Below are 538,015 nucleotides of genomic sequence, written 5' to 3'. Positions count from 1 at the left end.
TGGGTTTGAGCCCCACGTTGGTCACGGAGATTACTTAAAAAAAAAAAAAAAAAAAAAAAAAACAACCCACAGAGAATCCAGGGCAATATGATACTAATGACAGGTGATTGTCAATATTATCATTATTTTTTTCTATCTCTCATCTGACTTGCCTATATCCTCGTGGAATCCGGACGTGTGAACTGGGCCATTTGATGAGATCCCTTCCTGCTACGTGACACACGGGTGTCCCCACAGAGATCAAGGGGCTCCTGCCAAGAAGGGGCAGTGAAGAGAGCTGAGATTTTTAAGTCCAGATGCCTGGATTTAATTCCAGCTCCCTCTGTGTTTGGACACGAGGCTTCTGCCCTCATCCGCGAGCCGCGGAATCTCAGACACGAAGGCCTGCTAGAAGCTTCTGTGTCATTTCTTCAAACTCCAGTTGGTGGAGGGACGGAGGGAAGTTGGGGGAAATCCAGGCTGCCTCAGGCATTCTGGCTCCTTCCATCTCATGGCTTGCCATCCCCGGGAGCCCCAGTTTCCACTGGGTCCCCGCATCCAGCCAGCAGAGAGGGAAGAAGAAAGAGTGGTGGGGGGAGGGGGGGACACGTAGGAGGTGTTTATGGGCCAGCCCTGGAAACGGCTGCCACCTGCACTTCCTGGGCCAGAACTCGGTCACCCGGCCCCACATGTAGCTGCCGGAGAGGCTGGAGAAATGGGGTCCCCTCATCTCCCTGGTGGGGAAGCCCAACACGACTCTGTTTCCCCGCTCCTCTCCCCTGCACCCGTCCCCGCCCTTTGATTGATTGGCCCAATTTCTCCCGACAGGGACCAACTGGATGATTGAGATCCTCAGCTTAATCCTAAAGGACGGGGACCCATCCTGGATTCTCTCGGTGCCCATCTGGAAGCGGGCGCCCTGGTGTGAGACCGTCCTGGGTGCCTTCAGCCTCTCGGACCAGCCCGGACCCCGCCTCATGAGTTCTCACCTCCCCATCCAGCTCTTTGCCAAAGCCTTCTTCACCTCCAAGGCCAAGGTGCAGGAGGAGGGAGGCGTGTGGGGGTGGGGGAGCGCATAACTAAGGGGTGAATTCAGCACCCCTTACTGCCTGATCTAGAACGGCAGTAAATAAACGCGCAGCAATGCCTGCCTCGCAAGCCCACGTTCTAAAGGGTGACAGGCCGAGAGAATAGGGAAGAAAAATCTCCTCGTGGGCAAAGGTGATGACTTCACGAGCAGCCCGCAGGGGTGGGCGAGGAGGGCAGAGCGCGCAGGTGGGAGGCCACGGTGGACCCCACGGAGTGGGAAGGGGTGGCCCGCGTGGAGGTGAAGAGAAGAGGCTGAGCTGGGGTTGTATGTTGAAGGTGGAACCAGCGGTAGGATTTGCTGGCAGGTGGGGCGTGGGTGTGAACCAGATGAGTCAAGGGTGACTCTAGGGCGTTTGGTTTCAGCAACTGGGAAGATGGTGGTGATGTCAACTGACTTGGGGAGGCCGGGAGCGAGGCTCGGGGGAAGGCGGGAGCTCTGTCGGGGCCCGTGGACGTCCAGGTGGAGGGTTGCCAGCGGGCAGCGAGGCAACCGAATCAGGACTCGATAGGACACGCGTCTCTGGAATTGGCTGGTCGACACAGAGGCGGACGGGGCCATTAAAGGCAGGAGACTGGTCGCATCACCAAGGAAGCGAGTGTAGACAGAGGAGGCCCCCCGGGACTCCCCCCCCCCCCCCGGCCCGGTCAGGCTCACGGCTTTGCTGCGAGGAGGCCCAGGTCTCGGCCAAGCTGCTGCACCCACGGCCGCAGAGAATCCCAGCAAAAGGACCGAGGCTAAAGTCAGTGGCGGAAAGAGGCGGGTGGGTCAGCGTCCAGGCGTCTGTCCCAGAGCAGAGCTGCCTGACCCTCCCGGCAGCGACATGGGATGTCACGCGAGCCTTGGCATCCGGGGTGTTTGTCGGGGCGGACCGCCCGGGTGGCTGACCGTGGTCGTGGGGAAGGAGACGGTGGCCAGGAAAGGAGCCATCTGGTGGGGCTGACGCAGGCTTGGTTGTGGAATAGGAAGCTGGTAATCAGCTAAGAGCCAGGGAGTCGGAGCCTTGAACGCCAGGCCCAGAGGCGAAGAGGGTCAGTCAGTGCCTCTCACCTTGATCAACCCCATCCTGAGCCCCCCATGCCTTCCTCCTCCTGTTTTATGTATTTAGAGAGGGGTAGGGAGGGGCAGAAAGAGAGGGACAGAGAGAGTCCCAAGCAGGCTCCATGCTGAGAGCACAGAGCCCAATGTGGGGTTCCATCTTGCCCACCGAGAGATCATGACCTGAGCCGAAATCAAGAGCCGGACGCCCAACCGACTGAGCCACCCGGCGCCCCCCTGCCCCTCCCCCCCCCCCCCCCGTCTTCCGGTCTTAATTCCCTTGAAGCCAACCTGTCACCCCGCCTGGTCCGGGAACAGTCCCTGTGTCCTGCTGGAATGTGGCTGCAGGGAGGTCTCCCCATCCTCTGGGATGAGATGAACTTGATCTAAGCCACTGTTGGCGGGAAAGTCCCCTGAGAAGTCTACCCTGAGGCCTTCCTGCTGCAGGCCCAGAGACAGAGAAGGCTTGGGGGCATGCAGTCTTTGGGGTGGGGTCCTGCCTGTGTGCGACACCTTCTCCCCTCTCCCCAACCCCCATATGCAGGTGATCTACATGGGCCGGAACCCCCGGGACGTAGTGGTCTCGCTGTATCATTACTCCAAGATCGCCGGGCAGTTGAAGGACCCCGGCCCACCTGACCAGTTCCTGCAGAACTTTCTCAAAGGCGAAGGTGAGGACTGGGGCGGAGTGGGGGTCCGGAAGGGGTGCCCCTCTTGGGCCCAGACAGGAAGGGGGCAGGGGAGGGGGTAAGAAGGAGAGAGAGAGAGGCAGCGATACCGGGCGCGATTCACAGCGAGGGCGACACGTGTGTAAGAGACCGAGCGACGATGACAGACAGAAGCGGAGAGAGACCGAGAGGCCCAGAGTAAGCAGGAGACAGAAGGAACCGGAGACAGACAGACAGACGCACAGATACAGAGAAGGGAAGAAACAAACAGAGACAGAAATGCAGAAAAGGGGCAGAAACAAAGAGAGACGGGGAGACAAAGGTTCTCTCTCCGGGGGCCAGAGGTGGGGGGGGGGCTTGGGGGAGGCATCCAGCCCCGAGGCACCATGCCCGGGGCCACGTGGGGGGCGAGTCAGGCCCCCCTGGTCCCCCAGCGGGGGTGGCCCTGCTGCCACACCTTCATCCGCCTGCCCCTCCGCCCCGCAGTGCAGTTTGGCTCCTGGTTCGACCACATTAAGGGCTGGATTCGGATGAAGGGCAAAGAGAACTTCCTGTTCATCACCTACGAGCAACTGCAGCAGGTGATCCCGCGCCCCCACCCCCACCCGGCGCCTCCCTCCCCCTCCCCTCCTCCCGCCCCCTTCCCCTCCCCCAACACACCAGGTACTGGGGGCACTGCGGTGACCAGAGCAGAGTCCTGAGCCAGGGAGCAGGAGAGGGGCCATGGGCAAACAAAGAAAACAGATGGCAGCTGGAGAGCAGAGAGAAAAGGCAAGGCGGAAAGGAAGATAAGGAATGTGTGGGGGCACAATTTTAAACAGGGTGGTTGGGGAGGCCTCCGGGAGAAGATAACACTTAAGCAAAGATCTGAAGGTCAAGGACGACCCAGGGGGATAGCTGGTGGGTGGGTAGGTGGGGGAGTCTCAGGCAGAGGGAACCCGCCAGTGCAAAGGCCCTGAGGTGACAGCACACGCTTGATGTGTTTCCAAGGGGAGCAAAGAAGGATGTGGCCAGAGCCGCCTGAGTGGGGGTAGGGGTGGGGGTGGGAGACACAGCAAGGACCTTGGCTTTTCTCTGAGGAGGTGGGAGCCAGGGGTGGGCCCTGAACAGGCGAGGCGGTAGGAAAAGCACGGAACCGTGGCGCGTGGGGAGTGAGCTCCAGGGATGGCTGTGGCCTGAAAGGCAGAAGGGAGCAGCAGAAGGAAACAGCCTTTGGAGTTAGACGGGGATCCTGTCCGGACCCCACCAGACGTCCCCAGAGCAGGCACCTGGGAGAGAGATGCCTTCCGGCTGGGGCAATCAGGGAGAGTTCCCTGGAAGAGGTGCCGTGCCAGAAGGCCCACTGCTTTCCCCCGCTGCCAGGAGGATGCCGGGCTTCTGGGGGCACAGCCCCCAGCGAACACGCCCAGCCATTCCAGGTCCTTAACAAAGATGTTTCCAGAAGCTGGGCACCCGAGAGGGTCCCCTTACATGCCCCTTCCCCAAGCTCCCCAGACGTGTTTCCTTCTTGTATATACACGTCATGGATTTTATTTTATTTGGCGGGGGGGGGGGGGTGGTGGAGAGAGGGGGAGACACAGAATGGGAAGCAGGCTCCAGGCTCCGAGCTGTCAACACAGAGCCCGACGCGGGGCTCGAACTCCAGAACCGTCAGACGGGAGTCGGACGCTTAACCGACTGAGCCACCCAGGCGCTCCTCATGTATTATTATTATTATTTTTTTTTTGGATGCTTTCTGCCGGTACTTTTTGGAGGGGGAAGCACCTGAATGTTTGTGTCCGACAAAGCAGTTAACGTCCCCCCAAATCTCTCAGAGCCTCAGACGTCCCATCCTTAAAATGGGTGGGAAAATGCCAGCTCGTGAGGTTGCGTGAGCCGCCGTAGGGAGCCCCCGGCATAGCACGACCATCTGACAACGTACCCCAAAGTGTTAATATAGTGCGCAAAGTAAAAGCGACTAGGTCCCGAGGCAGGACCTGTGCGATCGGCAATAACGAGAATACCATGCACCAAACACCTCACTTAATCCTCAGCGTGTGGACAGGCGAGTCACAGATTAGCTAGAACCACCTACAGCTGCCCATATTGGACCCGTTTGGATCTGCAAAAAATATAATTGTATAGGGCGCACCCCAATATTGTTAGTACCCCCGTTTTATGGAGGAGGAAGCTGGGGGACAGTTGACAACCTGCCTGAGTCTTTTGCCCACCCCGGTAAACGTCTTTTGATGGAAAGGTCCAGACAAGATGTCCGGCGTTAACCGCCACCCTCCCATCCCCTCCCCCCTCCCCCCCCCCCCCCGCTTTGTTTTGTTTTGTTTTGTTTTGTTTTGTTTTGTTTCATGGAGCTTTTTTCTCCAAAGCCCAAAACTGGGCCATGCAGCCTGGCAGAGCTTCTGGGCTGCCCCTGGCGTGTGAGGAACTGCACACATGTTAGAATTTCTGGGACACGCCGATGGTTCAAGAAGATAAAGGGATGTAGGGTTGCGAAACCAGGAATGGCCTGGAAAACCGGAGCCGTGGGGCTGGCGGCGCTGACGAGAAGGCTAACTGTCCTGGGCACTAAGTATCAGGGAAGGTGGCGAGACAGAGGAGGGAAGCGTGGGCTTCGGGCACGGAAATCTGAGTTCCTCCCTAGCTGTGTGACCCTGGACGAGTGTCTTCCCCTCTCTGGGCCTCCATTTACTGACCGGGGTAATGACACCTGTCTGCAAGACTATTGGCGGGCTTGGCACAGATATACGAGAGAGAGAGAGAGAGACAGAAGTCCCGAAGTGTGCTCTGTGCTGACAGCACAGATGTGGGGCTCAAACCCGTGGACGGTGAGATCGTGACCTGAGCCGAAGTCGGACGCTCAACGGACTGAGCCCCCCAGGCGCCCCTCAATCCACGTGGCCTGAACGATCGATCGTTGCCAGGAGGAGGGTGATGTTTGAGCTGTATCTGGGTGGGGAAGTTTGCCTGGTGGAGGAGGGTGCCACGGGGCATTCTCGGCCACCCCCGCCAAGGCTGCAGGGAGGAAAATGCAGGGAATGGTTAAGTTCTGGAATTAGAGGCCAGCCCAGGCCAGACCACTTCTGTCCTTGAAAGCCAGGCCTGGGGGCGGGGACTCCTGTCCCAGGGCACTGGGGAGCCACAGGGGGGCTGGGAGCAGCTTTGGGTGTGGGCGCCTGGAGGCAGGGAGGCCAGGGAGGAGGCCGAGGCGTGGGTCCGTGGGGAGAGGACAAGGCAGGCCCAGTGCAAGGGTGCCGAGACCAGAGGAGGGGATGAGCAGAGGGAGACTGACAGGGGTGTGGGGGGAGGGGGAGTAAGAGAGGGGAGGCCGGGCTGAGAATCTGGTCCTGTGACCCAGTGAGTGAGGCTGCTCTTCTGGGATGGGCACCCGGGGGGGAGGTGCAGATCTGGGGCACAGACAGGCTGACCCCCACTTCTAACCTGAGTGGGGGGTGATTGTGCACCAGCTGCCCAACTGACCTCTGCCCCGGCTCTGCCCCTTCTCCCCCGCCCGTGGAACCCTCCGAAACCCCCAGCCTGCGAAAACTCTCAGAAGCCATCGCCCCATCCCTTGGCTTGGTGGTGGGGAAACTGAGGCAAAGCAGCAGAGCCACTCAGACAGCTCTGGGTCGGGGACTCGGACATCCAGATTCTGGGTCTGGTGCTCCTTCCTTGCCTGGGGTCCCCTCCCTCCACCCGGCCTCCCTGACCCCCCCTCCCCGGCCCCCGCAGGACCTCCACAGCTCCCTGCAGGACATATGCCAGTTTTTGGGCCGGCCTCTGGGCAAGGAGGCGCTGGACTCCGTCGTGGCGCACTCGGCTTTCGGCGCCATGAAGGCCAACGCCATGTCCAACTTCACTCTGCTGCCCCCCTACCTGCTGGACCAACGCCACGGCGCCTTCCTCCGGAAAGGTGCGGGGGCTCTGGGGTTCCAAGGCTCCCCCGGCCACCGCCTGGCTGTGCACCTTGGGGCGGTCATGTCACCTCTCTGGGCCTCGGTTTTCCCAGCTGAAACGTGGGGTCGCTCCGAGCAGCACTGCCTTCCCAAGGTCACGAGGGACCCCCCCCCCGCCCCCCCAGGGCTTAGCACAGGGCCCGGCATCCAGAGAGCTCAAAACGGCCCTGTCCAAGGCCACAGCCAGGACTGAACCGTCCTGAGGCTATATAGAGTCTTAGTGAATCTTTCTTAGTGTTACGGTTCAGCCCAGAAACCTTCTAGCGCTCGGATTACGGGAAGGGGGGAGGGAGTGTCTTCGTTCCTATTCCTGCTACAAGACCACAAACTTAGCGGCTTCACACAACCCACCGTTTATTCCCTTACAGCTCTGGTCAGAAGTCCCAAATCAGTGTCCCTGGGTTAAAAATCAAAAGGGTCAGGGGGGACGGGTCCTTCTGGAGGCTCCAGGGGGGAGAATCTGTTCCCTGCCTTTTCCGTTTCCAGCCCCACACGGACTGCTGGGCTCCTCGCCCCTCACCGGTCCTCCGATCAGAAGGGTGGCAGTCTTCCAATCCCAGACTCTAAGCCTCCCGCCTCTTTTGCGTTTTCTTTTTCCCCCCTATGTTTGTTTTGAGAGAGACCAAGAGGGAGCAAGCAGGGGAGGGGCAGAGAGAGACAGGGAGAGAGAGAGAGAGAGAGAGAGAGAGAGAGAGAATCCCAAGCAGGCTCCGCACCGTCCATGGGGGGGTGGGGGGGGGGCTCGATCTCACAAACCATGAGATCGTGTCCTGAGCCCAGATCAAGAGTCGGACACTCAACCTGACGGAGCCACCCACCCCCTCCCCCCGGGCGCCCCTCCCCCTCTTCTTATAGGGACCCTTGTGGGTCTGCCTGGATAAACCTCCATCCTTAACCAATGACACCTGCAAAGTCCCTCTTGTAAGGTCACATATTCATAGGTTCCAAAGACCAGGACGTGGACATGGGAGGGGGAGGGATTCTTCAGCCTATCACAGGGAGCCCCACCCCCAACCCTTACTAGGGGGCGTCATGTAATTCAAAATACTGCCATCCAAATGACATTGGCCCCAGGTGAGAAGCACGAGGCCGGCCCCGAGGGCCCCCTGCGCCCGCCTGGGCCCGTGGAAGGGACAGAGGTCACGCCCCTCGCCTGCTGGGTGGCCACGAGGGTTAAGGAGGGAAACCGAGGAAGCCAGGGCCACCCTTCCGCGCGTTCCCTGGCACGGGCGTGTGGGTACATTCCCAATGGCAGAGCCATCATGGAGGTAGCGTGGGTGTTGCAGGAGCCCCGGAGTGAGGATGCCCTTTTCCAGCCAGGGAGGTTAGGGACAGGGAGCCAGGAATGCTGGAGCGGGAGGGGGAGGTTCTGGGCAGAGCGATTTAAGGGGTCAGGGGGTAAAGCTGAAAGAGGAAGGCGACAGGTCTACTGAAGGGAGAGGCGGGGTGGGGGGGGGAGCCAAGGGAAGGAGGGGGCAAAACGGGTGCCCAGGGGTCTGGCCAGGTGACTGGAGGCCAGCGTGAGAGGCAGCCATCAGTAGGAGGTAAAAGGGCAACAACGTGGAGATGAAAAGGGAGCGGGGAGGTGCTCCTGGCCAAGGCCCGGAGGTGGGCAAGAGGGTGCTGGGATGTGGGGCGCGGGGGATGTCCCCGCCGGGCCTCACCTCGCCGCCCCTCCCTCCCCTCGCCGCCCCTCCCTCCCCTCCAGGGGTGTGCGGCGACTGGAAGAACCACTTTACGGTGGCACAGAGCGAAGCCTTCGACCGCGTCTACCGGGAGCAGATGCGGGGCTGCCCACCTTCCCCTGGGACGACCCCGAGGACGCCAGCCCGGACCCCGATCCCAGCCCCACCCCAGCCCAGGCCTCCGAGCACCCCCGGGACCTGTGACCTTGAGAATAAACGCATCGCTCCTGCCCCGACTCTCTATGCGCTCTGGAGGCGGCGCGCCGGTGGACGGCCGGCAGGGGGCGCGCGAGGGGAGGAGGCCGCCGGGGTGGGGGGACCCCCACGCTGGGCGCCTGGCTCCCCCCAGGGAGTCTGAGGGAGAAAGGGCCCAGGACTGGATTCCTGGGTCTGCGGCTAGGCTGTGAACATGCAAGATTCTGGCAGAAAGCAGCTTTATTCTGAGCAGAGGTAAAGGGAGCCCCAACAACTGGCCCCGTGGCACCCAGAAAACAGTCCCAGCGCCCAGGGCCCTGACTGGCCCCCCAGCAGGGGTCCCCACCAATTTCCTGTCCCTCATTATTAAGCCCCACTCCCTGGACTGGATTCTCTCCTCTCCTCTGCTAAGCTCAGTTTACCCACAGCTCCGGAGCCTGATAGATACAGGAGGCTCCCCACCCTGTCCCAGGGACGCCCCACCTTCGCCCCCACGCGATGCAGGCTCGGGGGCCACTCCGCCAGGCCCGTCCTCAGACAAGTTCCGGCCTGGCCGGGATGCCGGCGGGTCGACACTTTCTGCCCATTTTCTGAAATGCGACACTGGCATCTAGACTGAGCACTGGGCTTGCCCGAGTTCTAGAACAAAGGGGGAAACATCCCTGCCGCTTCCCGGACACCGAGGCCAGAAGCCTTGTCCAAGGCACCACACGGATGGGGGACGGGGAGGGGGGGGGGGGCTGGGAGGTGACCGTCGACAGGCCCGTCCAGGGTGGCTTTGGCTCCCGTCAGGGTCGCCCCCTGAGTCCTGCCTGGGCAGCCCAGTCTGGCTGCTGGGTGCCTCGGGGTTCCTGCAGTTTGGAGGTGGCATCCTCACCAAACCTCCTTCTGGTCGGGGACAGATGGCCGAGGCGGCGGGCAGGGAGGAGGGGCAGGGGGCCGCCTGGGGGCTGGGACCGGCCCAGAGGACGGGGTTCTGTCTCAGCCCAGGGGGCCCCTCCCATGCCCCGCTGCCTCATCAGGGCCTTCGCGGGGGTGTCCTTGGAACCCCAGGATTTCTTGAGCTGTGGAGGGAAAGACAGGGAGGTGAGAGAAGGTGCTGGGGGCCGAGTCCAGGCAAGGGGAGGCGTGTGTGTGCAGGGAGGCCTCGGGGGGGGGGGTCCGGGAGCCGTGATCCCCCCCTGCAACTCTGCACTTGAGGAGAAACAGGAAGCTGCCAGCAGCTGCCTGGGGGGAGTAAATATTTGCCGAGGGAGGTGATGCTGGGTGAGGGTGGCTCAGGACGGGGTGGAGGCGAGGACCTTGCCCCTGCTGTGCCCATCCCCACCTCTCCCCTGGACCGGAAGCGAGGGAGGGAGGCGATTCCTGGGACATTTCTCCCTCCGCCTCCGAAAAGGTCCCCACTGGTTCCCACTTCGCGGATGGGAAAACTGAGCCTGACGAGGGCGCACAGCTCGCGGAGAAACTGCGCCCCAGTTCTGCCGGCATCCAGGGCGAGTCTGCCTGTTTGTCCCCCGTCCCATCCCCTCTCGACAGCCCACTTTACAGCTGGGGGCACTGAGGCTCCCCACCCAGGATCCCAGAGAGTTAGTGTAGGCTGTGTTGGAACCCCGGTGTCTAAGCAGCTGGGGGGGGGCGCCAAGACCCCCTCAGAGCTCCCCAAATCCCCCTCCCCAGCACCCCCATGACACTCGAATCTGGGAAGCCAGGGGCAGAGCATTTAAAAGCTTCACCCGGGAGGCAACCAGGGCCGAGTTCCAATCTCTCCCTGGTGCGTCGGTTTCCTCATCTGCGAAATGGGCGGGTGCAGAGTTGTAATAACATCCCACACCCCCCCACACACACCCCGCCAGAGGGTTGTGGCAAAGGTCCCATCTAGCCATCCCTGGGAAAGCGCCCGGCGTGTGGCAAGGTGCCCCCAAAAGATGGTTGCTTGGAACTCTGGGCAAGTTACTTGACCTCTCTGGGCCTCAGCTTACCCCTCTGTAACAATGAACGTGAGAAGACTCGTAGCTCACTGACCTGGCGTGAGGTGAGGCCACGAACTCAGTAAAAATAAATTCCACGTCGCGGATTTACCGGAACGATGATTGTTCTAGTTCATCCGCCCCTCACTGACTCCCTCCCGCCGAACTGAGCATGGGGACCACTGCTGGGCCCATTTGCTAGACGAGAACATGGAGGTTCAGGCAAATTTCTGCCCCCCCGCCCCCGGCTCTCACAATTGGCGTGTCGTGCCCGGATTTGCACCCAGGGTGGCTCCCGGGGTCTCTGCCCCAGGCCGCCCAGCGCTCACCCCTGCCTGGCACGCAGTAGGGCCACATGCCTCTGAGGTGGGTGCTCCTACAGCTCTGGACCCACCCATTTCACAGATGAGGAAACTGAGGCGCCAGGGAGAGACTGGAACTCGGTCCTGGTTGCCTCCATTCTTTTCCAGCTATTCCTGTTCTCTCTCAGGCCACCTGCCAGGTCTCACCTCGTTGTCACCGTCGCTGGAGCCGGACAGCTGGGACAGGCGGCTCAGGTCCCACAGGGAGTGGCTGGGCCGGGCCGGGGGGCCGCTGGGGGTCCGGGTGCGCTGGACACTCCTCAGGATGTCGCTCAGCGCCGGCCCTGGGGCGGCCGGGGTCTCCTGCCTGTCCCCGTCAAAGACTCGGCAGGCGGCCAAGCGTTGGGCCAGCGGGCCAGCGGGCGGTGGCGGTGACACGGGGGCCACAGAGCGGCGGCGGGCCACACGGTGGGGGTTGTGGGCCAGCTGCAGCCCCCCCACGATGCTGACGAAGGGGCCCGAGGTGGGCGCGGACGGGAGTGGCCAGGAGGCTGCATACAGTGTCCGGAACTCTCGGCTGAAGGCGGCAGCAATCTCGCCGGTCAACAGGGTCACCAGGCCTCGGTGCAGGCGGGAGTCGCTCCACGTGAAGCTGGGGGGCACGCAGGGAGGGGTCAGGCTCTCCGTGCAGCCCCGCGGGCCCCGCCCGGACTCCATTACCAGTCCCCACCTGGTCCCAGGGCAGGCTGTGTGACCTCAGGCAAATCCTGCAACCTCTCTGGCCTCGACATCCCCCTCCGTAGAATGGGAACGACCCACGTACCTACCCAGAGGGCTGACGTGACCGCTAGGTGAGTTAAGACACTTAAATTTATCTTAAGGGACTCTGCCCCCTCCCCAACCAAGGCTGCATCAGTGCCTCAGTTTCCCCGTCCGGAAAGAGATGGGATGTGTTTTCGGACTCCACAAGTCCTGTTGTCGGGCTCGGCTGCTTCCCATATAACGACCGCCATTTGTCAAGCACTTGCTGTGTGGCCGGTCCGTGCCTCTGTCTGCTCGTCTGTCATACGGAGCTCGAATGTAGGGAGACTGGAACGAGGGAACAGGGAGTTGAGCCCCGGGCACGGTGGCCAGCACTAAAAGCCTGCTGGCTGTGGTCAGCGGTGTCCCCATCGCCCCTGCTGGCACGATGGTGGCGTTTAAAGCATCTGGCTCAGGCCTTGGCGCATAGCAGGTGCTCAGTAAATGCCCTCTTTGGAATCACACGAACCTGGGCTGCAATCCTGGCCCAGGGGACCTTGGACACGTCGCTTTCCCTTCCTGAGCCTTGGTTTGCCCATCTGGAAAATGGGCTCACTGCAGGCTGTGTCTCGTGCGCCTCAGCGGGCACAGCACCCAGCGCCCAGAGAGCGACGACTCAGCCCCCAGGATGGCGAGCGTGGGTCCGATCGTCCTTACCTTGGCAGGGTGGCAGTGCCCTCCCTCGCTCTCTGGCAGGTCAGGGGGCCGTCCTGCCCTCCGATTGTGACACCCCTCCCCCCACCTGTGACCTCACCCCTGGAGCGGCCAGTGGGAACCCTGAGGCGTCTGTGAGGTCACCCCATTCCGCTGCACAGAGACGCCCGTCGGATCGCGCCCGCTGGCTTGTCTCCGTCCCGGGGATCTTCTGAGACCCAAGCGCTCGAGAGCCGCGGTCACGACAGAGCTCCTGAGACGGACACGGAGCATTGGGAACCGAGGACACTCCAAGTGCTGACCCCGGGAGGCCAGCCCAGGGGCGAAAGTCGCGGCGGGGGGGGGGGGGGGGGGGACTCGAGATCCTCATTCAGCAGTTCCAGGAGGCCCAGGAAGCCCACGGCCTGGCTTGGGCACCGTCACCGCCGCCAGGCCACCATGGTCCCCAGCTGGCTGCTGCTTCTGGCGATGGCTCTGCCCCCAGGTGCCACGGGCGCCAAGGACTGTGTGTTCTGTGAGCTGACCGACTCCACGCACTGCCCCGGGACCCACATGCGCTGTGGCGAAGACGAGGACTGTTTCACGGGCCAGGGGGTGGCCCCGGGGCTCGGCCTCCTCATCAACAAAGGCTGCGTGCAGTCCACTTCCTGCGGCCACGAGGAGCCCGTCACCTACATGGGCGTCACCTACGCCCTCACCACCACCTGCTGCTCCGGCCACATGTGTAACAGGGCCCCCGGTCCCGAAAGCGGCCAGCTGGAAGGGGTCACCGCCGCCGGCCTGGCGCTGGGCCTGCTGCTGTTCCCACATTTGCTGTGACCGACCTGAAGGGCAGGGCCTGGGACTGGTCTCCCGGCCTCGCTGCTCCCCGAGCCTCCTGCCTCCACCCCTCCCCCTCATTAAATGGCCAGAGGCCCTGGACAACCTCTCGTGGCCCTGGCCTCATCCGTTCTAGGGCCGTCCACCCGGACCCGGGGGCTCGGCGAAGCGTCCTCAGACCTGATTTGGTGGCAGGGAGCCACGCTCGGTGGGTTTGACTTGTGCCCCTACTGTATTTCATTGGTTCTAAGACGCATCTCTTTTCGCGTTTTGATCGGGACGCTGCTTTTCATCGGTGGCACCTTAGAGTCGATGAAATAGGGTTAAAAACAAAACAAACCAAAACGAAACCAAAAAACCCCGAATAATGACAATAATAAATGACAGCTGATGTTTACGGAAGGCGGCTGATGTGACGCGCCAAGGCACTGTGATCTCCTTGAATCCCCCCCGGCCAAGCCGGGAAGGTAGATTCTTTCCGAAAGGTCCCAGCCTCCACATTGGCGGGTCCCAGAATGGGTTCCTCGGACGGGCAGCCTGGAGGAGCTTGCCAGGAATGCTGCTTCTCAGGTCCCATCCCAGGCCGGCTGAATGGGGGCGGGGCCCCGAGATCCGCGTTTTGATTCCGACGCAGGCAGGCCCAAGATTGAACACCGCTAGCCTAGGCCAATGGTCACCGACCGCGCATGTCTGCCCGTCCCCCCCTCCCCCCCCCCAGGGGGCACCCGGCAATGTCCGGAGACACTTTGGCTTGTCATAGTAGGGCAGAGTGGGCGCTATGGTCATCTACTGGGGAGACACCAGAGATTCAGTTCAGCCTCCTCCAGGGCCCAAGAAAGTCCCCACGACACAGAATCGTCCAGCTGTCCCGCACGTGAGCACCGTCTCTGTCGAGGAGAAACCCTGTTCCACGGGCCCTAACCACATCATCCCGCTGTGCAGCGGGGGAAACGCAAGCACAGAGAGGTGAAGTCCGTTGCCCAAAGTCACACAGCGAGTAGCTGGGGGAGCTACAGTTTGAACCCAGGCCCCCTGACCCGAGAGTCCCTGCACCCCGCACCCTCCCCGAACTGTGACCTTCGGAGGTAGGTGCTGTGATTATTCACACCTTCCCGATGGGGAAACTGAGGTTCAGAGCAGGGGAGGCACAGAGCTCAGTGTCACCGAGCTAAGAGGTCGAGGAGCCAGGATCCAGGGTCGGGTCAGATCCCCAAGACAGGAGAGAGGAGGGTCATGGACCAGTCCGAGGGCCAGGCCCTTTGCAAACGGGCTGTTTTCTTTTTGTTTTTTTTTTTTTTAAATAGATGCTTAGAGGGGCGGAGTCAACTCACTCAGGGCGGAGCTAGGACCCCAAGCCAGGTCCTCCTGGTTTGGAAACCCACACACCAACTGCGGGCCCCGCTTTCCAGATGAGGAGACCCAGGGTTAAAGAGGGGACCCTCCCCCACTAAACCGGCCCCCTGGGCAGGGCCTGGCTCCACCCCCAGCTGGTTCTGCCCCACCCCCCCACCTCCTCTACCAGCAAGGGTGTTTCGACCCATTTCACAGACCAGGAAAGCGAGGCTAGGCTGGTCAAGGGATGCCAGCTGCTCTCTGAGCACACTGGGAGATGGGGACAGGACACCGGGTGGCATCACGAGGGGCAGCCGTACCTGTAGGATCCGGAGATGACCCTCTCGCCGTCCAGCAGCACAAATTTCTCACGCACGTTGCCACTCACCTGCCGTCGCCAGCGGCTCTGGAAACTGCAGCCTCGCACGACCCGGATATCTAGGTTCTGGAACGGAGAGGGGCACGCCCCTGCTCAGGCCCACCTAGCACGCCTCCGCTCACCGCGCAGGGCCTGGGAGTCCCCTGCTTAGGACTCTGTCCCAGCTTCCCCAGAGTCACCAATATCCAGCCTTAGGGGGGTGGGTCTCTTGGAGGTACCCCTAACTCAGGGGGACCGTGTGGGAAAGCCCGCCCCTGATTCCCCCACTGCCTCGGGCATCAGGTCTCAGCAGACCCTCTCAGCTGGCCTCTGCCTCGATGAGCTAGGACCCTGTGGAAGGATCTGCCCCCCGCTGCCCCAGCGCCAGGAGGATGGCGACTCGGTCCCCCCCCACCGGGCTCCTACCTCAGTGGCCCAGGGGTTCACCCCCAGCTGCTGGGCCAGCGTCAGGAAGGCAGGCAGCTGCTGGCGGTCCAGGAGCAGGTAGACAGGCACCCAGCGGCGAGTGGCGGCGTCTAACAGGTCCGAGAGCAGGTCTGGGTCGGTGAAGATGTCCATGACCACGGCCACTAGCTGGGGGGAGGGGTGGGGAAAAGGGCTGTGGATGGAGCCTGGAGCTCAAGGGACATTTGGGAGTGGGGGGCGGGGCCCTGGGGGGTGAGGTGCTCTGGGGGTGGGAGTTGAAGGGCCTGGCTTCCGCGGGATGTTCAGGGGACTGCGGGAGAGACCCCCCCCCCTCCCCCCAGACCCACACTCCTGCTCATACAGCGCCTACACGTGGATGAGGAAAAGCCTGGCTTTCCTGGAGGCCGAGGCCTCGCCTGCCTGGATGACTGGAAAACTGTCATCCTAATCACAGCTGCAGTGGTGAATGATGTCCCCTGAGCTGTGACACATTGCCTGGTGCCCCCCCCCCCCCGCCCCCGCTCCAGGGCTCAGTGGGCTGGATGCCCGGGCAGGGCACCTGTGGCCAACTGCACAGCTGGGTCCTTGGGGGTGCCCTGGGTGCCCTGGATACCCAGAGCTCCCCTGGGGACTGGGGTGCTGAGCGCCTGGAAATACGTAGCAGTGATGACTCCTGATCACTGGCCAGGACTCCTTGGTTCAAATCCCCGCTCGGCCACTCACCAGTGAAGACACTTAACCTCCCGTGCCTCAGTTTCCTCATCTCCTCACTTGGTTAAAATGTGTCCCAGCCTCACAGGACCCTCCTGGGGGTCATTAAATGTTAACCCGCGCAAAGCACTTAAATGTGGGAGCTGGCAGGCACAAAGACCAGGCTAGGGGCGCCTGGGTGGTTGAGCCTGTGACCTGGGCTCAGGTCATGACGTCACGGCTCGTGAGTTCGGGCCCCGAATCGGGCTCACTGCTGTCTTCACAGAGCCTGCTTTGGGTCCTCTGTCTCTCTCTCTTTCTCTCTCTCTGCCCCTCCCCTGCTCACTCTCTCTCTCTCTTAAAAATAAAATACATATTAAAAAAAAAAAAAGTAGGCTACCTAGGGGGGCCGCAGGGGGGAATCTGGGGTGGAGGAGGTGACTGAGCCAGGGGGTTATAGTTAAGTCCCAAGGGTCGTGGATGCCTAGGGGTACCCAGGAGAGAGGGTGAGGAGGAGGTCTGAGGGATACGGACACCTGAGTCATCGGGGCAGAGCCATGTGGACCCACAAGTCCCAGGAGGGCATGGCCAAGATGCCATGGGCCCTAGGGGACATGCACTCCCAGGGGCGGGAGCCGGCGTGTGAGGACGCACGGGTCTGGGGAATGGACACCGGGCCCCCCCGAGCCCCCACCTTGCGGGCAGCCTGGATTTCCTGGCGCACCAGCTCCTTGAGGGGCGGGTGGCCCTCGTCGGGTGGCTGGGTGAACAGCTGCGCCCGGGTGATTCCCTTCCAGGCTGGGTCCTCCGGCCAGCCCAGCCGCAGCGTAGGCACCAGCTCCTCTGACCGTCCAGGCCAGTAGGTCAGGCTGCCCGAGTCCCCATCGGTGGCTCCCTCTGCCGCCCTGTCGGGCCGCTGCTTGGACGCTGTCCAGTCTTCCGCCGCCGCCGCCAGACTCCGCAGCTCTTCCCCGCTCAGGAAGGGCCGCAGCCCCTCTCGCTGCACGCAGGCCTCGAACGCCGCCGCGCCCTTGCTCAGCAGGGCCTCGAGCGCCAGCCGCTGGCCCTCGGAATACAGGAAGCCGGGGCTGGCCTCGGTCAAGGGCGGCCCCCCGGCCTCCGACTCCGCTCCTTCCAGCGCTGCCAGCTGGGAGGCTGACATGGGGCTGCTGGGGCGGGACGGCCGTGAGGCTGGGCGGTGGAGGGTTTGGCCGTCTCTGGGGCACTGACCATCTGGGGGTCTCCTGCCAGGCAGATTCTACGCGGCCACGGGACCCCTCAACTCCTCCTCTATGCTCCGCCCCGCAACAACTTCCGGCCTGCTGGCCTCGCGATGCCCCAAATGACCGGTCTGCTGGCTCAGTCTTGGTCAGGCTGAGGGCCCACCTGTCCTGGCCAGAGAGCCGGCCGACTGCCCCACCATCTCCAGGCGACAGGCCGCCTGCCTGTCTCCTACCACCCAAATGTCCCCAACTAAAGGCAGAGCGGGCTGCCTATGTGCCCCTGACCAATAGCGCGTCTAACTGACGCTCTCCTTTGGATTATCTGGCAGGCATCGATTGCTTCCAACAATGTCCGTATCTGACCACCCGGCCGTGTCCCGCAGAATCCGTTTTTCCTGACAACTCGCGGCTGGCTCAGCGGCTCTCACGGCCGGATCATTCCACGCACCTCCCCTTTGGACCTGCTCGCTCAAGCTTGGGAAGAATGGGCTCCAGCCCGAGGTCTGGGCATCCCCCTTACCCAGCCAGGGAACGAGACTGGTCTCCGTGGACTGGGGACCCTGCTCCTGGGGTTTCACACCCACTCGGGCTGCCACAGCGGAGCCGCTCACCAGGAGGTTTCATCACCATGGAACCGGCCCATCTGGATGGAGGGCCTGACCAACCACCGTTCCTTGGATTGGCTGCCCCTGCCCGCCTGTCTCCCAGCGGGAGTGCTCTGGGGCTGCCCTCTGATCTCTGCTGATCCCTGGCCGAGCTGCCCTGCCGGGGTTTCTACGGGGTTTCTACCCGAATCCTGCTATCTCCTGCTAGCTAACCACTTATTCCTGGCCAAGGACCACTCTGTCTCCTGTCCTCTCTCCCTCTCATGCTGTTCCTTTGAGGCTCCTGACCCAACCTTTGGGCTGTGGACCCCTGATCCCTGCAAACCAGCTGCCCCTCCTTCCAATCACGGCACCCAGGCGGCTTCCCTCCTCCAGGCCACAGCGACCAGGCCTACAAAGATAAAGAGGAATAAAACCAGGACTCCCCCTCGCCCATCCAGAGCTCCCCCCATGTGTCCGGACCCCCATCCCCTTTCCCTCCTTGCCTTGCCTTTTCGGAGGCCAGAACAGGGGTCTGGAGATCTCCTGCCTCTATTTCTGCCGTCCTTCCGGCTGTCTGGCCTCATTCATCAGGTTTTAGCCTGGGATCCGGGGAACCCAGCCCCTTGTGTAAACACAGAGGAGGGCCCGATGCAGGTCCCCGCGGAAGGCTGAGCGCGGGTACGGGAAGGCCCCAGCCCAGGGAACACACTCACCAGGTCACTGGCCCAGGGCCCAGGGGCCCGCCAGACCCCAGCTGACTCAAGCTTCGGTTAAAGGGGAGCAACTCACCTGTTCCCACGTACCCCTCCCCCCCCGCGATCCCGCCCCCTCAGCACTTCCGGGTCCACACCCTGCCCACCGGGCCGAGCCTGGGAGGAGCTCAGGTTTAGAGGGGCGGGTGCGGTTAATCCGGGGGAGGGAACAGGTGCGGAAACACCTGTCACCCGGCTCACCGAGGGGGCGGGACTCTGGCCGTGGGGGGCCCTCAAGGGTCCAATGGCGCAAGATCCAGACAAGCACGCACCGAAGCCTCCAGAGGGCGCCTGCGGGTAGAGCTAGACTCCGCCTCCGAGGGAAGGGCTCCTCCGCCACTGGTGTCCACGGAGACGGGCGCGCATCCTACTCCCAGACTCCAATCCGATCCCCTCCCGTGTCCCGCCCCCTGTCCCTCATCCCCGGAATAACACACAAGAAGACGTCAACAGTCCAAATCTTTTTAATAACAAGGCAGGGTCTGGGGTTAGTTTTTGTAGCCTCGGCTGGCCCTGCGGCCTCTGGCGCGCTCGAACTTCCGGCCCTTGGATCGCACGTAGGGTCTGCGGGAGGGAGAAGAGGGTGAGACCGTGCCCACACAGGAGTGGCCAGCCCCAATGGGACAGGGACAGCTACAGAGCAGCACCGGACACGGGATGGGGTGGGGGTGGGGGGTGAGGGGGAAGGACGGGAGTGCAGTTAGCGTCAGGCACTCAGGAAGGATCCACCTGAGCTGCCCCAAGGGCAGGGTAAGAAAGAGGCAGGCTCCGTGAGGGAGGTGCAGACTCAGGCCCTGCATTTATACGCTGGCTCTGCAGGGCCTCAACAGGAGCAGCTTTAAGCCAAGTCTTGAGGAAGAAGCAGTAAGACCAGGTTGGGGGGTGGGGGGGTTCTACGGAGGCCTGATGCTGGGTTGGTGTGAGAAACAGAAGGGGCTGGAAGCGGGGCAAGGCCCCCAGACCCACCGGGGGGGTCCAGGGAAAAAGTCAGGGCCGGATGCAAAGGCTGGGTATACTCACTTCGTGTGGCTGTGTGGGGTCCCTGGGGCCTTGCCGAAATGCCTGTACACCTCTCGGCCCTTGCGCGGACCTGGGGAAGGGGAAGGGAAGGACTGGATCAGGCAGGGACCCGGCGCCCAGAAGAAGCCACGGGAGCCACTGAAGCCCACTCACCAGAGAGCAAGACGGTGCCACAGCCCTTGGGGGAGTCCAGGGCCAGCTGGTCGAAGGTGAGGATCTTGCCTCCAGCTTTGAGGATGCGGCTCCGGGCACGGCTGCTCACACGCAGTGCGCACACCTGGGGGACACGCAGGACAGGAGTGGTCGGACCCCTGGCACGGCCACCCACGGCTGCTGGGACTTCCTCTCCACGGCCCTGGCCCAGCAGTCACCCCACTGCTTGTGGCGCCTGCTAATACCATTAGAGTGAGCTTCCTGAGTTGACAACTATTCTTACCATTTTAAAAAACGTTTATTTATATCGAGAGAGAATGTTCACGTGCAGGGGAGGAGCAGAGAGAGAGAGAGAGAGAGAGAGAGAGAGAGAGAGAGAGAGAAAGAGAGAGAGAGAGAATCCCAGGCAGGCTCCACCCTGCCAGCACACAGCTCAATGCGGAGCTTGATCCCATAAACCGTTAGATCACGACCTGAGCCGAAATCAAGACTTGGGACACTTGACCTACTCAGCCACCCAGGCGCCTCTGAGGCCAATTTGTTTCTAAAATTGCCTTTAACACTGCAACACCCTCAAGTTACTACGGATAAGGAAACGGGGGTAAAAAGGACCCCAGACCTTGTCCACAGGCCACAAACTGCCAGAGAAATCTAGATCGGAAGCCAGGCTACATGACTTGAGAACCAGCACTGCCAACAGGGACCCAGAAGGGACGTGCCCAGGGACACCCACCATCAAGAACGCCAAGATCATCCCCCTTCAATCCTAAAAGCTGCTCACACAGTGCAGACCTGAGACAGGTCATCCAGGCCCCGGAGTCTGCTCTCGCCCCCCCACCATGCCCCGGAGCGCCCTCCTCACCCACCTTCAGTTTGGGCACTTCCTGGACCCGCACGTCATCCGTTATCGTCCCGACAACCACGGCGGTTTTGTTTTCCCGGCCAGGCAGCTTCATCTTCCGGATCTTTGGAGGAGGAGAAATGCACCTTAAGGAAGTTCCTTCTGGTGTCTGAACCCCATCCCACTGCTCCAGGCGCCCCCAAGGGCACAAGAGACACGTGTGCCCTGACGGGGCCAAACCCACCCGCGCCCCACCTCCCAACTAGCTCCCCGCTGGTCTAGCCTGGGAAAAGCACCAGACACGACGCGCAAGCAGACTGTTCGACAGGTCGCTCCTGACACTTAAGGACTGTGTCACGGGGCTTGAAACCACACGAACCCACTGTAAGTGCCCCCACTTGACAAGAAAACAAGGCCGAACCACTCAAGTACCCACCGCTGTTCAGCCTCAAGGGTCAGAGCTCTGTGCCCACCGCTGGGCGAAGTAAACCAGCCGATGGCCAGGCTCCAGGCCTGCCCACCCCCGCCCCGCCCACCCAGAGCCCAGCTCTAAGACAGGATCCAGTCGCTCCTCGAGTCAGCCGCTCACCATCCGGGAAAGGGACAGAGGTGGCCGGTTGGTGCGACTCATGAACAACCTCTTCAACACAACTTGGTTAAAGGTAGAGTTGGTCCGTCTGGCCAGAAACCGGTACAGCTGGAGGAAAGAGAAAAGGAAGGATGAGAACCGAGGGCAGCCCACACACCCCCCCCCCCCCAACCTTCCAGCAAATGGCAAAAGAAATGATGGTTTGGGCTAGCGAGGTTTTTATGGCTTTTCCCCATCCCACTGGGCCCCAAGGAGACCCCCCAAGCCCCTTCCCCAACTCCCAGATGTAGACAGCCCAGACGCTGAGGACACTGAACCTTCAGGAACCCCGGGCAAAACCAGTTACGAGCTTGCCACGCAGACCCCTGGAGGAGCCTGGGGACCAATACTAGAATGTTCTAGAAGTCACAATTCTGGGGTGGTGCTGCCTAAGGGTCTCAGGCCTCAAGCTCACCTTGACCAACAGTCTCAGGTAGATGTCCTGGCTCTTGGGTTCCTTGCGCCGAACCTTTCGGTCCTTGTTATGGCGGATGTCGACTCCCTGCAGAGTTAACGAAGCAGAGATTACGGACCCAACTCTGATCTGGCAGATTATTCGCCCGCAAAAATGAGTTGATTGCTCATCTCCGAGGAAGGGCAAGGAGCCCAGTCTCTGAAGAGACAACAAATCCCTGGCCCACCCCTAGGTGACATGCGGAGAGTCACTTACAATCTTCTGGGCCTCAAATGACCCCTATGAAAAGCTTTAACACAGCAGTCATACCAACTCAAAAAAAAAAAAAATTTTTTTTTTTAATTCTTTAGAATCTATTTTTTGACAACAGAAGCCAAGGGCAGACTCTACCTAACAACGTAGCAGAGAACCTTTATTTGGAACTCACTCAACGCAGAACCAATACGAGAACCTTTCCCGCAGTTACCTCCCCGAACCCAACCACCTTAGGAGGGAGTTTCCCACTTTTACGGAGAAAACCGAAGAAGCCACCGTTTCCACTACACCGTACCCCAACTTCTGCCCCGAGATTTTTTTTTTAATAGACCAAGTTAGGAATTGCAAAGAACTACTTGGTTATCCGTAGCTCCCTTTTCTCCAACATTAAGGTATGCAATCATCTATGACGCGTTCTTCGGACAAATTCTTTCTTCCAAACTCACGTCGGTCACACAGGATTACTGTGTCCCCAACAAACAGACCGACAAATGGGGGTACGGGCAGGGAAGGCAAGATCACGGGGCGGACAAGGAGCTGAGACTTCAGCGGTTTGCCTGGCCACGAAACCCAGGCATTGGACGGTCAGAGACCCCCCCCCCCACTCCACCCCCCCAAACCTCCCGCCCCAGAACCCAACGTGCCAGGCCAGGAGGGATGACAGGTCCAGGTAGAGGCAGCAGAGACCAAAGATTAAGGACGGACGTGGGACCAGCGCCTGGGTCGGAACCCTAGCTCTGCCACTTCCTGGCAGAGTGATCCCGGTCACGTCACTTAACCTCCTTGTGTTTCAATACGGCCATCTACTTAATTGTACGTATAATAACAAAAGGGCAAGGGAGGGGGCCGGAGGCTGAGATGACCGACCTATCCCTGGTCTCCGAGCCTCCCCAGTAGTTCCCCCGCCGCGGCGGTCGCCCCCTCCGAGCTCCCCTGGCATCCCTGCTCCCCTCCGGCATTCCCCCAGCCCCAGTCCGAGACGGATGGCGGCGGATAGTCGGGGCCCCCAGCTCTTCAAAGCACGCTCACCATGATGGCGCCTCCTGCTCAGCCAGGTCCGGAAAGAGAGAACAGCGCCGGGGTGGGCGGGGAAAGCCTTCAGCGAGCGGCGCCTACGTGACGTCACACGGGCACGACGCGGCGCGGCACTCGAGCCGAGCCCCTTCACGGCGAATCGCCTCACCGGCCGTAGGGGCGATTCCGGAATAAGTGGACGAACCACCAACGGGGGACGAGCGCTACGTCGAGGAGGAGGGGCCAAGCCCGGCGGGGGCCTCTCTGGCCCCACCAGTCCCTGTTCTCGATAGTTTTCCGGAAGACAGGGATCTGGGAGCGAGAGAGATGTGGCGCAGAGCTAGGAGAACGCGCCGCGCGGTGACGCTCTGGCCCGACGCCGACGGCCTCTCTGTGGCTCCGGGAGGACCCGGCGGGCCGAGTACTGGAGGTGAGGAGGCGGAGCTGGCGGGGCTTGTCGGAACCTCGGGAAACTTCTGACCCCACGCTTCAGGCATTTCCTTATCTGGCTCACCTCTCTTATCTCGTGCCGCGCTTGTTTGGCGCGGCCTTAGCTCGGGAAGTCCTACCTGAGATCTAACCCGAGATCCGCTTGCTGCAGCCCAGTCTAGAGCATCCCGCATTTCCCATTTTTAGATGCCGTTTCTCCCCCTCCTCTTTCTCTGACCCCCTCCTCAGCCTCTGCCATCTGGGGGCTGCTTTTCCCAGCCGGAGAGATTCAGGTGACCCAGCGGGATCAGTGCGAGGGCTTTGCACGGTACTGGAATGCGGAGGGGGCGCAAGAAGCCCCGGGCCTGGGGGGGGGGGGGGTAGGGTGGAGAGGGAATCGCTGAAAGGCTCCAGAAAGAGAGGGGGAGGAGAGACTTTGAAGGAGAGGAAAAGACTCAGAGGGGAGGAGGATTGGAGACCCGGAGGGGGAGTGGACCGAGACCGAGGGTGAGGGAAATGGAGACCTAGAAAGAGAAGGGAGATGGAGATTGAGGGAGAAGCAGAGACACAGAAAAGAAGGTGAGATGGGGTCGTGTCAGCTGGAGCCAAATTCAGATCCCGGCTCTGCGAATTACTAACAGTGTGACCTTGGGCAAGTCACTTAACCTCTCTGCGCCTTACTTTGCTTGTCTACAAAAAGGGGATAATAGGCTTGGCACATATTTTCCAGAATTACATAAGTTAGTAAAAAAAAAAAAAAAAAAAACGCTTAGTACCATGCTTTACACATGAGCACTCAATACAAATTAGCTTCCATTCCTATTATCAGCCCTTATTGTGTAAGACCGGACAGACTGGCTGGGGCAGTGACAAAGCTGACCTGTCCCCTCTTTTCTCCTTCTTCAGGGAAACCCTGCCCGTTGGGCCTCCAGCACATCCAGCCTGGCCTCCGGTCGGCCTGCCCTTGATCCTCCTACTTATCCACCTGTCTTCCACGGAGCCAGAGGCCAGGCCCACACTGTCAGGCCTGACTCCTTGCCCATACCACCCTCCCATGGCCTCCTGCCCAGGACCAGGGTCTTGCTGATGTGGTAACAAAGCAGAGGGCCAGCAGATGAATGGACACCTTGAAACAGAGGAGCAGCGGGATCAGGTAAGGAAGGGTCCACGTGAACGTGAAGATCACCATACCGTGGGACACAATTTTCTTCGTGTCGCTGTGCCCTTACGTTTGTGACTTGGTCTCTGTTGTTGAGTCCCAGCCTCTTTGTCTGGTGTGCCTGCCTTTCTCCCCAACTAAGATGTGTGTTTCCCTGTCTCTCCATCTTTCTGTCCCCTGTCGCTCTCTGGATCATTCTTTGGCGTATATCATCTGGTGCTGTTGCTACTCTGGGTTTAAACACAAGGAACATTGTTTGACAGTAAATGAACTTCCTCCATTCATCACTTTTAGCAAGTTCTGTCCCTGTCTCCTTCTGCAGGTGTCTTTCTGTGATTCTGTTTTTTTGGTCTCCTGATACTATTCTTGTCTTTCTCTCCATTGCACAATTTCTTTGCTTCTCTATGTCTCTGTCAACATTTTTGCTTTCTTTTTTTTTAATTTATTTTTATGTTTTATTTTATATTTGAGAGAGACAGAGACAGCGAGCAAGGGAGATGCAGAGAGATAGAGACAGAATCTGAAGCAGGCTCCAGGCTCTGAGCTGTCAGCACAGAGCCCCACGCGGGGCTCGAACTCATGAGCAGTGAGATCATGACCTGAGCTGAAGCCAGATGCTTAACCCACTGAGCCACCCAGGCGCCCCAGCATTTTTGCTCTCTGACTTGTGGATTTCGGTTCCTCTGGGCCTCTGGTCCTCCAACATCGTCTTCCTCCCTCATCCCTGACCTAGAGGTCTCTCTCCGATACTGGTTCTCCCCATCTCTCTCTCTCTTTGTTTCTTTGTCTTGCCATGTTACTGGGTCATTCAGTGGGCAGATGTCCATGTCAGGCTGCCTCCATGCTGGTTCGGATCCAAGGTAAATAGATGAATTAATGAGCCTCTTCTCCCTGGCTTTCATTCCAGAACTATCTGTCTCCATCTCTGGGTCCATCATTTTCTGGGTCTTCTTGTGGCCTTAGCTTTGCATGTTCTCAATTCTATTGTCTTTGTCTCTTTGTATATATCTCTGTTTTTCTTAGCACTTGTCTGACTTTCTGTAACTATCTGAAAAACAGAGGTCACTGTAAGTCTCTTACTGCCTCTGACTCTGCTTTTCTGGGTCTCTTTTACTAACTGCCGTTGCATATCTCTGGGTCTTTGTTACCTGTGTTAGGGTCAGTCTCTAATCTGCAGGCGGAGATCTTCCTCACGTCCCTTTTCTTTTATAAACTCCATGGACAGGACAGGCCTACCACTTGCCCTCCACAAAGATGGCGTCAGCGGCGCTGTCAATGGAGTCGTGACGCCCCCTCTGCTGCGCGTGTGCCCTCACCTACTATGGCAGCTGATCTCGCGGAGCGCGATACCCCGCCCAGTTCTCGAGCTGTCCCTCGGCTAGTCCCTGCGCCAAGCTCGCGAGCCGGCTGGCCCCGCCTCCCGCACGCTTTCACTGGTGCGGCTCAGGCCGGCTGCGCGGCCATTGGCTGAGACGATGCACACCCTCCCCCCACCCCTGGGTCTGATGGGGGCGGTTGGTGCTGACTTGAGGGGCCGCCCGGAGGAGGACTCGGCGTGTGAGGAGGGTGCGGGGGTAGGATGAGGGACCCGAGTCTGGGGGACTGCGGGACCAAGAGGAACGGAGACGCAGGCCGGGACTGGGATACCAGGGGTGTGGGATGGAGACGCAGGACCAGAACCGGGATTGAGGGATCCAGGAATGGAAACCCAGGTCTGGGACTGGGTTCTGGAAATGGGGTGGGAATACAGGACCTGGACCGGAGGAACCGGAGACAGGAACTCAGGCTTATGGATTGGGGGGAATTTATGGATGGAGACCCATGCCCAGGTCTGGGGGACCAGGAGGCAGGGGCTGGAGAGAATGGAGACCGGGCCTGAGACTTGAGGACCTGGGGACAGAGGCTCAGGCCCAGGACCGGGGGAGATCTAGGACTCTCTACTTAAGCCTGATTTGAGCTAACGGATAGGGGAGGGATCAGTTCAAGTTAGGGGTGGAGCCTGAGGGAGCTGCCCAGGGCAGGGGGCAGAGGTGACTCCTGAGGGTGAGTCCATAGATGGGGGTGCATCTGGGGCAGCTCTGGGCCCAGGAAGGAGAGGGCAGGACCGGCAGGTGGCTGGGTGGGTGGGGCGGTGGGGGACAAAGGTGAGCTGGAAGGAGGCAGAAGCTGGGCAGAGGGCAGGGGGAAGGTCTCTGGGGAGGGGACCTCAGGCCCGGCTCCTACCCCCTCCCTGGAGAGCAGGCGGCCAGACGCCCAGGTCAGTGCTCGGGGTCCAGCTTTTGGCCCCTGCCCCTTGCAGGTGCCTGCATGTGGCTTCTCTAACTCTCTGACTCCTTAGCTCCTCCGTGTCACACTCCTTTCTTGATCTCTCCAGCTGTCTACATCCCCCCCGCCCCTCCTGTCTGCCCTGTCCTTTGTCTTTCTGATCCTCAGAGGACCTCCTGGAGCCCCTAAACTCTGACTCTCCTAAGTATCTGTCATCATCTGAGCTGTCTGCTCCTTGAAGCTGGTGGTCTCCTTCTCTCAGAGTTTGTCTGGCTCCTAGAACTTCTCCCTCTCTTTGGGTCCCAGTGTCTCTCCCTTGTTACTTTCTCCATCTGGAGATGACCTTGTGAGTGTGTGTGTGTGAGTGTGTGCGCGTGTGTGTGCGTGGTGTTCTCTATCTTTGCATGTCTGTTTCTTTATATCTCCACCATCATGATCTCTCTCCTCTGCCTTATTTTTCTCCAAAGCCCTTGTTAATCCAACATACTATATATTTTACCTCTTCGTCTCGTTTTTCTGTCTTCCGATAAGACTATAAACTCCACAAAGGCAGGGATTTTTGTCTGTTCTGTTCCCTGCTGTGTTCGCTGGGCCTGGCACTGTGACTAGAACATAGAGGGCACTGAATAATTATTTGGGGGATAAGTGAATGAGTGTTTGCATGCCTGGCTGTCCACCCTCCAGGATGCTAGCCTTCCTATACAACTGACTTCTGTCCTGTGTCCTCAAGGTCTCCCCCCACCCTTGTCTGAGCCTGTCTGTTTCTGATGCTCCCATCTCGTCTGTCACCGCCCCCCTTGTCTCCTTGTCCACAGGCCCCGCCCCTGCTTTTCTCTATCAGCCATAGGGGTCTTGGACTCTGACTCCTGCCCTCCTCCCTCCCCACAGAGGCCAGACCAGGAGCTGACCTGGAGCTGGGGCCACAGGCCTAGAAGCGCCCTGGACAGGGCCAAGGCCATGGCCCCCCCACCGCCGCCACCATTGGCCGCCAGCACCCCGCTCCTGCATGGCGAGTTTGGCTCCTTCCCGGCCCGCAGCTCCCGCTTCGCCCTCACTCTCACACCACAGGCCCTACACATACAGCGGCTGCGCCCAAAGCCTGAAGCCCGGCCCCGGGGCGGCCTGGTCCCGCTGGCCGAGGTGTCCGGCTGCTGCACCCTGCGGAGCCGCAGCCCCTCGGACGCAGCGGCGGCCTACTTCTGCATCTACACCTATCCGCAGGGCCGGCGCGGGGGCCGGCGCAGAGCCGCCCGCACCTTTCGGGTCGACGGGGCGGCCACCTACGAGGAGAACCGCGCTGAGGCCCAGCGCTGGGCCACTGCCCTCATGTGTCTGCTCCGTGGACTGCCGCTGCCTGGGGACGGGGGTGAGGCACTACACAGCCGCTCTGTCCCTAGGGCCACCTCGGTGTCTCTGTGGGTCTCCCTCTGTGGGCATCTCTGTCTCTACTGTGTGTCTGTCTGTGCTGTGTCTCTCTCGGTCTGTATCGAAAGAGTGATAGACAGGGACGGGCCCCAGAAGGAAGAAAACCACAGGCAGAGAGAACATGATTGGTGTCTGCTGCTCCCGTAGGTGGTTGTCTGTGTCCCCTCCCCCCTTCCATGGGCCCTGACCACAGATGAGTCAGAGGTTCCCAGGCTGGCGCGAGCAGCAGACTGAGACATGATTAGTCACCACCCAGGGACAGGCACTCACAGAGGTCCCCTAGGGCAGTCCAGGAGCCCAGAGGTGGCATCTAATCCAGCCTTTGGGGGTGGGGGGGGTGGCCAGAGACTTTTGGGCAGAGCGCCCCACTCCCCCCCAGGCTTCTCAGTTGGCACAGGAAGGTAGAAGTTCAAGGGTCCCCAGCTGGTGAGTCTGCCTTGGTCTTCCAGGATCCTGCTGGCTGGCTGGGGGCCCTGGGGGATGGGATCGGGGAGGGGGCCTTGCACGGTGGAATAACCTGATCCTGGATTCCAGGTGCTTGAGGAAGAGGAAGAGTGAAAACCACAGCTCTCCTTCCTCCTCCCACACATGGGTCCAAAGGGCATTGGGATTAGACACCCAAGTCCTGCCTTTGGGGGATGGGGGATGCGGAGGGTGCACACCTGAGCCTCAGCAGCTGAAGCCCCGGAGGAAAAAAAAAAAAAAAAAACAAAACCCACCTTTGACTTCCCAGCAGTCTCCTGTGCCAGCCCTCCACCAGTTCCCCTGGGGCTGTTTGCAGTTTACTGCTTCTGCGGTGAGGGGCCTGGGTCTGGGGCCCACGCAGACGCCTTCCCCTCTCTTTGCAGAAATAACCCCCGAGCTTCTGCCAAAGCCACCCCGATTGCTCCTATTGGTCAATCCCCTGGGGGGGCGGGGCCTGGCCTGGCAGTGGTGTAAGACCCACGTGCTGCCCATGATCTCCGAAGCTGGGCTGTCCTTCAACCTCATCCAGACAGGTAAGGGCTGGGGTGGGGGGGAGGGCTAGGACTCCTGAGCCTTGAGGCCTGGGGCGTGGTGGGGGGACGGAGCCGAACAGCCTGGCTCACCTCCGACTTCCCCACGCTAGAACGACAGAACCACGCCCGGGAGCTGGTTCAGGGGCTGAGGCTGAGTGAGTGGGACGGCATTGTCACGGTCTCCGGAGACGGGCTGCTGTTTGAGGTAGGGCGGGGGCATCCTGCTTGAGCCCTGGGATGCCGGGTTGGCCTGGCCCCGGGACCCAGGTGTCTGGTCTCCCGCCCTCCAGGTGCTGAACGGATTCCTGGACCGCCCTGACTGGGAAGAGGCTGTGAAGACGCCCGTGGGCATCCTCCCCTGTGGCTCAGGCAATGCCTTGGCCGGAGCTGTGAACCAGCATGGGGGGTAGGTGGGGTCCTGCGTCGTAGGTGAGCCAGACACCGTGAGGGGAGGGATGAGTCCTCCTGCGGCCTGGCACTTAATGTCCCCAAGTCCCCTTTGCCCGCCAGCCCGCTGCCAATCAGTCTGACTGGGGTGCTCCCCATGCACCCCCCAACCCCCCCGACATTTTTGCCTGGTTGTTCCCAGCTGTGTCCCTAGTGCCCAGAAGTGTACCTGGCACACAGATGGCACTCGGGGAACGCTCATGGAATGAACTGACAGGGAGCCTGGCTCAGTAAGAAGAGTCCATCCCGAGGGGGGCCGATTGCTGCAGGCGGGCCAGGCCGCCACCGGCCTGCCTGGTCCCGCCCCGCCGCCCCTCCCCCCCCCCCCTCTCCCCGCTTCCCACCCCTTCTGTGCCTTTCTCCTGCTACCCTGTGCTCTGTGCCTCTCACCCAAGCCCGTCTACTCTTTCCCACTGTGTCCGTCCGTCTCTGGCTGTGAAGGTTTGAACCTGCCCTGGGTGTGGACCTGCTGCTCAATTGCTCGCTGCTACTCTGCCGGGGCGGCAGCCGCCCGCTGGACCTGATGTCTGTGACGCTGGCCTCCGGCTCCCGCTGCTTGTCCTTCCTGTCTGTGGCCTGGGGCTTCGTGTCAGATGTGGATATCCAGAGCGAGCGCTTCAGGGCCCTGGGCAGTGCCCGCTTCACACTGGGCACGGTGCTGGGCCTCGCCACACTGCACACCTACCGAGGACGCCTCTCCTACCTCCCTGCCACCGTGGAGCCCACCTCACCCACCCCTGCCCGTGGCCTGCCCCGTGCCAAGTCAGAGCTGACCCTGGCCCCCGCCCCGGCCCCGGCCCCACCTGTGGCACACTCACCCCTGCATCGTTCAGTGTCCGACCTGCCCCTGCCCCTGCCCCAGCCCGCCCTGACCTCCCCTGGCTCGCCTGAACCCCTGCCCGTCCTGTCCCTCAATGGCGGGGGCCCAGAGTTGGCCGGGGACTGGGGTGGGGCTGGGGATGCCCCCCTGTCCCCAGACCCACCACTGCCCTCACCGCCTAGCTCCCCTAAGGCAGCTTTACTGTCACCCATCACCGAGGGGGTCCCAGAAACGTTAGCATCCTCTGGGCTTCCCCCTCCCACCCCCGGCTCTCCGGGAGCCGTCTCTACCAGGGGCCCGCATGACCACCTGCTCCCTCCTTTGGGCACCCCACTCCCCCCAGGCTGGGTGACGCTGGAAGGGGACTTTGTGCTCATGCTGGCCATCTCACCTAGCCACCTGGGGGCAGACCTGGTGGCAGCTCCCCACGCGCGCTTTGACGACGGCCTGGTGCACCTGTGCTGGGTGCGTGGTGGCATCTCCCGGGCTGCGCTGCTACGCCTTTTTCTGGCCATGGAGCGAGGTAGCCACTTCAGCCTGGGCTGTCCGCAGCTGGGCTACGCCGCGGCCCGTGCCTTCCGCCTCGAGCCTCTCACGCCTCGGGGCGTGCTCACTGTGGACGGAGAGCAGGTGGAGTACGGGCCACTGCAGGCGCAGATGCATCCGGGCCTCGGCACGCTGCTCACTGGGCCTCCCGGCTGCCCGCGTCGGGAGCCTTGAACCCAACGAAGCTTGCGGCCCGCCGGGGGCGGAGCCAACATTCCAAGGAGGCGGAGCCTGACCTGAGGGCGTGGCCTAGCTGCTAGAGTTAGGGCGAGGGTCCCACACGCAAGGGCCCCAGCCCCGTCTCAGGATTGCGCCCGCCCCCAGGGGACCAGAGGTAAAGTTGGAGTGTGGCCCGAATTCCGGAGGCTCATGATGGTCACAAACGGGCTGGCCCCGAGGGTAGTGCCTGACCGATGAGGGCGGGGCTCAGCCCAAACCCTCGCTTCCGGCTCGTAGGACGCCAGGTCGACTGAGGGCGGGGACTGTCTTACGTCTTGTCCAATGACGGGACCTGGCATGTGCGGGCTGGGGAAGGCCTTAGTTCATTAGCCAGTCAGGGCCCGGGTCTCGCCCCATCCATTCCGGTGCCTCCACTTAACTGGCCAATCAGCCCACGAGGGGCAGGTTCCCCGGGGCCGACGCTCGGATTTGCACTACTGTTCCTCCTCACCCCCTTGCCGGTGGGGGGCGGGGAAACGACCGTCTTCTGTCTTCTGTCTCCTGTGCGTCCCGACCCCAATCTTCAGAGCAATTGAAAAGGTCTATGCAATAAAGGCAGTCGTTGCATTCCTCTCAGACCGTCCTCCCTGCTGCACCACGCAACCCGTGGGAGGGATCCAACCCTAGGTGCTTCCGGTAGCTGCTGCCTTTTGTGGCTCCAAGCCCAGACCTGCCCGTATACCGCGGCCAGCGTGACCCGATGGCCTTGAACTGGGGCCAGGGAGCTGCCTCCTCCCCCCACAACAGCTGGCTCTGGGGTTCTCAAGATTTATTCAGGGTGTGTTAACGGAGGCGGTGGGAAGATGGGGTCCCCGAAGTGGCAGGGGCAACACAGAGGACCCTCCCCGCCCCCGCGAGGGAGGGGGGAGGCTCGCTTTTTCTTAAAAATATAAATGTATTTATCTGCATCATCACGTCCCTGGGGCACCCAGCTGGCCGGCCTGTGGGCCACAGGGCGGGGAGGGAAAAGGGCGTCGGGGCGCAAGTCTGAGCGAGGCGGGGAAGAGCTCCGCCGGGCAAGGGTAGGGGACGGCCTCACAGGGCTCCGTGCTGGGCCTGGTAGCGCGACAGCACGGCGCGGTAGTGGGACAGCTCCTGGCGCACAGCCACCACTTCCTGCCGCAGCAGGGCGTTCTCCTTCTCCAGGAAGGCCGCCCGGACCGATATCTGGTTCTCCTTGAGCCGCCGGGCATCTCGGGACCGCTTGGCTGCCTCGTTATTCTTGTACCGCCGGCTCCAATACTTCTCGTCCTGGGGGTGGGGTTTGAGAAGGCACTGAGGGCCAGGGGTAGCAGCTTTCCTTGTGCCTTCAAGGACGGAAGGCATCTAAGAGACCCTCTGGGGGGTTTCTTGCCCAGCAGTGGGGCTTAAAGGTTACCAGGTCTCTCCTAGGATGGGTACCCAGGGATCTGGTTGCTAAGGAGAGCAAGCCCCTAGCAACAGCTAAGGTGTGAGATCGTTCCACCCGCACTCAAAGCAATTTGGTTTCATGTTTCCACTGTGCAGAGCAGACCCCACTGCTCCTCACCCAACAAAGGGCCTCCAGTTAGCCCCTGGTTGCTAAGGATGCTCGTTCCCTAGCAACGGGATGGGACCTTCAGGGTCAGAGGGCTTCTCCCCATAAAAAGCACTGCTTTATGCATCACCGGCCCAGATCCTGGTTGCTAAGGAAAGCCTAGGCTCCCCAGGGATGGGGTTCTGTGTCCCATAAATCTTTCCAGAGCTGGGGGCCTTTGGACCTGGTTGTCAAGGCAACCTCCTTGTTGTTTCCCCAGCAAACAAAGATAATGTCTAAGTGGTCCCAATGACTGTAGCCAGTCTCTGACCTACTGGCCTTGAATAGAGGCCAGAGAGCTGCCTTCTTCCCAACGGGTCCTGGTTGCCAGAAGGGCTGTACTTTAGCAAAAGGGCCTATCCTGAGGCCTCCCCACATCATTACACTTAGGGTTCTCTGGTCCTAGAATTTGGTTGAGGAGGACCACTCCTTAGTAACAAGGGCCACCCAGAGCTCCAAAAGATGACCTCACATCCCCATTTCCTTAAAGCCTCGTCCCTGCTCACTAGGGTAAATCCGGTCCAGGCCCCATGACAAGAGAAACCGCCGGTCCAGGCTGGGTTTACAGGCCAATCCTCGGTGCTTCGAGCAGTCGCATCTTACACAAGGGTAAGGTGAAGTCTGGTGAGCAGCCAGGACACCTCTTAACTAGGGGAGGCCCCAGAATTGGCCAAAGGGAGAAGACTGGAAAGAAGCGGTCGCTGCCCCAAATCAGAAGGCAGCTCTGGCTGCTGATGGGAACTTGAGGTCTCTCACCAGGGAGCAGTCCAGGCCCAGAAAACAAGGCCCAGAGAGGCTGTCAAAGTCTGCATCCTAGGCGGACGCAAGCACCCTGAACGATGCCCCAAATCAGAGACCAAAGGACCAGCCCCAGCAGGGCTAGCGGCTCAGAAGAAACAGACTGAGACCCTGCTGCTAAGGAATGCTGTCCTTAGTAACTGGGCCTGGTCCAAGCCCCAAGCCTGTACAACCGGGCCCAGCAAAGCTGATTGAGACTGCATCCCATAATGATACCATCTTTGCAAATCTCAAGCCCAAACCTCAGCCCCGTCACACCCCACGGCTTCGCACGACTGACTGATCCTTGGCTGTAGGTTAAGGGAACCTTGAGAGCTAACCCCAATGAGGAGCCCAGGCCTGACTGGGAGGAAAGGGCCATCCCTGGCCGTAGGGCCTGTAAAGGCCATGCCGACATCCCACATCTGGCAGTGCTCACCTTCTGCTCCTCTGGCACCTGGATCTTCCGAGCCTTCTTCATGATGGGCTGGGGCTTAAGTTCCTCCTCTGAGAAGCGATGTCTCCGAGGGTCAAAGGTCTCGTGGCCAGGAATGCTCGACAGGGCTAAATCTGCTGGGTCGGGTTCAAATGTCATCAGCACCTCCACGGTGTCTGGGTCCACAGGGCTGGGTGTGTCCCGAGAGGTCAGGCCTTGGGGAAACAGAATGTGCCACCTGAGTGTGTATATATTTGGTACTCGCAGAGGCTACCCCCTGCGCAGGTATCTTTTCCACCCCGAGGAAGGCCCTTATGAGGCCTACCGTAAAGCCTGCCAGAGATCAACCTCTCTAATATAAACTACGAAGGGTCCCTAAGCTACCTTGTAGCTTAGAAATCATGGAACCGACTCCACTTTCACAAACACGGAAATGAGCCCAATTATAACTGACTTACCCTAAATAACACGAGTCTGGTCTATTGCTTCTAACACCTCTGGCCTTCGGATTGGCAGCGTCAGCTTCCTTCCCATAGTCTAGCCTGAATCCTGCTTACTGAATCCCTGACCAAAGCCTAGCCCCCCCCTGGGGGCTGCTCAAGAAAAAGAAATCCAATGCACTGAAAAGGCTTCAGGTAAGCTTCTTAAGAGCTGCTGGCTTCGAAGGGTTAGGGATGAAAAGCGGAAATGACAGGTTTTTGGAGGTCGGTTCAAGAGAGGGGACAGGGGCGGCCTGTGCCTTTAAGAGCGACCAAGCCGGGGCCAGCTGAGGACACAGGTTCAGGGCCAGTCACGTGCGGGCGCCTGCTTTCCCGCCCCGCCCCCCCTGCAGCCACGGGCGCCCTCTAGTTCCCCAGGCCCCGCCCCCTCCGCGTGACCGCGCGTGCGCGAAGCCAACACTATGGAGGAGAGAGGAGAGGACTCACGTGGCGCGGGAATGTGCGGCTGGGAAGGGGAGGGCCCTGGTTCCGCCCGGAGGTCCGGCCAGGGGCAGGTGTGTCCCGGAATCCCCAACCTGCAGACCGCCCCTGGGACCCCCCCCCAGTGCTCGAGAGAGCACACTTTTCCTTCGGCTCTTTGGGGTTTCTTAGCTCGAACCTCTCAACCTCCAAAGATCCAGGCATTCCTGCACTCTGGGGAACACACTGAGAAACGGCCCCCTCGACCTCCTTCTCCCTCGCCACTGGGATACACACTAGGATTCTGGGATCCTCGGCCCCTCCTCTCCCAGGACATAGGAGGCTCGGTCCTCGCCTCAATGTAAGATCTAGAATGAAGATCCCCGACCTTCTCCCCTCTAGAGGATCCGGGGTGCTAGCCCTTCTCCACTGGCGGACTCAGGAACCAGGGCAGACAGTCCCTTACATCCTGGTGAAACAGAAGTCTGTGCCCAGACCTTGCTTTCTCCCTTGTAGAGGACCTACGAGTTATGGTCCTTCCACACTCCACCGATTCTGGGCCCGGATTCTGGAGTGCAGTTCACTCCCCAGTAAATAATTCCGGTGTTCTGGGATCCCAGTCCCGGCTCCTCGAGTATCCGGACCCTCGGTCCCCACGTCCCACCGAAAAATCCACACTACCTCCCTACTGGACATACTTCCTGGAATTTGGGGTCCCAAGTCCCTTATCTCCAATGGATCCAGGAGACCCAGTACCCTGATGCATTAAGGGACGCAGAATCCGGACTTCTCTCCAAACATCTCTCGCCTAGAAGGACCCAGAATTCGGGCGCACAACCCCAGCCCCACCATCGCATCCCCGGGTCGCAGCCCCGCCCCCGAAGTCCAAGCCCCGCCCAACCGGGGCCCTGTCCCGCCCCCGCCGTCGCACCTGCGCGGTGGCCGCCCGCGGCCCCGAGGGCAGCCCGGGTGGGGGCGTGCCCCGGCGAGGAACGAGGGGAAGCTGAGCCGCAGGAGCCGGGCCCCGGGGAGGGTGCGGGCGTGCGCACGGGCGAGGGCGCCGGTGATGGGCCGCCGGGGGGCGGCGGACTGGGCGGGAGCCCGTGCTCCAGCAAGAAGGCGTCCAGGTCCACGTACTCCACGTCGCCGAACGGCAGCGTCCGCTCCCACAGCAGCGGCGCCAACAGACCCGGGCCAGGCGCGGCCCCCGGGCGCCCCCGCGGGGATCCGCCGCCCACCACCGCCCCAGCTGGGGCATCCGCCGGGCCCGCCGTCTCCAGGCCCGGCCCGGGGACCGTGGATGCCGGCGGAGCCGCCTTGCGCTCCTTTTCCTTCAGGAGACCTGCGGGCGGGGAAAAAGACCGGGTGGGGTGGGAAGGAAGAGACGGAGGAGAGACCCCGACACAGAAAGACAGGAAGAATGGGGGGATTGAGACCCACACGGCGGAGATCCAGAGAAAGAGGGGGGAGACGGGGGAGAGGGAGAGATCAGAGAGGGAAGGCAAGGACCCAGAGAGAGAAAGCAACAGAGACTCAAGAGAGCGAAAGAGACCCAGAGAGAGAAGGCACAGACGGGGGCGGCAGAGACAGAGAGGGAGGCAGAGACCGAGAGAGAGAGAGAGAGAGAGAGAGAGAGAGAGAGAGAGAGAGAGAGAGAGACTCAGAAAGAGGGGGGAGGATAGAGACCCAGAGAGGGGTAAGATAGAGACCAGGGAAGGTACAGAGCCACGGAAGGAGGACCGAAGTTCAAAAAGAGGCAGGTGGAGGGTTGGGCAGGTGAGAGAAAAAAAAAAAAAAAATGACGGCTCTGTAATTTCTCTGTAACCTACCCCCCTGCTCACTGTAGCCGCTTCTCCCCACCCCCACACTCTGTAAGGGGCAGGAAGGGGCTCTATTCCTGGGGCACATTCCTCATCCCCAGACTCCATGTGACCCCAGGAGGCCCCGCCCAAGCCCGTGTCAATACCGTGTGAGCATCCGACACACCCCCTCCCTCTTTCCTGGACCCCAGGGGTCCGGACTCTCATAACCCAGAGGAAGCGGGGGGGCTGGGGCCTAGACTCTTGGGTCCTCCGGGAAGAGGACACGGGGACTCCTGGGTCCTCCTGGTGGATGGGCTTCAAGCAGATACTTTTGGATCCTAGGTGCCGAGGGATCTAGGGTCCTAAACACCCTAGTAACTGAGTAGATGCAGGTTGAGAATGGACTCTCGGCACGATAGGAGGTAGTGCCCCCCCCCCCCCCAGCATTTGAATCCCTAAGGGAGTTGGTTGGGTGTCCGAGTTGGGATAGGCGGGGGCTAGAACTCACAGCTGGATGGCTCTTTGGGCTTGCTGGTCCCCTGCAGAAGGCTCCGCAGCCCAAGCAGCGCTCCCCCGCCAGGGGGGGCCCCGGCTGGGCCGCCCAGCAGCAGTGGGGCCGGGGTCCTGTCGCTCACGGGCCGCGCCATCACCGGGCACCTGCCCGTAAGCTCACGGGCTCATGGAGAGGCGAAGAGCTGGCCTGCCAGTCAGCGGCACACTCCTGTGGTTCGGGCGAGTGCCTGCCCAGGAGCGGGCGAGCGTAGCCTGCAAGCCTCCAGTATCCAGAACACTGCAAATCCTAGGAGTGACGGGGATTCGCAGTCCTCAGTGCAGAAACGTGCAACTCAAGAGGGTCCCAGGAGACCATGCAGTCCGGGTGAGGGGGTGGTCAAATCAGGCAACCGGCTCTTTGCAACCCGGAGTTCAGGGGGACACAAGGCGCTCCAGCAAGGTGGGCGAGCTAGGCTCTTGCAAAATCTGCAGCTCTCTCAGCGGAAGGCGCTTTGCAATCTGCACCAAGAGGTGTGCGCGGAGGGGCGGGGGAGGGGGCAAGAGGAGGCGGCCGCCTTGAGGCGTGGCCAACGCAAACTTCTTTCGCGGAAAAAAAAAAAAAAAAGCCAAACCAAAACACCCGACGCCACAGCGCACACCCCTCCTCTCGGCCCCCGCCTGCCTCTCGGGCCAAGCACCCAGCCGCGTGCCTCCCTCCGGCTGAACGCACGGGCCAATCGCGTCTTGACCCCTCGAGACGCGCGGCCAATGGGACCCCAGCATCCGCCAAGGCCCGGGAGGGCGCGTGAGGGGCTAAGTGCGTGAAGTTGCTGCGCCTTTAGGTGGGAGGCGGGACCCTGACCTACATTTGCCCAATGGGAGACGGCACTGGGGGCGGGACCGTGACCCAGTTCGGGCCAATGAGGCAGGCGGGAGGGGGAAGCACATGGCTCTGCGCGTGCTGCCCGACGGGGAGGGTGAGTTGGGGGGAATGAAAGAGGCGCCACTTAAAGGAGCCGCTAATCTAAATGACGGTTTGGGGAAACAGGAAGCCAAAAAACCGAGTGGTGCGGTTTAGGAAGAGGGAGATTGGTTTCTAGAAGAAGGCTGCTGTTCTCCAATACCCAAATGTTTCCCCGCCGCGCCTAGAATCAGACCACTAAGAAACAGGAAGTATTCTGTCCCTTTAATAGCTTTGTTTTGGGGGTGACTCCCCTCCCCGAGTGGGGAGACTTGGAAAGGACAGGCGCAATCCTCGATGGGGAGTCTCAGCGACCATGGGGGGCACCATCCACTGTAAGACAGACGACACCGGTGGGGGAGAGTTAGTTTAGGGCACCACAGGCTGGACCCTGCAGAGGGGCGGGGGCTGGGCCGCGTAGGGCTCTAACCACAGGGAGGCTGCGAAGGGGGAACCCGGAATGTACCAGGTCGACAAGCTGGAGAAAACGGTCAGATTCTGGACCGGCACTGGGTTGAACCAGCAGGAGGCAGCAGGAGGGTGGAATAGGGATGTCCAGTTTCAGCATCAGACTCAACTATGTGAAGGTATTCATGGGCGGGGGGGGGGGGGGGGGGTCTGGGCCAAACCATGTGGAGAAGCCGGAGAGGTGGCCTTTAGATCGCAGGGCTGAGCCACAGGGAGGCAGCAGAAAGGGAAGGGGAGTGTACCATGTTGATTTCCAGGAAGGGGGTGTGTGTCAGATTATGGAACACGATGCGATTGTACCACATGGAAACAGGGAAGGGATCCGGGCTGTACCATTGTGGAAAACCATAGCAATAGGAACCACGGCCCAGTAGTTAATCGTACCACAGGGAAGCCAGGTGGCTCGGGTTCGGGTTATATACAAGTTGCAGGTTGCAAGCGGTGAAGAGGAAAAGACAAATCAGGGACCAGCAACGGTCTGTGGCGTGGAGGTGGATTGTACCATGTTGACACACACGTAGAAGGGAGAAAGCGAGCGCGAGCTCAGGAGGCTGGACCAAACAGAAACGGCAGAGGGGTGGGTAGGACTGTATCACTTTGGGAAAACAAGGGGGGGGGGGGGAGAAACACATAGGCGGGTTAGACCAAGACGTGCGGGGGAGGGGGGTGCAGACTGGACCATACCATGCAGGCGGTAGTTGGGGCCTCGGCAGCGCCTCTCGGGGTGCCGGGGGTCCCTGTTGCCCCTCAAGGCCCTGTGGGCCAAGGGCTGCAGGGGCCGGCCGTTACCGCTGAGGCTCTGGAAGATCTGGGACGGAGGATTCTGGCTCAGGAGTCTCAGGGAGTGCATCTGCCGTGGGAGGGGTGGGAAACTGAGAGTGAATAAGGAACGGTCCGGGTGAATGGTCTCAGGGGAAGCTCCGCCCCTCGAGCGGGTGGGCGGGGCTTTGCTCAGCCCCAGCCCACCCCCAAAGGTTGTCTGACCCTCCCAACAGTCGGACAAGGAAGAAGGGAGGAGAGTAGGTGAGGCCAAGGGAGGATGCCCAGGCCAGGGAATGGGTTAGCCAGGCCAAAGGGGCTGCAGGGCACAGTGGGTCACCTGGAGGGAGGTAATATTGAGGGCCCGGTCGATGAGGATCCAGGTGACAGTCTCTGAGCAGGGCGGGGTGCTGAGAGAGCCCTGATAGGTGATGAAGCCAAAGGATTCGGGGAACAGGAGCTCCAGGCTCAGGTCTTGAAGAAAGTAGGCATCATCTGCGGGAATACCGGGCGAGAGTGAAGAGGAGTGCCCTTCTTGAGCTCCCGTCCTGTGCACACACTGCTCCCCCAGGCCCCCACCAATGCACCAGGGACTTACTCTTGTAGGAGATGCGGGTGATGGTGTCACGGTTAAGGAGGCGGCTGAGGAAGGGGTTTGAGCTGCCGGCCACCTGTGTGGGGGTACGAGGTGAGGAAGTAGGAATCCAGAAGCCCGAGCCCCCAATCCCTTCCTTCCCCAGAACGCGGGAGCCTGGGCCTCCCAGACTCCTTCTGGCTCAGACCCCACCTTCCCTCAGACTCTTGCCTGGGCTCACATTGACAAAGAGGCTGAGAATGGCCAGGCCATTGGGGCCCCGGGAGGCGGCGCTCAGGTTCCCATAGAGTTCTTGGTTGAAGTGGATGAGCTGCACCTGGGAGGGAAGCACAGAGTGGGGGTCCCCCAGCAGAAGGGGAGGAGAGAACGGGTACAGCTCTGGGCCCTTGGGGTCTCAAGTCAGGTTAAAACTCAGTGCTCGGGGGGCTGTTCTATGAAAGAGGATGGGGTGAGGCCTCAAAAGAAAGGTAAGGTGGGGGAGCAATTGGGTCAACTTGGGGCAAAGGTCAAGGGTCAGAGGTCAGTGGCCACCACCTCCGCAGAGAACCCCTGGTGGTTGATCTGGTGTTCAGAGCCGGCTCCATCGCGCGCTCCAAACAGCAATCGCAGCTCACTGAGTCGATGGCTATAGAGGAGGGGCCCCCCAGACACGTTGACCACGGGCCGGGGTGCAGGCAGGAAGGAGACATGGCGGCCGGTGTTGTAGAGGGTTCCCCGGAGCTGCGGGAGAGGTGGAATGAGGTGGAAGCCGTCACAGGGACGAAGAGAGATGTTCTCGCTCCCGCATTCCACGCCTACATTTCCTGCTTCCGACGGTCATTTAATCATTCAGCATAGTTTCAACACCAGTGACTTTGCAGGCTCTGTTCTGGTCCGTGGCAGGTGCTCACGATCGCTGGATTTATTTCACTAACAAATATTTATTGAGCTGCTGCTATGTGCCATGGATGCCAGGAGGAGAGCAAAACAAGTAGACAAAAACCCTGGGCCTCATGGAACTTGCATGCTAAGGGGGCAGACACAATAAATAAGGAATCACATAAGTAACTGCTTAATGAATTACATCTTATGCTCATGCAGTAAAGAACTGAAAGCTCTCAGAAGGTGTAATGGGAAACCCAGCCTAGATCGGGGGTGGGGTAGGGTGGGATGAGGAAAGGCCATCACAAGAAAGTGACATTTGAGTGGAGACCTAAAAGATAAGTAGGAATTAGTTGCAAAGAGCAGAGAGAAGGGCATTCCAGGAAGAGGAAACAGCAAGTGCAAAGGCCCTAAGGTAGCCTGTTTCCATGACAGCAAGGAGGCCAGTGGGACCAGAGCTTGGTGAGCAAAGGAGAGGAGATAGGAGCCAGATGATGCAGGACCTTGTGGACAATGATGGGATGTTTTGTATTTTTATTTAAATTTTTTTTTCAACGTTTTTATTTATTTTTGGGACAGAGAGAGACAGAGCATGAACGGGGGAGGGGCAGAGAGAGAGGGAGACACAGAATCGGAAACAGGCTCCAGGCTCCGAGCCATCAGCCCAGAGCCCAACGCGGGGCTCGAACTCACGGACCGCGAGATCGTGACCTGGCTGAAGTCGGACGCTTAACCGACTGCGCCACCCAGGCGCCCCTGTATTTTTATTTAAATAATTGAAAACACACACACACACACACACACACACACACACACACAGAGCTAGGCCCAGGTCATGATCTTTGGTTTGTGGGTTCAAGCCCCACGTTGGAGCCCGCTGCAGGTTTTCTGTCTTTCTCTCTCTCTCTCTGCCTCTCCCTCGCTCATGCTCGCTCGCTCTCCCTCAAAAGTGAATAAACATTTAAAAAAAAAAAAAAGAAAAGAAATGGCACTGCAAAGTGGGCAAGAACGTGGAGGCTAGGACCACACCGCCTGGGTTTGGATCCCAGGGATGGCACTCTAGCTGTGTGACCTCAGACAAGTAACCCAATCTCTCTGTGCCTCCGTGTCTGCATCCATAAAATAGGGACAGTGATAGCACCTGTTTCATGGTGTGGTTTCTGAGGATTAGAAGACTTATTATCAAGCTTTTAAAACGGGGCCTAGCACCGAGAGCGGTTTGTTTGACAATTGCTTTTACAGATGTGGAAAAACCAGCGAGCCATGTTTGGGGAGGGGGGAACAGGTGATCCACTTTCGAGCGTAAGGAGCCTCCTTTCCACCCGGTGTGTGCCCCTCCTTACCCCAGGCTAGATTTCCACCTCAGAGACCCACCCCCAGGGGATTGGGTAACCCCTCCCACGAGGCCCCTTACCTTCTCTCCCCCAGTGCTGAGTCTCAGTGGGGGCAGAAAGGGGTCATAAAGGACCCTCTTCAGCTCCACGTCCACGGGGCTTTGCCGCTTCCCCACAGCACACAGACTCCAGGCGGCATTCACCAGGCCCCAGAAGGGAGGCCCTGGAAGCAGGGATGGGGCAGGGAGGAAAAGGAGTGAGAAATAGGGACTGGATCCCAATGCTGGGATCTGCCCACAAGGCTGTGGTCTGGACTCCCGGATCCCAGGAGAGGAAGGGCAGGAGACGGCGACTCCTGGGTCTGAGGGAGGAGGGGGCTGGGATCCAGGATCCTGGGTCCTAGAAGAATCTTGGAGGCGTTTCCTAAGACCATCTAGCACCCTCCTGGATGAAACCGATCTGAAGTCATTAAGCCATTGGGGGGAAGGAACTACAACTCCCAGCAGGCCTGAGGGCAGCCAGCCTACCCATCCGCTGCCGGCCCGCCCAGGCGCCCATGGGAGTCGTAGTTCTTTCAGTCTCCCGTGTCCCGCAGCTGGATAATGAATGTATGGGGAAGAGGAGTTGCAAGACCGGGCTGGCCAAGGCAGGGGAACCGGCCGGCGACCCACTGGTTCCCGGGAACAGCCGGGACCTACCTGCCTCTTTCCTTGCAAAGGGACACGCGCTCTCTTCCACCCCCACACTCTTTCCTTCCACTCACTCCCACTCACTACTTGAAATGCACATATATAATGTCCCATGGTGAGCTCCCGGGTTCAGAGGCTGGGCCCAACTCCTGAGGGAGGGAGGAAGGGGCTGGGACTCCCGGGTCCCGTGAGGAGAGGGCTCCTGGGTCCGAGGGAGGAGGCACCCAGCAGCCCGGACTCCTGGGTCCCCGCCCTGGCTGCACCTGGCACGAAGTTTCCCTGGAGATTATCCTTGTAGCTCCACCAGTCTTCCGGATCAGGTGCAGGTCCGATGTGAGCTGCGGAGAGAGCAGCCTGAGCCCCTCTCCTGGGCACCCCCCCACCCAGGGGCTCCTGCCCCAACCCCCCCTCACTGGGCCTTACCTGCTGCCCCCAGTGCGGCCCAGAGTACCAGCGCTCGAGGGGCGCTCAGTCGAGCTGCAACCCCCATCCCCGGGAGGCCTCTGAACGACCCCTTCCCAATGTCCCGGTCCCCTTTCTCAGCTCCTGTAGCCCCTCTTTGTGGGACCCGGTCCCTCCAGGACTGCCAGCCTGCCTCTCCTCCCCACAGGGAGACCGGTTCCCCGAACACCGAGGCGGTGGTGGGGAGGACCGAGACCCCCCAAATCCCCTCCCGCCTCCGCTCCCTGCTCTCCCTTCCTCTCCTCCTTTTCTCTCTTTTCCCCAACCCTCCAGCCTCCCTCTGCCTCCTGATCTTCCTATGCCTCTCTCTGCCTCCTGCTTCTCCCCGGGGTTACCTCCTGGTTTCTAATCCACACCCTCCCTCTTCGCTCTGTCTTCTTCCAGCTCCCCCCCCTCCCCCCAGCCACCTAACCCCATGTCTCCATCCTGCTTCTCTTTCCTCCTCCCGGTCTCTGTCTCCAGCTTCTCTCTCTCCCTGCCTCCCCACCTCCTCCTCTCCTGCCTCTCCTGTTTCTTCTCCTTCTCTCTCTTCCCTCGTCCCCGCTCCCTCCTCCCCCTCCCTCTCTTCTCTCTCTGGGTGTTATTTAATTTTTTTGTCGTTGTTGCTGGGGGGGCGGGTGATCTCACAGCAGCGAACGCTCCTCGGCCTGGTGTAGGGGGGATGCCCAAGGGGCAGGATGGAGGGGTCGCTGGGGGCCGATCCCCAGCTTCCAACTGTGCCGGGGCCATGGGGGCGGGGCGGGGGGGGGGTTGGCCGGGACACCTAGGGCCCGGAGCTGGCAGTTCCCATCCTCCGCAGAAGGGGGAAGTGGGGGGGAGCTTAAGGTGGCGCTGACAGTCCTCCGAAGTCTCGGTGCTATGGTCCCGCTGGCGCCGGAGGATCCGAGGTCCCCCGGCTCTCGGGGACCCGGGCTGGAGCCCACACCGGCGCCTGCAGCCCCCGCCCCCCGCCCCGCTCGGCCTCGGCTGGGGGCTGCCTTAACCGGGCTGAGGGATCCCCTGGGAGATCGGGGTGTGCGGTGCGGGCGGCTGACCAGGAGGGGGAGGCAGAGACCTGGAGAGGGACAGGGAGAGCCGGGAGGAGGAGCCGGGGAGGCGGAGGCGAGAGAGCCGGAGGTGAGGTCGGAGAACTGCAGAGGCTTGGGAAGGGAAAGGGAGCCCGAGATGGACGCGGGGCGCCAGGGCGGGGTGGGGGGGACCGCCGGCTGGAGATGGGGAGGCCAGGAGGGAGGGAGAGAGAGAGAGAGAGATACTGATGGAGGCAGAGCAAGAAATACGGATACACACTTAGCTATAGCAACAGAGGGCCCCATCCACCCAGCAGGTCGGAGATGCCAGAACGAGACGCCAGGCAAGGCCAGAGGGGGGGGAGACAGAAATAGAAAAGAGATCCAGAGTGACACAGCCAACACTAAAGAGAGAGACAGAGAAACACAGAGAAAGAGGCAGACACACACACAGGCACCTGAGTAGAAACACTGCAGGGAAAGAGAGAGAGCCAGAAAGGACCAGATGGCAGAGACCCAGGGGCCCAGACGGAGGGAGAGAGACCCAGAAACAATCCAACGGACGTCAAGGGAGAGAGTCGAGGCAGAAAGACAGACATTTGGATAGAGGATTGGGAACGGACATTCCAAGGACCTAGAGATGGAGGGGACAGGGACGCCCAAAGGGAGTCAGAAATGAAGAGAAAACGCGAGAAAGAAAGGTATGTATGACTTATCCATTGCCACAATGGATATGGGGGGAACAAATCTCCCCCAAACTCAGTGGCTTAAAACAGCAAACATCTGTTGTCTCACCGTTTCTGAGGGGTTAGAGTTTGGGAGTGGCTTAGCTGGGTGGTTCGGCTCAGGGCCTCTCATGAGGGTCCAGTTAGGCTATGGGCCAGGGTGCCGTCATCTGAAGGGTCGACTGGGGCTAGAGAATCACTTCCACACTCTCCTACACGGCGGTTGCCAGGAGGGCCTGGGCTCCTCACCAGTGGGCCTCACAACGTGACTTCTGGCTTCCCTAGAGTGAGTGATTGTGAGAGAGAGACAGAGAGAGAGAGAGAGAGAGAGAGAGAGAGAGAGAGAGAGAGAGGTCTTCTATGACCTAATCTCCAAAACCACGCACCATCACTTCTGTTTTCTTCTGTCCCTCAGAAGTGAGTCGCTAAGTCTCACTAAGCCTAAGAGATGAGGCCCCTCCTCTCGAAGCATCAGAGAATCGACGAGAGAGAAGAGGGAGAAGAAGAGGGAGACAGAACAACGGGGAGAGATGGACCCTGAAAGCCCCGTGAGGCTTCGAGGTCAAGGAGACACATATCCAGAAACTCAGTGACACGTGGAGAGAGATGCTTGAGGGAACTATGGAGACAGGGAAAAGAGGCAAGACAAAGGAAACAATGGCGATAACACGGTAACAACAACAACAACAACAACAACAACAACAACAATAATAATAAGTTACAGTAATAAGCAGCTACGACATCCAGGCAGAGTTCTGAGACTTCCTGTGAACTCGCTCGTGTAATCCCCAGCCGCCCAATGGGGTAGAGGCTGTGGTCCCCTTCTACAGATGAGGAAACCAAGGGTCAGAAGCCATCAGCGACTTGCCCAGAGTTCCCCACTTAGGAAGTGGAGGAGCAGAGGAGGGAAACAAAGAGGAGAGGCGGGGGAGGGGCGCCTGGGTGGCTCAGTCGGTTAAACATCCGACTCTGGATTTCAGCTCAGGTCACGATCTTGCGGTTGGTGGGTTCGAGCCCTGCGTCGGGCTCCGCACTGTCAGCGCGGAGCCCGCTTGGGATTCTCTTTCCCTCCACTCTCTGCCCTCCCCCCTCTCAAAATGAATAGGTAAACTTAAAAAGAAAAAAGAGGAATGGAGGAAACACGATGGAGGCATAGACGCAGGAAAGTGGGGAAAGCGTCAGGAAAAGTGGAAGAGGGACCCAAATCTGATGGAGAAAAGCCGCCCTGACTGGAGTTCTCTAGACACCAGGCCATGCCATGCACCCTGTAGGCTTTATTTCAACCCTCAAAGCTGCCCCATGAGGTGGGGTTAAAATTAGCCCCATTATAGAGCTCTTCCTGCCCTTCGGTCCTGTCCCCGTGCTTTAATAATAATATTAAAAAATTAGCCCCATTATTCAGATAGAAACACTGAGGCTGGTGAGAGAGAGAAGCGACTCATCCAAGATATAGTAGGTTGGATGGTGCCCCCACACACACACGAAAGAAAGAAAGAAAGAAAGAAAGAAAGAAAGAAAGAAAGAAAGAGGAAGGAAGGAAGGAAGGAAGAAAGGAAGGTGCCTCAAATCTGTGAATGGGACCTAATTTGGCCAAAAGGTTTTTGCAGCTGTGACTAAGTTAATGACCTTGAGATCAGATCCTCCTGCATTATCTGCCTGGACCCTAAATCCAATGACAAGTGTCCTTATGAGAGAAAGGCAGAGGGAGATCCGAGATGACAACGTGAAGACAGAGGCACAGATTGGAGTGATGTGGCCACAAGCCAAGAAATGCCAGGAGCCACCAGAAGCTGGGACATGCAAGGAAGGATCCTCTCCTGGAGCCTTCAGAGGGACCATGGCCCTGCCGACACCTTGATTTGGGCCTCCGGGCCTCCGGAGCTGTGAGAGAATAAATTTCTGTTGTTTTCAGTCACACAGTTTGTGGTCATTGGTTATGGCAGCCGACCTCACGGGTGGGGAGAAATACTGAGAAAGTCTTGGAACTTTTCGGAGACAGGCAATGACGGAGCCAGAGATACATGGAGGGAGAGACAGACAAGACACTTCACTTCCTGACACGTCAGGAAGAGTAGGCTCTACCTAAGAGTTGGCTCTCCTCCTCCGGGAAGCCCTCCCTGATGCCCCAGGCTGGGTCAGTGCCTACTGAGCACATCCCTAATGCCCTGTGCTTCCTCCGTCAGAGCACAGATCCCATTAGAGGAGGGACTGTCTCCTGTGTGTCCTCTCTCAAGGGCCCAGGCCTGAGCCATCTCTGGGTCCCCAGCATCGCCCCACACAGGGCACATGGGGCTGTTCCTCGGGAGAGAAATTGAACACGATTGAATGAGACCATACTTCCCATGTCTCTCCCCTTGAGACTCTGGCTCCCTCCTATCTGCTTGGGAGACACTTGGGTTTCCTGCAAGGTCCAGCAAGGGCCTCACCTCCTCCAGGAAGCCTTCTCTGATCTAACAGGGGAAGCCCCAAGCTGTCTCCGTTATCACACATCACACCGATGTGACTGTAGGTAGGTCTCTCCCCTACAACAGCCCCCCCCCCTGCAGGGCAAGTCCTGGGTCTGACTCAGGTCTCCATTCCAGTATTTCCCAGGGAGACCTCAGGAGAGTATGTTGAATGAAGGAATAAACGAAGGAACGGAGTCAAAATAGAGACAGTGGCAGAGAAAGGAGAGAAACGGTGGAGAAAACATTTTTGTGTAGGGGAGGGGGGACTAAAAGGAAGGCTTCCGCGGGCGCCTGGGTGACTCAGTCTATTGAGCAGCCGACTTCGGCTCAGGTCATGATCTCGCGGTTCATGGGTTCGAGCCCGGCATCGGGCTCTGGGCTGACCGCTCGGAGCCTGGAGCCTGCTTCGGATTCTGTGTTGCCCTCTTGCCCTCTGTCCCTCCCCCACTCGAGCTCTATCTCTCTCTGTCTCTCAAAAATAAATAAATTTTAAAAAAGAGAGAGAGAGAGAGAGGAAGTCTACCAGGTGTAGGTGACATTTTCCCCTTTGTCTGTCCCCATAATTGAGGCCCCGGTCTAAACTCCTCCTCTCCCTGCTGGCCCCTCCCCCCTCCTGGCTCTCCCTCTGCCTCCGGCCTACCCTTTACGGATCCCAGACCTCACCCTGCCTCTGCCCTAGTCACAGAGGTCCCACTGATGCCCAGCACCCCTGGACAGAGTGTCCGACCCTCAGCCTTTCTTGTTGTGACCAAATCCTTATCTGTCCTTCAAGGCCTATCTCAAATATCACTTTCTCTAAGACACGTTTCCTGATCTCCGGGCTAGGTTCACAGCCCTCTCTGGGCTCTCCCAGTGAACTGAACACCTCAGTGATTAGAGGACTGGCTCTCCCCTTTCTTTAGCTCATAGACCTCCCAGGGCTCCCCAGGGCCCCACAGAAAAAACACACAGGCCCTCAGCCTGGCCTTAGAGGCCTCATATGCCTTGACTACCGCCAATCCCCAGCCTAATTTCTCTGGTCTAACCACACCAGGCCCTCCGGCTTTGAGAACTTTGCACCAACTGTTGCCTCTAACTGGGGTTCTCTTTTCCTCTTCTCCGCTGGGAAATTTTTTACTCGGTCTCTTAGATACTGCAGGAGTCTACTCTTCTAGGAAGCCATCAGCAATGGTGAGGTGGGCAGGAGGCTCCTTTGAGTTCTGGAAGCCACCTGTGTGGCCTCCACGATAGCACACAGACAGACTGGGCTCGCTGCCCGGAGGCGGAGGGAACGGCCAGGCCGGAGGTGGGTCCCAGATGTGGATTTCACGCCTATTTGTCTCGGTCGCTGGGAACAAAGTTTGGGTCATAGGGAACATATGGGGCTCACCTCGGTCCTCAGTTTCATCTCCTGCCTCCCTGACCCCTGGGTGGGAGGCGACAGGGCCAGGACTCTCCAGGCCTGGATGGTTCCCACAGCCTCTCTTCAACTCCTCGCCTTGAGAGCAGGGAGAGAGAGCTGTTCGCAGCTTCCACTCTCTTGGGGGAGCCCAGCAAATTCTTCCAAATCTGTGTTCTCTCTGACTTTTGGGCTCTCCTTTCCTGAGGAAGCTGTGGCCACCAGGCATTTAAATACACACACACACACACACACACACACACACACACACATTAAAGTTTATTTCTTTTTTTTTTTTAATTTTTTTTTTCAACGTTTATTTATTTTCGGGACAGAGAGAGACAGAGCATGAACGGGGGAGGGGCAGAGAGAGAGGGAAACACAGAATCGGAAACAGGCTCCAGGCTCTGAGCCATCAGCCCAGAGCCTGACGCGGGGCTCGAACTCACGGACCGCGAGATCGTGACCTGGCTGAAGTCGGACGCTGAACCGACTGCGCCACCCAGGCGCCCCTAAAGTTTATTTCTTTTGAGAAAGAGAGAGATCATGGGATGGGCAGAGAGAGAGGGAGAGAGAGAGAGAGAGAGAGAGAATCCCAAGCAGGCTCTGTGCGGTTAGTGCATGTTCTAGATCTGCTGTCTCCAGTAGGCTAGCCACCAGCCACTTGAGCTGTGGGTAATGCAACTGAGGAACCGAAGATTAAATTTTATTTCATTTTAATTAACTTAAACTTAAATAGCCCAATGTGGCTAGTGGTTACTGTATCACACAGCTCGGCTCTAAAGAACTAAGTTTGAAGGCCTGCTGCTTGCTGTGTGACAGTTGCTAAGACTCTTGGAAGAGATGGCTAGGAATGCTGGCCAAACCTTGGGGCGCCTGGGTGGCTCAGTTGGTTAAGCATCCGACTTTGGCTCAGGTCACGATCTCACTGTCCGTGAGTTCAAGCCCCGCGTCGGGCTCTGTGCTGACTGCTCAGAGCCCAGAGCCTGTTTCAGATTCTGTGTCTCCCTCTCTCTCTGACCCTTCCCCGTTCATTCTCTGTCTCTCTCTGTCTCAAAAATAAATAAACGTTAAAAAAAAAAAATGGAATGCTGGCCAAACCTAAACGCACCTGGGTTTGAATCTCTGCCCTCACCTCAACATGGAGTCCGCCCCCCACCGGCCCCAGGAGCCTCAATTTCTTCATCTGTATAAGGGGGATAATAATAGGACCAACCTATGTATTCAACAAATATTTGAGTACCTATTGTGTTCTAGGGGCTGCGGTTACAACATGGAACAAAACAGACGCAAATCCAAGGTCAGGACGGCAGGAGGTGGAATGCAATGCCATGACCAGACTCCTTTGAATCTCAGCCTCTCTTTTCCTGGAATTGCCAAAAGGCTGCTCTGCCTAAAAAAAAAAAAAAAAAAAAAAAAAAAAAAGGCTGTTCTGCCTAGCACTTCATGATGTCATAGCATACTCTGGGTTCTGGGTTCTGATTGGCTAAGGGTCTGGCCTAAAGTCAGGTTGGCCGATTGTCCGAAACATTCTTTCTTTTTCTCTTTCTTTGATAGTAAAACACCCTATTTAGCTGGCTCCAAGACAGCACAGCATTAAAAGTTGTTTTCCACCTTCTCTTGCAGCTAGGTGTCATCATATCACCAGATTCTGGCCAATGAGATAAGAACAGAGGGATTGTATAGCAGTTTTTGGAAAATAACCCTTATAAGTCAGCTGTGTGAGACTTTTGGCCTTTTCTCTTTACCTTCTTCCATCCTGATGCACTCTATGGATGATGGAGAGGAAAGCCAGGAGGTTCCAGGTGGCTTGACTACAGCCAGATTTTTCTTGTTTGTTTGTTTTTTGTAATTGGCTTCACTCCCCTCGTAGAGCCCGTCGTGGGGCTTGCACTCACAACCCTGACATCAAGACCTGTGCTGTCAACGCAGAGCCCAACGTGAGGCTCCATCTCGATCAAGAGTCGGACGCTCAACCGACTGAGCCACGGGGTGCCCCTGACTTGGGTTTTAAAGCCACCATCCTGGTTCTGTCTGAAGAAAACTCTAAGTAGGGGGGGAGAGGGGAGACCAGTATGGACACTACCGTAATAACCCAGGAGAACAATGGTGGGGGCTTGGACCACGTGGTCGCAGTGGACATGGTAAAAATGGTTGAATTACGAACATATGTAGTGGATGGAGGGTACAGGATTTGCAGATGGACAGGACACGCGGGTGGAGTGGGCCATTTCCTTCCTTTTTGTTGGCTGGAGGGTCCGTTCTCTCTTCCTAGCACCCAATGACATCATGGCCCATCCTGACTCTCCATTGGATGAGAGGCCTTCTTTCTTCTCAGGGAAGGAACAGGGTTGCTCTCCAGACCCCAGTGGACGGTAAGTCACATCCCTTCCTCTGAGACTCCCTCGGAGAGGGATTCCCCTGAGAGCATTCCCTCGGTGACTCTCCTGCAAGGATCACCCAAATTTGAAATTGTTGTTGACTGTGGCTGCAGGGGGCAGAGGTGAGGTGGCGAGGAAAGTTCTAGGCTATGACAACCTTCCATTCCATGGTACTTACTGCTTCTTGCTTTTTTTAGCTCCACCCCTGTGGCCCGTAGGGACCCAACTGTTGAGTGGCAATAGAATTCTGCTTAGCAGCGGGGCGCCTGGGTGGCTCAGTCGGTTGAGCGTCTGACTTCGGCTCAGGTCATGATCTCATGGTTTATGAGTTTGAGCCCCACGTCAGGCTCTATGCTGTCAGCTCAGAGCCTGGAACCTGCTTCGGATTCTGTGTCTCCTTCTCTCTCTGCCCCTCCCCAACTTGTGCTCTGTAACTCTATGTCTCTCAAAAAATAAATAAATGTAAAAAAAAAATTAAAAACAAAATTCTGCTTAGCACCAAGTGATGCCCATACCCCTCTGTGGCTCCCAATTGGCTATTCTCTCCAGAAAGGGTTTAGGCTGTACTTCAAGACCAGATGAACCTCAGTCAGAACCCTCTTTGCATATTCACTCCAAGTCCCTTTGTTCCTTTCTCAGAGACTATCCTAGGGGCCATCAGGAACACAATGTTCCTAAAGGTGGAACTTTCTGGAAACCCGGCACTGCTGTCTTTTTCCTCTGGCGCATCTCCCGCCATTTCAATCCACCCTCCCTCCCACTGGCTTCTGGCCAATCGTCAAGCAACACAAATCTGACCAGCACATACATAGTGATGTCTTTCCAGCCCTTTCGCTGGGTTTGGCATTTTGTCAGGGGGCACTGCCATACTTCAGCTCTGCGCGTTTTCCTCATTTTGCCCCTCCCGGACCCTCCCAGCACATATCAGGTGTCTGTGGCCAAAACTCCCCAAGAGTTGAGACTTTATTTAGGGGACTGGCTGCCCAGATCACAGGCCAAATGTCCTCGCAAGAGGCCAAAAGCCGGGCTCCCGGCCTGCCGCCTGCGCTGAGGGGTCCCTCCAGCCTGGCGCGTGCCAGTGACGTCAGCGGCTCCACGGCGCCTGATTGGCTCGCTGAGGGACGCGCCGTCGAAGTAGAAGGTTCAGCTCGCGGTCGCTCCCAAGTTCCGTCGTCGTCGTCGTCGTCGTCTGCGGAGGCCGAGCAGGTGGGGCTCTAGGGCTCGGGCCCCGGGCTCGAGGTGGGGGGGTCGCAGGCCGCGGCAGCCCCCGGCGCGCTCCTGCAGCTGCAGCCGCCGCAGAGGCCGGGCCCAGCGTGGCCTCCAGGGCAGCGCGACGCCGTGGCGGTCGAGGACCAGGCGCGCGGGGTCGGGGCCGCCGGCCGCGCTGCCCAGCAGCAGGTAGTCGGTGTCGGGCCGCAGGCGCAAGCAGCCGCAGGCCAGGTCGGCGCGGGGGACCCAGGCGTCCTGGCCACCGCGACGCACGGGCCGCGCCCGCTGCTTGTACACGGCCAGCACGCGCACGGCCAGCCGCTGCCACACCGGGCCCGCCGCCTCTGACGCCAGGACCTGGGCGCGGAGAACTGCGGGGAGGGCTGTCGTCAGGCCCGGGCTGCGTGTGGGGGGGAGCCCCTGGGGTGGCGTGGGGTCCGTCTTGGTCGGGGGGGGGGGGGGGGAGGCAGGATCCCCGGGAGGGCTCCCAGGATACCATTAGGAAGGAGAGAGACCTTGAACGTTTGAGGGTGGGCTGTCTGGGGGTCTGGCCCGGCGTGGGGGAGACGACGGTGGGGCTTAGGGAGTGCCAGGTGGGGTTCGAGGGTTGTAACTATGGAGGCCAGACTGAGAGAGGAACCCAGGAGCATGGGACATGCCAGGTGGGGCCCTTTGGGGTTCATACTGGAAGTAGCAGATGCCCGAATTGGGCGTAGGAGAGGACTAAGGGGACCCTACAGTGGGTGTGGCCGGGAACCAGGCAGAAGAGGCAGGTCCAGGGTCTCTAGTGTTGCAGCGTGAAAGATGTCAGAAGCAGAGCCCTTGGGAAAGGGTATTGCTGGGGGGTGGGGGTGGGGGTGGGGGCTCTGGGACGAATTTGGGGCCAGAAGGAGGTCAGAACCTAGAACCTGAGGTCCTACTGGTGGTGATTCAGAAACATGTAATCGCTGAAGGGCCGAGGCGAGACATGTCAGGGGAAGGACTCTGGCTGGCAAGCTAAGTCTATAGAGCAGAAGATCTCTGTGGGAGGTGGGACGAGAAGTTTCCACCTTCCAAGTCCTAGGACACTAGTGGCTAGGACCAGAGGATGATGATCCTCAGGGAGGAGAGGCCTGGGGGGGTCTTACACCATCGAGGAAAGTCATGGGCTGGGCTGAACTCCTGAGTATCTAAGAGATCTCTGAGGTCACGGGGCTGGTGTGGACTGATGGATTATGGCACTTCGGGGTGCGTCTCTGCGAGAGTGGGGCTAGGGCGCGGAATCTAGGACCCCGATGGGAGGCGGAAAGCGTCTAAGATAGGCAAGACCATCCATTCAACCAGTTCCCCTTTCTCCTTCCATCCCCAAGAGGCCAGCTGTCTCCCTCAAAGATGTCCAGCTGAAGGAGATAGCGAAAGTCTAAAGGCCGAGAAGGTGGGGGAAGAGGAGACAGAGGAAGATAGGGAACGCCCCCCACTCCACTGCCCCTGCCCCCCATTTATCTTCTGTCCCGTTAGGTCCTAGATCAGGAAGGGTCCTTTAAGAGCCCCCCGCTTCCCACTAGAGATGAGAACTGGGAAGCCCAGAGAAAAAGGCGGGCATCAGAACACCTGGCCAGCCCCCAGCCTTTTTTTTCCTCCCCAGCACTCACCGTAGTCCTGCTGGCAATACCTCCAAAGGCTCATGTATACCCTGGTGTCCGAGACATTGCAGTAGTTTTGACAGTGAGGGTCTGGGGAGGGTCAGGCCATCTGCAGTGGGCTCCCGAAGCCTGGACCACAGCATTCTACCCCCTGCCCAGCCCCGCATGCCATCTTGACGGACACCGGAGGGGGGCGTGCCCCAACCCTGGGGACTGGGCTCGGTGGGCCACCCCTGGATCCCCCACCTGGGGGCCCAAGCAGCCCATCCCCGATCCCGCTTGCTGCCAGGGTTCTCCACACCAGCCTTACGGAGCTATAAGCGCTAGGGGTAGGAGCAAGGGGGGTCGTCGCCTCTGGAATTCCTGTGAGAGAGGAGAAATTTAACCTTAGGGGTCTCCCCCAACAGGAATCCAGACCCCCCATGTCTATTCCCTTAAGCACCCTTCGCCCTCCTCCAGGACCTGGAGTTGGTCTCTAGTCCCTTCCTCCTTCGGATCCGGGAATCTAGACTCCCAGCCCCCTCCTCCCTGGGGACACAAGAGTCCGGGCTCACGGCTTCCTCCCTCCCAAGACTGAGGGGCCTGGAGTTTGAGGCCCCACCTCCCCCAGGGACCCAGCGTCTGTTGCCCCGCTGGAGATGTGAGAGGTCCCCTTCCCGTCCCACTTAGGACAGGCGGCCCTGCCCCTCATGACTCACGCTGGCAGGGCATCCTGGGAGAGCGGCTCTGCTGGTAGCCAGGACCACAGCGGTTGCACGTCAGGCCGGTGACCCCTAACTTGCAGGAGCACTGCCCGCTGGTCTGGTTGCAGATGCCACCCGTCGCCCCAATAGGGTGACACTGGCAGGCTGCGTGAGGAGAGGGGCCAGGGATCTGGAGTGTCTGGGCCCCGGGTGCTCCTTCCCAATCGCCCAGCCCCCTCCTCCCTCAGACCCAGGAGTCAGGTCCCGCCTGCCTCTCCTCCTAGGCCCCGCTCCAGGCTACACTCACCCCTGCAGGCCTTGCGGCTGGTGATAGGCTGGCCGGGGTCCCTCCAGAACCCCGGGCGGCAGTAGTGACAGTGGCGCCCAGCCGTGTGGTGGCGGCACCGCTCACAGACGCCCCCGCTCCGGCCGCCAGACAGCCTGAACAGCTCCGAGTTGAACCTGCAGCGTCGGGCGTGCTGGTTGCAGGAACAGGCTAGAAAGAGGACGGAGCAGGCGCGCGTCAGGCCCGGCCTTGCTGCTCTGGGCCCCGGGCTCGCTCCCCACTGCCCGCAGGAGAAGAAATAAAGCGCAAGAGCGGGTACAAAGAAGAGATGGCCGGGGGTCCCGGGGTAAGCCTGGCTCCCCGAACCTCCTCGTTCTCATCTTGGGGTGCACTGGACTGAAGTGGGTAACCCCGAGGGGCCCGATGGACCGCCCGAATGTCCCTGAGACGCTGGGGTTCAGCACGGAGCGCTGCGGGCACGGGCTGTGGAGTCAGACCCCGCACGTCCGCTCCCCACTGTGTTCCTGGAGCAAATGACTTTTCTGCAGCTCAGCCTCCTTTGCCGTCAGATGACAGTTCCGATGTCTACTACTTCCGGAGGCTTAAAGGAAACCAAAAGGATGTGAAGCTCTTGACCCGGGGCCTGACCCGGAGCCTGCCCTTGCCTGTGGGGAGTTTCTGCGCGCCCGGTGCTGCACATTTCATTCTCGGAACGGCTCTGTGAGGTTCACGGCTTCCAAAGTAATACAGCTGAGGGGGTGGCAGGGGCAGGGTCGGCACCCAGGCCTTCTGGCTCGAGTCTGTGCACCGCGCAAGCAGGGTCTAGTGTGGCCCGCGCCCCGCGCGAGGATTCTGTGCGGTGTGTGTCTTCCTGGGGGGCTCTGGTCAGGGAGGCAGTGGGCGTCGAACCTTACTGCTTCTCACAGTTACCAGGAAACAGCTTCTCGGGGTGCACCCCCAGGGATCTGTGGTTCTGGCCAGCGAGATGCTGACTCAGGGGTTCACGGGCCGTTCTTTGGAGAGATTTAAGGAGGGGCCTGGGCTGGCAGGGCCCGAGAATGCGGAGAAGCGGTAGGAAGGTCAGGAAACTGAGGCAGCCGTGCGTTCTTGGGAAAATGAGGCCCCTCTCTAAACCGTGGCTTCCTCCCATCCAGTGGGGGACCTCAGTCCTTCTCCCCCAGGGTTTCCATGGGCCTGGAGGCGGCTGGTGCTCTTTAGATTATCAGTGGGAAGAATCTGGCTTTGGATTCCTTCTGACCTGAGGGCGATCACTTCACCTCACTTGCGCCCGGAAAACTCCGGTGACGGGAAGGGGTTCAGATCACCCCTGTCAGTCAAACCCGCGGCTCTGCCACAGGACTTAGTCCCACCCTGTGCGCCCAGACCCTGCTTCCTCACGACACCGTCGGCTTCTTGCCCAGATTCAGAGTGCTGGCGCCACGCTCGGCCTGAGGCCGTGTGGTGACCCTCAGACAGAAGGCCTCCCCTGCTCCCAGGCCCTGTCCGGGCGCAGGACGACCCCTAGCCCGCCCCCAGACAACGTGAGTCTCCCCTCAGGGCTCAGATCTGGCTGGTAGAGCGGAGTGGAGCTTCTTCCCGGGGCCTGGTAACAAACGCACACCATCAGCCAGGGCGGCAGAGGCCGGAGGCAGAAGAGAGGGGGCTGTCTCTGAGGAGGGGCAGCTGGCACGTGGGCAGGGCAGGGCCCAGACCCTGGAATCTCCCGCCTGGAAAAACCCGAGGGAGGGTGGAGGCAGGGAAGGTGTGGAGCAGGCCTGGAGCTTGCCGGGCTAGCCGGATGGCCCGGTGGGTCGCCCGTTATCTAGGAAGGTCTGTCTTCCCGAGTCCAGCCCCAGCACCGCCGCTTGCTAGCATCGAGACTTAAAAGCAAGTGGGGCGGCCCCTCGGGCCCCCACCCTCTTCATCCGGGGAGTGGTAACATTGGCGATTCCGCAGTGAGGTCTTCCTTGGCGCCAGGTACCATATGCTAAGCTTTATTGTAAGGACTCTATGCATATCAACTCATTGGGTTTTCACCACGGCCTGTAGAAGTGCTGTTACCAGCCCCGCTTGACAGGCGGAGGAACCGGAGGCACAGAGAGGTCAGGTCACTTGCCTGTGGTCACACAGCCATGGAGCAGAGGAGCTGGGATTTGAGCCCAGGCCCGCCGGCCCGCCGCTGAGCCCGAGTGCCCATCTGCCACCCTGGGGCACCGAGTGTGACGGCACCTGACAGGAGCCAAGACCCCAGAGCGGGACTTCCCGAGCTCAGATTCCTGGCCCTGCCGCTCCCTAGCTGTGTGTGCTTGGGCAGGGGCCTTCTTCCCCTCCAGCCTCAGCCTCCTCATCCGTGCAAGGGACCCGATGACAAGCCTGCCTGGTACCCAGCAGGCGATGGGTACATATGTGTTCATGAATAAATACTTCCCCCATGTGGTTGGTTTGGTGACTCGGGAAAAGTCCCGCTGCCCTGTTCCCCACGACCATTGGGTAAATATCACCGGAGCACCTGCAGCAGCGGCATCATAACGGTGTGTGGGGCAGAGGCTGGAGAGACTGGAGCCCCCAGTGGGCGGCAGAGAGTGGCAGGCAGGAGGAGCCTGCGGGGTGGGGGGGGTGGGGGGGGCGGGGGCGGCGGGAGGAGCCTGCGGGGGGGGCGGGGGAGGCTGTGGGGGGGCGGGGGCGGGGGAGCCTGTGGGGGGGCGGGGGCGGGGGAGGCTGGGGGGGCGGGCGGAGGAGCCTGTGGGGGGCGGGGGAGGAGCCTGTGGGGGGCGCGGGGGGGGGGGGGGGTAGGCAAAGGAGGGATCAGCTCAGGAGCAGTGGGGCTGAAGCAAGGAGCAAGCCCGGCTGGCAGGGGAGCGAGCACACTGCCCGCAGGGACCAGGGACCGGCTGCTACTGCCAGAGCCTCGGGGGCCGAGTGGTGGGTGGGGGCAGGAGGAGGGGGGCCCAGGACTCACGCAGGCAGGGGTGGGGGTGCTGGGGCGTGGCGGGCCGCCAGGGCCAGTCTCGATGGGACGGGCGGCAGCTCTCGCAGCCTGGGCCGGTGGTGTGGTGGCGGCAGCGGCAGCGGGGCGGCCGGGTGCGGGCAGCGCAGCGGGCAGCGTGGCCGTGGCACTGGCAGCGGCCTCGAACGCCACCTGCCGCCAGCCCCGCCCGGCCCCTGAACTCCACGCGGAGGTGACTGACCACCACGCTGGACTTAGGGCCCGGCGGGGCTCGGAAGGTCACCTTCTCGGGCCCCCCCAAGGCCCCAGGCCAGGCGGGTCTGCGCCACAGTGATCTCCAGGGGCCTCCGGTGGCCCAGGCAGCAGACAGGACCAGGGCCGGGGATCCTGGCGTGCAGAAGCGTAGGCTGACGGACGTCAGGAGGAAGGGACCACCCAGGGCCAGGGTCAGACTCCCGTTGCAGGTGGCCCGGGGGCTGAGGTCCGCCCCCAGGGAGAGGGCACAGGCCTGGGGACAGGAGGCCGCCAGGCCGGCCAGCTGGGTCACCGGTGGGAGGCAGAAGCGGGGACGGCCACCTGGATGGTAACACGGGTCTGCGGTGGCCTGGCTCAGGAGGAGCAAGAGGGCAAAGGTCACGGGCATGGTCCTAGCAGAGCAAGTACCTGGAGAGGAGGAGAGGAGAGGAGTGACCAGGCCGAGGGTCGTCGGTCACCCTCCACCCCCGCTCCCCGCAGGCTCTCTGAGGAACCCTAGCATTCCACCCCCGGCCCTGCCCAAGCCCCCCTGCCCGGCTGCTTCTAAGCGAGGAAAATAGTTCCATCTGGGGAGAATTACTGTTTACATAACCCAAAGGGAAAAGAACGCAAGCAAAATTGAGAATTTTGCCTGAACTAATCCGTAGCTTAACACCCCAGAGCTATCGTCAGTGTCGAGGGGCAGGGGGCCCTGGGGAGAGGGCAGGGGTGGGGACAGAGGGGGAATCCTAGAGAGGGCACCAGGGGGAGGGGCATTGAGAGACAGATGAAACTCAGAGACAAAGGGACAGAGGCACAGACGGCCGAAGACAGGAGGGGACACAAGTGTAAGGGAAGGGCCAGGTGCAGAGAAGGAGCCATGAGGAGAGAGGACCGGACACAAGGGGAGGCCAGAAGGCCCAGATGGAGAGCGGCTGGGCACCCAGATCCACAGGGAATGGAGGGGATAGAGTGCCCAGGAGCCTGGGGCCCAGGGAAGACAGGCAGGCAGACAGGCAGACCTTGAGGCTCGGAGACACCCAGGGAGCAGGAGGAGAGCAGAGAGCAGACAGCCTGGCTTGCCTGGCCCATGGGGGGGGGGGGGGGAGAGAAGAAGGGAGGGGAGGGGGCTGGGGGAGGAGCTCGGCAGGGGATCAGAAGCGGGAGGCCAGGCCCCCAGCCCACGAGGATCAGAGCAGAGGCCCTTTCCCACGTGGGGCCCTAACCTTGTTCTCCACACCCAGGGCACGGAGGGGGATTATCGCCAAACAACCCAGCGGCCTCCACTGCCACCCACCCCCAGCCTCCACCCTGCCTTAACCCTTTCCCACCCAGGTGCCAAGCCCAGAGAAGTATGCTGAGGAACCAGAGGGGGGACACCCGGGGACTAGAAGCCTAGGTCACTCTGGAGCTGAAAAGCGGGGTTAAGAAAGCTGGTGCACGAGTCCCCCTTAGAATTCATGGTGGGAGAACCCTGTACTTGGATTTCTGAGGACTTTCTTATAATCTCAGCCCTCCCTACTCCCGCCTGCCATCCTAGGCTTCAGGGTCTGGAGAGCAGAGCTCCCACATTGTCCGCCTCCCCTAAGGTCCCCAGGTTAGAAAGGGGAACGGATGTGGGGGGTGGCAGGTGCTGAGGAAGCGGGCAGAGAGAGAGGCAGGACAGGGCAGGGCCAGATGCCCAGGCGTCCAAGGGGGCCCGAAGTCCAGACCCTGGGATGGCAAGAGCTGGGAAGGACTCGGGTGCTGAAATGCCCCCCTGGTTTCCTGCTCCAGGGCTGGCAGCCCCTAGTGAGGAACTTCCTCAGGTTTGGGGGGTCTTAGAGCCTTTCTGGGCCCCACAGTCCACGCCCTTAGCTTGCTCCCAGCCTGGGAGTCTGTGAGGCATCTGGGGGTGCAGGTGGGGTCCCATCCTCCCCCAGCCTGCTTTCACAGCCCCGGGTGTCCCCACTACAGTTGCTATGTGCAGAGACCACGTCCCCCTGCCCCAGATGACCGGCGTCACCCTCCGCCCCTCCCGAGGGGCCTGGCGCCATTTTGCTCACTGGCGGCAACGGCATTTTCCCCGTCCGTTACCGCCAGCCTTGTTAAGGGCCTGGCCCCCACCTCCTACCTCTCCTTTCTGACCTGGGTGGTTCATGGGGTACCACTTTCTGGCCCCTAGCACCTTGGACGACCAGGCCGTGAGTCCCCGGTGTTCCTGAGGGGTCCAGAAGCCAGCCCCTGGCCATCTGGGAACCCAGATGTCCAGCCTCTTGTCCCTACCCGTCTGGGAACCGGAACATACCTCCCGCGCCCCCCCCCCCCCGCCATAAGGAGAAAAGCCTAGCTGTGTTCCACCGGACCCACAGTAGGCCCCCCCTAGCTGGGCGGTGTGGGGGTCCGCCTGGAACCCAGGCTACTTTTCCCTGGCTTTTTTGCACACACCCTACCCTTTGCCCCTGATGTTGGCCAAACCTGCATCCAAGAAGAGTGTCCTCTGCGGTGCGTTCCTCCCGTGCTCTCCCGTCCCGCGGGAGCTCAGCGGTGGCCTGGGCTCTCAGGAGTGAGTGCAGAGTGGCTGTCTGTCGCCAGGCCCCAGGCTAGTGGGGGTTCTGGGCGGGAGCTCAGAGCAGAGCCCGCAGAATCCAACACCACCACCGCTCCCCCCAACCTCCCCCCCCCCCGCCCCAATCCCCTTCGCCAACCGCAGCCACGCTCTCCCCACAGGGACCCCAGCCAGCCCGCCACCCAGGACTATGTGGAGCGCCAAGGACATCACCCGAGGGGGACAGCCCCCGGCAGGCTGGCCCGGGAGGCTCAAGGCAGGTAGGATGGGACAGCCGGCCAGGTGGGCTTTCCCGGGTCTCGGGTCCCCACCGCACTCACACTTAGACCCCTGCCCCAGGACTCCCAAGGGCAGGCAGTCCGCTGGGCTGAGCCCACCACGTGGTGGTGCAATCGATGGGGAAGGGAAGGGGCTGATGGCCAGGCGGCTTCAGGGCAGCCCCTGGCCCACACTGAAGGGGGACCCCCAGCCAGAGCCTCCACCCCTCTGGAACCTTCTGTCAGCTGTGGGTGAACTGAGGATGAAGGTCAGTCACTTTCAAACCCCAAAAATCGATGCTTTGGGGGGGATCTGGACAGCCACCGGGAAACCCAAAGAATTGGGCCGCTTTCTGAGATGGTGGGTGGGGAAGGAGGAGAGGGGATAAGAGTCCCTCGACCTAGGACCTGGCAACCTGGCGTTGGAGGGAGGAAGCAGGGACCCCAGCTCAAAGCCAGAAAGGCCTTTCCTGTGAGGCCTCAACACTTTACTCACAGAAATTGTCATGCTGATGTGACTAGAAAAATAAGGCTCTCCTTCACTTCCCACTGAGAAAAGCTGGGGCGGGGGAGTCTCGAGAGGATAGGGCACAGATATTTGCTGCCGCGCCCTGCGCCCTTGAGTGCCTTCGTTTCAGCGCCGCGTGGACCCGACCCTGACAGGGATTTGGGGGTCCGCTGGCGGGACCCTGTCCTGGGGTCGGGAGAGCACAGCCAAGGGGGTGTGTGATTCTGATTCCGGGTGGCCCTCACCCGCCAGCACGAGCCGAGCCGGGAGCCAGGACAAGGACATCGGATTTGAAATTAAGCCGGGAGGAGCAATTAACCGCGAGAGAAGGAGATTGGGGGCAGAGACACCCCTAGATCACAGGGCGCATACCGGTTCTGGGACGGCGGTGTGAGCGACAGGGTAACATCACTGCACGAATCCATCCCGCAAGTGCGCCCCAGAGTCCCTCCTGTGTGCAGACACCCCGCTGAAGCTACCACCGCGAACTCCTACAAACCTCCCCGCCCTCGTCAGTCAGGCTTACAGTCCAGAGAGAAGAGCGATCGCTTCGGACAAGTAGTAAGTAATTCTGCCCCAGAGGATGGCGGGAAGGTGGCGAGGAAGGTGGCGAGCGCTGCGGAACAAAAGCGAGCAGGGAGGTGGGGGTGGGGGGGTGGGGGTCCGGAGGGGACATCCGGGCTGAGACCCGAAAGCGGTGGGGACACACCGCAAGCCACCCGAGCATCACCGTGGGGGCTGGAGCGACGCGGGCAGAGGGCAAGGCCAGCGCAAAAGGCTAGTCTGGCTGCCAGAGAAAATTCCAGGAAGTTTAGGTCGCATTTTACTTTCCTCCCCATCCGGGGACAAGAAGTTTCTTAAAGTAATGTGACCTGGAGGGAGGCTTTCTTCCTCGCTTTTGGTTTTCATAGTACTTACTTACTTATTTACCTATTTATTTATTTATTTATTTATTTATTTAGGAGAAGGGGTTCCTCAAGTATTGGGCACTTTCATCCCCAGAAAGGAGGAAGCAGAACCCCCCCCCCCCCCCAGGGCACAGCTCAGCCCAGCAGTGTGGGACCCACAGCTCTGGGCTTGCGGAGATCTTTTGCCCCTACCTGGGCGGCCCAGACAACGGCAGAGGCCCCACAAGGCAAGGCAGGTCACATTCCATGTCTGGCTGGACTGAGAGTGTGCGGCTGAGGGCTCTCCCTGAGGAATTCTCGAAAAATCCAGGACAGTAACTGACAGCACAGATTCCTGAGCCACACGGCCTGGGTTCAGATTCACGCTCTGCCTCTCTCCTAGCTGCATGACCTAAAGCAGGTTTCTTTTTCTTTTCTTTTTTTTTTTTAATATTTATTTATTTATTTAGAGAGAGAGTGAGGGGGGGGGAGGGACAGAGAGAGAGAGAGAGAGAGAGACAGAGAATCCCGTGCAGGCTCCCCACTGCCAGCGCGGAACCCAATGCGGGGCTCAAACCCACGAACCGTGAGATCCCGACCTGAGCCAAAACCAAGAGTCCGAGCCGCCCAGGCACCCCTAAAGCAGGTTTCTCAACCTCCCTGTGCCTGGGTGCCCTCATCTGTTAAATGAGCATAACAGCGTGCCTTCCTCGCAGAAGATCAAGAGGATTAAATGAGTGAAGACAGGCTTTCAGTTTCCTCTCTGAAACTCTTTAGACCAGACACGTTTCAGAACCTGTGTGTTGGCACCATAATGGGGTCCCTAGACTGTATGTTAGGTAGCTCCCCTGCGGGATCTGGGCAGCATCCCATAATCCAACTTTTTCTTTCTTTCTTTCTTTCTTTCTTTCTTTCTTTCTTTCTTTCTTTCTTTCTTTCAATGTGTATTGATTTTTGAGACAGACGGAGACAGTGAAAGCGGAGGAGGGGCAGAGAGAGAGGGAGACACAGAATCCGAAGCAGGCTCCAGGCTCTGAGCTGTCAGCGCAGAGCCCGACGCGGGACTCGAACTCACAAACCTGGAGATCGTGACCTGAGCCGAGGTCAGACGCTTAACCGACTGAGCCAACCAGCCACTCCTAACGTTACTGTTTCTGTAGCAAAACACACGGACATCACATTGAGCAAAGTCTACAAATAGCTGCGGGTCAGTTCAGGCCATGTTTTGTCCCCGGATGAGTTCAATTCGGATGGGGGGTTGGCCACCCAACTGTAGGAAAGGCCACCCAACTGTAGGAAAGGCCACCCAACAAGGAATTGCGGACTGAGATGGTAAGTCTGGGGCCAGTGCCTGGTGTGTGGCAGGAACCACAGAAGCAGCAGCCTTAATTCGCTGTTTTTCTGTGGCTTTCTAGTTGTTCAGGCTGAGAGAAAGCCAGGAGAGGGAGCTCTTGAGATTCCTGGAAACGGGTGACTGCAGGGCCGGCTGCCTGATTTGCAGAGCCCAGTGGAACAGGGAAACAGGGGGGCCTTGTTCACATTTATTGAGAATTTGTAGCTGGTGAGACCAGAGCACTAAACCAAGTGCAGCACCACCCCCCCCCCGGTTTGTTTTTTTTTAAAACAAGTAAACTCTGCACCCAACACGGGGCTCACACTCACAACCCCGCGATCAAGAGTTGCACGCTGGGGGCGCCTGGGTGGCGCAGTCGGTTAAGCGTCCGACTTCAGCCAGGTCACGATCTCGCGGTCCGTGAGTTCGAGCCCCGCGTCAGGCTCTGGGCTGATGGCTCGGAGCCTGGAGCCTGTTTCCGATTCTGTGTCTCCCTCTCTCTCTGCCCCTCCCCCGTTCATGCTCTGTCTCTCTCTGTCCCAAAAATAAATAAACGTTGAAAAAAAAAATTAAAAAAAAAAAAAAAAAGAAAAGAAGAGTTGCACGCTGTACCAACTGAGCCAGCCAGGTGAAGCGCGGGGTCCTTTTGAGTGCAGGCCGTGTGCCGCTGCACGGGTCACACGCCTGGGTGGTGGGTACCTTTGTCCTGAGCGGCTCCCTCTTCCCCGGTAGCCCAGGCTCTAGTCCCGGCTCCGCTCACCCCCTCTGCCTTTGGGACCTGGCCAGCCCCACAAGCTGGCTAGAGCCTGAGACCTGAGTCCTCCATGTAGGACCCCCCAGGCAGGCCCCAAGCTGGCAGCTGGTGTGATAAGGATTGGGACAGAGTTGTCAGGAGGCACGTGAGCAGAAGGGCTCCCCCTTTGGAAACCAGAGCAGTGGGCAGGGCACTTCTCGTACACCCCGGTGGAATGTGAAGTCACACTTAGCCTTGCTGTGGAAGAGCCAGCTGACCTTGCTGGGGACCCACGCTGAACAAGCGACGTTTGAGGAGGGCCCAGGAGTGCTCAGATTTCCCACAGGGGTCAGATTAATAAAGTGAGGAGCCCCGGAATATGGGAGGAGGAGGAGGAGAGCTGAAGCAAGGCCCACAGCACCCTGACGTTTGAGGGGAGCTGGCAGGGGGAGAGATGGGATGCCTGGAGCAGGGGAGGACAAAAGCCAGATGATGAAGAGTGCCCCCCCCTCCCCCCCGCAATCCAGGGCTTCCTCCCACACGGGCCCATGAGACTCCTGAGCTGTGGCCGCTGGAATGGCCACAGGGAAACCGCAGATACAGAAGAGAACAGAAAGCGGGTCAGGACGTGCCGGACGCCGCTAGACAGGCTGGGATGAGTTGTGTGAGGAATGAACGATTTGAGGGTGAGTGAGACTCACGTACGCCTGCCCGCCCGTCCTGACCGGGTCCTCCCTCCTCCCTGCAGCCATCGCGAGATCCTGGGCCACTTGCCCTTCCTTCTCCACCGTCTACTTCCTCTTCATCATCGTCGTGGCGTCTACCTTCTTCCACTGCCACTGGCGCCTGGCCGTGGTGCCCGGCCCCTGGGCCTACTCGGGCCGCGTCGTCCTGCTCCCCAGATCTCTGCCCCGGGGCGGCATGTTCACCATCAATGCCCAAGGGCTCCTGGGGAACCAGATGGGGGAGTACGCCACCCTGTACGCCCTGGCCCAGATGAACGGGCGGCCCGCCTTCATCCCGGCCGAGATGCACCGCGCGCTGGCGCCCATCTTCCGGATCAGCCTCCCCGTCCTGGACCACACCGCGGCCGGCAGGATCCCCTGGCGGAACTACCCCCTGAACGACTGGATGGAGGACCGCTACCGCCACATCCCGGGCGAGTACGTGCGCCTCACCGGCTACCCCTGCTCCTGGACCTTCTACCACCACGTGCGCGACGAGATCCGGCGCGAGTTCACCCTGCACGACCACGTGCGGGCGGAGGCCCAGGCGTTTCTGCGGCGGCTGCGGGTGGGCGGGCGGCGGCCGGGCACCTTCGTGGGCGTGCACGTGCGCCGCGGCGACTACGTGCACGTCATGCCCCGCGTGTGGAAGGGCGTGGTCGCCGACCGCGGGTACCTGGAGCGGGCCCTGGGCTGGTTCCGGGCCCGCCACCGCGCCCCGGTCTTCGTGGTCGCCAGCAACGGCATGGCCTGGCCTCCCGCGGCGACGTGGTGTTCGCCGGCAATGGCCTTCAGGGCTCGCCGGCCAAGGACTTCGTCCTGTTCACGCAGTGCAACCACAGCGCCGTCACCGTGGGCACGTTCGGGATCTGGGCCGCCTACCTGGCGGGCGGGGACACCATCCACCTGGCCAATTTCACCCTCCCGCACTCCCCCTTCCGCTGGATCTTTAAGCCCCAAGCAGCCTTCCTGCCGGAGTGGATGGGCATCGCTGCTGACCTTGGCCGGGCCAGAGAGAACAGCCCCTAGCCCCGCACGCGCCTCCCTGGCCCTCGGGCCGGCAGGCGGGCCCAGAATCAGGCACCCACGGCCTGCCTCCCGGCTGCTCTGCTTCTGAGCTGGGCGGCCTCGAACAAGTGACTTAACCTCTCTGTGCCTTTGCGGGCCACGTGCAGAACATAATACAGGACTTCCCTCAGCGGCTCCTCGCAAGAACCCAGCAAGTCCATTCGGTGCCTTGAAAACACGCGGTGAGTATTGGCCGCGAACGGGCGCGTGCGTGGCGTCCCCTGAACCGTTGTGCTGCTTTAAGAGGGAAACATATTTTGACTGTAAGCCCAAATTTTTTTGCCCCTGCCTCCTGAGAGGGTTTGGTTTGGTGAAGCCATTCCTGCCCTCAAGTCAAGGGCAGCTGAGAATTAGGGCTTTGGGTTTCCTGAGGCCTTATCGTGCAAGGATGTGAGGGAAGCCAGGATCTGAGAGGGTAAATCTCAGGGAGACGCCCTCGGTGGAGCAGAGAAGTCCCCGGAAATGGGGGTGGGCGTGGGGTGGGGGCCTCACAACGCCCCAGGGACTCAAAGCCACTCTGGGAAACCCCCGTGTGGACAAGAGTTGGATGAAATGACTGTAACATGGGCTTTCTGGTATTCAGCACGTTTAGAAGCATGGAGATCTCAGTATCTTTTATGGGTGTATCACTCCTTTCTGGATAGTAAAATAATAATAATTAATTTTAAAAAATCTTTTTTTTTTTCAAAGTTTGTTGATTTTTTAAAACAAAAAAAATTTTTTTTTTCAACGTTTATTTATTTTTGGGACAGAGAGAGACAGAGCATGAACGGGGGAGGGGCAGAGAGAGAGGGAGACACAGAATCGGAAAACAGGCTCCAGGCTCCGAGCCATCAGCCCAGAGCCCGACGCGGGGCTCGAACTCACGGACCGCGAGATCGTGACCTGGCTGAAGTCGGACGCTCAACCGACTGCGCCACCCAGGCGCCCCTAAAACAAAATTTTTTAACGCTTATTTATTTTTGAAAGAGAGAGGGGGATGGGGCACAAGCAGGGGAGGGGGCAGAGAGAGAGGGAGACACAGAATCCGAAGCAGGCTCCAGGCTCCGAGCGGTCAGCACAGAGCCCGACGCGGGGCTCGAACCCACAAACCGTGAGACCATGACCTGAGCCAAAGTCGGACGCCCAACTGACAGGGCCACCCAGGCGCCCCTGAATCCCCATTTCTTGGCACGCTTCTGAGGTTGAACAAATTTGTTTTCACATATTAATCACATTGTATCTCCCCAGAGCCATCTTGACCCCAATTTACTTCCTTCGGTCCAGATGGAGGCATCATGGTCTGGGGCTGAGGGTCGGGGATACTAAAGAAAAGCCGAAGAAGGTTCCAGAGGAAGGGGAGGGGAGCCGGGAGGGAGGTTCCATGTGAGCCGTCTACTGCTGCTTAGCAAATTTACTCCAAAACATAGTGGCTTAAAATAACTACAGTAATTTATCACCTCGTACAGTGTGTGTGGGTCAGGAATTCGGGAACCGTGTAGCTGGATGGTTCTGCCTGCCAGGTGTCGGCAAAGGCCAGTCATCTGAAGGTCCTCCTGGGGCCCGGGGGGATCGGCTTCCACAGCTAGAAGTTTCCTGGGCTCTTGGCTCTTGGTCATATCCTCGAGATGTGGGCCTCTGTGGGGCTGCGTGAGCCTCAAGGCCGCTGGATTCCTCCCTAGAGAGAAACCAAGAGACCAAGGTGGAAACTGCCATGCCTTCACGGCCCAGCCCGCCCGAGCCACACACGGCCACTTCTGCCATATTCCATCGATCACACAGCGCAGCCCTGGTGCACTGTGGGGGGGGACCGCAGCAGGTTAGGATCCCCCGGAGCTGGGGGATCACTGCAGGCAGCCAGTGCGGGGGGCGGGTGACACTAGTTTTCTAGAGTCGTCATAACAAAGTACCACAAACGTCGTGGCTTAAACCACAGACGCGGATTGTCCGATCCACGAGGTCAGCTGGTTGGTTCCTTTTCTTTCTTTCTTTCTTTTTTTTTAATGTTTATTTATTATTGAGAGACAGAGACAGACTGTGAGCAGGGGAGGGGCAGAGAGAGAGGGAGACACAGAATCCGAAGCAGGCTCCAGGCTCTGAGCTGTCAGGAACCCCGAGATCATGACCTGAGTCGAAGTCGGACACTCAACCCACTGAGCCCCGCCGGCCGCCCCCTGGTTGGTTCCTTCTAAGACCGTGAGGGAGGATGTGTTCCTGACTTGTACATGACCGTCTTCTCCCTGCCTTTTTGTCTCCCCTCTGTACACGTCTGTGTCCAAATTTCCTCCTCTTCGTTAGGACGCCAGTCATAAGGGACGATGCCCTCATTTTTGTAAATGTTTTTATTTACTTATTTATTTTTGAGAGGGGGAGCGGGGGGAGGGGCAGAGAGAGGGGGACAGTGGATCCAAAGTGAGCTCCTCTGAGCCGACAGCAGCGAGCCCAATGTGGGGTTCGAACTCACAAACAGAGAGATCGAGACTTAGGCCACAGAGCCATCCAGGCACCTCCCATTCCGTGTGTTTCTTCCGTTCTCTCAAGGCCAGTCCCTCCTCCTCAGGATCATTTACCGGAGTCTGGATCTTTTCCCAAATTGTCCCCTTTGGAGAGACTCAAGCCAGAAGGGTAGAGGCATCTCAGCCGTGACCTGTGGCCCGCTACCAACTGCGACAATTGCAAAGTACAGAAGTGAACGGAGGCCGTGTGTCCCCCTTCACTAGAATACGGCCGTGCCAGGGTCCTTCCTACCGCTCCTCCAAATCTCCTCTCCAACCTCCTCCGCCCTGCTGGCATCTGCTGAGGACGGAATGTTTGGGTCCCTCCCCAGTTCCTGTGTTGAAGCCCTAACCCCCTACCGTGCTCGTGTCAGGAGGTGGGGCCTCGGGGGGGGGGGGGGGGGGCGGAGGAGACAATTCGTTCCTGAGCGAGGAGCCCTGGTGTAACAGGATCGATGCCCCTGTTGTTGTTGTTTTAAGGTTTATTTACTTTTGAGAGAGAGCAAGCCGGGGACGGGCGGAGAGAGCGAGAGAGGGAGACCGCAGACTTGAAGCTGGCTCTGCCCTGAGAGAGCCCCATGCGGGGCTGGAACTCATGACCTGAGCTGAAGTCGGACGCCTAAGCGACCGAACCCCCGGGGCGCGCCCCGGGATCGGTGCCCTGGTAAGAAAGAGACGCGAGAAAGATGATCTTGCTCGGCTCTCGGACCGCAAATCAGGAAGTGCGCTCTCACCAGGCACGGGGGCGGCAGGCGCCCTGACCTTCAGCCTTCAGGCCCCATGCGTTGTTTCAGCCCCCAGCCCGGGGTTCTTTGCTGCCGCAGTCCCCACTGACTAATAAAGACCGTTTCCAGGGGGCTCCCTCGCCCTGTGGCTCCGGTTGGCTTCGGCCAGTGGGATCACAGTCCAGAAATCAGGGGAGGAAGGAGAGCGAAGCCCGGGTATTCATTCTCCAGGCCCGTCCCTGCCGACCTGGGGTGGTAACTGCGCCCCATGTCGATGCCCCCGCCCCGGGAGCTGTAACATCTCTTTGTCGGTTTCCCTACATCCTCCCCACACCTCTGTAAACCGTCCTTGGAAACCCCTCTCCCGTTGCCCCCACGACTGTTCCCTCTGTGTTGGGACCCTGCGCGGTGCCTCCAGAATTTTGCTAGAGCACAAAAGCGCTCCCCACACCCACGCGGCTCTGACACCGAAGTCACTCAGCTTAGTGGCACGATGACCTGTCCTCAGTCAGAATCAAGTTGGTTCTGAAGAAAATAATGAAAACGATGAAGAGAAAACAATGAAGTGATATTTCCCGCCGGCTTCACTTCAGGGACCCAGAGGAAAGCCACAGGCGGCCGGGCGCCCGCTTCCCACCTGTCTCTCCTCTCGAACACCCTGGGGACGATGTTGGCACTGGGGGCAGATTCGGAGGATGCATCCTCCCAGCCACCCTCCGGCATCATCTCCCGGGTGGGGTCGTCTCTGCTGGGAAGGAGCCCTGCTGGGAGGCAGAACAGACGCTGCTCGCTTCCGGGAGCTGGGCGGAGTAGCACAGCAACACTCCAAGTTGCATCTGTTTCACCTAAATGCTAAGGGGACCCAGCTCTGTTCCTTGTTCGGAAAAGGAAATAAACGACTTTCAGTTCGTAAGGGCCAAAGCAGAAACTGGCGAGCTGTCAACCATTAGTGGCACAGATTCAATCAACAAATATTTGCTGAGCTCCGCCCTGAGCTCAAAGACCTCCCACCTCGTCCCCACCACAGGGGATGGGGGGAAGCCCAGGGCAGGGGCCAGCAAGCCCCGTACCCCAAACAGCACGGAGCACGCAGCATGTGTTTGTTACGGGTCGAATTGTGTCCCCAGAAGGGTGGGCGGAAAGCCTTCTGCCCAGGATCTCCGGATGTGCCCTTCTTTGGACATTAGGATCTTTGCAGATAAATTAGTTAAGATGAGGTCACGCTGGGGTAGGGTGGGGGCCCTGCCTCCGACGTGGCAGGTGACACCGACACAGGAGGGGACAGCGCCATGTGATGAGATCAGCTTCTAGCCCCTGACTGGGAGGGAATGATTTTCCATTGTTGAAAGGCACACAGTGTGTGGTTAACAGCACCCTTGGGAAACTGACACGGTGCTTCCGGTTTATTTATTGAATGGCTTGGACAAGCACGAGCTGGCGCCAGGCCCCTCACTGCGTGCACCAGCAAATCAGAGACACAGGCTGCCGTGGCCCAGGACCCGTGTTCCCCGTCAGATCACGGAACCCAGTGGCCATAAGGGGAGAGCACTGGGGGGTGAGTCAAGCAGGGTGTGATCTGGTTGAATGCGGGAAGCAGGTAGAGGCTATACATGCACGCCACAGGGGGCGACCTCGCACCAACGTCCCTGCTTGTCGTCTACCGTCCCCGAAACCCTCAGAGCCCAGAAAGCTGTCTTTCCAGAAGGAACTCAGGCTTATCAACCAGACGCCTATACCTGAGTTGAGCCAACCCAGCTGCGGGTCTGGGCGCCTTGGGTCACAGGGCCAGGGGTTGAGCCCAACCAGAAATGGACTCCCGGGTGTCACCTACCCCTCTGGCAGCCTGGGACTCAAATGCAAGGACCAGGGTGGGGGTGGGGGGTTGCAGACTAAGGTTCACTTCACAGCTCAGCTAATGCCCCTGAGATTCCCAGCCTTATAAGCCCACAGGCTGGAGATCAGACCACTTTCTCATCGCCATCGAAAATAAAGCCTCTGTTCCCAACTTGGAATGTGTTACACGTAGTGACTCAGAGGGGACGCATAGCTCAGTGGTTAAGTGCACACGCTCTGGCCGCAGGCTGAGGATGTCAGGCTGCCACACCCGCTGGCTGTGTGACCCTTGGCAAAGGACTTCACCTCTGTGAGGATTGAAACAGTACCTGGCCGGAGCACGGGTGGGGGTGGGGGTGGGGGTGCCTGTCAGTTAAGTGTCTGACTCTTGATTTCGGCTCAGGTCGTGATCTCATAGTTCGTGGGTTCGAACCCCACATCGGGCTCTGTGCTGACAGGATAGAGCCTGCTTGGGATTCTCTCTCCTCCCCCATGCTCCTCTCTCCGTGCCTCCACTCTCACAACAAATAAATAAACTTGAAATATATGTATTTATATATACTATATATATATATTTGTAAAAAATATATATGATATATATTATATGTATATTACATTTTATAAAATATTAAAAAAGTCAATAAAACCGTAGCGGGCCAATCAACCACATACTGTATGAAATGTCCAGAAAAGGCAACTCCACAGAGACAGAAAGCAGACTAGTGGTTGTCTGGGGCTGGGGGTTGAGAGGCAATGGCTAGTGAGCGCCAGTGGATGCAAGCTTCCTTTTGGGGGGGATGAATACGTTCTAGAATGATAGTGGGGACGTGTGCACGACTCTACAGCCACTCTGGTTTACAAGCCACTGATCCATAAGGCCACCGAATGCAAGCCACCGAAGCGCATACGTCAAGTGATTTGTCTGCTTTACATTTTATAGTTTGAGAATTAGAGCTCAACCGAACTGTGATTAAAAGATCAACCACGCCCGGCCCAGCGACATGCGCAGTGACTGTTAGCTGTTACCACACGCAGGGGAAAGGGTGCCATCCCGGGGGGGGGGGGGGCTCCAGAGCAGGGACCCATGGATTTCCACTTTTGCATGAGGGTGTATTTGTGGTGGTTAAAAGGAAGAGGAAGAAAGGGGCGCCTGGGTGGCTCAGGGGGTTAAGCGTCTGACATCCGCTCAGCTCATGATCTCACAGATCACGAGTTCGAGCCCCACGTCGGGCTCCGCGGTGCTGACAGCTCGGAGCCTGAAGCCTGTTTCAGATTCTGCGTCTCCCTCTCTCTCTGCCCCTCCCCTGCTCGTGCTCTTTCTCTGTCTCTCTCTTAAGAGTAAGTAAACATTAATCCAGATGCCCCCTCCAATAAAAAAAAAAGAATAAGAAAACATTAAAAAAATACAAAAATAAAAGGAGGAGGAGGAGGAGGAAGAAGAAGAGGAAGAGGAAAGAAAAAAGACAGCTTTGAGACCATCAGGGAAATTATAATTTGACTGGATATTATGATATTCAGAAATGACTTAATTGTAGGGCTGGTAACAGCATGGTGTTTGTTCTACACTTAAATTTTTATTTGATTAATTTATTAAAAAATTTTTTCATGTTTATTTTTTTTTTAATTTTTTTTTCAACGTTTATTTATTTTTGGGACAGAGAGAGACAGAGCATGAACGGAGGAGGGGCAGAGAGAGAGGGAGACACAGAATCGGAAACAGGCTCCAGAGCCCGACGCGGGGCTCGAACTCACGGACCGCGAGATCGTGACCTGGCTGAAGTCGGACGCTCAACCGACTGCGCCACCCAGGCGCCCCTAATGTTTATTTATTTTTGAGAGAGAGAGACAGAGCGTGAGTGGGTTAGGGGCAGAGAGAGAGGGAGACACAGAATCTGAAGCAGGCTCCAGGCCCTGGGCCATTAGCACAGAGCCCGAGGCGGGGCTCGAACTCAGGAACCGCGAGATCATGACCTGAGCCGAAGTCGGACGCTTAACTGACTGAGCCACCCAGGCACCCTCATTTTTAAGTATTCTTACCAGTCAGAGGAACACCCTGAAATGTTCAGGGATGGAATGAGAAGGCCCAGTTGAGCTACAGACCAAGGGAGGCTGCCAACACAAGTTGAAAACTGACTGCTGGGTGCTTGGGGCTTTGTTGTACTGGCCTGTCTGCTTTTGTGCATGTTGTTGAATTTCAGTTCCATAACACGTTTTGAAGAAATTCCACCAACGCCCCCTTTATTTATTTATTTTTTTAAGTAGGCTCCCCACCGACGCGGGGCTTGAACTCACGACCCTGAGATCAGAGCCGGACGCTTAACTGACTGAGCCACCCAGGTACCCCCACCAACACCTCTTTTTGTGCCCCGGGGAAAAGCTTAGGGGTGGCCTGGCCCTGGTTTCCACCCCACAGGGCTCCCAGTCTGATGGCAGAGGCCACAGGTAACCTTAATGGTGGGAGCCACTCAGAGCCCTCACGGGGAGGCTGGAAGAAGGTTTGAAATCGCCCTTTAGCCTACACTGAGTGTCTCCTGACTGATGCGGAGCCCATGGATGGCGGGAGGTGGGGAGCTCCAGCGTTTCACCCTCCCCTCTGCAATCCCCATGCCCCTTTGTGTGTGGTCACCACAAGCGCCCCATCCACAAATCCCACATGCAGCCCGGGGCCTCTCTAACCCCGCGGTTAATAACCGCAACACATCCCGGACTCAGATACTCATCAGCAAGCTGTTTACCTACATAGAGGTCTGGCAAAATGTTCCAAAGTCACGGGGTGCGGGAACATTCTTGGCCAGGTAACGATGATTCTTCCTCATTCTGGCATCCCCGGCCCTGGTCATGGAATGAGGTAGACGTACCCCCACCAACACTTTATCATACGCATAGAGGCTGGTGGGCAGTCGTCAGCTGCACCTACGTCTCATGGACATCATCCCAGGAGATGGAGGTCTGAAAACCCCTTCCTCCCTTCCTTCCTTCCTTCCTTCCTTCCTTCCTTCCTTCCTTCCTTCCACAAATATGTATAGAGCACCTACTATCTTCCAGGAGACGTTCTAGACAGTGGGGACCCACGAGGGAGCAAAACGGACATGGTTCCTGCTCTCAGGGAACTGTCACCTTAACGGGAGGTGTTTCAGTCAGCTAATGCTGCGTAACAAGCCATCCCCCAAATGTAATGACGTTAAGTGCCGAATTTATTATTTGTCACGATTGCGTGGATCAACTGGGTGTTTCGCCGCTCCGTGTGACATCTGAGGTCGCTCATAGGGCTGCGCTCAACAGGGAACTTGGTTGGGACTGTCGGCCATCCTCTGTGTGGCCTGTCTCCCGCAGGACAGGCTGGGCTTCCTCAGGGCATGTTGGCTGGATGCCAAGGGGACGTGTATCAGTGTTTACGGAAATGTGGCAGGTATTTGTGGAGGATCTTATCTACAATTGGTACCCACGACAGAGAGGGTTAGAGTCACTGTCACTGGTCATTGCCTGCCTGCCAAAACAAACAGACAAAAAGGCTTCGGGTTCAGGATTTAAATCCCAGTTCCGCCACTTACAGGCTGGGTGGCTTTGGGCAAGTGATTGCACCTCTCTGGGCCTCAGCTGCTAGGGATCACCTCACACAGTTGGAAGGACTAAGTAGGTTATGGTTGTAGAGCAATAATTAACATCGATAGAGTTCCTGCCCTTAGGGGACCTACAGCCATTACAGATATTTTTAGTCTCATTACTATTCAAGGTGCAAAATGAACATAAAAGTATGTCCTGGGGAGGGACCAGGAACAGAGGATTATGGGGGTTCCTGGTGGCTCAGGAAGTGTCAGCCTGAACTTGGCCCCCAGCTTGCAAAGGAGTTGGCTGGGGAAGGGTGCCCCAGGGGTTTGGGAGCCAGTGACTTGATTACAAACTGTGTCTGTATCACCTTCTGTGTGTGACCTTGGGTTTTTCTCTTTGGCTTTCTTATTATTATTATTTATTATGATTATTGTTATTACTACCATTTTAATGTGTATTTATTCTTGAGAGAGAGGGAGAGGCAGAGCATGAGCGGGGGGGGGGGGGGGTAGGGGTAGAGAGAGAGGGAGACACAGAATCCCAAGCAGGCTCCAGGCTCCAAGCTGTCAGCACAGAGCCCCACTTGGGCTCGAACCCACAAACCGTGAGATCATGACCCGAGCCGACATCGGACGCTCAACCGACTGAGCCACCCGGGCGCCCCTCTCTTTGCCTTTCTAAGCCTTGGGGTCTGAAGTCACAGCAAGACACAGAGGATGCTGGGACCTGGGCCTAGGGGCAGTGTGGGAGGAACATAAACGGAGGCTCCTGGGACAGGCCAGGCTCAGGCATGTGTGAGAGGCAGACCATCCCATCACAGAACATTTCCACTGCCTCGGAAAGAGGCCGGTTCCCGTCAGGAATCACTATTTCCCCCTCCCCAACCCCCCGGCAACGAATCTGCTTGTGGATTTGCCTACTCTGGAAATTTCGTAGAACTAATCACACAAGCGGCCCCCGGGTGCCTCAGGGTTCGAGGCTCGTGGGCTCGAGCCCCGCATCGGGTTCTGTGCTGACAGTGTGGAGCCTACTTGGGATCCCCTCTCTCTCCCTCTCTCTGCACCTGCCCTGCTCACTCGCTCGAAACATTAAAAACAAAGTGTTCTCTCTCTAAAAACAAACAAAAAAAAATAGACTAAAATAGAGTGTACACATAACTTTTTTTAAAAATTTTGTTTTTAATGTTTATTTATGTTAGAGAGAGAGAGAGAGAGAGAGAGTGCAAGTGGGGGAGAGGCGGGGGGGGGAAGCAGGGGAGAGGACCCGAAGCAGGCTCTTCCCTGACAGCTCAGAGCCTGGAGCCTGCTTCGGATTCTCTGTCTCCCTCTCTCTCCGCCCCTCCCCTACTCATGAGCTCTCTCTCTCCTTCAAGATAAATAAACATCCAAAAAAAAAATTTTTTTTTAAGTTTGAATTTTTTTGGTTAAGTTGGTTCTCAGTCAAAACAAAACAAAACAAAACAAATACCCTTTTGAGCATGTATCACAATCGAATACATTTTATCAAACCAAAGCTCAAAATTCCTCCTGCCCGGATTATTTTCGTAGGTTTTCCTATCATCTGTCTCTTGGGGTTATTTACATGTATTGTGTCTGTACGCGGGGTATCAGAGAACAATGTTCTCTGCAAGTCTGTGTTCTAAGATGCGATGTTGGTTGCTTGACATTGGCCATGGGGTGGGGGAGGGGGGTGGTATTTATACCATCGAAATTTTTACCATTTACACCACATGCTACCAACCGGGGATGATTTTTGCCCCAGGGAGCCGGCTGTTAAGCATTTCCCAGCCCGCCCCTGGTCCTGAAACAGGAGACCTGAGGGGATAGAACAGTGGTCCTCAATTTGCGAGTATTGTCCGGGGCAGGGGGGAGGGGGGACATTCTGGGCATCCGCGGGGCAGGTTTAGTTGTCACAAGGGTTGTCCGATGTGGCCACGGCATTTAGTGACTAAGGATAAATGCTGATAAATGTTACATAGAGATGTGTCCCACATCCCCGTGACTTTTAAACATCCTGTCCGAGATCCACATAGGTGAAAAATCTGTTTCTATGTTTCGGAGCCCAGAATCTGCTTTGCATATCTTACAGGCCTGCTCTTTGCTTGTTCCTTTTCTTCCAGTGTTGGGGAAGCCGGGTCATAGGTCCTGTGGACCGTCCCACGTTCTGGACTTGGCTCAATGCACCCTCGCGGTGTCCATTCACTGGCGACTTTATCCTCCTGTTTTTCTGAAGACCGGTGATCACACCGAGAGGCTTGATCCGATTCAGATTTTTTTTAAAGGTTTGTTTTATTTATTTTGAGAGAGAGAAAGCATGAAGCAGGGAGGGGCAGAGAGGTGAGGGGGGAGGGGAGGAGAGGGAGAGAATCCCAAGCAGGCTCCCCCCTGTCCGCGACGAACCTGGCTCCAACGTGCAAACCTTGAGATCAGGAGCTGAAGTCCAAGTTGGTCGCTCAACCGACTGAGCCACCCAGGCGCCCCCAGATGGTTTTCGGTTTTTGCAGGGAAGGAGCGGAGGGTGAGATCCATGGATGGTGGGGCCTCCCGTCCACTCACTCAGGAGCCCGGGGGAGCCGTTGCCTTTCAGTGTTAGGACTGTTGGGGGCTCCTCCCTCCCCTGGAAAATTCCTCCTCGATCTTGCACTTGATTTTGGCGGCCGCAGACAAGCATAGCCTCTGGCCGTGTGATGTACGGTTAGGGGATTTTCACTTCCTGAGAGAATCTTTCTTTGAAAGCAGGGAGAGTGAGAAGAGTCGGTGCTCGCCAGGGTGAATCCGAGATTCTGGCCAGCCCGGTTTCGAAAGCTAGCTCCTCTCACTTCCTAGCTGTGTGACCCTGAGCGAGTTAGTTCACGTCTCGGGGCCTTGGAATCTCCGCCTGCACCACAGGGCCGCTGAGCGCACGGAACTCACCCGGTGGCGAAGATAGAAGGAGGTTAGCAGACCACGTAAATGCTGCGGTTGGGGCCCAAATAAAGAAACCCAGGAGGACCCCGGCAGGGCTGAGTCCGGACGAGCCTGGCCGGGCTGGACTCGGCCGGCCTCCTCCCGAGGGGCCTCCCGGGCCAGCGTCCCAGCAGTCACGTGGGGTGGGAGGTGGGGCGCCCAGCACACCTGGCTCCCTAAAGCCCGCCACCCCCCCACCCCCCCCCCCCTACGGCTCGGGGAGGCCAGGTAGAGCCTGGGCGGGGTTTTCCGGACCCGGGTGCTGGAAGGTTCCGATTTCTGAGTGAAGGGTCGATCTCCGACGAGGGAGCACCCCGATCTGCTCGCCGAGCAGCCCCGTCGTCGGCCCCCGGATTCCTGCGGCCGGAACCAGGTGAGAGATGGCGAGGTGGGGCGGGGGTGTAGGGGGAGAGGCTCCCCCCGACCCGCTGCGCGCTGGCGAGAGCGCGCGCACGGGGCCGAGTGCTGGGACGCACTTGAACTCAGGGATCCCCTCTGGGATGCCCCGCCCCCGCCCCGGGGTCTCCGCCAGCAGAGGGTCCACCCCTCGCCGCCCAGGAGCCCACCTCCTCTGCACCCAGCACCCCAGTCGTCTCATCTCCCCGTGAGCCCCAGCCGCCGCCCCGCTCCGCTCCCCTCCCCTCCCCTTCCTTCCCTGCCGATCGACCACCTGAGCCCGCACCTCCCCACTCTCCCCTCCCCAGCCCCAGGCCACCAGCTCCCTCCCTCCCGTCACCAGTTTCCTGGAGCTTACCTAAGAATCTCCGTGCGGGGCAGGGCCTGCTGTGCGAGAGTTTCCTGTTCGCCTCTCCCCGCCACTCCCCACCTCCACCTCCTGCGACCTCGGGGTCGCAGGACCCACCCACAGGACCCAGGGGTCCCCAAGGGTCCCCGAGGCTGCTGCCGCCCGCACCTCCAGGCCCACCGTGGCCCCAGGGATCCCTGGCTCCCGAGCCACCCCCCCCCCCCCTTCCATTCCAGTCCTGGGAATCAAGTCGAGGACTTCCAGGTGGTGGCCTCACATTTGTGCCCCAAGCTCTTCCCCAAAGGCGTGCTTACAGTGCGAATTTCGGGGGGGTGGGGTGGGGGTGGGGGGAGACGGGGTTATTTCTTGGTGGCGAAGCCTGGCTGGGTGGAGGTGGAAAGCCCTGGGAGGGCGGTGAGCTGGGGAGGCGCAAGGCCAGCCTCTGGGTGTGGGGACAGATGGGGGGAGGCTTGGCACCAGGGCCCAGGCTCCAGAGGGGAGAGGACGCAGTGGGCCAGGCTTAGCCTAGGGTGAGAGAGCCAGAGGAGCGCTTAAAAGGCCTTCTGGACAGAGAGCAGTGGCCCCATTTTCCCGAGGGACCCGCAGGCTGGGCTCCTCCTTCGAAGTTGGGGCTCCTTCTGTTCTCCAATCCTCCTGCCTCCAAACGGATGAAGGAAGGACTCTTGACCTTTCCTCTTGCCCCTCCCTCCTTGGATGATGGCCTGAAGGGCCCGATGCCGGTACAGGGACTGAGGACAGACACAGGGACTGAGGACAGACCCAGAGACGGACTTTCCGATCCCCCTGGGATCCCACTTTCCAGAAGCTGGCTGCTGGCATTCCCCAAACTCTCCCCACAGATGTCAGAGGGGCCAGCTGCTCTCCCTGTCTCCCTGTGCCCAGCTCCCCACCCCAGCCCTGGCCCGGGCTTGCCCCCCCAGGCCCTTCTCTGGCTAGTCTCTGAGCCTCTTTTTTTTTTTTTTTTTTTTTTTTTTTTGAGAGAGCCAAAGTGGCAGAGAGGGGCAGAGGGAGGGAGAGAGAACCTTAAGCAGGCTCCAGCACGGAGCGGGAGGTGGGGCTCGATCCCCATCCGAATGAGGAAGGAGGGAACCACCAAGGAAGCTGAGAGACGGCAGCCACCATTCTAGAACATTCTGCCTTCCTTTTCACCCAAACAAAGCTGGCCTTATTGTCTTTCTGTCTGAGGGAAACAAATTTCGAGGGCACATTCAGGGCCAGCCCAGAGACGAAGAGGTGTGATCCTGATGGTCATTCTCCCAGTATCCTTGACAGGTGGAGGCCCACGTTCCTTCTACACACATTTCCCGAGCACCTACTGTGTGTCCAGCCCTGTTTCCGAGGGCTGCAGGGAACAGAGAGGGAATCAGAGCAACCCTGTCCCTTCCTTCCTTCGTGGAGCTGTGTCTGAGATCAAGAGACCGGGTCTGAATGATCCCGAGAGTGACTCACTTGGAGGCACAGAATTGGGACAGAGGCCAGATCTGGACTGAGTGTGGCAGGTCCTTTTCTCTCTCTCCTGTCTCTCCCTCTCTCCGTCGCTCCCGAGGTTTTCTATTCCTGTCTGTGTCTTTCTCCCTGCCTCCGTCTTTCTCTCTGTGTCTCCGTGTCTCCTTGTCTGTCTGTCCTCCTGCTCTCTCTGGCTCTGTCCCTGTATTTCTCTCCAGTTCTTTCTGTCCCTGTCTTTTTCTTTTCCGGTCTCTTTCTACATCTGTCTCTTCCCTCCTCCCTTCCTTCCCCCCTCCCATCCTCCCTTCCTTCCTTCCTTTCTTCCCTCCTTCTTTCCTTCTCTCTTCCCTCCCTCCTTCCATCCTGCCTCCCCACAAGCATTTCCCTGGGCCCGCGTTTTTCCCATGTCCTGTGCTTGGCAAATTCACAACCAGACAGAGGAGCTCTTCAAAGGCTCACAAGGCTACTTGGAGAAAGGAAGAGAGAAGCATCCAGAAGAAGTGGGAAGAAGGCACTGAGGCCACTCTCCCTCCTCCTACCTTGGGTGTCCCCTCTGTCCCCAGCTTCCTCCTGCTTCCCAGTCCCCAGAGAGTTCCTTCTACCCCAGAGTCAGGGCCGGGTCTCGAGGAATCTGGTTGGGGTCTGGATAGGAATGTAAGGGCCAGTGGCCTTGACGAAACCGGAGCCAGGGAGCCATCAGGGGGGCACAGTGATGCTTTCCATCTCTCCCTCAACCTTTTTCATCTCAGGGCCCAGTTCACTGTGCTCATGGGTTTCTCTGGTCCCTCTTGGATATGGCTCAACATGGCTGCACGCGGGCTCTCACAGGCCCTTCAGCTGTGGGGCCCACAACCAACCAGCCACGCTCCCTGTGTTTCTAACTTCAAATTCCTAAGGGAGAGACTCTGCTGGATACAGACGCGTCTCTTGAGCCCGCGCCCATGCCCACACAAGGGCCGCCTTGGACCAAAGTCAGATGATGCCCTACTGGCTGCGTTTTGCTTTTTTTTTTTTTTTTTTTTTTAAATAAAGACACCATTGCTATTGGATTACGGCCCACCTTAGGATGACCTCATTGTAACTTGGTCACTTCTGTAAAGACCCTGTGTCCACATAAGGTCCATATTCTGCAGTATCAGGAGTTAGGATTCCAATACGCCTTTTGGAGACAGACACAACCCAACGCATGGCACACAAGGTCTATGGGTTGAGTGGGCAAAAATGTACTACCTTCATACAGTCTACCCCTTGACTGCCATCACACGTATGCTTCATCTCATACCCCCAACTCCATTTAAAAAAAAAACAAAAAACAGGGGTGCCTGGGTGGCTCAACTGACTAAGCGTGGGACTCTTGATTTCGGCTCAGGTCATGATCTCATGGGTTCGAGCCCCATGTCAGGCGCTGCCCTCACAGCGTGGAGCCTGCTTGGGATTCTCTCTCACCCTCTCTCTCTCTGCCCCTCTCCTGCTTGCTCTCACTCTCTCTCTGTCTCTTAAAATACATAAACACTAAAAAAAAAAAAAAACAAAAAAAAACCCCACAGAAATGGGGGCGCCTAGGTGGCTCAGTTGGTTGAGCATCCGACTTCAGCTCAGGTCATGATCTCACAGTCTGCGAGTTCGAGCCCTGCGTCGGGCTCTGTGCTGACAGCTCAGAGCCTGGAGTCTGCTTTGGATTCTGTGTCTCCCCCTCTCTCTGCCCCTCCCCTGCTCATGCTCTGTCTCTCTCTCTCTCTCTCTCTCTCTCAAAAATAAATAAAAACATTAAAAAAAAAAGAGAAAGATAATGCATATCATCTTAATGGGCTATGAGGGTAGCAGTGATTAAGAAACAGGGATATTGCTACCTTAGGTCCAGTGCCAACTTTTATCAGCTATACATAGTTAACCATAAAGGAACATATCTACATAGCTCCTGGCACCTTCCCAGTTTCAACCAGGTCACACCCTGCTTGATTTCCCCCAGTGTTCTCTTCTTAATGGCCACTTGCTTCAGTACTTTGACTAAGGAACACAAACTGTGGACCCCATCAACCAGAAACCTTTTGTATCTAATCTACCTTTGCAGACAGTCTCCAGGATATGCTCTGTTGAAAGGCTGCTCATGAGGAAGAGTTTTAAAAAGAATGGATGGGAACCTCATATTCACAGGGGAGGGAGAGGGAAGTCTCTGGGAGAGCTGGGGGACCAGAAGGCACTTCATTCCTTTGACTCCTCCCATATATCCCCATTGCCGTGATTCCAAGCCCAAAGTCGATCAGTGACCAAACCTGGACTTCCACTGTGGCCACAACAGGCTGCAGGTGTGGTTCCAGCTAGACTGCAGAATGGCAAAGCCCATCAATCACTTCTAGGGGCAATCTTCAGCGACAATAAAGCGTTAAGCGTGATAATCCGGAGCAATGCTTGTTCTGCTTTTCCTTCCTGGCATCCAGTCATAATGGGGAGTCAGAACCAGTTCACTCGCTGCTTTCCTTTCCTTTCAGCTGTTTTGCTTACGCTCCATAGCCGTATCTCCAAACCCCTGTCCCGTCTGGGCCTTATTTTAGTTCTAGGGGGTCCCAGGCCAAGAGCCTGATTAACCGCTTCCCTCTTCGAACCACTGCATGCCTCCATAGTGAAACTTCCATAAAATCCCTAACCAATGGGTTTCGGAGAGGCTCTGAGTTTGGCAGGCCCACCCAAGAGCCAGGAAGGCGGCCCACCTTACCTCCATGGGGACGGCAGAAGGCCCTTCCGGATCTTACCTTATGTACCTTCTTCTCCGGTTATGCGTTCGTATCCTTTATAATCAGATGAGTTCTGAGTTCCGTGAGCCATTTTGGCACATTATCAAACCCGAGGAGGGAGTCGTGGGCACCCCCGAGTTCAAAACTGATCAGTCAGAGGTACGAATGGCTCAGGACTTGGCATCAGTATATGAAGTGAGACGGAACTCTTAAACCCATTGGATCGGATCCCAAGTCCAGGAAGGCAACGTCAAAATGGAATTGAATTGTTGCACACCCAGTTGGTGTGAGGGGAGAAAAAACAAACACTCACCTGCCAACTGCCTTCTGACCTTCAGGTAAAAATATTCAAGAGAGAGAATTGGCCAACTTATCTTTTTATTTATTTATTTATTTATTTATTTTGGGGCGGGGGGAGAGTTTATGAGCAGGGGAGGGGCAGAGAAAAAAATCCCAAGTAGGCTCCACACTGTCAGCCCAGAGCCCGATGAGGGGGCTCGAACTCACGAACCGTGAGATCATGACCTGAGCTGGGATCAAGAGTGAGACGCTCAACCCACTGAGGCACCCAGGGGCCGCTGGCCAACGTGTCTTTCAGAGCTAGCCTTACAAGTTGCAATTTTGCCAACAGATGGCAAAGCCACCGTGGAACCAGGCGTTTACCTTCCGTTCAGTTGGCGGTGGCAACGAGGGCAAGCAGGTCAGGTGGTGGAGTTTGTGATGGGTTGGGCAATTTCCTTTCAAAGGGACTATGGATAGGCAGGGCATGCAAAAATGGACATCTCTAGAAACCGGATCCCAGTCGGTAGAAGGTCTATACACTTGTCCTGCCCATATATACACACCCATGGAAGTATATTCAGTCTATAAACACATTGAAACATACAACGTGTATTTACATTATGTGTGTGTGTGTGTATATATGCTCACTGTATACATACTACACACCCTATATGTATGTACATAGCATATACACACTCACACAACAGAATGCACACCTGTCCCTTGTATGCACACAAATTCACACACATACGTATGTGTGCACAACGTATAGATACCCGTATGCATACTCGGGTGAATACACACGGCGTACTCCTTTCGACCCGGAGAAGCAGGAACGAATGAACCCGATGGAAACACACTCCCGAGGCCTGCCCCCATACACGTAACTGAGCATTCACGCTCATCTACACACAGAGTGAACCCCCGCCCCCCCCCCCCGCACGCACCCTCCCCCCCACCCCCCGCGTGTCTGCTCACACCCCTCCGGGGCCGTCACCCCCTGGCCTAACATCCCCGGCTCTCCCTTCCCCGACAGCCATGTTCAGCGTCCAGGCGCCTTACTTCTTCTCCATGGGCCATATCCTCCTCTTCGTCTTCACGGCCTCTACCATATTTCACCTTCAGCAGCGGCTCGCGAAGATTCGCCCCAGCTGGCAGTTTGAGACGCTGGTGTGGGCGCCCGCGGAAAACTCCTCGACGACGCCCCCGCCCCGGGGCGGCATGTTCACCATCAACGCCCAAGGGCGCCTGGGGAACCAGATGGGGGAGTACGCCACCCTGTACGCCCTGGCCCAGATGAACGGGCGGCCCGCCTTCATCCCGGCCGAGATGCACCGCGCGCTGGCGCCCATCTTCCGGATCAGCCTCCCCGTCCTGGACCACACCGCGGCCGGCAGGATCCCCTGGCGGAACTACCCCCTGAACGACTGGATGGAGGACCGCTACCGCCACATCCCGGGCGAGTACGTGCGCCTCACCGGCTACCCCTGCTCCTGGACCTTCTACCACCACGTGCGCGACGAGATCCGGCGCGAGTTCACCCTGCACGACCACGTGCGGGCGGAGGCCCAGGCGTTTCTGCGGCGGCTGCGGGTGGGCGGGCGGCGGCCGGGCACCTTCGTGGGCGTCCACGTGCGCCGCGGCGACTACGTGCACGTCATGCCCCGCGTGTGGAAGGGCGTGGTCGCCGACCGCGGGTACCTGGAGCGGGCCCTGGGCTGGTTCCGGGCCCGCCACCGCGCCCCGGTCTTCGTGGTCACCAGCAACGGCATGGCCTGGTGCCGCGAGAACATCGACGCCTCCCGCGGCGACGTCGTGTTCGCCGGCGACGGCGTGGAGACCTCGCCGGCCAAGGACTTCGCGCTGCTCACGCAGTGCAACCACACGGTCATGACCATCGGCACGTTCGGGATCTGGGCCGCCTACCTGGCGGGCGGGGACACCGTCTACCTGGCCAATTACACCCTCCCGGACTCCCCCTTCCTCAAACTCTTTAAGCCCGAGGCGGCCTTCCTGCCCGAGTGGATTGGGATCTCGGCAGACCTGTCCCCGCTGCTCCACCACTGATGGTGGCCGGCCTTCGGCACCCCCCCCTCCCTCCTTCGCTGGCTCCCCCGAGACCAGCTGCCCGAGGCCCCAGGGGCGTCTTGTTCCGTGGGCCAGGACCCTTCCCTCTCGCACCAGGTCGCTCGAGAGGCCGCAAGAAACCCAAGTCGCCACCGACTTGAAATAGCACGTTGCTGTGTCCCACGCAACAAGAGCGGTGGCGGCACATCTCTGGGGTTCGTCGAGGCAGCGGCTCGGCGATGTCACCGGGAACCCCAGTTCCGTCCATCTTGTTCAACTGCCATCAACTCCTCTCAGACCGCTCCCCACCCCCATGGTCCCAAAACAGCTGCCACATAACCGGCTGTCACATGCGGGCAACCTCTTCACGAGGCAGCCAAAAAGAGGTCCGTTCTTCGGTCCCTTTTGAAGAGTGAGGGACGCATTCCAAAGCCCTCCTGCAACTGCCCCCCCCCGTCCCCCCCTCCCCCCCCCCCCCCCATAGCTCACTGGCCGGAAGTGTATCACATGCCCGCCTGACCCAACACAAGGCCAGGCGAATAAGACCCTGGGATTGGCTTAGCTGCAAATCAATAAATCTTTGCCCCCTTCAGCCGGGGTGTTGATCAGCCTCCTCTGAAGGATGTGGCGGCGGACAGGAGGAAAAGCGGGGCGCTCTCACCGAGGAGGAAGGAAGCAATGTACGTACAGAAAACAGGGAAGCCTTGAACTCGGTTGTCTGCTCGCTCCACAAAGCCGTCTGGCCAAGGAGCCGTCTGGCCAAGCCTCTCCAAGCCCTGTGTCCTTGGCCTGGCTCATTTTTTTCTAGTTTGCCCGGAACGGGGTGGGGGTGGGGGTGGGGGGAACTTTCCCCCGGTTTCCGAAAGAGCGCCGCCCTGTTGGCCAGTCGCTGGCGTGCGTCCCAACACCCCCGGGGCCCCACTTCTGCAACCCTGGCTTCCCAGGGCCTGGGATGATTACTGTTGAGAACTCCGAGCGCAGCATGGCTCAGTGGACTTGAAGCGGGTCCATCTGTTCCCTCCGTAAACACTCGTGGCGGTGGAACCTCGCTCGGATCCCCGCTAGCGAAGGCGGGGTTGACAGAACCTAGCGGCCGACGTCCGGATCGCCTGCGTGTGTGGCCGGTCCCCCAGGACAGCTTGGACTTCCGCCTGGAACATTCCCTCATCCGGCCGCCATCTGGGTGTCGGAAGCCACCATGCTGTGAGGGGGCCCAGGCTCGCTCCGAGGCCACGCGTAGGTGCTAACAATGAGCGGTCTTAGCTGAGGTCAACTTCAAGTCCGGCGTAGGCATCCCCCAGGATTCCACCTGTGACCAAAGAGGTAATGGGGGAAATAGAGAGGTCTATACTCCAAGGGCTCAACAGAGACTCCTGGGGCCTGGAGTTCACAGGTTCACAGCCCGGAAAGAGACAATCCGATGCCTCAATCAGAGTGATGTTTGAGCCCAGCACTCACCGCGGGCCAATTGCAGAGAGGTCACACAATACAGACAAGGCCACCGTATTTGTAAGGGAGTCGGTCTGAAAAGGAAGTAATAAAGGAATATAAGGACCGGGAGGCACCTGGGTGGCTCAGTCAGTTGAGCATCTGACTCTTGATTTTGGCTCAGGTCATGATCCCAGGGTCATGGGATCGAGCCCCACGTTGGGCTCCGCCCTAAGCATGGAACCTGCTTAGGATTCTCTCTCTCTCTCCCTCTCTCTCCCCCTCTGCCCCTCCCCTGCTTGTGCATCACCCTCTCTCTCTCTCTCTCTCTCTCTCTGAAAAAAAGAAAAGAATATATATATAGAGAGAGGAAGATGCTCCAAAAATCAGTACATAGGGAAAAAACGTTTATCACTCCTATTTCAGTGGCTGAAGCCAGTCAAGTGGCCACACCCAATTTCAAGAACAATCCACCCATGTACCCCAGAATATTTGTGCTCTAATAGCTACCTCACATCCTGCAGGCCTTCAAGGTCTCTCTAGGGGGTTCTCTTGGAACCCTTTTCTTTTGACTTGGGACTCATGCGATGGGGTGCCACGATACTTAGTATGCTAATAGCTCTCTGCCTCGATAACTCTATGAACTCATTCAAATTCCCAGTCTGATTTTTAAATTTTTATTTGTTATTTTTCGGTAGTTTATTTTATTTTACTTTACTTTATTTTATTTATTTTAAAGTAGGCTCGGGGCGCCCGGGTGGCTCAGTCGGTTAAGCGTCTGACTTCGGCTCAGGTCATGATCTCACGGTCTGGGAGTTCGAGCCCCGCGTCGGGCTCTGTGCTGACAGCTCAGAGCCTGGAGCCTGCTTTGGACTCTGTGTCTCCCTCTCTCTCTCTGCCCCTCCCCCGCTCACGCACACACTCTCTCTCTTTCTCTCTCAAAAGTAAGCATTAAAAAATACAAATAAAAAATAAAAAAATAAAAATAAGGTAGGCGCCACACCCAGCATGGGGCTCGAACTCATGACCCCGAGAGCAAGAGTTGAATGCTCTACCAAATGAGCCAGCCAGACCCCCCGTCCCCCCGGTCTGATTTTACACAGCTTGAATGGGTGATGGTTTTTGGATTGGGTTTCGGTCTTTATTTTTTATTTTTTATAATATTAAAAAAATTTAATGTTTATTTATTTTTGAGAGCGAGACAGAGAGAGACAGAGTGCAAGTGGAGGGGCAGAGAGAGAGGGAGACACAGAATCTGAAGCAGGCTCCAGGTGGCTCAGTTGCTTAGGCATCCAACTGTTGATCTCGGCTCAGGCCATGATCTCATGGTTCGTGGGATCGAGACTCGCATCAGGCTCTACACTGATAGTGTGGAGCCTGCTTGGGATTCTCTCTCTCTCTCTCTCTCTCTCTCTCTCTCCTTTTCTCTGCCCCTCGCTCACTCCTGTACGCTCTCCCTCTCTCAAAATAAATAAGCAAACTTAATCCTAAATGAATTTGTTTATAAATTTGGCATTCTCCCTTTTAATGCACATTTTAAATGCATGGGGGTGGTGCGTGTTTCACATGCTGCTAAATTAAAACAACATCATGGTTAGGTGTCATTTCCAACGATGGCCATGAGGACATCTCCCCTCCATTTCAACCACCCAAACCTTCCCCGGCCCATCCCTGATCTCAGTAAATGGCACTGGCCATTTACTTGAACCCAAACTTAACTTCTTCTTGATTCCTCCTTTCACACCCCATCCACCTGCAAGTTCTGTCAGCTTTACCTTCAAAATATACCCTGAATCTGACCTTCTGTCCCTCCTCCACTGTCGCTACTCTGTCCAGGTCACCATCACCTCTGCCTGGACATCTGCAAAAGTGTCTTAACAAACTACGGGTGCCTGGGGGGCTCAGGTTATAATCTCACGGTTCCTGGGATTAAGCCCCTCATAGAGCTCTGTGCTGATTGTGAAGACTGCTTAACACTCTTTCTCTCTCGGGGCTCCTGTGTGGTTCAGTCGGTTAAGCGCTGACTGAGGTTGTGATCTCGCGGTTCATGGGTTCGAGCCCCGCTTCGGGCTCTGTGCTGACAGCTTGAAGCCTAGAGCCTGCTTTGGACTCTGTGTCTCCCTCCCTCCCTCTCTCTCTCTCTTTCTCTGCCCCTCCCCATTCATGCTCTGTCTCTCGAAAATAAACATTAAAAATAATAATAAATCTTTTTTTTTTTTATTTTTTTAACGTTTATTTATTTTGGGGACAGAGAGAGACAGAGCATGAACGGGGAAGGGGCAGAGAGAGAGGGAGACACAGAATCGGAAGCAGGCTCCAGGCTCTGAGCCATCAGCCCAGAGCCTGACGCGGGGCTCGAACTCACGGACCGCGAGATCGTGACCTGGCTGAAGTCGGACGCTTAACCGACTGCGCCACCCAGGCGCCCCAAAAATAATAATAAATCTTAAAAAAAAAAAACATTCTCCCTCTCTCTCCTTCCACCCCTCTCCCGCTCTCTTGCTCTCAAAAATAAATGAATTAATTAAAATGTCTATTAAAATATGCCTTGAAGAATGAATTTGACAGTGGACCAGTGAAGTGATGGCAGAAGTGAGGCAAAGAGACCAGTGAGATTACCAGATTTCAAGATTGACCATAAAGCTAAAGTTACCATGACAAACTTGGGCTGGCATAAAAGCCAGACAAATGGGAGCCAACAAAGAGCCCAGAAATAGACCACATATATACAGTCACTTCATCGATTGATTGATTTTTTTTTTTTTTTTTTTTTTACAGTCACTTGATTTATGACGAAGACGTCAACACAGTTCAGTGGGAGGATAGAAGAGCTTTTCAGGGCGCCTCGGTGGCTCAGTCAGTTGAGCATCTGACTCTTGATTTTGGCTCAGGTCGTGATCCCAGGGTCCTGGGCTCTAGCCCCACATCAGGCTCTGCACGGAATGGGGAGCCTGCCTCAGATTCTCTCTTCCTCCCTCCCTCTCTCTCTCGCCTCCTCTGCCCCCTCCCCTTCTCCCACATTTGAGCACGCACTCTGTCTCTAAAAAGAGAGCTTTTCAAGAAATGGAGGCAATCCAGTATCCATATAGAAAAAGTCAACCTTGATCCCTTCCTCACACCATTCACAAACATTAACTCAAGATAGATCACAGACAAAATGTGAAAGCTAAAAGCACAAAGCTTCTAGAATAAATGACCTTGAGGTGGGCAAAAGTTTCTTTTTATCATTATTTTTTAAAATTTAATGTTTATTTATTGGTGAGAGAAAGAGAGACAGAGCACGAGCGGGGAAGGGGCCAAGAGAGAGGGAGAGACAGAATCTGAAGCAGGCTCCAGGCTCCGAGCTGTCAGCTCGAACTCACCCACTGTGAGATCATGACCTGAGCCGAAGTCAGATGCTTAACCGAGGCGCCCCTTATGTTACTTTTCTAAAATTAATCTCTACACCCAACATGGGACTCAAACTCACAACCCCCTAGATCAAGAGTCACATGCTCCACCAGCCAGGCGCCCTGGTTTCTTAATTAATACACACACACGCACAAAACCCCAGTAAACTGATAAACTGGGCAAATTAATAAACAGAAAAACTAGTAACCTGTACATCTTCCTAGAGAGCCCACACTGATTCCCAGTTCTTAACTGCAGTAGGCTCATAACATACCTGATGGATAGTCTAGTATAGAATTTTTTTGGGGAGGGGGGTTGTTGAGCACACACATCGGTGTCAGTTGCCTCCTATTCTGTATCTTGCACCGTCGATGACGTCATTCCATTCTCATTCTCCAGATTTTTTTTTTTTTTTACGTGAAATCACAGAGGTGCCTGGGTGGCTCAGTCGTTTACGTGACCGACTCCGGATTTCAGCGCAGGTCATGATCTCACAGTTCATGGGTTCGAGCCCCCAGTCGGGCTCTCTGCTGTCATCGCAGAGCCCGTGTCTGATCCCCTGCCTCCCTTTCTTTGCCCCTTCCTCCTCCGCTCATGTGCACTCTCTCTCTCTCAAAAACAAACAAACAAACAAACAAACAAACATTTTTTAAGATAAATTGATAATTTTGGCAATCTGTTGAATATATCCTTGGTCTTTCTCCTGTGCCTACTGAGATGGTATAGGACGATCACGTGGTTCAGGGGCTCCCCTGGGGCAGCTCAGGCTCCCCACCTTCCTGTGCCCCACTTTGGTCCAGCCCTCTCTCGCTGGGGGCAGGAGAGAGCAACAGAATTGTCTGGAGAAAGGCTGAGTGACGGGTGGTGGGGAGCGTGGGGCCCAAGCCTCTCTCTCCGGCTCTGGGGTAAACATGCACACTCTACCCAAGCCTGTGCAGACAGATGGGAGAAGCCCCGCCGCACCCCTTCTGGATCTTTCCAGGACTGAAGGCACCCCTTTCCCACCAGTGTTCGGCCTGACACAAAGGCTCCTGCAGCCCCCAGCTGCCACCCACCTTTTGTTCCAGAAGCCCTGACCTCACAAGGTTCCCCCCACCCCCACCGGCCCGTGGCCACGCCCTTCACACCTTCTCCGCAAGGACCGCAGTCCTCCACACCGGTCCTCTGGCCACCCTACCCATTCCCCTGGGCTCCTGGTACTTTCTAGGAGTCACGGCCCCTCTGCCATGAAAATACCCATCACCCTGCACTGAAACTCTCTCTTTGCAAATGTCTGAACTTCCCCAGAGCAGACAGCGAGGCTCTTTTTTGTTTCAACTCAGGCACAGGCTGTGGACTCATGAATCAGATTTAAAGCCCCTCTCTGACACCTGCCGTCTGTGTGACAAGGCGGGCCGCACCCCCCTCCTCTGGTCTTCCGCGACCTCATCTGCAAAGTGAGGATGACAGATCCTCCCGGGTTGCTCGGAAGACACCAGAGATCGCCACCAGAGATCGCCTTCCCGTCACGGTCGCGAGCGCTAGTCCCCTCGCCTGTCCTGTCGTGACTCTTGAACGCCCACCAGGGTTTCCAACACTGGCGAACTAGAATTGTTGATCAGCAGCTAATAACGGTGAGGGACACTTATCAGCGTGGCTCCCACGCCACGTCCGGCTCGTGGGAACTCTCAGCGCACCTCTCATCCGCACTGGGCTGGAGTGCCACAGGAGCAAACTGACAGCAAGGCAAGGGGAAGTCGCCGGCTCTGGGTCCCGTCGCACGTGACTGATCTCACGGTCCTTTTCCACCTGCAGTGGACACAGCTGGTGGCGGCCCAGGCGCCCTCAGACAGATCCGTCTTCCCAGTCCTGGGCACCCAGCCCCCAGCTTCTGCGTGCTTTACGCATCCATTCTGCCTTTTTATTTCCTGTTTTTCTGGTGCTCTGGCCTCTGCGGCTTTGTGGACAGTGAGGGGGGACTGCCCTTCCCAGGGCTAGCCACTTCCTGGAGATAGTAAAGGACTCACCCAGGAGTGTGCTTTTCATATGCAAACTAACCAACCCCGAGCCCAGACTCACAACCACTTCCTTTATGAGCGCCTGTACTCCAGGCCACTGTTCCCCAGCCTAAACACCCCAGGATCAGGTTCCAGACAACCAGGGGAGGTGGGGGGGGGTGGGGGGCCACACCCCAGAGCCAGCTGAAATTTATCCACACTAGACAACCCTGAGGCTGCTTACCCTGCCTCTCCGGTTCCTTCCCTGGGAAACCACAGGAAAGACTTTTGCCCAGGGTTTCCCTCCCCCTCCCCCACTCGGCCTCCTGACTGACCCTGGCCCTTGCCCACGTGGCCTGGTGTGGCTTGGCACGCCCCCTTCTCTCGGGATCCGTGAGAAAAACAGACGATCTTTTCAAGGAGGATAACAAAGAATCAGATCGTCCTGATCTGCCCGGCTCCGCCACACCTGAATAATACGAAAACCTACGCTTGAAAAGACGTTGCTTAAAGACAAACATTAGAAAAGAGAAATGTAAGGGGCGCCTGGGTGGCTCAGGCGGTTGGGCCTCCGATTTCGGCTCAGGTCATGATCTCATGGTTTGTGGGTTTTCTGTGCTGACGGCTCGGAGCCTGGAGCCTGCTTTGAGTTCTGTGTCGCCCTCTCCCTCTGCCCCTCCCCTGCTCCCACTCTGTCTCTCTTTCTCTCTCAAAAATAAATAAAAAAACTTTTTTTTAAATTAAAAATAAATAGGAGCGCCTGGGTGGCTCCGTCGGTTGAGCTTCTGACTTCGGCTCAGGTCATGATCTCAGGGTTCATGAGTTCAAGGCCCCATCGGGCTCTCTGCTGTCCGTGCAGAGAGACCACTTCGGATCCTCCTCTCTCTCTGCCCCTCCCCTGCTGGCGCTCTCCCTCTCTCTCAAAAATAGTGAAAAAAAAAATGAAAAGAAAAAAATGAATAAAAAATGAAAATGAAAAAAAAAGATTGTCTCTCTCTTGGGACACCTAGGTGACTCAGTCGGTTAAGCATCCGACTTTGGCTCAGGTCATGATGTGGGTTTGAGCCCCGCAACGGGCCCTGAGCTGATAGCGCGGAGACTGCTTGGGATCCGCTGTCTCCTTCTCCTTCTCTCTCTCTCTCTCTCTGCCCCTCCCTGACTCGCACATGCATTCTCTCTCTCTCTCAAAAATAAATAAACGTTAAAAAAAAATTCTCTCGGGGCGCCTGGGTGGCGCAGTCGGTTAAGCGTCCGACTTCAGCCAGGTCACGATCTCGGGGTCCGGGAGTTCGAGCCCCGCGTCAGGCTCTGGGCTGATGGCTCAGAGCCTGGAGCCTGTTTCCGATTCTGTGTCTCCCTCTCTCTCTGCCCCTCCCCCATTCATGCTCTGTCTCTCTCTGTCCCCAAAATAAATAAACGTTGAAAAAAAAAATTAAAAAAAAAAAAATTCTCTCTCTCTCCTCCTCTGCCACTCTCCCCCGCTCCCACTCTCTCTTTAAAAAAAAAAAAAAAATGACTGCAACCCCAACGAATTGCCTGGCTGAGCCACTCGATGGAATTGTGAGTGATCATAGTTATTATTTTGAGACTCTAACTTTGGGGATGGCTTGTTATTCAGCAATAAAAAAGGGGGGGGTGCGGATCTCCCTCAGCTTCAAAAGCCTAACTCCCTTGGCCTCAGGGTAGGACAGACTGAAGCTTAATTTATCCTCCAGAGCTCCCCACGGGGCCCAGTTGAGGTTGGGACTTCACCTGACGTCACACTCTTGCGAATCTTCCCCCTTCTCTGTCCAGTGTCCTCTGCTCCCTTTTGGTTTCTCCTCAGAGCATTTATCTCATGAATCAGGGGGCACGTGAGTCTTGTCTCGGGCTCTTCTTCCAAGGGACTCTGACCTCAGACAGGACACGTTGATATTCTCACTTCCAACCGGAAGCCAAGGGTCTGGCTCCCCATTCTCCCTCCCGACTCTTCCTTGCCCCTCTCCTTACATCCCGTAAGCACAGACCACCTTCCAGACTCCCCAGCCCCAGGGAACCATCTAGTAGGTGGCACAGAGGGTGGGGGGGAAGAAGGTGGGAACAAAGACATCATGAGGTCTCTGAAGGAAGGAGCAAGCAGTTTGTTGGCCCTGGCCAGCAGCAAAGGACACGGACCACACAGCCACGGAGGAGATCATACGGAGGTCAGGCAGACAAGAGTCTGGCCGACGGCATGTCAGCAGCCGTTCAGGGGCCACGTGGGGATGAGAGTGTTCTCTGATTCTGTGTCCATGGTGGGAGGGGCTCTGCAGGTTGTCCCCCGCCTCCCTTGGGAGGATGCCTCTGTGACTTTCCCATCCCCACCAGTGCCCCCTCCTTGGAAGCCCCAGAATCCATCACCACGGATCGTCCAGCAGGTCCCACAGCCGGGTGCCACTGGGGTCAGATAAGTCAGCAGAGAAGACGCTGGGGGCTGGGGGACCACAGCCTAGCAGAGGACCCCCACTCAGAGCCTCCAGCCAGTCCAAGGAATCCGTGGGGCCCCTGGGAGAGGGCGACGGGGAGTTTGTGGGGGATGGGAGCGAGGAGGAGAAGACAGATGAGAGGCCTTCAGAGTCTGGGGAGGGGGACAGCACGTCGAAGGAGCCGGGGAAGTCCAGGGGGATGGGGGGCAGCTGGTCTGCAGAAGGAATGGAGTGTGAACTTAGGCAGGCAGAGATCCGGATGCCACTCTGTTAATCCTTGTTTCCAGACGTCTAAGTCCCCAACCTCTAGGACCCAGGACTCCAGACCCCAACCCCTTCCTCCTTGGACTAGGAGTCCAGAACCTCAGTCTCCTCTTCCCCCACATCAAGAAGTTTGACTCGGGGCGCCTGGGTGGCTCAGTCCGTTGAGCGTCCGACTTCAGCTCAGGTCATGATCTCACAGTCTGTGAGTGCGAGTCCTGCGTCGGGCTCTGTGCTGAGCGCTCGGAGCCTGGGGCCTGCTTCGGATTCTGTGTCTCCCTCTCTCTCTACCCCTCCCCTGCTCGTGCTCTGTCTCTCTCTCAAAAATAAATAAACATTAAAAAAGATAAAAAAAAAAAAAAGTTGGACTCTTACCATCGGGCTCCATCTGATCCTCCAGGATGTCATCAATGCCCCGGTTCGGAAGCAACTGCGGGACGGGCAGAAGCGGCGTGAAGCTGGGACCCGTCCGTATCGTGATCGAGACCCCTAACCAGCTCCCTCTCACCTGCGCCCTGCGGATGGCTTCCTGCAGCTCCTCCTCCAGACTCGGGGCCGCCGTGGATGGTGCCGAGGCAGGGGTCAGCGCCGGAGCCCGCGCGGGAGCCGGAGCAGTCGGCTGGGTTTCCGCGGCACGTGGAAGAGGCGGAGGGTGACAGCTCCGGCCTGACTTGAGCTAGAACCGCGGGGAAGAGTTCCCATAAGCCACGCCCACTGGACGCAACCCCACCCCCCCCTCGCAAGCTGTGGCTCCACCCCCCCACCCCCCGCCGGTCGCATCCCGGCCCTGCGCTCACTCATCGACCACCCTATTGGTTTCTCTTCCCTTAAGATCCGCCCACTACGCTCTTAACCACGCCCCCACACTTCATTGGCTATTCTTCTTTAGACCTCCCGCCCCCGTCCCGCTCCGTCTTCTCCTCACTGGTCCATACGCGCGTGGCCCCGCCCTCACCGAGCCCGGCCGCCGGACTGCTCCCAGAGCCTTGGGCCTGAGGCGCGGCCAGGGAGCGCTCGCGGGACTGTCCTCGCGTCGCGGCTTCGGCCGCTCGCGGGGCAGGGCGCCGCCGCGCATGCGCTCCAGGAGCATCGACTTAGTCCCCGACACCGGGAGGCCCCGCAGGCGCAGCTGCTGCCGGAGCTCTGAGACCTGGGGTGGGGGAACGGGGAGAGGCCTTGCTGGGAGGGCTGCGGGGCGAGGCGGGAGCTGGGGCCGGATATTTGCAAAACCGCCAGAAGAGGGACGAGAAGAGGGACGGGGTCTCCAATGGGGCAGAGACTGGGGGCTCAGACTTATGGGCACCTCCCCCCCCACCCCCGAAGGAGAGGGCCAGCCTGGGAAGTACTCCCCATACTCACCGTCAGCTCCTCCAGTTTAAGGGTCTGAAGTTCCAACTTGTGTGGAGAGGCCGAGGCGCTGGGGATTCCAGGCGGGGAGGGAGTGAGGGGGATGGGCTTCATCCTGGTGGTAGTCGTGGGGGTGGGGGGAACAGAGGTTAGACGGGGCGGAGAGAGAAAGGGCATCCGGGGGTCCTCAAAGACCTGGGGGGGGGGGGCGGTGTGAAGAGGAAGGAGAGGGCCCAAAGTTCTGGGTCTCCGACGAGGCTAGTCCCTGTGCATGGGGAGCAGGAACCGGAGGCTCAGTGTCTTGGGTCTGGAGCCAGGACTCCTGGAAATTGACGGGAGAGGGACCAGGAAACTGGGAGAGGAAGGGGCTGGGGGCTAGACTCCCCTGCTCTTGGACTCTGGGTTTGAGTCCAAGATGCTGCGGGCCTGACTTTCCGGCAGAGAACGAAAACGGGATGCATACCTAGGAGGTGGCCGCTGGGAGTTTGTCCCTTCCCACAGAGGTGGTCCAGGGGGACCCAGAGCCAACATTTTGGCCTGGGGGTCGACCCTGGACCCTTGTCTCGGCCCCGGGGGCATGTACTGGTGGTATGTCAAGTTCCCCTTTGGCTTGGGCTCTCTCCAATGTTGGGAGATCTTAGGAGACTCCTGTAAAAGCAGGTGTGATGTCACATGCTTCAGCTCTGTGCCCCCTCTCCTGCCCCAGAGCCTCATGCAAAGTCGGGCGAGCATCAGTCAGCTCAGCCCCGCCAGAAAGGAGCCAAAAAGGGCAGCAGCAAAGAGGACCAATGCTAGACTCTCAGGGGTACTTCCCTTCACTCGGTGGAGACTCACCTTCAGGGACCTCCAAAGGCCATATTCTGATTCAGGGAGCAGGTCCCCAGGACTGAAGAGGAAAGGAGTGGGACCCGAGGGCGAGGCTGGGCCCAGGGCAGGGCCCGTGGCTGAGACCCATGGATCTGGATCCAAGACTGAAGAGGTGGTGAGGGACGCCGAGACGCCTGCAGATAGCAAGCCAGGCAGGGAGGAACAAGGCTGTGTGGGAAGGAGGGCCCTGCAGGCCACAGCCCCCCACCGCGGGCGTGAGAGGGCGGGGCCAAGGAGCGAAACCCCAGGAGCCTGCAAGGCAGAGGTTCTAGGGACCCAGACTTTTATATTCTCAAGGAAGGCAGGAATCGCGTCCTTAGTCACCAAGGGGTGTGATGGCTGCGAATCGCAGCTTTCTGGGGTTCTGCTGGGACAGCCAGCACTCCTGGTTTCTTGAGGAGAGAGAGAGAAGCTGAAAGCCACATCCTGAGATGCATAACGTGTGCCAAATGCGGGGTCTGGGATGCCTGTCTTCTCCAAAGAAACGGGATCTGGATTCACGCGTTTCATTGGGGCGGGAAAAGCCAGAAAGCGGGAAGCGGAGCTTTTGGGGGTAGGGTGGCCAGGGACCTGTGTTCTTGGGTCCTCGGGAAAGGACGGGATCGGATTTCAGTGTATCCCTGGCAGAGGGACTGAGGCTCGGGAACCAGTGCAGGAGATCTGGCAGCTGGGCCCCAGGGGAGTCTGGCCACCACCCCCTCCCTTGCAGGGCCCACACTTACTTGGGTCCTGATACCGTCTGTGGATCCGAAGCTGGAGGACTGCGGAGGAAAGAGGGAGGTGGGAGGGGAAAGGCGGGAAGGGAGTGTCCAGGAGCCTGGCCTGGCGGGGCGCCGCGCCCAGCCCCCTTACACTCCCCGGGGCAGGCGGGTGGGTGGGCTGTCAGCCCGGTCCCTTTCCCGGGCCTCCCGCCTGCTCCTCGCTCCCAGCCGCAGCCCTTCTGCGACCAGGAGCCAGCCAGCGTGCAGGCAGGAGGCGGCCCTGCCCCCCAGCTCCACTGGCCCCCCTTCAGGAGCGCGTACCCATCCAACTCAAGGCACCATCGCCATCTTGGCCAGCCGGACCCGTTTGCACCCTCACCTCCTCCGGTCCGCGTGCTCGAATCTGCGCAAGCCCACTCCCTCCTGTGTGCCGCTGGGCCTCCCCACAGTCGCCCCCTCTGTACACGCCTCTCCCCGGGCCCTGGTTTGGCACGCACGCCACTTCTGTGCACTCGTACCCTGTGGCACTCTCCATCTTGGCTCACCCTGTCCTGGCACCCACCCAGCCACACTGACACACTTCCCCGCACACTCAGGATCTGGCTTCCAGCTTGGGAGCAAGGATCCCGCTCCGTCACGTTCCACGTGCACTCCCCGGCACCCCCTTGGCTCTTCGGTCACTGGCGTCTTCGCACCCACCCAGCCACGGAAGCACACTCGTTCACACGCGCATTTCACCCTCCGCGCGCAGGAACTGACATCCAGCGCCACTCACTTGCCCGCTTTCGGTCTGTACTGGGACCTAAAACACAACCCGTGTGACGCTTTCGCCGCTTGACAGCTCGCTTGTCCCCTCACCCACGCTGCTCACGCCAAAGTCCCCAGTCTGTGTACCCCGTCCACTTTGCACCCCTGTCAATTTCAGCTCCTGTTCCTTCGCAGTACCCGACTCTCCACACCCACCCCTACCCGCCCACCTGCTCCTCAGTGTTTACGTGAACATTGTGTTGGCCGTTTGCACGCTCGTTGAGCCACCAAAAACTCAAGCCCTTTGCTGGGGCCTCCTTTCTGCACAAGTGACCTTTTGTACAGATGACACGTGCCTTGTGGGTCCCATGGCCTCCTTCCCACCTGACCCCCCCCCCCCCATACACACTCCCAGAGTTAAGAGTTCTCAATCCCAGGGGGCGCCTGGGTGGCTCCCTCGGTTAAGTTCAGGTCATGATCTCACGGGTTCATGAGTTTGAGGCCTGTGTCTGGCTCCCCGCTGACAGCACGCCTGGGATTCTCTCTCTCTCCCCCCCCCCCCCGCCTTCCCCCACTTGTTCTCTCTCTCAAGAATAAATAAATGAACGTAAAAAAAAAAAAAAGAGTACTCAATCCCAGGGCCCAGAAGACTCCTTCCCTACATGCACAGAGAGAGTCCTCTCACCAGATCTGAACTTGGAGCGAATGATTTGGGAGCGCTGGGAGGAAGCCGCGAGGGTCATTGCCAAGGCTGTGATGGTGACCTGGACTGAGGCGAGGGCAGGGCCCCCACAGGAGGCAGGGTCAGAGTGGAGGTCAGGAGGCTGTCCCCACAATCGAACGCAGCAGGGAAACAGCTTAGGGATAGGAGAGAACTTGAACCATAAGTTCTGGATCCTGGGGGGTGGGAGGGATCCAGGGGCTGGGAGCCCAGACTCCTGGGTCTGAGGGAGAAGGGGGTTGAGGGCCCCAACTCCTGGAGCCTGGAGGAGGAACGGACGGGATCTCTGAAAGGAGACCCCCCCCGCCCCCCCCCCGGGTCTGTGAACGGAGAGGGAAGAAAAGGGGGTGAAGAGACAGAGCTCAATACTCTGAAGGGACCGGAATCCAACACCCTTGATCTAGAGGGGAAAGAGACCCGCTAGGCTCCTGGGAAAGGGAAGGGTCTCTGCCACCTGCATTTAAGCAGGGAGTGGGTGGGTGTCAGCCACTGTGGTCTGTGAGGAAGGGACTGGGACCAGAGAGGTGGCAGAGGGTTAAGGCGGGTTCCCCCCAGCCCCACCCCAGGGGCTTCTCACCAGGTGGGCTCCGGCCAGTAGTGTTCCGGGGCGGGTTGAGTCCCCAGATCAAGGCTGGAGGCCGCAGGCTCCGCCCCACCAGCCCGGGACCGCCCAGGACACCCCTTTGTAGGGCGAGCAGGAGCCTGTGAAATGGGGCGGGGCAGACAGAAGCTCCGCCCGGGACCCTGAGAAGGGGCGGGAGCACGGTCTGGGTGGCACTGGGGGAGGGGCGAACGTCGGGGTTCCCCGAGTCTCTCCCTCCTCCGCGGCCTGGGGCTGTGGGGCTCAGGCGGGGCAGCGGCAGGCGGACTGACAGAAGCAGGTGCCTGGAGAGGGGCGCCGGGTGAGCAGCGGGAGCAGGTGGTCGCGACCCGGCCCTGCGGGCAGGTGCCACCTGTCGCTTATTTTTTCCCTGACGCAGCAGCGGGAGTCGGATTTAGGGGAGTGGAAAGTTCAAACCGGAGCTCCGGACTCCTGGATCTGAGGGAGGAGGGGGCTGGGGATCTGGACTCCTGGGTCCGAGGGAGGAGGGGGTTGGGGCCTGGACTTCTGGATGTGAGGAAGGAGGGAGGCCAGAACCAGGACAAGGGGTGTTGGGATTCGGCAGTGTGACCGACGGGCAGAAATGTCCAGATGATGGCCGGGGGACCCAGACTCCCGGGTCTGAGGGAGAAGAGGGCTGGAGTATGGCCTTTGGGGTCCGAGGGAGAGATGGCTGGTTCCCGCTGGCAGGACCCAGGGCCTGATACCTGGCCGACCCAGCTTAGGGTTCTGTCCTGAAATGCGTTGCGAGGCCCCAGGGCTCCCGGTTTGAATTACAAGCCCCAGGGCAAGCTGAGGCCGTGGCTATAAATACCCCCGGGGCCTCGGCAAGAACTCAACGCTCCAGTCGAGGAACCTGGTGCTCTAATCCGCAGAAAATCATCATCGCCAGCGTTCCCAAGTCTTAACAAGCGAGGCGGTGCCAACACCACAGATACCTTTATTTCTTTGTTCCTCGCCCTCACCTCCCAAGCCCGTCTTCCCACTGTCCCATCCTCTACTACCCGAAAACTCAAACTCCCGGCATGCCACGCGGGGGAAAGTACTACAACTCCCAGAGAGCCCTGAGCTCAGGCGGGCTCCAGGGAGCAGAAGCCGAAGAATTTTCAAGGGTCGCGCGCTCGTTGGTTATTGGTCCTCAAGGAGGCGTGGCCACGGGAGGTCCGTGGCGGTGATTGGCCGGCAGTTCCTGCTGCTCAAGATCCCAGAGGAGGCGGCGGAGCCTGCGCAGTTCGCGGTGCAGGGCGTCGTCCGTCACGGGACCCGTGAGGCGCAGGCGCGAGCTGCCCAAGGGCAGGATGAGGGGCGGATGGGAGGAGAAGCTCTCGAAGATGTCCCCTAGGAGACAGAAGAAGACGGCGTCAAATTCTGAAAATGGGCGTGAGGCAGCAGTGTTAGGGAGAGGCTGCGTCACGCCCGAGGGAAGGACAGACTTCAACCAGCAATTCCCGGAGCGGGACCCACTCAAACACGAGTCTTGGGAGTTCCCCAAGCATCATGGGAGTTGTAGTTCAGACAAAGAAAGAGAGGCCACCGCTGCCTAGGAAACGGGCGAGGTAGTTGGGTTCTTGGGTCTGGGAAGGAAGGTCTGGGAACTTAGTTTTACGGATTCCTTCGTGGAGGGGCCTGGAACCCGAGCCCCTGGGTGAGAAGGGTAGGTTGTCGGGGGAAGGGGCTGGGGGCCTGAACCCTGGGGGGTGGGGGGGTGGGGGAGAGGAGGAGCTGGGGCTTGAAATCCCGTATCCTGGCGGAGGAGGGAGTTGGGGCCCATCACTTATTGGGTCTCGAGGGAGGAAAGGGTTAAGGGTCCAGAATCCTGGGTCAGAAGGAGGAAGGGGCTATGGATTCCTAGGTCCTGAGGCCAGAAAATAGCTGACAGCCCCCGTGCCTCTGTCCCCACCGTGCCTCACCTGTGTCCACAGCGTCTCGCTCTGCAGGGGGAGGGTCCCAGGCAGGTGGTGGCCCACGGCCAGGACCCAGCTGGTAGTGGCTGAGCAGATGGTGAAGCTGAGCAGGGGTCAGCGTGGGGTGGTCAGTTCGTAGGCTGCTCCAAGAAGCCTGGTGGGAAGATGAGGTGAGAGAGAAGTCGTTGGTCGTTATGGGACAGCTGAGAAAGCCTGAATGGAAGGCCCCCCCTAGAGGGTACCGATGTAGGGGGTCGGCCGTGGTGTCTGTGCAGCCAGATTGTGACTGCGAAGCCAGGCTGTCACCAAAGTGATGGTGAGAAAGGGGGTGCTCTCCGCTTTAAAAAAAAAAAAAAGTGATTTGTGGGGCGTCTGGGTGGCTCAGTCGGTTAAGCTTCCGACTTCGGCTCAGGTCATGATCTCACAGTTCGTGAGTTCGAGCCCCGCGTCGGGCTCTGTGAAGACATAAATGTAAAAATTTTTAAATAATAAAATTTAAAATAAAGTTTGGATCTACTGAACTGAGATGACAACCAAGTCATCATTGCGGTGGACCCAGATTGCCTGGGTTCAAAAATCCCGGCTTGACTACTCATTACCTTCTGGCAAGTCCCTGTGCCTCAGGTTCTTCATCTGTAAACTGGGGGTGGAGGGATTAGGCACCACCTAATAGGGTTGTTCTGAGGTTTCAATATGGCAAGATCGTAAAATACTTAGAACACGGCCTGGTGCTTATTAAGTGCTCTGCAAAAGTCTGAGAAATATCAACAAAAGAAATCAAGGAACTTATCCTGCCCGAATCGGTTTCCTTGTCTGTAACAAACGGTCAATGAATAACCTATTTCATGAGGCTTAATCAGCACTCAATGAGCAGTGCTTGACAGTGTTTGGTATCTAGTTTACGTTCAATGAATGTTTTGACTGTCGCATTCCTTGGTCTCATACCAGACTTTCGGAACCAGCATGACCGAGGGAGGGGGCCTTGGAACCTATTACTCGCAAGTCCCACTGGGATTCAGGTGCACTTTGGACGCTTGGGACTGGCTTCTAACTGCCAGTGCATCACCCACGGTGTCTGCGCTGGGACTGGGGATAACGTGAGGGCCAAGGGGATGTCAAGGGTGGGCTGAATACAGAGGATGGATGGGGTGGGGGGGTTGGGGAGTCAGAGGTCAGGGACCGGGAATCACCTTGAGCAGGGAGGTGCGGGGCACACAGAGCAGGTTCACAGCTATGGAGAGTTTCCGGAAGAATTCAGTGGCAATGTCGCCCAGCCCGGCCCCCTGCAGCCAGTCCAAGACGAGGTCCAAGTTGGTCCGGATTTGGACAGCTCGGGACCATTGATAGAAAGGTCGGCCTTGACCTGTGGGGAAGGTTAGGAAGGGGAATGGGTGCGTGGACTCTGCCCTCCTGCCTCCCGGACCCTTCTTATTTTTCAGCTTAGGATCTGGAGCTTGCTCTCCAGGCTCTCTAAAGATGAAGCCTGATCCTGTGGTATGTTCTGAACTGACTTGGGTCCCGATGGCTCCCGCCCCTTCGTCCCTGCCCCTTCCCCGATCTGACCCGCACCTCGTTCCATCAGCGAGTTGAGGAGGGACGCGTTGGAGAAGAAGAACAAGTAACCGAAAGTCTGAGACACGAGGTCCGGATGCAGCTCACACTGGCTGGTCAGTTCCAGGGCTGCTTGGAACACGCCCAGGGTGGGTCTCAGCCCCGGAGGCATGGCCGCCAGCTCGGCGCCAGGCCCGGGAAGCTCTGCCCCAGCGGTAAAAGGGTTACTATCCAGGAGAGCAGGCAGCGTTGAATACAGAGTCTAGGACGATACAGAGATGGAAACAAATGATTGGACTACACCCTCCTGGAAGCTTCCGGGCGGTAGAGCTTCTGGGAATTATAGCCCATTCTACCTTCAACACCCTGAAGGCCTCTGTGAGCAAATCCCTACTTTTCAGGTGGCTTTCTGGCATTCATCAGGCCTGGGACACCTCAAGCCTTGAAGTTTTTTCAGTGTTTATTTCTTTTTGAGAGAGAGAAAGAGACGGAGCTCAAGTGGGGGAAGGACAGAGAGAGAGGGGCCGACACAGAATCCGAAGCAGGCTCCAGGCTCCGAGCTGTCAGCACAGAGCCCGACGCGGGCCTCGAACTCAAGAACCATGAGATCGGGACCTGAGCTGAAGTCCGACGCTCAGCTGACTGAGCCACCCAGGCACCCCAGGACTTGTATTTCTCAACACGGACAGCTCGCGGAGGACAAAGGACGCTGAACAAAGAGGCCCCCTTCAGTCAAAGAGTGATTTATCCAGAATTCCCAAAGGAAAGAAAAAGAATAGAGAGTCAGGAAGTGGGAGCAAAGTGGCAGTGAGCCAGTGGAAAGTGAGATCGGGCCAAGGACAGGAAATGAGGTCAGAGCCGAAGAAGAAATAAAGCCACACGTGGCAGGAATGTACAGGAAGCGAAGCCTTGGAGGAAAGGGCTTCACAAATCAAGGCTGCTTAAGGAACATCTTTACGTTGATCAGTCCCCAAAGATCCCCATTCCGTTTACAGACAGGGACTCAGACCCACAGTAAGCCTGAAACCCTGAGAATTCCAAGGAGCAATATCAAGGTCAAGGGTGGTTGGAGGCCTGGGGGAGAAAGCAGGTCCTCAGGACTAGCACTCCAGGCAGAAGGTCTGTGGCTTGGAAAAGGGAGTGAATTTGGGGCTATAGGAAATGAAGTCAGCAAACAGGAAGCGAAGCCTGATTACAGAGGACTTTTAGTTTAAATGACAGTGCCTGACACTACTTGATATCTATCTATCATCTATCTATTTTACCAGTCACTGAAGAGTGGACTTAGAAAACAGGAGCTTGAGGGGCACCTGGGGGGCTCAGTCAGTTGAGCGTCCAACTTCGGCTCAGGTCATGATTTCACGGTTTGTGGGTTCGAGCCCCGTACTGGGCTTTGTGCTGACAGCCTGCTTCGGATTCTGTGTCTCCCTCTCTCTCTGGCCATCCCCCACTGGCGCTCTGTGTCTCTCTCTCTCTCTCTCAAAAATAAAAACATTTAGAAAAAGAAAAAGAAAACAGGAGCTTGAGAAAATGATAAGGGTGATATGACCAGATAGTAAAGTTCACTTGTCAAGAGGGGACAGATGCAGACACAGGAGAAGAAGCCAGAAAGGCGGGAAGTGTTGTAGGCTCCAACAGGAAGGGGTATCAGAACAGCAAAGCCCTGGGGTGAACGGGAAGTGATGTCAGAGAAGCGGGAAATCTCACAAGGTCAACTAGGAAGTGACGTCAGAGCAACACGATGTCATGCAAACAGGAAGTGATGTTATGTCAAGCAGGCAGCAGGGGACAAGACCAACCTTGGTGAGGTAGTAGACAGACTGCTGGAAGGTACACATGATGACCTCATCCAGGAGGGCCATGGCCTCATCACATAATTCCAAGTCATTGCAGAGCTGTGGGTCTGAGGACAGACCTGGGGGTAAGAGAGAGAACCAGAGGCTGACAGGCAGGAGCCCAAGTCCCCAAGTAGAGGGAATGACAGGGATCCCGGACAGGCCTGAGCTTGGGTCAGAGCTCACCCTCCTGGTCGGCCTCCTTCTCCATTTCCAGCACCTTCTCCTGTACAAAACTCAGCAGCTCCGTGGTGTTGGCCATCCACAGCATGAGTGGCCGCAGCTCTACGGACACAGCCTCGGGAGTCAAGGGCACCTCGGGGACTCCCTCAGGGTGGCTGGAGAAGGAGAAAAGGACCCATTAATGGGACAGTCCATTATAGTAATGGGGGTGGGGTGATCTCTGCCCAACCCCCACCATAGTGTCCAAACCCCGAGCTCTGGATCTAATTGAGGACAGAGGCCAATCCCCATTTCACAGCTGGAAAAGTTGGGGGTCAAGGAAGAGCCTGCCTGCAGAGCCCCACCCCTGCATCCCTCTATAACCCTTCTTCCCAGAATTCCTCTTACTTCTCTGGCTGGCGGTCTCCGATTTCCTTGATCTTTTCCTGTAGAACAGTAAGCTCAGAATCAAGGCACGTGGAATTGAGGGAGAGAGACGTATGAGTTAATACCCTGGTATTTCTGGAAGCACCTTTTTGACACAGCCTCTCCACGCTCAAATGGACCCTAACCCCCAGGTTTCAGAATGGTTTCACCTCTCTGTACCTTTTTTTTAATTTCTTTTTTAATGTTTATTTATTTTTGAGAGAGAGAGAGTGTGTACGTGTGAGTGGGGGACGGGAAGGGAGAGAGGAAGACACAGAATCTGAAGCAGGCTCCGGGCTCCCAGCTGTCAGCACAGAGCTGGATGTGGGGCTTGAACTCAGGAACTGTGAGTCAGTTCCTTAACGGGACTCAGTCACTTGACCGACTGAGCCACCCCGGCATCCGTCCCTCACCTCTCCATACCTTTTAAAACACAAAGCCCTTGGGGCGCCTGGGTGGCGCAGTCGGTTAAGCGTCCGACTTCAGCCAGGTCACGATCTCGCGGTCCGTGAGTTCGAGCCCCGCGTCAGGCTCTGGGCTGATGGCTCAGAGCCTGGAGCCTGTTTCCGATTCTGTGTCTCCCTCTCTCTCTGCCCCTCCCCCATTCATGCTCTGTCTCTCTCTGTCCCAAAAATAAATAAATGTTGAAAAAAAAATAAAAAAAATAAATAAAACACAAAGCCCTAGGGGCGCCTGGGTGATTCAGTCGGTTGAGTGTCCGACTTCAGCTCAGGTCACGATCTCACAGTTCCCGAGTTCAAGCCCCACACCCGGCTCTGCGCGGGCAGTGCAGGGCCTGCTTGGGATTCTCTCTCTCTCCCCCTCCCCTACTTTTGCGCCCGTGCGCGCGCTCGCTCTCAAAAGAAATAGAATAAACTTACAAAAAGAAAATAAAATACAAAGCCCTATAATTGCAGGCGGTCTACCTCCCTCAGGCCCACTTCTGCTCGAATAGAAGTTTCTTCTTACCGCCCAGGCCCTTCCCCAACCTTCGCTCTGAGAAGCCCTAGCTCAATTGGATGGCGACTTTAACCTCCCCCCCGCCAAATCCAGAAATCTGGGTGATTTCTCCCAGGTACTTCCATCTGTAGGTCCGATGGATTTGTCCTCCCTCGCCTCCAAGCACGGTCTTGCCCGCTACTGTTCAAAGCTTCGGGCCCAACGGGCTGCCCGCCTCACCTCCCACAACGGTCTCTCCTGACTTCTCATCCCAGGAGCTCTCTTCCCCCGGCTCCCAGAATCGTTTCTCCCATTATCCCAGAGCCGCAAAGGTGGTTCTTCGCTGCCTTCTCTTCCGGCACCGCGGATGAATGCACCACTCCCAGCACCCCGCGAGATCCCTTACTGGAGAGCCCAGACCCCTCCCAAAAGCATCAGGGGAGAGGTGGCTGCATCCTGCTCGACTTCCAAACGGGCGGCAGGGGGCGACGAGAGGCTGGGGGGGGAAGCCCACGGGGAGCAGACGGGGTTGGACGGCGGTCGGAGGCACTCACCCAGACAGCCTCCTTGATGAGCCGGGCCAGACGGCCCAGCAGGCGCGGCAGGTGGCCCAGCTCCAGTTCCCGGGCTGAATGCTGGACGCACAGCGCCAGCAGCGTGGCCGGCCCCAGCGGTGGTAGGTCCCCGGCGCCGGCCGCTGCTGCGCGCACGATCTCACCCAGCAGCGCCTCTTCCTCGCGGGGCCGGAAGCGCAGCACCGGCTCGCGGCCATCCAGGTAGGCCGCCAGCGCCTCGCCGCGCTCCTGCAGGCCCCGGCCGCACAGGCGGCAGGAGAAGGCCCAGCCGGGGCCCGGCGGGGAGGCCCCCGGACGGGTGGGCAGCCACGGCGGCCGCGCTGGCCCCGAGCCCCCAGCGCGGGGGTCCTTGTACATGAAGAGGAAGTGCTCGCCCAGCCCCAGCAGGTCGCCAGGGTGCAGCTCGGCCTCGCGCAGCAGGAGGCACCCGTTGTGCGTGACCGGGGCACCCCGGGCCGGGCGCACCATGGCGGGGGGCTCAGGGCCCGCACGCACGGTACAGTGCCGCGGCAGGATGTCGGGGGCATTGAGAAAGGTGTCCACATACGGGGCCGGGGACCCACCACGGGCCGAGGAGTTCCCGCCCCGGCCGAAGACATGCTGCTCCCGCGTCATCACATACACCACGAAGTCCTGGAGGGAAGGTGAAGATACAGGAGAGACACAGCTCCGTGAGGAACGGATGTTTCCAAAGGGGACCCTTGGCCACAAAGGACTCTCCCATCCACCACCTCGCTTAGAATGAACGCTTTCAAGGAGATCTCCTGGGAGCCCCAAAGCCTCAGCAATTGCTTCCCCTAACCATGAGTGGACTCTTCAAAGGCACTTCCTGTGATGGACTGGTCCAGAACACCCATCTGGAAGACTGGCTGCGTATAAGGAAACCCCTTTCTTGACATGAGTTCTGTAATTGCCCGCCCTGAAATTATTGATGTTTTCCAGGAGACATTTCTCCAGGAGACGCCCCCCTCTTCTCACCTCTTCTGAATGGACCCTTTCAAGGAAATCCATTCCCACAATGCACTCTCCCATGATATAGAGCCCAAAGAAGGGGTGCTTCCCTTCTTTGCACCACACCCCCATGACTACAGTGGACTGCCCATTAACTTGCCCCTCAAAGAATGGAACTTTCCAAGGACATCTTTCTCCTGTGAGCCCTCCCATTTCTCTACCCCTGGCCCCATTTGCCAGTCCTTCCACCACCATAATGGGGACTTCCCAAGACATTTCCCCTTCTAATAAGAGCTTCTCTGAATATTTCCAAGACACGGGACGGATATCTTTAAGGAGACTGCCCCTTTGAACAAAGGTTTCTTCCATTATCTCCACCCCATGAACATACACTTCCAGGGAGACCCCCTTTCTACAAAGGACCCTTATTTTCCCCCACCCCATGCTGAACTCACTTCCAAGGAGAAATAATACTACAACGGACTCACCTACTACCCCCACTCCCACGATAGAGGGATTCCAAAGATACTCTCCTTTCCATCAATGGATGCTTTCAGTATTCTCATCCCAACAAAGAACATCTCCATGGAGCTCTCCATATAGTGGCTCTTCTAGTCACCCCACCTTATTAATAGATGTTTTCAAGGAGACCCTCTTCTTATAATGGAGTGTCCCATTTCATCCACCAAATGAAGAGGTGCATTCCAGAAGACCCCTTCCTAAATGACTCTCCCATCTCCATCCTACAAAAATGGAAGAGCTCAGTCTGGCCCCCTTCCTAAAATAGACTCTCTGTTCTCTAGTCACGTTGGGAGAATCGTCATCCTGATATCCGTAAATCCTACCCTGAACTCACTCTTTATTACCTTTACCTCATGGATGGACATTTCCAAAGAGACCCCTTCCTACAATGGACTTGTTCATCTGTCTCTAGAAAAGGGACCTTTCCAGTATGACCACCTTCCGGAGGTAAGATCTCCTGTTATCCATCCCTGTTTGAAGCAATGGAATGGTCCAAAATACATGGAACCCTTTTCTAAAATTACTTAACCCCAGAAGGGACTCCACAGTGCCCACAATGAACTCCCGGCTTATAGTCACTCATGAATAGATGAGTGCAAATAAATTCCTCCCTAAGAGATTCACCTCTGATTCCTCTTCCCCAGGAAGGAATACTTCCATAGAAGCCTCTTTCTTAGAAAGGAATTTCTCATGAACCCCACTCAAAAGAATGGATGCTCCCAATGTTTCCCCTCTTCCCAAAACAGGCTCTCCTATTCTCCAACCTTGTCTGCAAACCCCTCCCTGTAAGGAACTTGCCCCAGTAAGGAGGAATGAATTCTTCCACGCAAGCCCTTCTCTCAATAGTCTTAACCTCTCACTCATACACACCCACACACAGGCCACCGAACCCAACTGGATCACTCGCTGACAGCACAAATGGGACTATTTGCTGAGCTCCACTACCTTCTAGAGTGGGCTTTCCCATTGATTCCCAGCACTACCTGTGGAACTTGGCTGTACTGCTGTTACTCAAAGTTGGGCAACATCACAAACATGGCTCCCCCAATCATCGCGTGCACGCACACACACACACACACACACACAAATGAGTCTTTCCAAGAGTACATTACATTTCTATCAATGAAACAATTTCCCACTAACCCACGAATCATTTTCTGCTATCTGCTAATCCTTTCTCCCTCTCTGCTGCCTAACACTCAAGCAGGTTCTATTGTCACCCAAATATAGAAAACAGAAGCATCCGTACCACCTACGCCCCCTAACAAGAGTCAAATCATTCCAGTGTAAACCATCACCTTTAAAAAGTGGGTTAGTCCGCTCCTTCCAAGAAAATATATGCTTACCCAGAACTAGATCCCATACATCAATGAACTTATCTTCCTCCCAAACAAGATAGACACTTCAATTACTCCTCATCAAGAAATAGACGCTTACAAGGAGATCCCTTTTCTACGATAGGCTCTCACATTCCCCCTTGACAGACAAAGGCAGTGTTTTCCCCCAACATTGCATGAAATGAACCATTCCCCACTTGTTCTTCCAGCAAAATCTTTTTCAGCCATCAACCTCCACGACTTTCACCTCTTCCCCCCATCCCCTGTCTCCCACAATGACCTCTCCTACCCTGGAACCCTACCTTGCTGGGCCCACACCTTCCCGCAAACCTGAGACTACCGCGACCCAGGGGATTCTGGGAGTTGTAATTTTGTCGCCCTGCAGACGAAGGAAGGTCGTAGGAAGGTCGGAGCATAGTTCTCTCCGGGGTAGGAGGGGCTGCCTTACCTGGGCGTCCTGGTAGCCCTGGAGCAGCAGGAAGTAGGGACGGTTGCTGGGAGCCTGAATGAGGCACTGGGTCAACTGATCGAAGTCGCCAGGGTCAGCAGGTCCGATTTGGGTGTCGGCTGCCCCTGGGGCCATGCTAAGTGCCTGCTGCCTGCGCTCCTGCTGCCGCCGCCGGCGACCCTGCAGGCTGAGCTCCGACACGCTGCGCCGCAGGGACAGGTTTTCCGAGCGCTCTTTGCCCCCGGACCCAGCGGGGGGCCCTGACCCGGACCCCGGGCCCGGACTGGCCAGGGCCGCCCCTCCGGACGCCGCCCGGGAGCGATTCTTCTGCGGCCGCCACGAGGGGGCACCCGTGCCTGCGGAGAGACCGCGAGGGATGAGGCAAAAGACTCCAGAGACCGAGACAGGCTTGCAGAGCCGAGATGATAAAGAGACAAAAAATTGGCCACAGAGAGGTGAGGCTGCTTCGCACATTTAGTTTTCTGTATATGCTGTTCCCTGTGCCCGGCACATAGTGGGTGATGGTGAACGGAAGGAACGAACTAGTGATTTGTTTCTCACTAGGCGGCGAAATCTAGGAGGGTGGGAACCTCATCTGTCCTGTGCTCACTGTATTCCCCCAGGGCCCTAAATAATGTGTGGCCCACAGTAGGCGCTCAACCAATGCTTTTTTTGGGGAAAAAAAAAAAGACAGTGATGGTTGTAATTGCCTTTCTTTATTAGGCGACCACTATGTGCCAAGCCCTGTGCTAAAACCCTTTTATACATTTTCTGATTTCATCTTCCCCTAGGGTTTTGCAGAGCGGAACCGACAAAGAACGGATCGGAATCCAAGCCAGAGTTCAGAGCTCAGGAGGTTGACTGCTACACCACTCTGTCTCCCCGATGGGAGGCTCAGAAACAGAAAAGCGTTAGAAGGTTCTGTGAGCAGCCCCTTAGAGCCAGGCTCCAACCCTGCCGGGCCCTGCTCAGGCACTTACTATTTCACCAAGGGGACCACCTCCTGTTCCAGGAACGTTTTCTCAAAGGCCAGGCCAGCAGGTAAGCCCTTGATGGTGTTACGTCTTCATTTCCCATGCGCCACCCTCAAATCTCCCACCCACAGTCTGCAGCCAACCCAGCCTAGGTCTACCTGCTCCAAGGTCAGATCCTCTGAAGCTTCGATCTTTTTTTTTTTTTTAATTATTCTTAAAAGAGGGAGAGCATGAGCAGGGGAAGGGCAGAGAGAAGGAGACGGAGAATCTATAGCAGGCTCCAGGCTCCCAGCTGTTAGGACAGAGCCCAACGCTGGGCTCGAGCTCATGGACCGAGCGATCATGATCGGATCCGAAGTCGGAGGCTTAACCCACTGAGCCACTCAGGCGCTCCTAAAGCTTGGATCATTTTCGGCCCCGAACAAGCCCACCATTTCTTCACTCTCCAGGCTCCTCCCCCTAAGAGGCTTAATCTACGTGGGCCCTGCCTCTCGCGAGAGGCCTTCTAGCCACGCGGACGACCACCACCACTCAACACCTCTGGCTCTGGGTTACCCTCTTCAGCAGGGACCCCCCGCCCCCATCACAAGCCCCGTCCATCCACCCTGGCAATAACTCCGGTCTAGCCCCAGCCCCGCCCCCGCCCTGACCCGGGGCTTTAGGCTCCTCCCATTCACACCCCGCCCCCTTTCTCCCGTGGGCCCCGCCTCCAGCCTACCCCTGGTCTCTCCAGCCCCCTTAGCCAGATCCCGGCCCCCTTAGCCCCCGGCCCCAAGCCCCGCCCAGCCTCCCCGCTGGCCCCGCCTCCAGGACAGGCCCCGCCCCGCCCCCAGGCCCCGCCCCCGCAGTCGGGCCCCCGCCGGCTCACCGTCGCTGTCCGCCGCCCCGAAGGCCTCCTGCTCCAGGCGGCGCGCCTCCTCGCGGCCGCGCAGCTCGAAACGGCGCGCCCAGCCGGGCCGCGCTCGCCACAGCTCCTGCACCAGCAGCGGACGCTCCGAGTCGCCCAGCACGCGCAGGTGCTCCGCCCGCCACTCGCAGCTGCCCACGCCGCCCGCCGCGGGCCGGCCCAGCGCGTCGCACAGCGCGAAGGCGTCCACGCAGCTGCTCTCGCCTGGGCTGCCGCCGGGGCTCCCCGCCAGCCCGTAGCGCTCCAGCGCCTCGGCCACCAGCTCGCGTGCCGTGGAGCGCGCAGTGGCGAGCACGCTCTTGTAGTTGGCGCCCGACGCCAGCCCGGCGCCGAAGATCTTGAGGACCCCCGGGGGTGCCGTGGCGCGGGCGGCCAGCGGGGGCTCGGGGGCCACGCCCGCGGCCAGCTCAGGCAGCTTCTTCTCGCTGGCCCAGCGCTGAGCGCCCCCCGGAGTCCCGGCGCCTCCCGCGCCGCCGGACCCCGTGGCCCCGGTCCCCGAGCCCCGAAAGAGCTGGGAGATACGCTTGGCGCGACTCCCGGAGGCTCCCCCGGCCGCCTTGACCGCGCCCACTCGCCGCAGCTCCACGTGCGGCGGCGGCGGGGGCAGCGGCTCGCTGCTGCGGCTCCCCGTGTCCGAGGAAGAAGACCTGGGAACCCGCCAGGGGAGCGGAGAGGCGGCAAAGAGACCGAGAGAGACAGGCCAGGATGGAGGCCGATGGGAGAAGACGAAGGAAGGAAGTGGGCAGAGACCCAGACGGAGGGATCAGAGACCCGGAGAGTGACAGAGAGACCCATTGAGAGGGGACACAGATCCAGACCGAAAGAGCAAAAGAAGCCCAGGGAAAGAGAGGGACAGAGACACAGATAAAGAGGGAGACAGAGACCCACAGAAGGCGGAGAGACGCGAGTGTACAGATACGGAGTTGGGCAGAGGCCAGAATCAGAGAGAAAGAGAGAGAGAGAGAGAAATAAATGAAGGCGAGTGGCACCTAAGGAAGTTGCAAGAGGTAAGCAGGGAGGGGAGGAAGGAAGGGGAATCAAACCCTTGCCCCTGTATCCCCATCGCCTTGTCCATCCAGCGAGGGCCCCTATCCAGGCCCGGCTCTTCCCCGACCGGACTCTGAGAGCACTGTGGCCCACTGTCTGTCTCTGCCAGCCCGCCACCTCACTTGCCCATTCCGGAAAGGAACTGCAGTCAACGCTCGGGGCCCCTGGCCTTACCCGGTGCAGAGACTGGATCAGAAACGAGGACAATTGGGAGGTAGGTGGAGGAGGGACAGGGGCCTGGAGGAGGTGGGCACTCACTTAACAGAGGCGGCGCTAGGCCAGCGGCGTCCCAGCTTGGCCAGCTGCTTCCTGGGAGAATTGATCCACAAGCCCACGGGGAGGTGGAGCTTCCCGAAGCGGGGGCTTCCGCCCTCTTTCCGTTCACCAGATAGCATGGCCCTAAGGAAGGATGGGTAAGACCCCAACTCCTGAGGTCCCGAGTAGTGGGGTTTGGGATGGAGGGGCCTGGGGCTCAAACTCCTGAGTCTGGGTGGAGGAGAAGGATGGGAGCTAAGCTCCTGGGTGCTGGGATGGGAGGTGGGTGGGGACTGGCCACTGGGTCTGAGGGAGGAGGGGTCTGGACTCCTGGCTCCCCGGTTCTTACCCTGCTTCAGGTCCCAACAGCACCCCGGGGCCCTGGCTCCGTTGGCCCTGGTTGGTTCCTGACCCCGCTGTTCCCGTTCAGCCTTTGCCTCTGCCCCGGCTCCCAGCACTGGGTGGGGGACAGGAAAAGGCGAGAGGAAACCCGGCAGGAAGAGCTGGGAGGGGGCGTCCTGTGAGGGGACCGGGCCTGGGGGAGGAGATCTGCGTAGGGCAGGCCCTTCTCTACTCCTTGATTCAGGAATTACATCTCAGCTAGTTGGGCACTGCCTTGACACAGGGAACTGACTTCCCAGTCTCTCCGAGGACAGGAGACCCGCCCCAGAGCTCTCCTCTCGGGAAGCCAAAACTGAGAATCTGACCGGAGAAAATGAATCCGATATTTAGGCAACCAGATAAATCTTTATTTAAGCCTTGGTGCTGTGGCCTTTTTCTTCGTTCGGTACCTTGGGAAGCTGCGTCTGTGACACCTGGCTCTGTGATAGCTGGCTCTGTGATAGCTGGGTCTGTGACAGCCGACTTTGTGGACCCTGGTCCTCTGGGGCTGCTGCCTTGTCGGTACGGACCCAGGACTTGACCGAATCGATCAGGGTCCCAGACCTAAAGCAAAGTACGCTGGGGAAGGGTGGGGTGCAATCGTGTAAGCAGATTAGGTCCTGAGTGAGGGACACCCCTCCCAGCCTCCCTATATCTGATCCTTCTCTATGACCCAAGCTTCGCCGCCCTAGGTAAGCACGCCCCTCTCTTCTAAGCCCCTCCCCCTAACACCCCCTCCTACGTTAGGACGTTGGAGACCGCGCCCCTCGCCCCAAGCCCTGCCTTCTCCGGGAGGCGGCTCACGAGGTGGCAAAGCCTAGGATCAGAAACACAAAGCCCCAGATCAGCATCTCGAACAGAAAGCCTCTCAGCACGTCCTTGGGATTCAGACACTCTGACGGCTTGAGGGATCGAAACCGCTGATACTGGGTCCCGGGGTTTGATTTCGGGATCTCCCCAATGACTCTTTTGGGCAACACTGACAGAGGAGAGAGAAGGAGCAGTCCTGGGAGGGCCGGTCGTGGCCCAGGCAAGCTCTGTCCACGCCAACCTTCCCCAGGACCCAGGCCTCCCAGGAGATAAGCACGCCCCTCACTGCCTGAAGCCAGGCCACTGTGAGAGGTGGCCGCACCCTGGGCAGGAAGCCACACCCCCTTGGCCTGAAACCACACCCCGACAGACAGTTAGGCCCCCCAGGTCGCTCGCTGAAGCTGACTGCCCCCCAAACCCAGGACCCTGAGTCCCATACGTCTGTCGACTCCCCAGCTCTGACCTGTGACTTCAAAATGGATGACCGTGGCTGGGCCGGATCGCTCAGTGCCCAACTCGCAGCGGTAGTTACCCGCATCCTCTGGCCTCACCAGTCGCTTGATCAGGGTGGGTCGTTTCCCCTCGGACACCAAGGTCTCAGAGTCGCTCCCCCAAACCTAGACCCAAGCTCAAGGGGTCACAGAGGCCTGGGGAATTCAGGGTTTGGGGCAGTACAGGTGTGACAGCATCACGGGGACTCAGTGGGGAAGATGGGAGTCCAGGGTGTACTGTTAAGGGCATGGGGTCCCCGGGGATCCCTAGAAGTCAAACCTGGTGGCTCATGAGTCATGGGGATTGTGGCAACAAGCTTGTGGATAAGGGGGTCGGCGCTCACACAAGCCTTGTGGACTTGGGGTTAAAGGGCTCACCCTGTAAAAGCTGTAATAGGTCAGGCCTTGAGATAATTTATGCCAGTCGAGCTCACAGTCCAGGATCATGTCTTCCGTTTCATGGACATTGATTTGGAGCACTGGAGAGAGAGGTTGTGCTCCTTTGCCTCTTCAAGGTTCCTGATCCTCCCTCAACTGCCTCCACTTGGTGGCGGTCCCACCTTCTCTGGTGGGCGGGCTACAGTCTCCGCCCCCTCTGGGCAGCGTCACAAGTCTGGCTCCGCCCCTCTTGCGCCAACCGCTGCGGCTGGCCCCAGCTCTCTCACCCCCACAATCTCTGGATTTTCGACAAGCGTGAAGCTGCTTTTTACAGTTACTGCACCAGATCAGAAGCTGCAACATTGTACCTGAAGGGACAGAATCCAGGCTGTATTCGCCCTGAGAGGCGAGGCTAAAAGGAGAGGGCAGGGCCAAGGTCTGGGGCGGAGTCAGGCGCCTAATCCCTAGAGGTCAGCCCAAGGGGTGGGGCTACAAGGCAGTCCTCCCTGAAGAGGGGTGTAACCAGTCTCAGGAAAGAGCGCCCAGAGAATAGGACCCGCTGCCCAGGAAGTCCGCTGTGCAGGACTACTGAGGACCAGGAACCTCTCAGACGTGGGGAAGGAAGAACCACCGAGACCCAAAGCCGGAGGAGAAAAGCTGGGTATTCAAGGGGCAAGGATGAAGGATAGAAAACCAGTTCCAGGGGCGCCTGGGTGGCGCAGTCGGTTAAGCGTCCGACTTCAGCCAGGTCACGATCTCGCGGTCCGTGAGTTCGAGCCCCGCGTCAGGCTCTGGGCTGATGGCTCAGAGCCTGGAGCCTGTTTCCGATTCTGTGTCTCCCTCTCTCTCTGCCCCTCCCCCGTTCATGCTCTGTCTCTCTCTGTCCCAAAAATAAATAAACGTTGAAAAAAAAAAATTAAAAAAAAAAAAAAAAAAAAAAGAAAACCAGTTCCCGTAATCCGGACTCACCACATTTGTTGGGACAGAAATCTGCCTCAGAAGGAAGAAAAAACAAAACAACAACAAAAAAGGATTATCAGATTCCTGTTAAAGGAGATGAGAGGGGGGAGAAGGAATAGGTCGCGTTTGGGCTCTGGGGATGGAGGGAAGAAGGACACGGATGGTTGGGAGAAGTGAGAGGCTGGACATAGAAAGCAGGGGCTGGGGACTTAGACCCTGGACCTGTTGGGGGAAGGGGCTGTGGTCGCTGACGGAACCCATCTTCCCTCACCCTTTCTTTGGAACCGAGCGACATAGCCCTGAAAGGCTGCCTTTTCCAGAGTCAACATCCAGGAGAACTCGTTCACGAAAGTGTCATCTGGGAAGGAGCAGGGTGACATAGAGGGGTACCCCTCCCCCGCCCACCGCAGGAGGAGATACAGGAAGTTCCTTCTGTGTGAAGAGATTGGCATTCCGCTTTAGGGCCACCTCAGGGAGGGACAGTGACATTGAATGACCACTTAACAATGCTGGCCACTGAGCCAAGCGGCTCCTGGCGTGCAGACACTGTTAGGACCCACTTTAGAGGTGACAAACCAGGGAAATTCCTCTCCCAAGGCCACACAGCTAAGGGGTGGCCAGCTGGGCCTGAAGCTGAACCAAGGCAGGTGGGCTCCAGAACCACGACCAGACCCGTCCTCACCAAAAATCATTTCTCTAAAAGTTTCTGGAGCCCCTCCCGTGGCCCATGTGTGGATTTACCTGCTGCGCCACTGTTTCTGATAAGTCTCACACTCCTCAGAAAACTTAAGACTGACGTTTCCATTGTGGCCTCATCTGGAGGGACACAGAGGATGCGGGGAGAGGAGCTAGACCTCAGATACCAAGCCTTAAGGTCTCATTGGCTCAGTTAGTGTCAAAAACTACACTACCCATGAGGCTACTGGGCAAGGCCAGGGCTGTAAAAGGATTGCACGCCCGTTGACTTCTGGGAGATGTAGTTTTTTTGTTTTTGTTTTTTTGGGTGTGGGTGGGTGGGTTTGTGGGTTTGTTTTTTTTACAAAATTGCAGGGTAAGGACTAGGGAAACAGCCTATTCCTTTGCCCAGAGGAAGGCCTGGAATCTGCATCTCAGTCTTCTCCATTCAAGAACCCAGCAGACTCTGCCTCCAGCCCTTGCGGCCCGTCCCTCCCCCGCCCCCAGCAATCCTAGCACCAGACCCCTGCTTTCCCTCCACCCTGGATTCCCACTCTCTACCCTGCCCTCACCGATAACCCCCATAAAGGTATCCTCTAAATATGGCAGGTCCCGGAAATCCCTCACGGTTTCTCTTATCCTTTCCATCACTTGTCTGTGCCGCCCGGGAGCGAGGTGGGTGGGCAGGTATTCCTTTTCCAAGGCGTCCAGCGCGGCCACGACCCTTGGATCACAAATGACACAGCTCCGGGCCCGAAGCAGGCAGCCGGCTAGCGCCGCCACCAGGAGGGCTACTTGGGGACCCATTGAGGCCGGAGGGCTCAGCCCGCACAGAACCCCGGGCAGGGTCCTCCCACCCCACTCGGAGGAGGTGATCGCTAAGGAGAAAGAAGCCTATCCCTGAGACGAAGAGCCCCAATTTGCAGGACTCCCACTTCTCCGTTAGGAAACCGAGGTGTCCGGAGTCCCGAGGCACCCTAGACAGCCGCTGCCCGACCTTGACCTTGAATGTTGTAGCGGAACAGCCGAAACCAGGCTGAGGGCTTTTGGAAGGGACGAGCAGGCCACCGTCTTCCACTCGATTTCCAAAGACTGACAATAAGGATGTTGTTGGGGAGAGGGTGACGTTGGTCACGTGATGTGGAGGGCTTTATGACTGGAGCCAAGGTCACCTTTCACCCCGATCTACAAGGAATTCCCACACCCTCCCCCTTCTACCTTACTACCTGGCCCGCCCCGCCGCCGGACTTGCCTAGAAGGACGCTCCCCGGGAGTTTTCTTGGCCCCGCCCACAAACCCAACTCTGAGTCTGATTGGACGGCAACAAAGGGAGGCTCCGCCTATGGTTCCAGGACAAAGCAGACAGCCCCCTCTCAGACTAGAAAGTTCATCTGGTCCCCCCAGACTAGGCCCTCAGTGGTGGGGTTGCCGTGCTGGGGGCTGGGGTGAACTCGTAAGTCTGGGTGGAGGAGAAGGATGGGAGCCTAGCTCATGGGTGCTGGGATGGAAGATTGCTGGAGAGGGGCTCTTGGGTGTGGACCCCCGGATGCCTGGGTCTTCCCCTGCCTCAGGTCCCAACAGCACCCCGGAACCCTGGCTCCCTTGGCCCTGGTGGCTTCCTGACCCCACTGTTCCTGCCGGGCTTTGCCCCAGCTCCCAGCACTGGCTGCAGGACAGGAAAAGGCAAGAGGAAACCCATGGTAAATGTGGGGACAGGGTTCCTTGGAGAGGACGGACCTGGGTGGGGTGGGGAGAATGAGGTAGGACTGGTCCTTCCCCACTTCTTAATTCTGGAACTACCTCTCAGCCAGTGAGGCCCTGCCACGACGAAGGGACACGGTTCCCGGTCTCTCTTTCTAGGACACGAGACCAGCCCAGACTTCTCCTCTGGGGAAACCCAAACCGAGGATCAGACCTGAGGAAATGAACCTGAGGTAGAGACAACCTGATAAATCTTTATTTGCACCTTGGCACTGTGGCCTATTCCTTCGGAAGTTTCTCAGCTGTCGGAACCTGGGTTTCTGAAAGCGGACTCTGTGACAGCTGGTCATGTGACAGCTGGCTCTGTGACAGCCAACTCTGTGGAAGCTGGTCCTGTGGAGCAGCTGCCTTGTCGGTGCGGAATCTGGACTTTATGGAATCGATCACCATCCCAGACCGAAAGCAAAGTACGCTGGGGGACGGTAGGGTGCAAAATGGGGTAACAGATTAGGTCCTGACTGAGGGACACCCCTCCCACCCTCCCTATATTTGCTCCTTCTCTAGCAATGACCCAAGCTTCGCCCATGTAGGTGAGCCCCTCCCAGTTTTCTAAACCCCACAAGACCCCTCCCACATTAGGAAGGTGGGGACCCCGCCCCTCACGCCAAGCCCTGCCTTCTTCCGTGGTTGGCTCACCCAGTGAAAAATCCTATGATCAGCAGGAAAAAGCACCAGAGAAGCAGCCCTATCAGACGGCCGGTCTGCACATTTTTGGGCTTTGAACACGCTGAGGGCTCGAGGGTTGGGGAAAAGTCATCCCAGATTTCCTCCTCGGCCTCGGTTCTAATGGCTGGTGACTGGGTTCCAAAGGTTGGTGACTGGGTGACAATGGTTGGTGACCGGGTGACAATGGTTGCAGACTTGGAAGATGTCACCATCACCGAAATGATTTTCCGAGGCAACACTGATAGAGAAGAGGAAAAGAACGGACCTGAGAGGGTCCCAAGGGCCCGTCCTGACCCAGGCAAGCTCTCGCCACGTCAACCGTCCCCAACACCCGGGCCTTCCAGGAGATACTCCCAACCCTAACTGCAGAAAGCAGGTCAAGGTGGCTGGGGGCCGCACCCAGGCCAGGAGGCCACACCCCCGTGGCCTGAAACCACACTCTGACCGGAAGTTTTAACGAAACTGACTCCCACACTTCTGCCAACAGCACTGACCTGTGACTTCAAAACGGATGGCCGAGAATGTGCTCACTCCCGGAGTGCCCAACTCGCAGCGGTAGGTACCTGCATCCGCGGGCCTCACCAGTTGCTTGGTCAGGGTGGGCCATTTCCCCATGTACAACAAGCTGTCAGCTTTGCTCCCCCAAACCTAGACCCAAAGCTCAAGGGGTCACAGAGGCCTGGGGATCAGGCTTTGGGGAAGTACAAGGGCGAGAGCATCACGAGACCTCAGGGGAGAGATGGGAGTCCAGGGTATACCCGTAAGGGCGTGCGTGGGGTCGCCGGGGATCCGTAGAAGGCAAACCTGGTAGGTCATGGGTCACAGGGATTGTGGGAACAAGCCTGTGGCTACAGGAGTCGGGGGCTCACAACCCTAATGGACTTGGGGTTGAAGGGCCCACCCTGTAAAAGCTGTAACCGGTCGCGCCTGTAGCAATTTTATGCCAGTCGAGCTCACAGTCCAGGACCAGGTCTTCCTTTTCATGGACGTTGATTTGGCGCACTGGGGACAAGGGTTATGGTGGGGTGCTTCCTCATGCTTCCAGGCTCTCCATCAACTCCCTCCAACCGGGCCTAAGCTCTTCTTTGCTAACAGGCCACGTTCAGTCTCCGCCCGGTCAAGACTCCCTCTCTCCTGGCTCCGCCCCTCCTGCGCCAACCCCTCCCGCTGGCGCCAGCCCTCTCACCTCCACAATCTGTGGACTTTCGACAAGGGTAAGTGTGCAGCAGGCAAGAATCGCACCACCTCAGAAGCCGCAACAATACACCTGAAGGGGCATGAACAAGGCTGTAATTCGCCCCAAGAAAAGGGGCTCCACGGAGAGGGCAGGGCCAAGGTCGGGGGCGGCGTCAGGCCCCTAATCCCTAGAGGTCAGCCCAAGGGGCGGGGCTAGAAGGCAGTCCTCCCTGAAGAGGGGTGTAACCAGTCTCAGGAAAGAGCGCCCAGAGAAGGGGACCCGCGTTCCAGGAAGCCCGCTGTGCAGAAGGACTACCGAGGACCAGGAACCTCTCAGACGTGGGGAAGGAAGAACCCCCGAGACCCAAAGCCGGAGGAGAAAGGCTGGGTATTTACGGGGCAAGGACGAAGGATTGAAAACCAGTTCCCATAATCTGGACTCACCACATTTGTTGGGACAAGAATCCTCACCTGGAGAAAAGAATGAAATGATAATCAGATTTCAAAGGTAGAGGACACCAGAGAGGGGGGCCAAGGAATAGGTGGGGGTTGGGCTCTTGGGTTGGAGGGAGGAAGGACCCGGGTGCCTGGAGCTCTGGGTGCAAAGGAGGGCGCGGTCGGGAGAGGTGAGGGGCCGGACGTAGAGAAGCAGGGGGCTGGGGACAGAGACCCTGGGACTGGTGGAGGAAGGGGCTGTGGTCCCTGACGGAGCCCATCTTCCCTCACCTCCGTGAAACCGAGCGACATTGCGCCGAAACGTTTCCTTTTCCCGACTCAACATCGCGGAGAACTCCTTCACGAAAGTGTCATCTGGGAAGAAGCAGGGTGACAGGGAGTGCGAGCCCTCCGCTCCCCACCCCAGGAGTGAGGTGCAGAAAGTTTGCCTCAGTCTGAAGGGCATGCCAATTCCCGTTGGGGACTTCTCAGGGAGCGACAATGAAATTGAATGGCCACTTAACCATGCCGGCCACTGAGCTAAGCGAGGGCTGGTGTCCAGGCACCGTTATGATCCATTTTAGAGGCGGAAAACCTCCTCCAAGGCCACGCGGCTAGGGGATGACCGGGGGTGGGGGGATTTGAACCTAGGCAGGTTGACTCCAGAACCAAAACATTCTGGAGCTTCTCCCCTGGCCCGTGTGTGCATTTACCTCTTAAACCACGGTTTGTGATAAGTTTCACACTCCTCAGAAAACTGGACGCTGCCATTTTCATTGTGGCCTCATCTGGAGGGGAACAGGAGATGCGGGGAGGGGAGCTCTAACCTCAGATTCCAAGCCTTAAGCTCTCTTGGCTCAGCTAGTGATACAAACTACAATACCCATGTAGCTACTGGCAACGATGGGGCTGTAAAGCGATTGCCCGCCCGTTGCCTGCTGGGAGTTGTAGTTTTTATCCAAAATGGCAAGGTGAGGCGTAGGGAAAGTGAATTCCTAGCCCTGGCAAGGCCTGGATTCTGCATCCCAGCCTTCTCCACGCCCGAACCCAGTAGACTCTGCCTTCAGCCTTTCCCTTCCGTCGCCCCCTAACCCTAGCAATTCTAACACTAGACCCCCTCCTTTCCCAGGACCCAGGGTTCCCACGCTCTGCCGCGCCCTCACCGACAGCCCCATTTAAGGTAGACTGTATATCTGGCAGGTCCTTGAAATTGTCGACGGTATCTCTTATCTTTTCCATCACTTCTCTGAGACGCCCGGGGGCAAGGTGGGTTCGCAGGTATTCTTTTTCCAAGGCGTCCAACTGCTTCACAACCCTCTCATCACACGTGATACAGCTCCGGGCAGGAAGCAGGCAGCCGGCTAGCGCCGCCACCAGGAGGGCAACTTGGGGACCCATTTCCCCAGGGCGCTCAAGCCCCAGCAGAACCCACCAGGACTATCTGGACTTTATGGGGAGGGTCCGCCCACCCCACACGGAGGAGGAAGTGATCGCTAAGGGGAAAGAACCCCTTCCCGGAGACTAAGACCCCCAATTTGTAGGTCTCCCACTTCTCGGTTAGGAAACCGACGAGTCCGGAGTCCCAATGCACACTGAGCAGCCGCTGCCCGACCTTGAACTTGTCCGTTGACCCTCGAATACAACTAGGGTTTGCTGAAGAGCGGAATCCAGGCTGAGGGCATTCAGGGGGACGAGCCGGCCACCTCCCTCCAGTCTATTTTGCCATGAATAATATTAAGGATGTTGTTGGAGCGAGGGTGAGGTTGGTCACGTGATGTGGAGAACTTTGTGACTGGAGTCAGGCTCGAGGATCGCCCCAATGGACAATGGAATCCCACAGCCGCCGCCTCCTACCTGCCTACACTGGGCCCCCGACTTCCCTAGAGACACTCCCAGGAAGCTTCATTGGCCCCGCCCAGAAATCCAACTCTGAGTCTGATTGGACGGCAACAAAGGGAGGCTCCGCCTATGGTTCCAGGATGATGCAGACCGCCCCTTCTCACGCTAGAACTTTTCATGTATTCCTTCCAGACGAGGCCCTTGAGTGGTCGGGCTGGGTAGAGGGGTGGCTCAGACTAATGAGTGTGGGTGGAGGAGGAGGATGGGAGCCTATCTCCTGGGTGCTCTTATGGGAGATGCCTGGGGACTGGCTCTTGGGTCTGAAGTAGGAGGCGTGAGGATCCCCGGGTCCCCGATTCTTACCCTGCTTCAAGTCCCAACAGCACCCCGGCGTCCTGTTTCCGTTCTCCCTGGCTGGTTCCTAAACCCGCTGTTCATGTTCAGCCTTTGCCTCTGCCCCCGCTCGCAGCAGTGGCTGGGGGACAGGAAAACGCCGGAGGAAAGCCGGCTGGAAGAGTGAGGAGGGGGCGTCCTGTCAAGAGATGGGCCTGGGGGAGGAGATCTGGGTAGGGCTGCCTCTTCCCCACTCCTCGATGCTGGAATTACATCTCAGCCAGGTGGCCCTGCCACGACGAAGGGACCCCGCTTCCGGGTCTCTCCTCCTAGGACAGGAGACCAGCCCCAGAGCTCTCCTCTCAGGAAACCAAAACTGAGGATCAGACCCGAGGAAATGAATCTGATATTTCAGCAACCAGATAAATCTTTATTTGTGACTTGGTCCTGTGTCCTTGTCCTTCGGTACTTTGAGAACGTGGCTCGGTGACAGCTGACTCTCTGGAGCCTGGTCCCGCGGAGCAGCTGCCATTTCGGTGTGGTATCTGGACTTTATGGAATCGATCACCATCCCAGACCGAAAGCAGAGTATGCTGGGGGAGGGTGGGGCACAAAACGTGGTAAAGGATCAGGTCCCCAGTGAGGGACACCTTCCCCAGCCTCCTAATATCTGATCATTTTCTAGCAGTGGCCTAAGCTTTGCCCACCTAGGTAAGCCCCACCCAGTTTTCTAAGCCCCATCCCCCACAGGACCTCTCCTGCAGTAGGAAGGTGGAGACCCCGCCCCTCTCTCCGCGTCCTGCCTCTTCAGTGGTTGGCTCACCCGGTGACAAAGCCCAGGATCAGCAGCAAAAAGGACCAGAGCAGCAGCCCTATCAGAAGCCCTGTCCGCACGTTCTTCGGGTTCGAACACTCGGAGGGCCGGAGGGTTGGGGAAAGGTCACCCCAGATTTCCTCAGCCTCGGTTCCAATGACTGGGGACTGTGTTCTAATGGTTGGTGACTGGGTTTCAGTGGTTGATGGCTGGGTTACAAAGGTTGAAGACTTGGACGTTATCTCCCCAAAGATTCTTTGAGGCAACACTGACAGAGGAGAGGGAAAGAGCCGACCTGAGCAGGCCCCAAGGGTCCGCCCTGTCCCAGGCATGCTCTCTCCACACCAACCTCCCCCAAGACCCAGGCCTTCAAGGAGATAATTATGACCTTCACTGCTGGAAGGCCGGTCAATGAGAGCGGTGGCCACACCCAGAACAGGGAGCCCCACCCCCGTGGCCTGAATCCACACCCCGAAGGGAAGTTTTAACCCGAAGACCACGCCCCACGCTGCCTGCCATCCCCCAAACCCAGGACCCTGACTCCCACACCTCCGGGGACTCCCCAGCTCTGACCTGTGACTTGAAAACGGATGACCGTGGCTGGGCCGGATCGCTCAATGCCCAACTCGCAGCGGTAGTTACCTGCATCCTCTGGCCTCACGAGGGGCTTGGTCAGGGTGGGCCATTTCCCCTTGTACAACAAGGTCTCAGAATCGCTCCCCCAAACCTAGGCCCAAAGCTCAAGGGGTCACAGAGGCCTGGGGGAATTCAGGGGTTGGGGAATTACAGGGGTGAGAGCATCACGGGATCTCAATGGGGGAGATGGGAGTCCAGGGTATACTGCTAAGGGTATGGGGTCCCCGGGGATCAGAAGTCAAACTTGGTAGGTCATGGGTCATAGGGATTGTGAGACCAAGGCTGTGGATATAGAGGTGGGGGCTCACAGAAGTCTCATGGACTTGGGGTTGATGGGGTTGAAGGGCCCACCCTGTAAAAGCTGTAATAGGTCAGGCCTTGAGATAACTTATGCCAGTTGAGCTCACAGTCCAGGATCATGTCTTCCTTTTCGTGGACGTTGATGTGGCGAACTGGGGACAGGGGATTAAGGTCGGGTGTTTCTTCAAGGTTGCTGGCCCTCTCTCAACTCCCTCCACTTGGGCTCCGCCCTGCTTCTTCTCCAGTCTCCGCCCTCTCTAGACTCATGCTGCCCTCTGGCTCCGCCCCTCTCTTGCCAACCCCTGCAGCTGGCCCCAGCTCTCTCACCCCCGCAATCTCTGGACTTTCGACAAATGTAATTGTCCTGGACGCAATTACTGCACCACATCAGACGCTGCAACATCGTACCTGAAGGGGCATGAACGAAGCGGTATTGGCCCCCAGAGGCCAGGCTACACGGAGAGGGCGGGGCCGAGGTCTGGGGAGGACTCAGGCGCCTAATCCCTGGAGGTCAGCCCAAGGGGTGGGGCTAGAAGGCAGTACTTGGGAAGACTGATGGAATCAGGCTCAGTAAAGAGCACACGTAGAATATGACCCGCTGCCCAGTGAGACCGCTGTGCAGAAGGACTCGGAGAACAGGAACTTCTCTGACGTGGAGAATGAAGAACCATCGAGACCCAACGCGGGAGGAGACAGGCTAGGTATTAACCCAGCGAGGATAAGGAATAGAGGACCAGCTCCCATAATCCGGACTCACCACAGTTGTTGGGACATAAATCTGCCTCGATAGAAAAAAAAAAAAAATCAGATCAAAGATGAAGTACTTGAGAGAAAGGACGAAGAACTACGTTTTGGGTTGGGCTCTTGGGTTGGAGGGCGGAAAGACCCGGATGTCTGGATCTCTGGGTCCCAGGGAGGACCGGATCGGCAGACTTGAGGAAGTGAACATAGAGAAGCAGGGGGCTGGGGGCAGAGACCCTGGGATTGTTGGAGGAAGGGGCTGTGGTCGCGTACAGAACCCATCATCCCTCACCCTCTCGTTGGAACCGAAGGATGTAGCTCTGAAAGGTTGCCTTTTCCCGAGTCAATATCTTGGAGACCTCCTTCTCGAAAGAGTCATCTGGGAAGGAGCACGGTGACAGAGTGCTTTCCCCTCCCCACCCACCCCAGGAGGAATTTCCTTCTGTGTGAAGAGATTGGCATTCCACGTTGGGGGCCATCTCAGGGAGGGACAGTGAAAATTGAATGACCACTTAACAATGCCGCCGCTGAGCAACGTGACGCCTGCATGCAGACACTGTTAGGACCCATTTTGGAGGGGACAAACCTGGGGAATTCCTCCCTCAAGGCCACACAGCAAGGGGTGACTGGGCGGGAAGCTGAACCGAGGCAGGTGGGCTCCAGAGCCACTACCAGACCCGGCCTCACCAAAAAACATTTCTCTAAAGGTTTCTGGAGCCCCATCCCCTGGCCCCTGTGTGGATTTACCTGCTGCGCCACTGTTTCTGATAAGTCTCACACTCCTCAGAAAACTTAAGACTGACGTTTCCATTGTGGCCTCATCTGGAAGGACACAGAGGATGCGGGGAGAGGAGCTAGACCTCAGATTCCAAGCCTTAAGGTCTCATTGGCTCAGTTAGTGTCAAAAACTACACTACCCATGAGGCTACTGGGCAAGACCAGGGCTGTAAAAGGATTGCACGCCCGTTGACTTCTGGGAGATGTAGTTTTTTTTTGTTTTTTTGTTTTGTGGGTTTGTTGTTTTTTGGTTTTTTGGTTTTTTGTTTGTTTCTTGTTTTTTGTTTTGTTTTGTTTTGTTTTGTTTTGTTTTTTATACAAAATTGCAGGGTAAGGACTAGGGAAATAGCGTATTCCTTTGCCCAGGGGAAGGCCTGGAATTGGCATCTCAGTCTTCTCCATTCAAGAACCCAGCTGACTCTGCCTCCAGCCCTTGCGGCCCATCCTTCCCCCGCCCCCAGCAATCCTAGCACCAGACCCCTGCTTTCCCTCCACCCTGGATTCCCACTCTCTACCCTGCCCTCACCGATAACCCCCATAAAGGTATCCTCTAAATATGGCAGGTCCCGGAAATTCCTCACGGTTTCTCTTATCCTTTCCATCACTTGTCTGTGACGCCCGGGAGCGAGGTGGGTGGGCAGGTATTCCTTTTCCAAGGCGTCCAGCGCGGCCACGACCCTTGGATCACAAATGACACAGCTCCGGGCCCGAAGCAGGCAGCCGGCTAGCGCCGCCACCAGGAGGGCTACTTGGGGACCCATTGAGGCCGGAGGGCTCAGCCCGCACAGAACCCCGGGCAGGGTCCTCCCACCCCACTCGGAGGAGGTGATCGCTAAGGGGAAAGAAGCTATCCCTGAGACGAAGAGCCCCAGTTTGCAGGACTCCCACTTCTCCGTTAGGAAACCGAGGTGTCCGGAGTCCCGAGGCACCCTAGACAACCGCTGCCCGACCTTGACCTTGAATGTTGTAGCGGAACAGCCGAAACCAGGCTGAGGGCTTTTGGAAGGGACGAGCAGGCCACCGTCTTCCACTCGATTTCCCAAGACTGACAATAAGGATGTTGTTGGGGAGAGGGTGACGTTGGTCACGTGATGTGGAGGGCTTTATGACTGGAGACAGGGTCACCTTTCACCCCGATCTACAAGGAATTCCCACACCCTCCCCCTTCTACGTTACTACCTGGCCCGCCCCGCCCCCCCCCCCCCCCCCCCCCGCCGGACTTCCCTAGAGATGACCCTCCCCGGGAGTTTTCTTGGCCCCGCCCACAAACCCAACTCTGAGTCTGATTGGACGGCAACAAAGGGAGGCTCCGCCTATGGTTCCAGGACAAAGCAGACAGCCCCCTCTCAGACTAGAAAGTTCATCTAGTCCCCCCAGACTAGGCCCTCAGTGGTGGGGTTGCCCTGCTGGGGGCTGGGGTGAACTCGTAAGTCTGGATGGAGGAGAAGGATGGGAGCCTAGCTCATGGGTGCTGGGATGGAAGATTGCTGGAGAGGGGCTCTTGGGTGTGGACCCCCGGATGCCTGGGTCTTCCCCTGCCTCAGGTCCCAACAGCACCCCGGAACCCAGGCTCCCTTGGCCCTGGTGGCTTCCTGACCCCACTGTTCCTGCCGGGCTTTGCCCCAGCTCCCAGCACTGGCTGCAGGACAGGAAAAGGCAAGAGGAAACCCATGGTAAATGTGGGGACAGGGTTCCTTGGAGAGGACGGACCTGGGTGGGGTGGGGAGAATGAGGTAGGACTGGTCCTTCCCCACTTCTTAATTCTGGAACTACCTCTCAGCCAGTGAGGCCCTGCCACGACGAAGGGACAAGGTTCCCAGTCTCTCTTTCTAGGACACGAGACCAGCCCAGACCTCTCCTCTGGGGAAACCCAAACCGAGGATCAGACCTGAGGAAATGAACCTGAGGTAGAGACAACCTGATAAATCTTTATTTGCACCTTGGCACTGTGGCCTTTTCCTTTGGAACTTTCCAAACCTTCGGAACCTGGGTTTCTGAAAGCCAACTGTGTGAGCGCTGGTCATGTGACAGCTGGCTCTGTGACAGCCAACTCTGTGGAAGCTGGTCCTGTGGAGCAGCTGCCTTGTCGGTGCGGAATCTGGACTTTATGGAATCGATCACCATCCCAGACCGAAAGCCAAGTACGCTGGGGGACGGTAGGGTGCAAAATGGGGTAACAGATTAGGTCCTGACTGAGGGACACCCCTCCCACCCTCCCTATATTTGCTCCTTCTCTAGCAATGACCCAAGCTTCGCCCATGTAGGTGAGCCCCTCCCAGTTTTCTAAACCCCACAAGACCCCTCCCACATTAGGAAGGTGGGGACCCCGCCCCTCACGCCAAGCCCTGCCTTCTTCCGTGGTTGGCTCACCCAGTGAAAAATCCTATGATCAGCAGGAAAAAGCACCAGAGAAGCAGCCCCTATCAGAAGGCATGTATGCACATCCTCTGGGTTTGAACACTCTGAGGGCATGAGGGTTGGGGAAAGGTCATCCCAGATTTCCTCCTCAGCCTCGGTTCCAATGGCTAGTGACTGGGTTCCAATGGCTGGTGACTGGGTTCCAATGGTTGATGGCTGGGTTACAAAGGTTGATGACTTGGAAGTTGTCTCCACAATGATTCTTTGAGTCAACACTGGTAGAGGAGAGGGAGCATACCCGATTGGGTCCCAAAGGCCAATCATGGCCCAGGCAAGCTATCTCCGCGCCAACCTTCCCCAGCACCCAGGACTTCCAGGGGATAATCAAGACCCTAACTGCAGAAAGCCTGGTCAAGGTGGCTGGGGGCCACACCCAGGGCAGGAAGCCACATCCCAGTGGCTTGAAGCCAGGCCCTGAAGCTGACTGTCCCCCCAACACACAACCCTGAATCCCACACTTCAGTCAACTCCCCAGCACTGACCTGTGACTTGAAAATGGATGACCTAGAGCGTGCTCACTCCCGCGGTGCCCAACTCACAGCGGTAGTTACCTTCGTCCTCTGGCCTCATGAGGGGCTTGGTCAAGGTGAGCCAGTTCCCCTTGTACACCAAGGTCTCAGAATTTCTCCCCGAAACCTAGACCCGAGATCAAGGAGTCACAGAGGTGTGGGGAATTCAGGCCCGGTGTAGTACCGGGGTGAGATCCTCAGGAGACTTCAGTGGGGGGTGATGGGAATTCAGGTATACTGATAAGGGCATGGGGTCCCCCGGGGATCAATAGAAGTCAAACCCGGTAGGTCATGGGTCACAGGGATTGTGGGAACAAGCCTGTGGATCCTGGGGTCGGGGGCTCAGACAAACCTAATGGACTTGGGGTTGAAGGGCCCACCCTGTAAAAGCTGTAATGGAACCCGCCTGTAGAAATTTTATGCCAGTGGAGCGCACAGTTCAGAATCAAGTCTTCCTTTTCATGGACGTTGATTTGGCGCATTGGGGACAGGGGGTGACGGTGGGGTGCTTCCTCATGGTTTCCGGTCCTACCTCAACTCCCTCCCACTGGGTCTGGGCCCCCCATGTTTGCTAGGGTGCCAGCTTGAGTCTCCGCCCTGTCAAGACTCCCTCTCTCCTCTGGCTCCACCCCTCTCGCGCCAACCCCTCCCGCTGGCCCAGCTCTCTCACCTCCGCAATCTGTGGACTTTCGACAAGGGTAAGTGTGCAGCAGGCAAGAATCGCACCACCTCAGAAGCCGCAACAATACACCTGAAGGGGCATGAACAAGGCTGTAATTCGCCCCAAGAAAAGGGGCTCCACGGAGAGGGCAGGGCCAAGGTCGGGGGCGGCGTCAGGCCCCTAATCCCTAGAGGTCAGCCCAAGGGGCGGGGCTAGAAGGCAGTCCACCCTGAAGAGGGGTGTAACCAGTCTCAGGAAAGAGCGCCCAGAGAAGGGGACCCGCGTTCCAGGAAGCCCGCTGTGCAGAAGGACTACCGAGGACCAGGAACCTCTCAGACGTGGGGAAGGAAGAACCCCCGAGACCCAAAGCCGGAGGAGAAAGGCTGGGTATTCAAGGGGCAAGGACGAAGGATTGAAAACCAGTTCCCATAATCTGGACTCACCACATTTGTTGGGACAAGAATCTTCATCTGAAGAAAGGGAAGAAATTATTATCAGGTTTCAAAGGTAGAGGACACCAGAGAGGGGGGCCAAGGAATAGGTGGGGGTTGGGCTCTTGGGTTGGAGGGAGGAAGGACCCGGGTGCCTGGGGCTCTGGGTCCAAGGGAGGGCGCGGTCAGGAGAGGTGAGGGGCCTGACGTAGAGAAGCAGGGGGCTGGGGACAGAGACCCTGGGACTGGTGGAGGAAGGGGCTGTGGTCCCTGACGGAGCCCATCTTCCCTCACCTCCGTGAAACCGAGCGACATTGCGCCGAAACGTTTCCTTTTCCCGACTCAACATCGCGGAGAACTCCTTCACGAAAGTGTCATCTGGAAAAGAGCAGCGTGACAAGGAGAGCGTCCCCTCCTCTCCCCACCCCAGGAGTGAGGTGCAGAAAGTTGCCTCAGTCTGAAGGGCATGCCAATTCCCGTTGGGGACTTCTCAGGGAGCGACAATGAAATTGAATGGCCACTTAACCATGCCGGCCACTGAGCTAAGCGAGGGCTGGTGTCCAGGCACTGTTATGATCCATTTGAGAGGTGGAAAACTTCCCGCAAAGCCACACAGCTAGGGGATGACTGGGCAGGTATTTGAAGCTAGGCAGGTTGACTCCAGAGCCAAAGATTCTGGAGCTTCTCCCCCCACCCCCCCCCCCATCTGTGTGCATTTACCTCTTAAACCACGGTTTGTGATAAGTTTCACACTCCTCAGAAAACTGGACGCTGCCATTTTCATTGTGGCCTCATCTGGAGGGGAACAGGAGATGCGGGGAGGGGAGCTCTAACCTCAGATTCCAAGCCTTAAGGTCTCCTTGGTTCAGCTAGCGTTACAAACTACAATACCCATGTGGCTGCTGGGCGAGGGTGGGGCTGTAAAGCGATTGCCCGCCCGTTGCCTGCTGGGAGTTGTAGTTTTTATCCAAAATTGCAAGGTAAGGCCTATAGGGGACGTGTATTCCTAGCCCTGGCAAGGCCTGGATTCTGCATCCCAGCCTTCTCCATTTCTGAACCCGGTAGACTTTGCCTCCAGCGCTTCCCGTTTCTCCACGCCTGCCCCCTCCTGCAGCAATCCTAGCCCCCAGACCCTTCCTTTTCCCAGGCTCTAAGCTCCCCTCACCAACAGCCCCCATATAATGGAGGCTTTAAATCTGCCAGGTCCTTGAAATTCCTCACGGTTTCTCTTATTGTTTTCATCACTTGTCTGTGACGTTTGGGCGCCATGTGGGTAAGGAGGTATTCTTTATCCAAGGAGTCCGGTTCCGCCACGACCCTCTCATCACACATGATACGCTCCGGGCAGGAAGCAGGCAGTAGGAGGGTAGAGCCTGAAGGAGGAGACAAGGAAGGGCAACCAGCTATGGGGACATAGTCCTGACTTTCCTCAGGACTCCGTGACATAGACCGCCCAATCAGACTGTACCTCCGTATGTTACCATGTATGGAAAGCAAAGAATTAGAAATTGTATAAAAGGCCATACCCCGCCGCACTCACGGGTCAGTTTTTTGGGGTACCAACCCATTGAGGCCGTGCTGGCACGATGAATCAAGTTGCTTCCAGGAAAGAAACGCCTAGGTGTCACGACTCTCTGTGCGGACCTTGGTGCCATTACACTATGGGTCAATATGGATCAGTTGAGGGCCTATGAGCGTAGTTACCAAAATGGAGGCAGCTGAATCCGACGTGGACAACATACAGGAACCTCCTCGTGTAGAAAGGATTGTCTGTTGGCTTGAAGTTAATGAAGTGATGGAGTCTTGGGACCAGGATGAGATACAGCATGACAATTTGAATAACAAGAAAGAAACTCCAATAAAAGTTCTTTGGTAGTTGCCAAAAATGGTCTAGTGCAAGAATTTAACCAATCGCTAAAGGAAATGGAGTCATTGGTTGTTTTGTTTTTTTTTTTGTTGTTGTTTTTTTTTTGTTTTAATTATTTTTTAGAGCAAGAGAGAGAGAGAGAAAGAGAGTGTGAGTGGGGGAGGGGCACCGAGAGAGGGAGACCTAGAATCCGAAGCAGGCTCCAGGCTCTGAGCTGTCAGCACAGAGCCCGATGTGGGGCTCAAACCCACAAACCATGAGATCATGACCCAAGCCGAAGTCGAATGCTCAATCGACTGAGCCACCCAGGTGCCCCAAGAAAGGGATCGTTTAAAGCACCCATTTGAGTACTCATGTTAGGTAGAAACCCAGAAGTACATTTGTGGTAATCTGGAATAATACACAGCATTGTTTTTATGAGAGCACAACTTCCACCTTTTGCAGCAGCTAAAACATCTAATGCCCTTCTGTTTTACAGAGCTGTGTTGTGCGTCTGTGCGACTTCAGTGTTGAGTAAGCAGATGCTGTTTTGTGAGTTATCGAATGCCCCCACAGTCTAGTTATCGAGGGCTTTCACATGCCAAATGACACTTTTTAACCCTACACATGGAACAAAAATGGATGCCAAGTGATCATGACAGCGGAAACAGGTCTTGCCCACTTTTGTTTTAAATCTGTAAGGTCAGCTGGGGCAGCGGTGGTTTTAATAATGTGCCCATGAATCCAGGCAAATTCTAAGGTGCAGTGATCTATCTATCCATCTTGGAGAAAGCCAGGGCCATAGGTAAGTACTACGTATCATATGTATCATTTCTTTGTTCCCTGCATAAAATTGCCCTTTGTGACTGAGCGATCCAATGGTGAGCGTGAGCCATAGATATGCATCCCAAATTTGATAAATGCCATCCACAGTATGCTGATAAGTGGGGATTTGTAACTTAAGCCCTCGTTGGTGGGTATTACCTTGTGGGTTTGTAAAATCAGCTACTACCGTCACAGGTTGAGGATATGAAAAAGTCCAGTTATGTCCTGGTAAATTCCAAGACATCGCTCCTGGACCAGAAAGGAACATTGTGATTAGTGATAGACTTCTTTTGAAACATCGTATCTTTCTATGCTATTTTTGAAATCCAAGTACATACAGAGTGTCAACCAATGCCTTGTAAAGGGGAGACCCACCATGGTAACCCAGATGTGCTTGACATGGGCAAAACTCTACGTATCCAGCAACCTGACTTTGGAGTTCAGCACTAATGCTGTGCCCATTGTACAAAGGAATCGTTAGTATAAATTGGGGAAAGGAGAATGAGAAAGGAAAGGCTCAACCATCATAAGACAGGTTTGAGGTCTTGCACAGGTTCACAGGAAGATGAAGGCACATTAGTTTGTTCATTGACTTCCTGTAAAGGGGGTATGGGTTTTATTTAGATACAGAGGCTCATGAAGAGTTCCCCTCTAACTGTACTGCAGTGGGAGTATATAATAGGACTCGTTGGGGGCACTTTTATTTTGGAGTTAAATCCCCTGCTGTATTAGACTTTTAATCCTCTAAATAAGCAAGGCCTCCTGGGTTTATATGGTGTGAGTTTCTAGTAATCACCGGGTCAGGTTTAGGAAGGATACGTTAGATTCAGGTGAATAATTTCATAAAGCTCTATAGTCTTTATCTACTGGTAGGTTTACAGCGAGAAAAGTCGTTTTTATGTATGATTGTTAGGGGAGTCCATCCCATTTTCCCGTTGTTCAAATAATCCTATGCCCATTGAGTCCTATTATTATCCCCACAGAATAAAAAGCAAAAAGATTGTCCATACCTGTGCTATTGTGCCAATATCTCTGAAGTGTCTCAAGTTGTCCAGCTTAGGCAAACATTTAAAGAAAATCAGAGCTAGAATTTAGTATCCATTAAGGTCTATTATTGAAACCTAATTTTTCTCCCTAGTAACCCTCATTTCCAGAGATGGCCAAATCCAGCCTAATTCGCTTGCAAAACACATCTAGTTTGATAAACTTGGCCTAATTATTCAGATAAGCTCAGCAAGAATAGCGATCGAGTATAAGGATCTTTTAAAGTTTGCTTTGCTGGAACCTTTTATAGGGAATCTCTAGATTGAACTTTTAGTAGCCTCTACAGGCCAGAAGCCAAGCCAAGCACTTGCCATCAGACATGGCTGCAATACCTGTGGAATTGGGTGAATTCCTCTTCACGAGGTCCCCAAGCTATCCTGAGGTTCCTACACCTGCCAGGAAGTGACATGTTTTACGCAACTGGTAAGGCTGCTGGGAACTCTGTAAGCAAGGTTTCAGGCCAACATTTCCAAAGGGCTTTATGGCTCCCTGTTTCATAAAGTCAACCTTAGTTTCTTAGAGCTGTATGGTCATGTTTGAGTCTACTCATGTCTCTCAAACAGGACATTCCGGTCAAAGCCTTGGTAAAATAACCGTATTTCCAATGGCATCCTGTTGCAAGCAGAACAGATTCTTACTGAACTTATGCAAATGATTCTAATTGTTGTGAACAGATACTCACTGAGAGTCTTTGAATTTTAGAGGGTCTAGGTAGAGAGAAAAGTTAAATGCTCCAGTGTGTACACAAATGAATACTCTATCACATTTCCCTTTGTCATAGGTACCTTAAGAGAAAGTTCCCTTCATCTGGAAGAGCAAACATTAAAGGACTGGCAATATTTCCAACGAGAGTCACAAAACTCGAACCTCTTCCTCACTTCATTTAGTCCACTGTTCCTAATTCTTGTCCAATTTGAAGGCAGCTTCTCACCCATTTAAGTATTCATCTTGGAGATGTCAAATATCTCTCTTTGTCCTAAAAATCCTTTTTATTACTCTCCTTGAAGATGAGTATCAGAACCACAACTATAAATGACAAAATGTCAGAAATGGACATGTTCACCATATGATATGAGAGTTCATTATGATGCAGTTAGCAAGGTCATCCAGTGTTCAAAGATACATAATACTTTGATAGAGTACCAAAGGAAGACCCTATACCAAAACATTAAAAGTTTAGGAATCACATATATATATTTGAACGGTTCTAGCATTTACCAATGCAATACCATTATTTGTTGGAAAGTGGTTCCAGAGTCACTTAATATGCCAGAAAATGCCTAATTGGTAAAAAAAAAAAAAAAGACTTCATTTATGATTTAAATGCGGGAAAGTTTGCTAAAACCTCAGTAAGCTACAAAGCACATCCTAAATAGGATTACAGATCATTACAAATCATCAAACTTTACATTATTTATTTAACCAGGATGGCAACAAGAGATCCCAAAGGCAAACATGTAAGGTTATACAGTTGTTAGCAAAACTTAGCTCCTTTAACACTGAGAAGTTTTAACTAAGTAATTAAAGACTTGATGAAAGAGGAACCCTAAACCTTTGGTTTTTTTCCCAAAGAGAAAAAACTCTTTGTTTGCATTTTCTTATCAAGGGCAGACCAGCAATCCAAGAAAACTTTGACTTTGAACAGAGAGAAAAGCAGAATTTCAACCTTATACCAGTGTACTTTTTTTTTTTTTAATGTTCATTTATTTTGAGAGAAAGAGAGACGGAGCATCAACAGGGGAGGGGCAGAGAGAGAGGGACACACAGACTCCAGGCCCCAAGCTGTCAGCACGGAGCTCCACATGGGGCTCGAACCCACGAACCGTGAGATCATGACGTGAGCCAAAGTCGGACACTCAACTGAGTGAAGCATTCAGACGCCCCCAACATGAGCTTATTTGACCTTTAAGAAACCTTGATAGAATAAGTTTCATATTTAATGCTGATAACCCTAAAGACATGTATATCTTAATTAAATTAAATCAACAAACTTAAATTAGTTTAAACACCAAATAAGTTCCACCGGTATCCACTTACAAGATAATATGTTCCCCATTGTCAATTTTTTAAACTTGGGACACTGGTGGGGAAACCTGAAGTGGGTGGTCCAAAGGGGTGCTCTTTGCTCCTTGACCTTGAGGGAGGAGCCGATGGTGCCTGAGACACTAAGGATGGTATAGAAGACAGTTGTGTAGGTCTCACCCAAGGTGGTGCAGAAACAGGAGGAGGGGGATAAGACTGAAGGGGTGAGGTTTGGCCAAGAAGCCTAAAGGTAGATAAAAGCCCAGAGAGCAGAGAGAGGGGGGTCTCCTGGTACTAAAGCCTGTCAACTTGAACGGATGAGCAGATGGCATGTTTTTTCCACCAAAGAAGAATTAGGCGGTCCGTGTCAGGCTGGAGAAGATAGGGAATTTCCCTAAAATGAATGGAGTTTCGGCAGCTGTTTGGGAATATTCCGTAAAGTCCCAGACCCGAGGGAGACTAATCACAATTACCTCCAATTGGAGCCGTTAACCCAGGAAATGAATGAGGGAGAAGCCCTCACACCAGTTAGGAGGAGGAACAGAGAGAAAGAGTCAGCGTCCCCTTGGTTGGAAATGGCCTGTTTCCTCCAACAGCCTGGATTCACTTAGAGGAGGCCTATTTAGACATCCGATATGTCAGGAGGGAGTTTACCAGCCAAATACACTTTGGCAAACACATTCTGCAAGAGGCCTTTGGGTCTGAGTCGTGATTTAGAGCTGTGAAGGCCTGGACCTAGGGTACCTCTGTCCATTTGCCCTGTTTACTGCAGAAGAGATCTAACTGCTAGATCCTACGGACGCCATGCAGTATTACAGGAGATCAATCCTTTCCTATATTTTGCAATCCAAATTGTTTCCAGTGGGTTAAAAGACATCCCAGGGGAGACTCCTTGGAGACAGAGGAGGAGCTCCCATGCTTCTCCTAGAGAGAAAGCGTCTATTATCCTGACAACCGCCCCACCCCCCCGGCTCCCTGGTGGTGTCCCAGGCACAGGAAACGTCAGAGGTTCCCGGTGCCAAAGCGACCCGACACGACCCTCAAACGAAATCGCTATGACCACCGACTAGCCGATTAAGGGCTCCTAAAAGAGGGATGTTAGCATCCCTTCGCTTCCCCCAGACTACAGATGGGTGTCTGACGTATGGACCAAATTTGCCTTGCTGAGAAGGACAGTCAACTGTCATTTAGAGCCCGTGGAAAACACTGGAAAAGTTTTGCAAGGGGGAATGACCCAATTTGGTAATTTAAGTAGCAGTTAATAGAGGACACTGATTGAAAACAGTAAAGGCAGAAATCCACCATGATCTAAGTGACATTCCAACACGTAAGGTCTTCACAGCCAACTTCCCTAAGAAACGGTCCCCGGTTCAATGTTCTTTCAATCGAGTAGTGGTTCCGCCAGCTCTCCGTGGGAGGTTCCGAGGCTAGAAGCAGCTAGACCAGAAATGTGGAGGGGATCACCTTAGACCAATGAGGAAGATACCTCGCACGGGAATCATAAGATTGGCAGCCGTGTTAGTCCACTTGGCCACTTGGACAGGTGGCTGTCCCATGCACAGGACAGACAACTTTGCCTGAGGACAGGAATAAAGAGAGGGTACCAAGTTTCTGGGTCTCATTACCACCCCACCCAGGGTAGTAACATCCAGCCAAAAGACAGGCTTCCTCCTCCCCATAGAGTAGACACGGGCTAGAGGATTGCAACCTGAGCAACCCACCTGAAAAGGGTTCCAGTAAGACCATACTTCGCGAAAAGCCCCTAAGATGAGAGTAAAGGAAGAAAAGACAAAGTACCTCAGGAGTGCCTGAGGAATGTCACCTATATCCCACCAGGGGGTGGGGAGTGCTAGCTTTTATTTTGCTCTCAGCCTGCCTTATGCTCCCTCAACACTAGGTCTGAGGGAGGAGGGGTCTGGACTTCAGGGTCCCTGGTTCTTACCCTGCTTCAGGTCCCAACAGCACCCCAGGGCCCTGGCTCCGTTGGCCCTGGTTGCTTCCTGACCCCGCTGTTCCCCTTCAGCCTTTGCCTCTGCCCAGGCTCCCAGTACTGGCTGGGGATCCAGAAAAGACAAGAGCAAACCTGGCAGGAAGAGCTGGGAGGGGGCATCCTGTGAGAGGACGGGCCTGAGGGAGGAGATCTGGGTAGGGCTGGTCCTTCCCCACTCCTTGATTCCGGAATTACATCTCAGCCAGGTGGCCCTGTCATGATGAAGGGACGCATGTTCCCAGGCTCTCCTTCTAGGACAGGAGACCAGCCCCAGAGTTGTCCTCTCGGAAACCAAGAGTGAGGATCAGAGCAGAGGAAATGAGTCCGGTATTTAGACAACCAGATAAATCTTTATTTGTGCCACGGTACTGTGGCCTTTTCCCTCGGTACCTTCGGAACCTGCTCCTGTGAAGGCTGACTCTTTGGGACCTAGCCCTATGGAAGACCCGCCCTGTCAGCGGAGAACCAGGCATTCATGGAATCGATCACCTTCCCAGGCCGAAAGCAAAGGACGCTGGGGGAGGGTGGGGTGCAAATAGCAGAACCAGATTAGGTCCTGAGTGAGGGACACTCCTCCCAGCCTCCCTATATTGGATCTTATTCTCGCAATGACCCCAACTTAGTCGGCAGAGGTAAGCCCCACCCCATCCCCAAGAGAACAACCTCCTCCATTTGGAGGGTGGACATCCCGCCCCTCGCTCCAAGCCCTGACTTCTTCAGTGGGCGACTCACGCGGTGAGAATGCCGACGATCAGCACCACAAAGCCCCAGATCACCAGCCCTATCAGACGGCCTCTCAGCCTACTCTCCGACTTCGGGTACTCTGCCCTCCCGACAGTTAGGGACAGGTCATGCGAGATCTCAGCCAGGGTTCCACGGGTGGATGACTGGGTTACAAACATTGAAGGCTGGCTTACAAAGGTTGAAGACTTGGACGTTGTCTCCACAATGATTCTTTGAGGCAACACTGACAGAAGAAAGGGAAAGAGCAGACCTGAGAGGGTCCCAAGGGGCCCTTCGTGGCCCAGGCAAGCTATCTCCACGCCAACCTTCCCCAAACCCAGGCCTTCCGGGAGATAATCAGGACCCTAACTGCAGGAAGCATGGTCCAGGTGAGCAGTGGCCACGCCCACGACAGGAAGCCACACCCCCATGGCCTGAATCCACATCCCACAGGGAAGTTTTAACCCGCAGGCCACGCCCTGAAGATGGCTGCACCCAAAACCCACGAAACTGAACCCCACACTTCTGTCGACTCCCCAGCACTGACCTGTGACTTCAAAATGGATGATCGTGGATGGGCCATGTCGCTCAGTGCCCAACTCGCAGCGGTAGGTACCTGCATCCTCTGGCCCCACGAGGGGCTTGGTCAGGGTGGGTCGTTTCCCCTTGTAAACCAAGGTCTCAGAATTGCTCCCCCAAACCTAGACCCAAGTTCAAGAGATCACAGACGCCTGGGGAATTCAGGCCTTAGGGAGAACAGAGGTGAGATCATCACGGGATCTCAGTGGGGAAGATGGGAATCCAGGGTGTACTGGTAAGGGCGTGGGGTCCCCGGGGTTCCGTAGAAGGCAAACCTAGTAGGTCATGGGTCATGGGGATTGTGGGAACAAGCTTGTGGATACAGGGGTCGGCGCTCACACAAGCCTAATGGACTTGGGGTTGAAAGTCCCACCCTGTAAAAGCTGTAGTTGGTCAGGCCTTCAGATAATTTATGCCAGTTGAGCTCACAGTCCAGGATCAAGTCTTCCTTTTCATGGACGTTGATTTGGCGCACTGGGGACAAGGGTTATGGTGGGGTGCTTCCTCATGGTTCCAGGCCCTCCTTCAACTCCCTCCCACTGGGTCCAGGCCCTTCTTTGCTAACAGGCAGGCTTCAGTCTCTTCCCTGTCAAGACTCCATCTCTCCTCTGGCTCCGCCTCTCCTGCGCCAACCCCTCCCGTTGGCCCCAGCCTCTCACCTCCGCAATCTGTGGACTTTCGACAAAGGTAAAGGTGCTTTCTGCATATGTGGCACCAGAGCAGAAGCTGCAACATCGTACCTGAGGGGAGAGATCAAGGCTCTATTTATCCTAACAGAGGAGGCTAAAAGCAGAGGGCAGGGTCAAGGGCTGGGGAGGGATCAGGCGCCTAGTCCCTAGAGGTCAGCCCAAGGGGCGGGGCTAGAAGGCAGTCCACCCTGAAGAGGGGTGTAACCAGTCTCAGGAAAGAGCGCCCAGAGAATAGGACCCGCTGCCCAGGAAGTCCGCTGTGCAGAAGGACTACTGGGGACCAGGAACCTCTCAGACGTGGGGAAGGAAGAACCGTCGAGACCCAAAGCAGGAGGAGAAAGGCTGGGTATTCACGGGGCAAGGATGAGGGATAAAAAAACCATCTTCCATAATCTGGACTCACCACATTTGTTGGGACAGAAATCTGCCTCAGAAGGAAGAAAAAAATAACGGTATCAGGTTTCTAAGCTAAAGGACATGAGAGAGGGGGAGAAGGAATAGGTGGGGGTTTGGGCTCTTGGGTTGGAGGGAGGAAGGGCCCGGGTGCCTGGAGGGCTGGGTCCAAGGGAGGGCGCGGTCGGGAGAGGTAAGGGGATGGACATAGAAAGCAGGGGCTGGGGACATAGACCCTGGGACTGGTGGAGGAAGGGGCTGTGGTCCCGTACAGAACCCATATTCCCTCACCCTCTCTTTGGAACCGAACGACGTAGCTCTGAAAGCTTTCTTTTTCCCGAGTCAACATCTCAGAGAACTCCTTCTCTAAAGTGTCATCTGGAAAGCAGCAGGGTGACATAAAGTGCTTCCCCTCCGCTCCCCACCCCAGGAGTGAGGTACAGGAAGTTTGTCTCTGTCTGAAGGGCATGCCAATTCCCGTTGGGGACTTCTCAGGGAGCCACAATGAAATTGAATGGCCACTTAACCATGCCGGCCACTGAGCTAAGCGAGGGCTGGTGTCCAGGCACCGTTATGATCCATTTGAGAGGTGGAAAACTTCCCGCAAAGCCACACAGCTAGGGGATGACTGGGCAGGTATTTGAAGCTAGGCAGGTTGACTCCAGAGCCAAAGATTCTGGAGCTTCTCCCCCCACCCCCCACCCTCCCCATCTGTGTGCATTTACCTCTTAAACCACGGTTTGTGATATATTTCACACTCCTCAGAAAACTCAAGACTGACGTTTCCATTGTGGCTTCATCTGGAGGGACACAGGGGATGCGGGGAGGGGAGACAGAACCTCAGATTCCAAGCCTTAAGGTCTCCTTGGCTCAGCTAGCGTTACAAACTACAATACCCATGTGGCCGCTGGGCAAGGATGGGGCTGTAAAGCGATTGCCCGCCCGTTGCCTGCTGGGAGTTGTAGTTTTTATCCAAAATGGCAAGGTAAGGCGTAGGGAAAGTGTATTCCTAGCCCTGGCAAGGCCTGGATTCTGCATCCCAGCCTTCCCCATGCCTGAACCCAGTAGACTCTGCCTTCAGCAATTCCCTCCCGTCCCCGCCCCCCGCCCCTAGCAATCCTGGGACTAGACCCCTCGTTTTCCATGACCCAGGGTTCCCACGCTCTACCCTGCCCTCACCGATAACCCCGATAAAGGAACGCTGTAAATTTGGCAGTTTGGTGAAATTCCCCACGGTTGCTTTTATCGTTCTCATCACTTCTCTGTGACGCTCGGGCGCCAGGTGGGTAGGCAGGTATTCCTTATCGAAGGAGTCCAGCGCGGCCACGACCCTTCGATCACACGTGACACAGCTCCGGGCAGGAAGCAGGCAGCGGGCTAGCGCCGCCACCAGGAGGGCAACTTGGGGACCCATTTCCCCAGGGCGCTCAAGCCCCAGCAGAACCCACCAGGACTATCTGGACTTTATGGGGAGGGTCCGCCCACCCCACACGGAGGAGGAAGTGATCGCTAAGGGGAAAGAACCCCTTCCCGGAGACTAAGACCCCCAATTTGTAGGTCTCCCACTTCTCGGTTAGGAAACCGACGAGTCCGGAGTCCCGATGCACACTGAGCAGCCGCTGCCCGACCTTGAACTTGTCCGTTGACCCTCGAATACAACTAGGGTTTGCTGAAGAGCGGAATCCAGGCTGAGGGCATTCAGGGGGACGAGCCGGCCACGTCCTTCCGGCTCTGTTACGCCACGACTGAAATTGAGGATGTTGTTGGAGCGAAGGTGAGGTGGCTCACGTGATGCAGAGAGCTTTATGACTAGAGTCAGACCTGAAGATCCCTCAATGTGCAAGGAGATCCCACAGCGTTTCCCTTCTAGCTTTCCACGCAGGCCCCCGACTTACCTAGAGACAATCCAGGAGTGTCCTTGGCCCCGCCCACAAACCCAACTCTGAGTCTGATTGGACGGCAACAAAGGGAGGCTCCGCCTATAGTTCCAGGATAACGCGCTCCGCCCCCTCTCTACTAGAACTTTTTTCTGGTTCCTCCCAGATGAGGCCCCCGTGTGGTCGCGTTGGGGTGGAGGGGGTGGGGTCAGACTAAAGAGTCTCGGTGGAGGAGAAAGATGGGAGCTTAGCTCCTGGGAACTGGCGTGGAAGATGGCTGGGGACTTGGTCTTGGGTCTGACGGAGGAGGCGTGCGGACCCCTGGGCCCCTGCTTCAGGTCCCAACAGCACCCGGCGCCCTGGCTCCGTCGGCCTGGTTAGTTCAGACCCCACTGTTCCTATTCAGCCTTCGCCTCTGCCCCGGCTCCCAGCACTGGCTGGGGGACAGGAAAAGGCAGTGGAAACCCACTGGAAGAGTGTGGACGGGTTGTCATGTGAGGGGTCGGGCCTGGGAGAGGAGATCTGGGTAGGGCTGGCCCTTGATTCGGGAATCACTCCTTGATTCTGGAAATGCATCTCAACCAGGTGGCCCTGCCACGCCGAAGGGACCCGGGTTCCCAGTCTATCCTTCTAGGACAGGAGACCCGCCCCAGAGCTCTCCTCTCGGGAAGCCAAAACTGAGAATCTGACCGGACAAAATGAATCCGATATTTAGGCAACCAGATAAATCTTTATTTAAGCCTTGGTGCTGTGGCCTTTTTCTTCGTTCGGTACCTTGGGAAGCTGCGTCTGTGACACCTGGCTCTGTGATAGCTGGCTCTGTGATAGCTGGGTCTGTGACAGCTGACTTTGTGGACCCTGGTCCTCTGGGGCTGCTGCCTTGTCGGTACGGACCCAGGACTTGACCGAATCGATCAGGGTCCCAGACTTAAAGCAAAGTACGCTGGGGAAGGGTGGGGTGCAATCGTGTAAGCAGATTAGGTCCTGAGTGAGGGACACCCCTCCCAGCCTCCCTATATCTGATCCTTCTCTATGACCCAAGCTTCGCCGCCCTAGGTAAGCACGCCCCTCTCTTCTAAGCCCCTCCCCCTAACACCCCCTCCTACGTTAGGACGTTGGAGACCGCGCCCCTCGCCCCAAGCCCTGCCTTCTCCGGGAGGCGGCTCACGAGGTGGCAAAGCCTAGGATCAGAAACACAAAGCCCCAGATCAGCATCTCGAACAGAAAGCCTCTCAGCACGTCCTTGGGATTCAGACACTCTGACGGCTTGAGGGATCGAAACCGCTGATACTGGGTCCCGGGGTTTGATTTCGGGATCTCCCCAATGACTCTTTTGGGCAACACTGACAGAGGAGAGAGAAGGAGCAGTCCTGGGAGGGCCGGTCGTGGCCCAGGCAAGCTCTGTCCACGCCAACCTTCCCCAGGACCCAGGCCTCCCAGGAGATAAGCACGCCCCTCACTGCCTGAAGCCAGGCCACTGTGAGAGGTGGCCGCACCCTGGGCAGGAAGCCACACCCCCTTGGCCCGTAACCACACCCCGACAGACAGTTAGGCCCCCCAGGTCGCTCGCTGAAGCTGACTGCCCCCCAAACCCAGGACCCTGAGTCCCATACGTCTGTCGACTCCCCAGCTCTGACCTGTGACTTCAAAACGGATGACCGTGGCTGGGCCGGATCGCTCAGTGCCCAACTCGCAGCGGTAGTTACCCGCATCCTCTGGCCTCACCAGTCGCTTGATCAGGGTGGGCCGTTTCCCCTCGGACACCAAGGTCTCAGAATCGCTCCCCCAAACCTAGACCCAAGCTCAAGGGGTCACAGAGGCCTGGGGAATTCAGGGTTTGGGGCAGTACAAGTGTGAGAGCATCACGGGCTCTCAGTGGGGAAGATGGCAGTCCAGGGTGTACTGTTAAGGGCATGGGGTCCCCGGGGATCCCTAGAAGTCAAACCTGGTGGGTCATGAGTCATGGGGATTGTGGCAACAAGCTTGTGGATAAGGGGGTCGGCGCTCACACAAGCCTTGTGGACTTGGGGTTGAAGGGCCCACCCTGTAAAAGCTGTAATAGGTCAGGCCTTGAGATAATTTATGCCAGTCGAGCTCACAGTCCAGGATCAGGTCTTCCGTTTCATGGACGTTGATTTGGAGCACTGGGGACAGGGTTTATGGTGGGACACTTCTTCAAGGTTTCCTGCCCTTCCGCCAGTGCCACCCACTTTGTCTAAGCCCCCCTTTCTGTCTCCACCCTCCGCTCCAGTCCCCGCCCTCTCTAGGCCACGTCTCTCCTCTGGCTCCGCCCCTCTTGCGCCAACCCCTGCGGCTGGCCCCAGCTCTCTCACCCCCACAATCTCTGGATTTTCGACAAACGTGAAGCTGCTTTTTACAGTTACTGCACCAGATCAGAAGCTGCAACATTGTACCTGAAGGGACAGGATCCAGGCTGTATTCGCCCTGAGAGGCGAGGCTAAAGGCAGGGCCAAGGTCTGGGGCGGAGTCAGGCGCCTAATCCCTAGAGGTCAGCCCAAGGGGCGGGGCTAGAAGGCAGTCGTCCCTGAAGAGGGGTGTAACCAGTCTCAGGAAAGAGCGCCCAGAGAATAGGACCCGCTGCCCAGGAAGTCCGCTGTGCAGAAGGACTACTGGGGACCAGGAACCTCTCAGACGTGGGGAAGGAAGAACCACCGAGACCCAAAGCCGGAGGGGAAAGGCTGGGTATTCAAGGGGCAAGGATGAAGGATAGAAAACCAGTTCCCGTAATCCGGACTCACCACATTTGTTGGGACAGAAATCTGCCTCAGAAGGAAGAAAAGAGAATTATCAGTTTCTTGTTAAAGGGGATGAGAGAGGGCGAAAAGGAATACGTTGGGGGTCGGGCTCTTGGGTTGGAGGGAGGAAGGACCCGGGTGTCTGAATCTCTGGGTCCAAAGGAGGACCGGGTCGGGAGAGGTGAGTGGTTGGACATAGAAAGCAGGGGGCTGGGGACAGGGTCCCTGGGCCTGTTGAGGGGAGGGGCTGTGGTCCCTGACGGAAGCCATCTTCCCTCACCCTCTCTTTGGAATCGAGTGACGTAGCCACGAAAGGCTGCCTTTTCCAGAGTCAACATCCAGGAGAACTCGTTCACGAAAGTGTCATCTGGGAAGGAGCAGGGTGACATAGAGGGGTACCCCTCCCCTGCCCACCGCAGGAGGAGATACAGGAAGTTCCTTCTGTGTGAAGAGATTGGCATTCCGCGTTGGGGCCACCTCAGGGAGGGACAGTGACATTGAATGACCCCTTAGCAATGCTGGCCACGGAGCTAAGCGGCCCCTGGCCTGCAGGCACTGTTAGGACCCATTTTAGAGGTGACAAAGTTGCAAAGTCCCTCCCTAAAGGCCACACAGCTAGGGGATGACCGGCCCGGAATTTGAACCGAGGCAGGTGGGCTCCAGAGCCACGACCAGACCCGCCCTCACCAACAATCATTTCTCGAAAAGATCCTGGAGCCCCTCCCTTGGCCCCTATGTGGATTTACCTGCTATATCACTGTTTCTGATAAGCCTCACACTCCTCAGAAAACTCAAGACTGACGTTTCCATTGTGGCCTCATCTGGAGGGACACAGAGGATGCGGGGAGGGGAGCTAGAACCTCAGATCCCAAGCCTTGCGGTCTCTTGGCTCAGCAGGTGTTAAAAACTACAATACCCATGAGGCTACTGGACCAGCCCAGGGCTGTAAATGGCTGGCACGCCCGTTGCCTGCTGGGAGTTGTATTTTTTTTTTTTTTTTTTTTTTTTTTTTTTCCCACATAAAATTGCCACGTAAGGACTAGGGGAACAGTGTATTGGTCTGCCCTGGGGAAGGTCTGGAATCTGCATCCCAGCCTTCTCCATTCACGAACCCAGTACAGTCTCCTTCCAGTCTTTCGCTTCCTTCCCTCCTGCCCGCTCCCGCAACAATCCTAGAAGGCAGACCCGTCTTTTCCCTCGACCCCTGGATTCGCACTCTCTACCCTGCCCTCACCGATAACCCCCATAAAGGTATCCTCTAAATCTGGCAGGTCCCGGAAATTCCTCACGGTTTGTCTTATCTTTTCCATCACTTCTCTGTGACGCTCGGGCGCCAGGTGGGTAGGCAGGTATTCCTTTTCCAAGGCGTCCAGCGCGGCCACGACCCTTCGATCACAAGTGACACAGCTCCGGGCAGGAAGCAGGCAGCCGGCTAGCGCCGCCACCAGGAGGGCAACTTGGGGACCCATTTCCCCAGGGCGCTCAGCCCCAGCAGAACCCCGGGGAGGGTCCGCCCACCCCACACGGAAGGGGTGATCGCTGACCGGAAAGAACCCCTTCCCCGAGACTAAGACCCCCCAATTTGCAGGGCTCCCCCTTCTCGGTTAGGAAACCGAGGAGTCCGGAGTCCCGAGGCACCCTAGACAGCCGCCGCGCGATCTTGACCTTGAATGCTGCACCCTGGAATACTAGGGTTCGCTGAAGGGCCGAATCCAGGCTGGGGGCCTTTAGAGGGGACGAGCAGGCCACGTCCTTCCACTCTATTTGCCACGGCTAAAATTGAGGATGTTGCGGCTCGAGGGTGAGGTTGGTCACGTGACGTGGAGAGCTTTATGACTCGAGTCCGACTCGAAGGTCGCCTCAATCCCACAGAGTCCCTCTTCTTCCTTTCTCCTTGGGGCGCCGACTTCTCTAGAGACACTCTGGGCGAGTTTCCTTGGCCCCGCCCACAAACCCAACTCTGAGTCTGATTGGACGGCAACAAAGGGAGGCCCCGCCTATTGTTCCAGGCTCTCGCAGACCGACCCCTCTCTGACTAGAACTTTCATCTCATCCTCCCAGATGAGGCCTTTGTGTGGTCGCGTTGGGGTGGAGGGGGCTGGGGTCAGAGTAATGAGTCTGGGTGGAGGAGAAGGATGGGAGCTTAACTCCTGGGAACTGGCGTGGAAGATGGCTGGGGACCGGCTCTTGGGTCTGATGGAGGAGGGGTGTGGACCCCTGGTCCCGCGGTTCTTACTCTGCTTCGGGTCCCACCAGCACCTCGGCGCCCTGTCTTCGTTGACCCGGGTTGGTTCTTGACCCCTCTGCCCTGGCTCCCGGCACTGGCTGGGGGACAGGAAAAGGCCAGAGGAAACTCGGCTGGAAGAGCCGGGAGGGGGCGTCCTGTGAGGGGGCGAGGCTGGGGGAGGAGATCTGGGTAGGGCTGGCCCTTTCCCACTCCTCGATTCGGGAATTACATCTCAGCCAGGGGGCCCTGCCATGACCAAGGGACCCGGGTTCCGGGGCTCTCCTTCTAGGACAGGAGGCGAGCCCCAGACCTCCCCTCTCGGAAAGCCAACAGGAGGATCAGACCCGAGGAAATGAATCCGGTGTTGAGGCTACCAGATAAATCTTTATTTGTGACTTGGTGCTGTGTCGTTTTCTTTCGGTGCCTTCGGAACCTGCCTCTGCAGGGCGGCTACTTTGTTAGTGAGGAACCAGGACTTTATGGGATCCATCACGTTCCCAGGCAGAAAGCAAAGTACGCTGGGGGAGGGCGGGGGGCAGATCGTGGAACCAGGTTAGGTCTTGAGGGATAGCCCTCCTCGCCTCCCTATATTTGGTCTTATTCCAGCAATGACCCAGGCTGGATAATCACTACCATTTTCTAAGGCCTCTCCCTTAAAGGACCCCTTCCTGCATTGGGATTTGGAGACCCCGTCCCTCTGATCGTGCCCCGCCTTCATCAGGGATGGCTCACGCGGTGACAAAGCTGATGATCAGCACCACAAAGCCCCAGATCAGCAGCCCTACCAGAAGGCTTCTCAGCACCTTCTCGGGCTTAGGGTACTCTGAAGGCTGGAGGGTTGGGGACAGCTGCTCCTCGGTTTCAAGGTTTGATGTCGGTGTCTCCTCGATGATTCTTTGAGGCAACACTGATAGAGGAGAGAGGAAGAGCAGCCTTGGGAGGCCACCAAGGTCCCCCGTGGCCCAGGCAAGCTCCCTCCCCTCCAACCTTCCCCCAAGACCCGGGCCTTGGAGGAGACAATCGTGACCCTATCTTCCTGGACCCCGGCCACCGTGGTGGGTGGCCACACCCCCGTGGCCTGAAATGACACCCCGACAGGAAGTTTTGCCCCATAGGCCATGCCCCAAGCTGACTGTCCCCTAACCCCAGGACCCTGATTCCCACACTTCTGTCGACTCCCCAGCTCTGACCTGTGACTTCAAAATGGATGACCGTGGCTGGGAGGGATCTCACAGTGCCCAACTCACAGCGGTAGTCACCTGCATCCTCTGGCCCCACCAGGGGCTTGGTCAGGGTGGGCTGTTTCCCCTTGTACACCAAGGTCTCAGAATTGCTCCCCCAAACCTAGACCCAAGCTCAAGGGGTCACAGAGGCCTGGGGAGTTCAGGGTTTGGGGAAGTACAGGTGTGAGAGCATCACGGGATCTCAGTGGGGGAGATGGGAGTCCAGGGTTACTGGTAAGGGCATGGGGTCCCCGGGGATCCGTAGAAGTCAAACCTGGTAGGTCATGGGTCATGGGGATTGTGGGAACAAGCTTGTGGATACCGGGGTGGGCGCTCAACCAAGCCTAATGGACTTGGGGTTGATGGGGTTGAAGGGCCCACCCTGTAAAAGCTGTAATAGGTCAGGCCTTGAGATAATTTATGCCAGTTGAGCTCACAGTCCAGGACCAAGTCTTCCTTTTCGTGGACGTTGATTTGGCGCACTGGGGACAGGCGGTTACGGGGGGATGCATCTTGGTTCTCCCTCAACTCCCTCGCACTTGGTCTTGGCCCCCACTTTTCTGGTGGGCCGGCTCCTTTCTTTGGCCTCTCTAGACCCCGGCTCTCCTCTGGCTCCGCCCCTCTTGCGCCAACCCCCCACCCCCTCCAGCTGGCCCCAGCTCTCTCACCACCGCAATCTGTGGACTTTCGACAAACGTGAAGCTGCTTTTTACAATTACTGCACCAGATCAGAGGCTGCAACATTATACCTGAAGGGGCAGGATCAAGGTTGCATTTATCCTGATAGAAGAGACTAAAAGGAGAGGGCAGGGTCAAGGGCTGGGGCGGGGCCCAGCGCCTAATCCCGAGAGGTCAGCCCAAGGGGCGGGGCTACAAGGCAGTCGTCCCTGAAGAGGGGTGTAACCAGTCTCAGGAAAGAGCGCCCAGAGAATAGGACCCGCTGCCCAGGAAGTCCGCTGTGCAGAAGGACTACTGGGGACCAGGAACCTCTCAGACGTGGGGAAGGAAGAACCGTCGAGACCCAAAGCAGGAGGAGAAAGGCTGGGTATTAACCGGGGCCAGAATGGGGGATAGAAAACCAGCTTCCCTAATCTGGACTCACCACATTTGTTGGGACAGAAATCTGCCTCAGAAGGAAGAAAAAAAAAAAAAGTTATGAGATTTCTATGTTAAAGGACACGAGAGAGGGGGAGAAGGAATAGGTTGGGGTTTGGGCTCTTGGGTTGGAGGGAGGATGCTGTTGGGAGAGGTGAGGGGCTGGACATAGAGAAGCAGAGGACTGGGGACAGGGACCCTGGGACTGGTGGAGGAAGGGGCTGTGGTCCCTGAGGGAACCCATCTTCCCTCACCCTCTCTTTGGAACCGAGCAACATTGCGCTGAAAGGCTGCCTTTTCCAGAGTCAACATCCAGGAGAACTCCTTCACGAAAGTGTCATCTGGGAAAGAGCAGGGTGACAGAGTGCGACCCCTCCTCCCACCCACCCCAGGAGGAGGTACAGGTACCCGTCTGAAGAGGCTGGCGTTCCAGGTTGGGGCCATCTCCGGGAAGGGCAGTGAAATTGAATGACCACTTAACCATGCTGGCCACTGGGCTAAGTCACTGGCCTGGGTGCGGGCACCGTTATGACCCAGTTTGGAGGTGACAAAGCTGTGATATCCCTCCCTAAAGGCCACACAGCCAGGGGATGACAGGGCCGGTGTTTGAACCTAGGCAGTTTGGCTCCAGAGCCAAAGGGTTCCGAAGCCCCTCCCCTGGCCACTCTGCCATTTACCTGCTATGTCACTGTTTGTGATAAGTGTCATACTCCTCAGAAAACCCAACACTGACGTTTCCATTGTGGCCTCATCTGGAGGGACACGGGGGATGCGGGGAGGGGAGATAGAACCTCAGATTCGAAGCCTTGTGGTCCCATTGGCTCAGCTAGTGTTAAAAACTACAATGCCCATGTGGCTATTGGGCAAGGCTAGGGCCGTAAAGGATTGCCTGTCTGTTGCCTTCTGGGAGTTGTAGTTTTTTGCATAAAATTTCAGGGTAAGGGGTAGGAGAACACAGTATTTCCTAGCGCTTGGAAAGCCCTGGAATCTGCATCTCAGCCCTCTCCATCACGAACCCAGTGGACTCTGGCTCCGGCCCTTCCCTCCCTCCCCCCACCCCGCCCCTGCTCCCAGGAATCCTAGCACCAGACTCCTCTTTTTCCACGACCCGGGGTTCCCACGCTCTACCCTGCCCTCACCTATAACCCCCATAAAGACATCCTGTAAATATGGCAGGTCCCAGAAATTTCTCACGGTTTGTCTTATCGTTTCCATCACTTGTCCCTGACGCTCGCGCGCCATGTGGGTAGGCAGGTATTCCTTTTCCAAGGCGTCCAGCGCGGCCACGACCCTCTGATCACATATGACACAGCCCCCGGCAGGAAGCAGGCAGCCGGCTAGCGCCGCCACTAGGAGGGCTATTTGGGGACCCATTGCGGCCACAGCGCTCAGCCTGCACAGAACCCGGGGAGGGTCCTCCCACCCCACACGGAAGGGGTGATCAGTAACGGGAAAGAACCCCTTTCCCGAGATTAAGACCCCCCAATTTGCAGGGCTCCCCCTTCTCGGTTAGGAAACCGAGGAGTCCGGAGTCCCGATGCACCCTAGACAGCCGCTGCCCGACCTTGACCTTGAATGTTGCACCCTGGAATACTAGAGTTCGCTGAAGGGCCAGCTGAATCCAGGCTGAGGGCCTTTAGAGGGGACGAGCAGGTCACGTCCTTCCACTTTATTTGCCACGGCTAAAATTGAGGACGTTTCTGGAGCGAAGGTGAGGTTGGTCACGTGATGTGGAGAGCTTTGTGACTGGAGTCCGAGTCACCGTTTCCCCCGATCTACAAGGAATTCCCACAGCCTCCCCCTTCTAGCTTCGGACGTGGGGGCGCGACTTCCCTGGAGACACGCCCAGGAGTTTCCTTGGCCCCGCCCACAAACCCAACTCTGAGTCCGATTGGACGGCAACAAACGAAGGCTCCGCCTATGGTTCCAGGAAATCGCAGAGGCCTCCTTCTCAGACTAGAAGTTTCATCTCGTCAGCTCTGGCGAGGGTATCTGGCCTTCGGCTTCCTCTCGTCCCTGAGTTTCTGCGCCCAGGTTTCGGCTGGATGCCTGGGATCTTTTGGAATATTTGGCGTCAAGCCACGGAATTGGGAAGTGGCCCTTTCTAGCCGCAGGACTAAGACTCCCAGGAGGCCCTGGGGTGTCTCCTTGGCCAGAGTTCCACACTTCACTCACTCCCTCCTCCTCCTTCTCTCCGTAGCTGAGGGGCTCGATGCCAGGGTTCTAGAAGAAAGAGGCCTAGGGCCAATACTAAGAACCTGGGGCTCAGACCTATGGGTCCTGGAAAGTCTCTCTCTCTTTTTCTACATCATTGAATCCAACCACCATAAAAACTGAAACCGCGGGGCGCCTGGGTGGCTCAGTGGGTTGAGCGTCCGGCTTCGGCTCAGGTCATGATCTCACCGTTCATGAGTTCAAGCCCCGCGTTGGGCTCTGTGCTGACAGCTCCGAGCCTGGAGCCTGCTTCGGATTCTGTGTCCCCCTCTCTCTCCGCCCCACCCCTGCTTATGCTCTGCCTCTCTCTTTCAAAAATGAATAAACTTTAGGGGCGCCTGGGTGGCGCAGTCGGTTAAGCGTCCGACTTCAGCCAGGTCACGATCTCGCGGTCTGTGAGTTCGAGCCCCGCGTCAGGCTCTGGGCTGATGGCTCGGAGCCTGGAGCCTGTTTCCGATTCTGTGTCTCCCTCTCTCTCTGCCCCTCCCCCGTTCATGCTCTGTCTCTCTCTGTCCCAAAAATAAATAAACGTTGAAAAAAAAAATTAAAAAAAAATGAATAAACTTTAAAACAAAACAGGAACCGCGACTCACACAAGCCTGAGAACAGGAGGCTGCCAGATCTCAGCAGGGACAATACCCCTAGACGTGAGCAGTTCTGGATTTCCCCTCTTACACACACACACACACACACACACACAGTGGACTCCACAACACCTGCAGAGACAGGATTTGGTGGTGTGGACTTTTAATTCATACCTCCCTCTCTCCCACCTGTGGCAGCTGAATAGTGAATGATCCCTCAAAACTCCCTGAGAAGACCAAAAAAAGGGGGCTTGGATTCTTCTGGGTAGGTAGGGGATGCGATCAGAGTTGTCGGTAATAAAGCTAGGTACCTTCATCCCCTACAAAAAAGCACCAAGGGGGTCCTGGAATCTGAGTCAAGAATCCCATCCTCCTTGGCCAGACCTTGTGCTCTGGCCTGGCTTTCAGGCCAGCCCGGGTCCCGTATACTTTCAGACCTTCAGACCCTTTCATTCTTCTTTTAATGTTTATTTATTTTTGAGAGAGAGAAAGAGAGGTCGAGCGGGGCTGGAGGGGGTGGGGACAGCGAGAGAGGGAGACACAGAATCCGAAGCAGGCTCCAGGCTCTGAGCCGTGAGCACAGAACCCCCCTGGGGCCCAAACTCATGAACCACGAGATCATGACCTGAGCCAAAGTCGAAGGCTGAACTGACTAAGCCACCCAGGCGCCTACAGAGCCTTTGAAGCCCGAAACCGGGTTTAGTGGTTGTGTGAAATCAGCGGAAGCCCAGGTTGGCAAGGGTCCCCATACCTGTAGCTTTCTGCAAGCCCAAAAGAAACATTTATGACGTTTATTTATGCTGGCTGAATTTCAGAAAATCGATCCCGTTACATCCAACAGCCCAGCTGCAGAGAAAGAAACTTTCTTTTTTTTTTTAATTTTTTTTTTTTCAACGTTTATTTATTTTTGGGACAGAGAGAGACAGAGCATGAACGGGGGAGGGGCAGAGAGAGAGAGAGACACAGAATCGGAAACAGGCTCCAGGCTCTGAGCCATCAGCCCAGAGCCTGACGCGGGGCTCGAACTCACGGACCGCGAGATCGTGACCTGGCTGAAGTCGGGCGCTTAACCGACTGCGCCACCCAGGCGCCCCAAGAAACTTTCTTAATTGAGAAGAAAGGTAACCTTAACTCAGAGCCAACTTGTAACGTGCCTGTCTTTGGCAGTTTTTGACAAAAAAAAAAAAAAAAAAAAAAAGTCTCTAGGTTTCTGGAAGGCTTTGCTCCACGAGCTGCTGTATTTCAGCATCCATACCTCTCCCCGACCTGTGGAGGAACAGTCCCACGTTTTAGTCTATCTGCTCAAAATAGAGTCTCTGGGGCACCTGGGTGGCTCAGTCGGTTAAGTGTCTGACTTCGGCTCAGGTCATGATCTCGCGGTTCGTGAGTTCGAGCCCCACCTCAGGCTCTGGAGCCTGCTTTGGATTCTGTGTCTCCCTCTCCCTCTCTCTGCCCCTCCCCTGCTTGCTCTCTGCCTCTGTCTCAAAAATAAACATTAAAAAAAAAAAATTCAAGGGGCGCCTGGGTGGCTCAGTCGGTTAAGCCCCCGACTTCGGCTCAGGTCCTGATCTCTAGATCTGCGAGTTCGAGCCCGAGCCGGGCTCTGCGCTGACAGCTCGGAGCCTGGAGCCTGCTTCAGGTTCTGTGTCTCCCTCTCTCTCTGCCCCTCCCCAGCTTGTGCTTTGTCTTTCTCTCTCCCAAAAATAAACATTAAAAAACATATTTTTTTTTCTTTTTAAATCTCAAAACCGGGTCTTTGTCTTTCTTTTTCTCAGAGGCTGAGAGGTTGGACAGATTTCCCACCTCGCAGGACAGATACTTTGTGTTCTGCCAGTCTTTCTGGCAGTGGCTGAGGTGTTGAACTTCTGAGTGTCCCTTCCTGAGATCCTCCTAGAATTCCAGAACCGCATCCCCTCTGGGGGAGCCTTGCAGGATTCTCCACAGGCCCGAGACCTGGCCTTCTGTAGAACCACTCCAGAAACACAGCAGGGGAGTGGATGAGTGCTTGCTGTGGACTACCCCTAAGTTCTTTCAGTCCTGAGGATTGTCCTTCTCTTCTAGAAAAGACCAGAGGCAACATTAGAAGGGGGGGGGAGGGAGTTCTCCGTTTTTGGGGTGAAGCCATCCAGAAGTACCCTGTATCCGTGCTGGGAACAGTGGGTAAGGCATTGCCTTCCAGAACTGACGTGAGCCTCTCTGGACATTGCCAGGCCTCAGGAAAAGATCCCCTGCTGGTTCTAGAACATCCAGGCAGTTACAGAAAGCCCCTAGGTTTCTTTTTCTCCAAGTCTAGCCAACTAGGATTACTCTAGAAATGGGTGCCCGCCTGCTGCAGGGCTACCACAAGCATCTCCAGAAGCCGCTAGGCCTCCGGAGACCCAGAACGCTGGCCCGAGCTATTCCAGAAAGTCTCCCCGCTGCTCAAGGCCCAGCCAACGAGCGGAGGGGAGACAAGTCTGCATTAATGCCCACCCACTCGGGCAAGAAGGCAGCCTCGGGCTTAAAGATCTTCAGGAAGTTGGAGTCGGGCAGGGTGAAGTTGGCCAGGTAGACAGTGTCCCCACCAGTCAGGTAGGCGGCCCAGAAGCCAAAAGTGCCAATGGTCATGATGGTGTGGTTGCACTGCGTGAGCAGCGCGAAGTCCCTCCCCGGCGAGCCCTCCTGCCCGTCGCCGGCAAAGATCACATCCCCACGGGACGTGTCCACGTTTTCCCGGCACCACTCCATGCCGTTGCTGGTGACCACAAAGACGGGGTCTTCGTGCCGTGCCCGGAACCAGTCCATAGCCTGCCGGAGGTAAGCGCGATCGCCTACCACCCCCTTCCAGCGGTGGGGCATGACCCGCAGATAGTCCCCGCGGCGCACGTGGACACCCACGAAGGTGCGAGGGCGGTCCCCGGTGGGGCCCAGGCGGAGCCGGCTCAGCAGACCCTGGGCCTCTCGCCGAAGGTGGTCGTGCAGCGTGAATTCCCTGCGGATCTGCTCCCGGAGGTGGTGGAAGAAGGTCCAGGAGCAGGGAAAGCCGGTGAGCTTCAGCAAGGGGTCCCTCAAGCGGGCGTACTCCCGGGACATCCAGTCGTGGAGCTCCAGCTCCCGCCAGGGCGTGCGGCTGTCCACCTCGGGCGCCAGCACCGGCAGGGTGATGCGGAACACGGGGGCCAGGGCGGCATGCATGGCGGGCAGGATGAAGGCCCGGCGACCGTTGAGCTGGGCCAGGGCCAGGAGCGTGGCGTACTGCCCCATCTGGTTACCGAACCGGCCATCTGGGTGGATGGTCCAGGTTCCCGAGAGGGAGGCAGGGGGCTTGAGGCAGGCGGAGGTGTTGGGGGACAGGCAGAGGATGGCCACAGGGGATGGCACCGGGCGGCGGCCTGGACACAGGGCCGTCAGGGCCAGGCTGTTGGGAAAGAGGTCTTGGTGGACGTAGAGGAACAAGGTGGCTGAAAGGACACACACTAGCAGGAAAGCCACACAGAGCTGCCGTTGGCTGGGGGCCCACATGGCTGCACGGGAGGAAAGGTGAATTAGCGGGGCCCCGGAGCCCCAGGAGGAAGTGTCCGTGGGCAGGGGCCTGGGGGAACGAGGAAACCAAGGCTTGAGACTCCTGGGTCCCAGGGAAAGGGGATCAGGGGCCTGGATCTGAGGGAGGGGAGGGAGGTGGGCGCTTGGAACCGCAGGGATGGGGACGGCAAATGTTGAAAACTGGTGTTTCCAAGATAGCAACGGGTCTCGGAGCCAGCCTGCCACATCCGCATCTTGGAATCTGGCTCTCCGGGCCGGGAAGTCCCACTTTAGTTGGGTGATGTGCCACCCACTCCTGTCTGGGGTGGGCCTGGTGGAGGGAGGGTGAGGACTCCACCATGGGGGTGACGGGAAGAGACAGGCCAGGTGGAACATGAGAGGCTGGAGGTCGGGGACTGGATGAGGGATCTCAGCCTCTGGAGGAGCAGGAGTTGGGGGCGGGGGGGTGGAGACTCCTGGGGTCCTACGGGGCTAGCGGTTGGGGCTGCGCCTCCTGGGACCGAAGGCCCCGATTCCTGGGTCCCAGGCATCCTCCGGTCCCACTCACCTGAGCTCCTGGCGGGTGACAGAGCCACAGCGGGCTTAGAGAGGCTGGAGCGCGCCGACCGCAGGTGCAGCCCACATCCGGCCGCCTCCGGAACCCGGGACTCCGGGATCCTAGGCTCGGCAGCCCTCCCCTCCATGCCGCCTCCCCCGACTGGCTCCTAGGGCTCGGGGGAGGGAGGAAGGAGATGGGCGCGGTTCCGAGACTCCCAGCCTCCGCCCCTCCCGACCTGGGCAGGTAGGTCGGAGGCGGAGCCCCGCCCCCGCCCCGGCGCCCCAGGCTAAGCTGGTAACCCCCGCCCCCCCCCCTGCCCTCCCCAGACCCGGGGACCCGCGCCCGGCCCCCTCCTCCTCGGCCCCGGCCCGCGGGCGGGCTCTCCAGGGCCAGCCTCCACAGCATGGAGACCCGGCGCCCAGCCGCAATGCCGGACCCAGGTATTCGGGTCCATCGACTTCTCCGCCTTCTCCCGAGCCTGGGCTGACGGGCCGCCCAGAGTGCCTGGATGCTCCGAGCCCGGCCACGCCCCAGCCGCTGGGGAGGGCGCAGACACCAGGCCCGGGCGGGGGCGAAGATCCCCCGCTCTCTGCCGGGTCCTCCCGGTGGGGAGGCAGAACCTGTTTGCCAGGCCTGCTCCAGGAGCCGATGGAAACCTCCTCCAGCTCTCAGGGTCCCGAACGTGGGCGCCTCCGGCCCGAAGGGTGTCCCCGCGCACACCGGGGGCCGCTGGCTCCCCATCTCCGCACGGTGCACCTGCGAACTGCAGAGCCTCTCCTTTTGAGGAATCGTACGATCCGGGCTCCGACGGCTCCTCTCCAGACGGGCGCGTCCCGGGGGCAGCGTCTCCCCGAGGGCGAGGAGGAGAAAGCAGGAGGGGAAGCGGGCCTGTCATGCCCAGCCTCACCGGGAGGCTGGGGCCCCGGGTTGGGGGTCCAGGGCCTCGGCTCCGCGGTGTGTAACTGTCCGGGCGGTTCCGCCCTCCCCCCTCCCTGGGCTGGAGCCGTGTGATCATTGTCATTCAATAAATCAAAGCTAAAGACCCAGGAATTTGACTCCCCTCTCCAGAGGGTGGACCGTGATGTCTCCAGACCCAAGCCCCTCCTTCCACAGACCCAGGATTTCCAGCCCCAGCCCCCTCCTCTGCTGGAGACGTTCAGACCTCCGCACTGGAGGGTGTCCGGTCTCTGTCCTACAGTTTCCAGGAACCACCCCCCCCCCCCCACATTCCCTTTGGGCTCTGGTCTCTCACTCCCCCTCTCCAGAGCCTGGCTCTGCCCCCACCCCCACCCCAGAGGCGCTGAGTCAGACTTTCACCCTCCACCCGCCCTCCCCACCCCAGGCTATTTTGAGAACACCTTTCTGGGCCTGGGGTAGCTACTCTGGTGAAAGAGGTCCCGGGATTGCATCAGGGAGGAGAGGGAGGCTCTCCTCTGGCTGATTAGGTGCCAGAGGAACCTCTGGGCTGGGGTTGGTGAGGTTGAGGCCAGAGGCTTTTGGTCACGTGGCTTTTGCTGCTCTCCTGATGATCGAGGAACCTCCGTGTGTGTGACACCTGCCCTGCCCGCACTCCCCCCCGCCCCGAAACCCACAGAAATTCAGGCAGGATGCCGCAATCCCGGTTATGGGGCACGGTGTCCGTCGATCAGCCAGGGAGGCAGTTTTCCAGGCCCCCAGCCCTCTCCTCCCCCAGCCCCTTTCAGCCAAGTGCCAGTCAGCAGGTCCTGGTCCCCCTGATTCCTCAGACCCAGGAGTCCAGGGCCCCAGCGGGAAGGACCCCCCCCCCACCATTGCATCATCCAGCTCAGGCTGATCTGGCCACGGTGGAATCCTAGCTCTTGCCAAGTGGGTCAAATATCATGGGTCAGGTGCGGGGAAGGTGATTGGGCGGGTCTGTCTGGATATAAATTTTGGAGTGCCTGCATCCATTCTAAGAGACCGGGGTATTCTGTCAGCTGGGAATCCGCGGACACGAAGACCCAGGCGTTGAGGCTCACTAAGGTGCAATCCGTGAATCTCCTGTCCCAGACAACCGGGATCCGAGACAGAATCCAGACCAGTCTGCTCCTCAAGCCCCAGACCCCGGATCTCACCTGAGGACGTGAGCCAGTGATGGGCTGGGATGAGGCCGGGTCCCAGCACCTGGGACTGTGGGTCCTGATGATGCTGGGGGTCCTTTTGCCGGAAGCCTGCCAGGCACACCCTATTCCTGACTCCAGCCCCCTCCTCCAATTCGGGGGCCAAGTTCGACAGCGGTTCCTCTACACGGACGACGCCCAGGAGACAGAGGTCCACCTCGAGATCAAGGCTGATGGCACAGTGGTGGGGACCGCTCGCCAGAGCCCTGAGAGTGAGTGCATAGACAGAGCCTGGTCTGAGGGAGCAGGGGCTGGGGGGCCCAGACTTCTGGGTCTGAGGAAGGAGGGGCTGGGAGCCTAGACCCCTGGATCTAAGTAAGAGAGACGGGCCTGGGCAGGGGTCCTCTGAGGCCCTGACCACTCTCTCCTCCCAGGTCTCTTGGAGCTAAAAGCCCTGAAGCCGGGAGTAATTCAAATCTTGGGGGTCAAAACGTCCAGGTTCCTGTGCCAGGGCCCAGATGGGACACTGTATGGGTCGGTGAGTTTCTGGGATCGCCCCTCTCCTCGTGCTCCCTCCTCCGTATCACCTTCACCACCCAGGGTTCCTCCTCTCGCACCTTGGGCCTGAGCCGGGCTTGGTTCTGTGCTCCCTGCGTGGCACCCGCACCTCACCACCTCCCCTGCACGCGGGAGCTGACCTCATCATTTGTGCACAAGGGGAAACTGAGGCTCGGGCAGGGACACACCAGCTCCGAGTCACGAGGCCCGTGAACGACAGAGCGCCTGAGTCCTGCGACCTGTGACCCCTGCTGGGCCGCATGGGCTCCTAGCTGCCTGCTTCACGCTGGGCACAGGGCTGCTCAGGGGACCCATGGCCTGTAAAGTGACCATGACCCCTTGGGTGGAAGCCAGACGCCTCTGTCTGGACTCAGAGAGCCTTGACTGGTCCCTGGGCTGGAATATTGGTCTCTGTGAAGTGAAGCCAGGGAGGTAGGCCTTGCAGGCCTGCCCAGGGGTAAAGGGAGAGCCTGCTTCTGTTGCCTGTGTCCCGGAGGAGGGGCTGGGGGCCGGGACTCCTGGGTCCTGTGGCAGGAAGTTGCAGAGGAATCCCGTATCTCCGATGTCCCCTCTTGTCCCCTCAGCTCCGCTTTGACCCCGCAGCCTGCAGCTTCCGGGAACTGCTTCTGGAGGACGGATACAACATCTACCACTCGGAGACCCTCGGGCTCCCACTCCGCCTGCCCCCCCCCAACTCCCCAGACCGGGACTCGGCCCCCCGGGCACCTGCCCGCTTCCTGCCGCTGCCAGGCCTGCTTCCGGCACCCCCGGAGCCTCCAGGGATCCAGGCCCCCGAGCCCCCGGACGTGGGCTCCTCGGACCCTCTGAGCATGGTGGGGCCTTCCCAGGGCCGAAGTCCCAGCTACGCTTCCTGAAGCCACCGGGCTGTTTGCTGTGGGGCCTCCTCTTTATTTATTGGGTTATTTGGTATTTATCTTATTTATTTTTTTATTTTGCCTACTCGGGATAATAAAGAATCTGAGAGGAGGGTCAGGGTGCGCATGTGTGAGTGTTTGAGGGAGGCGCTGGGAACCCTGTGCTGGGGGAGGGACTGGAGGGACTGAAGGCTGGGAGTCCTGGTTCTCTAGAAGAGGGCTTGAGGACCGAAATTCATCCGTGCAGGTGCTTATGGACTTGGAGTGCAATGACTGTCACAGAATGCAGTCCCAGTGAGCGGGTTGCCTTTTCTCTCTCCCCGCCCGCAGCGTAGATTTCCACGTTGTTCTTTTTTTTTTTTTTTTTTTTTTTTTTTTAATTTTTTTTCAATGTTTATTTATTTTTGGGACAGAGAGAGACAGGGCATGAACGGGGGAGGGGCAGAGAGAGAGGGAGACACAGAACCGGAAACAGGCTCCAGGCTCTGAGCCATCAGCCCAGAGCCCGACGCGGGGCTCGAGCTCACGGACGGCGAGATCGTGACCTGGCTGAAGTCGGACGCTTAACCGACTGCGCCACCCAGGCGCCCCTCCACGTTGTTCTTTGAGCGACTTCCTGGGTAGGACAGAAGGGAGGACAGAAATGTAGACAACAGCCCGGATTCACGGACAGGGCTGATGTCCGGGTGTCTGACCCACTCCCACGGCGTCTTGGGCCCATCATTATTTTTTTTTTTTTTAATTTTTTTAACGTTTATTCATTTTTGAGAGACAGAGACAGAGCATGAGTGGGGGAGGGGCAGAGAGAGAGAGGGAGACACAGAATCCGAAGCCGCGCCAGGCTCCGAGCTGTCAGCACAGAGCCCAGCACACAGCCCTACACGGGGCTCAAACTGTACGATCAGGACCTGAGCCGAAGTGGAAGGCTTAACCCACTGCGCCGCCCAGGCGCCCCGGGGCCCTTCATTTTCAATTCCAAGGTTCAAATGAGAGGAACATCTCAGTGGAAAGGGGATATAACTGCAGGTCCCAGCAGGTCCCAGGAGGGACTCAGTGACTGGAGGAAATGAAGCTCTCTGCATCTCGTGGCCAGTGTGGCTGTCCGCTCTGGTGGCACTGGGCTGGCTCCGGCAGGGAAAGAGTTGTCACCGGAAGCAGAATCCGAAACGCCACAAAAGTCGCCGGAAAGAGCGGCTTCGTGGCTGGGGGGGGGAGCTTCACGTGGGATGTATGTTCCTGGGTCAGAGGCGTCCACCTGACTCTGGAAAGTCTCCCCCCTGCGAGGGAGCAGGAAGCACCTTGGGGCATCTGCCCTGATCACTTTCCCGCCCACCCCACCCCTGCAAGCCTCCGCAGTCTTGGAGAACGCGGACCTGGCCAGCCTGGCGGGGAGGGAAGAGATAGCGGAATGGTGGGGGGTGGGTCCTAAGATAGACACCCAGGGAGAGGAAGTCAAGGACCCAGGAGGAGGAGGAGGAGAAGAGGGACAAATGTGGGGCTCGGTGGGGAGGGGGGGCGGTGTCCGAGATACCCAGAGAGGGGCGGGACCCTGGAAGAGGGAAGCCAGGCAGGAAACCTACAAAACTGCAAAATGTGTTAAACAGGCAAACACCTCTCCCCCCACCTGGGGATGTTAACTCCCAATCGCATTGTCTCTCCTTTCCGCTAGAAGCAGGTGAGTGTCAAAATTAAAAAAAGAAAGGGGTGGGGGGGGGGGAGGGCGCCTGGGTGGCTCAGAATCCGCAGCAGGCTCCAGGCTCTGAGCTGTCAGCACAGAGCCCCACGTGGGGCTCGAACCCATGAACCGTGAGATCATGGCCTGGGCTGAAGTTGGACGCTCAATCGACAGAGCCACCCAGGTGTCCCTAAATTACCCTCTTCTTATGAGGGCACCGGTCACGTCAGGTTTAGGACCTGGTCTGATCTAGCGTGACCTCATCTTGATTGGATTCCACTGACAAAGGCCCTATTTCCAAATAAGGCCACATTCACAGGTTCCAGGTGAACTTGAATTTCCAGGGGATGCTCTTGAACTTGGTGCACACCTGTGCAGTCTGTTACATTCGTCTGGTCTGGCTCACCTGTCAGGACATTTAGGAGGGGTGTGGACCAGGATCGCTGTCCCGGACTCAGAATTCTTAAAGTTCAACTCTTTGTTCTTTCCATATGGTGTTTAAGAACATAACCATCTCGGGGACTCCTGGCGGGCTCAGTTGGAGGAGGGTGAGACTCTTGATCGTGGGGTTATGGGTTCGAGCCCCACGTTGGGTATATAGAGATAGCTTGAAAACAAAATCTTTCGGGCGCCTGGGTGGCTCAGTCGGTGGAATGTCTGAATTGGGCTCTGGTCATGATCTCACGGCTCTCGCGAGTTCGAGCCCCTAATCGGCCTCCCTGCTCTCAGTGCAGAGGCCACTTCGGATCCTCTGTCTCCCTCTCTCTCTCTGCCCCTACCCCATTTGCACTCTCGCTTTCTCTCAAAAATAAACATTAAAAAAAGTAATAAAATATTTAAAAAATAATAAATAAATAAACAAATAGAAATTACCTGTTAGTATATCCACTTCTCCAAAATTTTGTAGAGAGATCTACCTCTGTTTCCCCTCCTACCAGCCTTTTCTCTCCTTTACCCCCAGAGCTCCTGCCAAAATCAACCTGGGGTTTCCTTACACTAGTTTTCACAAGAATAGACCTTTAGTCCAACCCCTAAAAAGAAAGGATAATGATGAAACCTCATAGAGGTCTTCATAATTACTACAATGGCAATCACATTATGCTATGTAAATGTATCAGATTAACATGTTTATGCACCTTAAATTTTTACAATGTTGTATGTCAAATACGAGCAGGAGAGGGGCAGAGAGAGGGGGAGAGAGAATCCCAAGCAGGCCCCTCACGGTTAGCGATTCAAGGCTTGAACCCATGAACCGTGGGATCACGACCTGAGTGGAAACCAAGAGTCGGACGCTTAACCGACTGAGCCACCCAGGCGCCCCATGAGTTTATTTTATTTTATTATTTTTTTTTTAATTTTTTTTTCAACGTTTATTTATTTTTGGGACAGAGAGAGACAGAGCATGAACGGGGGAGGGGCAGAGAGAGGGAGACACAGAATCGGAAACAGGCTCCAGGCTCTGAGCCATCAGCCCAGAGCCCGACGCGGGGCTCGAACTCACGGACCGCGAGATCGTGACCTGGCTGAAGTCGGACGCCCAACCGACTGCGCCACCCAGGCGCCCCATGAGTTTATTTTATTTTTGAGAGAGAGAGTGTGCACGCACGAGCAGGGGAGGGGCAGAGAGAGAGGGAGAGAGAATTCTAAGCAGGCTCCGTGCTCAGCCCGGAGCCCAACACGGGACTCCATCCCAGGCCCCTGGGATCGTGACCGGAGTTCAGAGATCAAGAGTTGGATGGCGTGCCCCCTGCAGGGAAAGTTCCAGTCTTGCTAGCTTCCTTTTTGGTCCCAGTCACTTGTACGTCAGGGGTTTGTGCAAAATGTTTCTTGGTGAATTTCTGCTTTCGTAGTTGCTCTACGTGGATCTGTTTCTGTTGTTTTGGGAGGGTACGGGGGTGGGGGTGGGGATGGAGGTGGGGGGTGCAGGAGGTGGGAGGTGGGAAGATCCAGCCAGCCTTGTGCTGACTAACCTGAATCGAATCGTGAGGGAGGAAACATTTTCCTATCAGGAGACCTTCTGCAAAACCACCGGCCTTGACTCTCTGGGAAGAAGTCAAGGTTAAGGACAAGGCCAGGAGGAAATGCTCGTGTTAATGGACACCAGAGGCAGCTCTCTGAGCAATCAGGTGACATCCCGGTGGTGAGGAAGACGCTTGATGAAATTTGAATGAGTTCAGTGCATTAGATAGTGGTAATTGATCCACGGGAAATTTTCTGATTTTGATGATCGCCTTGCGGTTGTTAAAAAGAACGTCCTTGTTCTTAGCAAATACAAATACACGCTGAAGTACTTAGGGACAAAGGGGCATGGTATCTCCAGTGTTTTCTCAAATGTTTCTGGAAATGTAAATATATAATAACCTAGAGAGATAGCGACCGGATGATAAAGCAAAAGGCGGGGGGGGGGGGGGGTTGTTGCGGGGGGGCGGGGGGTGGGACGGGAACAGCGAGAACTGAAGAACCTAGCAACGAATACTCTCTCTCTCTATCTCAAAATAAGTAAACTTAAAGCAAAAAAAAAAAAAAAAAAAAAAAAAAAAAAAGGAAGAAAGAAAGCTTCGAGGAGATTTTCCTATTTCTGCTGGGGCCCTGAGTGGAAGAAAGTGATTCCGTATTGGAAATTATAGAACCACTCCAACCAATCCCATGTGGCATGGGCTTGAGGTCGAATTGGGTGGTTGAGGCACTGGGACGCTGAGAAATTAATGCGATGACGGGTGGACTAGTGATGTCCCTGGGTCCTCTGCCAAAGCAAAGGCAATGCTTCTCTAGAGAGGCGTCACTCAACGCCAATCGCACGGAGGAAGCCTTGAGTGAGGAGGGATCCAGGCACATGGTGTGTATATTGGCAGGCACACTGAACACCTTCAGTGACTAGACAACCTTGCCTCGCCCTACCCCACCCTGCAAAAACTTTATTTACTTTTTTAGATTTTATTTTTAAGTGTGTTTCTTTCTTTATTTAAGTAATCGCTGCACCCAACGTGGGGCTCACACTCATGACCCTGAGATCAAGAGTCACGTGCTCTTCCGACCGAGCCAGCCAAGCGCCCCTTTCTATTCCTACTCTTGTCTGTGTTTTTTGCCGTCATATCTGAGAAACCATTGCAAAACCCAACGTCATGAAGCTTTCCCCGTTCTACGTTTTCTTCTTTGATCTTTATAGTTTGGGTCGTTAGGTTTAGGTCCCTGATTGAATTAGAGTTAATTTTTGTATATGGCGTCCAACTTCCTTCTTTTGCATGGGGATATGCAGGGATCTCAGCTTCCTCGTCGGTTGAAAAGATCGTGGTGGGGTCCTTTAATGTCAGAACAGCTTTTAAGGATGGACACAAATATTCACAACTATTTGGGTTTCTTTGGTAATGATTAATGAATTTTTAAGCAATCCCCTTTCCTCTAAACATTCACTGACTACGTCCACAGCTAAAGATAGCAAGCTGTGTGTTTCACAATTTTAGATTTCTCCAAACATCTGAACACTGCAGATGTGATCAACGGGCTTCCACAAGTCTGGCATCTCAGATTCCCCTAAATGAGTTAAGTGCCTTGAAGAGAAGACAAACATTAATGCAATCTTGATCGGACGTTTTGAAAGTCGAATATACCAGATCCTTCCAAATGCCTTTAGTCTCTCAAGGACAGATCAGAGTACAGTGATCAGCAAATCAATCAGTTTCTTTACATGAAACTGACACAAAAGTGTCAGTGTCACGGGGGCACCTGGGTGGCTCAGTCGGTTTAGCGTCCGACTTGGGCTCAGGTCATGATCTCGCGGTTCATGAGTTCGAGCCCCGCGGCGGGCTCTGTGCTGACAGCTCGGAGCCCGGAGCCTGCTTTGGGTTCTGTGTCCCCCTCTCTCTCTGCCTCTCCCCCGCTCATGCTCTGTCCCTCCGTGTCTCTCAAAAATAAATAAACATTGAAAAAAATATTTCTCAAGTGTCAGTGTCATGGGTATAAAGGTGTTTGTTTCTTCAGTACCTCTCTTCTGATCAAGATTTTGATTTTGATTTAAAGGTCCTGATACTTCCTCTTCCTTGTGATTTTTCTTACCTGTCGGACAGGTAGGCTTGGGGCGCCTGGGTGGCTCGGTCTGTTAAGCGTCCCACTCGTGATCTTGTCTCGGGTTATGATCTCATAGTTGGTGAGTTTGAACCCCCATCGGGCTAGGGTGGAGCCTGCTTGGAATTTGGTCTCTTCTCTCTGCCCATCCCATGCTTGTGTGCGCTCTCTCTCTCTCTCAAAATAAATGAATAAACCATAAGAAAAAAAACAAGAAGAAGAAGAAAGAAAGGGAGGCTTCACTCGTCCATAAGCCAACAATTTGGGGGTTGAAGATTCAGTCCTAGGACACGAGCCCTGCTACCTTCCAAGTTAATTCCCACCAAGCCCAGATTCCGGGACAGGTAGACTTTGTCACTTTCACACAGATTAGGAAATTGATTTGGGTGATCCTGATTTACTTCCCACGGCTGTTTGCTCAGAGCGGCAAATCCTCGTAGCACAGCCCGAAAAACATCCTCTAAGAGTCGTCCTATCATCATAGGCAGACGTGATTTAGCCGCTGTTTGTTCTGGAGCCTTCTCTGTGAAAGGAGCATTTTCTCTTGCTCACGCACTCTTCCCTCCGCCAGTTCCCGGGAGGCCAAGAGCTGCTGTGTGTTTAGCGAGAAACTCACCCTCCAGCTCTGTGACCCCTGGCAGGAGACTAGGGGGCGGGAGGCGGTTGCCGAGGACCTTCTTTCCCAGCCGCTCCAGTTCCAGGCTGCATCCAGCGTCCAGCCACTTTAGACGCTTCCGGCACCAGCCAGCCGCACCCCTCAGACCTGGTGCCACCTCCATAGGGAGCCCCTTCCTGGAAGGCAGGGTACCAGCTGCCTGGGCCACACGTCTGACTTCTACCCTGCAGGGGCCACTCCTTCAACTTTCTACAGCCCCAGGAGCCCCAGCCACTACCTCTACCCACCTCTGGGACCATGGTTTCTTCTTGCACTCTCCCCGCCCTCACATCACCAACTCCCTTTAACGCATTCCCTGTATTTGAGGGGCGCCCGGGTGGCTCAGTCGGTTCAGCGTCTGACTCTCCATCTCGGCTCTGGTCGTGATCTCAGGGCTCATGAGTACGAGCTGACAGCGTGGAGCCTGCTTGGGATTCTCTCCCTCTGCCCCTCCCCTGCTCTCGCTCCAAAGAAACAGATTAATAAATAAACCGACAAATTCCCTGTATTTGAAATACCTAGGGTGGTTTCCGTTTTCCTGAGCAGACCCAGGGACCTGGTCTGTTTCAGGTCAACTGAAAGCCTTTGGTCAATTTTGAAATCACAATGTTATCTTTCTTTCTTCCTTCCTTCCTTCCTTCCTTCCTTCCTTCCTTCTTCCCTTCCTTCCTTCTTTCCTTCCTTCCTTCCTTCTTCCCTTCCTTCCTTCCTTCCTTCCTTCCTTCCTTCTTCCCTTCCTTCCTTCCTTCCTTCCTTCCTTAATGTTTATTTATTTTGGGAGAGTGGGAGAGAGAGCCAGAGAGCGAGGAGGGACTGAGAGAGAGAGGGGGAGAGAGAGAATCCCAAGGGGGCTCCAGCCCAGAACCGGATGCAAGGGCTCGATCTCACAAACCGCGATATCCTGACCTGAGCTGAAGTTGGGTGCTTAACCAGCTGAGCCACCCAGGCGCCCCCAAATCACAACATACCTTTCTGAAAAAGCTTAGGGTCTGTAATACTGGCAACTAGAAGATGAATACATTCAGGGACTCCTGGGGGGGCTCCGTCGGTGAAGCATCAGCCTCTTGATTTCTGCTCAGGTCGCGATCTCATGGTTTGCGAGATTGAGCCCCACGTAGGGCTCGGTATGTTCCTCCAAGAGACAAGTGGATGGAAAATTGAAGGAGACAAGGAAGGTAGAACACAAGGTTCCAATAAACTTCTAGAGGAGGGGCGCCTGGGTGGCGCAGTCGGTTAAGCGTCCGACTTCAGCCAGGTCACGATCTCGCGGTCCGTGAGTTCGAGCCCCGCGTCGGGCCCTGGGCTGATGGCTCAGAGCCTGGAGCCTATTTCCGATTCTGTGTCTCCCTCTCTTTCTGCCCCTCCCCCGTTCATGCTCTGTCTCTCTCTGTCCCAAAAATAAATAAACGTTGAAAAAAAAATTAAAAAAAAAAAAACTTCTAGAGGAACATATAGAGCTGAGAGGAGAGATGAGTTTGAAGACGAGAATAGCTGAGCACTTCAGAACTGATTAAAGACACAGGTTCTTGGATGTAGGAGGCACATGTCTTGCGTGGGGGGAAGAGGTGATACACACCTGGACATTATCTAGTGAACTTGAAGAACACCAAAGACAAAGAGAAGACTTTTTTTTTTTTTTAAGAGCCAGAAGGTGGTGGGCTTCTGACCCCCGCCCCCCCCCCCTTCAGATTGGAGGTTCCAATCCAGATTGGATGCTTTTAATTTGCTACAGTGGCTCACAGAAGTCAGGGAAACATTTTTGTTCACCAGTTTTTTTTTTTTTTTATTTTTTAAATGTCTATTTATTTTATTTTTGAGAGAGAGAGAGAGAGCACGAGCAGGGGAGGGGCAGAGAAAAGAGGGAGACAACGAATCCCAGAATCCGAAACGGGCTCCGGGCTCCGAGCTGTCAGCACAGAGCCTGATGCGGGGCTCGAACCCATGAACCGTGAGATCATGACCTGAGGTGAAGTCAGACACTCAACCGACTGAGCCACCCAGGCACCCCTGTTCACCAGTTTATTAAAAGATGATAAGGATATGAGATGATAAGTTTATTAAAAGATGATAAAGGATATGAGTCAGCTGCCAGTTGGAGAGATACATAGGGTGAGATCTGGGGGGGAAAGTCTGGAGCCTCCGTACGTGTTCCAAGTATGCCACTGGCTCCCAGACTTCCACATGTTCACCAGCCTGGAACTTTCCAAACCCAGTCCTTTTGGGTTCTTATAGAGGCTCCATTGCAAAGTCATGATTGACTAAGCCATTGGCCATTGGCTGATTCAACCTCCCCTCCCCAAAGGATGGGCAAGTGGGGTAGGAATGAGAGTTCCACCCTTTCTTTCCCAAGGTGGGTCCTCTTGGCAACCTGCCCCACCTTTGGGTGGGGTCCGAAAGTCACCTTCATTAATAACAAGACAACCATGTCACCTGCAGGGCTCCGAGGCATTTTCAAGAACTGGATGAAGACTAACTACATCTGAGAAATAGACATTTTGGTCATCTGACAAAATATATATTTCTCATAAATCATTATATCGCAGGGAGACTGATATAGAACAATCAATATCAAGGTACACCCTATTAAAGGCAACGGACTTTAAAGATTTTATTCTTAGGGGCACCTGGGTGGCTCAGTCGGCGAAGCGTCCGACTTCGGCTCAGGTCACGATCTCACGGTTCGTGGGTTCGAGCCCCGCATCGGGCTCTGTGCTGATGGCTCAGAGTCTGGAGTCTGCTTCTGATTCTGTGTCTCCCTCCCTCCCTGCCCCTCCCCTGCTCATGCTCTGTCTCTCAAAACTAAATAAACGTAAAAAAAAAAAAAATTTTTTTTTAAGATTTTATTTTCAAGTAATCTCCACAACCAACCTGGGGCTCGAACCTACACCCCTGAGATCGAGAGTCGAACGCTGCACTGGAGGATCCGGCCAAGCGCACTAACGTCAATAGGTTGTAAAGGTAGAAAAAGGATCCTCTCAGCAGACGTGCAAAACGTTTAAGTTTTTCAAGACAAGAAACTGAAACCAGAGTGGCTCAGACCTTTACACAGGAAGGATTCTTCCAAGAAAGTGGTGGAGGGACGCTTGTCATGACGACTAGGAAATAAAGTGTGATCCTGAAATTTCAATCCAGTCAAACGATAGAATGACACTAGACAAAATGTTTGAGCATGTCAAAATGTTGGGAGTAGTGCTCCTATGAGCTCTCCCTAAAGGGTTTACTAGATATGAATGGAGGTATTTTATAAAAAAAAAAAAAAAGAGAGAGAGAGAGAAAGAGAGAGAGTTTGTTTACAGAAATCAAAGAGACTTCTTTTTTAAAGTTTTTTCACTAATTATTTTATTGATTGATTTATTTAAAAATTTTTTTTAATTGTTTATTTATTTTTGAAAGAGAGAGACAGAGCGTGAGCGGGGGAGGGGCAGGGAGAGAGAGGGAGACACAGAATCCAAAGCGGGCTCTGAGCTGTCAGCACAGAGCCCGATGCGGGGCTTGAACTCACAAGCTGTGGGATCGTGACCTGAGCTGAAGTCGGACGCTCAACCGACTGAGCCACCCAGGCGCCCCTGATTTATTTTTAAGTAAGCTCGACACCCAACATGGGGCTTGAACTCACGACTCCGAGATTAAGAGTCTCGTGCTCTACCAACTGAGCCAGCTGGGTGCCCCAAGATTTCTTTTTTTTTGAAAGACTATTTATTTAATCTCTCCACCCAGGGTGGGGTTTGAACCCACCACCCTGATTGCAATATGAGTAGTACGTGATGCTGAATGTCACATGAGCACAGCTCAACCAATGTTTCTCTCTCTCTCTCTCTCTCTCTCTCTCTCTCGCTGAGCGATTGTGGGTGATCATCTTCTGTGCTCAGATGCTCAGTCTCAGGCCGTTTGGCAGAAAGCAGCGATTTTTCAGAATGTTGGAAGGTGCCCACAACGGTCACTGGTGAATTTTTTTTTTTTTTTTTTTTTTGGTCACTTCAAAGCACCTACGGATAGCCCTTTGCTTTTCCGTCCAAGAGTAAGCTTAAGAATGCTTTGCCTCATTCTAGGTCAGGCTGCCTGCGGATATAGACCCTTTCCTCTGCTGCCTTATTGCCAGTTACATGAAATACAGTCTAGGACAAGAGTTTATGACTACTTACTGTAGTCAACACCCGTGCGAGCATAGACAATCGTCCCGTGCAGAAAAAGATTCCATTGAGCCAAGAGATAACAGTGATTGCATTAGTGATCGTGAAAGTCGTCCTCCACAGTATCCCTCCTCTCTCTTGTTTCCCTCACACCAGCCACGAAGGTTTCCAAAGGTAAGTGGTGGTTAATTTGTTTATTTTTCTTTCTATCTTGTATTTTCTTTATTATTTTCTATTCTATTACAGTATCGTCGTCATTTCTCTCTCTTTTTTTTTTAATGTTTATTTATTTTTGAGAGGCACAGTGCGAGTGGGGGAGGGGCAAAGGAAGAGGGAGGCACAGAATCCGAAGCAGGCTCCAGGCTCTGAGCTGTCAGCACAGAGTCCGACGCGGGGCTCGAACCCACGAACCGTGAGATCATGACCTGAGCCGAAGCCGGACGCTTCACCGACTGAGTCGCCCCGGCGTCCCCCAATTCACAGTTCTCCTTTTGGTCAACGAGGGCCACCATCTCGCCATAGATTTACAAGCCATTTGAAATTACTCCTCAGGGAAATATCTGTATGTGTATAAATACTGTGAAACTCATCATTAAAATGGAGGCGGGAGGTCAGCAAGGGGCGCGCTCACCCCCCGAACGCCTGTCTTCCATCGTAGACCCAACCGGAACCAGCTGGACATTTTGTTTCCAACAGCCCTCCCAACCCCCTCCTTTCCTCTTCTCTGTCCTGCACTTTCGCCGTGGCTTGCTCGTCTCTAGTTGCAATTCTCAGGGACTCCCAGAGAAACCCCTTTGGCTGGTAAAATAATTTGGCAATTATATATACAATGTTTCTATTGTATTGTTGGTCTTTCTCATAATGACTTCTACACTTCTTTACGTATTAGAAACTAAGACTGATTAGGAGTTGCAACCCTTTCCCCCCTTGTGTCATTCATCTTTGAGTTCGCTTAAGGCGTTTTGCTTGCCGTGCAAAGATTGTTCTTTAAAGGGGGAGGAGGAGAATTTTGGGGGCGCTGGGGTGGCTCTGTTGGTTATTCGAGCCCCACATCAGGCTCTGTGCTGACAGCCAGTCCAGCACCCCCTCTCAGCACACACACCTTGCCTGATCCCCACTGTGCTGAGCCCTCCCCACCCCACTAAGGTCGGGACACTCCATTCTGGGCCACTGATCCTCCCCAAACTGGCCTCGTCTGCTCCACCCAAGGGCCTGAGGGCTGTTTGTTCAAAAAGAAACAAAAAAGAAAGAAGATTGTCGGACCCTATTTTCCCCCCATTTGAATGCATCGGTGTTTTCTTTTCTGGCGTCTGGATTATGAGTCACAGTTTACACGCTTTCTCCACACCCAGGTTATAAAGGAACTTTCCAATGTTGACTTCTCTTTCTTTCGTGGTTTTGTATTTCACATTGAAATCTTTGAGCTATTTGGAGCCTGTTCACCTATTATTTTTTTCCCACTGCTTCCTTCTATTGGATTGATGGGGTTTGCTTTACTCCCTTATTTTTTATTTTTTATTTTTTTATTTTTTATTTTTAAAAAAAATTTTTTTTTAACGTTTATTTATTTTTGGGACAGAGAGAGACAGAGCATGAACGGGGGAGGGGCAGAGAGAGAGGGAGACACAGAATCGGAAACAGGCTCCAGGCTCTGAGCCATCAGCCCAGAGCCCGACGCGGGGCTCGAACTCACGGACCGCGAGATCGTGACCTGGCTGAAGTCGGACGCTTAACCGACTGCGCCACCCAGGCGCCCCTACTCCCTTATTTTTTCACATTTACTTTTAAATCAAAGTTTTGTATGCGCACAGTAAAGTCACCAAGTGCTACTGGTCAGTTTAAAGTTCCACCTCTGGGGTGCCTGGCTGGCTCAGTTGGTCGAGCGTCTGTCCGACTTCAGCTCAGGTCATGATCTCGTGGTTTGTGGGTTCGAGCCCCACGTCGGGCTCTGTGCTGACAGCTCAGGGTCTGGAGCCTGCTTCAGATTCTGTGTCTCGCTCTCTCTCTCTGCCCCTCCCCTGCTCACATTCTGTCTCTCTCTGTCTCAAAAATAAATAAAAAATTAAAAAAAAACCATTAAGACAATTAAAAAAAATAAAATTGTATTTACTTGTTTTGAGAGAGAGAGAGAGAGAGAGCAGGAGGGAGGGGGGGGGGCGCAGAGAGAGAGGAGGAAGAGAATCCCAAGCAGGCTCCACACTGTCAGCACAGAGCCTGTCGCAGGGCTTGAACTCATGAACCTTGAGATCATGACCTAAGCCGAAATCAGGTTGGACATTTAACAGATGGAACCACCCAGGCGCCCCTAAACATTGTATTTTTGCCATTTCTACACCCAGAGTGAGGCTTGAACCCACAATCCCAAGATCAAGGGTCACATGCTCCACCGACTGAGCCAGCCAGGCGCCCTTGGGGGTGTGAATTAATTCAACCAGTGGACAATGGCTGATCAGTATATGCTAAACCTGGACGTATTCATAAGCTCTATTCATAAAAGCCCCAAATTGGGACGCACCCTGAAATATTGGGATTTATAAAAAGAAATGTATATTTGATCTCCATTCTGTTTCTGGCAGAGTTCCTAAACCTTTACAATTTCCGACGTGCTGTAGAGTGTTCAAGGTGCCTTGATATTCTTAACAAACCCCTTTCAACCACATTTGCCTTTGTATGGTGACTCTGGAAAGCACCTAAGAGCGGGGGCTGGTTGCCAGGGGAACGAACCAAGTGGTTACTCAGCCCCACCCTCTGACCACACGGGGGAAGGGGAGAGCGACTGGAGGTTGAATCCATCACCAATGGTCAGTGATTGAATCAGCCCTGCCTGTGTAAGGAAGACGCCATAAAACCCCAAAGGACGGGATTCAGAGAGCCCCCAGGGGGATGAGCTCCTGGAAATTTGGGGGAAGTTGTCCCTGGAGAGAGCATTGAGGCTCCATACCCTTTCCCCATGCCTTATCTGACTGTTCCTGGGTTATATCCTTTTTTTTTTTTTAATTGGGGTGGGGGTGTGTATCCTTTTATAATGAAGCAGTAATCTAGTAAGTAACATGTTTCTTTGAGTTCTGTGAACCACTCCAGCAAATTAATCCAACCCAAGGAAGGGATTGTGCTAACCTCTGCTCTGTGGTTTACGGGTCAGAAGCACAGGTGACAACGTGGATTGGGAACGAGTATCTCAAGTTGGGGGGAGGGGGGCAGGGCTTCTGGTACCGAACGAACCCTTAACTTGCAGGATCTGCGACTCTCCAGATAAAGCGTCAGGAACTGAGTTAAACTGTAGGACGCCCAGCTGGTGTTGGCGAATGGCTGGTGTTGGCGAATGGGTTGGAAAACCCATCGGAACTGGTGTCGGGATCACGGACGCAGAAGTTCATTACCAGTGGAACGGGTAGTAAATTGAGGTACATTCGATGAGCAAACCATAACCACGCAAAACGTCTCCCAGAAGGGCGTTAAGGGAAAGCAGTCCTGTTTTCTCTTTCTCCTCTTATACCTGAACTCTCACATCCCGTCTGACCCGTTGGTCTGACCTTCAAAATGCACCAGAACCCGATCACTCTTTGCTGCCCCCGCCCTGGTCCTGCGGCCTTTGCCCGCCCACCTGGACTGCTCAGGGCCCGCGGCGCTGAAAGGTCCCCGCTTCCAACCTCTCCTCCCTCGACCTGTTCCCCACATGGCCGCCAGAGGGCGCCTGTTCCCCACTGATGGGTGATCGAGCTCCTTTTCTGCTCGACACTCGTCCCTGGCTCCGGGCTCATTCCTAGAAAAGCCTAAGTGCCCACAAGGCTTTGAAGTATCTGGCCCCTTCCTTCTCTGCCTTCACACCCCCCCTCTCTCCTCAGGGCTCGCTCACTCCGTTCTGGTCACGCCTGCCTTACAGTTAGTTCCTGCAACACTTGGCGCTTCCGCTAGCCTCAGGGCCATTGTCCTGGCTGTTCTCTCGGCTAGGAACGCCCTTCCCCCAGAGACCCACTTGGCTCATCCCTCACCCGCTTCAGGTGGCTGCTCCAATTACACCTTCTACCGGGAATTAAATGATATTCGGGAATCGTTGTTAATTTCATTATGCCGTGGGAAAGTGATTTACAGTAGGGAAAATGTCTTCACTGTTGGAAGACACAGGCTGAAGGGTGGAGTGGGGAAGATGGCTCGAATGGGTCCTAAAATGGTTCAGCAAATACAGAAACATTAAACAAAAGAGGCAAATGAGGCAAAATGTGGCAGATTGCTGAACACCAATATAGAGGGCAACCTTATGATTCTTCCTATTTTTCTGTACATTCCAAATTTTCATAACCAAAAGGTTTTCTAAGTGCCACTTAGAAAGCCTCGGTGAGGCTTTTCTGGTCCACAATTTTTTTTTTTTTTTTTTTAACGTTTACTTATTATTGAGAGACAGAGAGAGACAGCAATGAGCAGGGGAGGGGCGGAGAGGGAGAGGGAGACACGGAATCCGAAGCAGGCTCCAGGCTCGGAGCCGTCCGCACAGAGCCCAATGCGGGGCTCGAACCCACAAACCGTGAGATCATGACCTGAGCCGAAGTCAGACGCTTGACCTACTGAGCCACCCAGGTGCCCCACCGGTCACAATATTTAAAATTATCCTTCGGAGAGCCTGGGTGGCTCAGTCCGTTAAGCAATGGACTCTCGATTTCGGCTCAGGTCATGGTCTCATAGTCCTGGGATTGAGCCCCACATGGGGCTCCGTGGTGACAGTGCGGAGCCTGCTTGGGATTTTTCTCTCTCCCTCTCTCTCTGCCCCTCCTCCGCTCGTGCTCTCTCTCTCTCAAAATAAATGAACATGAAAAATAAAAAATAAAATAAAAATTATACACCCTTCCCTGCTTTGTTTTGTTCCATAACACTTGTTTGTATTCACCACACATGCAAGTTTTCTATGTTTTATAATAAATAAATATATACATTTAAAGGTATATAGTATTCCTCCTGATATATAGATATCGGAAGACACATAAATATACTTCATACTATACAGTACGTAAACATACTTCATAATATACAAGTATGTAAACATGCTTAATAATATATAATATATATACTTTCTCCTATACAAACATACTTTGCACTAAATAAATAGCATATATTTATAAAATATTTTGTGTTAATATATTTATATAAAAATATTACATATAGGGACGCTTGACCAGCTCCGTCAGTAGATCATGAGACTCTTGATCTCGGGTCATGAGTTCGAGCCCCAAGTTGGGGTTAGAGTTTACTTACTAAATTTTTTAAAATTACATATATATATACTATACAATAGAAATTATATAATTTATAATATTGATTTTACCAGGGTGTTGTGTTTACTTTGTCACCCACCCCTACCCCACTGGAATATGACTGGCAAGAGGAGAGTCTTGCCTTCATCTGGACTCTGCTGGGTCTCCCGTCCCAGCCCAGGGCCTAACACACAGTAGGAAAGTTTGTGGCATTGATTAATTTCCTTCCCCCGGTTCCTGAGTGGGCCTAAAGATCCTTCTGGCAAGAAAAAAAAAAAAAAAGTCCTTCAGGGCCCTTCCCCCCCCACCCCACCCCCCAGCCTCCCAAGCCCTGCCTGGTTCCAGTGTGCCAAGCACAACTATCCTATTTAATCCCCCCCCCCAACAAACTTATGAGTAAGGTACTCTCCTCACCCCCATTTTATAGATGGGGAAACTAAGACCCAGAGAGGCTGTCCCTTTGCCGAAATTCACACAGCTAAAAAACGAATAGCTAAGATTTTATTTTTTTGAGAGAAACGTTGTGTTCCTTTCTTTTTTTTTTTTAAAGGTCTATTTTCGAGAGAGCACAAGCAGGGGACGGGCAGAGAGAGAGGGGGCCAGAGGATCCAAAGCGGGCTTAGTGAGGACAGCAGAGACCCTGAGGTGGGGCTCGAACTCACGAACCATGAGAATTTCCCCTTGCATCCTGGACCTTCTCCCGAGCAATCATTGACAAAAGGGGGTGAGAGGGTTTGCCAGTGGTTATCAACAAATCAGAATTTTGTTTTTAATTTTTTTTAATGTTTATTTATTTTTGAGACTGAGAGAGACAGAGCATGAATGGGGGAGGGGCAGAGAGAGAGGGAGACACAGAATCGGAAGCAGGCTCCAGGCTCGGAGCCATCAGTCCAGAGCCCGACGCGGGGCTCGAACTCACGGACCGTGAGATCGTGACCTGAGCTGAAGTCGGACGCTCAACCGACTGAGTCACCCAGGCGCCCCAACAAATCAGAATTTTATTCCAAAGCGGTTGGTTGCTGGGTAGGCCACAGACCTTGTCTGCTCAATAGTCCCCCGTGGGTCTCCCTCTAGCAAAGGGGGTCAGAGATAAAGCGACAAGCCCAAGGCCACACACCCAGCAGATGACACATCTGTGACCAGCTGGACATGCCTGGTCCTAACGTCTGGCTCTCTCTACACCTACACACATAAATAATTAAAGTATGTATGTGAAAGAGCCAAGATCTGGCTACGAGGCACGACACAGGGAGGTAATGGTGACTATGTTTTATAGACAGGCTTCTGACGTTGACCCCATCCGAGGGTATTGTACCTTGCCTCACTCCACACTCACCAGGGCCCACTATCTGTGGTACTGGCCATGGGTGCTGGGAAGCCCTTGGAAGAGAGCAAGCAGGGGAGGGGCAGCTCTTGATGCACAAAGACCCTCCGGGGGCCAAAGTGGATGCCAGGGAGCAGGCTAGGGCCAGGGTCCAGGCAGCAGAGAACTGCGTTGAAGCGGGGCCGAGTGGGCCCAGAGGAGACCCACAGGGCCGATTTGGGGACAGGAGGACAGGGCTTGAGATCGATGGGCTTTGGCAGGGGAAGAGGGGCAGGGCCGAGGCATCTGGCCTAGCAACTAGATGTACAGTGGGGCTGTCCCAAAGATGGGTAAGTAGATAGAGGAAGCGCGAATTCTTGGGCCGAGAGGCCAAACTCAGTTTATGAGGAGGTGGAAAAAGCTTCCACGTCAGGGAAACGGCCAGAGCACTGGGAGCTCCCATCGCTGGGTCTTTGAAAATGAAAAGGGCCCAGGGCGGCGATTCCTGGTTGAAACCCTGGAGTCCCTGAGTTGCATCATCGGGGATGACAAACTGATGTTTTGTTCTTTGGCATTTTATTTCAAAATAAAAGAGGGGAAAAAAAAAAAATCAACAGCAGCACCGGGAGATCCGGCCTGAGAACGGAGAGATGCGGAGCTGGGGGGCCAAAGTGCATCCTCGACCCCAGGAAACGGAGCAGCGGGGAGTCCAGAAGCCCCCGCAAGGCCTGAGAGGCGGGGCTGGGGCCCAGACGCCTGGGTAGGGCCCTTATGGCTTTGGGAGTGTAGAGACCACGCGGGGGCGCCAGAGACCCAGGCGTTCCGGCTCCCCCTGGCCTTTTATTTCATATTGCACTTGAAGTGAGTCAAGGGTAGGGAGGCGAGGTTCCGGCGAGGACTAGATGCTACGGGTCAGTGGGTCCGAGGGGAGGTAGGTCAGTCTTTAGCGTCACACCGGGAGCATCCACTCGTGGGTTCCCGTTCCGTACTGCGGGACGACAGAGGTGGGCCGTGAGAGGAAAGCCACACTGCAACTCCCAGCAAGCCCTGGGGCGTCCCACGCTAAAGGGTTGTGGAGTTGCGCCCCCACGACTCCATGGGAAATGTAGTCCACTTCCCGGAAGACTGCCTACCGCTATAGGGAAAGGGGAATCGGGGCCGAGATGGCGCAGAGACTCGAGGGCGATGTAGTTCCGCCAAGGGTCACTGTCAGGCCCCCGAAGGCTCTAGGGGAAAAAAATCCTCTGCGGCAGGGAAGGCCCAGAAAGTCCAGAGACGTGTAGTTCTAGGTCCCGAGGCACAGGACTTTACCGAAGCTCACGGGAAATGTAGTTCTAGGTCGAGTGCCATGGAAAGGGGCCCGGGGCTTCTCAGGAAAGCTCTCTCGGCCGAGATGAAATGGAAACACCTCCAGGGGCTTAGGAGAGGAGATATTCCTGGGCCACAGTGGGGGCTGAGGTCCAGAGGCTGGTAGGAGAGTCCTCAGGCCAAAAGGAGAGCCCAGGGCTCCAGGGCCACCACGCAGGGCGGGCTTCTGGGCCAAATACCCACCGCAAGTCCCAGAGGTTCATGGGAAGGGAGTGCCCCCGCCAGAAGTGCCCCCCCCTTGGAGGCACAAGGGCAGGGAAGGCGAGTTCTCAAGCCAGGGTTCTAGAGGCTCCCAGGAAAGGGTCATTTCCCGCCAAAGAGTGTTCTAGGCCACAGAGGCTCACGGAAAAGGAGACCGTCTGGGGCCCAGAGGCCGATGGCAGGGGCCATTATTGGCTCTTCGGCCTGCGGCGGGGGGTGGGGGGGAAGGAGGCTCATGGGACGTGACCTTCCCTGGGGAGCACCCATCCAGCCCATTTCCCGGCGGGTGCACCTCACCTGGATGGCCCTCAGCTCCTTCAGGAAGCGGTGGATAAGCTCAGGCCCATTTTCCATGGTGGGAATGTGTAAGTGCTGGAGGAGAAAGCGCCGTGAGGCCCGGGCCGCGCGCCGCCTTCTTCCCTCCCGTCCCCAACGGCAGCCCCACCTCACCCTGCCTTGGTACACGATCCGGTGGACAGGGCAGACCTGGCAAGCGGTGCCTGAGCCAAAGACTTCCCGGACCCGTCCCTCGTCCAGCGCCCGCAACAGCTCCTTCATGGTGATCTTCCGCTCTACGACCCGGAACTCACCCTGCGGGGCGATACACAGGCGCCCGGGGGGCTGCGCTGCCGCGGAGCCCGGCCTCCCCCGCCTCCCCAAGAAGGGTGAGAAAGAGACCCGAGGAGACACAGCCGGAGAGAAGGGGCGGGTGCCAGTGCGCCACGGCGTCCCCCGCCCATTTCCCCCTGAAGGTTCTGGCCCGCAGCCCCGCAGGATCCCATCATTCCCGCCGACGCTGCGCCCTCACCCAGGTCCTGGCCAGGTCCAGCAGACTCTGTCTGACTACTCCAGGCAGGATGATACCGTCCAGCGAGGGGGTCACCAGTTCCAGCACTGGGGCAAGTATAAGGATGGGGGTGTCCCCTCACACCCTGCCATCCCCTTAGGAGCCATCCGAACCCCCCCACCCCTACCCCGCCCCCAGATCTGCGATCCGCTAGGAGTGAGGATAGCCCACTCCCGCCAGGGCCTGTGTTGGGTCAGGGGAGGGCTCACCCCCATCCTCGTAGGTCCAGTAGATAAAGATGTTCATGGTGCCCACCTCGGTGAGCTGGTGGTCAGGCCCATACAGCCAGAGGACCTGTTCGCAGCCCCTCTTTTTCGCCTCCTCCTGCACCAACACTGTGGGCCCGTAATTCCTGGGAGAGGGCAACGGGGTTGACCGGGGAGCCGTCTTCTTCCTCAGACTCCGCTGAGGGGCAACCACCTCCTCTGTGAACTCTTACGACGCCCCCAGCCGGTTCCATCACAGCACATGCAGGGGCTCCCACCAGCCTGGGAGGCCCTGGAGGGCAGGGCCTGGACCTGATTCATCCGTGTCCCCAGCTTCACCCAGCACAGGGCCTGGCCCTCAGGAGACCTCACAAGGTTGAAAGGACCTGCATGAAACTCCCAGCTGGGGCCACATTCACTCTCCCAACACGCCTGTACCCCACCTTCTGTCGGGATCACCACGTGGGAGACCCTCCTTGCCAAGGCCAAGGCCCCTGGCAGGACAGATTTACACAGAAAGCCCACACAGAGGAGGGGGATGATCATTGGAGGCCCCAGGGGACTGTGAGAGCTGAGCATGGGGGTCGGGAGGTGGGGTGCTGGCTGAGCTTGGGTGTTCAGGGGAGCCTGCGTGGGGAAGACACCAATGAGCTAAGTATAAACGTCATTTCTGGAGGCTTCCCAGGGGGCCGATCCTGGTTTCCCCACTGCCTTTCACCCAACCCCTTCCTAATACTTTTTTTTTTTTTTTTATGTTAACAATTATCTATTTTTGAGAGAGAGAGAGAGAGCATGAGCAGGGGAGGGGCAGAGAGAGGAGACAGAATCTGAAGCAAGGCTCCAGGCTCTGAGCTGTCAGCACAGAGCCTGATGCGGGGCCCGAGCTCACAAACCATGAGATCATGACCTGAGCTGCAGTTGGACATTTAACCGACTGAGCCACCCAGGCACCCCACCCCTTCCTAATTCTGAGCCGACTTGTCCACAATGCTTAGCACAGACCCTCTCCCTTAGAGCCCCCCCCCCCCGCCCCCCAGTGCCAACATCGCATCCCACGGGCAAGCAGAGCTGTCCCAGGTATGTGAAGTCAGAGGGGAAGGACAGTGGACATCCAAAGACGCAGATCGACACCCAGTGCCTCTGAAATCCAGGGCACACGACGTGGGGGGTCGGGGGAGGGACTACTTACCCCCCGACCTTGTAGTCACCGACCCCACCCACCCAGGCCCGGATGAATGTCGGGTCGGCTAGGAGGGAGACGGGGTCCACAGCATCTCCAGGGAAGTAGGGGCCCACAGGGCAGAGAATGACAAACAGGAGAGCTTGCGAGGAACGGGCGACACCCAGTGAGGGCTGCAGTGGGCAGAAGGGGGCATCAGGGACCCAGGAGTCCAGGCCCCCAGCCCAGCCCCTCCCTCTCCCCTGGAGTTCCCGCCGCTGCCCCTCAGCAGACCCCCCCCCCCCCCCCCGCCTTCTGCCCCACATCCATCCCGCGCCGGAGTCAGGCCCACCTCATTTCCAATGATCACGGGCCGCACGTAGAGGCTCGCGTTGGGGTCATCAGGGACCCAGTCTTTGTCCACTTCCACCAGCCGGCGGATACACTCCAGCAACTCGACCTTGTCAAAACTCTGGGCAGGATTCCCGTGAGTCAGGGGGACCCCCTGCGGCCCCCCTCGCCCCCACCCCCGGGGGCCAGCCACGGCCCCTCACCGGCAGGCAGAGGCGCAGGGCCGAGCGCAGCATCCGGTCCATGTTGAGCCAGGGTCTGAAGAGGCGTACCCGCTGGTCGCTGCCTTTGAACGCCTTCATGCCCTCGAAGAGCTGCTGGGACAGGGGCGTAGGTGACTCAGCTCAGAGACCACCTCGGAGAGCCATGAGAGACATCAGATCAGAGCCTGATACACAAGGATGCGGACACGGATGCAGAGACGGGGCTGGGGAGAGGCTAACAACGGAGCACAGAGAGGCAGGAAAGAGAAGAGACAGAGACCCCAGTAACAGCCAGAGAGACCCAGAGACAGGGGTGCGGAGACAACACCCTACTTAAACCCTTTCCGTGTTACAGGGTACGATTTCTCGGGAACAACGATGGTGTGGAAACTCTGGTTTTAAAGAATCCTTCTGGGGGCGCCTGGGTGGCGCAGTCGGTTAAGCGTCCGACTTCAGCCAGGTCACGATCTCGCGGTCCGTGAGTTCGAGCCCCGCGTCGGGCTCTGGGCTAATGGCTCAGAGCCTGGAGCCTGTTTCCAATTCTGTGTCTCCCTCTCTCTCTGCCCCTCCCCCGGTCATGCTCTGTCTCTCTTTGTCTCAAAAATAAATAAACGTTGAAAAAAAAAAAAAGAATCCTTCTGGAACAGCTACGGATGTAATGATACAACTTCCAGGATTTGCTTCAAAAATCTTACAGAAAGGGGGACAAAGAATGGAGTCCAGATGAAATGAGAGAGCGATCGACACGTGTGCTAGCCGATGAAGTGGGGAAGGGGGGGGGCAGTTATCACATTCTTTTTTCTTCCAAAGTAAGTTTATTTAATTAAAATGTAATGCCTTGGGGCGCCTGGGTGGCTCAGTCGGTTAAGCGTCCGACTTCGGCTCAGGTCGTGAGCTCGCGGTTCGTGGGTTCGAGCCCCGCGTCGGGCTCTGGGCTGGCAGCTCAGAGTCCAGACCCTGCTTCGGATTCTGTCGCCGTGTCTCTCTGACCCGCCCCTGCTTGCGCTCGAGCCCTCCATGGCTCCCAGGGCCCTCAACAAGGTGCCGGCCCCACAGCTCCTCCGTGGCCCTGAGGGTATCCTTAGCCTCCTCTGCCTCACCCCAGTCCCCAAATCCCCCCAGGACGCCGGGCTCTCCTTTGTCCGGAGTCTTTGTACTAGCTGCTGTGTCTCCTGCTGACACCCTCTAAGCTTCCCTCCGCCAGAAGAGACCCTACTTTCTTTCAAGTTACAGGTAGGATCGGTGCCTCCTCTGGCTTCCACGATGCCTCAGGTGCCTCCCCACCCCCACCCCCCATCACGATCATGCTGGGCTGTAACCAAAACACGGGGGTTTCAAAGGAGAGAACTGGGTCTGTTCATCTCGGGGAACCCAGCATCACCCAGCTCGGGGCTCGGCCTGGAATACGAGGGACCTGAGAAGGAAGGGACACACGGAAAACAAACCCAGGGCGGTGCACCCGGCAAGAGGAAACAGGTGCAGAAAGACGGGGACAGAGGTCGGGCGCCATGCCTGTAGCGAGTAGTGGAGGCCGGAGCAGGCTGGGTGCAGCATGAGGTTCTGGAAGGGCTGGATACGGGGCTGGCCCCAGCCCTTCTTCTCGGTCCATTCCACCATCAGCATGTGGTCCGTGAAATTCTTCCCAAACGCCAGGGGCTTGCTGGGGTCAGGCTTCTCATGAGGCTCCCGTGTCATTTCCAGCTGCAGGTCTGCAGCCTGAGAAGAGACGGGGGACCTGGGTATCCTGAACTCTGGGCCCAACCTCAAACCGAAAAACTACAACCCCCATGAATCTCTGGGGCTAAGACCTAGAGAGAAGAGACCCCCTGTGGCCCCAGAGGCTTCTGGGACATGCAGTATCCAATCTCTCCCACAGCCTTATGGCGGATTATGAGGCCACCCCGTTGCCAACCGCCTTCACCTTTGGACCCTGGACCCTTTTGGAGATGCCCAAATCCAGCTGCCGGCCCCTCCCTCAAACCTAAGGGTCCTCAGCCTCAGTCCCCTCCTCCCTCAGACCCAGTAAGTCGTCCAGGCCCCAGCCCCTCCTTGAGATCCAAAAGTATATTCCCGTCCATTCACCTTGAAGTTGGATGAGGCGTATCTTCTGGGGCCACACAGAAGCCAAGAGACAGGGAGGAGTTTGCGGGCCCAAATCTGGAGGAGGGGCGGACAGAAGTAAGAAAGGTAGTGAGGCCAGGAGAGAGAAAGAGAGAGAGAGAGAGAGAGAGAGAGACAGCGAGCAGGGGACCCTGGCGCTCGCTTTGCCACTTCCTGCACTTGGGAGGTCCCTCTGGCCTGCTCTATCCCAGGCCCGGTGCATTCTAGACGGGGCATGTGGCCCTGGCCAAGTGTGCCCCCCTCTCAGATCAGCGTATAGCGGGAGGGAATCCCAAAGGAGGCCAAGTCCCCTCCCTGCCCTCGCGAGGGAAATCCCTAGAAAAAGCTGAATCAGCTCCTGTTCCCTCCTTGCCAGGGCAAAGTTAAACACAGGCACCTCCCACCCCGGGGAACTTTGTCCCCAGCCCTGAAATCAGCTCAGACAGAAGACAACCGACTGAGGGAAAGTGCACAGGTAAGTGAAGGCCTCTCTGGGGGACCCAAATCCTGATAAGAGTTAGAAAACTGAGGAACCTATAGGCCATAACTCCCCAGAACCCAGAAGCTGGGCCCCCCACCCCCTCCTCCCCCAGACCCAGAACTCTGGACTCCTCAGACCCAGGAGACCCAGTCCCCAGCCCCTCCTCCCTCAGACCCAGGAGTCCAGACCCCCAGCCCCCTCCTACCCCAAACCTAGGAGCCCAGGCCTGTAGTCCCCTCCTCCCTCAGACCCAGGAGTCCTGACCTCCAGCTTCCCCTTACCCCAGACCCAGGAGTCCAGGCCCACAGCCTGCTCCTCCCTCAGACTCAGGAATCCGGGCTCCCAGCCCCCTCCTCCCCCAGACCAAGGAGTCCAGGCCCCAGGCTCCTTCTCCTTCAGACCCAGGACTCCAAGGCCTTATTCTCAGGCCTCAGAATACCTGAGGCTCCCAACCCCATACCTCAGACACCAATGATTCTAATTCCCTACGGATCCCAGGGCTGAGGCAACCACATGGGCCTGGGGGGCGTCCCCTAGTCATTGACAGAGACCCTGCTCGGATCAACACTTGTGGTCCTGCCTGAGGCAAACAAGGGAGAGCAGGTCTGTCTGTGCCCATCAGGGTGGCCTCTCCCCAGTATTCTTTGACCTCACAGTGCCTCCTTCCCAGCCTGGCAGGAAAGCAGCTGGGTCATGAGGTTCGGGCCACCACAACAGCGGACGTAGCCTGCTCCTGCCCTGTGCGCTGGGTGAGCGGACGTGAACATGAATGGCAGCAGTCACTGGTCCGTAGGTGAGTCCTGGGGAAATGGGGGGTGCTGGGCTGCCAGGTCCTAAAGTCTGGGCCCTGAAGTCAGAGGAGTGGGGCTGGAGAGCGTGGGGCCCAAGAGCGGCCGGCCGAGCAGGGTGTGGGTCCGCATCGCGGCCTCTAGGTGGCGCTGTGTCGCCCACACAAGTCTGTGGCCACGCTTCTGTCCCGGAGGGAACCGGACTGCACAGCATGGAGACAGCGTGGCCACCCAGGGTGGAGACAGCGGTATCTGGGCAGGAGAGTGGCCCTCAGAAGGAGCCACATGGAGAAAAACAAAATAAAAGGGAGGGAAGAGCAAGAATGAGAAAGAGACAGACAGAAACAGAAAACAAAACTCAGGGGCCGCCTGGCTGGCTCAGCCGGAGGAATGTGGGACTCTTGATCTCGGGTTGGTGAGCTGGAGGGTTGAGCCTCGCGCTGGGTGGAGAGATTACTTACACATAAAGCCTTTAAAAAGACAAACTGAAGACAAAACTGAGAAGCACAAGAAATCAGGAACAAGAGATGCCAAAAGAGATTCGATCATAAAGACAGACCGATACAAGAGACAGATAGGGAGACAAACTCACGTCAAGTCAAGTCTGGAGAAATCCAGAAAAATTCCGAGGGTGAGATATAGAGAAGCTGAGGGAAGGAGGAAGAAGCGGACAGAGACCAGGCTTCAGGTGACAGCACAAAGTGAAAGAAGACCAGGGGAAACGAGCGAAGCCGACACCAGGAAACAAGCTGTCTCAGTGATATTTACAGACAGAGATACCCAGGAGATAGAGATATCTCTACCTCTCCCACAGGGCACAGAGAAGGGGCCGGACAGTGTCCAGATTATAAATCTGCACTGGCCATCAAGACCCTGTTGTCCTGAGAGAAGCTGTCTTCGTCTTCCCAGGACATTTCTGCAGGCACAGGGGTCTCAGCTCAGCTCAGGGAAGGTGCTCCACCTTCTGACACCCCACGCCACGGGGATCGGACCCAAGGGATACCCTCAGATGGTAGATGGGCTGTTGGGACAAAGGGTGTAAAACGGTGGGGGCTGAATTAAGAAACAAGGAGGGGGGGGGAGCGGAGGGGCACAGGGCAGGGCTCTGCAACGCGATGGAGCCTCCCTTGTGTCCCCATTACAGCCTAGGACTGTCCCCATGTGGGACTGTCCTCCCAGCAAGGCCCAGGACTGTCTTTTGTCATAGTTCAGCCCTGTCTTTCACACTTCAGACGGCCCCCCACATCTCAGCCCAGGAAGAGTCCCCCTCATAATGCAGTGCTGTCCTTGTCTCAGCCAGAGACTGTCCCTACCCCAGCCCCAAACTCTCCCAAAGCCCCCAAATTGTCCTTGTCATGGCCCAGGACTGATCCCATCACATGGAGAACCGTCCCATTGTACCCTGGGACTGTCACATCACAGACCAGGTCTGTCCCACGATAGCTCAAGACTCTCCCAAACTGTCCCCATCACCGCCCTGGACTTTCCCACCACAGCCCAGGAATGTCCCCATCAAAGCCCCAGTTGTCCCTGTAACAGCCCAGCATCCGTCACCAAGACTCCGAAACGTAAAAATCTGCCCTATCTATCCACCACGCTGGCATAAGAGTCCCAGACAGAGTCAGGTGCAGACTTATCGTGAAAAACACTTTCCCCAAGGTTAAGCAGCAGCTGTCCCGGGTTCTAAAGATCCCTTCTTTGAGTTGTTACTATTTCTTTCCTCGCCGAGAAACTTGATTCTCTAAAATCATACTTTCCAAAACTCTGCTCACTGGCATCTTATCAGGAAGAACAGCCCCTCCCATTCTTGCCAGGACGATCTGTCACTTTGACAGTGAGAAGCTGCCTCGACTTCCAACCCGGACGCAGACTTTCAGATAAGAGGTTTCTGGGACACAACATTCCACATAGATCTTAACCTTTTAATTCCAAGAAAATCGGGCCTTGGGCCCAATTCCCAGTCCAGACCTGAGATCTGTGCCTTCATCCTACCCCCAGCCCTCGGGGTTCGGGGTGTCTTTTCCCGACGCCCCCACGCGCTGACTATTCCCTCCTTAGTCCCACCCACCCACCCCAGTCCAGAGCCTGTCCCATTACTCTGCCCTCCTCCGTGTTTCCCCCCCACATACCTCTGGTCGGCGTCCCGGTCCCACCGCCCTGTCCTTTTACAGCCTCGTGCTCCCTGCCACGGGGCCCCCTCCTCCTCGGCGCCCCGCAGCGGAACCCGAGCACCGAGGGAGCGGCGCAAAGCCGGCCGAGCCGGGAGCTGGTGGGCCTCCCGGAAGTGGGCCTCCCGGAGGGGTTTCCCCCAGCCTCTCTCCCCACCCAACCCTGCCCCGGCCCGGGGCCGCGAACCCACCTGCCCCAGCGCGGCTGCTGCCATGATCGGTGCGGCGGGCAAACTGTACCCGCCCGGGGCGCCGCCCAGAAGAAAGACGTTCCGGCCCCGCCCCGCTCACGCCCCCCGACGCGGGAGGGCCCCTCCTCTGACACCCCAGGCCGGCCGGGCCTCCCCGATTATAGGGCGCCCATGGGGAGCTGGGCCCTGCTGGAGAGCGCATGCGCTGGAATCCGCGAGGCGAAGGGGAGTCCATTGAAATACGCCCTCCTCCCCACCCCCACCCAGCTTCTGTTCCAGCCACGCAACTGCTGTACCAGAACGTACATGGAAGTTTTGTTTCTGTTCGTTCTTTTGCTTTCATGCATTTTAAAGGTACTGTCACGGAACGCTAACGAGGATAAACAGTTGGAGGTGAGAGAGGAAAGGCCAGGAACAGAAAGAAACCTCCGCATATCTCGATCCCTGGGTGAGAAGGAAAAGCTCTCGCTGTAAACGTCTGTAAATAGATCACGTAAATGAGAAAGGACTTGGGAAAAAGGCCTCGGAAGAGGGTAGCAGGTAGGGATGAATGAGGGGGTTGCAATCAACCCTTATTTTTTTTTTTTTCAAGAAAACTTTAACGTTTATTTATTTTTGAGAGAAAGAGAACGTGAGCAGGGGAGGAGCAGAGAGAGAGAGAGAGAGAGAGAGAGAATCCGAAGCAGGTTCCAGGCTCCGAGCTGTCAGCACAGATCCCGATGCGGGGCTCGAACTGGTGAATCGCGAGATCATGACCCGAGCCCAAGTCGGTCGCCCAACCTAATGAGCTACCCAGGCGCCCCACAGTCAACCCGTATTTGAATATACTTTTTTTCTTTCCAAGGGAAAATGTGTCTTCTTTGTAACTTTTTAGGAGATACAACGCACGTGGTTCATCATGCCTCCTTCCGGTCCCTGTCATCAGCGAGGCCCGGAAAATGTTAATCCCCCACCGCATCAGTGAGCCTCTAAGAACAGCCCCTCAGGCAGGGTTCCCTGGTTATGCCCCTTCATGAGTGTCTCCCCACCCACAGGACCCCGAAGGACAGAGTTAGCTAATTACAGCGCACCAGGATCCACCTAATCCCTAGCGATTCAAACCTGCATCAGTGCCCCCTATACCGAACTCCTCGGCCACTGTGGCCCCAAAACCATCCGTGGTCAGAGTTTCCCCCAACGCCTGCATCCGGGTTACTGTGACACCGAAATGTTCGCGCTGTGTCCTCAGACTCCGATTCCTGGGCCGCTGTGCCTCCGTAATTCCACCCTGGGATATTTTGCCCCCAAATTCTGTCCCCCGGCCCTAAGAGCCACAGGTCTCGGCAAATTCCCAAGCCTCCTCCTCCTCCTCAGAGTCCCGTTTCGCTTCCCTCCGCCCCGGTCCTCCTCGGCCACCACCTGGCCCCGGGCCCGGGGGCCGCGACCGCGCCCGGCTCGCCTCGGCCAATCAGCGACTGCCGCACACCCCCGCCGCGGCCAATCCGCAGTAGCTATGCAGCCCCACCCCCTGGCCGGGGAGACTAACCCCCTACCGCGCCCCGCGCCCCAGCGGGAACCCAGGGCCCGCTCTTCCTTAGCTAGGGAGTCCACGCCCTCTAAGTTTCCCCTTCCCCCAAACCCAGGAGTTCGGGCCCCAGCCCCTCCTCCCTCTGACTCAGAGGAGTCTGAACCCCAGCTGCCTCTTCCCTCAGAACTTGTGGAGCCCACCACCCTCCTATTCCTCACCCGGCGAGGTCAAAATTCCTTTCCCCCAAGGACCAAGAATAACCAAGAGGAGGCCCTTTCGTTTCACCTCCTCTACCATTATCTCCTAATAGAGCTTAATTTACTCTCCCCTGCGGGCCTTTTTATTAGCAGGGGTGAAGCCGACCGGCAATACTTTTCTCAGGAGCCCTCCGGGACGGGCTCCTGCTGCAAGGCCTGCCGGGAGTCGTAGTCCCTGGGGTCAAGACCACTCGTGGGAACGCGTGGGGCTGCAAGGGGCGGGGCGGGGGGCGGGGGTTGGCCGGACGCGCTCCCGGCGTGGCAGAACTCAAAAGAGCAGAAGATCAATGACATGAAGCCTCCTTCCTTCTGGCTGCAAACTACTTTTATGGGAACCTGCGGGGGGTGGCTTGGCACGTTGGTTAGTGGACTTAATGTCTAGAGTTGGGGTGTGCATCTAAGAAGCAGGTGGGTCGAAGCTGAAATTTGGGAGTCCTAGTTAGGAAGGCCCAAGTGGAAACGTGAGAAATCAGGATGGGTTGGTGGGGGGCTCCAAGGGGGTGCCGGGAATGGCCTTGCACCCGTACCCCAGCTCTGCACCCCCGGTCACAAACAGCTCAGTCCCAGTGCAGAAGTTGGCTTCAGAGGCCAGGAACACGGCTGCCGCTCCCACGTCAGCTGGCTGGCCCATGCGACCCAGGGGCTGGGGAGAGACAAGGGAAAAAGGAGATCAAGGGAAGCCCCCGCCTGACTGCTACACCCTAAGCCTCCCATACCACATGGCTCTGGCCCCCCACGCCTACCTGGGCCAGGATGCCTTCTCGGATTGTGGCTGTGGGGTCAGGCGTGGCGGCGGCCAGCTCCTCCCACAGTGGGGTCCAGATGTTTCCTGGGGAGATACTGTGGGGCGGGAGAAGAGGGGATCAGGGAAGTGTGCCACAAACACGGCCTCGTGGGCTCACTTCCTGCCTTCTCCGCCCATTGGAGCTGCTCACCAGTTGACCCGGACGCCATATTGACTCTCATCCAGGGCCAAGGCTTTGGTCATGGCTGTTACCGCCCCCTGCGGAAGGTGATGTGGGGGAGAGTTCAGTCCAGGGAAGTTGAGGTTCCTCCTGTTCTCTCCTCCAACCAGGGGGTGTCAAGCTGGGGCCTCAGAATGGGGTAGCCATGCCTTCCCTGAGGGCTTCTATGGGATGCCCCAGGCTCTGTTTCTTGGGAGGCACTGGCTGAAGTCCTTGGAGGCCCTGGTGGGGAGTGAAGGAAGGGGCAGGGTACCTTGGTGGCCACATAGGGAACTGCCTGGACCTGGCCAATGGCCCCGACCAGACTGGAGATGTTGATGATGTTCCCCTGGCTCTTCCGCAGGTGGGGGAGGGCAAGCTGGGGAGACAGAAGGCCAAGTAAGTCACCTGAGCCCCTAGAGCTGCCCCCAGCCACACTGAAACACACCCTGATGTCTGGGACAATGGCCATTGCTCTGGTATGTTCACTGGTTGGGTCTCTGTGCCTTGTAGGGACAGCATTCCAGAACCCCAGAGAGCACCTTCACTGGTTTGCCCCAGGGTCTCAGTGCTTAAGGAGTCTCTCCATGCCTGGAAGGCATTTTTCTCTGCCTCACCTCTACTACCCCTCTCCCTCTCTCTCTCCCCCATCCTTTGTGTCTTTGTCCTCTTTCCCATCCCTGGCCCCCCTTCTCTAGGTCTCTGCCTCCCCACTCTGGGTCTTTGTGTGTTACTCAGACTCCTGTCCAGATCGAGACAGGAAAATGCAAGATGGCCGCATATTTTGCAAAAATGAGAGACTCTTTTATCCATGAGGGGAAGCCCTGTGGTCCGAATGTGATGGGGGGGGGGGGGGTTCGTGACATGCACCCCACTTCATGAAGCTCCCTACCTCCTTGGAGGCCCCTAAACTAATTCTCTCTCCCTCTCCTCCCTCCCTCTCTGTCTCTCAGCTCTTGGACTACACATGACCTTGAATAAACTCAAATTCTATCCTTCCCCTCTCTTTCCTTTGACGGCTGAGCTGGCCGGAGGCGAGACCGGTTCCTGCCACGTAATATTAAAGGGGCGCCTGGGTGGCTCAGTCAGTTGAGCCACCGACTTCACCTCAGGTCATGATCTCAAGGTTTGTGAGTTCGAGCCCCTTGTCGGGCTCACTGCTGTCGGTGCAGAGACTTCTTTGGATCTTCTGTCCCCGGCCCTCTCTGCCCCTCCCCTCCTCATGTTCTCTCTCTCAAAAATAAAATACACATTAAAAAAAAGAGAGAGAGAGAGAAACAAAAGGAAAATAACTTGGAGATAATACGAGCATAAGTGCCAGGAGTATGTGGGCCCTGGGCAGGGGCGGGGCGGGGGGGGGGAATTCTGATCCTCCCAATTTCTCAGGCACCACCCACACTTCTATCCTTTCCTTCTCCACGCTCTCTCATCAGCCTCAGAACCTTCCTCCCTCAGCCCTGAGGCTTGCCCAACCCCTACCCCAGGCCCCGTCCCTGCCTATTTATTTTTCAAAAATTTTTTTTCAAGTTTATTTATTTTCAGCCAGAGACAGAGAGGGCGCAAGCAGGGGAGGGGCCGACAGAGAGGGAGAGAGAGAGAAGAGAGAGAGAATCCCAAGCAGGTTCCACACTGTCAGTGAAGAGCCGGACACAGGGCTTGAACTCCTGAACCCTGAGATCATGACTTGAGGCTAAATCAAGAGTCAACGCTTTAACCAGCCAACCAACCATCCAAACAAGGGACTGACCCACCCAGGCGCCCCTGTCTCTTTCTTTCTTTCTTTCTTTCTTTCTTTCTTTTTTTTTTTTTTTTTTGCCCATTTCTTTTGTAAACCTTATCACTCTCCACCTAGGTATTGAACTTCCTCCCCACCCCTACCTGGCAAATGTGAGGTCCCTGAGGGCTGTGGCACTGGGCACACAGCTAACGCTCAATAAATATTTGTGGCACATTCCCTGTGACTCCTGCTCAGCCCTCCCACACATTCCTTGGCCCATATCCCCCACCCCCACCCCGCTCCCAACCAAGGTCACCTAGCACGCATCAGTGTAGCCATATCGAGGACCAGCTGGAACCTTGTTGGCCTCCCTTTGGACACCTGCCCAGGAGAGCCTGGATGTGCAGCCACGCTCTGGCCTGCCTCCCATTTCCCCTAAATGTTGGGGTTCCTGGGTCTGCTCTCCGAGCTCTGCCAGGGGAGCCCCCACTTTGCTGGTTTCCCGTATACTTCGGAACTGCCTTCTGGAGCTCCTGACCTGCCCCCTTTGGGCATCTCCGTCTGTCTGTCTCCAGTGCAAAACCCCCTCCATCATTGCCAAGAACCTGCCTCTCTCCCTCATTTCCAGCCTCAGACATGGGGTCCCCTCCTACCCAGCTTCTCAAGCCAGAGACCTGAGGGCCTTCCAGAGCCTCCTCCCTCTCCCAAAGTTCCTTATCCGATCCGTCACTAAGCCTGCCCATTGCGCTTTCTAAGGACCTCTTTAATCCGTACGATTCTCTCCACCTCATTCATTCGCTCAACAAACACTCACTGGGCCCCTAGTATGTGCCAGGTCCTGTGGTAGGTGCCGGGGATACCACAGGCAACACAATGGGGAGAGATTTCTGCCCTCGTGCGGCCCAAATTCTGGGGGGAGGCAACAGTAAACACATAAAAGTGCCTAATGGAATGTGCTAGAATGTGATCAGGGATAAGGGACAAGAAGTGAAGCAAGATGAGGAGAATGAGACTATTGGGGTGGGTGCGGTTGCAAAGAGGGTGTTCAGGCAGGAGCTGTGGGGAGGTCTCGGAGAAGTCTGGGCCAGGCAGAAGGAACAGCATATGCAAATGCCCCGAGGCAGGACAGACCTGCCTGTTACGCTCGCTCGCTCGCTCGCTCGCTCGACAAGGCCATGTGGCCGGAGGTGAGGTCAGAGGAGGAAGAGGGGCCAGACCATGTTAGGGGCCTTGAAGGCCACCTCTTTTTACTTGCACAAATGTTGCTGTCTCCTTTTTTTTTTTTTCTTAATTTTTTAAAATGTTTATTTATTTTTGAGAGAGAGAGAGAGAGAGGGAGAGAGAGACAGAGTACGAGCAAGGGAGGGGCACAGAGAGACAGAGATGCAGAATCCGAAGCAGGCTCCAGGCTCTGAGCTGTCAGCACAGAGCCTAAGCTCAAACACATGAACTGTGAGATCATGACCTGAGCCACAGTTGGACGCATAACCGACTGAGCCACCCAGGTATCCTGCCGCTGTCTCCTAATGCCTGTTTTCTTACCCGCCACACTTTGTTTTCTGACTTGATCTGCATGCAAGAGCCAGAGTGATCTTTAAAAAACAATTTTTACGGGTGCCTGGGTGGCTCAGTCAGTTAAGCATCTGACTTCGGCTCAGGTCACGATCCCACGGTCTGTGAGTTCAAACTCTGCACCAGGCTCTGTGCTGTGAGCACAGAGCCTGTTTCAGATTCTCTGTCACCCTCTCTCTCTGACCCTTCCCTGGTGGTTCTTGTTTCTCTCCAAATAAGTACATAAACTTAAAAAGATAATAAAAATAAAAACTAAAATAGTAAAAGTAGTCTCAACACCCAATGTGGGACTCGAACTGACGACCCTGGGGTCAAGTTGGAAGCTCTACCGACTGAGCCAGCCAGGTGCCCCCAGAGTGATCTCTGAACCTGAACGATCTGTTAGTATTAATGCCATCACATCACTTTCTTGCTCAAATACCTCCCATGGCTCCCTACTGATCCTGAGATAAAGACCAGACATCTCAACGTGGCCCTCAGGCCCCCTGTGATCTGCTCCCCGACAACCCCTTCCTCCACTCAGCCCCTCGACGGCACCAGACTCTCTCCCTGCCCGGCCTCTCCCTGCCCGCTGCTCCCAACCTGGAGGGCCACCCCCCCCCCACCCCCCATTTAACGCTGCTCGTCTTTCACTTCCTCCGGGAAACCCACCCTGACCCAGAAGGAGCCAGGCTCCCTGTCACACACCTCCCAGAACCCAGACGTGTCTCCTTCCTAGCACGAAACACTCACCCATAGAAACTCATCTCTGCATTTAGGCACGGACGCCGGACTGCTCGGGACTGTAAATCCACAAGGGCAAAGACCACGCGGTGCATCCCCAGCACCCACAACGCTGCCCAACACCTCCCGAATGCTCAGGATTTGGTGAATAAATAGATGAATGAGCGGAAGTCAGATGCTTAACCAGCTGAGCCACCCGGGAGCCCCTATACTACTCTATTTTTTTTTTTTTTTTTTAATTTGAGAGAGAGAGAGAGAGTGAGCGGGTAGAGGGAGGGAGAGAGAAAGACAGAGAGAGAATCTTAAGCAGGATCCGAGCTCAGCACAGAGCCCAACGCAAGGCTCAACCCCACGACCCTGGGCTCATGACCTGAGCCGAAATCAAGAGTCGGATGCTCGACCGACTGAGCCGCCCAGGCACCTGGAGAATGTTCTTGTTTTTAGGAAATACACCCCAAAATACTGAGGGGTAAATGGACATCATGCTTGCGATTTACCCTCAAGGAGAGGTAGGAAAATAAAGCAAACAGGATACAATATTGACAATCGGGAGTCTGGGTGTACTGACAATATTTTGTAAGTCTTAAATTATGTCAACAAAAATCAGTAAACATTCTAATCTGTTGGTAGAGTTTATGAAGTTCCCACAGATGAAATTATATGATGTCTGGGTAGGGGATGGCAGGGGCAATGGATAGAACAGTTTAATAAAATGCTTCTAATTGCCAAGCTGGCAGTGGAGACAGAGAGGACTGTCTTTCGCTCTTGAAACACATCCCAGTGGTTTCTGCCCCAGGGCCTTTGCACACTCTTTCCTTTGTGACTAAAACATCCTGTGCCCTACTTCTCCGCTTCCTTCCCTCCCACTCAGGGCTTAGCTCAACCCTTCCCTTTTCCCTTCTGCCAGGCTTCATTTGCCCAACATGTATCTCAGTGACCTCAACCTGAGTTAGATACAGTGGCCACAGGAAACAGAACGGGGTGATGTTCACGATAAGCAATAAAAATGCGCAGGCGGTAAACTCGGTGCCAGGCATGTTCTAAGGGCTCTGGGGGTTATGCAATTTACTCTCGCTTGGTTCGCAGAACAGCCCCGCGAATCGTGTACCACGATGAGCCTCATTTTGCAGGTGAGAAACCTGGGGCGCAGAGACATCGAGAGGCTGGCCACGCTGCAGGTAGGAAGTGTCGGGGACCTTCGGCAGGCGGGCCTCAGATCTGGGCCACTGACTCCCCCATGAGGATTCTGTACCAGCCGCTCACGGGTAACAGAGTCAGAGCGCTCAGTAAGGGGAGGTGGGGACTGGGGTACCACGGAGAGCCGCGCCCCATATAGCACACTGTCGCTCTGCCCCCTGGGGGTCCCGTGTGCCACCCTTTCAAGAGCAACCGGAAATCTGGCCGTTTGTGGGAAATCTCTCTCTCTGGAAACGCTGGGAACTGGATACTATATACTGAGATACTATATACAGTAAAACCTTGGGCCGCGGGCCTAGTTCGTTCCAGAAACAGGCTTGTGATCCAAGGCACCTGAATACCAAAGGGGGGTTTCGAGCACCAGCGGCTCAGTCGTCACGTGATCGTGCTCCGCGTCACGTGCGACCCCGTAATGCAAGGCGTCGCTCGTTTATCAAGTTAAAATGTATTGGAAACGTTTGCTCGTCTTCCAAACAAACAAATAAATAAAGGTTGGCTCGTCTTGCAGAACACTCGCTGGACGAGTCACTTGCAACCCAAGGTTTCACTGTACATACACTATGCCCTTTACAGGCTGATGGTTATGCGTGTCTAATTGTACGGGGGTGGCAATCTCAGTGGCAAACAGAAGTTAGGCACAGGAACGAGGGTTCACGGGTGAAGCAAGGACACCCAGCAGCCCGGAACCACTAAGCCTGGAGCTCAGGTGAGACCTGGAGGTCGGCGCCCGAGTGTCCCCACACCCGTGACCCCTGGCCCACTCCTGGGCCTCCTCCCCTCTCTGTCTACACTGGCTTTTCTGACCAACTCCAGCCTCCAGGCCTCCACTCTCACCCCAGGCCCGAGAATCCCACTCAGACAGCGGGTGGGCACCCCCCCACCCCACGCAAAAGGTCCCCCCCCCCTGCTCCTCCCCAGGCTTCCGGGTCACAGTGGATGACAGCTCAGTCCTACCAGTTGGTGGGGGGAGGGGTGGGGGAAAAAAAACCCAAACCCCACGCCTTTTGGTCTCAAGCCCACCCGCACATCTGGTCTGCGAGGAAATCCTGACATTCTAGCTTCGAAAGGGAGCCAGAAGCAGACCAGTTCTCACCAAATCCACGGCCACAAGCCTGGTGGGATTCGAATCACCGGCCTGGACCATCCGGTCAACCCCTTGGCTGGGCCCAAGGCCTCCGCCCTCGCCCCTGCCTGTTCCTCATGCGGCCACGAGGGGGCGCCAGTTCCGCTTACAGAGCTCACTTCGTTGCCTTCAGGCTCAAGTGTCAAAGTCAAGTCCTCATCCAGCCTGACAAGGTTCCATATGATCTAGGCCCTTTTGCCCCTGTTCTGCCCTCACCTCCGGCCCTCTCCCCCTTGCTCACCCTGTTTCAGTCACACTGGCCTCCACACTGCTCTTCCTATACCCTGATCAGCGCCACCCCAGGGCCTTTGCACTGGCTTTTCCTCTGCTGGATTGCTCTGCCCCACACACATTCTTGAGGTCTGGCTTAAATGTCACTTCTCAAAGAAGTCTTCTGACCACCCCACCCTGTCTAAAAGAGTACACACATACCCGAAAAAACAAAACAAGGGGCGCCTGCGTGGCTCAGTCGGTTAAGCGTCCGACGTCGGCTCAGCTCATGATCTCATGGTTTGTGAGTTCGAGCCTCGCGGCCGGCTCTGTGTCTGACAGCCTGGAGCCTGCTTCGGATTCTGTGTCTCCCCCTCTCTCTGCCCCCCCCCCCACGCTCATGTTCTCTCTCTGTCTCTCAATAATAAATAAACGTTAAAAAAAATTTTTTTTAATATTAAAAAAAAAAAAAACCCAAGAACAGCAACAACAACAACGACACCTCATCTGGTAAAGATACAGACTAAATTACTTACAGGTGAAACATGTCTGAGATTTGCTTTACAATACTCCGGCAATAAACAAACAAACAAACATACAAATAAACAAATAAATAACTAAAAGAGGGAAAAAAAAGTGAGGGGTCCACAAGAACGACAGAATGGTGATGACTGGTGCTGGGGGACGGGCACATGGAATTCGGTGCATAATCTCTGCTTTTGTGCATGGTTGCAAAGCGGCATAATACAAAGTTATATAAAACAGCGTTTACACTTGCCCATCATCTCTCTTGCACAGCACGTATCCCTCCCTGACATTATATTCTATTTACCCGCTTACCGCCTGTCTCCCCCCTACAGTGTCAGCTCCCCAGGCGCAGGGATGTTTGTCCCCTGCTGCATGCACAACTGTTAGTACACCTATTGGTGCTAAATAAATGTTCATTGAATGAACCAAAAAGGGTTACGGGGCGGGGGGGAGGGGCGGGGCGGGGGGGGGGGAAACACCTGGGTGGCTCAGTCGATTCAGAAAAGAGTCTGACCCTTGATTTCAGCTCAGGTCATGATCTCACGGTTTGTGAGATCCGAGCCTCGCCTTGGGCTCTGTGCTGGGCAAGGAGCCTGCTTGGGATTCTGTCTCTCTCTCAATCTCTCTCTCTCTCTCTCTCTCTCTCTGCCCCTCCCCCGCTCATGCTTTCTCTCTTCCTCAAAATAAATAAGTAAACTTAAAAAAATAAGCTGTTGGGGCGCCTGGGTGGCGCAGTCGGTTAAGCGTCCGACTTCAGCCAGGTCACGATCTCGCGGTCCGTGAGTTCGAGCCCCGCGTCGGGCTCTGGGCTGATGGCTCAGAGCCTGGAGCCTGTTTCCGATTCTGTGTCTCCCTCTCTCTCTGCCCCTCCCCCGTTCATGCTCTGTCTCTCTCTGTCTCAAAAATAAATAAAACATTAAAAAAAAAAATTTTTTTTTTTCAAAATAAGCTGTTGCCCAGGATGAATACGTACATGTGGGTGCCATGTAAGTCAGGGTGGCCGGGAAGGACAGGAGGTTCTGAAGAGGTGGGGTTTGAACTGAGATGGAAAGCAGGAGGCCACTATGGGAAGATTCAGAAGGCAGGAGGGTAGACAGAAAAGCTCTTTGTGACCCACTGCTCTCCATAGGGTGACAGAGCTCTAACCGCCTATCACAGACTCCCCGTCTCAACCCCTTCCCCCATGTTCCTAACATCCCTCAAGGCTATCCGCACACCACTTTGGAAGGTTCTGGAAGGTCCTTGGGGCGCCTGGCTGGCTCAGTCAGTTAAACGTCCGACTCTCGGTTTCGGCTCAGGTCACGATCTCACGGTTCGTGAGTTCGAGCCCCGCATCGGGCTCTGTGCCGACAGTGCGGAGCCTGCTTCGGATTCTCTCCCTCCCTCTCTCTCTGTCCCTCCCCTACTTGCTCTCTTTCTCTCGCTCTCAAAATAAATAAATTAAAAATAAATAAATAAAAATGAAAATTTAAAAGGAAGGTTCTGGAAGGTCCTCGAGGACACCGGGCTGCGTAGCCACGCGGTCAGTTCTAACAGGGGTTTGCACCCACCTATTTTCTACAAAGAACCGAGTCCTTCTGGAGTCAGATCAAACCGAGGCAGAGGAAACGCTCTGCTCTGAGGGAAAGGGGGTCTGACAATCTCATCGTCGGGAGGCCACGCGGGCCTGCAGCCCTCACCTTGGTCAGGGTGTACATCCCCAGCAGGTTCACCTCTAGCAGCTGCCGGAAGCCCTGGGCAGAGGTCTCCTCGGGCCACTGTGGAGGCGGATCTAAGGGTGGGGGTGGGAGACAGAGAGACAGAGAGAATGAGGGAGTGACACAGAAACCAGGGAAGGGAAATAGGGGTATGGGAGGGAGGGGTCACAGGGTGGCAGCGTGGCAGACAAGAGGGTCAGGGATCTTGAGAAGGAACGCAGGTCGCATAACAATTCATCAAAAAGCAGTCTCAGGCCAGCAGACGCAGGCTCCAATATGAGCCCTGCCACTTCCTGGCTGTGTGACTTTGGGCCAGTCACTTTGCCTCTCTGTGCCTCGGTCTCTTCACCTACAGAAGAAGGATAACATGTAGCTCTTGGGCTTAGAAATTTCACGAGTTTGGGGGCGCCTGGGTGGCTCAGTCGGTTAAGCGACCAACTCTTGATTTCGGCTCAGGTCACGATCCCACGGTTCATGAGTTCAAGCCCCTTGTTGGGCTCTGGGCTTCTGTCTTCAGAAGACAAGGAGTTAGAGGGATAGGGGAGTGGGAACAGGGGGGCAAGACAGGCAGCGGGAGGAACGCACCCTGAATGCTCCAAAGGCTTTAGGAGACAGGGGGATGAAGGCACAGAGGGGAAGAAAACCCAGGATGGCGGGGAGAAAACTCAATATGGCGGGTGGAAAGCTGAAGGTCTCTTGGGTTGTCTTCCCCAGGGGCCTAGGGCTTGTGGCTTTGCTTCCTTCAGGGATCTGCTCAAACATCTTCAGAGAATCCACACGGGATCCTGTTTAACACAGCCCCTGCCATTCTCTAGGCCCTCGATCGGTTTTTGCTTTTTTTTTTTTTTTTTTTTGCTTTGCTTTGTTTTGTTTTTAAAGTAAGCTCTACTCCGAACATGGGGCTTGAACTCACGACCCAGAGATCACGTGCTCTCCCTACTGAGCCGTCCAGGCGCCCCAATTTCTTCATAGCCTTTATCACCACTAACCGTGCTAGCATAGACAGTCGGTTCTCATTATGGAAGGCAGTCGCGGTCTATAAAATTCCAGCGAATACTGAATCAGCGAACACCGATCCATTGCTCTTAAGGGAAAGAGTCACGTGCTATATAATACTATGTAAACGTTATGGACTAAAGGTATCCCCCGCCCCAAATTCAACGTTTTATTTTATTTTTGGGACAGAGAGAGACAGAGCATGAACGGGGGAGGGGCAGAGAGAGAGGGAGACACAGAATCGGAAACAGGCTCCAGGCTCTGAGCCGTCAGCCCAGAGCCCGACGCGGGGCTCGAACTCCCGGACCGCGAGATCGTGACCTGGCTGAAGTCGGATGCTTAACCGACTGCGCCACCCAGGCGCCCCTCCCCCGCCCCAAATTCGTGTGTTGAAATCCTAACCTACGGTGTGGTGGCATTTGGAGGTGAAGTCTAGGGGAGGTGATTTTAAGCCTAGAGGATGGACCCCTCACGAATGGGATTCGCGCTCTTAGAAAAGAGAGCCCAGGGGCGCCTGGGTGGCTCAGTCCGTTGAGTGGCTGACTTCGGCTCAGGTCACGATCTCACAGCTCCTGAGTTCGAGCCCCGCATCAGGCTCTGTGCTGACAGCTTGGAGCCTGGAGCCTGCTTCGGATTCCGTGTCTCCCTCCCTCTGTCCCTCGCCTGCCCCCCTGCTCACACTCTGTGTCTCTCTCTCTCTCTCAAAAGTAAATAAACATTAGGGAGAAAAAAAAAAGCACTAAGCGATTGACCTGAGGCTGCCTGGCACACAGGTGCCAAAACTGGGGTTCTAAGCCAGCCAGCTCTGTGCGCTGCACCCGTGTCTGTCCCCCGGGCATCTCTCTGTTTGAGATGGGAAACCAGAGGGCACAGGTCTTCCTTGCTTGGCTTCAACTGGGTACACGCACTACAGGCAATTGAGTTTTTGCCACTTCCACGAACACCTAGAAGGTTCAGTGGTTCCTGGGGTGGTACAGAAGCTGTTCTTGTGGCTTGGTGACTTCCCAGACACGGGGTCCACAAACAAGGAGGATTCACCGTGTCTTTTCCGGTCTGTTTTCTTACTTGAGAAGGTAAACCCCACGAGGGCCGGAATGTTCTGTCTCTTTTGTTCACTGCTAACTCCCCAGTCCCCAGGAAAGAACCTGGGACATAGGAGGCACTCGGTAAGTATCTCTTGACTGCACACAGGACACAGAGAGAGAGGATGAACTGGTTATCTGACATCTTGATCCTTACAATATAGGGCGGAACATGTGGCCCAGAGAGGGTAAGCCACTTCCTTAAAGTTGTTCCGCCAGGCAAGGCATGGGGGGGGAGGGAGGGGGAGGGAGGGGCCGGGGGGGGGGGGGGAGGTGTCTCTCTTATCATGGCCTTGCTGTGTGCCCTCAGTGTCATCAGTTCACCTCTCTGAGCCTTGGTTTGCCAACATGAGGGATCCTTATGAAAGGTAGTTATTAAGCCCATGGCATTTTACCTTCAACATTTTATTTATTTATTTATTTTTTTATTTTATTTTTGGGACAGAGAGAGACAGAGCATGAACGGGGGAGGGGCAGAGAGAGAGGGGGACACAGAATCGGAAACAGGCTCCAGGCTCTGAGCCATCAGCCCAGAGCCCGACGCGGGGCTCGAACTCACGGACCGCGAGATCGTGACCTGGCTGAAGTCGGACGCTTAACCGACTGCGCCACCCAGGCGCCCCTAACGTTTATTTATTTTTGAGACAGAGAGAGACAAGCATGAACGGGGGAGGGGCAGAGAGAGAGGGAGACACAGAATCGGAAACAGGCTCCAGGCTCTGAGCCATCAGCCCAGAGCCCGACGCGGGGCTCGAACTCACGGACCGCGAGATTGTGACCTGGCTGAAGTCGGACGCTTAACCGACTGCGCCACCCAGGCGCCCCGGCATTTTACCTTCAAAGCCACCACACTGAGACCTAAAAACGACACGCATGAGTGCGTCTTTACAGTCACGAGCGGAGGGAAGGGCCGACGATGACGTCAGGCTACAAGACGGAAGCTGTTTGCCCCAGATGGTTCTGGTAATTACGAGGCTGGGTGGTTTACCTGACTCCCAACAGCGCTACGATGGTGATGATCATTATCGGCATTCCCATTCTAGAAATCTAGGAATTGAGGCTTGAACAGGTGAGGGCACAGGGCTGGGAGAGAACGGAGCCGGGATGCAAACTCCAGGCATCGAGGATTCCAGAGCGACACCACCCCATCCAAGTGGACGCAGAGGGGATGGGGAAGACAAAGGGGAAACTGAGGCACGGGAGGAAGGGACGGGAGGCCAGGGAGCGGGCTGACACCAGCGGAGAATGGCCTTGGGCCTCACAACTCACGGTAGCCAGCGTTGTTGACCACACAATCCAGGCGGCCGAATCGGCGGATGGTCTCAGAAATGAGGACCTGAGGACAAAGACGTCTTGTGAGGGAGCAGCACTGGCACCCAGGCTTGACAAGCCTGGACTCCCAAAGGCAAGGTGGGGAGGGGGAAGCTGGAGTCACAGCCGAGGGGACAGGAAGTGGGGGACTCCCCCAAGTCACTAAGGATGACAGGAGAAGAGGAGACAGAAAGCCAGGGATGCCAGAGAGCAGAGGGCTGGGTATATTCACACTGTCGTCCATGACTCCAGAGACCTGGGGGAGGGGTGTTGGGACGGGGGTGGGGGGTGGCGGTGGGGACATCGGAGAGACACTGACTAACGGGAAGGGATAGAGGGGCTCCTGGGCGGCTCAGGCGGTTAAGTGTCTGACTCTCATGGCTCAGGTCACGATCTCTCCGTCCTTGGGTTCGAGCCCCACGTCAGTGCAGAGCCTGCTTGGGATCCTCCCTCCTTCTCTCTCTGCCCCTCCCGTGCCCGTGCTCTCGCTCTCTCTCAAAATAAGTAAGTTAACTTAAAAACCCCAGAGGCAGAAGGGAAAAACTTTTACAGCTGGAGATCCACTGGGAGGGATGTTTTTGTTCTGATCTACGTGACTGGTGTGACAAGAGCCTTGAAGAAGGAAGATACAAAGGAGAACCTTCCCAGGAGACCCAGAACATGGCCAGCAGAGTCAGGGAAAGCCTTGATATGAGGCTGAGCCGAAACCTTTGTGACCAGGCAGGGACAAGAACAGCTCACCCTCATATCTTCCTCCTGAGTCACATCACATCGAAGAAAGAGAGTTCCAGCAAGCTCTTGCTCCAGGGCCCGGCCCCCAGACTCTGCAGGGAGAGAAAGGCTGGGGGTCCTGACTCCTGGGTCTGAGGGAGGAGGGGCTGGGGGGTGAGGACTCCTGGGTCTGAGGGAGGAGGGGCTGGGGGCCTGGACTCCTGGGTCTGAGGGAGGAGGGGCTGGGGGTCAGGACTTCAGGGTCTGAGGGAGGAGGGGGCTGGGGACAGGACTCCTGGGTCTGAGGGAGGAGGGGCTGGGGGCAGGACTTCAGGGTCTGAGGGAGGAGGGGCTGGGGGCCTGGACTCCTGGGTCTGAGGGAGGAGGGGCTGGGGGTCAGGACTTCAGGGTCTGAGGGAGGAGGGGGCTGGGGACAGGACTCCTGGGTCTGAGGGAGGAGGGGCTGGGGGCAGGACTTCAGGGTCTGAGGGAGGAGGGGGCTGGGGACAGGAGTCCTGGGTCTGAGGGAGGAGGGGCTGGGGGCCTGGACTCCTGGGTCTGAGGGAGGAGGGGCTGGGGGTCAGGACTCCTGGGTCTGAGGGAGGAGGTGAGGACTGAGGGAAGCTCACTCACCATCTTTGTCACAGATGACCACTTGAGCCCCGCTTTGCACTGAGAATAGGAGAACAGGTTACTCCAGCACAGACCTGGCAAAGGCCTCTGCTGCCCTCTGGTGGCCACTTGGAGTGGGGGGGGGTCTATTCTATCTTCCCATCGGTTCCCCCTCGTGACCCCAAAGTCTCATGACGATCCTCTAGAGCAAAGGGCAGAAGACTTGACCCATATTCTCCCTGGCCACTCCAGGCGCCTGCTGGGGTTCCTGAGCCCCCAACCCTGGGTTCCAGAATAAACCCCAAACCTGCAAGCGACTTTCTCCAACCACCGACTTTGTAGTTACAGTCACTGAGACCCAGAGAAGGGGACTAACCAGTTTTGGAGACCTGCCAAAAGCTCAGGCCCCAGGCTAACACTGCCTACTCCTTCATTAGCGTTGCAAAATGAGTTTTTATAGGATCCAAATCTCCACTCCAGTACTGAAGGTCCCCACCCCCACTCGTTCCCAGGGTCTCTCCTCTCCCAGATTCCAATATTCCCGCACAGTCAGACCCCCTACTCACCGAAGGCTCTCACAATCCCGGCTCCGATGCCGCGCCCGCCCCCTGTCACGACCACCACCTTCCCGGCATAGCGCGTTCCCGTGGCCATTCTGCTTCTGTCCCTCTCTCCCTGTCACTCGCTAGGTGCCTCTTTCCACCTCCAGAGTCAGGGTGAGGCCGTGGAGTCAGACCATAAATAGGGGTTGGATCCTGGAAGCCCGGCCCTGGGGGGGCGTTGCCAGGAAGGGCAGAAGCCTGGAAGTTTGGCCCCAGACCCCTCCTCCCTCAGACCCAGAAATCCAGGCTGGAGCTGCCTCCTTTTCTAGACCAACAGGTTCGAGGCCCCTGCTCTCTTCACTCCTCGGGACGCTAGAGTCCACGACTCCAGCTCTGCCCCTAAGAGACCCCAGTGTCACAACCCCAAACAGACAGAGAGAAAGCTATTGACTAAAAGTTCAAAGTTTTAATCCGAATTTGGACAAGTATTGGGAAAAATCAAACTTTGGCGATATACACTTCTCCTCAGGCTACCATGGGGACCAGACCACGCCCCCACTGCGCCCTGAGTGGCTCCAGATCTCCGGGCGGTACCTCGAGGCCACGCCCTCACGTCCCGATTGGCTGCGGCGCTTGCGTGGGGCAGGTCAGAAGCTGGACTGCAGCAGAGTGACCCGCAGAGGCCACGCCCCCTCTTCTTGGGTCAGGGCGGGAGGGGCGGTCCCGGATTCCCACGTGGGCTCCCAAGAGGCGGGGCCTGCGCCACGCCCACTACCCCGGTGGGAGCACCCAGCCGAGCCGGAATTACTGGAATTGGCCACTGGAGACCTCGGGGGCGAGGTCACCTGGGGGGTGGGATCTGACGGAGGCGGTGGCGCGGGGGGAAGGGGGTCTCCTCGGGAGTCCAAATGTCCACCTGCATAGCACGATTCGGGGGATGAGAATGGCAAACTTTGGGACACAGGAGTCCAGACCACCAGGCCTTTCCTCTCAGACCCAGGAGTCCAGTCCCCACCCTCTCCTCCCTCAGACCCACAGGTCTGGCCCCAACGCCCTCCTCCCCCAGACCCAGGAGTCCTGAAACCCTGTCCCCTCCTTCCTGGTATCTGGAACTTCGTAGCCCTCGAGGGCACTTTCCTCATCAAGACAAAGGATTTCCAGCAGCTCTCAGACCCCTCCCGACCTGCACCAAGGATTCCAGGCTCTGTCTGGCTCCCTCTTCCCTAAAACCCAGGAGTCCAAGATCCCCAGCGCCCCCTCACCTGTCATCATTCTGTGCCACTGCGATGCCTCAGTGGCCAGAGCTTGAGAGAGGCTGAGGACTCTCTCCCGGTGACCTTCGGATGTTGGCAAATAAGGGGTGGTGGTCCTCGGACTAGAAAAAAAGAGATTTGGGGGGGCGTCTACAATTAGCCAGTACCACAGGGCCATGCATGTCCTCCCCGGAGTTGTAGTCCCTAGCACATGTCTCTAAAGGACTTTAAACAGAGCTTGCATTATGGGATTCGTAGTCTATTCCCTGTTAAATTTCACCCGCTTTCCTAACAGAGAAAAGGAGTTTCATATCTATCCAGTCCTGCAGTTTGGGAAACTCCAGTTCTCACTGCGGATCCTGGCCTTTCTGGTGGCCCAGGAATTCAAGCATCTCTAAAAGCTTCGGCAGTCTGTAGATCTTAGTACTCAAGAGACAGCAAGCAGCCTTTGGCAAATTGATTTTCTGCTTCCTGCCTCACTTTCCACTTCCTTACCTGCTCCAGGATCCAGAGCTTCTGAGCCATTTGGGGGCTCCTGAGTGTCCCTGGACAGGCTGCAAAGGAATCGGGGCATTAAAATTCCTCACCTGGAAGTCCTCATGGTCTGATTTTGAGGGTGAAATGAAGGGGGCTCAGAGAGGGAATGAAATTGCCCCCAGAGACACTGACAATGTTTAACTTTACATGCACTCCTGGAAAACAGCAAGGGTTAAGAAAGTGCCCCCCCCACCCTACCCCCACCCCCGCCCAGCCATTTGCATTCGGGGAAATGGCTTACTGCAAAGCACCCTTCTCCATATGACCTACATAAGACTGACAAATGACCACCCTCTTGTTTACCTATGACAAGACAAGGCCAGAAACAGACCCTCCAAATTCACAATTTACGCCTCATAATGGAGTAGCTGAGCTGTTGGTCCCCTCTCACCCCCTCTAACACCCCTGAGCTGTTGGTGTCTGGCTGAGACACCTTCTGATTACAAAAACAATCCCAGCTGTAAAATGACCCACCTAGGACTTGTCTAATTCCTCCTAGAAAAGTCTCACACACGTCGTGCTGATCGTATCTTCAGCTCTGGAATGCTCTCCCCATCGCAACAGTATGAATATAATCATCTCCTTACTCGCTCACTTCCCTCCCCAACCCCCGCCCCCCCCCCCCAACCCTGGCTTTGATCACGCACAGGAACTAAAAAAGAAAAGCTGGGCCCACAGTCCAGACCTGTGACCCCCATTCTGAAGGAAGAACAACACTGGTGAAGCGACACTGTCTCTGCCTCCCCTGCCGCACCCCCACCCCACTAGGGGAGCCATCACACGGGCACACAGATCAGGGGTGAGTCTGGAAACCCAGTTCTGGGTAAAGCGGGAGACAAATCCCCATTTTACAGAGAAGGAAACTGAGCCTCAAACTTGAAGGAGAGGATCCGTTACCACCCCACCTTGCGCCCTCTGTTCTTCCCCTCACCCTTTGTTCTCTGTCAGGCTGGCGTCTGGCTGGGGACAGTGTTCTCCCCAGAGTGAGGTGCCGGGGGGAAGCAGGGCGAGGGAGAGGCCGTCCAAACTCCTGGTTTCTGCGTATTCTCTCCATCTGCTCTTGGGCACTCATCCGAGGCCGGGCGAGGGGGGCCTGGGGAGACGAGGAACGCTTGAGGCCCCAACCTTGGTGCTCCCCTTAATCTCTTCCCTGAACCTCTCTCGGCCTCCAGTCTTGCCCTCTCCCGTTAAGGTCCCCACCAGATTCAGGGCGATCTTTCTACGCCGAGAGCAGACTTTGTCCTCCCGCGGCTCCAAGCACCCTCAGGATGTTTAAGGCCCCACTGGCCTCTCTGGCCTCAGTTCCATCAGCCGCCCTGTTTGAATCCAAACCCCCAGCCCGACAAGCACCCACACTTCCTGGACATATCCAGCTTCTCTGCATGAGTAGTCGAGATTCTGGTTTTTTTTTTTGTTTTGTTTTGTTTTGTTTTTACTCTTTATTTGTTAGTTTATTTATCTATTTATTATTTTTTTTTAGTGTTTATTTATTTTTGAAAGAGAGAGACAGACAGAGTCCAAGCTGGGGAGGGGCAGAGAGAGAGGGAGACACAGAATCCGAAGCAGGCTCCAGGCTCTGAGCTGTCAGCACAGAGCCCATCACGGGGCTCTAACTCACGGACCTCGAGATCATGACCTGAGCCGAAGTCGGATGCCTAACCGACTGAGCCACCCAGGTGCCCCAGTCTTTAATTTTGAGAGAGAGAGACACACAGAGTGCAAGTAGGGGAGGAACAGAGAGAGAGGGAGACACAGAATCCGAAGCAGGGTCCAGGCTCTGAGCCATCAGCACAGAGCCTGACGTGGGGCTTGAACTCACGAACCACAAGTTTATGACCTGAGCTGAAGTCAGACGCTTAACCAGCTGAGCCACCCAGGCGCCCCAAGAAACAACTCTTGAGTCAACTTAGACACAACAAAAGGAAGAATGAGATGTATTTAAAAAAAAAAAAAAATTTTTTTTAATGCTTATTTACTTTGAGAGAGAGAGTGAACAAGTTGGGGGAGGGCCAGAGAGAGAGGAGAAAGAGAATCCCAAGTGGGTTCTGTGCTGTCAGTGCAGAGCCCAATGTGGGGCTCGATCCCATGAACCATGAGATCATGACCTGAGCCGAAACCTAGAGTCAGACGCTCAACAGACTGAACCACCCAGGCGCCCCAAGAAGGAGATGCATTAACTAAATTGTCAAGAGGATCGACTTGGGTTGGCCTTTGAAAGGATTTGGGGAGCTCTCTCTGGCCGTCAAAACCAGATGAACAACACACACAGGGAAAATGCCTCGTATAACTGGAGTTGGCCCCCACAAGCCAAGGAACCAGCAGAAGCTAGGACAGGGGCCTCAAACAGATCCTGGCACCTTCAGAGGGAACACGGTCCTGCTCACACCTTGATCATGGACTTCTAGCCTGAAGAGCTTAAAACGCAAGAGGACAGGGGCGCCTGGGTGGCTCAGCCGGTTAAGCGTCCGACTTCGGCTCAGGTCGTGATCCCGCAGTCTGTGAGTTCGAGCCCCGCGTCGGGCTCTGTGCTGACACTTCAGAGCCTGGAGCCTGCTTCGGATTCTGTGTCTCCCTCTCTCTCTCTGCCCCTCCCCCACTCATGCTCTGTCTCAAAAATAACTAAAATCATTAAAAAAAATTAAAAAAAAAAAAAACGCAAGAGGACAGAGCTAAATCAAAGTGGGGGAGGGGGGAAGAAAAGTGCGCTAAAAAGAAACCAGAAGTCTGGAGAGAACCCCAAGGGTGTGGTCAGACAACCCATTTGCTAAGAGATTAGGCATGTGACATGGGGATCCAGGAAATCATCTCAGCAGGAACACTGCCAGTTTGAACCGGAGGGGACAGAGAGGGACTGAGATGCAGGAAGGCTGTCGGGACTTGTCAGCTGCTCCGGGCAGGAGACAGGCAGACGGGGCTCTCCAGCCGCAGACATGTGTCCTTAAGGAAAGGGGGCCGTGTGGACACAGACACATACAGGGAGCTAGCCACAGATAAGACACAACAAAGCTGTAGCTATAAGACCCCAAGCAGAGCTCTCTGACCCGGAGACATACCATCCGAGCTTCTGGGCCATGACCTCCAGGCAGTGACCTCTGGAGTGTCCCACGCTGTGAGGGACTTCTCCCACAGGAGATGTTCGTTGCTCTGAATTGGACCACCCTGCAGTTGGCGGATGGGGTTCTGGAGGCCAGAGTTCTGGGCTCCTGAGCGGCCCTGTACAGATGTATGTGTTGCTCACTGCCCAAGGGCTGAGCCCTCCACCGACCAAGTCATGCTCTGCCCTCCCAGAGGGGGTGCGTGCCTGTCTCCGAACTCACAAAAAGGCATCCTGTAGGCTAGCAGAGATGCTGGCTTTAGAAACATTTGCACCAGCTGTTTCCCTAGTAAATTCCCCATTTGGTAAATTCTAACCTACTCTTGAAGGTCTCTCTACCTCCAGGAAACCGTCCCGCAACACGCCTAGGCTGAGTCTGGGAGCTGCCCGCTGGTGTCCCCCAGAGCCCCTGAGCTATTGCCATTGCACCACGCACACGCCTCCCTCTCTTCTCATCGTGATCCCGTCTGAGGCTCCCCAAAGCCTGAGATGTGGCCTGATTCAGCTCAGCAATCACAGCGTCCAGCGAAACCCAGTACACGCGAGCCCAGAGCCCACAACAGCCCCGATGACTTGAATAATCTCAAACTTGAAGTTCGGAATTAATCAGCATATTCAAACCTGGATTCCTCACCTTCCCTCCACCATCTCCTGCATGGTAACTGCACTGCCCCAGAGGCCCAGGCCAAGGACCCAATCGTCACTCCCGACTCCTCATACCCTACCTGTAATGTGCCAAGAAATCTTACTGGCTCCACCTTCCAGATCAGTTCTAAAAATCTCCTATGCGCAATGCTACATCCCCCCTCCCTCCCCTGCCACTGCAAAAAAAACCCCAAAAAAACAAAAAACCTAAAAATGGACACGTTTTCTTAAACTTGGTGCCGATATCCACCTGGTATTATGACGTACAGCATCGTCACCTGAGTCTCAGCACATCCTGTGTCATGCGGGCCCCTGCCATCCGTGGCTACTTTCTTGCTTTTTGTTATTCATGACTTTTGGTTTAAACTGATCTCCAAGATAAACGAAGGAGCCCAAGACAGCCCCGTGGGTTACGGTGAAAAGAAGCAACAGAAATATTGGTAACGGGCACCTGGGTGGCTCAGTCGGTCGAGCGACCGACGATTTTGGCTCAGATCATGATCTCACAGTTAGTGAGATTGAGCCCCGTGTCAGACTCTGTCCTGGGTGTGGAGCCTGCTTGGGATTCTCTCTCTCTCTCCCTCTCTCTGTCCCTCCCCCGCTCGCGCTCCTGCTCTCGCTCTCTCTCTCTCTCTCTCTCTCTCAAAATAAATGGATAAACTTACAAAGAAAAGAAAAGAAAAGTAAAGAAAAAAAGAAATATCTGTGACTTCTAAGAGCTCAGAAGAAAAATCCAAACACAGATTTAGGGCTCCGAGAATGTTTCAAATGGCCCTGCAGGGGGCGCCCTGGCTGGTGAATTCAGTCCAAAGACCGGGTAACGCTGATCTCAAGATGGTGAGTTCGAGCCCCACGTTGGGGGTGGGGAAAAAGACGAAATAGGTGCTCAGTTCTCAGGGAGCAAGAATCCCCAGCCCCTTCAAGCGTCCGTCCAGCCGGACCAAGAATCAAATTCACACAAGGCAGATTAAGCGGAGAAATCCAAATGTAACAGCGGACGCACGGGGAGTCTGCACGGACGTGGAGATTCCAGAGGCAGTCAGGCAAAATGAGGTATGCATATCATTCCGAACCAAGGACAAGGGGGTAGGGGCCTGGGACTCTAGAGGGAAGGGACGCACTTCACAGAGAGACGAGAAGAGGAGGAGATATTTGGTAATGAGATGGTTGTCCTGCCATACAGATGGGCCACTCAGATAAAACTTATCTCAGCCAATAACCCTTATTCTGGGAAAGAGCTCCGATTTCGATTTTTCTATGTAGTTAAGGGAGGCACCAATGTTTCTCTTGGGCCCCCAGGGTCTCGATTGGGCCCCTTTAGCTCAGAATAATCTTCATGCTAAAGTGGCCCATCTTGGGGAGGCCTGTCCTCAGCCCTTACACAGTTCATTGCTGACCTTCAACAGTGTGGATTTATTAAGTGACCAAGAGATCCCAACCGATTTGCTCAATTAAAATGAGACACCCCAGGGGCGCCTGGGAGGCTCAGTCGGTTAAGTGGCCAACTTCGGCTCAGGTCATGATCTTGTGGTTTGTAGGTTCAAGCCCCGCGTCGGGCTCAGTGCCGACAGCTCAGAGCCTGGAGCCTGCTTTGGATTTTGTGTCTCCCTCTCTCTCTTCTCCTCCCCCACTCATACTCTGTCTCTCTCTCTCTCTCTGTCTCTCTCTCTCTCTCAAAAATAAATAAACGTTTGGGGCCCCTAGGCGGCTTAGTCAGTTAAGTGACAGACTTTGGCTCAGGTCATGATCTCGCGGTTTGTGAGTTCGAGCCCCATGTCGGGCTCTGCGCTGACGGCTCAGAGCCTGGAGCCTGCTTCGGAGTCTGTGTCTCCCTCTCTCTCTGCCCCTCCCCCGCTCATGTTCTGTCTCTCTCTCCCTCTCTGTCAAAAATAAATAAAACATTAAAAAATTTAAAAAAAAAAGTGCCTGGTATTTATAATCAATTTTAAAAAATTTTTTCAATGTTTATTCATTTTTGAGAGAGAGAGAGAGACAGAACGGGAGTCCGGGAGGGGCAGAGAGAGAGGGAGACACAGAACGTGAAGCGGGCTCCAGGCTCCGAGCTGTCGGCACAGAGCCTGACGCGGGGCTCGAACCCACGGACTGTGAGATCAGGACCTGAGCTGAAGCCGGATGCTCAACCGACTGAGCCACCCAGGGGCCCCTATAATCAATTTTTATTCCACGAAACTCAATCGATCATTCGGTTGTTCGTTGCTATATTTTTAAAAACTTGACATTTAAATTCAGACGTTATTTATAAACCAAATCCCGTTTAAGTATGAACATTCATACATTTTGCTAGAGAAATGTAACGTGTTTGATCAAGGGTGGCGCTGTGGGGGGATATTATAGAATACACAGCATACGCATCATATTACCAGCCTGGAGTCTGCAAATGTTTGCATTTTGAATTACATCTGGTCCCGAGAGTTTTGGATAAAGTCTGCAGACCGGTGTAACAAGAATCTGCCTCCCTCTCAACATCTCCACTCCTTCTAACCTAGTGGAAATGACCGTTATCTCCTGCCTGGACTGTCGTCCTCACTGGGTCCCGGCCTCAGCGCTCGCCCTGCGGCTTGTTCCCCGCACGGCCGTCAGAGGGCGCCGGTTCCCGCTTCGGGCAGCTCAGAACCCTCCAGGGCTCAGGGCTCACCTAGGGCCACAGGACCACGCACGCGCGATCCACGCCCTTGCCCCATCTCTCCTGCCCTCTACCCCTCTCCCCCGTCGCTGGCTTACTCGGTTCCAGACACACCGACTTTCTACCTGCTTCTGCAACACCGCAGGCCCAGTCCTGCCCCAGAGCCTCTGCAAAGGCTGTTCCCCTTGCCCGTAACGCTTTTCCACCAGATATCCCCAAGGCTCGCTCCCTCGCCTCCTTCAGGTAGCTGCACAAGCGTCACCTTTGCATGAGGCTTACCCTAGGCCAAGCCATTTACAATTGCACCCCTTCTTCCGGCATTCCAGACCTTCTCATCGTGTTCTTTTACCTCTTCAGCACTTATAACGTATAAAATTATGTACAGTAAATTATAACCTGCCTCTTCCCACTAGAATGTCAGACTCCTGAGGGAAAGATTTTTTTTTTTTCCTCGTTCTGTTCACGTGTGTGCCCTCAGCGCCTGAACAGCTCTGTGCAACAGAACTTTCTGTGATGGTGGCAATGTGTTGTATCTGCCCTGTCCAACAGGGTAGCCTCTGGCCACGTGTGGCTCCTAAGAATTTGAAATGCAGTGAGTGCAAGTGAATTTTTTCATTTTACTTCATTTTAGTGCATTTTTTGAAAGATTTTATTTTTAAGTAATCTCTACACTCACCATGGGGCTCGACCTCAAAACCCCGAGATCAAGAGTCACACGCTCTACTGCCTGAGCCAGCTGAGCCAGCCCCTCGTTTTAATTCATTTATTTCTTTTAAGTGTTTACTTATTTATTTTTGAGAGACAGAGGAGGAGGAGGGGCAGACAGAGAAGGAGAGAGAATGCCAAGCAGGCTCCGTGCGGTCAATGCAAAACCTGATGCAGGGCTGGAACTCACGCACCGTGAGATCATGACCTGGGCCGAAATCAAGAGTCGGATGCTTAACAGAGTTCAGCCACCCGGGTGCCCCAAATTATAATTCATTTAGGCTTAAATAATCACATGTGGCGACTGGCTACCTTATTGGACAGCCAAAGGGATATTTAATAAATATTTGTTGAATGAATGAATGAGATACTCCATCTAGGCACTATTTTCAACCTAACGGGCATTCACTTAGTTTGAATACTCACATCAGCTCTAGGCGGTAGGTACTCCTATTAGCTCCGTTTTGCAGATGAGAACACAGAGGCAGAGAGGTTTAATAACTGACCCAAAGTCACACAGCTTAGAAGCAGCAGAGACAGAATCCAATCCCAACACTCAACCCATCTCTCTCTCTGCTCTGGGGTGTGGCCCTAGAGCTCCTTTCTCGCAGCTGTCTCCCCAGAGTGGGGGGTGGTCAGATTAAAGGGTTACAAGATGGACCCGAGGAGGCTGGATGGGCTGCCTACCTTGGTTCCTGGCGGCGGGGAAACAGGACGACGACTCTCAGGGCTGGAGGCCCGGGAGACCCTCGGAGATCCAAGACCTGGGAGGACAGAAGGGGACTTGGTGAGGACAGGAAATGCCAAGCAAGTCCCACCCGGGCCAGGACACTCACCTGAGCGAGGGCTGGGGAGGTCTCTGTCACCCCCGGGCGGCCGCCCCCAGTCAGCCTCAGGGGACCTGGATGAGCTCAGTTCCAAGGACTCAGGCAGGCTCTGGCACGGTCGGAAAGGAGAATAATGCTTATCATTGTCATTTTTCAGGCACTCGGCCATCAAGACACAGCATGAGTAGGAGTTAAGACTGAAAACCAGGGGCGCCTGGGTGGCGCAGTCGGTTAAGCGTCCGACTTCAGCCAGGTCACGATCTCGCGGTCCGTGAGTTCGAGCCCCGTGTCGGGCTCTGGGCTGATGGCTCAGAGCCTGGAGCCTGTTTCCGATTCTGTGTCTCCCTCTCTCTCTGCCCCTCCCCCGTTCATGCTCTGTCTCTCTCTGTCCCAAAAATAAATAAACGTTGAAAAAAAAAAAAAAAAAAAGACTGAAAACCTGGAGCCAGACGTCCTAGTTTCACATCTCAGCTCTGCCACCTAGGAGCTGTGCAACCTTCTTCAAGTTACTTTACCTCTCTGGGCCACATTTCACCTTTGAATCCATGTCTGAAGATTGAATCCATGCATGTAAGGCACTTAGAACAGTGCCTGGCACATAGCAAGGCATTTTAAGTGCAAGGTTTTATACTGATTATGCAACTGGCGCTGTGATAAGCACTTTATTCGCATTATCTCATTGAATCCCCTCCTGTAAGGTGGCAATTATTATCCCTATTTAACATAAGGGGAGGGGTGCTTGGGTGGCTCAGTAGGTTAAGGGTCTGACTTGGGCTCAGGTCATGATCTCACGGTTCATGAGTTCGAGCCCCATGTAGGGCTCTCTGCTAATCAGCACAGTATCCTAGATACTTCCAGAGCCTAGGATACTTGCCTGGGGTTGGTTAGCTGAGAGAAAGAAAGGGAGAGAGAAAAAGGGGAGTGGGTGATGAGTTGGGCCAGGGCAGATGGGACAGGGAGCTGGGGGTGGGGAGAGAGGCTTGTGCGTCTCACCTCCCTCTCTGAGGACTCCTCGCCTTGGAGTGCAGGGGATGGGGAGTCAGGTTCAGCGTTGGGGGGTGGTTTCTGGGGGCCCCCCAGACCTGCCAGCGTGTCTTCCACCATCCATAGTTGCTGCTGAGCAGATGCTCTGTCCTGGCGGGGGGGAGGAGAGAAAACCGCTACTCAAAAGGTGGGAAAATGCCAGGAGGGTTAAAGATGGGTCTGAAATCAGCGAGGCTGTATTTATGGAGTCATAAACGCATGATGTATGCATATGGAGGCTCTATTTGTGGATATCCATTTCCATACAGATATCCCTTTGACCCATCACAATTTATCACAAACACTGGCTTTTCTTTTCTTTTTTTTAACTTTTTTATGTTTACTTATTTTTGAGAGAGTGGGAGAGAACGGGGCAATGGGTGGGGACAGATTTCTGCACAAAGTGAGGTTACGCGGATAATTTTATCCTACTCTTTTTTTAAAAAAAAAATTTGTTAATGTTTATTTTTGAGAAAGAGAGAAAGAGGGCAACCAGGGGAGGGGCAGAGAGAGAAGGAGGCAGAATCTGAAGCAGGCGCCAGGCTCTGAAATGTCAGCACAGAGCCCGACGCAGGGCTTGCACTCATGAACTGTGAGTTCGTGACCTGAGCCGAAGTCAGATGCTTAAGCAACTCAGCCACCCAGGCGCCCCAACACTGTCTTTTCTATACTGCTCTGCAGTTGTCTCCGTTATAAGTTTGAGAGCATATAAATATATGTGAATCTGCTCTTGAATATCCTATTCTATCCCTTTTGTCTATTTGTCTAAACTTGTGACAGTAGTACACTGTCTTATTAACTGTAGCTTTGCAGACAGACATGACATTCACTTGCCTTAGTCCTCCAGCTTTGTTTTTGGAGGTTGCCTTGGCTACTCTTAGTCTTTTGCCCTGATGGATACAATTTAGAGTCATTTTGTCAATCTCTACACAGAAACCTCCCAGATGTGTACTGGGATTGTAAACCCCACTGGGGAAATCAATCTGGAGAGACTACATCTTTATATTATGGTATCTTTCCTATCCATGAACATGGTATATCTTTCCATTTATGTAAGTCTTCTTTAATTTCTCTCAGTGATGTTTTATGGCGTGCCAAATAGATGCCTTGCATATCTTTCATTAGATTTCATCCTGGATATTTTACTTGTTTATGTCAATTACGAACACTATTGTTTATAAATATTCTCTATTCATTTGGTACTAATATACAGGAAGACCAGTGATTTATGCGTATTATCCTTGCATTCAGTGACCTTGATGAATTTGTTTATTCTACTAGCTTATCCAGAGATTATTTTGGATTTTCTACATATATACAATCATGTCATCTATAAATGAAAATAGGTTTACTTCTTTTTCTCTGCTCCTCATATCTTTATTTGCTAGACTTGAGATGAAGGCTTTTCTCCTTTTTACAAAAATACATGGACTGATTTGCAAGTGTTAAAGTAACCTTGAATTCCTGTAATAAACCTAATTTGGTTCTTTGCATATACTGCTGGTGCCAAGTGATTTTTAACACCAGCGAGGAGGGGGATTAGCAGTGAGAGTGGATTTTAGGAAGGAGGGGGAGGGGTTTAACATGCAGAGAGCAGCCCTTAAATCTGAGTATGCATTTAATACTAGAAGTCAACGTTTTAAACTAAAGATATATGATCTAGAAACTTGATTATTAGGCTTAGAATGAAGAAGCAGGGTGGGGGGTGAGCCTGGCTGGCTCACTTGGAGGAGCATGTGACTCTTGATATCAGGGTTGTGAGTTCAAGCCCCATGTTGGATGTAGCGATTACTTAAAAATAAAATCTTTAGGGGCACCTGGGTGGCTCAGTCAGTTAAGCATCCAACTCTTAATTTCAGCTCAGGTCATGATCTCATGGTTTGTGAGATCCAGCCCCAAGTGGGGCTTTGCACTAACAGTTAGGAGCCTGCTTGGGATTCTCTCCCTCCCTCTCTCTGTCCTTCCCCTGCTCGTGCTCTCTGTCTCTCTCAAAATAAATAAACATTTAAAAAAAATAGGGCGCCTGGGGGGCTCAGTCGGGTGAGCCTCCGACTTCGGCTCAGGTCATGATCTCACGATTTGTGGGTTCAAGCCCCGCGTCGTGCTCTGTGCTGGCAGCTCAGAGTCTGGAGCCTGCTTCCGGATTCTGTGTCTCCCTCTCTCTCTGCCCGTCCCCCCCTCTCTCAAAAATAAATAAATATTTAAAAAAAAAAAAAAAAGTAGTGAAGCTTGAACCAAGTGATTGGATTTGGAACTAGAAATTCCGGAGGATAAATGAAACAGCAAAAGTCAGGACACAGGATGTGGCAGGGCTGAGGGGTGAAATTTTGCACCAGAGGACAGGGCTTCAAAATTAGAGGAGAGATTTAGAACCAGAAGAGAGAGTGATTCCAAACAGGTGTGTCTTAAAACGAAGGGCAAGGTCTTAACTACAATAAAGGGTTCAAAATGTAAGGAAAGGATGTAAGGGGAGGAGTTTGAAACGAAGTGGGAGGGGCTTAAATGCCAAAAGGGTTTCAATGGCAGACAAGGAGCCGAGGGTGGAGTGTGGGGTCTCGGGGCAGGGGTATGTATACCTGGGGGGAACCAAGGTGCAGCAGGTATTCCAGAGTCTCTCTCAAGCTGCCCAGTTCCTGTTCCAGGCTGTTGTACGTGTCCCAAACCCGCTCTCGCTCCTCAGGTGCCCAAAACAGGGAAACACAGGGTTAGTACGCCCACCCACCAGATCTTTCCCCACTCCATTTTTTCCCAGCCCGAGGAGGAGGAAGGAAGGCCTGGTCCCCAGTGCCCGGATTGGGGGGGGGGGGGGGGGGGAGGGGGGCGGGGGGAGAGGACACATATGGACTACAATTCCCAAGAGCCCCTTTGCTCAGACTACTAGGATTCCCCAGAGTCTATAAGGAACCTGCCATTCCAATGAGCTGCTAGTGTAGACAAGTAACAGGTTTCCCTAAATTCTCTGATTACCTCTGAACTCCCCTAGGGTGGAAGAGTCTACAGATCTAATAAATTCTGGGGACAGTCAAGACAGAGAGAGAGAGAGACCCCCAGGGTCTCTAAGCACCCCCAAGGAAGAATCATTATCATCACAGCTAATACTTATTAGGTGCTTACCATGTACTAGGCACTACACTTAGCTCTCATTTATTTAATTCTTGTGAGGTAGGTATTATTAATGTCCCCATTTTACAGATAACAATAATTATAGCTAACATGTAAATATTTCTTACCATCTACCAGGTACCTAACTTTTAAATATTCACAAATATATGATATATACATGACATATATAGAAAATATATTACATAATATATAAGTGTTAAATAATCACTCATTTATATATGTATATTATAGACTATGTATGTTTAAATATGTATGTATTTAAGAAATTTTTACAATGACTGTATGTACTAAATACTATTTTTATCATTTCAAGTTCATAGAAGAGGCATCTGAGGGGGCAACTGGGTGGCTCAGCTGCTTGAGCGTCTGACTCTTGATTTCGGTTCGGGTCATGATCTCACTGTTTGTGAAATGAAGCCCCGGGTCAGGCTGTGCACTGGCTGTTGAACCTGCTTAAGATTCTCTCTCTCCTTCTCTGTCTACTCGTCTTCTCTCTCTCTCAAAAAAAAAAAAAAAAAAAAAAAAAAAAAAAAAAAGAGAGAGAGAGAGAGAGAGAGAGAGGGGCATCTAAGGCCCAGAGGGGTCAAGTAACTTTTCTAAGGTCACACAGCAGGAGCTGAGATTCAAAACCAGGAAGCCCATGTCAAATTCACCCTCTCAAACCACTAAATTAAGTCTGCTGTTTGTTGGCTGTTTGCCTCCCACTCTCTAAGACCGTCAAGATGACTGGTTTAAAACCTGGAAAGAGGGGAATGCTCAAGAACCACCTTCCCATAAGCCTCTGCTGGCAGGTCCCCTTCACTGACAACTTGTAGTGTCCTCAGGCCTCCTGGGAGGGCATACTCCTTCCTAGACGCTCACCTGAGTCAGGTGACAGAGAGTGGCCCTCACACTGACCAGTCGGTCCTGCAGGAGGCGCTGGCGCCCCCAGGCCCTCCCTGGAGCCGCGGCCTCCCTGGTTGTTTGGCTCAGCTGCTGCCTGGTCAACTCCAAGGCTGCTTCTAGCTGCTCCTGCACCGAGACGGAAGGTGGTTCAACTTCTGAATCCACGTACAGCCCCAGGGAGAGAGAGAGACGGTGTCCTCCCAAATCCTGGGGCACGCTGGGGCTCAGGAAGGGAGAGATGGGTGGAGAGGCCAAGAGTCCTTCCCCGTTTCAGAGCCTCATACCTTCTCCTCATGCCTCTGGTCTATCTCCTCCTGTAGCCTCCTCAGGAGCCGGTCCTGCCCACACAACTTGGTCAACAGGGTCTGGAAAGAGGAGGACAGGAGCTATTTATGGACCAGATCTGGCTCTTCCCCTGTCCTCCCTGTGGCCACGGCCACCACCACCATCTAAAGCATTCTCTTCCCGCCTCTGAGAACTCGGCAGGGGTTGGGCCAGGGAGGACTTACATCTGTCTCCAAGCTTTGGTGAAAAGCTGAGTCTAGGGGGGGACCCGGCTGAGGAGAAAGAGAAAAGCCAGGGGTCACATGGACAGACAGGTCTTTGTTGTAGCTCAGTGCTGAATCAAGCCCTGTTTCTAATGACAGACACCTTTCTCCTTATTAGCTTTGTTCCAAGCTTTAGCAAACCTCAGTAGACCAACCGCCGGATTCTTGGCTTTAGGGAGATCCAATGGGCTCTGTCACCAAACAGCTATAGCCATGTTATAACTCAGGGAGAAAATTCAGACATTCCTTTTTTATTTTTTTTTTAATTTAAAAACTTTTTTTTTTTTTTAATGTTTATTTACTTTTGAGAGAGACAGAGAGAGACAGAGCACGAGCAGGGAAGGGGCAGAGAGACAGAGGGAGACACAGAATCCGAGGCAGGCTCCAGGCTCCGAGCCATCAGCACAGAGCCCGATGCGGGGCTGGAACTCACAGACCGTGAGATCATGACCTGAGCCGAAGTCGGACGCTCAACCGACGGAGCCACCCAGGCGCCACACAGACATTTCTTTTACAGGAGAAAATAAAATAAGGATGCTCACTACTACTGTTACAGTTTCACACACTAGTAGAGATCTTGACCGATGCTATTAGAAAAGAAAAAGAAAACAAAACGAAGTGTAAGGATAGGAAAGGGAAAAGTAAAACCACTATTATTTACGGATGATATGCTCACCTACCCAGAGAAACCAACAAAATCAAAGAGTGATCAGAATAAGAGAATTCAGGAGCGCCTGGCTGGCTCAATCAGTGGAGCATGTGACTCTTGATCTTGGGGTTTGTGAGTTCAAGCCCCACGATGGGTGTAGACATTACTTAAAAAAAAAATAAAAAAAAAAAAATAAGACAATTCAGAAAGGATCCCAGAGGAAAGATGAAGTTCCAAACATCAATCATATATCTCTATACCATCCATAGCTAGAAAACAGAATTAAAAAAGAAAAAAGGCGGGGGGGGGGGGGGGGGGAGGCACCTGGGTGGCTCAGTTGGTTAAGCGTCCAACTTCAGCTCAGGTCATGATCTCACGGTCCGTGAGTTCGAGTCCCACGTTGGGCTCTGTGCTGCCAGTTTAGAGCCTGGAGCCCGCTTTGCATTCTGTGTCTCCCTTTCTCTCTGCCCCTCCCCCCCTCATGCTCTGTCTCTCTATCAAAAAATGAATAAACGTTAAAAAAAGAAAAGAGAAAAAGATACCATTCAAATAGCTATAAAAACTATCAGGAATTTAGGAATTACCTTAACTAAGAGCACACAAGATCCCTGCGGAAAAAAACTTAAAACTCGAATATATACCCGGAAGATGATATGAATGAATGGAGAGATATTCTATATGCATGCCACCCAGTTTGCAACAGTCTTAGGAAACTAACAGAAGAGTCTGCCAAGGGACCTGGAAATACCCAGTCTTCTCTAGGCACACAAGTCCGGGAGACGACATTCTCCATAGCAAAGAAAGCAAGGAAGGGGGCCCTGGCAGATTCAAGGTGCTCCAGGACACCTACCAATAAAACCATGGAAGCCCGGGTCCCGGGAGCTCTCGGGGGTAGCTGGAGATACGTGGAGCTAGAGGGGGCCTGGGAGGAATATTGAAACAGAGATGGTTAGAAATCGGCATGTTTTAGTAACCAAATATTAGGGTGGATGTGTCCAGAATTGATGTGACTCAGGAGACTCACTGAGGTTCAGAACTGAGCCCCACAACTTTCTCAACTACCTGTCCTCCAGCTATGTGCCACCGTGGGGACACATAGGATGATACTAATGGGACAAGCCTGGCAAAACTGCCCCAGGGACCAAAGGAAGTTGTAATCTACTCTCACTCTCACATCTTTGGTGAACTGTAGATATTCTGGGCTACAATCCCATGATGCTCAGAGAAAAATAGCAAGTGAACATCTTGGAAAGAAACTGGAGACACAAGACAGATGTAATCCACACTACTTCTCCCAGCATGGTCTTGGAGGACAGTATTTTGGACTACAATCCCCATAATACTTAAGGGGTAATGGCCAGAGACCAGCCTGAAAAGACAGCCCTGAGGACTGATGGGAGATGAAGTTCACTTTCCCCCTCACATCTGAACCCAGCTGTGATTATGCTGAACCACAATCCCCATGATGCTCAAGGGGCCATGGCCCGCAGACCAGCCTGGAAAGACAGCCCGTAGCCATATGGGAAATGTAGTCCCCCTCCCCATTACCTCTCTGCTGACCTGTGTTCTGGCCTCCTGACTCCAGTGCTGGGGACTCCTGGGGGGTCTTCCTCCCCCAGCCTCAGAGGAAGGTCCTCTCCGGGGAGTGGGGGGCCTAGAGAGTGTCTGGCGCTGGGGGCCCCAATCCAGGGCAGGCCGGACATCGATGCGACTCAGAGGGGTATGGGGTCTGGCAAGAGGTGCTATGTCACCCGAGGTCGGAGGGGGTCTGCGCGCAGGAGCAGAACGGGGCCGGGGGAGGCTCAGAGGGGATGGAGGGCGAGAGAGGGGTGTGAACAGGCTGTTGGGAAGAGAGAATAGGGGAACTAGGTCAACTAGAGCCCCTTCACCCCACTACCCACCCAGTCATCCTCATGTGTGCGTCTCCTTCCAATGTGTCTGACGGTCCCTCTGGAGTAGAACTCCCCTCTATTAGCCAGAGCATGAATATTTTCCCCCTTTGTGGCATCTCCTCCTTAGGACTTGCCCCCTATGGGTTCTGACCCCATAAGAACTCCAGCAACTCCCACCTACTCAAGAAAGAAAGCTCTAAGCCTTACGGGAAGCAGTCCCAGTCCCTGCCCTCCTCTTAGGCCACGCCCCCAACTTTTTTCTTTTTCTTTTTTTTTCCTTTTCTCCCCACCCCCCCACCCCCTTCTTCTTCCCCTCGGATGCTCGATGCTCGGCCCTGTAAAACCTTCTTGTCCCAGACTCCGTCAACTCACTCGGGGCTCCTAGTCCTCCGGATCCGAGGTCCAGACTGGAGGTCGGCTGTGGGGCTGGGAGTGAGCAGCCCAGGTCGTCCGCGACCTCTGGACAGCCGAGCCACCTCCGGTGATTCTAAGCTGTGCCTCTCTTCCCCTCTGCTCACCTCCGGGGGGCCACCGGGGCCACCAGGGCCCTCTCCCGGCTGGGGAAGTGCAGGTGACCTGGGTCGCCCACTAACGAGTGGGTACAGAAAAAGACAACACTCCTTTGTGCCTCATAACAACCCTTATTCCCACTTCACGGATGAGCACACACGGGAACATACACAGAATAAAGCGAAGGTGGTGCAGTATAAATCATTGTTCCTATTTTGCAGATAGGAATGAGGCCCAGAGTGTGGCAGTGACTGGGGGGGGGGGGGGGGGGCGGGGGGGAGGGGGGAGTGTAACAAGGTCCATCCGGGTCTCTGGACCCAATGTCCCAGACTATGAGTCTCCAGCCTGAAACTTGGGTCAGGCTGGGGCAGTGACGGTCTTTCTATATTTGACATTCTTTTTTTTTTTAATTTTTTTTTTCAATGTTTATTCATTTTTGGGACAGAGAGAGACAGAGCATGAGAGAGAGGGAGACACAGAATCGGAAACAGGCTCCAGGCTCCGAGCCATCAGCCCAGAGCCTGACGCGGGGCTCGAACTCACGGACCGCGAGATCGTGACCTGGCTGAAGTCGGACGCTTAACCGACTGCGCCACCCAGGCGCCCCTATTTGACATTCTTTAAGTGGCAGCCTTCGGGATGGAGACTTCCGAGGGAGCCAACCAGGGAGTGTGGAATATTGATGGGCGGGGGCTGGACAAAGTGGTGGGTGGGGGCTAGAAGAGAAAGACTTTGCTGATTGGAGGAGATGAATTTCCCTGGGGTTGGGACTTGAAGGGCGGAGTCTCCTGAGCTACAAGACAAGTGATTGGACATTGACGAGGCAGCGCCTAAAGGGGAGGGGCTGGGGATTAGGTGGACCCAGATTGGACGTCAGGGCCACGGCCAGGACCTACACTCACCAATCGTCCCCCTCTGCGCGAGAGGCCCGGCCCAGCGCCCTCAGCCAGCCCCGCAGGTCCTCCAACGTGTCAGCGGCCAGAACATAGGTCCTCATGCCTGGGTGCTCAGCCTGCGGGGAAAGACAGTTGGGGACGTGGACGCCCGCGACCTCTAGAAAGGAGGATGCCACGGACCCTGGTCAAGACTTTTTATCTCCAATAATGGATGCCCCAGTGACTGCCCCCGTTGCCTAGTGCCTTAGTGACCCCAGGGACGGACTCACGGTGAAGGTGAAGCGCCGCCCTCGGGGGGCTCCTGGCCCATCTGGCCTGATACTGTAGCTTGGCAGCAGGACGCTGCCCAGGACGCTCTCCTCGCGGCTGTCTGCAAAAGAGGGGCTGGGCTCAGGGATCACACAGGGATCTGGAGGCCAAGAGGCCAGAGGAAAGGGAGGCGGTGGGGGGTGGGGGTGGGGACCCGTCCACCCCACGCAGGCCAGGGCACTGACCCTTGTAATAGAAGAGGCAATGGCCGGAGAGGACGAACCAGCGGCGTTTCCAGAGGCGCAGCCCCGAGCTGTCCTGGGGAAACAGAGCAGGAGGGGAGGCCTGAGGAGATGGGAAGTAGGGAGAGGAAATGTGGGAACGGAGACAGTGACACCTGGGGACGGGGACCCATAGAGAGGGCGCAACAGAAACGCGTCTGATGCAATGGATTGAGTTGGAGAGCTGGAAGCCAGAGCGCCGTGGTCGAGCGACCATAGATTCTGGACAGTCAGGCCTGCATTTGGTTCCTAGCTCCACCCCTCTCAAACTATGCCATCGGACTAGTCATTTCCTGGCTAGGCCACTTGTGTCTTCTCATCTGTCAACTGGGGATTGAGAAGTTCCTGGAAGGCTGGAACGAAATACTATACAACACGTGGGCAGGCACTTTATATACCTCGACGCGGTCTGATTACGCTGGAGTCTGAGGCACAGAGAGGCCAGGAAGGTGGCTTGAGCCACAACCCTAATCCTGTATCTCCCCATCTCCTCTGCCAGAACTACTCTCTCTCCAACCTCCTGCCCCTCTTCTCTTCTTCAATCTGTTCCCGCAGAAGCCAGCATGATCCTTTGAAATTAGAAGCCAGATTGGGGGAGTCCCCCGCTCAAAACAGAGCTTACAGTCACACCTAGAATAAATCTCAAATTATTTACCCTCTCTCTCTCTCTCTCTTTTTAATGTAGGCTTCACACCCAGTGCACAGCCCGACTTGGTGCTTGAACTCACAACCCTGAGATCAAGACTTGAGCTGAGATCAAGAGCCGGACGCTTGGGGCGCCTGGCTACCTCAGTCGGTTAAGCGTCCGGCTCCTGGTTTCGGCTCAGGTCACGATCTCACGGTTCGTGAGTTCGAGCCCTGCGTCGTGCTCTGCGCTGACAGTGAGGAGCCTGCTTGGGATTCTCTCTCTCCCTCTCTCTCTCTGCCCTTCCCCCGCTCACGCACTCTCCCTCTCTAAATAAGTAAGTAAATAAATAAATAAAATTACCTAAAAAATACATTTAAATAAAAGAGTCACTTAACTGACTGAACCACCTAAGTGCCCCTCCTTACTCTCTTTTACGGGCTGGCAGGGAATCTCTCACACTTGGTCCTGCATCAGAATCACCAGGAGGGCTTGTTACATTACAGCTTCCTGGGTCCCATGCCCACAGTTCCTGAGTCAGTAGATCTAGGGTGGGTGGGAGCTGACCGTGCCATTTCCAGCAAGTTCCCTGATGATGCTGAGGATACTGGCCAGGGACCACTTTGAGAACCACTGCCCTGCCACTCCTTCTGTCTCAACCCTTGGCTGGCTCCAAACACCAATCTTTGGCCTGCTGCAGGGCCTTTGGCTTTCGGATTCCCTCGGCCCCCAGATCTTAACACGATCGGCCTCATTCATGTCACGATGTGATGAAGTGATTCATGTCACTAAGGCCTCAACTCAAATGTCATCTCAGAGACGCCTTCCCTGACCAAGAGTCAAATGGTACTCTGCCACTTTTATTTATTTTTAAGTTTTTAAATGTTTATTTTTTGAGAGGGAGAGGGAGAGAGAGAGAGAGAGAGAGAGAAAGAGAGAGAGAGGGGCAGAGCACAAGTGGGGGAGGAGCAGAGAGGGAGACAGAATCTGAAGCAGGCTCCAGGCTCTGAGCTGTCAGCACCGAGCTGGATGTGGGGCTCGAACTCACACACCGCGAGATCATGACCCAGGATGAAGTCAGTGCTTAACCGACTGAGCCACCCAGAGCCCTGGTTTTTATTTATTTTAGAGAGAGAGAGAGAGAGAGAGAGAGAGAGAGAGAGAGAGAGAGAGACCAAGACCTGGGGAGGGGCAGAGAGAGGGGGGGACAGAGGATCCGCAGCAGGCTCTGTACGGACACCAGAGAGCCCGATGCAGGGCTCCAACTCACGAACTGTGAGATCAGGACCTGAGCCTAAGCTGAAAGCTTAACAGACTGAGCCACCCAGGCGCCCCCCTCTGTCACTTTTCAGTACATCCTCCTGTGTTATTTCTTCAAAGCAATTCCTACAATCTGAAACAAGCTAATGTATTATCCGTCTCTGCCCTGCCCCGTCCTGAATATACTATACTTGTCTTATCTGGGCTTGGCACCTTGTAAATATTCAGGAAGTGGTTGCTGAATGAACGGGTGCATAGAACAATCACAGAAAAAGGGGGGAAGGATTGTTAGACAAAAACGAGGGGTGGGGCGCCTGGGTGGCTCAGTCTTCAGCTCAGGTCATGATTCCACAGTTCATGAGTTCGAGCCCCTCATCGGGCTCGCTGCTGTCAGTACAGAGCCCGCTTTGGATCCTCTGGCCCCCTCTCCCTCTGCCTCTCCCCCACTTGTGCTCTCTCTCTCAAAACTAAATAAATATCTATTTTTTAATAAAAGAAAAACAAAACACATTTGGACACTTGGAAGAAGAGAAACAGGGGACAGCCAGGGGGACAGCCTCTAGCATCACTCGGTGTCCTTTCCCTTCACCCGCTCACCCCACCTGCTTATGAAGCCAGCCTCGGATGTGCACCGGGAGGTTGGGGTCCCTTCTGAGTGCATTGCCTCTCTTCCCGAAGGCGTGCACCTTGCTTACTGCCCGGGTAGGCTTCTGAGGAGAGAAGGAGGACAGATGTGAATGGGGCCTTGGATGGGCTTGGGGGAGGCGGTGCATTGGGAGTCAGGCAACCCAAGACCCAACCTCAGCCGCCCTCAGAAACCACCCAAGGAGGGGACTGGATTCTGAGATATCAGAATTGGATGCGCACATTACAGAGCTAACAGACACTTTTAATGGGCGGACGGAGCTGTTTGGGGGAAAGGAAGAGACTACTGGCTGACGAGGAAGGAATTTGGGGATCAAGGGTCTAACTGAGCCAGAGATGTAGTGCAGTCTTTGGGATCTGAATTGGAGATCTTGCCTGGGAGGTCCCCATAATCAAGAAAGATCTCCACGCAGAGTCCCTGGTGATGGGTCAGCTGAGTGGAAGGATGTTTCAGTGCCAGGGAGTGACATCTCTGAGCAACCATGACCAGAGACAGACGGTTCCAAATCCCTCCCTCCCAACAGGAGAGGAGGCCCCTCTCCTGTCCACCCAGGCATCTCCAGCATCCATAGCCAGGGTCCCCCAGGATGCCCTGCCCTGGGGATGGCACTGACTTGGGACTGAATCTCTAGATTCTGAGCTTGGTAAAGTGTAAATGAGTGAAGAGAATGGCAAATGAGTGTCACTGAACTTGGGGCTGGGGCGATGACTTGGGAGGCAACTATCTCAGCCCTCTTGAGAAAGGTCTTTTCCTTCTCGGGTTTCAGAATTGGGTAGATTGGATGCCTGGAGCTGGGACAGGGAGTTTTCAGTCCCAGTCAAGGGTAGTCTCCGCCTGAATTCCTGGGGAGAGCCTCATGGCTGGGGAGCAGCCTTAACTTAGCAACCAAGTCAAGCGAGATTGTGACTCTGGCTTTGAATTGGGAAAACAGGAGGGGTGGAGACAGCTGGGAGCGTCTCTAAATTCCTAGCTGGGGCTAGTGGGCAACTGGGGACCTTACTAGGTGTGGCAGATCCCATCGCTAAGGATCCTGGCTCCTAACAACAGAATCCCTTGAGTTGGCACGGAACCAGGGCTGGGGAAAAAAGAGGATGGGGCAGCCCAGAGCCCCGCCTACCTCCCCGGCCCTTCCAAGAAGCTCAAACCTTGGTGCTTAGGCTGCCCAGGGAGGAGATGGTGGAGACGCTGCTGGCCAGGCTGAGGCTGCTCCGGGGTCTGCCCTCCTCCATCAAGGGCTTGGGGAGAGAAAGAAAGGGGCTGTGTGCGTGTCTCTGCAGCTGACCCGGCTGGGGACAGAGACAGGGTCAGGGGCTCGCAGGTCGGAGGAGGCTGAGGAGAAAGAGCCTGTTGTCTGGGGCCTGGGGGGCTGGGGGAGGCCCTGGCCCGGGACTGCATACCAAGAGCGATGCCAAGAGAGGTGGGCGGCATTGGCAGCTGCGGGGAGGGGGGCAGCTGTCTGCCGCCCAAGACAGGGAATAGGGGCTCCTTTATTCTTGCCCCCTGCACTCTCGCCAGGAATTTGACCCTCTCTGTGCTTAGGGAGCCCCATTCCCTGCCCCTTCGCGGCTGCCCCCAGCTACCTGTCTCCAGCCCTCCCACACGCACCCCTAGGCCATCCCTGCCAAGTCCGGACGCCAGGAATGCACACCCAGGCAGTCCCTCCCAGGCCAGCCAGGGAACTTACCAGCTCTGGGGTCCCAAGGATGGGGGTAAAGAGGGCCGTGCGGGCGCTGGGGCACCCAGCTGCGGTCTCCCTCTTTTTCTGGCTCTTGGGTGCTGCCTCTCAGACCTGTCTGCCTTCTCACCTGCTCACTCGCACACTTCTTGCTTTGTGTCACTTCTGGTCCCTCTTGCCTTTTTTTAGGCTCCTAACACCTTGTCTCTGGCCCCAGCTTGTCTGTCTCTAATCTGTCTCTTCCAGTCTCTCTCTGGCTCATTCTCTCCCCTGCCCGCACCCCCTCTCCCCCCCCCCCCCCAGCACTTTCTCTTCCAGTCTTTCTGTTCCAGATCTTTTCTTCTCTGACTCACAGAGTCTCTTTTCCTTAGATCTCCATCTCGTTCTCTCCCCCTCTCTCTCCCTCACACTCAAGCTCTTCCTCTTTCTCTTTCTCTCTCTCTCCCGGTCCCCACCGCCGCTGTTTCCTTCTCTCCCTCAGATTCCCCTTCTTTCTTCCTCCCTCTCCGTTTCTCTTTCCTCTCTGCTGGTCCGCCAGCCGCCCACGCTGCTGTCTCCCCTTCCAATCCCGGCTGACCCCGCCCCTCTCCCCCCCCCCCCCCCCCCCCCCCCCCCCGCCCCGCCAGCCTGACCCCTGGCTCAGCTGCCCCCACCGCTAAGGGGAGGGGCTGCCCCCCACCGCACCCCGCCCCTGACTCCTGGGTCCCTGCTGGGCCGGATTCCTAACAGTTTGGAGAGGAGGAGCTGTGGCCTGGACTCCAGGGCCCGGGTCATTCATTGGCACCCTGAAGGGAGCTGGGATCCTGGAACTAGAGGGGGCTCAGACTTCTGGGTACCTGAAAAGGTGTGAGCCCGGAGTCAGGCCTCCTGAGTTGTTCATGGAGCCGGGGATCCCGGAAGTGTGTTTTTGAGTGGACGGGTCCAGGTTTTCCAGGGAGGAGGGAGTGACCCTGGATTCTTGGGTAGTGGCTAGGGCAGGGTCAAGCGGCCACGGTCAAACATCTACCCCAGATCCAGGTGAGAATTGTGTTCTAGACTGAGGATGCCCCCCTCGGGAGGGAGACATGGTTCCTGGGCAGATTTGGAGGAGCAAAATTCTGGACCAGGTAGGGGGGGAGGGGCCAAGGAACTGGGACGGTGTCCCTGGGCCTGGAACTTGTGGCAGGAGACCCCATTCCCCTGAGGTTCAGTTGATGGTACCCAGCCAGAATTTCGGTCTGTGTATGAGCTTTTGTATGAGTTTTAAGTGGGTGAAATCCAGGTGTGGAGACTTGTGCTTGAGACCAGGAAGGAGTCTGAATTTGGGGGTTAGAATCTACTCACCAGGGGCGCTTGGGTGGCTCAGTTGGCTAAGCCTCCGACTCTTGATTTCAGCCCAGGTCCGTGATCTCATGGTTCGCGGGTTCGAGCCCTGCTTGGGGCACCTCGATATTGGAATTCTCTCCTCTCTCTGCCACTCCCTCTGCTCCCAGGTGCACTCTCTCTCCAAGTAAATAAACTTTTAAAAAACTAAAAAAAAAAAAAAAAAAGAATCCACTCACTAGATATTTGTTGAGTACCTACTCTGTGCCAGGCACTGAGGAAAAAAAGCAGTGAGCAAAGTCAAATGCCTGACTTCAGGGTGCTTACATGCTTGTTTTCATTCACAATCAAGTCTAGGCTCTGCCATGACCGTTTTGGGCAAGCGACTTCGTTCCCCAGCCTCAGTTTCTCATTTGTGAAATGGAACCGATGCTCTCCCTCACCGGGAAGGAAACGGACCGGCTGCGAAGGTGGAAGACTCTAGACTGGGGCCTGCTGGTTAAATTGGGAAGGGGTGGGAAGGCGTCTTGCCACCCCAGCAGGAGTTGGGAGAGCGGCCCGGCTGCTTACACCGTCGCCGCGTTTGATTGACAGCTCGCCTGTGTCGGGGCCCGGAATCTCCGCGAGAATTCCAACTTTCCTTTACCCACCCCTTACGTCTAGATTTCGAAACCCCGCCTCTCCGTGACGTCTGCACGCCCGGTCGCGTCGGATTATAAAAGCCTTGCGGGCTGCGTCAGTTCTTAGAAGCTTAGCTGTGGATCACGTACATGTACCTGCCGGACGCCAGATCCCCTTTGCAGCGACAGCGATTGCAGTAGCCGGTGACAACGTGAGTCCCAGAGCCCGACACCGGAGGGCGAGATGAACGCGCTGGCTTCCCGAGCCATCCAGATCCGCGATCGCTTGTGGCAGCCCGAGCCGGCCCTCCTGCCCCCAGGGTGACGCGCAGCCCGGAGTCGGTGAGTGAGGGGTCGGAACGCCAGGGCCCTGAGGGGTTGAGGGCTGGGAATCAGACTCCGGGTCAGTAATGAGGAGGGAGTTTGGACTTCTAGGTACGTAGACGGGAGGGTTCGAGGCCGGGACTCGTGAGTTCCGAGGAAGGGTGGCCTGGGAGCCTGAACTCTTGCGTCTGGGAACAGGTGCGGCCAGGACGGACTCCGGGGCTCGGACTTAGGAAGGAGAAAGGATTGGGAGCCTGGAGCCTTGAGCCTGGCGGGAGGAGGGCTCTGGAAGCCAGACTCCTGGATCCCCAGTGATGGAACCATGCAGGGGGTCGGAACGTTTGAGTCTCAGAGGGAGGAAGGTCTTGAGGGCCCCATATGTCAGTCCTCAGGATGGATAAGAGAACCAGGGGCTAGGACCTTGTCCCCAAGGGAAGCAAATAGAGACCCTGTATTCTCAGTTCTGGAAACTGAGCCTTCTTAGTCTGAGAGAAGAGGCTGGGGGGCTTGGACTCTTGGGCCTAAGAAAAATGAGAGAAGTGGGGACTCAGACTCCTGGGTATTGAGAGAACGGAGGTGGGGAGGAGGTGGGAACCGTCTACCTCTGCTGGAGAAGGGAGTGGCAGGGCTCAGAAAGGAACGTGGGGGAGGGACTCTCACGTTGCTGTTTGTGTCACTATTTTCATGGCTGTGACTCACAGTCATCCCATGATGCTCTCCCCTAAATGGCTTCTGAGCTTTGTTTCCTTTTGTCCCAGCACAGACAGATGGCCCCAGGCCAAGCGCCCCATCGGTCTGCCCCCTGGAGGGGTACCCACCCCTTTTTTCTCCTGTCCCCGCTGATGGGCCTTCTCAGCAGGGCCTGGAGCCACCTGAGGGGCCCAGGACCTCCAGAACCCTGGCTGTTGGAACCAGTAGCCAGAGCCGATCAAGGAGAAGCTGGTCTGGAGGGAGCAGCTCAGACTTCTGTGGGCATCCACTGTGCCCCGGAGGGCAGGCACTTTCAAGGGGAGACTGGAGTCGGTGGAGCAGTTGAGGACGATGGAGACGCATTCCGGGGGGCCTGCCATGATCTAAAAGCCAGTAGTCCTCTCCTTGAAGCCTGGGGACTTTCAGATGATGATGATGACGAGGATGGTGGGGAGCAAACAACCAGTGTCCCTCAAGAGCAAGCAAGTGAATTTGTAGGTGGCCAGCCTGCTCCCCTCTCCCCTACCCTTCCAGCAAGAGCCCTGCAGGACCCTCCTGGAGAGGAGAAGTCTGAGGAAGGAGGAGCTGCTGAAACTGAAATGGTCACGTTTTTCTCTTTTCCTCCATCACCCTGGGAGTGTCGTCCAGGGGAGGAGGAAGAGGAAGGAGGAGCTATAAAGAAAGAAGCTGCCAGAGCACCTGCTTTTCCTTTGTCTCCAGGATCCAAGCCTAAAGCTTGGGGGTATTGTGCTGGGGAGGAAGAGGGTCAAGCGACAGAGGAAAAAAGAACAGAAAATAAAGAAGCCACAAAGAGCTCCATTTTCCCCTCATCTTCAGGCTTTCACGCTAGGGCCTGGGAGCGTGGTTCAGGAGAGGAGTCTGAGGAGGAAGAAGATGAATTCAGTGACTCGGGAGCAGCTGAGGAGGAGGGAGAAGCTGAGGGTCCCTCTTCCGTCCCATCCACAAATGCCTTCGTCAGGGCCTGGGTGTACCGGCCAGGAGAGGACACGGAGGACGAGGAGGAGGAGGAAGATGAATTCAGTGACTCGGGAGCAGCTGAGGAGGGGGGAGAAGCTGAGGGTCCCTCTTCCATCCCATCCACAAGTGCCTTCATCAGGGCCTGGGTGTATCGGCCGGGAGAGGACACGGAGGACGAGGAGGAAGAGGAGGAGGAAGATGAATTCAGTGACTCGGGAGCAGCTGAGGAGGAGGGAGAAGCTGAGGGTCCCTCTTCCATCCCATCCACAAATACTTTCATCAGGGGTTGGGTGTACCGGCCAGGAGAGGACACGGAGGATGAGGAGGAAGAGGAGTTCAGTGACTCAGGAGCAGCTGAGGAGGAGGGAGAAGCTGAGGCTTCTTCTTCTGTCCCCCCAACAGGTACCTTCTTAAGGGCCTGGGTTTATCGGCCAGGAGAGGACACAGAAGAGGAAGATGAGAATGAGGAGGATGATGACTCAGAAGCCACTGACTCGGCGCTGAGTCCCTCCCTTCAGGCTCAGAGCGCCCTCCTCAGGGGCTGGATGTATCGGCCGGGAGAGGACACAGAAGGAAGGGAAGTTGCTAAGCAGCAGGGAGAAGCTGAGCCCCGCCCCTTCCGAGTGGCCATCTATTTACCTGGAGAAAGGCCACCACCTCCCTGGGCTCCCCCTCGGCTACCCGTCCGACTGCAGAGGCGACTTAAGTCCACGGAAACCCCCACCCGGCATCCTGACCCTGAGCCTCCTGTAAAGGCCAGAAAGGTGGGTGCTGAGGGCTCAAGTTCTCCAGTCTTAGGGAGGAGCTGGAACTCTTAACTTCCTTCCTGGAGCTCCTGGGCTGGGGCGGGGGAGGGGCTGAACGCCCCAACTTCTGGGTCCCCTGTGTGTTGCAGAGGGTTGCATGTGAACTCCGCTGGGAGGGCTGTGTTCAAGGTAACGCAATCCTTTGCAAGAGGCTGGGCCCCTGTGAGGAGAGGGGGCAGCTGTGGTTCATTGTCAGCATCAGGGAACCAACCGCCTCCATCTGCAGGGGGCCGGATCTGCGGGGTGAATGGCTAGCAGGTGACTAACCAGATCACAAGCATTCTTGTGTAACTCATTTTTGTTTGGTTCTCTCTCTCTTTTCCCGGCCCCTCCCCCCACCCCTCTCCCTGTGGACATGTGCGTCTTGTGTCTGTGCTGGTCCACCTTCAGGTACGCTTCTCTGAGAAGGTCTCTGTCCATCTCCTGGCTGTCTGGGCAGGACCAGCCCGGGCCGCCCGCCGGGGCCCCTGGGAGCAGCTAGCCCGAGATCGAAGTCGCTTCGCCCGTCGCATTGCTCAGGCCCAGGAGCAGCTGGGCCCCTGTCTCACTCCTGCTGCCCGGGCCAGGGCCTGGGCACGCTTTGGGAACCCTACGCCTCCTCTGGCCACCACACCTGCTCCTACCCAGATCTTACCATTGTCCTCCGTCCAGGCCACAGCCTTGAGCCCTGTTACGGCATCTCCCTTCGCCCCTCTGTCCCTGTCTCCCGGCTTGGACCTCAGTGGGAGGCGTGGCTAAGATCATGTAGTTTCATGTTTATATTATTTATTTTTTGTATATTGTTTTATATAAGAAATAAAACTTTGTGATTTGTAGCAAGCAACGTCCCTGCCACTGTGTGTATCTGAACTGACAATCTCCACTACCCTCGGGATAAAGGGGAGTACTCAATAGAGAATAAACTGTATTTCCCATCATCACTCAAATTTGCTTCTTGTCCTGAGGCTTTTGAACTAAGGGCTGGTGGGTCTTGTTAATTTTTCTTTGGCCTCTGCCTAAATTTTATTAAACTTGGGACAGGGACGCCTGGGTGGCTCAGCCAGGTAAGTCTGATTTCAGCTCAGGTCATGATCTCCCTGTTAGTGAGTTCAAGCCCTGCATCGGGCTCTCTGGTGTTGGCATGGAGCCTGCTTAGGATCTTCTGTCCCCTCTCTCTGCCTTTACCCCACCCGTTCTCTCTCTCTCAAACTTGAGACAGTTATCTCCCCAAGGGCTAGGAGCTGGACTCCGTAATCTCAAAAAAAAAAAAAAAAAAAAAAAAAAAAAAAAAAACAAGGGTTCAGGGGCACCTGGGTGGCTCAGTGGGTAAAGCATCTGACTTTGGCTCAGGTCACAATCTCACGGTTTGTGAGTTCAAGCCCCGGGTCAGGCTCTGTACTGACGGCTCGGAGCCAGGAACCTGTTTTGGATTCTGTCTCCCTCTCTCTCTGCCTCTCTCCCACTCACGCTCTCTCTCTCTCAAAAATAAATAAACGTTCAGGGGCGCCTGGGTGGCGCAGTCGGTTAAGCGTCCGACTTCAGCCAGGTCACGATCTCGCAGTCCGGGAGTTCGAGCCCCGCGTCAGGCTCTGGGCTGATGGCTCGGAGCCTGGAGCCTGTTTCCGATTCTGTGTCTCCCTCTCTCTCTGCCTCTCCCCCGTTCATGCTCTGTCTCTCTCTGTCCCAAAAATAAACGTTGAAAAAAAATTTTTTTTTTTAAATAAATAAACGTTCAAAAAAAAGGGGGGGGTTCATTTCTAGTCCTCCATGCCTCCCCGGAATATACCCATCCTCCTATTGGCCATTTAAATGGTGAATTGCTTGAGGCTCCCAGCTGTCCAATTTCATATTTATAAGCCCTGTTCCAGAGATTGTGACTAACAGTAGCACATATGTTACAGGATTGTAAGGCCCCAAAGGAGTTCTTACTGAGTGATTTTAAGTAATTCCTGCACCCAATGTGTGCCTTGAACTCAACCTTGCGATCAAGAGTCATACCCTCTCATGACTGAGCCAGCCAGACACCCCAAGATGTTCATATGTAAAACAATCCTTGCCAGGGGTGCCTGGCTGACTCAGTTGGTTAAGCAAATGACTCAGCTCAGGTCATGATCTCGTGGTTCAGAAGACTGAGCCCCATGTTGGGCTCTGTGCTGGCAATGGAGCTTGCTTGGGATTCTCTCCCTCCCACTCTGCCCCTCCTCTGCTTGTGCTCTCTCTCAAAACAATAGATAAAACATAAGTAAATAAAAATTGGGGCGCCTGGGTGGCTCAGTTGCTTAAGCATCTGACCTCGGCTCGTCATGATCTCACGTTTTGTGAGTTCGAGCCCCGCATCGGGCTGTTTCCTTTGGGTGCAGGGTCGGCTTTGGATCCTTTTTCTCCCTCTCTCTGCCCCTCCCCTGCTCACACGTGTTCTCTCTCAAATAAACATTTAAAAAGTAAAAAATAAATTGAAAAAAAAAACTGGCAAAAATAATCCTTGCCAAATAACAAATTTTTTTTTGAGCTTTATTTATTTTTTAACGTTTATTTATTTTTGAGACAGAGAAAGATAGAGCATGAACGGGGGAGGGTCAGAGAGAGAGAGGGACACACAGAATCTGATACAGGCTCCAAGGCTCTGAGCTGTCAGCACAGAGCCCGACGCGGGGCTTGAACCCACAAACCATGAAATCATGACCTGAGCCGAAGTCGGAGGCTTAACCGACTGAGCCACCCAGGTGCCCCCAAATAACAAATGTTATACAGGTGTTAGCCAGTATTGTAGTTACTCTCTCACCCATGCATGTCTTGAATTCAAGTTTGCCTCCGACTCAGAAGTCTTTTCTGACCTCAGATCTGTTCAGCAGTTCAAAGAAGAATGGCCCAAACATCCTGTCCTTTGTCCAGCGTCGGGCCCTGCCCCCTCTCCATTGCTTCCCCAGGCTTTCATATTCCCAAGCCAATCAAGTCTCTTTCCACTTTAAGACCTTTGTATAAGCTGTGCCTACCGCCTGATGTTCCACCCCTGACCCCCTCTGGCGATTCCAGAATCATTCCTCGCAATTCTTAAGATGCGTTTTGATTTTTTGTTGTTTAAGACCCATCTCCCACGACTCTGAGTCCCGGGAAAGCAGGTGCTGCTGAAAAGCCCACTCCCTGAATCACACAACTGGGCACCCAGGCAGCATATGAGGTGTTAATAGTAAGGTGGTGCAAAAGAAGGCGCACTGGGGCCCTTTCTCCCAATGAGCAGGCAACAGAAGCTGACGAGGGTATGGTATTTCATTGGACTACTCACACGCCAGCTTTCCATCGAAACTGGACAAGCAGATGGCAAAGGCTTGGAGGGGGCAAAGCGGGAAGCAGAAGTCCATGGTGAACATGTCTGGGGCCACGCGGCCGAACTGGAGCACGAGGGCATCGGCTGAGGAGGAAGTCAGGATCTAAGCCCAGCCCCACCCCTCAATTCTCTTCCGCGGTCCTCTGAGCGTCCAGAACTACACAAAGGCTGGGCGGCGCACCTGCTAAGCCCAGAAACTGAGGGCCGTTTAAAAAACTACATTTCCCAACAGGCTTTGCAACAGCATGGCCTCGGCCCAGCCTAGACAAACGCTCAAATGCTGATGGGAGACGTAGTTCTTGTCGGCTCATGCCACCCTCCAACCTCCCCTTACCCCCCCAGGCCCAGGTAAAACGGTTCTTTGGAGCTCACGGTCATCCGGATGCACGATCTGGAAGTTCTTGACCGAGGCCTGAGTGACTCGACCGTGAAAATTGAGTACGTAGGCGCTGCTCCTGTAGCTCCACCACGGGGCTTTGTTTTGTAGCAGGACCAGTCCCTGGCTAGCTCCCCGTTGGAGGCGACACAGTAGTGACTCCTGCTCCTAGAAGATAAAGTAGGGGGGGTGTTTAACCTACCACCAATGGGTCTTTTTCCTCCAGATGCAGATTTTTGAGTCTCTAGTCTCTCTTCTCTGGGAAACATAGAAGTCTAACAAAGTCCTTCTGGCTTCACATATGACCTTCTGCAAGCCATGGGCCCCCTTCTCCCTTAGGACCTATGGCCAGTCCCCCAGACCTTCCTCTCCCACTGACCCAGACAGTCTCAGCCTTAGCCAACTCACGGTTTGTGGCTGGACGCGGAGTCTCTGGTTCTGGTCATCGATTCCCGGAATGATCACAGTCATTTTCCGGGGCCCTCGGAATCCCAAGACGTTGGTCTCCTGTGGGAATTATGCTCCAGTTGGCCTGGCTCTTTCTCCTCCCCACCGTCCTGCTTCATTCTCTCTTGTCTCCAGGAAACTCACATAGCACACAGCCCCCAGCTCCTCTCTGATCCGAGTGGTCTCCTGGACAAAATTCTTCCTTTCAGGGTTCACTCCATTGTCAAAGATGGTGAACTTGGTGCCCAGGACATTAGATCTGCTCCAGGAGGGGGGGGGGGTGGTCAGAGTAAAAATAATAATTACTGTTGTGCTGTACTTTGAGTGCGTTCCCATGTCATCAACTCTTCCCGTTAACCCTCTGCTTGAGATTTTAAGTTTTGTGTTCCACGTATCCACAGTCCCAGCCCCTTTGTTTCTTTGATAAGCCATGACTTTTAGCCTCCTGCCTTGGCCTTCTTGGAACCTTCTTCCTCCACAGATTCAAGAATGCATGCATTACATTACATCCATACATTACAGCCCTCTCCCACAGGAACTTAGGAGTCCCACCCCCCCTTGCCTCTCCAGAAGTCAAATGTTTTGTTTTGTTTTTTTTTAAGTTTATTTATTTTGAGAGAGAATCCCAAGCAGGCTTCACACTGTCAGCACAGAGCCTGACTCAGCGCTAGATCTCACCAACCATGGGATCATGACCTGAGCCGAAATCAAGAGTCGAGGGCCTAACAGACTGAGCCACCCAGGCGGCCCCAGAACTTGTCCTAAATGTCAACCTCTGCTCCAAAGCCCTTAGTTCTCCTATTCCCAACCACCCTGGGGCTACCACGTGAAGACATAACAGAACCCATCAGTCTAAGACAAAAGGTCCTTGAACAGGTGGAACTTGTGCTCTGTGGCCTTCTGGGAAATGTAGTTCACTTGCCCTTCTCCCCTGCCGCCGCCCCTCCCCCGCCCCCGTTTTTCACACATATCAGGGTTCTGCCCACCTGACTTTGCCCACAAAGTTGTCCCCATCCCGAGACAGGTCTATGGGGTCCAGGGAAATGAGGTAATTAGAGGTTTTGCTCCTTTTTCTCTTGCGTCCAGCCAGGAGGAAGTGCTGTGGATAGGAAAAACAGCCCATCAGGATTGATTTTTGGTATCCAGCTAGGGCCAGGGGTCTAAGACAAAGAAACACCACGTCCCCATGACAGAGGAGAGGGTAATGGAGCCATAAATATCTCAAGCCTTGCTGGGAGATGTGGTTCTCTCTGAACGAAGCCATCTGTTAGGTCCGGAAGCGGCACTTCACATCTTAGTATCTCCCCCTCATCCGTTCCGCAACTGGGACTTGGGTCAGGGCTGAGCCCAAGCAGAGGGCAGCCCAACTGTGGCAAGGCTGGGCCGCTTTGGAGAATAGGGAAGAGCCTCAAGCGGAACACTGCAGGACTTTGGTAGGCATTTCACCGGGGGAAGAGCAAGTCTGGCACTACCGAGAAGGGAAATAGCCTCTTTTGGGGAGAGTACTTTGAAGAGAGACCACCACACTGAGGGGGAACTGGCCAGCTTGAGAGGGACATGGCCTGGCTCTGGGGGAGGGGCTTGGTTCCTGAGGGGCCGGGTTTATCCCACGCATGGGTGGGGCCTGATAGATAAGAAGGCTCTTTGAGGGGCCAAACACAATGCGGCCAATACCTTGAGAGGATACGTAAGGGGTGGAGTTTTGGAGGCTGAGACTTTGAGACTCAAAGAGACTTTGAGACCAAGGCTGAGACTTTGAGAAAGGCAGGCTCATCTCAAGAGGGGACGAAGCCTAGTAATGAGCTTGGTTAAGGCCACTGAGAAAGGAGCCTTTCACAGAAAGTTCTGTGAAGGGCGGGGCTTGGCGTTGGAGTTCACAAGTCCTAGCTCAAAGACGAGCAAGGCCTGGAATCCTTTAAGTCTCGACAAGGCTCAGAAAGGGGCGGGGCTTGTCCCTGGGAGGTGGAGCTCGTTCCAGAGGCTGTCAGACCGCACCTTCCGCCCGTCGGCCGCCTCCAGGTAGAGATGGTAGAAAGGGAACATGCCCTTGTCTACGCCGCGCTTGTCGCGGCTGATGCGGCACTGCACTATGCGGCCGCGCAGAGCTGGCCGCAGGACATACGCTTCCATGTCTTCTCCCAGTCGAGGGCCTGGGGCGCGGGGAGGCGAGCAGGACCAGCTTCCTACATCACTGCTGCCTGCGTCTTTCTCGCCTTCCGGGTCCTCCGACACCTCCTCTTCGGCCGCTCCTGAGGAATTCACTGTAGACTCCGACTCCTCTTTCTTCTCTTCCGGGTGCTTGCCCTAGCCCACGCGCCAAATTCAAGTTAGGGACAGAGCTGAGACCCGCCCCCACCCCAGGCTTGTCAACTACTGATTGGCCACGCCAGCTCGGGGTTACGCCCTCCCTCAACCATGTCTTCTGCCTATTGGCCAAACATCCCGGTCACCTGCTGATTGGCCAGTACCTCCAAGGGGCCCACCCAGCCAAGTCCTCATTGGTTACCACTAATAACGTCCCGCTGAAGCCACGCCCACTCCACCTACCGCTTGGAGAATCCCTTTGAAAGCACCGTCCCTTCAACTAAAACCAGTGTTGATTCGGTCTAGGTAACATAATATGGCCCAGAGCGACCCACTTGAAACTATTTAACTTACTTTCATCAATACCAGAGCGAGTGCCAACTAGTTTTTCCCTATCACTGTTTCACCCTTTCTCTCCAAAGCTCGCTACTTTTTGGTGGGCTGGATCTTAATGCATGTGCTTACATAAATTTAAATCCTCCAGATTGATTTCATAAATGGTAACACACAGAGAGAAACTACTAGGCCAATCATAACAGGTTCCGTCCACCAGTAAAAAGGGCCTCTGATTAGGCTGCAGAGTTTTACACCCACCCACTCTAGAGTCCCAGGTTAGCCCTCCTGCTAAATCCTGATTGGCTGTGCCACCTCCCACCTTTTTGGAGGCCAAGTCTCCATGTCCCCCGTCACCATTCATTCCAGGGTTTGGTCCTGGACTGGGTACCTCATATTCGTCTCCAACATCCTGGAATTTGCTCTCTTCCTGTGCACTGGCCCCTAAGGGGTGGAAAAAGCCAGAAGAAGGCTGGCTCAGGACACCCGGGTCCCAGGAACTTGGGACAAGGTCACCTGGAAAAGGCCAGATATCCTGGGTTTCTGGCCTCTTTGTATGACTCCTCACACTTGCCAGATCTTCCTTCTCCCCCATGTACATGGGTACCTACACTGGCTGAGATGTCTCTAGATCCCTGGATCTAAGAATAGAGAGGGGTTAAAAGTCTTCCATTTCCCTTCTCCCAAAGACCACATCAGAGAGACTAGGAGCTAAAATGGAGCGGAGGAATGAAGTTTGGGACGATAATTAAAAGTTCTGTTATTGGGGCGCCTGGGTGGCTCAGTCAGTGAAGCCTCCGACTTCGGCTCAGGTCATGATCTCGAGGTTCATGGGTTGGAGCCCTGCGTTGGACTCTGCTGACAGCTCAGAGCCTGGAGACTGCTTCAGATTCTGTGCCTCCCTCTTTCTCTGCCCCTTCCCTGCTCTGTCTCTCTCAAAATAAGTAAACAAACATTAAAATTTTTTTTCAAAAGGAGTCCTGTTGTTGAATCATTGGTCATACGAATCAATTGGTCATATTGAATCATTGGTCTATAAGAATAGAAGGAATTGTCATACGATATCATCAAGAAATAAAAAGTAATGACGTACTGATAATGCTACAACAAAAGTGAACATTAAAAACATGCTAAGTAGGGGCGCCTGGGTGGCTCAGTCGGTTGAGCGTCTGACTTCAGCTCAGGTCACGATCTCACGGTTTGTGAGTTCGTGAGTTCGAGCCCCGCGTCAGGCTCTGGGCTGATGGCTCAGAGCCTGGAGCCTGCTTCCGATTCTGTGTCTCCCTCTCTCTCTGCCCCTCCCCCATTCATGCTCTGTCTCTCTCTGTCTCAAAAATAAATAAACATTAAAAAAAAAAATTAAAAAAAAAAAACATGCTAAGTAAAAGAAGCCACAGTTCATATACTATATTATTCTATTTAAATGAAATGTCCAGAATAGGAAGATCTAAAGAGATAGCAGATTAGTGTTTGCCTAGGGCTGGAGAAATGAGGTGTGTGTGTTGGGGAGGGGGGTGTCACTGCTAAAAGGTACAGGGTTTCTTTTGGGACAATGATAATGTTCTACAATTGAATGTGGTGATGGCTGCTCATCTCTGTAAATATACTAAAAACCATGGAACGGTAAACTTTAAATGCATGAATTGTATGGTATGTGAAATGTATTTCAATAATGCTGTTACAAAAAAGGGAAGAGGATTTCACCCAGTGTCCCTGAAATTACCAGGTCGTTGGAGGGCTGGCCAACCCCTGCGTCGAATCCCGGGAGGCTCTTTGTAAGGAGGTGGAGAAACAGGAATATCCTCCATGGACACTTCCTCCAACTCCAGATCGGAACTATCTGGAAGCCAGGAGAAGGAGAAGGACTAGAGACCAGGATGGCTGGGCTGGGCACGGGAGGGGGCCTGTAGATTCAGATTCCTGAGTGTTGGAGGAGAAGGCGTTTCAGGACCTAGACTCCTTGCTGTGAGGAATGACAGAGCCCAGAGTGGGCTGGACTCCTGGGTCCTTTGGAGAGAAAGGTTCCAGAGTCCTGAATTCTGAGGGAGTGTAGTTCTAGGATATAGGCAGGTCCAAGGACTCGAGATTACCTGCTTTTGTCGGCGAAACCAGTGGGTCACACTCGCCGCTGCCATCTCCACCGCAGATCGTGAAGCCCAGGGCACTGTGGAGGCCAGAGCACAGATGTGCCTCTGGCATGTTCTCCTGGAGGAAAGGGTTCCCAAGACCTGAGAGAAGGTGCAGCGGATCCCATTAACACGATGTACAAACTTCCGTCCTCTGCGCAGGGCTGCTTCCTCACAGACTCCCAGGCACTGTCTCTGATTGACCACCCAAACCCCTGAGACCCATTCAGAACGCTAACTCCGTCCTAAGGCTCAAGCAAGCACAGCTCTACGGCTAAATTGTTGCGGACTCAGCGCGGGCACACAATCCCACAGGGGGCTCTCAGTCTCTCCAGGACGTGTCTCTAAATTATCCAGGCCCCGCCCCCCAGGCTTTGTTAATTCCAGCCTTCAGGCGCTCCCGAATCAAGTCCCTAGGGCTTTTCCAGGGCCCGCCCCCGCAGCTCCCTCAAGCCCCGCCCCAGAGCTCCAAGAAGCCCAATCAAGGGATTCTCTCCGGCCCCACCCTCCAGTTGTACCCGGCCCTGCCCCGCGCTCTGGCTATCCCGCCGCTGAGCTCACACGGGGCCTGCTCCTGGGCCCCCAAGGGGCCTGCGCTGGGCTCTTCTGGACTCCATTCCGCCCCTCCACCCTGAGCCCTTTAGGCCCCGTCCCAAATTCCCGCAGACCCCTCCCCTCTAGGCCTAGGCTCCTGCCCGACACTGGGAACTTTCCCTCACCGCGGTCCCCTGCGAGGCGCTCCTTCTGCCTCCATGGTGGCCGGGGTCGCAGGGAAGCGTCGGGATTGGCCTGAACCATGAGGGGCTCTTGGCGCTTCCGCCGTTGCTTCTTCTCAAAAAGCCGCCGCTGCAGGAGTGGGAAAAGGGGGTGAGGGCGTGGCGACCAGGAACCGGACAGGAAGACAGGGGTGAAAGAGGGCCCGGGGCAAGGGGAGGCAGGCATGGGAGGGAGAGTCCAGGCTCTCAGTCCCTCCTTCCTCAGATCCAGCAGTCCTCGCACCCAATCCCCTCTTCCCCCAGGACCCTAGCAGTCCCGCCCTCCAGAACCTTAGTTCTTTAGAAATTTTGGACTCTCATCACCAAGGTTTGCTTCTTTAGAAGCCCAACTTCCTATTTTCTCATTTCCCAATTGCAGACTTGAGGCTTGGAGGGAGACAAAGAGGGCCAGGAGTCCCAGAGCAAGTCCTGGGGGTGGTGTTCCTGGAAGCTATGGAAGACGGAAGAGGGGCTGGCAGGACTCCCGCGCATAGTACCTGCTGTTCCAGCTTCTGCAGCCTCATGGCGGTCAGCTCATCCTCCAGCAACCTGAGAGAGGTGCAGGCTCCTGGTGACAACAAGCAGGGCAACACCTCCCCCCACTTTTCCCCTCCCCGCCCCCCAACTGCCCAAGAGCCTCTCCTTCCCTTCCCTCTCCAGGCCCAACTTAGGGTGCTGAGCACTCTGTGAGGTCACAGAAGAGTTCTGAAACTCTTTTTTTCCCAGCATTGGCCTGTCTGGAATCCAGGAGTCAGAGATCCCGAGCCCTTCCTTGTCAGGACTCAGGAGTCCAGGCCCCCTGCCCCTTACTGCTAGGCTGATGGTGCCGGACCCACCAACAAGGTTAAGAAGCCAGAGTTGAATGGGTGTGGGCATTATCAAACTCTGAGTTCCGCCTGAGCCCCCATTTCCATCCCTGCTCTCCCCATCCTGTTCTCCCCACTCACTCTTTCGTCCATGTGTCATTCTCCTGAGACATCCTGGAGAAGCAAGAGTGAGGCGTCAGGACACAGATCCAACATCCCAGTGGATGTTCTGCCCTCCAACACCTGATCGTATGCTTTAAATTTTCTCCTGGACCCAGACAGCCGGAATTCCAGGGACCCAGCAGCCTGTTTCCAGCTTTCGTTACTTTCAGGGGCACAGGAATCTGGTTTTCTCTCCCCCAAATAGCTAACTCTTCTATACCCAGGCATGGGAACTTAGGACCCTGGACCCCCAACACTCGACCCTCAGTGACCCCAGGCCTCCGGCACCCACCTGCCCGGAATCCTGGAAATTCCTCTCCTCCTGCCTGCAGAGAAGCTTTTCACATTCACGCCTCCGTACCTTGCCTCTCAGGCCAATTTCTAAACATACCTGACCCTCTTTTTAGCTGGGGACCTACTCTCTGGGTCTCTGGGAAGTAAGCAGGCAAAGAAAGAGGGCTCAGAGGGAGTGAGGGGGATTCCCACTGGGACCTGCCCTAATCCCCTCCCTCCTGGCCCACCACACTCCACTTCCAACAAAGCAATGAACCCTGGCCTCCAGCTGCAGCCGGGCAACCCTGCTCCAGGGGTTCTGAATTGGAAGGGCATGAAGGTGCTCCTTAAAGGGACCGTAGACAGCATCGCAGGGTCTCTCTCTCTCTCTCTCTCTCTCTCTCTCTCTCTCTCTCGGCTTATATGCTAAAACTTAGAATATGACCTGTGCTAACAGCTACCGACCTATCTGTAACTCGCAGCCACTTCCTGGGGGAAAAATAAATGAGAAAACTACAACAGCCATGAGGCGAAGGGGCCGAGAGGCCCGCGGAAGTGGCCTCATTTTCCTCCTGCCTGCAGGGAATTGTAGTTCTCTTTGAAATGTAGTTCTCTTTGAAATCCTCCGCTTTCCTTTCGCCTAAAAGGCAGGAAATGCGGCGTCAAGAGGTAAGAGCTTCCGAGAAAGGAGGAGAGCCTTTCGAGAACAGGCTAGCGATTTCCACAAGGGGCGGGCCCCTAGACAGGGACCAAGGGGACTGAAACCAGCGCGGACCAATCAGGCCGCCGGGGGCGGGTCCTCTGCGGGAAAGTGGGCGTGGTCTAGAGGGGAAATCACCCGAACGCACCGGAGGTCCGAGCCCGGGAAAACGCCCTCTGCGGTGAGGGAAAGGTGAGGGGCTGGGGGGGTCCCAGATGGGTTCCTGGGAGGAGCGGTAGGAAGGGGCCCAGAGGGCTGGAAAACTGGGTTTCGGGGAGGATGGACTGGGCACCAGTATTTGTAGATCCTGACAGAAGAGGAGGCTGCGGGGGGGCGGGGGGGTCGGGGGGTGGTTCTGAACCTTCGGTTCTGGCGAGGGGGACTGAGATCCCGGATTCCTGAGTCTGAGCGAAGAGGCTGGGTGCTGGGAGCCAGGACTCCTGGGTCTAAGGAAGGAGGAACTGGAGGTTCGGAATCCTGTGTCTCGGGAAACGAGACGCTTTGAGTCTTGACTCTTAGATGGCGGGGGGGGGGGGGCGCTGGGGGCCCAGACTCCTGGGTCCAGGGGAGTAGGCGACTTGGGACAGACATCCACCCCTCTGCCCCCCACAGGCCACGTCGTCATGCCTTCCTCCGGGCCCCGCGCAGTCCTTCTCCTGCTACCGCTGCTGCTGCTGCGCGCTGTTCTGGCGGTGCCCCTGGAGCGGGGGACGCCCCAGCAGGAGAGCCCTGCGACCGAGAGCCCCGTGAGTGGCCCTGCCCTCCTCTCCAGCCAGGTGTTTGCAAGTGGTACTACAATTCCCGCGGATCCCCGTCGCCCCTGGGTGGATACTTCCCCCAGGGACGCAGATTGAAGTTTGCCTGACATTCTTTGCAGTCGCCTGGGCTTTGACGTGGTGAAAAACTTGGGGGGGGGGGGGGGACTGCATGTTTCTAAGTCCCTGGCCCTGAGGTGTGGGAAATCAGGTCAGATTTTAAGTGGCAAATCTGCATTACCCCCTACCTAAACCTCTGTTGTTTTAAGCCCCCCTGCTCTCAAGCAGGAACGGAGGGGAAAAAAAGAACTACATTTCCCACTAGCACCTGGGGCAGGTGATGTTAGCCAACTGAGGTGTTCTCAGTTCATGGAGCTCCTGGGAAGGGAGGGGTAAACCGCCCATGTGTTAATTCCAACATGTGTTTATCAAATGCTAGGAAACCTTCTCTCTTAGGGAATTTGGAACTTTAAAGATCCTCAAGGCCAGTGCCCTGATTTGTGGCCTGAATCCTCACATAGCACCTATCAGTAAAGAGCACGTTACTGTCTCTGGAACATAATCATCCCGTGCTCCTGTGTGGCAGTCCAGACCTTGTGAGTTAGGCCTCTGCTTGGTGAAATCTTTGCAGGCCCAGAAAGGCACCTTTGACTTCCCTTTCCCTTCATTCATTGCACACGTTTCTTGAGCACCTCCTGTGGGCCAGACACAGTGCTAACACAAGCCCTGGGCCATCACAGACCAGGAAGACATTGGGCCTCCCTGAGAATGGACATCAGTGTGATAGTCAAGGAGGAAGGGTCACGAGCTGAAATCTGAAGTGCAGGGAACAACATTCCAGGCAGAGGGAACAGCCTGAGCAAAGGCTGTGTGGTGGGGAGAGCAGAGCAAATAGAAGGGCATAGAGGTGGCCAGTGTGACCAGAGCAGAGTGAGCCTGGGGGTAGATTATTCAGAGCCTCGGTGGGTACTCTCTCTCTTTTTTTTTTTTAATGTTCATTTTATTTATTATTCTCAATGTTTATTTATTTTTGAGAGAGAGACAGAGCGCCAGTAGGGGAGGGGCAGAGAGAGAGGGAGACAGAATCCCAAGCAGGCTCCAGGCTCTGAGCTATCAGCACAGAGCCAGATGTGGGGCTCAAACCCGTGAACGGCAAGACCATGACCTGAGCCGAAGTCGGAGGCTTAACCGAGTGAGCCACCCAGGTGCCCCTTATTGCCTATTTTAAAATGGAAGAGTGAGGCCCGGGGAGAAGAGCGTGCTGGCCATCTACACGGGGCAGGTCTGGGTCCCGGAGCCTAGCGGTTTTTGTCTGTCTCGTTCAGTTGCTATATCCCCTGTACCGGTGCCTGGCACACGATAGGGGCTCGGTGAGCGCTTGATGATTGATGAATGAGGGTATATTTCACTTGCGAACAAATGCTGGTGTGTCCACTCTAAGCACCCACTCCATGCTCAGTGTTGGGGCTGGGTATCTACCCACGTGATTTTCACTTCGTCTCCACTGCAGGCCTGGGAAGAGAGGAGAGCCGTGGCCCCGAAGATCGGGCCGTTTGCCTGGGGTTACGGAGCAGATGGGGATTGGAACTGGGGTCGGCTGGCCCCAGAGCCTCTGTGCCACGGCGCAGGCCTGCCCCTTGCTCCAAGCAGGGTGTCTCTGGGTCCTTCAGCAGGTGCCCAGGGGAGCGGGGCCTGGGTCCTACCTGCGGGGAGGAGCCGGAGAAGGGTGAAGGCTGGGCTGCTATGTTCGTCCTTGTTGCCTTAGGACACAGGCCTCTACTACCATCGGTATCTCCAGGAAGTCATCAATGTGCTGGAGACAGATGGGCATTTCCGCGAGAAGCTGCAGGCTGCCAACGCCGAGGATATCAAGGTGCGGCTGGGCGCGAGCCAGGTTGGGCGGGGAAGAGGAGGAAGGGTGCACGCTCGGAGGACAGAGTCCAGGAACGGACTGGATTCTCTCAAGGGGCCACAGAACGTGTGGTTAAGCATAGTTGCAGAGGGCGCAGGCTCCGTTACACGCTGTGTGACCGCCCCTCGCGGTGCCTCGGTTTCCCCGTCTGTAAAACCGAGGGTTAGAACTAGAACCTGCATGACAGGGCTCGGGTTAGGATCATCCAAGGGTAAGACGCACAAAGGGCTGAGGCATGCGGGGTAGCGGTCCGAGGACCTGCCGTGTGAGTGCTGGTTCCCCGGAATGTTCAGTGTCGTGCATTCTGCTCGGGAAGAATTCAAACCCTGGACATGTTGGGGGCACTAGCTAGCACCACCTCTAGCTCGCGGAAGGCCTCCCGAGGAACTGAGGTAATCCTCATTTTTTTTTTTTTAAGTTTATTTACTTTAAGAGAGTCAGAGAGTGCACGAGCTGGGGAGGGGCAGAGAGAGAGAGAGGGAGACGGAATCCCAGGCAGGCTCGGTGAGGTCAGCACAGAGCCGAATGTGGGGCGCGAATTCACGAAACCGCGAGATCGTGACCTGAGCCGACGCCAAGAGTCGGACGCGTGACCGACTGAGCCACCCAGGCGCCTCTCCGCTCCAGTGTTGAGGTCCAGAGCAGGAAAAGGATGTGGGGAGACATGATCTGGTACCAGTCGCTGTTTGAGGGCCCTGGAACAAGTGGCGTCTCCGCCCGGGCCTCAGTTTACCCAGCTGTAAAATGTGGTTGTAGGCAGGATTAGGGGACAGACTCAGGGAGTCCAGCACATGGCTTGACCCATAGTAGATGCTTCACTGGCTGAGGTTAATATGACTGTCACTGCTGCCTCTTGAGGGCCACGCCCCAGGCGGGCTGGAGAGACCGCGTGAGTCTCCAGTGACTGAGAAAGCGGGCTGAGCAATGACAGATCGTAGAGGGTGCTGGGGAGGCCCCAGGGAGGGCCAAGTCCAGTCTGACAAGTGAGAGAGGGTTTCTAGAAAATGGATGCCCCCAAGTGAGGTATAAAGTCTCAGTGGGGGGGCGCCTGGGTGGCGCAGTTGGTTAAGCGTCCGACTTCAGCCAGGTCGCGATCTCGCGGTCCGTGAGTTCGAGCCCCGCGTCGGGCTCTGGGCTGATGGCTCGGAGCCTGGAGCCTGTTTCCGATTCTGTGTCTCCCTCTCTCTCTGCCCCTCCCCCGTTCATGCTCTGTCTCTCTCTGTCCCAAAAATAAATAAACGTTGAAAAAAAAAATTAAAAAAAAAAATAAATAAAAAAAATAAAGTCTCAGTGGGCAGGTCTGTGGTGTAGAGTTGCGGTGGGGGGGTGGGGCGGTGGCATTTCAGACAGTGGGAACTGTGTGTACAAATGAAGTAGTCGGGGACACCTGGCTGGCTCAGTCGGTGAAGCGTCCGACGTCAGCTCAAGTCACGATCTCACGATCCGTGGGTCCGAGCCCCGAGTCGAGCTCTGTGCTGACAGCTTGGAGCCTGCATGGGATTCTGGGTCTCCCTCCCTCTCTGCCCCTCCCCCAGTTGCACTCTGTCTCTCTCAATAAATTGAGATTTTATTGAGACAGGGATTCTGTCCTGTGGGCACTGGGGAGGCTTGGGGGCTGTGAGCGGAGAGGGGTGGGGTCGACTCTGGGAAACAGACAATCTGCAGTGACAGTCGAGGGGGCTCAGGGAAGGCACCCTATTCAGGGGTGTGTATGTTGGGGGACAGGGAGTTAGTGGGGGGGGGTTCTTTCCAAGGGAGGTGCCATCTGCTTTGAGGGTGTGTGTTTGTTTGTTTTTAAGTTTATTTATTTATTTATTTGAGAGAGACAGAGACAGCGTGCGTGGGGGAGGGGCAGAGAGAGAGGGCGACACAGAATCCGAAGCAGGCTCCAGGCCCTGAGCTGTCAGCACAGAGCCCGACGGGGGGCTCGAACTCACGAGTCATGAGTTCATAACCTGAGCTGACGTCAGACGCTTCACCGACTGAGCCACCCAGGCGCCCCCCGCCCTTCGAATTGTGAAGAGCAGTGAGGATCTGCTTAGACTTGAAAAGTGGTGGCAGAAGAGAATCCTAGGCAGAGGGACCAACCAGCATGTGCAAAGGCCAAGAGGTGGGAAGGAGCCTTGAGTGTAGGCGCCGATGCCCCGTTAGTGTTGCCGGAAGCGAGTGCGATTTGATGGATGACGGGAGATGGGGCTACAGAGGTGGGCATGGCCTCAAATGCCAGGCTGAGGGGTTGGGATTTTATGTCGGAGGCTCTGGGGGCAGGTATGGGTCTATAAGCTTTCCAGGCATCCAAAAGCTGGTAGAAGGTTCCAGAGAGGGCAGAGAAAGGATGAGGCCGCCCAGTGTGCCCCCTCCCAGGCTCCCAGCCTGACCAGTGTCTCCTCCCTATTCGGGCAGAGTGGAAAGCTGAGCCGGGAGCTGGACTTTGTCAGCCATCATGTCCGCACCAAGCTGGACGAGCTGAAGCGGCAAGAGGTGTCCCGGCTGCGGATGCTCCTCAAGGCCAAGATGGACGCCGAGCAGGAGCCCAGTAAGCAGGGGCAGGTAGGGTGGGATGGCCTCCCTGCCCCATAATACACATAGAAGAGGGATCGAGTTTTCTTTCTAGAACATTCTGCCGCTAACATAACTGCTTGGTGGGTTTATTTGGTTTTTTGTTTTTTAAATTTTTTTTTAATGTTTTGTTTTTGGAGAGACAGAGAGAGACAGAGCATGAGCAGGGGAGTGGCGGAGAGAGAGGGAGACACAGAATCCGCAGCAGGCTCCTGGCTCTGAGCTGTCTATGCGGGGCTCAAACCCATGCATGCGCGATCATGACCTGAGGCGAAGTCGGACACTCAACCGACTGAGCCACCCGGGTTTTTTGGTTTTTTGCTTTCAGTCTTTTGGGGTTTTTTTAAATTTTTATTTTACAAAACCATGGTCATTCAAAATTTTGATGTAACTTCAAACTTCCAGAAAAAAAGTTGCAAGCATAGTGCTCAAAGTCCCTGAATACCCTTGACCTGGATTCTCCAGTTATTAGCTTTTGTTCTATTTGCCTTCCAGCGACATTCGCTAGTTCCTTGCAGACTGTATCTCTTTCTCCCCCCTTTTCCAGTGTGATTTTCCTCTGAACGGCCACATGGTCCTACATAACCACAATGCAGTGATCAAAGTCGGGAAGTTTCAAAGGGTGCACTGTATTTTTCCTTGCTCTGTTATTCTCTATCTCCCCAGCTGGCGGGATTCTAATTTGTAGGCATTTGTATCTGAGACGATATTTTATAGTCTAATGATTTGGTTGGAAAAAAGAAAGGAAAAAAAAAAACGTACCTGGAGGAGAGAGGCAGTTTTAGATTCCAAGATCCCACCCAATTTCTTTTTTTTTTTTTTTTAATGTTTATGTATTTATTTTTGAGAGAGAGTGAGTGCACAAGCCGTGGGAGAGCAGAGACAGAGAGAGGGACACACAGAATCTGAAGCAGGCTCCAGGCTCTAAGCTGTCCGCACAGAACCTGATGTGGGGCTCGAACTCACAAACCCTGAGATCGTGACCTGAGCCGAAATCAGATGCTTAACCAACAGCCACCCAGGCACCCCCCCCACACTATTTCTTTTAATAGCTTTATTGAAATATAACTCATATGTCGTATATAGTTTACCCAGTTAATAGGTACAATTCATTGGCTTTTAGTATATTCACAGGTATATACAACCATCACCCAAGTCAATTTTGGGACGTTGTAATCACCCCCAAGAAGAAACCCCGAACTCCTCAGCTATCACCCCCCACCCAGCCCCTGCAACCAGTAACCTACTTCCTGTCTCTCTGGATTCGCCTATTCCTGGACATTTCATATAAATGGAATCATGCCATCTGTGACCTTTTGCGCCCGGCTTCTTTCTTTTTTTTTTTTTTTTTAAAGTTTATTTATCTTTGGGACAGAGAGAGACAGAGCATGAACGGGGGAGGCGCAGAGAGAGAGGGAGACACAGAATCGGAAACAGGCTCCAGGCTCCGAGCCATCAGCCCAGAGCCCGACGCGGGGCTCGAACTCACGGACCGCGAGATCGTGACCTGGCTGAAGTCGGACGCTTAACCGACTGCGCCACCCAGGCGCCCCACGCCCGGCTTCTTTCACTTAGCATAATGTTTTCAAGGTTCAGCCGAAACGTAGCATGTATCGGCCCTTTGTTCCTTTTTAGGGCCAAGTAATATTCCACGGTGTGCATAGACCACACCGGGGTTTCTCCATTCATCAGTTGATGGGCTCCTCGGTGGTTGCCCACTTTGGCCATGACGGGCCGTGGTGTTATACCTCCCGTAGCTTTGTGGTGTTCTGGTGCCACTCGGACAGCTTCCCGCCTGTTGCTAAGTGTAAGAACATGGCCCTTTTACTGAGATTCACCCACGCCCCTCCTTTCGTTCCTGACACCCCCTGAAGCTCCCATGTTATGGATGGGGATGGCGGGCATTGGCGGATGGCGTGGAAGGCGTTGAGGGTCAATGGGACAACTGAACTTTGTTTTCATTTCTGTCTGCCTCCATTTATCCATCCTCCAAACATGCCTTGAGTCCTACCGTGTGCTGGGTACCAGGCGGGTCCCAGATCTCGAAGGTGACCCGACAACCTCCTCCACACTATGCACCCACGCCTTCTCTGTCCTTCGGTTTTATTTGTGTATTTTATTTGCTACTTAATGTAATTAATTTCTTTATTTTGAGAGGCAGAGAGGGAGAGGGAGAGGGAGGGAAAGAGAGAGAATCTCAAGCAGGCCCTGTCGGCACAGAGCCCAACGCGGGGCTGAAACTCATGAACCGTGCGATCATGGCCTGAGTCAAAGTCAGATGTTTAACCACTGAGCCACCCAGGCGCCCCTGTTGTGCTGTTCTAATTATTATAGTTTCAGAGTCCGATTTGCTCTCCAGGAAACCAGACTTCCCCTCGTCACTAATGGGAAAAAATCCCGCCTGTGAATTGGCGGCTTGTTGTGTCCCTCGCACTACGCCGCGTGCTTCGACTCTTGTCCCTTCACCAGCTCAGGGCATCTCCAGAATCTGACCGCTTCTCACGTCCGTTGCCGCCCCTCGGGCCCTGCTTGGATCCCCGTGGTCGCCTCCTCCCCGGGCCCCCTGCCGCCGCGCTGGCTTTTTGTTCTGTTCCCCGCACGGCAGCCAGTGGGGTGCTGCTAACACCCGTGTTGCTCTCCCGTGGCCACCGTAGCAGATTAGCACAACGAGTGGCTTCAGACGACACACACGGGTTTGGAGATCAGACTAAAATCAGTGTCACGGGGCGAAAATCGAGGCGTCTGCAGGGCTGCGCTGCTTCCAGAGGCTCTAGGGGAGGGCCTGCTGCCTGGCTTTGTCCAGCTGCTCCCGCGGCCTTCCTTGGCGGGTGGCCTCCTCGTCTATCTTCAGAGCCAGCCAGCCGTGTCGCGTTTGTGTTCAGTCTCGCGGTCTTCTCCTGTGGTCGGGTCTGCCTCTGCCTCCCACGTATAGGGACCCTTATGATGCCATAGGGTCCCCTGGGTAGTTAGGGGTGGTCTCCCCATCCCAATATCCTTGATTTAATCCCGGCTGCAAAGTCCCTTTTGCCATGTGACGTGCTCACAGGTTCTGGGATTAGGGCGGGGGCATCGTGGGGGCCGTTACCCAGCCCACCATGGCACCTAACCCAAGTCCTGTCCCTCCTCTGCTTAGAACCCACCATGGCTCCCCAGTGCTTGTAGGACCAAGCCCACAGCCATCCCTGCTCCTCTGCCCCTCCCTCCACAGTCGCCCTCTCCCCCATCCTCTCGTGTCAGTGTTTTTTAGTTTTAACAACACACCCCGGCCACCTCTGGACCTTGGCTCCATGCCTTTCCCTGTGCCGGGACATTGTTTCTCTGGGCTCTCTCTCCTTTTTTTTTTATGTTTATTTTTGAGAGAGAGAAAGAGAGAAAGCATGGGAGGGGCAGAGAGCGAGGGAGAGAGAGAATCTCAAGCAGGCAGAGCACAGTCAGCGCAGAGCCTGATGCAGGGCTTGAACTCACGAACCGTGAGATCGTGACCTGAGCCGAAATCAAGGGTCAGGACGCCCAGCCGACGGAGCCACCCAGGCGCCCCGCTATGTGTTAGTTATTATTATGGTTATTGTTATTTTAAGCTGACTTCCTTTAGAGCGCATCTAGCCCAGGGCAGGGATTTTAAAAGCAAGAACGTTCCGTGAGGTGTTCTTTTTGAGTTTTTGTCGTTGTTGTTTTGTTTTTTTAATACCTCTCCCTCATCCAGATGTACAGTTGGATCACTTGAGCCTCCTGAAGCAGTTTGAACACCTGGACCCTCAGAATCAGCACACATTCGAGGCTCGGGACCTAGAGCTGCTGATCCAGACGGTAGCCGTGAAGGGGCCGACAGGCCGAGGACTGAAGGAGGCTTTGTGGAAGGGGAGCAGGGAAGGGAGCCTGGGACGTGAGCCCGCTCACCCCTGCCTGGTGTTCTGTGAGGCCGGTGGCTGCAGAGGGCCGGGTGGTGCCCACAAGGCCTCCCCAGATTCTCTCTGGGAAAACAGATATAGGCAGGTGGGCTTGGCTCCATTCAGACCCGGATTCAAATCCCTCCTTGGCTCGTCCTTCCCCTATGACTTGTGAGGGTGGGGGGCGTGGGGCTGTCTCCTCTGTGTCCTTGTGGGAGGCAGAACAATGGCCCCCCCGCACCAAAGACGTCACACCCTACACATCCTTTTTCTTTTTTTTCTTTTTTCTTTTTTTTAATGTTTCTTTATTTTTGAAAGAGAGCGAGAGCGTGAACAGGGGAGGGACAGAGAGTGAAGGAGACACACAATCCAAAGCAGGCTCCAGGCTCCGAGCTGTCAGCACGGAGCCTGACATGGGGCTCGAACCCACGAACTGTGGGGTCATGACCCGAGCCAAAGTCAGGCGCTTAACCGACTGAGTCACCAGGCGCCCCTATTGTTCTTTCTTCCTTCCTTCCTTCCTTTCTTTCTTTCTTCTCCATACCCAGTGTGGGGCTTGAACTCACAGCCTTGAAATCAAAAGTCCTCCACTTTACCAGCGGAGCCAGCCAGGTACCCCTAAATGTGTATTGTTTTAAGGCTCCAAATTTATGATAATTTGCTACAGCAGGCACAGAAGTAATAGAGACCTTATCTGAGAAATGGGATCTCGAGCCCAGCCTCATGAGGAAGGCCAAGGGCCACGGGGTTGGGGAGTGGAAGGGGACGCCCAGATCTGCCCCTGCCTCTCCCCTCCTCGCCTTTCTTCGGCAAGTCCCCAACATGCCCCAGCGCAAAGGCCCTACCCTCCTCCTGGCCTGAGCCCTGTTTTTCTGGCCTACTGGAGCTCCATCTAGTGGCTCTGAAGATAATAGCAGCAGCCGTTTGAGTCCATGCAGCATTGGACTCTGTCCCTGAGGGGTGTTTTTGCCACATATTTCTAGAACATTCCAGAAACTGTCCATTTTCTCCAGGCCCCCAGTCATCTCCTAGTTTTAATTCCCATCATTTCTCATCGCCAGTTCCTCACTGGGCTCCTTGCTTCTGCCTTCCAAGTTCACCAGCCAGACTTTTCAACCTAGCACTCTTGACATTTGGGGCTGGATAATTTTTGTTGTGGGAGAAGTCTTGTGCATTGTATGTTAACAAAAATTTTTTTTAATGCTTATATTTATTTTTGAGACAGAGAGAGAGAGAGAGAGTGCAAGCAGGGGAGGGGCAGAGAGAGAGGGAGACACAGAATCCGAAGCAGGCTCCAGGCTCCAAGCTGTCAGCACTGAGCCCGATGCAGGGCTCAGACCCATGAACTGCGAGATCATGACCTGAGCCAAACTTGGACACTCAACTGACTGAGCCACCTAGGCGCCCCCGTTGTATGATGTTTGGCTGCATCCCTGGTCTCTACCTACTAGACACCTGGAGACCTACCCCTGTTGTGGCATCCAAAAATGCCCTCAGCCTTTGACAGTGGTGTCCTGTGGGCCAGTCTCCCCAGGTTAAGAACACTGCAGTGCTCTGTTCCCCACATAACAGCTGTGTTAGTTTCCTGCGCTGCCCAGGAATAAATTACCGCAAACTTAGTAGCTGAAAACAACTTGAAATTATCATCTTATAGTATAGATCAGAAGCCAGGAAGGACCTTATCGGGTGTGTTAGTTTGCTGTGGCTGTCGTAACAAATTGCCACAGACTCAGGGGCTTAAAGCAGCAGAAATGTAGGGCACCTGGCTGGCTCAGTCCTTAGAACATGCGACTCTGGATCTGGGAGTCTTGAGTTCTCGAGTCCTACGTTGGGTGTAGAGATGACTTAAAATTTTTTTAAAAATTAAAAAACAACAAAGATGTATCCTCTCTCAGTTCTGGAGGTCAGAAGTCCAAAATCAGTAGCCCTGAGCTAAAACCTTGTTTTTGGCGGAGCTATTCTCTTTAAAGGCTCTAGGGAGAAACCTATTCCTTGCCTCTTCCAGCTGTTGGAAGCTGCCAGCACTCTTCAGCTTGTAGACAAATCATTCCAGCCTCTGTCTCCATTGTCACATGGCATTCTCCCTGTGTCTCTGCATCTTCTCTGTGCCCTTCTTATAAAGACACCAATCATTTGGATTTAGAGCCGACACCCGTCTGGTAGGACCTCGTTGTAACTAATTGCATCTACAAAGTCCTATTTCCCAATAAGTTCACATTCCGACATTCTGGGTAGACATGAATTTGGGGGGTGGGGGGGATACTATTCAACCCAGTGTGGTATCGCTATCTCCATCTTACAGAGGAGGAAACAGGCACAGAGAGGCTAAGTAACTTGCCCAAGATCACACAGCCTAGTGGAATTTGTTCACACACCAGAGCCTGGATTTGAACCCTGGGCAAAACAATTGGAGACCCAGGGTTCATTACCGTTTAGCTGGGCTGCTCTCCATAGTCTGCCTCGTATGTTGTTCCTTATTGCTTATTCCTCCAAGACCTTTCTTTTCTTTTCTTTTTTTAATGTCTATTTATTTTTGAGAGGGAAGGGCAGAGAGAGAGAGGGAGACCCAGAATCCGAAGCAGGCTCCAGGCTCCGAGCCGTCAACACAGAGCCCAATGCGGGGCTTGAGCCCATGACCCGTGAGATCATGACCTGAGCCGAAGTCAGACACTCAACTGACTGAGCTACCCAGGCGCCCCTTTCTTTATTTTATTTTTAAGTGCTCTCTATACCCAATGTGGGGCTTGAACTCCCAACCCCCAGGTCAAGAGTCACGCGCTCCACCTATGGAGCCAGCCGGGTGCCCTGTTCCTCCGAGATCTTGAGATTGTGGAGGACTCGAAAGGGGTGGGTTAAAGTTATTATTGTGTAGGAGTGCTTGGCTGTCTCAGTCAGAGGAGTGTGTGGCTCTTGATCTTGGGGTCGTGAGTTCGAGCCCTGTGTTGGGTGTAGAGATTACTTAAATAAACTTAAAAAAACAATCATTATTGTGTAACCATCCTAATCTCTTTTGAACAAATAGAGGCGGCTATGTCATGAGGCAAGAGTGGGTCATAGAGATCAAGAACTGAGCTCAGGACATGGAACTCAGGACTGGATGGAGGTTGGGGCGGCCCTTGCCCCAGGTTCAAGGCTGAGGGCTTGGAATTTGGAGGTTGAAATTTAGGGCCTATATATGGCAGTGAGAGGAGAATGACCGTCTGCCTTTCCCCAGGCTACCCGAGACCTTGCCCAGTATGATGCAGCCCATCACGAAGAGTTCAAACGCTACGAGATGCTCAAGGAACATGAGAGACGCCGTTATCTGGAGTCACTGGGAGAGGAACAGCGAAAGGAGGCAGAGAGGGAGCTGGTGGAGCAACAGCGCCGGCACCGAGAGCATCCCAAAGTCAACGTACCTGTAAGGACCCCCTTTTGTGCCCACCCCACAGCCAAGTTCAACTCTCCAAGCGCCATAAGAGGAACAAGTAGCTAAAGAACTACAACTCCCAGCAGGCCCCGAGGCCAAAGGCCCGTTTAAACATGCCTAGTCCCTCCAGGGGCTGCTGGGCGTTGTAGTTTTAGGGAGGTTTTTTTTGGGGGGCTTTCTTGCTGGAAGAAAATGACATCTGAGGGATGGGGGGGACCCAGACTTCTTGCTCATGAGCCCCTGGCTCTCCCTTCCACAGGGCAGCCAAGCCCAGTTGAAGGAGGTGTGGGAGGAGCTGGATGGATTGGACCCCAACAGGTTTAACCCCAAGACCTTCTTCATATTGCATGGTAAGGTGGGGAGGGAGCCCCAAGACCCAGGCTGAACCCTGAGCCTCTGGCCTTTCTGGGACCTGAATACTAAGGAGGGAGCTCCGACACTGGGGCTCAGGCAGGCCAAAGAGACCTCAGCCCATCTCTCCTGCTGGTCTAGAAGGCTGCACCCCTCCCCATTGCTAGGATCTTCCATAGAAGAGCTAGGCCTCTTTTCTGGGATACACCAGACTTCTCCATCCTCGGGACTGGCTGATGTCCACCGAGTAAGCAATTCAGGCTTGGCTAGGCCTGGGTCCCCCCTTCCCACAGCAGCCCAGAAGCCCCAGTCCCCGCCAGGAGCCCTATTGCCAACAGTGGGCCATTCCCTAATTAAACAGGCCTCCAGGGACCTGGGAAGCACCTTCCCCATGGTGGTTTAAAGGCACTTTCCCCTTCATTCTCTTCCCATCTAGAAACATAGCTTGGGGTTGCCAGGCCATCTCAGATGTGCCTAGGACCCTGTCCCAGAGGCTGCAGGGAGTCAGCAGGGCTTAACAGGGCACAGCTGATTCATTCGGCAAACGTTTACTAAGCTCCCTCTAAAGACCCAGCTTCACGGAGACCCCATGGATACTGCTGCGAACAAAACAAAGGTCCCCCCTCTCACAGAGCCGGTGATCAGGCAAATAGATCACGCCGTATTCCAGTGAATCTGAGAAACCAGGGAGTGTGAGATACTCTAGAATTTGTACATAAGCTGCCCATTAAAGGGCCTGGAGCGTGTAGTGCCCCATCTGGCTACCGAGCTGTTGCAGTGACCGAGGAACTGAATTTCTCATTGTATGTGATTGTTATTCATTTAAATTTCACGTGTCCCAGTGGCTACTCTATTGGGCGGTGCAGCTCCAGAGAGTTGACGTTTGAACTTAGACTTCAGTGAACTGAGGTTGAGCCTTGCAGACATTGGGGCGGGGGGGGGGAGGAGTGTTCTAGGTGGCGGGAACAGCAGACACCCAGGGAAGAGTGAACGTGGGTCTCCAAGGTAACAGCCAGCTTGCTCCAAGCCTTCCAGCTGGGTTAAGGAATCTGGATTTTATCCTCTCTGAGATCGGACACCACAAAAGGGTGTTGAGCAGAGGACTGACACCATCTGCCTTAAGGGTTGACAGAGTCCAGCTGGCGGGGCCAGGGCCAAAGCCAGGAGAAGGCTGGAGATGCTGGTGGCTGCATCATGGGAAGTAGGGAAGAATGGTTGGAGTCTGGATTTATCTGGAAGGTCAAGCTGGTGGGATTCACAGATGGACTGGATGAGGAGTACGAGTGAGCAAAAGAGTCAAGGGTGACTCCAAGGTATTTGGCCCTAGCAACTGGAAGGATGGATGGGGAAGAGCAAGCATATTTGGCAGGGGAAGTTGGGAACCGTGTCCGTTCAGGTCAAATTGGAGATGTCGATTGGACAGTCACGTGGAGATGAGAGTTGGGAGTCAGATATTCAGGTGTGGAAGCAGCTCGTGGATGGCACTGGAAGCCCAGGGATTGGAGGAACCCATCTAAAGAAGCGCTGGCCAATCAAACTATTTTTGTAACGATGGAGAATGTCCCGTCCCATCCAATATGGCAGCCACCAGCTACGTGTGGCTACTGAATGCTTGACATGTAACAAGTGGGACTGATAAACTGAAATTTTTATCTTAATCAATTTAAATTCAGGGGCGCCTTGGGGGGCTCAGTCGGTTGAGCGTCTGACTCTTGATCTCAGCTCAGGTCTTGATCTCAGGGTCGTGAGTTCAAGCCCTGCGTTGGACTCCGTGCTGGGCATGAAGCCTACTTTTGGACTTGAAGCTTAGTTAGACAAGAGGTCCCAGGACTGAGCCCTGGGGTGCACCAATATATAGCATTCAGGAGGAGGACGGAGCCAATGAAGGAGAACGAGGGGCATCTGGAGAAAAGCGTTTGATGTTCTAGAGGCCAAGGGCAGAAAGTCCAGTAAAATGTGAGTTAAAAATTGACCATTGGCGAGGCACCTGGCTGGCTCAGTCGGTGGAGCGTGCAACTCTTGATCTCAGGGTTTAAGCTTGAGCCCCACGTTGGGTGTAAAGATTGCTTAAAAATTAAATCTTTAAAAAAAAATTAAGCGCTGGATTTGCAAGGTCAGGGTTCTTGGCCATCTCTGAAGGACCAGGGTGGGTGCTGATCTGAGTAAGCAGAGGAGGGGAGACAGTGAACATGGCCCACGTGGCTGAGAAGCCGGGAGCCGTGTAGCTGTACACACGGAGAGGCAGGTAGGGGTTCCTCTGGCCTGGTTCTCTGGGAGGCAGAGGCCTCTGACACCCTGGATCCTGGGCAAGGGGGTTGATCCTGTGCCCAGATCTCCAGGCGTTAGGGATCAAGTTGTCTTGTGTGTGACAACTGCCCCGAGAACAGTCCTGGTGAAGCCCACATTCGTTTACTCCATTCCTGGGACCCTGGTTGGTAGGGAAGTGGCTGACCAAGCAACGAGCCAATGGGGTGCTGAAGCTGCAAGGATATCACTGTGTCGTTGGGGACCCAGGGACACCTGACCTCTGAACACGGAGCCCACACCAGCCCCAAATTCCTTCTCTAGCCCCACCTGTACCCACCCTGTACGCAGTCCCCCAAGATACTTTGTTGTCTCCCCCTCAGATATCAACAGTGATGGTGTCTTGGATGAGCAGGAGCTGGAGGCCCTCTTCACCAAGGAGGTGAGCATCTTGGAAGCCATGGGTGCAGAAGATGCCCAGTCAGCCTTGCGTCCCCTCGGGTCCCCCTGGACCCCCCTGGAGGTGAATTCAGGGGAAACGACAACTCCCAGCAGCCCCCACGGCAAAAAGAGGCTGCCGCGCGTGGCCAGGTGCCCCGAGGGCTGCTGGAAGTTGAAGTTGCCTGTCTGTGTGCATGAGGAGGTGGAGTAGCCAAGGAAAGAGGTTGTCCTGGACCCCTCCGTATGTCCTGCCTGTCACTTGACCCTGCAGCTGGAGAAGGTGTATGACCCGAAGAATGAAGAAGATGACATGAGGGAAATGGAGGAGGAGCGGCTTCGCATGAGGGAGCACGTGATGAAGAACGTGAGAGGAGGGGGCCGGGGCCATGGATGGGGCGGGAGGGGGCAGGGCCGGAGGGAGGCCCAGCTCCGTCACCCTGGTTCCGTAGGTGGACACCAACCAGGACCGCCTCGTGACCCTGGAGGAGTTCCTCGCATCCACCCAGAGGAAGGAATTCGGGGACACCGGGGAAGGCTGGGAGGTGAGGACCTGAGGAACTCTCTGGGTCCTGAATACCTCTGGCCCCCGGCCCTGACCCTTCTCTGGCCACTTCTCTTACTGTCTGGGCCTCTGCTCGCCTACCATGGGTCTCTGCCTCCTTCTGCCTCTGGGTTGTCTCAGTGCCCCCTCTGGGTCTCTGTTCCCCCCCACTTCTCTGGGTCTTTATCCCCCTCTCCGGCTTGCACTCAGTCTCCTCCATCCACACGCGTGGCCCAGGCCTCCCAGCCTTGCCCAAACCTCCTGTTAGTGGCGCCGTCTCGAACGTGAGTGGGCCAAGGCCGGCATGGCCCTGCTGATGGCCCCTGTCCCCTCTCCGGCAGACAGTGGAGATGCACCCTGCCTACACAGAGGAGGAACTAAGGCGTTTTGAGGAGGAGCTGGCCGCCCGGGAGGCAGAGCTGAATGCCAAGGCTCAGCGCCTCAGCCAGGAGACAGAGGCTCTAGGGCGCTCCCAGGGCCGCCTGGAGGCCCAGAAGAGAGAGCTGCAGCAGGTGACCGGCCAGGGAGGCTGGGCCCATCCTCTGAGTCTGGTGGCCTTTATCCGTATGTGTTCAGAGGCTGGGAAGGCCTGTGGCTCCCGTGTTGATCACTGGTAGAGCCTCAGGTGGTGACCGCCATCTTGAGTAAGGGCAGACGTTGTCCCCATCCCTGGCAGCTCTGTGGCTGCCATATTGGATAAGGGCAGTGGGGCTGTAAGCAGGAAGGGGGGAGGAAGAGGCCAAGAACAGAGGAGGAGGTTAGACTCAGCCAGGGTTCAGGGAAGGCTTCCCTGTCCCAGCGTCTGACCCGAGCCCTGCCAGAGGAGGGAGAACTGGGTCTTTTTAACTGTTATGAAGCTCAACTCTCAGAGAAAAAAAAAAAAAAAGATGCCCCTAGAGAAGGGGCTGGTTCACCACTTAGCAAGCTGCCGCCTTACCCTCTAGCCTGTGCGATCTCCCCCACCCCTTGCAGGCCGTTCTGCAAATGGAACAAAGGAAACAGGAGCAGCAAAGCCAGAACGGCCCAGCCCCTGGCCCTGAGGGACAGCTCAAGTTCAGCCAGGACACAGGTGCTCTGGTGGGCCCTGGGGCGCACGGGGCGGGAGCCAGTCGGTGTCCGCGGGAGAAAGACACTGGGATGTCTACCGTCACCATTTCCTCCCTCCGTTTCCAGATGATGCTCCTGTCCCAGCGCCGGCCGGTGACCAGAAGGATGTAGACCCTTCAGAAAAGAAGGTTCCCGATCAGCCCCCCGAGCTGCCCCGGTTGGATACCCAGCACCTGTGATCCTCCTGGGACTCCTCCCCACCCCCCACCCCACCCCCCAAGACACTCTGGGTTCCTACTGAGGCAGCTGATGCGAGGGAGATGAGGAGTCTCAGTCCACCCCCCCCGGGGGCCAGCAATATGCCGGTGGCCTACGGGGGGAGGGGAGGGGAGGGTGGCATGTGACACGATGCCTCCTGAGCCCGCATCTCTCAGCGTGTTTCACCTCCTCCTTCACAGCCTCCCAGTCTGCGGCCCCTTCTTGCCCATCCCCTCCAAGGACCTACCTTCTCAGCTCTGCCCGGGGCCCTCACTGGGTCACCCCAACTTAGAGAAGCCCCCTCCCTCCCGGGAAGGGTCTGCTGCTTCGTGCCTGCCTCCCTAGATGGTAAGGCCTCAGCTGCCCAGGTTGTGGCCACTCTGGCTGGCACCCTGCATCCCCACAGCTGCTAGAATTCTGCCTGCTGCCCAGTTTGGGTGGTCCCTCGAGAGATTTCCCTCCCTTCCGTGGGACCACCAATGCCTCAAAGGCGGCGTCTTCCCCTGGGCTGGGTGTGAAGGCTAGCAGAGTCCCAAGCAGGGCCGATTAGCTCTGATAACTAGCAACCCTGGCTTCCAGCCACCTCCACCTCCACCCTGACTGCTTGGCTCCTCGCCCCTTCCCCCCACAGCCCCAGAAGGGCCCTGGAGCCAACCCTGCCCCAGGATCAGGTTCCAGCCCCTCCCTCGGCCTCATGTGGGAGGCCTCGCCCCCTCCCCTTTCTGGCCTTATCTCCTACAGCTCCCAATTCTGCTCTATCCTCCGGTTCCATCCAAATACACTTTCTGGAACAATGTATGCCTCTGTGTCTTTGCATATACTGTTCCCTCTGAAGCCCCATCCCCAATTCACCTGCTAAAGTCCTCCTCATTCTTTTTTTTTTCTTAAGTCGTTTTATTTTACTTTTTAACTTTTTTTTTAAACGTTTATTTATTATTGAGAGGTAGAGAGAGACAGAGCACGAGCAGGGGAGGGGCAGAGAAAGAGGGAGACACAGAATCCGAAGCAGGCTCCCTGCGGTCAGTGCAGAGCCCGATGTGGGGCTCGAACTTCCAAACCGTGACATCATGACCTGAGCGGAAACCGAGAGTCAGACGCTTAACCCGCTAAGCCACGCAGGCGCCTCAAGTCTTCCCCATTCTTTAAAATTCAATTCAAGCATAATATCTGAGCAGCCACATCCTGGCATCTTTTTTGTCCTCTCCTGATGTGTCCAGTGCGAACACACACACACACACACACACACACACACACACACACACACCTTTCAGCAGGATCTCAGTCACAAGGACCGCAAAGCTTAGAAAAGGGGCGCCTGGATGGCACAGTCCGTTAAGCGTCTGACTCTTGGTCTTGGCTCAGGTCATGATCTCACCACTGGTGAGTTCGAGCCCCACATCGGGCTCTGCACTGAGCCTAGGGAAAGTATTATCTCCCAACACAAGACGTCCCAAGGTAGGGTGGCTCCGGGGCCTGCAGGGAACCACGTTCTCCCAATGTCCTAGTTCTGCTGTAGTAGATGTGGGGCTCCACTCCTCTTGCGCAGAATCCAAAGACGCAGAATCCAAAGGAGGCTCCGGGCTGCGGCCTCCGAGCTGCCAGGGCAGCGCCTCAGGCCGGGCTCAAATCCACAAGCGGTGAGATCATGACCTGAGCCAAAACCAAGAGTCAGACGCTTAACCGACGGAGCCCTCCTGGGAGCCCCCGTTATAAATAGCAGTTCATTTCCTCTTCATAAAAACCCTGCGAGGTAATTACCCTCATCAACCCGATTCTACAGATGAAGCAAATAAGAGAAAGCCAAGTGGCTTGCCTGGGATCCCGCAGGCTGGTCAGTGGCAGGGCTGGGGTTGGAACGCTGGCGGGCTGGATCCAAAGTTTATGTTCTGAAGTATCATGTTAAGTTCTTTTGGGCACTGAATCTGTGCTTAAAAAAAAAAAAAAATCTGGTGAATAAGTGAGTTAATGAGGGGTGTCTGGCTGGCTCAATCAGAGCAGGGAACTCTTGATCTCAGGATCGTGAGTTCAAGCCCCATGGTGGGCACAGAGATTACTTTAAAAAAAAAATTTTTTTTTTAAATGAGTTAATGAATAGGGGCGCCTGGGTGGCTCAGTCGGTTAAGCGTCTGACTTTGGCTCAGGTCATGACCTCACGGTTCATGGGTTTGAGCCCCACGTCGGGCTCAGGGCTGACAGCTCGGAGCCTGGAGCCTGCTTCGGATTCTGTGACTCCCTCTCTCTCTGCCCCGCCCCTGCTCACGCTCTGTCTCTCTCTGTCTCTCTCAAATAAATAAATAAATAAATAAATATTAAAAAATTTTTTTAAATAAATGAGTTAATGAATAAATGCTCTGCTCTCTGCCTGGCATGCTGTCCACCCATCTGTTATGTGGTTGACAGTTTCTGTGTGACCTTTAATTTCATCGGTGTTTTTTTTTTAACACTTAAGTAAGACCCTATTCCTCACCTCCTTTGCTCTCACCTTCACACTCCATCGCCTGCCGGGCGAGTTCCTGACCCTTCCCAAATGGCCCAGTTGACCCCTCCGGGTTTATCTTTCACTCATTTTACCCACTCCCATCCTGGGTTCCAGACTCTCACTTACTTTATTTTTTTTAAGTAAGCTCTGCTTTTTTTTTTTTTTTTTTTTTAATTTTTTTTTTTCAACGTTTATTTATTTTTGGGACAGAGAGAGACAGAGCATGAACGGGGGAGGGGCAGAGAGAGAGGGAGACACAGAATGGGAAACAGGCTCCAGGCTCTGAGCCATCAGCCCAGAGCCCGACGCGGGGCTCGAACTCACGGACCGCGAGATCGTGACCTGGCTGAAGTCGGACGCTTAACCGACTGCGCCACCCAGGCGCCCCAAGTAAGCTCTGCTTAAAAGAGCTTCAGCTCAATGACCCCAAGATCAAGAGTCGCCGTGGGCTCTACCTAATGTGCCAGCCAGGCGCCCCCAGGCTCTCACTTCTGAATGATCCAGCTTTCTCTTGCTGGAAAGAGTTGTTTCGTCTGGAATGCCATCTCTCCTTCTATTCCTTCTAAACCTCCACCAAAATCTTTCAAAATGCAGGGACACCCGGGTGGCTCAGTTAAGTGTCTCTTGATCTCAGGGTCATGGGTTCAAGCCCGGTGTTGGGCTCTCCATGCTGGGCATGAATACTACTTAAAAAAAAAAAAATCAGTTTGGGGGACGCCTGGGTGGCTCGGTTGATTAAGTGTCTGACTTCAGCTCAGGTCATGATCTCACGGCTCGTGAGTTCGAGCTCTGCACCAGGCGAGCATGGAGCCTGGAGCCTGCTTCAGATTCTGGGGGTCTGGGGGGGTCTCTCTGCCCCCTCCCCTGCTCGCTCTCTGTCTCTGTCTCCGTCTTTTTCTCAAATATAAAATAAAACATAAAATAATAATAATTAAAAAATTAAAAATCAATTTGGGCATCAATCTGCCCAGCCTTCCCTGGTCCCCAGGTTGAGTTAAGGGTAGCCCCACTCCCCCCACCCGCCTCTACACTGCCTATTGTTTCCACCATATGGCAGGTGTCCAGGATTGTGTATTCATTACAAGGTCTGGAGCTGTGTATTAGTTTCCTATTGCCGCTACAACAAAGTAACACAAACTTCATGGCTTAAAGCAGGAATGTATCATCTTGCAGTTCTGGAGGTCAGAAGTATAACATGCGTCTTCCTTAGTTAAGATCAAGATGTCTGCCAGGCTACGTTCTTTCTGGAAGTTCTAGGGGAGCATCTGTTTCCTTGTTTTTCCAGCTTCTGGAGGCGCCTGCATTCCTTGGCTGATGGCCGCTTCCTCCAGCTTCAAAGCCAGCAGCACAGCTTTTCCAAAGATTTTAAAAATATTTATTTATATTTGAGAGAGAGAGAGAGAGAGAGAGATCATGAGCGGGGGAAGGGCAGAGAGAGAGGGAAACAGCATCCCAAGCAGCCTCACAAACCGAGAGATCATGACCTCGACAGACATCAAAAGTCAGACGCTTAACACCGACTCCCCGCCCCCCCTGCCCCCAGCCACCCAGGCGCCCCATCAAATCCCTTACTCTCTTTTGTTGTCACATCTTCTCTGATTGAGTTCCCTGCCAGGACCTTTGTGATTACAGTGAGCCCACCACAAAAGCCGGGATAATCTCCCCATCCCCAGAGCCTTAACAGTCACATCTGCCAAATCTCTTTTACCACCTAAGGTCACGTTAATCACAAGTTCTGGTGATCAGAGCATGAACATCTTTGTGCGGGGGCTTAGGGGGTGGGCGTTACTGTGCCCAGCACAGGTTGTGTCTCTTTCCCCCCCGACTGGAGGGCAGCAGGAAGTGGAGTGAGGCTCATCCCTGGGTACCCACCATCAACCAGCACAGGGCCAAGTCAAAAGTAAAAAATGTTTGCTGAATGAATATGGGAGTCAGGCCAGTGGTACGTGCTGAAACAAGAAAGCTGCCCACATTAGATCTTTGCCCCTGCTCCTGCTGAAAGCCCTCTCGTGTCCTCTCCAAGTCCTTCATGACTCCGCCCCTGCCTGCGTCCCTAGGCCTGTTTTCCATCCCACTTGCCCACGGTCTTTTTTCTTCAACCACGCTGGCCCATTTTCAGTTCTTGGAACACAACCCGCTCTTTTCCACCTTAGAGCTCTTGGTCATGCTGTTCCCCACACTATCAATTCCACCGGACTGATAGCTGAGTGAAGACCGAGAGAGTCTGTCTCATTTCTGATGTGTCCTCAGGACCCAGAACAAATTAGATGCTCAACAAATATTTGTGTTCTGTCGGGAGGACTGTCTGTGGAACGATCCTGGAGGCTCTCTCTGGAATTCCTGGCTAGGAGCTGACTGGGACAGGGTCACGACTTCAACTTCCTCCAAGGTCTGTACGTGATGTTTCCAGCAAGTCCTGGAAAGTGCTGGTGCCCAAGCTCGGACTGCATTTGCCACACTTCCAACACCACTGTTTCTCTTGACTCTATAAAGAGAGTAAGAGAGCTAGGAGGTAGGTGTCTTTTTAAGATTACAGCCCTTGGGGCGCCTGGGTGGCGCAGTCGGTTAAGCGTCCGACTTCAGCCAGGTCACGATCTCGCGGTCCGTGAGTTCGAGCCCCGCGTCAGGCTCTGGGCTGATGGCTCAGAGCCTGGAGCCTGTTTCCGATTCTGTGTCTCCCTCTCTCTCTGCCCCTCCCCCGTTCATGCTCTGTCTCTCTCTGTCCCAAAAATAAATAAACGTTGAAAAAAAAAATTAAAAAAAAAAAAAAGATTACAGCCCTCACAGTGTGGCAGCCTGAGCCCAGCCAAGCAGCCCTTGTCAGCAGACATCAAGAGAATGGGCTCGTGGTGCCAGGATGGCTCAGTAGGTCAAGCCTCCTACTCTTGGTTTCAGCTTAGGTAGTGATCTCATGGTTCATGAGATTGAGCCCAGCATTGGGTTCTGCTCTGACAGTGGAGAGCCTGCTTAGGATTCTCTCTCTCTCTCTCTCTCTCTCTGTGTTCCTCCCACTCTCTCTCCCTCAAAATAAAGAAATAAACATAAAAAAAAAGGGAGAGAGAATGAACTTCTTTTTATTCACTGATGCTCTGCCTCTATTTCGTTTGTCTGTTTATTTATTTGTTTATTTATTTTAATGCTCGGCTTTAAATTTCACTTTGTCTTACGCCCTTTGTTAATCTCCTGGCTCTCACTCTGGGTCCCAGAAATGCAGTCATGTGCTTAACACTCATGGCCTGCCTCCCAGGAATAGAAGGTGCCTGACCTGCTGAGCATCAGGTTCCCGTCCCAGGTCGGTGATTTTTCCAAACTCAATTATGAATTAAGTTAAACACAGCCGACACGGTTCAGTGCATGTGCTATATCTCTGTGGTGTCCCTTGATTTTTTTTTTTTCAGTGAAGTTTAAGTTCTTGAGATTTCTTGCGATGAGATTTCTTTCTGTTGTTAAATTTCCCACCATTTATTCATACGTTTTTCTACTGATGGCCGTTCCCAGTTTTGAGCTGTCACACTCGATGTTGCAGTAAACGTGCTTACATCTCAAGCGCAAGTTTGACACTTTGTCACGGGTATGTATCTTCCACCCACAATAGAGATCACTGGACCATGAAGATACCCTTATTTTTTTTCTTGACCAGGTATGGCAAAAATGATTCCTCTGGGCACGCGAACTCACTGCCAACAATTTTAAGTCATAACATCGTATTCTGAAACTGTTTAAGAACTTACAGAAATAGTACAGAGAGTCCCTTCGTACCCTACACCTAGCTTGCCCCTCAAACCCCACCATGTGGATGGTATCTTAGGTAAATACAGTGCATTGTGGAAGCCAGAAATCGACATGGCTACATTGTTTAATCAGGTACAGATCTGATTTGGATTTTTCCAGCATTTCTTTGGGTTTACATGCACTTTAAAAATGTCTGGTATACAGTTCTATGAAACTTTATCAAATGAGAATATTCCAGTACCCATTGCTACAATCAGGATACAGAAATGTTTCATCCCTACAAGGGACACTCCCTCCTGTTACCCGCTACTAACAGCACGCTTCCCCAAACTTTAACCCCTTGACACCGCTGGTCTGCTCTCTCTCACCATTGTTACCAGATAGAGAATAGGTTCCAAACTCAGGTTCGGCCGCTCGCTGCTGCAAAACCAATACTCGATACACAAGTGATGGTGGGAAAGGGGAGTTTTTTATTCAGGAAGCAGGCAACCTGGGGAGCTGGTGGACTAATGTCTCAAAGACCATCTTCCCCGTATTTTTTTCTTTTTCATCACAGCAGTGATCTCGCGTACTCGGTGCGATCCATTAATATTTTTATTCAGCAGTTTGTGTGTACTTGGAACCTCTGAGTCTGTGGAAGTCAGATCTTAATTGAATGTCGACAAGGCAAGAGAAGTGGACGGATTTGCTGTGGGTAAAGTTGGCCAGTCTCTGCCAGTTGACTTGAAGAATATAATTTACTACAGTTTGCAGCAGGTAGATGCCATTGAGGCTCCAAGAGGGAAAGCAATTGTACAAAGCAATACAGTCAGGCAGTGGCAAGAAGGGGCTGGGAACCCATCCGCCTGGCTCCAGGGTTCCTAAGAAGCACTATAGCCTGGTTTCTAAAACTATAGTCTTGGGGCGCCTGGGTGGCTCAGTTGGTTGGGCGTCCAATTTTGGCTCAGGTCATGATCTTGCGGTTCGTGAGTTCGAGCCCCACATTGGGCTCTCTGCTGTCAGCTTGGAGCTCACTTCGGGTTCTCTTTCTCTCTGCCCCTCTCCCATGCGTTCTCTCTCTCTCTCTCTCTCTCTCTCTCTCTCTCTCTCAAAAATAAGCTATGATCTTTGGAAGCAGCCAATTTGCAAGCCCTCATATCCCATGGCTCTCTGGGGCTGCTTCTCTCTCTGTAAACAGGGAGCAGTAGAACGTAGTTTGCAGACCTGTGGTGAGAAATTAGAAATGAAGTAAGGGGCACCCGGGTGGCTCAGTCGGTTGAGCATCTGACTCTTGATTTGGGCTCAGGTCTTGATTTCCGACTTTGTGAAATCCAAACCTGCTTCCGGCTCTGCACTGACAGCGTGGAGCCTGCTTGGGATTCTCTCTCTCCCTCTCTGCTCCTACCCAGCTCGCTTACCCTATCTCTCTCTAAATAAATACATTTTTTTTTTTTTTTATGACGAAAGTAAAGCGTGGAGCTGGGGGCCTGGGCCACGAACATGTGTTCTAGAAACATTAGTGGTTCTTATCTTTTCTATTACTATCTTGTCCCTCCCTCTGAACAATTCCTAAGGGTGGGCAGCTTTCTGAGCAAAAGAGTTGGGAGAAGGAGGGATAGGGACAGCCCCTAAGGGTGGAAGGTTGACAAGAAAAAAAGCCCTTCTTGGGGCGCTTGGCTGTCCCAGTCCATAGATCATGAGACTCGTGATCCCTGGGCCCTATATCTGGTATAGAGTTTACACAAGCAAAAAGAAAAAAAGCACCTCCCGTTATGTCAGGTGGTGAGAAGTCGCCCTCTGCGAGGTATGAAGCATTTCTGATCCCACCCCCTGCGAGGAGGAGCCAACGGTGCGCTCTTCCAATGGGGATGCTACATTTAAAAGACCTCCTCCTTTGCATTGGGACTGGAGGGGCGCGCAGGCCTAGTGGCCAATGAGAAGTGGCGTAGGGGCAACGGGGGAGGAGAAATGACCACGCCCCCCTGTGGGCGGGGTGTCAGGCTTTCAATTTGCAACCAGAGGCGGCTGGAGTTTGGGACTCAGCATTTTTGCGATGGCGCTGCGCTGGGGCATCGTGTCAGTCGGCCTTATCTCCAGCGACTTCACGACGGCGCTGCGGACGCTGCCACGCTCCGAGCACCAGGTCCACACTCCCTCCGGAATCCTGTGGAAGAGCAGGCCGGGGAGCCGGGGCTCCTGGGTCTGAGGGAGGAGGGAGTTAGGGTTCCCTAGTCTTTTCTCCACTTCTGTCCGAAACTGGACTTTCGTCAAGTTTGGGAGGGTTTTGTTCTGAGCTACTGTGAAGAGAAGAAATTTAGGTACTAAGGGGTCAAATAATCGCTTGTCCCAGATCTCTCTTTCCCGGGACCCGTGTCCAGCCCCCCTCACCTCCTTCCCCAGGACCGTACCTCCCCGCCTCCGCCCTGGGGGATATAGTTTTTCTTACCCGGGGCCTTCTCCATCACCTCTCTCCCATCCACCTGCGCCGCGCCTGCGCCTTCCCCAGTCCCTCTAGTCTGACCCTAGCGCCCCTCCAGGTGGTGGCGGTAGCAGCCCGCGACCTAAGCCGGGCGAAGGAATTTGCGCGGAAACATGACATCCCCAAGGCCTATGGGTCCTATGAGGAGCTGGCCAAAGATCCGAATGTGGGTGAGTGACAAGGGCCTCCGAGGCCCCCGCGGCGCTGCCTCTAGCTAGGCTGCTCCGTAGGATAAGCAAGGCTCTGCGGGATGGGCCAATCCCCGTGTGCTTCTGGAAGGATCTGGGGCTGGCAGGCAGAACTGTAAGAACGGGCTTGGTTTGGGATTAGCGGTCTGGTATGAAATTGCATTTAGGGACCAGTCCAGGAGGGGCTTGAGTTTCTAAGAGAGCCCTTTCAGGCTTTAAGTAAGCTCTGGGGCCAGGGCTGCTGTGTTCTGGAATGGCTTGGATGGAAAGGCAAGACAGTGTAGTTGCACAGCAGCCTGACCGCAGTTAAGCTGCCTCAGCTGGCACTGTCCTCTCCTGCTTGCCCTTCTCAGTTTCCTCATCTGTAAAACGGGCAAAATAATGGTATCTACCTCTTGGCGTGGAACTTTGCCCAAGGTCTTAGGATGTTGGGGGCGGGAGCGCTACGTTGGGGGCGGGTCCTGGAAGTCCGGGGTGGGCAGGGCTTCTGATCTCTTGACCTTCTCCCTTCCAACTAGAGGTGGCCTACATTGGCACTCAGCATCCCCAGCACAAGGACACGGTGTTACTATGCCTGGCAGCGGGCAAGGCCGTCCTGTGTGAGAAGCCCATGGGCGTGAACGCTGCGGAAGTTCGAGAAATGGTTGCCGAAGCCCGGTCCCGAGGTCTCTTCCTTATGGAGGTGAGGGTGCGACCTTCCAACCTCCAATGTAGCGCTTGTCGCCATTACTAAACATGGTTGCCAGTGGACGTTTTTGGAAGAACACAAAGGCAGGGTTTGTCAAGAATTAAGTTGTCCACAAAGTGCACTGGGGTCGGTGTGTTTTCCCGGACGTGGCTGAGCGATGCCATGAAACCTACTAGCAACATCTATGAGGAGTGAGAGCCATTGCTTTTGGCCGTTAGCAAACATGGCAGCCTGAAAGATCTTTGCTCAGCTTTTCAAAGAGAGATGCCAGCCGTGAAAATGGCACAGAAGAGCAATGGGCTTACTTTCGGTGGATTTCCAAGGATAGTGGGCAGAAGGCCGAGGGCACACCTACCAACTCTCAAGGTCAAACTGCCTTTGTTTTCGCCCTTATCAGACACGGCTACTTACAGGGGCCATTTGACAGCTTGCAGAATGCCAGTAATTAAGATGGCTGCCAAATGGCAATGGATAGTGCCAGCAGTTAAGATGGCCGCCGAATGACTTCTAGAAGCTATTTTCATGTTAAGGAGTCTCTTGGTTCTTAAATGCTATCTCGCTGTAGGTTCTGCCAGTAGTAGCAACGGCTGCCTCTTACCTCCCCAGGTTCTATCTAGCTGCCCTGTCCCCAGTATTGCTCCTAGTCTGCGAAGTTCCCTATGCCTCAGAAATAGACGGTCAAGATTTGATAGGGTTACTCAGGGCTTCTGGTTCTCACTGTGCCTGGACAGTGCTAAGATTCTGAATTTATTGCTTCCTCATTTTTATTAGCACCTAATACATTTCAGATCCAACCCTAGGAGCCGGGGTTCATTAGGTGTGAGATACAGGCTCAGATTTCCACGAGCTGCAGATCTGCTACGGTCACAGAAGTGGGCTCTCCCAATGCCCAGTTGCACGGACTTTTGTGGATACAGCACCGGGCGGTTGACACAGCACGGGGGCACCAGCCCAGTGTAGGGGATAGTCAAGGAGGTTGCGTGCAGAGAGGGGCTGACCTGAGCCTTAAAGGAAAAGTAAATTGCACAGGGAAATGGGCCAGAGAGGAAAAGCAGAGTTAAGACTTAAAGAGGATGAGAATGGGCAGATTTCACCTATTTAGTGTGAACTTGACCTTGGACAGACTTTGGAGTCAGAGGACTCTAGACTTCTCACCAGTTCCTAGCTCTGTGATCTTGGGCAAGTAATTTGACCCAACCGGGCCTCAGTTTTCTCGGCTATAAAAGGGACATATGATAGCTACCTGGCAGGGAGATTGGGAGGAATCATTATGCAAAGTATGTGTCTTGCCCCTAATACATACTCTGTAAATGGGAATTGATATTAGGCATTGGGGAGCCATGGGCAGGGGTGGGACAGGGGCAACTCTAGGAGAAGGAAAGATGCCTCTGGGGCCAGGTCGGGGGTGGTCTGAACTGGGGGGGGGGGGGGACCATGTGTTATCAGTTTGCCATTACAGTGTACCACCACAGACCGGGTGGCTTAAACAACAGAGATTTATTTCCTCCTACTTCTGGAGGCTAGAAGTCTAGAAGAAGTCAGAGGCTAGAAGATATCAGCACGGTTGGTTTTTCCCAAAGCCTCTCTCCTTGGCTCGTTGATGGCCGTCTTCTCCTTGTGTCTAAATGTGGCCTTCCCCATGTGTGTCGCCGTCCTAACCTCTTCCTGTTGGATTAGGGCCCACCGTGATGACCTCATTCCAGCTTAATTACTTCTTTAAAACCTGGTCTCTGGATACATTCACCTTGGGAGGTCCTGGGGGGTTAGGACCTCAACATGAATTGGGCGGGGGGCACAGTTGAGTCTATAACATTGGGGGACTGGAGTAATGGTCCAGATGAGAAAAGATAAGGCTAGAGCTGCTCCTATGGGAATGGAGAGGTGAGGTGGAGCCAGGGAGAGTTAGGGGCACAACTTGGGGACTGATGGGTTGTGCAAGGAAGGGGGAGGGGTCTTGTTTGGATAGTGGGGAGGAGCGGGGACCCTCTCAAGATTGGGCTGCAGAAGGGAGAGGAACTGATTGGTTAATTCCTGGGTCCTGACGCCCTTCCTTTCTTTTCAATGGTCTTGCTCTCTCCCTCTGTGGTGTGCAGGCCATCTGGACCCGCTTCTTTCCTGCTACCGAAGCTCTGAGGTCCACTCTGTCTCAGGGAACTCTGGGGGAACTCCGGGTGGCTCAGGCAGAATTTGGGAAGGACCTCACCCACATCACCCGGGCTTTAGACTGGGCCCAGGCTGGTGGTGGCCTACTGGACATCGGCATCTACTGTATCCAGTTCATCTCTATGGTCTTTGGTGGGCAGAAGCCAGAGAAGATTGTGGCCATGGGAAGGCGCCATGAAACAGGTAACGTCTATCCCGGACTATACAATGGTGGCAAGAGTCATCCTCTCTCGCTGGGAGCCCTGAGCCGGGAATAAGTCTCCTAGCCCATGAAAATCAGGTTAGACAGCTGGAGGAACTTTCTTCCTGACGTCAAAGAGGATCAGAGTTGAGAGTGTGGGCAGGCTCTGCACTGGGAATTGCTGTGTGATCTTAGCCAAGGGACTCAACGGCTCTGAGTCCTGGTTACTGGTCAAATGTCGACAATAGGGTGGTCGTAGGGGCGCCCGGCTGGCTCAGTCAGTAGAGCATGCAACTCTTGATCTCGAGGTCTTGAGCTTGAGACTCGTGTTGGGAGTGGAGAAGGAAGGAAGGGAGGAAGGAAGATAATACTAGGGTTGTCATAAAGAGTTCATTAGCGAAGTCTTTTCAGCTAGCTGGTTCGGCCTCGTGCACGCTGTCGGTGCAACAAACAGAAGGCAGGGCGCAGCGTGCAAGCATTTTTCAAACTTTCGTTTTGTCCCTTGTTTGCTACTGTTCCATGGCCCAACGTCACCTGATTTCAGAGGTGAGCCAATAGACTATACCTCTTGATGGAAGGAGCTACAAAGTCTACTGTAGAGGGGCCCTCACAGGGTAAGGAGAGGAATTCTGTGGCCATCTTTGCAAACAGTACCCCAGGAGGCAATGACTAACCAGGAAAATATATATGGGTGAAGGTCACACCCTAGAAAACCTTCTCAGGCTAGTATCTGGCCAACTTTTAGACCAAATAGTAGCTCTAAAAACAGATTCTATTTATCAGGGCGCCTGGGTGGCTCAGTCAGTTAAGCGTCCAACTCTTGGTTTTGGCTTGGGTCATGATCTCACGGTTCGCGCGTTCAAACCCCACGTGGGGCTCTGTGCTGACAGTGTGAAGCTGCTTGGGATTCTCTCTCTCCCTTTCTCTCCACCCCTCCCCTGCTCAGGCTCTCTGTCTCTCTAAAATAAATAAATAAAGTTAAACACAATAATTTATTTTTTTTTTTAATTTTTTTTTAACCTTTATTTATTTTTGAGACAGAGAGAGACAGAGCATGAATGAGGGAGGGTCAGAGAGAGGGAGACACAGAATCTGAAACAGGCTCCAGGCTCCGAGCTGTCAGCACAGAGCCCAACACGGGGCTCGAACTCACGGACCACAAGATCATGACCTGAGCCGAAGTCGGACGCTTCACCGACTGAGCCACCCAGGCGCCCCAAACACAATAATTTAAAAATAAGGGTGCTTGGGTGGCCCCATTGGTGAAGCGTCCGACTTCAGCTCAGGTCATGATCTCATGGCTCGTGAGTTTGAGCCCCACATCGGGCTCTGTGCTGACAGCTCAGAGCCTGGAGCCTGCTTCGGATTCTGCCTCTGTCTCTCTCTCTGCCCCTCCCCTGCTCAAGCACTATCTCTCTCTCTCTCTCTCTCTCTCTTTCAAATATAAACATTAAAAAAATTTTTTTACAGAATTTATAAATAAATAAATGACAGATTCCATTTATCAAGTGCGTCTTCTGCATTAGGGTTATTATAAGGATGATCCCCCTGAGATAGATATATTATAGTTGCCCCCATTTTACAGATGAGGACACTTGAGTTGCAGACAGGGACAGTGACTTATCCAGGCTCACAGAGTCGATCCAGCATAAGGACTTGGGCTTATCTGGAACCAAAGAGAATTAGGTCAGAAGGTTCTTCCATCTATGGGATGCGTGATGTGTTCCCGAACCAGGCTGCTACTCCACAAGCTGTATTTAATTTTCAACTAATGCTTACGTAGCACTTACTGTAATCTAAATAGCATTCTAAGTGCTTTGTGCATTTTACGTCATTTAATGTAATACTTGTAATAACTTGGGTGAGACAGTTTCAATTATCCCCGTTTTATTTAAAAAAATTTTGGGGCGCCTGGATGGCTCAGTCGGTGAAGCATCCGACTTCAGCTCAGGTCATGATCTCACAGTCTGTGAGTTCGAGCCCCGCGTCAGGCTCTGTGCTGACAGCTCGGAGCCTGGAGCCTGCTTCAGATTCTGTGTCTCCCCCTCTCTCTGCCCCTCCCCTGCTCATGCTCTGTCTCTCTCTGTCTCAAAAATAAATAAAAACTTTAAAAAATAAATTTTTTTATTTTTTTAAAGTTTATTTATTTATTTTGAGACAGCGAGTAAGTGGGGGAGGGGCAGAGAGAGAGGGAGAGTCCCCAGCAGGCTCCACGCTGACGGTGTGGAGGCTCAAACTCACAATCCGTGAGATCATGACCTGAGCCAAAATCAAGAGTTGGACGCTTAACCGACTGAGCTACCCAGGTGCCCCCCTCTATTATCCCCATTTTATTTTATTTTTAAATATTTTTAAGTGTTTGAGAGAGAGAGCGCGCACGCACATTGGTCGGGGAGGGGCAGAGAAAGAGAGAGTCAGAGAATCCAAAGCAGACTCCACGCTGTCAGTGCAAAGCCCTATGTGGGGCTTGAACCCACGAACTGTGACGTCATGACCTGAGCCGAAGTCCCACGCTCAACCAGCTGAGCCCCCCACGCGCCCCAATTATCCCCATTTTAGAGCCGAAGAAACGGATTCTCCCAAACCTATACAACGGGTATTTGCAAAGGATGATGTTGAGGCTCTGATACGTTAAGTCTCCGTCCCTCTCTTTTTCTTTTATTTTGGTAACGGCTTTCCTGAGATAGAATTCGCACACCGTAGAATTTATCCGTTCCAAACGTAGAATTCCATGGCGTTAGTATATCCACAGAGTTGTGCAGTTAACAGGATCCATTTTAGAATATTCTCATCACTCCAAAAAAAAAACAAAAAACACCCAAAAACCTATCCCCACAGCCAGTCCTCCCATAGCCCTGAGCCATAAGCGGGCACCAATCTCCTCCCTGTCTCGGGGTCCGCCCAATCTTTTTTCTTTCTTTTTTTTTTTTTTTTTTTTTTCAACGTTTATTTATTTTTGGGACAGAGAGAGACAGAGCATGAACAGGGGAGGGGCAGAGAGAGAGGGAGACACAGAATCGGAAACAGGCTCCAGGCTCTGAGCCATCAGCCCAGAGCCTGACGCGGGGCTCGAACCCACGGACCGCGAGATCGTGACCTGGCCGAAGTCGGACGCTTAACCGACTGCGCCACCCAGGCGCCCCAAGGGGGTCCGCCCAATCTTGCACACATCACACAAGTGGAGCCCGACAGCAGGCCAACTTTTATGTCTGGCTTCTGTCACTTCGCCTGGTGCTTTTTCGCGGCCGCGTTAGAGACGAGACCTCTTGCCCAGGGCGCCCTAGGCAGGCTCTGAGGCCAGGCCTTCTCCCGTGCTGTGCCTTCCGCAGGGGTGGACGACACCGTCACTGTGCTCCTCCAGTACCCAGGAGGGGTCCACGGCCACTTTACCTGCAGCATCACTGCTGAGCTCTCCAATGTGAACTCTGTGAGCGGTACCAAGGGCATGGCCCAGGTGAGGCGGGACTGGCCAAGCCAGTGGGACTGGTCCCAAGTGCTGGGAACTGGGAACCGGGAACCGTGGCCCCTGGCAACAGGAGTGGGCCCACTCTGGTCGCTGGAGCTGGCTGTGGGCCGAATCGGCCTTTTCCCCCAGCACTGCTGAGGAATCCATCCCTGACCACCAGGCTTGGGGATGGGTTTGGCTCTCCGGGCTCCTTCCTGACCGTGAACTTAGTCTGTCAGAAACCCTTAGGCCTGAGGAGAAACCGTTATCGACCGTGCTTAGAGGGCAGCTGTGGCCTTTGGGATTGCTTCCAGGACGGGATCTGCGCCTGATCAAAGAGCGGCTTCACTGGGCTTCGTGGGGCCCTGTCGCTAGAAAGAAATCCTGTTCTTAGCAGAAGAGTTTGGGCCTTGCCCCAGACTTGAACTGCAAAATTTGGACCTTGCCCTGGCCACATCTCTATTTCCAGTTTGGCCTAGACTTGGGTATGGAAATGATGGAGGCTTCCCAGGGCTCTGGGGCCAAAAACTCAAGTCACCTAGGAGATAAGAAGGTGCTGGATTATCTAAGTCTCCTCCTGGAAAAGGGGATTCACACACAGATAAGCTGTCTTCACTGGGCCTAAGCATCAGGTGACAGAGGGGTTTGCCCCAGGGGAGATGAACAGACAGGCTTCTAGTGGGACACTCATGCTGTTGAACAAATCCCCCAGTGAGGGGGTAGGGGGGCAGGCCCTCCTGAGGTTGGAGGGTAACCAACCTCTAGCCGCCAGGTGTGAGAGGGAGGCCCCTAAGCATCATTAGGCTGGAGCCCCCCAGGCAGCCACCTCTTATCTGTCCCCAGATCCTCAGCCCCTGCTGGTGCCCAACAGAGCTCGTGGTGAAGGGAGAGCATAAGGAGTTTGCGCTGCCCCCAGCCCCAGGCAAGGAGTTCAACTTTACACACGGAATGGGCATGACTTATGAGGCCAAGCATGTCCGGGAGTGCCTACGAAAGGGTAAGGATGTGGAGGAGGGGTGAGAAGGTGGCAGGGCAGAGAGAGGCAAGCCTGGTAGGGGAGTGGGCCACTCCTCACCCCTTGGCCACTCTCAATAGCTGTCTGGAACTACAACTCCCAGGATCCCCTGGGGCATCCATCTGCACAACCCGCGTATTACTTTTGTGCCTCATGGGATTCTGGGGATGGTAGTTCTTTCGATCTTTGAGGCGTGCATAGGAGGGGTCCCTAATTGTACTCTCCCCCAGGCCTGAAGGAAAGTCCTGTGATTCCCCTGGCCGAAAGTGAACTCCTGGCTGACATCCTTGAGGAAGCGAGGAAGGCCATTGGGGTCACCTTCCCCCAAGACAAATGCTGATGCATGCCCCGAATAAATAAAGGCATGGTTCCCACAGAAATCTTAGCAATGGTGGTTTGGTGGGAGCTGGAGCAAGCCCACCCATCAAAGGGGTCACTAGTGAGTAAATTTGGTAGAAGGATGTGGGGAAGGGGAGGAAGGCAGAGTCAGGACCACATTTCTCACAAGTTTTTGGAGCAGATACCTGTGGGCAGATCCTTGGTTTGCCTAGCATAGACTCTGTGACCTTGGGCAAGGAAGAGTGGGTGGGTAGGAGGTGTCCCCAACTGCACTCTGCCGCAGCTCCTCCCTGCCCCCGTCTTCTCATCGGTAAAGAAGAGGCATACTACCAACCACACTCTGGGGAGGAATAAATGCGATAGTATATGAACAGCCTCCAGCATTCAGCAGGTTCTCAAAAAATGTTAACTGATGGGGGCGCCTGAGTGGCTCAAGCAGTTGAGCGTCTTGACTTCGGCTCAGGTCATGATCTCACAGCTGGTGGGTTCGAGCCCCACCTTGGGCCCTGTGCTGACAGCTCAGAGCCTGGAGCCTGTTTCGGATTCTGTGTCTCCCTCTTTCTCTGCCCCTCCCCCGCTCATGCTTTGTCCCTCTCTCTCTCTCAATAATGAATAAACGTTAAAAAAAAAAAAAAACGCACCCTGACACATAAACAACATACATAACCTCGTGAAATTCACTGACAACAACTAGTCACGTGACCTTGGTGAGTCACAGAGAGTCCAGGAAGTTCAATTCTGCCAGGTTCTAGAAGATTGAGATGGACACGTTGGGTTTGCATGAATAATTCTCACTGTGGGCAAACGAGAGGGACTAGATGTCAATCAAATGCGTTTTCTATTCCAAGTCTCTTTACACATCATTCAGGTATCACTACATTGGCTTCAGCCCTCTGTTTGCTTGGTTTCAATCTTTTGTGTGGCAAACACTGCTAGATGTCCCTTCAATCATGTACGATAGGAAAGTTTTCACTGGACGTATGGCTGCCCAGCTAAAGACTACATTTCCCAGGCTCCCCTGCAACTAGGTCTTACCACGTGAATGGGTTCTGGCCAATGGGATGTGGGCAGCATCTGAGTTATGGCCTTTTTTAGGCAAAGAGGATGGCCTCCCTTTCAGCCTCTCCCTTCTTGGGACTGGAGTAGAGCTGTGTCGGGCATTGGCGTGTCCTCTTCCCCCACGAGATGGAAACCATGTGTTGCAGATGGTGGACCCACAAGCTAGAAGAAGGCTAGAAAAAAAACACAATTATGGAGGTAGGCAAGCCTTGAGATCCGCAGGGCAAGTTGGTGAACTGGAGACCCAGGAAGGCCGATGTTTAGTTCCAGTCCGAGTCCAAAGGCCTGAGTACCAGGACAGCTGATGGTGTAGGTCTCATCAGAAGGCAGGCAGCTGGAAATGCAGGAAGGGCTGATGTCTCAGTGGGAGTCTGGATGCAGGAAAAAAAGCCCATGTCCCAGGTCAAAGGCAATCAGGCAGAAAGAATTCTTTCTCCCTCTGAGGAGGATAGGCCTTTCATGTCATCGGATGGGCTCGCCCACAGCAGGGAGCCTAGTCTGCTTTACTAAGTCACCAATTTAAATGTTAATCGCACCCGAAACACCCGGAGAATGTTCGACCAGATATCTGGGTGCCCTGTGGCCCAGTCAAGTTGACAGAGAAAATTAAGCAGGCAGTCCCTGACACTGGAAATTCACTCCCTGTTAATGTCACCGGGGATTGCATACTCTCTCGGACTGTTACACAAGAGGTCAATCAACTTCACTGTTATTTAAGCCATTGCTAGAGCAGCTGAATTGGTGTGCCACTTCCCAGTTTCAAAAGATATGTCCTGTCCCTGCTTACTTCCCCCGTTAAGAGTTGGAGTCTGCTAGATCTCAGCTTAGGTCTCGATCTCAGGGTCAAGCCCCGCATTGGGCTCCGCGCTGGGCGTGGAGTCTACTTAAAAAAAAAAAAAAAAAAAAGAGAGAGAGAGAGAGTTGGAGTCTAGTTCCTCTTCCCTGAAAATGGAGAGTTCTCATGACTCACTCGTAACCCTTGCCACACGGATGCTCCATGACTTGCGAGGCTGGTGGGAAACGCAGTGCAATTTCTTCCTTGTTCACAGAAACACTTTTAAAAAAGTTTTTTTTTTTTTTTAATGCTTACTTATTTTTGAGAGAGAAAGACAGAGGTGGGGGAGGGGCAGACAGAGAGGGAGACACAGAATCCGAAGCAGGCTCCAGGCTCTGAGCTGTCAGCACAGAGCCCGACACGGGGCTCGAACTCATGAACCACGAGATCATGACCTGAAATGAAGTCGGACGCTTAACCCAGGCACCCTGAAGCTGCAGTGACTCATGAGTTAACTTTGGAAATCACACTGTCATTTCCACAATACCCTACTGGCCACACTGGTTAGCCCTATTCAGTGTGGCAGGGCCCTACACAGGGGCATGAATATACCTGGGGACTAAAGTCATTGGGGACCATCTTGGAAGTGGGTTTCACAGTTCCAAAGTAGCATCCTTGTTATTATAAACAGTTTTGACTTCAGAACTAGCTAAAAAGTTTTCCGGGCCCCTGGGTGGCTCAGTTAGTTAAGCATCCCAACTCTTGATTTTGGCTCCGGTCAGGATTGCCAAGTTGTGGGATCAAGCCCTTCATGGAGCCTGCTTGAGATTCTCTCCCTCTCCCTCTGCCCCTCCCCCACTCGTGCTCTCACCTTCTCAAAAAAATAAAATAAAAAGTTTTCTCCCTCCTGCTCAAAGGCTGCACTGTTGAGAGGTGGGCATCAAAAAGCCCTTTCTTCTTTTCTCTGTAATTAAGGCAAAGGGAGGGCTCATTCATTGGGCGGAAATAACAGGCAAAGATAAAGCTAGCTTCAGAGTTAACAGGAAACACTTTCCCCCAAGGACATGCTTTCTTACGGAGAAACTTTGTTCCCTAGAATCCTTTCCCTCAGGAAAAATGAAACATCCCACTCTTGCCTGTAGGCATTTGAAACAGAGTAGCAGCCTCAATTTCCAATCCTGGTGCAGAGCCTCACATACCGGGTTTAGGGACCACTCCATATCTAGACTCACCTCGTAGTTTCCAAGGACACGAGCCCCCGGTTCTTCTTCACAGTCTGCACTTGGTGTTTCCCTGCCCTTCCTGCAGATCCTGTGAGAATTCTACCTTTTCCTTCCTCAAAATGCTCCATGGTTTCTCTCTTGTGTGGTCTCCATCATCGCAATGGGTCAATAAACTTGACTTTGTCACACTATGTTCCTGGTGGTGTTGGGCTGATGTACTAGGGCTCCTATATTCTTCTATGGCTATGGCTCCCAGCCACCCTTGGGACAGAGATCCCTTCTCTTGTATGCTTCCCCCACTTCATTATCTGACCCCGACCTATTTTCTAATCCGAATTCTCTTGTCCTCTTCTTTTAAGAGGAAATATCATTTCTACGCAGTAAAGTGCACATTACGTACGCACAGTTCCATGAGTTTTTCAACACGTGTATCCCCGAGCAATCATCGTCTCGATCAAGATACAGCATCTTCCAGGCACCCCGGGTGCCTGTCTTGGGGCCCCTCCCTGCTCATACCCTGCCAGTCTGCTACCACAGGTTAGTTTTGCCATATTTTGAACTTCATATTCCTTGTCACAAAAACAGCTCACAGACTCTAATCGTCTAAAACGTCCTGCCTCAATGAGTGAGATTTTTGGCCTCCGATGTTGCTTCTGCCCTGGGAAGGTCTTAAAGTCACCTGAAACTTCCAAAAATACTGCGTGAATGAATGAAAGTTATAGCTGCCATTGAATGAGTGGCGGGTGGAAGGGCGTCACGACGGGTTCTTACCTGTCGGTGCAGATTAGATAGTCACGTGATAGCGGCCCGGCCTCCCCAAGCAGGTGAGGCAGGTGCTGTCACGTGACCCAACAGCCCTGCGGGGCGACAGCCTCCGGGCCGCCATTTTGCGGGGCGGTCACGTGAGAGCACGCACGTTCAGCGGGGCGCTCACGTGACCAGGGGCGTGCTGCGGCCGCCCGGGCGGACCCGGCGAGAGGCGGCGGCGGGAGCGGCGGTGATGGACGGGTCCGGGGAGCAGCCCAGAGGCGGGGGTGAGGCGGGAGGCAGACGGGCGGGAGGAGGGCGAGCCCCCTCGCCGGCCGGCCCCACGATCCCTCCTGCCGGTCTTGGGGCCGTGCGATCTCCAAGCACTCCGGGGCAGAAACTCCCGGATCGGGCGCTGCCAGCTTCCAGCCCCCTCCCTCCCCGGGGGTTCCCGGCTCTCTGGCCTCCGCGTCCCGATGCCTTTCTGCCTGGCGCTCTCGGACCCCCGAGAAGCTGGAGACCCCAGAATCCCAAGCCCCGGGGCAGGCCCGGGCTTGTCGCCGGCACCACTTCCTGGTGGGAGGGGCGGGTCTCTCCTCTGCCCCCTCAGGCCAGGGGTCTGGATGCATGAAGTGTTCCCTCAGCCTCCTCCGCCGGAAGAACGCAGGATACTGGCCGAGGCTCCCTGCCTTTTTCTCCACCAGGGACTCAGCTGCCCGGGCCCCTAGGCACTGTATCTACCAGGGACCCAGAAATGCAGGACCCCCTAGTGTTGTCTTCCCTCAGAGATCATGAGCCACCCTAGTTCCCTGAATCCCCTAGGACCCAAGAGTCCAGGCACGTCTTCCCTCCTTTCTCCTCTAGGGCCCACCAGCTCTGAGCAGATCATGAAGACAGGGGCCCTTTTGCTTCAGGGGTGAGTCTGAGGTGTGATTATTGCCGAGCGGATTGGAGGAGTGATGCCCCATTCTGATTCTGCACCCTCCACACTCCATTCCCACTCTAGTTTCATCCAAGATCGAGCAGGGCGAATGGGGGGAGAGACACCCGAGCTGGCCCTGGAGCAGGTGCCCCAGGATGCGTCCACCAAGAAGCTGAGCGAGTGTCTCAAGCGCATCGGAGATGAACTGGACAGTAACATGGAATTGCAGAGGTGTGGCCCCTGGGCCCCAGGAATCCAGCCACTGGTCCCCTTCTCCCTCACATCCCCAGAGCCCCGGCTCTCAGGCCCCTCTTCCCCTGGGCCTGGAGTTCAGATCCACAGTCGGCTACTCCCTCAGACCCAGGCGTCCAGGGCCCCACCACTCTACCCAGCTCCCTGGCTGAGAAGCCCGCCCTTCCTCTAGGATACTGAAACCCTCCCTCAGGGAGTCATTTTCCCCACTTTCCTGAATGTCCATCTCGTCCCTTTCCCCCATGTTGGCCCGTTCTTTTTCATGACAGCCTAAATTGGGCCTCGGCATCCTCGTCTTTGGTGTGAGGTGAATCCCAGAGTCTCCCCCACGCCCTGCCTGGTCTTCCCTCGGCAGCACTGGCTTTCCTCTTTCCTGCAGGATGATCGCAGCTGTGGACACAGACTCCCCCCGCGAGGTCTTTTTCCGGGTGGCAGCGGAGATGTTTTCCGATGGCAACTTCAACTGGGGCCGGGTCGTTGCCCTCTTCTACTTTGCCAGCAAACTGGTGCTCAAGGTGGGCGGCTGCCGGGCAGTGAGCCCCCAGGGATGCTCCGCTCAGACCTAGGAGGACCTGGGAGTCGTGAGGTCAACCCCTGTGGCAGCCCACTAAGCTCAAAGGGAATGGAGAGGGCTACGGGCTGGTTCGTTGGCTCCTTCAGTTACTCGTGCAGCAGACACTTATTGGGCCTACTATGTGCCCGACCCAAGAAGCGGCACCCAACAAAGCAGGCTAGGTCCCTGCTCTCGTGGAGCCCACAATGTCTTATGAGTTTGGTGATGTAATTGTGCAAAGTGGTCGGGAAGGACTTCTGAGAGGGGATGACCTCAAAGCCAAAGTTGCAGCGATCTGTGAAGATTGGGGAAAAGGCATCTGGTAGCGGCCCCGGCAAGTGCAAAGGCCTTGAGGCAGGACCAAGGCTGATGCATTGAGGGCAGGGAGGAGGGGGAATGGGTGGGAAATGAGGGCAGATTGTGAGGGGTCCGCTGGGCCACTGCAAGGATGTTAGCTTTGCTCTGAGTGAGATGCGAGTGACTAGGTGGTTAGAAACAGGAGAGTGGGGTGACCTGACTTCTAAATCTAAAGGACTGTTCTAGCAAGCAAGATGTTAATTGTACAATCTAGGCTCCAGGTATGTGGCTATGCGCTGTAAAATTCTTTTAAGTTTTCTATCAGAAGTTTGTCACGATAAAATATGGGGGAAGCAGAAGCCCAACAATTTTTTTCTGGCCATTGTGGGTAGAAAAGAAAGATTATGGGGCAAAACCTGGGAAATGTGGGAAGGGGCACCTATAATAGTCCTGCTGAATGATGACTAACCTGGACTGTGGTGGTCGCAGTGGAGGTGTGGGGGGGGGGGGGAGCAGATTTCTTAATGTGTTTGCCAGATTAATGATGGGGCTTGAATGTTGGATACGAGGTGGACAACAGGGAAGAGACAGCCAGATAGAGGGTGGGAAAGGGAAGTTCAGGTTGTTGGAGAGTCATGGGCAGGGGGGGATGGCTAGTCCTACCTAGTGTGAAGGTCAGAAAACCCCTCTCTGGAGAATGACATCAGACCTGACATTAGAGCTTTGAGGGAGGAGTAAAAATTTGCTTGGTTAAAGCCTGTTTAGGTAGAAGAATCAGCATGTGCAAAGGTCCTGAGGCAGGGAAGAGTTGGTGGGAATGAAGATGTGGAAGAAGGTAAATGAGACACAGAAAAGAAGTGGAAAAATGGAATGCGATCAAGTCAGAGCCTTCATACAGGGCCTTGTGGGCTGAGCTATGCCTTTTGGTCTTTACCACCTGGGGAGCCATGGAAGGTATGTGAGCAGGGCAGTTGACAGTAAAAAGATCCAGTTAACAATTTACGAAGCTTGTTCTGATTATGAGTGGAAAAGAGACTGCAGTGGGGCAGGAGGGGAGGCAGAGTTGAGAAAGGCGTCGGGCCACTGTCCCGACAGTGAGGACAAGGCTCAATCCCTAAGGCCTATTCCACTCCCTGCAGGCCCTGTGTACCAAGGTGCCCGAGCTGATCCGGACCATCATGGGCTGGACACTGGACTTCCTTCGAGAGCGGCTGCTGGGCTGGATCCAGGACCAGGGTGGTTGGGTGAGGCCCCTAACCTCCCCCCACCCCTACTACTCTGAGACCCCTGAGTCCTCCTGAGCCCAACACAGTGTTGTCCTCCCTGACTCTGGATCATCAGATGGGGTCTATAATGCATTTCCTCACACGTCTGATCAATTCCTGACTCGTCTGGTCGCCCCTGACCTCTCGGTGACCCCATGACCTCTCGGTGACCCCTGACCTCTCAGTGACCCCTGACCTAACCAGTATCTCCTCTTCTCCCTGGTGCCTCCACTTCCCCTGGAATCCGTCAAGTTTTTTGATAACGCTACGACCCCAACTCTTTAGTATCCATTAATCTTAGGCTTTTACCCCCACTCGTGCCCTTTGACCTCTCCCAGGCCCCTCTCCCTCCCTGATTCCTCACATGCTGGCTCAGGGGCTCCCCCTTGGCCCAGCTGCTGAAGTGACTCATGTACCTGTCTGCAGGACGGCCTCCTCTCCTACTTTGGGACACCCACGTGGCAGACAGTGACCATCTTTGTGGCCGGAGTGCTGACTGCGTCACTTACCATCTGGAAAAAGATGGGCTGAGGCCACCAGCTGCCTTGGACTGTGTCTTTTCTGCATAAATTATGGCATTTTTCCGGGAGGGGTGGGAATTGGGGGCCATGGGCATTTTTCTTACTTTTGTAATTATTGGGGGGGGGGATGTGGGGGAGGAGAGGTCTGGTGGGGGGCAATAAACCTCTTTCAGGCCACACTTCGGAGTCTGAGTCACTGAGCCCTCTCCCTGGCTGTCACAGGAGACCAGACTTCATGTGCCGGCAAATCTTTTGAGGGAGCCCAGTGCCCTCTGGGTTAGTGAGGGATTAGGTCCCCGCTCTGCCCTCCAAAAGCCCACAATTGGGAGGGGACCGAAGATCACTTGCGTTGAGGTCTATGGTGGTGCTGTGTTCCAGGCAGCAGTGGGCAAGACCTCAGACAGGCAGTGGAGTCCAGGCTGTAGGACAGGGCAGCAGGCCCTGGGGAACTAGGCCTCGGAAGCTTCCACCATATGGGACCAGAGGAAGTCGCACACTTAGGTGGAGAACGGGGCGGGGCGGGGTGGGGGGAGGTGGCAGGACTCAGTGGACCAGGAGAGGGCTCTAGAGCCCTGTGGGGAAGCTACCCGAGGTCAGAAGGCTGGGCCCAGAAGATCCAAGGGAGAGGTCAAGGCCTGAGCTTGTGCTGAGTGGCCGGAGAGGAGGGGACAAGGCTGGATGGGCTGGGGGGAGGGGGGGGCCCTCCCAGAGAACAGGCCCGGGTGCAGATACCGCAAAATGGCCTAGTAGATTGGACACAGAAGAGGAAATCAGAGATTGAAATCACTTAGTCACAGCGTCTGTTGTCCCTTCTCTCTGGGTCTTTCTGTCGTCTTGTCTCTGGGCCTCTTCCCCCATCCCCTGTCTACCCCTCACCCCCAAGATCTGGGTCCTTCTTCAGATCATCTTTGCCTCCCCCCTTCCTCTCCCTCTACCTGTGAGCATTTCCAAAGTCACCCCTCTCTGCAGGTGGGGCCTGGTGGAGGCTAAAGGTCTTTAGGCTGAGGTTTGAAATTTGGTGAATGAGTAACTCAGGCCCCATTGTGACTGGGTGCCTGGAGCACCTGCCCCTCCCCCATAGACTCTCCCCAGAGACACCAAGGCAGGGGCGAGCTGTCAGACAAGATAGTGAAGGGAGACTGAGTCACCGCCCAGAGAGGAGACAATATGGCCACAGGTCGGAGGAACTCGAAAAGACTGTAAGATGCAGAGACCAAGCACACTCGAGGTGGCACCCTGGGGGGGAGGGGGCCAGACTTGGATCCCCGCCAGGCCTATTTCCCGGGGTCCCGCCAGTCAGCAGTCTGGCAGGACGTGAGGTCAGTCAGTGGCCCCACCCCGCCTCTCTGCCTGAGACCCTTACCGCTGAGTTCAGCATGACTCAGCACCGCTGCTCTCCTGGCCGCTGGCCCAGGGGCCCCTTGAGGACCCCAGATACCAGCCCGGTCCAGCGTCCCCTTGGTCAGAGGACACCTTGCCTGGGCTGCTTGGAGCGGGCCCCCTCTGCAAAGCAGGCCTCAGTAGCTTTAGCTCCCCTGCTCAGCCTGCCTGCTACCTCCATTAGGGCACTGCAATAAGGTTCAAGTTCCTGTCTTTGTCTCCTCCCCCCCCCCCCCCCCCATCAACTAGGATGGGGAGCTCCTTGAGGGCAGGTCCTGGTTGAGCCAATCTGCTTCCAGACACCAGCCTGGAACTGACACACATAAAAAAAAAATGTCCATTGGTCAAAGACACATCCCATCCACAGGTCCCCAGACCCTCCTTGGGTCCCTAGGATGCAGGGCTTCTCTTTGTGACTTTGGAGAAGCGCGTGTGAGGCAAGACCGGGACAAGAGAGACTGCTTCAGAGCCAAAGGGAATTTCAAGTCTGGCTGCCCTCAGAATAGTCTCCAGGAAATGCAGCCTCAGAGAGACCCAAAGTTTGAGTGTCATTTCCCCAAGATATTCCAAGTGGCCCAATCTTTCAAAGGCTCCAAAGGGCTCTCCAAGTCCTCCTACCTCTTAGAAAAGCCCCTACCAGGCTTCCAGAAATATCCCTCTCCCCTGTTACAGGGGGGGATTAAACGGGGAGGATCCCAAGAACAACTGTCCTTTTAATCTTGAAGATCACTTCATGAGCCTAAAGACCCCCAACCCTCTTAGGGGGAGATTCCAGAAAATATGAACTTCCATTGTCAGCTCTAGGGCTACAGAAATTCCCAATCTTTTAGTGAACTCCAAGGCTCCAGGTCCCTCTCTCAACCCATCTATCAGAGAGATACCCCAAGATTCCAGAAGTATCTCACCGCACCGACTTCCAAACTTTGTAATGATCCAGAGACCCCTTATCTTCCAGAGCAACCCCCAGTCATCTGGAGGTATCCACACCTCTGAGGAACCTCCAGGGCGCCAGAAAGATCCATGCTCTAAGACAACCCCAGAATCCAATTGACTTTCCTGAGACACTCCCAAGACCCCAGAATCATAATTTTCCAGCGCTCCCAGTGTCCCCATTAATCTTCCACCCACCAGAGAGACCCCCCCCCCCCCCCCCCACACACACAATCCCCTGACTGTCCAGAACCAGCCCTAGGACCCTTGCACCCCGTAACCTCCCCAGCCCCACTTCCCCGTTTCACAACAGCCTCGCGCACGGGCGCGTGACTTCCCCACCTCTGGGCGGGGGTCTGGGACTCCTATCAACTCGGATTGGTCAAGCGCGGGCTCCAAGCCCCGCCTCCCGACACCGCAGATTGGCCGACCGCTGTCCCTGAGCGCCCCACCTCCGCGGCCCCGCGCGCTATAAAAGAAGCCGCCCTGGCCACGGCCTTTTGCAGTGCGCACGGCGGTCCTGCGGATCTGTCTCTTGCTTCAACAGTGTTTGGACGGAACAGACCCAGGGACGCCCCTTCTACCTGCCTCCGACCACCCTCCAACCTTTTTTCCAGTCGCCACCTTCGGAGCCATCTTCTTGCCCATCCTCTGCCTCCGGGACCAGCCAACACCCGATTTTGAACTTAGCTTCTCGTTACCAACCAACCATGAGCTCCCAGATTCGTCAGAATTATTCCACCGAGGTGGAGGCCGCCGTCAACCGCCTGGTCAACATGCATCTGCGGGCCTCCTACACCTACCTCTCTCTGGTGAGGGTCCCCAGGACGCCCCCAGCCCAAGTTTCCCCCAAGTGCGCACCTCTGGCCCTCTGCGCACGCGCTGGCTTTCTTTGTCCCGTTGGGTAGTCGGGGGGCGGAGTCGGGGCGCCTGGCCGGCCTTTCTGCCCTGTAACCCGTGTTCGCGCCATCTCTTCCCGCAGGGCTTCTATTTCGACCGTGACGATGTGGCTCTGGAGGGCGTGGGCCACTTCTTCCGCGAGTTGGCTGAGGAGAAGCGGGAGGGCGCCGAGCGCCTCTTGAAGATGCAAAACCAGCGCGGCGGCCGCGCCCTCTTCCTGGACGTGCAGGTAAATAGTGCGCGGGCGGCGGACTACATATCCCAGCAGCCCGCGCGCGCGCGTAGCGGTTTAGGCACCGCGTGGGCTTCTGGGCGATTGTGTTCCGCTTTTGTGCTGCTCAAAATGGAGGCGCCCCCGGGTTCCCAAAGCCGTAGCTGTCCACGCTGCAACGTGGTGTCGTCGCATGGGTGGTTGTAGGAGACTGGGGGTGATAAGATGCGAGATCTTAGACGGCTTTGCCACGTATGTAGCGAGTCCTGAGCCCTCTGTCATCTGTACAGAAGCCGTCCCAAGATGAGTGGGGTAAAACCCTGGACGCCATGGAAGCCGCCCTGCTTCTGGAGAAGAACTTGAACCAGGGCCTTTTGGATCTGCATGCCCTGGGTTCTGCCCGCGCAGACCCCCATGTGAGTACCCCCTTGATCCACATGTAATTGGGCAAATTTCCTTTTGAGCCTCGTTTCCCCCTCCGTCGCACCGTTAATGTGTAACTGACCATATTTTCTCCTGTCCTGTCCCTCAGCTCTGTGACTTCCTGGAGAATCACTTTCTAGATGAGGAGGTGAAACTCATTAAGAAGATGGGCGACCATCTGACTAATCTCCGCAGGCTGTCCGGCCCCCAGGCCGAGCTGGGCGAGTATCTCTTCGAAAGACTCACCCTCAAGCACGACTAGAAGTCTCTGGAGCCCAGCAGCCTTCGAGAGGGTCCCTCTGGCATTCCCCCCAGATGTCAGGGCTTGTGCCTGAGTCTCTCCTTGCAGCCACTAGGCAGCTTTTTAACCAACCTGGAGCCCTCTCCCAAGCCGTGGACCAAATGAAAACAATAAAGCTTTTTTGCAGCAACTGGTGGTTTTGGGTGTGTGTGATATGAGGTGGAACCGATTTTCGCAAGGCTTCTAGCTGTTCCGCCCCCGCAGGGAGTGCTGTTGGCCCCACATCTTTGCTGTTCTTCACCAGATCTTCCCCAGGGGGTGGGGTGGGGTAGCGGGTTCTCTGCTTTGCTGGGCTGTCAACTGCCCCTCCTACAGGGGAGAGCCCAGACTCCCAAGGAGTCTAGCAAGACCTACTGTTGGTAGTTGGAAGGAGGCATTTAGAGACGATAAACAGTAACCAGAAACGGGCTCTGATGACTAGTGTCCAGCAGCGGGAGCACAGAAAGTGCAAGAGGGGCTGAGCTGGGGTGTGGGGCTCAGCACAGAAATGGGATGTGAAACTTAGGGCTAAATTCTCCAAACGGGGACTGGAGAAGCTTGAGGAGGATTAGCAGGCAGCTACTGGGTCCAAGCTACAAAACTATGACCCCCCTGACCCTTCCGTTTCTGGTAGAATCTTAACAGGAAGTGGCTCCTGGACTTCTGTTCTGACACCACACCTGTTGTCTCCCAACTTTGGTGGCCACTCGTGATTCTGGCAGGGGAAAGGGATTTCTGCGTCCATCACAAACACCGTGGCTAACGGGAAGGATGGTCACACATGCGAATCTAGTTTTCTACTCCCCCGAAATGTGATTAGCTTGGAGATGCACTCTAGTGAAGACGAGAAGTGAAAAAAACCATTTTCCCGGAAATAGAGCCATTCAGGGGGGCAGTAGGGCTAAAGTCCAGAGGCCAGTGCCCTGGGAACACGTTCTAAGCTAGTTCTGTCCAACAGAACTTTTTGCAGTGATGGAAATGTTTTATCTGCAGTGCTTAATCGGGTAGCCACGAGCCTCAAGTGGCCACAGTGGCTATCCCGCACTTGCGTGTGTGGCTAGTGCTACTGAGGAATCTGGTTCATTTAAATCTAAATAGCCACACAAGGCTTCGTGGCTACCCCCTGGGTCTCTTCGCTCTGCCCCAGCGATGGCCCCTTTTGGCCAAACACAGCTTCAGGCAAATTTTTTCCATTTGCAAGTCCCAACTAAACAAAGAGAAGTGCCTTCCCCTGGAATCAAACTAGAATCTAAAACAGCAGCCCAAGCCTCTCCAAGACTGCAGAGTGAGACAGGGTATCAGAGACCCAGTAGTGCGGCAGCGGGAGGGGAAGAGGAGGGAAAGAGAGAAGCCAAGAGGAGGGAGGGGCCAGCAGCGAGGCCCAGCAAGCCCTCAGAGTGGACCAAACCTCAGATTCTTAAATATAGATGTATTTTTTTCGTCTCTGGACACACATCAATCACACCTCTTCTGCCCTCCCAACTTGCAAAGCAAGTGCATCAGACACAGCACAGCACGCGTGAAGGGCCCCTCCCTTTCACCAAAGCTGGGGGGCAGGACACAGCTTAAGGATGGAAGAGCCTCGAGGTAAATATGAAAGTTCTAGAACCAAGTGGGTTCCATTCTAGACCGGGGAAAGGGACCGGGAAGCAGCACAGTGGTGAGGTTCCAGATTCGGCAGCCGGGACCTAGCACCCAGTGGTTTTACGGTGGGCCTAGGGGTCGGAGGTTGTGGCAGGGAAAGCCGGCCCCTTCAGTCCTCAGCAAGGGGATCCCCTGGAGAGCACGGGAATCTCAAGATAGAGGGGAGAGCTCAGACTCTCAGGGAAGGAGGTACAGGGTCTGGTTCAAAAAAGGCCAGAAAGGCATCTAGACCAAGACTGCATGTTCTCCAATAGGAATGAGAAGCCAAGTGGTTCTGTACCACCCCCCACCTCCCATTGGCCAAAATATGGAGAAAAAGGAGAGCAGGAGTGGGGGGGCCCTCCAGGCAGAGCCAGACACCCCAACAAGGGCTAAGATCCGAGTAAGGACGCGAGTGCCCTGGTCTGGAGCCCGAGTTCTGGAGTTGAAATGGAGGACCTTCTGGATTCAGTTAAGTCCCTGAAAGTGCCCCAGCTGTGGACTGGATTGCCCCATTAACAGGGACACCACATGGTTTCCAGAGCTTGGTGGCCCCCGGGCCACAGCTGAGCATGGCATCTTCGGTGTGCTGGAAAATCAGCAAGCCACAAGGGCTCCAGGAGCCTCCTGCCTGTATGACAACAGACCAGGTTTCCTAAAACCCCTGGCACCAGGGCAGGGTAACGGCAGGTGCCCAGCCCTCCCGGGGAGGGAGGAGGCCCAGGCCAGGCCCGAAGGGCTCCGGGGCACAGTGTATGCATTCTGGAACCCAGGAAAGGCACGGCGTTGTGATTCCGGAGTGTCGCGGATTCCCAGAGAGGAGCCAGAAGGGCTGGAGTGTACGGCGGAGGGGACGGGGCTGTGGACCCCAAGGCGGCTTCGGGATGCGGAGTGGGGTTTCGGAACAGTGCCATTCTGCGTCCGCCCTCTGGACGAGGGAGGCAGGATGGGCGGGGAGTGTGGGGCGGCGGGACTCAGTTGCGCTCCTCGCCCAGGGAGCTGGCGGGGCTGAGGGGCTCGCTGGGAGTGCTGATTGAGCTGGAGGGCGCTGTGTCCACGGAGCCGCGCTTGCTCCCGCTGGTGGAAGAGGCGCAGGAGGCGCGGCGCGGCCACTCGGGGGCGCGGATGTTGCGCCGGTCCTTGGCGGCCTCCTCTTCCTCATCGTAGCGCTCCCCGTCCACGTCGGGCGGCCCGTCCCGGGGCTCCTCCTCGTCCTCGCTCTGGTGAGGGCTTGAGTGTCGCGACAGCGAGGGCGATGGCGGCACGGAGGCCGGCCGAGGGTAGCGGTAGCCCTGGGTCTGCGTTATGGGGGTGTGGGCACAAACCCGGAGTGAGCAGGTGGGGTGTGGGAGGGCCCGACAGCTTGCCCCGGGGCCTTCCCACTCCCGGAAGGACGCGCACCCACCCCAGCCCTCTTAGCTCCGGGCCCATCAGAGAGATCGGGGTCCACTCACCGCGTCAGCCTCGTGGGGCTCATAGGTGAAGTGTTCTGGAAAGGCCTTGGCCAGCGCCATGTGGCGCGCGGACATATAGTACTTGGGGAAAAGAAAGGGAGGGAGCGTCATTAGAAGGGAACCAGACACCGCCCCCAGCAGAGGTAGAAGGTGGCGAACCCTAGCCCACACTCTTTAGGCAGAGGAGCACCTTCTGGCACCTTCCAGTCGGCCCCTATACCAATGATCTTTCTGGCTCCACCCCTGAAGCAGATAAGCAGAGCTGTGAATGGACAGTCTCTGAGCCACGCCCCCATTCACAGGGGCAGAGGTCTTAGGTCAGGTACCTCTTTGGCCACGCACTTCATGCAAGTGAGGTAACGCTGGCCAATGCGGTCTACCAGCAAAAGATGGTTAATTTCTTAAAGGGAGCGCAACTGTTTCGCGTAGGGGACCCCTGGCCCCCTGGCGCCAGCCTTGGAAGCTGAGAAATCAGAGACCGGAAGAAGGCAGTTATACCCGGCCTAGGTATTTCCAGTCTAGAAGGTCTGAGAGGCGCTCCGTGCGGTTTCTCTGGATGATGCGCTGCCGCCGGCTCTGCTGGCAGAAGCTGTAGAGGAAGGAGGTGAGCTGCGAGCAGGAATCATCCAGGCTGCGGAACCGCCGGTCCAGAATGTAGATGCCTGTGGGGGCCAGGACGGGGCAGGGCTCAGAAATCAGACTAAGGAAACCTTCATTCTCCCGGGGATTCTGTGGCACCAGGACCCCTCTCCCCATCCCGGGGCCCAGGAGCCCTTCCCTTCCCCCACCCGGGATCCAAGAGTCTCGGCTCTCGGTCTGGGCGCTGACCGTAAGCTGAGGGGTCTGCAATGTGTTCCTCCATGAAGCAGCCGAAGCCGGAGAGGTTGGTGGAGATACTGGGGATGCCCATAACCGTGCACTCAGCTGCGGGAAGGAGTGAGAAAGGTCTACTTAAGCGTTCCCCTTTGGCGCTTTGAAATCGCAATAGACGCCCCAACAGCGCCATCTACTGACAACTTGAGCAAATCACTGAGCCCACAAAACCAGAACGTGAGTGCGTTTGATCATAGTCTGTTTCTCAGAGGGGAGGCTAAGAGGCTCAGAAAAGGGAATTCACTCGTCCCAGGGGTTCAGAATGAGGACAAATCTAGAGCTAGGTGATAGGATGTAAATTATTAAGTATGTACTCGTCGCCAATGTCTACCATTTTACTCCATTCTCACAACCTGTAAGATACTTTCTTGTGCCAGACGTAGTTTTGACAGGAAACAAGAAAAATTCTCATCACTGCCTCACTGAATACCTTAAACAAGCCTGAAAAATGGTTCACGTAGTTTATTACAATTCTCAGGTAGGGGCGCCTGGGTGGCTCAGTCCGCTGAGCGTCCGACTTCGGCTCAGGTCATGATCTGGCGTTCGTGGGTTCGAGCCCTGTGACGGGCTCTGTGCTGACAGCTCAGAGCCTGGAGCCTGCTTTCAATTCTGTATCTTTCTCTGTCTGTCCCTCCTCCACTTGCACTCTGCCTCTCTCTCTCTCTCTCTCTCTCTCAAAAATAAACATGAAAAAATTAAAAAAAAATAATTCTCACGTAAGTGTTCCGAAAAACCTCCATAACCTGCAAACACGGGCACCAAATATAACAGGGCTTCATGAGAAAAAGAGGGTTGGGGCCAAGCACACAAAACCTACGCATCACTGTAACCATGGCCGAAATGAAACTGGCAAAATCATTACCCCAAATATTATGCAAGCACAATTTAAAAGGTTTGTTCAATTGCGCATAAATTAAGAAATACTATGGGGGCGCCTGGGTGGCTGAGTCGGTTAAGCATCCGACTCTTGAGTTCGGCTCAGGTCACGATCTCATCGTTCCTGGGATTGAGTCCTGTGTCAGGCTCTGCTCTGACAGTATGGAGCCTGCTTGGGATTCTCTCCCTCCCTCCCTCCCTCCCACGCTCATGCTGTCTCTGTCTCTCTTAAAATAAATAAATGTAAAAAATATAATAATAATAAAGGGAGCCAACGCCTTCGTAAAAGAGGACGGTGGAGCGAATGGGCGCTGGGGACACCTCTGAGAGACTTGGCCCCATTCAGTCGTGTTGGTAACTACGTATTCAGCTGTTGATATCGGCGGGGGGGGGGCAATCAGCAAACTGGGGGAAATCACGTGTGACCTGTGACCTCAGCCCTCTAGTTACACATCACACAAGCGACCGTGTCACAAAAACACATGTTGCAGGCCAACAGACTGTGGCCATCGTCCCTGTTTGGCAAAGGAGAGCCTGGGGCACAGAGCGGGCAAGTGCCGTGCCCGGGGTTGGTGCCCCATGTGACCAGGAGCCGACCACCATGCTGCACTCACCCGGCGTGTAGCCCCAAGGCTCATAGTAGGAGGGGAAGACCCCAAGGTGGCAGCCACGGACAAATTCCTCATAATCCACGGGGAGCAGGGGGCTCGTGGAGGAGAGGAACTCTGGGTGGAAAATCACCTAGCAGTGAAAAAGAAGAGCTCAGCCCAAACTCCCTGAGATCCCAGAGGGGCCCAGAGAGGGCGAAAAGCCTGTCTAAAGTCACACAAGTCAGCGGTAGGACAAAGCATTGAATCCAAGTCTGTCCGCTTAAAGTGCTAAGGTCCTTTCTAAACATAGCGATCCCTTAATAAACCAGGGGAGACGGGGGACGTGAGGCCCAGCTCCCCCTACCTCCACCCCACCCCTCCATGCTTGACCCAGCCTGGCCATTGCCCTCACCTTGACCCTGTCAGCACTACTATTGAAGAGTCCGATTCGACGGATGGTGGTCAGGATAGGATCCGAGGAGTCGTCCAGCATATTGTGGGTGCACACAGGGGGGAAAGACTGTCGCTGCAGGGGCCACAAGAGGGATGGGGGTCAGAGAAGGGACAGAGGGCTCCCTCATTCCCTGTGAGCCATGCTGACCCGGGAGGAGGTCACAATTCCCACCAGGTTGTGGGGACACAAGCCCAAGAGGTTAGAAGCTGTAGATATCTGGGGCGCCTGGGTGGCTCAGTAGGTGGAATGGCCGACTCTTGATTTCGGCTCCGGTCATGATCTCACAGTTGGTTCGTGAGTTCGAGCCCCGAGTTGGGTCTCCACTGTCAGTGCAGAGCCTGCCTGGGATTCTCTGTCTCTGGCCCTCCCTTGCTTGCGCTCTCACTCTCTCTCTCAAAATAACTAAATAAACTTAAAAAAAAAAAAAAAAAAAAAAAAAAGAGGAGTCATAGATATCCTCCTTGGCTCTCTCTGTAAAGGCTCACTTTTCTCTTTGAACACCATGAGCTGAGGGGGACCTGGGTGACTCAGTCGGTTAAGTGTCCGACTTCGGCTCAGGTCATGATCTCACGGTTCATGGGCTCGAGCCCCATGTCGGGTTCTGGGCTGACAGCCAGACAGCCCTCCCTCTCTCTCAAAAATAAATAAACATAAAAAATAACCAACTAAACAAAAAAAAAAAAAAACCATGAGCTGAAGAGAAACTACAATTCCCATTTGTCTTTGAGGCAAAGCCAGCGTTAACCTGCCTCCCCTGACTACCAGGAGTTGTAGTTATTGGGTTCTGTACTCTGGGCTCCATCATCAAAGAAACCCAAAGGAACTAAAATTCCCCCAAGTCAATGGGGGGCAGAGACGTTGTCAATATGGCAGCAAGCTTCAGGGGCTGCTGGAAGTTGTAGTTTTCTTATGAAAAGCCTGTCTTGCCTTCTTTCCAAGTTCCCTTTACTCTCCATCCTGTAATTCCCTCCACTTCCGCTCCCACCCAAGGCCCAGAGAAACCACAATTCCCAAGAGTGACTGGAGGGGCGAGAGCTAGGAAATCCCATGGGCTGCTGGGATATGTAGTTATTTGTAACTCTTCCATCTCATTAAAAGTTCTACTCGCCTTCAGTCAGCTCCAGGGGCTCAAGAAACTACAACTCCCAGCAGCCCCGTGGCAATGCATACACATCCTCAGTGAGGCTGACTGCCTTAGGGACTATTAGAAATTGTAATCTGGGGTCACAGCGTGGTGGCTCAGTCAGTTAAGCATCTCTTTATTTTGGCACTTTATTATGATCTCACGGCTTCTGGGTTCGAGCCCCATGTCAGGCCCCGCGCTGACATGTCAGGATCCCATGTCAGGATCCCCTCTCTCCCTCTCTCTCTGCCCCTCCCCTACACTCTCTCTCAAAATAAATACATAAACTTAAAAAAAGAAAAACAGAAATTGTAGTTTGGCCCAAAGCACATCACACCTCATTTGTGCAGCGTGGGTACCTAGGTTTCCATTCGCCGGGAAGTGGCTTACCCACCCTGACCACAGGTACCAAAGATTCCTGACCCCAGAGAATCAAAGAACTCTCCCTCCCAGGAGCCTCTGGGGCAAGGGAAGCATGACTGAAGCAGGGGCTGCTGGGACTTGTAGTCCTCATTTTGTCATTGCCACATTCTTCTAAGGCTTCCCATCCACCGAATTCCATTAACCTCCGGAATCTAAAGAAGCTACAACTCCCAGGAATGTTTGGGGACTAAGACACACAGCCTGTGGGATAAGAAAAACAGCGGTTGCTGAGAGTTTTCAATGCTCTTCAGGTAACGGCTAGTGTTTTAGCTAAAACCTTCTGGCTCTAATGAGTATGAAACTAGTCAGCAGCAAGACCCAGGGACAGCGGGGACTTGTAATTCTCCTTCTGTGGGCTTTGTTGACTTCCTAAAGTTCTCTTTCATCTTTTGACCCCGGTGGCTCAACGAAATTACAAATTAAAAAAAAAAAGTACAACTCCTAGCAGCCCCTGTAGCAGAATAAGCCACTGGGGGGCGCCTGGGGGGGGCGGGGCTCAGTCTGTTAAGCATCCAGCTTCAGCTCGGGTCACGATCTTAGAGCTGGTGGGTTCGAGCCCAGTGTAGTCGGGCTCTGGGCTGACAGCTCAGAGCCTGGAGCCTGCTTCGGATTCTGTCTCCCTCTCTCTCTGCCCCTCCCCCTCCCCCGCTCTGTCTCTCTTTCTCTCTCCCTCAAAAATAAACAAGGCTTAAAAAAAAATCAATTGATTCCCTGATAAGGGTGCCGGTAACGCGGAGCCCCCAGCAATCTCTGGGGTCAGAGCTAACACGGCAAGCTGCCCCCGGGGCGGGTGCTGGGCATCGCCATGTCTCTGTTCGGGGGCCCAGACCATACCTGCGTGGCAAAGATAGCTCTCTTCATCATAGTGAAGTCCTCCTTGTCCAGCATCTTGTTCATGTCCGGGAGGCTCCCCCTGCAAGGTGACAGGGTATGCATCTGGGAATGGGTGATCAGTGGAGTCAGGGCCCAGGAGGATGCGGGGCTGGGGGTGGGACACTCACACCAGCAAGGACTCGTAAAGCTTCCTTCCGAACTTCTCTTTCACGGTGTTGGCCGTATCCCTAGAAGGGGCAGAGACACAGCATCACATATATGCCACCTGCCATTTATTGTCAGCTGCTACACCGAGGTCTGAGCGGAGAGGCCCTGGGGATTTGGAGCTGGAGGACGGGGACCTGGGAAACAGGCCCTGAAAGGCTCGAATCCCCTGTGCCCCTCATCAGCTGTGTGGCGGGGGACAGGTGGCCTTCCCTCTCTGACTTTGGTGACTCATCTCTCAGACGGGGATAAAAATAGAACCAATCTCAGAGGTCTGCAGGGAAAACTTGATGAAGTCACGACAAACAACGCACAGTGCCTGGCACACAGCAAACCTTCCAGAAATGTCAGCTATTATTAGGCTGTGCACTAGTCCTGGTGGTGGCCATGCTAAGCCCCATGTTATAAAAAGGGAAAATGATGTTCTGAGAGAGGAAATTTTATGTGCACAAGTGAAGCTAGCAACTAGTGACACCCTGCAGCCTCAATGACATTCCTCTAATCCTAATCTTCTCATAGCTCTGGCCTCATTTTCTACCCCATCTCCCTTAAGCGCCCTGCTCCAGCCGCACTGGTCTCCCTGTGGTTTCTCAGACATACCTCAGGGCCTTTGCATCTGTGTTCCTCTGCCTGAAATGCTATTCCCCAGATACACACAGGGCTCCCTCCCTCATTTCTTCTACTGGTCTCTACCCAATGGCAACTTTCTCAGTGTGGCCTGTCCTGACCATTCCATGTCCTGTCTCGCATTCCAGTCCTGCTTTATTTTCTTGCCAGAGCACTTTCTTTTTGTTGTTGTTGTTGTTGTTTTAAAGAGTCTATTTTTAAGTGGTCATCTCTACACCCAACATGGGGCTCGAACTTACAACCCCCAGACCAAGAGCCACATGCTCTACCAACTGAGCCAACCAGGCACCCCAGAGCACTTTCTATAGAACTCTCTAGAATGTGAGCTCGGTGAGGGCAGGGATTTTATCGTCCTCGTTTACAGCTGCGTCCCCAGGGCCTGGAACAGCGCCTGGTCCACGGTAGGTGCTCAGTGACTAGCTGATGGCTAATGAATGGCTCTTGCAGATGAGGAAATTATCACAAAGCCACCAAGGGTCAGTGGCCCCAGTGGGACCTCGCCAGTTTGATGTCAGGGCCCTGGTTGTACGGTCACACTTGTCCTGTGTGCGACTCCTTACTGCCCCTGAGCTAGAGGCGTCTTAAGCAAGTGACTTCACTACGAGTTTTTGGGGGGGCAAACTGCTCATGTTCCAGATAACAAAACTGAGCCTCCCAAAGCACATGGCTGGGAGTGGGAACGGCAGGGATCCTGGGCCGAGGGCTGCTGACCAAAGCTGCTTGCGCACAGCTTGGCCTTTGAGGGTTTCCACGTTGAAATTGTTGGTCCGAGCCGGCATGATGAAGAAGGCCACCACTGTCTGCTCACTGCCGTTCACCTGGGCAGAGGAAAAGGCATGGGGTGGGGGGAGGGGGTCAGGATCACCCAAGAGAAGGCTGAAGCCACCTACCCTTTTCCACCCATCAAGACCACTACGGCCCTGCCATGCTCCTTCCCGTCAAGGAGAATTCGAGTTATCATCCCCACTGGGACTCTGGTCTTCTTTCTGGGTCTCTACACTTTCCTTTCACACACGGGTTTCCCTACTTCCCGCCCCCACCCTCCCCAGTTATGTGCTGATTTCCTTTTCCTCTTTTTGTCTTCTCAAAGCCCAGGCCTTACTCTGAGTAGATAGTTGAGCCGGGCCAAGGCCTCTAGGAAGACATCGGCCCCCTTGTTAGAGAACTCGTAGCGGCCGGCGATAAAGAAATACAAGGTCTTGTCCAAGTTGAAGTCCAGGTGCCTAAAAAAGCCAGAAGGCATGGTGGTGAAGCCACCTTGGGGAAGCCAAGGGTGGGGACCCGCTAGCCCTGGCCTTGAAACTACAAACCCCAGAAGCTACAGGGGCAACGAGCATCTTAGGCAGTACAGAGGCATCATGGGAGCTCCTGGGAGTTGAAGTTCTTTTCTCCCTAGATGGGGATCAATACTTGAATACTCCACCATTGTTCTGGCGCTCAGGAATGGAAGAGGCTGAGCCCCCAGCTATCCCATCTCTTACACTCATGAGTTGGGTTCCCAACCCCTTCCTCTCCCAAGACCTAGGTACCTGGTCCACGTACCCATAAAAATGGCCCCGCACAAACTCCTGGATTCGAGCCTTGCTCTGAGCATGGAGGTTCTGGAACTCATGCATGGCAGAGAACTTCTTCACATTCAGTCCATTGGGGGTCACGATATCTGGAATTTGTGGGGAGAAGGTCCATGTTCCGTATCTTCATCTATTCATACCCGCCAGTGTGGTTGAATGAATAAACAAAGGAAAGACTCCTTTCCTTTCACAATCTCTTGGTTTTAGAAGCTCCCTTGGTGGCCCCGCTACCCTGCCACTCAGACGCCTTCTTGCCCAAAGTCACTTGCTTACGTTCACAAGCACGACCACAACTCCCAGCAGCCCCTGCAAATGGCTAACCACACAGGGAAAATGCACCACCTTGGGGCTTCTGGGAGTTGTAGTTATTTTGTTTCCCCTATCCCATCCTATACTGGGGATGATTTAAACATCCCCATCCTGCTTCTCCCAGAATATACCCTCAACCTTCAAGCCTCTTTTAGGGTCCCGATCATTTCCTATCCTCCTTGAAATTAAAATACATCAATGAAAAATTGTAACCACCATCAGCTCCAGGAGTAGAAGGAGCTGGCTAGCCAAAGGCCTCCTGGGAATTGTGGTTCTCACAATACACCCATTGAGAATGGGTGCTATAACCCGAAAAGAATAACTGATTCCAGGGGTGCCTGGGTGGCTCAGTCGGTTGAGCATCCAACTTGGTTTGGGCTCATGTCATGATCTCACGGTTCACGGGATCGAGCCCCGCGTCGGGCTCTGCTTGGGATTCTCTCTCTCTCTGTCCCTCCCCCTGTTCATGCTCTCTCACTCTCCTTCTCTCTCAAAATAAATAAGTAAACTTAAAAAAAAAAAAAAAAGAATAGCGGATTCCAACACCACTCTTCTCAAAATCAAAACCCAGTGAAACTCCATTCCCTTTCAGAAGACCAGTAACTACATTAGCCGATAAGGTAACTTTACCATTTTGAAATGAATGTCAAAGGAACTACACCTCCCATTAGCCTCTAGGGCGTATAACCAGGCAGCTCCCTATTCAGGTCATCAACTTAGGGCCGGCTGGGGGGTGTAGTTCTTTGCTCTCTACAGTTAAAAAAAAAAAAAACAGTATCGGCCTTAGCACAGAACGCCTCATTCATGTCTAGGGACCCCAGCCTATTCCCTACCTGGTTTCCTCTTGAGCAGGTGCTGAGCCTCGATGGCAGTAATCTGGGACACAGTAGTAAAGATGTGAGCGCAGTGGGCCGCTGCCCGCTCCATGCAGTAGCGGTGATAGATTTGCCTCTCCCCTGCTTCCTTGTCCACATTGAACTGGGTGGGAAGGGAGGGCAGTCAGGTTAGAAGAACTGGGGAGAAGACTTTGGCGGTCCAGACTCCGGGGTCCCGGAGGTGGTTGGGGTTGGAAGCTGAACTCCTTTGTCAGAGGGAGGAGGGGGTGGAGGACTTGGACCCCTGGGTCACGGGAGAAGAGGAAGCTTGATCCCCCCGCCCCTGGGCTTCCCGGACAGCTTTGGGCCGTCCCGAACCACTCACAGCCCCCATCTGCCACACGTTCCCGGCTCACATTCTCCAGGTTGTTATAGAAGTCCACGGCACCGGCACACAGGTAGCGTCCCAGCAGTGTGGCGTGGGTGGTGAAGATTGTGGCCACGGGCAGCCGCCGGGCCCGGCACAGGCAGAGGCCAATGCCCGCCAACCACTCGTGGAAGTGTGCAACCACGTGTGGCTTCTCCTCGTTCTGGGCCAGGAACTATGGGGCAACAGGAAGAGGGCCACTGTGTCTCCATGTGTGTTGTGCAGACAACCAACAATCCCCAAGGTGGACAGGGAAGCAGGGGAGAGGTAAATCTATCATCATTCTTGCACAGAGTGGATGGTAGCCCACTGCAATTCCCCTAGAACAAGGAACTGTAAATCTCTGGGACGCCAGGCCAGCTGACCCCATCCTTCAAGGCTGATGGGAGCCGGGGGCGGTGGAGAGGTTGGCTCCACCTTCTAAGTGCCAGCAGGGCTGAAGTGGATGGTCTGAAGTTGTAGTGTCCCCAAGTCCTGGACGCAATTCCTGGAGAGGCTTTTGTCTCAATCAAGACTGGAGCTGCATCCAATACTGACTAAAGGACTACAACTCCCAGAATGCCCTAGGACTGGCCCATTCGTAAACTGGTTTCCCTGGGGCAGGAGATGTGAAGTTTCTTCAGCCTTTTAAAACCTAAAAGGGGGTCAGAACCAGGATCCGTGGTTCTCATATAGGCTGGAGACCCCCAACTGTCCAGGGCCCCCTCTGAGAGCTAAGTCCAGCCACTATCAGACTACAGAACTACAACTCCCAGAATGTCCTGGTGCAAGCCCTCTAACCCGGCCAGCACCCCCCAAAGCTAACAGTTCAAAATTTCTATACTGAGAAAATTAGAATGAATGAAGCTGGGGTTGGGAGTTTGAGCCTCTGGGTCCCTGGGTGTCTGTGTTCCCAAAGGTCAGAGCTAGAGCTTGGAAAAGGACCTACAATCCCAGAATGCCCTGGGAGAAGCCAGCCACCCCAAGGCCCCCCGGCCGGCCACCCTTTACTACCCCGCCCCCTCTGGCAGGGACTAATGGCCATCGTCAGTTGGGGCCCGGGTCAGGAGTGACATGGCGACCAGCAATGGGGCCTACCTCACCCAGGAACCAGGTGGTGAGGAAGCCAAAAAGGACGGCGTCGTTGGCCTCACGGTCGTACCAAGGCACCCCGATGTTGCAGGTGTCCCAGAGCTCCCCCTTCCAGCGCTCCAGGGCCCAGGCTGAGGCCCCCACGTCCAGGAGCACCACCAGGGGCCCCCCCTCGATCAGCCAGCGTCCGAAATACACCTGGGGGGCCCACAGGAAGACTCAGGCTTTTGGCCACACCTCCCTGGGCTCAGCCTCGGTGGCTCGCCCACCCGCAGGCAGCAGTCGGGGCTTAAAGCCTCAGTTCTTCCACCCTGTTCCGGTACCTGCTGCTAATTTCTCCCCCGCTGCCTTATTTCTCCACGTGCTGCTAGTTATTCCCACCACACTCTGTCAATCGCTGTTACATTTTCCCTGTGCCTCGCTTCCTTTCTAGCTTTGCGCAGTGGCGGTATCGTAGCCAATGAGGTTTATTAGAGGAGCGATTACTGCTAATTGAAAACCTTGCTGGGGCGCCTGGGTGGCGCAGTCGGTTAAGCGTCTGACTTCAGCCAGGTCACGATCTCGCAGTCCGGGAGTTCGAGCCCCGCATGAGGCTCTGGGCTGATGGCTCAGAGCCTGGAGCCTGTTTCCGATTCTGTGTCTCCCTCTCTCTCTGCCCCTCCCCCGTTCATGCTCTGTCTCTCTCTGTCCCAAAAATAAATAAACGTTGAAAAAAAAATTTTTTTTTAAAAAAAGAAAACCTTGCTTCCTTTCTACAACCGCTACCCTGGTTCCCAACCCACTGCCTCCTTTCTCTTACCTATAACCATGAATGTCACACGGTCCTGTCTCTGTGCCCCCCACTGCCTTGCTTTTCCACCCTTAGCATTTCTCCAACGTGCTGCCTTGTTTCTGTGTTTCCTGCCACTTCCGTCTTGCCAACCCGCCTGTTGCCTTCTCCCATTATTTCTTCCTTCTGCTGCTAATTCCTCCCACTGGCTGTTTCTTTTACTGTTCTCATTGCCACATTCTTCCACGCCCGCTGCCTTGCTTCTGACGCTTTCACTATAAATTTGTCACCTGCTGTCTCCTTCCTCTACCCTTAGGCCCATCTTTGGACTCTGCAGCTACCTTTCCAACACCAGCTGCTGTCTGCCCCACTGCCATGTTTCTAAACCTTGCTGCCACATCTCTCCGGGCGGCTGCTTTCCTCCTGAGAGGATGGCCTAGGTTCTGGGCCAGCTGCCACAGCCCTGTGCGGGCGGCAAGCAGTCCTGCGCCTCCCGGACCTGGTTTTGCCCAGCCTGGGGAGCCTGACTCTGATACCCCTCCCCCTCCCAGCTGTCATCTGCCCTTTTGCTGGGGGGGGGGGCGCTATTCTTAGGCCCCCAGCACGTGGGGAGCAGCTGCCATGGGGGAGGGCTGGGCTGATCTAGGGTTCCTTAGGGACATGGTCCCCGACCTCTCTGGACTCCAGACCCCACCCCAGACTAGAGGCTGTGAATGAATGAAGGAACCATGGTACTTCTTCCTCCCAGATCTGTCTGTCCTTCCACTCTGCTACGTCATGGCCTTTTCCGCCGGAGGTAGCTGCCTCTCAGTGCTCATCCGTCAGTCCTCAGCCGGGGCTCTGGGACTCTCCCTTCCTATCTTTAAGTCCCGGGTCTGCTCCTCTGAAACTCTGCCCCCTGTCTCTCTTCCACTCCATCGGTACTCTATCTTCCTCTCCCTTCTAGTTCCTTCTCCTGGAAATGTCAGGCTGCCTCTCTCGCTATTGCTGTAGCCCCTGGGGCTATCGCCACCTTTTGGAACACTCAATCTCTCTCCATCCATCTCTCTCCCTCGCTCGGCCGGTCCACCTCACTGCCGGCTTGGCTGTTGATGATAACGATGATGACGATGGCCGTGGTCACAAGAGCTCATACACAGTGCTAATTGAGGCCAGGAACCGGGCTGAGGACTTTATTAACTAACAATTAATCCTTTCCCCCAAAACGAACAAGGTAGATGCTATTAGTAGGTTTATTAGCCAAGGTCACACAGGCAGGAAGTGGAGAAGGTGATTTTGAACTTCAGGCTCCAGAACCCCCACTCTGGCACTCCTGCCTCACCCCAAGCCCATCTCCCCCCGGGTTCCACCTGGCTGTCTGTCTTTCTGTCTCGCTCTTTTTCTCTCTGTGGGTCTGAGGATCTTGGCCTCTGGGAGCCATCTCTCAGTCTGTCTTACGCACCTGCTGTCGGTCTGTCCGTTCACCAATGGCTTCAGCGTGGGGTTCACCCACCCACTTCATGGGGTCCTGCGTCTGTCTGTCTGTCAATCTTACCTCCTCTGTGTCTATCTGGGAAAGTTCTGGGTCATCCCATGTTTCTGTCCATGCCTCCCTCTCCCCGTGGGGCTACCCACCCTCTCCCCGCTGTCCCTTCTCCAGCTGCCGCTCCCACCCTGACTCTGGGCACCCACCTCCCCTCCCCTCGGCCAGGCCATGTCCCACCTTGCAGCCCTTGCTGTTCATGGAGTCCAACGTCCTCTTCAGGGCTGGGGTTGGGGGCTCGAGCAGTTCCACCTGGGTCCTCACGCCCTGCTCCGTGTACGGTCCCACCAGGTAGTAGTTGTCACCCCATTCATCCCCTGTCACTTTCGCCTTCGTCTGTAGCACCGTGTAGATGCCGCCCACTGTGGGCCCAAGTGCGTGAGGGCAGGCCCCAGCCGAGGTCCACGGGTCTGGGACCTGGGGCAGGGTAGGGGGCCATGGGAGGTACTGGGGCCCCACACCTCTGGCCTAGAAGGAGGAGGGGGCTGAGAGCCCACCCTTCTGAGTCAGAGAGATGATGGGATAGGAGTTCAAGGGCAGTACTCCTGGGTCTAAGGGAGAATGGGGCTGGGGTTGGGACTCAGGGGGAGAAAGGGGCTCAGGCTAAACTTCGGAGTCTGAGACATGAAAGGGCTAGGGACTCGGGCTCCTGGGTCTGAGGGAATTAGGGGCCGGGGTCCCAAGGATGACAGAAGCTGGCAAGGATCAGCAGGACTCAGGTCCCTGAGTTCCCAGCTTCTGGGAGCTGGGTTTATAATCTCAGTCAGGCTCTAGGTCAGGGTAGGGGAGAATCTCTCTCCATGGCCCGATTCAGCTTCCCACAGCTGCCCAAGAGAAGCCTGAATTGTCATTCCTTGCCCCCAGGGACTCTGCTGACCTGTCCCCCAGTTTCCTCTCCCCAACTGAGAACACACGTGCAGGGCCCCGCTGCTCTGCCCATAACTCCGCTCCAGACCCAGAAGTCTGGGCTCTCAGCCTCCTTACCTACTGGAACCTGGGCCCTGGGGATACATGGCTCCCAGTTCGAGGGCTGCTTGCCATGGGGTGAGACTCAGCCCCATTCTCTCCCAAGACTCAGCAAAGCAAAACCCCAGCTGGTTTTCCAAACCCAGAACTTTAGGACCTTCAGAGCCTGGGACGCAGAAATCTAGGTCCCCAGCCACTCCCATCCTAGGGCCCAGCCCCTGACCAACTTAGGACTTCCCAGGCTTCCCTCATTCCAGTACGCATGTGTCTGAGGCCGCAGGCTTCTGTACTCCTAGAAACAGAGCTCACACCCTTGACTCCTTCAGAGTCTAGGCATTCAGACCAACTCTCTCCCACCCTAAGATCTAAGAATTAGAGTCTGCAGCCCTTCCCATCTTTACTCGCAAGTGGCCAGCCCCCAAATTCTGCCACCACGACTCATGCATCCTATCTCCCTGTTGGCTCTCTCCCAGATCCAGAGTTTATATCCCCAGACTCTTCCCTGAGGGCCACAGGTCTGAAACCCAGCAAAACTTCCCTAGTTTTGCACTAGAAAGTGCCAACCCCCCATCTCCTTCCCGGTTCAGGACCCAGGTCTCTGGTCTCTGGGAAGCCTCCCTCGGGGACCTAGGAATCATTCATTTTGGCCCCCTCTTCCCTAGGACCCAGCAATTGGACTTCCAGCTTCCTTTCATCTTCACAGTCAGGCGACCCATCCCCACCCCGCCAGGGTACAGAAGACTTACCCCGGCCCTCCCCAAGGACACAGGAGTCATAGGTTCCTTGCCCAGAATCCAAGAGTATCATGCCAAGTAACTCCGTCCTCTAGGACTCGAGAGTTTCGCGCCCCCATCCCCGACTGCCCTCCTGGTCCAGGACCCATCGCCTGGCGTGCTCACCCTTGTTGGCCACCTCCCAGGCCACCTCGAAGAGCACTGTATTCTCCAGGTCGAATTCATCCTCCCAATCCTCCAGTCCTGGCAGTGAGGACATGGACAAAGTGCGGCTTAGAGGCATGGCCGACGCGTGAAGGGGGCTCCAGGGTCCACAGGTGGGGGCTCCCGAGGTGTCTGGGGAATGCAAAGGGCAGGGCGCGGGGCCAGGTAGCTGGTGCCCGACGGGAAGCTTGCAACGCCCTCGGCTTCCTATTGCACGACCGCACCCCCGCCCCAGAGGTCTGGGCCGTAGGCTGGAGGCGGCCGCAGCGTCACTGAGGCCGGCGGGGCCCCTGCAGTGAAATCTTGCGGCCGCCAGGCGGCGGGGCCCGCCCCCCGGCCAGAGCCATTGGTCCGTGCCCGGGGGAGGGAGCGCCCGCGTCTCCTCATTGGTGGACAAGGTAGGGTTTGCTCTGCTCCGCCCCCCCAGCGGTCAATGAGAGCCTCAGGGGGCGCGGCTTGTCGCTGCGCTAGCGGATTGGCCCTCAGCTCTGTCAATCCTAAACCTGAGGCTCCAGCGTTAGCAGAGAGAGGAGAGGGTGGAATAAGGAAGAAAGGGAGCGTGGGGGACGTGTGGTTGCCCAAAGAAGTCTTAAGAATTTTGCAATCAGCCTCGGCAAGGAGGCCTGGGTAAAGGGAGGGGTCAGGAGGCGTTGGGAACCGACCCAGGAGTTCCGGGCACCCATTTACCAGCTCAGCCTCGGCGGAAGAGCGGGTCCTGAAAAGTGACGCCACGCCCACACAAGGAGAGTTTGCATATTTATGAAGGAACGCCGAGATCTTTGGAGGACCTAGCCGTCTAGAGGGACCAGAACGCCTCGTTTCTAGTGCGTTTCCGTTTCCGCTGGGATATTGGCGGTTGGTGAGCATCATGGCAACCGTGGTAAGTGCGGCGTGCGGAGAGCGGAGGGGAAAACCCACACTCCCGAGTCGAAGCGGAAGGGGACTGAGGACCTGGATCCTTGGATCTAAGGGAGGAGGGGCCTGGGGGTCCGGACCCCTAGATCTGAGGGAGGAAGGTGCTGGGGGCCCGGACTTCTGAGTCTAAGGGAGGAGGGGGCTGGAGACTGGACTCCTGGTTCTAAGGGAGGAGGGTGTTGGGTTCCCGGACCCCTGGATCTGAGGAAAAAAGGTGCTGGGGGCCCGGACTCCTGAGGCTGAGGGAGGAGGGGCTGGGGACTGGACTCCTATTATCCTGGATTCAAGTGGATATTCAAGGGCTCAGTGGTCAGATCTGACTGCATCGTGTTATGGGAACTCCAGCTTCCCATCTTCTGAGTGCAATCCGCAGCCAGTTCTCCAGTCTTTTGCCCTGAAGTCTAATGAGGGTTGTATAAATGGCACCTGACTATAGGAGAAAGCCCAGGTGGGGACCTGTCTGTGTGCTTGAGAGCGTGAAGTTGCTTAGCCTTGAGCCACAAGAGTGTTGAGAACCTGGAGGGTGTCCGTGGGGATGGGGTTCCAGAGGTGTGGGATCTCGTCATGGAATTGTTTTGGCCCTCCGTGTGGATGCTCAGTAAGTTGTCACTTGAATGTTTGAATGAATGAGTGCATGTGAGCTCTGTAAAGGAGAGGCCAGCGGCACTGGCCCAGGCGCCAAGTACTCGCCCGAGAAACATCTGGAAGAAGAAGGGATGTGGCCTTAGCTTGGGGGTTGAACTGGGTTTCCAGCTACTTGGGTTCCTATAGCGACCTGGAGGGATGGGGGCGGGACTTGAGTCTGTGGCTGCTGCCATGGCAAAAGGGGGTGGGTAGGGAAGAAGAGGAAAGAGAATGTCCACACTCCTGAGACCCAGTTCCCAGGAACATGGATAAACTGTTGGAAGTTTGAAAGGGATGGCGGGTGCTGAGTTTTAAAATGACCTCTGCTTAGGGCGCCGGGTGGCTCAGTCCGTTAAGCGTCAGACTCTTGGTCTCTGCTCAGGTCATGATCTCACGATTGGTGAGTTTGAGTTCAAGCCCTGCATTGAGCTCTCTGCTGACGGTGCTGACAGTGTGGAGCCTGCTTGGGATTTTCCCTCTTTCTCTGCCCCTCCCCCACTCACCCTCTCTGTTTCTCTCGAAATGAATAAATAAACTTAAAGCTTTTTAAATGCTCTCTACTTCCATGGGGTCAGTGGACAGCACAGCGTAGGAGAGGCTTCCCGTGAAACGGAAGGCCTTGTAGGACGCAAGTCTATTTGTGTTGGGATCGTTAAGGGTTGGGATTTCTGGGGGCGCCTGGGTGGCTCAGTCGGTTAAGCATCTGACTTCACTTCAGGTCATGATCTCACAGCTTGTGAGTTCGAACCCCGCCTCGGGCTCTGTGCTGACAGCTTGGAGCCTGGAGCCTGCTTCGGATTCTGTGTCTCCCTCTTCTCTGCCCCTCCCTGGCTTGTGCTCTGTTTCTATCAAAAATAAATAGGCGTTAATAATGATAAGAAGAAGAAGAAATGCTAAAAAAAAAAAAAAAAAAAAAAAGAGGGGGGGGTTGGGATTTCTGGATCCACGTCCATTTATTGCCTCAAGTGGGGTCTGATGGGCTGTGTGGAGATGTGTGGGGGTCTAAACTCGGTTCCGGACACTGAAGGCTCCACTAGGTTGGATGCCTCTGTCTCCTCTCCTGGTGGAAGAAGAGAGACCTGTAGGAGGGAAGAGGTGTTGGAGGCAGGTGACCGAGGCACTGGCTCAACAGGTTGGCTTCTTAGGCTTTCCTTTCCTTATTAGAAATTGTGAGGGGCGTGTGCCTGGCGCAGTCAACGGAGCGGCAACGCTTGATCTCGGGGTCTTGAGTTCGAGCCCCACGTTGAGTGTAGAGATTACTTAAATAAATAAGGTTTAAAAAAAAAAAAAAAAAAAGGAAAGAAGTTGTGAGACACTCCAGTGTCTGCAAATAATACAGCCTAAGACCCACCGCCCAGATTTTTTTTAACAGCCTTATTGCAATATCATCCCCCTGCCATACAAGTTACCCATTTTAAACGTATAGGTCAGTGTCTCTGGTGCGTTCACAGTTGTGCAATCATCACCTCAGTCAGTTTCAGGACATTTTTCATCCTCCCCAGAAGGAAACCCTGTATCTTTTGGCCACGGTCCCCCAGCCCTCCCGTACCCTCTGGCGCTAGGCCTCTAGGCCATCACTAATATGCTTCCTGCCTCTGTGGGTTTGCTCATCCTGGACATTTCAGGCCAAGGATGGCACACCATCTGTGACCTTTTGTGTCTAGCTTCTTTCACTTAGCATGATGTTTTCATTTTTTTTTTTTTAAGATTATTTATTCATTTTGAGAGAGAGAGAGAGAGAGAGAGAGTGTGAGTCCCAAGCAGGCTCCATGCGGCCAGCACAGAGCCCGACGTGGGGCTTGAAATCACGAACCGTGAGATCATGACCTAGGCCAACATCAAGAGTCAGACGCTCCACTGACTGATCCACCCAGGCACCCCAGAACTTTCTTTTTATGGCTGAATGCTATTCCAAGCGTGGACGTACCACGTTTTGTTTATCCACGCATCTGTTGCCGGACATTTTGGGTTTTCCCAAGTAAATAAGTAAGCTTTACAAAAGCGTATGTGGCTCTTGTGGATCAGGCTGCCGTGGACACTTGTGTGAATCTTCTGGGCGTTCTCGAATTGTCCCGGGGAGGTATCTACTCCTCTCTCTCCGCTATAGGACAAGAGATGGTGGCCGGCTTCTCTTTTCGGAGAGCTGGCGATCCCAGAGGACTTGGTACTTGCTTGTTCAATGAGCTCAGCATTTCCGTACAGCACATCATTCACCCACCCCGCAAACACTGCACCCCAAGTGAACAAGCGAGATGTGGGCTGTACCCTTCATGGGAGTCCCGTCTATTGGAGCCGAGAACATTGATCTGACAGTCTCCCTCCTATGTGTGAGATCACACAGGGAGATAGCAGGCTCCCAGAGGAGACCTTTTGTTCTGTCCGGACATCTGGAGACCCCAGAGCTAGTCGGGCCTGGGCAAAGGACTCTGGGATGTGCACGTGCAAAGGCCTAGTGACAAGGATCCAGGCAGCGTGGCACAGGGGGCTGGGCAGTCGGGGGCCAGGCCACGTCCAGCTTGCTATTCCGCGTTCGTGTCTGTTATCAGGGTTGTGGGAGAGCGAGGGGGGCTTCTTTCTTAACCACGTTAATTCCTGGGCACCCAACAACGGGCTGAGGCCCCGGGGACAGAGGTGTGAACGAGACAGACACGGTCCTTGTCTTTCTGGAACTCGGTGTACTGTGGTCAGTCAACCAGCATTTAGTTGGTGACCAACGAGAAGGATGAGAGTGACAGGTGTGTGGGCTCTTGGCCTGCCCACGGGGAAGAGGCACGGAAAGGACTTCCTCCCAGGCCGTGGGCGGGAGGGACAGAGGAGCTGGTGAAAACGGGGACCGCGAGCGCGCTTCTGATGTGTCTTCCTCCGCTCCCAGACAGCCACAACCAAGGTCCCAGAGATCCGAGACGTGACGAGGATCGAACGTATCGGTGAGTGAGCGTGGGTCACGAACAGGGACCTAGACCCTGCCTGCCTTCAACAGAGCCCTGCCCAGGAACCCTGAGAGGGGGGTGGCCTGCCTCCCACCCTGTCCCCCTGTCTGATGATGCAGAGAATCCCGAGTTGCAGAGCGGGCTCAGCAAGGCACGTGGGGGCCCACGCTGCCCTTCTGCCAGCTAGCCCGGTTAGGCTCCTGGGCGTACCAACGTTTTGCTAGGAAATCGTAAAAGCGGATGTTTGCTGAGCGCTTGCTGGGGTCGGCCCGTGCACCCCTCCCACCCTGTGCCATTAGTTCCGCGAGGGCAGGGACCAGCTCTGGCTCGTTTCTGGCTGTGTCCCCAGCAGGGGCCTCGGCAGAGTGGGCGCTCCACAGCTAACCAGCGAACGCGTGAGTTCCTGCCGAATTCTCTCGCTATCCCCCGAGAGGGTGTATGGCGACCCTTATCCCGTTTTCAGCTGAGGGAACCGAGACTCAGAGCAGCCAAGCCACTGGTCCTGGCTCACGCACCGAGGAAGCTGTGAAGGCAGGAGCACGAAGCCGGGGTGCGGTGGGGCCCGCAGGGTGCAGCCTCCAAAAAGTGCTTTACCTGCACGGAGGAGGCTGCACTCATTCTTTTAACGTGTATTTATTTTGGCGGGGGGAGGGGCAGAGAGAGAGGGAGACACAGAATCCGAAACAGGCTCCAGGCTCTGAGCGGTCAGCACAGAGCCCGATGCAGGGCTCAAACTCACGGACAGTGAGATCATGACCTGAGCTGAAGTCGGACGCTCAACCGACTGAGCCGCCCAGGCGCCCCCAATGAAACTTGATTTACAAAAACAAGTGACTGGCCTCCGGGCTGTAGTTTTCCCAGCCCGGGTCTGGTGTGCACCATTGAAATCCCACGTCTTTACCTCTTACTGGCCGTGTGATCTCGGGCAAGGAGTTTAATGTCTCTGGGTTCCCTCAAGTTCATGTTGAGGGCCTGAGGCGGTGACTGAACCCCAGAAGCACTCCGGGGTGATAATCGCTGGGACTTACTGTTTCTCAGGGTTACATGGAACGAAATAAGAACCCTGTGAGGCCATTAGGCTATAAACACAGAATAATTGTGACCGCTCGCTGTCACGGTTAGTTCCTGATCTGATGATGTAGTTAACCAGGTCTCGGTGATTCTGGTCCTGCTGTGCCGTATCCTAAGGACAGCTCCAGTTTATTGAGCATTTACCACCACCAGCCATCCTCCCAGTGAGGGAGAGACTCGGGCCCCCCATTTGACCAAGGAGGAAACCAGGGCTGAGGGAAGGAGCCCTTTTCCTCAGGCCACACGTCACCACGAGCCGGCTGGTAACCGTGTCTCCTGGTTCTTTCCCCCAACGCAGGCGCGCACTCCCACATCCGGGGGCTGGGGCTGGACGACGCCTTGGAGCCACGGCAGGTAGGGTTGAGGGCAGTGGGATGGGAAAGCTGATCCGCGGAGGCCTCAGGCGGGGAGGGCCACCTAGGCTCCTGGGGTGACTTAGGAGCTCCCGGAACTTTGGCTACTTACTGATAAAATTCAGCCACACGTAGAGATTTTTTTTTTTCTTTCTTTCTTTTTTTTTTTTTATCTTCCTGTTTATTTATTTGTGGGGGGAGGGGCAGAGGGCAGAGACAGTGGGAGACAGAGAATCCCAAGCAGGCTCCATGCTGTCAACACAGAGCCGGGCACAGGGCTTGAACTCAAGAACTGTGAGATCATAACCTCAGCCGAAACCAAGAGTCAGACGCTTAACCGACGGAGCCACGCAGGTGCCCCTAGCGTCTGAATTGTCTGAAGATATTGGGGCGGACAAGGCTTTCTTTCCTTTTCCCCAAGTCCTAGCTAACACCGTGCCCTTTCATGTCACTAGGCAGGAGGGCCTGGAAATGGGGTGGCAGCCCAATAGGAGGTAACCTGGTGTATTCTCGCCTCCCCCCCCTACAGGCTTCCCAGGGCATGGTGGGGCAGCTCGCAGCCCGGCGGGCAGCTGGGGTTGTGCTGGAGATGATCCGGGAAGGGAAGATCGCCGGGCGGGCGGTCCTCATCGCTGGCCAGCCGGGCACAGGGAAGACAGCCATCGCCATGGGTGAGAGGCCTCTCGGGGCAGGAGCTTTGCTGGTCTCTTACACAGGAAGATAATCCTTCCTGTGTAAATCAAGCTTGGGTTCAGCCACATTTAACCGACAACCCAGAATGGCGGGGCCTTAAACTCTCTGGTTCGTTCTCTCACGTAGAAGAGTCTGAATGTAGGCCATTTAGGCACTCGCTGCCATGTCAGGGTCACCTCATGTTCCAAGAGGGTTGCCTAAGCTCCAGCCTTCGTGCCCATGCTCCCATGTAGGAGAAAGGGGACCTGCAGTGAGGGTGTACTTCCCTCCCTTTAAACGTCACTCCCTTTAAGCGGCTGCCTTTGGGCTCCCACTCACTTTTGCTTCTGTCTTATTGACTAGAGCTTAATCGTCTGGACACAGCACGTCTCCACTGCAACACGCTGAGACATTAAAACATTTCTTGTGTTTGAATGTGGGCCATTGCTTCCTTAATAAAATGGGGGTCCAGGCCCTGGGCCAGACACTGAGGACACTTAGATGAGTAAGACCGAAGCCTTGACTTCTCGGGAGTTGCCATTCTGGGGACACAGTGTGCTGTGATGGACAGGAGAGACTCCTGGCCCTAAGGAGGGAGCAGGGGAGACTTTCCAGGTGAATCAGGAGCACAGCTAAGACTTGCAGGATGCCGCGGAGTCCCTGGGACAGACAATAGGGAACAGGCTGTCCAGGCACCGAGCGCGGCACACGACAAAGGGACCAAGAAGGGTTCCCGCCTCCCATTGGTCAGAAAGGTTCAGTGACTTCCTGTCTGTGAGACGTGGCTCGGTGCTTGAAGTGGCTGTAAGAACAGCCCCACTGTCCTCCAGCCGGAGAGGAGACCCTTCCTCGTGGTGGTTCCCGTGCCTCGTGGTGGAGCCAGGACTCGAACCTGGGTCTGGCTCGAGCCCCCACCCTTAACTACCCTTTCAGCCCTCTTTTGGCCTCTACTCTTGCGTATTACCCCTGAGCCTGGAGGCTAAGCAGATCCTGGAGATTGGGAGAGGGGCTTGGCCAGATTATAGGGTCAGGAGGTTGGCCCCCTGGGCAGCGCGACGGCTCTAAGCCGTCACTGGCTTCCTCTGCGTCTCCCTGACCACCCCCAGCGCCGAGCCCACCTCAACTACACTCCTTCCCAAGGAGCGAGAAGAGCTGGGTTGACCCCAAGTAGCTTTTGGGGACCTGGTGCCAGGCTGCCCCCACCTAACCAGGCCACCTCTTCCCCAGGCATGGCACAGGCCCTGGGCCCTGACACCCCATTCACAGCCATCGCGGGCAGCGAGATCTTCTCCCTGGAGATGAGCAAGACAGAGGCGCTGACGCAGGCCTTCCGGCGGTCTATCGGGGTTCGCATCAAGTAAGCCCAGGACCCGGTGCAGGGGAAGAAGCCAGCTCCCGGCGGCCTCGGATGACCGCTGCCTTCTTCGGCTTGTCCTGTGCCCAAGGGCTCATGGGAGTTAGCGATTCCTGAGGGCCCGAGCGTTGGGCTCTCTTGATCACGCCCTTTCTCTGCCCAGGGAGGAGACCGAGATCATCGAAGGCGAGGTGGTGGAGATCCAGATCGATCGGCCAGCGACAGGGACGGTGAGTCTGCTGAAGGGTCGGGTGGCGGCCGGTCCTGGCTGAGGTCAGCATCCATGGAATGTTCTTCAGCTGCGGGTTGGACCCCTCTGCGTGCCTACGGTAGGGGGTCAGTTGAGTTGACGGTTTATCCCATCCGTGAGCGACACCGTGAGCAGTTAAACCAAGTGGTGTCATGGCAGAGAATCTCTGGCAGTTTCTCACCATGAATCCTTAATGGTTCAACCTAAGAACCTGTTCTGTGGCATCTGTACAGCTTAGAGCAAAAAGTTTTCCTATCCAGCTTACGTAGCTGTGATTCGCTGCCTTTTTTTTTCTTAATTTTTTTTTTTTTTTTTTTTGAGAGAGAGACAGAGAGAGACAGAGAGAGAGAGCACACAAGCGTGTGTGCGCAAGTGGCGGAGGGGGAGCCAGAGAGAGAAAGACAGAGGATCCAAAGCGGGTTCTGAGCTGACCGCACAGAGCCTGATGCGGGGGCTCGAACTCACCAAACCAAGAGATCATGACGTGAGTCGAAGTCGGACGCTTAGCCAACTGAGCCCCCCGGGCGCCCCGTCATCCTTAGTCGCTCCCTTTTTACCAAGCTAAGAATTTTAACACTTTTGTCGTAAAAGAAAACAGATATAAAGAACCACGTAAAATAAATGTGTAGTCTGGTAAGTTCTTCTAAGGTAAATACCCTTAAAACCACCATGAAGGGGCTCCTGGGTGGCTCAGTTGGCGAAGCATCGGACTCGTGATTTCGGCTCAGGATATGATCTCAAGGTTTGTGGGATCAAGCCCCACATCGGGCTCTGTGCTGACGGCACGGGACCTGCTTGGGATTTTCTCTGTCCCTCCCCCACTCACTCTCTCTCTCTCTCTCTCTCTCTCTCTCTCTCTCTCTCTTTTTATCAAAAGTAAAAATTCTACGGGGCGCCTGGGTGGCACAGTCGGTTAAGCGTCCGACTTCAGCCAGGTCACGATCTCGCGGTCCGTGAGTTCGAGCCCCGCGTCGGGCTCTGGGCTGATGGCTCAGAGCCTGGAGCCTGTTTCCGATTCTGTGTCTCCCTCTCTCTCTGCCCCTCCCCCGTTCATGCTCTGTCTCTCTCTGTCCCAAAAATAAATAAACGTTGAAAAAAAAAAATTAAAAAAAAAAAAAAAAAAGTAAAAATAAGTGGAGTCCTGCAGCATAAGTGACTTTTCGTGGCTGGCTTCCTTCACATGGCACAGTGTTTTTGAGTTTGTCGTTTTCTCTGGTTTGTCGTTCTCTTTTACACACTTAAGTGACAGTTTCTAGAAACATGCTAAACCAAAGGACACTTAGACATGCCTCAAGCCTGTCGACCTCACACAGAGTCACCTTCTGTCTCTGTGTCTCATACTGTGGACACTGTCTCTTTTGGTTGCCCATCATTTTCAGCGGAAATAGATTTAAGATGTATAATTACATTGACTTGCACTTTTTAATTTTTTTTTTTTTAATCTTAATTTTTTTTGAGAGAGAGAGAGAGACAGGGTGCAAGCAGGGGAGGAACACAATGAGAGGGAGACACAGAATCCGAAGCAGGCTCCAGGCTCTGAGCTGTCAGCACAGAGCCCGACGTGGGCTCGAACTCACGAACCGCAAGACCATGGCCTGAGCCAAAGTCCGACGTTTAACTGACGGAACCACCCGGGAGCCCCAGTTGACTTGCACTTTTAACACCTGTCTGCAGTCTTCTAAATTAGTCCCATCCATCGGCAATTACATTTTGAATTTAAGAAATATGGTAGGAGGGTGTGTGAATATAGAGAAAACTAGTCCCAAGATAGTTCTTTTTGTTTTGTTTTGTTTTAAAGTAAATTCGACCCCCAACATGGGACTGAAATGCACAACCCTAAGATTAGTCTCCATCGACTGAGCCAACCAGGGGTCCTGCCCCCAAGATGGTTCTTTATAATTCAGTTTTTATTGGGTGGCTCAGTTGGTTAAGCATCCGACCCCGGCTCAGGTCATGATCTCACAGTTCACGTCGGGCTCTGTGCCGACAGCTCAGGGCCTGGAACCTGCTTCGAATTCTGTGTCTCCTCTCTCTCTCTCTCTCTCTCTCTCTCTCTCTCTCTCTCTCTGCCCCTCCCCTGCTTGTGCTCGCTCTCTCTCTCTCTCTCTGTCTCAAAAATAAACAAACATTAAAAGAAAAATGAAGGGGCGCCTGGGTGGCACAGTCGGTTAAGCGTCCGACTTCACAAGTCACGATCTCGCGGTCCATGAGTTCGAGCCCCGCGTCGGGCTCTGGGCTGATGGCTCAGAGCCTGGAGCCTGTTTCTGATTCTGTGTCTCCCTCTCTCTCTGCCCCTCCCCCGTTCATGCTCTGTCTCTCTCTGTCCCAAAAAAATAAATAAAAAACGTTGAAAAAAAAATTAAAAAAAAAAAAAGAAAAAGAAAAATGAAAAAAAATTCAATTTTTATTACAGAAGAAATACATGAATACATCCTCTCCTTAAAAGTTTACAACAGTGGGGGGGCGCCTGGGTGGCTCAGTCAGTTAAGCGGCCGACTTCAGCTCAGGTCATGATCTTATGGTCCGTGAGTTCCAGTCCCACGTACGGCTCTGTGCTAACAGCTCAGAGCCTGGAGCCTGCTTTGGATTCTGTGTCTCCCTCTTTCTGTCTCTGCTCCTCCCCCACTTGTGCTGTCTCTCTCTCTCAGAAATGAATAAACGTTAAAAAAAAATTTTTTTTTTTTTAAATGTAAAACCAGGGGTGCCTGGGTGGCTCAGTCGGTTAAGCACCTCTTTTTTGGTTTCAACTCAGGTCATGATCTCATGGTTTGTGGGTTCGAGCCCTGCATCGGCCTCTGCACTGGTAGCACTGAGCCTGCTCAGAGAGCAAGCGGGAGAGGGGCAGAGAGAGAGAGGGAGGCACAGAATCCAAGGCAGGCTCCAGGCTCCAGGCTCCAAGCTGTCAGCACAGAGCCTGACACGGGGCTTGAACTCACGAACCGTGAGATCATGACCTGAGCCAAAGTCGGATGCTCAACCGACTGAACCACTGAGGCGCCCCAATAAATAAATCTTTAAAAATAAAAATAAAGGCGTAAAACCGAAATCACCTTTATCTCCCTCCTTAATCCCAACTCTTTTATCCTGCCACCTGTCCCTGCAGAAAGAACAAACTGGAAACAAGAGACAGGTGGATCTGCTGGAAAAGCCTTAAAGATGTTGACTGTGTTATCTTGTGGGGAGGGAGTGTGGTGTTTTTGTTACCTTAGCTGTGTTTAGCTTAGCTCTGTTTTCTGGGTTTGTGATCAATAAAAAAACAAAAAAACACCTGTTATTTGGATATGAAACAAAGAATGGGAGAGTGTGACCCCCATGTCATGGGACCCCTAGTCCGTGTCGTTTTTGATCTTTTAGGTAGGTTGTTGGGTGTTTGCTTCCTGGGATTTTAGTCATCGGTTTACTGAGGTGCAATTGACTTACAAAAGCTGCACACGTCGAAAGTTTGCAGGGTGTTAGGACGGGGCGCCTGGGTGGCTCAGTTGGTTACGCGTCCGACTTCGGCTCAGGTCATGATCTCATGGTGCATGAGTTCGAGCCCCGCATCGGCCTCTGTGCTGACAGCTGGGAGCCTGGAACCTGCTTTGGATTCTGTGTCTCCCTCTCTCTCTGCGCCTCCCCTGCTCACACTCTGTCTCTGTCTCTCAAAAATAAATAAATGTTAAAAGCAAATAAAAAATAATAATAAAGTTTGCAGGGTGTTAAGTTTTGGCATACGTGTGTGCCCACGAGGCCATCACCACGGTCACGACCGTGACTATATCCACCACCCCCAGAAGCATCCCTGCGTCGTGCCCATTTTGAGGCTGTGTTGGGGAGACATTGGGCCCCCTCTGAAACTCCTTGCCTGGCATGTCCCCCCTCTCAGGGCTCTAAGGTAGGGAAGCTGACCCTTAAGACCACGGAGATGGAGACCATATATGACCTGGGCACCAAGATGATCGAGTCCCTGACCAAGGACAAGGTCCAGGCCGGGTGAGCGGCGGGGGCTACGCTGGGTGGCCGGGGTAGGGGAGCTTGGGCCCTTTCCTGTCCTCACTCCTGCCTCCCCCCCCCACCCCCCCACAGGGACGTGATCACCATCGACAAGGCCACGGGCAAGATCTCCAAGCTGGGCCGCTCCTTCACACGCGCTCGTGACTATGACGCCATGGGTTCCCAGGTGGGCCAGGGCTCTGGGGATCCCCTCGCTCCAGGCTCTGGGATGTTTGCATCTCCTCCCTCACCCCCATGGCCCAGAACCACATGTCCCCGGCACTCCTGGTTCTTCCCTGTACCCTCTGGGACAGCCAGGGCCCTTCAACGTAGCAGTTTGCTCGTGAAGGCCGAGGTCCTCCAGGAACCCCCGTCCTTCAGTGCTCTCGGATGCCCTAGCCGCGACTGCCTCTTGGACCTGGGGTTTCTGGATCCTCAGCTCCATTTCAGGGATCCGGTCTCCCCACCCCCAGACAGCCCCTTCGGGCCCCCCTTTCATGCTCTTCTCTGCTCTTGTCTCTCCCACCCCTCCCGGCCCCACAGACCAAGTTTGTGCAGTGTCCAGACGGGGAGCTCCAGAAACGCAAGGAGGTGGTGCACACGGTGTCCCTGCACGAGATCGACGTCATCAACTCCCGCACCCAGGGCTTCCTGGCTCTCTTCTCAGGTGGAGCCCCTTAGGGGTGCCCAAGGGGGGGCACGCGTGTCCTGCCGTCACTTCTCCCCGGGGTCTCTGTCTCTGGTTCTCCTCCTCTCTGGGACGCTTCCCGGCCCTTCTGTCGCTTTGCCACTCCGGTCTTGGTCTCTCTTCCCTCTGTCCCTGGCGTCCCGTCTTTATCTTTGGCCGCCCTCCGGCCCTGGATCCCTGTCCCCTGACACTCCCGCTTCCCACAGGCGACACCGGGGAGATCAAGTCAGAAGTCCGAGAGCAGATCAACGCCAAGGTGGCTGAGTGGCGTGAGGAGGGCAAGGCGGAGATCATCCCTGGAGTGAGTACTGGGGGAGGGCCGGTGGCTTGCGGTCGGGGGAGGCGGGAGCAGAGAGGCCTGGGCGGTGGGTTTGACCCTCAGTGGCTCCCAGGTGCTGTTCATCGACGAGGTACACATGCTCGACATTGAGAGCTTCTCCTTCCTCAATCGGGCCCTGGAAAGTGACATGGCGCCGGTCCTCATCATGGCCACCAACCGAGGCATCACCCGGTGAGCCCCCTCAGAGGCCCCGGGCGGGGGGTGTAGCCACAGGGCAAACAGGACCTGTTTGTTGAGCTCCCTGCCGCGACCTTAAACAAGGTAGGCAGGCAACTCCGTTCCACGAGGAAGTCGAGGGACCCTGTTCTTTCTGTCTTTCTGTTTCCGTACCCTTTGCGGCTACGGTTCCCAAGCTGTGTGCCGGGGCATCCCCGGGGCGCTGCAGAAAACACACAAGTGCTGCGGGATGTTTTAAGTTTTTGAGGGAAGCACGGTGACCCGTGTTGGACACTGCATAAATCACTCCAGTTAGGTCACTTAGACCAAACTGCGTAATAGCACTTAATATTTCTTTGGGCCCTAAGGACGCCACGGAAAAATCCTGGACACACGAAGTGCCCCAGGTTCTGGTAAAGCTTGGAACGTCTGCCCTCGGGTGTTGCCGCTACCCCTGGCCCTGGTGCTCTCTCGTCTGCCTTGTCTGCACGGGACGCCTTCTGAGACAGGCAGCAAACCCACTTGCTCTTCGTTATTTGCACGTGACCTGTTTGGGAGTCTGCGTACTCGCCCTGAAATTTACCTGTAACTCCCGAATCAGGATTCGTGGCACTGTTGTGCTCCTGTGCAGACACGCGCAGAGTGGCAAAAAATTTGAGTCCCCTGATGTGGACGTCCCAGACTCAGGTCCGACAAGGTGACATTCTGCCTTCTAGTCTCAGCTCGCATGCTGCAAACGCGTGTTCTTTTTGTGATCTATTTATTGCCACGTTGTCACATTTTATGCTCTTTGTCGGTGATGGCGTGTTTGTTTATTTATTTTAGAGAGCGAGAGTGAGCAGGGCAGGGGCAGAGAGAGACAGAGACAGGGAGACAGAGAGAATCCCAAGCAGGGTTTTCACCGTCAGCACAGAGCCAGACGCCGGGCTTGAACTCATGAACCATGAGATCGTGACCCAAGAGGAAGTCAAGCGTTGGATGCTTAACCGACTGAGCCACCCAGGTTCCCCAAATAAGATGTCTTTAAACAGGAATTCGGCGGTGCCTGGGTGGCTCAGTGGATTAAGCATCTGACTCCGGCTCAGGTCACGATGGCACAGTTTGTGGGTTCGAGCCCCGCGTCGGGCTCTGTGCTGACAGCTCAGACCCTGGAGCCCGCTTCGGATGCTGTGTCTCCTCTCTCTGCCCCTCCCCGCCTTGTGCTCTGTCTCTTGTCTTTTAAAAATAAATAAACATTGGGGCGCCTGGGTGGCGCAGTCGGTTAAGCGTCCGACTTCAGCCAGGTCACGATCTCGTGGTCCGTGAGTTCGAGCCCCGCGTCAGGCTCTGGGCTGATGGCTCAGAGCCTGGAGCCTGTTTCCGATTCTGTGTCTCCCTCTCTCTCTGCCCCTCCCCCCGTTCATGCTCTGTCTCTCTCTGTCTCAAAAAAAAAAAAAAAAAAAAAAAAGTTGAGGGGAAAAAAAATAAATAAATATTAAAAAAAAATGCGGGAACACATAGAACCAGGTTATATGTTGGTGGACAAAAGTATCGTGACCACATAGGCCCACAAGAACCTGACTGGGTTTCCCCTAGAAGCAGGGGTTCATCGTTTGCTAATGAGCGTTTGCCCCACTATTCAGAACGTAACTGTCACGAATAACGAGGCCCCGCTCAGTTCCCTGGCACCTGCCATGTGCCAGGCTTGTGCTGGGCCAGGTCCAGCAGGGAACAGGACCGGTGCAGTCCCTCCCCCTATGGAGCTGGGCGTCCCGCAGGGGAGTAGGACCTTGATCCAGTAATCCTGGACATAGACACGTAGCTAAAGCCACCCCAGCTCTACAGGGGCAGTGATGCAGTCAAGGGACGGCTGCCTGGTGGGTGGTGCAGCCGTGAGCTGAAGGTTAAGTGGTATTTGCCCAGTGAGTGGGCTGCGGTGGAGGGGAGGGGGTGGCGTATTCCAAGTAGAGGGCACAGAGCGCTGGGTTCTGGGCGCATCGTCCTGACAGCCCTCCCTTCCCCCTCCTCCCCAGGATCCGAGGTACCAGCTACCAGAGCCCCCACGGCATCCCCATCGACCTCCTGGACCGACTGCTCATCGTCTCCACCTCGCCCTACAGTGAGAAGGACACGAAACAGATCCTCCGCATCCGGTATGCACAGGGCCGTCTGGCGTCCTGGGGCAGGACCAGGCCGTGGGCCTGGGCGGCAGGGCCGGCGTCCACCCTGTCTGGCAAGTGGGGGCAGCGAGGTCTGAGGAGGGGAGGCCTCTGGGCCTGCAAGCAGCTGGGCTGGGCTGGGCATCCAAGCAGTGGCCTCTGATCTAGGGGCGGCGGGGGGGGGGGCCACAGTAGAGAAGGGAGGGCACGAGCCAGTGGCTGACCCTGGGGGGTAGGACCCTGGACGGGGAGGGTCTGGAGGCCAAGGACCTAGATTCCATGCGACCCCAGGATGCCCAGCAGCGCCCAGGGCGGGGGTAGGGGGGGCAGCCCCGGCTCACCCCCGCTCCCACCCCGCCTGCCGGCAGGTGCGAGGAGGAAGACGTAGAGATGAGTGAGGACGCCTACACGGTGCTGACCCGCATCGGGCTGGAGACGTCGCTGCGCTACGCCATCCAGCTCATCACGGCCGCCAGCCTGGTGTGCCGGAAGCGCAAGGTCAGCCCGCCGAGTAAGCACGCGGGGGCCAGCCTGAGCGAGTGAACGGCGCGCTCACTGCTCCAAGGGCTGAGAGTGGGTCGCTGCCTTCAGTCCTAGAACATACATTTGCAAAGGCGGGGGGGGGGGGGGGGGGGGTGGGGGACTGTGGTCTGTCAAGTTTATACCTGTATCTCCCGGCCTGACACGTGGCAGGTGCTTAGTAAATGTCTGGCAGCTAGAAGTTAACACCGTTCGGTCCATTTTACAGATGAAGAGACTGAGGACCGGAGGGGTTGGGCCCACAGCGGGGAGGTGGCCGAGGAGGGATGCGTGCTAACCCCATCCCCCCCGTCCCCACCGTGACCTACCAATCTGGTGGGGGGGGCGGGGGCGGGGGGGCACTGAGGTCTTGTCATCCCCTCTCAGGGCACGGAAGTCCAGGTGGATGACATCAAGCGGGTTTACTCGCTCTTTCTGGACGAGTCGCGCTCTACACAGTACATGAAGGAGTACCAGGATGCCTTTCTCTTCAATGAGCTCAGTGAGTGTCCCCTGCTGCCCCTGCCCCCCCCCCCCCCCCCCCGTCCCAGAGGGCTCAGTCCCAGCCCCCTGACCGCATGGCCTTCCTTCTCCTCACAGAAGGCGAAACCATGGACACCTCCTGAGCTGATGTGACCCTCGCCCTCCCTCCCCCGCCCCTGCTCTGTTTTCTATTGGAGTTCTGACACTGACTTTGTATAAAATGGTTCTGATATCGGACCCATTCTGAGCCTGTGTGTGTGTGTGTGTGTGTGTGTGTGTGTGTGTGTGTGTGTGTGTGTACATACTCGTACGCATACCCTAAGCCTGACAAAAGACAACCGGACTGCAGTGTGAGAAGCTTTTATTGGGAGGGGTAGAAAAGAGCGGCTGCTGGCTCCAGGCACTGGGGTGAGGGGTCCTTAGAGGAACAGGAGGCCCGGGAGTGGGGGGCGGTCACAGGCCAAGGGTTGGGCCCTGGGACCCCCACAGTCGGAGTTGCTGAGGCGGCAGGGCCCGCAGCGACAGCTGAGGGCCACGGGGAAGGAGACCACGGGGTCCACACCAGGTGGGCATCCAGGGAGCCGGACAGAGGCAAAGCGCAGTTCACGGTAGGTGCACACGGGCTGGGGCACAGGGGGCAGGGCCGCTGGCAGCACTCGCATCTGGACGCCAGGGCGGGGTGAGGGGGGCGTGGTCAGGCCCTCCCCCCCCCCCCAGCTCTGCCCCGCTGTGCCCCCCCCCCCTGCTCCAGCCCCCCACAGGTCCGGCATTGCAGCCGACCCTCTGCGCTCTTCCTCCCTCCCATGTGTCCAGCCCCTGCGGGAGGTGGGGGCAGGCCACCCTTCTGTCCAGGCTGCCATTTCCCATTTTCTGTGGTCCTGGTTCTCAGTGATCCACTCTGGAGCCGAGGTGGCAGCACCCATTCCAGGCCCCCGCCCGTCCATCCCCAGCCCCGCAGCTCACCATGCTGGGGCAGTAGCCGGCACAGATGGTGGTGGTGAAGGTGACACAGACGGGGCAGGCCTCGTTCTCAGCAGCCAGGGTGGCGTTGATGGGCCGGCACAGCGGCCGCAGTGGCCCCCTGGATGTCCACACCCCACCCACATTCAGCAGCAGCCACAGCAGCAGCAGCCCCTGGGACAAGGCCAGCGTCTCAGGGCCTGCCAGACACCAATACCCTGGGCCCTTACCCTCCCATCCCTCACACGAACCCGTTCAGGGGCCCAGCTCCCCTGCCTGATGTCATCCATTCAGGGCCCATTCATCCCACTTGGATCCCCTGCCCCAATACTCAGGACCCCCAGATCGTCCCAACCCCGCAGATTCCCACCCTCAGGCCCTGTTCCACCTGCTTCCTCCTGGCAGGAAGCCTGCTGGCTGTCCACACCCTTCCAGAAAGAAGCCTCCTCCATCAAGTCACAGGACTCTCCCTCTGTGCCAGCTGTGACCTGGATGGAGTTGCAAAGGGCCTCGGGGACCCCACAGCCTTACCTGGAGCATCTCCATTCTGGGTGCCTCCCCTATGATGTTTACCTGGTCTTATACTTGCAGGCTGTGGGGGCGGCAAGGCCACTGGGGGTGGCGGCATGATGGGGTAACCTGGACACTAATCCTTCCGGGGGCGAGAAACGGAAAAGGTCAGGGAAGTGTGCGGGAGTGGCTCAGTGGAGTGGCCCCTGCCCCCACGCCCCGAGTGGCTCCTGCTTCTCGGTGCGCCCAAGGTGAAGCTGACTTCACTGACTCAGTCGTCAGATGCTATGTCAGGTGCCAGCGAAGTCCTGTTGGGGTCATAGGAAATAGGCTATGGGGAGACCCTGGCCTTGCCCCCGATGGCGTAGCCCCGCCTCCGCCCCTCAGAGTGGGAGCCAGGGGAAGGCTGGAGCTGTCCCTCCAAGGACCCTCGAATGGTGATCGGCTCAGACCTCAACCCCACTCCATCTGCCACACACTGAAAGCCATTCCTGTGCCACAGCCTAACCCCAGAGGGGGCGTGGCTTCAATACTGGATTCTGTGCTCAGGGGCGGAGTCCCACCTGTACGCAGACGTGCCTTCCCTCCACGAGGGGTAGAGCGGGAGCCCCATCTCCCGCACATTCGGGCCCCCAGAGCCGAACCCAGCAATGAGCACGGTTAAGGCTATTTTAACTCTGTCGTTGACTAAGGTAAACTCGCCCGCTCTGTCGTAGAGGGCGTGTCCCGCCCTCGAGCCCACAGCCCCAAAGTATATTTTCCAGGCTCAGCATCCATCCTCATCCCCGACCCGGTCACCCTAGTCAGTCTCCGGTGGGATTCGTCCGGCTCACGCCTAGTGGGCGGGTCCTGGCCTCCGTCTCCCTCCCACGTGACGGGCGGGCTTCCCGACCATAGCCCCGCCCAGTGTGCCCCCCAGCCGGGGTCTTCCAGACTCGGCTCCGCCCCCGGGGCGTGTTCTGGGCGGGGCCGGCGCTGCCGGCTCAGATCGGGGTCCGCTTCATGCTGCCGTAGCTGGAGTTCTCAGTGCGGTAGGCTTGTGGCACACTGTAGATGCCCGACACCGGCTTCCAGTGGGGGCCGCCCCAGGGCAGCTCCAGAGGGCAGAAACGATCGAGCCGGAGGAGCGGGTGCAGCGGGGGTCTGTAGGACTCCTGAGCCAGAGACAACGCCCCACGGTGCGGCACGGCTAGCGTCGCCGGGCGGACGTGGGGCACGCGGATCCCTGGCGGCCGAGAGGAGCGCGGACGGGGCGGCCGCTGTGGGTCCCGTCCCAAGACCTGAGGCGTCTTCTGAAAGCTCCAGCAGGTCAGCGAGTCCTCGCGGGGATATCCAGACAACTCCTTCCTGTTGGTGGGGAAGGCAGGAGAGGGAAGGCACCGTTGGATCCTGGGGACAAGGCTGAGGTTCAGACCTCGGCTCCTGAGGAGCTTGTAGACGCGAACTCTGCGTTCCGAGGCGAGGACACACTTGTAGGACTCGGGGACCCCTTGTGAAGGATGGGAGTTGGGGATGCCTAGCCTCGATTCCTGGGCCCTCGAGGTCCTTAAGGGCCGGGAATCTAGAATTTTCGAATCCTTGGGAAAAAGTATCTGGGAACCAAAGCAGGTCCCGCCCGAGACCCTTGGAGCCCCGCCCCCGGTCCAGAACCGCTTCTAGGACGAGCCGCAGGTCTCCTATTCCTGAGAGCTGACACTAGGAATACCTGGGCGCTGAAAGAGGTAGGGGCTGGGGTCTGAACCTCTGGTTCTCGAGCGTGCTGGAGCTGAAGACTGAGGATACTGAGTCGGACAGGGGGAGCCGACACCGGGGTTAGGTGTGCTGGCGGCGGTGCCGAGAGAGGACCCAGACTCACTTCGGATAGGCCCGGAAGTCCTTGGCCGAGGTGGTCAGATAGAGCTGATGGCGGCCCAGGACGCCCTGGTCAGATGCCGTGAAAGGCTGGCCGGACAGCTCGGGGTTCTTTGTCCAAGGGATTAAAGCCTGCGGAGGATCGGGGGGGGGAGGAGGGATGAAGCAAGGTTTCATACCCATCCCAAGCCCGGGGTCCCAGGCTCAGGATCCCTCTTCCTTGGATGGATCCGAATCCTTCCTGACCAGTCGCAAGCCAGAACACTTTATCTTCGCTCCCCCAAATCAGAGCCCTTATGAGGGTTACTCCAAAATCCAAACACTTGCGGGTCGTCGAACACAAGGCCCAGCCCCCCACCCCACCGCCCCCCAAAACTTTCCCAGCTCCGCCCCCAGACTCAGCTTCCACGTCCCGCCCCTGGAATTCAGTCGCAGGTAGGACAAACGTACCTCTTCGCTTCATCCTCTCTCTAAGGAAGCCTAGCGCCGCCTCCCGACCCGATCTGGTCTCAGAATATTCAAGGCCCGCCCCACGCACCTTCCGCTACCTCGCTCCGACCCCCGCCTCAGAAACCCCTCCCTGCCCCGCCCCGGGATTTACTGGTCGCGGCCCCGGCTTCAGAGCTGGGATTTCGGTCTCAGTCCCCTCCTCCTTCTGGCCCCACCTCAAGACGTCCAAGCTCCACCCCCAGGCTCTGTAACCTGATCCCATTCCAGACCATTTAACCCCGACCCCAGACTCAGAATTCCCCGCCCCAGGCTCTCCTAGTCTGGTCCCAAGCTTCAAAGCCCCTCCGGCCCCTCCTCAGGCGCTACAGGCTCTGCCCCAAGGTGGCAGCGGCTCTTCTCCGCTACCTGGGAAGGGCCTCCGCGGTGGTGGTCCGCAAGCTCCAGGGGCTGGGGCCCGACGTAGAAGGTGGGGCTCCGGTCCGGGCCCGGCCGGCCGGTGTACTGAGCCCTCGTCTCACTGCGCTGGTGCTCTGTGACCAGCGGGAGGCGCCAGCCGCGGCGTCTGAGCTGCGGGAAGGCGACGCGGGGACCCAACGTGAGGGTGCCTCGTGCTCCAGCGCGTTCCCCACCCCTGACCTCCTCCCCCTCGCCCCCCCGCGGACCTCTGCATCCCAGCACCTCACCTCTTCTCCTAAATCCTTGATGCCCACAGTCCGCGTGGGGTCCGAAGGCTCTGGGGCCCTGGGCTGTGCGTAGGGCCCGCCGTGGGTCTTGGGCACGGAAGCCGAGCCATAGGTGGTCTCCCATCTGCTGATGACCTCGTCAAAATCCCAGATGTGTAAATCCTGCTTTGCGGCCGGGGGCAGGGGCTCCGCGACCGTGGACTGGGGACAAGGACGTCGGCTAAAAGGATTCAAGTCTGGCCCGCGAGCCCTGATCTCTCCCCGGCAGTCCACAGCCCTTTCCTCCCAGGCGTCCACGTTCGCTGGCCCCTCCTCTCTCAGACCCAGGACTCTGGGACCCTCCCTCCTCCTTCAGTCAGAGAGGAACCCGAGCGCCCTATCCGCTTTTCTCTCAGCAGGTGTCTGGATCCCCAGGCCTCTCTTTCAGACACAGGAGTCTGGGCTCCCAGTCTCCTCCTGGCCAGGAACCTAGGGTCCTCTTACCTGCACAGTGGGCGGAGGAAAGGGGACAGATGGGATAATGTGGTGGGCGACACCACTGCTGGTGAGATGCCAGTTGGGCCAGGATCCAGGCACCTCGGTCCCAGAGATTGGGGACCTTGGCAGACCATAGCGCACAGCCAGGGTCGGACCAGCCATGGTCCCACCCCTGTGGGGTAGCCCAGCAGGAGCAGGCTTGTTGTCCTGTTGCCCCAGGTGACAGGACCCGCCCATCCTGAACCCAGCCAATGGAGGGCCTGCAGGTGTGTGGATGGTTGGATAGAATGAGAAAGAGACCCAGGCAACAAGTGACAGGGACTTGGAGAGAGGGGGCACAGAAACGCAAGAGAAGTGGAGGAGAAGAGTCCCAGAGAGAGAAGGATGGCCAGAAAAGGGGGCGGAAGGGAAGGGGAAATAGATCAGAGTTTTAGGGAATCTTAGAGACACAGAGACCCCAGGTTGGAGGAGACAGAGGCCACCCACTGCCTCAGGGAACCCAGGAGAAACACCCCCCCCCCTTTCCTACAGGGTCCCAGCTCACTCAGCCCCCTCCTCCCTCTGCCAGGCCTGCCTACCTCAGGGGTAACGATTTCCAGACTTCCCCAGGGCTCTCCCTCCCTCCCCGCGTCTGCTGAAGGACTCAGCCTGGGCTTTGGCTTCGTGCGTCCTGCCTGCCTTTGATTTGGTTGAAAACTTCCACCTGGATATGGGGGTGGGTGAAGAAGGAGAGACCCACAGGCAAATACACAGGGAAATACTTAGCAAAAGAGGGAAGGGAGGCGATGTGGAGAGAGCTTTGAGGAGAAAGAAAAATGCACTCAAGAATGGGTGAGAGGCACTGAATGAGAAACAGAGGTAGAGAGCTACTGACCCAGAGACAAGAGACAGGAAGAGAGAGGTGGCAAAAAAAAAAAAAAAAAAAGAGGGTGGGGAACCACAGATCTAGAAACACGGAGATGTAGAAACAGAGGCAGCCAGTCCCCGCCTGGCCCTGCCACCCCTACCCTTCCCAGGGGCCCAGTCTGGGTTGGTGGGGGATGGGAAAATTGGTTCTAAAAGAGTGTGTGTGTGTGTGTGTGTGTGTGTTAAGTCTTAAGATATGGACTGGTGATATATGAAGGGTTACCCCTGACTTCCCTTGGTACTTCCTCACTTTACAAGCCATTTCGTCAAGGCCTCTGCCTCCTCGGCTCCCATCATTTCAACCCCACTGACCCATCCTTCAGATGGGGAAAAGTGAGGCTACCTTCTGCAGCCTGGCACAGGGTCCCACTGACCCCCTCATTCAGGCCTCTGGGGCCACTTCTCCTTTTGGATTTTCCTGGCCCATTCACTCACTGTCCACATGACCCCTGATTCCAGCCAGGAGTCCGGTCAATTGGTCAGAACCTCATGCCACACTCAAGCAGGACACTTCTAAGGTCTATTTCTTTCCCAATATGGGTACAAGTTGGGACAGAAAAGGGAGTAGAAACCTGACCCCAGCTCCCCAGTAGGGCCAAATTCTCTAGTCTCCTGACCTCCGGTCAGTCAACCTTGCTTTTGCTCCTTCTGTGACGGGTGGCTCACTACCTCAAAAGAGAACGTTCGAAGCCAACACTTGCCCCATGTGACCAAGTAAGATTTCTCATTCAAACCCGACCTCCCAGCTACTTGCCTATGTGTTCCAGTTTTTATGCTCCCCCACCCACTTCTTGACAGATCACTTCCTCGTCACTCTCTCCAGGGTGAGCAAGATGTCTTCTGAGATCAACTGGTTAGCAACTGGGAAGCCAAGGGCCTCTGAGGGTCGAATCCACTAGAGTTGATCTGACAAATTGTGTATTAGCGCTGACAAACAGTAGACACTCGGCAAAATTGGGCTATTATTATCATCATCATTACCCTCAAGTTCATCCAGGAGAACTCCTACTCATCCTTCAAAACCCCATTTGGTTCCACCACCTGTCTGGCATGGGTTGAGCTCTCAGAGTCAGAAAGCTGTGATTGTGTGACCATTTCACAAGTTCCCAAACTGAGGCCCGGGGCGGTCAGGCCACCCCTGAGGTCCCTCGGGGTCCAGCCGTCTTCTTCCTCTGCCTGCCCAGTTCCTGGGCATGGGCCTCAGGCCCGACCAGTCCGGCTGAGGAGCGTGCAGACGCAGGCAGTGTCAATTCGAATCCATCGCCAGCCTACGCGGCCCTGGGCGTCAGCGGTCAGTGCCCGCACGTAGGACTGCTTGGCTTTGCACTCAGATACCCAGTGCCTCCGGTCCACACCCCGGCAGCCCCCTCCTCCCCCACCGGGGCCACCTTCCTCGGTGCTGTCAGCCTTGCAGCGGGTCTCGAAGAAGTACTGGCGGAGGGGACTGCCACCAGCCGCGGGAACCTCGCCCAGCACCTCCACCTCACGCCCACGCAGGTCCACGGCCGTCCGGCGGTCGGTCACCCAGCCGCTGACCGCATCGCACACAGCCAGCTCTCCCCGGCGACTTGCGGGTGCTGTCTCGCTCGCCCCGCGCCGGCTGCGGTTGGCAGGGCGGCCTGCTGGCTCCCCGAAAGCCCCGGCCTCCAGCAGGAAGAGCAGAGGGGGCCCGGCGGGGGTGCCCCTGGACAGGACTACTCGGGGGGACAGGAGGTCCCACTCAGGGGCTAGAAAGGGGGGCAGTGGTAAGGGTGGGGGGTGGGGCTCCATTGGAACGCTGGGGAGGAGGAAAAGGAGGAGGATGGGGAGGGAGCAGGAGGGGCTGAGGAGCATCTCGCTGAGCACCTGAGGACGGAGGGGAGAGCCGGCATTAGAGATGAGGGTAAAAACTGAGTAGGGGACGGGGGACAGCAGTTGGGAGCTCCAGGCGGACCTGGATGCCAGAACCAGGGGGAGGCCCTTGTTCTAGAACCTTAGGAGGGGGACCTTATACTCTAGGACTTAGATACTGCCCAGCTTCTAGATTAATCATAATTGTTCTACGACTATTGCTAATAATAGCCAACAAATCAACGAACGGAGAAACACAGGCTGAGAAGTGAGTGACTTATACCAGGCCACACAGCCAGCAAATACCAGAGGTAGGACTTGGGCCCCATCGGAACAACTCCATTCTGCCTCCTACCTCTACACCCCCGGAGAACCCTAAGTCCCGCAGCCTAGAGGAGGTTGGAGGTCTCAAAATGCTGAGACAGGCCATGTTCTGGAATCCTAGCAAGACCCAAGTTCAGCTCAAAACTGCCACTGAGAAGGCGAGACATTTCCTCTGCTATGCGGGGCCTCAGTTTCCCTGTCCCAGAAATCGGCCAGGGGCTGGGAGATAGCGGTGAGGGCAGGGATGCTTCAGTTTTTCTGCAATATTCTGGAAGTCTCTGGTTCTGGGAAAGAGTGGTGTGGAGGGGACTGGGAAGCAGCAGGTGGTTACCAGACCTGTCAGCACCTCCTCCACCTCCAGGCTCCAGGGCTGGGGGCCCCCAGGCTCTGGGGGGCCCCGGTGGGGGACACAGGTGGTCCCCTCCTTCCTGACATCTCAGGAGAGGGTAGGGGCAGCCACCTAGGGGAAGAAGGGAACAGGCAAGTTATATGGGCAAGTGGGGGGAGGGGACGCGAACACTCCCCTTCTCTGTGTTCCTCTTAAAGTGTAGGGTACCCAGGAGTCAAGGCCGCGCCCCCTTCCCTGGGGCCCCTTCCCTGACCAGGTGATGGCTCCTGGCTGGGATGGGAAGCAGATGGGGGAGGTGTGGGGAGGGGCGAGGAGGGCGGTGGGGGAGGGGTGGGAGGGGTAGAGGAGGCTGGAAAAGATTACATCCTCCACGGCCCATTCATCTCCCAGACAGGGCGGGGGCGGTGCTCGTCTGGACCCCCGGGTCCCTGAGGGCCCACGCTCAAGAAGCCCTGGGTCCCTGAGGCTGCTTCCTGGAATGTTCTATCCTCACAGGACAGGCCAGGGCCCGTCCGACACTTCTATTGCACATACCTGGAGTGGCTGCCTGCTTTGGCTCGGAGATGGGGAAATGGAAAAAGGGGTGTGAAGGGACCCAACCACGCTGATCCAACCTGGACCCGGAGTGTAGATCCCCAGCTACCTCCTCCCTCAGACCAGAAAGTCCTAGCTCCCAGCTCCCACCTCCCCTGATCAGACCCTAGAGCTCTGGTTCCCAGCTGCCTCCCCTTTTTCACGAGTCCAGATCCCCAGCTCCCTCTCTCACATGCAGGGGTCCGGGAGCCCCGCGCCCTCCTCCCTCGGACCAAGGAGTCCAGACCCCCCCCCCCACCCCCCCAAGCGCCCTCCTCCCTCGGACCCGGGAGTTCTGGAGTTTAGGACCCTCCTCCCCAGGGACCCCCGAATACGTACTCCCAGGCCCCTCCTCCCAAAGAAGATTTAGGCCGGGGGGTCTGGTCTCCCGAGACCCTGACGGGGGCGAGCGGCTGCATGGCTGGAGCACTTCCCTCCTGCCTCAGTTTCCTCCGCCAAGCCCCGCCCCCGCAGGCCCCGCCCCCGTCCCTCCCTACCCGGGGGCAGGGCGACCCGGACGCCGGAATCCCGGGGGAGGAGGCGCCGAGGCTCTCACCTGGGGCGCCCTCTTCGGCTCCTCGGCTGCCCCTGGCGCGGCGCGGCTCCTCCTCCCGCTCGCTGGCTGCGGGGACGCCCGCTCGCCCGCCGGCTCCTCGCTGCACACGCTCCGGAGGGCCCGGGCGGGGGCGGGGGCGGGGCGGCGCCCGACGGCGGAGGAGGGGCCGGGGGATCCCGCCTTCCACACGCGTGCCGAGACCTCGGGAGCCCGGCCTGGCTCGCTCAGCTCTTGGCCCGCCTCAGCCCCGGGAGGCCAGGCGCCAGCCCCCTTCTCCCTCAGCCCGGCAGCCGGGACCACCCCCCCACCCCAGCCCCCTCCTCCCTCAGACCCAGGAGTCCCGGCCCCCAGCCCCCTCCTCCCGCGGAGCCAGGAGCCCTGACCCCCAGCCCCCTCTCCGTCAGACCCGGGATTCAGGTCCCCAGCCCCTCCTCCCTCAGGCCCAGGAGTCCGGACGCCCAAGGCGGTCCTCCCTCAGACCCCGGAGTCCTCACCCCCAGCCCCCTCCCGCCGCAGACCCAAGGCTCCTGACCAGCAGCTCCCTCCTTCCTTAGAGCCGGGAGTCTGGGCCTGAGATTCCCTTGCCTTGTGCTGCCAATTAAGTGTCAATCCCTGGGCAGATTCCCCCCCTCTGCGCTCATCCCCACTTTCCCAGGAGCTCCAGGCTAGACATTAACCAGCTGGACTTGGGCAGCGATAAGGCCCGAGGCCCAGGGAGACAGTGGATATGGGGGAGCTCTCCCACAGAGTCCTGTCTGCTGGAATTTCCTGGGTGGGGACTGGGGAGAGGGTCTGTCCTGAGCTCAGATAAGAGAAATTCAAGGTATTCTAGGGCACAGAGACAGCCAAGGGTATGACTTGGGAACACGATGACCTCCGCCCAGAGAAAGAAAATGAATAGTGAGGGACAAAGGGAGACATGGGAAGGGCACATAAACAGAGAGAAAGGGGGGACAGAAACCCAGAGAGAGAAGACCCAGAGAGAGAAGGGGACAGAATCCCAGAAGGGGGACGGAGACCCGTTGAAAAGAGAGAGACCCTAAGACAGACTGAGGTCAGACGGAGTCCTGGGACCGGCAGAGCCCTTCACCCCTCCCCGGGAGCTATTTCAGGAGGAAAGCTGATGCCCATCTGGGGGGGGGGGGTCATCCCATACCCCTCCCTCGGCCTAAATATAACATGGCAAGGTGGCAGGAAGGGTGTCCCCGGATTAGGGTGTTCCCTCCTTTTCCCCAGCCTAGCCAAGGCAACATAGAAGGCGCCTACAGTTGTTTATTGGGGGGGGGGGGGGGGGGAGGGGCACTTCCCAGTCTTCGAGTGTCCCCTCCGGTCACCTCCATGACCTCTCCTGGCTTCTCCACCTCTTCCTTAAGCACCCAACACATCCCACCCCCTACCAGAGAGACTCTAAGTAACTTCCAGCCTCTGATGGAGTAATACAGGTGAGTTTTCAAAGAAAAGTAAAACACTCTCTGTGCCCCTCCCTCTGGATATCTGGCCCTTCCTCTGTGGTTGCCTTCCAGCTTCTGTGGATCCCTTCCCCCACCCCCCACCCCCGACACACACACACACACACACACACACACACACACACACACACCGGCCTCTGACCCCCTCCCAGGTCACTGCCCTCCTTCCACCTGCTCTCCCTCCTTCCCCTGGATGTCCTCTCTCCAAGTCTTGGCTCCTCTCTGCCTGGGCTTTCTCCTCTTTGGGTCTCTGTCCTGGGTCCTGGACTCCGCCTTGCGTCTGTCACTGTGAGGAGGTCTGTTCTCCAGTTCTGTCTCCAAACGTGTCTTTCTCTCCATCTCAGAGAGAAGTGACTACCTAAACATTCTATTATTTTCTATCTTTATCAAACCCTGCCCACAATAATCTGTACTTTCTTCCATCGCTCTGTATAAAAAGGTGGTTGGGTTAAATCGGGGGGTTCCAAACCGATTTTTTTTTCTCTCTCTCTCAGAGAGCGACAGGTGCAGGGGAGGGGGGGGGCAGAGGGAGGAAAAGAGAGTGAGAGCATCTTAAGCAGGCTCCACACTGAGTGTGGGGCTCGATCCCACAACCCTGGGATCACGACCTGAGCTGAAATCAAGAGTTGGATGCTCAATAGACTGAGCCACCCAGGTGGCCCTCCCCCCGACCCACGCTGAATTTCTTAGCTGCATTCTGAGTTGCCAAGAGGGACCCCATAGAGGTGTGTGTCCCTCAGACCAGATCCCCTCGGACGCCTCACATTGAATCTAGGTAAGTTGCAAGTGGGGGGGGGGTGGCAATAGCTAAAAATAACAACAACAACATTCTGTAAACCACTGGTTTTAATAAATTAATACAAGTAAAGTACTTTGAATGATGCTTGGCACATAGGAAGCCCTATATGTGTTAGCGATTGAAGCATCCTGCGTCCTCCTCCTCCAAATGCCCTTTGAGTACCGAAAGTCCTCTGAAAATGTTTGGCTTCGTGACCTAGGGTAACACCTTCCCCTCTGAGCCTCAGTTACTTTGTGAGAAACGAGGCTGTAGGATCCAAGGAGGACCCGTGCCTTCCAGCAGGCTGGTGCGGCCGTGGGGTCAGGCAGCCTGCCCCCAGTCCTGGACCCTGGGGATGTGCCACGAGACCTTGGGAAGCCACCCCCGTGATCTAAGACTCTGGTTTCTCCCCTGGAAAATAGTGTCAGTTTGTCTGACAGCCTTCCTCAGCTGTGGGAGGATGGGGTGGTGCGCCCTGATTTGAGATCTTTGTGATTCTGTGGAAGACAGACTGTGTGTATCTCTTGGGTTCAGAGGCGCTGACTTTTTCTGCCTTTTTCTTTCTTGGTTACCTTTCTCTTGGGGGCACTCCGGTCTGTTTCTAAGTCTGATGTCTGTCCCTCTCTGGGTGCCTGACACTCCCCCCCCACCCATCTCTGTCTCCCACTCTTGATCTCTGTCTCCCTCTCCCTTTGGATTTTCTGCCCCCCCCCCTTCCTCTGAGTCTCTGTCGTTCCCTCTCTCTGGGTCTTTGTCTCCTTCTCCCTAAATCTCTCTTCCTCTCTCTTCGGGTCTTTGTTCCCTCTTCTCTGGGTTTCTATCTCTTTCTTTCTCTGAGTCTCCATTACCTCCCAGGTCTCTGTCCCCTCATTTGTGTTTCTGTCCCCCTAACATGTCTATACACAGTACATACAGTTTGTCCCCTTTTCTCTCCCCTTGTGGCTCTGATCTCCGTGTTTGGAAGCAAAGCTATAGGAGAGGACAGATCGAGAGGGTTTGAATGGCAAAACGATGCAGGTGTAGGGTAAATGGAAGGAGCATCTGCATCTCCCTAGCTCCCCCAGAGGCCCTCTGCGTGAACAACTGAATCCATGGATCCAGAACCCAGCCCTGCCCCTTATGGTAAGTGACACCAGGCATGTCAGTTCAGTTGTCTCTCAGACTCCATAACCCCACACTTGCTCCCTGATACATGATTCCCCCCCCCCCACCAAGTGCTCGTATTCTTGGGTCCTGGTGCTACCAGTAAATGCAGAACAAACCAACATGGCCCTGTGGAGCCCATACACACAGTCCAACTCAACCTAACATTCCTACAGGACTCACAATGACACAACTTGGTGTAACTCAACTCAGCACGGCCCTACAAGACTCACGTGGTTATACAATTCAATACGGTTCATCTCAGTGTAGCCCCCTAAACTTCCAGCTATGTAACTTTACACAATTCAACCCAACAGAACCCTGAAAGATTCCCACAGTCATACATTCCAACCCAACTTAACTTAACGTGACCTGGAAAGCTCACATGCGACCACTTGACTCTTTGGATTTCTACATGACTCACAAGTTCACAGAATCTAAAATGACATAGCCCTACAAGAGTCACAAAGCCACACAACTTCCAACGTGTCTCAACTCAACTCCACAACACCATGCATGAACATGCAGTCAGTCCCAATGATGCCGTGGATGACCACCTCACTTGACCCAAAATGGCCCCAGGGGACTCATAAAACCACAGAATCCTGCACAATGCAGTTGGACAAGATTCACCTAGACTCAACAACACAGCCCAACCCAGTGAGGACCTAAAAAACACAACCATGGGATCAAATCTATGTCAACACTTACCACAAAAGGCTCCGTAAGTCTTGCACAACCCAAAGCAATTTAAACCAATGGAGTCTCTCCATCAACTCAGTATAACTCATTGCCATTCACGGTCACTTAAGGAAGTACCCATAGGAGCTGCCAAACCGCAACTCAAGACCCAACAGGACTCAGTGTTCCCCAACTCGTTACCACTTAACCTACTTCTTCCTCTACCCAACCCCCTCCCCCTAACCTTCCCTGCTCCCCCTCCCTCCCTCCCTGCAAGGAAACGTGAGGTCCTGCTGACCTCCACAGTCCCTCACACTTCGGTGACCATGTGTTTCCCAGGGGGGGCCCAGAGTGGAGGTGGGAGCTCAGGCATCTCTCCGTCCACCAACCCCCCATTGACCTTGCCCTCCAGTGGGCCACAGGGCTGCGTGTCCACATGGCTGTACATGCCCGCCTCTTCGCCCTCTGTCTCCCGGTGGTAAAAGTAGCTGAAGTTGGAGACAATGACCGGCACAGGCAGGGAAATGGTCAGCACACCAGCGATGGCGCAGAGAGAGCCTACTATCTTGCCACCCACGGTGACGGGTGCCATGTCTCCATAGCCGACTGTGGTCATGGTGACCACCGCCCACCAAAAGGACTCAGGGATGCTGGTGAAATGGGAATCTTCCCGGTCGGCCTCCGCAAAGTAGACCGCGCTGGAGAAGAGAACCACACCGATGAAGAGGAAGAAGATGAGGAGACCCAGCTCACGCATGGAGGCCCGTAGCGTCTGGCCCAAGATCTGCAGGCCCTTTGAGTGCCGGGACAGCTTGAAGATTCGGAAGACGCGTACCAGTCGGATAACTCGTAGTATGGCCAGTGACATGGCCGGCTGGCCCACGCCCCGTTGCCTGGCTAGCTCGGTGCCTAGCGCCACAAAGTAGGGGAGGATGGCCACAAAATCGATGAGGTTCATCACGTTCTTGAAAAAGGCCGCCTTGCTTGGGCAGGTCGCCAGGCGCACCAGTAGCTCAAAGGAGAACCAACAGATGCACAACGTCTCCACCATAAAGAACGGGTCATCGAAGGGCATGCGAGACAGGGTTCCAGGCACTGGGCTGGAGCCATTCAGCCGAGCAGGGAACTGCAGGGAGGGAGGGGGTCAGAGAGGATCACACCAAGACTGGAACACACTAGAACGGCCACATTTATGGTTTAAAAGTCCAACTGCTTCTGTGCAAACTGGTCAGCGGTCACTGCTCCCAGGCCTCCAGTGCCCCAGCTGTCCTAGACTCCTTTCCAGAACCCTGGGGATCATCCCTGCGTGGCTGACTGTATGGTCCCTGATCCTTCACTGGCGGGGCCTCCTAGAATGGTGCCTGAGTGAGACTCGGTCTCTTCCTTCCCAAAGTCCCACCGCAGCACTGATTTTCCAGATGGGGAGTGTCGCCACCCTGGTCCCACTTCCTCGTGCTCTGCCCTCCCTACCCCCAGCCCAGACTCTAATGGTTAAAGGCCTTCTCTGGACACCAAACCCTGCCCTCATGGCCCTCAGCCTGACTTTATTTGTGCTGGGTTGCTCCCACCTCAGCCTTCAGGCCTCACTCTTCTGTCTCCAGCTCCCTCCAGCCCATCCTTCTCTTGCTTACTGCCAGCCGCACGGACCCCTCCCTGATTCTTCAGTCTCTCCTCCCTTGCTTCCTTTCTTAACGTACCTGTCTTCCCGCCCTCCGCCAGCCCGTTTCTCACCTGCCTCAACCCCACCCAGTGATAGGAAGGTCCTCCTATTCATATTCTCAGGCCCTGCCTCCGTTAAGCTATCCCTTCCCGACCCCCAGCCCAGCTTTTAAAGGTAAATTCCCCTGGTCAGGCCCGGTCCCTGGGTGGCCCACCTCTCAAGCCTCTTGCCCCACCTGTGATTGGCCACTCCCCCAACAAGCCCCCCCAATGCCCCGCCCGCCCATAGCCAGGCCCCACCTTCCCGAGAGGCCCCGCCTCCCAGTGCCCCTCACCCCCGCCTTGTAATTGGCCAGATCCCCGTGGACCCCGCTCAGCTCCTCCCAAGCCCCGCCCCTCTCCGCCCAGGACACGCCCCCTCACCGGGCCGGCAGCCGCCACCGCAGCGAGCCCCGGGTTGTCGCGGTCGTTGCGGAAGTCGGGCAGCGTCTCGAGGCAGAAGACGACGATGGAGACGAGGATGACGAGCACGGAGACGACGGCGAGCACGCGCGCGGCCTGCGAACTCTCGGGGAACTCGAAGAGCAGCCAGAGCTGGCGCGCGAAGGCGCGGCGGGGCAGGGGGCGCTCGGGCGGCAAGGGGCAGCCCTCGTCCTCGCGCAGGCGCGCGAGCGCCGCCGCGCCCAGCCCGTAAAAGGCCACCTCCTCCAGGAAGACGTCGAGCGGCACGTGCGCCGGCCGCCGCAGCCGCCCGCCGGACTGGTAGTAGTAGAGCACAGCGTCGAAGCTGGGCCGGTGCCGGTCAAAGAAGTACTCGCGGCGCGCACAGTCGTAGAAGCGGCCCCGGCGCGCCGGGTCCCCTAGCAGCGTGTCCGGGAAGCGGCCCAGCGTCCGCGCCCGCGTCTCGAAGCGCAGCCCGGCCACGTTGAGCACCAGCCGCTCGCAGCAGCCGCACGGCGGCGGGCACCGCGGCTCCATGGCGCGCGCAGCCCCGGCGACCCGCGGACGGACGTGTGGCCCCGACGCCCGACCCGGTCCGGCCCCGCCTCGGCCGCCGCCGCCGCCGCCGCCGCCCCAGGCTGGTGTCCGGTGTCCACGCGTAAAAATAGCCCGGCCGTCCGGCCAGGGCGCGGGGGAGGGGGCGCCTGACCCTGGAGGGGCAGAGGGCGGCCGCGCGCCCTCTGCCGGGGCGCCCGCCCTCCCCCCCAGCCGCCGCCGCGCTGAGCTTGCTTTCTCCGCGCGCATCCGCTTTCGGGTCCCCGTTCCCTGTGTTTCGCTCTCGCCCGGGACCTCTATCCCTCGTCTCTCCGGGTTTCCGTGTGTGTCTCTCGTCTCTTTTTATGACTTGCCCAGCCCCTGTGCTGGAGTCACAAACTTCCACGTCTTTCTTTCTGTTATGTTCTACATCTCTGCGTCTGGCTATGTCTTCATTTTGGGTGTCTGTCGAGGGGTGTATCTCTGAGTATCTCAGTGGGTCGGTTATCTCTGAAGACTCAGTGCTTGGGGGTCTCTGTCAGTAATCTGTATCTTGGTCTGTCTGGATCTCCGTCTTTGACGCTTGTATCTTAGGGGTGTGTCTGTCTATCGCTGTCTCCCTTGCTATCTGTCTCCCCCCTCCGTCGGAGTCTCTTCTCATGATCTCTTAGGGCTCTGTGTCTCTCTGTCCCTGGGTTTCCGGGGGGGGGGGGGGGCTCCGCTTTGGGTCTGTTTCCCTGTGTTTCGGAGTTATGGCGAATTTCTGTCTCAGGGCCTCTGGAGGACTCCGAGTCTCTGGAGTCCTCTCTCTGAATCTCTTTCTGACTAAAACTGTAGATCGGCTCTGCCACTGGCCTGGTGGTTGCCCCGTCCTGGAGACGCTCCAGCAACTGCAAACCGTGAGCCTGTGCGCCCCACACCCGGTTTCCTCGCCGAGGTCTCCCCCTGTCTTCTCGGTCAGACATCCCGAGACCCAGGGAAGCCTGAGCTGTAACCCTGGATAGTGGAAACAGAGGCCGAGCCTGCCAGGAACAGGTGGGGGGTGGGCTGGGGAGATGCCGCAGGGTCACTCGAAGGGACCAAAGGACAGACAGACGATGGCCTTCCAGCCACCGGTATCCTATGACACCGCGTAAAAATAGCCCCATCTGATAGGCTTGGGGGGAAGTGGTGGGGATAGATTACCCGGACTCCAGGGAATGGGGTCCCGCGCGCCCTCTGCTGGGCAAGTGCAGAGAAGCACTAAGGTTACTCCCTCTGAATGTAGGCCCTCTTCCGTGTGTAATTTCTGGGAAGCTATGTCACCATCCTTCTGGATTTCTGTGTCCCTCTTTCTGGGTCTCTGTCTTACCTCTCTCTGCGTCTATGTCTCTGTCATTCTCAGAGACCCACAAGGAGACTCCTTTCTGTGGGTCTCTGAACTCTGTGAACTGAACCCTTCTCCCTGCAGCCATGCCTTACACCCTCATACCTTACACCCTCCTTAACGCACAGGTGCGCCGCCTTGCCGTTTCTAGACCGTTCTGCCTCCCTCTTTTAATTTTTTTTTTTTTTTAAGTAAGCTCTACGCCCACCATGGGGTTTGAACTCACAACCCCAAGATCAAGGGTCTTGTGCTCTACCCGGCCAGCTAGGCACCCCCTCCCTCAGCTCTTTTGAAGCTTAAGCTATCCACGGACACTACCCATCCTTCCCTACTGAACTCACCCCTTTCCTTCTGGCCACTCCTACTCTTTCATGGAAGATTTGAGAACCTGGCTTCCTATCCCTCCTAAAACTACTGTCATAGGGGCGCCTGGGTGGCTCAGTCGGTTAAGCCTCCGACTTCAGCTCAGCTCATGATCTCGTGGTTCTGAGTTCGAGCCCCGCATCTGGCTCTGTGCTGACAGCTCAGAGCCTAGAGCCTGCTTCGGATTCAGTGTCTCCCTCTCTCTCTGCCCCTCCCCTGCTTGCACTCTGTCTGTCTCTCTCTCAAAAGTAAATAAACATTAAAAAAAAAAAAAAAAAAGGCAACTTTCAGCCCCACTCTTTTCCTTGGGACACCTGCCCAGGCCAGGCCAGATGTTGAGGTCCACGTGGAGAGGACCCTGGGTTCCTGGCTCCCGGCCGAGGCTAAACTCACAGTTGATAATAAATCAGGCTTGTGAGTGAGCCATCTGAAGGGCCACGTTCTCCTGCCCCGCTGATGCTCCGGGAGCAGAGGTAAGACCTCCCTTATCCCCCCACCCCCCACCCCCCTCCAAACCCTGCCCTGATCGCAGACCTGGGACTGTAATAAATGATCTTTGTTGTTTTCAACCACACAGGCTTTGGGTGGTTTGTCAGACCCGCTGTAGCAATAGATAACAGAATCAAGGCCTCTCGGTACACAGAGCCCATCATGTCACCCATCGTGCTCTCTCGCCTACCCCAAGCCATCTACGTTCTTTTTTTTTTCTGGAAGTTTTATGAAGCCGCAATTCACATACCATAAAATTCACCCATTTCACCTGTGTGACGCTGGGTTTTTTGCGTATTCCTAAGAGTTGCACATCCCTCCAATCCACTTGAGAACGTTTTTGGTAACCCGCAAAGAAACTCTGCACCCCCTTATCTGTCACCCTCTAAACGTGCCACCCACATTCATGGTCATATGCTCGTCCTTGTCATTGCCGGTAACGACATACCCTCCAAACAAACTGTTTTTATCATCCCGTGCTCTCCTTTTTCCCGTCAACTGAATTGAGAAACTTTTGAGCCTGCCAGCACACCACAGTACATTGACCCTGTTATCTTTTCTTTTCCTTTTTTCAATTTTTTTTTAACATTTATTCATTTTTGAAAGAGACAGAGCGTGAGTGGGGGAGGGCAGAGAGAGGGAGACACAGAATCCGAAGCAGGCTCCAGGCTCTGAGCTGTCAGCACAGAGCCCGACTCGGGGCTCGAACCGACGAACTGTGAGATCATGACCTGAGCCGAAGTCGGACGCTCAAACGACTGAGCCACCCAGGCGCCCCGACCCTGTTGCCTTTTCATTATCTCTGGCTCCCCCACCTTGTCCTCACTTCCCTCTTTCTCCTGCTTCCACTGTTCATGGGCCACCGATAAAATCCCTCACTTTCCTATGTCTTAAACTCCCTTGCCCTATGACCCCCTCCAAGGCACCGTTGTAGCCGAACTCCAAATCCTTCTGGTAAATCCTTCTCTCATCTACTCGGTGCCTGGCCCTGGGCGGCCTTGACGGGGGCTGGACCTTACATCCCAAGCCCCGCCTGCGACCCTGGTACGTTTCCCTCATCAGTATACCCTCTGCCTCCCCAAGATGGCTGTTACCCATCTTTGTTCTTAAATCCCCCATAGCACCCTGGCCCTCCTCACCCTCAGTAAGCTGATCACCTCACTCATTCTACTGAAAACACAGAAGTTACCAGAACCCCTAAAGATGTCTACCTCCTAATCCCAGGGACCTTTGAATCTGTGACCTTATATGGCAAAGGTGGGACTTTGTGGATGCAATTAAATCAAGGCTCTTGAGTTGGGGAGATTCCCCGGATGATCTGGGTGGGCCCAATTAAATCAAGGGTTTTTATAAGAGGAGGGTGGGAAGGTCAGATTCATAGAAGATGTGAGGATAGGAGTAAAGGTCAGATGGAAAGGATGCTACAATGCCAGCTTTAAAGAGGGAGGAAAGGGGGCACCTGGGTGGCTCAGCCAGTTAAGCATCCAACTCTTGATTTCCAGCTCAGGTCATGATCTCATGGCTCATGAGTTCATTCGTGAGTTGGAGCCCCTCTTCGGGCTCCATGCGGACAGCATGAAACCTACTTCGAATTCTCTCTCTCCCTCTCTCTCTGCCCCTCCCCTGCTCTCTCTCTCTCTCTCAAAAATAAAAATAAATATTCTTTAAAAAAAAAAGAGAGAGACAGGAGGGGAAAGGCATCTGACTCGCTCAGTCGGTGGAACGTGTGACTCTTGATCTCAGGGTTGTGAGTTCGAGCCCTAAGTTGGGTGTGGAGATTATTTACAAATAAAGTATTTTTTTTTAATGTTCTTTAACATTTATTTTTGAGAGAAAGAGAGAGAGAGAGAGAGAGAGAGCATGAGCAGGGGAGGGGCAGAGAGAGAGGGAGACACATAATCCGAAGCAGGCTCCAGGCTCTGAGCTGTCAGCACAGAGGCCGACATGGGGCTTGAACTCACAAACCGTGAGGTCATGACCTGAGCCGAAGTTGGAGGCTTAGCCGACTGGGCCACCCAGGCGCCCCTAAAAATAAAATCTTTGAGGGGCGCCTGGGTGGCTCAGTTGGTTGGGTGTCCGTCCAGCTTCGGCTCAGGTCGTGACCTCACAGTTCGTGGGTTCACGCCCCGCATTGGGCTCTGTGCTGACAGCTCAGAGCCTGGACCCTGCTTCGGATTCTGTGCCTCCCTCTCTGCCCTCTCCGGCTCGTGCTCTGTCTCCGTCTCTCTCTCTCTCAAAAGTGAATGAACATTAAAAACAAAAAGTGTGAGAATACTGGTCATTGACACCGTAGATTGTTCCTCAATTTGTTTACCGGGTGGTTTATCTTGACTAGATAATGATTATGGAGGGTTTTTCTCGACGGGGACAGAGGTGCAATTCCCTTCTCCTCATATGGTGTAGACACAGGCTACGTCCTACTGCAGGTGACATGAATTTGGATCACTTGGTTACGGTAGTATCTGCTGGGTTTCTCCACTATCATTATTTTTTTCCATCTGTAATTAATGAATGGGGGAGCCTTTTTGCTGTTGTTGTTGTTCAGTCAGGCTTATTGAGGTGGACTTGACATACAATAAAAATTACCCTTCTGGGGCGCCTGGGTGGCGCAGTCGGTTAAGCGTCCGACTTCAGCCAGGTCACGATCTCGTGGTCCGGGAGTTCGAGCCCCGCGTCGGGCTCTGGGCTGATGGCTCAGAGCCTGGAGCCTGTTTCCGATTCTGTGTCTCCCTCTCTCTCTCTGCCCCTCCCCCGTTCATGCTCTGTCTCTCTCTGTCCCAAAAATAAATAACCGTTGAAAAAAAAAAAATTACCCTTCATAGTGTATGCTTGTGAGTTCCGGCCAACATATACAGTCGTGTCACTGGCAGTACAAATCAAAATATAGAATCGTTCTACCACTCCTCGAAGGCTGCGCTTTGCCCTTCCTAGTCAACCGGTCCCCAACGTCCGGCTCCCGGAAACCACTGCGCTGTTTTCTCTCCCTCCGTCCCTGCAGCACTGTCTTCTCTAGAATGTCAAATACGACGTGTAGCCTTGTGAATCAGGCTTCCTTCGCTTGGCAAAATGCATTGAAGACCCATTCCTCTTGTGTCTGTGACTGTAGTGTTCCAAGACACAGATGGATGCTCATTTGTTTACTTAGCCACAGTATAGACATTTGAGTTCCATTTCGGTTTTTGGTGATTATGAATAAAGCCGCAACAGAAATCCATGTATAGGGGCGCCTGGGTGACTCGGTTGAGCATCCAACTGCGGCCCAGGTCATGATCTCACAGTCCATGAGTTCCAGCCCCGCATCGGGCTCTGTGTTGACAGCTCAGAGCCTGGAGCCTGCTTCACATTCTGTGTCTCCCTCTCTCTCTGTCCCTCCCCTACTTGCACTCTGTCTCTCTCTGTCAAAAATAAATAAACATTAGGGGCGCCTGGGTGGCGCAGTCGGTTAAGCGTCCGGCTTCAGCCAGGTCACGATCTCGCGGTCCGTGAGTTCGAGCCCTGCGTCGGGCTCTGGGCTGATGGCTCAGAGCCTGGAGCCTGTTTCTGATTCTGTGTCTCCCTCTCTCTCTGCCCCTCCCCCGTTCATGCTCTGTCTCTCTCTGTCCCAAAAATGAATAAATGTTGAAAAAAAAATTAAAAAAAAAATAAACATTAAAAAAAACTAGAAAAAAAAAAGAAGGATAGGCTTGCTGGGGTTGTATGATGAGTGGACGCTTAACTTTTTTTTTTTTTTGCCATCAGGAGACAATTGCATCATAAGACTTTTATTTTTTGCATCACAAGTCTTTCTTAATGTCTTTTTTTTTTTTTTTTTTTTTTTTTTTTGTAGGCTCCACACCCAACGTAGGGCTTGAACTCATGACCCTGAGATTAAGGGTCATGTGCTCTGTGGACTGAGCCAGCCAGGCACCCCTCTTTTCTATTTTTTTTTTTTAAACAAAATCTTCCTTGACTTCACCTCCCTCCTCTGGTATTACTGTCTCTCTCTGCTCCTGTTGCCACAAAACCTCTCTAAAGACTTTTCCCCACCAGAGGTCTTCTTTGGATTTCCCACTGCCTTGTTACGGTCTCCCACAGTTGCCAAACTTCAGCCGGGATCTTTTGCATTCCCCAGCAGCACTGGACTCGAACCCTGCCTCCTTGAAGCCCTTGCCCTCTTGGCTTCCTGGACACCCGAGTCTCCCAGTTTTTTTCTTACATGAGAATTTTTTATTTTTTATTTATTTTTTATTTTTTTTAAACGTTTATTTATTTTTGAGAGAGAGAGAGACAGAGCATGAACAGGGAAGGGGCAGAGAGAGAGGGAGACACAGAAGCTGAAACAGGGTCCAGGCTCTGAGCTGTCAGCACAGAGCCCGACGTGGGGCTCGAACTCACGGACCGTGAGATCATGACCTGAGCTGAAGTCGGACGCTTAACCAACCAAGCCACCCAGGCGCCCTAAGAATTTATTTTTTAACAAAAAATTTTTTTAATTAAATAAATTGGTTTATTTACTTTGAGAGAGATAGAGAGAGTGAGCAGGGGAGGGGCCGAGATAGAGACGGAGAGAGAGAATCCCAAGCAGTTTCCGCACTATCAGTGCCGAGCCCCTTGTGGGGCTCCAACTCAGGAACTGTGAGATCATGACCTGAGCTGAAACCAAGAATCAGATGCTTAACCGACTAAGCCACCCAGGGGTCCTTCTTACTTTTTTTTTTTTTTTTTTAATCAGTTTTTTTTTTTTTTAAGTTTATTCATTTTGAGAGAGTGCGAATGGGGGAGGGGCAGAGAGGGAGAGGGAGAGATAGAATCCCCTGCAGGCTCCGCACTGTGAGTTCCCACGTGGAGCTCAGATCCATCAACTGTGAGATCATGACCTGAGCTGAAGTCAGATGATTAACTGACTGAGGCCACCCAGGCAACGTTTTCTTCCTACACTTTTTTTTTTCTTTTTTTTTTCAACGTTTATTTATTTTTGGGACAGAGAGAGACAGAGCATGAACGGGGGAGGGGCAGAGAGAGAGGGAGACACAGAATCGGAAACAGGCTCCAGGCTCCGAGCCATCAGCCCAGAGCCCGACGCGGGGCTCGAACTCCCGGACCGCGAGATCGTGACCTGGCTGAAGTCGGACGCTTAACCGACTGCGCCACCCAGGCGCCCCTCTTCCTACACTTTCAATCACTCCTGCTTGGGCCCCTTTGCTGGGTCTTCCCCATATTAGCTTCCCTTGTCTCCCAGGTGAGTTCATTCAGTCTCATGCCTCCAGATACCATCTCTAACCCAAAGACTCCCAGATCTAGGGTTCCAGCCCCAGACTTCTCCGTGACTGCCATATATTCCAATGCCACAACAGCACCTGAGTGTCAGACATCTTTGCAATGTCCAAACCCAGAGCCATGCGATCAACAGGTGAATCTTCCTCAATAACCCCCTCCACCCACATCTCCCCTCTCTAAATCAACAGCACCAGGGCCCCTGGGTGGCTCGGTTGGTTAAGCGTCGGACTTCGGCTCAGGTCATGATCTCATGGTCTGTGGGTTCAAGCCCAGCATTGGGCTCTGTGCTGACAGCTCAGAGCCTGGAACCTGCTTCCAATTCTGTGTCTCCCCCTCTGTCTGCCCCTCCCCTGCTTCTGCTCTGTCTCTCTCTCAAAAATAAAATAAAAACATAAAAGTAAATAAATAGCACCATCAATCACCCAGTTGCTCAGTCTACAGATCGAGGAATAAAGGTTATTACTATTTTTAAAAAATATTTATTTTGGGGAGAGTACGAGGGGAGGTGGGGGGGTGGGCAGAGGATCCGAAGTGGGCTCTGCACTGACAGGCTGACAAGCAGAGAGCCTGATGTGGGGCTCCATCTCTCAAAACTGTGAGATCTTGACCTTAGTGGAAGTCAGAAGCTCAACAGACCGAGCCGTCCAGGTGCCCCAGGATTATTACTATTTTTAATTTTTCATGTTTAATTTTGAGAGAGAGACACACACACACAGAGTGGGGGCGGGGGGGGGGAGCTGAGAGAGAGGGAAACACAGAATCTGAATCAGCCTCCAGGCTCTGTGCTGTTAGCACAGCTAGATGCGGGGCGAACTCACAAATCCGAGATCATGACCTGAGCGGATGCTTAATGGACTGAGCCACCCAGGCACCCCTGCCCTATTTTTCTTTATTGTGTTGGCCACAACCCCCAATTTATTCCACCCCCCCCCCAATTTATTCTTTTTAAATGCCTTTATCATCTCCCCAGTACAACGTAAGCTCCAAGAAGAAAAAGACTTTCTCTTAGTCACGTGCTATATATCTTCAGAGCCCAAGCAATGCCTAGCATTACACTAGGCGCTGAATGAACAGTTACGATTTAACGGGTTAGACATCACCGTAACACCATTCACGTACGGACTCTTTGCCTCTTTGCCAGGCGGCGGAGGGGTATTTAGTCGTACACACAACATTCGCATGCGTACAAGATCCGGGAAGTGTGTTAGGGGAAGGGGCGGAGCAGCGAGGAGTCTCGCGCACGGAGGCGGTTGGAGCCGAAAGCGAAAGGTGGTGGGGGCTGGGGTTTGGTGCGGTACCCGCGTGCGCACTGCGGCCTGCAGCCAGCCGCGGCAAAGGAGTTTAAGGTGCCCGTGGGCGGGGAAGTGACCTTGCGCGTGCGCAGTCCCCGCGGCGCCGCCAGGTCCCTGTGTGTGGGTCGTTCTGGATTGCGCCGCGCGTGCGCAGCGCGGCCGGCGGAGGGATTTGAGGCTGGCTCCACCCCTTGCCCCTGTCGCGAGCCGAGGCCGCGCGGGCTCGTGAGCAGCGGCCTGGTGCGCGCGCTGGGCGGGCGACTGAGGGAGACCGACGCGGGCGCCGCCGTAGTCGAAGCGAGAGCGGGAGTCCCTGCTGCTGAGGGGCCGCCGCAGCCGCCGCGAGCCCCCGGACCGTCGCCAGGCCGAGGAGGGCGCCGCGCGGCGGGTGAGTGAGCCTGAGTGGCCTTACCGGGTGCGGAGCCGCTACCCACAAACCCCTGCGGTGGGCCCTAGCCTTTTCCCCGCGGCCGGGCCCCCTTCCCGCGCCACCGCCGCAGGACCTTTCTGGACCCCTTACCCAGACTCCTCTGGGCACCGAGGCCCTCTTCCCACAGCTCTCCCGCGGCCCCTTACCCACAGGCCCTTGCGGTGTGTTGCTTTTTTTTCTTCCTCGTCTCCGCGGCGCCCTGGACCCTTACCCATAATTCCTTTCGCCTTTGGGGGCCTGCATTTATTACCCACAAGCCCCCAGCTCGAGGGGCTTGTTGCTTACCAGAGTCTTCCCTTGATCGGAGACTTCCTGTGATTCTCGCCCCCATAACCTGTTCTCCAAGGTGTGGGACCACCAGCCGCCATTGGTTTGGACCTCCCTCGTAAGGATCGTTGAGCCCCCCCACACACTCGCAGGGAACCTCCCAGCCCCACGGCTCCTTGCTCGGGACCCTGAGACTTTAACTCCTCGTAAACTCTTTTTCAGTCATTGCTGCCCTTACCAGCCTTGCCTCGCCCTCTCACAGCCTTCCCCCGTGAACTTTATATTTCTCATTCAGATTTAGTTCTTTGCCGTGAGCCATACGATCGTTCCGTGTTCTTCCAGGACCTGCCTTAATACTGAGATCTTACTCCTCTTTCTTTTTCTTCTTGGGAGTCTCGGGATTATAGGGGCTTCGTCTCTCCCGGTCACCCTAACCTAAGGCCATCCTTCCTCCCTCAGACTTGGCAAGATGACCCAGTTCCTGCCACCCAACCTTTTGGCCCTCTTTGCTCCCCGTGACCCTATCCCATACCTGCCACCCTTGGAGAAACTGCCACATGAGAAACACCACAATCAACCTTACTGTGGCATTGCGCCCTACATCCGGGAGTTTGAGGTGAGTTTGCTGAGCAGACTCTTAGTGGTTTGGGTTCTGAGGCCGGGGAGCTGGATTTGAGAGTCCAGTTTCTGGACACTTTCTGTGTGATTTAGGCGGGGGACTTACTCTTTCTGATTCTCAGTTTCTCTGTCTTAAATGGGGTTGATAATGCTTCCTTGTAGGGTTTTTGTGAAAATTCAGTAAGTAGCAGCTGAGGATTCAGGTTGTGGGGTCAGGCAGTCCTTGGCACCCCATTTATCAGCCATGTGACCTTGGGCAAATGGTATGTTCTCTTAATTGATTTCTGCATTTTTTGCCAGGGGATAGTAGTATTTTCCTCATAGTGTTGGTGGGGAATTAACTGCCACACTTATTACAGGGCTGGGCACCAACCAGTCAGCAAAACGTCGGTGTTACTGCGTTGACCAGTTTTGTTGTTAACAGGATGATGTTCGTGTGGGCTTGAGGATGTCGGCTATGCAACTGCAGGGAAAACACAAATATGTAACTTGGGCCTCTGTTTTTGTCGTTGGTAAAACTGGCCTGACAACATCCACCTTCTAAGGTGCATCAGAACACACCTGAGAAATGCTGGCACACAGCCAGAAGTCAGAAGCGGGAAGTTCTGGCCTCAAGTAAGAAAGGGCCGTGAAGGTGGAGGAAGCTGCAGGGCAGAAGTTAGTGGAGAGATAACAGAAGGTTGGCTCTTTAGTAGGATTTGCCACCCTTGGTGAACCGGTACTGGGAAGTGTTATTAGCCAATTAAACTAATTTAATGGCTACAGGCCAGTGGCGTCCTTGATGATGTGGCCATGTGGCAGTTACTGTTTAATGAGTGGCTGGGGAGATCTTCAGGAACTGCCCTGGCCATCAGGAGGGGTCCAGTCATTGCTTCTGAACTGCACTGTCCTCTTCTTTGGCATCAGCCCTGGTCCCGATCTCTGTCTATGGTAATGGACAAATCTTTTGCAGATTGGGGTTTTTGGTAAACACGAAGGGATCGTTCTGATTTTGCTCGTATCTTTAAAGAAAGACCACAGAATAAAAGATCAAGTTTTTATTTGTTTATCTTTTAAACGTATTTATTTTTTAGAGAGCACGCACACACAAGCAGGGGAGGGACAGAGAGACAGGGAGACACAAAGTCTGAAGCAGACTCCAGGCTCTGAGGTGTCAGCACAGAGCCCAGTGTGGGGCTAGAACTCATGAACCATGAGATCATGACCTAAGCTGAAGTCGGATGCTCAACCGACTGAGCCATCCAGACGCCCCAAGATCGAGTTGTTTGTTTTTGTTTTCAGTTTTTTTTTTAATGCCTATTTATTTTTGACAGAGAGAGACAGAGCATGAGCGGGGGAGGGGCAGAGAGTCCCAGGCAGACTCTACACTGTCAGGCGCAGAGCCCGACGCAGGGCTCGAACTCACAGACTGTGAGATCATGACCTGAGCCGAAGTCAGATGCTCAACCGACTGAGCCACCCAGGCGCCCCAAGATCGAGTTTTTGTTAATTTCAGCAGGCATAAAACTGCTCTATCAGGTTGCTGTAGAAGTTTCTGAATTCTTCTGATTTGTCTACTTTTCTGGTCACAGACTGGGAACAGTTTGTGGGTAGCACTGGTCTGTGGACCAGGTTTTGATGCCACTCCCCAGCTCCACTGGCCTGGGAACTGTCCGTGTTTGCTTGTTTGTGTGTGAGTGGCTGAGGCACGTGTTGTTTTCTGGATGGGTGTCCCTTGCAATTTCCCTCTGTCCCTCCCACCCTGTCACCTGTCTTCTTATTTCCAGGACCCTCGAGATGCCCCTCCCCCAACTCGAGCGGAAACCCGGGAGGAACGCATGGAGAGGAAGGTATGTAATTTTCATCTCTTGGCTACATGTCGTTTTGCCATTTTCTCTCCAGGATGTTCCCTGACATCAGGGCACTTCTTTCCTCATTCAGTTGTCCACCTTTTTCCCGACAGAGACGGGAAAAAATTGAGCGGCGACAGCAGGAAGTGGAGACAGAGCTAAAAATGTGTAAGTCTCTCTTCTCTTCGCATCTCTTTTTCTTCAAACCTTCTTGCATTTCTCTCCGGCTAATCCAACCCAGGACTCTAATTTGGGAAGGTGGGGGTTTTAGCCCACAAAGTTGGCCAAGCACTGTGTTTGGTTTAGGATTTCGAAGTACAGCGTGGGGTCAGGGTTGGTGGGAAGGGAGGCCTGGTACCTCGGGCTGCACACTGTACGGGGGAGTGCACTCAGGAAGACTCCCACAACCAGCTGGGTGTCCTGGGCTGCAGGACAGATCCGTTATAGTCGTAGTCATTAACCAGACTCACAGAGGGTCACGTCGGTCTCAAGTGGCCCATTCTTGTTGGAGTAAGGATGTTGTAGTTGGAAGACTCGGTCTTTCTTTCAGCTCTTGTGAGGCTGGTGAATCGTGTCATTTTGGACCTTATTCCCTGGAGCGGCATGTTTCCTCAGGGCTCTTATGCAGATGCCAAGCATCTAAAGGCCTGATACCAGCCGAGAGCTCTCTGAGCAATGACTCACCAGAGCTGCCTTCCTGTCCTTTCTCAGACCCTGTGTTCAAACCGCATTCAGAATTTCCTCTTCCCACCTGGTCTCCTTGGATGTTTTCTTCCCTGGAACATGGCCATGTAGCCTTGCTAGTCACGCTCTCTGTTGTTGCCACCCAGTTTGTTTTTAACACTTTCTTTACTCCTTTCTCCCGGTCGTCACCACCACCTGTCATGTTACTCTCTGAATGTCCCAGATCTGACCCTTCGCTCCATATGTGTCACCACTCAGGTTTTCTCTTGCTTGGACACACAGTAACCATCTGATTACCTGCGTGCCTGTCTCCACCAAGTTCTTTGGGTCTTTTTAAAGTACAACTTTGTATCATTTTCTGCTAACAGCTTCCTTTTGCTCTCAGCTTAAAGATGAAAGTCTCTTTCCTGCCCACTGTTTCAAACTTGTTGTGCACTGTGCTTCCTTCCCTCTCCAGCTACAGCGGTCTCTTCTCATGCCTCGTTCTTGTTGGAACGTCCCTTGGCATTGGGCTTTTGCCCAGGCTGTTCCCCCAGTCTCTGATGACACCTTGGTTTATGTGTAACAGCTCTTTGTATCCCTGTTCAGCTGTCACTTCTCAAGGAAGCCTTTCGTGACTTCCTTGCTCGAGTCAAGTCACCTTGTGCGCTGAAAGCCCCGAGTCCTGCTACAGGTTGGTCGCTTTGGTCTGCAGGGGAGATTTGAAGATCATCTCCATCTCTACGTTGTGGGTTCACAGCTGCTGTAAGAGAGCAGTGTTTGGATGCGATTTGCTCACCACCATGGCCCCAGCTGCTATAGGGCTCGGCACACAGAATTGTCGGCAGTTAATTTGGGGAGTCTTGGTTGCATTGTAGGGCACAGGCCTTGCAGTCTGACCCTTGTGCGTTGTAACTCCGATCCTGCTGCTTAACTGCCAGGTGGCCTTGGATAAATCTTTTCTCCCCTTAGAAGTTATTTTCCACACTTTTAAGAATGGGATCTTGGTAGGTTAAACGACATCATAAAGATGTAGTTGGTCGAATTCAGGATGTGGGAAATGGTATAAAACAAAGTTGTAACTCAGTTTCTTTAACAAATAAATGACAAGGAGAAAAAGGGCAGGGAGTGGACCAAAAACGATTAAAGAATCAAAAGATCGGTCAAGCAAGTGATGTGTATGCTTGTTTGGATCCTGATTTAAATGAGGTGACTGCATTGGGGCGCCTGGGTGGCTCAGTCAGTTAAATGTCCAACTTTGGCTCAGGTCTTGATATCATGGTTTGTGGGTACAGAGTCCTGCATCAGCCTCTGTTCCGTCAGCTTCAGATCTATGTCCCCCCTGCCCCGTTCTTTTTAAATAAGCGTTAAAAAAAAAAACAAACAAACTAACTTTAAAAGTCCAGTTTTGGAAATAGCGGAGTACATTTGAACCCTGGGTTTCGGGTTAAGGAGCTGACCTTAACCTTTTAAGGTCTAGTAAGAGTACGGTGGTGATGATTTCTTTAAAATCCTTTGTTAGAGACTGCAATGCTATGTCTGGTGTTTGATTTAAAATACTTTGGCGGGATGGGGGTACAGATGAAGCAAACATGGCCATGTGCTGATAATCGAAGCTGGTTCATAGGGCTTCATCATATTCTTCTCTGCTTCCGTTAGTGTTTGAACTTCTGTGTAACTGGAAAGAAAAAAAAAACGGGTCAAGTATGTTAGGGTTTTCATGGCCCTAAGAGCCTCCATCTCCAACTACAGAAGTTGGCTCTGCCTTGTCACCGGTAGCAGCTACCATTCGAGGGGACCTTGTCCCTTGTTAAGCAATTGGTGTACTTCATACCGTTGACTTCTCCCAGCTTCCAAGTGTGGCGGGGGGTTATTACTCCCATTTTTAAGATCAGGAAACCCAGGGCTCGTTGAGGGCAGTATACTTCCCAAGAGCCGAGAGTTTCGAAATACTTTTCCTACCATCTAAAAACCTAAACAGGCTTCCCGGCTCCATAGGGCGTTTTTTCAGTCTCCTGCTCGGGGTTGCTACCTAGATAATCCCTTTAACCAGGGGTTTTCCAAGGGCAGAGGTGCCAGCACGGGAGTTCCCTGAGTTTGTGTGCACAAGTGCACCAACTGGTGAGCTGCTGACCGGCTTCAGTTCTCTGCTGCCCTCTTTCTGCTGACGTCTTCTTTTTGCAGACACATGGGTGTTCTCGGCTCGGCTGCACTAGTCTTTGCCTTTGGCCACACTCAAGGGCAACCCCTTGAGTAAGCAAGAACCGCAGAGAGTTCTGCGGTGTCCCTTGGATGCTGCCGGGCACCTCCACGGCACGTCAGGAAGTTTCAGGTCTCTGCTGTTTGGCCTTGGTCCTCTCCCCCACTCCCCTGCAACCATTGTAGCCTTAGCATTCCTACCCCGCCTGTTAGGCCACCTGCTGCCTAGGGTTGGCAGATGCGTTTCCCGTTGCAGCTGTGATGGTTTCAGGTCTTCAGTCAGATGTCCTCATCCTGGTGAGGCCTTTCCCGACCTGCCCATTACAACTCTTCACCCTGGGTCTGTTACTGTGTGATGGAACCAGATGACTTCCTCACCGAGTTTGCTGTCGGCCTCCCCGCATGAGTATCTGAGCTTCGAGAGGACGGGGCTGTGTTTTGTCTTGTGCGCCACTGAATCCCTGGCTCCGTACGATGGTTCCGGGAACTCGCCAGCACTGCACAGGACGAACGGACGAGAGCCGTCAGTGTAGATCGAGATACCGGGGCACAGAAAACTACGACACAGAAGGATGAGGGATGGTGAAGAACTGAAGGGGGTAGGCGCAAAGATGGCGTTGTCTTCAAAGGCCACCGTCACTTTCCAAGTAGTTAGGCTCAGTTCTCTGGTTTGTAATACATTCCCTGAAGTCATCTTGCGTTTCGCTTGTGTTCGCAGCCTAGCCTCCTCAGATCTGCAGCTTTATTTCTCTGGCTTCTTGCAGCACCCAGGCTGTCATCCTGAGAAGCTGGTGTGTAGGTGTTCAGTATGGAGCTTGGTAGTTAGAACACCGGGGCTGTGAGGTTGGGCTGGGACGTAAAGCCGGGCTTGGCCTCTTTGCTACTCTGACACTTTTCCTCTTCCATGCTTCGGGGGTTGGCTTAGTTTCCGTTTGCAGAATGAGGATTCATTTTCAGCATGCGGCAGTGTCTGGGCCTAATTATGTGTTCAATAAATTATTAACGTTCATTTTTTTACATTCTCCTGGGATACGGCATGTCATTCTAAGGGTTGTGCTGTGTCGTGTCACATGGAAGAACCGCCTTTGCTCTGAAGTGGTCCGGGTGCGTTTGGGACCCTGGCAGGAGTCGAGGACCGCTGTGTGTGCTTGGGCCTCTATAGTTGGTGAAAAGGACTTCTTCCCAGGCCTGACCCACCAAAATCCCCCCTGGAATTGGTTTTGTAATAGGTTTTGGCTCCTTTCTGTGGAGATGGTTGTTCCTCAGTGGCCTCGCGGTAGGAGGGTTGGGAGTAAGCGCCTGTTGAGCATTTCGTGCGCTCCAGCACCAGGCCTGGGTTTCTCCCTGGGGCACAGAGGTCATGGGGCAGAAAGCAGGTGGACACTGCTAGGCTCTCTCCCAGCCTTTGAGCTCAGGTTTTCTTGAGGGTTGTAGGTGCAAGCCGTGTCGTTGGGTGGCAGCGTGGCCCCGCAGCTGAAGGAGGGAGCCTGGCACCTGGAGTGGTCAGGCTGCCTCTGGATGCCCAGCCTGCACCAGGAAGGGGCTGGGGCTTAAAATATGTAGGTCTGAAATGGTGTTCAGACTCCTGGCCCCCATCCAGTGTCAGCTTGAGGTCAGCCTGTCCCCTTCCCCCATCAGCCTAAACTGGTTACTGAGATAAAGGCTGCTTTGCCCCAGGGAAACTGGAAAACGGAGCGTGTCCAAGGTCTCCAGGTCACCAGCAATTTTATTTTAACGGATCTCTGTCCGTCCGTCTTTCTTGCTGTGTGTGACTGTTGATATTTTCTACTTACACGTTCTTTTCTTCTGTACAGGGGACCCTCACAATGATCCCAATGCTCAGGGTGATGCCTTCAAGACTCTCTTTGTGGCTAGAGTGGTGAGTCCCCAGCTCCCCAGCCCTGGAGCCCCAGAGAAGCCAAAACCCTGGGCTGCTGAGAGCTTGGGTGTGGGACAAAGGACAGTAGGCTAGGTCCTGGAATGTTCTGAGGGCTTGGGGATGGTTAACTTCTCCCACTTAACTTTGTGTCTGTCTGTCTCCTGGTAGAACTATGACACAACAGAATCCAAGCTCCGGAGAGAGTTTGAGGTGTACGGACCCATCAAAAGAGTGAGTGGACTGGGACGGGGGGTTATTTGAATTGGAAAGGGATTTGGTGGCGGGGTGTGGAGGGAGAAGGCTGGTTCCTGGCCCCAAGGATGCATCCCATCATTTCAGGGCTTCAGAGTCCATGGGCTGCCTTTCCATTCTGACTGTACTTCCTCGCAGGGGATTTTGGGTAGCAGGAGTAAAATTAAGAAGTGGTAACTAGCCAAGCCCGTTTGTTTACCGTTGTCTGCGGCTCCCGTTGCTGTGAGGCAGAGGCGGGTAGTCGGGACAGAGACTGTCAGGTCCATGGAACTGGAAGTATCTGCCGTCTGGCCCTTTAGGGAAGATGTAGAAGCGTGTGCCGATCGCTGTTGTGGAGCAAGGCTCTGTGTTTAACTGGCGGGCCTCGATTTCATCGAAAAGTCCCCTGAGCGCTCTGAGCAGTAGTGAGGGCTTGAGATCAGTGTGCGCGTCCACTGCTGAGCCCGGTGCTGGGAGGGCATTAGTCACCTGGGGCTCTCAGGGACAGGGACAGGGATGGGGACAGGGTGTGAGGCATCTGTCGCTGGCGTAGGCCGCCTCTGTGGTTGAAAGGGTGGGATTTCCTTGTCTGAGAACTAATCTCTGCGCCGCCCCCCACCGGCTGCCTCCCTCAGATACACATGGTCTACAGCAAGCGGTCAGGAAAGCCCCGTGGCTATGCCTTCATAGAGTACGAACATGAGCGAGACATGCACTGTGAGTACCTCTGGCCTGAGCCCTGCCCTCTGACCCTCTCTCTTCTCTGCTGCCCAGCCCCTTCCTGTCGTCTGTCCCCAACCCCTGCCCTGCCAAACCTGACATTAGCGATGTCTCTTCTCCTCCTCCCTCTGTTTCTGATATATCTTTTTTTTTTTTATATACGTGTTTTTTAAAAAACAAAAACCAAAATCCCCCACAACGTGTGTGTGTGTGTGAACCCGGGGAGGTAAGTGTCACACGTTGAACCTCAGGGGCAAGGAGGGAACTGGGTGGGAGCTGGGGCCAGCTGGACGTGGGGGGGAGGGGTCGGGTGTTCGGGGAGCCTCTCCCCATTCCCCCCACCAGAAGTGGGGGTGGCTAGGTCAGAATGAGGACTGGCCTTTGAACCTGCCCTCTTCCCCCCAGCAGAACTGGGGCTGGGCCACCCGACCCTCTGCCTCCCCACCCCTGGCCCCCCACCCTGTTCCTCAGTGGGCAGTGGGCCTGTAGGCGTGTTCGGCGCCTGCCCCCACATCTCCAAAGCCCCCTTTGAGGCCGCGGCGGCGTCCACATGGGCAGGGATGGGTGGGCGGGGGCGGGCAGGGCTGCGGCGTGTCCAGGGGCCGCCGTATTAATTGACTGTTCTTATTGTCACTGCAGCCACCACGCAGCTGGCTTGCAGCTGATGCTTACGCTCCCCTTACAACACCTCAGTGTATGGTTGGTATAAGGGTTTGTATCATGGGTAAGATCACTCAGCACCGCACACTAGCCCAGCTTAGCCAGGCAGTGCAGGAGCAGTGAGGCCTCCCTCCTCCCATCCCCAGTCGCCCCCTCAGCCTCCCCGCACCCGGAACCCTTTCCTTGTTTGGGTGCCCTTTGTCCCTCCTGCCACCCCTGCCCCCAGTCCACAGGCTCTCTGGTAATCTTGTCGGTCCCAGGAAGGGAAGGACGGACCCTGATTGGAAAGGCGTCTGGCCTCTCCAGTTGGGCTCCACCCAGCCCCTGACTTAACCTGGCTTCATGGCGTCAGCGGGAAGGTTACAGGAATGCTGAAGACAGGACGCACTGGGGGGAGGGCTCCGCATGGAACCCTTCGATCCTTTGCTCCCTGCCCCCGTGCTTCTGTGGGGCTGTCACTGTGGTGGCCCTGGAGAATCTTTCTGGTTGCTAGATTCAGGGTGCTGTGCCCCTTTTCTGTCTGCCTTCTCCTGGTCGAGGCCTACCTAAGGGCCGTGGTGCCCAGCGGCTCTGCAGAGTGCACGGAATTGGGGATTGGAGTGTGGGAGGGACCAAGTGACAGGCTGCCAGGGGCTGAAGGTGTCGTAGATTCTACTTAAAACCCTTCCGCTGTCTATAGAGACCTAAGAGAGGGAGAGAAAGACGAGCCTAGAAGCACACATGTCACGTGGTTTCTTTGCTGGTACTCCTGGGTTGGGCTTCTTCCGGGTTTTGGGACACTGAACCAGAGCAGGGTTCCTTTGCCTGACTGTGTTCCCGGTCCTTCACTCCCGTCCCCCCACTACCCTCCTCTGGGTTCGGGGGCCGAGCGGCCCCTCCTCCTCAGATCCTGGGCTGCACGCCATCTCCTGGACCCCTCGAGGCTGCCCCTTTGGGTGCCAGCCTTTGACCTGCAGGTGGCGGGAGGGAGTGTGGAACTCGAGTTGGAAAAGTCCTTCTATGTGCTGCGAGGGGGCGGGGCGTGTGCCTAGTTTAGCGTGGACTTTACCGGGAAAGGTGAGGGCGCACAGGTTCTCTGAGGCCTCCCCAGCCGCCTTCTTAAATGCAATAAGATAGTCCCGGGACTTTACCAGCTCCTAGACTTGATGTTAATCCTTGTCTCCCCCTCTTTCAAGGCCTCCATGAGGTTTCTTTGGGGTCCGCCACTTCCTCTGCCTGCCTCCAGGTGGTGCAGGAGACGTGGTTCCTCTCCCTCTCCACTGGCTCCCTAGAACCCCCCCACTTCCCTCCCTGTAGCTTTAGCTGACCCCATGGTGGTGGGTGTGGGGTCTGTGCGCGTGCTCAGGTAAGCTTGGGGGCTCCAGGTAAGCGGTCCCGTGTCCCCCCCCGGGAAGCCCGCCTCCTCGCCAGGCCCCCAGGAGTTGCCGAGCCCCCCCCATCCCGCTCGGTTTGGACACCCGCAAGGCCGGCATCGGTAAATGGCACCTTTTTCTCTTCCTCTGGTTGTTATTTGGGGGGGAGCGGGCTGGGGCGGGGCAGGGTATTGTGGTTGGTTGAGGACAACTCCCTAGGCCAGGGCTGGGGGGTGGGAAACGGACTTTTTTGGCCTTCCCGACGCCCGTGTGAGACAGGCCCTGGGTTGGGCCTGCCCATTGCTGTGCCCTGCCCAAGAGCAGGAACATGCCTCACCCCGAATCTCCCCCTCTACTCCTCGCTCTGCCCGGCAGGCTCAGGCTGGGGTTGGCCTCCCAGCGTTTGTTGAGCAGGGGCAGTGGAGGGAGAGATGGGACGGGGGCTGGGATTGGGTGGCAGTCAGTCGGCTCAGGTAAGGCAGGAATTGTGAGGAGCACCGCACGCCTCCCATGCCTCCCTCCACTTTCCCTCTCCCCCACCTGCTGTAGGGGGCCCCTCCAGGCCCCCTGGGAGCACCGTAACCCCACCCTTCTGCTCCCTGCCATCTCCTGAAGATTTCTCCCACCCTTTTCTGGTTCATTTTCTGTTCTGATGTCTGTTCCCCCCACACTCACCTCCGTCCCCCAAAACACAAAAAAATAAAAAATAAAACGGTGTGAACTGGGGTGCAGCGCGGCCCAGCTGGGCCTCCTCCCCCAGCACGATGTTTTAGGGTGCATGCCTGGGGTTGTGGAGGAGCCCTCCCCCACAGCAGAGTCCAACCTTAAGTTAACCTTCAGTTTCTTTGCAGCGACTTTGGCCACCTGGACAGGAGGGGGCTGCTCTGTCGGGTGGGAGTAGGCAGGGCTTGGCAGCCCCGGTGGGCGGGTGGTGGTTGGGGTGGTCCTGCTCCCCCCAGTAGCAATTGGGGGGTGATGAACAAGTTCCGAGATGGAGCAGGCCCCTCCTGGTTTGGGAGAGGGTCAGTCTGGCTGTCAGTTGCCTGGCTGTCTGGTGGGCGTGTGCTTGCGTGCGTGTGTGCGCGTGCGTGCGTGCGTGTGTGTGTGTGTGTGTGCGCCTGCGCACAGAGTGCCTTGATGGGGACATGGGGGTGGGGATGCCACAGAGCCGGGCCCTGTCCTGACTAGAGGACCCTCTGGGGACTCTTTCCCCCTCCCCCCCCCCCCCCACGTCTGTTGCAGCCGCTTACAAGCACGCAGATGGCAAGAAGATTGACGGCAGGAGGGTCCTTGTGGACGTGGAGAGGGGCCGAACCGTGAAGGGCTGGCGGCCCCGGCGGCTAGGTGAGCGCTCCCTGTGTGGGCTGGGCCCCGGCGGGCCTGTATCCCTTCTGCATTCCCTGCCACTTTCTGCCTGCCTGGCTGCTCACGTCTTTCCTTCCTCTCTCCAGCTTGTCTCTCATCACCGTCATCATTCCTGAGGGCTGTCTTCCTGTTCTGGGTTACTCTCTAGTTGGTGGACTTCCTCTCTTTGTGCCTCATTCTCCTTATCCTGGAAAGTGGGGGTCACCTCAGAGTTCACCAAGCTCAGCATACCAGATGCCCAGCTTGGCAAGGAGCCCCTGGTAGGGTTGTAAATGTCACCCTCTCATCCACTGACTCTTTGCTCTTGCTTGTCTGTTGATACGTTGGTTCAGCAAATGCCTGTTTACCATATTTTTACTTTTTTTTAAATCTTTTTGTTTATTTTTGAGAGAGAGAGGGAGAGAGAGAGAATACCAGCAGGGGAGGGACAGAGAGAGAGGGAGACACAGAATCCAAAGCATCTCTGGGCTCTGAGCTGTCAGCACAGAGCCCAACATGGGGCTCAAACTCAAGAACTATGAGATCATAACCTGAGCCAAAGTCAGATGCTTAACCGACTGAGCCACCCAGGCGCCCCCCATGTTTTTACTCTAATTTTTTTTAATGTTTATTTCTTTTGAGAGGGAGAGAGAGCCATGTGCATGGGGCGGGGGGTGGGGGGGCTGAGGGAAGGAGAGAATCCCAAGCAGGCTGCATGTTGTCGGCACCCAGCCAGACACGGGGCTCAGTCCCACGAACCATAAGATCGTGACCTGAACCGAGATCAGGAGTTGGATGCTTAACTGACTGAGCCACCCAGGCGCCTTTACCATGTGTTTTAGTCAAGAGCAAGGCATACATACATGACGGTCTTTGTCTGTCCCTAATTGTCATTCACAGTGTCAGTCAAGGTCAGTTTGGTTGCAGGTATCCGAAATACATTTGAGGATTTTAAAGCACAAAGGAGCCTTGTTGATTGAGAATCCCACGGATCCTTTGGAGCCCAAAGATGTGTGATGCCAGTTGGCCTGAAGGGGACCTGGTAGCCAGACCTTAAAGTTGCCAGGAGCCACCTCTGGTGTCACTGCAGCTTGCTTCTGTCTTGCCTGCTATCTGTGCAGACTGATCTCTTCTGTGTTTCCCTGCACTGGCCCAGTGTGTGTCCTGCTTTATACTCAGTCTTGACTGAGTCTCTGCGTTTTGGGGTGGGTGGATCTCAGTGGCTCAGCCTTGGGCCTGGACCTGGGTCTGAGGTCTTGCCATCCAAACATGCCTGTTAAGGACCTACTTCTTTGAGGGTGAGTGACAGTTGTCCAAGAAGATGGTCCTCCTTGGGTAGACCTGTCAGATGGATCAGTACTCTGCTCTTAATCCTGCCTTCCCGCCCACTCTTCTCACCCTGAACTTGCCTGTGTGACAGAGACCACACATTCAACTGCGGGGTCTCTGAACAACAGATCGGTTTTTATCTTGCCCTCATTTCTCTGGGGTGGAGTGAGTTCTTCAGAGTGCTGTTTCCTGTTCTGGTAGAATCCCGGAATCCCAGAATCTTCTAGGTCAGTTGGCATTCAAATTTTGCGATAGCAGTACCTAGTACTTCCTGACCCAGCATGTATACATGCAAAATTATAACCCAAACAAAAGTTTTATGAACAGAAATTACTTTTTTTTTTTTAATGTTTATTTTTGAGAGAGCGAGCATGGAGGAGGGACAGAGAGTCACAGGCAGACTCCACACTATCTGCGCAGAGCCGGATGTGGGGCCCGAATTCACGAACCACAAGACTGTGACCTGAGCTGAAATCAAGAGTTGGATGCTTAACTAAGGCACCCAGGCTCCCCCAGAAATTACCTTTTTTACAGACAGTCTATACTAGTATTTTATATTCTGTTGCTTTACTTTGTTTTTTGTTTATTATTATTATTACTATTACTATTATTTTTCTAATGTTTATTTCTGAGACAGAGCATGAGTGGGGGAGGGGCAGAGAGAGAGGGAGACACAGAATCCGAAGCAGGCTCCAGGCTGTGAGCTGTCAGCACAGAGCCCGACGTGGGGCTTGAACTCACAAACTGTGAGATCATGACCTGAGCCGAAGTCGGTCGCTTGACCGACTGAGCCACCCAGGCGCCCCTGTTTTTTGTTTATTAAAAAAATTTTTTTTATAATGTTTATTTTTGACCAGGAGAGAGTAAGTGGGGGAGGGGCAGAGAGAGGGAGACACAGGATCTGAAGCAGGCTCCGGGCTCTGAGTTGTCAGCACAGAGCCCGACGAGGGGCTCCAACCCACAGAATGCAACCCACAGAATGCCTGAGCTCAAGTCGGATGCTTTACCGACTAAGCCATCCAGGCGCCTTTTATTTTTTTTAATGTGTGTTGGTTGCAACCCATCTAATTGGTGATGTGATCCATTGCTGGGTTGTGACCTGACATTGAAGACACAAGTCTGTTCTGCATCATATCTGTGACGTTCCAGATGCCCGGTCAGTTGCCTGTGCCTGTTAGAATGTTTGCTCTCCGAGCATCCTTTGCGTGTTTTCACCCGGCACTGCTGGAAGTCCTTTCCTTTCGTGGAACTCCGGCCCGCCTCACTGAAGCTTGCTTCCGGTCTGTGTGGTGTGGAACGGTGCACAAGAGGGCAGCTTCTGGAGTCGGCCGGGAGTCCTGTCCCAGTTCTGCACCTTTGTTGCCAAGTCCCCGTGTGGGCAAGTGACTCTCTGGGTTTGTTTTGCCATCCGAAGAAGGCGCCGTTGCTCCTTAGTTGTCCTTTGACTACTGTGCGTAGACACTTACGTTACATGCTGGTGACAGCAAATCCAGACCTAGTCCTGACTTTGACGGTGCGTAACAGTCTGGAGAGGCAGGGGTTCCCTGCTCACAGGGGCGTGTGCACTGTGAAGCGCCACCTGAAGTTTTAGGAAGGAAATGTATTCAGTCCGTGAGTAAATGGTGGGGAACCGGGCAGTGGGGTAGGTTCGGGAAGGCTTGCGGTGGAAATGGTGCTCAGGAGGACCCGTAAAGGGGGAGTAAGTTAACCGGACAGGGAAGAGCAGACCCCAAGGAGAGCAGTGAATGATCCCCCGAAGTGGGGCAGAAAGGAGACGGAGACAGAGAGTGTGAGGGGGTTGAAAAGCGCCCCGAAAGTGAAGAACCAGTGGCCAGCTTCTGGAGGCCGCTTGATGGAGATTTTGGAGTAAAGGCAGTGGGAAACTGTTGGAGGATTTGAGGCCGACCACGTTTTTTAGTTAGGTTTCTAGCTTGGCATCTTGTCAGGAGGCAGCTGAGCAGAAGGGGTTTGGGAGGCTGTGTGGACTTGGAGGTTAAGGGTGCGCTTTGGAGTCTGAGTACAGGTGTTGACCAGCTGGCGCTTGGGGAAAGGCCTCAAGTGTGTGAACACAGCTGTCCTGTTAAAGCGCACCCGCCACTGGCGCTTGCAGGCCTACCTTTTGCTCTTTGATGCGCCTCGTCTCCCTTCCCTGAGTGCCCTCTTTGGACTGACCCTTTCTCCGCCCGCCCCCGCCCCAGGAGGTGGCCTCGGTGGTACCAGAAGAGGCGGGGCTGACGTGAACATCCGGCATTCTGGCCGGGATGATACTTCCCGCTACGATGAGAGGTAAGATTGGGCAGCTGGTTTCCTGGGATGCGGGCGGTCACGTGGGGGAGCCCCGCCACAAACCTCTGCCCACCTCATCCAGGCCCGGCCCCTCCCCGCTTCCCCACAGGGACCGGGACCGGGACCGCGAGCGGGAGCGCAGGGAACGAAGCCGCGAGAGAGACAAGGAGCGAGAACGGCGACGCTCCCGCTCTCGGGACCGGCGGCGGCGCTCACGGAGTCGCGACAAGGAGGAGCGGAGGCGATCCAGGGAGCGTAGCAAGGACAAGGACCGGGAACGGAAGCGGCGAAGTAGCCGGAGCCGGGAGCGGGCACGACGTGAGCGGGAGCGCAAGGAGGAGCTACGTGGTGGCGGAGGCGGTGGCGACATGGCGGAGCCCTCTGAGGCTGGTGATGCGCCGCCTGATGACGGGCCTCCTGGGGAGCTGGGTCCTGACGGCCCTGACGGTCCAGAGGAGAAGGGCCGGGATCGAGACCGGGAACGACGTCGGAGCCACCGGAGCGAACGGGAGCGGCGCCGGGACCGCGACCGAGACCGGGATCGCGAGCACAAGCGGGGGGAGCGGGGTGGTGAACGGGGCAGGGATGAGGCCCGAGGTGGGGGTGGTGGCGGCCAGGACAACGGGCTGGAGGGTCTGGGCAACGAAAGCCGAGACATGTACATGGAGTCTGAAGGAGGTGATGGGTATCTTGCTCCAGAGAACGGGTATTTGATGGAGGCTGCGCCAGAGTGAAGAGGGCTTCTTCCTCTACCCCCCCCCCCCCCCCCCCGTTTTGTTTGGATGCCTTCCTACCCGTCCCTTTGCTGTTGTCCTCTTCCCAACCTTCTTGGCCACCACCTAAGTTTGCCAGCCAAGGGTAGGAGTCTCCTTATTTGTCGTGGCCCTTGGATTTAAAATAAAATTAATTTCCTGTTGATAACAAGCACCTTGGTTTCTTCGCTGCTTTTAATGTCTTCCCAGAAGGTTGTGCCCTTTCCAGCAGCCCTACTCTGGTCTGTGTCCCAGGGCATGCCAAAAACTTGGGCTTTTTTGACCTGGGGCTGGGGCTACCCCCACTACCCCAGAGCCATTTAAACTGGGATAAGGAGGTGCTCTGAAATGGTTCCCTCTGTTAGGGTCTTCGATGTCTTTGTGGTTTCCTTTCCTTTTCTTTTTTTTTTTTTCTTTTTCTTTTTCCTTTCTCTTCATCTAACATCTTTCTCAGGGCTCTTATGGGGCCGTCTCTCTGTAACCCTTGTCTTGGTGGAGGTGGGGCTCTAAGATGAGGTTACTCTGTGGAAGCTGTGGTTTTGGAAGGGGAGCTGTTGTTGAGGCTGGAGAGCTGGGAAGGGTGGGGAGATGAAATGGGAGCACAAGCTGGGGGAGGAGGAGCTGAGCCACCCAGGTGCCCCTCTTTTAAATGTTTATTTTTGAGAATGCACATGTGAGAGTGGGGGAGAGGCAGGGAGAGGGACAGATCTGAGGCCGGCTCTGTGCCGACAGCAGAGAGCCTGATGTAGGGCTTGAATTCAGGAACCATGAGATCATGACCTGAGGTTGAAGTTGGATGCTTCACAGAGCAAGCCTCCCAGCCACCCACACCATGAGTATTTTTACTTCACACACGGCTCTGACAGCGGAGGATTAACAGGAAAGGGGAGGTCCCATCAGCAGTTGAGATTCCAGCTGTTTCTGGACACAGAAGATCACGTCAGGTGACGGTGAGGACACTTCAGTCTGGTGACCGCTTGAAAAGGAAGCCAGTTAGCCTTGCAGAACCTTGGAGCGGCTCCAGACCACAGCTACAAGCGCAGCAAGGGTAGCGGACTCCAGAATCTGTACGCGGAACAGTCGCCCTCCATTTCAGCACTCGATGCTTAGGGAGCTGGATGGGCATTTCCTGCCCAGGCAAATATAGGAGCTACTTCGGTGTTTAAAAAGTATCTCTGTCTAAAGGCAAACTTGGCTTGATAACCCAGAGGCAGCCTATTAAATCTGACACACGTGGATTATGCTATGTTTTTTTTAGAGTTTATTTTTGAGAGTGCATGTGGGGGAGGAGCAGAGAGAGAGGATCTGAAGCAGGTTCTGCGCGGACAGCACAGAGCCCAATGTGGAGCTCAAACTCACCAACCATGAGATCAAGACCTGAGCCAAAGTCAGACGCTTGATCGACTGAGCCACCCAGGCACCCCTCTAGAAAGAATAGCACTTGCATTGCTGAAAACCAAGCACGTGGATTATGCTTCTAACTGCTTCAGTCGTCCTAAGCATCCAAGGGTGACAGGCGTTTGAGAAAATCCTGCAACAGGACACCACGAGGTTAAGTGGAAAAACTGGCCCTGGAAGGAAGACTTTAGAGAATAAAAGAGAGCTCAGTGCCTCTAATGAGCATATTCTCAAAGATCTCCCAGATGCTGCAACTACACTTCTGGAATTGGCTACAAAGAACAGTGTTCTGGACTAGCGTGGCACATGCCGGTTATGTTACGTAAAGACCAGTCACGGTTTGTAAAAGAACTTGTGAAAGGCACTGGGGACCTGGGCTTGAGGGAGTCTGATGCCTAAGAGAAGGAAAGCCAACACCCTCCCTTTTTCTTTGAGGACATTTGCCAATTTGGTTTGGGGGAACAGACTCAAAGTGGCAGTCCACTGGGCTGAGTTCACAGAGGTCACACTATGCAGGTGGGGCTTGAGGGCAAAATTATGCTGAGCCAGATGGGGCACTGAGCCCCCAGATCTACACGCAATCCCCACTCAAGGCGTTTGCCAACTGCTAAACTGCTTGCTGTCAGTGCAAGAAACTCCCCACCCCCACCCCCAAAAGGGCTCAAGGGAAAGAACTAGCTGGAGGCTACAGAGTTGAGCAGAAGTGGCAGCGGCCTTGCGGGTCTGGGGGAGACAGGTTGGGGGTCCCACCCTGCAGGGAGCAATGGCCATGCTGGAGATCCCCAGAGCGGCCACCATATTGGAGTAAGCCACAAGTGAAACAGCAGACATGAAGAAACCTGAAAGTGAACCTCATCAGGATTTAGGTGATCTGCCTGCCAGGAGAGAACTTAGCCCTTTGGAGGAAGGTCTCATTCAGAGCCTCTGTGATTTTTAGTACACAATACTCAACATCTACTCAAACATCATTAGGCACTTTAGAAAGACAAGGACTTGCATTGCTGAAAACCAAGGAAAGAACAGCCAGCAGACCCAGGCATTCTGACCCGGGCATTCTAATGTTGTTCTATATGTTGACAAAACAAGGAAAGGGAGATGGAGGGAGAGGGGCAGAGAGGGAGGGAAGGAATCCAAAGCAGGGCCCGTGATGTCAGTGCAGAGCCTGACCTCACAAACCATGAGATCATGACCTGAGCTGAAATCAAGAGCCAGATGCTTAACCTCCTGAGCCACCCAGGCGCCCCCAGGATGGAGAACTTTAACTGAGAGCTGCAGTCTTTAAAAGAAAAAAGTCAAATGGAAACTTTAGAGCTGAAAACATTAACAAGTTAAGAGTTGAGATGCATTCTGTAATCAGATACTTCGTGACCTGAAATGTTCTGTTACAAACATTACAAGTACTAGGGGAGAAAAAGAATTAGACAAACGTTCTTGAAAGTAAAAGAAATCTGACGACCTTTTAAGGAAGTTAACAGGATATACATCACCAAAACAAGGGATTTAAAAGGGAGGAAACTATGGGGCGCCTGAGTGGCTCGGTCGGTTAAGTGTCCAACTTCGGCTTAGGTCATGATCTCACGGTTCGTGGGTTTGAGCCCCGCATCGGGCTCTGTGCTGACCTCTTGCTCAGAGCCTGGAGCCTGCTTCAGATTCTGTGTCTCCTTCTCTCTCTGCCCCTCCTCCACTTGCATTCTGTCTCACTCTGTCTTTCAAAAATAAATAAATGTAAAAAAAATAAATAAGAGGAAACTAGATCTGATTCAGAGCAATGGAGGAAAGTCCCAGTTTGGCAGTTTCTAGAGAGCACTTCTAACCCTTTTGGGGTCAGAGGATTCAAGTTTCCAAGGAGTTTTCAGGGTAAAAAGAAGGTTCAGTAGCTGAACTAATGGCACTAATCAGTTCACAATATACATAAATCAAACCATCATGCTGTTTGTCCGCCTTAAACTTCTACAGTGCTGCATTGTCAATTATTTTTCAGTGAACCTGACTAAAAAAGAATCCGTAAAATTCCTTGTGATGGAAAGTTTGAAAAATTGAGAAGGTGATGGAAGAAAAGCACATAGAAATCCCAGGAAAGCAAAAGCAAAACCAGAAGCTGTTCAGGAAAGGAAACGGAAGCACAGAACACTACTTGGGCTCGGCAGGAAATAGTAAGTACTCAGACATACCATGAGCGCTTGATGGATGGCCCGAAAATCTGGTAGGAGAAAACTACCATGGGAAGAGAGCAGAAAGGTTGTAAGAGCAGAAAATCAATATGTAATCTATTACTAACATCTAACATTGCTACACTGAGACATAGCATGTTACTTAGATACAGAAGCAACTAGAAGATTGAACAGCCATAAGCTGCGTCTTGCAGTGGGGAGAGTTAGGGCGGGGGTAGGGGTAGGTTCTTTTCCGTATCAGCCCTTCTGTATTCTTGGATTTTGCTTTCAACTGTAAACATGTTTTGTACTCTGAGGAAGAGAGGGAGAGACAAACTTGATCTAGCTCTCTCCCTTTGCCAAAGCCCTTTTCTGGCTTCCTCATCCCCATCCAGCTAATGGTGCGGGCAGGCAACAATCAGTCTTCTCCACAGTCTTGTCTACATTTCCTATGTACCTTTGGCCTCTTTAGAATATCCGATACCACTGCCCGCTTCCCCTTTTAAAAGCACCCTTTTGGGGTGCCTGGGTGGCTCAGTCGGTTAAGCGTCTGACTAAAGCTCGGGTCATGATCTCACCGTTTGTGGGTTCAAGCGCTGCATTGGGCTCTGTGCTGACAGCTCAGAGCCTGGAGCCTGCTTCAGATTCTGTGTCTCCCTCTCAATCTCTCTCTCCCAATCTCTCTCTCTCTCTCTCTCTCTCAAAAATAAATAAATGTTAAAAAAATAAATAAAAGCACTTTCTTAACAGTTTCTCCCACCTGGTTTCCCTACTACTTTCCTGCCCCCCCCCCTTTTTTTTTTTTTGGGAAAATAAAATTTTAATGTTTGTTTATTTTTGAGAGAGACAGAGAGATAGAGAGACAGAATCCGAAGCAGGCTCCAGGCTCTGAGTTGTCAGCACAGAACCTGATGCAGGGCTCGAACCCACGGACCATGAGATCACGACCTGAGTCCAAGTCCCACACTTAACCAACTGAGCCACCCAGGCACCCCCGCCCCCTTTTGAAATCTTTCTAACTTTGAAATGTTAGCAGTCCTAGGTCCTCTTCGTCCTATATTACCCTGTACCCAGCGTTCTTGTCCACTCCTATGGTCTTATCCACCACCTTTGCCCAAATGCTCAGTACTGCTTTCAGACTTGGGTGCTGCACGGGCTCCTCAGATTGAAAATATATCCGATAATCCTTCTCCAGCATAGACCATCTTAACAAGAGGCCCCACCAGCACCTTAGTATCATACACAGCAAATTACCAGGACACGTCCCGACGTTTCAAAATCTGTCCACCTGTCCTCCCTGCCTCTGTCCTGGTCCAAGCCATCATGGGATTGCTGGGAGAGCCTCCTGCTTCCACTATGGCTACCATCCAATCCAGTCGGCACACGGTGGCTGCACGGATCTTAAAATACACATTGGAATATCACATTACTCTTAGGAGTTACCACGAAGTCCAAAATCCTCATCATGTGTATGCCAACACACAAGGCCATGCATAACCTGTATGCCGCCTACCTTTTCACCGTCATGAACCACTCTTAATGTTTACCCCGTGGGCTCCTTTCTGCCTGGAAAATGATCCATGCCCCACCTCCTGATGAACTTCCCTCCAAGGACTCTACGTCAGTGTCCCTCCTAGATCATCACCTCCATTACTTCCAATTTGTCACAGTCGCAGCTGGTTGCCTACTTCCCTTACCCCATAGACTAAGTTCCTTGAGGGCTGTGGGTTTGTCCTGCTCACCGGAGTGCTCGGATGTTTAACATGACGTTTGTCCAACAAACGTGGAAAAAAGAGAAAGGGGATAGACAGATGTGGCGGGCAGGGCAGACCGAGACGGAAGGAGTGTAAACAGAAGCTGCAAGACGAGGGGTCGCAAACCGGACAGACCTTCGGCAGCCGCGGGTAGGGCAGCCAGACAGGCGTGGCAGCAGGTGGGGCGGCCGCGACGCCGGGAGCCGAGCGCACGTCGGGCCGCGCCCCCGCAGGGGGCGCCCGCCGCCCGGGGCGTGGCCTCGCGCGGCCCCGCCTTCCTCGCCGGAGACCGGGCAGGCGGGCAGCTGGCGGCGGCGGCGCCGACATGGCTGCTCTGGTGGAGCCGCTGGGGCTGGAGCGGGGTAAGCGCGCCAGGGGGCCCTGCCCACCGGCCGCGGCCCGCGTCCGGGACCCCGGTCCCCGCCCCTCCCGGCCAGGCCCCGGCGGGTGGGCGGGCAAATCGAGCGGGGGTGGGCGGGGCGGGGCGCCGCGAGTCGGCCGTTCGTGGGTGTGGGAGGGTCCGTGGGCTAGCGGGCCCAGGAGGGGCGCCCACCGCACAGCCCTGCCTGCGTGCGTATGGGGATTCTGGGGCGCAGGGCGCCTGGCTGGCCGCAGTCTCCCTTGCCACCGGCAACTCTGCGGGTGTCCGACTGAGACTCGGCTGTCTTTCCCGGGATCTGTCTGCGTTCGCCCTTACTGGTTTCTGGCCGCATCTCTCCGAGCTTCTCCGTGTCTCTGACTCTGTGTCTATGCGCCCCGCCCCCGCCCCGCAGACGTGTCCCGGGCGGTGGAGCTCCTCGAGAGGCTCCAGCGCAGCGGGGAGCTGCCCCCGCAGAAGCTGCAGGCCCTCCAGCGAGTCTTGCAGAGCCGCTTCTGTTCTGCCATCCGGGAGGTGAGAGCAGCGCGGCGCCGGGACACAGGCGGGCGGCCGCCCGTCCTGATCGTCGCCCCGAGCTCAGGGACTACGCCTCCCAGCAGCGCCGGGGGGCGGCCCGCCTTGGGGTGCCAAGCGCTTCAGCTCCGGGTTTCTTCGGGAGTTGTAGTTTCCTCGGGCTCCAGGTCGCGGGGGCGGGGCGGATCCTTGGGTGGGAGGGTCTGCGGGCCTGGACTCCGGCGTTGAAGGGAGGAGGGGGCTGGTGGCTCGCTGATGCTGCTGCGTCCTCACCAGGTGTATGAGCAGCTCTATGACACGCTGGACATCACCGGCAGTGCTGAAATCCGGGCCCACGCCACGGCCAAGGTTGGTGTCCCCTACCCCATCACCCACGCTATCCGCTGAACTGCATGGTCTGGTTTAGTATCTTCCTAAAGTCAACTGTGCCCGTTTCCTCCTTCATGATTTTTGCCGAATCTATGTACCAGCGTTATTGTTATTTACTGATCTTTTCAATAATCTCACGTTTTACTTAAATGCCATATAAAGGCATCTGTAGCAACCGCCAGTGGAAGCTAGTACCGCATACCTGACAAGAGGATACCCTTTAACACCTATACAACGAAATAGCATTAAACACTGAAATCTTAGTAAACTATAGTTGTATGCTATTTCTTGCCGCCCCCTGGAGGCTCTCAGTTCCTTCCAGGCCTTGTTTTTCTCTGTTAAAAATCGAGATTGGCAAGTGGTGAGTATTTAAGAGGCACTCATACCAAAATGGAGACATTCTCTTTGATGTCTGAAGCATTGAGAGGGAACTAAAAGGGACTCATAACAGTGTGAGCTTGTGTTGAACGGCGGCAGGTGCCCCGTGAGTGGGGAAAGTGATCTGGCCTAAATTGCTCTCCCTGGCCCAGATCCTCCCCCCTCGTCCGTACACCCACCAGGGAGGGGCCATCACCTCCCCACACTTTTTCTCTCCTAGGCCACGGTGGCTGCCTTCACAGCCAGTGAGGGCCATGCACATCCGAGGGTAGTGGAGCTGCCCAAGACAGATGAGGGCCTGGGCTTCAACATCATGGGGGGCAAGGAGCAGAACTCCCCCATCTATATCTCCCGTGTCATCCCTGGAGGTGTGGCTGACCGCCACGGAGGCCTCAAGCGCGGCGACCAGCTGCTGTCCGTGAATGGCGTGGTGAGTGGGGACTGAGGCTGGGCTCCCGGTCTGTTCAAGGTTAGCACAGTCCCTGCTTTTGACATTCATTCAACATGCACCGCTTGAGTACTGCCTCTTTGTCCAGCCCTGTGCTAGAGACACTGAAAGAAGTTTGCCTCAGCTCCCATATTCAAGGACTCCTTTTTGGTGAGAGACATAGACTCTGACTGAAATAATCTTGATCCAGGGAGATAATAATGAGGAAGCACAAAGCATTATGAGAGCCCAAATGGGACACCAGACCAGCGTAGGTGAGGGAAGTTTTTGCAGAGGAAGGAACATTTGAGTTGGGTTTTGAAGGATGCAGAGGAGTTCTCCAGGCAAATAGGGTAGAGAAGAGTATTACTAGCTGAGGATGTTGTAGGTCGGGGCTGTGGCTCTACACTCCTCTGAGCTGAACAGAAAGGGCTTGGGGCCAGCCATACAGGGCCCAAGTGTCAACCTGGGAAGGTGGGACTTCATCTCAAGGGTTCTAGGGAGCCTTGGGAAGGCTGTGAACAGCAGAGGGATAGGCTCAGCTTGGAGGGGTCGAAGGACCCCTTTGGAACTCTGTAGGGGATGGACTGAAGGTAGAGACTGGAGGCCAGAAGTTCGAGGGAGGAGGCTAGGTGAAAGTCCCTGGGGAGAAGATGAGGCCTGAACTGGGGCCAGGGTGGCAGGGACAAAGTAGGGAGTCAGAGCAGGAGGGATGGGGCCGGGGAACAGCAGGCTTTGGGGAGGGAGGGGATAAAGGTGGACTTGGAGGTCCGGCTTGGTGACTGAGGGCTTTGAGGGCTTGTCCCTGACATGAGGAACTTGGCAGGTTTGGGGGGAGGAGGACGCTGAGCCAAGAGTGAATGTGCCTCTCCCAGAAGGACACAAGGCCCTGGCAGCCCGGGCTGGTACCAGGCTCACCCACAGTAGGGTCGGGGCTGGGTGTGGGTGGGAGGCCCCAGGCCCAGGTGTCTGTACACCGCCCTGCAGAGTGTTGAGGGTGAGCAGCACGAGAAGGCAGTGGAGCTGCTGAAGGCAGCCCAGGGCTCGGTGAAGCTGGTGGTGCGTTACACGCCTCGCGTGCTGGAGGAGATGGAGGCCCGCTTCGAGAAGATGCGCTCTGCTCGCCGGCGCCAGCAGCACCAGAGCTACTCGTGAGCCCTTTGCCACCACACCCCTGCGGCCTCCACCGCCTCCTTTATCCCCAGAGTCCCAGACCAGACCAGTGACTTCTGGGACCTTGATGGCCACCACCCCCAGCCCCGGCTCCTCTCTCTGGGGTTCTGACCCTTGACCCCTGACCCAGGCTCTCACAAGCTATTCTGGCTAAATCCTTTGGGGGGTCTCCTAGGCTCACTTTCATCCCAAGGTCTGCAGCCGACTCTCCAGAATCCCTCAGTCCACTGCCCTGGGCCCAGGCCCGGCTCTCTCCCATGCCTCCCCAGGCCCCCTTCCCTGAGCTTGACTCCCCTCTCTTCCCCCTCTTTGCAGGTCCTTGGAGTCTCGAGGCTGAAACCACAGATCTGGACCCTCACCCTCACCCCCTCCCCTGTACAGTATTTATTGTCACCGGCTCCTTATTTAAAGATCTTTGACCCTCATTGAGTGTCTGTGTATCTGTCCTGCATCCTGGGGCTAGAGTGTCTTGAGATGTTGGGGGTGGGTGGAGAGAAGCTGAAGTCCAGAGACTGCTTTTCAGAGCCTGAGAGCAGAGGCAGAACTTTCCCCCAAGGTCTGAAGGCGGTGGTTGGCCGGCTTCCTAGGCATAAGTCCAAGGCGGAGGCTGGGACCTGGTCTGGGTCCGAGTGCGGGGTCAGAGCCGAAGACAAAGTCCCCTGCCCTTAAGAGAGACTGAGGGCGAAGGCCAAACCCCTTCTGTAGTTGGTCTGACGGAGGAGTCCCGAGAAGCTGCAGAGCCGGTGGGCAGCCTCTGTGTGGGCGGGGTGGAACGAACCATTAGCTTCGTTCGCCAGGGGAGGCCTGCAGGCCGTACTATCATCAGCGTGGGGGGTGAGGGTGCCGCGTGCAGTTCCCAAGGTGGGCGCAGGGGGTGCAGAGTAAGGTGCACTCGCCGACCGGCCATTCACCCCACCTTCCAACCTGAGCGCGTGTCTCCGGGAGCCGCCCCCGCCTTAAAATCCAACCTTTAGTCCCACCTCACCGCCGGTCCAGCCCTGCTGTCCCGTGCGGCGCTAGGGCTAGCGCGCGCCACCTCCGGGATCCGGGGTCGCGACTCGCATTCCACGCCGCGCGCCACTAGCTCCAGGTGACATCATCCCCCTGCCGGGCTCCGCCCCCCGCCCCAGCCGCCGCACGCCGCGAGCTTATTGGCCGGCGCTCCTTGAGCCCCGCCTTCCGCTCTCCGCCCGCGCGACCCCTCCCAGTCCGTGCGGAGGCGGGGTTTAGCCACCAGCCGGCTCCGACGACGCCTTCCATTGGCCATTCAGGGCCGTCTGTCAGTCTCCTGTTAAAGGGGCCACGACCGAACGGGAGCTGTGGGGGGGAGGGAGGAGGAATTTTTTTGGGGGGGAGGTGGGATTTTGGGGGCGCTGGTGGGCACCCCTGGATCTGGCGGCTTTGGCCTCGCGGGGGGGAGGCTGAACGGTGATAGGGGCAGGGGGCTATTTTAGGGGGTAGAGGTCTGTGAGACTGTGAGGGGGAGGGGGGTCCCCAGCGCCCAAGCCGGAGCCAGAGACGCGGAGCCCGCGCGAGCGGCGGAGACAGGGCTCCGGAGCCACAGATCCGGGCCCCGGCCGCCGCCAGGGGCCCCGCCCGGTCCCCCCACCCCACCCCACGTCCCTCCTGCAGCCCAGCTCCGCCCGCAGCCGCCGCGGACCAGGTAGGTGAGAGCCCGGCCCAGCCCGCTTGGCAGCGCCCACCCCGGGGACCCCTCGCCGAGCCTCCCTCGCCTTGCTCGAGATCCTGGACTCCCTTCTTTATACCCGGGGGCCCTGGAGCCCAGATTCCACAGCCCAACCCCAGACACTCAGGCGTGCCCCTCCCGGTTCTCAGAGTCCCCAACCGAACCCTAGAATTCCAGGCGTACTGCCGCCTTGCGCCTCGTCCAGGGCCCAGGAGCCTGGATTTCTCAGCTCAGCCCCGGGAGCCTCCTCTGGACCTACATTCTCTTCCTCGGCCCAGTCCCGGGAGCTCCAGACACCTGCTGTGGCTGTGTCAGATCTCCCAGCTAGGGCCAGCTGCCCCCCGTCGCGTCTGCATAGTCTCCTATTCGTGCACCGGGTCTGCCCATCTCCAGCCCTCCGGCTTGAACAGCCAGCCCGGTCCCTCAGTCCAGGCCGGCTCGGCGGCCGCCCTGGACACAGGCCCGCTCTGGAGCTGTCCATGGTCAGCTCACTCGGCAGCCTCACCTCCCCCACCTCCTGCTGTTGCTGCCGCCGGGGAGGGGGCGCCTGCGGCGCGGGGATCCCCCCAGCCGCGCCTTTGACCCGGAGATACCCGGGCCCTCTCTGACCCGGGCGCCTGGGCCTCAGGGCTCCTCTGGCCAGCCTCTCGGCCGCGTCCTCAGTACCCCAGGTTTCTGGGACCCCAGCTGCTTCTCGAGGAGTCAGGGCTTCTGAATGTTCCTGCCTAGTCCACCTCAGGGACCTTGGCACCCAGGGATTCAGCTCCCACCTGACTCTGGGAACCCTGTCAGTGTTCACTCCGTCTGCCTAAAGGCCCTAGCTGGTAGCCCCCAGCCCCTCAGGACCTGGGAATCCAGTTTCCCAGCTCTTGCCCCCTTTAGAAACCCAGTTCAGCAGCCCCTGTGCCCCTCAGGCAATTATACCCAGGCTCCTGGCACCCCAGCGGCTGCCTGATTAGGGATTCAGGCACCATGACTCTCTCCCTTTCAGGGGCTTGGAATGCAATTCTTAATGCAATTCTCTGCCTTCTGCCCGCCTTCCCCCCTTGGAGACCTAGATGCTTTGTCCCAGGTCCTGTATCCCCTTCAGGGACCCAGGGGTTCAGACCCCAGCTTCTGTACTGCTCACCAAAGCCACCTGCCACAGCCCTCCTTCCCAACAAGGACTTGGGCTCTGAGCTTCCATCCCCTGTCCTTTATCTCCAGGAGTCCAGGCCCCCACCAAGTATCTAGACCCTTAGCTCTAACTCTTAGGAACCCAGGTCCCCACAGCCTCACAAACCCCATCTACTTGACATCTCCCTTGGCCTTAACAAACCCTTGCCTCGTCCCCATATCATCTCAGGTGCTGGGGGCTCTCTGCTCTCTTCCCTGAGACCCAGCTTCCTGAGATGTTTCCAACACCCCATCAAGATGTTCCTATGTTATGATGTCTCACCCTCCGAGTACACCTTCTCAGGCTGATGAGCCACACATACACCCCTTCCTCTAGATGTGTTCTGTGACCTAGGTTCATCAGATGATCTAGAACCTACCTGCTATCTTCCATATTTCCGGTTAAACTGTGCTCTTGCAATGCTCTAGATTCATTCTAAATCTGAGAACACTCTCAGTCAATATCTCTGTTCCGTTTTCACCCAAGGTATATTCTAAATTCTAGATTAGGCGGTCAATTCTAGGCGTGTGTTTCCCTAAGGAATTCAAATATCTTGGTAGTGCCCCCAAGCTAAATGCTGATCCCACCTTCTCCTCACACGTGTTCCAAATTTTTCGAAACCAGAACTTGCTTATTCTCTATGAAAATTTTATTTTAGGTGTGTTCTAGGCTCAGCCACATCCTTGGCACTGTTCTAGATTCTTTTCTCTCCCCGGGGACATTCTACATTCTAGAACATGTGTGTTCCAGTTATGGGCTCTAGCTTTTTTCCAAATTGTGCTATCAATTTTAAAATGCACTTTCCTGTTTTAGGTTCCAATCCAATTCTGCGGTCTTAAATCTAAAGGATCCCCACTGAAGTGTTGTATGTCTTCCCCCTTTTTCAGGTACTGGGTTCTAGGCCCATCCATTCCCACCTTTTCTGTCCATCTTTTCCCTAATGTGACCTTTGTGTAGAACTTATCTCCTGGCGGATCGTGGGCTTCCTCCTCCATCTGCCACTTTAGCATTCTTAGCAGGCTCTAGGCTCATCTCCTCTTTTTGGAGTCTTCAGCTAGAAATGTCCTCATTTCCAGAACATCTCTCCCCCCTTCCTTTGCCAGCTCAGTCCTTATGCCAGTAAATTCCCAACTCCCAGCATGCTTCTGCATCTTCCCCCAGGCACTTCTAAGTTCCAGGCAGACTCCTTGCTACTTTCTAGGGTTTTTTCCCACCTCCAGGGCCTGTTCTCAATTCTGAAGCATATCTTCTCCCTTCTGTCTATCATGTAGACCCATGATAAAGCTAAGAGTGTGGCTCTTGATTTGTTCTTTGTTGTACCTGCATCCCTGGTAGGTGTCACTTTCTAGATTATTTCTCCTGACTGGGTTCGTTATGCATTGCATTAGGTATGTTCTTAGATATCATTCTGCACCCCTTTGTGTTCAGGGTTCTTGGGTGACCCAGATACTCTTTAACATATCGGATTGCTTTTGGCTGGTTCAAGATTCTAGGTCTGGGTTCTAGAATGTGCCCCTCCCTCTCCTTAGCCCTATGTGAGGCTTTTATGTACATTTTCTGCCCTCTGTGCTGTATTCACGCCAGTGGCTTTCTAGATTCTACATCCAGCCTTGCTAAATCTCATTTCCTTCTCAGTGCATTTGAAGTTCTGGAGCGGCTTCTCTAAAACATTCTGTTTGCATCTCCTGAGTAGGTTCTGGGTTTTAGACACGATGTTGGTCTTGACCTGTCTCCTTATAAACATTGTCATGAGTTTGGCCTCTGAGTGCTGGCATGCCGGTGTCTAGATTCCAGGCGACTGTCTGTCTGCCTCCTCTCCCAGGTTCCAGGGCCCTCCAGCCCCTCCTCTTCTCACTGGAGTCCAAGACCCCAGTTCCAGGTTTTGGACATAGTCTGCACATTGGGTGGGGCTGGGAACTATCCACTCTCAGAACCGGTTATGCTGCTGCCTGAAGGGACAGAAGGAAAGGAGGGAACAGAGCGAAAGTCCCTTCTGCTTTCCACCGGGCCAGCTGGACCCGTCTGACCTGATGTGTGTGGAGGGAGCGGCTCAGGAGACCTCCCTTTATCTCCGCCCACAGCTCATGCACCCAGATTCCTGGGACCTGGGGGCCTGGACTCCTAGGTTCTGGGGGAAGAGGGGTCTGAAGGCTGGGATTTCTGGGTCTGAGGTTGGAGACTGAAAGCTCAGATTCTTGTGTCCCTGTCTGACCCCCAGGATTGGGGAAGAAGCGGCTGGAGGCTCAGACTCCTGGGTCTAGGGGAAAGAAGGGAATTGGGGACCTAGCCTCCTGTGACCTGAGGTAGGAGGGAGCTGGATCTTGGACTCCTAGGCTGTGGGAGATGGCTAGCAAATGGAGTGGTTTTTAGATTCTTCTGGAGCTGGGATCCAGATATCTGGAAAATTGAGGACAGGATTTGGGCTGTATAGGTCACATCCCTGTGACCTTATACGGTGCCACTGACCTAATTCTGTGACCCCAGTTCCTTGGCCTCCTGAATGCATGGTTCTCGTTTGAGCTTCCGGTTTCTCACTCATGCAGTGGGTTAATGCCGGCCCCCAGCAGGGTCAGAACAGGGAGAGACTGATTTTCCCATATTGACTCAGGCAATGGGTCACCTGGCTTTGGTTTCTCTGACTAGACTGGTCCTAGATTTGCTGCCAGTGCCTGATGGCGTCTGGCCTCGGTTTCCCCAGATGCTCTCGCCTAGGTAGCTGGGCCTGATTTCGTGAGAGCAATGGGTTTCAGTTTATCCTGTGCCATGATCAGAATGGATGGACCTCAGTTTCTTCAGTACAAAGCCTGGGTTGCCCCGCTTCAGTTTCCACCATGTAGTATCCGAATGGCCGTGCCTCAGTTTCTCGACGAGGCCGGTCTCTGTTCCCTGCCCCCTCCCCACTCCCGCAGGCCAGCACCGCCGCCATGATGTGCGAGGTGATGCCCACCATCAGCGAGGATGGCCGGCGGGGCTCGGCGCTGGGCCCGGACGAGGCGGGCGGCGAGCTGGAGCGCCTTATGGTCACGATGCTCACGGAGCGCGAGCGCCTGCTGGAGACGCTGCGCGAGGCGCAGGACGGGCTGGCTACGGCACAGTTGCGGCTGCGCGAGCTGGGCCACGAGAAGGACTCGCTGCAGCGCCAGCTCAGCATCGCTCTGCCCCAGGTCTGGGCGGCACCGGGGCGGGGCTTGCGGGAGGCGGGACCTCGACCCCTGAAGGCGCGGAGGGGGCGGTCCGGAAGGGGCGGGACTTGGCGCTTAGAAAGGGGGGGGGGGGAGAGACCTTGCCGGTGATGGGCGGGGCCTGAGCCGCGGAAAGGGGCGGGGATTTAGCAGGGAGGGGCGGGGCCTTCAAACTTCCAGTCCTATGTAATGAGGGACATGGGGAAAGGATTGATCTAATTGTCCGGTTCCTGCCCACATCTGGACAGGAGTTTGCGGCTCTGACGAAAGAGCTGAACTTATGTCGGGAGCAGCTGCTGGAGCGGGAGGAAGAGATTGCAGAGCTGAAGGCGGAGCGGAACAACACGCGGGTGAGGGGGAGGGGTGTGGGGGCGGGGCCTAAGCGGGGCGGGCGGGACCACGGGGGTTTGCAGCCTGACCCATCTTTTCTTTACCCATCTTGCCTCCCTACTTACCACTGCCTGGCTGTCTCCTCTGGTCCCCTCCTTGCTTCATATTTTATCCCCTATCTCCGTAATGGCTCTCTCTTCCTGCACTACTCCTTCCTTGACCATGCCCCGACCTTTCATATCCTTCTCTCTTTTCCCGACCTCTCTCCTTTACCCCTATGCTTGGCTCCACCCCTTCCTCCGTGTGTCCATCCCACCTGTCTGAACCACCCTTGTCCTGACTGCCTCTCTTCCCTTGCCTCTTTTCCTTGGCCCGGTGACCTAACCCTGTAGCTTCTCCTTGAACACCTGGAATGCCTGGTGTCCAGGCACGAGAGGTCACTGCGCATGACCGTGGTAAAGCGCCAGGCCCAGTCCCCGGGTGGGGTCTCTTCCGAGGTGGAGGTGCTCAAGGCTCTAAAATCCCTCTTCGAGCATCACAAGGCCCTGGATGAGAAGGTATGAAAATCGGATGCAGCACGAAAGGCTGTGGTTGGCTGGGGCTTCCCTGGATAGGACAGATTCTGGCTGTGATTGATTGGGGATGTCCTAAATGGGAAGAATGTTGCCTGAGATTGATTGGGACATGCCACTTCAGATTGGGACTTGACTGACTGATAACAGAAAAATTAATTTTGGGGGGGCTACCAGTGGGTGGGGCTGCCTTGGTAACTGGCTGGAGCTGCACACCCACCATAGATAGAGTAATGCTCGTGTTGCCCCATCAGGCCGTGCCAGGGGTTTTCTGCCTGTCCTAGATTGGGTCTGATCTCCACTTCACTCTGTCCTGTTCCCATCCCCAGGTCCGGGAGCGGCTGCGGATGGCGTTGGAGCGGGTGGCGGTGCTGGAGGAGGAGTTGGAGCTAAGCAATCAGGAGGTGGGGGCGTGGCCAAGAAGGAGGAGGGACTAAGGGGCTACCAATGGGGCGAAGTTGATTGGGTGGGTTCGGGGCTAAGGGCCAGAACTGACTGCGGAGGAAATAGTTGGACGGGGAAAGTTAAGACTGTAGAGGACAGGGCCACAAGGAGGCTAAGGGGATGAGTAAGGGTGGACTCCATGCTGGGCGGCCAAGGAGAGATACAAGGATAGACTGGGGGTTGGGATGGCCTCAGCAGGACCAGAGCCAGTGAGAAGCAGAATTGGGGGCTCTGGGACTCCCTTTATCCTGATCTCCCTTTCCCGTTCCCAGACCCTGAGCCTTCGAGAGCAGCTGTCTAGGCGCCGGTCGGGGCTGGAGGAGCCCGGCAAGGAGGGGGATGGGCAGGTGAGAGGTGCAAGTACCTCGCTCTCCTTGCTTTTCAAGGATCCCCATCCCCGTGACCTGCACTCAGCCCCCTGACTTTGCGATGGTCCGTTTAATGTTTGATGCGATCCTCAATGTCTCTATGACATCTGAAGTCCTAAGAGCCTTTCTGGCCTTTGACCTCTGATTCAAGTCATCTAGCTAACTTCTGTGACCTCCAGGACCCTTACTGGTCTTTGATTCCCCTCCCCTCCGTCAACTTTCTCCTTATGTCCTCTCTCTATCTCTGTGTCCCCCACTCTGGGTTCTGTCCCTTTTTCTCTCACTGTCCCTACTCCAGCCCCTTGCCAACGGCCTTGGTCCTGGCGGGGATTCGAACCGGCGCACAGCGGAGCTGGAGGAGGCCCTGGAGAGGCAGCGTGCGGAGGTGTGCCAGCTGCGGGAGCGCCTGGCGGTGTTGTGCCGCCAGATGAGCCAGCTGGAGGAGGAGCTGGGCACCGCCCACCGCGAGCTGGGTAAGGCCGAGGAAGCTAACGCCAAGCTCCAGCGCGACCTCAAGGAGGTGAGGCCGGAGCCCCTGCTGGGCTGCCCTCTGTCCCTCCCTCCCCCTAACCCTCCCCGTCCCCCTTCGCCCAAAGTCACAGAGCTCAGGAATGGTGCAGCCTGGATTCAGTCCACAAGCTGTGTGGACTCTCCTCCTCTCTGAGCCTCAGTTTCCTCACCTGTACGATGGGATTTATGACCCTTGCCAGAGGGTTGGAACATGACACATACATGGTAGGCGCTCAATGACTGGTCGTAGTTAGGTTATGGTTGGAAAATTCTCTGTGCTTCTAAGTTGAATTCCTTTGTCTGCATTTCACCCCATCCTGGCTGAGGCCCCTTGAGCTTAAGTCTTATGCCCCTGGGACTGCTGGGAAGTGTAGGGTATGGATTCTGGAAGTCATCTGATGAGAAACGAGAGTGAGCCTTTTTCTTCATCATTGGGACTTTCGCCTCCGATTTTGAACCTCGGTGGCACTGGGACCTGTTGGAAAGTGTGGTCCCGCCTCACGGGCTCCCAGACGGAAGTCCATCTCCCATCAGACCCTGGGGCACCGTCTTAGGTTTTCTTTTTTTTCTTTTTTCTTTTTTCTTTTTTTTTTTTTTACGTTTATTTATTTTTGAGACAGAGAGAGACAGAGCATGAATGGGGGAGGGTCAGAGAGAGGGAGACACGGAATCTGAAACAGGCTCCAGGCTCTGAGCGGTCAGCACAGAGCCCGACGCAGGGCTTGAACTCACGGACCGCGAGATCATGACCTGAGCCGAAGTCGGCTGCTTAACCGACTGAGCCACCCAGGCGCCCCTGTCTTAGGTCTTCTAAGCATGTGTGACCCTGGGGCTCTTGGGAGATGCTGCCTCCTACATGGAAGGGACTTTTGTTTTTTTATGAGACCCTAGGGCACTTGCTCTGTGGTTCTAAGCCTAGGCTGTGCTAGAAGTTGCTGAAAACCCAAGGCCTGGATTTTTTAAAGTAGTTTATCATTTTTTAAGTAGGCTCTGCCCCCAGTATGGGGCTTGAACTCATGACCACCAGATCGAGGGTTGCATGCTCTACTGACCGAACCAGCCAGGCGCCCTAAGGCCTGGATTTTTGAGGGAAGTGGGCCAAGAAGAGTGAAGACTTCCCTTCCATGGACCTTAGGTCATCCATAGGGGGAGGGTCTCAGACAGTACTGCCCTAGAAGCTCATGGAAAGCGTGGTAGCACCATTTCAAACCTCCGGTGGTCGGTCGGGGTCTTAACGTTGGCTATTCCTGGGAGTTCTTGGCAGGTGTGGTTCCATCATTCTGACGCCCCTATACGGGAGACTTCATTTCCCAGGATGCCCTGGGGTGTCTGATCCGGGGTTCTAAGCCTACACTCCCCCCCACCCCCCGGGGCTTTCTGGGAGCTGTGGTCCACGTGAACTTTTGCCCCCTCCGCAGGCGCTTGCGCAGAGGGAGGATATGGAGGAGCGGATCACGACGCTGGAGAAGCGCTACCTGAGTGCCCAGCGTGAGGCCACGTCGCTGCACGACGCCAATGACAAGCTGGAGAACGAGCTGGCCAGCAAGGAGTCGCTGTACCGGCAGGTGAGGGCGTGGCCAGGGAGGTGCTGTGGGGGCGAGGCCGTGGCCCGTGTGACCTAGCTTCTCCCGCTCTCCCCGTCCCCCATCCCTGTCCTCCCCCAGAGTGAAGAGAAGAGCCGTCAGCTAGCCGAGTGGCTGGACGACGCCAAGCAGAAGCTTCAGCAGACGCTGCAAAAGGCCGAGACCTTGCCTGAGATAGAGGCCCAGCTGGCCCAGCGTGTGGCTGCGCTCAACAAAGTGAGGAGAGGCCAGGGGCGGGAGTGTGGGGTGTGGCGTCTGGGGATGAGACGGGGTCTTCCGTCTAGTAGGGTAGGAGACTTGCAGCTGGGATTCTGGGGAAAGGGGCAGCGTCCGGGGTCCAGGAAAGTGAGGGAGCTTGGAATGCAGGCAGGGCCTGGAGGTTTGGTGGGGGGTGTTTTCTAGTCTGTACTGAAAGGATGGTTCTGAACGCAAAAGAGACAGAACAGATCCTGAGGAAAAGACGGGGCCTGAATCCTAGTGCGGAGTCTGTAGCCCTTCGAAGGAGGAGCCTGGAGCGCGGGGGGCGGGGCCTGGCATCCAGCCTTGGGGGAGGCGGGACTTTGAGCCCAACCGAGTCCTCGCGGAGCAAAGTCAGATGCCTTGGGGTTCCGTCCACTAGGCCGAGGAACGTCATGGGAATTTTGAGGAGCGGCTTCGGCAGCTGGAGGCCCAGTTGGAGGAAAAGAACCAGGAGCTGCAACGGGTGAGCAGGCGGAAGACGGGAGAGGATGGGGCTTTGAAGCGGCGGGGGTGGGGGGGGGGGGCAGGGGGAGGCGCTGAGGTGAGGGGGCAGAGTCGGGGGCGGGAGCTGAGGGCAGGGGCGGTGCTCTGGGCCGGGTGGGCTTGATCATCCCCTTCCGCCGACTTTTGGGCAGGCCCGGCAGCGGGAGAAGATGAACGATGACCACAACAAGCGGCTGTCAGAGACAGTGGACAAATTGCTGAGCGAGTCCAATGAACGGTTACAGCTGCACCTCAAGGAGCGCATGGGGGCGCTGGAGGAGAAGGTGTGCCCCGACCCGACCCAGGACTCCAGTAACCTGGAATCCTGGACCGCCTCTTGCCCGAATCCCGGGGCCCCAGACCTTTCCCCGTAATGTTAGTTGAGATCCCAAACCTGGGCATTGCGAGTTCGAATCCAACAGACTTCTCTGGTCTGGCTGGCACCATTCTTTCACCTGGTCTAAACACCCCGAGGGCTGAATTCTGGGGCACCCAGAGCCTGAGTTCTTGGCTTTTCCCCAAGCCTCTGATCCTTGGGACCCTCAAACTTTGAATCTTCATGATGCAGGATGCCAAATTCTGGGGCTCCCAGGGATTCCCCTCCCCAGATGCCTCTTTGGCCCCACAACCCCCATGCCCTCCAGCTCACTAGTCATGCCCACCTCATTCCCCTGGGGTTGCCTTCGGCCAGTCTCTGGACACTTACAGCCCCCAGGACATACCTGTTTCAGGCTCCACCCCTCACTGCACCCGTGTCCTCCACAGAATTCACTGAGTGAGGAGATCGCCAACATGAAGAAGCTTCAGGACGAACTGCTGCTCAACAAGGTAAGCAGGGGCCTGGAAGACCCCGGGGGTGGGGGGGGGGGATGCCTGGGACCAGGGACACGGAGCGGGCATTGCTGGGAGGGGAAGGCTGTTTCTCGGGGGATGGGGCAGATTCTGACGCGGTGCTTCCAACTTTCTCCCACCAGGAGCAGCTCTTGGCAGAGATGGAGCGGATGCAGATGGAGATCGACCAGCTGCGGGGCAGGCCACCATCCTCCTACTCCAGGTGACAACAGTCCTTCTGCCCACAGGAGCCCCCTTGGCCAAGCGCAACCTTTCTGATGGCCGGGTCTTCCCCACCCCCCACTCCCTGTCCTCCCGAAGCTTCAACTGACTCCTGTTATTTTTGACACCTGGCTTCATGACTTCTGACCTTTCCTGACCTCTGACTTCAGATCCCTCTCCCTGTCCCCTGACCCCAGGCCGTTTCCCATGACTCCTGACCTCTCTTCCCTTTTCCTGACCCCTTGGTCTCTGACTGCCCTCTCCGTGCCCACAGGTCTCTCCCCGGTAGTGCCCTGGAACTTCGTTACTCCCAGGCACCCACATTACCTTCTGGTGCCCACCTGGATCCCTATGGGGCCGGCAGTGGCCGGGCAGGCAAGAGGGGCCGCTGGTCAGGGGTCAAGGATGAGTCCTCCAAGGTCAGCAGCCACTTCTGGGGCCTGGACTGAGCAGGGGGTGGCGTCCAATGGCTCTGGAAGGGGGCTGGGCTGAGAAACAGGGTCTCCTGGACCCATGCTGTCTTTTTTTTTTCTCCCACAACTCCATCATCCCCACTTGCCCGAACATCTATTCACGTGGATATCCTGCCACCTGGTGAGAACTTTACAGGAATGATGAGGTGGGGAGAGGGGTGGAGTCTGGGGGATGGGCAGGGTATAGAACCCTACAGTGGGGGTGTAGGTGAAGAAAAGAAGGGGGCTGGGTCGAGGGAAATGGTGGGATCAGGAGACGGGATAGAGTCATGGTTGGTCGAGGCAAGGGACCTGTCAAGAGACAAAGTCGGGTGGGATCACATGGTGTGGCCAGTCATTTTCAGGGGACATGGGCAGGGTCATGGAGGGTGGACAAGATCAGCACCGGTGAGGGAAGACCCAGCACCTACTTTGGCCACCACCCACCTGGCATCCTTCTGTCCCCACACAGAGACAGGAGTGGGAGCGGTCTGCCCCTGCGGGGTCCATGCCACCCCCGTTCCCTGGGGAGCTGGATGGCTCAGACGAAGAGGAGGCTGAGGGGATGTTTGGAGCTGAGCTACTTTCCCCCAGCGGACAGGCCGACGTGCAGACGCTGGCCATCATGCTTCAAGAGCAGCTGGAAGCCATTAACAAGGAGATCAAGTGAGCACTGGCCCAGTTTTTCTCTGCCCTGCCTGAACTGACCCCATAGCCCGTCTGGCTCTGGAGACTGATCTGAAGGTCTGAGCGTATCTCCTGTCCTACTATCTTCAAGGAACTCCCCCAGCCCAACGCTCCCTTCAGTAACGAGGATACCCCAGGAAACACCCAGAAGTCTCCTGTGTTATGTGCTTCTTATCTATCTATCTATCTATCTATCTATCTATTGTTTTATCTATCCATCTCTATCTATGTATCCATCTATCATCTTTCTATCTATTCCCCATCCAGTATTCACAATTGCCCAATACACCAAAGACTGCATCCTGAAATGCCAAAGTTCTTAAGCCACTACACCAAGAGTCCTCTGATACACCATGGAGGTCATGGCTTCACACAACTAATGCCCAGAGTCCCCCAGTATCCCAAGAATCTCAACACAACCCAAGGTCTCCAATCCAAAACGCCAAGAATCTCATCCTAATACTTCAAGAACCTCAACTCAAGATACCAAGAATTTTTACCTAATATAACAAGAATCCTCAATTTATTATAAATCCTCCACTACCATAAAGTCTACCCTGACTTCCCAGAAATTGCCCTATTTGGCAATTTTCTAACAACAACTCTTCGTGGGTCTCAGCAGATGTACCAACATGACCACCACTTTCCATCCAAAGTCATTCATTCTGAGTTGAGGCATCGATTCACATACCAAATGACTCCGTGAACTTCCACATCCTAGGTGGACCTCAGAGTCTTTGATCTTATTCTGATCTTATTATGATCTTGCTCTTTTTCTCTCCTCCTTGGCATTTGACCTCCCGCTCTGTAATCTTTACGATTTTACAGAACCATGAGCTTATCATCCTGGTAGCCTTGATGCAGACCCTAATCATCCTGTTGTCCCCCCATTCCTCCATGATCTCTGGAACTATGATGATTCCTTGACTCCCATTGAACCCATGAGGCCATGATGAATACCCCAAGACCCTCTAACCTCATTGTGCTTTCCCCAGAAATTCTTTGTGCCCCATCAAGCCTTCCTGGCCCTTTGGGATCCCCAGACTCTGTCCCCCATTGCCTGCCTCTGTCCTCTCATGCACTCTCCCCCCATTCCCTCCTCAGGCTCATCCAAGAGGAGAAGGAGACAACAGAACAAAGGGCTGAGGAGCTGGAGAGCCGGGTGTCTGGCTCTGGCCTGGACTCACTGGGCCGCTACCGCAGTAGCTGCTCACTGCCCCCCTCCCTCACTACCTCTACCCTTGCCAGCCCCTCCCCTCCCAGCTCTGGCCACTCAACACCCCGTCTGGCACCTCCTAGCCCTGCCCGCGAGGGCACCGACAAAGCTGTGAGTGTTCTGAAATCCTTCATTTGGTGGGGTGGCCAGGGGAAGTCAGATACAGGGCTCCCCAACAAACAGCAACAATAGCCCCTCACACCAGTGATTTTCAAAAGTAACCTTAGCTCTTCCTAAAAGTTCCAACTTAAAGGGCATAAAGCCTGAGCTACTGAGTTTATGAACCTTAACTTGAACTTTAGTCAAATCTGGCCTGCTTTTACCTGTTTTATGCATTAAGTTTCTACAAGGTTTTTTTGGTGACTAAACATACATTTGAGAACTACCATTAGATCATCAGAATTGACCTTTGGGGAGGAATAAGGTATATTAGTCCTATTTTACTGCCTTAAACCCAGTTTCCCAGCTTCCAGAATGAGTAACTTATTCGCTTTCCTTGAGTCTGAGCAGATCCCACTTCTGACACCAGAAGCTAGGCTACATGAACACTGGTCAAGCTCCAGTGGGACTCATTGCTGTTATATTTCTGCAACTCACCCCTACTTGATCTAGGCTACCTTCAGAAATGGTACCCAGAACCAAGGCCATTCCAGACACTCCCTAGTAGACATCCCAACTAATGAAGAGCCCCCAACATGACCCCTCCAATTCATTTCAGGATCTCTGCTTTTCTGTCCCCAGAATCATGTCCCCAAGGAGGAAGCTGGTGCTCCACGAGGGGAGGGACCAGCCATCCCAGGAGACACCCCACCTCCCACTCCCCGCTCTGCCCGTCTTGAGAGAATGACGCAGGCCTTGGCACTGCAAGCAGGATCCCTGGAAGATGGGGGGCCTTCACGGGGAAGGTCAGCAGGGACAAAGGATGGGATGGGGAGGGGCTTGCTTGGGAGGATGTATCAGGGGGATGGACAAGGACTTGGGAGAAAAGGAGACATCCTAGATGGAGTCGGCCCTTACTCTGTCCTGCTCACCCAGTGAAGGCACCCCAGATTCCCTGCACAAAGCCCCCAAGAAGAAGAGCATCAAGTCATCCATAGGCCGTCTCTTTGGCAAGAAGGAGAAGGGACGAATGGGACCACCAGGCCGGGACAGCTCTTCTCTGGGTGAGTACTCTGATGCCAACCCTGTTTTTCTTTCTCTCTCCCTTTCTCCCTTTTGCCCTTTCTCCCTTTCTTCCTTTCTTTATTCCTTCCTTCCTTCCTTCCTTCCTTCTTTCCTTCCTTCCTCCCTCCCTCCCCTCTTTGCTACCTTCCTTTGTTCCTCCTTTCCATCTTCTTTTTCACAAATTCACTTGACATTCATGTGAGTCTAGGATGTGAAAGGGGTTGGACTCAGCAGAGGTAGCAAGAAGGAGGAAGGACAAGGAGAAGGCACTCTGAGCCCTGCCTGTGTGACTTGGTGGGGAGAAGGCTAAACAAATTTATTTCATTTACCTCTTTTTAAAAATGGTTATTTATTTCTTTTGAGAGAAAGAGTGCAGGAGCAGGGAGAGGGGCAGAGAGAGGGAGGGAGAGAATCCCAAGCAGTGCAGAGTCTGATGTGGGGCTCGAACTCATGAACCGTCAAGATCATGACCCACGCTGAAATCAAGAGCACTCAGTTGACTGGGTCACCCATGCGCCCCAGCTTATTCTTTAGTAGAGAAGGAGAGAGGACTGCTTAAAGGCAAGGCACATGGTGTGCTGAAGCCTGCTCGTACTGGCTTGTGAAAGCCAACTTGCAGGCATTTAGTGAGCTTCTTGACATTACCTTGGTAGCTTGAAATTTGTGGGATTCTTTCTGCCATGGAAACCGACAACCACTACAAATCGGGGAATACCCACTCCCTCCCTGGAGAGCTAGTTGTTAAACACTTACCACCTTACCAAGGCCAGCCCCGGGAAGACATCCCCATTTTGGGGATGTCCCCAATTCACCGCCTGGGAGGTGCAATTGGTTCCTGCTTGGCTCTGTCATTCCCTCTCTGTGGCCTCATTTACGACTCCCTTGGGACCTCTGCTTCCCTGGCATCCTTCTCAGCATCCCCCAACATCAAAGAATCTCCTTCCCACTTGAGACTCTCCAAACTCTGGCCCCTGCCTGCCTCCAGCAGGAACACCCTCAGACGAGACACTGGCCACGGATCCTCTGGGGCTAGCCAAGCTGACAGGCCCAGGAGACAAGGACCGAAGGAACAAGAGGAAGTGAGTGCATGCATGGGGGGGGGGCGGGAAGGGGGGGAGGGCTGGTGGTCATATGTGAGAAGAAAATGCTGGAAGGGGATTTGCTTGCCTGAGAACTTGGGAACCCCCAAGTTTTTATCATTTTTTTTCCTCTTCTTTCTTGATTGGACTGGGGGAGACCACTTACAGAGATTCACTTTTTTTTTTTTTTTTCTTAAAACCTCCTTCCAAATTTTCTACTTTCATAAAAAGTGCTTTGGATGCTCACTTTGGCAACGCATATACTAACACTGGAACGATGCAGAGAAGATAGCTTGGCCCCTGTGCAAGGATGACAAGCAAATTCACGAAGCGTTCCATTAAATAACAAAAAAGGGCTGGTGGGGGGGGGGGGATTTGTGGTAAAGGGGCCCATCCTGGAGGGCTGGGGGTCTCTACTCCTGAGAACTCCTGCCCTAAGCCTCTGTCCCCCAGGCACGAACTTCTGGAAGAGGCCTGCCGCCAGGGCCTGCCCTTCGCTGCTTGGGATGGGCCCACTGTGGTCTCCTGGCTGGAGGTACTGGGGCCCAGAAATGCCCTGATCTTGATCCCCAACTCCTGTGACTGTGACAGCCCTGCCATTGAGTGCTGCCCAGCGCCACCCCGCATCCTCCTCCTAGCCCGAAGCGGGGAGGGGGGGGGGGGGGACGGAGGCCAGAGGGGGATGAGGCCCCGGGAGAGGTCAGCCTCGCTGTTGATCTAAACAGCTTCCTCCTTCTTCTCCCCCCATCCCCTGCCCCTTTGGCCACGCCCACCTCGGCCCTACGCTCCTGTGGCCTCTCTCTTTCTCTCTCTGTGTCTCCCCATGTCTCTGACTACATGGGATTCTCTGTGTCTTCTCTTCTGTCTTGCTCTCCATCTGTGTTTTTGTCATTCCCCACATTTCTTCCCATGTCTCCCTCCCAATGTCATTGGCTTCTTTCTCTCCCCATCTCTCTCTCATCTCTGTATGTCTCTCCTCATCTCTGTCTCTCCCCGTCCCTCTTTCCCCTGTGACTCTGGGGGTTACCCTCTGACTCTCCCCCTTTTTCCCCCTGCTGTGTCTCCCCCTGATGCCCTCTTGTCTGTTTGCCTTGCCCCGTCTCTGTTGCTTCTCACCGCTAACTTTCCCACCTCTCTGTCTCCCCCTCTCTCCTTTTCTTTCTGTTTCTCTCCTGTCTCTCCCGTTTCCCCGCCCATATTGCCTCCGTCTCCATGCGCTGTCTCTTCATTCCCTCCCCGCCCCACCCCTCCTCCGGCCCAGCTGTGGGTAGGCATGCCTGCATGGTATGTGGCCGCCTGCCGGGCCAACGTCAAGAGCGGTGCCATCATGGCCAACCTGTCGGACACGGAGATCCAGCGGGAGATTGGCATCAGCAACCCCCTGCACCGGCTCAAGCTGCGCCTCGCCATCCAGGAAATGGTCTCCCTCACCTCGCCCTCAGCGCCCGCCTCCTCCCGCACGGTGAGTGTCCGGAGGCCAATCCCAGCCCTTGCCGCCTCAGGACCCCGCCTCTTGTCCTCAGACTAGCCAATACTGGGCTCGCTAACTCCAGCCTGGTCTCTCAGACTCCCTTCCCTTGATCTCTCACCTGGATTATCCCTGGGGTCGAGGGGTGGGGAGGGGGGGGGAAGGTGTTCCTCCTCAGGTCTCCCTGCCTTCCCTGTACCCCCACACCTCAGTCTGTCTTATACAGAGGGGACTCCATCCTGGAGAAAAAGCGGAATTCATGTAGTTCCTTATAAACCCCTTGATGAACACCACCCACCCGCCCCCCCCCCCCCCCCCCCCCCCCCGGCTTAGCACATGCTGCTCCTTTTCCTGGAGCACCACCCCCCACGCCCCCCACCCCCCACCACGTCCTGTTTCTCCTTCTTATCCTTGAGGCCTCACCTCAAATGTCACCACTTCCAAGAGGCCTTCCTAACTCAGCAACCGAACTGGTCACCCGCCCCATCACCCCAACACATTAACACCTAATTTTCCTCCCTAGTGTTTATTGTCGTCTAATATTTATCCTTTGATCCGTGAAGAAACTAATTCAGCAATTGTTAACTCCTTGCCCTGCTTGCTGTGTGTGTGTGTGTGTGTGTGTGTATGCGCGCGCGTTTATCTGAAGCCCTTGAATGTAATTTGCGGACGTCATTACTGGTTAGCTTGAAAAATGACTTCTGCAGGGCACCTGCTAACAATAAGAACATTCGCCTACGTAGCCACCGTGCCCTCATATCCAAGGGCGTTACCATTATCATCAAAGTCATCTATTCAGTCTATTTTCAAATTTCCCCTCGTGCATCCCAGACCCTACCAACTGTGCACTCATGAGGAGCTACATAAATGTTTTTGAATCAGTGTATGAATTCCTAACCTGTGGGGTTGCTGGGTGCAGGTGGCCAATAAATGTGACTACGCATCCCCATATCACCCCCCCCTCCAAACTTTTGTCCCATTGCTGTATCTGCCACCTCATTGTGAATCCATCTGTGTGAGGTCAGAGAGGTGACGTTGTGCCCAGGACCACACAGCAAAATACCAGCAATTTCCCTAAATTTGTCGGACCCCGGAGCCTTTCTTCTTCCTCTTCTCCTTCTTCTGCTTCTGCTGCTTCTTCTTCTTCTTCATGTTTATTTATTGTTTTTGAGAGAGACAGAGAGACAGCACAAGCGGGTAAGAGGCAGAGAGAGAGGCGGGTGGACAGAGATCCGAAGCAGGCCCTGTGCTGGCAGCAGAGAGCCCGATGCGGGGCTCGAACTCAAAACCCGCGAGATCATGACCTGCAACAAAGTCAGGCGCTTAAGGGACCGAGCCACCCAGGCGCCCCCAAAGCCCATGTTCTTTTGCCTGGTACACAGTAGGTGCTCAATAAATGATCATTAGTTTTCTCCTTCGCTGCCTGACCCAGAGCAGTGACTGTCCTTTCTGAGGCAGAAAGCAGAATGTATATAAATGGATCTGGCCTGGGCCTTTAGGAATACTACCCCGTTCCCCTCCCCTATCCACAAGCTCTCTCTCAACCTCCGTAACACCCCTTGTCCCTCAGTCCACAGGAAACGTGTGGATGACACACGAGGAGATGGAGTCCCTTACGGCAACGACCAAGCCTGTGAGTGCCCCCTGCCGGCGACCTTGGGGGTGGCACTAACTGTCCCTGGGGAGGGGTGGGGGGGCGAATCTCTGTCCCTTCGTCTGTCTGTTCGTCCTTCCCTCCCTCCGCCGTCCGCCTGCCCCTTAACCCACCCCTTCTCTCCCCTCTTCCCACTAACGGGTCAGGAGACCAAGGAGATCAGCTGGGAGCAGGTAGGGGGCGTGGGGCGGGACGTGGACGCATGAACAGGCTGTGCACGCTGCATGCACACCCCTCTTTTCCCAAGCCCCACCCCCACCCTGGCCGCAGCGTTCCATCACCACCGCGGGGGGGCGCTGCACTGAGCTGGGCTTTGCACCGTCTCGCTGTGGCTTGTTGGGGGTCGGTGTAAGAGTCTGGACTTTTCCATTGTTAGCGTGGGGCATGGGCCATTCCATTATCGTGAGTTGCGGGGGTTCAGGGGCTGTTCCACTGCTGTAACTAGAGGGAGACATCGAGCAGTCCGTGTTCTCTATGGCTGAGAGGGAGTGGGACCGGTCCGTGTACTGGGGCAAAAGGGAAAGCATTTTGGGGAGGCGGCAGGTCAGGCAGGCCTCAAGTTGGGGAGGAGGAGGAGGAGCTACACTTGGTTCTCAAGAAGGGGAAGGCTTGAACTCCCCTGACCTAGGTTAGACTGGGGTCTTTGCTTCTAGTCAGGGGGAGGTATTGATTGTTTCCTTATGCTACAGGGAGTGCAGGACTTTGGGCTGATTCAGAATATTGTCCTGGGCCAGATATAGCATTAATATTTTTGGACAGTGCCAGAGTGATGGATAGATCCATTATCGTTTGTTGTGGGAAGAATCCGTGGTCCTGACTTGGGGGGAGTAGTGATGTTGGACTAATCCATTGTTCTAAGCTGGGACAGTGCTAGCTTAGTGCTTCGCACAGCGAGGATCTTGTGAGAATGCAGATTCTGATTCAGTAGCCTTGGGGTGGGGTCTGAGATTCTCCAGTTCCAGAAAGTGCACAGGTGATGGTGATGCTGCGGGTCCACGGCCCCTACTTTTGAGTAGGCAAGGGTCTATTCTGTCATTCCGAAGGAGTAAGAGACAACTGGATTGGTCCATTGTCCTGAGCAGAGAATGACCATTGTCCTCATGTGGGGTGGAAAAAGAACAACCTTGGGTCGGGGGCTGGGGTGCACCCTTTCATACACACATGGGAAGGGGTCAGAGGGCCTGACCCCTCCCCCACCTGCCCATGGCCCCAGATCCTGGCATATGGTGACATGAACCACGAGTGGGTGGGCAACGACTGGCTGCCCAGCCTGGGCCTGCCCCAATACCGAAGCTACTTCATGGAGTCGCTGGTGGATGCCCGCATGTTGGATCATCTTAACAAGAAGGAGCTCCGGGGTCAACTCAAGATGGTGGACAGCTTCCACAGGTGGGGGCTGCCCGGCCAATGGGGACAGCCCAGGGGGGAGCCTCACTCCCAGAGTCTTTGGCCAATGGGACTGGTGAAGGGACATTCCTTGGACTATCCTTGGCCCTTTAGCCTGGGTTCTCAGGAAATCCTGACTTCCGTGCCCTTTCCACAAATAAGATAGTTCACTAGGAAAAGTCCACGTCCTCGAAAAGCTTAGTTAGCTAGTTGACCCCACACCCTGCCCAGGGGAACCAATAGGCCCTGCCTGTTGGAAACACCCCAACTCCTGGGAAGGTCAGCAATCCATAAAACTGACCCCGTGGAACAACTCCCCAGCCTTTCCCAGAAGACTGCAGCCAATGGGGAGGGAAGAAACAGCAGCCATTGGGGTTGTCCAGGCTCATCTGTGACCCCACTTTCCCTATTGCTCAGGGTGAGTCTGCATTATGGGATCATGTGCCTGAAACGGCTCAATTACGACCGGAAGGACTTGGAGCGGAGGCGGGAAGAGAGTCAGACCCAGATCCGAGGTGAGTAGGAGTGTCAAGGTCTCCCTGGCAGCCAGGTGGAGGATTTGGGGACGGGTAAGGGAGGAGGTATGATTAGGGGAGGCGGGAGACTAGGAAGGCAGGAGCAGGGGCCTTTGGTGAGGGGGTGGAGCCAGCATGGGGGCGTGGCCAGGATGAGGAAATGGGGGTAATTGGACCAGCTAGCAGCTGACAGTCCCTTCTGTCCCAGACGTGATGGTGTGGTCCAATGAGCGGGTCATGGGTTGGGTGTCCGGACTGGGACTGAAGGAATTTGCCACGAACCTCACGGAGAGCGGGGTGCACGGGGCGCTTCTCGCCCTGGACGAGACCTTCGACTACTCCGACCTGGCCTTGCTCCTGCAGATCCCCACGCAGAATGCGCAGGTGAGCTACCGCTCGGGCCACACTGGGCCACACTGGGCATCCCCACCTCGCAGACTGCAACCCTCCCTTCACCTCTCGTCCCCAGGCCCGGCAGCTCCTGGAGAAGGAATTCAGCAACCTCATCTCCTTGGGCACAGACAGGCGGCTGGACGAGGTGGGCGCGGCGGCCGCTGAGGGGTCTCAGCTCCCAGCGGCACCTCTGGGGTCTGAGCCGAAGGGGTGGGGCTTGACTTTGCGGCGGGACGCGGTTGGAGGTGGGACTAGGGCAGGGGCGGGGTTAAAGGAGAGATGAAATCCGAGAGGTCTGGCGTCAGAGGAAGCGGCTGACTCAGACCCCGGCTCTCGTCCCTCACCCTCTGTCCGGCCCCTATACCTAGGACAGCGCCAAGTCCTTCAGCCGCTCCCCATCCTGGCGGAAGATGTTCCGAGAGAAGGACCTCCGAGGCGTAACCCCCGATTCAGCTGAGATGTTGCCCCCCAACTTTCGTTCGGCCGCAGCAGGGGCCTTGGGATCTCCGGGGCTCCCTCTCCGCAAGCTGCAGCCGGAAGGTGGGCGGCTCCCAAATGCGGCAGCCCCTCCTCCCTTCCCCTTTCTCTCTCGGGGTGGGAAGAGGACCAACTCTACATTCCGGAAGCCTCCCTCCGGGTTCCGAAATGGCCTAGTCCCTTCTCCCCCATCCAAGAAAAATGGATTGCTCAGTATGCCACACCTCGGGGTGTGGAATGGATTACTCCCGCACCCCCTTTCCAGAGTGGGAAATGAATTCGCCCGCTGTCACCCGGGGCACCCTAGATGAATCCAAGGCTGCGGGGTGAGGGGTGGGGGGGTGGGGGGGGGCGCTGGGGGAGAGGGAGGGAAACCGGCGTGGAGCCAGGCGTTCGTTGTTATTTCGGGAGGGGAAAATCCAAGAGAGGACGCTTGAGTTTGAGGATCAGAGAAACCCTGCTCTGTGCGTGCGTGCGTCTGTGTTTGTGTGTGTGGTTGACACGCGCACCAGCCTGAACACACCCCCTGCTCTCCTTCCAGGCCAGACTTCTGGGAGTTCCCGGGCAGACGGCGTTTCGGTCCGGACCTATTCCTGCTAGTGTAGGCCTCCAGGTGAGGACTGTACAGGGCGATCTTGGGGGTCCGGGGCGGCACAATGGATCTTCACTGCTCCACGTACTGCCCCGGCGTCAATGCAGGTGACCTCCCTCGGACGGAAGAATCTTCCAGAGGCTGGGCTGTTCCCCCTCCTGCCCAGAGTATGGTCTCGCCGGGGAGAGCGGGCGGGGGAGCTCGCGCCGCGGACCGGACCATCTGTACAGACAAGCGGGGAGTGCGCGTCCCCGCCTCTCAAAAGGACTGGGCCTGGACCAAACCACACGAACTGGACTGAGAGGGGGAAAGAAGAGGGCGGGAAGAAATCCCGCCCCAAACTTCCGCCTCCCTTTTCTCTACTTTGTAATTTATTGATCAGTTTCCGATGGGAGATGGGGGCCCTTTCCCCGCGGGAAGGGAGCGGGGCTTCCCTCCCGGGCCGCATGCTAGGAGAGGCTGCCCGCTCCCCTTTTTCCTCCCCCGTCGCGGGGCCCAAGTCTTCCTTCTTCGTCCGAAAGGAGGGGAGGGGGGACTCGCTGCTACAAGCCTCGCCCCACGTGCCACTCATCCCCGCCCCGCCGGGTCAGGTCGCCGGTGCCTGGGGTCAGCTGCGGGCGGAGTCCCCTCTTCCTCCCCAGTGTCTCGTGTCCCCGGGGCCTCTCCGCCCCCCGTGCTGTGGCCGTGTCCGTGCCCCGGGGGTAGGGGGTGCAGAACTGCGCTCCCGGTTCCCCTCCGGCTCCGGGGTTTGCATGGGAGAATCCTCTTTCCACGATGCCACTGGGCGACGTGGCGTGGGGGGAGGGAGGAAGGTGGGGGAGCCCTCGCCCGAGACTCTTGGTCGGCCTCCCTGCCCCAGGCGTCACTCAGTGATCACGGGTAAAGAGAACTGTTTCAAAAAGCTCCCGTGTTGACTGATTTATTTGCCAGGACCTTAGGGAACCAACCTCCTCAAGAACCCAGGAGGCCACAGGGAGTGGCCTCAGACTCCCTCAGACTCCTCAGTCCCCAGTGCCCACCCGCGCGCTCCCTGGTGCCCTGAGAATCCAGACCCCACGCCTGACAATGAGGTTTCGGGGAACATGTTTATTCATATTCAATTCAATAAATATGGCTCGTGGGCAGGGGTTGGAGGGCGAGGGAGGTGCGTCTGCGCCGCAGCCGCGCCGCCGGGTCAGGGTTCCGGAGTTTCCAGCATGTCCGCCAGGGCTCTGGCGAGGGGGGTGCAGGGGTTAGACAGCCGAAGTGTTCAAAGCTCACCCCAGGCACTTAGCTAGAGATCGCTAATCTGCCCATTTTACCGACAGGGAAATGGAGTCCCAGGGTAGTCCATAACTCAGGGGTCAGTGCCTTTCTAAACAGGGCCCTTAAATTGCCCCCCCCCCCCCCCCACTTACTGGTACAGGGAGGAGGAGAAATAGTCGACGTAGCTTCCTGCGGGAGAAAAGAGAAGAGGCTTGAGGGGTACCCCCCGGGTGAAATTAGGGGGCCACTTATTCACCGAATCCGGAATCACGACTAGCTCCGCCCCCTTTTGCCTAATTCCTTCCCTCAATTGAATTCCTTCTATTGGGACTCCTTTCAAGGTCCTGCTCCTTCCTCCTTGCTCTGGGCGTTCCCATTCTCCAGGAGCCCGGGTCCTTCCAATTCTACCTGCTTTGGCCCCGCCCATTCGTTTCTAGGCCCACCCTTGAAGCCTCTACCCCTTCCCTACTGGGCCTCAGCATCAGTCCCAAACCCTCCCTCGGCCCAGGTCCCGCCCCTCCGCGCGCGCCCCGCTCCACGCGTAGACTTCCAGCCTTGGCCACGCCTCCGCGCCTGGCCCCGCCCCAAGCCTCCCGGGCCCGCCTGCGGGGTTTGGCTCCGCCTCCACGGAGTTTGCCACGCTGGGCTTCGCCCGCGCTCACCTGGAGTGCAGACCGTTTCGCAAACCAGCGGGCAGAGGTAGCAGAACTGGCAGTGCTGGGGGCGGGGATGGGGAGAGAGAAGTTTAAGACGAGATCAGAGGCGGAGCCAGGTTGGGGGCGGGTGCCGTACAGGGGCCAGAGGCAGAGGTTAAGGTCAGAGGCGGAATGGAGTGTGGAGTTGAGGCGGCATCAGGGATAGGGGGTTGGGTCAGTTTGAGGACAGAGGCTAAGATTTGGGACTGTGGGTGCCCAGGGGGTTCCCGGGCATCCTGGGACTTGGTGGAACCTGGGTCCGGGGAAAGTGTCACCTGGCACTGGTCGCAGTGCTCTCCCATGTTCTCCTCGTCACAGTGACAATTCTCACATTCAGTACATCTCTGGGGACGGGAGGATTCTGGTTTAGAAGGAAACCCTAACCCCTTTTGGGAGCCACCCGCCAGTCCTCCACCCTGCCCCCTGGACAGGTCCCCAACTCCTGACGGTTCGTTACCTCTGCCCCCCGCCCCCCTCCCCCCCCCCCCCCCCCCCCGCTCAGCATCTTCCTCCAACCCACTTTCCTTCCCCCTTGCTTCCCCTGTTACAGGGCGACACCACATCCCTCTGTCACTGTGGGCTAGACGTGCGGGTGTTTTCTTCGTCCCTACTCCCTATTCTCCTTACAGCCTGCCAGTCCCCAGCCCCATTCCACCTGCCCCTTCCACCCTACGGACACTCCCCTCTGTCCCCATATCTGCAGGTACAGCTCAGACCTCACTCTCTTTTTCCTAGACCAATGCCCCAGCCTCCTCCCCAGCTCCTGGCCTCCAGTCTGTCCCCTACATGGCCCCAGAAGTGTCTTGGTCTGGCACTGCCCCTGCCCCTGCCCCTCCTTTGCTCAGAGCAGTCCCAAGGCACCACCTTAGAGCCCAGGGATGAATTGCAGGGACAGCCTGGATTGGACCTGGGCTGGGGACTCACATTGCAGAAAGAGCAGTAGCCACACAGAGACCCCGGCTGGTAGTTCCCGTACTCCTGGTCACCCTGCAGGCCTGTGGGGACAGGAGAGCAGCAGTGAAGCCAGCTGACTCTGTTCCTCCCTGCCCCCACCTGGCCAGATCACTTACCAGTGTCCTCACCACTTTCCTCCTCACTGGAGCCACCTCCAGCCACCTCCCTCCTGGCCAGTGGGTTGGGGATGATGGTGAAGGGGAGCTCATCTTCCTCCAGTCCCTCCTCCTCCTCTTCCTCCTCTTGGTGGTCTTGGCTCAGAGGGGCCTGAACCTCAGCCTTCCCTTCCCTCCTCTCCTCCTCCTCCTCCTCCTCCTCCTCCTCCTGACTCAGGCTGAGGCCGTGACCTTCCTCCTCATCTTCTTCATCCTTCTGGTCCAGGCTGCCATGGCGGGTGTGCTCCTCTCCCTGTTCTGAACTTTCATCATCTTCTTCATGGGAGCTGTGGCCCTCTTCCTTCTCCTCTTCCTCCTTAGAATCTCTCTCCCTCAAATGGCTTCTATCCTTGATCCCCATGTGTTCTGGGGGCTGGGGGCTAATCTCATCTTTGATGGATCCTCTATGGCCAGTTCCTTCATCTTGGTGGCCTTGTTGCCTGTGGCTGGGAGCCTGGTGGCCAAGCTTGTCAGAGACGTCCGCATCTTCCTCCTTGGGGACCTCATGGTGGTGATGGTCTGGGACCGCTGATTTATATTCATCTGGAAAATCCTCTTCCTCAGTGCTCTTGTGGCCTTGGGGTTGGGAGCTTGCAACGTGGTGGCTGAACTTGACTGTGATCTCCTCTTCCTCCTCCTCCTCCTCCTCCTCCTCCTCCTCTCCAAGGCTGTGAGTATGTCTGGGACTCTGGTGCCAGTGTTCAGTGGACACATCCTCTTCCTCCTCTTCTTTGTCTCCATGGCCTCGGTGCCTGTGGGCCTGGTGTCCATACTCAGTGGACATATCCTCTTCCTCATCTTCTTCTCTGTGGCCTCGGTGTCTGTGGCTGGGGATATGATGATGGTGTTCATCTGAGACGTCTTCATCCTCTTCCTTCCCGTGGCTGTGATGCCTGTGGGTGTGGTGTCCGTACTCAGTGGAGATGACATCGTCATCATCATCATCAACATCGTCGTCATCTTCTTCTCCGTGGCCTCGGTGTCCGTGGCTGGGGACATGATGGGGATGTTCTTCGGAGACGTCTTCATCCTCTTCCTTCCCGTGGCTGTGATGCCTGTGGGTGTGGTGTCCGTACTCAGTGGAGATGACATCGTCATCATCTTCATCAACATCGTCGTCATCTTCTTCTCCGTGGCCTCGGTGTCCGTGGCTGGAGACATGATGGGGATGTTCTTCTGAGATATCTTCATCCTCTTCCTTCCCGTGGCTGTGATGCCTGTGGGTGTGGTGTCCGTACTCAGTGGAGACGACATCATCATCATCATCATCATCGTCATTTTCTTCTCCGTGGCCTCGGTGTCCATGGCTGGGGACATGATGGGGATGTTCTTCTGAGACGTCTTCATCCTCTTCTTTCCCGTGGCTTTGGTGCCTGTGGGTGTGGTGTCCGTACTCAGTGGAGACGACATCATCATCATCATCAACATCGTCGTCATCTTCTTCTCCGTGGCCTCGGCATCCATGGTGGCTGGGGACGTGATGGGGATGCTCATCTGAAGCATCCTCATCCTCTTCCTTCCCGTGGCCCCTGTGCCTGTGGGCCTGGTGTCCGTACTCCGTGGAGACAACCCCTTCCTCCTCGTCTTCATCCTCCTCCTCTCCGTGGCCTCCATGTACATGCCTGATGATATGATGGTGATGCTTGCTGGACACAACTTCACCCTCGTCCTCGTCCTCATGGCTGTGGCTTCTGTGGCTGGGGAAGTGGTGCCCATGCTCGGCCGAATCGTCCACATCTTCATTCTCATGACCTCTGTGCCCACGGGCTTGCCGAGCGTGCTTTGTGAAGACTCCCTCATCAGGGACATCCTCCTCTCTGACCTCGTGGTCTCGGTACCTGTGGTCTTGGAGTCCGTGACTGTATTCCCCGGAGACATCTTCGTCCTCTTCTCCGTGGCCTCTGTAGCTCCGGAATTGATACTCTCTCTCTGTAGAAACATCCTCCTTCTCATCTCCATGGCCTCCGTGGCTGTGGATGGGGTGGCCAAACTCACCTGACACGTCCTCCGAGGGCCCCACGACTCCTGCATTGTTGTTCCAGTTGCTGGGGCCTGGCCCAGCCCCTCTCAGCTGCTGGGTCATGGCAGGGGGGAGGAGCAGGCTGGCCAGGGCGGCCCAGAGGAGAGAAGTGTGCACCCGTGGCCCACGTTGGCCCATGGGGACAGACAGGCAGCAGAGCTTTGCCCAGGGCTGGCTCCAGCTGCTGCTGTGGCTTTGTGGATGAGTTCTGGGGTCCTTGTCCCTTTTGGGGTCCTTCTCGTTCTTTCTGTCTGTGTCTTTCCTTCGCTGTGTCTCTCTCCGTCTCTGCCTTCCTCCGGCCCTCACTGCTGGACACCCCTCTGAGGCAGTCTCAGGAGCCCCCTAACCCCCCTCTCGGGCCCTCCCTCCCTAGTTCCAGCCAATAGGGTCTCTCTCCTCCCCTCTCTGTGGCTAAATTTACTTTAGGCCCTGAGTTATTCTGGGTCAGTCCCCGCCTGCCCCTCCCCTCCTGTTCTTCCTCCCAGCTGGGGAAGGGGTGGGTGAAGGGGTCTCTCCTTGGCCAGGAATGGGGGCCAAGGATTTGACTTTGGACTGCCAACAAGTTCACGTTTGGCAGCTGCAAAGGTAATGGATAGAATTTTAGTGGGCCAAGTTGGGGGAGCCTGAGGCATGGGGGAGGAGGGCAGAAGGGACGCATCTGAGAGGAGAGACCCCTCCCGTGGAAGACCGGGGGTTAGACTGGGGGGAGCTTCTGGCCAGAATGGGATCCTTTGTTGAGAGAATGGATGACAACATGGAGGCCCTGGACACGGGTGGAGACAATTGGCCCCAACACACGCACCTGTGACCTCCTGTCCCTGGAACTGAGAGCCAAGGGCAGGAGGCCAGGCCAGGCCAGGGCTATAAATACAGCAAGGGGGTGGGGGTTCAGGTTACCCAGCTAGGCCGCAGCTGTCCCTGTCAGAGCCGGCAGGGGACACGTGGCCTTGCTTATCTATGTGTCATTATCTCCTGTTCCTCACCCTGCCACTACTGCCCTGGCTTTTTGGGTCCCCATCCCTCCTTATGGGTCACCCGCTCTCATTCCTGTCATTTAGTTTCTGAGGGTCCCCGCTCCCCCACCCCAGGATTCTGTCTTCCTGTCACTCTGAACCTCTGCTCTCCACCCAACTCTTGGTCTCTCTCTCTGTCTCTCCCTGAGTCAGTGTACCCGCCCCCCCATCTCTGTTCACCCCCTTTCTGATTCTCTTCCTCCCACCTAAATGGCAGTGCCTTCCACCCATGGATTAATTTACCCCTTCTCTATCTCTGGCATTCCCTCTTGGGTCCCTGTCCCCCTCTTTCTGGTTCCCTCTTCCCCTGGCTCTTGAGTCTCTGTCCCTCCTTCTCTGGATCCTTGTCCCCTCTCTCTGGTCTCTGGTCCCCTGTCTCTGTTCTCTGGCCCCTCCCCCCTACTCTGGGTTTTTGCTCTCCCCTTCTCTGAATTTCTGTCCCCCTCTCTCCGAGCCTCTGTCCCCCTGTGCGTCTCCTTCTGGCCGGCCCGTCAGGCCCTTTGCCCCGCCTCTCGCTCTACACGTCCACAAGACTTCCCGCCCCCCGGATCCTGCACCGCCCCCCAGATCCTGCACCGCCCCCAGATCCTGCACCGCCCCGGGCTGAGCTGGGAAGTGGCGGATCCGGCTGGTCCTGGGCGGGTCTGGAGTCAGGGTTGGCCCGGACGGACGGGATGTAGGGAGCCGGATAGGCTGCGGCGGCTGCGGCAGCATGGTGGGTCCGGAGAAGGAGCAGGTACAACGGCCGGACTCCCGGGTCTGAATGAACAGGGAGCTGGAGGCTTAGCCTCCTGGCTCCCGGAGAGGAGGGTGCTGGAGACCCAGATTCTTGGGTCAGACGAAGGAGAGGGTCGTGGGGGTCGCTGGGGGGGGGGGGGGGGCTCCGGACTCCTGGGTCCTCGGGGACAAACACGAGGGAGGCTGGGGGAGGAAAGCGCTGGGGTCCCCGGGTAGGGTGCGGGGTGGTGGACGACTCCGGGTCCTATAGGACTGAACCGGAGCCCTCCCACCTCTTGTTCCTGTCCCTAGGGCTGGATCCCCAAGATCTTCAAGAAGAAGACATGCACGACATTCATCGTTGACCCCACAGACTCGGGGTGAGGAACTCGCCCCAGGGACCGAGCCCAGAGCATCCCCGGAGCGTCCCCGGAGCGTCCCGGCCCACCGACCCCACTCACCTACCCCCCCCCCCCACCCCCTTGTGTCATTGCGGACACTCCCAAGGGCGTTCCCGGTGGCGCTCTCCCTCGGGGGAGGGTTTGGGTCCCTGTGGACGCTTCCAATTTCCCTTGCCTGGTCAGAGTCAGTGTTAAAGCCCCAGGGCTTGGTTCTGTTTCTTTCCTTCCCTGCGTCTCCTCTTTGTGTCCTTGCCTCACTTTCTCCTTTGGCTGTTTCTGTTTCATTCATTCATTCATTCATTCGTCCGTCCGTCCACCCAAGAAGCCTTCATTCAGTGCTCCCAAGGGAGCACAATTATCGGGAGCATGGGCCCTGCCAGGGTTCAAATGTCACCTGGGATTGGTGCTGTGTGGCTTTGGGTAAATCATTTCACCTCTCTGGGCCTCATCTGTCACCTGGACAGACAGACAGGCCGCCTCCTGAGTGGAGCATGTATTGTGAGGATTTAAACAAGTAAATGCTTGTGATGTTTCTGGAACAGCGCCCAGCACATGGTTTGCGCTGGAAAAGGCCTGCCATCCCCCCTGGAAGATAGCAGTTACCACCGTGCGTCAGCCCCGTGCGCGGGCTCGGTGCCCGGGGCCACTTGCGTGAGTCCCGTGGGGTGTTTGCCTCCCTTGAGGAGCTCCCGGCTTTCAGTGACGGTCTCTCCAGTGGATTCTGGCCTTGTGGTTGTTTTCAAGACAATCTCTGGGGCGTGGGAAATGTCAGCATTCCTAACGCTGGGTGTGCTGTGAACACATTAGCACAGTGTGGCTTGCGATTATGTATAAATAAACAGATCTACATTACTGGGGGGTGAGTGCTCTAAACCTTTCTGCTGATGGGGAGTGTGGCCCAGGCAGTTTCGGAACCTCTGGGCTGGGGGGAAGAGGACCAGAAGGCACGGAGACAGGAACTCGGCAAGACTGCAGCTGGCCCTGCGGGAGCCCCGAGGAGAGTCTGGCTAAGGCTGGGGAGGGGACACAGGGTGTCACTGGTGGCTAGTGGAGGAGGAGGAGCCAAGGAAGTGGCATTTGAAGGATGAGTTGGAGTTTGACAGTTGAAGGCAGTATAGAGAGAAGAGGTGGGGTGGGGGGTGGGGGGTGAAGGTGGTTCCAGGTATGGGATGTGCAGCATGTGTGGTGTGGCTGGAGAATGGAGCGAAGTTCAAGGTGCAGGAGGGCTCTGTGGCGGAAGGTGGGGCCGGACGGCTCTGGGCCTCACCGGCGGGGACCTTGGCCTGGGGGTGCTGGGGTGCTGTGGGAGGGGCGGGGTCAGCTCTGGGTGTGGAAAGACCCGCTAGGACTTGTGTCAGGTTGAATAGGAGTTCTGGAAGGCCCGGAAGAGGTTGGGCTAGGGTCTGGGTGGGACCAGAAGAGGCCTGAGCCAGGCCACAGCTGTGGGGACACAGGGCTGGGACAGGGGCAGGAGCTTGGGGACTGATGGATTTCAGGAGTAAGAGGGGAGTGAGAAGGGGGACAATGGCTCCTGGACCTCTGGTCTGGGACCTGGGAGACAGTGGGATTGTCCCTGAGATGGAGAATCCAGGAGGAGGAGGAGGAGGGGCTGTGCTGGTAATTTTAAGACTTGTTTTTTTGTGTTCGTTTTTGGGTTTTTTTTCACGGAAGAGTATTTTTTTTTAGAGAGAAAGAGTGGGAGAGGGGCAGAGAGAGAGGGAGACAGAGAATCCCAAGCAGGCTCAGAGCCTGACAGGGGGCTCGAACCCACGAATTGTGAGATCGTGACCTGAGCCAAAATCAAGAGCCGCACGCTTCACCGCCTGAGCCCCCCAGGTGCCCCGCGTGGAAGAGTATTTTTGAAAACCTGTCTCTGAACACCTGAAAACAAACATGCCACCTCAGGCCACCCCAGTTGCTAGCACATCCACAGGTTTTCCACCTCCTGCTTCTTTCCCTTGCGTTCCTTGCTTGGCCTCTGGGGGCATCGAGTTTGAGACCCAAGTTGGGAAGCCATGTGGCCCAGGGTTCTGGGAGGCGCAGAGAGAGAGAGAGAGAGAGAGAGAGAGAGCGAAGGCCACGAATGATGCCGGGACAAGGCAGCTAGGGAAGGAGGGGTTCCCTGCCAAGGAAAGGAAAGAGTTTTTTAGACTCAGAGCCTTTTAGCAGTGACCAGTGCTATTTTATGATAGTCACCTGAGACCTGAATAGGGGCCATTGTATTTGGGGACATGTCGGTAATTGCTGATGTTATCAGGAACAGTTTCAGCTCTGGTGACTTCACAGAGGAAGAAAGGTAGGAGGTGAGAAGTGCAGAGAGGGAGTCTGCCAGTTCTGCTCACCAGAACTTTCTGCAATGGGGGCAGTGTTCCGAATCCATATCCAATATGGCAGCCACTGGCCACATGTGGTTCCTGAGCACTTGAAACGCGGCCAGAGCTGAATTTTTAATTGTACTTAATTTTATTTTATTTAAATGTAAAGAGCCACCAGTCGGTTAAGTGTAGGACTGCTGATTTCGGTTCAGGTCATGACGTCACAGCTCGTGAGTTCAAGCCCCATGTCCGGCCCTGCGCTGATAATACAGGTCCTGCTTGGGATTCTCTGTCTCCCTCTCTCTCTGCCCCTGCCCCACTTGTGCTGTCTCCCCCCACTCCAAAAATATATATAAATAAATAATCTTAAAAAAATAATTTGAAAAAGGTGTAAAGAGCCACATGCGGCTATGGTCTATTGTATTAGACGGCTGAGGTTCTGGAACATTCCATGAAGGAGTTTTGCCTACAGGGCTAGTGGGAAGTAGATGGACGGTAATGAGGGGGTCCAGGGGTGGGGCTGAAATAGGTGAAAGGATCAAGAGGGTAAACTGAGGCATGCCGGGTCCCTGAAGGTAGACTCAGAAATGAAGAAGGATGTGTCCTTCACTGTAGTTCTCTGTGCCAGGAGTTGGGCTGAGTGTATTCTGTTCATCCTGTGTGGATTGATGGCCATTCTTTTATGTGTGGATTGGTCCTTAAGTCGAGGCTGGCTCCACTTAGGTAAATGCGGGTCTCTTCTGGAGTCAGGGACCGAAGACATTTAGATACATTTTCTTTTATTTTCTTTTAATTTTTTTTTTTTTTGTTGTTGTTTACTTATTTTTGAGAGATAGAGCACGAGCAGAGGAGGGGCAGAGAGAGGGGGAGACACAGAATGTGATGCAGGCTCCAGGCTCTGAGCTGTCAGCACAGAGCCGGACACGGGGCTTGAACTCACGGACCGCGAGATCGGGACCCGAGCCGAAGTTGGACGCTCAACCGACTGAGCCACTCAGGCGCCCCTAGATATATTTTCAAGTAAATCCCTCATTCACCAAACCCATGTCGCTTGCTCTTTAAAAGGCAGGTGCCAATCACTTGCGCATTTGAAGCAAAAAGCTTCATCCATGATTACCATAAATGGAAAAACCTCCATTTGCCACAAAGAGAAAGAAACAAGCAGGAAGAGACGATTACAATGAAAAGCAAAAAAAAAAAAAAAAAAAAAAAAAGTATTTACCTTTTAACTGGATACAGTTGCCAGCCCAATTTTTGGAGCCAGAGGCCGGCTTCTCTGTTAAGGGGGAAAAAAAAAAAAAAAAAAAAAAAAGTAATGGGTCCCAGCCAATAAACACCAGAGTGAGTTCAAAAAAATACATATAAAGGGGGGAAAAAAGAGTAATGGGGTGCCTGGCTGGGTCAGTCGGTGGAACGTGGGGCTCTTGATCTCCCCGTAGTGAGTTCGACCTCCACGCTGGGTGTAGAGATCACTTAAATAAATAAATAAGCTTTAAAAAAAAAAAAAGTGTAACAAAGGGTTAGGCGTTAAAGATCTTCTAGCGCCCAGCTTAAGCCTCTCTCCTCGACGGGAATCAGGAGCACTGGAAAAGAAGTGACTTTCTCGCTGTGTCATTCGAGGTTATTTAAAGCTCTGTGTGGCGTGTCCCGTGGAGCGGTTTCTCCGCCTGAGTCTGGTAGGCAGCCCTCGTTTCAGAAAACGCTGTGTTGTTTCCCTGACGCCTCATAATTCCACGGAGGAGGCTGTGTTACCGTCGTCTTTTGATTTGCGGAGGAAACGTGGGCTCAGAGAGGTGAAGCCCAAGGCCACGCAGCTGCCCGCCCCCCCCCCCCCCCCCACCCAAGTGCTCTCTGGATCGCTCTGAATTTTCCTTGTACTGATGGCCGCTGGCCCTTCTCCCTGCCGGTAGCTGTGAGGGTGGGACCCTGTGCTTGAACCACTGCGGCTTCTGTCTGGTGGGCAAGTGGCTCTGGCTGTTCTTCCGCCTCAGGGTCAGCATGGGCCGTGGGGCTCTTCTGCAGGAAACTTGAATAAGAGTCCTGGAGGACACCCCTGGGGTTCATGGTCCCCCATCCCCCTCCTCCCCAGAGGAAACTTGTGCCAGTGCGGGCGTCCCCGGAGTGTCCACCCGTCAGTGGCCGTGGAGGATGCGTTTGGGGCAGCCGTGGTGACCGTGTGGGACAGTGACTTGCACACCACAGAGAAGCCGACGGATGCCTACGGGGACCTAGATTTCCTGGGCGCCGGCCGCAAGGCCAGCAATGTGAGGCTTGCCTGTCTGGGCGGGGCTGGGGTCCGGGAGCGGAAGCTGCATGCCTCGGGGGTTCTCAGCGTTAGAGTCTGGGGGTGCCGCAGCTGAACGCTGTGTCTCCCCATTTCCCATCCCCGTCTTCGCTTCTCCCTGGATCTCTCTCCCTCCACCCCTGTCTGTCTTTTCTAAATCATCCTCCCTCTCTCTGGGTCTCTGTCCCTCTCCCCCCACCCTCACCCCCCATCTCTGTTCTCTGGGTCTCTGTCCCTTTCTCTGTTTCCGTGCGTGCCTTTCTCTCTGGGTTTCTGTCCCCTCCTCTGTCTCTGCCCCTTTCCCCGTGTCCCCTCCTCCTGTGTGTCCGCAGTTCCTCCGGCTCTCTGACCGCACGGATCCAGCTACAGTTTACAATCTGGTCACGCGCACGTGGGGCTTCCGGGCCCCGAACCTGGTGGTGTCAGTGTTGGGGGGGTCAAGGGGCCGCGTCCTCCAGACCTGGCTGCAGGACCTGCTGCGACGCGGGCTGGTGCGGGCTGCCCAGAGCACAGGTGACTGAGGCTGGGTGGCCGCTGCCCATCCCCCCCCGCACCGCTGGCATGCGGTCTCCCCGCGGCGCTGCAGGGGTTTTTGTCTCACTCTCTCTGTCTCTCCACGCCTGTGTCTCTGCACCTCACCATCACTCTCCGTGTCTCCCTGTAGGGGCCTGGATTGTCACCGGGGGGCTGCACAGGGGCATTGGCCGGCACGTTGGTGTGGCTGTTCGAGACCACCAGACAGCCAGCACTGGGGGCACCAAGGTGGTGGCCATGGGCGTGGCCCCCTGGGGTGTGGTTCGGAATAGAGAGCTCCTCACCAACCCCAAGGTGGGACCCAGAGTCTTGGAAGAGGAGGGGGCTGGGAATCCTGGGGCTGAGGGAGGAGGGGCTGGTGTCTGTCCTCCTGGTCCTGATGGGAGAAACGCTCTTGTCTGGCCCCTCGCCCCCCCCACTCCCCCCCCCCCTCCCCCCAGGGCTCATTCCCTGCGAGGTATCCGTGGCGCGGTGAGCCGGACGACGGGGTCCAATTTCCGCTCGATTACAACTACTCGGCCTTCTTTTTGGTGGATGACGGCACCCATGGCCGCCTGGGCGGGGAGAACCGCTTCCGCTTGCGCTTCGAGTCCTATGTCGCCCAGCAGAAGACGGGCGTGGGAGGTGAGTGGCTGTTTCCACTCGGGACAGCGGCCCGAGGCTCCCGATCCCAGTGGTGCAGTCTGGTTGAGGTCTGGGGATGGAGGGACCGAGGAATTCCCTCTGGTCAAGCGTCTTGTCCCATTATTTGCTCTGTTTTGCAAAATCTTTATCTCGAAATGTAAGCTACAAGGGAGTGGATGGCTCCGGGGAGGTTTTACACTGACCCCGCGTGGGCAGCCCGCACCCAGATCAAGAAATTACTGGCCCCCAGAAGCCTTCTCCCTCCTGCACCCGAGGGTCACCCCGGTCCTGCCCTTAGGGTGTGGAGTGGTTCTGACCCTGTTTATGCTTCCTGTGAATAGATTCCACCATCTGTACGTTTTGGAGTCTGGCTTGTGATAATATTATTTCTGTGAGATTCATCCATATCATTGCAGGAGTTGTAGTCCGTAAATAACCCATGGGTCAAAGAAGCCAGGAAATATTTTCAGCTGCATGATAAAAAAAACATATCACATATCAGCACTTTGGGGATGCAGCTAAAGCAGTATCTAGAGGGAAATTTGTAGCTTTAAAATGCATAAATCGAAACAAGAAGAGGGGCCACCTGGGTGGCTCAGTTGGTTAAGCATCCAACTCTTGGTTTCGGCTCAGGTCATGATCTCATGGTTTGTGGGTTCGGACCCCACATCGGGCTCTGTGCTGATGGCACGAAGCCTGCTTGGGATTCTGTCTCCCTCTCTCTGCTCCCCTGCTCGTTCTCTATCTCTCTCTCTCTCTCTCAAAAATAAATAAATAAACATTAAAAAAAGTTTTTGAAAAAAAAAAAGAAGAAACACTGAATATCAAGAGTTTAAGGCGCCAATTGAGAAAAACAAACACACACACAAAGCTTAGAGGGGCCCCTGGCTGGCTCAGTCAGTAGAACCTTGGGCTCCTGATTTCCAGGTTGTGAGTTTGAACCCCACGTTGGGTGTAGAGATTACTTAAAAGTGAAGCCTTTCAAAAAAATTCAATGAACAAACCCCTAGAACCAGAATAGCAAATCAAACCCGGGAAAAGTAGAAGCAAGGAAATAATAAAGACAAGGGCGGAAGTCGATAAAATAGGGAAAGGGACACCTGGGCGGCTCGCTCAGTTGCGTGTGGGACTCTTGATTTTGGCTCGGGTCACGATCTTATGGTTTGTGAGATGGAGCCCCGCGTCGGTCTCGCGTTGACAGTGCACACACAGCTCGCTTGGGATTCTCTCTCCTTCTCTCTCTCTCTCTGCCTCTCCCCTGCATTTGCACCATCTGTAAATAAACAAATAAGTAAGTAAGTAAATAAATAAATAAAATAGGAACAAATGTGCAGTGGAGAAAATCAACTAACCCCAAAGCTGTTTCTTTGTAAACATTTTTTATCTTTTTAAAAGTATCCACGGAATGCCTGGCTGGCTCAGTTGGTGGAGCAGAAGGCTCTTGATCTCCGGGTTGTGGCCTCCAGCCCCATGTTGGGCGTAGAGATTACTTAAGAACAAAATTAATCTTTTTTGTTTTTTAATGTTTATTTTTGAGAGAGAGAGAGAGAGAGAGCATGAGAGGGGAGGGGCAGAGAGAGAGACACACACAGAATCGGAGGCGGGCTCCAGGCTCTGAGCTGTCAGCACAGAACCTGATGCGGGGCTGGAACCCATGACCCGCGAGATCATGACATGAGCCGGAGTCTGACGCTTAACCGACTGAGCCACCCAGGCGCCCCAATTTACCTTTTTTTTTTTTTTTAACTTCTCTCAAAATAAATAAACATTAAAAAAAGAAATAATTTCTTAAAACAAGATTTATTTATTTTCAGTGGAGTTTCCAGTTTTCTGAGAGTATAAACCATGTTTCCTTCCAATAGATCCCTTTGTCTTTTCCCGCTCGAAAAAATACGAGTTTGTACCACAGTGTTACTTTCTTGCCTTATTACATTGGCTCAATACTCGTGTATGAGTGTGAATAGGAGTAATGTTGTCTTGTTCGTTATTTTAATGGGAATAGAGTTAGTAGAAAGCTATCCGAGATGATTTTGCTGTTGGGCTTTGGGAAAGGTCTTCATTGTATTTAGGTAGTCCTTTCTTGGGCACCTGGGTGGCTCAGTTGGTCGAGTGTACAACTTCCGCTCAGGTCATGATCTCAAGGTTTGTGAGCTTGAGCCCCGCACGGAGCTCACGGCTGTCAGCTCGGAGCCTATTTTGGGTCCTCCCTCTCTGTGCACCTCCCCCCGCTTACGCTCTCTCTCAAAAATAAATAAAAACATTTAGATAGTCCTCTCTTTCTTTTCTTTTTCTTTTATTTATTTTTTTAACATTTATTTATTGTTGAGAGACAGAGAGACACAAAACGTGAGCAGGGGAGGGGTAGAGAGAGGGGGAGACATAGAATCTGAAGTAGGCGCCAGGCTCTGAGCTGTCAGCACAGAGCCCAACGCGGGGCTTGAACTCACAAAACTGTGAGATCATGACCTGAGCCTAAGTTGGATGCTTAATCGACTGAGCCATCCAGACGCCCCTAAAGATTTTATTTATTTATTTATTATTTTTTTTATTTTTTTATTTTTTTTAATTTTTTTTTTCAACGTTTATTTATTTTTGGGACAGAGAGAGACAGAGCATGAACAGGGGAGGGGCAGAAAGAGAGGGAGACACAGAATCGGAAACAGGCTCCGGGCTCCGAGCCATCAGCCCAGAGCCTGATGCGGGGCTCGAACTCACGGACCGCGAGATCGTGACCTGGCTGAAGTCGGGCGCTTAACCGACTGCGCCACCCAGGCGCCCCAAGATTTTATTTTTAAGTCATCTCTACACTCAACATGGGGGTCAAACTCAGAACCCTGAGATCAAGAGCCTCTTGCTCTACTGACTGAGCCAGCCAGGTGTTCCTAGATAGGCCTTTCTGTTCCTTATTTCCTTCGTCTTTTGTTGGAACTTCATCCTTTCCTGGCTCCTGGGCCATTAAGCAATTATAGGAGTGACTCATACCATAAATACCTGCCTCAGTCAGGAGTCCAGGAGTCCAGGCCATCAGCCCCTACTCCCCTGGCAAGCCGAAATTGACTGCCCCTCCCAACGTGCTCAAAGATATGACAATTCCCGTGAGCCTCAGGACACAGGATTACACAGCAGCCATGTTTGTCCCGGGGACTCATGGGAAACGTGGTTCTTTCCCATCCCTGGCAAAGGCTGATAGGAGTTGACCAAGCTTCCGGCTTTCTCTCTCCTCAGGGACTGGAATTGACATCCCTGTCCTCCTCCTCCTGATCGATGGTGATGAGAAGATGCTAAAGGTATAGGGGCCCGTGGGGCCCCTGGGGGCCTCAGTCGGTTGAGCAGCCGACTCTTGATTTTGGCTCAGGTCACAGTCTCACGGTCATGAGATCGAGCCCTGCATCAGGCTCTGTGCTGAGCATTGGAGCCTACTTGAGATTCTTCCTCTCTCTCTCTCTCTCTCCGGCTTGCACTCTCTTGCTCTAAATCAATAAATCAATAATACAGGTGTGGGGGCCCAGACACCTCGGTCTAAGTGGGGGCCCTGACTCCTGGCTCCTGAGACTTGGGGCGGGGGGGAGGAGGCTGGGGATCTGGACTCTGGGTGGGGCGAACACCTGCCTTCCCGCACCTGACTGCCCCCCTTTGTCCTGTAGCGGATAGAGAATGCCACCCAGGCTCAGCTCCCCTGCCTGCTGGTGGCTGGGTCTGGGGGAGCTGCAGACTGCCTGGCGGAGATTCTGGAAGACACTCTGGCTCCAGGGAGAGGGGGCAGCAGGCCAGGTGAAGTCCAAGATCGGATTAGGCGTTTCTTCCCCAAAGGGGACCCTGAGGTCCTGCAGGCCCAGGTATGATACTGGGGGTCCAACTCTGGATCCTGAGATGGGAGGGAGCTCCTGGGTCTTGAGAAATGAGAATGCTGAGGACTTGGAGCCCCGGATTTCCGGGAAGAGGGGAATGGAGGCCCAGACTCATGGATTTGGGGAGGAGAGGCCTGGGGGCTCAGCCTCCCAGGTTCTGGGGGGTGAAGGGTGCTGGCACCTAGACTACCAGGCCCTAGAGGGGAACGGTCTCCTGTGACCGTGGACAGGGCCCAGGTGGAGTTGGGCTGGGAGTTACAGAAGGTGATATTCCGCAGGTGGAGAGGATCATGACCCGGAAGGAGCTGCTGACAGTCTATTCGTCTGAGGATGGCCCTGAGGAATTTGAGACCATTGTTTTGAGGGCTCTTGTCAAAGGTGAGCCTTGGACCCCCAAACTCTTCCCTGCTCTTCGCTTGACTTTGGACCCCTTTCCCACCCAGGGCACTTTATCCATTGTCTCTAATCTACATTGGGCTCCTTTTTATCTCTTTCCTTTTATTATTCCCCTTGGCAGTGCTTCTTGGGGCTTTGCCTGGGGTCATTTGGACAGTTTTCCCAAGAGACTTTTGTTATGTGCCAACATTGGTTTCTTTCTGTTGGATCCACGAGTGCCCGCGTCCATCCATCTTTCATCCATCCAACCATCCAGCCATCCGCCATCCATTCTCCCACTCTCCTTTTCTTCCTTTCCTACGTGGCTCCAATCTGTTTCAAGCAGCGAGGGGTAGGGGAGTCAGAGATGAACCAGAACGCCGCTTCCTGCTGAGAAATTCCCAGTATTTCACTATTAGAATGAATGGTGAAAACCGAGGGTGGGAGCATAATGGCTACCTGGTAGAGGCTGGGCTGGGGATCATTTATTCTCTCAGCAAACACCACCTTAGGGTCCAGAGATCAAAGCAGATCCATTTCCTGCTCTCAAGGACCCCAGATCCTACGAGGGTTGTCCCGACACAACCTTAACTAAAATTTAAGACCAAAGCGTAGGGGAGGAACCACTGTCAGTAAAGAGACAAGGAGGAGGTATTTAAGCGGGCCTTGAAGAGCTCGTAGAATCTGGACTTAGTAAGATGAGGAAGTGGGATAAATAAATGGTAAGGAGTAGGGGCGCCTGGGTGGCGCAGTCGGTTGAGCATCTGACTTCTGCTGAGGTTACGATCCCGCGGCTTGTGAGTTCGAGTCCCACGTCGGGCTCTCTGCTGTCCACGCAGAGCCTACTTCGGATCCTCTGTTCCTCTCTTGCCCTGCCCCTCCCCAGCTTGCGCTCTCTCAAAAAGAAACATTAAAAAAAAATGGTAGAGTGGGGAGGGTCGTTTTTGGTGTCAGAAATGTTATAGGGGAAACACTCCCATAGATAAAAACTCCCGAGAGGCATAGTGTCAATTTATAATTCGTTCTCAGCCCCAGGCCCCCACCCCAGGTGTATCTGTCATGTTCTGGGATGTGACAGAAAGAGTAGTTACTCTTTTAAAAAAAAAAAAAAAAAAGGGGCACCTGGGTGGCGCAGTCGGTTGAGCGTCCGACTTCAGCCAGGTCACGATCTCGCGGTCCGGGAGTTCGAGCCCCGCATCCGGCTCTGAGCTGATGGCTCGGAGCCTGGAGCCTGTTTCTGATTCTGTGTCTCCCTCTCTCTCTGCCCCTCCCCCGTTCATGCTCTGTCTCTCTCTGTCCCAAAAATAAATAAACGTTGAAAAAAAAAATAAAAAAAAAATAAAAAAAAATATTTTTGAGAGAGAGAGAGAGAGAGAGAGGAGCAGAGAGAGAGGGAGAGAATCCCAAGCAAGCTCTGCACGGTCAGGGGTGAGCTCGATGCGGGGCTCATCACAAACCCTGAGATCATGACCTGAGCTGAAATCAAGAGTCGGATGCTTAACCGACACGAGCAGTTACTTTTGACTTTGGAGTCAGATAAAGCTGAATTGGAATACCAGTTTGGCCCCTGCCTTTCTGTGTGACCTTGAGAAAGAGACTACCCCCCTCTGAGCCTCAGTTTCTCTCTCTCTGAAAAATGGAGAGAATACCTTGCAGGAGTGTTGTGAGCCCCAGGGGCAGCTCATGAACAATGCCTGGTTCCCACGGGCGGGCCAATAAATGGGAGCTCTTCTCCTTCTTCTTCTTTTAATTTTTTTAATGTTTATTTTTGAGAGAGAGACATAGTGCAAGTGGGGGAGGGGCAAAGAGAGAGAGAGAGACACAGAACCCAAAGCAGGCTCCAGGCTCTGATCTCTTAGCACAGAGCCGGAGGTGGGGCTCTCGAACTCACAGCCGGGAGATCGTGACCTGAGCCAAAGTCGGAAGCTTAACCTCCTGAGCCCCCGGGGGGCCCCTACATGGGAGCTTTTCTTTAAATTTTGTTTTTTTTTTTCAATGTTTATTTATTTTTGGGACAGAGAGAGACAGAGCATGAACGGGGGAGGGGCAGAGAGAGAGGGAGACACAGAATCGGAAACAGGCTCCAGGCTCTGAGCCATCAGCCCAGAGCCTGACGCGGGGCTCGAACTCACGGACCGCGAGATCGTGACCTGGCTGAAGTCGGACGTTTAACCGACTGCGCCACCCAGGCATCCCCAAAGCGGGGAACCATTATCATTCCCATTTTATAGATGAGGAAACTGAGGCTCCCAAGGTCCAGTGGCTTTCCTGACGAGACACTCAGTTGGTGCCGGCAGAGCTGGGATCGGATCCCAGGTCCGCCTGCTTCGGCCCATTGCTCATCGGCCCCCCCACTAGATTACACCCCCTCCTTCCGCCATACCCACTTTGGGAACCACCAAAATGTGATGAAAGTCCCTCCTTTGTTTTGGAAATCGACGTGGAGCAAGCAGAGGGAGAAGGAAAAACGGACTCCATGGCACAGGGGCTCTGAGGCCCAGCCGTGTCTAGACTTGCCCGACTTCTTGGCACCGCTGGCTGCCTCACCTTTCAGGCTCTCGTTGACCGCATCTGTTTGGATCCATGAATTGTTGGATCCAAGTTTTGCTCTTCCTCGTCCCCCACCCCCACCCCAGTGATCTCCAGGGTCTCCCAGAGCCCTTTTCATGTTTGGATATTTTTTCCAGTCTCATTTTCTGCTACTCATTTTTCTTCGCTGTCTTCTCACAAATACCCTTAAGTTTCAGGAAATCAGAGTGACTCACTTTTGCCATCACATCCTGTGTTTTCCTGCACCCAGACCTTTGCTTGGGCTGCTCCCTGCTGCCTTGAAGTTTCTTTCCTCATCTTAGACGCACACCTCCGAATCCTGCCTGTCTTTCAAAAGCCCTACCTCAGTGCCCCTCCTCTAGGAGGCCCCCTTGGATCCCCCCCCACACCTCTGCGAGCGTAGCCTCCCCCCCCCTCACCATTCCCTTTGAGGGTAGTTTTGTGGTTCCTGGACACATTTCTCTGGAATGATCTCCTTCAAGGCAGAGGCTGTATGGGGTTTCTCTCTCTATCCCGCCCACTGCCTGGTCCATAACCTACCTCAATAAATGTTAAATGGATAAATGATTTCCTTTCCTTCTTCTTGAGGACTCTAGACCACTGGTCTGCGCATGACCTCATGCTTGCAATAGCCTGACTTCTTAAAGACCCCAGGCTGTACCCGACAACATCCCCTTTTTGTGGGGTTTAAATGTCAGGTATCCCCCACAGAAGCAAAACGGACATTCATCTGAAGTCCCCCCCCCATTTCTTGCCCCCCCCCCCCACTCTTTCAGCCTGTGGGAGCTCTGAGGCTTCAGCTTACCTGGACGAACTGCGTTTGGCTGTGGCTTGGAACCGCGTGGACATTGCCCAGAGTGAACTCTTCCGAGGGGACATTGAATGGCGGGTGAGGGGGCGGAGCGGGGGTGGTGGTGGCAGCGGCTGTGGATCCTGACAAGGAGGATGCACTCCCCTCCCTCCCTGACTTCTTCCACATCTGACTCGCCCTTGCATTATGGGCTGTCCAGCCTTCTCTTAATTGTCCATCTGTTCCCGTCTTGTTTCCACTATCCCCATCCATCCATCCACCCACCCACCCACCCAGCCACCTACCCATCCGTCGTGCACTCTTGGCTCTGTACCCCATCTCTTGTCCTTAACGTCTGCCCTCCGCGGGCCTTCTGTCTTCTGTGCTCTTCTCTTACCCCATCAATCCTCGCCCTGCCAGTCCTTCCACCTGGAAGCCTCCCTCATGGACGCCCTCCTGAACGACCGGCCCGAGTTCGTGCGCTTGCTCATCTCCCACGGCCTTAGCGTGGGCCACTTCCTGACCCCGACGCGCCTGACCCAGCTTTACAGCGCCGCGCCCGCCAACTCGCTCATCCGCGGCCTTCTGGAGCAGGCGTCCCACGGCGCAGGCACCAAAACCCCAGCCCTTACACCCTCTGGGGAGCCCCGACCCCCTGACGTGGGGCAGGTGCTGCGGCTGCTGCTGGGGGAGACGTGCGCGCCGAGGTACAGCGCCGGGGGCGTCGTGGATCCCCACCCGGGCCAAGGCTGCCAGGAGAGCGTAAGGGCCGAGCGAGGCCAGGCTGCGCGGGGAGGAGGTGCCGAAGGACCTGGGGGCGGGGCCGGGGAGGGGTGTGCGCCTGGACGGGGGTGGGGCTGATGGCTGGGGGCGGGGTCAGGGAGGGCCGGTCCTCACCACGCCTCCCTCGCCTGCAGAAGTGCCTGCTGAAGGACAAGGCCCCGTCGGAACTCACGCTGGACGCCGTCCTCGGGCAGGCCCCCTGGAGTGACCTGCTCCTCTGGGCGCTGCTCCTGAACAGGGCTCAGATGGCCCTGTACTTCTGGGAGATGGTGAGTGCCGACGTGATCTCCGATTCTACTTTTCTCTGTGTCCCGCCCTGTCCTTTATTTCTACTGGACCCCAGTGCCTGGCCCCTGACGTCACCCCCACCCCCACCCCCGTTCGCCATTCCTGATAGATGACGCCATCCCCTGCTTCTCCACCTGCCCCACCCCCAGTATCACGCCTTTCTCCTGACTTGTCGTTTCCATCAGCAATATATATTGGGCGTTTTCCCTTGTCCATACACGGGACTCCGCCTCATTCTCTCGGAATGGTTACCTCCAAGGGGAAGTTAGAAGGTTATCTGGTAGCCGAGGGGGAGTCATTTAAACATAGTTACACCTGGAAAATCGAGATGCATCGTGGTAGTGGCCATGTCGAAGGGGACAAAACCCGAGGCAAGGACACCAGCTAAGAAGGTGAATCTGGAGGCCTCCAGGCAGCCAAGATGAGGGCCTGGACTAAAACAGGTGCGATGGAGGTGTTGGGACCCATTTGAGAAGCTTGAGAAGTTTTTAAAAAGAAAGAAAGAGGGGCGCCTGGGTGGCGCAGTCGGTTAAGCGTCCGACTTCAGCCAGGTCACGATCTCGCGGTCCGTGAGTTCGAGCCCCGCGTCAGGCTCTGGGCTGATGGCTCAGAGCCTGGAGCCTGTTTCCGATTCTGTGTCTCCCTCTCTCTCTGCCCCTCCCCCGTTCATGCTCTGTCTCTCTCTGTCCCAAAAATAAATAAACGTTGAAAAAATTTAAAAAAAAAAAAAAAAAAGAAAGAAAGAAAGAAAAAAAGAGTCATAGGGTTTGAGTAGGATCTAAGATCGAGCCTATTTTTATAGCATAGAAATATCTTAACAGGACTTCTTCAGCCTTGGGTTGTTTTCAGCCCATCAGGCCATGGCTTAAATATAGAATTAAAAACATATATATGTTTTTTAATGTTTGTTTTTGAGAGAGAAAGAGACAGCACAAGCAGGGGAGGGGCAGAGAGAGGGAGAGAGAGGGAGACACAGAATCCAAAGCAGGCTCCAGGCCCTGAGCTGACAGCACAGAGCCTGAGGCAGGGCTTGAACCCACCACCCGTGAGATCATGACCTGAGCCAAAGTCAGACACTTAGCCGACTGGGCTACCCAGGGGTCTCCCCCCCCCCCATTTTTAATATTTATTTTTGAGAGAGAGCACAAGTGGGGGGCAGAGAGGGGCAGAGAGAGAGAGAGAGAGAGAGAGAATCCGAAGCAGGCTCCAGGCTCTGAGCTGTCAGCACAGAGCCTGACTCAGGGCTCAGACTCACAAACCATGAGATCATGACTTGAGCTGAAGTCGGACGGTGGCTCAACCGACTGAGCCACCCAGGGGCCCTTAGATTTCTTTTTTCATTGAGATCAAATTCATCTAATATAAAATTCACCGTTGGAACCACTTAAAACTGCATAATTCAGTAGCCTTTAGTAGGCTCACAGTGTTGGTTCAACCTCTAGTTCCAGGACGGTTTCATCATCCCAGAAGGAAACCCCAAACCCATTTAACACTCGCTCCCCATTCCCTCCTCCCCCAGCCCCTGGCAATGACTAATCTGCTCCCGGTCTCTATGGACCTGCCCATTCTGGATACTTTATAGAAATGGAATCATCTCAGACGTGGCTTTTTTGCACTTGACTTCTTACGCTTAGTATAGTGTTTTTGTGGGTCATCCCGGGTTGTAGGTATAGGCGTGCTTCCTTCTAGTTTGCATCTGAATAATATGCCCTTGTGTGGATACGCCACGTTTTGTTTATCCATTCATCTCTTGCTGGTCGCATGGGTTGTTTTGACTTTTTTGGCTGTTGTGAATAATAGTGCTGTGAACACTGGTGCGGAAATACCTGCTCGGGTCCTTCCTTCCCGTTGTTTTGCGTATATACTGAGGACTCCAATTGCTGGATCATATAGTAATTCTGGGTTAAATTTTTTGAGGCACTGCCGTTCTATTTTCCATAGTGGCCGCACCATTTTACATTCCCGCCAGCAGTGTGCAGGGGTTCCAATTTCTCCACATCTCCACCACCCCTGTTATTTTCTGTTTGTTTGTTTGTTTGTTTGTTTTCTATAATTGCCATTCTAATGTGGTTTCGATTTGTGTTTCCTTAATGATTAATGACACGGAGCATCTTTTCATGGGCTTATTGACCATCCGTTTATCCTTGGAGAAATGTCTATTCAAGCCCTTTGTCCATTTTATAAATTGGTTTGTTTATCTTGTTGTTGTTGTTGTTGTTGTTGAATTGTACGAGTTTTTTTTTTTAATTTTTTTTTAACGTTTATTTATTTTTGAGACAGAGAGAGACAGAGCATAAACGGGGGAGGGTCAGAGAGAGGGAGACACAGAATCTGAAACAGGCTCCAGGCTCTGAGCCGTCAGCCCAGAGCCCGACGCGGGGCTCGAACTCACGGACCGCGAGATCGTGACCTGAGCCGAAGTCGGACGCTTAACCGACTGAGCCACCCAGGCGCCCCGAATTGTACGAGTTTTTTATATGCTCTGGATATCAATCCCGTATCAGGCATATGACTTGCAGATATTTTCTCTCTTGCTGTGGGTTGCCTTTTCATTCTGTTGATAGTGTTCTTTGATTCACAAAAGTTTTAAATTTTGACCAAGTCCAACTTGTCTGTCTTTTTTCTTTGTTTTTGCTTTTGGTGTCATATCTAAGTAACTGTCGCTAAACCCAAGGTCATGAAGTTTTATCCCTGTGTTATCTTTGGAGGGTTTTATGGTTTTGTAATTATATGCACTATAACTATTTAATCCTACACGTTAGTCTTACTGAGATTCCCCATGTGTGATCAGTCACTTCTCCTTTGCTGATCTTACGAGTCTCTGGTTTTGGCTTTTGACAATTTGACTAAAGTGGTTTTCAACGTGAACCTCTTTGAATTTATCCTACTTCGAGTTCCTTGCTCTTGGACATACAGATTCATGTCTTTCATCAAAATTTGGGGAGTTTTACTCCATTATAGCTTGAAATATTCTTTCTAGCCATTTCTCACGGTCCTCTCCCTTTGGGACTCCTATTATACATATATTGGTGTGGTTGATAGTGTCCCACAGGTCTTTTAGGTTCTGTTTATTTGTCTTCATTCTTGTTTCTTTCTGCACCCCAAACCGGATCGTCTCAATTGATCTGTCTTCAAGTTCATGCGTTCTTTCTTCTGTCTCCTCAAAGCTGCTGTTGAGCCCTTCTACTGAAGTTTTCATTTCAGTTACTGCACTTTCTAGCTCCAGACTTATTACCTTTGTTTTTGTTTTTTGTTTTCTGGTAATTTCTGTCTTTTTATTCCTATTCTCTAGTAAGACATCCTTCTCCTGGCTTTCTTGAGTTTTTGTCCATGATTTCCTTTAGCTCTTTGAGCACATTTCAGGCAATTCATTTAAAGCCTTTGTCTAGTAAGTCTGGTGTCTTAGCTTCTGCAGGGACGGTTTCTGTTTCTTTTTTTTCCCTGATACTGTGCCATACTTTCTTGTTTCTTTGCCTGCCTCATAGTTTTGTTTTAACTGGGCATTTTGAATAATATAGTGTGGCCGCTCTGGAAGTCAGCTCTCCCCCTTCCTTCAGGGTGCATTGTGGTTTGTTGTGTTAGTGGTGGTGTTTGTTCAGTGACTTTTCTAAGCTCTTTTGTAAAGTCTTTATTCTTTGTCATGTGTGGCCCCTGAAGTCCCTGTTCTTTTTTTTTTTTTTTTTTTTTTTCAACGTTTATTTATTTTTGGGACAGAGAGAGACAGAGCATGAACGGGGGAGGGGCAGAGAGAGAGGGAGACACAGAATCGGAAACAGGCTCCAGGCTCCAAGCCATCAGCCCAGAGCCTGACGCGGGGCTCGAACTCACGGACCGCGAGATCGTGACCTGGCTGAAGTCGGATGCTTAACTGACTGCGCCACCCAGGCGCCCCCTGAAGTCCCTGTTCTGTTAGGTTAGTGGCCAGCTAGTGACTTGACAGAGAAATCCTTAAATGCCCAGGGCCTGGGGGGGGGGGGGGGAGGGGTCCGACACTCCTGGTTTGCAGATTGGCTCTGTGTTGGAGCTGTCTTTCTTTTTCTTTTTAAAATTTTTAATGTTTATTTTTGAGAGAGAAAGAAAGAGCGCAGGGGAGGGGCAGAGAAAGAGGGAGAGAGAGAGATTCCCAAGCAGGCTCTGCGCCATCGGCACAGAGCCCGATGTGGGGCTCGAACTCACAAACCCCGAGATCGTGACCTGAGCCGAAACCAAGAGTCAGACACTCAACTGGCTGAGCCACGCAGACACCCCTGGAGCTGTCTTTCGACACTCAAGCAGGCTGTTTGCCATTTTGCCTTAGCCTTCACTTCCTGCTTTTGCTGACACAAAAGGTCAGCAAGAAGTGAAAAGTTAGGGTTTTCTCGAATCTCTTCTGAGCCTGTACCATCTTAGTCATGCATGTAGCCTTCTAGATTCCCTGATACACGTAGGAACTCCTCAAACCCCTATTCCTTCCACTCTCCTCTCCCCCAGCCGCTTCCCTCCCCAGCTGCTGAGTATATTTATCTTTTGTTCGCCTTGACTGTTTTTTTTTGCCTCAGGCGGCTGAGGCTAATCTATTTGTCCTTAAATGCTTTCTGACGCCGCCCGGGAAGCCATTTCTGGTTGGGGGAAGCCCCGAGAACCTTGAGACCAACGCAGGCCCTGGAGCTGTTCCTTCAGATAGCCACCAGCTAAATCCACACGCGCACACAACCACAATTATTTAAGGAGAAGATCTGAATCTCCCTCTGGTACCAACAGCCTGCACCAGGAACAGGCCGCCCTTGAGCCGGGGTGTTGACAGTGGTAGTTAAAATGTCACAGCGCTCTTTTGCCCAAACTTGGTGTTTTCTTTCTTCGTTGAACTTTCTCCTATTTGTTGTAAGTTTTATAGTCGGGTCTTGGACTCTGAGAAAGTTGGTTCTGACAGTTTTTGCCAGCTTATGTGTTGCTTTTTGGAGAGACAGAGTTTTGAAATTCCGTACTCTGCCAGTTTAGGGGACATTTCTTCCAACTGCTGCTTGACCTGTCTGTAACCTCTGAGGTCATTCGAACTCTACCCCAGCCCCGCTCCCTGAACTATCTGACTTTTTTTTTTTTTTTTAAGTTTATTTATTTATTTTGAGAGAGAGCTCGCGTGCACGAACTGAGAGAAACAGGGAGAGAATCCCAAGCGGGCTCCGTGCTGTCAGCACAGAGCCTGATGTGAGGTTTGATCTCACGAAGTGTGAGATCATGACCTGAGCCTAAATCAAGAATCGGATGTTTAACCCACTGAGCCACCCAGGTGCCCCTGAACTTCCTGACTTTTGACATTGTCACCTGATGCCCAGATTCACCTACAAACATTGCTTCAATCTTGGCCTCTGATGACCCTGGTTAATTTCTCACTTCTGGCTCTGTCCTTTCCGTTGACCACAGGCTTCCCCCCCCCACCACCTTCCGTGAGCCTCTCTGAACTCTGACCCCATCTGGGGTGGCTCGGTCCGTTAAGAATCCGACTTCAGCTCAGGTCATGATCTCATGGTGTGTGAGTTCGGGCCCCGCCTCGGGCTCTGTGCCGACAGCTCAGAGCCCGGAGCCTGCTTCGGATTCTGTGTCTCCCTCTCTCTACCCCTCCCGCGCTCATGCTCTGTCTCTCTGTGTCTCAAAACTAATAAATAAAACATTGAAAAACAAATAAACTGTGACCCGTATCCACGACCCCTCTCTCTGTCTCTTCAGGGCTCCAACGCCGTGGCCTCGGCTCTCGGGGCCTGTTTGCTGCTCCGCGTGCTGGCACGCCTGGAGTCTGAGGCGGAGGAGGCGGCCCGGAGGAAGGACCTGGCGGCCAAGTTCGAGGGCCTGGGTGTTGGTGCGTCGGGCACGCGTGCGTGGGGGCGGGGACAGGGAGCTGCCTTGAGGGGTGTGTGCATCCCCCCCACTCCTCCTCTCACAGCCCTGCGCCTTCCCCTTCAGTCCCCTCCTCCTTCCCCGCACCCCGCGCTCTCTCGCTCCTTCACTTCCCTCATTTACGTCTCCCGCCCCCAGACCTTTTCGGGGAGTGCTACCGCAGCAGCGAGAAACGGGCCGCTCGCCTACTGCTCCGCCGCTGCCCGCTCTGGGGGGATGCCACCTGCCTGCAGCTTGCCATGCAGGCTGACGCCCGTGCCTTCTTTGCCCAGGATGGGGTCCAGGTGAGCCCCTGAGGTGCCGGCATCCTCAACAGTTCCCACCTGGACTTTGGGATGTATGGAGGATAAGCCCCTGCCACTGCGGGCAGCGAATGGACTTGACCGGCCTCCCTCTGGGAGACCACCCACCCTCCAGAAATTCTCAGCCCTCTCCCAGAAGGGCTGCTCTTCCCAGAAGAAGCCCCACCCCCTGCCACGGGAAAGCCAACCTTCCCACAGCAAAGCCCACCCTCCTAAAAAGCTCCCTCCGCGATAGGGAAATTCCTGGTGACTTTAGGAAGTCCCCTCTGGCACACAGGAAGTCCTTCCCACTCCCACGGGAAGTCTCACTCCTCCCAAAGGAAGCCCTGCCTCGTCCACAAGAAGGCCTTCCTGCTTCCTTTGAGAGGTCCTCAGTTCCAGGTCTCAGCAATTAGAATGACCTCTCTGGACAGTTACCTAGTGTTTTGGACAGAGATGAACTCTGGTTTAGGAATCCCACCCTTCCCCCCGGGGAAATCCTCTCCTTTGGGAAGCCCTGCTTGGCTGACGGTCGCTCCCATCCTGACCATCCTGACGTTTTAAAACCTTTCCCAATATCAGTCTAAAGCTGAACAGGGGTGGGGCACCTGGCTGCCTCAGTGACTCTTGATCTCAGGCTCAGGATGGTAAGTTCAAGCCCCAACGTCGGGCATAAAGCTTACTTAGAAAAACAAAACAAAACAAAACAAAACACCTGACAGGGGCTCAGAGAATCCCACCATCAGTACAGGAAGTCTGCCCACCCCAACCGGAAGTCCTGTCCTCCCTTGTCCGGAAGGATTTGTCTGGCATTTCAAGTAGTTACCCAGAGTCCTTTGCTTTGAATGGTGGTGACACCCGTGAGTTCCAGCTTGGGTCTCTTCCTTACTCTCCGTGCCCCATCTGTGCAAAGGTAGAAAATACTAGTCAGTACCTGTTCTCCTGGGGGTGGGGTGGGGGTGGGGGTGGGGGAGGGGGTGGTGAGAGTTCAGTGATCTCATCTATGTAAAATGCTTCACCTGGTATCTAGCATATTGTGTTAATAAACGTTGGTTTTGAAACTCTACCCGCTAAAACCTGGGACAGGTCCTCCTCACCTTTGACTCTCCCCCCCCCCCCCAAAAAAAAGTTACGGCCGCCATATTGGGCACTTGCTCTGTGTGCTGCAGCTGTTGCCCAGTTCTTCCCTGGGGTCTTTGGAAAGGGGCTGTGGGGGAGATTCAGGCTCTTAACCCTCCTTACACCCCACAGTCTCTGCTGACACAGAAGTGGTGGGGGGAGATGGACAGCACCACTCCCATCTGGGCCCTGGTTCTCACCTTCTTTTGCCCCCCACTCATCTACACCAACCTCATCACCTTCAGGTCAGTCCCTGGGGTACGACCGGCAGGAGGGGGGTGGTGCTCAGTTTGCCCTTCCTGCTCACATCTGGCTGCCTCCCCACGTGGTCTGTCCAGTGCTTCCCCTCCCCTGTTCGCTCTCTTTCCCTCCCCAAGACTGGGGGCGTGTCTGGGAGGTGAGCTTCGGGGGGGGGGGGGGCCCTCTGCATTGTCCCTGGGGAACGGTTCCTCTGCCCTCCGGCTGTGGCTCGGGGGGGGGGGGGGGAAGATCCCTTTGGGGTGAGTCTAGGAAAGTTCCTCGCTGTCTCCCTGCCAATGTCTCTGGGTGAAGAAGTTTGGGTCTGTGTCTGGAGAATTCCTCCTCCGCTTGCCCCGTCCCCGTTCCTCACTCTGCGTTTTCCTCCATGCCAGGAAGCCAGAGGAGGAGTCCACACAGAAGGACCTGGCCTTTGACGTGGATCGGGGCGTCAACGGGGAAGGCCCCGTGGGGTGAGTGGAGCCCCAGCACCGTGTGAGGGGGGGCACCCTGGGCAGCTTCAGGAGCCCCAGGCGCTGAGAGCAAAGCCAGAGGGCAGAGGCGGAGTTTCTGGGGGTAATGGCTTCATAAAGCCGTTGACGATACGGAGGAAGTGTCCCAAATGCCACGCTCGGCTTGCGTCAAGCTTTGGTTCTGCCGCGAAGTTTGGAAGCCAGTTTGCCTCATGCTACACATACTTCCGTCTCCGTGTAGCAAGTGGAATCAGCTGGATTTGGTTCATTCAGGGGATCCTTCGTCGTTTTTGTTTGTTTGTTTGTTTGTTTTTCTGACTCCAGGGCCATTGCCCTGAAGCTCTGTGCTGTGGTACCCAGGCCTGAGCAAACGGTCTACCAAACTTCTGATGATGCCACAGAGTGGAGGTGCTGAGGGACTTGGCGGTGGGTCAAGCAGACCTGGGTTCAAACCTTGACTCTGACCTTGGAAGTGACTTCACCCTGAGCCCCAGTTTTCTTTTCTGTTAAATGAAGGTGCATGGAAGGTTGTACCTGTGTCAGCTCAGGTTGGGCAATGCTGCGTAAGAAAACATCCCAGGGGCGCCTGGGTGGCTCAGTTGGTTAAGCGGCTGACTCCGGATTTCGGCTCAGGTCACAATCTCACGGTTTGTGAGATCGAGCCCCGGGTTGGGCCCTGTGCCAACAGCGTGGAGCCTGCTTAGAATTCTCTCTCTCTGTCCCTCCCTCTCTCGCACGCTCGCGTGCATGCTCTCTCTCTCGAAATAGATAAGTAAACTTAAAAAAAAAAAAAAAAAAAAAAGAATGTTCCAGTCTTTAAAAGACAAAAAAGAAAACACCCTAAACTCTCAGCGACTGGCCACAACCAACGCTCACTCCTCACGCTCCTTTTCTGGGTTGTCTGTGTCGTGCCTCCAATATGGCTTCCACCTGGGGGGCGAGTGAGCAGCTCCCAGCTGGGATGTTGCTGGTCTCAGGGCAGAGGGAAAAGGGAAATGGGGAATGAGGTACTGGCTCTTAAAGCCGCCACGTGGAAGAGACACTTGTCACTGGTGCCCACATTTTACTGGCAAAAACGAGGCATATGGTAACTCCTCAGCCCCCGATTCTCCCACTGAGAGGGAAGCAGAATGTTTGGCGTGTTACAGTGGGGGCCTCACGGGGATAACGTGTCAAGTGCATCACACGGTCTGGCACACAGTAAGCACTCAATTAACGGGGATCGTTCATTGCTACTGTGGTTATTAACCCATTTATCACTTATTTTGTCGAACGACGTGTGTAGGCATAAGGGTCTCAACCTCTGGTAACAGAGACACGGAGAAAACGAGGCCCACACTTATATTCATCTTTGTACCCTCCGTCTCTACTGAAAAAAAATTTTTTTTAATGTTTATTTATTTTTGAGAGAGAGAGAGAGAGAGAGCAGGGAAGGGGCAGAGACAGAAAGGGAGACACAGAATCCGAAGCAGGCTCCGGGCTCTGAGCTGTCAGCACAGAGCCCAACGCGGGGCTCAAACTCACAACCCCTGAGATCATGACTTGAGCTGAAGTCGGACGCCCGACCGACTGAGCCACCCACGCGCCCCCCCCCCCGCCCTTTTTTTAGTGTTTATTTATTTATTTTTTTTAATTTTTTTTTCAACGTTTTATTTATTTTTGGGACAGAGAGAGAGAGACAGAGCATGAACGGGGGAGGGGCAGAGAGAGAGGGAGACACAGAATCGGAAACAGGCTCCAGGCTCTGAGCCATCAGCCCAGAGCCTGACGCGGGGCTCGAACTCACGGACCGCGAGATCGCGACCTGGCTGAAGTCGGACGCTTAACCGACTGCGCCACCCAGGCGCCCCTAGTGTTTATTTATTTTTGAGAGAGAGAGAGAGAGACAGAGTCTGGGGAGGGGGAGGCAGGGCAGAGAGAGACAGAGACACAGCCTCTGTCTCTACTTTAGGCAGTTAGGTGAGAAGAGGGAGGGACCCTGGCCTCCAGTATCCCAGAAGAAAAAATGTTTCTGGTAAGTGTTAGAAACATGACCAGCAGTCTCTAAAATCCACTATCTACCTCGAGGAGCAAATTTAAATGTATATATGTATACACACACATATTTTTCTGAGATAACACACAACGAATACAAAATATTTGTCAAGATGGAAGAGAAAGCTAAGAAAAAAATTGGGACCACTGAGAAAAGTCCCCAGTGTCAGGATCAGTAACGATGTGCTCATCCAGTGAGCGCCCGACTTTTGCACCATGATGATGGTGACAGTGACAGTGACCATAGCTGATGTCCTGGAACACTTGCAGTGGGCAGCCAGGGTGCTAAGTCCTTTTGAAAATCAGTTTCATTCCCTCAACAGCCCTATGCCGTAGAGTCTGTTATTTGAGGACGAAATGACTGAGGGACTAAGTCACTCGCCTCAGCGCGTGTGACCGGTAGATGGTGGAGCTGGGATTTGAACCAGCTTCTTGTTCCTGAAGCCGTGCTCTCAGCCACTGTGGAGAGCCACCTCCATGGAGAGCTTTGTAGAAAGACAGAGTCCCGGATGCCTCCTCAGGGAGGCTCGGGATGCGCCCAGGAGACTGGCTGTGCCTAATTCAAGATGGCGGACGGCGGGGAGCCTTCTGACCCACCACGCGGTCTTGGGTCCCAGGGCCCCACGGAGGGGGAAATGCCAGATAACAGGTCTCTTTTCCCTTGGCCCTAGGGAACTTTCTGTCCTCTCTGCATCTCACTCGCTTTAGCTTTTACAGCTCTTTCCTCTTGTTTCCTTGAGACCAGCTTTTGCTGAGATAAAATTCACATTCGGTCCACCCATCGAAGGGGTTACGATTCAGTGGTTTTTAGTATGTTCACAGAATTGTGCTGGTGTCACCACAATGAACCTGAAAACACTGTCGCTGCCACAAGAAACCCTGTACCCGTTAAGGGTCACTCCTCGTTCCTCCCTCCCCCTAGCCCTGGGGGGCCAATAATTGGTTTTCTGTGTCTACGAATTTCCCTATTCCTGACGTTTTGTATAAATGGGGCCATACACTATGTGGTCTTTTATGGTTGGCTTCATTAACTTATCATCACGTTTTCAAGATTTACCCGTGTTGTAACACGTGTCAGTCAGTGCTCCATTCCTTTATATCACTAAATAATATTCTGGTGTGTGGCCACACCATATTTTACTTATCCACGGGTAAGCAGGTGGACCTTTGGGTTGTTCCACTCTGGGGCTATTATCTTTCTTCTTGGTTTATATATACACCTTTTTTTTTTTTTTTTTAATGTTTATTTTTGAGAGAGAGAGAGAGAGACAGACAGCATGACTGGGGAAGGGGCAGAGAGAGAGGGAGACAGAACGTGAAGCAGGCTCCAGGCTCTGAGCTGTCAGCACAGAGCCTGACGCGGGGCTCAGACCCATGAACTATGACATCATGACCTGAGCTGAAGTCAGACACTCAACCGACTGAGCCACCCAGGTGCCCCTTCTGCTTGGTTTATAAAAAGAAGACGCCTTTCCAAGCCAATTTAATTTTCCTGTTAGCTTTTTGAGTTTACTATTAATTTGCATTATTCATGTTGGCTTTTTAAAAAATAAAGTTTATTCATTTATTTTTAGAGAGAGGGAGGGAGAGAATCCCAAGCAGGCTCCCCAAGTTGTCAGCACAGAACCCAATGCTGGGCTTGAACTCACAAACCATGAGATCGTGACCTGAGCCGAAATCTAGAGTTGGAAGCTTAACCAACGGAGCCACCCTGACGCTCCTATTTTGGCGTTTTTGATCTGAGGTCGGAATTACCAGTCAGGCTGAAATTGGGACAGAGGATCAGAACTTGGAGGAGAAGGGTCAGAGACAGGAGTGGACCGAGGAGGTCAGAATCCAGAAGTCAAATACGGCTGTGCGGTCCGAGGTCAGATCCGGAGAACACCAGGCCGGACAGCCTGACATCAGAATTTGTGGGTCAGAAGTTAATGTTCAGGGACAGCGCCGTCTAACCTGGGGAGCCGAGATCATGAAAGTGAGGGGGGTCAGAGGTCAGGGGGATGGTCCAAAGTCAGAGAGTCAGAGGCTATGAAGGTGAAGGAAGAGGGAGTCGGCAGTCAGACACGGGTCAGAGGCCAGAGGGTGGAGAAAGTCAGAGGTAGAAAGTCAGCAGTCTTGATGGTAGGAGATTTCAGAGGTCAGGGGTTAGATACACGGGTCAGAAGTCAAGGCGATGGCAGGCAGCCGACTTGGTTTCAGGTCCGGCAGGGTTAGAAGTCAGATGGGAAAGGTGAGAGGTCTTGATGATGGGGAAGAGGGGCTCAGAGGTCAGGCTGAGCCCTCCTCCCCCCTCTCCCCTCCACCCCCCCCCCCCCCCCCGCAGGCTGGCAGAGCCCCCTGAGCAGACCCCCGTGGGGGCGCTGACGCGGCCCGGACGCAGGGGCTGCTGCGGGGGGTGCCCCCCACGCCTGCGCCGCTGGCCCCAGTTCTGGGGGGCGCCGGTGACCGCCTTCATGGGCAACGTGGTCAGTTACCTCCTCTTCCTGCTGCTCTTCGCCCACGTGCTGCTCGTCGACTTCCGGCCCGAGCCGCCCGCCGCCCCGGAGCTGCTGCTCTACTTCTGGGCCTTCACCCTGCTCTGCGAGGAGTTCCGCCAGGGCCTGGGCGGCGGCTGGGGCAGCCTGGCCACCGGGGGGCCCGGCCCGGGGCCCCGCCGGGCCCCGCTGCGCCACCGGCTGCACCTCTACCTCGCCGACGCCTGGAACCAGTGCGACCTGGTGGCCCTCACCTGCTTCCTCCTCGGCGTGGGCTGCCGGTGAGTGTACCCGTGACCTTGGGCCGCGGGCCCTCCCCGCTGGGCTGGAGCCAGCTCCGCTTTTTCTTGAAAAGCAGGCAACCCCTTCTTGCTGGAAGGCACCCACCGCGGAACCGCGGGCCCCCAGCCGTTTGCTCGCGTGCGGGAATCCGGCTTGAGGGTCGTGGGGATCGGGGCAAGAACCGCACTGTGGTTGTTGCTGTTCTAGATCTGCGGGCTCTCGGGCTGTTCTCTAGGCCTCGAACCTGGCCCCACAGCTGCAGCACCAGCTGGTGGACCGGAGTCCTCCCCCCAGACACCCAGCCGGGCGTGGACACCACCCTGGCCTTCTCCCCTCCTCTGTCCTCCTGCCCGCCCCGCCCCCCCCCTCCCGCCCCCTCGCCCCAGCCTCCTGGACGCCCCTCTTCCCTCCAGTCCATCTCCCGTGGGGCCCACAAGGGTCTTTCTACTCCCAGAACTGACCCGTGGCTGCCCAGCACCCCTGCACTTGGCACTGGGAGCCCTGGACGGTCGTGGCGTGCCCATCTCTCCCAGCCTGTGCCCCCATTTCTTCCTCTTTTCGTCATCCGGGCTCCGGCCCCTCCAAGCAGCTCGCAGTTCCTTCCTCACAGCCACGGGGGCTTTGACCTTGATCCTAAATATTTTGAATCTGTGCAATTACACAATTGGAATCAGAATTTGACCAGGACAGATGAGTTCTTATCAAGGAAGTGTTTTCCAGTTTCTTCAAACTTCCTCGGTCAGTTTTATATGCAGGGCAGTTAAACTAATTAATTTTCTTTTTCCTTCTTTTCTTTTTCTTTTCTTTTTTTTTTTCTTCTTTCTTTTTTTCTTCTTTTTTTTTTTTTTTTAATGTTTATTTATTTTTGAGAGAGGGAGAGAGAGAGCATGCACAAGCAGGGGAGGGAGACACAGAATCTGAAACGGGCTCCAGGCTCCAAGCTGTCAGCACAGAGCCAGAGGTGAGGCTTGAACTCAGGAACCCTGAGATCATGGTCTGAGCTGAAGTCGAGGCTTCACCGACTGAGCCACCCAAGCACTCCATATTGTTATTTTTATTTTCAGTTTCTGAAATTACTTCAACTTCGTCAATTATTATTTGGGTTAAGTCGTACCACAAATATTGGGCTCATCATTTGTGTTATTGTCTGTATCGAATTTTGCCCAAACCTAGGTTCTGGGTTTGTGAGTTTTACTTTGTGGCTTTGATTCATTCGTGTCCAGTTTTCCTGGGTCAAATTTTATAGATTCACATTTATATTTAAGTTTTTTAAATTAAAAAAAATTATTTTAGGGGGGGGGGGCAAGTGCAAGAGTGGGGGAGGGGCAGAGAAAGAGAGAATCTTAAGTAGGCTCCTCGCTCAGTGCAGAGCCTGACTGGGGGTTTGATCCCATCACCCTCGTGAGTTCGAGCCCCTCATCGGACTCTCTGCTGTCAGTGCAGTGCCCGCTTCGGATCCTTTGTCCCCTTTTCTCTCTCTGTCCCTCCCCGCCCCACCCCCCCCACCCCCCCAAAATGTATAAACATTAAAAGAAAAAAAAATTGTCAGGAATTCACCTCAAATATTTCTGTCGCCAAGACTGGGCTGTGTAATGTTAGTTCATTTCTTCCATGGTTTCCAGATCATACTGTGTGGTGCCCAGGGAAAGGGCAGGGGCATGTCAACACATCCTTGGGGACAAATTGTCGTGTCTTTGAGTCTCGCTGTTCCCCTTTCTCGAAACACTTTTCCCTCTTCTCCTTGGCCAAGCCAATGCCTCCGCTTCCTTTAGGCCTCAGTTTTGCTGCCTCCATCTCTGGAAGGCTTCCTTTATCCTTGCCAGACTCCGGGTCCCTCCCGTGTGCCTCCCTCCTGTCCTGAGGTCACCCCAAATGGTGCTCTCAGTATGGCTTGTGCTGTCTTTCTCCTCACACAAGATTATAAACGCGACAGCATCTCCCAGCAACTTAAAATGTCTTTGAAATACAGTCTCTTATCAAAGAAAGGCAGAAAGATGTCCTCGGTGAACAGGATTAAACAAAAGAAAGGCACAGAACAGAAACCGACATTATTCTTCAGTCTTTCCGAGAGTCCTCACTCTTCCATCCACGGTCGCCATCAAGAGTTTGGTGCACGTTCTGCCTGGTCTTTCTTTTGTTTTAATGTTGATTTATTTATTTTTGAGAGAGAGGGAGAGGGAGACAGAATCCCAAGCAGGCTCTGTGCTGTCAGCGCAGAGCCCAATGCGGGGCTCGAACTCACGACCCCTGAGATATGACCTGAGCCGAAATCAAGAGTCGGACGCTTAACCGGCCAAGCCACCCAGGCGCCCCACATTCTGCCTGTTCTTTTTCTGTGCTTTTATGTGGACAGAGACACATACGTTTACACACAAATGACGTTATATTTGCGGTATTTTTCGCCAACTTTTTTTTTCCCTCTTCAGTATGTCCTGCCATCCTTTCCATGACCGTGTTTGCAGATATACCTTGGTCTTTGAACATGTGTCATCAGGTTCCAGAAGAAGGGGGTTTCAGCCGCCGTTGGCTACAGATTAGACAAGACCGACTTCTCCTGGCCAGAATGTATTGAATGAATGAGTTCTTTTCATAAGGCAGGGAGACTGAATTTCTAAACTGGAAGAGGTGGAAATCTGGCCGAAAGTCTTGCCACAAAGTCTCTTTCATTTTCTACTCAAGATAACAGGAAGTTCTAATCAGGTATTAGCTGATGAGGTTTCTTTTTTTGTTTTTTTTTTAAATAAAGTCCCAGGGGCGCCTGGGTGGCTCAGTCGGTTAAGCGACCGGCTTCGGCTCAGGTCATGATCTCACTGTTCGTGGGTTCGAACCCCACGTCAGGCTCTGTGCTGACAGCTCAGGGTCTGGAGCCTGCTTCGGATTCTGTGTCTCCCTCTCTCTCTGCCCCTCCCCCACTTGTGCTCTGTCTCTCTCTCTCTCTCTCTCTCTCTCTCTCTTTCAAAAATAAACATTAAAAAAAAATACATGTTCGCTTATGTTTGTTGATCTTCTACATATGTGTATGGGTAGGTGCTCTCTGAACCCTTGTTATTGTTTTTCTTTTTAAGTTTATTTATTTTATTTATTTGTTTATTTTGAGAAAGAGAGTGTGGGAGGGGCAGAGAGAGAGAGAGAATCCCAAGGAGGCTCTACACTGTCAGCCGACTTGAACTCAGGATCCATGAGATCGTCACCTGAGCCAAAGCCAAGAGTCAGATGCTTAACCAACTAAGCCACTCAGGTGACCCTGTTTTTTTTTTTTTTAAGGTTTTTTTTTTTTAAGGTTTGTTTATTTTTGAAGGAGAGAGAGACAGAGTATGAGTGGGAGAGGGGCAGAGAGAGAGGGAGACACAGAACCCGAAACAGGCTCCAGGCTCTGAGCTGTCAGCACAGAGCCCGACGTGGGGCTTGAACTCACAAACTGAGATCATGACCTGAGCTGAAGTCAGTCGCTCAACCGACTGAGCCACCCAGGCACCCCTAAAGAATTTTTTTTAATCATTTATTTTTGAGAGAGAGAGAGTGGGGGAGGGGCAGAGAGAGAGGGGCGGGGAGACACAGAATCTGAAGAAGGCTCCAAGCTCCAGGCTGTCAGCACAGAGCCTAACGGGGGGCCCAAACCTACGAACCATGAGATCGTGACCTGAGCCCAAGTCGGATGCTTAACTGACTAAGCCACCCAGGTGCCCCTAAAGATTTTAAGTGATCACATCCGATAAGGGGCTCAAACTCACAACCCCAAGATCAAGAGTCCTGTGCTCTACTGACTGAGCCAGCCAGGCACCACGAACTCTTGGATTTGTTCTCAATATCTTCCCACGGTCTGTAGCTTGTCTTTTCACTTTTGTATATTATTATTATTTTTATTTTATTTTATTTTATTTTATTTTTTAAAGTAGGCTCCATACCCAATGTGGGGCTGGAACTTACGACCGTGAGATCAGAAGTTGGATGCCCTTATCGACTCAGCCAGCCAGGCACCTCGCTTTTGTATATTATCCTTTTTTTTTTTTTGTCATCATTATCTGTAAGTTGCTTCCTTTCTCTGAATAGTTTCACATTTTATTTATTTGTTTGTTTGTTCGTTTGTTTGTTTATTGGCGCAAGTGAGTGAGGGGCAGAGAGGAGAGAATCCCAGGAAGGGCAGAGGGAGAGAAAGAGAGAGAGGGAAGCAGCGTTCGTATTTTTACCCGAATTGGGGCTCCAGCTCGCCCAAAGTGGAGCTCGAGCTCCCTCGATGTGGGACTTGAACTCACGAACCATGAGATCATGACGTGAGCCAAGGTCAGATGCCGAACAACTGAGCCACCCCGGCGCCCCTTGTATATTATCCTAAACATTTTTTTACTCTTTAAGTTTTCATGTTGAAATACCCCGAGACTTACAACAAATGCTGCAGCAACAGTACAGAGAATTCCTCCACACCTTTCACCGGGGTCCCCAAGTGTTAACATCTTGCATTACCCAAACCAGAAAATTCTTACTCAAATCCCTCCGTTGTCCCACTGATGTCCTTTTTCTGCTCCAGGAGCCAATCCAGTTCGCCAGTCCTTTGGCTCTTATGATCTTAACACCCTTGGACAGTCCAGACCAGTTACTGTGTACGATTGGGCTCTATTTGAGTTTAGTCTCGGGTTCCCTCACGAGCAAATGCAGGCGACGCGTTTTTGGCAAACAGCGTTGCCCTTCACTGTTGGTCGTATTTATGTTACCTTTTGCTGCAAGGAAGTTTCACATGTCCAGGTTGTCAAATTAATCTGTCTTTTCCTTTAGTGTGATCTTATATATATCACTTGCATAAAAGGCTTCGCTTGTTATGTGACAGCTCATCCTCTGAAGCCCAGGAAGGAATTCTTCTATAGTTTTGTCAGATCTTATTTTATTAAAAAAAATTTTTTTTTAATGTTTTATTTATTTTTGAGACCGAGAGAGACAGAGCATGAGCAGGGGAGGGGCAGAGAGAAAGGGAGACACAGAATCCGAAGCAGGCTCCAGGCTCTGAGCTGTCGCACAGAGCCCGACCCGGAGCTCGAACTCACGGACTGTGAGATCATGACCTGAGCTGAAGTCGGACGCTCAACGGACTGAGCCACCCAGGCGCCCCAGTTTTGTCAGATTTTAATGTGTTGCCTTTTACTCCGTTTTTAATCCATTCAGAGTTCAAGTACGTGATGCTGCAAAATAGGGATGTGATTCTTTATTTCCCCCATAGGATTGCTAAGGTTACTGGCCTTTGACCTTCCTCTGTGAATTGTGTGTTCTCTTTAACCACTCTCCCGTTAGGTCGTTTGTCTTGTGCTTACTGGTCTGCTGGAACTCTCTAGTGGGCCTCTTATAGGTTGGACAGGTATTCCGGCGGTTTTCCCAACTTGATTGTTACAGGGACCTCCCAAATTCTTGCCAAGGCCGTGGATTACGAAGCCGTTTTTAAGGGTGTGCGGGCGCCCCGCGGGGCTCAGCTTGGCCCTGTGAAACCTGGGTGAACCCCGGGGGAATCGGAGGGTCCCGGCTGCGGCCCCTCCCGAAGCCTGGTGTTGGTGACCCCTGCCGCGTCTCCTCGCACCCAGGCTGACCCCCGGCCTGTATGACCTGGGCCGCACTGTCCTCTGCCTCGACTTCATGGTCTTCACGCTGCGGCTGCTGCACATCTTCACGGTCAACAAACAACTGGGGCCCAAGATCGTCATCGTGAACAAGATGGTGAGGGGGGCGGAGCCCAGGGGCGGGTCCAGAGGAGGGAAGGGGCGGGGCAGGGAGGCTGAAACACGTGCACGGAACAGAGTGGGGGTGGAGCTTCGGTCGCAGGGGGCGGGGCCAGACTTAGTCTTGTTTCCCGTCCCCCTCCCCCGCACAGATGAAGGACGTGTTCTTCTTCCTCTTCTTCCTCGGTGTGTGGCTGGTTGCCTACGGGGTGGCCACGGAGGGGCTCCTTAGGCCCCGGGATCGTGACCTCCCGAATATCCTGCGCCGTGTTTTCTACCGGCCCTACCTGCAGATCTTTGGGCAGATCCCCCAGGAGGACATGGATGGTATGGAGGACGAGAGGGCTTGACACCCTCCCTCGGGGCTCCCTACCAGTCCCCCTGTCTCTGGGTCTCTATACCCCTCTCTTAAGTCTCTGCCTCGCTCTCCCTAGGTCTCTGAGTGGCCCCGTGCCCCCCGCTCCATCTCTATGGGATTCTGTCTCCCTCTCTCAGGGTCTCTGCTCCCCCACGCCCCCCTGAATTTCTGTTTTTCTTCGGTCTCTGTCTCCCTGGCCCCACCTCTGAGTGTCTCCCTTTACAGTGGCCCTCATGGAGCATGTCAACTGCTCGTCGGAGCAGGGCTTCTGGGCACGCCCATTGGGGGCCCAGGCAGGCTCCTGCGTCTCGCTTTATGCCAACTGGCTGGTGATTCTCCTCCTCATCATTTTCCTGCTCGTGGCCAACATCCTGCTGCTGAATTTGCTCATCGCCATGTTCAGGTGAGGCCTGACTGCTCTCTGATCTGACCTCACCCAGCATGACCCTTGACTGCAGCGTGACCCTCAATCCCAGCTTGACCCTGTCCCCAGCATGATTGGTGATTCCAGCCTAAGCAATTCTGTCTTTAGCCCTTGAATTCTGACTCGGATCTAATGCTGGCTTGGGGGGCACCTGGGTGGCTCAGTCAGTTAAGCGTCTCTTGATTTGGGTTCAGGTCTCCCGGTTCATGAGTTGGAGCCTCGCATCGGGCTCTGTGCTGATAGAGAGGAGCCTGCTTGGGATTCTCTCTCTCCCTCTCTCTTTGCCCCTTCCCCCCAACTCTCTCTCTCAAAGTAAATGAATAACCTTAGAAAAAACAACAACAGTGAAATATCAGTTCATATCATACCAACTAACTCGGATGGCTATAATTTTGTTTTTAAGTTTATTTTGAGAGAGAGCACAAGCAGGGGAGGGGAAGAGAGAGAGAGGGAGAGAGAGAAGTCCAGGTAGGCTCTGCTCTGTCAGCTTGGAACCATGTGATCATGACCTGGGCTGAAACCAAGAGTCAGATGCTGAACCGACTGAGCCACCCAGGCGCCCCTCACTCTGGTTTTGGTTTGCGTTGCCCTAATGACCAATGATGCTTAGCATCTTTCCATGTGCTTATTGTCCATTGCACTTCTTCTTTGGAGAAATGTCTGTTCAGGTCTTTTGCCTGTTTATAAACTGGATTGTCTTTTTGTTGTTGAGTTGTAGCAATTCTTTATATATTTTGGATGTAAACTCCTATCAGATATGTGATATGTAAATAATTTCTCCTCTTCTGTTGGTTGTCTTTTCCTGTTCTTGACAATCCCGTTTAATGCACAAAAGCTTTAAATTTTATTAATTGTACTATTGGTGTCATATCTAAGGACTCATCAGTAAATCCAAGGTCATAAAGATTTACTCCTATGTTTTATAGTTTTAGCTCTTCTATTCAGGTTGTTGGTCTGTTTCAACTCGATTTTTGTACATGGTATGAGCTAGGGGTCCAACTTCATGCTTTTTGGCTTGCAAAAATCCAGTACTTACAGGTCTGTGTTCAAGAGACTGTCTTTTCCCCATTGAGTGGACTTGTCACTCTTGTTAAAAATCATTTGGCCGGGGCGCCTGGGTGGCTCAGTTGGTTGAGCTTCCGACTTCGGCTCAGGTCATGACACAGAATCGGAAGCAGGCTCCAGGCTCTGAGCTGTCAGCACAGAGCCCCATGCGGGGCTCAAACCCACGAACTGCGAGATCATGACCTGAGCCAAAGTCGGACGCCCGACCGACTGAGCCACCCAGGCGCCCCTCAACATATCTCTTTTGAGGGGGAAGGGGACACAATTCAACTCCTAATGCTCATAGATGTATAGGTTTATTTGTGGACCCTTATTTCTGTTCCATTGGTTGATATGTCTATCTTATGCCAGTACAACCACACTGTTTTGATTGTGTAGGAAATTTTGAAATTAGGAAGTGTGAGTCCTTCAACTTTGTTCTTTTTCAAGATTGTTTTGGCTACTCAGGGTCTCTTGCAATTCCCTATTCATTTGTGGATCGGCTTTTATTTTTCTGCAGAAAAGGCTGTTGGAATTTTTGTATGAATTGTGTTGAATCTGTAGATTGCTTTGGATAGTATTGGGATGTTAACAATAGTAAGTTTTTGTATTCACGAACACAGGTTGTCTTTCCATGTATTTAGATGTTCTTTTAAATATCTTTTAGTATTGTTTTGTAATTTTCAGTGTAGAAGTCTTTTGCCTTGGTTAAATTTATTCCTAGGTGTTTTATTCTTTTAGATTCTATTATAAATGGAATTGCTTTCTAAATTTCGTTTTTGGATTGTTCATTGCAGGTGTATGGAAACACAGTTGATTTTTGGTTGGTGATCTTGTACCCTGCAACTTTGCTGAATTTGTTTGTTATTGTGATTCTCTGAGATTTTTTAGAAAATGTTTTATTTTATTTATTTATTTATTTATTTATTTATTTATTTCAACGTTTATTTATTTTTGGGACAGAGAGAGACAGAGCATGAATGGGGGAGGGGCAGAGAGAGAGGGAGACACAGAATCGGAAACAGGCTCCAGGCTCCGAGCCATCAGCCCAGAGCCCGACGCGGGGCTCGAACTCACGGACCACGAGATCGTGACCTGGCTGAAGTCGGACGCTTAACCGACTGCGCCACCCAGGCGCCCCAATTTATTTTTTTTTTGAGAGAGAGGACAAGTGGGGGAGGAGAGAGAGGAGGACAGAGGATCTGAAGCAGGCTTTGTGCTGGCCACAGAGAGCCTGATGTGGGGCTCCAGCTCACGAACTGCGAGATCCTGTCTTGACCCAAAGTCTGACGCTAAACCAACTGAGCCAACTGGGTGCCCCTCTGAGATTTTTGATATATAGGATCATGTCATCTGTGACTAGAAATAGTTTTACTTCATTTCCAATTTGGATGCATTTTATTTCTTTTTCTTGTTTAATTGCTCTGGCTGGCACTTTCAGTACAATGATGAATAGCATGGTGAGACTGGGCATCCTTGTCTTATTCCTTATTTTAGCAGGAAGTTTTCAGTCTTTCTTCATTGAATATTTTGTAGGCTTTAGGTTTTTCATAATTATTCTTTACTATGTTGAGGAATTTTCCTTTCAGTCCTGTTCTAAGTCAAAAGGAAAAAAAAAAAAAATTTTTTTTTTTTATCACAAAAGGGTGTTGGATTTTGTCCTACGCCTTTTCTGTGTCTCTATGTCAGTTGAGATGATCGTGTGAGATAATCATGGGTTTTTTGTTTTTTGTTTTTTTTTGCTCTACGAAGGCGGTGTGTTGTATTGATTTTTGTATGTTGAACCACCTTTGTATTACTGGGATAAATCACTTGGTCATGGTGTATAATCCTTTTAATATGCTGCTGAATTCGGTTTGCTAGTATTTTGTTGAGGGTATTTGCATGTATAGTCATAAAAAATATTTATCTGTAATTTTGTTTTCTTGTGATCTCTTTATCTGGGTAACCTCATTGGCCTCATAGAATGAGTCAGGAACTGTTCTCTCTTAATTTTTTTGGAGAATTTGAGAAGAATTGGTGTTAATGCTTCCTTTCTTTCTTTTCTTTTCTTTCTTTCTTTCTTTCTTTCTTTCTTTCTTTCTTTCTTTCTTTCTTTCGACTGGTAAAATTCACCCGTGAAAACTTCTGGGCCTGGGCTTTGTTGTTGTTGGGACATTTTTTGGTGAGTGATTCAATCTCTTTACTTATAGGTCTTTTGAGGTTTTCTGTTTCTTCTTGAGTCAGTTTTGGTGATTTGTGTGTTTCTAGGAATTTGTCCCATTTATTTCATTTAGGTTATTATTTTTTTTTTTTTAAGCATTTTTTTTTCAACGTTTATTTATTTTTGGGACAGAGAGAGACAGAGCATGAACGGGGGAGGGGCAGAGAGAGAGGGAGACACAGAATCGGAAACAGGCTCCAGGCTCTGAGCCATCAGCCCAGAGCCCGACGCGGGGCTCGAACCCACGGACCGCGTGATCGTGACCTGGCTGAAGTCGGACGCTTAACCGACTGCGCCACCCAGGCGCCCCTCATTTAGGTTATTTAATTTGTTGGCATACAATTGTGACAGTGTTCTCTTATAATCCTTTTTATTTCTGTAAGGTCGGTAGTAATGCCCTCATTTTCATTCTGATTGTAGCTATTTGTGTTCAGCTGATTTTTTTTTTTTTTTTTTTTTTTTTTTTTTTTTTTTTTTATGAGAGAGGAAGAGGGAGAGGGAGGGAGAGGGAGAGAGAGGCAGGCTGAGAGAATCCCAGGCAGGCTCCACGCTCAGCATGGAGCCTGACACAGGGTTTGATCTCACGACTGTGAGCCCCTGTGAGCCGAAATCAAGAGTTGGACTGCTAATTCATGACACCATCCCAACTTGACTCCTGACATCTGACCCTTGGCCCTCCTCACCCAGCTTCTAAGTGCATCCTGTAATACCTCTGACTTTATGGATTCCAATATCTGCCTGGTGCCTTGGACTTCAAACATATTGTTCATCTAACGTTGGTCTCTTGCTGGCTTTGACCTCTGGTGACCCTTGACCTCTTCGTCCCCATAGCTACACCTTTGGCAAAGTACAGGGAAACAGCGACCTCTATTGGAAGGCGCAGCGCTACAGCCTCATCCGGGAATATCACTCTAGGCCTGCACTGGCCCCGCCCCTTATTGTCGTCTCGCACGTGCGCCTCCTCATCCGGCGACTACGCAGGCGCAGGGCCAGCTTGCCGTCCTCCCCGATCTTCGAACATTTTCGTGAGAGCGGGATTTGGTGAAAAACACAGGGGACGGGACCTGGAGAGAAAGAAGAGCATAGACAGGCGGGGGAAGGATACCCAGGTTCACTAGTGGGGCGGGTGTGCAGTCTTAGGGGGCGTGGCCTGGGAGGGCTCCCTCGGGATGCTTTGGTAGGGAGGCGAGGTCGAGGACTCCATCCTTACCCCGCCCTCCAGGGGTCTACCTTTCGAAAGAAGCAGAGCGGAAGCTGTTGACATGGGAGTCGGTGCAGAAGGAGAATTTCCTGCTGGCACGAGCCCGGGACAAGCGCGAGAGCGACTCAGAGCGTCTGAAGCGCACTTCGCAAAAGTGAGGGCGGGGCGGGCCTGGGACTGGGCTTCCTGCTTCGGGGGCGGATCTTGTGACTTGGGTTGAGTGGAACCCAGGGCGGGGCTAGAGAAGAGCGGTGCTCCAGGTGGTCCTGGAACTTTGGGGAGGAAGGCGGGCCTGGGGGGCGGGGGGGGGGGGGGGGACGGGGCTTTCCGAGGGCGGGGCTGGTGGGCTGGTGGTACTGGCCTGATGCCCTAGGTTGTCCCGGGTTGCAGGGTGGACACGGCATTGAAGCAGTTGAGACAGATCCGCGAGTATGAGCAGCGTCTCAAAGGGTTGGAACGGGAGGTGAGGACTTCCGGACCGGGCTGGGGGAGTATGGTCGGGTGTGGGGTTTTGGTCTCGTTCCTTTACGTCCCTCCTGCTCCCAAGGTCCAGCACTGCAGCCGTGTCCTGGGCTGGGTGGCAGAAGCCCTGAGCCACTCGGCATTGCTGCCCCCAGGGGGGCCACCGCCTCCAACCCCACCTGGGCCCAAAGGTCAGTGTTGTAGGGTCCACCTGTGTCTATCCCTAGCCTCTGTCACCACCACCCTGCTTTCTGGGTCCTGTGTTCCTCGATGCCTGAGTGTTTTTCTCACTTTGCCGCCCTTCCTTTGGCCCTGGGTCATTCTCTCAGTCTCCTTTGGGCTTTTCGTCCTTCTTGCTCCTTTTTTTTTTTTTCTTTTTTGCCACTTTTCCATTTTTTTTCTGTTCTCTCCATCCCCACCATCTGTTCTCTCTTCTCTCTCTCCCCCAGACTGACCCCTGCTGGCAGACTTCAAGGAGTAGGCCCATAGGGCGTTTTTACTCCCCAAGTCCTAGCTGGTCTTGGACCCTTGCACCTCCTGGCCTTGTCCTCGAGGTGGGCCCCATGCTCATGGAGGACCACCTGGGCTGCTGTCAGGACCATCTCAGGGAGTGTCATCCGTTGGGACCACGGCAGGCCTGGTTCCCCACAGAACCAGTCCCAATCTAGAAGGATCGGTCTCTGGAACCCAGGCATTGACCTTCTGAAGGTCCTGCCACAGCCCACTGGGCAGAAGGCTGCAGGGTCCTTGGGATGCAGGGACCACAGATCCTACTTGTAGCTCCCCACACTGGGGAAATAAAGCCATTTGAGAGGAGTAGAGTCTGCTGCTTGATTCTTGGGGAAATGATGAGTGTGTACCATTTGCTGGGCCAGGGCCAGGGCCAGGTTTGGGGTCATTGAGAAGTTTGTTGCTGTATTTTAAGATAATTCTGGGTCTGTTCCCCCATCCCAGGTCCACTGTTGCTGTCTGATTTAGGCCCAGCATCTCTCTCTCTTTTTTTAGTGTTTATTTTTGAGAGAGAAAGAATGCAAGCAGGGGAGAGGCAGATAGAGGATCTGAAGCGGGCTCTGTGCTGACAGCAGAGAGCCCATTGTGGGGCTTGAACTCACAAACCGTGAGGTCATGACCTGAGCCGAAATTGGACACTTAGCTGACTGAACCACCCAGGTGCCCCCAGGCCCAGCACATCTTGGCACTATTTTGTTGGTTTTCACTTTGGTGGGACAAAAACCCCCAACCATCTGCACCCCCTTGGTTTTTCCTTTCCAGTGGAAAAAGAACTCAGTGATAATAAGCAAATTATTTCCTGGAGAGGGGGTGGGTGGGTGCTGCGTACATCTGCTTTGGCAAGAGGGGAACAGATGATGCAAATTTGAGAAGCTCACTGCAGAAACGTCTTTAAAGAGTCTAATTAGTGGGAAATTGCAGGCCACGCACACATGGAATTGAGGCAAATATGCGTCATTATACATGCAGTTTAACTAAACAACCCATAACAACCTAAACTGGTAATGACAAGACTGAACTGACAGCAGTTATTAAATAGCAAGAAAACCACCAACAACCATCGCATCCAAAAATCAAAACCAAAACATCCTTCCTCCAAATTGGAAGAATTCCAACTATCTGCCACCTTCGGGTGCAGAATAGCTTTGAAATATTGCCAAGTGTTGTGTGGCAACCAGATTTCTCCGGAAGATGCTGAATTCTCACTAGCCCAAGTAGTAATAATATAAACGATGGTGGAAATATTAATACAGCACTGTTTGAAATTTTTAAATTTTCTAATTGCTTATTGCTGGTCTGCAGAAATACTGCTGATTTCTTTTGTTCATTGATGTATTCTATGACTTTGCTAAATTCACTAGTATAATTTTCGCAGGTTCTTTGGGATTTTCTTTTTTTCTTAATTTGTAAAAAAATTTAATTTTTTTAATGTTTATTTTAGAGAGGGAGAGAGAGAAAAAGCGAGTGAGCAGGGGAGGGGCAGAGAGAGAGAGGGAGACACAGAATCCGAAGCAGGCTTCAGGCTCTGAGCTGTCAGCACAGAGCCCGATGGATGTGGGGCTCAAACTCACAAACCGGGAGATTATGACCTGAGTTGAAGTCAGACACTTAAACGACTGAGCCACCAGATGCCCCCTGTCCCCCCAAACTTTTTATTAGAGAGTGAGCACGAGCAGGGGAAGGGCAAAGAGATTTTTTTTCCAGTTTATTATTTATCCAGTTCCAGAAGTGTTCATCACTCCAAACAGGAACCTTGTACCCATGAAGAACTCACCGCTCATTCTTTTCCCCAGCCCCTGGCAACCACCATTCTGCTATCGTTTAGATTTGCCTATCCTGGATATTTCATACAAATTGAATCAAAACATATGAGGTCCCCTGTGTTTGACTTGTTTCACTTAGCACAGTGTTTTCAAGGTTCATCGGTGTTGTATCAGAATTTCATGCCTTCCTGTGACTGAATAACATCCACGGTGTGGACATACCACTTTTGTCCATTCATCTGTTGATGGACATTTGGATGGTTTCTACTTTTTGAAGATTGTGAATAATGCTATGAACATTCACGTACAAGGTTTTGTTTTTGTTTTGTTTTTTGAACAGGGTCTTCAGTTCCTTTGGGTGTGTGCCTAGAGTGGAATTGCTGATATTTCTATGTTTAACTTTTTGGGGAACTGCCAAGCCGATTTTCACGGTGGCTGCAACATTTCACATTCCCACCAGCCATGCCTGAGGTTCCGATTTCTTCAGATCCACACTGACACTTGGGACTTTCCATTTTCTTTGGTTATGGATATTCTAGTGGGTGTGAAGTGGTATCTCATTGTGGGCTTGATTTGCGTTCCCCTGATGATTAATGACGTTGACCTTCTTCACCTGCGATTGTGGCCCTTTGTGCATCTTTGGAAGGAATGACTGTTAGCAATGAGCTCCACCACTTTCGTTGCGTTGCCTGCCACCCAATCACAGTTAACTAGGAATAGGTGGGTTTTAAATGAAGACAAAAAAGAAGGCCCCGTGACCCAAGTCATCACCTGAGGACTATGTGGGCTCAGACATTTCGTAGTTTAGGAAAGACGAGTGGTTGGTCCTCAAGCCTCCAACAAGGATCAGCCTTTTGCAGCTCTTGTATAGCTCACAGGTGGAGATTTTGCTGAAGCTCCTTGGTCCATGTTCCCCAAGGAGAAAAAACTGAATTCAACTGATGAGGCACACTTGGGGGAAAGTGAGGCACACTTGGGGGAAAGTAAGCTGAAGTGACTGTTGGGTAGGGGCCCTGGGGCCAGTTCAACGTGCTGTTATGGCTTCTAGTACATGTTTCTCCGGTCCGTACTGTGAATGTCCTGTTGTCAGGGGATTCTCCCGTCCGGAGACTGGAGCACGTGCGGTCGTCTCCAGGGCGGTCTACAGAAATTGCAGGAATCCCAAAAGGAGAAAGGGGAATCCCGGTTTTCCTGTCCTCACGCCTGCCTCGGCCCTCAGGGAGGCCATTTCCCAGCACAACAGCGCCACCTGCTGACACAACCTCCATGAACGCACCTTTTAGGAAAAGGTGGCTGTTCCCGCTTTGCTGTGAAACACTCCTTGAAAGACGAGGCCCCGCCCCTGGAGGCGTTGTGACTCTCTAGCCTTACGTCTCCGTTTTGGGGTAGGTCAACTAACTGGTAGTATCCACTGGGGTGCGGCAGCCACCCAACCCCAAAGCCAACCCGGGAAGACAGACTGAAATTTATAGTTAAGGTATTGGATGAGACTTTCTCTTTTCCCTACCCTCCACAAGCATCTGGTATTATTGGAACGATTTCCTCAAAAATCAGCTCAGAATATATTTCGGACTACCTTCCTCGCGTTCTCCTGGTCCACACACCTTAGGTAGGCGGTTTGGTCCCTGAATGTGCGTGTTTCCGGAGAGGCTTCATCTCTTCCAGGCTGTCTCCTGGATAATGGCTGAGGCTGAAGGGGTGGGGGTGTTACAAAGACTTATTCTGAAAATTAAGGATTCTGGTTCCTGACCATTCTTGGGTCATCTTTCTGCTGGACAGCCTGGTGGTTCCAACCCTCTGGATGACAGCCTAGCCCAAAGCGGGCCAACTAGGGAGTTCAAACTAAATTCTGGTTTAGCCACCAGCATTTTCTTGTTGGCCTGACATGGCCCTAGATCAGAGGTTGGCAAACTACGGCCTGTTATCTCTGGCCCTTGAGCTAGGACTGATTTTTTTTTTTTAACCTTTTTAAAAGTTATAAAAAAAAACAAATAACAAAGAATATACAATAGAGGCCATATGTCCTGCAAAGCCAAAAATATTTATTATCTGGTCCTTTATAGGAAAGGTTTGCCGACTCCCGTCTGAGCTGCAGCTACTTGCTGATGCCACGCATGTGGCTTAACTTAGCCAATGTATGGTCATCCAAATCCAGGTTAAAACAACCCCCCTCACCCCTGCTGCAAGACCTCTTCCACCACAGCCGTTGCAGAGGGGCCAGAGGCTCCCACTCCACTTTCACCAAGATCACCAACCACCGCGCCTCCCCCCACCCCGGCACACAGGTCACCTCAAATGTCCTCATTTTCGCCTCCATGCTTGTGGAAGCACCCACCTCAGACTGGGGAATGTAGGTCAAGAAGTGGTTAACCTGGTATGGAAATGAAAAAGAAAAGGTTCCCAGACCAGAAACCCGAGGACCTCAATTCTATTTGCACCTGAGTCACTGGTTACTTGATCTCAGAGCAGCTGTTTCTCTTCTCTGAGCCTCCTGCAGTATCCACTCCCTGGAAGGAGAGGTGCGTGAAGGAGCCCAGCAAAGGGCCCGTCTGTTGCCTTGTCTAAGTGCTAACAGAGGCCTGGGGGCTTCTGAGGTCCCAGGGGACCTGGGACCGCATCCTCCATGCCGGGACTTCTCACCCCACAACCTCGCACAAAAAAACACCTTCTTGCTAGAGCCCTACATGGGTTAAGATGCATCATCTACACTGGCTTTTATCTTACCCCGCCGGACTCTTGGCATACCTGGCCTGGGGTGGCTGGCCCTGGCTCGGAGAGGGGAAGAGACTCGGAGAGGGTGAGAGAGGGTACGGGGACCAGGCCCTCTCCACCCAGCTCGTTTCCTGAGCCATGTCATCCCAGACCCAGGGTCCCTAGAGAGCAAGGGAGGAGGCAGGAAGGCCGGAGGGGTGAGTCTTAGACACAAGGAAGGGCCTGTGAGCTTCTGCCTCTGCCTTTTCCGGGGCTCTTCAAATCAGGTTGTAGAAGCCATTTACACTGGAGATGCAGGAGGAAAAATTTAGATTTTTTTCAACCAAAATAAGCAAGACAAAGCTTTGCCAATATTAAGTATGTAGAATGACAGCAGGTCACAAGTAGATTTCTTACATATGTTGGGAATATTTTCTCAAAAGGTTGTCATGGATAGGGGAGTGTGATAAAGAATGTTTAGAGGCCTCTGAGGTAAATAGAAGGTATGAATGGGCAGGCAGGCACTTGGGAGGTGACTGGGAACCAGAGAGGGTGGTGATGGGACCTTGATGCCCAAGGTCATGACCTCTGGGGATGGGGAGTTACCCAGGAAGCCCCTAAGAGGTGTGGCTTCTAGAAGGCCACATTTAGTATAAGACATTTAGTATGGTCACCCAACTACCAAGTTAGGTTTAAGGGTTAACACACTTTCTAGATTGAGTGATACTGATTGCTGCAAAGTTCCCCAATGGTTTGGCTCAACTCCAGAACAAGGAGGAGTCTAGAAACTCAGTATCTGTGTCCCAAAGGGAGTGGGAGATTGGAATTACCAGATTGGACACTCAGTTCACCAGAGGTTGGAGATCTGGACGATATGTGTGTAGAAGGAGGCTGATGGAAAGAACACCGTGCCCACAGCCTGTGCGCGGGGTCTCAGTGGATCAATTTATTGACTCAGCTTTGTTATCCCAGCCCCGTTCTGAGAGAGCAGCCCTGGAGGCGTTAGCTACCCCAGTGTTCCAGGCTGGTGGTGGAGTTTGGGGTTTGGAGAGAACACTGTCTGTCTCCATGATAACTGGGAAGGCTGGATCCCGGAAAGTGCCTCGAGGCCCATCTCCATCATGCCAACATGATGCTCCCTCCTCACAGGGAGAAAGGAGGCCCTAGGTGCAGCCCTGTGAATGGCTGAGTTGATTTCTTCTGAATTCTCCAACCCCAGAGCAGAGTGTTCCACTTAGTAGAATCGGTATTATTCCAGGAGAGGAAGGTGCTCCTGAGTTGTCCGTTTCCTCCCAAGGCCAACTGAGTGATGTCAGTGGTTGCTAGGCAAAGTTTCCATGTGTCCCTCTCCCTACTTCCCGACAGGACCAATTATTTCTGTAGCAAGATGGACGTTAATGCCAGATTTGGAAAAATGGGTGATGTCACCAGTTATTGAACAGAGTCCTAATTTTCTTCCTGGGTCTCCCTGCTCTTGTCACTGTTGTCTACGGTTACTGAGGCCGGTCTCACCTGCCTTGAAACGGGAGTGCTGGTATTCCTCATGGACAGTGCAGATGTCAGGGATGAAATGACAGGCAGGCTGAACCAGGAAGAGCTCTGGTTGTACTCACTCAAGGGCAGGCTGAACCTCCATAAGGAGCTCAGGTTCAGCCTCCTAATCAAGGGTGGATTGACTTTTCTAGATGAGCATTCAGTGTCTGTCTTCTGGGACATCACCAATTGGTGTTTGGGGAACTGCAACGACTTGGGGGGCACCAAGGGCATCTTTTTGGACTGTAGCTTTTCAAAGGGATCAGAAGCAATGTGGTCCTCGAGGTGCCACCAGTGGTGGAGTGGCTGCACTGGGATTGGCAGAAAGGTGAGGATGCTGAGGAAGGTGACCCAGCTCAGGGTGCTCTGCAGGTAGGGTTGTTTTACTTCCTGGCTCTGGAGGCCGAAAGAAGGGAGCAGGGTGGGAGGAAGTTGGGGGGGGGGGTTCAATCCCTGCGATGCTGGGGATTCCACTCCCCAGGGACTGGGAAGCTTTATAAAGATTCCCTGGGGATGGAAGGAGCCCAGACCTCGGGTCTCCGTGGAGTGGGAGATGAGATGAACGGGGCCCCGAGTGGTGGTGAGAGGCCAGGGTAGGGGGACCTCACCATACTGCTGTTCCAGGCGATGTAGTAGGACGGTACCCTCCGGTGGAGCTGCGTGAGGCAGATGGTGAAGAGGGCCAGCAGCCCAGGCAGGGTCACGTAGCGCCACAGGAAAGTGAAGAAGGACCACAGCAGGCGGCCCAGCTTACTGAACATTTCTTCCCTGAACCTGGGGAGGGAAGAACAGGCGTAGATGTCTGGGTAGGAGCCCTCCTCTGGCAGCCGGGACCCGAGCGCTTGGGAGCGGTTCTCTCACTGGCTGCCAAGTCCTGCTGGGCCCTTGCTGAGGACGGGAACCTGCACGCGTGTAGTGCTCCAGCCCTCTGCCTTCAGACTGTCCCCTATGACCCCTGGTTCCTGACTGCTCCTTGTGCCTGTACCCCGCCAGCCGCTGGCTGGGCCCCCCTGCTGTGGGATGGACAAAGGGAGCAGAGACCTGGGGTGGGTCCCTGGCTGAATGGGCCCCCAGGGCTTGGACGTCACCTCCTGGCTCCATAGATCCAGGCCAGGGCCACATTCTGGAAGGCCACAATGACGATGAGGGTGAGCGGGACCAGGCAGTCATCAAACAAGGACATTATGTAGCTGCCAGCATGACTGGTGAAGACGAGGCTGCCCAGAAAACCTCCCAAGCAGATGAGCACTGTGACAAAGGCAGGTTTGGCCACACTGAGGTCTATGCACAGGGCTGGGCTAGGGGTCAAAGTGAGCTCTAGAGATTGGGGTGGCCTGGGGAGAGGGGGCAGCAGGGCAGGGTCTTTGCTAGGCCGAGAACCCACAGTACCTGAGAGCAGCTTGGGATACCTCCTGAAGAGGGAGAAGGAGGTCTGGAGGGGACAGACAATGCCTTCCAAGATGCTTATCAAGGTGCTCAGCCCCATGATGACCAGTGCCAAGAAGAAGAGGATGGCCCAGAGAGAGGCGCCAGGGAACAGCGAGATGGCTTGGGAGAAAGCTGCGAATGCCAGGCCAGGGCCCTCCATGAACTGTGGGGGAGAAGGGCTCTCAGGCAGTGGTGAGTCTGGATTGGGGTGGGGGGGGGGAAATGGTGCAGTGATCGATTAGCAATGTCTGTCTCAGACAGAGGAAAGAGGCAGAGAGTGGTGGGCAGACGGCAGAAGGCTGAGTGTTTGCCCTGCTTGCTTTCCTGAGCTGTGTGAGCTTCACCTCTTGAGGCCACAGTTTCCTCCTCTAACAAACTGGGCTCCTAGGGTTGATGTGAGGATTAAAGTCAAGTGACCACTTAGCGAAGACCCTAGTGCACAGGTAACGGTGGTGGAAACTTGATTATAACTGCCACCTTCCTCTGAAGATGCGTGGGTGGCCCATGAGGCTCCTGGGAAATGCATTTCCCAGTGTCCTGTGGGGCCTCTGGGAAGCACCCTCCCACCCCCACAAACACACCTTATCCTTCTGGGTCATGATGCTGCAGGATGGGGAGAAGCGGATGACCGGGTACTGGAGGTATTGAGGGAGATTGCTGATCCAGTCTAGGTAGTCCAGGGCAGGCAGGAGGAGGATGTCTTCTGGGGGCTTGGCATCCTGAGGCAGCACCCCCTTTTTTATCAGGCTTATCAATTTTGAGACACTCCTGAACGGGAAAAGCAAAGGAAACGTGGTGAGCAGTCTGGCCCCTCTGCTGCCTGAGAGGAAAGTGAGTTGTGCAAGAGGAGTTCAGCCGAGTCACAAGGGCAAATAGACAGGGGCTGGAAGTGAATCAGGTGGACTTGGCAGGGGAGTTGCGCTGGGGAGTCCCCGAAGGGGCGGAAGACTCTAGATTTGTTGTAGCTAGGACTCCTCAGTGTTATGGATTGAAGTGTGCCCCCCACTAAATTCATATGTTCAAGTCCTAAGGCCCACTACCTCAGAATGTGACCTTGTTTGGAAAGAGGGTTGTTACAGAAGTAATTGAAGATGAGGTCATACTGGCCCCTAATCCACTAGGACTGGTGTCCTAATAAAAAGGGGGATATTTGGGGGCACCTGGGTGGTTCAGTCGGTTAAGCATTGGACTTCGGCTCAGGTCATGATCTTGTGGTTCATGAGTTCAAGCCCCACATGATATTCTGTGCTGACAGCTCAGAGCCTGCAGCCTGCTTCAGATTCTGTGTCTCCCTCTGTCTCTGCCCGTCTCCTGCTCATGCTCTCTCTCTCTCTCTCAAAAATAAACATTAAAAAATATTAATAGGGGCGCCTGGGTGGCTCAGTTGGTTGGGCGTCCGACTTTGGCTCAGATCATGATCTCGCGGTTCATGGGTTTGGGTCCCATGTCGGGCTCTGTGCTGACAGCTCAGAGCCTGGAGCCTGTTTCAGGTTCTGTGTCTCCCTCTTTCTCTGCCCCTCCCCCACTCATACTCTGTCTCCGTCTCAAAAATAAACATTAAAAAATATACATTAATAAAAAAACCCCAGTTCATTCATTTTAATTGGCAGATAGTATTCCATTCATTGAATGACTATACTAAGATTTGTTATCTACACACCTCCTAGCAGACATTTGGATTGTTTGCAGTTTCGGCCATTATACCTCTCCTCCCACAACTCCAATTAAACATAGATTAATCTTGGGGCGCCTGGATGGCTCGGTTGGTTAAGTGTCCGACTTGATTTTGGCTCAGGTCATCTCATGGTTCATGAGATTGAGCCCTTCATCGGGCTCTGCACTGACAGCACGGAGCCTGCTTGGGATTCTGTCTCTCTCTCTTTCTGCCCCTCCCCTGCTTGCTCTCTCTTTCAGAACAAATAAAAAATAAACTAACCCTCCCCCCACCACATATATTAGTCCTATAGGTCACTGAAGGTCTTCTTCAGTTTTTTCGTTCTTTTTTTTCCTCTTTGTGTTTCACTTTGTAGAACTTCTATTTACCTGTCCCCAAATTAACTGATCCTTTATTCTGCTGGATGAATACTAAATACATCCAGTGAAACTTTGTTTTCATCAACTTTGAGTTCTATAATTTCCATGTGGTCCTTTGTTAGATTTTCCATATCTTTCCTAAAATACCTCCATTGCTTCCATTTTATTCATCTTTTCTATGCAATCCCTTAACATATTTATAATCGGTGTTTTAAAGGTCTTGTCTGCTGATTCTAATGTCTTGATCTTTGGGTCTTCTTTTTTTTTTCTCTTGGCTATGGATTCTATTTTCCTGGGTTTCGGAATGTCTCGAGAGTGTTCAATTCCACGTGGGGCGTTGTAGATAGAACAACAAAGGAGGAAGGTCTGTGATCTGTTTTATTTTGCGAAATCTCGATAAATTTAAGACTTTTATTCCAACAGGCAGCTAAGAGTTAGGGCTATTTACTTAGTTTTCTAAGCGTTGAGGCGAGCTGGGGTGGGTGACAGTTTTCATTAGTTTTTTCTCTGCCTTCAAATGGGATTAAGGAGGGCTCACGTTGCCCTCGGGCCATGCCCCCAACTTCCTGCACACTGCCCTTCCCCCCCACCATGAGGACTAATGTCTTTGATGTTGTCATTATTTGGGTTGAAGTGGGCTGGATAGTAGCTGTAGATGTTTTGGGTTTGTCTTTGCACACAGCTCCAGTGGGGCCACAGGTCCTGAAACCACAAGACTAGGCGGAGCTCCTCTGCTTGCTCCTTTGTCTCCCTTGCACTTCTGCCTCTTCTCCAAAAACCTTTCCTGGGAATAGAGAGGCAAACCGTTGGGTCCAGTGGTGTATTTCCTCCTTGGGGGCTCATTGCGATTCCAACACCTGCTGGCAGCCCATACTGTTATTAAATGCTTGCACGGTTTCTCCTTGTCAGTGCAAAGTCTCTCCATCCGTGACAGGCCCGTGCCTCCAGCCACATGCACCCGAGGAGCCACTTACCCCCAGATATGAAGGCATTCGTGGCTCTTTGCTCATGTACGATGAACTCATTACTCTCCAGGCTTTATTTATTTCATGAGGGCTCCTTTGTGTCTACTGCTCTTCAGTAACATTATAGGAAAGTATTATTTTTATTTTATCCATTTTTAAAATTGCTGGTACCAAGGAAGCATGGACTTTTGCATCCTTCAACATCCTAACTGGAAGAAAAATCCCACCTTGGAGGTTTTTTTTTTTTTTTTTACATTTACTTATTTTTGAGAAACAGAGTGAGGCAAAGCGTGAGTGGGGAGAGGCAGAGAGAGGAGACACAGAATCTGAAGCAGTCTCCAGGCTCTGAGCAAGCGGTCAGCACAGAGCCTGATACGGGGCTCGAACCCATAAACTGTGAGATCATGACCTGAGCCAAAGTCGGACGCTCAACCGACTGAGCCACCCAGGCGCCCCGGAGATTTTTTTTTTTATAAAATTTTTTTAATGTTTGTTTATTTTTGAGAGAGAGAGGGAGGGAGAGAGAGAGAGGGAGAGAGAGAGCAGGGGAGGGGCAGAGACACAGAATCCAAGACAGGCTCCAGGCTCTGAGCTACCAGCACAGAGCCCAATGTGGGGCTCGAACTCATGAACCGTGAGATCATGACTTGAGCTGAAGTCAGATGCTTAACCTATGAGCCACCCGGGCATCCCCCACCTTGGACATTAAAAAAAAAAAAAAAAAAAATCCCAATGCCTGAAGGCATCCCAGACCAAGTAAATCAGAATTGCTGGAAGTGAGACTCAGGTGTAAGTGTTTTCTAAGGTTCCCCAAATGATTCCAATAGGTAGCCTAGGCCAGTAACCTTTGATTGTGGCCCAGGATGCTGTACAACCTCTGTGAGTTAAAGAATTGATTTTGAAGTCTTCTTTACACCAACTACAATTTATGGAAACCTTTGGACAGTCTTGTCTCTGGGCCTATTTTCTTATCTATAAAGTGGTGGATATTAGAACAGTATCATTTGGGGGCACCCGGGTGGTTCAGTTGGCGGAGCGTCCAATGCTTGGTTTCAGCTTCGGTCATGATCTCACAGTTTGTGGGACTGAGTCCCACTTCAGGCTCAGTGCTAACAGCGCAGACCCTGCTTGGGATTCTCCTTCCCTCTCTCTCTGTCCCTTCCCCCCACCCCCAAATAAATAAACATTAAAAAAAGTTTTTAGAATATTATCATTTGGCAGCTTTCTCTGAGAATGTGATATTATGATGACTATGATAACTGTTGCTGTTATTGTTATTATTATTAGAGAGGCCAGAGCGTGAAGGCCCATGAGGCTGGGGGATTGCCAAAGTGGAGGGAGGGACCTCCTGTTGGACCTGCAAGGCTGTAATTACTCACTTCTCAACACAGGTGTGGCCGCTGGTGGTGGCCCAGAACTCCAGCACTATAAAGATGATGGATGTGAGCAGCAATGAGGTCACCAGGTTGACCAGGGCCACCAAAGAGGCCACCTGGATGTAGCTGTTGCCTCCAGCCTTGGAGGAGAAGTTGATGGTGGTGCCCAGGCCCAGGCCTAAGGAATAAACCACATGGCCTCCTGCCTGACGCCAGAGGTCCAGCGAGGCCCAGGATGAGAGCTGTGGATGGGGTTGGGAGAGAGAGACGTTTGGGGGTGAGCCTGAGGGTAGACCCGTCGGTGAGCTGGAAGAAGGGCAAGCTGGGCTGGGGAGCAGAGGGATGAGGGGCAGGCTGGGGGCCTTAGGAAAGGTGTCTGAGAAGAAGAGTCAGAGAAGGCCTGGGGAGCTGTGGGAGGGAGGAGGTGTGGAGTCCCCACCTCACCTCTGTGGTCACCATACGTCTGAGGCTGGCAACTGCACCTTCCAAGAAGAGACTTCGGATGAGGAAGCAGAGGAGGATGATGTAGAGGAGGAATACCGAAAAAATCAGGATCTGGCCAGGTGGGTCAAGACAGAAACCAGAAGTCAGGAGAAGTGGGGAGGAGGGGCAGGCGGAAGCAAGCATTACAGGGAGCACAGGTCAGCAGGCCTAGAGAGAGGGAGATGAGCTGGGCTGAGCCGGGTGAAGGTGGCCTGGCTGTGACATGAGGGAGCTGTCGGAGGATTATCCTTAGGAGACGGTGATGTTGTTTTGGGGGAAGAATCTACCAATAAGCTGCTCAGAGGTGAGGGGCGAGACACCAAGTAGAGATGGCTTTTATGTGGTAGGGCAGCTGGACATTATCATCTGCCTGGGTTTTATGGTCTTGGCATGAGTTAACCGCATGGGACAATGTCACCGGTGAAGACAGAGGAAAAGCAAGCAACCAAGGAGAGACTTTGGGAGAGAGTAACACGGTCAGTGGGAATTTTGAAGTATTTCTGGTTCTTTCCGCTCTGGGAGAGGAAGGCAGGCCCCCTCCCTCCATGTGCCCCTACTGAGCCTTTAGTAAAATCTGCTTTATCTCGAAGGCTGTGGAGAGATGGCTCCAGGGACACATGGGGTGGAAACACATGGGGTGGAAACACATGAACTGTTTTGGGGGCCAGAAGCTGCGGGTAAGGTTAACTGAAGTGACCTAATAAACACACCAGAATAAATTTTCCATGTAAGGAGAAGATGATCCAGGTGGCAGGGGCGTGGATTGGAAGTATGGGTTGGAATAAAATAAAATGGAAGACTCTGGAAAGGAACTGGTAGCCAACTGGCTCCTTCAGGGATTAACAGGCCCTGTCAATATGCGGGCAGGCACAGGGTGCAAGGTTCAAGGGGCGAGGCTGTGGTCTGCTCTAGAAGGTCTCCACTGCTGTGACCTGGGGGTGAGGCATGGAGAAGAGTGGGTACCAGGCGCTCCTTCCTGCAGTGGGTGGGACAGGGGCAGTTCTTTGTGACAGGAGGGGTTGACGCTGCTGCCTTGGGGAGCCCTGGATGGCAGAACCTGTCCTCTGGGAGTGGGAGAGGGTCTTGGGGATTAGAGAAGAGAGGTCAGCAGGAAGGAGTGGGATGGTGTCCGGCCGGATTGTGGCGGGGTCGGTGGGGGGGTAGGGGTGGTGGCTTACCTGCATTGAAATCTTCAGCCCTGTGATCATGGTTAAGAAGAGGAGGAACCAGGCTGCGAAGATGCCCAGTGTGAGGTGCAGGACGAGGGCGTCGACCCCTTCCTCAATGTGGCCTGAGGCGCTCAGGGTGGTGTGGTACCAGAAGTACTGGTGGGACACAGTCCGAAGGCAAGAGAGGTCTGGGGGGGGACCCAGGTGCTTAGGCACCACATCACTAGGTGCCTGTCCCCCGCTCTTCACTTCCTCCCCCGTGGCTCTTACTGCCTCTCTCCTGCTCCTTGGTGCCCTTGCCTCCCTTGGCCCTGCCGGCCTCCTCTCTCCCTCTCCTCACCAGTGACATTGGTGGTCTTCACCAGTGGGCACTGGTTCCAGGGCAGGGAGTTACCAAAGGAGTTGGCCAGGTAGGAGAGGCTCCAGGTGATGATGACGCTATTATATAAGCTCATCAAGATGCACACCTAGGGGTGGACACAGTGGGCCTGAGGGACAGGATGGACAGAGACAGGGGGCCTGGAGACCACAAGGGGTGACTTGGGGATGCCTCTTGCCCGGGCCCCTCATTCACCAATATGCTAGCGTATCCTATGCCGCCCAGCCAGGGGACAAGCTGCTTCCAGACCCGGATGTTGTCCACACGCAGCCAATGCCCCATGATCATCTCCATGTACAGGAGGGGAATCCCAAACGAGAGGAGCATGAAGAAGTACATCAGGATAAAGCTGCCTGGAGAAGGGAGCCAGGCGCTGTGCTTAGGCAGCCAGGAGTCCCAGCCCCCCTCCTCTTTGTCCCCTAGAAGTCTGGGTGAACCTCCAGGTGTCTCCTCCCCCAGGACCCAGGAGTCTGGGCTTCAAGCCTTAAAACTCCTTCCCCAAACTCAAGACCCAGGTCCTTGGCCTTACCTCCTCCGTTCCGCTGACACAGGTAAGGGAAACGCCATATGCTACCCAGCCCAATGGAGAAAGCGACCTGCGTTAAGATATCCTCGGTTCTTTTAGTCTCGGCAAAGTAGTTTTGGGTCTTGGTGGCCAGAATCTCCTTGGCTGTGAGCTTCCCGGACAGGAAAGAGGAAGTTCTGGGTCCTTTGGGAGCCTCTTCCTCTGATATTTCTTCAAGGGACTCCATGACTTTCTTCTTTCAGGCCAACTAACTCCTGACGGAATCTTGGGGTCATCAAAAATAGCAAACTTTACGGGCTATGTCTCAGACACTGAAACTTCATGCTGGCAGGGTTTCAGGGCAACAAAGGGCCACAATTTACCTCTTGGCCCTTCTCACTAGTGGACTTTGGGCAAATAATTTCATCGCCTTGAGACTTGGTTGTTGTTTTTTTCTCTCTCATCTTACAAGCTAGATGAATTTCAAAATATTTAGTAATGTTATGGTGTGAGCACCAATCAGAATGAACCAGCCATAGCCCCTGGAACGTCAGCTGAACATTAGCCCCATCTGGGGGCACCTGGGTGGCTCAGTTGCTTAAGCGTCTGACTCTTCATTTTGGCTCAGGTCATGATCTCACAGTTTGTGAGTTCAAGCCCCACATGGCTCCACGCTGACAATGTGGAGCCTGCTTGGAATTGTCTCTCTCCCCCCTCTCTACCCCTTCCCTGCTCAAGTTCATGCTCTGTCTCTCAAAATAAATAAATAAACTTTAAAAAAAATTAGTTAAAAAAAAAATCAGCCCCATCTGAAAGGATTAAAAATGACATAGTGGATATTGAGTGCCAAGGACACAGTAAAGACTCAAGAAACTCAGGTTTCTTTCCTTTCTCCTTCTAGTCTACTTGGCCCAGCTAATGCATGCAGGCTTCTAGGCCAGCGGTTCTCAAACCTGTGTATCCCAACCATTTGAGGAGCTCTCAAAAACCCACAGACTCCTGCCTTTCATTCTCCAAGCCTCACTCTTCCAGATTCTGATTCAAGAGATCTAAGGTGGGGTATAGAGATTGGTGGAATTAAAGAGCTTCCTTGGGGTTCTATTTCTGGAAAGGCAGCAAGATGGCGGGGGGGGGGGGCGGTTTGTGAGCAGTGAGTTTCTGTGGACCCATCCCCTAGTGAAACAAATACAGCCTGTGAACATTACCAAGAAAGAAAACATTCAAGGACTCTGGAAAATGTCTTCAGGGCACACAGCAAACGTTTAGTCAGGAAAATCTACTAAAACTCACCACGAACAGGGAGAGTCTGTGGCATGTGACCCACAGCCTGCTCCCTCCCTCCTCACTTCCGGCCCAGTGCTGTGGAAACTGCACATGGTTCCCTCTCTCCCCAGTTCCCACTCAGAGGCTACAGGCACCTTCCCAGGAGGGGCAGATCACCAGCATTTGTCATTCCTTTTTGGCGACATGTGGCAGAGACGAAATTCCAGGAAAGTGTGTGGTATAAAGGTCCGGAGCCCCTTTCTTCCACTCTGCCCTCATTTGTGGCCCGACAAGTGGAGAATACTGGGGGCCCTGGTCACCCCCTTGCCCCAGCTCATTGGTGAGGTGGAGGTTATATGTCAGGAGGGGCAACTCAGTAAGACCAGAGGTTAATGCTCCACGTGGCACCCTGCTCCAAAAGCACTCAGAGAGAAGCAGGCCTCTGTTCCCATCCAGCTCTGAAGATCTTGTCCTGGGAGAGAGACAGGCCTTCAGAACAAATGGGCCCAGAAGCTCTTCCCAAAGGAACTGACTTTATTTGAAACAGGGTGTGAAGAAGTTTAAGCCTGAGGGCACACTCAAAATCAGTAAATTTAGGCCAGGAATACACTAGAGAGAACGGGGGAAAGAGACAGCTAAGAAGATCCCTCCTGGCGTCAGAACAAACGTCAAACACTGAGTTCAAAAACTTACTGCCGTAAAAAAGCCTGAATTTAACTAGATTAGATTGTGGAACAATTTATGCATCAGCCACTGTCAAAAGCAATACAGCAATCAGCTGGGAATTAGTGGATCCCCAAATTATTTCAAGAATGAAGATGGAATAAAGACAAAACTTCAGAGAGTGCTCTCACCAGAAGCCCTCAACTCCAGGAAATAAGACGGAGGGTTCTTCCATAAGAGGGAAAGTTATCTTTTTAAAAAAATGTTTATTTCTGAGAGCGGGGGAGGGGCAGAGAGCGAGGGGGACAGAGAATCCAAAGTGGGCTCTGGGCTGTGAGCACAGAGCCCGATGCAGGGTTCAAACCCACAAACTGTGAGCCAAAGAGGGACACTCAACCGATTGAGCCACCCAGGCGCCCCAAGAGAGGAAATTATCCTCGATGGAAGATCAGACATGCAGAAAGGAATCAGGAGTAATGGAAATGCAAATATGGGGATGGAACTGAGACTGCACAAAAAGTAATGGTAACATCTTATTTATTTTTTTTTTTTCAACGTTTATTTATTTTTTTTTGGGACAGAGACAGAGCATGAACGGGGGAGGGGCAGAGAGAGAGGGAGACACAGAATCGGAAACAGGCTCCAGGCTCTGAGCCATCAGCCCAGAGCCTGACGCGGGGCTCAAATTCAAGGACCGCGAGATCGTGACCTGGCTGAAGTCGGACGCTTAACCGACTGCGCCACCCAGGCGCCCCATTGTTTGGTTTTAATTAAGCAAAGATTGCACCACAGTGAAGATAAGGAGGGTGGTTAGTGGAATTTAATTGTTTTTTTTTTTTTAATTTTTTTTTTTTCAACGTTTATTTATTTTTGGGACAGAGAGAGACAGAGCATGAACGGGGGAGGGGCAGAGAGAGAGGGAGACACAGAATCGGAAACAGGCTCCAGGCTCCAAGCCATCAGCCCAGAGCCTGACGCGGGGCTCGAACTCACGGACCGCGAGATCGTGACCTGGCTGAAGTCGGACGCCTAACCGACTGCGCCACCCAGGCGCCCCGTGGAATTTAATTGTTGTAAGTACTTTTCATTGTCTGGGAAGAGGATAAAAGTCCTGAGACCAGCGATGCAAGCCCCCCCCCCCCCCCCCCACCCCATACCCCACAATTTAGACATGGGGCTCTCAGCTGCTTCTGACCAGAGTCATGTAGCCCTTAGCTACTGTTAAAGAAACTGCCTCAGGAAATGAGTTGCCTCCTGAAAAGTCTGTGGGATGCTGTTCTGCCGGAGGTAACAAGTCTAAGGTGCCGCGTTTGCAAGAAAACATAATAATTTGCGGCTTAGTAGTCACAGGATGTGGAACTTCTGCCTCTGTACTCTAGAGATGACATCACTAATGCAGTCTGCTCAGAATGGTTTATCGGTTCAGGCCCTGCTCCAGTCACACCCAAACCAGTCAGGAACTTGCCAGAAGGTCAAGATGGTCAAGAAAGGAAATATAGTTGAGCAAATCCTTAATTAATCAACATGATCTGGGGCGCCTGGGTGGCTCAGTCGGTTAAGCCTCCAACTGTGGCTCAGGTCATGATCTCACAGTTTGTGAGTTCAAGCCCTGTATCGGGCTGTGTGCTGACAGCTCAGAGCCTGGAGCTGCTTCGGATTCTGTGTCTCCCTCTCTCTCTCTGCCCCTCCCCTGCTTGTGCGCTCTCTCTCTCTCTCAAAAATAAACAAACAAAAAATCAGAGTGATCCAAGACCCTGAGACCCTCACCCTGAATTTTCACCCTTTAAACTACCCTCCAACTCCACCCCCTCACCCCCACTTGGAAGTCATCAGGGAGTTTGGGACTTTTCAGCATTAGCTCCTGGTTCCCCTGGGTGGTGGCCACCCAGTAAATCTTTCTTCACTGCAAAAGCTTGGTGCCGGTTTTTATTTGCTTGCTTAGCATCAGGTGGACGAACTCTCGTTTGGTTCGCTTAGGGTACCGATAAATATTATTTGATAAAATGCATGCATATTTAATATCCAGGGGAACCATTCAAAGAACAGCAAAGAAATGGAACTTCTAAGCTATAAGAGGGAAAAAATAGACTAATAAAAACAAACCATGCACAAAGAATGCAAGAAGAAGAGAAAAAGTAATCTAGAGTAGATAGGGCAGGTACAAAACACCTAATTAAATGGTAGATTTAAAGTTAAACATTTCAGTATTTGTATTAAATGTAAATGGACTGAATGCTCCAATTACAGATGAAGGTTTCAGACTTAATAAAAACCTGAAATCAGACTAAATGCTGTTAACAAGAGACACCTAAAATGTAAGGATTTGGAATAATTAAAAGTAAAAAGCATGGAAAATAGTATTTCATGAAAACTCTACCCAGAAGAAAGCTTGTATAGCTTTACTAATATATTAATATATAATTTTTACACATTATAGTATTAATGTTTATATGTACTTAATATTTATATATTAAGATGTATTTATTTTATTTTATTAAAAAAATTTTTTTTATGTTTATTTATTTTTGAGACAGAGAGAGACAGAGCATGAACGCGGGAGGGTCAGAGAGAGAGGGAGACACAGAATCCGAAACAGGCTCCAGGTTCCGAGCTGTCAGCACAGAGCCTGACGCGGGGCTCGAACCCACGGACCGTGAGATCATGACCTGAGCTGAAGTCGGAAGCCTAACCGACTGAGCCACCCAGGCGCCCCTATTAAGATGTATTTAATATTTAAAGTAAAGCCTCCAGAGATAAAGAGGGAAATTAAAAAAATTTTTAATGTTTATTTATTTTTGAGAGAGAGATTGAGTGTGAATGAGGGAGGGGCATAGAGAGAGGGAGACACAGAAGCAAGCTCCAGGCTCTGAGCTGTCAGCACACAGTCCGACTTGAGGCTCAAACTCACAAACCAGGAGATCATGGCCTGAGCTGAAGTCAGACACCCAAAGGACTGAGCCACCCAGGCACCCCAAGAGGGAAATTTAATAATGATAAAAAGTTCCCTTTCACTGGGAAGACATATGAATCCTAAAATGTTATGCATTTTTTTTTTTTTTTTTGAGAAAGAAAGAGAGAGTGTGAGTAGGGGGAGGGGCAGAGGGAGAGGGAGAGAGAGAATCCAAAGCAGGCTCTGTGCTGTCAGGGACATGGGGCTCGATCCCACGAACCATGAAATCATGACCTGAGCTGAGACATTCAACTGACTGAGCCACTCCAGTGCCTCTAAAATGTTATACATTCCTTAATGTGGCCTCAAAATGTAGGAAATGGATAGAATCTACTTATCTTAGGCATAAAAGATAAAGAGCAAAAATTCATTAAGGATATAGAAGACCTGAACAACTTAATTAGCACATTTGACCTAATGAATATATATTTATATGTACACACACACACACACACATTATATTCAACACCTGCAGATTACATACTTTTAAAGAACATGCTAAACAATTACACAAAAAAATCAACCATATTTTCTGTAAAACAAATCTCAACAAATTCCAAAGGATCACAGTCACACAGAGTACACTTCTGACCACATGCAATTAAGCTAGAAATTAACAAAAATTAGTTTAAAGATCCCTATGTTTGGATATTAAGAACTACATTTAAAAATAACCAGTGGTTAAAGAATTGATTATAACGGACATGAGAAAATATTTTGAACAGAATAATAATGAAAATACTACATATCAGGGCACCTGGGTGGCTCAGCCGGTTGAGCATCTGACTTCCATTTAGATCATGATCTCATGGTATGTGAATTCTAACCCACACTGGGCTCTCTGCTGACAGTGTGGAGCCTGCTTGGGATTCTTTCTCTCTCTCTGCCGCTACCCAACTCGTGCTCGGTCTCAAAATAAATAAACTAAAACATACACACACACACACAATATAACTTGACAACTGTATTGAGTTTATTCCAGTAATACAGGGAAGTTTAGAAGTAAAATGTCAGAGACCCCTGGGTGGTGAGATTGAGCCCTGCACTAGGCTCTGTGCTGACAGTGTGGAGCCTGCTTGGGATTCTCTCTCTCTGCCCCTCTCCTGCTTACGTGCTCTCTCTCTCTCTCTCTCTCCCTCAAAAATAAACATTTAAAAAAAGAAGTAAAAAATCAATGATAACATAAAAAGGATAAAAATGATACAATCATTTCAATATTTGTGTAAATATTCTACAAAACCCAACAACCATTCCTTTAAAAAAAACAAACAAACTGGGGCGCCTGGGTGGTTCAGTTGGTTAAGCGTCAGACTCTGGCTCAGGTCATGATCTCATGGTTTGTAGGTTCGAACCCCACATCAGGCTCTGTGCTGACAGCTCAGAGCCTGGAGCCTGCTTCAGATTCTATGTCTCCCTCTCTCTCTGCCCCTCCCCTGCTCATGCTCTGTCTCTCTCTTATCTCTCAAAAATGAATAAACATTAAAAAAAAAAAAAAACAACTTTAGGAAACTAGAAGTAGAAAGGAACATCTGTAATTTCATAGAGGTTATTTACAAAAAAGCTACAGCAAATACTGTACTTAATGATTAAATGTTGAAAGCTTTCCCTTGGAGTTCGGGAATAAGACAAAGATACCCACCACAGTCCCTTCTAGTCAAACTGGATTTAAAGTCTGGGCTGATTGACAGCATTCATGGTTCTAAATCATCAGTTTGTCCTATACCCACTCCCTTTGCAATGTGATTCTGCAGTTCCTCTCACTAACGAGGCCATAATCTACTTTCCTACCCCTTGCATTGGGGCTGGTGTGCCCATTCAGAGCCTTGCTGAAAAAGGCCTTCCTTGTTGCTTCTTGTTCTCTTCATTTTTTTTTTTTAATTTTTATTTATTTTTGAGGGGGGTACAGAGAGAGAGGGAGAGAAAGAGAGAATCCCAAGCACGCTCCATACTGCCAGCATGGAGCCCTATGTGGGGCTTGAACTCAGAACCGGGAGATCACAACCTGAGCTGAAACCAGTCAGACGCTTAGCCGATGGAGCCACCCAGGTGCCCCACTTCTTGCTCTCTTACACTCTTGTCATCACCCTGAGGACATATCTAGGCTAATTTGCTGGAAGACGAGACATGTAAATCTGAGCTGAGCTGAATCACTCTAGTGGTCCCAGCTCAAGCTAGTGTCGAACAGTCAATGGCCAGTCAACTAACTCCCTTACCTATTAGTTGAGCCCACCCTCATGGCTTATGAGGTATAATAATAGATTCTTGTTGTTTTAACTCACTGAATTTTGAAGTAATTTGTTCTGCAGCATTTGGGTGGCAATCGGTAATTGGTACAAGGTGCCAGCAAGCGCAACAAGATTTTTTAAAGTGTAAAGTTGGGATGAGAAGTAAAAAATGTCATTATTTACAGATACGATTATGTATGTAAAACATAAAACAGAATCTATAAACACATTATTAGGACCAGCAAGTGAGTCTAGCAAGGTGGCTGGATACAGGGTTAACGGAATACAATAAATAGCATTTCTAGATACCAGCAAGAAATAAATAGGTAATGAAAAAAATTAAAGATGGCATTAATAATAACATTAAGATATTTCAAGTGCTTAGGAATAAATCTAACAAAAGAAAGATGAGACTTCTATACCAAAACCTAAAACAGATTATTAAGAGAAGTAAAAATTTTAAATAAATGGAGAGAGATTTCATGTCAACCCAGAGTATCATGGAAATGACAGTATTAAATAATTAGGATGGGAAAATGTATATTCATATGGAAACAATGAAATTTGACCATGAGATTAAAAAATGAAAGGCAAATTCATAAAGCTTCTAAAGAAGTTAATAAGAGGGAGTATCTTCATGATCTGTAGGTTGAGAAAGATTTCAGAAACAGGACTTGAAAAACACTAACCATAATGGAAACAATAAGTGAATTTGAGTTCATTAGAATTCAGAACATCTATTCATCAAGAGGCAGCATTAAAAATGTTAAAAGCCACAGAGAAAAAATCTGCCACACGTGTAGCTGAGGGAGGTTTTTGAAAAAAGTCCAGAGTCTATAAAAAGCTCCTACAAATTAATAAGAAAAATATAAATAACCCAATAGAAAAATGTTCCAGGAAATGTGGAGACCTTTCACCAAAGTCATCCTCCAAATGAATGGGCAGTGAACAATATATCAGAGGGTTCAAACTAAACAGAAGGGAAATGGTGATTAAAACCACACCGAGGGAGGGGTGCCTAGGTGACTCAGTCAGTTAAGCATCCGACTTCAGTTCAGGGCCCTCGTCAGGCTCTGGTGCTGACAGCTCAGAGCCTGGAGCCTGCTTCGGATTCTGTGTCTCCCTTTCTCTCTGTGTCCCTCCCTGCTCGTGCTTTGTCTCTCAAAAATAAATAAACATTCAAAAAAAATTTTTTTTAATTAAAAAACACATTGAGGGGCCACTTCACACCAGTCAGACTGGTAGAATGGAAAGGCTAAGAACACCAAATATTGATGGATGAGGAGCCATGGGGAATATTATACACTGCTGGGGGGGAGGGGAATGGAAACTTACAAAATTAGTTTTAGAGATGGGTGGGCCATTACCTATTAAGATTGAAGGTATACAGGGGCAATCAGTTAAACATCCGACTCTTGATTTAGGCTCAGGTCATGATCCTCACGGTTTGTGAGATCGAGCCCCAAGCGGGACTCTGTGCTGAACGTGGAGCCTGCTTCGGATTCCCTCTTTCCCTCTCTCTCTGCCCCTCTCCAGCTCACACTCCCTCTCCTCTCGCTCTCAAAATAAGCAAATAAACATTAAAAAAAAAAAAAAGGAAGATATATATATCCCACGAACAGCAATTTCACTGTGTGCAACAGAGCACACATACAGGAATTTCCTTAACAGCACTGTTTGCAACAACCCCAACAGGAAACAATCAGGAAGTTCAACACAGTAGCGTGGATATATATATATATATATATATATATATATATATATATATAGTGATATCGCCAGTACAAAAGAACACTACACAACAAAGAAAATGAACTACAGCCACACTTAACAATATGGATAAATCCCCAAAACTTCATATTCGGTGAAAGAAGCTACATCCTAAAGAATACATATCATATCACTCTGTTTATATCAAAGTCCAAAAACTAAAATGTTTAGGCATGCACACTGAGGTGGTAAAACCATAAGTGAAAGAAAAGTAGTAATGGTCCTACGGGTCAGAATGGTGAGTCCCACTGAGGGGCAGAAGGAGTTGGGGTTTGGGAGAGGCTCAAAGGAATATTCGGAGGATATAGGCAATGTTCTTTTTCTGACCAGGATGGTTGGGGTATTTGCTTGAGAATAGATCGTTGAGCTGAACATTTCAGTTTTGTGGACTTGCGTGAATATGTATAATATTTTATAATAAAAAAGAGGTATATGGTATGTAAGAACATAACAGTCTCCAAAACACACTTCTGGGTGAAAAGTCACAGAATATCAAATGTTTGATACCATTTATGTAAAAAGAGAATCCATATAAAGAAGACGTCAAGTTTCTTTAAAAAAAATTTTTTTTTCAACGTTTATTTATTTTGGGACAGAGAGAGACAGAGCATGAACGGGGGAGGGGCAGAGAGAGAGGGAGACACAGAATCGGAAACAGGCTCCAGGCTCTGAGCCATCAGCCCAAAGCCTGACGCGGGGCTCGAACTCACGGACCGCGAGATCGTGACCTGGCTGAAGTCGGACGCTTAACCGACTGCGCCACCCAGGCGCCCCAAGAAGACGTCAAGTTTCTAAGTGTTCATACACACACCGGTAAATGCACAGAGGACTCTTTCTCACATAACACCCTCCCTTCTGCCCCTTCCCATCCTCCCTCATCCAGATAACTTCAATTCATCACTGATGTCTCCTCTCAGATCTAACTTCCTCCAGGAAGCCAGCCTTGATCACCTTTGCCAGAGGTCTCTTGAGATTTTAATACACTTTACACCTAAACACCCTTTCTTGTGCCTAGTGCAATGCCCCCATTAGCCCCTCTTGGGGATGTCCTGATTAAAATGCTTCCAACAGGGCTGGGTGGCTCAGTCGGTTCAGTGTCTGATTCTTGATATTGGCTCAGATCACGATCTCACGGTCGTAAGATGGAGCCCGCCATCGGGATCTGCGCTAACAGCTCGGAGCCTGCTTGGGATTCTCTCTTTTTCCCTCTCTCTCTGCCCCTCCCCCACTCATGCTGTCTCTGTCTCTCTCAAAATAAATAAACTTAAAAAAAAATAACACAATGCATCCACAAACTGTTGAAATCTGGAAATGTTGCTATTTTGGTAGTCGGATCGCATCTCCCAGGCTTTTCCTCTTATTAGAACAGCCCTTTGTCAGGTAACCAGTTTCCAGTTAGAGGTTGGAAAGTGTGTGGCCCCTCTCCCACCCCACCCATTCAAGAGCCCACTGCACAGACTCCAGCCTGAGGGGCAGCCAGTCACCCTGCCCTGCAAATGCCTCTCAGCTCCTCTGTGGGCAGTACTGGCACCAGCATTCGCTTCCAGTGCAGCACACAGTCTGGCTCAGTTCAACCTGGTGATTTTAGAAGATGGCTTAGGGTTGTTGCTGTTTGTAAGGCAGGCCATCTACCTCTTCTTGCTTAAGTTTGAGGTTTTAGTTTAACCAGGTGCAATGTCTGTACAGTCTTAAAAAATACCATGATTTAAAATGTTTGCTCCCGGGGCACCTGGGTGGCTCAGGCAGTTAAAGCATCCGACTTCAGCTCAGGTCATGATCTCACCGTTTGTTAAGTTCGAGCCGTATGTTGGGCTCTGTGCCGACAGCTCAGAGCCTGGAGCCTGCTTCAGATTCTGTGCCTCCCTCTCTCTCTACCCCTCCCCCCTTGTACTCTGTCTCCCTCTCTCTTTCAAAAATAAACAAACATTTAGAAATAAAATAAAATGTTTGCTCCCTTTAGTTCTTTCTTTCTTTCTTTTTCTTTTGGAGGCACTGCTGGGATTCCCTTTAGGTTTTAGAAGGAGGCACAGCCAATTTTATAAATTGGGTATTATTATAGTATATGTATATATGAATATGTTATGCATGTGTATTTCTTACAAACTGGATATTACTATATATTATGTATTGGATAATGTTAAATGCAGCATATAGCACATAAATATATATTAATATATACTCTATGAATATGTGTATTACTTGCAAATTGGACATAATATTGGAGATTATATATATATATCCACTTTATCAGGAGTGTTTTCCTATGTGATATTCTTTACGAATATGATTTTTAATGGGTACTTATTCCAGCATCATTATATAAACCTGACCAAATCTATCATTTGCTTAAATCTTCCTGAGGGGACTCAGTCCTGTTTAGGTCAGCACCCAGGGACCCTCCTGAATGGGCCGGTGCTTCCAGCTCCTCCCAGCCCCCACCCACAGCTGCAGCCACCACTGTCACCCCATCAAGGCTACCTGCAATTCACTCTGCTGCCAATGCTTCTTCTGCCTTCACACCCCCTCCCCCGCCAGAGGGGTCAGCCCAGGTAGCACTTGCCTGGGATAGTTGTCTTTGTCACCAGTCCAGCCCCGCCTGGATATGGGGAACTCCGTCTTTCTGGGCTTCTCCCTGCTCTGTCTACTCTCCGCCAGGCTCTCAGAGAATCAAAGGAGCGACAAGCAGTTTGAAGACCAGGCAGGAAACTCTTCGATCCAGATGGGAGAGTCCCAGGAGTCCACCTCGGAGCCGGTCAGTGAAGAATGTGCCTACAGCATCCCAACCCCACAGACTCAGCCCAGGTGACCTGCTGGGGAAAGTTGGTGTCCCCCATCGGTGACCTGAGGAGGGAGAGAGAGAAAGGAGGAGGGGAGGGGAGGTGGGATGGGGAGGGAGGAAGGGGCAAGACGTGCCACCAGACTTCCGCTCTACCTGCTGGCCTTTACTACTCTGCCTCTCGGTGTCTGGTGTCCAACCCTCCCCTCCCAGACTCAGGGCATCCTGGATCCCTAAATTCCTGGAGAGAAAGGGAGATTAGGAGGGGAGGCTGGGTGGTCTACATCCAGAGGCGGTGAGGGGTGGTGGCCGGGGAAACAAGATGGCTGGCGCCCCGAGAGGTTAGGAGCTGGGGGCTAGGGCCACTGCACCCCCCTTTACCCGCCACTGACGCGCGAGTCTGGAGAAGACCGGTCGCTTCTGTGGGCGTGGCGAGGCAGGGGGTGCTGCCTGGGCGCGCGACAAAGGTCGGAGTTTCTGCGGGGAACCACCGCTATCGGGGCCGGCGGTGATTTTAATATTTCGCTGCAGCCATAAGGCGATTTAGGCAATTCACCCTGGAGATGCTCACAACTGAGCCCAGCCCCTAGGCGTGCCTGCCCCTGTTGATTCATTCTTCTGGGCTTCGGGTCCATAGCCCACATCCCATTGCCTGCGTCTGGGCCCCATCACTCTGCAGAGTGACGCCTGCCCCGCGGTTTCGCGGGCAGAAACCCAACAATCTGAGTACTTAAGTGTGAAGCGAGAACCAGCGGTTCTCCCCACCCCACCCCACCTCCATCCCTTACTCCTTGGAGCATCATCTCTCCAAGCTTATTCTTCGGGTTAGAGCCCAGGGGTCACCAGCTACCTGCCAGATTCGGCCTTGCAGTGGGCGGAGTGATGTCACCGGTTGCCAGGCCAGATTTCGTCTGGCTGGTAGACTTCATGGTTAACACATTTTGCGGACGGAGGTAAGGGGAAAGCCAAGATAGGAACCGAGGGGGGCCTGTTTTAGAGTTCACGTTCTTAGCCACTGTGCCATAAAGATTCAACATTATGTAAAGCTTCAATATCTAAAAGAGGGGGGAGCAGATTTGCAGTAACCTGATGGCGTAGACTACAAAGTGTAGATGAGGACCTGGGTACTGATGGAAATTAGGATGTGATAAAGTGGAATTTCAAATGGGTGGACAAAACATGAATTATTCAGTGATTGGGTTGAAACAATTGGCACCTGGGAAAGATTATGCTCCTTTCATCACAATACATTTCAGATAGGTCAAGGATCACACTATAAAAGATGAAAACATAATTCACTAGGAAGAAACATGGGTGGACATTTCTATAATCTTGGCACGGGGAAGGGCTTTCTAAGGATAACATAAAAACAAGAATCCATAAAGGAGAAATTTGGTAAGTTTGACCATATAAAAACAAAATCTCTGTAGGGCAAAATAATAAGAAAAGGGATGGGCTAAATGTGTAAAGGGCATTAAGGAATCTACTCCTGAAATCATTGTTGCACCATATGCTAACTTGGATGTAAACTAAAAAATAAATAATTAAAAAAATAAGAAAATAAAACAAATTAAAAGGCATCAAACTCATAAAAAGTTCATTTATAACAAAAAGCTTAATTTCCCTAATATACCAAGAATTTTTAATTTTTTAAAATATTTATTGATTTTTGAGACAGAAAGAGAGAGAGAGAGAGAGAGAGAGCAGGCTGGGGAGAGGCAGAGAGAGAGGGAGACACAGAATCTGAAGCAGGCTCCAGGCACTGAGCTGTCAGCACAGAGCCTGACTCAGGGCTTGAACTCATGAGCTATGATCATGACCTGAGCCGAAGTTAGAGGCTTAACTGACCGAGACCCCAGGTGCCCCTTCATTTGTTTCTTAAATTCCACATATGATTAATCTCATATTTTTAATACTATAGTTTCTCTGTGCTACATTGATGGTAATTTATTTCCATATGTCTCTTTCTAGTTTTCTAATTGGTTATTTAACCCATCCATTGATGTTTTTAATCTTTGTGATTTTTCACTTCTTTTTGGTTCTTTTACAAATACCCTGATCATTTCTGAGTCTTTTGTATCTTGTTTTTAATTTCAACTCTTTTTGTCTTTAAATATACTAAGCATATTGAGTTTATATTATGTACCTGTTAATTCCAGTACATTAGGTTTTTGAAGGTCTAATTCTGCTACTTTTTTTTTCTTCTAATCTTCTCTTAGGGCACCTTTTTCCTTGCATATTTTGTGATTTCTTTTTGTGACCTCATGTTCATGAAACGCTATGGGGCTTGGGAGAGGTTGTGTTTCCCCCAGAGATTATGTATATTTACTTATGACAGGTGCTGGAGGCAAGGTGCTGTCCACCGGCACCTTTTATATTAATCTCAACTGGGTTTTTCAGACTATGCATGTTGTGTGAATCTGAACCAAAATTCCATGTGTGAGAAGGTTTTGGGTTACAAATTCTCAAAAAAAAAAAAAAAAAAAAAAGACATTATTTGCCTGCTATCAGAAACAGAACCAATACATACATATTTTCTTGCTATCTAACCCTTTCATAGCTTTCTATGTGTGGGGATTTCCTTTTCTTTCATGAACCCAAGTTCTTCTTTAGTCTTCACCTAAACTTTAAACCCAAAATCTCTAAGTTCCTACACTGGCATTTACTAGCTTTAACCCTTGCTGAATTCAAGCTTAGGTTTAATTTTTTTTTTAATGTTTATTTATTTTTGAGAGAGAGAGGGAGAGAGAACATGAGCAGGGGAGGGGCAGAGAGAGAGGGAGTCACAGAATCTGAAGCAGGCTCCGGCTCTGAGCTGTCAGCACAGAGCCCAATGCAGGGCTCGAACCCATGAACCATGAGATCATGACCTGAGTCGAAGTTGGAGGCTTAACCGACTGAGCCACCCAGGCTCCCCAAGCTTAGGTTTAATTTTTGAACCTCTTAAAGATGTCCCTTAATTTCTTCTAAGCTCATCCATGCATTTAAAGAGGATTGTTGGGGTGCCTGTGTGCCTCAGTCGGTCAAGCATCTGACTCTTGATTTCAGCTCAGGTCATAATCTCACAGTTCATGAGTTCGAGCCTCACCTCAGGCTCTGCACTGTTAGCGCTTGGGATCCTCTCTCTCCCCTGCATACTCACTCTTACTCTCACTCTCTCACACAAACAAATAAACTTAAAAAATTTAAAAGAAATAAAGAGGATTGTTGAAATATACTTGATGTTACACTTTAGGTGTCTTAATCTATGGTGTGTCTTGTTTGTCTTATTTTGTTGTCATATTGCCTTCAATGAAGTCCTTCTTGAGTCTTCAAACTCTGAAGTTAACCTCTACTGTCTCCCTCATTCTCTGGCAAATATCCTTCCTTCAGTCTCCTAGACCACCTTAGGAAAAATATATAATGTTGGATAAAGGTTTAAGCTCCTTGGTAGACTTGGTAAATTGATCAGCTATTCCTGCTCAAGAGAGACAGGAGGAAGTCATCAATTAGCAGATAGTTAACCACTTTGCTATAATCGGTAACTCCATTGCTTTCTGAGACTCGGTCTCTTATCTGTTTCCTTACAGGAAGGGCCAGGCAGAGAGGGCCTGGGATTCTAGCATTTGAATTGAACAAAGTCAATGGAAGGCAAGAGTGGGAGTTGGGCATTTTTTTTTTTTTTTCATGACAAAAGCAAAGTTTCACGGGTACTAGCACCATTTTTACCTTAGTTTTGTAGGGATCAGACTTGACACGTACCACCAATTCCAAGAGGAAGGCAGCCTAGGAGAAGTAGGGGTCAGCCGTCACCATCAACCAAATACTGGAAGTCAAAGAACACCATTATTATGTGTCTGGTGAGGACAAGTGTAGGAGATGCAGAGAATGACTGCTGTGTTAACCTCCATCTGGCCAGAAAAACTTTCCCAGTCCAGGAAAACAAAACATCTTTGAGTCCAGTTACATTAGCAATTGCTACTTTTACCTTTTCTAACGTCAAGTTGCCAGCCGGGGAGTTCCACTTTGAAAACAAAAAGCGATGTTTTGCCAAATAAACCAAGTCTTTATTTCCAAGATGAATTACTCACATGGCAGAGAGGTTTTTCCCTGGTTATTTATCCATTTTATTAACCTTTTGACTTTGAATCACCTGAAGCCGTGGATGGGGCTTCAGCGAGTTCCCTTTAGCTTCAGGTTTGAAGATAACTGTGACCTTATTGTGAATCACGGAGACTGGAAAAGCCACATCAATGAGCGTGTACAGGAAGTAGGCAGGGATAGGCAAGATGGTAATGACGATGGAGATGATGAGCAAGACTTTAGCCCATGATGGGTAAGTTCGGATCACCTCATTTGACTGTGGAGAAAGGGAAGATTTAGAATACCCAGTTTCTCTGAAGAGGAAGGCTACAGAGGTTGGGGGTAGGGACATGAACCGAGACAAGAAACTAGATAACTGGGTCCCCAGGGAACCCGAGAATAAGGTGGCAGAGTCTTAGAGGCCAGAGAAGATCACAAAGTCCTCACCCGCTCCCTAAGGGGTTCTGGGGTCTGAGAGAGAGGCTCACAATGCTTGAGTCCCAGGCCAAGTAGGTGATGTTCTTCAGACACAGATGAATCAGGCTGTTTACAAACAGGACTAGCAGCACAAATGGAGACAGAAAGCACCACAGCCAACGAAAGATGGGGGAGATGGGGCGGCCCAACATGATAATCAGGTCTGCAAGGAACCTGGGAAGAAGGGCCACGAGGCTTTGGAGGGGCCTGTTCAGGCCTTTCCCAGCCTTGTGGAGGGGTCAATCCAAACCCAGCCTGGGAGACAGAGCTTCACGTTTCTTAAACATTTCTGTTCACCTCCACAACCAGTTTTCTTCCCTCTAATTCATCTCGTTTCAGTCTGATTTCTGTCCCAGCCTCAGGATTAAAACAAAACAAAACAAAAAACAAAACAAAAACATTTCTCTCCTCCATCACCCTCAGGATAAAGGCTGAGTTCCTAATGTAGTTTCTTCAAGCCCACTTATCCAGCTTTCTTTGGTGCACCTTCTTAACCCCAACATATATGTACATTGGGTTCCTTTTGCCTAGAACGCCCTCCTTTTTTCTTTCCCTTGACAAACTCCCCTTCATCTGTCTCGATTCTGTTCAAGCATCCCCTCCTTGCCTGACCCTTCAATCTTCTTTACATAACCATCTGTGTTCCCAGAGTAAGCTCGGCTGCCTCTATCATAGGCTTACTACCCTGCCCCCCAAATCTGCTTACATACATCTCCTTTGGACTCTGAGAGCAGAAACTCGGTCTAATTTATCCCAGTATCCCCAGGGCTCACAAGGCCTGCCTGCCCCTTGGGCACACTCTGGGTAATATTTGAGAGTGAGTGTATGAATCAGCAACTGATGCCAAGAACCACTATCACCTAGAAATGCTGCCACATTTGGATTACACAATGCTTCTCAAATGTTAATGTGCAGACAGTTTACTTGGGGTTCTTGTTAAAATTCAGATACAAAGGTCTGGGGTAGAGTCCAGGGTTTTATATTTTTAATAATCTCTCAGGCGATGCCAATGCTATTGGTCCAGAGCACATTTGAGAAGTGAGGGACTGTATGCCCACACTACCCTGGTTAAAAAGTAGGGCTCAGGAGCTGCTAGGAGTTGATATAGTCTGTTCACTGCTTTTCCATTTTACAGCTATTTTCTCCAGGCATCATCCCAGGCCTTCCTCCTTCCCACCCTCCTGGGGGCTCTCCATAAGCCCTGGGATCAGAGACCTGGCAGTGAGAGCAAGAGGGGCCGACACTCCCTAGAGACCCTAGCTGTGTGGGTGTATGGCTGGAGATCCTGGGCTTGGGACATCACCTCCTGGCTCCATAGATCCAGGCCATGGCCACATTCTCCAAGATGACAATGAGGAGGAGGGGCAGAGATGCCCAGTAATCATCCAGCAGGTTCACATAGTAGCTGCCAGAAGGTCTCACAAAAATGAGGCTGCCCAGGAACATAAGCACACAGATGCCCACTGAAGGAAAACATCAGATTTGTATCAAGGTCAGAATTCAAACTAGGTTATAAAAGAGTCCCAGTGGGGTTAAGCTAGACAATGGCCATAGGTGGGAGTGGGGTCATAGGCCCGAGTACCTATAAGCAGTTTTGTCTGTTTCCTGAGGGAAGCGAAGGTGTCCTGGAGAGGGGTAATAATGCCCCGCATGATCCCTATCATGGTGCTCAGCCCCAGGTTTGCCAGCAACATGAAGATGACGATGGCCCAGAGAGTGGATCCAGGAAACACAGAGATGGTATCAGTAATTGCCACAAAGGCCACACCAGGACCCGCCATAACCTGTGAGTGAAGGGAGGAATGGTAAGGGCTCTGAGCTCATTCTGTAGAACCCTAACTGCATTCTCCTCTCCTCCTCTAGGAAACTACCTGTAGCACTGTCGATGGACATTGTTAAACTCCTCTGGCCTTGAGGCATGAGGACTTCCTCCAACAACAGCTGCTAGTCTGGCAACTCTTTGGGGATGGGGTGAACAGGCTTATATGAACTCTAGTGCTTGGTGCTCTGGAGGCTACACCTGCATTATCACAGAAGGATACTGTGAACCTTGGTCCTGGTTGTTCAGGATGCTGCTGAGAATTGCCTTTCTGAATTCTAGAGGCACCTAAGGAGAGCTGACGTTTCTGGTGTGCTGGGGGCTTTGAAGGGAACATTTGGACCCCATCCCCAACCCCTACCTACCTCCTTCAATTGTTCAGATAAGTTGCAATTGGACAAATGGGGAAGGATCATGCTTTTCATTTGTTCAGGAAGGTTCTTGAACCATTTGGGGTAGATGGAGCTTGGCTCATAATACAGACTGTCTGGGGGCTGGACCTCAGGAGGCAGCACCCCAGTAACTATCAGATTCATCACTGTCTTGGCATTCCTGGGGACAGGGGTAGAATCACATAAAACCATTTGGCCCTTTAAGATAACTTCTCTCTTATCTTTCACACAAGAAGGAAAACCACTAGTCTGGAGTTTTTGATCTGGTTAATGTGCAGCCTGCACTGAAACCTGGGTCTCCAGGGTCCTGGCCCTCACTGCCTGACACCTACTTTCATAATGTGTCTGCGGGAGGCCACAGAGTTTCTGCCTTAAGACCTGGAGGGGTCTTTCCTACAGTGTCATGGAGGGCTTTAGGACCTATACCTCCTACTAGACAATTTCAGGACGACGTTAAAGCTTCTCAGCTTCCTTGACCTGCTGGCCTCTCCAATCTCTTAATGTACAACTCTTCACCTTCTCTATTTTGGACATACTCAACCATTAAGCCTGCTTCCACTTGCCATGCTCCCCATTGCTCAGTATCTCTGGCACGTGGTGTTCTCTCTGCCTAGCACCACCCACTGTGATCCCACTCAGTCTACCCAAATTCTACCACTATACCATTCTCCATATGCAAAGTCCTACACATCCTTACTCAGCCCCCCAAACTCTGTTTACTGCCATGGAAAGCTATTCAAGATTTACTTCCATAAGGGCAAGTCAACAAGCTGCAGAAAAGTAGTATGGTGTGATCTGATCTTTTTAATGATATGTTTTTATATGTAGGTCTATGAATGGGAAACATTATGAAAGCATGCTAAGTGGTGGTTATTTGTCAGGAGACAGATTCAGCTTGGGATTGCCTCCACTGGAAAGTCTTCTCTGACTGCCCCAGGAAGTTAGTGGTTTGCTCTTCTGTGTCTCTTCATCATCCCTTACTACCAGTTATCATCTACTTTGTGATTATCTTTAGTATCTGCTTCCTCAAAAGACTGTGGTTTTCTTTAGGGCAGGGATGGTGATCTGCCTCACCATTGGTTGTGTTTCCAGAACCCAACACAGGGTTGGCAGATAGGAGGTGTTTTATAAATGTTTCATGGATATTTTTTAGAATGAATCTTATAGGAGAAGAAAATCAGGAGTGGGCTCTGGGGGCTCTGGTGGTACTGTGGGTCTTTTTTTTTTTTTTTTTTTTGTCTAATGATTCAGCTAAAGCTATTCTCCTAATTTTCCATGGCAATCCCCAGTTAAGAATGGGGTGAACACACCATTGAAAACCTCTGAGTTTGGGGCTTTACTAGTTTAGAAAGGCAGCCCTGAAAGAGACAGAGTTGGAGCGATTCAGGTGTTTCTACAGTTTAGGATGCTCCCATTTGAGGGTCCCATACTGACTGAGCCTAGATGGGAGCCTAGGCTGGAATTCCACGAGCTATTTCTAAGACTTTGGTCTTTTTGATGATCTGCATATGAAATATTGGGCTCACTTTACGTAACATTTGTTGTTGTTCTTTGTGGCCAAGTGGCCCATTGTGGCAAATACAAACACCATGGCGGTCAGTGAGGCAACCAAGTTGAGAAGAGCCACAGCAAAGGCATCCATGACACAGTTGTTGGATCGAGGGATGTATGAGCTGATTGCGATGAAGCTGCCAAAGCCGTGGCCCGTGGATAAAAAGATCTGGTTCCCTGTCCGGCGCCACACTTCCACAGAGTACAGAGCTGGCACCTGGGGAGAAGTACCATGCAAACTGGGATATAAAGTGAGGAGGGGTCTGTGATCTGATGGAAGATGAGGAGGGGGTGAAGGAGGGAACTAGGAGGACCTCTACCAGACTGACAACCATCCTGTCCCTGACACCCCCATGTGGGTAAGAGAATTCAAGGGCAGGGGACACCTCACCTGGGCAGCCAACAAATTGTCGAGACCAAATTTTGCACCCTCCAGCATGAGACTCCGGATAAGGAGACAGAAAAGGATGAAGTAGGGAAGGATCACTGAGACATACAGCATCTGAGTGGGAAGTATGATTCAGAAACAGAGTTCAGCAAAGACAGACGCTGGGACAGTAGGATCAAAGGCTACTGAGTCAAAGGTCATATTAGTATGTGTTAGAAGGTAGAGGCCTACAGGCATCAGGTTAGGAGAATATTAGGGGGTCTCAGGTAGAAAGGAGTCCATCAGATTAGTAAGTTAGAGAGTGGCTCACCTTTCCAGAGGACTTGGGTCTTCTGATCATGGAGATGCAGATAATTAACCAGGTCACAAAGACAGAGACACTGAGATGCTTAACTGGTAGCCCACCCATTTCGATTTTGTCTGTGGCCTTCAATACATTCCGGTACCAAAAGTACGTAGTGGATGTTGTCCGCACACATTCAGGATCTGAGGTGAACTGGGCATGGAGGAAGCTGCAAGACCATGTGACTCCCCCTTCCAATTCCCCTCCACCTCCTCCTTCCAATCTCATTCAACATCTTCCTGCTCATCCCAATTTTCTCAACAATCTTCTTCCTTCTTCATTTCCCTATCCTTTTTTCAGCCCTCCCAATTGCCCTTTTCTTCCCTCTCTTCTCACCGTAAGTACTGGAGTTCCTCAGTAAGGGGCACACTGACCAAGGCAGTGGAGACTGGAAAGACTGAACTAAATAGAAGAGACTCCAGGCCATGAGCACACTGTAGTACAAGCCCACAATGCAGCACACCTAGGGACCAAGGAGAATTCTGGAGACAGGAGAAGAAAGGTAGGCCAGCAGAAAGCAGGGGATCTGACAGAGGACTGGGAACTGAAGAGACTTGACCTGTGGAAGTGAAGTCATGGGACCCATCCCAGGACAAGGGTCAGGGTGCGAGTGGGGTGTAAAGGGCAGGTCGGGGCAGCCCAGGACTCCTCACCATGAAGCTGGTATACCCCACACCACCAATCCAGGGGCTGATGACCTTCCATACACCAATGCTGCCCTGACGCATTCTCTGACCAGCTGCCATCTCCAGGAATAGAAGAGGAACCCCGATCAAGAACAGCATGAGGATGTAGATGATGAGAAAACTGCCTGTGCAAGGGAGTCAGGAGGGCTCTGAGAACCACCTGGCTTTTCCGTGCCTAGACTTCTTTGGGGGCCAGGAAAACACATTCCTCCCACCCCCCCGTGACCTCCCTCAGGGCCACAGGCATCAGGGCTCAACTGTTTCCACATCCCTCATAGTCCCAGGTGTCCCTTCTCCCCCAATTTCTGGAAGACCCAGATGCTTAGTTTCCAGCCCACCCTGGACCCAGGCCTCCAGCTCCACCATCCTCATGAACCTAAATGTTCAGCTACCCTGCTCCCACCCACCCACATCCTAGGTGTTCACGTACCTGCCTCCTGTCCTAGTCAGGATCCCAAATCCCACCCCCACCCCCACACACATATCTCAGAGACCTCGGAGTAGCAAGGACAGTCCTTTGGCTCCTCACCCCCTTGTGGGTCCATGATTCCTGGTCCCCAGGCTTACCACCTCCGTTGTGAAAACACAGGTAAGGAAAGCGCCAGATGGTGCTCAGCCCCACAGAGAAGCCCACCTGGGCCAGAAGGTATTCAATTTTATTGGCCCAGTATGGTCGATCAGGGGGGGCTTTATCCTTCAGTTCATCACTGTCTGTGGTCTCCAATATTTCATCATTATCTTCATCAGACCAAATGTTTGGTGACAGAGTGTCAAGCTTCTGTCCCTTCCCCATCAATTCCTCAGTAGGCAACTCAGACTTTAATAGCTGGGGAGTTGAGGAAGTAATAGTCAAGGATTTGGAGTCCGAAGGTCTAGACGTCTGGGATTTCTCATCTTGGGCCTCCATGTTTTCACTAACAGTTGTTATCCAGGGTGGACTCTAGTTCCTGCTTCTGCAGGGGTGAGGCCTCCTTCCTTGTTGACCTTAAGGACATCAAGAACTACAGACTTTAGATATATGAGCTAAGTAAAGACAAGACTAATTGTACAAGAACCCCTGAGGCCTCCAAACCCTCTTATCCTTATGTGGATAAGAACATGGAGTTCTCCACCCTTGAAAACATACCAAGGATATGCCTGCCTTTAGAAAATAATAATTTTAAAACAATACTATGTACAGTAATGCCAACAGACATAACATGTGTAACAATTTTAACAAAAGATGGGCAAGACCTTTACACACACACACACACACACACACACACACACACACACACACATTATTGAGAGAAAATAAAATTAAGGGATATAGCATGTTTGTGAACTAGAAGTCTTAATAGTAAAACAATGTCAATTGTCCCCAATTGATTTATAAATTCAATGCAGTTCTTATTGAAATCACACCAGGGTTTTTTGGGGAAATTGACAAGCTGATTTTAAAATGTATATGGAAGGGCTCCTGGGTGGCTCAGTCGGTTGAGCAACCGACTCTCAATTTCAGCTCCGGTCATGATCTCACGCTTCATGAGATCAAGTCCCGCATCAGGCTCTGTGCTGACAGCTTCAGATTCTCTCTCTCCCTCTCTCTCTCTGCCCCTCCTCCACTCATGCTCGCTCTTCCTCTCTCAATAAACAAACATTTTAAAACAAATAAATAAAGTGTACATGGAAAGCAAAAGGTTTAGAATGATTAATACAATCTTGATAGAGAAGAAGCAAATGTAAAGACTAATTATAAAACTACAGTAATTAAGAGAGTATGGTATTGGCACAGGGATCTATGGCATAAATAGATCCATGGATCAATGTGCTGCACTGTTTAATATGGTGCCTACAAGCCACATATGGCTGCTTAATTAAAATTAAGTAACACCAACGATTTAGTTCCTCAGTCATACTAGCCATGTATCAAGTGCTCAGTAGCCATACGGCTACCATACTGGAAGGACAGATATCAAACATTTCCATTATCACAGGAAGTTCTGTGGATACCACTGGGAGATTTCAGAAACTCACACAAATATAGGTGCCTGATCTACAATAAAGACAGCACTGCAAAGCTGTAAAAAAAGGGCATTCTTATCAATGAATCATTGGTTGTTAGAGGAACTGGATATCCACACAGAAATAAGTGAACCCTGGCCTCCCCAACTTCACTTATTAAACAATAATCTATTCAGAGAATACTGAAGTTCTAAATGTGAACGATAAAACAATAACATCCCAGATGAAAAACCTAGGAGGGTATCGGCATGACTTGAGTGTAGGCACAGATTTCTTAAATGGGACACAAAAAGCACCAATCATAAAGGAAAAGTTTGACATATTGGATTAAATTAAAACTAGAAACTTCAATGGAAACAACAGTAATTGAATAAACAGACAAGCCCTAAGGCAGTGGAAGATATTTGCAACATACGTGGTAGACAGAATAATGCCCTTCTCCAAGATATCCACATCCTAATCCCTAGAACCTATGAATATGTTACTTTACATGGAAAAAGTGACTTTTCAATATGGTTAAGTTATGGATCTTGAAAGGAGATTAGCTGGATTATCTATGATGGGCCCAGTGTATTTATAGGATCCTTATATGGGAAAAGGAAGGTAGAAGAGTCAGAATCCAAGAAGAAAATGGGATCGCAGGAGCAGAAGTTGAAGTAATGCACCTTGAACGTGGAGGAAGGTGCCATGATTCAAGGAATGCTAGCTGGAAAACTCTAGGAAATGGATTCTTCCCTAGATCCTATGTAAGGAACACAGGAACACTGACACTTGCTTTTAGCCCAGCCAAATGGATTTCAGATTTCCAACCTCTAGAATGGTATGATAATACATTCATGTTGTTTTAAACCACTAAGTTTGTAGTTATTGTTAGAGTAACAGTAGGAAACTAACAAAATATATAACCCCAAAAGGGCCTGTTTCCCAAATGATATTTATAAAAGAAAGAAGTATCTATAAATAAGAAAAAATGGACAAGCTAAAAAGTGGAGGGAAGGGAAAAGAAAGCTTGAATAAGCTTACTAATAGAGGCCTGTAATATATACAAATCAATAGCCATAGGAAATGGTGGTCATTACTCAACTTCACTGGTCAACAAGAAAATGTAACTAAAACCACAATAAGAATAGATGGATATATATGTGATAAATTGCATAGAGTAAAATGTTAATTGTAGAACCGAGGTTGATAGTTATATGGATGGTCAGTGTATAAATATTCCAACTTTTCTGTATGCCTAAATATTTTTTCAAAATAAAATGTTGGGGGCGCCTGGGTGGCTCAGTCGGTTAAGCATCTGACTTTAGCTCAGGTCATGATCTCACACTCCGTGAGTTTGAGCCCCACGTTGGGCTCTGTGCTGACAGCTCGGAGCCTGGAGCCTGCTTCGGACTCTGTGTCTCCCTCTCTCTCTGCCCCTCCCCTGCTCATGCTCTGTCTCTGTCTCAAAAATAAATAAAAACATTTAAAAATAAATAAATACATACATAAATAAATAAATAAAACAAAATAAAATGTTGGGAGGAAATCACATGAGATCACTACATACCCACTAGATGAGCTAGTATAAATGAAAAAGTCTGATTAAACCAAATGATGGCTTGTGTGGAAACTTTTGGAACTCACGTACACAGGTGGTAGAAGCAGAGATTGGTACAACTACTTCAGAAAACTAGTTGAGGGGTGTCTGGGTGGCTAAGTTGAGTGTCCGACTCTTGATTTAAGCTAGGTCATGATCTCACGGTCGTGAGATAGAGAGTCCCATGTCTGGCTCCATGCTGGGTATGTGGCCTTCCTGGGATTCTCAATCTCTTTCTCTCTTTCTGACCCTCCTCCCTCAAAATAAATAAACATTAAAAAAAAAACTAAACTAGTTGAATGTACCTACATGCTTTATTTTCACATTTTACAATCCATTCCAAAGTGACCATCTAACAAATGTGTACATGAGTACACCAAAAATCATGTTCAAGAATGCTAATAGTTGTACTATTCATAACTGCCAAAACCTGGAAACAACCCAAATCTCTTTCAACAGTAGAATGGATAAGTAATAGTATATTCATATAATGGGTATACAATAATAAAAAGAGTGAACTGCTGATATGCATACAACCTGCATGAATCTCAGAAATATTACTTTGAGGGGCGCCTGGGTGGCTCAGTAGGTTGAGCATCTGACTTCGGCTCAGGTCATGATCTCGCTGTTCGTGAGTTTGAGCCCCGCGTCGGGCTCTGTGCTGACAGCTCAGAGCCTGGAGCTGCTTCAAATTCTGTGTCCCCCTCTCTCTCTGCCCCACCCCTGCTTGTGCTCTGTCTCTCTCTGTCTTTCAAAAATGAATAAACATAAAAAAAGAATATTACTTTGAATGAAAGAAGCAAGGCCCAGAAAAGAACACAGTACGTAATTCCACTTATATGAAGTTCAAGAAAAGGCAAAACAAATTCATGGTGTCAAAAGCCAGGATAGTGTGCTTACATTGTGATAAGTTATAACTATGTGATAACTATAATTACGATTTGGACATACTTGAGATACTTTAAAAAAATTTTTTTAAATGTTTATTTATTTTTGAGAGAGAGAGAGCACAAGTGGGGGAGAAGCAGAGAGAGAGGGAGACACAGAATCCAAAGCAGGCTTCAGGCTCTGTCAGCACAGAGCCTGATGCGGGGCTCAAATTCACAAACTGTGAGATCATGACCTGAGCTAAAGTCGGACACCTACCGACTGGGCTACCCAGGCGCCCCTGACTTGGGATACTTTAATGAAAGTTTATCTTAGGGGTACCTGGCTGGCTCAGCCAGTAAAGCATGCAATCTTGATCTCTGGGTTGTGAGTCTGAGCCCCTATGTTGGGCATAGAGCTTACTTAAAAAAAAAAAAAAAAAGTTTATCTTAAAAATAAACATTGGATGGCACAAAAACAGACACATAGACCAATGGAATAGAATAGAAACCCCAGAACTAGACCCACAAACGTATGGCCAACTCATCTTTGACAAAGCAGGAAAGAACATCCAATGGAAAAAAGACAGCCTCTTTAACAAATGGTGCTGGGAGAACTGGACAGCAACATGCAGAAGGTTGAAACTAGACCACTTTCTCACACCATTCACAAAAATAAACTCAAAATGGATAAAGGACCTGAATGTGAGACAGGAAACCATCAAAACCTTAGAGGAGAAAGCAGGAAAAGACCTCTCTGACCTCAGCCATAGCAATCTCTTACTCGACACATCCCCAAAGGCAAGGGAATTAAAAGCAAAAGTGAATTACTGGGACCTTATGAAGATAAAAAGCTTCTGCACAGTAAAGGAAACAACCAACAAAACTAAAAGGCAACCAACGGAATGGGAAAAGATATTTGCAAATGACATATCGGACAAAGGGCTAGTATCCAAAATCTATAAAGAGCTCACCAAACTCCACACCCGAAAAACAAATAACCCAGTGAAGAAATGGGCAGAAAACATGAATAGACACTTCTCTAAAGAAGACATCCGGATGGCCAACAGGCACATGAAAAGATGTTCAGCGTCGCTCCTTATCAGGGAAATACAAATCAAAACCACACTCAGGTATCACCTCACGCCAGTCAGAGTGGCCAAAATGAACAAATCAGGAGACTATAGATGCTGGAGAGGATGTGGAGAAACGGGAACCCTCTTGCACTGTTGATGGGAATGCAAATTGGTGCAGCCGCTCTGGAAAGCAGTGCGGAGGTTCCTCAGAAAATTAAAAATAGACCTACCCTATGACCCAGCAATAGCACTGCTAGGAATTTATCCAAGGGATACAGGAGTACTGATGCATAGGGGCACTTGTACCCCAATGTTCACAGCAGCACTCTCAACAATAGCCAAATTATGGAAAGAGCCTAAATGTCCATCAATTGATGAATGGATAAAGAAATTGTGGTTTATATACACAATGGAATACTACGTGGCAATGAGAAAAAATGAAATATGGCCTTTTGTAGCAACGTGGATGGAACTGGAGAGTGTGATGCTAAGTGAAATAAGCCATATAGAGAAAGACAGATACCATATGGTTTCACACTTATGTGGATCCTGAGAAACTTAACAGGAACCCATGGGGGAGGGGGAGGAGGAGGAAAAAAGAAAAAAAAAAAGAGGTTAGAGTGGGAGACAGCCAAAGCATAAGAGACTGTTAAAAACTGAGAACAAACTGAGGGTTGATGGGGGGTGGGAGGGAGGAGAGGGTGGGTGATGGGTATTGAGGAGGGCACCTTTTGGGATGAGCACTGGGTGTTGTATGGAAACCAATTTGACAATAAATTTCATATAATAAAAAAAAAAATAAAAAAATAAACATTGGAAAAATAACTAAAAACCCTGGATTTCTATAAAGCAATAATAAACAGAAAATATATTTTATTTGTTTTGTTTTATTTTAGAGAGAGAGAGAAAGCATGAGTGGGGAGGGGGCAGAGGGAGAGAGAGTCTCAAGCAGGTTAGTGTGGAGCCCAACGCAAGGCTCAAACCCACAAACCATGAGATCATGAGTTGAGCCAAAATCAAGAGTCGGTTGCTCAAATGACTGAGCCACGCAGGTGCCCCAGAAAGTAGATTTTAAAATAGAAAGATGGCACTCACAACAGCAACAAAAACTATATGGCATCAAGAAATAAACCTAAACGTTAAACCAAGACCTTAAATATGCAGAAACATCTCATGTTTATGAATATAAATACTCAATACTGTAAGGATGGAATTTCTCCCCAAAATGATTTATAGATTGAAGGCAATTCCAACCAAAATCTCAACATAACTTTTCATGAAAGCTAAAAAGATTTTACAATTTATGTAGAAGAATAAAGTACCGAAAATAATGAAGAGACTGACACTAGTTCTTTGTTGCTGGCCAAGATGAAGTAAAGTAATGATACGCAGCCTCTCCCACTGATGACAGATACAAATCTTAAATAGCATATAAGAAACAAGAGCCTGTGAACTTTGAAAAGTAAACTGAAAAAAAAAAAAAGCAGACCAGGGATTTAAGTTAGAACTTGAATAATGACTTATAATGAGGGGAGGGGTGAGTTTCATATTTCTTTTCCCTCCTTTGTCTCCTGATCCAAGAATAAGCCAAACCATGTAACTGTGCAACAAGCACCAACAGCAGATGCTCTAGGAGAAGCCTCCTATTTCCAAAGGACCAGGAAAAGAAACTCCTATGTATTAGAGAGTAAGGGGGCAGGGACATTACTAATTTTCCCTTTTCACCTCAGAGGCTCACCTCTGAACTACACAAGCAGGAAACAAATGTGAAGAAGAGCAACAAGGTTCTGAAAACTGAACAATGATATAAACCAATGCCCAAGTCACAGACCAACCCCAGGGCGGCACATGCTAATCCAAATAGCACAGCAAAGGCTTTAGAGATTGAACTAACGTTGTAACCAACACCCACAGAAGATGGGACAGAACCTGCCATCTGAACCTACCCAGGTTGATGGCCTGCTAAAACAAACAAGCCAACAAAATCCAACATTCTCCAAGGGTTATTAACAGGATCCTGAGTTTGCAATATAATACTTAAAATTCCCAGGATACAGTCCAAATTTACTCATCACTTAAACACACACATGTGAAAATCTGACCATTTCCCAAGGGAAAAGACAATCCACAGATGTCAACCCTGAGATGACCCAGATGATGGAATTTTTAGACAAAGACTTATTATTTTTAAAAGTACAGGGGTGCCTGGGTGGCTCAGTCAGTTAAGCATCTGACTGTGGCTCACGTCATGATCTCGTGTTCATGGGTCCAAGCCTTGCATAGAACTCTGTGCTGACAGCTCAGAGCCTGGAGCCCATTTTGGGGCACCTGGGTGGCTCAGTCGGTTGAGTGTCCAACTTCAGCTCAGGTCATGATCTCGTGGTCCGTGAGTTCAAGCCCCGCATCAGGCTCTGTGCTGACAGCTCAGAGCCTGGAGCCTGTTTCCGATTCTGTGTCTCCCTCTCTCTCTCTCTGCCCCTCCCCTGCTTACACTCTGTCTCTCTTAGAAATGAATAAATCTTAAAAAAAAAAATTTAAGTACTTGTATTTTTCCAGCTTTGGGGTATTATTGATAAGTAAAAATTGTATATGTTTAAGGAATAACATGTAATGTTTTGATATATGTATACATTGTGATATGATCAGCCCATGAAGTTAATTAACTTATCCCTCACCTCACAGTTACTCTGTGTGTGTGTGTGTATGTGTGTGTGTTAAGAACACCTAAGATCTTCTCTCTTAGCAAATTTCAAGTATACCTTATTAACTATAGGTATATTAGCTATATCACCATGCCATACATTAGGTCTCTAGAATTCATTCAGCTTATACCGGAAAGTTTGTACCCGCTGACCAACAAACATCACGTTTCCTTCACTCCTCATCCCCCGGTAACTATTCTTCTACTCGCTGTTTCTATGAGTTCGACTTTTTTTAGATCCCACATATAAGTAAGATCAGCAGTATTTGTCTTTCTGTGCCTGATTTATTTCACTTAGTATAATGACTTCGAGGTTCATCCATGTTGTCACAAACACCAGGACTCCCTTCTTTTCTAAGGGTATATAATACTCCAGTGTGTGTGTGTGACATTTTCTTTATCCCTTTGTCTGTTGATGGACACTTAGGTTGTTTTCATATCTTGGCTATTGTGAATAATACTACAATGAATATGGGAGTGCAGATATCTCCTCAAGATATTAATTTCAGTTCCTTTGGATATGGACCCAGAAGTGAGATTTCTTGATCATACGGTGTGTCTATTTTTAAGTTTTTGAGGAATCACTATCCTGTTTTCCATAATGATTGTACCATTTACATTCCTACCAACAGTATATAAGTGTTCCCTTTTCTGCACATCCTTGCCAACAGTTATCTTTTGATTTCTTCATGATAGCCATCTTAAGGTCATGTGGTGATCTCCCACTATGGTTTTGGTTTGAATTTTCCTGATGGTTAGTGATGTTCAGCACTTTTTCATATACCCATCAGCCATTTGTATGTTTACTTTGGAAAATTGTCTATTTCGGTGTTTTTCCATTTTGTTTATTTTTTTTGCCACTGAATACTATGAGTTCCTTGTATATTTTGGCTATCAACACCTTATGGATATATGGTTTGCAAATATTTTCTCATTCTATAGGATGCCTTTTCATTTTGTTGATTTCATTTATTTGCAGAAACTTTAAAAAAATCTTTTTTAACGTTTTATTTATTTTTGAGACAGAGAGAGAGCATGAACGGGGGAGGGGCAGAGAGAGAGGGAGACACAGAATCGGAAGCAGGCTCCAGGCTCTGAGCCATCAGCCTAGAGCCCGACGCGGGGCTCAAACTCACGGACCGCGAGATCGTGACCCGAGCCGAAGTCGGACGCTTAACCGACTGAGCCACCCAGGCGCCCCTGCAGAAACTTTTTAATTTGGTGCTGTCCTACTTGTTTTAATTTTTCTTCTGTTGCTTGTGCTTTTGGTGTCATCCCCTGAAAAACCATTGTCAAGACCAATGTCAAGGAGCGTTCCCATAAGCTTTTTTTTCTAGGAGTCTTATATTTCAGGTCTTACATTTAAGTCTTTGACCAATTTTGAGTTGATTTTTGTGTATGGTGTGAGACAAAGGTCCAATTTCCTTTTTTTTGCATGTGAATATCCAGTTTTCCCAACACAATTTATTAAAGAGACTATCCTTTCCCTCATGGTGTATTCTTGATACCTTAGTTGACTGAACAAATGTGAGTTTATTTCTGGGCTCTCTGTTCTGTTCCATTGATCTGTGTGTCTGTTTTTATGCCAATACCATACAGCTTTGATTACTATAGCTTTGTAATATAATTTGAAATCAGGAAGTGAGATGCCTCTGTTTTTTTTCTTCTTGTTCAGTATTGCTGTAGTTACTTGGGTCTTTTGTGGCTCCATATGAATTTTAGAATTTTTCCTATTTCTGTGAAAATTATCATTGGAATTTTTATAGGGACCCCATTTAATCTGTAGATCACTTAGGGTTATATGGGTATGTTGACACATATTATTTGTTATTAATTCTTCCAATCCACAAACACGGTATCTTTTAAATTATTTGTCTTCAATTTCTTTCATCAATGTTTAATAGATTTCAGTGTACAGATCTTTCACTTCCTTGTTTAAATTTATTCCTAAGTATTTTATTCTTTTTGATGCTATTGTAAATGGGATTGTCTTTTTTTTTAATTTTTCAAATTATTATTTTTATTTTAGAGGGAGAGAGCACAAGCGGGGGAGAGGGACAGAGGGAGAGAGAGAGAGATAGAGAGAGAGAATCATAAGCAGGCTCCATGCTCAGCACAGAGCCTGACGGGCTCAATACCACAGCCTTGGGATCATGACCTGAGCTGAAATCAAGAGTTGGACACTCAACCGACTGAACAAACCAGGCGTCCCACACGGGTTTGTCTTCTTAATTTGTTTTTCAGATAGTTGGTTGTTAGTGTATAGAAGTGCAACTGATTTTTGTATGCTGATTTTGTATTCTGCACCTTTACTGAATTTTTTTATTAGTTCTAACAGTTTTTTTTTTTTTTTTAGGAATCTTTAGGGTTTTCTGTATATAAAATCATGTTATCTGCAAATAGAGACAATTTCACTTCTTTCTGCCCAAACTGGATACCTTTGATTTCTTTTTCTTGTCTAATTGTTATGGCTAGGACTTCCAGTACTATGTTGAATAATCACAGAGACAGACAGCATTCTTATCTTGTTCCTGATTTTAGAGGAAAAGCTTTGAGCTTTCACCCTTTAGTATGAGGTTAGCAGTGGGCATTCATATATGGCCTTTATTATATTGAGGTACATGCCTTCTATACTAATTTGTTGAGAGATTTTATCATAAAATGATGGTGAATTTTATAAAATACTTCTTCTGCATCTATTGAGATAATCATATAATACTTTCTAAATTTTTATTTATTTTTTTAAATTACATCCAAGTTAGTTAGCATATAGTACAACAATGATTTCAGGAGTCGATTCCTTAATGCCCCTAATCATATGCTAGATAATCATATGCTTTTTATCCTACATTCTGTTAATGTGATGTATCACATTTATTGACTTGCATATGTTGAACCATGTTTGCATCCCTGGGATAAATACCACTTGATCATGCTGTATGATCCTTTTAGCAATTCAGTTTGCTAGTATTCAGTTGAGGATTTTTGCATCTATGTTCATCAGAAATATTGGCCTGTAATGATCTCTTCTCATAGTCTCCTTGTCTGGCTTTGGCATCAAGGTAATAGTGGACTTGTAAAATTGCTACAGTCAAGTCCACAGACAGCAGGTCTGTTATCAGGCACAGATGGGTATGGCTCCCACAGATCCCTGACTGCACTTGCACCATGTCCCTAGGAAAGTCCCTGGGTGGGAAGATTGTCTCTGGAACTGTGGTAGAGCAGGGCTGGAACGGGGTCACAGGGTTGCTTCAGGTTCTGCAGTCAAGAACTAGGCCGACAGGCCCGCCATTAGAGGCTCAGAGGGGCAGGTCTGTCACCAGTTTCCTGGGTGGTCAGAACTGGCTTCCAACCATGTCAGAGAGGAGTTGTCACTGAGTCTCAGGGCCATTTCAAAGTACGTAGCTGGGACTGGCTTCAGGGTCCACAGCCAGGACTGAGGTTGGTAAGCCTACTATGAGGAGAACAGACCAGCAGTGCTGGATCCCTGGGTAGGTAGGACTGAGATCAGGGCTGAAACAAGGTTACAGAGCTGCTTCAGGATCCAAAGTCAGAACCAAGGTTAGCAGGATTGTTACCAGGAGCATGTCTCCCATAGGGCCCCTGTGCAGGCATGTCTGACTCTAGACTGGCAGTTAGAGTAGGGCTTGAGCTGGGTCACAGGGATGCTTCAGGATCTGCAATTGTGTCCAAGGCTGGCAGGCCTGATACTGGTGGCAGAGATGACCATGGCTCCTCCTGGTGCCTTGGTGGATGGAACCGGTTGCAGGACTGCAGCCAAGTGGGGTTGGAGCCAAGTCCATAAAGAGATGGGGTTATTATTCTGTACCCAGCACCACATTTGGCTGGCTTTCCACCAGGGTTAGAGCCTGCTTCCTGAAATCAGTTTTCCTTAGTCCTGGGCTTTCCTGGGGTTTCACAACCTCCTACTAGGATCCCAAAGCTCCCACAAAGGCACTTTTTTTTCTGTGGATGGCTGCTGGATTGTTGTCTGTGTGCGTGTTGAGGGAAGTGAGCTGGGGACCTCCTATTCCACCATTTTATTTATTAGGAAAAAAAAAAAACTAAATGAAGACATTAAAGAAACTATTATACCCATTCTCCATTAGGTAAAGGTGAAAACTCTCGAAATTAATGGAACAACAGAAGTTCTGAGTAGAGAAACAGAAACTAAAAAAATAACCAAATGGCAATTTTAGAGCCAAGAGGTAAAATATTGCAAATTAAAAATTCATTAGATGGAATATGAAGATAGGACATTAGAAATGATCCAATCTGAAGAACAGAGAGAAAAAAAATTGCAAATAAAATGAGCAGAGCCTCAGGGACCTATGAGACAATATCAAAAGTCCAAGAATGAGGGAGAAAGAGATTGGTGGGAAAAAAAGTCTGAGGAGTGCCTGGGTGGCTCAGTCGGTTAAGCGTCCGACTTTGACTCAGGTCATGATCTCATGGTTTGTGGGTTTGAGCCCCGCGTTGGGCTCTGTGCTGACAGCTCAGAGCCTGGAGCCTGCTTTGGATTCTGTGTCTTGTTCTGTCTCTTCCCCTCCCCAACTTGTGCTCTGTCTCTCAAAGATAAATAAATGTAGGGGCGCCTGGGTGGCGCAGTCGGTTAAGCGTCCGACTTCGGCCAGGTCACGATCTCGCGGTCTGTGAGTTCAAGCCCCGCGTCGGGCTCTGGGCTGATGGCTCAGAGCCTGGAGCCTGTTTCCGATTCTGTGTCTCCCTCTCTCTCTGCCCCTCCCCCGTTCATGCTCTGTCTCTCTCTGTCCCAAAAATAAATAAACGTTGAAAAAAAAAAAATTTAAGAAGATAAATAAATGTAAAAAGGAAATTTAAAAAATCTTGAAAACTCCCCAAATTTGATTAAATATATAAATTTAGATTCAAGAAGTTCATCAAATCCCCCCCCCAAAAGCTATATCATATCAGTCACATCATAACTGTGCTGCTAAAAGGAAAAAAGAGGAATCTGTAAGGTTAACAGAGGAAAAACAACGGATTACATAGAAGGCTACAACAATCAGAATTGTGGATTTCTCATCATAAAAGATGGCAGCCAGAAGTCAGTGGAATATCTTTAAAGTGCTAACAGGGAACAAAAAAAAAGTATCATCACATAATGCTATATCCATCAAAAAAAAAAAAAAAAACTTCAGGAATGAAGTGAGATAAAAACATTCTCAGTTGGGGGGACCTGGGTGGCTCAGTTGGTTGAGCATCTGACTCGGTTTTGGTTCAGGTCATGATCCCAGGGTCATGGGATCAAGCCCTGCCTGCGTCAAGCTCCATGCTGAGGATGGAACCTGCTTAAGATTCTCCCTCTCCCCCTCTGCCCCTCTCCACCACTCATGCTCTCTCTCTCAAATTAAAGAAGAAAATAAAAACTCAGATAAAGGAAAACTAAGAGAATCCCCCACTAGCAGACCTGCTATAACAGAAAGGCTAAAGAATGTTCTCTGGATTTTAGTGAAATGGTATCAGGGGAGAATTAGGAACTCCAGAATCTCTCCTTCAGACAGGAACAAGAGAGACAGTAAACAGTGGGGTAAAAAAAAAAAAAAATGGACTCTTTTACTCCTTTTAAAGACTTTTAAAGAATGTTTGCAATTGAGAGGCACCTGGGTAGCTCACTTGGTTGAGCACCCAACTTCGACTCAGGTCATGATCTCACAGTTAGTGAGTTCAAGCCCTGTGTCGGGCTCTGTGTTGACAGCTCAGAGCCTGGAGCCTGCTTCAGATTCTGTGTCTCCCTCTCTCTCTGCCCCTCTCCCATTCATGTGTGCATGTGTGCTCTCTCTCAAAAATAAACATTAAATAATAAAAATAAAATGTTTGCAGTTGAAAGCAAAAAAATACATAATTGGTAGGGGAGGCTTTCAATGTATATAAGCATCATACATATGATAGCTATAAAATAAAGGGAAAGGGTCCCATGAGGTTATAAGGCTTCCACGTTTATGTGAAGTGATATTAGCTCAGGTAGTCTGTGTGAAATTGGAGGTGCATAATATAATCAATCCTTAGAACAACCACTAAAAAACTTAATTCAAAGATCTATAACTAAAAAGCCAAATATAAATTCGAATGGAATACTAAAAAATATTTAAATAAGTCAAAAGAAGCAAGAAAGACAAAACAGAGGGAAAAAACAGAGAGGACAAATAGAAAACAAATAATAAAATGGTAGCCCTAGATTTGACCATAGCAATAATATATTAATATACATAACATATTAAATGTAAATGACCTAAATAGATCAATTAAAAAATAATGATTATTAGCTGGGGTGGGAGGGGTAGATCCAACTATATGCTGTCCACAAAACACACACACACACACACACACACACACACATACACACCTTAAATATAATAATATAAATAGATTAAAAGTTAAAAAAAAGGTTTTGGAGGGAATGATGAAAATGTTCTGAAATAACATTGTTATTATAACAAATGCACGATGCTCTGAATATGCTAAAAATCACAGAGCTGTACACTTTAAACGGGTGAATTTTATGACATGTAAATTATATCTCAATAAAGCTGTTTACTGAGACATAAATAAATGTAAATTTATTTATGCAATGTCAAAAGAAATCTAGAGTGGCTGTCTTCATACTATACAAAGCAAATTTCAGAAATTAAAAAAGAAAATTCACCAGAGTCAATTCACCAAGGAGACAAAACAATCCTGAATGTATATATACGTAAAATATTGCTCCAAATACATGAAGCAAAAAATAATAGAGATGATAGGAGAAATAGAGAACCCACTATTACACTTTGAAACTTCATCACTCCTGTCTAATTCACAGAACAAGCAGACAGAAAATCAACAAGAAGAGAGAAGATCTAAATAACATTATCACCCAACATAATCTAAGTTGCATCTCTAGAATACTCCAACAGCAGAAAACACATTTTCAAATGAATGCAGCAATCTGCCAAGAGACATCATATCCTGGCCCACAAAACAAGCCATAACAATTAAAAAAAATAAAATCACACACAGTATGTTCTCTGGCCATAACAGAATTAAACGAGGAATAAAAAACAAAGACACCTTGAGGGGGTGTCAGTCGGTTGAGTGTCTGACTCTTAATGTCTGCTCAGGTCATGATCTCACGGTTCATGAGATCAAGTTCCACCTCCAGCTCTGTACTGACAGCGTGCAGCCTGCTTGGGATTCTCTCTCTCTCTCTCTCTCTCTCTCTCTCTCTGTCTCTCTGCCCCTTCCCTTCTCATGTTCTCTCTCTCTCAGAAATAAATAAACATTTAAAAAATAAAAAAAACAAAAAACAGGGCGCTTGGATGGCTCAGTCAGTTTAGCGTCTAACTTTGGCTCAGGTCATGATCTCGAAGTTCATGAGTTCCAGCCCAGTGTCAGGCTCTCTGCTATCAGCACAGAGCCCTGCTTCAGATCCTCTGTCCCCCTCTCTCACTGCCCCTCCCCTGCTTGCACACTTTCTCTCTCAAAAATTAAAAAAAAAAAAAAACATTAAAACACACACACACACACACACACACACACACAACAAAAAAGCAAAGATACCTCAAGACCCCCACATGTTTGAAAGTTAAACAACACTCTTAAAAATAACCTATGTGTCGGGGCGCCTGGGTGGCGCAGTCGGTTGAGCGTCCGACTTCAGCCAGGTCACGATCTCGCGGTCCGCGAGTTCGAGCCCCGCGTCAGGCTCTGGGCTGATGGCTCAGAGCCTGGAGCCTGTTTCCGATTCTGTGTCTCCCTCTCTCTCTGCCCCTCCCCCATTCATGCTCTGTCTCTCTCTGTCCCCCAAAAAATAAATAAACGTTGAAAAAAAAATTAAAAAAAAAAAATAACCTATGTGTCAAAGAGGAATTATTAAGGGAAACTGGCAAACATTATGCACTAAACAAAAATAAAAATATAACATGTTAAATTTCTGTGTTGTAATTAAAACAGTGTTTGAAAGGAAATTTATATCACTAAATGCTTATATTGAAAAAGAAAAAAAAGGAGAAATTAAGACATTCTCAGATAAACAAAAACTGAAAGAATTCATTACCACTAGAACTGCCTACAAGAAATTTCATGGGAGATTTGCAGGGTGAAATGAAAGATACTAACTATATGTTAACTTGAGCCATATGAAAAAATAAAGATCTCAAAAAATATAAATTATAGGTGATTATAAAAGCTATTATTATTATAACAACAGTTTGTAACTCTACTTTTTATTTTCTACATGAAAGAGATGATTTCAAGAAGCCAATACATTTAAAAAAATTTTTAATGTTTATTTATTGTTTTGAGAGAGACCGACAGAGTACAAGCAGGAGAGGGACAGAGAAAGAGGTAGAAGAGAGAATCCCAAGCAGACTTCGTGCTGTCAGTGCAGAGCCCAACATGGGGCTCAAACTCATGAGCCATGTGAGATCAGACCTGAGCTGAAATCAAGAGCAGACCCTTAACTTACTGAGCCACCCAGGAGCCCCAAGAAACCAAAAGATTTTTAAAAATTGCAATAGACAGATATTCTAAGCAGAAAACCAACAAGGAAACAATGGCTTTGAATGACATACTGGACCAGATGGACTTAACCATATATTCAGAACATTTCACCCTAAAACAGCACAATATACATTCTTTTTTCTTCTAATGTTTATTTTCTTTTTGGGAGAGCGAGAGACAGAGTGCAAGCTGCGAGCTGGGGAGGGGCAGAGAGAGGGAGACAAAGAATCTGAAGCAGGCTCCAGACTCTGAGCTGTCAGCACAGAGCTTGATGCGGGGCTTGATGCGGGGCTTGATGCGGGGCTTGATCCTGAGATCATGACCTGAACTGAAGTTGGACGCTCAGCCGACTGAGCCACCCAGGTGCCCTACTGTGTGCACATATTCTCCAGAACAGATCACATACTTGGTCACAAATCAGCCCTCAACAGGTACAAAAAGATAAAGATCATACCATGCACATTTTCAGATTATAACACTATGAAACTTGAAGTCAAACAAGAAAAAAGGTGGAAAGTCATGTCATGACAAAGCCATGTCAAATACATGGGGGTTAAAAAACACCCCACTAAAGAATGAATGGGTTAACCAGGAGATAAAGAAGAAATAAAAAAATACATGGAAGCCAATGACATAACAGTCCAAACTCTTTGGGATGCAGCAAAGGCAGTCCTAAGAGGAAAGTATATTGCAATTCAGGCCTATCTCAAGAAGCAAGAAAGGTCCCAAATAAACAGCCTAACCTTACACCTAAAGGAGCTAGAAAAGGAACAGCAAATAAAGCCTAAAACCAGCAGAAAAAGGAAAATAATAAAGATGAGCAGAGAAATAAACGATATAGAAACAAACAAAAAACCGGTAGAACAGATCAACAAAACTAAGAGCTGGTTCATTTTTAAAAATGTAAATTAATCTACGGGTGCCTGGGTGGCTCAGTTGGTTAAGCATCCGACTCTTGATTTTGGCTTAGGACATGATCTGAAGGTTTGTGGGATCAAGCCCCACATCAGGCTCTGTGCTGACAGCACAGGGCCTGCTTGGGATTTTCTCTCTCCTCTCTTTCTGTACCTCCCCTACTCTATCTCTCTCAAAATAAATAAATATTTTTTAAAATATTAGTCTAAAATCTCGTATTATTGCAATTTATGTTTGTAACTCCACATTTGGTTTTCTATATAAATTAAGATACTAGTGCATTGAAATGAATTATTAGTTTGTGTTTTGGGGCACACAATATATAAAGATATATTCTGTGACATCATCAACCAAAAAGAGTGGTGATGGAGCTATAAACAGGCAGTTTTTGTATGTTATTGAAGTTAAGCTGGTAGGAATTCAAATTAGAATGTTATAACTTCAGGATGTTATATGTAAATACCACGGTATCCATAAAGAAAATAGCTATAAAATATACAGAAAATGAAATGAGAAAGGAATTTTAACATTTCACTACAAAAAAAAATAATAATAATTAAACACCAAAGAAGACAGGAAGAAGGAAATAAGCATGAGGGCAAGGGGAGCTCTAAGGTACATAGAATACAAATAGCAAAATGATAGCATTAAATCTCCCCTTATCAGTAATTACTTTAAATGTAAATGGGTTAAATTATCTAATCAAAAGGCATATTTTCAGAATGCATAAAAACACATCCAATTATATTATGTCTACAAGAAACTCATTTTAGATCCAAAGACACAAATAGATTGAAAGAATGGAAAAAGATATGCCATAAAATATAGCAGCCAATCGGGGCGCCTGGGTGGCGCAGTCGGTTAAGCGTCTGACTTCAGCCAGGTCACGATCTCGCGGTCCGTGAGTTCGAGCCCCGCATCAGGCTCTGGGCTGATGGCTCAGAGCCTGGAGCCTGTTTCCGATTCTGTGTCTCCCTCTCTCTCTGCCCCTCCCCCATTCATGCTCTGTCTCTCTCTGTCCCAAAAATAAATAAAAACGTTGAAAAAAAAATTTTTAAAAAAATATAGCAGCCAAAAGAGAGCAGGGGTGGCTGTACTAATATCAGAAAAAACAGACTTCAAATGGAAAAATTTTACAAGAGACAAAGGAAGACATTATATATTAATAAAAGGTTCAATACAGCCAGAATATGTAACAATTATAAGTATTTGCACACCTAATTACAGACCATAAATATAGATAGAACTAAAAGAAGAAATAGTTCTACAATAACAACTGGAGACTTTCATACCCCACTCTCAATAATGGACAGGATTACCATCTGGAAACAGAGATCTTAAACAACACAATAAACCAACTAGATCTAACAGACACAAACAGAATACAACCTACAACAGCATATATATTCTTCTCAAGAGCACGTGGAACATTTTCCAGTGTAGATCATATGTTAGGCCACAAATTAAGTTTCAACAGATTTTAAGAGACAGTTATATAAAGTGTCTTTTCTGACCACAAAGGGATGAAGTTAGAAATCAATAACAAAAGTAAAACTGGAAAATACACAAAATTGTGGAAATTAAAAAACATACTCTTAAACAATGAGTGGATCAAAGAAGAAATCACAAGGAAAACTATAAAATACTTAGAGATGAATAAAAATGAAAGCACAACATACCAAAAGTTATGGCATACAATGAAAGCACAGTATGAAGGAGGATATTTATAGTTGTAAATGCCCACATTAACAAACAAGAAAGATCTCAAATCAACAACCTAACTTTACAACTTAAAGAACTACAAAAGAACGAATTAAACCCAAAGCTTGCAGAAAGAAGGAAATACTAAAGATCAGACCAGAGATAAATGAAATAGAGAATAGAAAAGTAGAGAAAATCAATGAAACTGAAGGTTGGTTCTTTGAAAAGATCAACAAAATTGACAAACCTTTAGCTAGATGGATTAAGGAAAACAAGCGAGAAGATTCAAATTACTAAAATCAGAAATTAAAGTGGAGACACAACTTATTCTATGGAAATCCTATTTATGGAAATAAAAAGGATTATGAGAGTATCATGAACAGTTACATACCAACAAACTATATAACCTAGGTGAAATGGACAAATTCCTAGAAACACAAAACCACCAAAATGTATTCACAAAGAAATAGAAAATCTGACTAGATGTAACTAGTAAGAAGACTGAATCACTAATAAAAAATCTTTCAAGGAGCGCTTGGGTGGCTCAGTTGGTTGAGCATGTTGAGCATCCGACTCTTGATTTCAGCTCAGGTCATGATCCCAGAGTTGTGGGATCAAGCCCCAAATAGGGATTCATGTTGAGTGTGGAGCTTTTCTCTCTCTCTCTCTCTCTCTTTCTGCCCCTCTCCCCCGTTCACACATACTCTCCCCCTGTCTCTCTAAAAAAAACAAAACAAAAAAAAGTCTTTCAAAAAAAAATCTTACAACAAGCCCTGGACCTGATGGTTTCACTGATGAAATATATCAAACATTTATTTTTTAATTTTTTAATTTAATTTATTTTTTTAGAGAGAGAGAGTGAGAGCATGAGCAGGAGAGAGAGAGAGAGAGAGAGAGAGAGAGAGAGAATCTTAAGCAGGTCCCACACCCAGTGTGGAGCCCAACACTCGATTTCATGACTCTGAGATCATGACCTGAGCCAAAATCAAGAGTGCAATGTTTAACTGACTGAGTCACCCAGGCACCCCAATAAACCAAACATTTAAAGAAAAACTAGTATTTATCCTTCTCAAAGTTTTCCCAAAAACTGAAGAGAAGGAAATAATTTCTAACTCATTTTATGAGGTCAACATTATCATGATACCAAACCCAAACAAAAATATTACAAGAAAAGAAAACTACAGACCAATATCCCTGATTAATATAGACACAAAAGCCTTCAATAAAATATGAGCAAACTGAACTCAGCAGCATATTGAAAGGATAATACACCATGACAAGGAGAGATTTATTCCTGGAACACAATGATGATTCAACACTAACAGAATGAAAGCTAAAAATCATGATCATCTCAATAGATGCATAAAAAGAATTTAACAAAATTCAACATTATTTCATAAAATATTCAACAAACTAGTAACAGAAGGAAACTACCTCAACATAATAAAAGTCATATATGAAAAACCTGCAGTAAACATTACTGGTGAAAGACTGAAGGCTTTCCTACTAAGATCAGGAACATGGCAAGGATGCTCACTTTCACCATTCTATTCTATTCATTCTTTTTACCATTCTACTCACCACAGTACTGGAAGTTCTGGCCAGAGCACTTAGGCAAGAAGAAGTAAAAGGCATCCAGGGGAAAGGGTTCAGGGTTTGAAACATGGCAGACGATGTGGACCATCAACAAACTACCAGCACTTGTAGAAGAGCCCTGGATCTCATCAGGCTTGGCCTTGACGAGTGAATTTATATGAAAATGAGAAACAACAGAGAGTTTCAAGGAAGACTACATGTTTATGATCAGGATGTAAATACAATGTTGAGAGATGTGGAAGAAACTGTGATTACCATAGAAATTGATGAGGAAACATACAAAGATATGTGTGTGTGTATGTATATACACAAAATGGAATATTCTGATGCTCTTTGTTCCAGGAGATGTTGTACTAGTTGCCCTCCATTAAGAATTGGCTGAAACAGGGGTGCCTGGGTGGCTCAATACGTTAAGCGGCTGACTTCGGCTCAGGTGATGATCTCAGTTTGTGGGTTCAAGCCCCGCATCAGGGTTTGGGCTGACAGCTCAGAGCCTGGAGCCTGCTTCAGATTGTGTCTCCCTCTCTCTCTGCCCCTCCCCACTCTCACTCTGTCTCTCAAAAATAAATAATAAACATAAAGTTTTTTTTTAAAGAATTGGCTGAAACAAAGAATTTATCACGTATGGAATATGGAAGACTTTGTACGATTGCCTCTTTAAATGTAGAAGACATTCAAAAGAGAAACCTGTGTAAATTTTGATATTAAGAAATGACCAAGGATCCTTCCACTCCTGAAATGAGTTGATTTGCAGATAACTCAAAAAATTCTTACACTAAAGTGCATTCCATTTTTTTCCAACCCTTTCAATAAATGTGATCACCCAAAAATAAATAAATAAGTAATTTAAAAAGCCATCCAAATTGTAAGGGAAGTAGTAAGGTTATCTCTGGTCATAGATGGTATGATATTTTATGTTCAAAATCTAATGATTTTATTAAAAAAAGCTTAATAAATGAACTCAGCAAAGTAGCAGGATACAAAGTCAACACTCAAAAATCAGTTGCATTTCTGTATACAGACAGCTAATAATCTGAAAAGGAAATTATGAAAACAACTCTATTTACTATAGCATCAAAAAGAATAAAATATTTAGAAATTAACACAATAGGAAGTGAAACACTTATACAATGAAAACTATAAAATATTGCTGAATGAAATTAAAGAAGACATAAATAAAGAGAAACATCTCATATTCATGAACTGGAAGACAATGTTTTTAAGATGTTAATACTATCCAAAGTAATCTACAGATTTAATGCAGTCCCTATCAAAATCCCAGTGACTTTTTAAAAATAGAAATTTTAATTTCCATCCTAAAATTCCTATGGAATCTCAAGGGATCTTGAACAGCCAAACAATCTTAAAAAGGAAGAACAAAGAGGCATCTGCATGATCTTGCGGTTTGTGAGTTTGAGCCCTACATCAAGCTCTGTGCTGACAGCTCAGAGCCTGGAGTCTGTTTTGGATCCTGTGTCTCCCTCTCTCTCTGCCCCTCCCCTGCTCATGCTTTGTCTCTCTCTCTCATAAATAAAAATAAAAATAATTTAATTTAATTTTTAAAAAAAGAAGAAAAAAGATGAAGGACTCATACTTTCTGATTTCAAAACTTAGTACACAAAGCTACAGTAATCAAAACACTGTGGTACTGGCATAAAGACAGACATATAAACCAATAAAACAGAATGGAGAGCTCTTTGCATACACAGTCAAATGATTTTTGACAATGGCACCAAGACCATCTGATAGGAAAAGAATAGTCTTTCCAACAAATGGTGCTGGAAAACTGGATATCTGTGTGCAAAATAATGAAGTTGGACCCTTATCTAATACCACATATGAAAATTAATTCAAAAAGGATCAAAGACCTAAATATAAGACCTCAAGCTGTAAAACTATTAGAAAAAAACATAGAGAAAAATCTTCATGACATTGGATTTGGCAATGATTTCTTGGATATGACACCAAAGGCACAGGCAACAAAAAAACATATAAATAAGTTAGATATCATGAAAAAATGTTCCAATTCACTTATCAAAAGATAATGCCAACAGAGTCAAAATGAAACCCATAGAATAAAAGAAAATACTTGTGAAATCATATATCTGATGTGGGATTCATATCCAGAATATATAGAGAATTCTACAATCTGATTCAAAAATGGGCAAAGGACTATGATGAGACACTATCTCACGCTCGTTAATATGTCTAGTATACAAAAAAGAAAAGAAAAAAAGGAAAAAAAAGAAAAGAACAAGTATTGGTGGGGATGTGGAGAAATTGGAACCCCTATGCTCTCTTGGTGGCTGCAAAATGGTACAGCTGCTGTGCAGAAAACAGTACAGCAATTCCTCAGAAAATTAAAAACACAGTTACTGTATGATTTAGCATTTATACTTCCGGTTATATACTCAAAATAACTGAAAGCAGGGTCTCAAAGATATTTTTGTACACCCATGTTTCCAGCAGCATTATTCACAATAGCTACAATATGTAAGCCATCCAAGTGTCCACTGAGGGATACATGGATAAGCAAAATGCAGTATATCAATGTAATGGGATATTATACAGCCTTAAAAAGTTAGGAAATTCTGACATATGCTACAACATGGATGGACCTTGAGGATTATACTAAGTGAAATAAGCCAGTCACAAAAAGACAAAGACTGCATGATTCTACTTATATAATGTACTTAGAATAATCAAAATCATGGAGACAAACACTAGTAGAATGGTAATTGCTAGGGACTGTGGAGGGTGGAATAATAGGGATTTATTGTGTAATGTACACAGTTTCAGTTTTACAGGATGAAGGAAATATGGAGGCAGATGGTAGTGATGGTTGTAAAAACTATTAATGTATTTAATACCACTTTAAACTGGTTAAGATGGTTTAAGTTTTATATGTATTTTACCACAATAAGAAAACTGGAAAAAATGGAATACAAAATGGTATAGCCATAAAGAGTCACAGTCTCTTAAAAAAGTTAAACATATGCTTTCCATATAACCCAGCAGTACCACTCCTAGGTATTTTCCCAAGAAGTTTTGTTCACAAAAGCCTGTATGCCAATGTTTACAGCTACTTTATTCATGATCGCCCAAACTGGAAAAACCCACATGTCTTTCAATTACTGAATAAAAGATAAACGGTACATTCATGGAATGCAATATTAGCAGTAAAAAAAGAACAGGGAATATTGATACAATGAACAACATCCATGAATTTCACACATATTATGCAAAATGAAAGAAACCAGACTCAAAAGGCTACATACAGCATGACTGCATTTTTTTTTTTAATTTTTTTTTTCAACGTTTATTTTTTTGGGGACAGAGAGAGACAGAGCATGAACGGGGGAGGGGCAGAGAGAGAGGGAAACACAGAATCAGAAGCAGGCTCCAGGCTCTGAGCCATCAGCCCAGAGCCCGACGCCGGGCTCGAACTCACGGACCGCGAGATCGTGACCTGGCTGAAGTCGGACGCTTAACCGACTGCGCCACCCAGGCGCCCCAACATGACTGCATTTAAATGACATTCTGGGACACCTGGCTGGCTCAGTCAGTAGGGCTATGACACTTGATCTCAAGGTTGTGAGTTCGAGCCTTGTGTTGGGTGTAGAGATTACTTTAAAAAATGATAAAATATTAAAATTTTTAATATTTTTATTAAATATTAAATAATTAAAATATTTTATTAAATATTAAATATTAAATTTATAATATTTATTATATTAAATATAATATTTATTAAATATTAAATAATTAAAATATTTTATTAAATATTAAATAAATAAATAATTAAAAAATTAGTTTCTCCAAGAAATCTGTGGGATTAATTCCGCATCTCCATTTGACAGATAAGAAAGCTAAGACGAAGGAGAGAAAGTGACTTGCTAAAGGTCATGGAACTACCTAAGGGTTTGATATAATAAACAAACACACACAGATTTCTTTGTCTCTAAATGCTATATTCTTCTTACCAGGCCAAGAAGCTGCTCAAGACAGAGACTGCAACAACACTCTACCAGTCACTGGGTCTGGGATTAGTCTTGCTGCCCTGGACACCTATACCAGTGACGGGACATGTGGACATTTCCATATTAGAGGTCTACAAACCCTACCACCCAGAGTCCTAAAACATGTTTTGCCTCAATTTGCCTGCCTAGGCTCTAGGTCCACCTGCCCTGCTCCCTAGGTGGGAACACAGGTGGATTTGTAGGTTTGGGGATGCAAAAATTGATAGAGACAATGATGAGTTCAATTTGGGAAACGAGTGTGAGGGCTTGTGGGCACCAACTTCTAGCTGAGAAACATCAAGAGCATCAGACTACATGACAGGAAAATATGTAAATGTAAGATCTGAGAAGCTAAGTAAAAACCCTATAATCCTGAATTTGAATTGAAAAAATAAGTATGAATTTATGATGTATTTAACCTTACAAGACTACTTCCTAGCTCTATCTATTGAAAAGACCTAGAAACAATGAGCAATGCGGTAGCAATGAACACCCCTAGCACAAAATTGTGATCTCTAAATACCACTTCCCATCAAAAGGAACTAAGTATCCTTAGAAAAATAGCAGATTTCAGAGCTGGGTATGAAATGTACAAATTAATCCTAGACCAGAAGGTCATACCAGAAATCAAAGAAATTATTATATACTTCTGTGGTCTTGTCAAAAGGACGCAGGAGTCAACCTGAAGATGCTTCCATGTGCCAAAAATGAGATGATTTGAGCATCAATAAGAATAGTTGCAAGGGCGCCTGGGTGGCTCAGTCGGTTAAGTTGCCGACTTCAGCTCAGGTCATGATCTCATGGTTCACGGATTTGAGCCCCACGTTGAGTTCTGTACTGACAGCTCAGAGCCTGGAGCCTGCTTTGGATTCTGTGTCTCCCTCTTTCTCTCTGCCCCTCCCCTGCTCATGCTCGCTCTCTCTCTCTCTCTCTCTCTCTCAAAAATAAATTTAAAAATTAAAAAAGAATAGGGGCGCCTGGGTGGCTCAGTCGGCTGAGTGTCCAACTTTGGCTCAGCTCATGATCTCACAGTCTGTGAGTTTGAGCCCGGCATCGGGCTCTGTGCTGACAGCTCAGACCCTGGAGCCTGCTTCGGATTCTGTGTCTCCCTCTTTCTCTGCCCCTCCCCCACTCATGCTCGCGCGCGCGCGCGCGCTCTCTCTCTCTGTCAAAAATAAATAAACATTAAAAAAAATTTAAAAATTAAAAAAGAATAGCTGCAATGGATGGAAACACATCAAATATATGTAAATCTATGAGTCTGGAGAGATGCTAAAAAGAAAAAACTCAATGACCATTTTTGCAGAGTATTAGGCAATAAATTCATTTTTTAAGCTGGCAAATGAGAGGAAAGAATCAAAGTTTATTCTGCTTTCCTCATACAAACTGTATACCAGGGCAACAAATGTTTGGTAAAGGGAAGTTTCTCTTTCTAGAAGTATTCCAGCTAAAAAAAAAAAAAAAAAAAAGGAATGATAAAGCTGGAATACCACCATTTCATAATCTCTAATGAATATGTGTATCTAGACAATGACTATTCATGGCTGCTCACATGACAAAAAGAGAGAACATCCAGAGAGTTTTTGCCTCCTGACAGAAGCATATGAAACCATTCATGAAGTATTCTTGACAGAATACTGACCCTAAAACGAATCAACCTCTTGCCCTAACTACCAATTCATAAGAAAGCCCGGGAACAGAGAACATATTAAATGACACCACAGGAAGGGAAGCAGCAAATTCCAGATGGTTAGAAACTACAGGACAAATAACCCAGTTTCATCACTAAATATACTGCAGAGGGGGGAAAAGAGGGCAGGAGATCTATAGATTAAAAGATTCTTTTTTTATGAATATAATTTATTGTCAAATTGGCTTACATACAACACCCAATGCTCATTCCAACAAGTGTCCTCCTCAATGCCCGTAACCATTTTCCCCTCTCCCCCACACTCCCAAACACCCTCAGTTTTTTCTCTGTATTTAAGAGTCTCTTTGGCACAAAATCAGATTAACCACTGGAATATATACATAACCAACAAAATAGAAAAAGTTTAAAAGGTTCAGATTTGTTTTAAGTGATAAAAAGCTAAATAGAAATAAAAAGTAGATAGTAATATACAAGAAGGTATATTACTTAACAGTATAGACTTAACAGTCACTAGTCACATGTAGCTCACAAGCACTTGAAATATAGCTGGTGTGACTAAGAAAGTGACTTTTTAACTAATTTAAATATAATTTAAAAACTTCTACTTGATTCAGTTATTAGAGAACTTTTTAAGTATGTTTAGAACAACCTGGATATGTGAATCTACTTTTTCACATGTGGATTTTAGGAAATTTAAATACAGATCAAATATTTTCTGGTAAAAATTTAGTGTTCAAATTGAGATGTGCTTATTAGTTTTAAATACACACTGGATTTTGAAGACTTAGTAGAATATAAAATGTCTCAATTTTTATATTGGTCACATGTTCAAATGATGTTTTGGTAATCTTGGGTTAAATAAAACTATTTTATTAAAATTAAAAAAAAAAAGAGTCTCTTCTGGTTTGCCTCCCTCTCTCAAAAGATTCTTTAAAAAAAAAAGTTTATTTAGGGGCACCTGGGTGGCTCAGTCGGTTCAGTGTCCGACTTCGGCTCAGGTCATGATCTCAGTTCGTGAGTTTGAGCCCTGCATCAGGCTCTGTGCTGACAGCTCAGAGCCTGGAGCCTGCTTCAGATTCTGTGTCTCCCTCTCTCTCTGCTCCTCCCCTGTTCACACCCTCTCTATCAAAAATAAACAAAGATTAAAAAAAAAAATTTTTTTTAAGTTTATTTATTGAGCAGGGAGGGGCAGAGAGAGAGTAGGAGAGAATCCCAAATAGGCTCTGTACTGTCAGCGTGCCACCTGACATGGGGCTCAGTCCCACGAACTGTGAGATCATGACCTGAGCCAAAATCAAGAGTCTGATTCTTAACCAACTGAGCCACCAAGTACCCCAAAAGATTCTTAATGGATACAGCAACAAATTACAACATACGAATTTTACTTGGATGATGATTCAAACAATCTAAAAAAGTTCTGAGACAGTCTCTCAAATAGTGAAACAGAGTTGGGACACAATCCAGCAATTCCACTCCTAAGTATCTGCCAAGAGAAAGAAAAACATATGTTCCCCCCCACCCCAAATTGTACATGAATATTCATCACAGCATTATTCATAATAGCCCCAAAGTGGAAACAACCTCAAATGTCCATCAACTGGATAAATAAAATGTAGTATATCAATACAATGGAATATTCGGTGATAAAAAGAAATAAAATACTGATAATACGCTATACAGGGATGAAACTTGAATATTATGCTCTGTGAAAGCCAGTCACAAAGGACTACATGTATTGCATGATCTCATTTATATGAAATGTCCAGAATAAGCAACTCTGTTGAAACAAAAATAGATTAGTGGTTGTCTAAGGTTTAGGTTGGAGGCTGAAGCATTTGGGGTGACAGCAAAAGGGAGGGGGGTTTCTTTTGGGGGTAATAAAATGTACTAAAATAGACTGTGGTGATGGGTACACAACCCTGCCATACTTTACAAGCCACTGAATTGTACATTTTAAATGTGTGAATTGTATGGTAGGTGAATTACATCTCAACAAAGCTGTTAAGGGGCATCTGGCTGGCTCAGTCAGTAGAGTATGTGACTCTTCATCTCCCGGTCATAAGCTGAGCCCCACCTTGGATGTAGAAATTATGTAAAAAAAAAAAAAAATGGTTAAAAAGAAAGCTGTTAAAAAGGATAAAGCTACCAGAAAGAAAAAGAAAAAAAAAAAAAAAAAATATATATATATATATATATATATATATATATATATATATATATATATGAGACAACCAGGAAAATCTAACTACTGACTGGATATTTGATGGTATTAAAAAGTACTGTTATTTATTTTATATGTGATAATAGTTTTGTCAGGTGTTTGTGAGGATTTTTTAAATGTTTATTTTTTATTTTTGAGAGAGAGTGAGCAGGGGAAGGGCAGAGAGAGGGGGAGAGAGGTTTGGAAGTGAGCTCCCCACAGACAGCAAAGAGCCCTATATGGGGCTCGAACTCACAAACCAGGAGATCAGGACCTGAGCTGAAGTAGGACGCTCAACTGACAGGTGCCCCTTGTCAGGTTTTGTTTTTAAAGTGTTCTTATGTTTTACAGATATGTATGGACATACCTACAGATGAAATGATAAATTTGGGATCTGCTTCAAAATAATGGGGAGGCTTTCAGTGGGAGGAGGTAAATTGAAACCAGACTGGTCGCCAGTTGGTCTAGAGATGGGTGATGAGTACAAAGGAATTCATTAAGTTATTCTTTTACATATGTTTGAACATTTCCGAAATAGAAGGGCCAGAAGCCACAGCAAGAATCTGTATCAGGCTACCCTGACTCACCGTGTAAACCCCTCTTTCTTCTGGGTCTCCTGATGAAAATTAAGGATGACAATAGCTGTGTCTCATACTATTCTCATATAAGGTACCATACCAAGGGACGGGGCTCCATTTTTGTCTAATGAGGCCGGAGATTCCCAAGAGCAGTGCTAAAGAAACTGCTCATCACACGCAAGGTGCTATGAAACTCGACTTTCGACAGTAGGATCCCCAGAGCTATCTAGTAGAGAGGAGTCTATGATAGAAATTGGTCTATCTCTAATCAGGAGCCCCTACAGCAGTGTGAGATATTCGCACTGCAAACCACCTTGCAGTTAGGTACCAAAGGACATTCAACAAGTAGCTGGAGAATATAAAAATTGAGAGTGGGAAGAGACACCCCAAAATCCTCATTCCACTCTTATCCGTTTATCCGGTAGGCCCCTACTTTTCAATCCCCTCCCCCACGCAGGTTCCATTCCCAAAGCTGAGAACTGGATGGGGAGGCAGAAGGGAGGATGAACACCTGCGTTCCCAACAGGAAGGGGGTTTAAAACTCAAGACTATTTGATCATGAGAAGACGACTGCCTCCGCTGATTTTCACCTTACCCAACTCAATAGCACCAAGCTTCCAGCAGACAGATCGTTTGGCTGGGGGTGGGGGGTGTGGCGAAGGAAAGTGAGGGGCGGGGCTACAAGGTACAGGAGCCAACGGGTGATGACCCCGATCTTCCAAGCTTGACCAGCGAGAAACACCGGAGGTCCAGAGACTTCCGGGACCACACCTCTTCCTGTTTACCAGGCCCACCCCTCGAGTCCCACCCGCCAATGGTTGGGATGTCTGCTTTTTCTTCCTTAATCACGTAAAGTTAGGTAGAGGCAACTACCCTGTGGTAGCTGAGCAATCCGAAATACTGAGATCTCTGAGTACTTAAGGGAAACCCATTCCCTGGATCTTCGGGAACCCCAACCACCTCTACCCACAGCTCCCAACCCCAGTCGCTGACCGACTCCTATCTCCTTTTGGTAAGTACGTCAGCTCAGTTGTGGACTCACCCCTCCGGAAGTTCTGAGAGACCCACTCGTCATCACCCACTAGGCAAATTCATTTGACTTAGCCCTGTAGTAAAACCTGCCAGGTCTCCTACCACGCAGATATGGGGCCCTAGTGGGCTCAGCAATAGGTAGTTCCCTAAACCACTTGTGTTGATTCACAGTCTTGGAGCCTCTTTTTAAAAATAATTTTTAGGGGTGCATGGGTGGCTCAGTCGGTTCAGTGTCCAGCTCTTGGTTTCCGCTCAGGTCATGATCTGGTAGCTCATGAGTTCAAGTCCTGCATCAGGCTCTGTGCTGACAGTGCAGAGAGTGCTTGAGATCTCCTCTATCCCTCTCTCTCTCTGTCCCTCCCCCACTCTGTCTCTCTCTCTGAAAATAATAAACTTAAAAAAATAAAAATAAAATTTTTAGACTCATATATGATTACCATGTCCCATTAGCAAGTGATTAATATCCTTTCCATCTTAGCTGAAACCCCATTTCCCATGTTTCCCTTGGCTAAAGGCCAATCCCTAGACAAAGCAAGTCTAGTAATCTAGATCTGAATTTGCCATGACAAGGATAGGGCAGGAACTCTAGGCTGGACATTTGGCTCTCAAAAGAATGGAAGACTTTTGGGAAAAAGACATTTATAGAAAAAAAAATCGCTGACACCCAGGACTTAGTCCTGGTGGACTGATTTATTGACCAACAACATTACTCCTCCAGCTTCCTTCCAGGAGCTGGACAGATCAGTCAAGAAGCAGATTTGGTAGACATGACAAATAGTGAATATCATGGGCGTGTGTATATACTGAGGAAGGGGATGGGGAAAACACAGTGACAGTGGTAACCAGGAAGGATGGGGCAAAGTCAGGCCCCATGTGTCCACCAAATTATGCCTCTACTTTTGGGAATAATAGCAGTTCTGTGTCTGGGGACATCAACAGTTGCAAGTTGGTATGAGCTGCCTCTTATGCTATTTCCAGGAATGTGTGATGTCAAGTCAAATGAATGACGTTAGGCAATCATACAACAGGTTTATCAGCAACTTGATTATCACCTCGCAGGATTTCCTACTTTTGGTCCTCTTTAACAGGCGTTGGCTGGATTAAGGGTAAGGATTTGGAAGATATCATAGGCTTACCCTGGCTTGTGGGATTGAAGGGAATCCTGTGGGTGAGGCAGTATCCAAAATATGTGTGGATGGGGAGGATAACAGTGAGAAAAAGGGCAATCGTTGCAAGAAGCCCCAATGATGGGTATTGGTGAAGCACCTCTTTTGACTGTGGAAATATGGGAAAGGGGTTCAGAACATCAAAGTTCCCAGAAAAGTGAGGACTGTAGAAGGGAAGGGTGGGATAGGAACCAGGGCAGATGACCAATGAGTCTTCAGGGAGTCAGAGAATGAGACGATAGCATCTTTAGGCCATGAGTGGATTGAAAGATCTGGCCCCCACTCTCTAGCAAGGTCTAGTGTCTAGGGAAAGAAGCTCACACTGAGTCCCAGGCCACATAGGTGATAGTCTTCAGAGACAGATGAACCAGAGTAATCACAAACAGGGCTAGCAGCACAACGGGACAGAGAAAGCACCACAGCCAATGGATGGGAGAGATGAGGGGTCCCCACATGATCACCAAGTCTTCAAGGAACCTGGGAGGAAGGGCCACAAGACTGTGGGAGGCCTAGTCAGGCCTCACCCAGCCTTGGGGGTGGAGGGCAGCCCAACCTTAGCATCTTTCAAATATTCTATTTCATCTCCCAAACTCTGCCTCAGCTCAAGACTCATCCTCTCTTATCTTCTCCCTAGTCAGTCTTGCATCGCGACCCAAGAAAAATTTTCAAACATTTCTCTACTGCTCAAAATTGTTCATGGGTACCCAATGCCCTTGGGATAAAGGCCAAGTCCCTTTCATTCATTCCATGAATATGAAAATGTTTATGATGTGTGAGGGACTCTTCTACATGCTGGATATCCATACTAACCAGCTCAGACTGGAAAAGGCAGCAACACTTGACCCTCGGGGGGAACTTTTCTTAGTTTCTTCAAGCCCATGTATCCAACTCCTTTATTGCATGTTCTCAATTGCAATAAATATCCAAGTGGGGTCTTTTGGCCACGAAGGCCCTTCTCTTTGTCTTTTCTTTGGAATAATGCAATAGCACCCAACTGTTCTCCTTGCTTCACTCCTGACTCCTCATAGTCTATTCTCCACACAGCAGTCATAGGTATTTTTTTAAATAAATCTGACGATGTCACTCCCCTGCTCAAAACCTTCCAATGCCTCCTCTCGTGCTGCAGAAAAAAACTAAGTACTGCTATAGCTTAGAAGGTCTTCCTTGATCTCCTGTTATCTCTCTGGAACATTCTACTCCAACCTCTCCGATCTCCTTGTTCCTCAAAAATTCCAGGCATGATGCTTCCTCTTGCCTTGGTACTCAGTGTTTCCTCTACTTGGAACACTTCCTCAAAATCATGGCTCCTTCCTTCACTTCCTTCAGGAGTCTGCTCAAATGTCACCTTATCAGAGAGGCCTTCCCTGCAATCCAACCTAAATTAGCACCCACACATACTCCCATTCTTGATCATTTTACTTTACCTTTTGATTTTCTCCTGTCAATTGTCACCACCTGACATTTTTATTCGTTCATCTGGTTACTGCCTGTCACCACCACTAGAATATAAATTCCTTGAGGACAGGGATGCTTGTTTTATTCAATAACCTTGGTGATTAAAACAGTGCTTGGCACATATTAAGCACTCAAGAAATATGTTAAATGAATGAATAAACATGTTTCTCCGAAGGCCCTGAGGTTAAGAGTCCCTGCATCACTCTAGCTGGGTGACAACAGAAGCAACCAGAAAGGGGTCAACCTTCCCTATAGACCCAAGCTATCACCTCCTGGCCCCACAGGCCCAGCCCACAGCCATGTTTTCAAATATGATGATGATGATGATGATGATGATGATGGGGAGGACTGTTCAGTATTCATTCAGCAGGCTGATGAAGTTGATGCCTGAAGGTCGAGTGAAGAAGAAGCCACACAGGAACATGAGCCCAAAGACAACCACTGGAGGGAACACTGGATGGGATCAAGGTCAGAAGTCTAGTTGGGTGACAAGGGCTAAGAATAGGTTATAGACCTGGGCTGGGTAAGAGTCTCAGATAAATCAGGGCCATTGGTAGGAGTAGGGCATTGGTCAGAGTACCGGTAGGCTGTTTTGTGTATTTCCTGAAAGAAGAAAAGGTGTCCTGGAGTGGGGTTAGGACGCCCTGCATGATCCCTACCATGGTGCTCAGCCCCAATGTCAGCAAAAACAGGAAGAGGATAGACCAGCAGACTGACCCAGGAATGAATGACATGGTTTCAACGAAGGCCATGAATGCAAGGCTTGGGCCCTCCTTAACCTGTTGAGGGAAGAGAGGGTAGGAGTTAAAGTGTCCTTGGACTGGGGCGCCTGGGTGGCTCAGTCGGTTAAGCGGCCGACTTCAGCTCAGGTCACGATCTCGCGGTCTGTGAGTTCAAGCCCCGCATCGGGCTCTGGGCTGATGGCTCACAGCCTGGACCCTGCTTCTGATTCTGTGTCTCCCTCTCTCTCTGACCCTCCCCCATTCATGCTCTGTCTCTCTCTGTCTCAAAAATAAATAAAAAAACGTTAAAAAAAATAATAATAAAAAAATAAAAAAAATAAAGTGTCCTTGGACTTAACAAAAAAATACAGACAAGGATACTATCTACCTTCCCTGGAAAACTCCCTAAAAGCTGTGGGTCGCTGAGAAAATCAGATCTCCAAGCTGACCCTCTGACATGGAAAACCAGTCTACCTGGCATTACCCGTGGAGGGCATTCTGCAAGTTCTAGTTCTCTACATCATCTGGGCTGCAGGTTATCCTGGTGCTTCTGGGATGTTTTTCTGCTGCTAGCAAAAGCTGAAATTTGTTTCACAAAAGGCTTTGAGTAACTCCACGCCCTGCTCACCTACTTTTACTGACCTTCAAAAACTGCTTCTCTAAGTTGCAGTCACTCAAGTGGCTGAGGACAATGCTCTTGATGTGCTGGAGAAGGCTGTCCAGCCAGGAGTCAAGGCAGAGTAGGGCTATCAACCAGATTGGAAGGGGGCTGGGCCTCAAGAGGGAATTTCCCTATGGTTATCAGCTTCTCAAGCATTTCAGCATTCCTGGGGGTAAGGAGTTGAATCACACAGGACCATTTGGCCCCTCAGGAGATCGCCTCCTTTTCCCTTATCTTCTAGATAAGGAAGGGCACCACTAACCTAGCATTATTGATCCAGGCACGGTAGAGCCTGGGACGAAACCTAGAAGGTACTCACCTCCAGTATCATGAATTTATGTGAGCCTGGAGAACTTATGACCATGGAGGAAGCCCAGGAGGAGTGTTTTGCATTATCTTCACAGGAACTCTGGGATATCTGCTGCAGTGACAGGTGTCTTATTCACCACCTACCTCTTCCCTTGCTCTCTTCTTAACTAGTGGGTAAAAGGCAATCTTCTAGGCTTTGCATTACCGAATGTCAGGAAGCACCATTTACTTAGATTACCATGTACATAATGCTGCCCTGGAAGTGAGCTAGTGAGAGAAACTGCTTCTTGGACTTTTTCATCTGAATCCTGTTGACCTGTTTAGCCTTATCTTCCTCCCATGATCCTCTGAACATTTTATGCTCTAATCACGCTTAACTACTTACAATTTCAGGGCTGGCCATGCTCTTTCATGCCCAAGACCACCCTCACCCCACTACCATTCTTCACTTGACCAATTCCTACAGATCGTTAAAAATCCAATTCATTGCTCTACACGAACTGCAGTAGAAGGCTTGACACAACTTACTGCTAAGAGCAAAATGCAAGGTGCAGGGAACTAAGTATAGTTTGATCACATTTTAGAAAACAAAATACTGTATGTCCTTTTGGTAATAGGCAAGCTAAATATTTGGATCAACCTTCTCACTGTAAATAAGTTAAAAGTCTGAAAAATATTTTTAATCTTCTTAATTAAAATATTGAAAAAATGAGAATTATGCAAAAATTGAAATGCACACAAAAACAGTGGGGAAAGGGGACTTCCAAAGCAACTTGTTCCCAAAGGTAAAAGCCAAATACAGCACTGTACCCCTAGTTTCCAATTTTATGACTTTTAAGAAATAAAAGGAGAATGAGGGTCAGATATAAAGCACCAGAGCCTGCACAAAGTCAGAATCAGACCAGAAGGTCTTCCCCTAATCTCACAATTCAAAGGGCTACTACACCTTCAGTATAAAAATGAACCAGAAGCTTGCACTCAACCCTTCCACAAGACAGGGAATGCCAAAGAAGGCTGCTTCAGAAATGATCAGAACAAAGGGAAATGTTTTAAAGTTGCTGACATGGGGTGCCTAAGTGGCTCAGTTGGTTAAGCACTCGACTCTTGATTTTGGCTCAGGTCATGGTCTCACAGTTCATGGGTTCGAGCCCCATGTTAGCCTCTGCACTGACAGCATGGAGACTGCTTCAGATTTTCTCTCTCTCCCTCTCTCTCTGCCCCTCCCCTAATCACTTACTCTCTCTCTCTCTCTCTCTCTCTCTCTCTCTCTCAAAATAAATAAACATTAAAAAATAAAACTCCGAAAAATAAAAAATAAATAAAATAAATAAAACTCTGGGGGGCGCCGGGGTGACTCAGTCATGTAAGCGTCCCACTTCGGCTCAGGTCATGATCTCATAGTCTGTGAGTTCAAGCCCCTGTGTCGGGCTCTGTGCTGACATCTCAGAGCCTGGAGCCTACTTCAGAGTCTGTGAAGATTCTCTCCAGCTCATTCATTCTATCTCAAAAATAAATAAACATTAAAATTTTTTTAAAAATAAAGTTCCTGACATGTCATAACCAAGTCAATCCTAGGTTGGATGTGCAGCCCAAATATTTGATCCTGGTTGTCTCAAGAACTCAAGCCAAGAACTGAGTTTCAAGTGGTCTCTTTCTAATGTCCCTATGCATCAGGTAGAAACAAAAGTCCTATTTATAGGAATATACCTTCATCCTAGGCCTTAAGAATTCCTACAAATAATGGTCAAATAAATAGGACAAAGAGACGATTAAGTACACAAAAAGAAGACACCATGAGCAATAACCATCAGAAACAACATAGTAAAAATTGACCTAAAGTTACTTCCAAATATTAGAATTATTGAAGATTATATTTGCTGTGCTTAAATAATAAAAGACAAGCTTGGAAATATTTCAAAGGAAAAAGAGCATCTTTTCATGTGTCTGTTAGCCATCTGGATGTCTTCTTTGGAAAAGTGTCTATTCATGTCTTCTGCCCATTTAACTAGGTTGTTTGTTTTTTGGGTGTTGAGTTTGATAAGTTCTTTATAGATTTTGAATACTAACTCTTTATCAGATGGGCTAGATGGGTGATAGGTATTAAGAAGGGCACTTGTTGGGGCACCAGGGTGGCTCAAGTCAGTGAAGTGTCTGACTCTCGATTTCAGCTCAGGTCATGATCTCACAGTTTACGGGTTCGAGCCCCACGTCGAGCTTTGTGCTGACAGCTCGGACCCTGGAGCCTGCTTCGGATTCTGTGTCTCCCTCTCTCTCTGTCCCTCCCCAGCTCACTCTCTCTCTCTCTCTCAAAAATAAACATTAAAAAATTTTTTTAAATCAAACTGAAAACTAAACATTAAAAAATCTTGAAAGAGGCAGAGAAAAATGATACACTACATATTCAGCAACAGCAATCTCAAAGACTACAAATTCCTCATCAGAAATGGAGCCCAACAGCAAACAGTACATTTTTTTAAAGTTTATTCATTTATTTTGAGAGAGAGAGTGAATGTGTGAGTAGGAGAGGGGCAAAGAGAGAGGGAGAAAGAATCCCAAGCAGGATCCGCACTGCCAGTGGCAGAGCCCAGTGTGGGGCTCAAACTCACAAACTGTGAGATCATGACCTGAGTTGAAGTCAGATGCTTAACTGACTGAGCCCCCCAGGTGTCCCTGAAGTATTAATTCTAAACAGACTGTAGAAAGTTAAGTGCACACTTTTGTTGGGTTGTCCTCTTAGTGTGTTTTAGGAGTTCTTTACATATCCTGAATATAAATGTATAGAACATATAAATTTCTCCAATACTGGGACATGCATTTTCATTATCTTCACGGGTATCTTTCAAAGAGAAAATGGTTTGAATTTTTATGGTGTCCAGTTATTGACTGTAACAAGGCCTTACATACTAAGGATTGAAGAGAACTCTAAAGAATAGAGGAGCCACTGATCTACAGGATGGCAGGCACTACCACCAGGCCTTAGATCATCTAAGAAAAAAATTAACATGGAAAAGTGATTCCCAGGATATACTGTTAAATGAAAAAAGGATAAAAACTAACTTCTGCATAAGAAAGAAGGGTAAAAAGGGGGGCCTGGGTGGCTCAGTCGGTTAAGCACCCGACTTTGGCTCAGGTCATGATCTCGCAGTTGTGAGTTCGAGTCCTGCATCAGGCTCTGTGCTGACAGCTCGGAGACTGGAGCCTGCTTCCGAGTCTGTGTCTCCCTCTCTCTGCCCCCCCCATTCGTTCTCGTTCTCTCTCTCTCTCTCTCTCCCTCTCTCAAGAATAAACATTTAAAACAATTTCCTTTAAAAAAATTTTTTTTAACGTTTATTTATTTTTGAGAGAGAGAGACAGAGCATGAACGGGGGAGGGGCAGAGAGAGGGAGACACAGAATCTGAAACAGGCTCCAGGCTCTGAGCTATCAGCACAAAGCCCGACGCAGGGCTCGAACTCACGGACCGTGAGATCATGACCTGAGCCCAAGTCGGACGCTTAACCGACCAAGCCACCCAGACGCCCCAAAACAATTTCCTTTTAAATAAAAAGAAGGGTAAATAAAAATATATACATCTTTCTCTTCGTTTTTACAAACACACAGGAAGGATAAATAAAAACATAATGAGATCAGTTTACCTATAAGGGATGGATGAGAAATGGGTTGAAGTGCTGGTGAAATTTCTGAGTGTCCCTTTGTATAATTTTCTCTTTTGAAACCATATTAATGTTTCACATTAAAATAAAAGTTTGAGGGACATTAAAATTCCATGTAAACAGAAACAAATGAACAGAACTGTATTTCAAGTAAGTGACAATCATACTGAATGAAGGAAAAAGAACCCAAGTAATTAAAAAAAATTTTTTTTTTTAATGTTTATTTATTTTTGAGACAGAGAGAGACAGAGCATGAACAGGGGAGGGTCAGAGAGAGGGAGACACAGAATCTGAAACAGGCTCCAGGCTCTGAGCGGTCAGCACAGAGCCCAATGTGGGGCTTGAACTCAGGGACCGCGAGATCATGACCTGAGCTGAAGTCGGCCGCTCAACCGACTGAGCCACCCAGGCGCCCCTAACCCAAGTAATTTTGAACACAGCATTTTAACTATAAAATTCAGGATAAAGACAAAAAGTTGTCAACAAATACTGAACTCTGGGATTAGTATGTTTGTTTCCGCAATGGAATGAGCTAGCAATTCTGTAACTATTTGCTGTGCATTCTAGCATGGAGATTAAGCAAGTGTGTGTGTCTGTGTGTGTGTGTGTGTGTGTGTGTGTGTGTGTGTGTGTGTATGACAGTGAGACCAGCAACAAGAGATAGAAAGACCATTACAATCCTAATAATACTGTGGAAGGAAAGACCATTACAATCCTAAATACTGTGGAAGGTAACCTGGCATTATCCACTGAAGCTATACGTGGGGTAGAAACATGACCATAGTATTTTGCAGTTCCTCCCATCAAGAGGTAAAGTCTGTTTCTCCACCCCTCAAATCTGGGGTGGCTTTGTGACTTCCTTTGACTAAAGAAATGTAGCAGCAACAACAATGAGAGTATTCCCATGCTTAGGCTTCAAGACACTTTGCTGATTCCACCTAGGTTCTCTGTGAGCTGTCATATGAGGAAGCCCAAGCTAGCCACACAGAGAGGCCTCCCAGAAAGAGCAGGCCTTGCGGACCCACCAGCTGACCGGAGCGCTCAAGCGAGCCCTGTCAACACTGCACACAGCAAAAGCAAAGCGGTGCAGTCCCAGCTGGGCCCAGCTGAATGCAGACATGCAAGTTAACCCATGCAAGCCCAATAGAAGAACTTGCCAGCCAACCCAAAGAATCTTAAGAAAAAATAAATCATTCTTGGTTTCAGCCATTTACTTTCGGAGTGATTTGTCACACGGTAACATAGAACTCGGCATCAACAATCTCACTCGTAGATATATACCCTACACACATAAGCACATGTATAGTACATCAGGAACACGTGTAAGAATGTTTAGAACAGCATTGTTTTAATAGCCCAAAACTGGAAAGACTCTAAATGGTCAATAGTATAATGGATAAATAAATTGTGGAATGTTCATATACTGGAACATTATACAGCATTAAAAGCACAGACTATATGGACGAATCTTACGAACACACGTTGAAATGAAAGAAGTAAAACACAAAAGAATACAAAGAGAATGTATATGTAAATGAACAAATTAAACTATATAAATGGACACGTTAAACTATATTGCTTCATATAAGTGTACAAACAAAACTACATTACTTAGATATGCATACGTAGATAATAAAATATAAAAAAAAAAAAACAAAGAACTAATTACCATAAAAGCCAGGACAGTGGGTGTGAGGAAAGAGTTTATAATTAGAGATACACAGAGATCTTCTATGGGTCATTCTAGTTCTTAACATGGGTGCTGTTTATTTTATAGTTATTTATTCTGCATATGTTGTTTTATGTGTGTTTCTATATGTATGTAATACCTCATAATAAAATGTTTTTTAAATATTAAAAAATACCATTACACTCCCACCAGACTGGCAAAAATTTTAAAGTGTGACCAAGTCTAATCAAACGTGCAGAAAGTGGAATATGCAGAATTCTCACACATCATAAGCCATTTTGGTAATGAGAAAACACAGTAAGACTAAAGGTGTGGGCACCCTACCCAGCAATTCCATTCCTAAGTATACACCCCAGAGGACTCTTGCACATAAGCACATGAATATTCCCGGGTTAATTCTAGAAGAAAAGAGTGCTTATTTACATGGATTAGGATAGGGACAAATTCAGCTTAGGTTTGCCTCCTCTAGGAGTCCTTCTCTGACTAGCCCAGTCAGAATTAAAGGCTCTGTCTTCTATACTCCCCATCACCCCTGTTATTAGTTATCATGAGTCTGTGACTGTCTGATGATGCAATTCCCCCACCTCCTCCCTCCGAAAACTGAAAACTCAGTGAAAGCAAGAACTGTGGTCTGATTCACCTGTCCACAACTCTGTGGTACACAAAGAGTTCTTTCTAAATGTCTGATGAGTGTTTTTGAAACTAATGCCTAAAGAATGAAAAACAAGGGGTGAGCAGACAATAAAAAAATCTCGTTCTGAGAGTCCTTTTGGGGTTTAAGTGCGACAGATTGACAGAAATCCCTAAACTTAGGAGTTGAAAGTTAAGAGTGAAAACATTCAGCAAGTGGAAAGTTCTCCATATAGGTGTGCTCTTAGATGGTATCTGAGACCAGAGTAATCTTAAATGTTTGCCACTTTTAGCCTATCTCTGTGGTGGTACTCTGAAGTGGATGGCTGGCAATCTCTGAGTTTGAAGATTTCTTTTTTTTTTTTTTTATTTAAAAAAAAGTTTTTTTTTCAACGTTTATTTATTTTTGGGACAGAGAGAGACAGAGCATGAACGGGGGAGGGGCAGAGAGAGAGGGAGACACAGAATCGGAAACAGGCTCCAGGCTCTGAGCCGTCAGCCCAGAGCCTGACGCGGGGCTCGAACTCACGGACCGCGAGATCGTGACCTGGCTGAAGTCGGACGCTTAACCGACTGCGCCACCCAGGCACCCCTGAGTTTGAAGATTTCTAGGGCCAGAAAGAGGCTCTGGGCAAAATATTATATGACAGAGATTCTACTGTCTCTGTGTTTTGCTCCACGGGACAGTAGAGACTTGCAAGTGCACCTGATGTTGCCAGCTGTGGACAGGAGTCTCTGTAGCACGTTGAAAGTCAGGGTCTTTAGGTTTTGTAGTTCCCTGGCGCTGGCACCCTCAACTAAGGGGCTGGCCTTACTTCTCACTATAGCGGTGCGTGATGACTGTGGCCCAAAAGCCCAGGACACAGAAGTAAAAAGATGTGACCAGCAGCATGCTAAGCAGGTTGACCAGAGTCACAACGAAGGCATCAATGAGACAGTTGCTGGATGGGTACATGTGCGAGGATAAGGAGACAAGGCCAAAGCCTAGACACAAGGCAAACAAGACCCGGTTCCCTACTTCATGCCATACATCCATGTTGTACATAGTTGATATCTAAAAGGGGGAAGACAAGTACAAGGTGAAATGTCAAAGAAGGAGAGGAGAACCTTAGCAAGTATGGGGGGAAGGACACGGGGTAATAAGGGGGAAAGGATGCCCTAAAAATAGACAATAGGAGTCTGCCAAGGCCCGGTAGCAGAGTGAGGAAGATGTACTTTACCTCGGAAAGCATCAAATATTGAAGGCCAAATACTGCCCCTTAGAGCAGTAGACACAGATGAGGAAACTGAGGACGATGCAATAAGAGACTGGTACCAAGACATACATTACCTGAATTGAGAATGGGACATATCAGCAAGCATGTACCAGTGAGGGGTCAACCAACAATCAACAGGGATCAAAAGTTCTGAGTCAGAAGTGAGGAGGAGACAGTTTTCAGCAAGGGTCAAGGGCTGGTGGGAGCAAAAGGCCAGAAGGAGCAAGACATTAGGAGATCAGTGATAACAATATTAGATGAGGTCTAAGGCATCCGAGAATGTCAATGGTGGCTTACGTTTCCAGAGAACTTGAGCCCATTAATAATGAAAGCGCTAACAAGATACCAGGACACCAATAAGAACAATTTCAGACTGAAGACTGGTGACCCACCATCCTCAATTCTGTCTGAGGCCTTCAAGGTCAGCAGGTACCAGAAGTACATGGAAGGTGTTGTCCTTCAGGATCTGGGGGGGACCTGTCTTTGGACATGCCTGCTAGACAGGGTGATCCCTTCCTTTTCTTTAGCCTTTCTCCCACTTCCTCCATCTCTTTCTCCCTCCCATTTCTTCTTCTAAGATTTTCCTCTTCTTTATCCCTCCTCACTCCTTTCTCTTCTTCCAAATTCCCTTCCAGCTGTTTTCCCCATCTCCTCCTCTCTCACTTCTTCCTCACCAAATTCACTGGAGTTCATCAATAAGGGACAGTTCTCCCATGGAACTGGAAACTGGAAGGACTGGGCCAAGTAGGACAGGATCCAGGCATTGACCACATTCAAGTATAAGTTGGTGATGAAGCACACCTGAGGGCCACAAGGGAGGTGGCTGGGGAGGAAGAATGAGAACAGGAAAAAAGAGGGGATTAGAGAGAGAGGACTGGGAACTGAAGAGACTTGACCTGTGGAAGTGAAGTCATGGGACCCATCCCAGGACAAGGGTCAGGGTAGGAGTGGGGTGTAAAGGGCAGGTCGGGGCAGCCCAGGACTCCTCACCATGAAGCTGGTATACCCCACACCACCAATCCAGGGGCTGATGACCTTCCATACACCAATGCTGCCCTGACGCATTCTCTGACCAGCTGCCATCTCCAGGAATAGAAGAGGAACCCCGATCAAGAACAGCACGTGGGTACAGAAGATGAGAAAACTGCCTGTGCAAGGGAGTCAGGAGGGCTCTGAGAACCACCTGGCTTTTCCGTGCCTAAACTTCTTTGGGGGTCCGGGAAAACACATTCCCCCGCCCCGTGACCTCCCTCAGGGCCACAGGCATCAGGGCTCAACTGTTTCCACATCCCTCATAGTCCCAGGTACCCCTTCACCCCTAGTTTCTGTAAGACCCAGATGCCTAGTTTCCACCCCCACCCTGGACCACCATCCTTATATTCTGATACCCTGTACCCCTACCCTCTTATGATCCTAAGTGTTCAGGCACCTGACTCCTATCCTGCTCAGAGTACCAAATTTCCAGCCTCTACAGATCTCAGAAACCCTGGAGTTTGAAGCCTCTTGTGGATCCATGATTCCTGGTCCCCAAACTTACAACCTCCATTGTGAGGTCATAGGAAGAAAACATGCCAGAGATCACTCATCCTCATGGAGTAGCCTACCTGAGTCAGGATGTACTCAACCTTATTGGACCAGCATGGACGGTTAAAAAAGGCCTCTCTCTTTTCCTTCTCTGCAACCTGCCCCTTCCCACATAAGGGTTTCTGGGTCAGGGTAGCTGCCACTCTTTTTTTTTTTTTTTTTTTACGTTTATTCATCTTTGAGAGACAGAGCATGAGGGGGGAAGGGGTAGAGAGAGAGAGACAAAGAATCCGAAGCAGGCTCCAGGCTCTGAGCTGTCAGCACAGAGCCTGACGCGGGGCTTGAACTCATGAACTGCAAGATCTTGACCTGAACCGAAGTCAGACGCTCAACCGACTGAGCCACCCAGGTGCCCCGGTAGCTGCCACTTCCAATGCAGAGATGTGCCTGGACTGGCTAGCTCTGTACTTGGCCTCACAAGCCTGCATCTCCCAGGCCTAAGCCTTTGCCACCTGGGCCTCCAAAGCCTGGGACTCTGAAAGCCAGACCATTGCAGGCCAGGGAGCCATGCCCTTATCTTCCCAAGATTGTCTTTCTTGGGCACTCTCAGAAAGTTCTGTCTCAGTAGAGATGGCTTTTGCCAGTAAAGATGTGGAATCCTGGGCCTCTATCTTCATTCTAGGCAGACTCCCTGGAGCAGCTCCAGCTTTTTCAATGGGGTGTTCACCTTCCTGAACAGACCTTAAGGACACCAAAACCTACATTTAGATTTGAGAGTCAAAACATATAAAAATCTCTATATAAGTTTTACCTCTTAGAAATATTTCAGTACAAGGGAGAAGGGTAGAGATAGCCAAGCTAACAGTTGGGAATCGCACTCAAAGGGCTTCTAAAAACATTGAGGTATACTCCCTATGGAGGGAAATACCATTTATAGTGGGCTTTTGAATCAATGAAACAAACTTCAGGGTGCCTGGCTGGCTCAGTCAGAAGAGCGTGTGACTCTTGATCTCAGGGTTACAAGTTCAAGCCCCATGCTGGGTGTAGAGATGACATAAATTAAAAAACTGAAGAAATAAAGAAATGAATTTAATACATCTTGCTTATAACCTTAGGAAGGTTCCTTTAACTCTCTGGGCTTTCTCATCTGTAGAACACTCAGGTCTCTGCTCAAATATCACCTCACCAGAGAGGTCTTCCCTATCCACCTATTTAAAATAGCAGCTACCCATCCCCACTACTCTCTCCATCCTACCCCCTTTTATTTTTCTTCATAGCATTTTTCACCTCCTGATGTGATTAGCTATTGATTGTTCATCTCGTTTTTGTCTATCTCCGCCCCCCCCCACTCCCCACTGACTGCTCTTTCCCCAGCAAGAGGACAGTGGTCTACCTCACATCTGGGGACACTCTCCTCTCTGCACTTCTGCCACTCTGACCTGTTGCTGACTCCTCAAATGCTCTACAAGAGAATGGGCAAGGAGTGTGCTGAAAAATAAAAGGAAAAAAAGGAGGGGAAGAGAGAGGGAACTGGATTTTTCTTTCAGAAGGGGAAGGAGCATGCCATCCAAAAGCAGAGGCAACAGGTAGGTCTCAGGGCAGCACTAGCGCATCTGGGTCACAAGAATAATCAGTTGTGAGACATACTGTTTGGAAAGAGTTCTTACTAGCTCAGGAAATGCTTATAATTCAATGACAGGTTAAAAACCAAAACTGAGACGCAAATCTGTGTCTATAGTTCTATCTCTACTGACTTTAAAAGCGCAATGAAAGCGGGGCGCCTGGGTGGCTCAGTCGGTTGAGCGTCCGACTTCGGCTCAGGTCACGATCTCACGGTCCGTGAGTTCGAGCCCCGCGTCGGGCTCTGGGCTGATGGCCCAGAGCCTGGAGCCTGCTTCCGATTCTGTGTCTCCCTCTCTGCTCCTCCCCCGTTCATGCTCTGTCTCTCTCTGTCTCAAAAATAAATAAACGTTAAAAAAAAAAAAAATTTTTTTTTAAGCGCAATGAAAGCAAAGGCTGAAAGAAAATACGCCAATGTGTAGAAGACAATAAGATATTTTTATACCTTTCTCTCTGATTTTATTTTATTAAAATGTCTAAAAAAAGTATTGCTTCAATAATCGAGAAAAGTATGTATTGACATGTAAAAATTAAAAATAAAAAGATGAGGGGTGCCTGGGTGGCTCAGTTGGTTAAGCGGCTGACTTCAGCTCAGGTGATGATCTCACCATTCGTGGGGTCAAGCCCTGTGTCAGGATCTGAGCTCAGAGCCTGGAGCCTGCTTCAGATTCTATGTCTCCGTCTCTCTCTCTGACCCCCCCCCCCCTCGTTTGCGCGCTCTCTTTCTCAAAAATAAATAAACTTAAAAATAAAAAGATGATACTGGACACAGAAGTCAGATTGAAGGAGTTCTTTCACCCATGTATGGGGCAACTAAAGCATCAAAATAAATAATAGTAACAGATGAGAACCCAGAGAATAAAGTAAGAATCCATGAATCCATAACGATATAAATGAGCAAAAGGAAAATTTCTCCTTACAGCAAAATGAAAACTAATAAAAGTATAAGGAATGATGGAATTAGAAAGTCATCATTTGGAAACCATTGAAATTTATAACTAATTCAAGCAAGAATCATCAATGGTTACTAACACAAGAAAGTTTGGTGGGGACAAATAATTGCCCAGTATTAACATATCTCCTCCAAAAAACAAAAACAAAAAACAGAAAGATATTACCTTTATAGTGTTAGACACCACCTGAACCAAGTAATGAAAGCCAACTGATATCATCTGTCTCCTGATATGATGCACTGAAAAGAACACAACATCATTTCAGTGCTATTCCTGCCAAAAATGTACAACCAGAATCCAATCATGAGGAAACATTAGACAACACAAATTGAGGAACATTCTATAAAACAACTGGATTATTTTCATTAAAAATTGATCAAAGTCATGAAGATAAGGAAAGATGAAAGAATTGCAAGATTGAAACTACAATTGTAAGTCTGAAGTTATGTGAAAATAAGTTAATACTGGGGGTGCCTGGGTGGCTCAGTTGGTTAAGCGTCTGACTTTGGCTCAGGTCATGATCTCACGTCAGGCTCTGTGCTGACAACTCAGAGCCTGCAGCCTGCTTCGGAATCTGTGTCTCCCTCTCTCTCTGTTCTGCTCATGCTCTGTCTCTCTCTGTCTCTCAAAGATAACGAAATATTTTTTAAAAAAAATTTTTAAAGGTTAATACCAGAACTCGAAAAGCAGCTGGGTTGGACTTCCAGTTTCCAGTTCACATGTTAGGAACTTGGAAGTCACCACTCCATCCTAACAAGTAAAAAGCTGAACAGATTGCAAATCAATAACTGGATCCCTAAGGGAGGTAGGGGCACAGAGTAAACCACTGACCCCAAGACTGACAGATAGTCAAATACAAAGATTACTTGATTACTGGAGCAGAAATTTAGGAGGAGAAACTGCCAAGGAACTGAAAGAGCGGACCTACGCTGGCCGACTCCATCTTGTTCTGTGTCCTCCACCTTGAGTGACTAAGTCCCCGACATGCCCACTTTCCGGGAAAATCGCAGAAACCTCAGACCACGCCTCCTCCCCTTGAGTAACCTCCCACTCACCCGTTCAAACTTCCCGATCAAAACACACACGACCGGCAACCTGCATAACAGGACTCCTACCCTTCCCCAGCCAATCGGCTGAGGCCACTGCCATTACCTCACCAACTACCCCTAGACCCCTATAACATCTTTGTGCTTTTGAAACTTGCTCTCTCTCCCCGGCATCTCACCGCTGCGTCGGTACAGGTAGGGGATTGAGCTCGAGCTAGCTCGAATAAAGGCTCTGCTTTTGCATCAGACTTGGCTCCCTGGTGGTCTTTGGGGATCATGAATTCTGGGCATAACAGGAACCAGTGCCAGAGAGGGAAAAACTCAATTGTAATTGACAAATTGCTGAGGCTCAGTGTGGACAATCCGAGAGTTTAAAACTCCAGGAGGACCCAGTCACTGGGGTGAGGCACATTTTGGTGAGTTTGACCTCTGGGAGCCTGATCAAGTTCTCATGGAATATAGGCTGAAAATCCCCTCAGGCTTCCAGAAGGGGAAGGAAAAGGAGCCATACTGAAATACTTCAGGGCACTCTATTCTTAACAAGGCCTGCCCTCAGGAGAAACTAGTTAACCACAGCCTAATCTGTGGGGTAATATCAAAGTCAGTCTGAGCTAGGGGAAAGAAAATATCAACTCCAGTCACTCCAGCCATCCTGTCCCACCTAAGAGAGGAGGAAAAAAACCCCAAGAAACACTTGTGAAATTCAGTCTAGGGCCAAAGGCTCACTAAAAGGCTGAGACCCAGCACAGAATACTTGCCCTTCCCCACACCTTATCACCACATTACTTACAGGCCTACTTTACAGCAGTTCCTTTACCCAGTACGTCATTTGCAGCTAACAACAACAACAAAAATTTACAAGGCATACCAAAAGGCAAAAAAAAACCAAAACATAATTTGAAGAGACAGAGTGAGCATCAGAACCACACAGGGCAGGCATGCTCGGATTGTCAGACTGAGAATTTGAAACAACCGGGATTAATTTGCTAAGGGCTGTAATGGATAAAGTAGACGGCATGCGAGATGGGCAATGTAAACAGAGAGACTGAAATCCTAAGGAGGAACCAAAAAGAACTGACAGATTAAAAAATAAAACAAAACTGTAACAAAAATGAAGAATACCTTTGATGGGCTTTTTAGTGGACTGGACGTGGCTGAGGAAAGAAACACGGAGCCTGAAGATCTCTCAATAGAAACCTCCGGAACTGAAAAGCAAAGAAAACAAAGACTGAACATCAGCAGGCAGAAAATCAGTAAGGATATGTCAAATCTGACAACACCATCAATCAACTGGATATAACTGACATCTGCAGACCACTTCATCCAATGACAGCAGAATGCACATTTTTCTCAAGCCCACATCCTGGGCCATAAAACAGCATAACAAACTCAAAAAACAAAAAGTCATACAATGTTTTCTCTCAGTTCACAATTGAATTAAACTAAAAATCTAATAGAAAGATAACTGGAGAATCCCAAAATATGTGGAGATTAAACAAATCATTTCTAATAGTACATGGATCAAGAAAAACTCTCAAGAGAAATTTATAAATATTTTTAACTAAATGAAAATGAAACAAAACTTACCAAAATTCGTGGGATGAAATGAAAGCAGGACTTGGAAGGAAATTTATGGCACTGAGTGCATACTGGGTGGCTCAGTAGGTTGAGGGTCTGACTCTTGATTTTGGCTTAGGTCACAATCCCAGGGTTGTGGGATCAAGACCCATGTCAGGCTCCACGATGAGTATGGAGCCTCCTTGAGATTCTCTCCCTCCACCTCTCTCCCCAGCTCATGCCCACACTCTTGCTCTCTCTCTAAGATAAATAAATAAAAAATAAAAATAACAAAAAAACTAAAATTTAAAAAAAGAAGAAAAAAATACCCTGAAAACTATAGAAGACTTATGAAAGAAACTGAAGATGACACAAAGAAATGGAAAAGCATTCCATGCTCATGGATTGGAAGAACAAACATTCTTATAATGTCTATACTACCCAAAGCAATCTACACATTTAATGCAATCCCTATCAAAATACCACCAGCATTCTTCACAGGGCTAAAACAATCCTAAAATGTGTATGAACCACAAAAGACCCCAAATAGCCAAAGAAATCCTGAATTTAAAAAAAAAACTGGAGTCATCATGATTTTGGATTTCAAGCTATATTACAAAGCTGTAGTCATCAAGATAGTACTGGCACAAAAACAGACACACAGATCAATAGAACAGAAAACCCAGAAATGGACCCACAACTATATGGTCAACTCATCTTCGACAAAGAAGGAAAGAATACCCAATAGAAAAAAGACTCTCTTCAACAACTGGTGCTGGGAAAACTGGATGGTGACATGAAGAATGAAACTGGACCACTTTCTTACACCATACACAAAAATAAATTCAAAACAGATAAAAGACCTAAATGTGAGAAAATCAAAATCCTAGAAGAGAACACAGGCAGCAACCTCTTCAAAACTCAGCTGGAGCACTTCTTACCAGACACATTGTCAAAAGAAAGGGAAACAAAACCAAACATGAACTATTGGGACTTCAAGACAAAAAGTTTCTGCACAGCAAAGGAAACAATCAACAAAACTAAACGGCAGCCTACACCATGGGAGAAGATATTTGTAGATGACATACCTGATAAAGGGTTAGTATCCAAAATCTGTTAAGAACTTATCAAACTCAACACCAAAAAAACAACCCAGTTAAGAAATGGGAGGAAGACATGAATAGGCACTTTTCCAAAGAATACATCCAGATGGCTAACAGACACATGAAAAGATGCTCAACATCACCCAACATTAGGGAAGTACAAATCAAAGCCACAACGAGATACCAACTCACACCTGTAAGAATGGCTAAAATTAACAACACAAGCCAGGTATTGGCAAGAATGCAGAGAAAGGGGACCTCTCTTGCACTGCTGGTGGGAATCCAAACTGGTGCAGTCACTCTGAAGAACAGCATGGAGGTTCCTCAAAAAACAGAACTACCCTATGATCCAATAATTGCACGATTAGGTATTTACCCAAAGGATATAAAAATACAGATTGGAAGGGGTACATGCACCCTAACGTTTAAAGCAGCATTATCAACAATAGCCAAACTATAGAGAGAGCCCAAATGTCCATAGACTGATTAATGGATAAAAATATGGTATATATATATACAATAGAATGTTACTCAGCCATCAAAGAGAATGAAATCTTGCCATTTGCAATGATGTGGACAGAGCTAGAAAAGAATTATGCTAGACAAAATAAGTCAATCAGAGAAAGACAAATATCATATGATTTCATTCATATGCGGAATTTAAGAAACAAAACAGATGAACATATGGGAAGGGAAGGTGGAGGAAAGAAGAGAGGGGAAAAGACCACAAGGGCTTTTAACAAGAGAACAAACTGAGGATTGACAGAGGGAGGGAGGTAGGAGATAGGCTAGATTGGTGATGGGTATTAAGGAGGGAACTTGTGATGAGCCCTGGGTGTTGTATGTAAGTGATGAATCACTGTATTCTACTTCTGAAATCACTATCGCACTGTATATTAACTAAAACTTAAATTTTAAACAATGGAGAAAATCCTGCTACATACACAACAGACAGGATCAAACTGTAGTCACTAAGGGGTTAATTGACATCGACCCTTCCTGATGAAGTCGTTTAATGTTTTAGGAAATAAGTTATAATTTTCCAGGCAGCTTGTTGGAGAGAAACAGAATCCCTCTCCAAAGCCCTTCTGCTCCAATGAACCAACAGCTTCCAGAAGCTGTATCCCAGAGGGTGCAAAAATCTGTGAGCCAATGTGTGAGCCACTTTAGAGAAAACGTGAATGAGTTAATAGGTCTCTCCCTGAGACAAATTGTGCCACCACAGCATTAGCAGGAAGCATTAATTTGAACCACAAGTGTTCCGAGATGAAGAAAAAATTAGGTAGAGAAACTAGCCTGTGGCACAATACCTTTAGTTAAAAGGAAAAAAATTGGGAAACACAACAGAGATAAAAAGTTAAGTCTAGGGGCGCCAAGTGTCCGACTTTGGCTCAGGTCATGATTTCACGGTTCATGAGTTCAAGCCCCACGTAGGGTTCTGTGCTGACAGCTTAGAGCCTGGAGCCTGCTTCAGATTCTGTGTCTCCCTCTCTCTGCCCCTCCCCCGTTCAAGTCTGTCTCTCTCTCTCAAAAATAAAAACAAACATTAAAAAAAAAGTTAGTAGTATGAATTATAATCCCTAGAAAAACTGCTAAATAAATGTTGTGAACAGTTATAGCTACTAAGACAATAAATAAATAAAAATGGATACTAAAAATGATTCAAGCTATCCAAAAAAAAAAAAAAAAAAAATCAACAAACAGAAAATTGGAGACCAAAATGCAACCATGTCAATAATTACAGGAAACGTTTTTAGTTTAAGCATTCCAATTAAAAGGCACAAATTTAAAAAATAACTAAATAAAAGGCAAAGATTGTCAGGATGAATAAAAGAGACCCAATTATAAGCTTCTGAAGAGATGAAACCTAAGTTCAAAAACACAGATAGATTGAAAGTAGCTTAATAGAAAAAGACCCATCCTGCAAATGAAGCATAAGAAAGCTGTAGTGACCTTATTAATGTAACATAAAATGGGCTTTGAGGTAAAGAGTATTATCAGATTTAAAGGATACTTACTGAGGCGCCTGGGTGGCTCAGTCAGTTAAACGTCCGACTTCAGCTCAGGTCACGATCTCGCAGTCCGTGGGTTCGAGCCCCGCGTCGGGCTCTGGGCTGATGGCTTGGAGCCTGGTGCCTGCTTCCAATTCTGTGTCTCCCTCTCTCTCTGCCCCTCCCCCGTTCATGCTCTGTCTCTCTCTGTCTCAAAAATAAATAAAACGTTTAAAAAAAAATTAAAAAAAAAGGATACTTACTAATGATAAAAAATGATGTCAATTCATCATGAAGACAACTAATGTATGCAAACATAACAAATCTCAAAATACATGAGGCAAAAATTTACAAAGGCTAAAGGCTACATGATTTCCACAATCATGGTAGAAGTTAACACTCTTTCTCAGTAAGTGATGGGGAAAGAGAAGACCAAAATATCAGTAAAGATATAGAAGATCCAATAACACTACAAGCATCCTTGACCTAATTGACATTTATAAAACCCCCAAATAGGCACTTGGGTGGCTAAGTCCATTAAGCAACAGACTCTTGATCTCAGCTCAGGTCTTGATCTCAAGGTTGTGAGCTCAAGCCTCAAGTTAGGCTCCACTCTGGGTTTAAAACCCACTTAAAACAAAACAAAACAAAACAAAACAAAACAAAATACACATACTTCATCAATGCCATAGGCTGGGCTATAAAACAAGTACCCATAAATTTACAAGGACTGAAATCACACAGAGTCTGTTCTCTGACTACAACATAAATAAGTTTGAAATCAATAAGATGTGTAAGAAAGCTGCAAATACTTGGAAATTAAAGAATATATTATTAAGCAATATTAGGTCAGAGAATAAGTCACAAAGAAATTATAAAGTATTTTAAATTGAAGGATAATAAAAATACAAAATATCAAAATTTGTGGGATGCAGCAAAAGCAATGCTTAGAGAGAATTTTATAGCTTTACATTCTGTTATTAGAAAGAAAGGTTTCAAATCAATGTCTTACAAAAAGCTTTCAAGACAAGAACAAAATAAATCCAAAAAAGAACAAAGAAAAATATAAATACAAGTAGAAAACAGATAATAGCAAAAAGTAAAGAAGCCAAAGCTGGTTCTTTGAAATGATCACAACACTGGTAAACCCCTAGACAGATTAAGACAAAAGGAGACATGCACATCACCAATATCAGGAATGATAGTGAGGTTATCACTATATATGCTATAGACATTAAAAGAATAAGAAAATATGATGTCAAACTTATGCCAATAAACTTAACAACTTAGATGAATGAGAAAATTTCTTAAAAATACAGCTTAACAAAACTGCAATCAAATGAAATGGGAAATCTGTACAATTTCATTAAATAAGTTGAATTTCTTATCAAAACCCTTCCCACAGAGAAAATTCCAGGCCCAAACAGTTAATAATTAGTGAATTATATCAAATATTGAAAGAAAAAAATAACACCAACCTTATACAATTACTTCCAGGAAAGAAGAGGAAACACTTCCCAACCCAATTTATAAGTCTATGACCCAAATACCAAAACTTGAAAAAGATATTAGTAAAAGAGACAATTTCAGACCAGTATCTTCATAAACATAGATGCAAAAATCCTCTACAAATGTTACAAAGCAAATCCTGCAATATATAAAAAGGATAATAAATAATGATCACATGGAGTTTATTCCAGAAATGCAAGGTTGATTTAACATGCAAAAGTCAAACAATGTAACTCAAAAACAGACCCGTAAGTATATGTATTGGTCTTTTGTTTCTTGACAGAGAATCCAAACACATTCAATTGGAGGGGGAAAAGTCCTTTCTAGAATAACTAGATATCCATATGGGGGAAAAAAAATGAAACCCAAACCCTACTCTGCACCATACACACACATTATTTTGACATAAATCACAGACCTAAATGTAAAATCTAAAACTATAAAGCATTCAAAAGAAAATATAAGAGGGGCACCTGGGTGGCTAAGTCTGTTGAATGTCTGACTTCGACTCAGATCATGATCTCACGGTTCACGAATTCAAGCCCCACATTGGGCTCTCTAATGTCAGCGCAGAACTTGCTTCGGATCCTCTGTCCCTCTCTTTCTCTGCACCTCCCCGACTCATGCCCTCTCTCTCAAAAATAAATAAATATTTAAAAGAAAATATAATAGAATATGTTCATGACTTAGGAGTAGGTAAAGTTTCATAGACAGGACACAAAATACAATTATCGTAAAAAGTATTCATTTAGACTTCACCAAATTAAAAACTTCCACTCATTGGGGCGCCTGGGTGGCTTAGTTGGTTGGGCGTCCGACTTCAGCTCAGGTCATGATCTCACAGTTTGTAAGTTCAAGCCCTGCATCGGGCTCTGTGCTGACAGCTCAGAGCCTGGAGCCTGCTTCGGATTCTGTGTCTCCCTCTCTCTGCCCCTCCCCTGCTCATGCTGTGCCTCTCTCCTTCAAAAATAAACATTAAAAAAAAATTTTTTTAATTTAAAAACTTCTGCTCATCAAAAGACTTGATTAATTTTCTAAATTAATAAGCAAGCCAGAGGCTAAGGGAAAATGATCTTCATATATATATATGACAAAGGACTTGTATTTAGGGAATAGAAAGAACTCCTACAACTTAATAAAAATAGATACAACTCAATTAAAAAATGGATAAAGGATGTGAAAAGATATTTCACAAAGAAAGATATATGAATGGCCAATACACATCTGAAAAATGTGTTCAACATCATGTCATCAGAAAAATCCAAGTTAAAACCACAGTAATATACCAGCCCCCTTCCCAAATTAAGTATAAGTAGTACAAGACTAATGGTGCCCCTAAGCACTTTGCAGAATAAATCGGAACCCTCCCTGGAGTAAGACATCTTCATTCTCAGGCCTTAAGTTATTCCTACAAATAATTTGTCAGGGTGCCTGGCTGGCTCGGTCAGTAGAGCATGCAACTCTTGATCTTGGGTTTGTGACTTCCAGCCACACATTGGGTGTAGAGATTACTTAAAAATAGAACCTTAAAAAAAATAATAATTTGTCAAGAACAAGAAGCATACATAGCACATAAGGAAAAAAAGGCACTACTAGTGAGAACGGACAGAAACAACAGATGACAAATGCAAATGATTCCAAATATTAGAATCATTAGCCAAAGGTAATAAAATAACTGGTTTCCTTAGAAAGAAAGAAAGAAAGAAAGAAAGAAAGAAAGAAAGAAAGAAAAAAGAAAGAAAGAAAGAAAGAAAGAAAGAAAGAAAGAAAGAAAAGAGAAGAAAGAAAGAAAGAAAGAAAGAAAGAAAGAAAGAAAGAAAGAAAGAAAGAAAGAAAGAAAAGAGAAAGAAATAAAGAAAGAGAAAACGAAAGGAAAGGCAAAGCAAAGCAAAATGAAGGAAAGGGATGCCTGGGTGATTCAGCGGATTAAACATGGGACTCTTGATTTCAGCTCAGGTCACCATCTCATGGTTGGTGAGACTGAGCCCCAGGTCAGGCTCTGCTGACAACTCGGAGCCTGCTTGGGATTCTCTCTCCCTCTCCCTCTGCCCCTCCCATGTTTGTGTGTGCGCTCTAAGTAAATTTTTTTAAAAACGTTAAAAATGAAGGAAAAGTTTGAAAAAATCTGCAGGGAACAGACCTCTAAAAGTGATTTATTTAACAGGCTTTAAGAAACAGAACGATATGAACATATATGCTTTTAGCGGGTAGGAAGTAAACAGAAAGAGAAATCTTAATTCAATTTGTACAAAAGTTAAGCAAGCTGAGGAAGCTGGAGACATGTAGGTAAAAGTGGCAGCTCTCTTAAGAAGCACAAATATTCCAGGACACCTGGGTGGCTGTCCATTAAGCATCCAACTTCCACTCAGGTCATGATCTTAGAGTTTGTGGGTTTGAGCCCCTGCTTCTGGCTCTGGGCTGGGCAGCTCAGAGCCTGGAGCCTGCTTTGGATTCTGTCTCCCTCTCTTTCGAACCCTCCCATGCTCAAGCTCTCTCTCTGTCAAAAATAAAAACAAATATTAAAAAAAAAAAAAAAAAAAGCACAAATGTTCCAAAAAGGGGGTGGGGGCGGGGCTGTCTAGCTCAGTCCGTAGTGCATGAGACTCTTAAACTCAGAGTCCTGAGTTCCAGCCCCACCTTGGGCATGGAGCCCACTTAAAAAAAAAAAAAAAAAAGCACAAATGTTCATTACAACTAGATATCTCGCCAGCAGCTTAAATGTAACATACCTCAAAATAACCAGGAGGACTTCCGATTCTCATAATCCCATGCTGTTGACATTGATTCGGACTCTCCGCTCCCCTGGGGGAGAGGAAAGGAAAACTGTATTCATGAAAAATACAGCCACCTCTCTGAAACACATTCCAAAAGGGTCTTCCTTAAAACAAGTTTTCTGGCAAATGGGGAAATTTGACCCTTCGGCGAGAGAGCTGGCCATCTGAGCCACCTGTGAAGCCCCCTGGCCCCGCGGCAGACCCCCTCCTCCCGGCTGAGCGGCCCTGGGGGTGAGGGGCCACGCGTGACCACCTACATCACCATTCGCGACAACCGCTCCTCCAGGCCCATGGCCTCTGGGGGGGGCACTCAGGGTCCCCCAGAAACGCCTCTTCCCCGCGGAGGCCCTCCTTCCTGGAACTACAACCTCAGGAGAGGAAAGGAGGGAGCGGGTGGCAGGTTCCTCAAGGAGCAGGGGTTGTGTCCCTAACAGGCCGATGGATGGTGGGACTGGCCCGGGTTTCCGCGGTCCAGGCGCTTGAACCGCTGGGTCTCCCCAAACGGCGGGGACCCAGGGCCGAGTCCCGTGAGCACGGGGCCCCAAGTCAGATTCAGACCGCGAAGGGGCTGAAGACAGTGTGCGGGGTCCTGGGGGAGAAAAAAGGAGGGACCCCTCAGGCCTATCTGATCCCTCAGCTCCGCAGAGCCCCGGGCGTCCAGGGGAATCCCGTGACCCCGGGCCTCAGGAGTGACGCCCAGCTTCGCACATCCCGGATCTCTGAGTTTTCAGGCCTCCCTGGGGCTGTCACTCTCACCCCAGCCCGGAGACCCCCGGGCTCTCCGGTCTGTTCAGTCTGGAAAAAAATGAATGTGAAGACGCCTCTGCCGAGAAGCCTACCGAACATCTCGGGCCCCTCCAGGCCTCGTCAGGCCAGCTCGCGACGCACGGCTCGCTCCGCCTCAGGTGCAGCCTTTCCCGCCGTTCCTCTGCGCATGCGCCCCGCCCCCCCCGACCCGCCCCCCGACCCTGCGGAGGATTCCTCCCCGAAACTCTTAACTCGCCCTCCTGCACTGCGCGCGCACGCGCGCGCCCCCGCGCGCCCTCCAGCCGCTTCCCCACTCAGTTTCCTGCGCGAGCGTCCTGGTCGGGCCCCGCGTCCGTCTCTTCCCGCTTTGGACCAGGCACCCAACGCCCTCCCCACTGCGCGTGGTGCTGAAGCCAAGCTTTTAGCCGTATCCCGAGTCTGGAGCATGAACTTTGCTTCCACACCCCTGAGTGAGGTGGAGATGTGGGTGAGGTGGGAAGCTTGTTCTTCCCAGTCATTTCTCTTGCTTTCAAACTTACGGTGTTTAGTTAAGCTTCCCCTACTACTATCCAAAGCTTAAATATGTGTCCAACAGGACAGACACGGACCTTGCCTTCAGAGAGCTCAGAAACCTACTGGGACTGCAGATGTGAAATATTAATGAAGGGTAACTTCTCTAAAATTGAGTCTGGGGGCCAGCAAGGGGAGCTCTCACACCCTACCACTCCAGTCAATTGTAGACCCGACAGGAAGAAACCTACCTTGGCAGTGACTAGTGTACTATCTCACCAGGAGGAAGAAAGTTTTTTTTCCTACCCAGCAACACCCCAGCCAATGAGAGACTTTCACAACTCACTCAGCCAATGCGAAGTCCCTACACTTCAGATTCCCAGTTTATTCCAATAGACTTTTATTTACAAAAGCCCTCCCAGCTCCCCGCCTTCCTCTATCAAAGAGTAGTTTTCTCCTTTTTTCTTGGACTTGACTGTGGTTTTGCCCTAACTTGCCTGTCCTGAATTGCAATTCTCTATTATTCCTCGGGGGGGGGGGGGGGGGGGGGACCAATAACAACTCACTTTTGCTGGTAAAATAACTGACAAGTTTTGTTTATTTTAGATATTTTTTAAGTGTATTTACTTATTTTGAGAGAGACAGAGACAGCAGCGCAAGTGAGGGAGGAGCAGAGAGAGAGGGAGACAGACCAAGCAGGCTCTGCACTGGCAGCACAGAGCTGGACGTGGGCCTCAACTCACAGACCTGAGTGGAAACCAGGAGTAGGATGCTTAACCGACTGAGCCACCCAGGCGCCCCTGAGCTTACTGCTTTCTTGATGACCCGGGAGTTTGAAGGTGTTTTCTCCTGGATTTCAACTTCACTCTTCGTGATTTGAGCACTCCAGGCTTTATTTGGGCATCTGTTTTAAGGCTTTGTCCTCCCTGAGACTACTCTTTGGGACTTCATTCCCCCTCCTGTTTGGAACTGGGCTGTTCTTATTCCAACTGTGCCATCTAGGAATTTTTCTCTTTGCTCTAAAGAGAAACCTCTAGGAACTGGGGTTCCCAGGCATCAAAACGCTCTGAGGTCGCCCTGCCCCTCCTGGGACTCTGGCAGGTTTTTTGGCACACTTACAAGGAAATGGAACGATTTGACAGAAAGTATTTTAGAACTCCCAATGGCAATCATGGGGAAATTCTGATCTCTCCAAACTTTTTTTATTAAATTTTTTTTTCAACATTTATTTATTTTTGGGACAGAGAGACAGAGCATGAACGGGGGAGGGGCAGAGAGAGAGGGAGACACAGAATCGGAAACAGGCTCCAGGCTCTGAGCCATCAGCCCAGAGCCCGACGCGGGACTCGAACTCACGGACCGCGAGATCGTGACCTGGCTGAAGTCGGACGCTTAACCGACTGCGCCACCCAGGCGCCCCCAAACTTTTTTTATTATTCAAAATTAAATTGGAGAGCTACAGCTGTAAAAGAAGCAAAAACCTGTATGGGATGCCTATTGTAAACAGTACCTTGAGGCTTGCAGATGTTTTCAGGATTCTGTTTACCTCTTTGTAAAATGAACAAAGATGAGAGAAATGTAGCCAAAGCTGTTTCCTTACAGCTTGCAGCCCACTGATAGATACCTGAAACATACAGAACGTGACATTCCTCAAGGAACTCATGGCTGCCTTAATGCCTTAATGTGTATGTTTTATTAAAGACCAAAAGTAGGGGCGCCTGGGTGGCTCAGTCGGTTGAGTGTCCGACTTTGGCTCAGGCCATGATCTTGAAATCCTTGAGTTCCAGCCCCGCATCAGGCTCTGTGCTGACAGCTCGGAGCCTGGAGCCTGTTTCAGATTCTATATCTGCCTGCCTCTCTCTCTCTCTCTCTCTCTCTCTCTCTCTCTCTCTCTCTCTCAAAAATAAGTAAACATTAAAAAAAAATTTTTTTAAAGAG

The 538,015-nt window shown here is 53.2% G+C and overlaps 43 protein-coding genes, 7 long non-coding RNA genes, 3 other non-coding genes and 1 pseudogene across 143 annotated transcripts in view; 23 read left to right on the top strand and 31 right to left on the bottom strand.

Annotated features, from left to right (window-relative positions):
- Window positions 1-8,637, top strand: part of SULT2B1 (sulfotransferase family 2B member 1) — a 30,787-nt gene extending 22,150 nt beyond the window's left edge. Inside the window, 6 exon segments of the mRNA XM_045440696.1 lie at window positions 808-1,016; window positions 2,649-2,775; window positions 3,259-3,353; window positions 6,499-6,679; window positions 8,431-8,511; window positions 8,514-8,637. Of these exon segments, the coding sequence (XP_045296652.1) occupies window positions 808-1,016; window positions 2,649-2,775; window positions 3,259-3,353; window positions 6,499-6,679; window positions 8,431-8,511; window positions 8,514-8,611 (791 nt within the window). The 3' untranslated portion in view covers window positions 8,612-8,637.
- A 187-nt stretch (window positions 8,638-8,824) lies between these two features.
- FAM83E (family with sequence similarity 83 member E) lies at window positions 8,825-17,239 on the bottom strand. The gene is made up of 5 exons (XM_045440695.1): window positions 16,646-17,239; window positions 15,262-15,429; window positions 14,798-14,922; window positions 11,079-11,523; window positions 8,825-9,666 (listed from the first exon to the last, which is right to left on the bottom strand). Exons 1-5 carry the CDS (start codon window positions 17,111-17,113, stop codon window positions 9,391-9,393), a joined length of 1,482 nt encoding a protein of 493 aa, XP_045296651.1. The 5' UTR covers window positions 17,114-17,239; the 3' UTR covers window positions 8,825-9,390.
- Window positions 11,591-13,252, top strand: SPACA4 (sperm acrosome associated 4). The gene has a single exon (XM_045440699.1). It carries the CDS (start codon window positions 12,765-12,767, stop codon window positions 13,143-13,145), a length of 381 nt encoding a protein of 126 aa, XP_045296655.1. The 5' UTR covers window positions 11,591-12,764; the 3' UTR covers window positions 13,146-13,252.
- Window positions 17,240-18,961: 1,722 nt separating the features above from the next.
- RPL18 (ribosomal protein L18) lies at window positions 18,962-22,964 on the bottom strand. The gene is made up of 7 exons (XM_045440698.1): window positions 22,855-22,964; window positions 21,571-21,657; window positions 21,117-21,224; window positions 20,553-20,651; window positions 19,687-19,810; window positions 19,534-19,603; window positions 18,962-19,077 (listed from the first exon to the last, which is right to left on the bottom strand). Exons 1-7 carry the CDS (start codon window positions 22,855-22,857, stop codon window positions 19,002-19,004), a joined length of 567 nt encoding a protein of 188 aa, XP_045296654.1. The 5' UTR covers window positions 22,858-22,964; the 3' UTR covers window positions 18,962-19,001.
- A 192-nt stretch (window positions 22,965-23,156) lies between these two features.
- SPHK2 (sphingosine kinase 2) lies at window positions 23,157-31,723 on the top strand. Of its 7 annotated transcripts, none has more exons than XM_045440687.1 (7): window positions 23,157-23,269; window positions 24,175-24,421; window positions 27,581-28,058; window positions 28,966-29,115; window positions 29,226-29,320; window positions 29,406-29,521; window positions 30,004-31,723. In XM_045440687.1, exons 2-7 carry the CDS (start codon window positions 24,383-24,385, stop codon window positions 31,100-31,102), a joined length of 1,977 nt encoding a protein of 658 aa, XP_045296643.1. In that variant the 5' UTR covers window positions 23,157-23,269; window positions 24,175-24,382; the 3' UTR covers window positions 31,103-31,723. The 7 variants fall into 7 exon arrangements, with proteins under 7 accessions (XP_045296643.1, XP_045296642.1, XP_045296644.1 ...); XM_045440686.1 differs by having other exon boundaries at window positions 23,259-23,596; XM_045440688.1 differs by lacking the exon at window positions 23,157-23,269 and adding an exon at window positions 23,276-23,561.
- A 178-nt stretch (window positions 31,724-31,901) lies between these two features.
- Window positions 31,902-38,148, bottom strand: LOC123578099 (D-box binding PAR bZIP transcription factor). Of its 3 annotated transcripts, none has more exons than XM_045440693.1 (4): window positions 37,125-38,148; window positions 35,746-36,156; window positions 33,919-34,130; window positions 31,902-32,398 (listed from the first exon to the last, which is right to left on the bottom strand). In XM_045440693.1, exons 1-4 carry the CDS (start codon window positions 37,261-37,263, stop codon window positions 32,183-32,185), a joined length of 978 nt encoding a protein of 325 aa, XP_045296649.1. In that variant the 5' UTR covers window positions 37,264-38,148; the 3' UTR covers window positions 31,902-32,182. The 3 variants fall into 3 exon arrangements, with proteins under 3 accessions (XP_045296649.1, XP_045296650.1, XP_045296648.1); XM_045440694.1 differs by lacking the exon at window positions 37,125-38,148 and adding an exon at window positions 36,644-37,042; XM_045440692.1 differs by lacking the exon at window positions 37,125-38,148 and adding an exon at window positions 36,474-36,757 and having other exon boundaries at window positions 35,746-36,437.
- A 125-nt stretch (window positions 38,149-38,273) lies between these two features.
- CA11 (carbonic anhydrase 11) lies at window positions 38,274-43,987 on the bottom strand. Its single transcript, XM_045440697.1, has 9 exons — window positions 43,199-43,987; window positions 43,039-43,113; window positions 42,167-42,309; window positions 40,426-40,611; window positions 40,112-40,207; window positions 39,895-39,967; window positions 39,637-39,791; window positions 39,222-39,387; window positions 38,274-38,402 (listed from the first exon to the last, which is right to left on the bottom strand). Exons 1-9 carry the CDS (start codon window positions 43,263-43,265, stop codon window positions 38,377-38,379), a joined length of 987 nt encoding a protein of 328 aa, XP_045296653.1. The 5' UTR covers window positions 43,266-43,987; the 3' UTR covers window positions 38,274-38,376.
- Window positions 43,988-44,101: 114 nt separating this feature from the next.
- On the top strand, window positions 44,102-46,347 carry LOC123578106. Its single transcript, XR_006702231.1, has 2 exons — window positions 44,102-44,945; window positions 45,385-46,347. It is a non-coding gene; the product is annotated as an uncharacterized LOC123578106 (long non-coding RNA).
- Window positions 46,348-52,120: 5,773 nt separating this feature from the next.
- Window positions 52,121-65,264, bottom strand: NTN5 (netrin 5). Of its 7 annotated transcripts, none has more exons than XM_045440656.1 (8): window positions 65,171-65,264; window positions 61,996-62,037; window positions 57,935-58,585; window positions 54,997-55,185; window positions 54,705-54,854; window positions 54,317-54,369; window positions 54,016-54,097; window positions 52,121-52,755 (listed from the first exon to the last, which is right to left on the bottom strand). In XM_045440656.1, exons 1-8 carry the CDS (start codon window positions 65,172-65,174, stop codon window positions 52,319-52,321), a joined length of 1,608 nt encoding a protein of 535 aa, XP_045296612.1. In that variant the 5' UTR covers window positions 65,175-65,264; the 3' UTR covers window positions 52,121-52,318. The 7 variants fall into 7 exon arrangements, with proteins under 7 accessions (XP_045296612.1, XP_045296610.1, XP_045296615.1 ...); XM_045440654.1 differs by lacking the exon at window positions 65,171-65,264 and having other exon boundaries at window positions 57,935-58,309; window positions 58,499-58,585; window positions 61,996-62,772; XM_045440659.1 differs by lacking the exons at window positions 61,996-62,037; window positions 65,171-65,264 and adding an exon at window positions 60,614-60,810 and having other exon boundaries at window positions 57,935-58,309; window positions 58,499-58,585.
- LOC123578090 (galactoside 2-alpha-L-fucosyltransferase SEC1-like) lies at window positions 60,872-81,309 on the top strand. Its single transcript, XM_045440677.1, is given in 6 exon segments — window positions 60,872-60,964; window positions 65,171-65,899; window positions 65,902-66,397; window positions 76,916-77,077; window positions 77,622-78,114; window positions 80,703-81,309. Coding segments are annotated over 3 exon segments (1,074 nt in total). The 5' UTR covers window positions 60,872-60,894; the 3' UTR covers window positions 66,177-66,397; window positions 76,916-77,077; window positions 77,622-78,114; window positions 80,703-81,309.
- Window positions 78,005-85,034, top strand: FUT2 (fucosyltransferase 2). 2 transcript variants are annotated; one of them, XM_045440682.1, is made up of 2 exons: window positions 78,005-78,114; window positions 84,004-85,034. In XM_045440682.1, exon 2 carries the CDS (start codon window positions 84,006-84,008, stop codon window positions 85,032-85,034), a length of 1,029 nt encoding a protein of 342 aa, XP_045296638.1. In that variant the 5' UTR covers window positions 78,005-78,114; window positions 84,004-84,005. The 2 variants fall into 2 exon arrangements, with proteins under 2 accessions (XP_045296638.1, XP_045296639.1); XM_045440683.1 differs by lacking the exon at window positions 78,005-78,114 and adding an exon at window positions 82,665-83,023.
- A 152-nt stretch (window positions 85,035-85,186) lies between these two features.
- On the bottom strand, window positions 85,187-100,315 carry MAMSTR (MEF2 activating motif and SAP domain containing transcriptional regulator). Of its 8 annotated transcripts, none has more exons than XR_006702226.1 (11): window positions 99,494-100,315; window positions 98,881-98,964; window positions 97,470-97,508; window positions 96,715-97,139; window positions 96,344-96,528; window positions 95,893-95,995; window positions 95,489-95,683; window positions 95,042-95,209; window positions 94,909-94,963; window positions 91,529-91,836; window positions 85,187-86,557 (listed from the first exon to the last, which is right to left on the bottom strand). XR_006702226.1 is itself a non-coding variant. In XM_045440665.1 (11 exons), exons 2-10 carry the CDS (start codon window positions 98,936-98,938, stop codon window positions 86,514-86,516), a joined length of 1,272 nt encoding a protein of 423 aa, XP_045296621.1. In that variant the 5' UTR covers window positions 98,939-98,964; window positions 99,494-100,315; the 3' UTR covers window positions 85,187-86,343; window positions 86,493-86,513. The 8 variants fall into 8 exon arrangements, 7 of the variants coding, with proteins under 7 accessions (XP_045296621.1, XP_045296620.1, XP_045296619.1 ...); XM_045440665.1 differs by lacking the exon at window positions 91,529-91,836 and having other exon boundaries at window positions 85,187-86,343; window positions 86,493-86,557; XM_045440664.1 differs by lacking the exon at window positions 91,529-91,836.
- Window positions 100,316-100,421: 106 nt separating this feature from the next.
- Window positions 100,422-115,138, bottom strand: RASIP1 (Ras interacting protein 1). 2 transcript variants are annotated; one of them, XM_045440650.1, is made up of 14 exons: window positions 115,005-115,138; window positions 114,536-114,710; window positions 113,700-114,310; window positions 113,354-113,494; window positions 112,010-112,695; window positions 110,168-110,523; window positions 106,889-107,542; window positions 105,378-105,415; window positions 104,994-105,145; window positions 104,772-104,887; window positions 102,991-103,234; window positions 102,612-102,784; window positions 101,428-101,575; window positions 100,422-100,855 (listed from the first exon to the last, which is right to left on the bottom strand). In XM_045440650.1, exons 4-14 carry the CDS (start codon window positions 113,488-113,490, stop codon window positions 100,656-100,658), a joined length of 2,904 nt encoding a protein of 967 aa, XP_045296606.1. In that variant the 5' UTR covers window positions 113,491-113,494; window positions 113,700-114,310; window positions 114,536-114,710; window positions 115,005-115,138; the 3' UTR covers window positions 100,422-100,655. The 2 variants fall into 2 exon arrangements, with proteins under 2 accessions (XP_045296606.1, XP_045296608.1); XM_045440652.1 differs by lacking the exons at window positions 114,536-114,710; window positions 115,005-115,138 and having other exon boundaries at window positions 104,772-104,875; window positions 113,700-114,420.
- A 106-nt stretch (window positions 115,139-115,244) lies between these two features.
- On the bottom strand, window positions 115,245-118,870 carry LOC123578094 (izumo sperm-egg fusion protein 1-like). Its single transcript, XM_045440684.1, has 6 exons — window positions 117,618-118,870; window positions 117,112-117,186; window positions 116,642-116,728; window positions 116,380-116,400; window positions 115,698-115,778; window positions 115,245-115,511 (listed from the first exon to the last, which is right to left on the bottom strand). The coding sequence occupies exons 1-6, from the start codon at window positions 117,850-117,852 to the stop codon at window positions 115,321-115,323; spliced, it is 690 nt and encodes a 229-aa protein (XP_045296640.1). The 5' UTR covers window positions 117,853-118,870; the 3' UTR covers window positions 115,245-115,320.
- A 110-nt stretch (window positions 118,871-118,980) lies between these two features.
- LOC123578087 (izumo sperm-egg fusion protein 1-like) lies at window positions 118,981-123,610 on the bottom strand. Of its 2 annotated transcripts, none has more exons than XM_045440669.1 (9): window positions 123,286-123,610; window positions 121,797-121,871; window positions 121,375-121,458; window positions 121,093-121,119; window positions 120,659-120,739; window positions 120,374-120,474; window positions 119,967-120,120; window positions 119,443-119,710; window positions 118,981-119,218 (listed from the first exon to the last, which is right to left on the bottom strand). In XM_045440669.1, the coding sequence occupies exons 2-9, from the start codon at window positions 121,858-121,860 to the stop codon at window positions 119,026-119,028; spliced, it is 972 nt and encodes a 323-aa protein (XP_045296625.1). In that variant the 5' UTR covers window positions 121,861-121,871; window positions 123,286-123,610; the 3' UTR covers window positions 118,981-119,025. The 2 variants fall into 2 exon arrangements, with proteins under 2 accessions (XP_045296625.1, XP_045296624.1); XM_045440668.1 differs by lacking the exon at window positions 123,286-123,610 and adding an exon at window positions 122,247-122,660.
- A 49-nt stretch (window positions 123,611-123,659) lies between these two features.
- On the bottom strand, window positions 123,660-147,211 carry LOC123578088 (izumo sperm-egg fusion protein 1-like). 6 transcript variants are annotated; one of them, XM_045440672.1, is made up of 10 exons: window positions 146,952-147,194; window positions 127,050-127,479; window positions 126,494-126,568; window positions 126,039-126,125; window positions 125,763-125,783; window positions 125,333-125,413; window positions 125,057-125,157; window positions 124,643-124,796; window positions 124,079-124,337; window positions 123,660-123,848 (listed from the first exon to the last, which is right to left on the bottom strand). In XM_045440672.1, the coding sequence occupies exons 2-10, from the start codon at window positions 127,282-127,284 to the stop codon at window positions 123,686-123,688; spliced, it is 1,176 nt and encodes a 391-aa protein (XP_045296628.1). In that variant the 5' UTR covers window positions 127,285-127,479; window positions 146,952-147,194; the 3' UTR covers window positions 123,660-123,685. The 6 variants fall into 6 exon arrangements, with proteins under 6 accessions (XP_045296628.1, XP_045296631.1, XP_045296626.1 ...); XM_045440675.1 differs by lacking the exon at window positions 146,952-147,194 and adding an exon at window positions 127,545-127,676 and having other exon boundaries at window positions 127,050-127,201; XM_045440670.1 differs by lacking the exons at window positions 124,643-124,796; window positions 125,057-125,157; window positions 125,333-125,413; ... (2 more) ...; window positions 126,494-126,568; window positions 127,050-127,479 and adding exons at window positions 144,168-144,321; window positions 144,574-144,674; window positions 144,864-144,944; ... (1 more) ...; window positions 145,567-145,653; window positions 146,033-146,107 and having other exon boundaries at window positions 146,521-147,202.
- Window positions 127,730-128,467, top strand: LOC123578096. The gene is made up of 2 exons (XR_006702228.1): window positions 127,730-127,949; window positions 128,357-128,467. It is a non-coding gene; the product is annotated as an uncharacterized LOC123578096 (long non-coding RNA).
- Window positions 138,600-142,539, bottom strand: LOC123578091 (izumo sperm-egg fusion protein 1-like). Its single transcript, XM_045440678.1, has 9 exons — window positions 141,833-142,539; window positions 141,379-141,453; window positions 140,945-141,031; window positions 140,664-140,684; window positions 140,231-140,311; window positions 139,945-140,045; window positions 139,540-139,693; window positions 139,002-139,236; window positions 138,600-138,783 (listed from the first exon to the last, which is right to left on the bottom strand). Exons 1-9 carry the CDS (start codon window positions 142,065-142,067, stop codon window positions 138,705-138,707), a joined length of 1,068 nt encoding a protein of 355 aa, XP_045296634.1. The 5' UTR covers window positions 142,068-142,539; the 3' UTR covers window positions 138,600-138,704.
- LOC123578095 lies at window positions 142,380-147,908 on the top strand. Its single transcript, XR_006702227.1, has 3 exons — window positions 142,380-142,432; window positions 147,093-147,572; window positions 147,803-147,908. It is a non-coding gene; the product is annotated as an uncharacterized LOC123578095 (long non-coding RNA).
- On the bottom strand, window positions 147,881-152,195 carry LOC123578092 (izumo sperm-egg fusion protein 1-like). 2 transcript variants are annotated; one of them, XM_045440679.1, is made up of 9 exons: window positions 150,971-152,195; window positions 150,509-150,583; window positions 150,086-150,172; window positions 149,839-149,859; window positions 149,405-149,485; window positions 149,118-149,218; window positions 148,704-148,857; window positions 148,246-148,420; window positions 147,881-148,031 (listed from the first exon to the last, which is right to left on the bottom strand). In XM_045440679.1, the coding sequence occupies exons 1-9, from the start codon at window positions 151,203-151,205 to the stop codon at window positions 147,899-147,901; spliced, it is 1,062 nt and encodes a 353-aa protein (XP_045296635.1). In that variant the 5' UTR covers window positions 151,206-152,195; the 3' UTR covers window positions 147,881-147,898. The 2 variants fall into 2 exon arrangements, with proteins under 2 accessions (XP_045296635.1, XP_045296637.1); XM_045440681.1 differs by having other exon boundaries at window positions 148,299-148,420; window positions 150,971-151,846.
- A 2,699-nt stretch (window positions 152,196-154,894) lies between these two features.
- Window positions 154,895-156,977, bottom strand: FUT1 (fucosyltransferase 1 (H blood group)). The gene is made up of 2 exons (XM_045440649.1): window positions 156,699-156,977; window positions 154,895-156,132 (listed from the first exon to the last, which is right to left on the bottom strand). Exons 1-2 carry the CDS (start codon window positions 156,832-156,834, stop codon window positions 155,051-155,053), a joined length of 1,218 nt encoding a protein of 405 aa, XP_045296605.1. The 5' UTR covers window positions 156,835-156,977; the 3' UTR covers window positions 154,895-155,050.
- Window positions 156,978-158,608: 1,631 nt separating this feature from the next.
- Window positions 158,609-160,318, top strand: FGF21 (fibroblast growth factor 21). Its single transcript, XM_045440648.1, has 3 exons — window positions 158,609-159,039; window positions 159,202-159,305; window positions 159,910-160,318. The coding sequence occupies exons 1-3, from the start codon at window positions 158,802-158,804 to the stop codon at window positions 160,198-160,200; spliced, it is 633 nt and encodes a 210-aa protein (XP_045296604.1). The 5' UTR covers window positions 158,609-158,801; the 3' UTR covers window positions 160,201-160,318.
- A 9,865-nt stretch (window positions 160,319-170,183) lies between these two features.
- Window positions 170,184-170,256, bottom strand: TRNAK-CUU. The gene has a single exon. It is a non-coding gene; the product is annotated as a tRNA-Lys (tRNA).
- Window positions 170,257-177,830: 7,574 nt separating this feature from the next.
- BCAT2 (branched chain amino acid transaminase 2) lies at window positions 177,831-187,449 on the bottom strand. 2 transcript variants are annotated; one of them, XM_045440643.1, is made up of 11 exons: window positions 187,335-187,449; window positions 183,689-183,763; window positions 183,119-183,322; window positions 181,607-181,720; window positions 181,405-181,524; window positions 181,083-181,246; window positions 179,897-180,039; window positions 179,649-179,734; window positions 179,291-179,431; window positions 179,138-179,212; window positions 177,831-178,259 (listed from the first exon to the last, which is right to left on the bottom strand). In XM_045440643.1, the coding sequence occupies exons 1-11, from the start codon at window positions 187,356-187,358 to the stop codon at window positions 178,221-178,223; spliced, it is 1,185 nt and encodes a 394-aa protein (XP_045296599.1). In that variant the 5' UTR covers window positions 187,359-187,449; the 3' UTR covers window positions 177,831-178,220. The 2 variants fall into 2 exon arrangements, with proteins under 2 accessions (XP_045296599.1, XP_045296601.1); XM_045440645.1 differs by having other exon boundaries at window positions 181,607-181,717.
- On the top strand, window positions 183,528-189,167 carry LOC123578081. 2 transcript variants are annotated; one of them, XR_006702225.1, is made up of 5 exons: window positions 183,528-183,628; window positions 184,083-184,181; window positions 184,858-184,980; window positions 187,147-187,874; window positions 188,209-189,167. It is a non-coding gene; the product is annotated as an uncharacterized LOC123578081 (long non-coding RNA). The 2 variants fall into 2 exon arrangements; XR_006702224.1 differs by lacking the exon at window positions 188,209-189,167 and having other exon boundaries at window positions 183,529-183,628; window positions 187,147-187,951.
- A 234-nt stretch (window positions 189,168-189,401) lies between these two features.
- HSD17B14 (hydroxysteroid 17-beta dehydrogenase 14) lies at window positions 189,402-204,401 on the bottom strand. 2 transcript variants are annotated; one of them, XM_045440646.1, is made up of 9 exons: window positions 204,088-204,401; window positions 203,543-203,581; window positions 202,940-203,022; window positions 202,157-202,223; window positions 198,792-198,883; window positions 190,317-190,421; window positions 190,034-190,101; window positions 189,842-189,938; window positions 189,402-189,741 (listed from the first exon to the last, which is right to left on the bottom strand). In XM_045440646.1, the coding sequence occupies exons 1-9, from the start codon at window positions 204,173-204,175 to the stop codon at window positions 189,568-189,570; spliced, it is 813 nt and encodes a 270-aa protein (XP_045296602.1). In that variant the 5' UTR covers window positions 204,176-204,401; the 3' UTR covers window positions 189,402-189,567. The 2 variants fall into 2 exon arrangements, with proteins under 2 accessions (XP_045296602.1, XP_045296603.1); XM_045440647.1 differs by lacking the exon at window positions 203,543-203,581.
- Window positions 204,402-204,514: 113 nt separating this feature from the next.
- Window positions 204,515-228,600, bottom strand: PLEKHA4 (pleckstrin homology domain containing A4). 12 transcript variants are annotated; one of them, XM_045440631.1, is made up of 20 exons: window positions 228,040-228,591; window positions 227,501-227,684; window positions 226,312-226,419; window positions 223,789-223,861; window positions 223,564-223,664; window positions 223,301-223,410; window positions 222,261-222,476; window positions 221,545-221,836; window positions 220,847-220,918; window positions 219,309-219,356; window positions 219,084-219,164; window positions 218,776-218,925; window positions 217,368-217,466; window positions 214,762-214,902; window positions 213,778-213,877; window positions 213,629-213,705; window positions 206,785-206,946; window positions 205,812-205,870; window positions 205,326-205,438; window positions 204,515-204,979 (listed from the first exon to the last, which is right to left on the bottom strand). In XM_045440631.1, the coding sequence occupies exons 2-20, from the start codon at window positions 227,582-227,584 to the stop codon at window positions 204,711-204,713; spliced, it is 2,355 nt and encodes a 784-aa protein (XP_045296587.1). In that variant the 5' UTR covers window positions 227,585-227,684; window positions 228,040-228,591; the 3' UTR covers window positions 204,515-204,710. The 12 variants fall into 12 exon arrangements, with proteins under 12 accessions (XP_045296587.1, XP_045296586.1, XP_045296588.1 ...); XM_045440630.1 differs by having other exon boundaries at window positions 227,501-227,590; XM_045440632.1 differs by having other exon boundaries at window positions 221,557-221,836; window positions 227,501-227,590.
- A 1,462-nt stretch (window positions 228,601-230,062) lies between these two features.
- Window positions 230,063-233,569, top strand: PPP1R15A (protein phosphatase 1 regulatory subunit 15A). 3 transcript variants are annotated; one of them, XM_045440629.1, is made up of 4 exons: window positions 230,063-230,294; window positions 231,040-232,237; window positions 232,370-232,708; window positions 233,141-233,569. In XM_045440629.1, the coding sequence occupies exons 2-4, from the start codon at window positions 231,044-231,046 to the stop codon at window positions 233,486-233,488; spliced, it is 1,881 nt and encodes a 626-aa protein (XP_045296585.1). In that variant the 5' UTR covers window positions 230,063-230,294; window positions 231,040-231,043; the 3' UTR covers window positions 233,489-233,569. The 3 variants fall into 3 exon arrangements, with proteins under 3 accessions (XP_045296585.1, XP_045296583.1, XP_045296584.1); XM_045440627.1 differs by having other exon boundaries at window positions 231,040-232,708; XM_045440628.1 differs by having other exon boundaries at window positions 231,035-232,708.
- Window positions 233,570-235,978: 2,409 nt separating this feature from the next.
- On the bottom strand, window positions 235,979-244,253 carry TULP2 (TUB like protein 2). 6 transcript variants are annotated; one of them, XM_045440614.1, is made up of 13 exons: window positions 244,102-244,253; window positions 243,343-243,375; window positions 242,893-242,944; window positions 242,360-242,486; window positions 241,605-241,742; window positions 241,238-241,354; window positions 239,906-240,030; window positions 238,873-239,181; window positions 237,864-237,976; window positions 237,022-237,136; window positions 236,839-236,937; window positions 236,427-236,598; window positions 235,979-236,138 (listed from the first exon to the last, which is right to left on the bottom strand). In XM_045440614.1, exons 2-13 carry the CDS (start codon window positions 243,372-243,374, stop codon window positions 236,005-236,007), a joined length of 1,533 nt encoding a protein of 510 aa, XP_045296570.1. In that variant the 5' UTR covers window position 243,375; window positions 244,102-244,253; the 3' UTR covers window positions 235,979-236,004. The 6 variants fall into 6 exon arrangements, with proteins under 6 accessions (XP_045296570.1, XP_045296569.1, XP_045296572.1 ...); XM_045440613.1 differs by having other exon boundaries at window positions 243,656-244,184; XM_045440616.1 differs by having other exon boundaries at window positions 239,906-239,958; window positions 243,656-244,184.
- A 49-nt stretch (window positions 244,254-244,302) lies between these two features.
- NUCB1 (nucleobindin 1) lies at window positions 244,303-262,538 on the top strand. Of its 7 annotated transcripts, none has more exons than XM_045440621.1 (13): window positions 244,303-244,528; window positions 244,949-245,082; window positions 246,857-246,964; window positions 249,407-249,539; window positions 253,266-253,369; window positions 256,664-256,849; window positions 257,118-257,208; window positions 259,837-259,895; window positions 260,166-260,258; window positions 260,344-260,436; window positions 260,777-260,947; window positions 261,408-261,504; window positions 261,609-262,538. In XM_045440621.1, exons 2-13 carry the CDS (start codon window positions 244,960-244,962, stop codon window positions 261,719-261,721), a joined length of 1,371 nt encoding a protein of 456 aa, XP_045296577.1. In that variant the 5' UTR covers window positions 244,303-244,528; window positions 244,949-244,959; the 3' UTR covers window positions 261,722-262,538. The 7 variants fall into 7 exon arrangements, with proteins under 7 accessions (XP_045296577.1, XP_045296581.1, XP_045296575.1 ...); XM_045440619.1 differs by having other exon boundaries at window positions 244,406-244,528; window positions 244,949-245,112; XM_045440620.1 differs by having other exon boundaries at window positions 244,442-244,517; window positions 244,949-245,112.
- A 7,380-nt stretch (window positions 262,539-269,918) lies between these two features.
- On the top strand, window positions 269,919-278,474 carry DHDH (dihydrodiol dehydrogenase). The gene is made up of 7 exons (XM_045440609.1): window positions 269,919-270,073; window positions 270,468-270,579; window positions 271,116-271,279; window positions 273,379-273,631; window positions 276,959-277,083; window positions 277,918-278,071; window positions 278,320-278,474. Exons 1-7 carry the CDS (start codon window positions 269,984-269,986, stop codon window positions 278,427-278,429), a joined length of 1,008 nt encoding a protein of 335 aa, XP_045296565.1. The 5' UTR covers window positions 269,919-269,983; the 3' UTR covers window positions 278,430-278,474.
- Window positions 269,976-270,539, bottom strand: LOC123578073. Its single transcript, XR_006702223.1, has 2 exons — window positions 270,377-270,539; window positions 269,976-270,132 (listed from the first exon to the last, which is right to left on the bottom strand). It is a non-coding gene; the product is annotated as an uncharacterized LOC123578073 (long non-coding RNA).
- A 617-nt stretch (window positions 278,475-279,091) lies between the features above and the next one.
- On the bottom strand, window positions 279,092-289,335 carry LOC123578072. The gene is made up of 2 exons (XR_006702222.1): window positions 289,214-289,335; window positions 279,092-280,367 (listed from the first exon to the last, which is right to left on the bottom strand). It is a non-coding gene; the product is annotated as an uncharacterized LOC123578072 (long non-coding RNA).
- On the top strand, window positions 282,396-286,221 carry BAX (BCL2 associated X, apoptosis regulator). Of its 2 annotated transcripts, XM_045440610.1 has the most exons (6): window positions 282,396-282,519; window positions 283,097-283,148; window positions 283,239-283,385; window positions 283,786-283,921; window positions 285,396-285,500; window positions 285,948-286,137. In XM_045440610.1, exons 1-6 carry the CDS (start codon window positions 282,486-282,488, stop codon window positions 286,050-286,052), a joined length of 579 nt encoding a protein of 192 aa, XP_045296566.1. In that variant the 5' UTR covers window positions 282,396-282,485; the 3' UTR covers window positions 286,053-286,137. The 2 variants fall into 2 exon arrangements, with proteins under 2 accessions (XP_045296566.1, XP_045296567.1); XM_045440611.1 differs by lacking the exon at window positions 283,097-283,148 and having other exon boundaries at window positions 282,418-282,519; window positions 285,948-286,221.
- On the top strand, window positions 288,835-290,317 carry FTL (ferritin light chain). Its single transcript, XM_045440612.1, has 4 exons — window positions 288,835-289,164; window positions 289,335-289,481; window positions 289,754-289,879; window positions 289,996-290,317. The coding sequence occupies exons 1-4, from the start codon at window positions 289,063-289,065 to the stop codon at window positions 290,146-290,148; spliced, it is 528 nt and encodes a 175-aa protein (XP_045296568.1). The 5' UTR covers window positions 288,835-289,062; the 3' UTR covers window positions 290,149-290,317.
- A 1,258-nt stretch (window positions 290,318-291,575) lies between these two features.
- GYS1 (glycogen synthase 1) lies at window positions 291,576-307,927 on the bottom strand. The gene is made up of 16 exons (XM_045440606.1): window positions 307,597-307,927; window positions 305,912-306,093; window positions 303,447-303,638; window positions 302,359-302,544; window positions 301,961-302,105; window positions 300,790-300,907; window positions 300,350-300,470; window positions 299,959-300,065; window positions 298,584-298,643; window positions 298,417-298,495; window positions 295,995-296,108; window positions 295,607-295,733; window positions 294,072-294,167; window positions 293,742-293,905; window positions 293,244-293,324; window positions 291,576-293,087 (listed from the first exon to the last, which is right to left on the bottom strand). Exons 1-16 carry the CDS (start codon window positions 307,712-307,714, stop codon window positions 292,764-292,766), a joined length of 2,214 nt encoding a protein of 737 aa, XP_045296562.1. The 5' UTR covers window positions 307,715-307,927; the 3' UTR covers window positions 291,576-292,763.
- Window positions 303,872-304,005, top strand: LOC123579505. The gene has a single exon (XR_006702807.1). It is a non-coding gene; the product is annotated as a U4 spliceosomal RNA (small nuclear RNA).
- Window positions 307,928-308,133: 206 nt separating the features above from the next.
- RUVBL2 (RuvB like AAA ATPase 2) lies at window positions 308,134-324,337 on the top strand. 2 transcript variants are annotated; one of them, XM_045440607.1, is made up of 15 exons: window positions 308,134-308,515; window positions 312,047-312,101; window positions 313,474-313,529; window positions 314,058-314,199; window positions 315,428-315,557; window positions 315,718-315,784; window positions 319,670-319,776; window positions 319,870-319,963; window positions 320,320-320,443; window positions 320,671-320,765; window positions 320,857-320,975; window positions 322,973-323,092; window positions 323,467-323,596; window positions 324,005-324,119; window positions 324,218-324,337. In XM_045440607.1, the coding sequence occupies exons 1-15, from the start codon at window positions 308,504-308,506 to the stop codon at window positions 324,241-324,243; spliced, it is 1,392 nt and encodes a 463-aa protein (XP_045296563.1). In that variant the 5' UTR covers window positions 308,134-308,503; the 3' UTR covers window positions 324,244-324,337. The 2 variants fall into 2 exon arrangements, 1 of the variants encoding a protein (XP_045296563.1); XR_006702221.1 differs by having other exon boundaries at window positions 308,148-308,515; window positions 323,467-323,609.
- Window positions 324,338-324,444: 107 nt separating this feature from the next.
- On the bottom strand, window positions 324,445-326,241 carry LHB (luteinizing hormone subunit beta; the record flags this gene model as incomplete). Its single annotated transcript, XM_045441365.1, has 3 exons — window positions 324,445-324,762; window positions 325,064-325,234; window positions 326,134-326,241. Coding segments are annotated over 3 exons (522 nt in total), but the record flags the coding sequence as incomplete, so codon positions are not given.
- LOC123578068 lies at window positions 326,226-329,543 on the bottom strand. The gene is made up of 5 exons (XM_045440608.1): window positions 329,038-329,543; window positions 328,555-328,755; window positions 328,277-328,438; window positions 327,426-327,553; window positions 326,226-326,917 (listed from the first exon to the last, which is right to left on the bottom strand). Exons 1-5 carry the CDS (start codon window positions 329,266-329,268, stop codon window positions 326,554-326,556), a joined length of 1,086 nt encoding a protein of 361 aa, XP_045296564.1. The 5' UTR covers window positions 329,269-329,543; the 3' UTR covers window positions 326,226-326,553.
- A 1,295-nt stretch (window positions 329,544-330,838) lies between these two features.
- NTF4 (neurotrophin 4) lies at window positions 330,839-333,810 on the bottom strand. Of its 2 annotated transcripts, none has more exons than XM_045440604.1 (3): window positions 333,570-333,810; window positions 332,428-332,551; window positions 330,839-331,782 (listed from the first exon to the last, which is right to left on the bottom strand). In XM_045440604.1, the coding sequence occupies exon 3, from the start codon at window positions 331,768-331,770 to the stop codon at window positions 331,138-331,140; it is 633 nt and encodes a 210-aa protein (XP_045296560.1). In that variant the 5' UTR covers window positions 331,771-331,782; window positions 332,428-332,551; window positions 333,570-333,810; the 3' UTR covers window positions 330,839-331,137. The 2 variants fall into 2 exon arrangements, with proteins under 2 accessions (XP_045296560.1, XP_045296561.1); XM_045440605.1 differs by lacking the exon at window positions 333,570-333,810 and adding an exon at window positions 333,353-333,484.
- Window positions 333,811-335,866: 2,056 nt separating this feature from the next.
- On the bottom strand, window positions 335,867-341,147 carry KCNA7 (potassium voltage-gated channel subfamily A member 7). Its single transcript, XM_045440603.1, has 2 exons — window positions 339,723-341,147; window positions 335,867-338,766 (listed from the first exon to the last, which is right to left on the bottom strand). Exons 1-2 carry the CDS (start codon window positions 340,542-340,544, stop codon window positions 337,951-337,953), a joined length of 1,638 nt encoding a protein of 545 aa, XP_045296559.1. The 5' UTR covers window positions 340,545-341,147; the 3' UTR covers window positions 335,867-337,950.
- Window positions 341,148-349,197: 8,050 nt separating this feature from the next.
- Window positions 349,198-365,774, top strand: SNRNP70 (small nuclear ribonucleoprotein U1 subunit 70). Of its 9 annotated transcripts, none has more exons than XM_045440591.1 (10): window positions 349,198-349,428; window positions 350,197-350,353; window positions 352,122-352,184; window positions 352,298-352,352; window positions 356,861-356,925; window positions 357,094-357,156; window positions 357,792-357,873; window positions 361,131-361,232; window positions 364,760-364,847; window positions 364,930-365,774. In XM_045440591.1, the coding sequence occupies exons 2-10, from the start codon at window positions 350,207-350,209 to the stop codon at window positions 365,579-365,581; spliced, it is 1,317 nt and encodes a 438-aa protein (XP_045296547.1). In that variant the 5' UTR covers window positions 349,198-349,428; window positions 350,197-350,206; the 3' UTR covers window positions 365,582-365,774. The 9 variants fall into 9 exon arrangements, with proteins under 9 accessions (XP_045296547.1, XP_045296551.1, XP_045296553.1 ...); XM_045440595.1 differs by having other exon boundaries at window positions 349,213-349,428; window positions 364,957-365,774; XM_045440597.1 differs by having other exon boundaries at window positions 349,220-349,428; window positions 352,276-352,352.
- Window positions 365,775-371,131: 5,357 nt separating this feature from the next.
- On the top strand, window positions 371,132-374,626 carry LIN7B (lin-7 homolog B, crumbs cell polarity complex component). 2 transcript variants are annotated; one of them, XM_045440602.1, is made up of 6 exons: window positions 371,132-371,263; window positions 371,675-371,793; window positions 372,070-372,141; window positions 372,761-372,970; window positions 373,955-374,118; window positions 374,456-374,565. In XM_045440602.1, the coding sequence occupies exons 1-6, from the start codon at window positions 371,227-371,229 to the stop codon at window positions 374,475-374,477; spliced, it is 624 nt and encodes a 207-aa protein (XP_045296558.1). In that variant the 5' UTR covers window positions 371,132-371,226; the 3' UTR covers window positions 374,478-374,565. The 2 variants fall into 2 exon arrangements, with proteins under 2 accessions (XP_045296558.1, XP_045296557.1); XM_045440601.1 differs by lacking the exon at window positions 373,955-374,118 and having other exon boundaries at window positions 371,144-371,263; window positions 374,456-374,626.
- On the bottom strand, window positions 373,269-376,308 carry CE2H19orf73 (chromosome E2 C19orf73 homolog). The gene is given in 4 exon segments (XM_045441364.1): window positions 373,269-374,869; window positions 374,871-375,014; window positions 375,016-375,156; window positions 376,087-376,308. Coding segments are annotated over 4 exon segments (717 nt in total). The 3' UTR covers window positions 373,269-374,659.
- Window positions 375,547-409,717, top strand: PPFIA3 (PTPRF interacting protein alpha 3). 7 transcript variants are annotated; one of them, XR_006702220.1, is made up of 31 exons: window positions 375,548-375,803; window positions 379,893-380,147; window positions 380,414-380,515; window positions 380,888-381,052; window positions 381,397-381,471; window positions 381,784-381,858; window positions 382,178-382,399; window positions 383,808-383,954; window positions 384,054-384,188; window positions 384,592-384,675; window positions 384,848-384,979; window positions 385,461-385,523; window positions 385,670-385,749; window positions 386,023-386,167; window positions 386,679-386,866; window positions 387,992-388,214; window positions 388,845-389,008; window positions 389,139-389,266; window positions 390,253-390,346; window positions 390,800-390,881; window positions 391,608-391,808; window positions 393,385-393,447; window positions 393,615-393,641; window positions 394,682-394,857; window positions 395,272-395,369; window positions 395,578-395,753; window positions 395,839-395,907; window positions 396,131-396,302; window positions 396,781-396,852; window positions 403,943-404,010; window positions 409,605-409,717. XR_006702220.1 is itself a non-coding variant. In XM_045440585.1 (30 exons), exons 2-29 carry the CDS (start codon window positions 379,908-379,910, stop codon window positions 396,837-396,839), a joined length of 3,585 nt encoding a protein of 1,194 aa, XP_045296541.1. In that variant the 5' UTR covers window positions 375,548-375,803; window positions 379,893-379,907; the 3' UTR covers window positions 396,840-396,852; window positions 403,943-404,883. The 7 variants fall into 7 exon arrangements, 5 of the variants coding, with proteins under 5 accessions (XP_045296544.1, XP_045296541.1, XP_045296542.1 ...); XR_006702219.1 differs by lacking the exon at window positions 409,605-409,717 and adding an exon at window positions 408,963-409,073; XM_045440585.1 differs by lacking the exon at window positions 409,605-409,717 and having other exon boundaries at window positions 403,943-404,883.
- On the top strand, window positions 390,588-390,691 carry LOC123579524. Its single transcript, XR_006702825.1, has one exon. It is a non-coding gene; the product is annotated as a U6 spliceosomal RNA (small nuclear RNA).
- Window positions 397,898-402,237, bottom strand: HRC (histidine rich calcium binding protein). Its single transcript, XM_045440589.1, has 6 exons — window positions 399,842-402,237; window positions 399,696-399,766; window positions 399,047-399,115; window positions 398,739-398,793; window positions 398,229-398,265; window positions 397,898-398,042 (listed from the first exon to the last, which is right to left on the bottom strand). Exons 1-6 carry the CDS (start codon window positions 402,036-402,038, stop codon window positions 398,006-398,008), a joined length of 2,466 nt encoding a protein of 821 aa, XP_045296545.1. The 5' UTR covers window positions 402,039-402,237; the 3' UTR covers window positions 397,898-398,005.
- On the top strand, window positions 402,326-443,400 carry TRPM4 (transient receptor potential cation channel subfamily M member 4). 2 transcript variants are annotated; one of them, XM_045440582.1, is made up of 25 exons: window positions 403,481-403,649; window positions 403,943-404,010; window positions 408,436-408,610; window positions 408,963-409,143; window positions 409,295-409,458; window positions 409,605-409,788; window positions 413,014-413,075; window positions 413,433-413,624; window positions 413,915-414,014; window positions 417,338-417,450; window positions 417,772-418,113; window positions 418,269-418,403; window positions 424,126-424,255; window positions 424,432-424,577; window positions 425,826-425,938; window positions 426,326-426,403; window positions 430,761-431,192; window positions 436,758-436,890; window positions 437,045-437,219; window positions 437,476-437,653; window positions 441,753-441,946; window positions 442,144-442,276; window positions 442,513-442,585; window positions 442,670-442,775; window positions 443,034-443,400. In XM_045440582.1, the coding sequence occupies exons 1-25, from the start codon at window positions 403,626-403,628 to the stop codon at window positions 443,036-443,038; spliced, it is 3,636 nt and encodes a 1,211-aa protein (XP_045296538.1). In that variant the 5' UTR covers window positions 403,481-403,625; the 3' UTR covers window positions 443,039-443,400. The 2 variants fall into 2 exon arrangements, with proteins under 2 accessions (XP_045296539.1, XP_045296538.1); XM_045440583.1 differs by lacking the exons at window positions 403,481-403,649; window positions 408,436-408,610; window positions 408,963-409,143 and adding an exon at window positions 402,326-402,485.
- A 3,477-nt stretch (window positions 443,401-446,877) lies between these two features.
- LOC123578057 (orphan sodium- and chloride-dependent neurotransmitter transporter NTT5-like) lies at window positions 446,878-469,468 on the bottom strand. Of its 9 annotated transcripts, none has more exons than XM_045440580.1 (13): window positions 469,224-469,468; window positions 468,852-469,132; window positions 457,445-457,705; window positions 457,111-457,268; window positions 456,877-457,003; window positions 456,546-456,724; window positions 455,329-455,439; window positions 454,888-455,126; window positions 451,091-451,277; window positions 450,471-450,672; window positions 450,170-450,329; window positions 449,690-449,855; window positions 446,878-447,854 (listed from the first exon to the last, which is right to left on the bottom strand). In XM_045440580.1, exons 3-13 carry the CDS (start codon window positions 457,665-457,667, stop codon window positions 447,774-447,776), a joined length of 1,833 nt encoding a protein of 610 aa, XP_045296536.1. In that variant the 5' UTR covers window positions 457,668-457,705; window positions 468,852-469,132; window positions 469,224-469,468; the 3' UTR covers window positions 446,878-447,773. The 9 variants fall into 9 exon arrangements, with proteins under 9 accessions (XP_045296536.1, XP_045296534.1, XP_045296528.1 ...); XM_045440578.1 differs by lacking the exon at window positions 446,878-447,854 and adding an exon at window positions 448,475-449,130; XM_045440572.1 differs by lacking the exon at window positions 446,878-447,854 and adding an exon at window positions 448,475-449,477 and having other exon boundaries at window positions 469,224-469,465.
- Window positions 469,469-472,193: 2,725 nt separating this feature from the next.
- LOC123578055 (orphan sodium- and chloride-dependent neurotransmitter transporter NTT5-like) lies at window positions 472,194-530,614 on the bottom strand. 7 transcript variants are annotated; one of them, XM_045440567.1, is made up of 13 exons: window positions 530,565-530,614; window positions 527,009-527,091; window positions 479,353-479,769; window positions 478,753-478,910; window positions 478,436-478,562; window positions 478,067-478,242; window positions 477,760-477,870; window positions 477,344-477,585; window positions 475,791-475,977; window positions 475,189-475,390; window positions 474,910-475,069; window positions 473,618-473,780; window positions 472,194-473,406 (listed from the first exon to the last, which is right to left on the bottom strand). In XM_045440567.1, the coding sequence occupies exons 3-13, from the start codon at window positions 479,690-479,692 to the stop codon at window positions 473,161-473,163; spliced, it is 2,112 nt and encodes a 703-aa protein (XP_045296523.1). In that variant the 5' UTR covers window positions 479,693-479,769; window positions 527,009-527,091; window positions 530,565-530,614; the 3' UTR covers window positions 472,194-473,160. The 7 variants fall into 7 exon arrangements, with proteins under 7 accessions (XP_045296523.1, XP_045296521.1, XP_045296522.1 ...); XM_045440565.1 differs by lacking the exon at window positions 530,565-530,614 and adding an exon at window positions 527,474-527,635; XM_045440566.1 differs by lacking the exons at window positions 527,009-527,091; window positions 530,565-530,614 and adding an exon at window positions 508,180-509,424.
- On the top strand, window positions 499,673-500,104 carry LOC123578056 (annotated as a pseudogene).
- SLC6A16 (solute carrier family 6 member 16) lies at window positions 510,186-522,485 on the bottom strand (the record flags this gene model as incomplete). The annotated part of the gene is given in 13 exon segments (XM_045441363.1): window positions 510,186-510,589; window positions 510,690-510,845; window positions 512,093-512,264; window positions 512,404-512,602; window positions 513,188-513,284; window positions 513,286-513,372; window positions 520,303-520,541; window positions 520,708-520,763; window positions 520,766-520,817; window positions 521,041-521,220; window positions 521,407-521,544; window positions 521,734-521,891; window positions 522,281-522,485. Coding segments are annotated over 13 exon segments (2,109 nt in total), but the record flags the coding sequence as incomplete, so codon positions are not given.
- An 86-nt stretch (window positions 530,615-530,700) lies between the features above and the next one.
- Window positions 530,701-535,746, bottom strand: LOC123578054. The gene is made up of 3 exons (XR_006702218.1): window positions 535,660-535,746; window positions 534,776-534,848; window positions 530,701-530,744 (listed from the first exon to the last, which is right to left on the bottom strand). It is a non-coding gene; the product is annotated as an uncharacterized LOC123578054 (long non-coding RNA).
- Window positions 535,747-538,015: the final 2,269 nt, after the last annotated feature.

The sequence above is a fragment of the Leopardus geoffroyi genome, chromosome E2 (genome assembly GCF_018350155.1).
Source record: "Leopardus geoffroyi isolate Oge1 chromosome E2, O.geoffroyi_Oge1_pat1.0, whole genome shotgun sequence".
Taxonomy (NCBI): domain Eukaryota; kingdom Metazoa; phylum Chordata; class Mammalia; order Carnivora; family Felidae; genus Leopardus; species Leopardus geoffroyi.
This window is presented reverse-complemented; position numbering and strand designations above follow the sequence as displayed.

Excerpts from the sequence above, each read along its gene's own strand:
- FGF21 (XM_045440648.1), top strand. The coding sequence starts at position 158,802 with ATGGGCTGGGATGAGGCCGGGTCCCAGCACCTGGGACTGTGGGTCCTG. Across the intron at positions 159,040-159,201 it reads CGCTCGCCAGAGCCCTGAGA|GTCTCTTGGAGCTAAAAGCC; the intron begins GTGAGTGCATAG and ends CTCTCCTCCCAG. Across the intron at positions 159,306-159,909 it reads ATGGGACACTGTATGGGTCG|CTCCGCTTTGACCCCGCAGC; the intron begins GTGAGTTTCTGG and ends TTGTCCCCTCAG.
- FUT1 (XM_045440649.1), bottom strand. The coding sequence starts at position 156,834 with ATGGAGGGGAGGGCTGCCGAGCCTAGGATCCCGGAGTCCCGGGTTCCG. Across the intron at positions 156,133-156,698 it reads GTCACCCGCCAGGAGCTCAG|CCATGTGGGCCCCCAGCCAA; the intron begins GTGAGTGGGACC and ends CCTCCCGTGCAG.
- HSD17B14 (XM_045440646.1), bottom strand. The coding sequence starts at position 204,175 with ATGGCCACGGGAACGCGCTATGCCGGGAAGGTGGTGGTCGTGACAGGG. Across the intron at positions 203,023-203,542 it reads GGTCATCTGTGACAAAGATG|AGTCTGGGGGCCGGGCCCTG; the intron begins GTGAGTGAGCTT and ends CTCTCCCTGCAG. Across the intron at positions 189,939-190,033 it reads TATGGCGTCCGGGTCAACTG|TATCTCCCCAGGAAACATCT; the intron begins GTGAGCAGCTCC and ends CCCGCCCCACAG.
- NUCB1 (XM_045440619.1), top strand. The coding sequence starts at position 244,960 with ATGCCTTCCTCCGGGCCCCGCGCAGTCCTTCTCCTGCTACCGCTGCTG. Across the intron at positions 260,259-260,343 it reads GGGAGCACGTGATGAAGAAC|GTGGACACCAACCAGGACCG; the intron begins GTGAGAGGAGGG and ends CTGGTTCCGTAG. Across the intron at positions 260,948-261,407 it reads AGAAGAGAGAGCTGCAGCAG|GCCGTTCTGCAAATGGAACA; the intron begins GTGACCGGCCAG and ends CACCCCTTGCAG.
- CA11 (XM_045440697.1), bottom strand. The coding sequence starts at position 43,265 with ATGGGGGTTGCAGCTCGACTGAGCGCCCCTCGAGCGCTGGTACTCTGG. Across the intron at positions 39,968-40,111 it reads TTCTCAGCCTCTTTGTCAAT|GTGGCCGGCAGCTCAAACCC; the intron begins GTGAGCCCAGGC and ends ACCCCCACACAG. Across the intron at positions 39,792-39,894 it reads CACCCGCATCTCCTACAAGA|ATGATGCCTACTTTCTTCAA; the intron begins GTAAGTCCCTGG and ends GTATTCCCGCAG.
- RPL18 (XM_045440698.1), bottom strand. Across the intron at positions 21,225-21,570 it reads ACCTGAGACTGTTGGTCAAG|CTGTACCGGTTTCTGGCCAG; the intron begins GTGAGCTTGAGG and ends TCTTTCCTCCAG. Across the intron at positions 20,652-21,116 it reads CTCTGTCCCTTTCCCGGATG|ATCCGGAAGATGAAGCTGCC; the intron begins GTGAGCGGCTGA and ends CCTCCTCCAAAG.
- LOC123578094 (XM_045440684.1), bottom strand. The coding sequence starts at position 117,852 with ATGGGTCCCCAAGTAGCCCTCCTGGTGGCGGCGCTAGCCGGCTGCCTG. Across the intron at positions 116,729-117,111 it reads CAGAAACAGTGGCGCAGCAG|ATGACACTTTCGTGAACGAG; the intron begins GTAAATCCACAC and ends GCTCCTTCCCAG. Across the intron at positions 116,401-116,641 it reads CGCTCGGTTCCAAAGAAAGG|ATTTCTGTCCCAACAAATGT; the intron begins GTGAGGGAAGAT and ends CTTCTGAGGCAG.
- PPFIA3 (XM_045440585.1), top strand. The coding sequence starts at position 379,908 with ATGATGTGCGAGGTGATGCCCACCATCAGCGAGGATGGCCGGCGGGGC. Across the intron at positions 381,859-382,177 it reads GCAAGGAGGGGGATGGGCAG|CCCCTTGCCAACGGCCTTGG; the intron begins GTGAGAGGTGCA and ends TCCCTACTCCAG. Across the intron at positions 394,858-395,271 it reads ATGGTGGACAGCTTCCACAG|GGTGAGTCTGCATTATGGGA; the intron begins GTGGGGGCTGCC and ends CCTATTGCTCAG.
- LOC123578092 (XM_045440679.1), bottom strand. The coding sequence starts at position 151,205 with ATGGGTCCCCAAATAGCCCTCCTAGTGGCGGCGCTAGCCGGCTGCCTG. Across the intron at positions 150,173-150,508 it reads CACAAACAGTGACATAGCAG|ATGACACTTTCGTGAAGGAG; the intron begins GTAAATGGCAGA and ends GCTCTTTCCCAG. Across the intron at positions 148,858-149,117 it reads CCTATTACAGCTTTTACAGG|GTTTGGGGGAGCAATTCTGA; the intron begins GTGGGCCCTTCA and ends GCTTGGGTCTAG.
- RASIP1 (XM_045440650.1), bottom strand. The coding sequence starts at position 113,490 with ATGCTATCTGGTGAACGGAAAGAGGGCGGAAGCCCCCGCTTCGGGAAG. Across the intron at positions 104,888-104,993 it reads GAAGGAGGCCGACCAGGAGG|GTCTGTCCTCAGACCCACAG; the intron begins GTGAGCTCTGAC and ends TCTTACCCCCAG. Across the intron at positions 101,576-102,611 it reads CCCGCACCTCCCTGCTCAAG|GCTTCTTGGAGCAGCCTACG; the intron begins GTGATTCCCGGT and ends TCTTCCCACCAG.
- TRPM4 (XM_045440582.1), top strand. The coding sequence starts at position 403,626 with ATGGTGGGTCCGGAGAAGGAGCAG. Across the intron at positions 413,076-413,432 it reads GTGATGAGAAGATGCTAAAG|CGGATAGAGAATGCCACCCA; the intron begins GTATAGGGGCCC and ends TTTGTCCTGTAG. Across the intron at positions 414,015-417,337 it reads TTTGAGGGCTCTTGTCAAAG|CCTGTGGGAGCTCTGAGGCT; the intron begins GTGAGCCTTGGA and ends CCACTCTTTCAG.
- LOC123578088 (XM_045440670.1), bottom strand. The coding sequence starts at position 146,755 with ATGGGTCCCCAAGTTGCCCTCCTGGTGGCGGCGCTAGCCGGCTGCCTG. Across the intron at positions 144,945-145,289 it reads TTTCTGTCCCAACAAATGTG|GTACAATGTTGCAGCTTCTG; the intron begins GTGAGTCCGGAT and ends CTGTCCCTTCAG. Across the intron at positions 144,322-144,573 it reads CCTATTACAGCTTTTACAGG|GTTTGGGGGAGCGATTCTGA; the intron begins GTGGGCCCTTCA and ends GCTTGGGTCTAG.
- BCAT2 (XM_045440643.1), bottom strand. The coding sequence starts at position 187,358 with ATGGCAGCAGCCGCGCTGGGGCAG. Across the intron at positions 179,432-179,648 it reads TGGACCTGGCCAGGACCTGG|GGTGAGTTCCGGGTCGTAGA; the intron begins GTGAGGGCGCAG and ends ATCGCCCCGCAG. Across the intron at positions 179,213-179,290 it reads GGATCGTGTACCAAGGCAGG|CACTTACACATTCCCACCAT; the intron begins GTGAGGTGGGGC and ends TTTCTCCTCCAG.
- FTL (XM_045440612.1), top strand. The coding sequence starts at position 289,063 with ATGAGCTCCCAGATTCGTCAGAATTATTCCACCGAGGTGGAGGCCGCC. Across the intron at positions 289,165-289,334 it reads CCTACACCTACCTCTCTCTG|GGCTTCTATTTCGACCGTGA; the intron begins GTGAGGGTCCCC and ends CTCTTCCCGCAG. Across the intron at positions 289,880-289,995 it reads CTGCCCGCGCAGACCCCCAT|CTCTGTGACTTCCTGGAGAA; the intron begins GTGAGTACCCCC and ends CCTGTCCCTCAG.
- PLEKHA4 (XM_045440631.1), bottom strand. The coding sequence starts at position 227,584 with ATGGAGGAGGGCAGACCCCGGAGCAGCCTCAGCCTGGCCAGCAGCGTC. Across the intron at positions 223,411-223,563 it reads GGCGGCGCTTCACCTTCACC|GCTGAGCACCCAGGCATGAG; the intron begins GTGAGTCCGTCC and ends CTTTCCCCGCAG. Across the intron at positions 218,926-219,083 it reads ACCAGAGGCATGAGGAGAAG|GAGCAGCTAGAAGCAGCCTT; the intron begins GTATGAGGCTCT and ends GTCTCGGTGCAG.
- GYS1 (XM_045440606.1), bottom strand. The coding sequence starts at position 307,714 with ATGCCTCTAAGCCGCACTTTGTCCATGTCCTCACTGCCAGGACTGGAG. Across the intron at positions 302,106-302,358 it reads TCTATAACAACCTGGAGAAT|TTCAATGTGGACAAGGAAGC; the intron begins GTGAGCCGGGAA and ends CTTCCCACCCAG. Across the intron at positions 293,088-293,243 it reads AGCCCCACGAGGCTGACGCG|ACCCAGGGCTACCGCTACCC; the intron begins GTGAGTGGACCC and ends CCCATAACGCAG.
- HRC (XM_045440589.1), bottom strand. The coding sequence starts at position 402,038 with ATGGGCCAACGTGGGCCACGGGTGCACACTTCTCTCCTCTGGGCCGCC. Across the intron at positions 399,116-399,695 it reads GCTACTGCTCTTTCTGCAAT|AGATGTACTGAATGTGAGAA; the intron begins GTGAGTCCCCAG and ends TCCCGTCCCCAG. Across the intron at positions 398,266-398,738 it reads CGAAACGGTCTGCACTCCAG|GAAGCTACGTCGACTATTTC; the intron begins GTGAGCGCGGGC and ends TTTCTCCCGCAG.
- LOC123578099 (XM_045440692.1), bottom strand. The coding sequence starts at position 36,742 with ATGGAGTCTGGGGATGAGGAATGTGCCCCAGGAATAGAGCCCCTTCCT. Across the intron at positions 36,438-36,473 it reads TCCTCCCCCCTCTTTCTGAG|TCTCTCTCTCTCTCTCGGTC; the intron begins TCTCTCTCTCTC and ends TCTCTCTCTCTC. Across the intron at positions 32,399-33,918 it reads AGGTGCCAGAGGAGCAGAAG|GACGAGAAGTATTGGAGCCG; the intron begins GTGAGCACTGCC and ends CCCCACCCCCAG.
- NTF4 (XM_045440604.1), bottom strand. The coding sequence starts at position 331,770 with ATGCTCCTCAGCCCCTCCTGCTCCCTCCCCATCCTCCTCCTTTTCCTC.
- SPACA4 (XM_045440699.1), top strand. The coding sequence starts at position 12,765 with ATGGTCCCCAGCTGGCTGCTGCTTCTGGCGATGGCTCTGCCCCCAGGT.
- LOC123578091 (XM_045440678.1), bottom strand. The coding sequence starts at position 142,067 with ATGGGTCCCCAAGTTGCCCTCCTGGTGGCGGCGCTAGCCCGCTGCCTG. Across the intron at positions 141,032-141,378 it reads CACAAACCGTGGTTTAAGAG|ATGACACTTTAGAGAAGGAG; the intron begins GTAAATGCACAC and ends GCTGCTTTCCAG. Across the intron at positions 138,784-139,001 it reads ATCGTCGGCATTCTCACCGC|CGTCCTTTGCTTTCGGCCTG; the intron begins GTGAGTCGCCCA and ends ACCCTCCCCCAG.
- LOC123578087 (XM_045440668.1), bottom strand. The coding sequence starts at position 122,481 with ATGGGTCCCCAAGTTGCCCTCCTGGTGGCGGCGCTAGCCGGCTGCCTG. Across the intron at positions 121,120-121,374 it reads TGTCGCTCGGTTTCACGGAG|GTGAGGATTCTTGTCCCAAC; the intron begins GTGAGGGAAGAT and ends TCTTTTCTCCAG. Across the intron at positions 119,219-119,442 it reads ATCATAGGATTTTTCACTGG|CGTACTTTGCTTTCGGTCTG; the intron begins GTGAGCCAACCA and ends ACCGTCCCCCAG.
- SNRNP70 (XM_045440591.1), top strand. The coding sequence starts at position 350,207 with ATGACCCAGTTCCTGCCACCCAACCTTTTGGCCCTCTTTGCTCCCCGT. Across the intron at positions 352,353-356,860 it reads GGAGACAGAGCTAAAAATGT|GGGACCCTCACAATGATCCC; the intron begins GTAAGTCTCTCT and ends TCTTCTGTACAG. Across the intron at positions 364,848-364,929 it reads ACTTCCCGCTACGATGAGAG|GCCCGGCCCCTCCCCGCTTC; the intron begins GTAAGATTGGGC and ends CACCTCATCCAG.
- LOC123578057 (XM_045440572.1), bottom strand. The coding sequence starts at position 457,667 with ATGGAGTCCCTTGAAGAAATATCAGAGGAAGAGGCTCCCAAAGGACCC. Across the intron at positions 455,440-456,545 it reads GGCTGAAGATTTCAATGCAG|ATCCTGATTTTTTCGGTATT; the intron begins GTAAGCCACCAC and ends CCACCTGGCCAG. Across the intron at positions 449,856-450,169 it reads TGGATCTATGGAGCCAGGAG|GTTCAGGGAAGAAATGTTCA; the intron begins GTGACGTCCAAG and ends TTCCCTCCCCAG.
- NTN5 (XM_045440653.1), bottom strand. The coding sequence starts at position 62,308 with ATGGGGAGGAAAGTAAAATGCGACCTAAACTTCCTGGAATTTTCTCTG. Across the intron at positions 58,586-61,995 it reads ATCGCTCTTCTCTCTGGACT|GTACTTGCTCTGCTAGGACC; the intron begins GTAAGCCTGACT and ends CCTCCTCTCCAG. Across the intron at positions 55,186-57,934 it reads GCACCCCCACCCCTGCCTGC|CCTGTTCCTGCAACCAGCAC; the intron begins GTGAGTCCTGGG and ends TCCTCTTTCTAG.
- DHDH (XM_045440609.1), top strand. The coding sequence starts at position 269,984 with ATGGCGCTGCGCTGGGGCATCGTGTCAGTCGGCCTTATCTCCAGCGAC. Across the intron at positions 277,084-277,917 it reads GTACCAAGGGCATGGCCCAG|ATCCTCAGCCCCTGCTGGTG; the intron begins GTGAGGCGGGAC and ends ATCTGTCCCCAG. Across the intron at positions 278,072-278,319 it reads CCGGGAGTGCCTACGAAAGG|GCCTGAAGGAAAGTCCTGTG; the intron begins GTAAGGATGTGG and ends ACTCTCCCCCAG.
- FUT2 (XM_045440682.1), top strand. The coding sequence starts at position 84,006 with ATGTTCAGCGTCCAGGCGCCTTACTTCTTCTCCATGGGCCATATCCTC.
- KCNA7 (XM_045440603.1), bottom strand. The coding sequence starts at position 340,544 with ATGCGCGCGGAGAAAGCAAGCTCAGCGCGGCGGCGGCTGGGGGGGAGG. Across the intron at positions 338,767-339,722 it reads CGGTGGCGGCTGCCGGCCCG|TTCCCTGCTCGGCTGAATGG; the intron begins GTGAGGGGGCGT and ends CCCTCCCTGCAG.
- SPHK2 (XM_045440685.1), top strand. The coding sequence starts at position 25,903 with ATGCACACCCTCCCCCCACCCCTGGGTCTGATGGGGGCGGTTGGTGCT. Across the intron at positions 29,116-29,225 it reads CTTCAACCTCATCCAGACAG|AACGACAGAACCACGCCCGG; the intron begins GTAAGGGCTGGG and ends TCCCCACGCTAG. Across the intron at positions 29,522-30,003 it reads GCTGTGAACCAGCATGGGGG|GTTTGAACCTGCCCTGGGTG; the intron begins GTAGGTGGGGTC and ends CTGGCTGTGAAG.
- MAMSTR (XM_045440660.1), bottom strand. The coding sequence starts at position 98,938 with ATGACCCTCGCGGCTTCCTCCCAGCGCTCCCAAATCATTCGCTCCAAG. Across the intron at positions 97,140-97,469 it reads CAGACGGTATCAGGACCCAA|AAACCAGGAGTGCTGGCTGT; the intron begins GTAAGTGTGGGC and ends TCTCTCCTCAAG. Across the intron at positions 95,996-96,343 it reads TCCCAGCGGCCACCTCCTAG|GATGAAGCCCATCCCCCTCA; the intron begins GTATGCATCCCG and ends GACTACCACCAG.
- BAX (XM_045440610.1), top strand. The coding sequence starts at position 282,486 with ATGGACGGGTCCGGGGAGCAGCCCAGAGGCGGGG. Across the intron at positions 283,922-285,395 it reads CCAGCAAACTGGTGCTCAAG|GCCCTGTGTACCAAGGTGCC; the intron begins GTGGGCGGCTGC and ends CACTCCCTGCAG. Across the intron at positions 285,501-285,947 it reads TCCAGGACCAGGGTGGTTGG|GACGGCCTCCTCTCCTACTT; the intron begins GTGAGGCCCCTA and ends ACCTGTCTGCAG.
- LIN7B (XM_045440602.1), top strand. The coding sequence starts at position 371,227 with ATGGCTGCTCTGGTGGAGCCGCTGGGGCTGGAGCGGG. Across the intron at positions 372,142-372,760 it reads GGGCCCACGCCACGGCCAAG|GCCACGGTGGCTGCCTTCAC; the intron begins GTTGGTGTCCCC and ends TTTCTCTCCTAG. Across the intron at positions 374,119-374,455 it reads CAGCAGCACCAGAGCTACTC|GTCCTTGGAGTCTCGAGGCT; the intron begins GTGAGCCCTTTG and ends CCCTCTTTGCAG.
- RUVBL2 (XM_045440607.1), top strand. Across the intron at positions 312,102-313,473 it reads GACGAGGATCGAACGTATCG|GCGCGCACTCCCACATCCGG; the intron begins GTGAGTGAGCGT and ends CCCCCAACGCAG. Across the intron at positions 320,444-320,670 it reads CTTCCTGGCTCTCTTCTCAG|GCGACACCGGGGAGATCAAG; the intron begins GTGGAGCCCCTT and ends CGCTTCCCACAG.
- LOC123578055 (XM_045440567.1), bottom strand. The coding sequence starts at position 479,692 with ATGGAGGCCCAAGATGAGAAATCCCAGACGTCTAGACCTTCGGACTCC. Across the intron at positions 473,781-474,909 it reads TGGATCTATGGAGCCAGGAG|GTTCCTTGCAGACCTGATTA; the intron begins GTGATGTCCCAA and ends CCTTCTTCCCAG. Across the intron at positions 473,407-473,617 it reads TGGCCTGGGACTCAAGCATT|TCAAATGAGGTGATCCGAAC; the intron begins GTGAGCCTCTCT and ends CTTTCTCCACAG.
- LOC123578068 (XM_045440608.1), bottom strand. The coding sequence starts at position 329,268 with ATGGGCGGGTCCTGTCACCTGGGGCAACAGGACAACAAGCCTGCTCCT. Across the intron at positions 328,439-328,554 it reads TCAAGGATTTAGGAGAAGAG|CTCAGACGCCGCGGCTGGCG; the intron begins GTGAGGTGCTGG and ends GCCTTCCCGCAG. Across the intron at positions 327,554-328,276 it reads ACCGCGGAGGCCCTTCCCAG|GCTTTAATCCCTTGGACAAA; the intron begins GTAGCGGAGAAG and ends GATCCTCCGCAG.
- TULP2 (XM_045440614.1), bottom strand. The coding sequence starts at position 243,374 with ATGTCTCAGGAGAATGACACATGGACGAAAGA. Across the intron at positions 242,945-243,342 it reads AATGACACATGGACGAAAGA|GTTGCTGGAGGATGAGCTGA; the intron begins GTGAGTGGGGAG and ends CACCTCTCTCAG. Across the intron at positions 237,977-238,872 it reads AGGCGGCCGACGGGCGGAAG|CACTTCCTCCTGGCTGGACG; the intron begins GTGCGGTCTGAC and ends TCCTATCCACAG.
- PPP1R15A (XM_045440627.1), top strand. The coding sequence starts at position 231,044 with ATGGCCCCAGGCCAAGCGCCCCATCGGTCTGCCCCCTGGAGGGGTACC. Across the intron at positions 232,709-233,140 it reads CTCCTGTAAAGGCCAGAAAG|GTACGCTTCTCTGAGAAGGT; the intron begins GTGGGTGCTGAG and ends GTCCACCTTCAG.
- FAM83E (XM_045440695.1), bottom strand. The coding sequence starts at position 17,113 with ATGTCAGCCTCCCAGCTGGCAGCGCTGGAAGGAGCGGAGTCGGAGGCC. Across the intron at positions 15,430-16,645 it reads AAATCCAGGCTGCCCGCAAG|CTAGTGGCCGTGGTCATGGA; the intron begins GTGGGGGCTCGG and ends CCCTCCCCCCAG. Across the intron at positions 9,667-11,078 it reads CCAGCGACGGTGACAACGAG|CTCAAGAAATCCTGGGGTTC; the intron begins GTGAGACCTGGC and ends TTCCCTCCACAG.